This window comes from Ammospiza caudacuta, chromosome 6, assembly GCF_027887145.1.
Source record: "Ammospiza caudacuta isolate bAmmCau1 chromosome 6, bAmmCau1.pri, whole genome shotgun sequence".
Classification (NCBI taxonomy): domain Eukaryota; kingdom Metazoa; phylum Chordata; class Aves; order Passeriformes; family Passerellidae; genus Ammospiza; species Ammospiza caudacuta.
Genome location: NC_080598.1, coordinates 18,221,747 through 18,645,060, shown reverse-complemented (window position 1 = coordinate 18,645,060; position 423,314 = coordinate 18,221,747). Strand labels below are relative to the sequence as shown.

At 43.1% G+C, this 423,314-nt stretch overlaps 7 protein-coding genes and 2 non-coding genes across 21 annotated transcripts; 1 reads left to right on the top strand and 8 right to left on the bottom strand.

The window, feature by feature from the left end:
• Positions 1-828: 828 nt before the first annotated feature.
• Positions 829-59,608, top strand: SLC22A18 (solute carrier family 22 member 18). Its single transcript, XM_058807402.1, has 10 exons — positions 829-1,517; positions 2,879-2,976; positions 5,016-5,161; positions 6,081-6,213; positions 36,081-36,196; positions 36,661-36,771; positions 41,940-42,040; positions 50,456-50,557; positions 54,306-54,426; positions 59,413-59,608. Exons 1-10 carry the CDS (start codon positions 1,362-1,364, stop codon positions 59,598-59,600), a joined length of 1,272 nt encoding a protein of 423 aa, XP_058663385.1. The 5' UTR covers positions 829-1,361; the 3' UTR covers positions 59,601-59,608.
• A 1,531-nt stretch (positions 59,609-61,139) lies between these two features.
• Positions 61,140-62,641, bottom strand: PHLDA2 (pleckstrin homology like domain family A member 2). The gene is made up of 2 exons (XM_058807515.1): positions 62,140-62,641; positions 61,140-61,573 (listed from the first exon to the last, which is right to left on the bottom strand). The coding sequence occupies exon 1, from the start codon at positions 62,568-62,570 to the stop codon at positions 62,172-62,174; it is 399 nt and encodes a 132-aa protein (XP_058663498.1). The 5' UTR covers positions 62,571-62,641; the 3' UTR covers positions 61,140-61,573; positions 62,140-62,171.
• Positions 62,642-78,789: 16,148 nt separating this feature from the next.
• On the bottom strand, positions 78,790-108,255 carry NAP1L4 (nucleosome assembly protein 1 like 4). 4 transcript variants are annotated; one of them, XR_009274826.1, is made up of 16 exons: positions 108,076-108,255; positions 104,254-104,285; positions 103,182-103,243; positions 101,527-101,626; positions 100,460-100,601; positions 100,267-100,353; positions 98,655-98,774; positions 97,999-98,070; positions 94,224-94,363; positions 92,127-92,272; positions 90,258-90,280; positions 89,528-89,647; positions 89,201-89,230; positions 87,908-87,985; positions 86,728-86,765; positions 78,790-81,450 (listed from the first exon to the last, which is right to left on the bottom strand). XR_009274826.1 is itself a non-coding variant. In XM_058806442.1 (16 exons), the coding sequence occupies exons 2-15, from the start codon at positions 104,265-104,267 to the stop codon at positions 86,760-86,762; spliced, it is 1,119 nt and encodes a 372-aa protein (XP_058662425.1). In that variant the 5' UTR covers positions 104,268-104,285; positions 108,076-108,255; the 3' UTR covers positions 78,831-81,450; positions 86,728-86,759. The 4 variants fall into 4 exon arrangements, 2 of the variants coding, with proteins under 2 accessions (XP_058662425.1, XP_058662426.1); XM_058806442.1 differs by having other exon boundaries at positions 78,831-81,450; positions 87,908-87,964; XR_009274827.1 differs by lacking the exon at positions 86,728-86,765.
• LOC131559575 (small nucleolar RNA SNORA54) lies at positions 96,716-96,836 on the bottom strand. Its single transcript, XR_009274902.1, has one exon. It is a non-coding gene; the product is annotated as a small nucleolar RNA SNORA54 (small nucleolar RNA).
• Positions 99,956-100,083, bottom strand: LOC131559576 (small nucleolar RNA SNORA54). Its single transcript, XR_009274903.1, has one exon. It is a non-coding gene; the product is annotated as a small nucleolar RNA SNORA54 (small nucleolar RNA).
• A 4,282-nt stretch (positions 108,256-112,537) lies between the features above and the next one.
• Positions 112,538-145,791, bottom strand: CARS1 (cysteinyl-tRNA synthetase 1). Of its 2 annotated transcripts, none has more exons than XM_058806354.1 (22): positions 145,716-145,791; positions 137,769-137,860; positions 136,862-136,950; positions 136,479-136,575; positions 135,909-136,007; positions 134,831-134,980; positions 133,476-133,616; positions 132,702-132,790; positions 131,994-132,115; positions 130,761-130,873; positions 130,121-130,249; positions 129,780-129,909; positions 129,380-129,483; positions 128,279-128,376; positions 126,623-126,812; positions 126,033-126,101; positions 122,379-122,460; positions 118,449-118,529; positions 117,871-117,938; positions 116,470-116,529; positions 115,156-115,239; positions 112,538-114,039 (listed from the first exon to the last, which is right to left on the bottom strand). In XM_058806354.1, the coding sequence occupies exons 1-22, from the start codon at positions 145,741-145,743 to the stop codon at positions 113,905-113,907; spliced, it is 2,250 nt and encodes a 749-aa protein (XP_058662337.1). In that variant the 5' UTR covers positions 145,744-145,791; the 3' UTR covers positions 112,538-113,904. The 2 variants fall into 2 exon arrangements, with proteins under 2 accessions (XP_058662337.1, XP_058662338.1); XM_058806355.1 differs by lacking the exon at positions 145,716-145,791 and adding an exon at positions 140,707-140,929.
• Positions 145,792-150,323: 4,532 nt separating this feature from the next.
• On the bottom strand, positions 150,324-157,000 carry LOC131559191 (tumor necrosis factor receptor superfamily member 23-like). Of its 3 annotated transcripts, none has more exons than XM_058807468.1 (9): positions 156,953-157,000; positions 155,522-155,612; positions 154,652-154,783; positions 154,402-154,513; positions 153,739-153,803; positions 153,007-153,111; positions 152,018-152,052; positions 151,876-151,926; positions 150,324-150,907 (listed from the first exon to the last, which is right to left on the bottom strand). In XM_058807468.1, the coding sequence occupies exons 1-9, from the start codon at positions 156,998-157,000 to the stop codon at positions 150,812-150,814; spliced, it is 735 nt and encodes a 244-aa protein (XP_058663451.1). In that variant the 3' UTR covers positions 150,324-150,811. The 3 variants fall into 3 exon arrangements, with proteins under 3 accessions (XP_058663451.1, XP_058663449.1, XP_058663450.1); XM_058807466.1 differs by lacking the exon at positions 156,953-157,000 and adding an exon at positions 156,480-156,651; XM_058807467.1 differs by lacking the exons at positions 151,876-151,926; positions 156,953-157,000 and adding an exon at positions 156,480-156,661.
• A 1,597-nt stretch (positions 157,001-158,597) lies between these two features.
• Positions 158,598-331,413, bottom strand: OSBPL5 (oxysterol binding protein like 5). 7 transcript variants are annotated; one of them, XM_058806208.1, is made up of 23 exons: positions 331,262-331,413; positions 219,004-219,160; positions 213,255-213,328; positions 212,149-212,211; positions 203,545-203,625; positions 202,787-202,888; positions 200,995-201,198; positions 195,278-195,362; positions 186,560-186,731; positions 181,222-181,441; positions 177,431-177,615; positions 175,950-176,031; positions 175,230-175,328; positions 174,275-174,371; positions 172,661-172,759; positions 171,382-171,479; positions 169,876-169,965; positions 167,657-167,793; positions 163,524-163,709; positions 162,853-162,991; positions 161,571-161,688; positions 160,891-160,993; positions 158,598-159,929 (listed from the first exon to the last, which is right to left on the bottom strand). In XM_058806208.1, exons 1-23 carry the CDS (start codon positions 331,274-331,276, stop codon positions 159,794-159,796), a joined length of 2,742 nt encoding a protein of 913 aa, XP_058662191.1. In that variant the 5' UTR covers positions 331,277-331,413; the 3' UTR covers positions 158,598-159,793. The 7 variants fall into 7 exon arrangements, with proteins under 7 accessions (XP_058662191.1, XP_058662194.1, XP_058662192.1 ...); XM_058806211.1 differs by lacking the exon at positions 331,262-331,413 and adding an exon at positions 293,393-293,418; XM_058806209.1 differs by lacking the exon at positions 331,262-331,413 and adding an exon at positions 292,755-292,919.
• Positions 331,414-345,209: 13,796 nt separating this feature from the next.
• On the bottom strand, positions 345,210-373,253 carry PTPRJ (protein tyrosine phosphatase receptor type J). Its single transcript, XM_058807647.1, has 23 exons — positions 373,181-373,253; positions 372,258-372,404; positions 371,224-371,502; positions 370,369-370,635; positions 367,469-367,738; positions 366,604-366,879; positions 365,206-365,481; positions 363,387-363,662; positions 361,909-362,184; positions 359,916-360,212; positions 359,526-359,660; positions 356,792-357,002; positions 356,524-356,639; positions 355,877-355,964; positions 354,541-354,582; positions 353,556-353,643; positions 352,359-352,449; positions 351,484-351,554; positions 351,196-351,330; positions 350,642-350,761; positions 350,133-350,293; positions 349,562-349,697; positions 345,210-348,508 (listed from the first exon to the last, which is right to left on the bottom strand). Exons 1-23 carry the CDS (start codon positions 373,251-373,253, stop codon positions 348,350-348,352), a joined length of 3,990 nt encoding a protein of 1,329 aa, XP_058663630.1. The 3' UTR covers positions 345,210-348,349.
• Positions 373,254-423,314: the final 50,061 nt, after the last annotated feature.

Below are 423,314 nucleotides of genomic sequence, written 5' to 3'. Positions count from 1 at the left end.
TGGTGACATGTTGAACAAAAAGGTGTGCCCAGAGATCTCACAGGTCACCCTCCCCAGGCTTGGCTGGAATCCTGGAGCTCTGACAGCCCCTCCAGAGCCAAGCCAGCAGACATCTGTGTGTGTCTCTGTGTTGATGTGCCTGTGTCTGCCTTCGTGGTGAGTCCAGACTCTGTTTCTGAGCTGAGGTGTTACTAAGTTAGAGGGACTGGGTGACATGGTCAAGCTGCAGCACAAGAAATTCACATTGGACAGTAGGAAAAATTTCTTTCCCACATACTTAGAGAAGGAGCAAATCTCTTTTCTTTGAGATTTTCAAAGCTTGCCTAGAGAAAGCCACAGCTGAACCAAAGTGTTCCAGCAGCAGGGTGGATGAGCTCTCCAGCTCTCTTCCTTCTAAAAGTCCTATAATTCTGCAAAGTCAGAGCATTGGAATCTCTGCCTTCTTTTTCTCTTCAAAAGAAAGATAATCCTCAATCAGACTTCCACGAATAAGAAAACAAACAAATAAACCCCCAAGCAAATAAGCAAGAAGACAAACAAATAAAAACCCTAAATAAACAAGCAAGCAAACAACAAAACCCCCAAAGGCCAGAGTCTTATTTATTTCATTTCCCAGTTGGCAGTCAGCCTCATGATTTGTGTGGATTTAATATTATTTTTTTTTTAATGTTTTTGACATTGGCTGGTAATCTGTAGTTTGATTGGAGTCACATGTGAACATTTGCTAGCTCAGAATTACTATAAATTTGCAGCACCTGGAAAGGAAGGAAAATGGCTTAGGAAAAGGTGATTAGAGAGGCTCTGACTGCATGCAAGAGTTGTCTTTGTTCCAGGATCTGTATAAACCTACTGGAATTGGAAATAGCTATTCTGCTGTAAGCTTCACTTGCAACCTCCAAAAATAAAAGCAAAGTGCCTTTCATGAAGAATTAAAAAATTAAAACAGGCATCTCTCCTACCACCCGAGGCAGTAAAAGTGAAGGAAGTGAAGCAGTTAAAAGAGTTGAAGAGCTTATCACATGCTCTTGTTTGGGGCAATGTTCACTTTCACTTCGCTGGGATACTCCAGCTGATTTTTGTTGTGATGGCGCTTGGGGCAGCGAGCCCACAAGGCTGAAGAACCAGATCTGTGGATTGATGCACGGTTACCTTTGATCCTGCCTAGCAGGCAAGCAAAGGGAAGAGGAAAGAAAGGAAGAAAGAAACATTAAATCCGTGGCATGCTGGCTCAGCACCTCTCACTGTAAGCTTTGAACTGTGCACACAGTTTGTGCCCCTTATCTGCGCTTCACATTCGCAGCTAGCGAGTGCCTCCATGTCATTTTCCACCCCGTCCTGCAGCAAGCCATTCTGTGAGCACCATGAATGCAAAAACCAGCTCTGCAGGTGAGGAAGAAGCCTCAGGAATGAGCAATGAGACCCTGGGAGAGGCCAAAAGGCGGCAAGTGATCCGTGTTGCCTACGTGATTGCAGCCCTAGACCTGACCTTTCTCTTCATGCAGTTTGGACTCATGCCTGTGAGTATGGGTTCTCTTGCTCCACAGCATTTCCTTCAGCGCAGGGCTCTGTGGTTTTCCAGCAAAGCCAGAGGATAGTTTTTAGCAGGAAAGAGGAAAAGTATCCTTGAAACTGAAAGGAATACTTGGTATTCTTACCAAAGAGGCAGGCTGTGTCTCTGTCCAGGGTACAGCTAGGCCATAAAAGCTGATTTATTACTTGGGCTGCAGTAGCACCCAGAGCCCTTTCCTGGGTGAAGCTGATGCAGTTTGTATCTTCTCTCATGGAGTGTGAGAGTGACCCATCCAGCAGCTATCAGGAAGCAGAGGTTTCAGATCAAAGGTGGGGTTTTCTGAGTGTGTAATTAACCAGCTCAGTGGGATTCATTGCTTCTCACTTACTGGACTTTTCTGTCTGATTTTATAGAATCAGTGAGGACTTCTGGTTGAAAAATACCCTTGAGGTCATTGAGTCCAATCAGAAACCTACCACTGCCAAGTCCACCACCAAACCACGTCCCTGAGTGCCACATCTACACATTTTTGAGATACCTTCAACAATGGTGATTCCACCATTTCCCTGGGCACTCTGTTCCAGTGCTTGACAAGCCTCTCAGGGCAGAAATATTTTGCAATATCCAATCTAAACCATCCCTGGCACAACTTGAGGTCATTTCCTCTTGTCCTATTGCTAGTTATTTGTGAACAGAGACTGACCCCAGCTGGCTACCAATCCCTTTCAGGCAGTTGGGGAGAGAGGTGAGGTCTCCCTGCACCTCCAGGCAAAACAAAAGCATGACACAACAAAAACATGAATCCGAAATAAGTGCCCATTGGCCCTTCAAGGTGTGCATCTGTGTTTTTTGCAAGCTCAGGCTGTGGGTGTACCATCTAGCAAAGGCAATATTTGCTCATGTTGTACTTTCATTGATTCTGGCTTGCTTGATTAAACAACAGCTCCAGAACTTTTCCATAGTTATCTCCCAGAGGGTGGATGGGCTGTTCCAGGTGCAGGGTCTGGAGGCAGGAAGGCATTTAAAATTTTCCTTATCCCCCTTAGCAGTTGCTGAATATGTTCAGCTGTGTGGAGCTGCAAAGGTAAATGGTGATACAAACGTGCCAGCTGGTGCAAAATTGATGGGTTTGATCACATGTCCCTGCCCTTCAGGGTGTGGGACAGAGACATTTGGTCTTTATTAAGCTGCCAGGGTCTGGCCAATGAACATTTCCTCTGTAGGGGTAGGGAACTGAAGGAAGTGGTTGTTTGGAGCTGTGATCCTTTCCACACAGATATTAAGATGTTTATTCATAAATACAGCCTGCTTCTTTTCAATTTATTTGTTTTTTGTGGGTTGTTTTTGTTTTTTTTTTTTCATTTTTAGTACTTGGCAAAGAGCCTAGGTTTGGATTCAGTGGGGTTTGGCTATCTCCAGACCATCTTTGGTGTCCTCCAGCTCGTGGGAGGTTACATTTTTGGAAGGTAAGTGAGAATGATTCTCATGACCCTTCACATAGCTGAAAAAGGCCAGGCATTTTTTATACTTTCATAAAAATAATTTCTTTCTGGTTTGTGGTCCTGTTGAAATGTTTGAGGATTTTATAATGAGCAAGGGGAAAATAAATGCTATTATTAGAAAATACTGCAGCATAGAAGCAGCCTTCATATTAACTTAGCTACATTTTAATGACACACATTTAAGTGTAACAATATCCTGGGAATGGGCTTAAACCACCAGAGTCCTCAGAGCCCAGGTCCTAACAGCTTAATTCTGAAAATGTTTTATAGCCAAGTGTAACCTTAGAAATGTTTTGTGACTGGGAAAGAAAAAACAAACAAATAAACAAACAAAAAAACCCCCAAAAACAAATCAAAACAAAAAAAAGAGGGTATTTATTGATGGTAAGTAAAGCTGTCAATTACAATAAGTGAAGGTGATGTCATTTCACCAGCTGAATTAATCTGCATCCATGTTGAATACAAATTTAGACTTGCATGGACCTTTAAGAACTTTTAAGAATCTTTTAAGAATATCTATAAACTCAAGCTATCAAAATAAGAAAAGAGTGGAAAATATTTGGGTTTTCTGCCTCTTTACCCCGTGAAACAGACTCTCCTGTTCCTAATGAAATGCAAATAGCCCTAAAAAATTGAGTGGTGGGAGAATACATTCCTAAAGACCAAGAAAAATAAAACCCTGAAAGATATGTGCATTCAGTGACAGAAACTAAAATAGGACAGAGAAAATCTAACTTCTCTTCTTGATCCTGCTACTGATCAGCAAATCAATAAACGGATAGGAGCTGCTGTGTGCTGCTTCAGTTTACCTGCAGGAAATTTACTTTCTGGCTGATGTAGACTGGGGGCTCTACAGGATCCTCTGGTACATGGAGTGTGGCACTTTGTGGATCTGATCTCAGCCCTTGGACACATTTTCAAATAAATAACAGCAACATTTGATTCTACAGCACTGCTTGGCAGAAAATGCATTTCTAAGAATGGAGATGGTGCAAAGGGCCCACTTTTAATGCTTTTCCTATTAACACACAAACCTAGAGTAGTATTTCTGTCCTGGATCTGGTGCCATCTGAAATCTGGTTCTCCTCCCTGCATGTCATTCGCTAATATCCAGAGTCACTGCTGAAGGGAAGGAAAATGGCAAAATCTGACTGGGACTAAGGGTGTCCTTTCCCAGATTGAAGCCAAAATTTGCAATGCAAGTTTGAGATAAAAAGGATTTTTCTAGACATAAGTCTGTTTTGATGTCAGTGTAGGGACAGATTAAGTAGAAAAGAGGAAGGGGGAAAGAGAGAATGTGTTTCTTAGCTCAGTTTTTCGTGTTCTTGCTTAATGCTCCTAAACAGACATGAAAAGATAAAGCACTGTGTTTACTTTTAAGCAAAAAAACAAAAAAATCCCCACTCCCCACATCAACAATGTAATGATTTGTGGTCTTCAGGTTACAAACAGCAAATGTAAACTGCCCTGGCTTACATGTAAACAGCAAATTTTTGACCTGTACCTCTCCCTCAACACAAAACATTTTAATTACTTAAGCTTAGCTCTGTTTGTATACCAATCCTGGCATTTTTAGGGGGTTGTTCCTCTTAGTGTAAACACAACTAATTGCTATGCAAGGTAATATTCATCTGCTAACTGTAATATGCAGCTTAAATAAAGGGAAGGAAGAAGGAATCGTAACAAGAAACTCTGTCTAAGGCTGTTTTATGGTCATCTTAGCCCCTGTTGCTCAGAACTCTCAGACTTTGTCCAACTTGAGCTTTTTGGAGTTGAATTACAGCAAAGACTTGGAGCTGGGTCAAAACCTGATCTGACTGGGGTTTTGCCTGTTTGTGTTTTGGGCCTTGGGGAGTTTTGTGGTTGTTGGTTAGTGTGTTTAGTTGTGGTGTTGTTTTTTCCCCTTAAATAGGAGCAAAACTGATTTACTGCTGAGAAGGATTTTATTTTTGTTTTTTAAACCTAAATAGAAAACTGACAACCTTGTGCCATTTCTGTACCAGGTTTGCAGATCGATTTGGTGCCCGAGCAGCTTTAATTCTCTCCTGTGCATCTGGAAGCTTCTTCTTCATGCTCATGTCCTTCTCCACCAACATCTCCCTCCTCTTCCTCTCCAGGCTGCCTGGAGTGTTCATGCATGGGATACCAGGTAAGGTCAGTCAGGGATGAGTAGCTTTCCAAATTGCTTTTCCTGCCTGATTCCCCCCAGTTCTGGCTTGTTTTAGGGGAAGCCAACAGGTCCAGCAGCATGAAGGAAGGCAGGAGGAGCATGGGATGGTCCTCAGGGGTGAAATGGTGGGAACATGAAGCAGCAGGTAGAAAGCAGTGCTTATTAGTCCGAGTTCCAGGCCCATCTTCCCATAGAATCTTGAGGGAATTGTTTGGCCTTGATCATCCAGGCCCAATGGGTGCAAGTCACTTACTGGCAGCAGTGTTACCCCAGACTTTTCAGCTGCCTTCTTGAAAATGGATATTTTACACAAAATCTTTTCCCTTTCTCCTAGTAAAATGAACATACTGGTAAAAATTAAACATTATTACAAATATACTTTCCATTACCCACCAAGCTGTTCTGTTTTGGCTGATATTTCCTATATTTTTCATGTGAAAGACATAAACTTCAGCTGCTAGAAGTCCATGTAACTCATGCAAGAGGAATCAGGTTGATAATGCTTCCTGTCACTTGTGAAGGGGTTTATTTGAGTGGTTTGAATGGTTCTGTTTCTCATGACTGCTGGGGCTGTTGTGTTCAAAACTGATGGACTATGGGGCTTCCAGAGGAGATTGACAGTGCTTATTTGGGGGCCCTCTTCCATGGAAAGTATGAAAATTAAAAGCTGGGGAAATTGCCTGTAACCAGAAACCAGCTCAGAAAAGTTTTAATTGGGAAAAAAAAAACCCAAACAAACAAAAAAAGCCCCAACCAACCAACAACAACAAAAAAAACCAACCAAACAAAAAAATTCAAACAAAACCCCAAAAAGCTCCTAATGGCTTAGCAATAAAACCATGGGAACTACTGGGGGATCTGCTCAGACCCTGTGGTTTGATTTTTTTTCCCCCTGTAGGTGCTCAGAAGGTTATTACAGATGTGACCACTCCTTCCCAACGTGCTGGTGCTCTGGGGAAGCTGGGCTTTTGCTTTGGAGTGGGCATCATTACTGGCTCTGTCGTGGGAGGTGTTCTCTCCACCAAATTCGGGTGAGTGATCCACTTGTTTGGTACTGATTTTGTTGCAATCACTGAGGGAGCTGCTAAGGGATATCCTGCTGCCCTAGAGCTTTTGATGCTGTCTTACTGCTGGTGGCAGTAGAGGACCATACCAGAACTCTACATTTTGCTTTCTGCGCTGCTACAAAGAATACTCCCACTGTTTTCAAGGAGATCTTGTTGAAAATCTCACCTTCTGCTTACTTAAGTACATTTTAAAACAAACTAGATTGAGAAGTGGATTTTGTCTTTCTGCTGATTGTCTTGTCTTTGGAGCTGAGTGTGCTGAAAGAGCATTTAAGGAATGATATTGTACAACTGAGAAGTGGAAATCGGGAGCCATGTGGAACTTGTGGAGAAAATGGTGAAAATGTTGTGTTTGGGGGATGCTCAGTATAGGGAAAGACTATGGGAATTCTCCGTATAGGGCAAGACTATGGGAAAGGAGAAGGCAAGCTTGGGACAGTGGGGGAAGAGAGTGAGGAGGTCTAACCCTCTCAGAGCAAGATGAAGCAGACACCTGACAATTCCATGTTGGCTCTCCACAGCCTGGCACACCATAGCAGGCTGCCACCTTCTCTTACATTCTGCAGAAGGAAATAAATGCTCAGAAGCTATGGTGTGGCAGAGAATTTTGCAGGCAATGAAATGCATGTGGCTGTAATCTCCTTGGAGGATTCCCCAGCATTGCTCTGGTGGGGGAAAAAAGTCCCTGGTGGACATTCAGGTTTTTGTTTTGCTCTGCTTGTCTTTACTATGGATGCTTGCCTCTGCAGACTCAGGTTAAAATAACTCTACAGCATAGGATAGAGGGTAAAAATCACTCCCATTCTTGTCCTAGTGCCATAAGCTATGCGAACTGTGTATGGCCATGCATCTCCTGGGTGTTTTGCACAGGGGATTGTGATGTGGAGTGTTGTGTGTTGCTCTCTGAATCCCACTGTGCGTTCAGGCACTGCAGAGATGCAATTTAGTGTGTGAAATCCTTTCACAGGTTGAGGAGAACGCTGTAACCTCAGGGAGCAGCCCTAAAACCTGTTGGCTGCTCTACCTTGGCAGTGTTGGCCAAGTGACACAAAACTGATCAGGAGGATTAGTTTTGTAGTTATGACATTGTTACATAAAAATAAAATTAGGGACATACATAATATTAACTGATCAGCATTTAAAGGTATTTATAGGTGTTGCTGGCGGAGTGCTGGTTTTAGTAAGTATTATTTTTAACCAAGTACAGTGATTGTAGACATTTATGTGTTAACTGAAAGTAAAGGTTACCTCAGTTCTCAGTTTTGGTTATATGCCCATATTTAAACATCGACATAGAAGCATCATTGCTATCTAGCAAAAATTCATGGGGTTTCACTTTCCAGTACGTGCATCAGTCACAGGTTTATAGAAAAGAGGCAGGGGAGGGACTCTCCTGTGTCATTTAATTATTCAGGGACATTGACTGGAAGGCAGCCTAGCTTTTGCATGTCAGGTGCTGTCAGACAACGGGAGGCTTCCACGCTCCTTGCTCACTTTGAAACCTTCTGGACCTTAAACTTTGTGTTTGCAGCACAACGCTGAGAAAAGTGAACCTTGTCCGTAATTACGGGAGAGTGAGAGCGCTGCCCGTGGAAAAGGAGCTAGCAGCCTTTCCCGAGCAGGGCTGGTTGGTTTCCCTCGCGTCCTGCGGAGGGCAGCTCCAGCCCGCTGCTCCTGCCCGGCACTCGGGGCTGCTCTGCGGTCCCATGGCAGGGCTGCGGACAGCAGCACCTGCTCCTCTCCCTGAGCATCTCTGCATCCTCCTGGAAGGACGACAGGAATTTCTGTTCACACGGGATGAGCTGTGTTGGCAGCATCCTGATGTGCACAGAGGCTGATAGGATGGGATAAATAGCAGCTTTAGGGTTCGGAAGCCGCTCTGGGGGTTTGGTACCAAGGTTTGCTGCAGCCAATCCCCAGTGTGCTTAGCTCCTCTGCCAGGTGTCAGTGCAGAGATTAGAGGAACAATCCACCGGGCTTTAGGTGTTTTGGTGCCGGTGGAGAGCAGGAATTCAGCCGAGAGCAGCTCTGTGCCACAGACAGCCCCGAGCATCGCCATCCCCTCCGGCTGTGCCCGCCGCAGGAAGGAGCGGATGCTGCCCTAGGGACATGCCCCAAGCTCCCTGGCCTTGCCGCTGTGCCCCACAGCCTGCTCATCCTCCCTCCCTCTTTCCCACGTGTACAGGAAGGCTCCAGCTGCACTTGGAGCTGCGTCATCACTTCTTTTTTTCTTTTTTTTTTTTTTCCCCAGAAGAATGACCCAATCACCTTCCATTGAAAAAGCATTTCTGCTGTGTCATGGAAGATCAATACTGGAGATTTCTGTCCACTCTGTGTTCTTTGCTTTCCCTCACCACAAAGCTGGCCAGCATTCCCCATGTGTTGTTGACAGCATTATTCATATGTTAGCAGTGCTTTGTATAAAAGAGAGGGAGTAGAAATCACTCTCAGTTTCTCAGCTGATGTCATTTTGGTATTATTCTTCTGTATTGTATTTACCATTGATGTATTTGACCTAAAGAACTGGTCTTTTATTGTTTTCTTTGTTGGAATAATATTTGTCAACTCTTATTTATTAAGGGAGCCCTGAGGAAGTTGAATGTCTTGTTCTGATTTGCATAGGATTTTTAGGATGTTAGTTCCTGACCTTTCCTAGTAAAGTGCAACTGCCAGCTCCAGCCCTTCCTCTTCTTCTCTTTGAAGTGCTACATTTCCCCCTGCCCTGTTTTCCAAAATCTTGCTGCTCAGGCAAATTTCACCACCTGAGGATGAAGTATAAGCCAATTTGTTAACACAAGCAGTTGTAACCATTTAACCATTTGGAAAGTGTTTTTCTGTTTGCATGTTTTTGCATGGATGGGTTTTTGGGGGGGGGGTCTTTTTTTTTTTAATTGCGTTTCTGGTAATTGATCGGTTGGGTCAGGACTGTGGATATAAAACACCTTCAGCTTGAAAATAACTCCTGTAGTTCAGCTGAGGCTACTCAGGTTCTTGGAGAATGCAAACTCCCTAGCAATTCATCCACCAAAGGGGACTAAGGAAAGGATTTCTGTTTGCACTCCTGCAAACAACTTCTGCAAAGCTGTTGTGGGGCACTGCAGGTGAGTGCATCCCTAAAGGAAGGTGATTTGGTGCTTGCAATAGACTTCTGTGCCAGCCCTCTGGGTGAAAGGTGGAAGTAGGCAGCTGGATTAGTTTTCAAAAGTGGAAAGATGAGTCTAGGTAGTTAATTACAGAGATTTCATCCTTTCTTCTGGGACTATGATTAATTACATCTGGCTGCTTTTTTCTTTCCTTCTAACAAGGCTGTAGAGAATCTCTGCTGCATCACCCAAGAATTGTTTGCTTTCTATGGACACGGAGAAGTTTCTTCATTTTAGTGACTCAGCTGTAGGCTTAAATCTCCTGGAGCAATTATTCTTTTGATTACAGCAGGCTTTGGGGATAGTTTGTTGGGATTTTTTTTCCCCCTGGCTCTGCTATTACCCTTCTTCCTCATCGGGAAAAGAAGGAGCTTGTTTGCCTGGAGTAGGGAATTGCTTTTTTTTTTTTTTTTCAAAAACCCATTTGAACAAAGTCCTCTGGCAGGGAATTTCTCATGGCTTCGTGGCAGAGTGGAAAAACTGTGGGTGTTGAAAGGACTGGAGGTTGGGAGCTGGGAAGGCGGGTGGGAGCACGGCAAAGGGTGAAAGGGTTGTGCTCGATTTCAGGACAAAGCAGGGCATTCTGCTTCTGGGAGCTGCTCCTGCTCCCTTCCAGCAAGAACTCTGATGTTTCTCTGCCTGGGATGATGCTGCCCAGCCAAGCAGCAAGGACTGGTGACGCTTGTACAGGCATTGCTTTGTCCTTTGTGTCAGGGCACTTGGGAGAAAGGGAGGCAAGTCATCCATAATCTGCAATGTGGTCTGTCACTGCTGGCTGAGCTCTGGCAGGAATGGGGACATAAGAGGAAATGGGCTGCTTGTCAAGGAGCTGATGGCTTGGGAAAGGTGCAAATGCCCTCAGCTGTGGCCTTCTCTGAAAAAACAAAACAGAATCTGAGGGTTTTTTCTTATCACTTACTCTGCATGGCAGCTGTTTTAATTTGGAAGACATGGCCCCAAAGTTTATCTGTAAATTCTGTGATAGAGGACCATGGATATTGTCCTTCAACAAGCTTGTTAGTTCAGAAGCCAGGTTTAGGGCACTTCTGTCCTCTATTCCCAGCACCAGAATTTTCTAGTTCTGATAACTTATTAAACCTGTTCTTGAACCTAAGAAATGCCTCAGTGCACTTTGGGTGGAATTCATCTAATCTTAGACATCTGCAGGGCAGACAGCTACACCTAAACTTGCAGGGCAGACAGCTACACCTAAACTTGCTGTTCAGACTCTGTGGTTGACAGAGAGGCACAGGTGGTTCTACAGCATCCTTTACCTTCTCATGAAGCAGTTCTGAAGCAGCTCAGGGAACTATCTGCTTCCTAAGCTTTTTCTTGCTTGACCCCCAAGTCCCAGGACACATTTCTGGCCATCAGCACACCATACCTGTGGCCAAGAACCTGTGGAGTTTGATGCTGGATTGTGAACTTACCAAAAGCCACCAGGATGCAGTTCTGAGTAGTTTTCTGTCTCTGCTGCATTCATACAACAGGTATGCACTGAGCTCTTCCCCAGCTCTTCCTTCCCACATCTAGGCCACCAATTTTTAAGTTTGGGTGCCCTGGCTTTCTGCCATGTACCCACTGGAAGATAGCACTGTCACTGCAAAGGTGCCCCTGTTCCCCCTTAGCCCATCCTCAGTGAACTTGGCTCTTCTGTGCTCTCCCTGGCCGGAGCTCCAGGGGAGGGAGGTGTGATGATGGAGCCAGAGCTCCTCCTTGGTCCTTCACCCGTAGGTGGGGCCCTTTCCCAAGGGAGGAAGAGTGGGGTTTAGGGCAGGAGCCGGCGGCCCGTGCCTTGTGGCTGCCCTCAGGGAGGGCTGGGCTTGGGTTGAGCTAATGGGGGGATGTTGGCAGCCCCTTCCTCAGCCTTATCAGGTGTGTGCTCTCCATTTTCCTCCAAAACCCTCGTTCCCACTCAGCCTTCTGCAGGGATTGTGTTGGGAGGGCAGTGAGTGAGGCTGTGCCAGCTCACAGGGGATGGACACCTGCCTCTTTTCCCCATAGCACCCTCCTACCTCCTGAGCATCTTTAGAGGTTTGCTGCTTCATTTTCCCAAAGTAACCATGGTGAAAATGCATTTTAGAAAAAAAAAAAAAACCAGAGCTTTCTCCTGTGACTGGTTTGTGCTGCTTACAGAGAGCTGAGGTTTATAGGCTGCTAGAGATTGACTTGCACCAGAGCCATGGGAAGAGGCACTCCTGGCAGGATTTGCCTGGTTTCCCTCCATGGGCTGACAGCAGTTATCCAAACAAACAGGCAGATAGAAAAAAAAAGGCAGAGGGATGTGGGTATCTCCAGGGGAGCTAAGGAAATTTCCCTGCTGCCTTTTCCAGCTTTCATCATGCCTGTGCACCGTGGGAGGCTGCCCTGCCTCGCACCCCATGCCTGGAGTCAGAGAGTGAGGGGGCGGCGGGCCAGCGAAACCCCGCTCCGTGTGCGCGGTCGCCAGATCGCAATCAACAGCGTGTGTGTGTTTGTGGAGTCAGCTCTGCTGAGCAATTATGGGTGTTTGAACACTGCTCCCCTCCCCTGATGCTTTGAAAGCCCTGGGTGCTGTGCAGTGCAGAGCCCTGCCTGGTCTGTTGTTAACTGCATCCCTTCTAGGCTGTGAGAAGTGGTGGCTGATTTTTCTTGTTAAACCTGGCTTAACAGCCCCAAGGAATAAGTAAAAAGTGGGGGCAAGAAACCCACAATGAAACCAAAATGGGTATTTTATGAAATGGCACAAGGTATTTTAGGTCTGGCCTTGCTAGCAGAAGTCGAGTTGGAGGGCTGGACATGACCCTCACAGCCCAGGTTGCACAATGAGGCAGTGTCTGCTCATGACTCACTAGAGCTTCATCTGCTCTTCTCACTCCTGGACTGTTTCATGACTGGGCAGCAAATCCAGCAGTATCACTGGGGATTGAAATCCAGGAAAATACTGTTTTCTTTGTTAACAGAAAATAGAAGGTATAGAATAGCTTGTGGTTAAGTCCCTGAACTGGGATTTGGGACTTGGCTCTGCTGTGATTTTCCCGTGATGTGTTATCCCGTCCCTCTGCACTGCTGTTTCCCATGCATAATACAGGGCAATGAGATAGTGTTTCCTTCCCTCATCCAATACATGTACATTATTGCTATTTAGATCACACAGCCTTTGGGATGCAGACTTTCTCTATCACAAGGTATGCTCATGCAAATATATCTACTACCTTGAGGGAATACATCCTGCTTTTCCTGGATGTATTCTCTTTTTCATCCCCTGGTGCCCTGGGCAGGCAGAGTCCTTGTAAGACAAATTACCATCCAATTTTGGGGGGCTTGTTTCTCTTTTTGTGGGTTTATTTGTTGTTTTTTTTTTTTTTTCTTTTTTTTTCTTTTTTCCCCCCTTTCTTTCTTAGTTGTTTGTAAAAAGTCAGTGCCAGGTTAGGGTTTTTTTTGTCTTGGAAGAGTCCCAGAGGCTGAGCCCAGCAAGACCTAGCAGAGGGACCTCCAGGGCAACGTGAGGTGGCCCTACCTTCCTCCCTTTGTGTTTGTGCATATTCAAGCGGCCAGCCCTCTCCTTTACTTCTCCTAATCCTGTTGATTCAAAGGGTCATGCTTATGTTTCATTCTGATCTGCTTCAGTGAACAAGCCCAGCTTTGTGGTGAGGCCAGGGCAGGAAGGATGTGGTGCTTGTGTGGGAAGGACTATCAGAAAAGGGAGGGAGGGAAGGTTGGGATGAACGGAAATGTGCGGATGTGGCATGTGAAGGGTGGGCTGGGAGGAGTTGAGACTCCTGGAGTTAGGGAGATGAGGAGTGAAGCTCTGCAGGAGACAGACTTAGACTTTAGATGTATTGTGTCACCTGGGGCAGTAAGATTAGGGCACCAAGGGGCCCTAGGGCTTCAAGGAAGGAGTGTTTCCAAAATAGACCTTCATTTGCCACAGGGGAAGAAGGGACAGCACACCCACTGCTGCTGCTTTCCTGCCTGAAATGTGCCTGCTGTAAAGGATGGGTGGAAAAGCAGCCCTTTTGTACGGCTTTGGTCTTGGCTTTAAAGCCATCCCCGGTGCTTTTCTTGCTGCTGGGTGGCTGGAGAGATGCAACACCCCATTGTCACAAGGCGCCAGTTCACTTGTGGGCCAGGCTGAAGGGCAGACTGCTTGAATGGGGTGTTTAGAATGAAATGGAACAGGAGTGACCTTCTCATGAACTACAGCAGCTTCCACAGTCCCACCCAGGGCTTTTGTTGGCTCTTGGTCTCCTTATGAAACCCCGCTCATGGCCACACCAGCAGAGCCAAAGGTGTGTCAAGCATCTGGGCAGTGGACATGGCCAGGGGGCAAAGGAGTTTCTGAATGGCCATCTCCAGGCTACCCCTGGCACTCACTCGTTTTGGCTTGTCTCTCTCACCTGACAAACCATGGGATAGTGCAGCCAAGTGAGAAGGTATTTCCAGCATCAGAAACTTCTTGGCGCTCCTCAGAGTCCTGTCAGTGAGCAGCTGCAGTGCGTGGAGCCACTGCAGGGAGCCCTGCCTGGGGATGGATGAAGAGAGCACCAAGGATTTATGGGTCAGGACTAAAGGAAGGACAGGACAAGTGACATTATAGTCTGGGTCTGCTGTAGGCCATCCAGTCAGGGTGACAGAGCAAATGGCATCCTCTATTCAGATAGGAGTGGTCTCATGTTCAGAAGCTCTGGTCCTGGGAGGGACAACAAAACTGGTCATAAGCAATGCAGGAGGGGAGAGAACTCCCTGCTCCAAGGCGTACAGGAGCCAGTGAGGAGGGGTGTTAGGCTGGACCTTGCTCTCAGCATAGTAAAGGATGATGGGGAAGGTGAAGCTCAGGCACTGCCTTGGCTGCAGTGACCATGGAATGGTGGAGCTGAGAACCTCAGTGCAGCAAGGAGGGTGCAGAGCAACCTGCCTGCCCTGGGCTTCAGGAGAATAGGCTTTGGCCACCTCAGGGATGTGCTTGGTGAAGTGCCATGGGATAAAGCCCTGGGGAGAAGAGGGGTCTGAGCAAACTGGTTGATATTCAGAGATCACCTCCTGCAAGCTTAGGAGACATGTATCCCAACAAAGCTGTCAGGCAGAAATGCATGGATGAACAAGCAGCTCCTAGAAAAACAGAGGATGTCTGAGGGAAGCCTTCTGAGGGTGGAAGCAAGGATAGTTAGCCTGGGAGGAACACAGAAAGATCATCTAGGTAGCCAGGGATCAGGTTAGGAAAACAAAAACCCGGAAAGGATTAAATCTGACCAATGACATAAAGAGCAACAAGAAAAGCTTCTATAGGCACATGGCTGATAACAGGATGATGGTGGAAAATGTGGACCATCTCCAGAAGGAAGTAGGAGACCTGGTTCCATGGGATATGGAGAAGGCTGAGGTATGGATGATGTTTTTGCCTCGGTCTTCACTGGCAAGTGCCCCAGCCACACTGCCCAGGTCAGAGCTGAGAAGCCAAAAGCAGGAGCTGGAAGAAAGAACCTTCTGCTCTAGAAGGCAAAGCTCAGCATGACCCAGCAATGTGCACTTGCAGCCCAAAAGGCCCACTGTGTCCTGGGCTGCATCAAGAGAAGTGTGGAGAGAGGTTGAGGGAGGGGATTCTGCTCCTCTACTCCACTCTCAAGAGCACCTGGAGAGCTGCATCCAGCTCTGGAGGCCCAAGCATAAGAAGGATGTCAACCTGTTGGGGGGGGCCACAAGGGCTGCAGCACCACTGCTATGAACACAGCTGAGAGATTTGGTGGTTTTCAGCCTGGAGGAGACTCTGGGGAGACCTTAAAGCACCTTCCACTACATAAAGGGGGTCTATAAGAAAGATGGAGGGGGAGTTTTCACTTGGGCATGTAGTGACAGGACAAGAGGTAATGACTTTAAATTCAAAGAGGGCCGGCTTAGGTTAGATGTTAGAAATAAACTCTTTACTGTGAGAAGGGTGAGACACTGGCACTGGCCTTGTGGGTGCTCCGTCCCCAGAGGTGTTCAAGGCCAGGGTGGATGGAGCTCTGAGCAGCCTGATGTAGTAGGATGTACCCCTGCCCATGGCAAGGGTTTGGAAATAGGTGATCTTTAAGGCCTCTTCCAGCCCAAGTCATTCTATCAAATGCTCTCTGTAGCATTCATATCACAAGCTCCTGACTGCTTGTGCTGAGCCCTGTGCTGTGCCAAGCAGTGCAGGAAATTACCATAAACACTGCTGGCAAACAAAGATGCTAATCCAAGAGGAGGGAAATGCTCATGGTGGGGTCTGAGGGGCGAGACACCATGGTGGCAGTCCATTAGTGCACTGTGTGTTGAGCTAGCAGTGTGTCTGTGCCATAGGACACACTGAAACACTCCCAGTTTGCCCAGTCAGCATCTGCAGGTGGCAAAATAACCTCTTGTGGTATCCCACTTGTATCCCACTTGGGGGGGATATGCAGCAGCAGATTTGGAAGAGTAGCATGTCTTGTTATTAGCTATTGCTTGGATGGCCTGAGAGAGACAAAAGCTTTATATGTTCATTGAAATTATTTGCTTTGCTTTATCATCATGTAAGGGGCTTGGCTCTGCTCTCCAGCTGCCCTCTTATGCAGAAGCAGTTGCCAGTGTTTCCAGAAATTACTGTGATTTTCTTCATCTCCTACTTGGCACTGACTAAAGTGGATTTTCAGCAGACAGGAATTCAGCACTTTTGGAAGTCTGATCCATTTAAGGTAGTTCAGGATCTGAAAACTGTGAGAGTTTTTGAGAATCAGAGGTTTCCTTGTTTAGCTGCTATTACAGCAACTGTTGCTTCGATTTTAATTTATTTTTCTTTGAGGAGAGGGGATTGCATGTCCAAGTCATTGTGGTCTATATGCAGTATTAACTTTCTGAGTCTCACTAAATGTTCCTTTATTCCATTATATTCTCAGCTAAAACTTTTGGTCTAATTACATCTTTACAAAACTTCACTGTGAATCCCTTTGAAATCTGCACCATTTTTATGGGATTTGGTTCAATTCTCTTTTACCCCAGGGTATGTGATCTGAGACATACTGAAGTCATTGTGTTTCCTTTGAGTTTGGTTTCAAATCAAGCTCCGGGTAAAGAAATTTGTAGAGGAAGGAAGGAAAGCCCCAGAAACCTAAAAGATTCCTGTAGGATATGCCTTTAAAAGACCCTGAATAATTAGAAATCCCCTAGGAAAAGCCATCTGGGGAGCATCTGAGCAATGCTTACAGGAGGCCAGAGTCTTAAATGCTGTTCTGAGACTTTTAAAAAAGGGGAGATGAAAGACAGTAATGGTTATTAAAGCTGAGGATGTTCATGCATCAGATGTTTAAACTTACTTCCTACAGAAGCTTGGAGAGGTTTTTTCTGATATAAAGCTGTATAACAGATTCTGTCTTGTGTGTGATGGGTTTTTCCCCCCTTCCCTTTCCAACTGTCCGGACACAGTTGGATATGAGACAGATGATAGATCAATTCTTCCGGCTAATGTTTTCCAGTGCAGTCCTCGTGGTTTCCCAGTCTTTCAGGAATTGCTTTTCATGACAGAAAGAGGCCTTCTTCTGAATCTAGTGATGTTTAGAAAATAAATTTTTAAAGCATTTGTTGAATGACTCCTTTTGGTAACCGGAGGCGGCTGTGGTTGGTGACACCAGGCTCACACCTCACCCTACACCCACGTGTGTTCTCATTGCATGTGATTACACGGTCTGGGATGTGTAATTGCCTGATTGTAATCTGTACACCCTAACAAAAGTTGCATCATTTTGATTTTGCCTGGGTACTGTGTGGCAAGCACTTTGCAGACAGAGACTCTTGGCCCTTGAAGGATTATATAATTTTCCCCCGTACTTTTGTATAAAGTCAGTTTAGTATTTTTTAATTTTTTTTTATTTCTTGGAGATGAAGGTTACAACAGCTACAAGAGTACATTCAAGGTGCAAAACTGCTCTGAATAGCAGTGGAGCTCAATTGTTTAATTTTTTTTCAGAACACAAACTCTTCCTTTAATATTGCAGCATCCAGTGTGAGCAAATGCTATTTGTTCTTCTCCAGCTATGCTGGTGAGTGGCTGGGTGCCCACTGGGAAAGCAATGCAGAGCCCTGTGCATTAGTCACTTACCTCAGCCTAACAGGACCCAAGGTCAGATGATGGAAAAAGGAGTGACAAATACCTACCAAGAATAATCCAGCTGAGAGATAAGGCCTCACCTCTCCCTGGAGGATGTGCAGGGAGCTCAGTGGTGGCACCCAGTGAGGGGGAAAGCGCAGGAATGCAAGTGGCACTCTCTGGCAGGGCAGTGAAGCCATCTGATGGCACACTCAGGCTCTCTCCTACTGGGAACTGGGATCTATTTCTGGGCTTTGGAAGAGAGCCATCCAAAAGTAAATGTTTAGTCAGCCTTGCAAGCTGTCTGAAATGCATGACGTGCCTGTGACAGGGTGATTTTATGGGGATCAGGCTGACCTTTTTTTGTCAAATGTGATTCTGCTAAAAAGAAAATCTGCAGACAAAAGAGTTGATAAGGTGTGGGAGAAGTTTGGTTGTCTGTTCTTGAAAACTGAGCTGCAGGGCAGAAAAGGGAGTCTGCTTCTTCTGCAAGCATTCATAAAGGGCATGGGGGGGCTTTCCCTGACATGCAGGTTGTACCCTTCAAAACAAGCCCTAAATCTAGGGATTTGGCACAAAATTGGGATATGCTGCCAATATTTGTCTCACAGGCATTGAGAGTAGAGGCACTGGGCTTTGAGTTAGGGCAGGCTTCTTGCTTTGCCAGGAGCTGTTCCTGTGAGGGCAGGGAGAAGGGAGTGCAGAGACAAGCTGGGCTTGGTCACAGCGCTGAGGATGCTGTGGCTGCTGGAGCAGATGGGGATGCCAGGGCACAAGAGCCAGCCCTTGAGGGGAGCATGGTGGGCCCACAGCAGGGCACTGGGTGCTGTGGGGTGAGAGGAACACAGGGCACCAGCAGCTGGGCACAATGACTTGGCCAAAACCAGGCTGAAAATAGAAAGCCAAATCTCCAGACTTTGGCTTTTGGAAACCTGTAGCTCCAACTGTGGGCTGGGTTTGGGGCTGGGTTTTACTTCATCTGGGAGAGGAGAGAATTACAAAATGTGGATCTGGGTTCAGGTTACCGTTCTGCTCCCCTGGGCTATTCCAGGTGTTCAAATATGAACTTTTGGCCCAGGCCCATCTCTAATTAGGCATATTCTTTAAAAGTATTTTCCTTTCTTGGCTCCTGTGCTCTTGGCTTGTCTCCACTGGCCCTCTTTGCTGTGCTAGAGCACGGTTTGCTGGGTATATTAATTGAACTGTTTACACACCTGGTTTCCTGCAAGAATAGACACCTAGCTCCTTCTTTTGAAAAGACAAGCCCAGAGGCTGTAAACAGGGATTGTGCTATGTCTGGAAAAGCTGAACTGCTGCTTATCTGCACTCCCCGGGGCTGTAGGAGCAGCAGCAGCTGTTGCAGACATGGGCCAGTTGAGCACAGAAACCAGCCTGCACACTCTTCCCACCAGTCCTGTCCTGCCGCCCAGCTCAGGTCCTCTTGCAGCTGGAGTGTCACCTTCTTTGCAGGGTTATTCCCTTTTGTTGTGGCAGTGACAGGAGAGGCCCCAGCTGGCATTTGGGTCAGCTCAGATGCAAATTTTGTCTTGTGTGTGAAAGCTGGAGTGTCATCCTGCAGTTATGTCCTGTGCAGGATGGCTGAGGGGACTCTTCCTCTCTTTTGATGGCTTTACTTTCCAAGGTTAGTTTCTGATGAAGTTCCCCAAAAGCAGTGGTGTGTTCATCACCCATTTTACTTTTCTAGTCATGGCCAGGGGACATCTTTCATAAAACATTGTGTGGCTCAAAGAATGGCTCTGGAAAACAAGGTTGGTAAGACTAGTGTGGTGCAGGGCAGGTGGAATCATCCCTCATGATCTCTTTGGATTTAAAAGGTATGAGCATAAACATGTGCCATTGCACAATTTTTCTTTCAAAGTATAAGAGGATTACCTTAAAATACGCTGATTTTTGTGGTTGTGCTCTCCACCCCTGAAGCCTGCAGCTGCTGTTTTAATGAGTGAGTTGAATTTTACTTTGCTGCTTCATCTCTTTGCTGAACATGACCTGCACTTCAGCTGGAAGGTACCAGCTGACCCCTGTGTAAGGCCATGAGCTGGGAAGGTTGGTGTGCTGTGCTGCTGGTGTGGCACAGGCCATGGAGTGTGGTGCTAATGAGCTGGCCCTTGGAATCTTTAACTCCCTGCACTACTCAAGGTTTCCAAATCTGATGAAGGCCTATGGAGGAGTCCCCCCAAGGCAGGCCCTGGGGAAGGGGCATGCAGATCAACGGGCTGGGAATAGGGAACAGGAAACAAGATGCACCTTAGGGCAAAATTTGATATCCAAATTCCATTCCAGCTAGGAATGGCAAGTGCTGCTGTTCCCAAAGCACTGGCCTGGACTGGTATTATTCCAGCAACCTCCAAAGCAGACACAAAGTCATCCACTGGCGAATGCAAGAAGGCATGATAGCAATTTTTGCTGCTTGTGCTGTGGGAGAACACCAGCAACTCTGCCCAGGAGCAGCACAGCTCCCCTAATCACCCAGCAAGCAGCGATTTTGTCGTTGAACTTTATGTTGGCGCTGATCCCTGCTTGGCTGCTGAGTGTTGGGTACAGGCCATGAGTGATACAAGCTGTAGGGGCTGGGAAATGTCAGCTCTGGAAAAGGGGCCTGAAAGGACAAAGGTGACAGGTACTTTTGTCCAGGCTTGTGTCAAAACCCCTCAGAGAGGAAGAGAAGGCTTATGCTATCGCCCTGCTCACCTTCCCTGCTGTGCAATCAGGCCCGTTTGCCAAAATCAGGAATTGGGGTTTTGCAGGAGCCCAGTGGCAACCTGCAGCCAGTGTGCCACGGCACAACCGCTCACGCTGCGCTTCCTGCTAATGCTATCAAATCAAGCAGGAAATTATTTTTGGAGCAGTGGAGCATGTTGAAACCCAGCAGAAGGCAGCTGTTTGCGTAACCAGAGTTGTGGGAGAGCTGCCTCCCTTGTTGCCAAGCACTCGACTTCCTATCCTGGTGAGAAACGGCTTCCCCGCTCCCGGCAGCGTGAGCGAATCCCCTCAGGCTTGGGAGGCTGGGCTTGGTCCAGCATCCATCCTTCCTGCAGCGCCTGCTTCACCGCTCTGAAAGCCCCCAGATGCTTTTTGGGGTGGGGGGTGTCTGAACTGGCTGATTCTTACTCCTTAGATCACTGCTCAGCCCTCTCCTTAAAAACAAGCTACCCCCAAAATGAAGGGTTTTCTCTGGAATTTCAAATGTGTTTCGGTTATCTCTCAGCAGAGGTCCATGTCTGGCAAACAGCCCATGCTGGAAAGGAAACAATAGCTCTGCCTCAGTCTGATCATCTGCACCATGTGTTTACACCCTGGCTCCATTTCCAGCACCAGTTTGGTGCCCTGGCAGCACACACAGTCCTTCACAAGGATGTGCCCTGGCACGTAGCTCCTCTGTCTGGCTGCACTTCAGCACCTCCTTTTCAGTGTAGCTCTTTCAGAAGCTCCCAAGTGTCTAACGGGGCTAGGGTTGTTGGTTTTTTTTCTTTTTTGTTTGGAGAGGGGGCTGAGGGCATGGTCTTGGCATGCTGCTTCTTTTTCACTCTCTAGCGATACCGTTTCTGCCTTTTCTTGCAAGCTGGTGTCCAGGCACTGACCTCAACTCCACCTGTATATTGATATTTCTCTTACCAAAACATGTCTCTCACCCTGGGCTCTACCTGCCTCTTATGCCCTCATACCAAAGCAGAAATAAATCCTTCAGCACTTTAGTGAAATGCTGTGCCCCGTAAAATGGCATTGCTAATGTGAGCTGTGGGATTGCGTTAGCCAGAAAGAATGAGATAAAGCCATGGCTGCAGAGATGGGGCTTAAATTCCTGCCCCCAAAATGTGATGCTGCTGTATAGAAGGGAAGGACCAAGTCAGTGCAGAGAGGTTTCGAAAGCCACCATGTGGGTATAAAGCCTTTTTGTTTGTGGAATTATTATGTCACCCCTCAGTCATGCAAATGTCGCCCCAGAAGAAAGACTTCTTCACATTGGTGCCCTGTTCTGGAGAAGTCCCTCCCTGATTATTCATGACTGCTGACTCCTTCAGCCATGTACCCCTTTCCTGAGGGCAGCAGGGTGGAAAGAAATTCCCTGACGTTGTGAAAGGCAGGAAAAAAATCCAGTGTACCCAAAATGACTCAGTCTGAAATATTTATGGCTTTTCAATAGGGTAATTAAAATCTCATGCAGCCCAGTTATGGTAAAAAAAAGGTGTCTGTCCTGTGCCAGGCTGTAGCTTGTAACAGTGACATGAATGTATGTCAGCAATGAGAGCTGGGATGACGGACAGGGTGATTTCCATACTCTATCAAAGTCTTGGTGTTAAGCAGATTAAAAAATAATTTTTAAAGCCACTGTTATTTCACTTAATCATAACATTTCAGCACAAGTGCTGGACAGCTTCTGTGTGGTTTGGTACTAGATGATGGAGCCTTTTGTTTCTGTCTGTTTCATTCATGTCTACATTTGCAGCTATCTAATGTTTTGCTATCTAGGGCTGTTTAGCGCATGATTTTAGTTGAAGATCCAATTATTTTCCCCTTGCCACTTAATTGGTCCCTGTGGCATCATTATTCCTTGTGCCTTTGGTTTTGCTTTGTTTGGTTTGTGAGGAACATAGCACTGAGTGGGAACACCCTTGGAGACCTCCCAGCTCCATCTTGAGTGTGCTTCCTGCCTTCTCTTTCAGCTCTCTCTCTTTTCTTTGTCCCCTCCATTGGCCTGAAGGGATGAAAGAAAAAGCTTTGAAAAATCTCCTGTTTGGTGGCTGCTTTATCTGGTCACTTTATCTGCTCCAAAGCCATCCTTGGTCTATAGTGCTTTAGCCCAAATTTCTTGGGACCTAAACTGAAGCATGTATGTATTAAGATATACCCCAAAAGGGAATTGCATTTCCTGACAATAAAATCCAGACAATGAAATGAAGTTAGCATGAGCCTTAGAGGCAATGAAAAGAGAGGAACAGCTGCAGAGTGTGAGGAGCAGTACATTAAAATGATCAATTTGAAACTCTAAGGCCAGTCCCGTTTCCTCAGATGAATACCATAGCTGTGTCTGAATGGTACCTCTATTTCTTTGCTGATATTTTACCAAAGTGTTGCTGTAGGGAAGGGTTTAATTTTACTTTGTCACCTTATCTCTGGGGACCACTTCAGTTCCGTTTCCATGACGTTCCTGAGAAGCGTAAGACTAGAAAGGGATTTATTGTGTCTTTGAACTGCCTTTTGCTCTGAGGAATGAGGATATAATTGTAACGTAGGAAGGACAAACTGAACATGTTCAGGCTTGTCCTGCCTGATCTTTCCCTGTTGCTTTTTTTTCCTTTGCCCCTTGCAGCTAGCACTCATGACTGGGACTTTCCAGCCGATAAAGTCTTGGCTGGCCTCAGGGCTAATTTGCTCCCGGCAAAACCAGCTCTCTGGCCAGCTGGATGTGCGGTTTCTTTTGATGCCAACAGGACCAGGGTTGGCCACTCTTTTTCTGCCACCAGAACATTCATCTCTCACTGTTCACATCTGTGGGATGAGTACAGAGGGAGTCTCAGGCAGATGGCTTTCATGTTCCTTCTGGGATAAATTTTTCCATGTGTTTGTTGATCTTTGAGTACTCTCTTCTCTATTGGTTATGTTTGGATTTTACAAGAAGTAAGTCTGGGGAAGAAATTAAAGGTATATATTAACCAGACTTAAAGCAACTCACAAAGAATATCCCCAGAGCCTTCAAATTCCATGGTGCTTTGCTTTTAGGACATCATCGTATTAGTGTAGTTGAAATACAGGGTTTGTTGGCTGTGTCTGTAAATACAATAAGTTGTGCTCAGTTTGTGTAACTTAATTTTAAAAAATAACCCTTGTCAGAGACGTCTACTAGACTTGATCTGAAGCAGGGATTAAAAGTAAATATGTAGGTACCAAACTCACCACCTCTTGTACTCAACTGCTGCTATCTGATAATTCACTGAAGAGTAGTGAATTTTGGGTCCTTTCCTACTGCTAATCCCTATCCCTGTGCTCTGGCTGGGCTCTTTGTACTGGATTTTGATGTCATGTTGATGGGGATTGGCAGCCATCACATCTGTGCTGCTGATGTTGGCCCTCTTAAACCATTTTCATTTTTACTGACTTTCATCTTTTCCATGATGCCTGCAGTTGATCTTTTCCAGCCCCTTTTCCATGACAGCCCCTGCTGCAGCCAGGATTGCAGCTTTTATTACTAATTCCTCAGGATCTTCATTGCTTGTTTTACTCTCACCCTGTGGTTTTTACTCAGTCCTTCCTCAGACAAGTTTCCACTGACTCAAATTCATGCTTAAATTGAGTCAGGGCTCTAGGATGTGTCCCCGGGGCGAAGGCTGTTCCTGGGGCACCTGGTTCTTGTGGAGCTGGGCCAGCTGACACCAGTGTGCAACATCAAGGCTCCTGGGGAGGAATTCTTGGAACAGTAATAGGGATGTCACACATTTTCAAAATCAACATGTGTGTGCATCTCTCGTAAGTGGTGTTGTAATGTGTAGGTGCTGCTGTTGTGTTGTCAAGGGTGCAGCGAGACACAGTAAACTGTGGGTTCCCATTGCATCACTGTTGTGGCTGGGGCAGAAATGGCTCTTGGGGGATCCAGGGAAAAGAAAGAGGAGAGGAAAACTGTGGTGCTCTGGTCTGAGCACTAAACTTGCATGTGAGACACCTGATTTTTAAGGCTTTTTATTTCTACCATGGTCTTTATGGGGTCTTATTAGGGCATTCAGGTTTTCTGTGAGTACATCCAGGCTGTTTGCACCACACTACCCACAGGGATATTATGAAGATAAATTGTTAGATTTAAAGTGTGGGGGTTTTCAGCTGCCATTGCATTGGCTCTGCTTCTGTAGGTAAGAAAGGAAAACTTTATAACAAGTCTCTTACAAGGACTGATGCAGACCCAGGTCTGGGGATTGTGTGCTTTGGACACCCCAGTATTTCCCTGGTGCTGTACAGATGTACGTCCAACAGGCTTGGCAGCACTCTGAAGTCTTTACTTCCATGGTTTTGCCCTGCTGAAAGTAGAATTGATATGAAATGAAAATGTAATTTTTTCCCCTGTGCACTGAAAAGAAAAAAGCCAATAATCTCAAGGTAAATAATTTCCTAATCAATAAGTTTATCTGTTTAAGTGGACCTCTTTGGTGTACTGAAAGCAGCCAGCTTCTGCAAGGCTCCAGGATACCACAAACACCAGTCTGAAATCATCAGCGCTCCTGGCCACTAAATAACATGGCCCCTTACTGCCTTCATAGCACCTGAAATACAGGTGTTTCCTAGGATGTCCTGCCAAAGAAGTGTGTGGCCTCTGGCTCTGGCACCACCAGATGGCTTGAGATGTAAATATTGCAGCCACAGCAAGCCCCAAGCGTGCAGCGGGCGGGCGCTTCACCCCGCACAGCCACAGCCATGGAGCACCAGAGGTTCCCAAACTCCTCTGCAGACAGCTGGCAGCTCACACCTCCCTCACCCCTCCTGGTTTCCAACTAAATTGCTAATTTGCAATTAAATGCAACTAAAAATATGGTAAACACTCTGCTCCCAGTTTTCCACACAAGTCTGTCAGGTAGCTTGCTGCTGCTGCCATTGGGCGGTGAGCGGAGCGGGCTGTGCCGTGAGCGGGTGGCTGGGTGGAGAGCTGCCCGTGAGGCTGCCTAATATGTGGTTCCCACTGAGTGCTCCCACAAATACCAGTTCAGCATAATGCAGCTGATGCTAACTGGCATCCCTGTGGGTGGTCTCTGTAGTGGGGCCAAGATGAAACGTGGTGTGAAGAAAGAGCCGAGCTCTTTCTCTCCCTAAGGGGAGTTGCTCTCACTGAGAGCGAAGGTGTGGGAGGCAGAGCTCGGGATGCAATGCTGCAGCAGCTCTGCAGTTAAAGGATGTTCTTGTTCAGGACTTTGGCAATGCTGGAATCCACCAAAATACCCAGGATTAATAGAAGACCTGGCAATTACGTTTGATTGGTATGAAATGCATTCAGTTTGCTTTCATTTATTGCTCCAGAATGTGCAAGCAACTTTAATGTTGAATGTGCTTTTTAACCCAAATAATTTCCTACTATGCTAAACAAAGTAGTTGAGAATACCTCCCTCAGTGAGAAGTTTCTTCGCCATTCTTTGGCTAGGGTTTCTCCTACCAACTGTGCAGAGGAGAAAGCTGCTCCAATTTGCAAATGCGAAACCCAGAGCAACCTCCTTTCTGAATATATTTAACATGCAGAAACCATTGTCATTATGGATGAGGGAAACAAAGTACTTAATTGAAGGAGTTCAGTAAACAGAGCAGCAGTGAGACCACTCCTGGTTAGAGCATAGGAAGCCTGCCCAAACAAGCAAACTGTGTGCCTTCAGTTAATGGTTTCGCCCATTATTGAAATGGAGTGACTCACTCATCTCATGCAGATGCCTCCTTTTGGGGTCAAACTCTTCATGAAATCAATTCAGCTGCCCCACAGCCCTCAGGCTCTGTCTTTGCCTGAGAAAGGATTGGTTTCAAGGGCCTGTTGTGCAACCAGAGAGGTTGCAGTGGGATGCTGGAAAGTCTCCCACCTGACCCTTGAAATGCCTTATTTGTGACTTTTGGGTATTAGTGTTTCAACACTGCTTCCCATACAAAATTAGTCCTAACATGTCCTATTTCATTAAAAGGTCTTACTAGACAAAAGGTGCTGGAGCCCTTGATGAAGCATGGCAAGGTTTTTCACACCTTGAGGAGGGAAGTGTTGGCTGCCACTGCTTGTTCCAAGGCAAGATCAGTCTGTGCCATACCTCTGGTAGGATGCTGCATTTACAGTTACTTACCTCAAGGTAAAGAATTAACTTGTTTTGCCAGGGATTACGTAGCTTTAAAATGTCATTCACGTGAGCACAGTCCTGTTAAGAGATGAATTTTAAGTGTCAGACTTGGCTAGCCGACGACTTCTCTATTTATTTACCTCAAAGCCTGTGGGTGTGGGGTGTGGAGAGAGTCCTTGCTTTTGTGTGACACAAGGGTTGTTCTCAGGGATCACTGCAGCAGCATTGCTTGCAAAAGGGACTGGCAGAGGGAGAAGCTAGAGTGCCTTAGTGGGCTGATGCTGGGACACCTCCAAGATTGGCAAAATAGGTTGCTACCTGCAGCATCAGCCTATCTGCCCACAGTCCTGCTGTCTGCTTGCCAGAGTGCTGAGAAGGCACTCTGCAGAAAGCCAGAGCATCTGTTCTCTGTGTCTGCTTTTGGAAGGTGGGAGACGTCCTCTTGGAAGCAGCAGTCACTGTCTCACTCCTCAGTGCTAGTAAAAAAGGCAGTGGCTTGCCAGATCTCTCTCCATCCTTTCTTTGCCAAATCCTACCCCTTCCCCTGGCAGGAACTACCTGGACCCCACCCCTCATCCTTGGGCAGCAAAATTCAGCTCTGCCCACACACTGCTCTGAGCCAGCTGTGAGTGAGTGAGTGCATCATGAAGGGTGAGAGGTAACAGCTCCAGCCAGTGCCAAGCCTGCAGATCTTCCAAAGCCACTGCTGGGAGTCGAGACTTGACGTGCTGGAGTGCAGCTCAGGTTACTACAGCAAATCCTCAACAGTTTCCTGCCTAGCTGAGTCTTTTGGAGTCTGGAGCACTGTAACCTCATAAAAGCTGGAAAAAGCTTGAACTCATTCAGAGATTATTTCACACCACCTACAGCACTCTATGAAGTCAGACATGCTGTAACATATAATTAATGATGTGTTTGGTGGTGAGTCACTGAGTAGTCTAGCAAGCTCACCTTCAACCAGTCTGTGTGTGGGAGTCCTTACCCAGCAACACACCCAAACTGAGCATTTTAATAATTTACCACGTTCTGAGCTTGGAAGAGTAGTTTTTGTTCCTTAATTAGGTAATTTAAACAAAAATACTTAAAGGCTTTACTACCTGTTAGGGAACAAATCAACATGAAGCAGAGGGTAGGGGAGACCCCAAAATCTGTGCGTAATACTACTTTCTTTGAGGTATCCAAGAAAAAGGTTAAGAGATAGGTGACTGCATCTTTGTGTTATATTCAACAGTCACTTAATAAGGTACATGAACACTTCTTGGACTGAAATGTGGCATTACCCTTTCCCAGCTGCATGTCCTCCCAAACACAAAGTGAGAGTTGTGCTTATTCTTACTTATTCTCTGGAATGTGTTTTAGGGTTGCAGGAAAAACAGCAGCATTTTCCAGGGAATGAATGAGCAAATATGTGCCTATCTGGCTTGTGACATGGTGGTAGGAGACACAGGTTTGATTCCCAGTGTACAGAAGGAAATTGCACTTGCCTCTCAATGTGCTCTAGTGTCCTTATCCTTTCTGTGACAAAAATCATAGTAAGAATCCTAGTGAAGAGCAAGAGTCAGACAAACTTGCATAATACTTCTCTGATTACTTTTGCAGCCTCCAACTATTTTCAGCTCAGGGGATTTCCTGACACGAATGAGTGAATATGATTCGTGATGCTTTAGTAATCTTCAGTGCATCATTCTTCTAAGTGCTTATCTAATCTTGCCTTGTACCTGTCCAAACCTTTTGCTTCCACAACAACAGTAGCAACAAACTCCACAGACCATCATGTTGCAAGAAGAATTAGGCCTTTCTCTTTCTTTTGAATTAGTCTTTGACAGTTTCATTTGGTGCTTCCCAGTTTTTGTGGTGGAAATTACTATGTCAGTCACTTCCTAACTGCCTGCTCCAGAAATAAGCAGTTCAGAAAGCATAATTTCATGTGTGAATTTAGGACTTTAGCCTGCAAACATCTAATCAAACTTTAAATCTAATCTGTGTTATTACCCAATCCCTCAGCTCTGTGAGGGCCATATGCAATTCCCCACTGGCTGTTCTTTTCCCCAATACTCTTTTAGTTGTGTACTCTCAGGAAATTTTCTTACTTCACTGCTGTGCCAGATTGATCACAGGTTGAAGAGCACATGTCCCAGCCTCACCAGTGGGGTGCCTCTGATGTGAGCACTGACCACCAACACCTACTTTCTATCTCAGCCTGTCCCAGCTCATCCAACATTAGTTAGCACTGCTGGGATCACAGCCAGGTGTTGCAAGCCCCCATTCAGGGAGCACAGCTCATACCTGATCCTTGGCTAGACTTCTCCATTTCTAGGCATGCAGGGTGATGCTCTATAGAAGTGTGAGGCAAGCAATGCCTAAAACAACTAAAATCTTTTGGGGAATGCAGTTTATTCCCTCATTTGTTATAAATTCTTGTAGGTGTGCAGGTGTTCAGTGAACCGAGGTGCCAGTGGGACTGTTGATGCCGTGCAATAGGGAAAAGTAACAATCACACATACAAGCAAAGCTTTGAATGGGGAAAGTGCAGTATTTGGAAATATAGGGTGTTTTATCAGAGAAAAGTCACATGAGGCTAAACGATACTCGAAATTAGTGGCAGACTGTGGGCAAAGCAAGCAGGTCCACCCACATCTTATTGAAGGGTGACTGAGATCCCTCTTCTGGCAATCAGCCCAGTGCCGCTGTGCTGGATGGGGCAGCACAAGCCTGGCATGACTGCTCCAGCTGCCTGGGCATTAGCATCCTGCCACAGGGATCTCCAGCTGCCTGGGCATTAGCATCCTGCCACAGGGACCTCCAGCTGCCTGGGCATTAGCATCCTGCCACAGGGATCTCCAGCTGCCTGGGCATTAGCATCCTGCCACAGGGATCTCCAGCTGCCTGGGCATTAGCATCCTGCCACAGGGATCTCCTTCCCTCTCTGGCAGCAGGATCTGCTGGGGCTGGCTCCTTCCAGCTGTTTCTCATTGCTGGGATTTTCTCTGCAGCAGGCACTCAGTGGGGATAGATCACGTTCATGCTGCAGAGCTCCTGATGGACAGCCAGCCTTATCCATCCATACAAAACACTTTTTATCTGGGGAGCTCTGCCAAAAGAGGATTTTTCCCTGTGGAAGAAGCCCAATGCATTTTATTCAGTGCCCTGCATTGCCCTGGTGCTTTTTCTTCAAGGCTGAGTATCAAGAGCCACCTGCAGCCCTCCTTGTGCTGGGTCAGTGACACACACAGGAGTGAATGTCCCTTAAGAGAAGTTAATCCGCAGGTGGCTCCAGGGACTGGTGATGGCTGTGAAGTCCTGTTCCTAATGTCCCCAGCACATGGCAGCTCTGATGTACCCCTGTGGTTCCACTCCTGGCTCTTTGCCCTGCTAATGCACCAATCTTCATCACCCCTCCCTTGCCCAGTTCTGATGGAAAGAGCTCATGGAGACTGCCTATTCCCCTCGTCATATTTTTTTCCTTCCGCACCACATGAATTTTCCAGATGTGGCTGCCACTAGAAATAAGCAGTTGAATGAGCACTTGTCTGTGGGTGACTCATTCTCACCCTGTGAGGGGCTCTCTGCAGGGTGTGGATGTGAAGTCTCACTCCCCCTCTGGACACACTGCAGTGATGTCAAGCTCACCATAGCAAAAAAAAGCCTCCTGCTCTGCTCAAAGCAGTAGCAGCCAACTTCTGCTGCTCCTCATCTAAAGCATATGTGGCAAAAAGGACAACCTGGTAATGGTTTCCAGTTGAATCAGGAGGGTGAACTCCCCCCTTTTCCTGCTGAGGCATGGGAGGGGGTGGCTATCCACTCAAGTTTTGTGTTCTGTGTCAAGAGATGGGGAACACGCTTCTCTGTGTCTCTGTGTGATGTTTTTTCCATGAGGACAGGAGTAGGAGCTGCAGAAAGGAAGACTCAGGGTGTTTTGTTTTCCTCTCAAAGGCATGGATAATGTGATGGGTGGTCCTGCTCTGGTAGTGCTGCCTTGAAGTCTGCTGAGCATTGGGGTGTCTGAGTTTATGTGTGTTATTGTGTTGTTTCTTGCCCTGGGCTGTGGAAGCTGGACTAGCTCTGTACATTGGCATGAACATCCTAGGAAATGTGGGAAAATTCTATCAGCTCAATAAGTCTTTTTCTGGTTGAGGCTTTTGTGGGTTTGTTTGTTTAAGAAGGATTGGTGGAATTTTGTGCTTGGGTTGTTGGGTTTTTTTAGTTGTTTTTTTGGTTTGGTTTTTTTTTTTTTATATACTTAGGCAGAATCTCAACAATATAGACCAGACCACAATGGGTCAGAGAAGAAATGCATTCAGCAAGGCAGTAAAAGAGTTTCTTGAACAAAACCATCACTAATTTACAATAAGTTATGCAGTAATTTATGCATCACTAAGTTATTAGGACCACAGTGGTCACTGCTCACTTTTTTACAGACCTAAAGCTGGTTACCCGAGCCCATGGTTTGGTGTCGTGATTTCACCTGAACCTTTTTTTTCCACCTCAGTTTTTTGCTTCGCTTTTCTTTTTAACTCACCAGCTTTTTTCCACCTATATCTGCCCCTCCAAGGGTGTGAGGGGATAGTGTGGCCAAACTGCAATCAAAGAAATATTTTGAGAGTCCTCTCAGAGCTGTTTAAGGAATCTGGCCTGGCCATGAATGCCAGCTTTATGCAGCGCAGTTTTGAAGTAGGAGTGAGTCACTAAAAAACAATCTGTGCTGTCTCCACGTTCAACTTTGACTTTATTAAGAAAAAGAGAAAGAAAACAAACACAATCCCATTCACTGTGAAATACATATTGATCCTTTAATCCTTGGGGAATCATTGGGAGCTGCTTCCTCCTCGAAAGAATCAAAAGAATCGCTGCAGCGTTGACTCAAGGATAATTGTGCAATCACGGGTGTGTGTTCTGCTCCTGGGCTTTGCAGAGCAGGACTCTGTGGCTAGAATGCCAATGGGAGAGCCACTGATACCATCTTGTGGCACAGGCAGCCTCCCTTAGGTACCTGTCTCCATGGTGTGTCCCAGGCTTCTCAGGCACGAAATCAAAGATGGGAATTGCAGCTGAACAAGGACTGGAATTTTGGCTGGAGCCCAAAGCTGTGGCCCCTGTTGGTTTGCTGTAGCTGCCCTTGGTGGAGGCAGGAGGTTCAGGTGCCCAATCCCTGCTTGGCACTGCTGGGGATTGTGGCTGGCAGGCACCAGCTGGGATTCTGCTCAGGCTCCCTGTCTGTGAGCTGGAAATATGTCTGCAAATCCTGGCCAGGGGCCTCTCCTGCTGCTGGTCCACTGCCTGGTGCCTGCATGCTGCACATGCCTTTGTGGGACTGAATTTTCATGGAAGTTTTGCTGAAAGCACTGCTTCAAAGCTACTGTGAAATGCTCTGCACATGTATTTGTACCTATGTATGTACCTATACACACCCTCACATTCTTTTTTGGCCAGGCCCTGCTTTCCAAGAGCTGCATTTGCTCCTAAGTTTTTCAGATGCTGCATGTGTGCCACCTCTGACTTCAGGGGCAGGAGACAGGAGTTGGAAAGCCTCTGTGTTACTGCCTTGCTGTGTTACTGTCGTGTCTTGATTCAGAAACTGAACTCTGATTGCATTCCTTTGGCTCACACTAATTGACCCTGATGGCAGCAGGTTGTGAAGGATCATGGATTAGCTCCTCACTTTGCTGCCCTTGGGAGGTGAAGGTAGGGATTTACTTGCCAATAAATAGGAGGGGCAGGTTAAGTGTTAGATGGGAAGAAATGCAAGCCTCCTCCAGCTGGCTTTGGATCCTAGGATTTTTTTGAGGGTCAATCTGTTTTCCAGTACATTACTATTAATGGTTTCAACATCAATTCTGCTTTCCCACCAGCATTTAGGATGGAGTTTCCAGATGGGTAATGTTAGCTGCCAGCCACTCATCCCTTCTCCATGGCCACAGGCTACCAAACAAGCCTTGCACTGGGCCCCACCATGGGTCCTGTGACAAGTGGCCATCCCACTTTTTGAAACCCGTCAAAACTCTTTAAAAGAATGCTTTAAATACAACCACATTTTACTTATTGGCTTCAGGAAAGTGAAAAGGAGAGGCTGTTGTTAGGTTATTAAGCAGTGCTTGGCTGATGTTATGGGCTCCTGGCCTCCAGGTCCCTCTGCTCATGTTCTCTTCCTGCTTCTCTGAAACTTTTATGTCGGGACAAGCTGCAGCTAGTCATGTTGGCAAAAACTACTCCTCCTCGACCCTAGTTCCTCCTGGTGCTAGATTCAAGTGTTTGCTCCCTGCAGCCAAAGTGTTTGCATCTTCCTGAAAGCAGGAGACTGGGATACATCAGCAGGACAGGAAAATGCTCTTTATTCCTCTGCTTCATAGCAGGGCTGGAAAAAAAAATAGTGGCCAGCTGTGTTTTTAGCTGACAGCTGAAAGGGGCTTTGCTAGTAAAAGTCCCCAGGGAAGACCAGGAGGCTGCTGACAAAAGTCAGGAAGGGGCTCTCTCTACAGATTAAAAAGCAGAGGAATTATAAATAACATGCTGAAGTGCACAGATAAAGTTACCCAAGTTATCTTGGCCATAAAGCCCAGGACAGCAAAGGCCCTTAATCTCTCATTAATCAGCAAGAAGCTGGAAGAGGCCATACAATGAGCTCAGCTGCCAAAGCTGCTGTGCCCTTTTGCTCCATTTAATTTAATTGTATTAGTCCTGCCCGCAGCCTTTGTTCTTCTGCCCTGCTCAGGAAATCTGCTGCTGGTTTGGCAGGGCTCACCCTGGTTCCACATGGCTGGTTTGTGGACAGCCAGGAGGGAGGAGAGGGAGAGCAGCAAGGGGAAGAGGATGGGAAAAGGTCCCACGGGAGCAACCTGCTTGATGTACTTCATTTATCTTAATAGTGCCACTGCATCCCTTCCTGGTGAGGCTTCCTCCTGGTAAGCCAAACACAAAACTGAATGCAAAAGGACTCTGGCTGATATCAGCAGAGATGGGATGTTTAAATTTTAAAATAAAAAAAAAACCAGACGAGTGACCACGAGCCAGCTCTTGTTCAGCAGGTGCTACCAACCCAGCAAACCACCACCTCCCTTGGTTCCACCTCATCTCTCTTAAATGAGCCAGCAAACAAATGCAAAAGGTGGTTTCCAGGACACAGGTGAGTTTTGTCAAATTTCAGCATTTGTCCCTGCTGAAGGATGAGATAGGAGAGCACCTAACTGTAGGGTGTACTTTCCTCACCATTCCATCAAGGAATGACAGTGCTTAATGGAAAAAGATGGAGCACCAACAGAAAGATGTGCTTAGGAAAAGGGATTTTCAGATGACTTTGCTTCAGGCTTGTGTGGGAAACACAGTTTTGAGCTCCATATTTTACTGGATTTCTCTGATTTCAGCAAGCAGCCATGTAAAATTTCACAAATTTGTTATATCAAGCCCAAGTTTTCCCAAACATGTAAATTGTCAAGGTTCTCCTCTCCCTTTCACAGCAGTGAATTAACAGTCCTGTGCTTGCAGTGAAGTAAGCACAGGGCATTATTTGCTTATAGTTTTACAGAGTGATCCTTCTGTCATTGCTTACTGTAATTCTTCTTGGATATGAAGAGTAAAACATATTTACATTGGTATGTGGGATTCTGGACAACCTCAGGGAAAAGTAGGGCTGGAAAGGAAGTTCTTCTGGCTGATGAAAAATTTTGAGATGTGTTTTATATATCAGAATGAAAGCTTGAAATAGAGAAACTCCCAGAAAAAAAAAACCAACCAGACAACCAAAAAAAAAAAAAAAATTATCACACCCCACACACACATTTAGCCAGCTGCAACTATTATTTTGGTTATTTTATCCTTTTTATTTTCTTAGTAAATTTACTTTATGTTGCAATGCAAAGTAGAAATTCTGGATGTCTTGGATAAAAAATTTTTGTCCACAAATTTGATTTTAGTAGTTTGGGAACTGCTTGGCATATAATTTTAATTTAGCAAGTGGCAATCTACTGCACTAAAAATGAAAAGTAATGATCCAGTAAATGATTAATTTTGTGGTCTGAGTTAATTAGTGAAGCAGCTTGGTGGATGGAAGGCAGCAGGTCTAAATTACTGTGCTAAATCCTTTTGTAGAAAGATATTATCTGGCTTTGTTGTTTTAATAATAATTAATGAGAATTAAAATATTCAGCTGGGATTTCGCTGTTACTGTTAGTGGGAATATGTGTGCGTGTGTATAATATGTATATTTATATTTGTTCTCTGATGATTTTGTTACTTGTTTGCATCTCAATCCTTGACTGTCTTGCTCTGTGGCTTAAATAATACTCCAGAAATTATTCAGACTGCACCTTTGTCTAGCATGGAGGAAACTTGAGGCTTTTACAATTGGTGCTGCTGGTTATTTAATGAAAAACATGCACCATAGCCTGGCAAGGAAATCAGCAGTAAAAAAACAGGCAATAAGCAGTGTCTAATCAGCAGGATCACAGGGAGCATCAGCTGGGGGCTCACAGATCACTTTTACATCTTACATGTGGCAGCACAGGTTGCTGGCAATGCAGGGATGGCACACTCACCTCCAAGGCTGCAGGGATCTGCAAAACTTCAAAGCCTTCTCTGCTGAAATCCAGGCATTACTTTGCTGAAGTCCAAAAAGCTTAAATTTGGATGCCTCCAAGGCACCCTGGTGGTCACTTTGTCTTGTGCCCTACATGACATCAACGTTTGGTGCTTCTGCTGGGCATTTCCACCCCAAACCTGCTTGCTGTGGTTGGTTTCAAGCACAGGTTTTAGGAAACCCTACAACTAACTGGGTTCTCATGATGGGGGAGACTTTTAATGAGCTGGTTTAGTGGATAATTGCTCTCAGTGTTAAAACAAACTTATCTCTTTGTTTTCAGCTTGACTTCTCTCAGTTTCAGTCTTCCAGGCCTGGACTTTGCTCTACCGTGTTTGTTAACATTAAAGTCCCTTAGACTGTGGAATCTTCCCACATACCCTGAAACACTAGGAAGAGTAATTTCCTAATCTTCTCTTTTAAGAGGACAGTGATAACTGGGGACTAATTACTGGCTCTATTGACTTTTTAATGTTTGTGTTTTTTAGATAAGTTGTAATTGTTCCTTTTTATCATTGTACAACTATAGTTAAAAATTGCTGTTCACTGTGTCTACATCCAAGGATGTGGCCCCACTTCTGTTAAAGATTCAGTGTTTGGGGCTCTGAGAGATAGCTGAACTTGGTTTGGTCATTGATATTGGTTTGGTTTGTGGCACCTTTGGAGAAAAATAAGTGCATCAGTCAAAATGCTGTTTACCTTCTCAGAAGGTTTTTTAGTCGTGTTTTTATTTTTAATGCCTTCTTTTCAAATGGTATCATCTCCCTGGTGGGTTTAGTTCTGCTTGTAGGCCGTATTCTACATCCTTAATCATCCTGAGTACTTTCCTTAAGTTCATTTTATTTCACTGAGAAATTTCAAGGAGTGAGATAAGACTTAGATTAATGAATTTGGGGATTAGACAAGGATTAGGTGGATTCTAACAAGCAGATGCTGTGCTTTCTGTGGGAAGATTTCTAAGCTTCATTAAACCAAGAAAAGCTCTTTTCCCCTGACACTTAGAGATTCAAAAGCATTGTATTATACCCTTATAACCATCTTGATAAAAATTTCACCATCTTTTGGTGAAATTTCAAACTGTGGTCATCTCCAAACCCTCCATGAAAGGATGTGAGTTCTTTTAATGCCTTATGTAGTGTGACTTGAAAGGGAAACTGTTCCTCATCCAAATGCCCAAGCCTTTGCAGGATGGAAGTATAAACACCTTGTTGATGGTATTTATCCATTAGCTCTATTTTTTCTGTTTCCAGTGTTTATGTTCCTACATATGTTGGGCTGGTGGGAAGTCTCATCAACACCCTGATAGCAGTGCTTTGGATCCCTTCTCAGACTAAACCAAAGTCAGACCATCACAGGCCAGAGCACAGTGAGTATTTTGTGTTTCTGAAAAACAGTACATGAAAAAGGGCAGGGGATTGACATGCAGCAAGAACTGCTGAAGGACTTTGGAATTGATTTAAGGGCAAAAAGGCTCCAGCACTGAGATGCTGATGCTTCAATGTCGAAGCTGAGCTTATGGAAGAGGATTATTCCAAATATATTGATCACTCTTCCATGTAGAATTGCAGTCTTCCAGTCTCAGAAAAGGTGATTGTGGAGCTCCTGCTGGGGGTTAGTTTTGTCTGACAGGGGAGGAAACCCCACTGTCTCAGGATTCCTCTACATGCAGACCTGGCACCAGCTCCCAACCTCCTACCACCAGCACAAAGCTGGTGCAGCAGAGATGTGGGTTTTGGGTGGGTTTTTAACCTGAGCAGAGTCTCAGAGTTTGCTGCTTTCTACCCTTAGCCTGTATAATCAGAATATTAACCCATATGTCATCCTCTGCAGGCACATCACCGTCTGGCAGCTTGTTTAGCATCAGAGAAATCCTGCGTCTGATGAAGTTTCCGGGAGTGATGGAAGTTTTCATAGTCAAGGTGTTTGCTGGACTTCCCATAGGTAAATCTCACCCATTACCCATCATTGCTGATGCATTTAGAATAGGATGATGTAGGCCAGACTTGTCTCAAGTTTCTGAAAGCACATTGCTTTTGGTCACAGAGCAGTGAGGATTCACCTCCTAACTTGATGCTGGGTGCTTTCAGGTAGTCTCAGCTACACAGGGTCAAAAGCCTGGGACTTAAATGTCCAACACGTTACTTGTCACAAGCTGCATCTGGGAGTTTTGGCAAATCATTTAATCTCTCCATCTCCCTCACTGCAAATGTTTTTTCCTCTTGTCTGTCATTTCTCTTTGTGTTGTAAGCTCTTCAGAGCAGAAAAAAATTGGTTTTCCTCTGCCAGAAAAAACGAGGTCCTTCCTGATTTTACTTAGTGATTTTAAGGTGTATCCTAACCTTTTTCCCAGCAATTAAAAATTGCTGATGGATGAGAGGGCTGAGCTGCACACAGGGGACCCACAGCATGTGTCTTCCCTAGCACATTGATGGGGATGCTTGTTCATCTCTTCCTTATTTATTCTGCTGGTTGTGTCATGGTAGGAACTCACTGATCCTTCAATCCTTTCCCAAACCCATCTCTTTCCCTGCTTCCTCGGAGTCAGCTGCTGTCCTGGCAGGGTTCATATCCCTCTATTTGCCTGACTATGTATCCCTGGCCATAATTTAATAATCTTCAGTTTTGCCTACCCTCTAACTTCTTTCCCCACACACCTGACTAGAGACAAGCTGCAAGTCATCCTCATCAGTGATGTGGAAGGACAGGGTGATGTTCTCTGCCCTTCCACAGACAAAGCCTTCACAGCTCTTTTCCCATTCAACCCAAAAAGTCCAGTTTCTCTTGAGGATGATTTCAAGAACTGAGTTTTGTGCACATCATAACGTGTGTATCATGCATCTAAACAAACTAAGGCACTTCCCTTCCAAACAGGGATCCTAAGAAGGGACTTAAGGCACCCTTGCTTTTAGACTTTGTATCTTTTTCCAGTTCATTTTTGTCTGGAGAAGCCCTTGAAGTTTAAAGAACATGAAACATGATTTACAAATTAAATGCTAATTTGTAAACTGTAAATTCAGTTTACAGATGAAAGTGAATTTGGCTGTGGAATGTGGCTGAATCGGAAGGGGATGGCACTCCTGGGCTTGGTCAGGCTCATCTGTTATTTCTTGCTGTATCTCTGGGGGAATGAGTCCAGCTGGAGCTGGAATTAAAGGATTTCTGGGTTTTTTTCCCTTGCTGTGTGTAGCTGGTATGGGCTGAGATCAGTAATGCCAGTTGGTTCTACCCCTGACCCTGGAGACAGGATGCAGTCTCAAACCACTGCTGGCTTGACCTAACAGTGCAATTCTTTTGGTTCTTAATACAATAAACTTCTAAAACTGCACTCTAAAAAGTGTATAAAATGACAGCATTTCACAGAATGAGAATGTTTTACAAGGGTTTTCTTAGCTGATTCTGACTCATTTCTCATCTTAGAGTAGCATTCATTTCTCTGTTAAAAATGCCTGAGACTGCATCCATGTGAGCTTCCCACAGTAATTTCCTGTGTGCTTTCTCTTTTCCAAAGGCCAGGCAAAATGCACTTTGCTTTAGACATTCCTGCTGAAATGCAAATTCCTGCCTGTTACAGAATCCATTCTCCTTTCCCTGTGCAAAGCAAAAATACTCACTGACCAAAATAAACATCTCCTGCCCAAAGCTGCAAGGCAGTTTCTAGGCAAAGAGGATGGAGACAGTGAAGCTGGGATTTAAGGCAGGCACTGGGATTTCAGTCTGTCAGTATTTCTGTAAGGGTAGGAGAAGGTTCACTTGGGGCTATAGCACTCCCACTACAGTGAGGAGTAATTAAAATCATAGGAGTGATTAAAATCCTAGTGACTTCTCTTTGCAGGTCTCTCTTCACTTCAGGTCACTGACCAAACTGCTGGCAGCTGAAAGGGGATCTGGCCATCCCTAATTCTCTGCAGCTCACAGCTGGAGGCTGAGCTCCTCATGAGCTCATTTACCTTTCATCCCCAGGCTGCAACTGTATAATTAATTAGATTGCCCAAATTACAGACTGTTTTCTATTTACTTTGTAAACAGGTTTGTGATATACAGCAAAGAAAATCTTTTGTTCCTTATGGATCTCATTGTTGTCTAAAATTAGCTGGTTTGAGACCGAAAGAACCTCCCTGGGAGGGCTGCAGTGCTGGGAACCTCCTCCCTGTGTTGCATAAAAGCAGAGACATGGGCTCTGTGCCTCTTGCAGGAAAGGAGCTGCCAGGGATTGGGAGGCAGCAGAGAGCTCCAGCACAGCCAGTTATCTTCTCAGCTGACCTGGGAAAAGAGAGCCTCACTGCATTGGGGTAGATAGAGACAGAAAGAAAAACAAGGGAATAAAAATATCAAACATAACTCTCATTGACAAGAAATCACCAGGGCCTTGAAAATATTGATAAATAGCTGCTTGTATGAATCTTTGGCTGCCTAATCCCTTTGGAAAATCTGGTTTCAGCATGATTGCTTTAGCACCTGCATCCCATTTTTTCAAGGATTTTCTTCCACGTGTGGAGCAATGTTTTGCAGCGAGCCTTGGGGCTCTGCATCTCATCACATTTCCAGTCCAGTGTAGCAGGGCTGTGATGAGCTCCCAGAGGCTGTGCTTGCCTTCTCACACCATCTTGCTGTAGGGATTGCTAAACTGGCCCTCCAAAACTACAGGCTGCTTTCAGACATGGAACTTTTTTTTTTTTTAAATAGGGTTTGCACTCCTGATTTTCCTTGGTGCTTTTTGTCACTGTTACTGCATCTCACAAGCCATTTCCCTGCTTTCTGCTGCATGACCTTTGTTACTCATCCCACTGATGCTGGGTTTTCTAAGGAAAAAAAGTTGTTTTCACCCTTTTCATAGACCTTGAAAAAGGCATGTTTTCTGAGGGTATTTTATGCCATTTTCCTTTTTTTTTTTTCCCCCATGTTGAGCCTGTCAGCATGGACTGAGGCTTATCATTATTTATGTGCTGCACTCAGCTGACCTGCAGCCTACCCAGCTGGGAACCTGCTGAGATCTTTGTGAGAAATGTTTGTTCCAATGAACATAACATATTTTTTTAGTTCAATCTGAGGCTTGCCTTGTGGGTTTCATCAAGAAATGTGTTACCAGTGGGAGAGACCACCTTAGTTTCTGAGAGAAGAGGGGCAAGGGGGTCTCCCTCCTCCAGGCAGCTTTAAGGGACCCTGCAGGCACAGGGGGTGACACCCATCTGAAAATGAGACCTTTGCACCTCCAGGGATGCTGTGCAATGTGTAATTCTAATTTAAGAGCACAGCCTATTCCTCTGCTCAGAAAGAAGGCAGCTTGTTTGGAGGAGAAAGATCCAAATCTGTCTTAACTTGATGAGGGACTTCAAAGGGGAGAGGAGCTGTAGAAGCTGGAGCACAGTACCAGGAGGAGGCATCAGGTATGCAGGGAGGCCAAGCCCCTCCTAGGTGGTACCTGCAGAGGGGTGCAGGATTGAGGGCGAGCTCCTGCTTCCATCTCATCTTCCTACAAGTGAAACCAAGTGTGGTTTTTCTTTCATTTTGTCACATGTGCCTTTTATAAACATGTGCAACCCTGTTGCCTGATTTGGCTGTTGTGAGTAAATACTGGAATTTGCATGTTACCTTAAGCTGGCTTGAGCTGAGAGCAATTTCAAAGAAACTGGATAAGAATGGGGTGCTCTCCATGGAGGGGTGTGGTGAAGCCATAGATCTTCATGAGCCCCAGCTCCCAGACACCTTCTCCACACAGCTGGAGAGCAGAAAAGCAGGGCTCCCTTCCTGCCCCCATCCCTCTCTCCCAACCCCATGGAGCCAGCTGGGGTGCAGCTACTCTGTTAAAGGGGAGGACATGTCTCTGGTGGGGCTCAGGAAGGCTTTGTGGCAGGTCCTGGGATGGGAGGGCAGTGCTCCCTCCAGGCAAAGGCTTGGGGTGCCTGGAGGCAGCTCCTTGTTGCTGCAGGTGCTGCACTGGTTGGGCTGGGGTTGGGCTGCTGGATGCAGTGGAGTTGTTCTTGTTCCTTAGGAAGCGAATCCTTCCAGCAATCTGGAATGACCCTCTTCATCCTTCCAGGAAAAGCTGGCAAATCCTCCCCATGCCATGTCACTTTGCCAACCACCAGCTGTCTTCTCAGTCCTCACACATTGCCTCCTGCATTCTGGTTTTTGCAGGAAGGAGAGGAACAAGGCTCCCTTTTTACCCAGTCTTTATAACTCAGAGAGTCTTACAAGGAAAGGCAGGACTGCTGAAAGTCATCTGGTCTCTTCTCTCCCAGAAGGATCAGTGGTCTCTAACAGGCACATTGTGGGGTTCTTCACACGCAGAGAGCCCCAATTTCCTCCTGTCTTGGTCCATCTCAGGTGCACAAGACACTGTGGGAAGCAGCAGACTCTTACCCCACACCACACTTGAAGTGCAGTGTTTTGACATATTTTTAATTTCATGGCTCTCTCTGTGAGGCTGGGAGCATGTGCAAGCACGCCTGTGTTTGTGTATGTTTGGCAGTGGGGAAAACACACACTATTGTATTTTCATTTGAGATTGAGTGGATGTTCTCTGTTACACTTTGCAGAAATTGCCTCAATTGCAAAGCAGACCTGGTCTGTGCTCTTTCTGCCCATACTTTCCTGACTGCTTGTGTTGACATTGCTATCATTGTCCTCACAAGAGATTTTCCACATGCCCCAGACATCGTTGCTGAGGTGTGCAGTGAAGCCACTGCATTTTGGCTGATGTCACTGGGCTGCTCCCCACACTGAATATCTTAAGTCAGGCAAAAGGGGTGAGGAATCCAATCAGATTATTTTTATGGTTACAGTCTTGTCTGAACAAATGTTTTCTTGCTGTCTTAATGGTTAGCCTGGCTTCAGTGATACAAATATTTACCAGTTTATAATTAACAGCTGAAACTACAGCCTACATAGTCACATTACTTAAAGATGAAAGTAAGGGGGATAAAAAAGTTAACATTTAAAGATTAAATTACTACAATTACTTTGAATAGGATTATGTTCATGTTTATACCCAGTGCTGGAAAACCCAGGGAGAGCTACTGACTTGGACTGGCGGTGATTGGGAGCAGGGTTTGGCTATTACATGCACTGCAAGTGTATTGATGTACTCTTTGCATTAACCCTCCCTCCAGGTTTGTTCATGATTATGTTTTCCATCATCTCTATGGATTTCTTTGGCTTGGAAGCAGTGGAGTCTGGATATCTGATGTCATATTTTGGTGTCCTTCAAATGGTAAGTGAAGTGCAAGTCCCCCTCTTGGACAGATTAGCTTGCAGCACTGCTACCTAATTCACTACCTTCTGGACACATGCTCTTCCAAATCCAGGTGCATTATTGACAGGCAAATCCTAGCTCTGCCATATGGCATTTAGCCTCAAAAAGAGAAGTGACTCCAATTTATTCTGTTCCTTGGAATGGGAAGAAATTGAAGCAAGGAGTGTCCTGAAAGCTTTCTTCCCCTTGTCCCTCTCTGTGGATCTTTAAGCTGTGGAGCTAAAATTTCCTTGGACTGATATGTCCTGGGTTTTGTAACAAAACTTACATTGAAGCTGAAGTGCCTTGGCTGAGGTTTTTCCTGGTGCAGGTTAGTTGATTTGCATTTATATAGTAGCACCCTGTATAGTCAGGAAAGCAGACAACCTTACTGGTGTTTTCACTGAAGATCCCTTCAGTGTAGAAGAACTTGTTTCTGCTGCATGGAAACAAGCACAGCAAGCTTGTGATTCCCAAAAAAGAAAAAAAAAAAGAAAAAAAAAAAAAAACACAAAAAAACAAAACAACACCAAAGCACAGAAAGCAGAAAGGTGGGTGACAAAGCATGGTTAGGAGGCTACCAAAATGGGTAAAAGGGAAAAGTCAGCTGAATTAGGCAGTACTAAGGGGTCAAAAATGTGCAGTGTTGTATTATAGCAGAGTGTTCCTTTTGGAGGAAGAGGCTTAATAATTTTGTAGAAGGAGCAGCAGATGGTTATAACCAAGCCCCAAGGTAGGAATGCAAGTTAAGCAATATCCTGAAGGAGAGTGGTCTTGTTATTAAATCCTCTTCATTTCATGGGTATTGCCACAGAGTTCCTGTGAGAGCTTCTCATTTGGGGAATGGCAGCTCAGGCTGCTTCCTTTGTGATTTGGATTTGGCATGGTGTTGTCAGTCACTTGGGCTCTGGCCTGCTCTCACCAGATCTGGGCATCTTGGTAGAGCAGCAGCCAGGCATAGCTGTACATCAGCAGCTGGATTCTGCAGTGTAAATTGGAGCTGAGCAGATGGTGCCTTTGCCATGTCCCTCCTGTGAGGGTGGCTTTGGAATAGCTGTCTCTTGGTCCTGTGAACATCCCCAACCTGCTGAATGCAGTCCCATTCAGCCTCTTTGGGAAGAAGACCAGTTTGCCAGTGCACAAGCAAGCTTCTGACCCACACTCCACTGCTTTCAGAGGCTTTCCCTATGTTAGCCTTGTATGCTGCCTCCTAGACCAGGATCTGCAGGAATCACTCAGGTTTTAGAGGGGCCAAGTCACTGTCCCAAATCTTCTTCCCCTTCTGAATGCAGGAGGAATCCCCAGAGCTGGGCTTTTAACTTTAGACATGTCACTTAAACCCCTGTTACACAGGCAGAAATCAGATGTGGAGCTGCAGCATGGCTGTGGTGTGCTTGTTGGAGTGGGTAAGGTGGGCAGCAATGGCTCTTGTAAGGAGTGGCTTTGTGTGGCTAGATGGAGCCTGCACTCTGCTGCTAGGCCCAGGATATCTGTCTTGAGGACACTGCTGTTATGTCTGGAATAACTATGTGCCTTCAGTGCCATTGTTCCCCTGGTTAGTTTGGTTGAAACTGCCGCAGATAAGGTCACCTCCTCTGCCCTGCTGGGCCACCCCACACAGAGACACAGCCCTGGAAGATATGGGAATTACAGCATACTCTGCTTCCTCATGGATGGTCAGGTGCCAGGCTAACCAGGGACCTGACCCTTCCCAGAGTCACAGAGTTTCATCCCACAGAGGCCAATCACTCCTATTGCCACAATCCAACCCAGCAGGGCCCTGCAGGCTCAGGTGCAGCATCTGCTCTGCTGGGGAGTCTTTGCCTTGGGACGTTTGGCACAGAAACTGGCTTTTATCAGCCAGGCAGTTTTCTTTCATACATCCATGCAGTTTCTATCCATATTGCTAAGACCATCCTACAGTGGCAGTTCCAAACTCTACTCTGGTTTATGCAGGACAAGATCCTCAACTGGACCAGACTGAACCCTCACTCTCTGGCTTTTAAATTATTGTAAAACATTAGAATTCATGTCTTTACTTTCAGGTATCTGTCTAGAACCACCCAAAGAGATCTCTTGGGGGTGGTGTCTGGGTTAGTGTTTCATGGCTGCTTTCTGTTTGGGTTGCAGGGAATAGAGGTGTGCTGGCTCTGTCCTGCTGAGCCCCAGAGCTGCTTGTGTTGCCCAAGCTGGCATTTCAGATGCATTTGTTTCTGCTGTACAGTGAATTGATACTGCTGAGATACAAATGCAGATTAGGGTGCAAGTGAATTCCACCAATCTGGATAGGTGAATGATGATTAATATCTGCTGACTGGCTTCCCCATTTCACTTGAGTAAATGACAGCTTTATTCATGAGGAATACAGTGTAATTTTCAGTCAATTTCATCAGCCAGATACTCAGCTTTGATTTTTTTTTACTCTTTAGTTTGCCTTGCTGTAAATCATTGTGAGGATTTTCCCATCCCATTGAACTTGCCCTGAGCCCTTCTGTTAGAGGAAACCTGTCCCCCATGGTTGCATCTCTTCCTGGACTTGAAAAAGATAGTGTTTAAGGACTTTTATAGCTGGAAGGGAACATTAAAGAAATTAGGGTGGAAATTATTTCTTTGTGTTATTGTAGTTTCTATTTTTTTAAATTAAATATTCTCAAAGCTTACATATTCCTCTTACAGAAGGCAATGTTGCAGCTCCCTTTCCCAGCCTGATCAGCAATCCCAGGATGACTCAAATAGTGATGGTGTCTTCCTGCCTTCCTCTCCCACCCCAAGGATATTATGCTCCAATTGCTTAATCTAGTTTTTCAGCTTCCCAACCTCATTTGACCTGCTGTGGTGAGAAGTGGCCAATGCACTGTAAGAATCTGTTTCTCCTCATTCCTCTCATTCAAGACAGCTGCCGAGTACCTACAGAGGAGATTTTGAGAGGCTTTGAGCCAGTCCACCTAATTTTAAGTAGGCAACTCAAATTCTTTTTCATTGTTATACCAAACAGCTCTTTGCATGGGGAATCAGCACAGAGACATAGACCCTCAAGGAGGTGAGGTGTTTGCTCTCTTTGCAGATGGAGGATGTTAGTTTAGACACCACCAATTCAGGCATCACTGAGGGATCCCATCCAGAGCTCCTCAGGCTCACCTCATCCTGTGGTGAGCATCATCCAGCAGCAGGGGACATGGGAAAGTGTGGGCAGGGTGAAGTGCAGTGGGGGTGGGAAGGGGGCTTGTGTCTGGGTCAGGACACAGCCAGGAAGGTCAGCAAAGGGGGGTGGGAAGGCAGTGAGACAGCACTGAGACAAGAAATGTCTGATGGGGAAACAGAGCTGTGGCTTAGAAAATGGAATATGACTGAGGCTGGAATGGACTGATGGGGAAATGAAAGTAGCACATGGGGGTGATTCAAGCAATCCAGGTATCTGCAGTGATTCTTGAAGTAGCCTGAAAGTGTCGGGCTGTCTGATGAGCTGGGACTGTGCCAGGTGAAGAGAAGTCGTGTGGGAGATGATAACGAAATGAGGAGAGGAGGGCAGACAGCAGGAGAGCTGCCTCTGCACCAGCTGCCTCTGCACCACTGCAGAGATTCCCTTGCTCATGATGTGCTGGAAGCATCTTTATCTGATCACTGGTAGGTCTCCAGGCAAGAGTTATGAGAGCCCGTCAGGGACACAATCCCTCTGTCCTCCAGGGCTGGGCTTCCAGAGCCCTCTCATCTGAGCAGCCATGCAAATAAGATTTCCCTCAGAGTGAATGCCTGGCAGTGTGAAATGCCATTCCATCTCCCTCCAGAGAATAATTAATTTCATAATGGTTTAAAATAATTTCATTTTGAGTAATGGGCAGAAATGAACCTAGACTCTTTTTTTTTTTTTTTTTTAGTTTGAAGTGTGATGATAGCATGAACACCTTCCAGGTGTAGTATGTGGCTTGGAAAATGCTGCTGGAGGATTAAGCAAGTGAAATACCTGGAGTCCCCAGTTGATATCTGAAGTCACATCTGATGCTTAGATTTCAAACCATGGGAGGGGGTGGGTGAAACTTCCCTTTAAGAACTTTTTCTCTAAAAAAACCAACCCAAAGCAAAATGCACCAAACAAAACTCTGGGTGGGACAAAGGGGTAGATATTTATAACCCTGAGGATCAAGAAATCATAAGACATCTGTTCTATTTACTGCATTTAAATTTGTATTGTTATACAAACTCCACCTCTAGCTGTGCAGCTTCTGGAGGGACAAGTTGGTACGGAGTGATCCTGAAAAGATGAGAGAGATTCCTGGAGGAGAGATTTACATTGCGTATCATCTTATCACCAGTCTGTCCCTCTCGCTTTTTTTTTTCTCCCTACACAGCAAAAGAGATGATTAAAGAGCCAGGGATTTAATTACAGCCAGGTATGCCTGGGGGGAAAACCCACTTAGTGAAAGGACCTTGCAACAACAAACAGAAAGTTCTCCAGTTTCCTCGCTTTGAAGGATTTATATCTGTGCAAGGGGGTGGGTTGGAGGGGGAAAGAAAGTGATTAGGCTGGAGTTTGCAAAACACACCATCCTCTTCCCCCTGCTTGGCAAAGTGCTGCCTTCAGCAGTTTGGTCCTCACCATCATCCCTCCTTCCAGTCCCACCGCCCTCCTGCTCCTCCACAAGGCCTGAACGACTCAAGCGATTTCTGGCATGGCTGTGTCAGTAAAAGTGCTCCCTTTTCCCCAGCATGGACTTTGCACACGTTCAGCTCATGCAGAAAAGCCCCTGGACCGTGCTGACCCCCGAGCCCTGCCCCAGCAGGTCCCTCCCCAGCTGGGCTGGCCTGGGAACTGCCAGCCGGCACAATTTCAAAGGCGAGATACGGGTCCAGGGCGTGGGAGGCAGCTTCTGATGTGAATCATGCTATCTGTGCAGGGATGGGGCCCTGCATCTCCTCTGCAAGGCTGTACCAGCTTATCTGGCCTGCTGTGTCTGCCTCCCCGACCTCACAGCTTTCCAGTTCCAAGCTGGCAGGTGAATGGGGACTGATTTTGCTGCTGGGCTCTGTCAGGCTTTGAATTGGTGCTCATAGAGGAATCTTTAGCAACAGTCCCATGTCCTCTGAGCTCAGAGGAGCAGCTGAGCATCTGCACAGCTCCTCTGACCTCCACAGGTGAGGTCAGCTTCTTGCAGGTGCCAGCCAGCTCAGCAGCAAGGCTGGTACTTCAAAAGTCTTCCAAACACTAGCACCTTGGACTTCCAAATAGTCTTTTCCATCCTGCAAGAAGGGGTTCCTGAAATTTGTTAGAGGTTAACAGTCAAATGGGTAATTGGCCTTTCTGAGCAAAGAGGAGCAGCTGTTTTCCCAGAAACCAAACACAGTGATAGAGGCAAGAGGGTATTTTTCCATGTGATTTGCCGGACTAGTGTAACAAATCCCCAGCTTGCTGAATGCAGAAAATTATGAACAGAGATTTGGCCGTTCTTATGCATTTATTGGGAGACTTATTTGCCTTCAAAGAAGGAGAGGGGGGCGGAAAAAAAGATGAGTTGGTTTTTCCTGTGACATATGTACACAGCCACAGGCAGTGCCTGTTATTTCACTTGCAAACAATTTCCTCTCTCTTTTGTTTATTGATGGCAGAAGGCATTCCAGCCAGGTACACTGGCTCTTCCCCGACTTCAAAGGAGGTCAGGTTACAAAGGCAAGCACCATCCAGGCAAAATGAAATGCAGGAGGGTAAGGCCCATTGCAGTTGGTCTCAAGGGGAATTTATGTGTAAGGAAAAAGCCCAGAACACACCAGTAAGAATAAAAATAAGGATAAATGCCCTTTATCAGCTACCAGAGCTTGTCCATAGGAGTGGTGATGGCCAAGTCACCTGGAATGTCCCCGCTATGTTCTAGTAAACCAGCAGCACATGTCCAAAATCTTACATGGGAGAGTGCACATGAGCCTCCTTTCACCTCCTGCTCATGCCAGCCCAGGAGCTCTGCACTCAGGGAAAATTTCAGGCTGGAAGTAATGGGTTTTCAGGTCTAAATTCAGACTGGAAAGTGAGGCCAGACTTACTGGTGACTGGAAATATTATCTAGTGCCTAAATCAAGGCTCTGTGTCCAAAATCAGGGTGATGGGCCTTGCCTGCCTGGGCCTCATGGCTGGATCAGCAGTGCCCTTGCTGGGGAGGAAGGCAGGCAGCCCAGAGAGCTCGTGGGGGGACTGCCATCTGTACAACCTAAGGATTGCTGCCCTGCGCCAAGGGGAAAGCGGGTGACTTGGGCTCATTCTTGCCCTTGGAAATAGTCCCCTTGCCAAGCTGGTTGATTCAGCAGGGATGTTTTACCTTGAGCTTTTCATTGCCACAGTCCAAGTGGTGGGAAAGCCCATGGGGGATGCCAGCATTGTCACGAGGACCATCTCTGCTCTGCTGACTCTGAGGGCAGCTCACTCTGCACATCCCCAGCTCCTGCCTGCTCAGAGCCTGTCTCTGCTGCAGTGGTGCTTGCTGCCTTCCCACAGGGGCTCGTGTGCAGTGATGGCAGTGGTTTTGGGAATGCCACTCCCATGGCCACCAGACCAGGGACATTGCTGATGCTATACCCTAATGACTCAAGGAAGGGCAGGGACTGGGCTGTGCCTGCACGGTGTATCCCAATAAAATATGCCATTCAAGTCTGGGCAAATTGGGAAATGTTTCCTTTCCTCCAATGGCTCAGCAGAGCTCAACTGGGGCTCAGGTGATGCCACCCTTGAGTCAATCCGTGCCCTGTGACAAGGCTCAGCCCCCATCCCATGTGACTCAGCACAGCCCCAGCTGTAGGAGGGACTGGGAAGTTGCAAAAAGTTAATGATGATTCTCCCTTTTTGGAGCACTCAGCTTAATGGAGCGTCACTCAGTGGTTTCCCCACCCACCCCGGGAGTAGGAGCTGCTGGGGCTGGTATCAGCCTCCTCTCATGGCAGGGCTTTTGGTCAGGATGATTCAGGTCACCCTAGGCACTGTCCAGGCCTCGTGCCACAGCAGGCCCTCCTGTCCCAGAGGCTGCTTGACAGGTGCCATGACCCAGGAAGGACACACAGAGCCGTGCCAGTGGCACGTGGCAGCTGGGCACACGTGAGCCAAGCTCTCAAGCCCTGGCCAAAGGCAGGGACAATGACAAAAAAGGAGCCAAAATGTCTTCTTGGTGTGATGTGCCCTCGTGTCAAAAATCCTTTGTGCTCTGAAGCAAAGTGAAGGGCTGAGTTTTGATGGTTTTCCATTCAGTTGTATGCTGTTGGAAATATATTCATTTTGTAGCTATTATTCTTTATGTCAACTTCATTTTCACTTTATTGCTATTTGTCTTTTTTTTAAAGCTGGTTATTATAGATTAGCATATCTTTTCTGTTTAATAACTTACTTTCTGATTTATTTTGCACTCATTTCCTTTCAGCTGACTTTGGATTTCTGCCTAAGGACTAACAAAACAAGGCTGAGTGTAGTGTAGTGTCATTCCTGGTCCAAACAGACCACTGAAGTTTTCTCCAGGTTGGACTGCCACAGAAATAAAGTGAAACAAAGCATTTTGAACTAGAGCTTTCCTTTCAAGTCAGAGGGGTTTTCATTTGGATTAAACAAAGCCTTTCAAGGCAGGGGAAACTCAGTAGATCCCTATCAGTCCCTTCCCTGTATTGTAGTCAGACTGTTTAACCATGATCTCTTCCAGCTTCTCTCCTCTCATGTCCACTTGGGCCAGGATCACCTGAAGTATGGGAGATGCTGAACAGATAAATAAAAGAGGGAATCCGTGCTCTGCAAAGTGCTGGAAAAGTTAAATAATTTCTGGGATTTTAATACTTTGCTCTTCCTTCCCTCTCCCTCCCCCCCAGTTTTTGTTTAAAATCTGTAGAACCAGTTCCCATCCTTTACATCTGCATGTACTGCTGGGACTGGATATTAGCATCTCCGTCATACTTGTTTCCTGCCTAAAAATTATGAACCACCCAATTTGTATATTTATAGTTTAAAATAATGGCAAGAGAAGGTACAGACATTTTCCTCCTTTGCTCACAAATGTGCAGTTTTTCTTTGAGAGGAGCTGCCAGGAGTGAAGACCGTAACATTGACTGTATTTCACAAACACATCACAAGTTGTATCTGCAAGCCTTTTTAGAAAGTTTCAGTCACTGCTGCTGAGTAGGCAGTAATGGTAAACTCAGGCATGCACCCTGAGTAGAACTTCCATCTGATGGGATGGATCTCTCTCTAGAAAGCAAAACACTTGAAATAATGGATCACACCTTCCCGTCATTTACTGTGACAGTGAGGTCCTTCTTTGTCAGAGAAACCCTGATGGAAGAACCCGTTTGCTTGAAGAAAGTAGCAATTCTCTTTTGAGTTTGTTTAAATTATTATGTTATATCAGGTTTAATGATGCTTATGCGTTTCTTTGCCAGGTTGTCCAGGGTTTGGTGGTTGGGAAACTCGCCAGTCGCTGCTCAGAGATGACCCTGCTCAGACTCAGCGTCTTCGTCTTCGCTTGCGTGGGCCTGGGCATGGTAAGTGGGGTGGGAAGTCACCCATGGGGCCTTTAATGCCTTTAATAGCATCACAAGCAGTGACACAAGGTCTGTGAGACCTGGCTGCGAGCTCTGCCCCTGGAAATGCCACCTCTGGCTCTCTCGGGTGGTCTTCAGGGCAGGGAGAACCAGCTCTGCTGGGCCTCTGCACAAACAGGGCCGCGCTCAACGTCAGCATTGCGCCAAGCCGTGATAAAGAGCCGTGTGAGTAATAGTTATGGGGATTAAAAACTGTATTAATCTTGCACTGAAACTCGCTACGTCCCTCCTGAGTCACCGGATTTGCACAGAAATCCTGGCCTGGTCTTGTCAGCAACTGCATTTCCTGGACTACCCAGAAAGTAAATGAAGATTATGGTGGGGAAAAATCATTGCAGTTGTGTATTGCAGTGAGACAGCAGAGGTTGTGCCCTCTCCTTCTGGGGCTTTATTTTTGTCTAATCCCCCAACATGAGAGCATTTGGATAAGGAGGTAGCGAGGCAGTAATTTTGTTCCTCCATTTTGGGATAAGTTATGTTAGCTGTTGCTGGTTGTGTCCACACCGGTAATGGTTGATGCCAATCTCAAACAGTAATTGGAAAACTGAGTGGATGTAGGTAGCTGTGCTGGGAACTGTGTTTGCTCAGATAAGCCACATTCAAGGCACTGATAGCTCTGCCCAGCCCATGGGGATGGAGGGAAGGTGCTTGCAGTCCCTGTCAGTGCATTGGACCCAAAAGAAAATTGAGCTACATCAGCCTTTCAACATTCCCTGCAGGATTTGGCCTTGAGCCTTGCTGCCAGGACACTGGTGGTGCTCCCACTGCTGCAGGTAGGATGAGTGCCATTCCCACAACCATACTACAGCTGTGGGGAGGTCAGGGCCAAGTCCTGGAGGGTGTTGAGGTTTGTGGCTCCCAGCTACATGGATGAGATGAGGCACCTACACACCTTAGCTAATCTGAAGCTAAATCGTGTCTGAGATGAGGCTATGAAGGGAAGACGGGTGCAGACCAAGGCTTGGCTCTGCAGGTGGAGCGTGGTCCCTCTCCTTAAGGTTTTTGAGGCTCCAGAGGATTCTGTCAGGTGCAGAATGCTTGGGAAGAGTCTCTTCCAATTGGTGTCATGCTCTTTGGGCTGAAATCAATAAGCCCTCTTATGGGACATCTGCACAGAGCTCTGATGCTCCTGAACTTGGCCTGGGAAGGACTTTGAAGGGCTCCCCATTGTGTTTTGGTCATGGGTGGAAGCAATTAGGCGGGACCAAGGTGGATACCGTCTAGAGAGATGAGCACCCCCAGCCAGGTGCAGGGCAGGTGTTGCTGGGACTGAATCCCTGTGCTGAAGCCCGATCCCATGGGAATCAGGCAGAGAAGCAACATGAATTATATGGCTTTTATGCACTGAGGTGCCACTGACCTCCAGGGAAGGCTGGAGGCAGGTGAAGGTGGAAGAGAAAACCTCAGTGGCAGTGGAGAGGCACACGGGGCAGCACAGATGTCCCAGTGCAGGAAGGCTCACACTGGCTGCACAGGGAGGAGAACCAGGAGCCAGGAAGGGAAATCATCTTAGAGCTGCTAATTATGCCAAGCCCAGAGGGCTGTGGACATCCTAACAGCACGGGCCTGGGTACAAGGGTCAGCAGTGACTTCCCATGACAGCTATTCATAGGCAAATGCAGCTGGGATGCCTTGTTAAAAAGCGCTCTGTCCAAGTGGCTGCCAAGAACACATCCGCTCTGGGGTGGCTTTCTGTCTCGGTGGGGATGAGGGCTGTCACAGCAGCAGCCCCAAATGCAGAACTTATTGGGTGAAGCTTTTAATCCTTCACAGCTGCTGGTGGAGGAGCGTCCCACCTGCTGTGCCCTTGCAGCATGTGGCCTCCACATGCAGCAGTTCCCCGCCCCAAAGGATGGAACTGAGGAGAAAGGCGAGCTGTTAATAAAGACACTCCAGAACCCATCCTGGTGTCACAGGCAGGGGAGGTGGGCTGGGGTGTTTTTGGAAGGCTGGCACAGGCAGCAGCAGACAGACAGTGCTGCAGCTGGGAAGAGGCTGCAGGATGTTCCCAGCAACATGCAGCTGGAGAAGGGAAGGGGTGGGCTGGGAGTTCGGCAGTAACACCTGGATAAGGAGAGGAGGGAAGAACCAGTGTCTGATCTGCAGATGTGAGCTGGGAGAGCGTGGGCAGGGCTGTGGGAGGGCTTGGCAGTTGCGATGGGGAAGCTTTTCCCTTTGTTTGAAGGCACGGCTGTACCTCATCCTGTCTGCGTTTCCCAGGCATTTGTTTTTCGAGTTGTCTGCTGAGATTCCCGATTCTGCCTCTCACCTAAAAATTGCTTTCAGATCTGCTCACCTCAGAAAAACTATTCACCACCCAGAGCTGAGGAGTAGCAAGGACTGGGCTCTGCCTGGCTCAGTTCTCCCTCAGCCCCTGGGAAGTGAGGAGCCATTTCCCCTTGTTTAACAGGAGACACAAGATATGCCTCTGCTCTTTTCTGCTCACTTGCTCCAGCCCATGAGGGAGTCTGTACAAAGCATGAGGGATTAAAACTGATTTTTTCTATGAGCTCTGCAATGTTGTCCTGCAATGACATTTGCCCTAGCAAGGAATTAGTCTCCTTCCTTTTGTTTATGTACCAAATACCTGTTCCTCTGTCTTTCTTCTCTGGTTCCTTAATCAGAAGTGCCTAGATCTTAAACAAAATGTAAGCAAAGAGCCCCTTTGAGGAGAAAAACCTGGCTGAGTGTAACTCTAGAGGGGAACTAGGAATAAACCTCAACATTTCCAAGTCATTAGTGAGCAATGTCTCTGGGCTCCTCCATCTTCTGTAGCCGAGAGGCAGGGACCAGATTTTAGGACAGAGAACTCCAGAGAATGAAACTTCTGGCTAAACCAGTGACAGAAGTTTCCAGCCACAATAACACACCTTGAGACATGGGTTAGGGCAGAAGACTTGCAATAAAGGGGGAATTTCCTTTCCATGCCCCAGAGAAATCCATTCATTTGACCAGTAGGGCTTGTGAATGAGCTGGGAGCCGCTCCAGCCCTACAGCTTAGGGAGCCTCACCGCTTTTGTTTCAGCATTAAACAGCTGGAGGGATGTCTCCGCTAAGAATATGTGCAATAACAAAATCATTACTCTCCCTAATTATGCTCGCTAATGTGCACTCATGGCCAGAAGACCTATTCCAGATTACTGAATTTGGTGAATTTATTAGCAGGGAAGCAGCAGAACAGGATTAAAAATCCCAAAGGTACGGTGTTACATAATGCACCATGCTCATTTATTTTGACAGGCTCGGTTTAGTTTTAATTATTTATGATAATGAACCAAAAAGCCTTCTCTAGGCTGTTTTGTATAGGTAATGGAAGCTTCCTGAAGTACACCACATACATCTGCTGTTCAACATTTCCTCGGGAGTTGGACACAAGACAGAAGACAGGGGGAAGGGACGTCACTAATTCCCAGATGCTAAAAATACCCACAGCAGTGCCGGGGAAACGTGCTGCCAGATTGTAGGGTATCGTTTGCTCTGCATGCTTGGAATAATTCACTGCAGACAAATGGCAGGCTGTGAAAGACCCCACAATGGCCAAGGCTGCACCACCACGTATCATTTGTGGCTCCCACCATTTCCCTAAGTCATGGGTTTGACTCGTGATTTTCCTCCAGGTTGTTTCTTGCCACAAAGTCACCGTGTGAGCTCTTTGATGATCTGTGGTCTGTTGTGTGCTGTCCCTTAGGCCCTGATGAGGACAGTGTGGCACTACTGCATCATTGCAGCGCCGCTGGTGTTTGCCTTCAGCATGCTGGCCACCATCACCGACAGCATCCTCACCAAGGCCGTGCCCCCCTCCGACACTGGTAAGACTCTTCAAAAAAGGTCAGGCTGGTGTTTTCTCAGCTTTGAGTCCATTGGGCACTTCCCAGCTCCCACCACAGCTGTGGAGCACTGGGGTACCAGTGGGTGAACACCCACATCCGAGTGGGCACACGATGGGTGTTGGCAGAGCCGATGAACGAACAGGAATGGTGGGGCTGATACAGGATGGACTTGAACAGCCTTGGGCAGGTTGTTCTGTCCTGTGCTGCCTGCTGACATCCACAGTGGTGGGCACAGAAAGGGAAGGCTTTCTCAAGCTCTCTTTTCCATGGAAAGCCAAAGTATGTTAAAAAAACCAAAAAACACTGCTTTTCCACTGTGAAAGTGTCAGAGAGGGCTGCTTGTTCACACCTTTTGACTTAGGGTATCTCAGGAGGGGATTCTGGATTACTGTTTGCAATCATGCTTTGCCTGATGCAATAATTGCCCCCTCTCTCTGTTTTGGCCTTGTTTCAGGAGAGTTCCTGTATTTCCCTGTGCAAGACAGCAGTGGTAGACACTTAAATCTTTATACCTGGAGCTTTAGTTCTGTTGATGAAGGAAATATGCCTACATTATTGTCATGGGAGCCTGGCTGAGTTTGTGCAGGGATGGAGCTGGCTTAACCTGGTTTGTGTCTTTTGCTCAAGCCCTCTCAGGGTTTGCTCCCAGACCACGTACCCAAGAGTGTCTCTGCTTTAGCTGAGGCTTTCTAGGATGCCAGTCTGCACCCTTCATCTTCCCTAGCAGCTGTCTGAGCAGATACGTCTGCACAGACCCTACCAAGAATGGGAGCTGTAGTTTGCACAGCCCATTAGCAAAGTTTATAAAGCACTTTTGAGATGTTTCTGGGTGAAGAGCTTTTCTGAAAATCACTTCAATAGTTTATTTGTAGAGCTGACCCACCACATCTCCTACAACTGCTGGGAGCCTGTGATTTTCAAGTGGGATATTTCCACCTGTAAGGACCATTTATCCCCAGTCTTCACCTCCCTGGGAAGAGTATCAGCCCCTCTGCTCAGCCAGGGAGAAATTTGCTGTTTCATGACTTGGAGCAATGTTCATGGGAGGGAGAGCCAGCGGGGAAGGGCACCAAGGGGCTTTGGGACACACAACCAAGCTGGAATTCATCCAGGCTCTTCTCAAAGGGGTTTTGTGAGGAAAACCAGAGCAGTACTTAGCTTTTGGAGCCCGGAGGCAAGCTTTGGTGAGGGAGGAAAAGGGGTTTAGTTGCCTCACCCTGCTCCCTGCTTGCCTATGTTGTTAGGCCAGCCTGTGCCTTGGCGGGATGGATGGTCCCCCTTTGCCAGGGTGGGATTGCAGGGCAGGATGGAGGCAGAGCTGTGCAGATGCTCAGGAGCAGGTTGCAGGTAATGCGGGGATGCCATGGGCGACTGAGGGCTTTCCCCTGCCTGTCCATCCCAGGCTGATGCCATGCCAAGTGCTGCTACAAAGGCAGAGCTACAGCTGGCTCAAAACTGGGCGTACCACAGAGGGATGCTCTGGCAGGGAGCACTGGGAACTGAGGGAAAACCTTGTCTCTGCCACTCCTTCCTGGCCCACGCCTTTCAAACTGTGCTTTTTCCTTACAATATTTATGGGGAAAGAGGTACTAATGGTCCTGTGCTTGTTTTGGATGTACCCGAGCAGGGGCCGGGCGAAGGCAGGAATGCCTGACACAGCAGAGCCAGCGGGCTGCCCTTCCACAGCAGCTGCAACAGTGCTGGCGTGGGTGTCTCACAGAGAAATGCAGCCATTGAAATGCCTGCCATCCATCCCTGGCCGTGGGTGGCACCCACAAGGGCTGCTCCACCCATACAGCAGCCTGAAGGCTGCTCCTTCCTCTGTGAGCCCGAGACCGGCTCTGCAAAGAGAGGTTTTTGGTGGCACATTAGAAACCCCTACCATAAGTGTGGAAATCTGGTTTTATGAAAAAGCTTTCCTGTTGCTGTGTTGAAAACCTCAGCGCTCCCTTGCAACAACTTTTAGCTAATGCAAGGAAATCACACATTGAGAATTTGCCTTTGGAAGTATCACTTTTGAGCCTTGCTGCTGTCATTCCCTGATATTTTTGGTCAGCTTCCAGCCTGTAGAAGCAATGGAGGTTTTTCTTTGGTTCAGGAAGAGGCTTTCTGAAGGAGCTGGAGTTTGGGCTGAGCTCAGGTGTCCATCTCAGCACGGGGCTGGCATGGATGGGGCGTTGCAGGAGTGTAGCCTGTCCGCCCTCGCTAGACACTGAGTCACCCATGCTTTCATTTTAAACAGGCGTCTCAGAAAGAGAGCAGTGGGAGGTGGCAGGGCACAATCCCCTGCACCCATCAGCCTGCCTTAGATCCGATCCAAGGTCACTTCCTTCCGAGGCTGATGCTTTTGGCACTTGCTCTTTGCTTGCTCTCAAAGCTCAGGCTTTGCGCAGAAGCAAAGGTAGCAATAATGATTTAATTAGTTTCCCTTTGATTTTTTTTTTTCCTTCTCTTCATCTTCAAAGGCAGGAAGAGAAAATCCAGCCCCACACGCACGTGCTGCTCAGCTGAACGCATGAGCTGGTGGGAGGGCAGCCCGGAGCTCAGGGGGACTTGCATCCACACAAGCACTCCTTGTCAGCCCCGGTCCTTCCCCAAGAATGGAGGTCTTGTTCCTGCACAGATCCCCCCGTTCCCGAGGGAGGGAGGCAGGAAGCCCAGCAGAGCGTCCGTGCGTAACGGGCCCGTGTGCTCTGATTTTATTGTGCATCAGAACCTGAGGAGAGGAGAGTTTGCAGCCAGGCAGGCCTTGGGGCGCTGAACCCCCCAGCTTTGCTGGAGCTCTGCAGGTTCAAAGGCGGCCGCTGGCGACAGTGACCTAATGGTTAAACGCGATTGCCCCATGGGCGTGTGGCTGATCTGGGCCAGCACCATCATCTGAGAGGCAACAGGATGTGAGCTGGAAAGGAGTCGCCCGTCCTGGAGAGCCGCCAGCACCCAGCCCTGAAACCTGCGGGAGCAGAGGAGATCTGGGAGGGGAGGGGAGGATCGGCTCCCAGCCGGCACAGGTCGTGCCAGGTATGGGAAAAAGGAACGGAAAAAAGCTGGGGAGGGAGAAAAAAGAGTAGGGAAGGTGCAGAAGGCGGGATAGCTGTGACAAAGCAGGTGAGCATGTGCTCTGGCAGAGCTGCGCGAAGCAATGCAGGAAATTTTCTGCTGAGGCGGTGACTCGTCCCAGTTAAAGGTCTTGCCTTCAATGAGATCTGTCACATGTGCAGCTTTGCCACAGAGCCACGGTCGTGCTGCAGAGCTGAGATTTACAATGTCCCAAAGCCCGAGGGCGTCTGACGAGGGATCTAATTTAAGCCCATTAAACAGAAATTATCTTTCACAGCAGCATGTTGGAGAAGTGCAGAGGGAGGGCCTGGGCTTTTAAGACGATGGATTTCTGCTCCAGAAAAAAAAAAAAAAAAAAAAAAAAAAAAAAAAAAAAAAAGGAAAGGGGAAAAAGTGCCTCCTCAATCATAAGAGCCAGTTTGGCAATTGCACGTAGTAATTAGTTTAATTCAAATACCTAGAGGGGAAAAAATAATTGCAAAACCTGCCCAGAGAGTTTGGTGGTTGTGGGATGGTTCCCATTGGCAAAGGGTCAAGGCAAGGTCCCACCCATCGCCTTTGTGTTCCCATGCGTGGGAGGAGCGCTCGGCAGCGCTTCCCGGGAGATTTCCCTCTCCACATGGCTACACCCTTGGCTTGGGCTCATTGCACAAGTATTTTAAGCACGCTGATAAAAGCCCAGCAGTCGCTGCCCGGCATTACACGAACACCTGGCTGCCTGTTCTCTCTGGGAGCTGGGGATCATTTCCCCGTGGCTGCCCATGTTAAACATCACACTCCTGCTCTGCTTCTTCTTGCAAAAAGGACAGCATTCTCCTCATCCTTCCCAGCCACGTGGTGACAGCACCTCAGCTTGTATCTTAGTGGAAAACTGATGCCAGCAGCTGAAATAATCATACTGATAGTAAAAAATAATTGCAAACATCATTTCAGAGCTGGGCACAATTTTATTGAACACACTGCCAGCTTGCTGTTCCTCCCAGTGTTGGGGGCTAATGGTTTGCTGGCTGGCCGGGTATTTTCTGCTCCTCTGAACATGACAGCTGTCCTGAACAAAAACTGCAGGACAAAAGAGCATACTGGGTGTGTGTGGGACAGCCTTGTCTCTCAGGGGATGTCCTGGCCATCCGTCTGCACGTGGAAAAAACCTCACCTTTGCCAAACTGGAGGTTCTTCCCCATCTGCTGGGTTCCTGCTAAAGATGCAAATGTGAGAGCTGCTGGAGGGGGAACCGGCCCAGCAGGGCAAGGGCTCGCATATCCATCCAAATGGAAATATCCGCTCTTTCTGCAAAGGGGGGTGGGGAGTATCTCAAGGGGGTTCTGTCTTTATCTGTGGTTTTATTTATTTATTCTTAAAGACCTAGTTAGGCCTAACCCTCTCACTCCTGCTAGAGAGCTGTTTCTCTGTTTCAGACTAGAGAATAAATGGCAGTAGTAGCTTGGGTGGAGCAGGGCCCACTCAGGTAATTAGGAGATTGGAAGAATCTGTGTGATTTGCTAGGAAGGCTCAAACATGACCCTAGAAATTACCTCTCCATCCCTAATCCCATGCAGTGGTTACCAGCCCTGCCAGGTGAGATATTCAGCAGCACCCTGTGGTGCCAAAGGCATCCCTGGACCCTGGTGAGCACCCACTTTGCCTTTTGGGCAGTGCTGTGGCTGCCCAGACCACTCAGGGAAGAGCTGAGCTGGCTCGTGGTGGAAACTGGTCCCTGTGCCTGCAGGAGTCCCTAACCAGAACAAACCCTAATTGGACCGCTATAAATTAATGCAAGAAACCATTTGAAGTGATTTGCTGCTACTGGAGGGGAGCAGCATCAGGGATGAAGGGGATATTGTGTGACCTTCTCTGCTTTTCCATGCCAGGACTTGCTCTCACCCTGTGTGTCTCTGCCATCTCTCCTAGGTGCCATGCTTGGGATCTGTGCCTCAGTACAGCCCCTGACCCGGACGGTGGGTCCAACCATTGGTGGAGTTTTATATAAACAATTTGGAGTCTCTTCCTTTGGCTATTTACAGTTAATGGTCAATTTAGGTTTGTTTGTTTTCCTCTTGAAGAGTAAAATCCCACTGGAAGAGATGAAAAGCCAATAAAAGAGTTGCAAGAAAGTAACCCCCTTATCTTTCCCATAGAAACAAATTCCTGAGGGGTTTTTTTGGTTGTTGTTGTTCTGTAAATCTAGAATAAAACAATTTGAACAAATCCTTCCATTTTGTCAATATTTGCCTCTAGAGTAAGGGACAGATCAGTTTGCAGAGGTCTTGGAGCCATGCTGGAGCAACTGGGGGCCATGGGACCCCTGGAGCTATCAGGTTCCTCCCATTAACCCCCCTCAGCAGTGGCTGTCAGGGCAGGAAACAGCCCCCAACCTCAGCTGTTGTCAGGCAGCATTCCTGCTTGGATTCACTGAAACTGAAGGGATTAAGAGCCAGTGCCTTTGCTCTGGTTTGGCCTTTTATTTCAGTGCTCTGAAATGGTACCAAGAAAAAACAAGGGGTAAAACACATCTGCTTTTGAGCGTTGTTTTTCTGCATTAAATGCATCTCCAGCATTCTCAGGTTAGAGGGGGCACTGAGGCTTTCAAAGGCTGTGGCCAGAGGTTTGCTACATCCACAGCTCAGTCGTGTGCAACCCTGCCTGTGCACGAGCTGCCAGCAACGAGGGACGAGGATGCAAAGCCCCGACATACCCGGCAGCAGTGCCAGAGCCTCCCTGCCACTTCCAGAAACTGGGCCAACCCTCCTTCCAGGTTTTTCCCCTCCCTGTACTAAGTATCTCTTGCTCTTACTACAGGCTTACGTAATTACACACTTTGCAACTTCTTCTAGTACAAAGTCTCCTGCAAGAATTGCGCTGGTATTGGGAAGGGGAAATTACCTGCTGGAAGTGACCAAGTTTGGAGCAAGTACTTTGTGTGCTGCGCTCACAGTCCTGACTGCCAGAATGGAGTTGTGTGCTGCAGTATTGCTCTAGAAGAAGCCCAGGTTAGTTACTGAGAATTGAGCCTCACAAAAAAAAACCCTCAGCACTTTTATCCAAAAATCAGGTAATTTTTCTCCAAGTTTCTTGGTCTGGGTGCTAGGGGAAAAAGATCCTGCCTCCATTCTTCTGTTATCCTGGAGAAATTTAACTCTGTCTAGAGACTGCAGAGGTGAAGGAAGAGAGGAGAGCGAGTTCAGCTTGCTTTGTTACAAAGCTGAGGAATCCATGGAGCGTTGGCGCTCTCATTCCCAAACCAGGAATCCAGTTTTGTGCCTTAGCACAGCACTGAGCTATGGGGGCTGGGGAGGACACAGGGCATTCACAGAGAGCAGCATTTTCCGTGGCAGGGAGCTCCTGCACCTTCTGCAGCTGCCATTACTGGATTTTGTGGGAAAGAGCTTCCAGAGGAGCACTTCTGCAAGCTGTGGTAGGCTTTTCTATCTCCACCACTGACCAGAACTGAACCTCAACACATTCTCCCTCCCTGGCTGGGAGAAAAGGTCAAACACAAATGGGTTAGCTGGGCTTTCTCCACCTCCCACTGCCCAGTCCAGGGCACCACAAACCAAGCCTTACCCACTCTTCTTAAGCCACTTGACCACTGCCTGTATCCACAGATATGCCTCAACAAAAGTTACTGCAGCCCAGAGTACAGTAATAAAAAGTGAACATTTCAAGTAATTTATTTGGAATGGACACATTAATGCAAAAGCAATATTAAGACCAGTAACTGCTGAAAGACATTCAACAAAATAAATACAAATATAGATACTACAAATAATTTAAATTGTGTTTAACACCACCAGTCAGTGTTGAATCTTCCTTGCATCTCATAAATAGAAGATAATAGTTCACAAAGCTGTGCCACTCAAAGCACGTGGACGCTTTGCTAGAAGTGCTGTATGAAAGTCTTTGGTTTTTCTTTATGCATCTCAGGCAAAGCGCAGGGCTCTTTGCTCAGCAGCCACAACGGGCTTGGAGAAAACCAAGCTGCTTCCAGCTCTCTTCTTTGCTTTCCTTCATTGGTACCCTGTCCCATTTCAGTCCAAGACACTCGATCTGGTTTATCATCCAGTGGTAAGCTCTGAAGGTAGCAAGAGAAGAAGGTTAGTAAAACAAGCAGCACAACAAGGCAAAGGAAAAAAAATAATGAGGGGCTTTAAAGGGAGAGTAAGCGCTGAGCATTTATTTTCACAGATTTTTTTTTTTTTAGCAGATTCTGTGAGGAAAGCACTGCCAAGTGCCATTACTTATTGCCCGCCACCCCCACACCGTTCTCTCGGCACACTGCACAAGCGCGGCTCTCACCAGAAATTCCCCGCCATGCATCGGAGAAGGGGCCAGAGCCCCGCGATGGCTCGGGACAGGATGGCTCGGGACAGCACCGTGCCTCGCGATAGCTCGGGACAGGGCCAGACCCCCGCGTTGGCTCGGGACAGGGCCGTGCCCCCGCGGTGGCTCGGGACAGGCCGTGTCCCGCAAGCCCCGGGCTGGCAGCACGGCGCGGTTCGGGGCGCGCCCGGCCAGGAGGGAGCGCGGAGCCCGTCGGGCTGCGCGAAGCGGGCGCCGGGGAATGAATAATTGTAAAGGATCGAGCGGAAAGCGCACGGAGAGCGGCGGCAGCAGCGCCGAGGGGCCGGGCGGGCTCACCTGGGGCCGGGCCGGCCGGGCGGGCGGGCGGCTCAGGGCGCCCGGGCCAGCCGCCTTTCCTGGGTGCCCGCCGCCTGCTCCATCTCCTGGCGGCTCTTGAAGTCCTGGATGGCCCGCTTGTTCTGGAAGTCGATGAGGGCCATGGTGATGGAAGCGTTCCAGCAGCTCTGGTCCGGACACCGAAAGTCAATCTCCTTGCGGTCTTTGGTGACGATGGTGAAGTAGATGTACTTGCCCGTGCGCTCCACGCAGTCCACCTTGAGGATGGAGCCGAAGCCCAGCTCCTTGCCCTTGGCTCGCTTGTGCCCGTCGGGGAAGAGACTGAGGCTGTCCTTGGTCAGCACCACCAGCTTCTTCTTCCACAGCTGGAAAAGGCTGTCGCTCCGCTTCTCCAGCTCGCCCTCGCGGATCACCTCGGCTTGCATCTTCATCCTCGCTCCCCGGCGGTGGCTCCGGCTGCTGTTCCCACTGCTGCTCGGGCGGCGATGACCGAGCCGCGCCGCGATGGGAACAATTTATTGCAATGAATCAGCGCCGGGCGCCTTCCGGTGCCTCCCCCGGGGAGCCCGGCCCGCCGCCCCCTCCCGCCCCGCCTCCCGCCCGCCCCCCGGGCCGCGCTCCCGCCCGGCCGCCCCTGCCCCGGGGCCTGCGCCATGAGGGCGGCCCCGGCACACAACCGGGGGTCCTGGAGGCTGCCCCGGGTGGGTGGGCAGGCTGTGGGGAGGGGGTGCCTGCCCCACGGGCTGCCTCGCCGGGGGCTTCCACTCTACTGCTGCTGCTGCCGTATGAGGGGACCCCAGTCCTGCCTGCCCACTGCCCTCCCCACCCGTGTTTCCTCTGCCCGCGGTGAGGTGAGGGCCACTGTGATCTGAGACAGCCCCATCTTGCCCCTCTGAGCACTCCCTGCCCCTTCCCAGATCCCTAATGGGGTACAGGATGCTCCCAGCACTGTTCCTAAGGGCCTGGGTCTGGGCATCTTCACAGCATTGAATCTGCCCTGGCATCATCTTTCTCTGGGGCAGAGGGGCCTGAGTCAAGCCCAGGGTGGTTTCTGCCATGTTCCATGGACATCTGCTCTGAGTCCAGCCCCTGGTCACCCCAAGAGACTCAGCCAGGGGCTGACCAAGCCCACCAGCTTCATTTGAGGCCCAGCATCCCACCAGCTCTGCCCCATCACCATCAGCCCTTCCTTCGTCCTTTCCCGAGGGCAGCCCACCTCTCCAGTTTTGCATTAATACTGCTTCTCCTTATTTTTATCCCGTGCAATCACTGGGCTGATGCCATTCCCCTCCCTCAGCCCATACCCTCATCCAGGGAAGGCCCCACAGTTCCAGCCTCGGCAGTGCCCAGCGCCATGGGGAGGTCAGAAAAGGCTGTGGCAGCTGGAGGTGATATTTAAGAGGCACGTGTGAGGCTGCAGTCCCTTCCTTTTGGACACCTCTCATTTTGTCACTCCTTCACGATAGTTGACACAGGGCTGATCCAGCTTCCAGCCGAGGGCAGGGCTGTGCTTAACGAGCTGGTTCTCGCTGTGTCTCCAGCAGCATTGGCTCAGGTATGTACCTGGTGCAGCATCACCTTCGGACTCTGAGCGCTGCTCTCCTCCGCCGCCCTGCCCGGCTGGCCGGCACCCGCAGAGGTGCTGGCAGGCCGATCCCAGCGGTGAGCTCGCAGGGCAGGGCCCGGCCCCTTTGAAGGGCTGGCAGCGCTCCCAGGGAGCCGGCAGGGTCAGAGGCCCATTCACGGAGCAGATCGGAGCTGGAGCCAAACCCATTTCCGCTGCAAGTCTCCCGTCTGCCAGATTCCAGGGCCGCGCTTTGATAGTGCACTGCGGCGTGCACATCTGGGGGGAGGCTCCCAAAAACGCTGGGGGCTGTGTGATGCTCCTGGGTTTGATGAATGAGCCAGGAAGGGCTTGGCTGAGCTTTTCAGGGAGGGATGGGCTGGGAATCGCTCTGGGAAGACCACGGTGGCCATCCCTGCTCGTGGGGTAGGGCAGAGGCTGTATAACATATGTGCAACTGTGACCTGGCATGTGAAGAGCTGCGGGCTTTTCCCTGAGAGCCAGCACTGTATCCTGCTTTTCAGTGTGATTTATTTTGTTTCAGTGAGGGGAACAGCCCAGACTGATTTACAGTTAGGTTGTACACTACATTTTCAGGGTAGATGCTGGTCTGCTCTGTAAAACCACTTTCTGACCAAAAGGACCCATAAAAACAAGGGAGCTGGAGCCAACCAGGAGCAGAGCTGGATATTGAGCAGAAATCAATAGGATATTTTCAATTTGGTCCCAAAATGAAACAGGGAATGGTCTTTGTGCACAGGAAATGGGACACCACTTCAAAAAGAGAAAAAAAGAACAGGCAGCAAGTCAGGAACATACAAGGAACATCTGGAGGAAGGCTCCTGGTGTGGAAAGGCTGCAGGACTTGGCATGTTTGTGCACACCTTGCTTCAAAAGTTCCACTAAAAGAACCTGAATTTCCTTTTAAATGAAACTTGTATCTGTAGATGCAGGGTCAGAAGACCACTTTGGTCTCTGTCTTTCTGCTTTTGCTTTCATCTGGGTGATTTTTCTTGTGCATTTATCCATCATTTTGAAATATTCAATGCCTCCCCCAGCTGTCACCTCAGTAAAATTGCCTTAATACTGGCCAAATTAGAAAACTGCTAGGAAGGAAAAAAAAAAGGGGGGGGGGGAAGTGAAAAAATTCCTCACAGTGGAAAAAGGTAGGTTCTTGCTGAACAGGGACCCTAGTTTTGAACATATGTCCATTGTATGAAGGCTCCATGTTTTTTTTTAACCTAAGATGGGTTAGTTAAGTGGATAAAAGAATAAAAGGAAAGTCTAGTAAAGTACCATAGGGTCTCTGCCATTGTGACCATGCAGAAATTCCCTAAAGCAGTCTTTAAAATTTAATTACTTTTACTGAGACAGAAAGCAAAGGTGACTGCAGCTGAATCCACAATGGGCAGCAGAGCCAAATCATGAGCAGTTTTCTACAGGAACATTTCTCAGGAAAGAATGGAGAGCTGCAAGGAGCTCAGAACCATCTGGTCCAGGAACATGGCAATTCCTGACAAGTAAGTAGCACAACCCTAATCCTAGTGCATGCCATGGTAGCTGGTCACTGCTGATACAAGAATATAGCATTAATTTTGCCTGAGGAAAGAAAAAATATTTATATTGCCCTATTTTTTAAATAATAAGGTTAATAACTTAGGTGAAGAGCTGACAGCGGGCACTGGTTTCACCTCAGCACCTGGGGAGAGGGGTAAGAGATGTGATGCAGCCCTGCATCCTACCCTGGCACCAGAGCTTGGGACAAGTGTCACAGGGTGCTGTGACTACGTGTGGGTAGTGGATGGCTTGGATAATTAAGGGCCATGACCAAGCTGCAGCTAATGGGAGCTTTGGGTGATTGCAGCTCAGGCGCTGCTGCTGTCTCTGTCCAAGCTGGGGCTGGCAGCTGGGAGGAACCTGTCACTCCCTTTAGTCTGGGTTTGGTTGTTTAGCTGTGTTACCAGTGAGAGAAAGAGAAGGGATTTTTTTCTTGCAGCCCAGCACATCACCGTGGCTGTGCCTCGACAGTGTGTGAGCTCCCAAACACAACCACCTTTAATATAAAGCTGCCTTTAATATAAAATCATCAGGCACTGGCCCTTCTTGCCCCCCAAATACAGGACATCTCCAGGAAACTCAAAATTTAGGAATTTGTCTCTGTTCTTCGGAAGAGGGGGGAAATAACCCAGTGGGGAGTGTGCACCAGAGGAAGGTGATGGGAAGCAGACTGACACTCAGTCACAGGAGCCCTGTCCCACACGGCCATCTCCCTCTTCCCACACTTGCCAGGGGTGCTGGCACCACCCTCTGCTTTGCCCCAAAGCAATCTCCAACTTACCAGGGGCATTTTAGAAGCCTAAATGGCAATTTGGCATGCAAGTGTGGCTTCATCCCTTTCCCAGGAGAAGGGACCAGCATTCAGCCGCTGAGGGGTGGGTGCTTGCACGTGTCTTGTGCACAGGGATGATTTTATGGGTGTGGGATGGGATGGCCACACTCAGCCTCGATGGATGGGCTGGTGGTGCCAGCTCTGGCAGGCTGCATCGGTGGCTGTGCCGTGACACACGGCGCTGCAGTGAGTGCCCGCTCCAGAGGAGGGGTTTGTTTGATCACTGTTTCCGAGGGAGGCGGCAGTGCCCTGCTGCCGGCAGCATCGGGTTGCCGTGGCTACCTGTGTGAGTCATGGTAACAAAGCGCGGCAGCCAGGCAGGCACCGCCAGGAGCAGCCCCAGCTTTAAGGTCAGGGATGAGGATGGATAGGGATCACACCGAGGAAAAATGGCAAAAAATTGGGGAGTTTCTCAATTTAACTCCACAGGCCCACCAGTAGGACCTGCTGCCCTTTTTGTGGGATTTAGCCGTGCATTTATCCCACCAGGGTTTCCAGCTGGCCCAAACTTTGCATCTCCCTCCCAAAAGATGCAGGAGCTCCTGCTGCAGCTATTGGCATTCCTGCAGCTGCCTTGGGTTTGTTCCCACTGTCCCTCTGTAATCCTGGAGCTGTGCATCTCCTCCCCCAGGACTCTGTCTTGGAGAAGGACCCCTAATTTTTCTGGCATTAATGCAGGCTGCTCAGCAGCAGAGGGGAGCGCAGACTGAAGGCTGTAAAATTGCTTTTATTATAATGATTTCAACATGACATGTGTAGGGGAAAAAGCTGGTTTACAGCACTGACATTGTAATCCTGGCAGCTGAAGTCGATTAGCAACAGAGGAACATATGGTCCTGCATTGTAAATTGCTGCCCTCCATGTTTATATTAGGGCGTAGCTGTATCCACAGGCACTTTTAACTGGAGCTCAGTACAGTGACCACTGAGTCTCCTAGGAAACCTGTACTCAAAAACCCTAAATAGCTGTAAACTAAAAGGGTGGGTTGTTACTGGGGAAAGTCTATGATGAGCAGAGCTTTTTCATGTTTTTCCCATTTTATTCAATTTTTTTCACATCCTTATACTCCTTTAAATATTTGGTAGGGTTTTTTGGGTTTTTTGTTTTGGGTTTGGGGTTTTTTGCTGTTGTTGTTGTTGTTGTTGTTGTTTGGGGGGCGTATTTGTTTGTTGGGGTTTTTGTTTTGTTTTTGTTTTTAGACTGTTTCAGAGTATCTCTGGGAAGTTTTTGGCTATAGTTCCTTAATATTCTTTTCCCTCAGAAATGCCCTGGGACAAATTGGTGCCATTGGGTCCCTCCAAACTCCACTGGTGAACTGGTGGTGCCAATCCCTCTGTGGGCAGGACCTCCTGGAGCAGCATGGAGCACATTAGGGCCAGCTGCCCATACTGGAGATTCCCTGGGAGGGGGCTCAGTGTCCCCTGGGGATGTTCAGGCCTTTCCATGAACACAGAGAGCTTGGGCATCGCTCCAAGATGGCCAAGCTCAGGTGAAGAAGCTCTTCTCTTAGGGGCAGTTCACTGGCAAAGGTCTCAGCCAGGGGGGTGAAGGCCACCCAGGCTGTTTGTTAGGTGATTACAGTAAATGATGGGCAGCAAGGCTGGAGCTTTTGTGTTAATTTAAACAAGGGCATCAGAGGAAGCATCTTTGCTCAATCTGGGAGATCCTTTTTTTGTACCCTACGCAAGCCATGGATTAATCAGCAATAGCACGTAGTCCAGCTTGCTCAATTTACTAATATTTATCTGACTAAGACTCTTTTTTCCTGAGAGGCTTGAAATGTCTCATCCCACTGAGTCAGTGTGTTACCATTACATGTTGTAAACTGCTGCAGACAGTCATGGAGCAGTTGTGAGGAGCTGGGAAGAAAAGATGTCATTTCCCGTCAGCCGGGCCTTGGCTGTGCTCTGCAGCAGACAGCCAAATAAGGGTGGGAATGTGCCAAATCCAACCTGCTTAGGACAACTCCAGGCACCCAAATTCCATACTGGCATTAAAAACTGGGGGAAGAGGGGCTGTTTTGCTCTGTCTCTTTCCAGCAGCCTGGGCATGACTGTGTGTGTAGTGTGTTCCCCACTTTGGATGCTGTACAGGTGTTTAGTTTGGTTATTAAAATAAAAATGGAAAAAGAAGTCTTGTGCTATCTGGTCTTTTGAGCTGTTGGTGCCCCTCCTAATACCCATATCTCTGAGCCTGTTGGCGCAATTTCATGCCCATTTGGCAGAAATACAACAGGTAAAAAGATGCTGCAAGATCCCTGTGTAGCTTGGCCTGGCTTGGAGGAGCCTGGGTGCGTCTTCATGCAGGTGAGGAAGGTGTTGACCCCACAGTTTGGGTTTGGTCCAGGACTGCTGTTTAGATGCTGGTGGACCTCAACACAGCCTGTTCTCACAATTCTCTTCACAAAGCAGCTTGCTGAGCATCATGGGGGGATCCATGAGCACCCTGAAATGTCAGAGGGGAGGACAGAACCCCATCACAGGGCCCCATGGGATCCATGGGGACTCAGTACTTCCCCTTCTGCCAAAGGAAAGGAAAGCCCAGCCAGTGGCTTGCCAAGCCCTGCCCTGAACTGTGAGGTTATTTATTGACCCCTCTGAATGCTGTCAACATTTTCCCATGTCCTGTGAGCTCAGAAGATGGTTTAGGCTACAGCTCACAGCTTTAAAATGACGGGACATTTCCCTGCTGAAGCATTCAACTTCTCACACTAAATCTCTTGGGATAAATATTTGGGATATCTTTATTTTCAGCAGCAACAATAAATGTCTGAGACCTCAGCCTGGGCTGACACTGATGAGCTCTTTGCAAAGGAAGTCCCTGGTGGTTTCAGCTCATGCCATTCAGCGTGGCATTGCCTGCCTGCTGCCTTTTATTACCCTGCAGTGCTTTTACTGGAGATTGTGAAGGGCCAGGCTTTGCAGAAGTACGCTGACATTGCGTACTGAAGGTCACTGCTCCACATTACCTGAACTTTCGAAATTTGCCAAGGTCCAGGAAGTGGCTTTAAACCATCTTTGTCCTGTCTTTATCCGTGTGTGGAGACTGTGGCAGCTCCAGCCCTGACAAGGGCCAGGATGTCCTGTGTCACACAGGGCAGTGTGACCCGTGTCCCCACCTGGCTGCCCTGACAGACAGCACAGGTTTGAACTCCCTGTTGGCACATCCTCCTGCCCTCACATTCTGAATTTTGCCTGTTTTGGTTTTTTTGGGGAGGTTTTTTTGTTTCTTTTTTTTTTTTTCAGTATATAAACTTTTAGAATAAACACTGAAAAGGATCACAGGACTGCCTAACCACAACATCAGCAAACTTAAGGGAGTTGGGGAGAGAATATAAGGTCATGGTACTGTCCAGCTTTGGGATGTTTCCTGTCTCAAGGAGGGCTGGAAAGACATCAAAAAGAAACTCCTCCAGTGCATCATTCCCAGAAGTGGCCAGGGCCAGGTTGTGGGAAGTAGCTGGAGGGGAAAGAGCATCCTTTCCCTCCCGGACAGCTGGGGTGTGTGTGGCAGGGCAGGTGGTAGAGCTGACATTGTGCTTTGGCTGCCAGTTTTTCTTTTTGAAGCCAGTACACACTGTGGCAGGTGTGAAGGGAAGCGGTTAGATGAGGGTTTAGGATATTTTTTCTATTTTCTCCTGAGGCTTTCACCTCCTTTCCATTGTTTCCACTGCTGTGATCTTTACCTGCTACCATTACCCTGCTGCTCCCTCACTAAACCTGTGCTTCTCCTGGAGCAGGCAGTGGGAGCTGAGGATGCTCTGGTGCCTGGCTGGCAATGCTCAGGAAGGCTGGAGGGAAACAGGGGTCTCATATGTTGGATTAAAATGCAATAAATACTCTCTAGGCATCAACTTCAGGTCATTCAGTGACATCTGAAAGCCACAGGGGAGAAAAAAATCCTAAAAACATTGGATAAAATGGAAAATGGAAATCAGCAATGTGTATTTTTCCAGTTCTGATTGGTTTTTCCCAGTTCTCACCTATCACTGATTTGTCTCCCCATTCCTACCACCAAATAAATGAAAGGGTTTGGGGTGAGTCCAGTAGTCCTGAGCTGTGGATGTTGGTGTTTATAAGCTCCATGTGCCTCCCAGTTTGTACCTGTCCTTTGCCTCGTGGCTCGTGTGGCAGCGGATAGCAGGAGTCCACTTGCTCCTCGAGTTAATATTTGCCCATGGGGCTAAAATGTAGCAGTCAAACTCTCTTCTTTCCTGCTGGTTACTCAGCCCACCTCATACTCAAACACCTGGCCCCACCTGGGCAAATATTTGCAATGAGTAGCTCAGGGCATGTCCCACCAGGCTGAGAGCTGGGGCTGGGCAAGCATCAGTGATGCTGTCATTCTGCTCCTGGTGGTCCCTGTGCCGCCTGGCTGAGCCAGGAGGTGTGAAAGGGAAATCCTAAGCCATAAAAAGCTGAGGATTTTTTTTCCCTGCTCTATTAGAGAAACTACAGTTTGGTGGCTGGGAGAAATGGGTTTGAGGAAATCTCTGTTTGTTTTGTGGAGGGAGCAAAAAGCCAGTGTTTTAGGAGATGGGTTTGAGCCTGCTGGCCCCGTGGCCCTGGGCAATGTGGGAGCCCAGTGATTGCAGCATTTACGAGTGGAAAAAAAGATGAAGGGAGAAAGTTTGTGATAAAGCAGGGAGGCAGTTAAGAGGAGGAAATGAGGGTGCTTGGCATGTAACCTTGGCCAGGCTCTGCTCCCCCAGGACGGGCCAAAAATAGATTTCCCTGGAGGCAGGGCAGCCCAGGTTACAGCAGAATGATGAACGGGGGATGCAGCCATGGCACAGAGGATCGGGGGGAGCAGGACAGAGATGTTATGCTCAGCCAAGAGCATCCTGCTGCTCTATTTGGGGCAGTTTTGTTCCCCCTTCCCAGGGGTTTCCTCTGGAACCTGGCTCCCATACTTTCCCCTTTGCATGTCCTCTATCAGCCCAGTGGGGCTCCATCCCAGCCTCTGGTACAGCTGCAGGGTGGGGGAGGAAGTTATTTGCATTGATCTGAAAATTCAGGACATCTCTAACACTGTGTGACTGCTTAAAACACATAAACTCCTTTCCTGTGGGGTAATCGCTGAGAGCTGGCTGGGACAAATATCACAAAATCCTAGCCATTAGTCCCAAATTACTGGTGTCCTTTAGAAGAGGGGTCTTTTCTTCAGCCAAGGACAGGTGGCACTGACTGGCATTTACCACCCAGGATGGGTTTATCTGAGCTTCTCTGGAGGTGTTGTAACCAGGGTTGCTACATCAGGGATAAAGTGCTTTAAGTTCCTCGTTTCCTCAATGCATTTATCGGCTATCGGACATTTGCAGTGGGGAGCCCTGCTGGCCTTTGGAGCCCGGAAATAACCTCCAAAGGGAGCAAAACGAGTTAAATGGCTTGGCAGGCAGCCAGAATGACTAAGCCATTCTTCCAGCCTTACTGGAGCAGGAGTCAGGCGTGGAACCGGACACATTTCCCATAATTGGAAACCCCTGGTCAGAGCTGCGGGATCCGGGGCTGCAGCAAAAGCTTTGTGGGCTGTGAGCAGCCAGAGAGGCCACGGGCAGGGCACTCCAGAGCGGACATGCATGTCCATGACTGTGCCTGTTTGCAAGAGCAGTAACCTAGGGACACAAATAGCAAATCACACATTTGGCCAAAATACTGGAAAACGAGGCTGGAGTTTCCAACACAGACACTGCCAGCCCCCTCTCATTGCCAAGGCTTTTCTGAAAGCCTTTTTGGACTCCATAGGCACAGGGGAGTGTGCACATGGCACATCTCCAGCCTTAACTCTCCTCATGGGACCTTGAAGTGAGAAGCTGTGTGAGAGCAGAAGGAAAAATGTTTGATTTCAGTGAGAAATCTCTTTTCTTCCTGCCACAGAGGACAGGACTCATCTGTGGGCACCCCAGGAACACGTGACAAGAGCCAAGCACTCTGTGGGAGCCGTGTGGGTGCTCCAGCACCCACAGCTCATTGAAGCACCCATCAGCCACCCTGCCGGCGCCACCTGGCCCAGGGCACACTGAAACCCATTATCACCACCGGATGCTGCTGGGAAATGGGCAGTGGGAGAAGAAAACCAGCACCCCTGGGCTGGTCCCCTGGGCAGAGGTGTCCATGGCACTGGGATTTTTGGCTCTGGCTGGCCTCTGAGCACATTTCTTTGCAGCACACCCAGCCCAGCCTCTCCCAAGGCTGATAACGAGCTTGACCTTTATCTTTGGTGACTCATGGCTGCTCCTGTTTCACTTGCCTGTCAAGGGCCGGCTGTCTCCATGGGAAAACTCTTTGAGCGTTGAGCAGGGGCAGGAGAAGCACAACCACACCTGCAGCCAGAAATCCCCTTTAGCCACAGCCATTCCACCACTTATCGTCCTTGGGGGCCTCACTCGCTGCTTCTGCTTCTGGTGTGAAGCCAGGCTCTAACAGTGATGGCTGCTCATAGATGGATGAGGATGAGGATGAGGATGAGGATGAGGATGAGGATGAGGATGAGGATGAGGATGAGGATGAGGATGAGGTTGCCCCAAGGGAAGGGCACCCTGTTCCCCAGCCTGAACTGCAGGAAGGCAGTTTTCATTCTCTGCAAGCAGTTGCTGCATGTCATCTTGGATCAAGTGATTTCTCATCCAGCAGTAACGAGGGAAGAAAGGGGGGAAAGGCCTTCATCTCGTGAGAAAGCTGGGTGCTGGGATGGAGAAGCAGCTGTCTCTGTGGGAGCAGATGCCTTTCTCTGGGAGATAACAGGTTGTGGGTCACTGTAAAGCAGTCCCCTCCACAAACCATGCTGTGATCGATGATTGCTGCGGGTAGCGAGGGCGATGAGCTTTTGTGGAGCATCTGGGAGCCCGGGGCAAAGGAAGTGGGAAGGCAGGGGGGAGGTTTGTGCTCGAAGGGGGCTGGCACGGAGCCTGCAGCGGAATCTCAGCCCCGACCTTCAAAGGGAGGAGGCTGCTGCCTCAGTGCTGACTGTCCCAGCTCCCACCCGGCTCTTTCAAAAGGCAGGTTTCCCTTCTCCCTGCCTAAAGGCGACCTTGTTGTCCCACCTGGCGCGGGGCTGGGGCGGCTGGCCGGCAGCAGAGGTGACTCAGCGTGCCCACACAGCAGCGCCAGTCAGCTCCAGCTATATTTGACCAGCAGGTGAACCGATCATTGCTCACAAGGACCTTGCACCTTGCACCTTGCCTCCTTTCCCTTTTCTTCTGCCCTTGCCCTTCCTGGGACTCCGTGGAGTGGCCCTGGCTATAGTGCAGGCCTGGCCACCTTCCTGCCTCTGCCAGCTGCTCTGTGGGCACCTTGGGCATCCCAGCCATGCCTGGCCAGCAGCTCGGTGCTCCCTGCAAGCCAAGGGCAAGCCTGGCAATGGCGGCTGGGGCGGAGGGAACGCCAAGGGTGCAGTGCAGCCACAGAGCCGCCAGCTTCTCCTCTGAATGACTTTTTATCTCTGTCTACAGGAAGTCGTAAAGTGATTGTGTTTTATTGAAACACGGTGACGGAGGACATCCCAGCACATGGAACCAAGTCAAGGCCAAAGCTCCGGCTGCCTGGCTGCTAGAGAGAGCAATAAAGCACAGACACTCAGCCAGCAGCTTGGGCCCTGCAATTATTGCTGCTTCCCAAGGAACATTTCTACCACATGCCTCCATTTTTCCCTCTCCAGTCATGCTTTAGCACAGACAGACAAGGTGGTGTCTACAGGAAAATGAACAGGTGAGCTGGGTGGGTCAGTCCCACCTTGGTGCTCACTGTGTGGGGTCATAGGGAAGGTGATTCTATCACAGGGCAGTTGCCTGCTGCTTGGCATTAGAAAATAATAAAATAAAATAAAATAAAATAAAATAAAATAAAATATATAATAAAATATAATAAATTAAAATATCAAATCAAATAAAATATCAACATAAACTAAAATAGCAACTAAAAATAAAATAATAAATAAAATAAAATATTAAAATAAAGTCAGCACCCAGTTGTGGCTCTGCTTCAGCTTTAAGACACTCATCCCACCCCAGCAGCTCCTCCTGCCAACATGCATCAAGCACTTTATCCAGGAGGTGTTTCTGGCTGGTTCACAGTGTGGGGAGGGCTTGGTTTGGCTTGGAAGGGCTTTTTGGGGTTTTGTTGTTTGGGATTTTTTGGGTTTTGTTTTGTTTTTGGGTTTTTTTAAAGCTATTTGCTGCCCCTTTGATCTGCTGGCTCTAGCACAAAAAGAAAAAAAAAAAATAAAGATAGAAGAAAAAGAGAAAAGAAGCTGATTGCAGCTCGCCTGGGGGTGCTGGGGTAAGATCTACAATTGCCAGCGGCGTGGCTGGGAGGCCTCTGGCTTCCATCTGCTCCTGCCAGACAGCCCAGAGCCCCCGTGAAGCCCTCCCTGCCCCAGGGGTATGAGGGAGGAGCCCCCCAAAAACCCTCCTGCACCATACCCAGATACCTCCCTTTGTGCCACTGACAAGCTCGAAGGGGGTCGGCCCTCCCTCCCCTGCACCAACACACCCTTTAATTAAAAATTGAAATAATGTAATTGCCTGTTCATTAAAGCCAATTAAAGCCCGGCTGACAAGGAAGGAGGCGGCACATTTTGCAACTTGCCGCGGAGATGAGAAAGCGCGCACCGCAATTACGGTGTCTGTTTGCTCTGCCTTCCCCCAACGTCTTTATCAGGGCTGCCTTTGAAATCGGACCCGCACTGAGATGCTGCTGCTGCTGCTGCTGGCCGGCTCCTCGCAGCCGGCAAACCCCGAGTGCTGCTCGGGCTGGCTGCTGGGAGAGGCTGCCGCACACCGCGGAGGAGAAGGGAGGCCAGGCTGCCTCCTCTCCTTCCCCTTTCACCTCTCCTTCCTCTGCCTCCTCTTCTTCCTCTCTCTTTCCTTCCTCTGCCTCCTCTTCTTCCTCTCTCTTTCCTTCCTCTGCCTCCTCTCCTTCCTCTCTCTTTCCTTCCTCTGCCTCCTCTCCTTCCTCTCTCTTTTCTTCCTCTGCCTCCTCTCCTTCCCCTCTCTCCTCTCCTCCCTCTGCCTCCTCCTGCCCTGCGCCCGCAGATGAGGCCAGGTGTGGAGGAAGGATGCTCAGGGGTATGAGGGGCGGAGAACAAGACTGGGGGCAGCATCCCTTGTGCCGGGCTGTGCCAGGGGCTTGCTGGAGCTGGATGCCCACTGCAGCTCTGCATTTTGGTCTCCATCTCCTAGGGATGCTGCAAGGTCATGGATGGCTTGTTTCCAGGGCCAGGAGCACCCACAGGGGTGATCCCCACCCCTGCTTGGATTCAGGAACGGTGCTGATCTCACACTGTGAAGTGAACGTTCAGAGCGCTGCTGGTTTTCTGTCCCCAGCCAAAACAGAATCAGTTCCCAGGGGTTCAGTCCCAGTGTTTATTTGCAGCCTCATTGGGTGAAAGTGACTGAAACACCTGCTCCCCAGAAGGCACAAGATGAAGCTGGGGGTGGAGGGAAAGAGGGCTCCATCCCCTCTGCTCCTTGGCCGGGAGATCCCAAAACCAGCCAGGCCATCCCTGCGACCACAGGAGTTTCCAGCCGAAGCAGCTCCAGCGAGTGTGAGTCGGCACTCCGGGTGCAGAGCAGGGCACACGTGGAATCCTGCTGCTGCTGCTGCTGCTGCTGCTGCTCCAGATGCCGGCTCTGCGATTTTCCCTCCTGCTGCCCGGCTTTGAAACGCCTGAGCAAGCAGCCCTTGCAAACACTTTATTGCACACATGCACTTGCCCACATTTTGACCTGAACTGTGCTTATTAAACTCTCTCTCTTTTTTTTTTTTTTTAATGTAATAACAGTCCAGTGTTCTTTGTAGGCAATCTGTCTTCAAAGATCTCCTTTTTGATCTTTTCATACGCTAAGCAACAATTCAGCCTATATAAATCTCAGATTGAAAGTGCATAATTTGTTTTTCCCTGATTTTTTGAAGCAGTAAGAGATGAAACGGCTCAGGGGAATGTCAGCAGCAGTTATATCTTAATTGTTTTTTCTCTGCATCAAAACTCCTTGAACTATTTACTCGTGTGGAGGAGCTCTGCATGACCTCTACACAAGTGCTGTAACTCCCCTAACAAGTTATATCCCATCACCAACTCCAGCAGTTGGCTTTAGCAGGAGCTCCAATACTCATTTTTCACCCAACTTTCATTCTCTCATGCTCTTTCTGTTCAGGCAAATCAAAGAGTTTGGAATGTGCCTTAAGTCAGAAGCATGAAAAGGAAGAAGGAAAATCAGATAACTGGGTTCAGTAAAAGAACAATATTAAAAAAAAAAGGGAAAAAAATCCCAACCTCCTTCTAAGTGTGACCTAACAGAGTTTATCAAATAGACGTTATATAACTAAGCAAGTTGTCATTTATCCCTAAAAGGCAGACTCAAAAACCAGAGTGAATTTGCTTTGTAATAAAAACCAATTTAACAGCTCACAAGGAATATTCGCACAGTGCAGAAACTTGCATTAGTGATAGATCAGACCATCCTATGCTGTTTGGTTTCTGCCCCAAACAGGGTCAAATTATTAATTTTTTGTTCCACCCTTTAGGTTGTCATGAATGATGAGTAAATTCCTTTCCCTAGTGTTTCCCTTCTCTTCAGCCCTTTTTCTCAAGCTGGGTTGAGTCTAGTACGGGTTATGTCCACTCTGCAGATGCTGGGGCAAGCAGGGAGGTGGGGGCGAGCCAGCAAGAGGCCACAGCATCACTGGTGATGCTTTTTGGGGAAAGGAAACTTTGCTGGGAGGGATCTTTTTTGCAGTGGGGGACTGTTACCAGGGAGGCTCACAGAGGCCAGGAGGCTTCTCTGGAGCAGAGCTGGCAGCTGCAGCACAGGCTCACTGGGTTGCATTAACCGGCTCTGGCATCCCCACACGGTGTCCAAATTCCCACGGTAAAATCCGGAGGGTAAGGCAGCTTGTGCAAGAGGCCAGTGCTGCTGGGTGGAGCGAGCGTTTTCGCTTGTGTAATGGAGAGGTGAACCAGCAGAGAGGAAAGGCAGCCTGGAAACAAAAGCCGGCACTTGACAAACTGCTCAGTCTTCATTCACATGATGCCTCATTAACAGCGCACAGGCTTGGACTTTTTAAAATTTTTTTTCCCTTTTCTTTTTCTTGGATGCTTGTCAAACCAGCAATGACTTAGGGCAACTATTGTTTAGGATTCACGGCCCTGGCCTGTGAGAGGCTGGTGGTATTTAGGACATCAATATGAGCAAATGGAAAAAAAAAAAAACTTCTTCCTGCTATTAGTGTGATAAGCCATTTGGGAAAGGGAGGATGTAAGTTTTTCCATGCACAGGTCACAGCTACTGCAACAGAGTTGTTTGCACACTGATTTGTAGTGAAAAACATGGACAGCAAAGGTAAAAACTGTGAGTACTTCAGCTTCAGGGGAGGAGTCCTGAACAGATATTGACATAAAATCAATTCCCTGTGGATTTTAGTTGGGGAATAATACAGGTATTTATCCTTGGAAAAAGGCAAGAGAATAAAGAAGCATGAATACAGAACTCTTATTTTTTTTTTATACATTGCCATTTGTCATAGACTCAGAATTGTTTGGGTGGAAAGAACATCTCGTTCCAACCCTCCTGCTATGAGCAGGGGCACCTTTCACTAGACCAGGTTATTCAGAGCCCCATTCAACCTGGTCTTCAACACTGCCAGGGATGGGACATCCACAATTTCTCTGCGCAACCCGTGCCACACCACCTTCATAATAAATAATTTCTTCCTAATATCTGATCTAAACCTGCTGTTCAGTTTGAAGCCTCCTTGTCCTGTGAGCATATGTCCTCTAAATAGTCCCTCTGTATCTTTACTGTCAGCTCAGCTGGGAAGGATGTTTCCTGAGCTAGAGCTGTTTCCAACAGTGCTGGAGCAAAGATGCTTCAGAAGAAGAAGGTGCCCATTTCGAGCACAAGTTCCTCAGGTGGTAGCTCAATGCAGCGTCAGGCAGCAGGGCCATGTCTCACATCTTGAACTCACCTCTGCATCGCTGAGCTCGCAGGGAAGCGATTTCCTCGTGCTGAACTAGTCTGACCTCTTCTTACGTGTCCCTCTGCAGCATGGGGCTCCTCGGCCTGCGCTGTGCTGAGCTGGCTTCCCAGCCAGACCTCATTTGCTTGAGGAACTGCCAGCAAGGCAGCATTTAACTGAGCATGAATCCATTAGCAGCCTCCTTTATTCTAAAACAGGAAAAGCTCGTTTAATGAGGAGAGTGGAAACACACAGAGACCATCTTAATTTTTCCAGGTACCACAGATCCTAACCAAATAGTGAACCCCAAATAACTGAACATACTGGAATTGAACCAAAAGCTCTGTTATCCCAAACACCAAATCTCCAGGAAGGTACCCTGGTGCTGTGCTGGACTCCTGAGAAGCCACAGACTGTCCCTGAGTTTCAGCTGGCAGCCCAGCATTTGCCATTTGTTCCTGCATCAGATAGGGCAGCAGAGCAGTACCTCCAAGGCTCTCTTCCTAGACAACCCAGGCACTGAGAGGCTGTTAATCATGTGTATCCCAAGCAGGTGACACACCAGATGAATTCCTCTTGGAGTGCTTCCAGCTGCTTCAGCTTTCAGGCCCAGAACTGGAGTTTTTTCCTCCCTCGAATGAGAAGCCACCAACATGAAGGCTGCATCACCAAAGCGTGTTCCTACAGACTAAACTTCAGGGTTTTTATCAGGGTGCTCAGATGACAATCAGGCATGGATGCACAGACATTTTGCTCTTCACCTCACCATTTTTAAAAAATTGCCACTGGCTTTGCATAAAGCATTCATTTATTTGTCTCATGGCCCAGTCTACAAAACACACCAATATAAAAGAGGAAATAAATTCATTCAAACAGTAACTTGCGCATTTTTGCACACCCACACTCCATCAAGCCTGGATTTACCATTCAGCCTGGATTTATCTGGCCATGACATTCTGCCTACCACCTCAGCAGTTCTTCATACTCTGTTAGAGGAATGAGCTGCACAGGTACCAGTTCATTTCCTGCAGACAAAGTCTCTAAGTGAAAACAGTGAAGTCTAAGAATTGCTCATCTCTGCCATAATTGGTGAGATCTGCAATGGGAAGAGCACAGCTGGGTTTTGACAAGATCTGTTTTCTATTAGGCTGTGTCAACCAGCATTAACTCCATTTGAATGAAGCCCAGGTCAGCTTTCCCATCATTCTCTCTAGGATGAACATCTTGCTAGGCAGCTTCATTACCCACCCATCTCATTTGGCTCCCTAGATGCTGGCACATTTGCTCCACATGTTCTGGAATTTCCCGTTTTCTCGAAATTAAAGTCAGCCTTTCAGGATTCATGCACATAAATTACTTTGGTGTGCTAATTTGCAGATGTTTATCTCCAGGTAGCAGCACTCCCGTTTAACCATGTAGTGGAAAGTAGTAGTGCTTGAGGACGGGGAGATATTTCTCTTTATATTGGAGGAAACAGTAACAAACCAGGTCAAATCTCTCTACTTGAGTACCTTGCACTGTGCTGAGCCAGTCTGCACACAGGCAAGCTCCATTATTCCTGTCCTTGTCAGAACCACCTTCACACTGCTCTCCATGCCTGCCCGAGTGCACTGCAGTCAGACTAGGCTACAAAAATCTAATTTTTAAAAATACAGGCCAGAACCTATCCCTGTTCCTGCCTTCTTTCCTCATTCCTGCCTTAATACTGTGGCACCTGAGTAGTAGTGTTACATTTTCTGACTGGGAGGTCAGCTGTGGGAGTACCTTAACATTCATAAACCAGTTTGGCCCCCAGCACCTCATTCAGTCCGTGACCTAAGTGCATGGATCATGTGGAATCTTGTAATGATGCTGCCTCCCTAAAAGCCCAACTCTTACAAAAGATTCCAGACTGTTTGCTTGCAAATTGAGCAAGTTTGTTCTGATTTACATCAAAGAACTGCCAGCAAGTTATATTTACAAGGGCTCCTGTTTTGGCTTTTGGCAAAGACAGATGTTGAGCCAGGAGCTGCATGGGCAAACAGCTGGAAAGGTGCTGTGTTTAACACTCCACCATTCACAACAGGATGCTCATTTCTCCTAGGAAACATTAGGGACCAGACAGGCACCACCAATCATGTTTCACAACTTTAATAGAATATTCTATCTATTCTGTACAAATTGAAAACACCGTATTAAGTTACAAATGTGTAAGGTAAGGCTGGAGCACTCTACATGCCTGGTCACAGTGTTGATACAGCTGCTATTCAACTGCTGCCAGAGGTTGGTAATGGATGCTGAAACTAGAGATGTGTACTTTAAGTGCCACACAACAACAAAACATAGTTTTGCAGACTTCAGAACTTGAAATAAAACAAAATGTGGAATGGAATAATTTCAGTGTTGCAAGTAAGACACCCAAACTTCAGATTTATTAAACTGACTCACTTTGATAGATTCCGTGTTCATAGTGAAAGGTCCTTTCATGCTGGACACTAAGCGATAACACTACTGGAAATTGTCTGGTTCTTTGGCTGCAACCCACTTCCACCAACAGCAAGTTTGGCCTTTACATTTTGATCTTCATCCAGAAGAGTTGTCATTTTGATGCGAGTTTGTTTCTTCTGTCTAGACTACTACATTGAGACCACTTTGAATTACCTGTTTTACAAGTACCCATATTGTATGCAAAAGAGGAAGAAAATTTTTCAAGTATATTAAAAACTATTAAAAACTATTAAAAAGCACTAATTCTGTCAAAGTACTTACAAACATGAATAAATAAATAGTAAGATGAACAACTAAGTCTCAAATATGACACCCTCTTCAATGAAGTAAAATTACTTCAACTCAACTGGTTGTACTGAGATAATAAATATGACATTTAAAGCTGCTCAAGCACTAGTTCAATCTGTAGGTTGCAAGAAACATTAAAAAATGGGGGAGGGAACTAGCAAAAAAGTCATATTGCTCTATCTGTTTCAGCTACCATACATGTCATCCATTTACTTTAGCTTCTCAGCACATTGCTATTCCACGATTTTCAATGTCGAGCAAGAAAGTGGATAATCCTCACATGGTAGTCTGGACTATTCCCCTATGCATAGGGCAAAAGGCTCTAAAGGCCTATTGACATACCTAGCTACAGTGTACCAACGGCTGTAGAGTGTGCTTTATTTAAACCTCATATTTCCCAAATGCATTGAAGTTGCCACTGTACATGTTAAGCAATAAAGTTAGTGAAAATCATGCATTTTAAAACAAATTAATTTTAAGCATTGTTAATAAGATTGTGCTGCAGCGATAGAATATCCTGAACTGCAGGCCAGGTATCCAACTATTTGTTACAAGTTGTTCAAATATCACTTCCAAGTGGTATTTCCTTATTACTGTTGTTTGCATTCAGCAGGTTGGCTGGACTCTTTCTGCATAAAGGGAAAAAGAGAAAATAAACAGTTAAAAATCAAATTGGCATGAAAGAAATCACTTCAACAAATACAGAGAAACTTGCTATGCAGTTCTGAATTAACTAGGTAACACTAGCATGTACAGGAATGCTACATGAAAACTCAAGCTACATCATAAAGGTCCAACAGAGTCACCACATTTACTGGGTTTTCCCTTGCCCCCAGCTGCTTGGTGCCCCATAATTTATCTATTTTCGTGCTGTTAACACTGTATCCTGTAGGCCAAGGTTCACACAAACAAGAAATCAAACCACCACCTACTCCCCTCAACCACAGGCTCTATTTGACTTCCAGCCCTACTGAACAATTTTAACAATAAACTGCCACCTCCTACAGCTCTGAGGAGGGAGGAAGGCAGGCTGCTTATTCTGCAGCACGTCTGAGTTTTTCCTTAGGAGCCTTTCCCTTTCTGCTAAGGTGATAAAAATGTAATTAATGTGTTGATTTCTTCTAGGTTCTGCATCACCAGCAGGTAACTATTCAACAATTTAACACTGGGCAAGAAGTCCGTATGTTAATCTGAATATGTAAAAGTAGAAACACCTTCATTAGGTAGTTAAACAACTTCCCTCTTAGCAAAAGGAAGCGTATTTGGGAATGAGAACAAGTACTCAAACAGCTAAGAACTTCACGTTTACACTGCACTTCTTGTTTTTTTTCCATTGTAAAACAGCATTCTTAGAAAGCAGGAGAATTTATTCAGTGATTTTCCACTTTGCTTCTCCCCTTACCACTCTTAATATAGTTTATTATACACAAACAGCAGTCACAGAAACCTGCTGCAGTCTAATAAAGAAAAATACAGGCATAAAACACAACACCTTGAACCTCACTGATGCAAAGTAAAATATTTCTTAGTTACTATCCTAAAGAAGAGGTTTATGTGCTATAAAATATGTACCCATGCTAAACTCAGTATACATCAAGTAACCAAGAGCTAAGGCAACTAAAGCATTTTGCCTCTAGAAAGGAAGAACAGATGCACTAATTTAAACTTCCTTATCATGAAGTTTTGCCCCAATAACCTGCACCAAATCCAGGCTGTTTCTCTGTTCCTCACCAAAACTGCTTTACGGTCACAGTGGTCACTATCACTCCCACTGCAATTCAGCATTAGAGCCAAAGGCACAGATGTGTCAGAAACCTTTCAGACTTCTTCCTTGTGGTATTCCTCACTCAGCACATCTGGCTAACCTTAACTTTGTTCTCTCTCATCTGCCTGAAGTTCCAAGTAACACCAATGTGAATTACATTGCACTGACTGGGGACTAAATATAGGAAAAGGGGTATGTTTACACAAAACAAAATCAGCATTCTTGCTCTTAAATGAAAATTTAACTGCCACTGGTAGTTCATTGCATGCCATTCCTTTTTATTGAGGGGCAAGCAAAACACAGCAGCATTTTTATCTAAAGTTTTCTAAAGGTTTGTATTCTCCTTTAAACTGCTTGGTATTTGAACATGGCCGGAAGAGTGTGCAGGCAAAATCACTTCCTCTCCTCTTTGCCTTCTGGCTAAGAGCCATGATAAAACAAGAAATCTACTATTTAAAATGTACTTTAAAAAATCTTTCCATCTCCCTCCTTCCTTCCTAGTCACCTGCTATATTTAGATCAAGACACACCTAGGCTGACCACCGCAACCATTTCTGCCAAATTTTAATGATCAAACAAAACACTTGTTGTATTTTCTAATAAACTCCATTATCCTTTCCTTATTTCTGTAAACACTTAAATCATATTTACTGCATGTAAGTGTTTATCCTGTAAAAACTGAGTCACAGATATCACAAAGTTCTTTTTTAAGAACCTTTCAGTGTTGATTACTGCTCTCAGACAAAAAGAAATAAATACAGTTTGAGGGGTTCCTGGATCTGAGGCAGTTGTTGGAGGATTTTGAGACAAATACTGCTATTTTTAGGTTACACTTGAGGATGTATCTCTGTTGGCCCTATACACAGAATGTTTAAGCAGGCCCTAAGTATGAAGGCAGTATTTCAGATCCAGACTCCAACATAATCCATGTTCTCCCACCACTTTAACACACAGCACTGCCTTTGCTGAGGAAGCCTGCATGTGAGCCCCACGCTGCCTTCACCTACCCTCACCTACCCTGAGCCTCATGCAGAGCATCTCACAGCCTAATCCCAGAGCACATCAGCACAAAGAGAGCACAATTCCCTTCCAGTTACAGCTGCTCCAGCAGGCACAGGCACACTGAAGCTCATCTCTGGCCTTTGCTGGCTCCTGTAAAATCAGGGCCCAGACCCCAAGCTGTGAGTGGGACGCAGAGCTGACATCCACACTCCCCTTTAAAGCCTGAGCCTGCTCCTCCTGCAGAGCCCAGACGTGGTGACACTGGGTCAGCCAACCACTACACTGATCTGCCTTAGCCCCTGTGCTGTTTATCACCCCATCCTGGCAAGCTTTCCATGCTCTATTTCCCTAAATTAACTTCCCATGATATCTCAGAAAGATAGTGAAGTGCATTGGCCAGACCAGAGAGACTTGAACTGGCAAAGATAAGGAGGAATTGCATCTTATTTAAAAATAAATTTAGCAGTGAACACACATATTCAAGATCACAACCAGGGCTACAGAGACAAGAATTCTTCTGGTTGTAAACAGATTCTTTACAGTAACCATAAGCAGACTTTAATTCATCTTAAAATAGGTAGGATTTAAAAATTTTTTGTATCTTTAAAGTATTTCATTTCATATTCACTTATTCTGTGCAAGGAGTTTAAACTGCTCTGGGCCTTGAATTTCAGTCTGAGATACCATTCCAATGGATATGAACAAGCTGAGACTCCCACCTATTTTTTCTTTTTTGCTAACAAAGATCAATATATAGCTTGTTGTTACTGCCACTCACTTACTGCATCACTTTCTCACAATTAAAAATTGCACCTAAAATTCACAGGAACATAGAGCTAACACACAGAAGGAAGCAGGTCTGAGTTACTACTGCTTTCTTTCCTACACAAACCCCACTGTGTCTGCCCATCCAGGTAAACTGGTGCCCTAGAGGCTGGGGACATAAGCCCAAAATTTCCATGCCTTTTATTTTAGCAGTTTTGTTTTTTCAAAAGACATTGTAAAGGAAACACTGAATTTCTGTTAGTCTTCAGTATTTAAACACACTAGGCAAGATACATTCCTAGGTGATTCAAAGAGCAATGAAGTCTTTATCTCCTTACTTTTGCAATTCACTTTTTGGAAAGCTTCCCATCTGCTAAGGTGGCCATGCAGGAACAGGCAGATGAACAGGATCTCATCTGACTCTCCCTATGAACTCTGCTGCCAACAGCAGTATCAAGGCAGGCACCAGGCACTAAATCTGATGTCCTTTCCAGTGGAGAAGGTAGAAAGCCTTTCTGAAACATCTTCAATGTTAAAGTCCAATTATGGGACCTAAAACTGAATCTTATCTTTATTTCCTGTTCTCTGTTACTCAAGGAGAAAAAGCAAGGATATCAGAATGCAAACCCAGAGCTAGCTGGAGTTAAGTGGGCAACCCTAACCCAAACTGCCTGCCTCCACATCAGGGTCTGGAAATGAATTTGCTGCTGCCAGGTCCTGCCACTGTAACCCAGGAGACAACAGATCTTGAAGCCCAAGCAGTGTCTCACACACAGAGCAGCTCTTCTGCTCATGATTCAAACCAGCACTCTGCATTACCCTGCCAGCTACTTCTCAATTCCAGCACAGCCTCAGCAAGGTGAAATAAAGGCAGCTAAAGGAATGGGACATGCAAGCACATAGAAAATGCACTAGACAAAACCAGCTACATTATCCAGTTCTGTAGCATCTTCTGAAGCTACTTTCAATCATCTGACTGCCCAGTCTTCCAAAGTCACAACTTACACATGGCACAAGTGCTTTGTGTAAGAGATGATAATGAACTGGTTCTATCTGAACAACTCCAATGTACTTAAAAAACTCACAGGAAGGAAGGAGGAAAAGTTAACAAAACAGAAAGTGTTGACATGAAGCAAATGTACTACAACAATACAACAAATACACTACAACAATAAAGGAGAAGGTAATAGGGAAATGACTGAGAAGGAGAAACTGGATTTGAAAGGAAAACAGACCAATTATTTTTGTGTACATGGAAAAGAAAACTACTCTAGAAAAGAAAAGAAGGGAGTGGGAACTGGCAGGCAAAGAAAGGCAAGGAACAGGGAACAAAAGGATCAGAAAATGATACAAGCAGGAAAAAGAATGGAAAACAGGACAGAACTGGGGTATCAGTGTCAAAAAATGAAATAAAATAATTCCAAGTTGACTTGAAAACCTGGAGCCAGTGGCTAACAATTTTAACTGTAGGGAGGGAACACAGCTGTGTAACAAACTGCAGCCACTGTGACAAACAGATGTTCTACTGCTGCAGGTGAACCACCAGTGCACTAAAAACCAATTCAGAAGCACAGCTCCATTCTGAGTTTAACAAAGGCAAGGAAGGGCATTATCTATGCAGAGGGAGTGAGCTGGAAGGATTATACCTTCTTCTAAATAATTAAAAAAGACACAAGCCTAAAATACAGAGGGGGAAGAAGTATGGAGGCTGTTGCAGGCATTGTTCTCTGGGAGGAATGGGATGAAAGGTGAAAGATGACAGTATACAACAGAAGGAAATTTTTCTTTCTTCTTTTAAATAAAGAGACAGATGAACAGAAGAATAATACCTGTTCAGAATCATGAGAGATCAAGAAAAGGCTTCTAAGAGTCACTGCTTGCCTTTGTCAGGCAGCATAAATAAGATGCTAGAAAAGGCATACTAAGTAAGCTGATGACTTAGAAGAGTTTAGAAAGAGCAGAGAAGATATTTAAGAAATAATTTGCAAGTGCATTAGAAACAGTAAAGAGATGCACCATCAAACCAGAAACAAGGAAAAATACTCTGACCAGTCTCAGTATCTTTTACCATGTGTATATGAAATACAGTTTGATTGCTACGAAGGCAGAGCAGGAAGTGTGCCAGGAAGGCAGAGTCATACTGAAAAATCTACTTTAATTATATGATTTAAAGGCACTCATCCCTACCCATTTCTTTCTATTGTTTACTCATAAAACTTAAACTCTGAAGTCACCATTCTCCCATTTCTTTTCCCCATACAAGAAAAAAAAAACCAAAAACAAAAACAAAACAGAAAACCCTAGAAAACAAACCACATTGCATGACTACAAATGGGACTCTTGGAAGTTAGGTATGAATGGAATTCCACCTTACCTAGAAATGTATGAATGAATAACAGACTTATATTACACCTAAATGGGAAAAAATTGAAAGGAACTGTCAGCATGGATGAAAAGTGAAATGTACAAAATAATACAGGAGGCAACAACCATAACCTTCCAAGATAACTTCAGATTTTTTCCCCTACAGAATACCAAATCCTCTAGAAGGATACTTCACACAAACATATGTTGATGTAGAACTAACATTGTTTCTCAGCTGCCCAACTTTTACCCTTTATAGGTACACCACTGCATCTGAATCCTACAGAGCAGTCAGAATACTGATTTTTGCCAATCTAACCCTGTTTGATTGATCTTTGTACAAGACAGACTTTCTTTAGTATACAGTATTTCTCCTTAAGAAAAACAAACTTGACTCTTGATAGTGACAAAAACCATTTACTAATGATAGGATGATGTATAAAACTGTACCAGAAGAGTGACATGTCAAGCTGCTGTTAAGACTTTTATCCAAAGATCAAGCAGTTTTGCATGCCTTTCACTTTTTCACCTGTTTTTATAAAAAATTGAAAACTTTTATGATGTTTTAAGAACTACATGAACACAAGTCTGTCATCACTGTCCCAGCTTCACTAAATATAAGCATTTACCATGACTGAAGACCTGAAAAAAACCTATCAGAAGGAACACTAACCCTCAAGGCTGAATTTTAAGCCAGGTATCATAAAGTTTAAAATTCAAAGTTGAAGACTGACTTTTTTTTGATTTCTAACCAAGTACAGACATGTAGAGTCTAACCTGCAGCCATCAGGACAACGATAAAGAACAATTCTAAGGAAAATAACATAAACAAACAAGCTAGTTGAGATTTGTCAGACTAATTCTAGCTTGAAGTCCAGCCAAAGAACATCTAAATATGACCTTTCTGAAGGAAAACTGTAACAGCATTACACAGAGATGCCATTAAGGAGCAGAGGCACACAGATTGAAAATTATCTTGGTGCATGTTGGAAGCAAAAACTTGCATTTTCTCAACTGATGGAAACATTAACTTCTCTTTGAAGAGCAATTTGAGTGCTGGAGATAATAAAAACATTGCAGTCAGAAGCTAGGGTGTTTTTTTGATTGATCTTTTCACAAACTGTCATACCCTTAACTACACTGCTCATGATTATAGCCTGTGTTATCACTAAGCACACAGAAGTCCTTACCTTAGGATCAGTCTCTGCATCTTCGTCCTCTTCTCCCTCCTCTTCCCCCTCCAACTCCTATGACAAAATAGAGATAAACTAACAGAAATTAAAATAGGTTAAAAGTGCAACTTTTTGTAATGGACAAAAAGCAAACTAGCAAATTAAATTATCACTGTATTCCAGAATGTTTCAGATGTCAGCACTGGGCTGATTTAAAAGAATTCAGCATCTTACAAGTTTTAAATACAAAATCTTTAAAACATGGTATAAAGGTCTCAGTATGGCTTAAGGCAACCTTCCTATGCCCACTGCTAATGCAGTCCCACAGCAATTTTTAAACTTCTACCTAACAAATTATTTGGAATTTTAGTTCTGGTAATAGGCATACATGCCTGAATTAGTTCTTTAGTTCAGTCTCCCTCCAAAGACCCACTTTATTTAGATTACTCTAGACAGGCTATGCATTTCCTGTGCAGGATTTTTGCACTCAGTTTTACACACAACTACATAGTGATAACATCTGGCACTGAAAACCAATTAAAAATACATATACACACTTCTATCAATATCCAGCTTAAAAAAAAAATATGAAAATGTTTAGTCACAGCCTAAGCACAGAGAAAAAAAGAGACTGCATGCTGAAGGCTGCCAGCTCATATCACATCAGCTTGATAACCCCTGATGTACTCTGCTATGCTGAAACTGACAACAATCAGGGATGTACCTTTGACAAATCAGCAAGACAGCACAGTAATAGCAGTAAAAGCAAAAAAATGTAAAGGATGTTAGTTCATTTAAGTGTGGTAACATTTAGTGACTTTGTGCAAAGCCTTTCATAGTGTGTTTGTGTTCATACAACATTACTGCAAACAGACCAGAGCCAGCCTAAATTGTTTATGCTGAGCAGTTGCACACTTCCCCTTTTTCACTTTGCATTTGGTAAAACCCACTCTTCAAGCTTATGACAGCTAAAAGCTGACAGCTGAAATTCCACTACCACCTAAGGAACAAATATTTACCATGCAGCACTCTAGAAAAAAAAAAAGCTTGTCTTTAATTTTTGACTCATGTCAGAAAACAGTTTTCAAAGTAGTGGATAAAAAAATGGATATATGCTCTTGCAGGAAGTACTACTATGAAAAGGGAAAACCAGGCACAGTTTTTCAAGTCATGAATGCTGAACTCTTTTGGAAAGAAGTACCATGAACAAGAGCATTTATGAACAACTGTTTTCTGCTCCATATAGAATTATTCCTGGCACTGGAATGGAAAGGGTAGTCAGTAATCTATAAAAAATAGTGTGCATCTTACCTCCTCTTCACCTTCTTCATCTTCTTCAAACTGAAAAACAAACCCAAGGTTTAATTAGCTCTGCAAGTATTTGCATAAAAACTTCTGCAGTAATAGGTGTAACATATTCAAACACTGTAAATGCAGCTAAGCTCCTTCCAGAAGCAGAATAACAACTTATAGCAAGCTGAATGACCCTTTCCTATCCCCAAGTAGCAGGATCTCTTCAGGGTTTTTTTTTGTTATTCTCGTGTAATTAATACTTCACCCTAGTCTAATCAGAAAAGGAGCAGCATGTTTCTATGTGCTGACTAATAAACAAACTGCTAATTAACTGCTAATACATACATTATCATCATCCTCTATAGCTTCCCCAGTGAAGTACAGCACAGCACGAGGGACTATCCTTTCACGGAAGAAATGTCCAATTTCAAAATCTGCTGCTAAAGTGAATTCTGAGTCTTCATCCTGTAAGACAAATCAGCTTGAGTTTTCTACTGCAAATGTGATGTGACACACAGAAGCAGATGAAAATATTTCAAAGTACCATCTTTGGGAAAACACCACACTGTCATCACCAACCTTCAGGTCATAGGTACTTTCACTACATTTTGTAATAACAGCTAATAATAGCTAAATCTAGATTTGCAGAATTGAGATTTTCTGTACAAGCTTCCTACTTTACACACACAGGTTGTTAGTGTCCTGCCAAGACACCTTTTATTAAAAAGCTCAGACTTGGCTGGCTCTGGCATCTGATGCTGCAGAACTGCTCAGAATGCTCCAGACTGATTTTTCAAGTCAGGTACCAGCCACACAGTACTGCTGAGTGGGCAGGGAAAACAATGACCTTCCCAACAGTGACACTGGAAAGGTCTTGGATCAGCAAATTGTGGAACAGTGAACTGTCAATGGATTACTTGGAGAAGTTGACAGTATCTTTCACTTTATCAAGGTGAAGCCCAGCTTTGTCAAAGGCAAAAATAACAAAAAAAAATACACAGTACTTAATAAAAGAAGCCTGTAGTCACTATACAGTGACTTGGCAAAGAGCAATTGTGCTGTTTCAAAAACTTACCAGTGACTCTCCATCACCAGATACTGCAAAAAGAAAAAAGACAACAAATTTAAGAAATGCCTGTATACTCTCACCTACCTCAATGTTCAAGATGACAAAACACAGTATAGAGACCTTCTCATACCTGAAAACACTGAGGTTATAAAGGCTTCACAAGGTAGCTATTAAAACTATGACAATTCAGATTAGTATTAAGTTAAACCTACAGAAATTTTAAGAATTTCACATGTTGTAGCTAAAGCATCAGTGCTGCCATTTGGATGTCAGAGATTTTTGCAAAGGAAATACTCTTTCTACAAGGATGGGTTCAGAGGACACGCAGATCAACATACTTGGTTCCTCTATATATGCTGTAATTACAGTAACTTCATTTGGCTGGAGCACTACAAATCACTTCCTCTTCCCCAAAACAACTGGAACTAAATAGGTGAACATTTTGACATGAATCTGTAAAGCACTGTTGAGAAGAGGCCCAGTGTTGTAACCAGCAAAGAACAGGGTGGGTGCTTTGTTTGTTTAAAGAAAAAAACAACCAACTAACCAATGACCAAAAAAAAAAAAAAAAAAAAAAAGCAAAAAACCCCAACACAAATCAAAACGTACTTCCCTTCTTCCCTTCCCTACATTACCATGTGATCTACTGTGAAAGTGATAATTTGGCTCAGTTCTCAAGTTGAAAATGTAACTATCCACTGCCAGCAGATGTCAGTGTCTTGTCTTATACTGCTAATTCCAAAATGTATCCTCTGAGTATTTAAAAGAACAACGTAACACCAACAGAAGACAAATCTCCATGCTTTCTTCAAAGCAGCAACAAACATTAAAGGACATTTGTGTACCAACCCCAAATTTAGAAATACATATCCCATGTTTTTTAACCCACATACATGGGCATTTGCAGTAGTAATTAGGAGGGACAGGTAGTTCATAATAGCCCACACCAGAACCAAGAACCATTCTGTTCAGTGCACCTCTGGAATCACAGAAGAGTGTGGGATGGAAGGGACCTTGAAGATCACTAAGTTTCAACCCCTCCACCCTGGGCAGGGACACCTTTCACAAGACCAGGCTGCTGAAAACCCCATCCAGTCTGGCTTTGAACATTTCCATGAATGCCCAGAGAAGTTATGGATGCTCCAAACTGTTCCAGTGTCTCACCACTTTCACAGTTAAGAATTTCTTCCTAATATCCAACCTAAACCTGCCCTCTTTTGGTCTAAAGCCATTCCATGTGTCCTGTCACTACATGCCCTTCCAAAAAGTCCCTCACCATCTTTCCTGTAGGACCCCTTTTGTTCACAAAATAAACTACTTCCCTCATCTATGCTTGCAGAAGAGGACAATGAAAGATGGACCAAGAAAAAAAAAATTGGTGCTGGAATCCATCTGAATTGTCTAAAATGTGAGTACACATCTAACATTGATCTAGGAAAATAGGAAAATTATCTATGGAGTATCAAGGATCACTATTTATTCCCAGAAGAAAGGACAGAAAGTTCTGTCTCTTGACACAGAGGTTTCAATGAAACTGCTGTGCTGTAACTTGACCAACAATGGAACACAGCTCTTTTGCATGTTAGAAACAAATTGATGCATGGAGCCATCCTGTGGTAAAACACGTCAACTTCTTTAAGAGAGTCTAGGAGACTCTCCCTACTATGATTCCTGTTTACACTGCAAACCTATTGGTCAAATTCTACAGCATAACAGAACAAAATCATCTGTTTGGATGGGCAAGAGTTTGCAATCTTCCTCTAGTAAGCACTTTACAATGCAGCAGCATAAACAGTTTGAAAGTTTAAGTCACATAAATACAAATATATAACAACATACTTTAAGGATCCTAAATGCTTACATTTCCACACTTACCCTTTATTGGGCTGAAGAAGTTAAAAAATGAATCATTAGGTACTTGTTTAGTAATGGTTCGAACTGTGCCTCGGCCCTTGTGTTTCTGTTTCTTCTTGATTGTTTTAACTGTAACATTTTTGCCTTTCTTCCAGTCAATGGTGCACCTAAGAGACAGCAGGGGACAAACAGCATTTTAACACAAGGCACCAGGGAAAAGAAGGGACTGAGCAGCAGAGCAGCAACACCAAGGCCAAGATGGCTTATCACTGTCTAGATAAAGCTGCTTGACCAGTTATGAAGTGGATCATAGTTCTAGAGATTATGTGTATGTTGGACAGGTCAAATATTTTCCTAAATGAAAATGCTGTGCAAGTTTGTCTTGGCAGATTAATCACTACCCTCACTCCACCTGTAATTCAATTCCTCTGGCCCAACAACTGGACTTCTGTAACCAAGGCCAGGATTAAAAGCTATTCCAGAGAAAATCTCACCAGTCAGACTGTTAGAAAACAATACATGATATCCTTTAACTACAGGTCAAGGCAGTGTCCATTTACCCTAAAAATGCATGTCCAAAGAGTGGCCAGGGAGAGGGATGTTTGAGCTGTCCAAAGAGCAGTGCTCAGACTGACCAGGCAGCCAAGCACAGCAAGCTGAACAGAGACTAATTTTCAGTTCCATTCTGCTGCTGAACAAACTGACACTCAATGAAAAGTCTCTTTCCATTCAAACAAGTTTTACCCAAAGCTGTGCATGGCACATAGTGAGGGGCAAACACAGCTAATACTCCTACAATGGAAATAATGGTGTCACAGTAACCCTGAAATGCCTCCAAAATACCTTGTCCTATAGACAGATGGCCAAAGTCAGCAGTTTTATACTTAACCTGTATAACAAGGCACAGACATGTTTTCCTGCTCTACTTGTACCTTATTTAACACCTCCCTCAGGAAACATCAACTAAAATCAAAGTTCTGACAAATCAGCAATCCAGGAAAGCATTCCTTTATAATACTTAAACAGAAAATATTTTGCTGTAATGAACTAAAGTTTTCTTCAAAAAGGAGTGGTCTGTTACTTAGGCACAACTTTAACTAAACTTCAAGAAGAACATTTGCCTCACTGCAGGTGAATGCTGGATTCAACAACATCTAGAACTAGAAGTCAAGAGGTTTTGAGGTTGTCAGCACGCATTCACAAAACCAAGTACGTGGCACACCTTAAATGTGAGTTAAAAAACCCCAAAAACCAAACCACCAAAACACATCCTTGAAGGGGCAGAAAAAACCTAAAATAACCACCAAAAATACCAAAACAACCCAAATAATCAGCAAGAGAAAAGAATACTTAGATGCTAAGAACAACAGGGTACAAAAGCCATTTTTCATTTGTGTCAGCTCTGCCCTGGCACTGGAATTTGGTTACAGAGCAGTAATCCTGGATAGGAATAGAAAGGGTTTGCTTAGATGGAACAATTCTTTTACCTCCAAGAAACTATAATGTGGTGTTCAACTCAATAGGCTTCCAGAACAGACATGAGAATTCACCATCCACAGCTGTTTTCTGAGTGTGTGTTGCAAACACAATAAAAATAAAATTTAAAAAAATTGCTGCACTAGCCACAGCTGTCAGGATCAAACTGCATAACCATTATGTTCCAGCCTCAAAGCAGGCTGAAAGAACACATGATAAATATGACCTATTCCTGCCTGATAATAATAAACCAATTAGTGCTGGAATAAAAATTGCTGAGGATACGACAAGAATCCAAGAGAGTCCAAGGCTACTCATCAGACTGAGGATGGGGGTAGTCTGTGAGAGGTAAGAACTAAAAATAATTTACCCAGTTATCTGGAAATAAAAGGTTTGTTACCTTAGAGAATTATTAAATTTGAACAGTGTTCAGTTTAAAATGTACACAATGTTACAATATATCTCCATCTATGCATCTATTACTTCTGCATGCTGAGACTAACATCATCATCATCATACCTACAAATGTTCCCAGTTTTGAAGTCAGTAATCATTTTATCTTTACTAATCATTATCACAATAAGCAAAAAAAAATTATGCATTTGTACTATAGAAGCTTTTTTGAATTTCAGTTTTCCTTACCCGTCACAATCAACTATTTCAGGTCCTTCAAATGAAAAGGGATCTGTCTTGTCTGGCTCCGACTTCATCTTGTATGTTTTTGTCAGGACTGAATTAGAAAAGTAGTCATTGGGCCCAAAGTGGAACTCTAATGAGAAAGACTGGAAGAAATTTTATGTTACTACTAACTTTCATCTATTAAATAGTTCATCGGCATAATTATCATTAATCAAACTCTGAAAACAGGGAAAAAAAACTGATGGCAAACATATTTGAAACTACAGCAGAAGCAGGAAATTATGAATGTCAATGAATTTCAAATGTGCAAGAAGCTGCAACAACCTTGGCATATATTCAAATTAAAAACAGGTAATTAGTAGATTTCATTCACCTTCACATATAGAATTGCTGTCTTGAAAGCAAGCTTAGAGGTATTTTCAGAAAAGTCTTGATTTCATTTCCTATGGAAGCCTCTCATCATCCTTGCACTTGGGATGAAGTTGTTATTATGAAGTAATTTTAGCATTGTAACAACACCATGTGGTTCTATTGCTCCCCCAAGTCTGATCATGATCTTAAGAGAGTGAATCAGACTTTATTTCCAGTTAAAGCACAATTTAGATTGCAAAAGTCTATTTAAATAGCACAGTCCCCCTGGAACCAGAGGGGTTTTTATCCATTTGATAATAGAAAATCCTGCAAAGGAACACTGATTTCATAAACTGAGTCCTACAACCAACATGCCTCAACAACTTACAGCCTGAAGCAGATGTTTCTGGTACTCAGAAATTATTTGCAAAGATTCAGTTTCTTACATGGAGAACAAAAAGCTCCAGTTACAGAAAACCACAGCATCCATGATGCATCAGTTTTCAGTAAAGGTTTCTAAACTCCCTGCACAATGCTCACTTTGCACTCAGGATCAACTATGAACATTTCAAAGTACACTAAAACTCAAGCGGTCTTGGAAAGGGAGAGCACTAAAGAATAAAGTTTTTTGGCAGTATTGATTTAGTGACTTGAAGGGGGGAAAAGTCTGCAGGTCAGTTCAGCACAACAGAAGGCCTGAAAGCCAAAGCTTCCAACACCAGTGCCCAGCCACAGCATGTGTAACAGTTACTTTAAATATCTGATTTACTCTCCCAGTAATATGCATTACGAATTAGCCCTAATCTGCATACAAAACAGATTACATAACTGCTAAAAGACTGGCCCTGCATATACTTCCCCAGGCATTCTTCAGACTCAGGCCAGAAAACTCCCTGTTACCACCAAGTCTGCCTCGCCATCCTTTTTCTCAAGGCCATTCATGTGTGGACAAGATAAATAACTCAGGACAGATATTTAATAACAGCCTGCTCATCACAGATATTTATCCCTCACTCATCCCCCAAAGGCCCCTAATCTTTCTAAGACCCCATGAATCTCCTCACATGACTCATGCCTGCTAAGAGAGTGGTCCAGGAGTGATGGGGACCAATGGCAACAGCAGCCTCCCCAACCCCTGTGCTCCCTGATTAAGGACAGGAAGCCACAGGGACCCAGCAGTACCCTGGGCTATCTGTGCTGATTTCAGTGGCTATTTCAGCTTTGCTTCCCTTTAAAGCAATTTGAGACAGCTGCATGGTTTGGAGGCTGCCTTCAGCTAAGGCTAATCTCCCTCTGGCAAACATGCTCAGGGGAAGAGTTACAAACTTAGCTGATCCACTACCAGTGACGAACACTCATACCCAAATAATCCCATAAACCATCACTGGGGCTATAAATAACCAACCAGTGGCACTATTTAGCATGCAGGATCCCAAGGGCTAGCAAGACAAAAATATCTGCACACACTGCAGTTCAGCATCTCACTGTATACCTGCTAATTAGGAGACAAGAAGCTCCAAGCTTCACATAATATTTCAAGTGTTGTAATAACCTTTCCAATACTCTTTATGTGGACATTCCTGGGGTTTTTTAATCAAATATATGCTCATGAAGTTAAAAAAAAAGAAACTGCCTTTTTTTAAGCTACTTAAGTTATACCTAGATACATCATCCAGGTCTCAATATGCTAGCTAAGGATCCTGATGTCCTAATAAATATGTAAAGAGAAATTATAATTATAAAATACATATGAGTTTACCCATGTGGTTATAAAAAAAGTAAACAGTAATGGAGTCATTTATGCTTCATGCAGATGAAAGTTTCTATGTGCAAGCCATAACAAACAGGACTTTGAAGCACTTTATTTGCAGTCAAGTGAATCCACTTTTGGAGTGCCATAACTACAATTAATTGTTTTGGGTCAACAGTAAATCAGAAAATTCCTAATTATCATATATTTCTTGAGCAGCAAAACCTAATCCCCAGCAGAATTAGTGTATCTATGACACATTGGTTATGTGAAGCTCATACAGCACAAGGCTACCACTGCTGCACCAATTTTCAACAAAGAACTGCAGATTTTGTTGGAAGACAGTCACACACAGCTGCAGAACAGGTTTCACTCAAGCAGTTAGGAACACATCCTTTATTTCCAAATACAGAAGGGACATGGAGTTTGTCAGCCTTCCATTACTGGATTTAATGTAGCACTGGAATGGAACCTATTTGCAGAAAAATGCTGTCAAAAGGTTACGAACAGTGCAAGACAAGATAAATTCAGTGTGTAAAGAGCTCTCCAGTTTAAGGTACTATAAAACAAAGCTGAATGAGAACACAAAAATCATGTGGGCAAAAAAAAAAAACAACCCTATTCCCATCTCATCCAAATGCCACTGAATAGATATGCTTCAAGACACAACAGGCAATTTCTTAGAATACTTTATTTTGTGCTTAGACAACTCATTTTCTTCCTAAAACTCATATCCTCTCCCTAAGCCCTGCAATCTTTAGAAACTTAATTCTCAGTTTTTCTCTGCCATTCTAATTTCTTGCCAATTATCAGCCTGAGTGTTTCAGTACTGGCAGACTTGCTATTAACCATTAAAAGCTATTCTGAGAAAGTCCTCCTGTCTTTCTTATGTGAATCTTCAATGATGGCATTTATTTCAGACATTATCAGAAGACCATCACTCCATAAGGCAAAACAAAAAATACCAAATATAAGAAAAAAGCCAGAATGACAAAATTTAAAGAAAGTATGTGTAGGCTCAAATTCCATCCTTCTCCCTGCCTCCCCCTCAAAGGGAGTTCAAGGAATAAGTATAGTCTGCATAAACTGAATAAGCAGCAGAGCAACTTCAAGAAACACAGTATCTGTTTCTGTACATCGAACTTAAACAGAACAAATTTCCAAAATTAAAAAAGCATGAAGTAATACTTTAAAGAATAGTCATGAGGAACACTTTAAAAATACTATCTAATATATTTTCTATTCTTTTCAACAGGCATATTATCTATAATCATTGTCTTTGATTAGTATTACCAAGTCATATTGCTTTTGAAATAATATTTGATACACAGAATCTTTCCCACAATTCATTTTCAAATCAAAAGCAGCATGTAATTCTATTACTAAGAGCAGCTACACTTGAATTTGAGAGAGAAAAGAAAGCAAAAACTAGATAGATCTCAGCCAGAATTTTAATCTAGAAACGACAGTAATGTCAGAGCTGTCCAGGCTAAGAATGAAAGAGCAAAAAGTATGGAAATCTGGAGATAAATCTTTCAAAGGCAATGCATGAAAATAATACCTTAGAAAGAAACCTCCCCCACACACAACAACAGCCAAAGAGAGCTAATGAGTATTTTGGAATGCTGCTCACTTCATTAATACAATCTTCATGAGAAACAAGCAGAGAAAACTCACCATAGGCTGTCCTGGTTCAGAAAACTTAACTTTAATATCCTGCAGATGTTTCAAGATAGGTTCATCATATTCCTAAGCAGAAAAAAGCAAAATTCAATTCAGCAGGCAATACTTAGAAAAACAGTCACTCCTTAATTAAGAAGCATACCTTATAACTAATTCAACAATTTCAGCTAAAGTAAAGGTCTAGATCTAAATTTCTTAATCATAGTTGCAAATTCTATGTGCTAAATTCTCAATCATTTTAGGGCTGATCTTCAGTAAACAAAGCTGCTGGGATGTATTACTGAAGACACAGTAACTTCATTCAAGGGATTTATTACCAGTGAGATTCAGAGGCAGACACACTCCAGGGAACTCTTCTGTAACATTATTAAAAGCCACTAATAAAAGTGCAGGCATAACTACCTAAGCTATTTAACACAAATTCAACCAATCCAAGGTATTCTTACAACCTTGCAACAATAATCCTTTATGGATTAAACTAAAAATGCTTGTCCATCATTTCAAGCATCTTCAGGGATTGCAAAGACTCAAAAGATTTGGTGTCTTACACCAAAGGATTGACTCACACTCCACAAGGACTGACTATTAACAGGAAAAGCAGCAATTCATTTGATACAGCAGAAGTTGTTCATTTCAGAGTAAAAACTTACTTGTACTAATTCACTTAGCATATCTACATTCCTAAAGATAGTAAACCAGAAGTCTGGAATTCCTTTGACATTTGTCTCTTCTGCTTTTTCATCTATTACCACTGCATTTTTCAGTTCTCCCTGGGAAAGAAATACAGAAACAGCTGAGAAATTATTAAATATACTAAGAAGTCACAATTTAAGCAGAGACAGAAGTACAAAACAATTGCCATCTCTGAAGCTGTGTTTAAGGAACATTTAAAATTTACTTTTTTATTCCTCTGCAAATGAAGTTGAGATACAAGGTTTATTGACACAACTGAACATATACACAATTCAGACTTACTTTCAACTAATTTGAAATTCTTCTATATGAACACTAAATAGACCAAGTGTCTGCTTCACTGATTTGAAACAACAGAAATAATTAAAACATTTCTTTCTTTCTAGAAAGATAAAAAATACATATCTATTTTTCTATTAATCTAATTTCTGTAGCTCCATAAGCCACCTACAGCATTCCATCTAAAAATTTAAAATCTAACTTTGTTCTCTGAAATGCTTTTTTAGCTTGCCCATTTTGCAGAATACTTCTAAAGTTGTTTTTTACAGGTATCTTTCATTATTATGCTGTGTCTAATTATTACTATTTTGGGAAACAGGATGTCCTTCCACATAACTGATGTAAAAAAGAAGAATGAAGAAGTAATTTCTCAATCCTAAACAACCCTGGGAATTGAGTCTGAAAGCTGCACCTTTTCTTTTACACCACTAGATAGCAGCAGATATTTAAGATGTTTCTGGCAGTTGCTTGGGTTATGACGTGCCAAGAATACGAAGCTGCAATTTATTTCCCATCTAGACATGTTTCTGATTTTATTGTGTGGAATATGGCCTGTCAAAGCTGTATTTACACAGAGCCTAAGGAATGTTTTTTGCTCATGCACATGGAGCACTCAGTGTCATGCTCAATCTCAGGAGATCAGTAAAAACAAAGAACAATTCACTTTGAACAGAGAAAAAAAAAAAAAACAAGAAGGAATCAGGCTAAGCAAAAAATGCAAAGAAAACCTGACAGAATGGCAAACAAAGTTTTCTAAGTAGGCTGCTTTTCTGAGACAAAGCCTGAGCACACATCTCTAGAAATGATGCTGGGAAAGTAACAGGCAGCCCACAGACTATAAAATGCCTCCTAAATCTAGACAGCTCCTACTCAATGGACAAGTAGGAATCCACCAGACAAGCAGACACTTTATTAGCTCGATTCTGTTTTATGGCTGTGTGACAAGTGTCCCACCTGTATTTATGAAAATGAAAGCTAATTTTGTCCCCCAAAATAATGGAGACAGGCAGAGAACCAACCAGTCCTGTATTATCTTAGGGTTTCATGTAGCACTGGAATGGAACCCATTAGCAGGAAGGTGCTGTTAACAGGTTACGAACAGTGCCAACAAAAGCAGATCCTCAAATTTGAACAAAGGCTAAACTAATGGTGTAGAAGCTTTCACTGGCCAGAACAGTGCATTCATCACAAGAACACAGCACTGACACTAAACTCCTTTCAATGGCAAGAACAAGAATTTAACTCTGACAATCTGATATACCCATAGTAGATGACCCAGCTTATACTCACAGCCAGTTTTTCTTCATCCTCATTTTCACTGTGCCATTCTGCCTCTGCATCTGTGGGTTCAGCTTCCCCATTAATAAACTCTCTTCTCTGTGATAAAAAAACCCAAAAATGTAGTTGAAGATGTAAAATTATATATACATAACCAGAACTGATAGGAACAAACAAATAAGAATTATATACATAATTTTCCTACCTTATCAAAAAGAGGTTGATAGAGTGCTGCATATTTTCTCTCTAAGTCATGTACTTCTTCATAGAATTTAGCTTCTATATGGGCACATTTCACCTGGAGCTTTTTCAAGGCATCAATTCTTCTTATCACTGCTTTTGGAAAGCTAAAAATCAAAATTATTTAAGGTTAAAAGCTAGTTGGCTCAGCATTATTTCACGTATTACCGAGAATTAGGTTGCTTATAACTACATGCAATTTTAAAATAAAAGGCTTATGTCAAACATACATGTTTCTCCAAAACCTATTTCAAAAAGTTGAAAGAATCCTCTCCTACCCAAGTTGTTCTCAAAGGTGTTATCTTCTGTTCCATTCCCTGGGGCCACTACCCTCCCCGTGTAGTTCAGAGATCTGAAATTAATACCTTTGTTTACACCTAAACTTTGAGACTAGATTTGTGTTGATCCATCTATGAAAAATAAGAACTGTGCACTCTACAGGAGAAAGCTTTGTTTCATGGGTCATACTCATAAAGCACACACTGCCCATCTACACTTTCAATTATTAAACATTTAGACATAGTCATGTAAAAAGATCTCACTATAGAACTTAGGTTTTTTCTGAAAAGAGGTCTAAACCAGCGATTCTCAGTCAAGAAATAAAAGTGTAAGTATTTATTAAAGGCAGCATTTAAATCTACTTTACAGTCAATATAAAACTAAGTTTCAAACTAGGGATATACAGGCACTGAACTTTCCATTACATCCAGAAGAGCAATGTCATAGAAATCATCAGTCACTGTAGCACATACCCTGTCGGACTAAGGGTCACAGAAGGAAACAAACGAGGGGAGTTATTTCTATCCAAAACAAGAAACAGCCATGGTAAATATTGAACGGGACAAAATTTTGTTTGCAAGTTTGCATTAGGTAAAACATCACTCTTCTTCCAGAAGTAAGACACTATGAATCACAGGTTAAGTAACCCATTTTTCTTAGTGAATCATTTATTCTGATTGTCTAGCCTAATTACAGTAACAATATTCTATTATGCCTTCAGTCTTTCAGTATTTTATCATGCCCACTACTTACGTTTCAATGTAACTGGAAGGAGTAACTGGTGTGTTGTCAAGACGTTCCTGAAGAGCTGCCAGGACCTGTGGATTTTGCATCACTTGGTCTGCCAGCTTTTCTATGAAGACAGAAAACCCCTTTTAAACAAATTTGCACAGATTTATAATGCTTTTGTCATACTGAGTCTTACAGCAGTTGCAGTAAAAATACTATTTTCACACCTCAAATAACATCACTATCACTGTTATTTAAGGTGTGAAAACAGTGAGTATTTTACTGCTAACACAATTACTTCAGGACCAGCTTTCAGGAATATAAAGTTAATGACAATAAAAATAATAAATAATAGAATATGATATTACTATTCTATAATGACAGAATAATAATAAAGATAATGATAGAAAAAGCACTCTTCTCTTTGCAAATCTATCAGTTGCTTTTACAAGCAAGTACTATATTGACAACACAGGCAAATTTCCTGTTTTCCCCTTATGTAACAAAGTACAAAGCAGAAGTTTCTCTATCCTTCTGTATTAGCTATACCTTTAAAGCCACATATAAATTTTCAGGAGGAGAACCACTGAATTACACTTCCAGGAGATCTGTTTTCCAGTTAGTGTGACTCCTGAAAAAGCCCTTCCAACTCTGTGTATAGTACAATAAGCAGCACAGCACTGTGACCTTGACAACCACTTGTGTTTACCTCAAGAAGATTTTATAATCTGTAAGACTCCTCAACCATCACAACACTTCCCAGTAAGACAACTTTTACAGGAGTTCAGATCTAAAATGCTTTTGGTTAGGTGTTAAAAATCCTTATTAATAACCATGCAGTGTGTAATGATGCGAGGACTTTTGCTTTTCACATTTTTCCATTCTTTCTCAGTGCTCTTTTCCCCAGGTATTAAAAACCCAATAATTTGCACAGCACACACTAACATGGTGAAGCTTTTATATGCTTGCATTTGTGTGTTGCTTTGTTCTTCTTACTTATTTGGAATTTTGTTGTTGTTTTTTCTCAAGCAACTTGACTTTAAAAATTATTCAATGGTGTCTACCAGTTCTCATGCAATTTTCAATTGCCAGTCACAAAGGATTTATTGAAAAAAAAATAGAGAATGAGGGAGACCTAAAGAACATTCAGTGACCACATATATGGAATATATTTCACTATAACTTACAAATTTGAGTATCTGGAGAAATAATGGAACTGCAGCTTTTTTGCACTCAGAAACATTAATTTGAAAAACACTACTCAGCAGTTATCTGTAGACCTTGCTAATGGAGAGTAAAAACTTCCAGGACACATTCTGAAGATGCACTTTCTGAGAAACAAGAGAGTAAAGAACTAGCATACAAAGAGAACTGCCCACTTTGGTAACTATGCTGACAAAGAAACCGTGTTGTTACAAGCCAGCCTTTGCAGGCCTTATTGCAAGGGTCTAGAAGGTCATTTCAGGCAATGGAAAAGCACCACAGTCACAACACACACAAAAATACAGCCTTCACTCTGGTTTTGGCTGCAATAAACATGGAAAACATCAGAAAGTGAACAGTTAGCCTAAAAACCATTGTTTTCATAGTTTTGCTTTCAGCTGGGAACACAACTTCAGTTTTGACTGTAAAGGCTTGTTACACTTCTGTAATGTCACCTACTACTATGTATTTCATACCTTTCTTGTTGCTTGCATTTTTAGCAGCCTCCAGAGACTCTGAAGCAGTATCTTCTGTTTTACTAAAAGAATTCAAAGGGTAACATATTAAAATAGCATCACATTACACAATGTCAGCACTGAAGTACTTTGGTTTACTACAGACAATTATCCCAATAAAAGGCATATTTATGTCTTCAAGCTTGTGAAAACTAAAAAGAAACAAACCAACCTCAAAACAAAACATAACAAGCCCAAAACAAAAACCTCTGACAGATAAATTCATCTCATTAAGTGAACGGCTGGCCAATCATGTGTATGATTCAGTCTGTGAATCATGTGGCCATTCACTCTGCACAGGAAAGTGTTTTTACTCAGAGATGAAAATATGAGACACTTTTAGTGTAAGTGATGCAGAAAAACATGGGAAAGGATGCAGCTATGAAAGGAAGATGAACAAGAGATAAAAGCTCTGTTTCCAACTTCTCTGTTTTGATAGAAACACTCGCTCCTATTCTAAAAGACATGTCCCTGGCCTCCCCAGCTCCCTGCTGCAAGGTGTTCCATCTCACTTCCTAGGCTGGAGAAGAAGAGGGCCCAGCATGAGCCAAGAGCCAGCCAGTATTCCCTGTGCTCCTGCCACCTCAGAGGTGACATAATGCACACTGGATAGGGCTGAAATTAACCCTAACACACAAACCCAGAAGAGATAGCGCAAATGCAAATGGGTGTTATCAGGTACAGGACAGACCACCTTATCCAGCACTGCAAGCCTCAGAAGAGCAGCAGCACATATAGATTTGCACCAGTTCCATAAAAATAATGTACGGTCAAAAAATACTAAATAAACTAGAAGAAAAAGGTGCCTTTTTGCATGCTTAAATTACACAGATTAGAGAAACACTAAGGCTCTTCAGTTCTTTAGAGCATTTAGAAAAACATTACCATTTTATTCTTATCCAAGTCTGGTAATCCACTCTTCACAGTTTAAAAAAAAAAAAAAAAAAAACAACAAAACTTCTCCAGCAGAACACCAGATATACACCTGGCTCTAACTACCTTGATTTAATTTCAGGAAAACAGCCCAACATACCTGTTATCTGCCATCTGTGTGCCTGTATCCACCTGCAAATTGAAAAGCAGTGTTTAAAAATACTTGAACAGTAATTTGTTTACCTCAACAGAAGATGAAAATAGAACAGGTCATTGTTTAAGACCTCAATGCAAATTAACAGCTACTGGTTTTTTGCAATAAAATTCATCATGCATAATCCCTCCCAGGAAACTGAATAGCTACCACAGTATCCAACTCAAAATGAAACTTGCTCAGGTTTGAAGTCTGTCAGGTGGTTTAACCCTCGCAGAACTTATTTTTTCTGTTAAATACTCCAGATACTAATGAATTTCTACCCCATTATGGGTTTTCAGTCTGAAGGTAAGTGCTACAGTTTCCTAGATTAGCTCAGCATTCTATCAAAAAGAAGCCAAAGAAGAAGACATAAATGTATTATTTTCTAATTCCTTGACAGCATCATAGTAAATAATGAATTTTTAATCTCTGCCTATGTAGCACACTTGAGCAAAAGTTCAAATGAATTAATTACAATAACTTCCAAATGACTTTTTTCTTTCGTCACCCAGGCAGAAAAACATGTTTCACATGTCTGCTTAATCAGGGTTATTTTTGTGAGTAGCTGCTTCTGCTGCTCTACTGTCAAAACCTCTTCTCTTGCTAAATAATTGTCTTCTATTTGGTGTTTTTTTATCTAGCAACAGGGAAGAGAGAATCCCTGGTATTAAGATTTGCTCCTTATTTATCAGGAGTCAGAAAATGAAGAGGCAAGAGAGAAGTTAAAATCTCGTTATTAACAATGACTGGAACCAAGTTTAGCACAGCTACCCCAGCCCCCAGTATCTAAATTAGTTCTCCTGAGAAACCAGAGGGGGCCAGATTGTCCAACTTATTCTGCTGTTCTTTCCTTTCTGGAGTGAAATAGCCCAGCCCAGCACACGTATTTCAGGAACAGAGATTGGGGTTTCTACCCCCACTTTAAAAAGCTGATCACAAATCACAATAATCACTACCTGCCATAGAAACACAGGTGGTGTTTCCCACCACCAGACTTTCACAAAAGCAGACCTTGGTCTGTGAGTCAAACTGAGAACAAAAAGCAGCTTCAGTCACTCAGAGCTGACAGCTCTGCTTTCTCCAGCTCTCTGAAGGCCACAGGGGCTGATCCCAGGCCCAGCTTCCAACAGAGGGCTACCAAAGGAGAACCTGAGTGCTGCTGCCAACGGGAGCAGCCCAGGGATCGGGATCGCACACACCCTTCCGTGTGGAAAACGCTGAGCGCTGCTCCCAGCTGCAAAGGCAGCCCTGGCACAGCCACTGCACACTGGGCTGAAAGCTCTGCTGCTTTTCAGCAGCACTAACAGGGCACTCCAGATGACTGCACAGGAAGCTGTTCCCATCTCCCATACAAGCCTGGAACCCACCCTGCAGGCTCAGGCCAGAACAAAACAAAGGGGCTTCTGGCAGAGGAGGTGTTCCACCAGCTCAGGCTGATTCACCTCCAAACACTTCCTCTTGCCTTAAACACCAGGGGAAAGGGGCAAAGCCAGCAACCACCTGCTAGAGCAAACCAGATCTTCACAATGTCACAGCTGAAGAAAAGGAGCATAAATGAGCATTTCCTTCCACAGCAACAGAAGGCAGGGATAAAAAGATACAATAAAAGAGGTAAAACAGAGCAAACTGACCCAATATGAGAGTTCAGCCAACAAGTTATATGATGCCAGTCTCTATTAGAGGAGGCACAGAAGGCAACTAAAAATGCAGACTGGCAGTACTTAAGGGTTACCCTCCAGGGCTTGTGACTTCCAGCCTTGGCCCAGCAACCCAGCTAATGGAACAGACTCTGCTCCACATGAAAATTCTTCTGCTCAGCTGTTTGTGCTCTATTTCCTGCAGGGAACTACTCCTCAAGATCCTCATGTGTGTTTGGAAAACATGGAACAATGTTTGAATAGCAGCTGAATTTATCTCCACTGGAACAGGCATGAACTGGGCATGTTCTGACAAAAGCCACTCACCAGGAACAAGCAAGAACAAAAAAAAGAAAAAAGGAAAAAGGCACCATTCCCTGGTGCAAACACATACTTCAAGTCTTGTATCACCCCTAGACTTGTGTCTTTGGCAACTGGAAAGTAAAAAGAAGTATATAAATAAATAATCAGAGGCAACTTTCTTAGGAGACAGCTTGTGATTCCCAGTTTCATTCCAGCTGCCTTGCACTGACTCCACTGCCACAGAGGCACCAACAAAACTGTTAGGGACAAGCTGCTGAGGGCCACTGCCAGGGGGGGAAAGGTAATTTTAGAGCTAGAGCTCAGCACACACCAGCTGACAAAAGCCAGTACCAAAGCACTAAGCCCTCGTGGACATTGTCTCCATTGCTTTCCAAGCAACTTTACAGGCAATGAAGACAGGAAAAAGCAACCAGAACCCAAGGAAGTAACAACGATTATTACTACTGCCACCACCATTAAAAGGCCAAATTAGTGCCTCATTTCTCCTGGGCAGTTCCTTGATCCCAGTGACTCACACAGATGAAGCTTTGGGGATGGAGGAGATCAGATCAAGCCCCTGTCCTACAAGGCAGCTACTGCTGCACCTTGTCTGGCACAAATGTCACACCCCAGCAATCCCTTAAAGCTGCAGGACTGTAAACTGGAGGCACACCAGGACAGGAAGAGTTCATTACAAGGACAATATCCTAAAGGACACAAATTCAAGGAAAAAATCAACACACTGGCAAGATGTACTCATAAATAGAAGTGTACACGGAATAAATCTTCCCTGCCTTGCACAAACCTTCTAAACACAACCGAAGGACAAAACAGGAAACTGAAGGGCTCCTGAACTCACAGGAAGACTCCTGCCCACAGCTGTTAAGCGTTTTCCGTAACTACAACAAATCAGAAGAGAAAGTTACAGCTTCCGTTCCAGAGGCACTGAGCTGTAGCCCCGCGGGAAGCCACAAACAAACAGCCGGATACTTTTTGTAGGGATAAGAAGTAATCATGAAAAATTATTTGAGGAAGAAACTCATTCACCTGTTCCACAACCCCGGAGACGAGGAATACTCAGCTCGCCTCCGAAGTTTAGTAAAAGGAACACTATTTTGTTTAGACATGACCTCATAAAAATGTTCCTAGTAATTCCGGCTTCATCCGTAATTCCACACTCGCGCTACCTTTCTATTTGAAAGCCTCGTGAGCAGACGCTACAGGAAGGGAATCTGATAAATCCTACGGGCACCAGTATTGTGTGCAGTAAACAATCGCAGCATCAAAGAAAATCTCAAACGGGCCCTCACATGTGAGACAAGGAACGCAAATGCAAAACCGAGCCCCCGAACCGCCGGCCGCGCTGCGGGAACACAGCACCGTGCCCGAGATCAGGCGAAAGCTCCGCACCGCAGCCAAGCAGCGCAGGCCTTGCCTCAGGCCGAGCAGGGCGGCGGGGGCAGCGCTCAGCCCGGCAGCCCTCGCTCCCTCCCCGCCGCCCTCCTCCTCCCCGCTCCCCCGGGAGGGCGGGGACAGGGCAGGCGCGCTGCCAGCCAGCGCGGCCATACATGCGGCCGGAACCCCCGCGTTCCCCGGCCCCAGGCACGGAGCAACGCGGGACCCGTTCCGTGGGCCCCAACTTCTGGAGCCGCCCTTAAAATGGAACCGCGGCAGGCCGGGCGCGATCCCCTCCGCGCCGCGCGGCTGCGGTGGCCGCCGTGCTCCGCCCCTGAGCGGGCCCTGAGCGAACCCCCAGCGCCGCGCCGCGGTGGCGGCGCCCGGCTCGACCCGTCCGCTGTGCCCGCCGGGTGCCCGGGGCGCGGGGCCCGGGGCCGCCCGCCCTCACCTGCCCGCGCCCCTCACGCCGCAGAGGCCGCAGCGCCGCCGGGCTCCTCGCAGCCTCCTCGCTCGGGCAGCGCCGCCGCTAACAAACGCGCGTCCCATTGGCCGCGGGGCGGGCCCCTCCCTCAGCAAGGACGCCGCCGATTGGCCCCGGCGGCGCCGCGGCCGCCACGCCGCACGCGGGCCATGTTGACTGTTCGGCGGTGCGGCGCTCGGCCAATTGGAGCGCGCGGGCGGGGGGCGCGCGGGGCCGCGGGCGCGCGCGAGGCGAGCGCGTGATGCGGGGAGGGGCGGGGCCGCAGGGGACGGCGCGTGCCCGCGCCCTTAAAGTGACAGCAGCGCCCCTTTCCTGCCCGGCTCCTGCAGAGGAAAGTTATCCCCGGGAACCCCGGGAACCTCCTGGGCTCTGTGTGCCGGCCCCGCTGTTCCTCCAGCAATGTCAGCCCCGCGGGAGAACCGGGCCTGTGACCCTGAGGCTGTGGGCCCGTCCCAAGCACTCACAGTAGTGCCACCCTTCATTGTCACCAGAAACCCTCAGCTCATTCTTCTGCCCCTGGGTAGAATCGGAGCATCTCCACCACCTCTGACCTGTCCTCAGAAGGACACAGCCATGACAACATTCCGGCTGGGTGGGCTATCCACCATGTCAGCAATGAGATCCCTGCACGTCTCAGGAACTGCCATTTGTCATGGAGATGATCCATGCTGGGAGAGGATCCAGGCGGTTTCTGAGGCACCGTGCCTGGCCTGGGAAATGAGAAATGTTCTGCTGCTGCTGCTGCTGCCTTACTGCTCCTCCACAGCAAAGGCGGTCAGGGCAGTGCCATCTTCGGCTCAGACACAATTCCCTGGTAGAGAAGCCAGGAAAAGCCCACTACAGCCCACATTCTGTGCGCATGGCAGTCTGAGAGCATTGGGCAATTTCAGTGCAATTTCAGCACTAGGAGCCACCTCCAGAGTTTCAGTCATCTTTCACTCAATCTCACTCAAATTTCACTCAAAAAAAAAAAAAAAAAAAAAACCAACAAAAAAAAAAAAAAAAACAACAACAAAAAAAAACCAACAAAAAAAGAAAAACCCAACCAAAAAACCCACAAAAAACAACAACAACAAAAAAACCCAAAAACCAAAAAAAACAACCCCAATCCTTTTCTCCTCTCAGGGAGCTCCCTTGTTCTAAGATGTTGTCTCCAGGGCTGCAGCTTGGATTTCTATAACACCTAGTGTTTGGAAGCAATGAGACCAATACTTTAAAACAACTAGTCAATATATTAATGTTGGATTAAATAATTTACAGTAGGAATTTAAGTTACAGGCATAACCAAGGAATCTTTAATTAGATACCAATACTGTAATTAAAAAGATCATTTTGAAAGAACTGCAGGAATGTTATAGCCAGTTGCACAAACAAGCAGTTTTGGTGGTCCAGAGGATGTGTTCAGTGGAATGTCCCCCTTCTTTACATTGCTTCCAGCTCCCTTTCCCTGTTTTTCCAAACAAGTCCTTTTTCTAACATCAGCAGGTTAACAGCTTCCTTGTATTTCCAGTAATCCATAATTTTGAGACCTTATTCGTAGTAGTGACTTTTTAAGGTCAGGTATGTATTCATGGTAGTGACTATGCTTGATTCTCAGTGCTCCAAAGAAGAGCACAATGAACTCTGAGAGAAGGGCTTATCTGAAGGTATTCCTACTCCACACTTCTGTGCTTGCTGCTGGCTCACAGCTATCAAGTATTCTCTTAAGATTTTTCTGTCAATCTCCATTTTGTTAACAGCTGCTCAGATGCTGAGTACAACCTCCAGACTTTGTCTCCTACCAGAGGAGGTGTGAGATCTACTGCACCTTTCTGTGCTTGTTTATCAAGGTAGACACACATTTCACTTAAACCTTTGGATTTTCAGTGCCTGTCTCCAAGGGCATTAACTCTCCCATGGTCAGTGAGGGATTTTTGCTGACTGCTGTCTAACCTCTTGTAGCACAGTGCTAGACTCCATGACAGTGGAAAGAGCCCAAGCTGTGGAGTCATCTTGCTGCCAGGTGCTGCTCCCCTGCAGGGAGCTGCACAGGGATATCTGCTGAATCACCCTGGCTCGATTTAAGCACCCAGCCTCACATGCAAGAGCTGGGAGAACCAAGGAGGGAAGGGATTGTGCCAGAGCTGCCAAGCAGATGCACTTGACACTGCAGAGCAAGCTTAGGCTGAGGTCTGTAAGTGGCATTAAAACTGTCTGTGTCTTGTGCCCTTGGGTGGGTATTAATGGAAACTCCTCTCACGGGGTGAGATGCCAGACATTCACAGCCTCATCTGAGATATAAGATTTCCTCTGTCAATGACTTTTCCTGCAGGGGAGGAAGAAGTTTGATCATTGCTAAGCAGAGCCTTGGCACTAAGCAGCTGATGTGCTTCTTAATTAATGTGTTCTGTCTCAAGGCATGTTAAGTATATATGCATGTGGTACATATAGAAATTGCCTTGTGAAATCAGAGTGGAGTGAAATTTCTTCCCATATTTGTGTGGTAGAAGTTGTGTAATAAAGAGGCAGCTGAAGTTGGTCCAACAACTACCACCAGCTGAGAATGCTTCAACTTACCTTCCATTTATTTTTCTACATTTTAAGCTTCTATGTGACAGCGAATTGCTTATTTGCACACTTAAAATGTACCAGAGCCTCTGTGTAACAGGAGACAGCAAATAAAAATGTTGTTATAAACAGGTCAAAGAGAGTGCCATAAAGGTAATCAGCACTCACCAGTTGAAAGTCTTTGAAAAGATTGGTGGCATCAAGCTCACACTGAACAATTCACAGATTTTTTCTACCAGTATCTGAGCAAACTGAGTGATGGGAGGAATTTGTTCTCCTGAGTGGAGCAGTATTCACATTTGACGTTAATGGGAATTTTCACATCAGAAAGGCTGAAAGGCACACTCTGAGCAAGAGACAAACAAATTTTGCTGCTGCCAAGTTTGGGCTTCAGCCAAGGGTGCAATTTAAAACAGAAACACCACTCTTTTATCTTCCCTTGCCATCTCTGAATAAATTCTTTGATAGGTGGGAAATGAAAAGCTCCATGCTGTCTGAGCAAGATGAGGTCTCTGTTCCAGAAAATTAAAATATTTTAAAATTCTAAGATTTTGCTATGAGGATTTTAATAATTTTTCATAATGCTTATGAAATCATACTTCAGACTGTCTTCCCTGAGAGTGTATATGCATACACAACCTTTTAAAAAAAAGCAAACACAAAAAACCCACCCCCCTCCCCCCCCCCAAAAAAAACCCCAAAAATTTAAATACTGTGTAGTCTGTCCACTCCCTTTTCCTGGCTGAGTGAGACAGATGACTAAGACACCGAAGCCCATTGCTGTTGCATTCCCTTCTCCTGCTTGCCAGGTCTCTCTCACAAAGCAAGAGCAGAGGAATCCAATTAAGTGCCACCTTGAGGGATTGCCAGGGAATAGGCATTGTCTGTGCAATTCAGTAATCCCACAGATCAATTGGCACACCCACACTGGAAAAGTCATCTGAAGCAGTGTGCATCCAAGCCTGGCTGCAGCATTCTTTGTTTGCTACCAAGTTTTCCTTCAGCAGGATTTTATGCATGCTGAATTTCAAAAAACATACCAAGGGAGGGAGGAAGCAGTGTGTGAATGTGGGAAGCATACAGAAAAACAGGAAAATAACCTTTGGAAAATGTGAGTCTGAAATGCTCCCAAGATCCCTGCAAGGAGAGTTGTCCCAGAAAGAAAATGAAGCATTTAGGAAAGAAAAAGGGCATTTAAAAAAACCTCATTCTTTTATATTGATATAATAATGGAATTGGATTAGGTTCTACTAAAAACATAGGAGGAAGAGAAAAAACCAAAATGTAAGGGCAAAAGCCAGGATTTTATCATGGAGATGTCATAAACTACAGCCCAGGACAGCCATGGATCAACAGCATTTTCTCCACAGTTAAATACTAACTCACTTTAAGTAAGTGCTGACTCAGATCACTGAAAACAATTTCTGTATTCAAATTCCTGGCACTATTAGACATTAAGCTGCAATTTCAGAAGCAGTATAGGCATCCTTCAAAAATGTCCTGAGTGCACATGCATCTTCAGGGAGCATGCTGGGAAGAAAATGATGAGCTGATAAGGCCAAAGGGAGTTGGGATCTAAAATACTGCAAAAAATGTAATTGAACCTTTCCTCTTCCCATACCACAGGATGGAGAAGGTGCCCTAATGGCCATGGCTGGCTGCTTAAAGTATCATTGTGCAGTTTAAACATGCATTTATAAAATTGATTAGAAATTAGCAGAACAATCAAATATTGAATGCAAAATTAGTTAAATTAGTAATAGCAAGCTAAAGGAAAAGTCCTGCAAACCACATTTCAAAAAGATGGTTGTGGAATAAAAATAAGCTCAATAGTTTCCCCACTACAAAAAGTTCACATACAAGTATTTCACAACAGATTTTATTTTCTGTACACAAGATGTATCTGCTTTACTGACCTTAACATTATGTATGTTTTCAAAGGCAAATACAGACAAATTAGAAAAAAACCCTACTAGACCTTTCTGTTACTCCAAATAATGTGTTCATTTCTCAGAAGGAGGAATATAAATATAAAAATATCAAGGAAAAGCAAAGATGTTTTAAGTCTTAATTACGAAAAGAAACATAGCCTGATCACTGTAGCATGAACTTAGGAGTTGAGAAAACAGAGGTGTCACAGTATGAATTTCTGCAGGTCACCTTGAGAATACTGAATGAATATAGTTCTGCAAATCAGACACTTGGCTGTTCTGTGCAGCTGTGAAGTAGGTGAGATATTTTTTAGGATTTCATGAACTTTAGTTCATTTAGTAGCTTCTGCCAGTGAAATGCATTGTTAGGCAATGAAGAACTCTCCCTGCAGTATAGTGTGATCATACTACATCAGAAAGGCTTTTATCTCAGGGTTAAATCATCATGTTAAAAACATCAGTCTTGACTACAGGGCAATGCCTAGCTATATTCCCCAGCTACAAATCAATCCACAAACTGTATATCAGTAGGAAACCCTCTGTTAATTCCCCATGGCATGGCTCTGAACTGGTAATTAGGGACTGAGTACTTTGGGTAATCAGGTACTTTGGCAGGGCTCCTGTTTCCTTGAAGGGATAGCTCCAAGGACACACCACCTCTGCCACCAGCCCTTCATGTCTCTCCCAGCTGTTGGTTCAATGCAGGTGCATTGCCTTGTACTTACCCACTTGACTGCAATTGCAGGTTGATGATCTGCTCCCTTTTTCAACAAAGGGACTGTTAACTTCTACTATGCAAAGAGTTCTGGGTATACCTGTGAGTGTTTTTAATAACAGCAGCTAGAATGAGTATCATAGTGGAACTACCCACTTTTCCTGCTTATGTAAAGATACTAAAGTCATCTGGAAAATACTGTTCTTACTGTGGGGCAAATTACTCAGCTCCCTTTTAGCAATACTTTTTCTGACTGTAACATGGGGTATTAGATAGAGATCAGTATGCAGGACAAATTAACCAAAGCCTGAACAGCTAGAATGAACAAGAATCCTTATGTGGATTTGCTGACTGAGCAGCACCTTCACAAACAGAACTGGCAACCACATTTGCTATCATTGAGAAGAAACTTCTTACATGTTGTCTTTTTTTTTTTAATGATAGATTTTTATTACATTTCCAGATGACATTATTAACCCACGTAAACAGGAATTTGACTTTGCACATAATAGAAAGTGTAAACAGAAATTTAAGCAGCAGTATATGCTCACTTCTTCAATGGGAACCCAGCACTCGCCTTCTACATAAAAAGTCCTGTTGTTTTCAATTTGCACTTCCATTCTGAACCATTTGTAGATACTCCTTGTGTAGCTTTTCTTGGGTTTCATAAAGTTTCTTTAGTTTCTTAATTTGTCCTTTGCTAAGTTCTTTGCCTTCGGTATCATGGGTGGGAAATCCCTGAAATATAAAGAGGGAAAAAGAGTAAAAAAAAAAAAGAGTATTTAAGATAAGTTCTTGGACTGCTTTTGTTCTCTATGGAATCATGTTTTAATAAGATAGGGAGATAATGTCATAATGACAGGCTGTCAGGAAGGGGTGTATCTTGACTAATTTTAGTCATCCAGAAGTTTGACAGCTAACTTTGACTATTTCTGAATGTTCCTTTCCTAGCAAAATAAGAGGCATAAGGGTGTATTTATCTTCTGTCCTGAACCATGTAAGGGAAGCTTAGACCACTAACTTCTAGGTGGTTTTAGTTAAGAGAATAATGACTAATTCCTGAACAGATGGTTAAAATAATATTTTAATCATACTAGCAGATTGAATTCAAGGCTTAAAGCAAAAGCAGTAACATATTTATATTCTTGATGGAGAAAGTATGATCAGCATTTTTATGGACATTCTCCTTGCCTTGTAGGGGTATTTTCCAGTATTTATCCTCTCCATTCTGACTTGTCCCCATGACTTGAATTTGTGTAGGTGAAAGGGAGAGGCAGAAGCAGGATCAATGACCCAAATGAAGTAGAAGTGAAGAAACAGTGCTTTATGTTTTCCAAGTAACCCTTTTATCTCCAAGGGGAACAATCAAGAGCAAAGTTACGCATACAGCCCCTTCAGAGAGCCTTTGCCAGGAGAGAGCAAAACAGTGGGCACAAGGGAACAGGGAACACAGGACCTCTCCAAAAATATCAGTTCTGGAAGAGCTGGGGAGTTTGTACTTGCAAATGAATACCCTGCCTTGCACCAGAGTAGTAAGTCTGTGAATGAACATCATACACATTCCTACCCACAATATGTATTTTGCTTTGCAGTAAGGGGAGCCAAAGGAAATGTAAAATGAATGTACAAAGGACTGTAGAATGAAAACACCCTTGAAATGATGGCTAACAGAAACCTTGCTCCCCAGTGCACAATAAAATTCATATATCACATTTTCCTTCTCTCATTCCCTCTTCTTGCTACAATAATAGCAGTGCCCTGGAGGTTTGGAACAAGATTGCTATAAACATGTACAAATAAGTATGCACAACTGGGGGAGGAAAACCTCTCCCTATAAGAAGAGAAGTCTCTTACATTTTCATCAAACATGGAATATTTGTCAAGTTCCAATTTAAACATTTCATGTGGTGGAATCTTCATTTTTTCCAGTTTTGCTGCCTGTAATATAAAACATGCATTAACATCACAGTTAATTACTGACAACCTGTCACATATGTAAAAGGAAACGTACATTATAATTTCAAAATCAAGGAACATTCAATTCATAATTGTTTATTATGTGAAAAGAAGCCTGGAGTGAGGAACAACTCAGTAGGTTTAGCAGTGCTTGTCTGAGGGAAAAACTGTTTAAACCTGTAGAGAACCACTTTATAAAACAGATACATTGCAGAAACTCAAAATAATTTGCTTATAAACTCCAAAAACTACATCTGAGTCTAGCTAACTTGGTTCTTTAGTCAACACAAAGTGAATAGCTGCTATCATAAACATATTCAGCAATTAACTCACTGCAAAGGGGAACCACCTTTCCCAAGTTTCTTGTTGACAAGCTAAGGTTTTAATGCAGGTCACAGAAGAATCAGATGCAGTAACTGCACTGAAAACAAACTGAACTCTCCCTTGTCTGTAAACAAGCACATCTCAGAATCTTTTCCATGTAATTTTTGCCCTATGCCGGGGAATAACCTTTATTAAAAAATGAAAAAAGGTACTTGGAATTTGTGGCTGATAAATGCTATTTATCTTGTTTTATTTTTGTATGTGGTGCTCTCTAAAAGTTTTCGTCCTCTTATAACACAGGAATGTACTTCCTGTACTGTTAAAATCATCAGCATGGCAAACAATATTTTTTCTTATGAGTTGATCTCCTCTCTCCACTCCCCGTCCAAAGCCCAAAATCTTTGAGCTATGTGAATTTCAATCACAGAGATAAAACATTTCTCTGCTCAATCATAAGGAACAGGGGATTTCTTACAGAGAAAAAGAAAAAAAAAGGAGAAAAAGAAACCCTTTCACATATACCTATGATAATAGAAAGGGAATAAAATAATAAACAACACAAGCAAAATCATCTCTAACACTAACAAGCATCTAAGATGCTACTTTGTCAACTAGGTAATACTATTTATAGACTGAAATTTAAGTGCTACAAGTTCTTCCGTAATAAGTTTTTGCAGGCTTTAATTGTGTTTTCAAAAATGGCTTCTCTATCAGAATTGAAATTCCAAGCCTGAACTGCAAGCCAAAGGCATTCTGAGCAGGAAATTGTAAACAAAAAAAAAAGCAATGGAGACCTGGTCAAGGCTGGGCAGAGAGCCTGTGTTCTAATGGTCCTTCCTGCACGTGACCACTGCTGCCTACACTTTCCTTCAAAATGAGGTTACTTACTTCCTGCTGTTGTTTTTTCCTGGCTGCTTCTTCTTTCTTCCTTTTTTTCTCTTCTTCTATCTGTGAGAGGCAGTATTAGTGAGTAAAAGGTAAGGCACTATTCCATTTGGTTGTTTTCTACAAACCTGAGCCAGCTCCCCTGGATATCTAATTACAGACAGAACTGGCAGCATGACCTGCAGCAAACCCACCATGCCTTATAATTAGGATTGTCTGATACTTCCCACTGTATGACTTTGATTTCTTTTGCTTTTATTCACAGTTAAACCAGTTCTAACTGTTCAGAATGCATTTTGCATGCAAAATGGATACCTATAATAGAATACCTAAAATAAATTGTCCTATCATTTTAGGGGGAAAACTGTTTTGCAAATGACTTTTAAAAAAGACTGTATTTCAATGATATTTTAAGCTCTTGCCTCAAAATGTGAAGATATCACAGTTCCTCAAGCAGCAGTTGTATCACTTGATGTTCCTAGGGAAACAACTACCTAAATTTAGCCAACTTGCTAAAAATCCCATCTTGCACTTGCCTGGGAGAGACCTGTCAGTTCTCTAAGTGTTCTGCCAGAACTGAACATAATGCTGTTGCCAGGGAAAAGGGACTCTGGCTGCAGTTCCTACCCAGCAGCATTAAACAAATTGCCTTCAAACGTCACTCTGATGAAAACATCTGGAATTGACTAAAATTACTTCTCCCTTTTCTAAAAAACATCAACATGGAAGGAGAAATGTTGGAAAGTCTTTCATAGATTTCTAGTCATGATAGAATTTTATTATTTGGTAAAACTGAAGATGGACATATGAAGTGTTATTTTTAAATATTACAAAGTCAAATATTAATACTAGGAAGTGCCTAAAGCAGGGGATCTGTACCGACCTTGTGCATGTGAATTTAAATTCACAAGCTTTACAGAGCAACATGAATTCTTGTCCCCACATCCTGAGTATCTCACTAATCCATACTATATTAATTAAGATTTAGCCAGTACATTTTTTCCTCGCCTATCAGATGAATACAGATTAGTTCTATGGAAAATGTTGACTTCATTTGTACAAACAAAAGAAGTCTGAATTATCTCTCTGGAAGAAAAATTCCAATGAGAAGCTAAGACAGTTTGAATACAATATTGAACATGCCTTATTATATGAAGATCTTAAAAAGCAATGAAATAAAAAATCTTTGAGGTATTCACTAGGTCCCATACAAAGTTTTCAAGAAGCTGTTTCAAAAAATTGTTTTTTTCCAACACACTTAAATTTTTTGTATCAATTCTCTTATGTCATCTTCTGTGTTGCTAGTCTATGATTTTTCTTATGAATTATCAAAGAAATGTAAAAACATCCATAGCTTACACATTACTTTCAATTTTAAAAATATAGGATGCTTAAAATAATTACCTTTTTCTTTTCTTCTCTTTCTTTCAATAATGTGTCCTTATCCACTAATTTAACCACAGTTGGAAGTCCTGAAGAAGCAAAAAGAGATGGATTAATTTCTTGATTAGCCAAAGATAAATGTATTCATCCTGTGATAATTGTTTTATTTTTGCATGCTAAATGCAAATACAACTCAGTGGCTACTCAAAAGTGACTAAGAAATTAGGTGCTACAGAAAAAGGTGAAAAATATTGCAATGTATGTTTTTTTATTCTGTACATGTATTCCAATATACAGCTCTATAATATATATTAATATATATTAATATATATACACTATTATACACGATACATATTATGTGCTATTATATATAGTACATATTATACATATACATATACATATTATGTGCTATTATATATAGTACATATTATACATATACATATATATATATAACATATATATATGGTGCACATATGATATGCCATAGCTCTGCAATACTTGAGTTTACTGAATTATTCTAAATTTGTTTTCCCACTTCTTAGGAAAACATCAGGATTATAAAAACAGATCCTACAAATTTTCAGGAGATAACTGGGTACCTTCATGATCTTCAAATCGAACTCCAAGTTCAGGCAGGATGTCATCCCGAAGAGCATCACTCAACTGCAGCACTTCAGTTACTACAGAGCATGAAAAATACTTTTAGTGAAGTAAAATTTGGCCAAAGTATAGTTTTGTACAGCTACATAGTTACTTCAGTGCAATTAAGAAATTGCCACTCTCACACAGAGAGAGAAAGGTCTTTTCTTTTAATGTGATAACTAAGTCCTGCCTTATTGCAGCCACATAAAAAAGCAGCATATTTCTTTGCAGGGACTTGAAAATCATAATTGTCTTCCAAGATACCCTCACTGCTCCTGAAGAAGAACAGAAAGAAAATCCAAGGCAATTCAGAAATGATGCAACAATTCTGCCAGGGTATGGTGGAAGGGTATATGACTCAGGAAGATCCTAATGGTTACTATAGGATGTGCAATAAGAAAGGTTAAAAACCTAATTTTAGAAAATCACAAATTAACATATCCTGTGCTAAATCTAACACTGCCCTTTGAAGGACTATGATTTTGTTGATTTGTCAGAGGAGCTGTAATCCCAACACCCTCTTTATATTTCAAGCAATCTATTTACAGCAGAACAGAGAATTTTGGTTTAGCTTTCTGTGTGGTGACCAGGACATCACAGCTAATTATTTTTTTTCCCCTTGCAAACTTACCAAAGAGCCTTTGATGACAGCAAAGTGTAAGAACTTAAGATTTAGCTGAAATATATGCTATTTTAAGGGGAAAACAAATCTTCATACAAGATAATTTTTGGATAAGAAATTGTATCAGTTGAGAAGCAGCACAACAGTTAAGAGGGATTAAATTCATCAAAGAGGCCCAGTATGCTGCTGTTGTGAATTGTGGCATTTTTCATAGGCTGTCTGGTATTTAGGAAGAACACTTAGCAAATATAATAAGACAGATACTTGAGTTAGATGTGCTTATAATGAGCAGGTGTTCTCCCTTTCAGCAATTCTTAGCTGGTTAAACCCAAGAGGTACTCAGGGTCTCAAGGTTATTATTTCAGGGAGTGGAAGCTTCCATCCAGGGAGCTTCCTTAACACTGCACATTCTGGTAGATACAAGTACCATCCCTGAGCCTTCATCTCTCCCACAGCTCTCAGAGAGCTGCAAGTGAACAGCACTGACTATCCTAAAACCATGAGAAGGAGCACCCTGTTTCAGGGCACGGCTGTGCTCTGTGGCTCTCTTTGCACAGGAAACCACTGCAGTGCACAGAACATCTTCTGTTCTGCTGTAAACTGAGTCCTTGTTTCTCTGATCCACAGCAGTGACACACAGTGAGCCACAGTCATGTCTGATGCACCTCTAGATCAGCCATTAGGTAAACCAGGGATCAGATTCCCTCACTGGCTGTTGATACTAAAAGGTGTTTGCTTATCAAGAAACACTACTTATTCACCAGAACAGCATCTGCACAGTTACAGATGTTCACTTATCTAAAATCATGAATAATTGAAAGCTGAAGAAGAAGAAATCCATCAAGGAGAAATGTATAATGAAACATTCTTTTTGAGAGTACACATGCTCTGATCAATTCTATCATGCAGAGGAGTCAGCACCACACTTCTTAAAGCTGAGATGTGCCTGTTCTTTGCATGTGGCATCTCCAGAGCAAATATGTTTAGGATTGGGTAGGGGGTTGTTTGTGGGTTGCCTCAGGACATAAGGAGGCTCTCACTGAGGACAGTGACCAGGAAACCAGTGGGACAAATGCCTTATCACCAGTGCCCACCAACACCCCAGCAGATGGACACTCCTTGGGCCTGTGACTATTCCCCAGACCTCTTCACATTTTCTGTGAATTTCAAGCCAAAGAGCATCAGATGTGAAACAGATGCTGAGATGTTGTGAATCAGAACACTGTGATGGGAAGGAAAAGAAGAGCTTGAAAAACATCTAGAGAATGCTGGATATAAAGACTGGCAGCAAAAGACAAGAGCAGGCAATGCTACAATGAGAGAGTTCGTCCCAGTTCCGGTCAACTCCTGACATATTTGGAAGAGGGCAGAAGGTGCAGTGGGCACTGTGAGAATTACTAAGTCCATATTTGAATGCTACCCATTCTGGATGATGTAACATTTTTGCAGAGTACATATATTTTGATTATTATTAAAAACCATAGCTTTAAAAATGGCTATTCTGTGAAATGTTTTGTAGATACATTTTGAAAGTGCATGTGTGTGGATGGGAAAATTTGTAACAGAGGTTTACAGAGCCACATGTTTTTTATTTAACATCTGAGAATACTTAAAGCAATACTGATTGTTTTAAATAATATCTAACACAACCCTGCCAGCAACAGGCTACGATGGGGAAACTCCCTATGCCTACAGCCATGCAGAGGCAATATCCCCAGCCACTAATCAGAACAACTTTTACAGTAATTTAATGCTTCCTGCAAGCAAGAATTTAATAGGGGAAGGGAAAGAAATCTGTAGTATGTCAGTGCAGGTCCTGCCAACCACCAGTCAGCTTCCATATATCATATAGTTTAAAAGAAAGGTGCCTCCCTGGTCAAATTGCGGAGTGCTCCATACCCCAACCAAGCAGCCACTAGATCCAGTTTGATTCTCACTGTCCAGTGTATTTCAGGCAAAAAATCACTGCCTTCCAAGCAGGAAACTCAAGTGCCAGTAAGCATTTGAGCCAAGTGTGTTCTAAAAATGATCTCTGTGATATTTAAACCTTACCACTGCTAAAAGCAATGATCAATTTAGCTCAACCATCATAAAGCAAGGGGAAAAAAAAAGCTTCATATGAAGAAGTATGTTAAATACTAAAAGACTAATAAAGCTCACATTTTTGGCTGAGGATATACACACAAACCTCTTGAATTAATTCAAGTTACAGAAAATATTTACTATTGGAACTATTGGAACTTATTACTAAGCCTGTTTCTCAGCATCAATTAGGCCTATAAGAGTTTGACAATAATAACAAAGTAGTTACATTAGCAAATACAGTTTGTGCTTTTAATGTAAACTTATCAGCTTTGGAAGAACTCCAAACAGTAGCAGAATGAGAGTTCAGAGTCTTTTCCAGCTGAATAGGTTACCAAACACCACAAGTAATTTTTTGTTTCTGTGTAATATATGGGTTACTCGTACGTTTTATGTATATAAAAAAACATGCCCTGTTTTGCCTTCACATACAAATCCCAGTGTCAAAGTTTTAAGAAAACAAGAACCAAACACATGTTGAAGACATGCAAAATTCCACAGGGAACAACAGAAAATAGTAAGAGCTCCTCCATTAGGAAATATCAGTAAAATCAAAGAATGCTAAAGGAACAACCTTGTTAACACTATGTAGTTCTGCTGCCAACAGACACAGCATGATCAAAGCTTTTCAGAGGGATTTAAAAAAGGCACCTGAAACTTCTAGCAAACTCCCAGATGAATTCTCCAAAGAAAACACTCAATTACCATCAGGGGAGCTACAATTCCAACTATTCTAACAAATAGTGAACATCTTGGGCTATTTAAATGCAGACACTATTATTGTGTAGCAATCTGCACTTTCAAGAAAATGCAAGCTCCCCAGGGAAGAGATCATGGGTACTTTCATACTTATAAAGAAGGGAGCACCCTAACCTAGAAAAACAGCAGCTACACCTCATCATTCCAGAACTTTTAGATTCTTTAGGATATGAAAATTAGTTTAGCAGCCTAAAAGGATACCCAAATTAAAGAGACAGGCAGCAGAGATGCAAAAATTCAAAGCAGCTCTGATTTAAAGATGCCTTACTTTTATTCTCTAAAGAAGGAGAGACTATCAGCTGCCTCACACCCACAGCTCCATCCTGTCCCCCAGTTTGGTTCTTATGATCTCCAAGTCTCATGTGCAGGAAAAGTTCAGGAAAGTACAGAAAAGTCTCATGCACAGGAAAAAGTGAACTCTCACCTTTCTTCTCTCTGGCGATTTGTCGCACTCCTTCTCTGAACTCAGAAAGAACTTGGAGGTATGGCATCACTGTAGACTCAATCTGCAGGATCATTATTTCCATAGTTAGTTAATCATCATTTAGATATAAAACATGTCCCTACCCACTTCATATTTATGTGCTGTTGGATGGAATCTGACCCTCAAGGCAGATGTGTATCAATAAAAATTGTCATTGCTCTATTGATGTCAAAGGATAGATTAAAATTTGCATTAGCTGTCAATTTTGTGAAGATAAAATCAGCTTGTCAAGTTCAGCCTCTCCATTCCTTTTTCACCTCCTTTCAGTTAGATTCATCACTTCCACAAGGTCATGCCACAATCCAGCTAACTATAATGCAGTGCAGGGATAAAAACAGCCCTCAGATAAATTTGCTCTTTCATGTACTGTGTTGTCTTAGGCCCAGCTGTTTATCAGATAATAATACCATGTCAAACTTATTAGGACTAATTTTCATTAGAACCCAGATTTGTTCCTGAGATTTTTAGCTTATGCTAATTGCACAGACTGTGCAATTCTCTATATTCCTCTTACAACTCCCTCTCCCACCAGAAGTGGGGAAAGATTACTGTTGAATTATTTCAGGTGTAAGTAAACACTAGGCACAAAATCTCAGAGAAAAGGTCCTGTGAGTCTGGTCTCAATGGCAGTGAACAGCAGCAGCAAGCAGTTAGTAAACAGCAACAAAAACAACTACAGATGAGCTACAAAAACAACTACAGATCAGTAGTACAACTACACAATAACTACACTTCTCTGGAATCCCAAGAGGAAAAGCCAGGCCCTTGGGGGAAAGCCTAAACTAAAAGTTTAATTACTTTGGAGGGTGGGGAAGAGAGAAAAAAAATGCCAACTTTTGTCTCCTCTACAATTTCCACACGTCTTTCCTGTCTGTTTAATTTCCATGACAAATTTCTGTGCAATTAAGGGACAAGATAGTCTGTCATGATGGAAAAGTGCTCCTAAGAAAAGAACCAAGGAGTTCTGTTACAACCTTTCATAAATGTGAACACTGCGATCAGCTTCATAATCAGATCCAGTGCTGACAAGTCTGGCCCAAGGAAGAGACTGGAAAGTGAGGAACAGTCACATCTCCACTCCCCCACTGCACTGGAAATACCTCTTCATGGAAATAAAGTGGTATGGGGAAAGCAGACACTGTCATTACTTTATCAGTCATTTAAAGATGAAAGATTTTTATTTCCACAACAACTAACTTGAGAGAAATGCTGAATTCACTTGGAAAATGATATTATGGAACTGAGGCTTTCTGACTTCAAATATCTTACATACACTTTTCAAGTAAATTACTGACCCATGGTAATTAAGTTAGTTTTTCTTTCAGCACTTCTGAATTGGATTATGTATTTTTTGGAGATACTGACTCAATTGGTTCTTTCATCTCTAATTTAGACAAGGGAACAACTGGCCTGACCCACAGCCTTCTGTAACTAATGAAAAGTTCTTGAACCTTGGAAATTCACCTCCTTGAATTTGTGCTAAGATAAATAAGAATTTGCATGGAAGACTGAAAGACAGTATAATATTTAATGAAACAGCCAAAATATTTGTGATATTATGCATTTTTGTATTATAATGCTTAACACTAGTAATGATCTGGGTGATAAAGACAAAAGCTTCTTGAGTGTAAGAATTGTTAGCACAAGATTCTTCTGACAACTGTGCTAACAAATGTGGAATGTGTAAAACTTTCTGAAGAAAGGATGTTCTTTAATGTTTGTTTTTTGTATTCTTTCAAGCCTAATCAATAAGAAGGGAGATGTAATCCCTGAAACAGACAGCAGCTAACTGCAAATTCTAAAAGTGATGCCCAGGCTTTACAAAAACAAACTACTTGTTGGTAGAATTGCCTTGTTAAGGTTTAGGGCCTAGACATGCTACAATGATCTCAGACCTTAGGGGAAGTTAACAAAACTGGGGCAGAAGGATGGACCACTGATAGTGGACACAAAGAATGCCACAAAGAATTTACAGGCCACAAGGACGCTTGGCAGAACTCCCAAGATAAGGAAGAAACTCATAAAGCCAAGTCAGCAACTGTGCTGAATCAGCCCCCGCTGGGTAAAAGGTAATTTCAAACACCAACTCAGGGACCAACAACTCACAAGAACAGAAAGACTGAGCATGCAGACTAATTAGCATGGGAAGCAAGAAAATTATTAACCAAGAGGGGATAGAATACAAATTAATAAGAGAATTACATAACTTGTAGCCAGTGAACACAAGTTGCTTTGTTTGCCAAAATGCATAAATAGTAAAATGTTTTGATAGTTGGTGTGCTTGATTTGTGGAATACCACCGAGCATCCAGACTTGCACAACTCTGAAACAAATAATCAATGTTGCTCTTGAGGGTGTAATTACCGGCTTGTTGCACATGGGTAACAAATCCAGTTTTTGTGGGCAACAACATGTGTTAGCACAGGATTTTTTTTTTTTTTGCACAAGATTCTTCTCACTCTACTACCCTTGGCAGTGCTATTTTAAAGAAAGGACAGCCTCAAGCTATCACCAATCCTTCCATAAAGCATATCTATTGGAAACACTGCCTGAAGTGTTAAATACAAATTTAATTTTCATTTTCCCTAAAAAGGTAAGTGTTTAAGTTCTACCTTTCTTCTGAAATTCAAAAAAAATCTGACCTAAATTTAAAAATCACTGTTGATGGGTTATGTAGGCAATACAGAACATCTTCCTTATTACATTATTAATGGAAATTTCCACAAATAGAAGTATTTACATTGGCAATTATGGGATGAGTGTTCATTCCCATTCTTCGAACCATAAGCAAGCTTGCCAATTCTTTGATGACTAAGAAGTTAAGCCTTTTTTTTACACCAGAAATGTTTAATTTACTCCTCCTAAGGAGGAACACAAAGGTGCATGGTCACACCTTTAATGCAGAAAAATATTTGTAAAACAGCACTGATGCGTCCACAAGAGATTTTTGGCATGAACTAAGGGTGGATAGCTTTCACATGGAGTTATTTATCCTGCCTGCACCAGAAAACATTCCAGGTATTCCAGAGCCCACCAGCATTTTCATCAGCTACCCCTCAGGTATTTCCAGAAAAATTCTGCACCTAAAACTGTTGGGTGACTAAAGCAAAACAGCCTTTGAAAGCCACATAAGAACTGTGTCCGCAAATGAGATCAGAAGAAAAGATTGAAATGTGGATAAAACTCCAGCTGCCTCCAGGCTGGTTTCTGGTGTACCACAAAGAAGTTTAATCAGTATAATTACATTTTTGAAACTACTTAGCATACAAATACTTGTAATGAGTCTTTAGACTGTAACATGTGCTGCCTGTAGTTCACATGTGGTTTAGGAAACAGACTCATCATTCAGGAGACAAGATAATTCCTTTTCTGGTTGCTATACAATTTGTCTGTCATTAAATCAAACAAACCTATAAAAACCCCAGTGCTTGTAAAATAAAAATCCTGCTTCCTAAGCCAATTAATTACATCAGATTCAAAAGCTAAAAGCAAAAAGAATGCAATTCAGCTACATATCAGTAATGTCATCACTTTAACCTAAGCTCTCAGAGGATACAGAGTAATTTTGTTTAGTGCATTTTGTCCTTCACTTACATTTATGTTTTGACTAGTCCCTCCAACAGGAAAACCAATTGCATCATCACTTTCTATGGCACCAAAAATCTGGTAAAGGAAAAACAAAAGATTGTACACATCAATTCACAGGTATGTGAAAACTAAGCAAAATCACACATACTAGGCATTCAAATAGATCTCATTTAACCCAGAATTCACAACTCTGTTAAGATGAGGTTCTGATTTGTAATTGATACATACAAATTGATGCTCTGATGATGATCTGTAATTGATACATACATACACCATACAAAGCATTGGCTTTCAGATTTAGCTTTAAAGATGTCAGATTCTGACCTCATTTTTTCTACTAGCTAATTTCTCTTGAACGTATTAGGGGCTCTCCACTATTCAAAAAAAAAACATTAGCTGAAAACATAATGCAATATGGAGAACTCAGAATTGCTCCTGCACTCACTGCAGCTTGGGTTGTTTTGGCTGGGGGATGTGTGGAGGATCTCTAGTTTCCTGTAAGATTTAAACAAAGACTGTACAGATCCCTCCATACTTGAAAATACAAGTTATAACTGCACAGTGCAATAGCAACATTACTCCTTGCTGTTACATACCTTTAGCATTTGAGTGAGATAGGAGCTGATGTTTTCTAAAAGAAGTCTGTTTGGCATCTGTCTGGAGGATTTCTTTGCAGCAATATAGGAGTTACTCTGGCTGACTAACGAGCGCATTTCTTCTAAAACCGAGCGGGTGTCAACATTGTCACACAGTGCTTCGTGAATTGCTGCTTTCTTCTCGTAAAAACTGAGACAAAAAAGATTCTTTTTAACTACTCATGACAAAAACCCTGCAATGTACTCTGAAAAGTCTCTGTTAGAAGAGCAAGGGGACCTAAAAGTAAGATAACTTTTTGGTGGTTGTAGTTTGTATTTGAAAGAAACAGATGAACAAGAAAAAAGGCATTATCATGATCCTGTTTTACTGCTATAGACAAAGACAGGCAGCATAATCTAATTGGTAACAACTAACCACACAAATTACATCAAACAATTTTTCAGCAACTGGCCTTTTCATCCAAGTTTGTTGTTTTTTTTTAAGCAGTATAAATTGCTTATTTAGTATCTTCTTTTTATTACTTTCTTTACAGTATTGCTCTCCTATCCCTGTGTACCAGCCAAGTTCTCTGTTTAGAAGCTTTCCAGGAAGAAGCACCAATTTGGAAGCTAACACAAAGTAAATTGTCATGAAAATATTATAAGTAGATAAAAGGAATAAATTAATGCAAATCTTTTCATGTTAGTGACATGTTAGTAGGTATAATAAATAATACAATATAATAAATATTAAGTATCATTTCATGACACAAAGGTTTTAGGGCTTCAGACAATGTACTTTTTCCAAGAAAAAAGAAGTGGTAGAAGAAAGGAGACAAAACCAAATATCCACAAAGCACATCATCTATTTCTCCCACTTCTTTATCCCTTCCTTTTGACCTCTCCATTACTTATTGTCTCCCACCTTTTGAAATAAAGGGGTTCTCTCCACCAACCTCAAATTGAAGATAAAATTTTCAGAGCATATCGCTACACAGAAACATCTGCACTTAATCCTTCAATAGTAACATTAGTGACCACAACAGTGAACTGAACTAGGAAACAATTTTAGCACTGCCATGCAAGATGCCTCTATTTTAAATTTCAGACAAAAAGGAATTCATTTAGGAAGGTGTCTGCATTACAAATAATAATGGTTGTTTTGTTATAGAAGTTAAAAGACTGCAAAATTTGTATAATTGCCTCAACAACATATTTTCAAGCACTGGCACTGATCTTTGATGGTTTAGTCAGGTCATTTAACTTCTGTTTGTTACAGATAGCTTACTATACTTTGAAATATGTAAAATACTGTTTTTCCAGTATAATATTTCCAGTTGTATACACTGTGAATTATTGGTCATTTCTCAGAGACAAAACAAGATTTCACATAGTGAAGAAAATGACAGCTATCTAACAAATGAGTTCTTTCCCTTCACAAACATGGCAATGAGGCATGCCAGTGTACTTAACATAAACAAAAGGGAAATTAACAATTTAATCTATCCTTCATAAAGCTGTCCCAAGATTAAAATGATTGCTTGTGAAGAATTGGTATGTTAAGTGGGAATGCTACAGACATAAATATCACTCTTCACATTGTAAGTGATATGGTAAGGAAAAAGAATCAAAGATGAAGTGACACAATTCAGAGATAAGTAGGAACGCTCCTCTCACTTTTTGTTCAGCTCTACTTCTTGATTTTCCCATTTCTGAAACTGGCCTGTCACATCAGTGGGAGCTCGAAGAATATCCTTCACATTCAAAAAAAACTCCTGGAAAAGAAGAATATAGGTAGAAGTTGGTTTCAATTACACATAACCAATACTTACTATGAAAGGGGTCGTTATTTCTTAATGAGACTCCTAAACTTTATGGGTTCAATGCTGTTTCAGCCAGGATATAATGATGTTTCTCAAGACCATAAAACCCAATGAAGTAATTTTGCATAACTCTGTCAATCACAGTTGGACTGCAATTCATTTTTATCTCTTGCCCTGTTACTACATGATACCCTATGATACTCTAACACCAAGCTGCTCACACAAAAAACCTTTTAAAAATGTTTAGGCAGCAGTTCTTATGGCAGATTTTAAAGTGTGTTGCTAAAAATAGAAGCTGAAGAATAAAATAACTTTCTATAAAGGATCTGTTATGAATGGGCATCCAGCTCAGTAAAAAGTCATTTTAACCTGATCTGTGGCCCAAACCAAACATTTTACATAAAAAGCAGAACAGCTACAGCTGGAGAGACCAAGATCAACAATTTCAAACTGCTGTACAGTGTCCTTGTGGGAAATGTGAGTTTAAATTATGGTTCCAAACTAACCAGGGGCAGGAACTGTACCTAACCTCTCACTCAAGGCACAGAGGCAATGGCTCAATGTTTGTGGTGAGGAGACAAAGTGGGAACAATATTCCTTCTTCCCCTTTGGCTACATTTGTGTAAAGCCTGACCTGGTAGAAATGTTAGAGAGTGTCTGTTGGACTGAGCTCTATAAGCAACTGAGAAATTGATCTTGTGTGTAAGTGCCAAGCTGCTCAGAGATGTCAAAACTTGGAGAGAGCACCCAACTGCAGAGAAATGTAGCAGTCAGTGGGATTTACAGGACTTGAGAGTTTGATGGTATCTAAATAAGCACTGTGCCATCCCACCTGATGGATTCAGAAAGCAAACCCAGTCTGGGAATATGGCCTGCATATCCTTGGAGTTCTGTTCCTTGAAACATACATGGCAACACAAAGATTAGAGAGCTGGAGAAGAAATGGAAAACTTACATTCATAAACTTCTCATACTGAATAGCTGACTCCATGGTATTACTTGAATAATCCAGTGTATCCTTCCAAGAGTGCATGAGGAAAGCCAGCCGTAACTGTCGTGCTAGTAGCAGGTTTAAAATAAACAAGGAAAGTTTTTATAAGCTGTAACACTTTCATGGACTCCAATACTGCAGTGGCTAAGAACATAATCTTTAAATTCTTTACTATCACTACATCTACCAAAAAAAACCACAACCACTACCATCCATGCTGATAAATACCAACAAGGATGAGAAGAACAAGGAAGCTGTTCTAAAGTTAGCAAAGAAGACACCTGAAGTTACCCTGAATAAAAAAATTATCACAGTCACCACTCAAAGTACATCAAAGCCATTCCCATTCCAAAATAATTTTTACCTGTGTGTTTCTTCAGTGCATCTTTTATGGTAATGAAATTCTTCAAAGATTTGGACATTTTACAGCCAGCAATTGTTAAGTGACCAGTATGCAGAAAATACCGAACCCAGTGATCATTTTCGAAATATGCCTGCAGGAAAAAAACAAAACCCAAAGAAATGTTTAAAAGACTGTTTACATACATATGAAGTAGGAAAACTGAGAGAATAAAATCCTGAGAATCAAAATTTGTGTTTGTACAAAACACACATCAAGTTGAAAAGCTGAATTAGGGATTTGTGTAAGTTGCAGTCAAAGCAAAGCACGTTGCCCTATCACTGCAGGAAGGTCAGTTTGTTCACCTCAGACTGAGCCAGTTCATTGTCATGGTGAGGAAATCGGAGATCAAAGCCTCCTCCATGAATGTCCATCGACTCTCCTAGAACAGATCCACCCATGGCAGAACATTCAATGTGCCAACCTGGACGACCCTGTTAACAAAAAGGCATTACTTGGTTACTAGTGACTGTCTTCCTCTCCTGCCCCTGTCTCATTTCCTCATGCTGTTACTAAGAGTAAAAAAGATTATCAATCTCAGCTTCACAAAAGGAAACTGATTAAAAGATTCAGCCTGGCAATCCAGCCTGTAATGTTCTGATTATCTTTCTTACTGTTCTTTTAAAAGCTACACTAATATCTTTGATCACAAGGGCAAAAAAAGGAAACAGAATTTACTGCAGATAAAGCTTGTCTATTAACAGAGGCCAAACAACAAGTAACAGCCATGCTGACCCTGCATGCAAACTTCTGCTTAAAATGTATCACACTTGATACACATTCTAGATTATTAAATGAACGCTAACCACAGAACCTTAGGACTGAATATATAATCTCCACAATTTATACGGTGTTAATATGAAATGAGGCAAAAAAAACTTGTGTAACTCTGCTACTTAAATAAGCGAAGAAAATCCAAATCCTTATTATAAAGTCCTTCCTTACCTTTCCCCATGGAGAGTCCCATGAGGGCTCTCCTGGCTTGGAGGACTTCCATAAAGCAAAATCATTTGGAGAACGCTTCTCACTTAAGCGATCAGCTGAGATGCTCAGGTCACCTTTCAAAAGGGAAAATGTAAATGTATACATTTTATACCAGCATTACTGATTTTTGGCATTGCTCTATCTCACATAAAAATAACCTTAAGAAAATCCCAAAACAACAAAACCCCAAAACACAAACGCCCAAATCATTGAACCCTCAAAAATCCTCATTATTAACCTTGATAATCCTTTGGGGTTTGGTTAATGTTTGGCTGACAAGTATCAGCTGCACATCTACATTCTCTTACCAAGCACAAATCCAATACTGCAGTTATAGAAAAAGAAATACAGAAAGAAAAAAACCCATAAACATATACAAGTAAGACCGCAGATTCAATTCATTCCAAAGTTAGATGGATCTAAATTGAGACTATGATTGTCTTAATCTGCACATACAATCTGATAATAGAATATTTCTTCCCTAATCTCAGCTGCTGCACAGAATAGTTGGTATTTGTTCAATAACTACATTTACTCCTCTGTTACCTACTGCTCTATGAGTGTCCTGATTTCACCTGGTAAGAGTACTATAAAAAAATCTTTTAATATTTTTTTTGTAAACTTTCTGCATGATTTGCTAAAACTATACAACTTTAGGAGCAGATAACTAATGAGCTCCATTTACTGAGCAATTTAAGTTAATCCTCTGCTATAGCTTTATTCAAAAAAATCTATATTTGGATTTGTTTAAACACAACAAAGAGCTCTCAGTAGTAAAGAGGAACCCAAATATTTGTCATGAAATAACCCCAGCCTGATATGGAAAACTCGTGTCTGGCATGTGGAAGATCCAGGTTCAAGTCTTTGCTCCTACTCTGAGCCAAACGAATGGGCAAATAACTGGGCTATGGCCAAATGACTGAGTTATTCACAATTCTGACCAAAAAATCCCTCACTAACAAATAAAAAGCAACCCCAAACCATCCTAGGATTAATAACATTTCTTGGTATTTTCCAATTAAAAACTTTCAGGAAAGTACTGGCTCAAGCTACAAAACTTCGGCAAAGAAATTGGTAAAGGGAGTGCAGCAGGTAAATCATTAAGCTCTGATTGTGACTGATCCAAATGTCAGTGAAACCAGCTGAAGAGACCAATACATCATCAGTTTCTTCAGCAACTGAGCAAATCTTTACCTTCACCCTCTTGAAGAGCTTTCTGATCACCTACAGCTTCAGGCACCAACTTAGCATAGGAGTGTTTTTCACTGGCATCAAACTTCATAGTATCAAAGTATACAGATCCATTAGACACATACCTGAAAAGTTAAAGATCATTATTTAGCTAACTTTCTATCACAACTTAAGTGAGTTTTATCCCCAAAATGACTCCCATGAGTTTTCTAGTAACTCCACTCACATTATGGTACTGCTCAGTATTGTAAATATGACTTAGGTGAGCCTATGTTTTAAGGCCTTACCATATGAAGGCTTTGGAGAAATTGTTGGAAGTTATAATAAAATTATTTGAAGAGAAAACAGCAGCTATTGTTAAGCTTTTGAGAGGTATCAAGAAACAGTCATAAATTTTTACAAGTTGTAGTTCTTATGTTATTTGCAACTGATTTCTAACTATTACACGTCAATTTTGGACAATGTTTGAGGAAGACTAGCAATCAAACACAGTTCAAGTGAATGGGACTTTGACTTTAATGAACAAGGATTTCACCCTATAGTACATCATAAGAAGCACATCAGGTAAAAATAACAGCTTTTTGCAAAGAAACCTGAAATTTCTTTATTTGATGAAGAACGGCTCCTGGCAAAGACTACTGTTGCAGATGGAAACAGAGAAAACAGCTCACAGCTGAAAGCAATCATTTGAGCATCAGGTAGCAAACTTACCCATAACCATTATCCACAATCTTCTTCACAAAATCCACAATTTCTGGCACATATTCACTAACCCGTGTTAAAACATCTGGAGGTAAAACCTAGAGATAAAAAGCAGAATTAAATATATATATATGGAAATATGCACTAAACATATATGTTATGTATTGGTTACAATTTTGCTCAAAAGCAAGTGATAATAAAATCCAACACTCCTATTTCAAGCTTTCTGCTCTGAGCCAATGTGCTGTGGCCACTTTTCCTCAGCCTTTGAGGGGATTCCAGCTCTTCTGACAGAAGAGACAGCAAGTCCCTCTGATTTGCAGGTAAATAAATCAACCTTCACTGACCTGAACTACAACACAACATTTTATGTGTAACAGACAAATCTCTTCTTGGTGGTTACCATCACATAATTTCTTAATGGCTGAATACTCTTAAGTAGGCAGTCTAAATGCTGAGGTTGGCAGGGATCTCTTGTGCAGCCAACAGGTTCCAGCTCAAACTTTTTTGGACCAATTTATAATTATTTCCCCATGTTGCAGCAGAAGAATGGCAAGGAGAGCACACATTAAGTGATGTGCAACAATAACCACAACAGATTTAAGATTGTTGGATGGAAACAGAGCAAGTGCTAATTTAACACCTATCTATTAATATTAAAGTAATTTTCAATAAGGCTGAAATATGAGATTCTTGAAAGCTAATAAGGAGCTAAATTGTCTTCTGGGTACTCTAAGGCATGGCACAAACATATTTAGAAGAGAAAACAGTTCATTTACTTACGTTGAGTGCTTCCATATCTTTATGAAATTCCCCTTCCCAGAATTTGGGGAGCTTTGAGAATATGGAATTGTCAGTCACCTGACTGCCAAATTTTGAGTCCAGCCAGTCAGACAGCAAATCTTTGGCTTCTTCCAATAGTGTCTAGAAAACAATAATCATAAGAGCACCTGATCCAAGACTTGCCCTGTTTAAATTGTGCAGAAAGATCTTATTCTTAACAGAGAAAGAGAAATAAAGAATAAGACATGTGCAATGAGACACTTAATTGTGAATACAGAGTAATGCAGGTTTCTACCATATTTTTATCATATTGTTCTTCATAGATATAGATGAAACAACCACGGCAAGGAAGACAAACTGTTAAGTGGTATCTGTTTTGATACTGCTCACTTCAATAGGCATCTGGAGCTTATGCTGTAAACACCAGATGGGACCTGCAGTTGTATTACATTTTCTGTTCCACCACTGCTACTGGATAATCTAAAAAGAGGCCTTACTGTGCACATTGCTAAAAAGTGTCTGAAAGACTAATTTGGACATCAGCAAGGATGCCTTTTAGTCTTATATGAAAGGATTTCTATTTCTGACACTAGGATATAATGCAGAATGTATGATTGCTTAGATTTTAGGGTTTTTAAAAATTCCATTAGATCAGTATAGCCTTTTATAAAAGCACTTGATATTAGAATAGCTGGGCTTTAAAAAAAAAAGTAACATAATTCAGAGACAGGTTCTTCTCAAGAAGGGAGCACATAACCACATGTACCCCACAGTACTTATCACAAATAATCTGAAAGCAAGAGAAGATAAAAATGGAAATAATTTACAAAAAGACAATAACTACTAAAAATAGTTATACTGACTGACTTGATTACTGGACAGAACCATAAAGTGAACATGAATATTTGTCACTAAATGTAATTGTTTTTCATAAAAATAATCCTGAACACAACTTTGGGGGAGGTATTTTCCTCTCCGATAACAAACACTTGTGTGGAAAACTGACACCAGTATTGGAACATCAGAAATGTGTGTTCAGTAACCTATAATGAAATTAATTCATCAAGACAAAAAAGTTAAAGAGAAAGTGTAAGTACATAAAAGAGCAAAATCCTCATTGAAAAGGTTAAAAAAAAGTTATTGATAAAAACAGCATCCAAAAAGTCTGTAGTTGAACTGAAGAATCAAATTTCCTGTATTGAGTGCAAAGTACTAAAAATTCAGTCCCATCATTTCTCTTTTTATTAATTAAAGGTTCCATACGTCTCAGGGAATTACTACAAGCTACACAATATTTTTAAACCTCCTAACAATTATAAGCCAAATATAAAATATAAAAAGGAGCTCAAACTTACCTCATGACATCTGCTGATCTCTTCAGCAGGGAGCTTTGCTTGGAGAGCTTCTTGTAGAGGGTCAAAAGCAGACTTGACTGCATTTTGAATTCTTTCCAACATTTGCTTCTTATCTGGGTCTGTCGTTTCATTTAGTTTAACTGAAAAGAGCTACAATTAAAAAAAATAAATTAGAAAGCCAACTGCAGTACAGCAGCACCATGCTCCATACACAGGATATTATCTTAGCCACATTGTACCTTGCTAGTGATGAATAAGACATTGTGCCACAGAAAAAGCTTTGACATCAACTACTGAAATATGAAATATGCTCCTCATCAGAAATAATGGTGCAATCACAAGACTTTAGTTTGTACCCAATTTCATTTTTTCAGAAAGACTTCATAAATCACTACATCATCATCATAATTACTGCTGTTTTCATTTTCTGTGCAGCTGATCACCTTAATTGCACAGCTGATTACCACGAATTTGAAAAGGACAAGCTTTAATGTGAAACAGGGAGAGATTAAATGCAATGTTTAGGCAGTATGTCAGGCAAAGAGAGTTGGGCAAAATTTCCAAGCCTCCTATTTCCAGCCCTGTATTCAATTCATTAGAATGATAATCTCTTTGTAATCTGTAGCTCTAAAAATTACCAGAGAATCACCTTCCCTCACCTTCAGTCCTGAATACACAATTTATTAAATCCTTAAAGCTTTCCAGCCTTTTCCTTCCAAGGTCATCAAAGGTAAAAAGGAGAAACCTCCCAAGCTTTAAAAGATTATGGACAGACCACTGATCAAAAACTCTTTTAAAGGATTATTTTTAAAGTTTGAATTTCTAACACACAAACATCCAAATGCTGTTTGAGGACTCACAAATAAGTGCTAAGATGCCTTTTAAAGAATTTGTCAATTCTAAAGCAATGTAAAAAGCAAAGTGATGTGCAGTTCAAGTAACATTTCTAACATGTGCAGTACCAGAACTAAAAGAAGCAGAAAGTTTAAGGAGGCAGCAAAGTCTGAAGCATTCTCTAGATGCTTTCCTACATTACTGAGTGAAACCCTAAAACACAAGCAGAGATTACCACACTCACCTCTGAGGCAGTTCTAACATCTTCAAGCAGCTGATCTGGTGTGCATTTGCTCTCTCTGTATCGTTCAAAAAGGTGATTTTGTCTTGCTCTCTTGATGATCTACAAATCAGAAACATGAAAATATTTCTGTGAAGTGACACATAGTTATACAAAGTGCAGATAAAATCCATTATTTACAAAAGGCATTTCCCTATAAATTTAACAAGCTACAAGAATAATGTGCAATAACACAAATCAAACACACCATACACAGTTAATAGGCTACCTCAACAGAGTCAGTGAATTACCTTATTAGGCAAAGAAAATAAATGATCTCTTTAAAATACTGAGTCTTCATTATTTGTGACAGCATTCATTATTATACAACACTAAAGAGTTTGCTACCATAGGAGTGCTACAAAACAGAGAAAATCAGTGCTTTTGTGCACAAAATGTATGTCTCAGTTAATAAGTGTAAGATTTATCTTGGCTTATCAAGTGGCAATTACATGTGACTGACTTCCATTCTAAAAGTTGAGCATTTTAGATTGCAAAAAATTTTGCAAAAAAATAGATTAAAAAACCCCTTACCTTGTCATCAATATCTGTAATATTCATACAATAGAAAACATCATATTTAAAATAATCCCTTAAGATTCTTCTCAGGATATCAAATGAGATGTAGGACCTAAAACCAAAAAAAAAAAACAACCCAGAGGTGTTTTCAGTAAACAGCAGTATCTATTCTGTCCACAAACCATTTTAACCTTAATCAATAACTGTGCAGCAGTTTTACTTTGCCCCATCTATTAGAAAGTTTTTAATCCCACAATGATAAAATATTATAAGGTGCTTTTAATCTTGAATTGCAAGCACTGATAGTAATATACTCATCTGAGTAATACCTTCTTCTAATACTCTTTTGCTTCCACTAGGCACTGTTACCACCTATATCAAAGTAAGGAATGCAGTACCTGGCATGTCCCATGTGAGAAGCATCATAAACTGTTGGACCACAGCAATACCACAAGACCTTTTTTCCATTCTGAGGCTGAAATACTTCCTTAATTGAAAGGGAAGATACAATGGTCAGAAGAAATTGAAGACATGACCTCAGGCCAGTAACACCCCATTTGGAGATGAGAACGTGAAAACATGGATTATAATTACAAAAAACAAGTAGTTATTCCATTTTCAACTTTACCGTAACTAAAGATCACCACTAGCTTTATCCTGTGAGAGAGATAATGAGGTGTGGCTGCTTATGTTCTATGCATTCTAATCAACCAAGCTATCAGCTTACAACTATTTGGACTGAGCAGGGCACTACTCCAACTTTTTGTAAAAGTTTTCTTTTGCATTGAAAAAGGTTACACCCTATAATCAGTTCACAGATACTTCAATATTACATCCCATGTAAAATTAATATTCTTCATATTTCCTCTTTCCCAAAGGACTTTCAAACAAGACCACAAGAAGTTTTACACTTTTTATATTGCATCTACATAATTAGTGAGACGTTTTTTACATAGACAACATCTGAATAAAGAAACTGTGATTTTATTCAGCTCACACTGCCTACACTAATGTGTATTACAGTTGAATGCCTGGCTACTTTGCATGACAACTTGAAACTGTATATTATGCAGTATGCACAAAGATACACACACTTGTAGTGTACATATGTTAATGTAAATAGCATTACACTTGCCCAGCAAATGCAATTGATTGGTACAGAGTTCTTGGCTTGTGCTTGTTAACATTTACAAAATACAACCCAGCGACCCGACTATTGACAGGGCAAACACTTCAGAAACAGGATTTGATGGCTGCTCTGTTTGTGTTTCTAGGGAAATCCCCACTTCCCTTTCATTTTCTCACCTTACTGCGAGTCAGGCTGTTGTAGAGGCAGAGCCTGGAATGTTTTGTCCCTTCAGGGGGAGACCAGGGAGGCTGCACTCGTTTGCCTTTACCTAGGAGAAAAGGTAGTTTAAAGAAAGTTTAAAAGACACTTTCCACACACAGATTTGCAATATAACATTTTCTCCTTATCACATCATTATTTCAGAAGGAAAAAACCCCACATCTAAATGGAGAAAAGAGCTTCAATCCTAGTATTGCAGCTACTTCTGTTAGAGCCTCCTACAAAGCCACCAAAACCAAAGTGAATTATTGCAATCTAGTTTATTTTCTACTCTCTAAATTGCCATTCCTTTCAGTTTTTGATCCAAACAGCAGTGAGGAAGAGGGTACAAAAGCAAGAGCATGCAATTCAGGTAAAGTATTACCATGAGTTTTGAAATTTAATGAATCATTAATGAAGTGTTATGGCAGTCCTGGGCTTTTTGCAACACCACTGATTTTACTGTGATGGCACATCACAGATCTCACACAGAATTTACAAAATATCTCCAGAGTCCAGAGGTGGTCTCTAGAGCCAATATTGACAGAGTATGTGCACTCAGGGTGAGAGGGAGAGCTGACAGAAAGGCTTAGAAAGAACCCCAGCTTTTTATCATGCATTGTTGCTAAGTACACAAGGCATTACTGAACACACTCATTTACCACAAATATGCTCCAGTTCAGCAAGAGGCTACACTTTGTCATTAAAGAGAGTAGATAAAACCCAGGGTAATATTAGTGACAATATTCTTGAATTTGTTTTCTCCTAAATTTGTAAGAAGCAACACAGCTGTTAAACTCATGGGGTTTTTTCAAAGAGAAGTGTGGGCATGTGATTTGTCAGAGTTGCAGTTTGCTGTGTACTGGGCTGCTTACAGCTGTAATGATGTTAAACCAATTATCACATTAACTAGGCATGAAAGCAAACCAAGAAATTCAAAAATACAGCAAGTTTGCCAGCTTAATACACACAGCACTATGTTTAGGAATTCTCATGGTATGCATTTTAGCTGCAAGAAAATATTATACAAACTATTTGTTTTGACAACAAAATTGCCTTTCTTATCCTGTGTCTCGGGGTGCTCTTCATTAACTCTGTTTCTCTCAATAGCTTCATATGCACATTTTGGCGGAAAACCTTCAAGTAATGTAAACATTCACAGTATAAAAAAATGTAATCTCTTCATCTTGCTTTTTTGACTAACTGCCCAAATAAGAAAAAAATATGTTAAGTGTAGTACTCTGTCTCACTTCATGGGACTTCATTTAAATTCCATGCTATAAATCCATGGAAATGTGTGTCCATTCTAAACATTTCACTGCATGAGGTACTCCTGAACAGAACACCCCAAGTTCAAGAGCAGTCTCTCCATAACACAGGTCATACACCAAGGTATGGATTTGTTTACTCTTTGATTTACAAAGATTACTCTGGCATGCTTAATTGTGGCCAACGCTTCCCTCAGGGAAAGAAGCCTGTGTGGGTTAGCCTAATAAAAGATAAATCTGTAAAGCTTTCTTCAGTTACAACCACATGAACATAAGGAAAAACCCAGATACTGCACTCCATATTTCTCAGCTTGTGAGTTAGGTGTCACATTTTACCCACTACACAGATGCCAAGGGCAAAGTAAAAGGCTGGTAAAATATAGGTTAGTTTGGTCAAATGCATCTCTGCCAGCCTACAGCCTTTCCTCTGGTGGAACTGAAGTTCATTTGCTCTAATCCACCATGGAGCTTTCTGCCACACCAAAAAAACAACAATGAAGCATTCATGGCCTAAGAAGCATGGCAGATTTGTGTGTTATTTTCATGGTGAACACTGCAGAACACCATTCCAGGATTCCTGAAACACATCATGAAGATATAACCCTTCAGAAAGAGAGATTTAACAGTAAAGATTTCATGGTCAGGAAAACGGAAACCTTTTCTGTTTCTGCTCCATGGAAGTCTACAGACAATCTGCAGTTGGTGGACAGATCTGCTACCAGAGCCAGGGGTGCAGCTGAGATCCCTTCTCTGCTGGAAGGAAATAATAACCAGCACAAACACTTGCAGGCACACACAACACACTGAATTTACTCATAGCAGTCTGATTTTAACTGCTGGTCTTTTAGGAATTGAGAACACAAATGGGGAGAGGTTGTGAGAAGATGGCATTGGAGCAATACTAGTTAACAACCATCAGCAAGAATGACAGACATGCATTCATTTGTAGGTACTGCAAACACTATACAACAGCTCTGCGTTGTTATTTTTCATTATTTCATGACTCCCTGAGCAAGGATCTCACTATAAGGCAATTAAATTAGACTAGCTCATTGGGAAACAACTCAGGAGAGTGATGCAGCTCCCAAAAATGCCTGCCCATGCTTACACAATGACCTAGATTAACCAGTTAATACTTCCTCAAATCATCAGCATGCCTAAATTACCAAGGTTAAAAAAGAAGCCCAGACATTCTTTGTGAAGCTCAGTGTTAATAACAATTAGAAGAGGAAGCATTCAGTTTATTGTATTGTGGATTTGTATATTATAGAACAACTATTTGGTCAATCTTGCAAGGAAAAAAGTAGACTGGGCAAATCTTGGTATTTCCAGGAAAAAGCCCAAACCCACACATTCTTTTACAAACCAGAAGATAGCCAGATTTTTAAAGAAAACACACATAATCAAATTCTGTACACTGAGGAACTTTAACTTAAAAAAAAAAAAAGTAACAGCTTTTACATCCAAATAGCTCAGGATCTATCAATTGCACAGTAACTGTATGCAAGAATAATGTTATGACTTTGAATACAAATTGACACTGTAACTCTTAAGGCGTGCAAGAGAGTATGAAAGGGAACTTCTCGCAGTAACAACCAACACAATGTCAGCTAGTCTACAACCTGCCCACCAGTTTCAAATTACTCACTTGTTTGAAGTTTACAAGGCTCATTTTTGTCACTGCTGCCATCATAGATTGCTTCTATGTGTCTGTACCACCGGACAACATGGATATACTGGTCCACAGGTGGCCCCGAAAACTTTCTGAACACCTCCACATCTGCATGTGAAAATGTGAACCCCTGGATATAACTACGAGTGCTCAGGTACTCGTTCAGAGCCTTCACCCTGGCTTCCTCTTCACTAATGCTCAGAATAAAACTGTAGCTGGAAGCTGTAAAGAGAGGCACAGGACATTTGGTCAGCATTAAAAGAAGGAGATCCCATGACCAAAATATATCCTTATAACACACATCTCCCCCTGTAAATTAGCTCGGGCAACTGGTAAGAAATTTCAGAAAATTAGATTTAATACAAGCTCCCAAATAACTACGTATTTCCTGTTAACAGGATTATGTTCATGTTGCCATAAGTTTGTGAAGACATCTTTCAAAGAGTGATAAGGACAAGAACACAGGTCTTTTTCATGAAGAATATAATCTACCAAAATTGGAGAAAATCCTTCACATACAGCAAACCTAATCAGTCACTCTTTTCCATGCTGCTAAAACACTCATCCTGTCAATATTTAAATATGATTCATTTTATGCACTGTGGAAAGGCTGTGAATATGTCCACTGAACTTGAGCATGTAGTTACATCTTTGCAGGGGTGTTGCCTGCACACAGGCTCCCAGCACAATGCTCAGTTCCTCCTATTTGCTCTGGAAACTCACAACTTCAGCTGCTCCTGTGTATTCCCATACTTCTCCCATGCTCCCTTCTCTCCTCAGGCACATGAATAATATCTAAAATGAGTAAAACCTACACAAACAAACAGAAAGGATATCAGACCACGGCCCTCTCACACAATTTTTTAATTCTGTGATTTCTTTGGTATACAGGCAAAGCAGGTTCAGTTATGTCTCCTCTGGACAAACACAGGGACACAGAGGAAAGCTCTGTGTGTTGGTGGGGATGCTCCCTGGAAGAGCCAGGGGGCACAAAGCACTCTGAGGTTATGCTAGCACTGCCATTAGGCAAACCCAGCATTCACATTTTCCAACAGTGATTCAATGTTTGTGGCTCTGTTCGCGTGTTCAAAGCACTGTACAAACATGAAGGCAATATCCTGCCTAGGTAGCCAGCCAGCAAGGTAACCCAAGCCAAGGTCACGTGCAGAGAAGCGAGAGAGCAGCAGGAGAGCACCTGTCCCTGCTCCCAAAGCCACAAGTGTCACTCCTCACACTGGCAGGAACATCTCCTGCACAGGGAGTTCCCAAAGCATGGAGGTGCTCACAGCTCCTGGAAAGGCAGGAATGAAAGGAGATGGGAAAGTGATGGCTAGGAGAGGATGGGAGGGATGGCACAAAGTTTTTCATCAGTTAAAACTTTATGAACCATTTTCTATACAAAAATCAATTATTAAAATATCCAACAGCAACTCAAGATGACAGGGAAGTGGCAGCTAGATATCAAGCATGTTTGTATTCAACTCTTTGGGGTATAAATGAGATATAGGGATGCATTGGGAGAACTAATGTGAAAAAAGGTGAATGATTTTAATATCTTTTGTGAATTTTGATTATTTTAAAAAATTTAAAATAACTATGAATAAAAGAAGACAGATGCATGTAAAGTATAAATCCTTCTCAAGGCCTATCCATGCAATTGCTCAGTACAAATAACGAATACCAAGGAAATAATGGCTCATAACTCCACCTCATAGTTTGCCTTACCCAGCTGAATGGGATTCAGCTTTGGCTCACACAGTTAATTTACTATAATCTTTTCATGCTCCTAAATATTTACTGATGTTTATCAACACAGAACTTCACATGTTTGTACACATTAAATAGTTTGTAACAGTTCTGTTCATTAACAGTGGAAACCTAAGACTTGAACATGAATTTTGTATACATGAAAGATATGAGGAAGAAGGCAAAAAAAAAGGTATTACAAGAATGATCTAGGTAGAAACGAAACTGTATCTCAAAGAAAAGATCTTTTGCAAGGAAAAGCAACACTCAATTTGCAAAGTATTATTATGGTTATTATGACCATTATTCACACATCAGGCTGCTAATGGGAAGCAAGTCAGTGTATCTGAAACAATATAAGTGCTTTCCAACCACATCTGCAAACCAATCTAAAAGGGAACTTGCCCAAACTTACACACAAATGCAACAAATATGACAGCACTCATACAAGCTAATTTTGGCAAGGAGAGGTAGCAAACACTGCTTGTGAATATCGGGACCAGCTTAGCACTGATAAGCCTAACAACTGAAACTTTTTTTATCAATCTTGGCACAGACATTAATACTTCAAATTAAAATGTTTGGCAGGCTCAGTGTCCCATTCCCAGGGTCCCAAATCAGTTTCACAGGCTGTGGTGAGCAGATGACTGTGATAACAGTGCCTTGGAAGGCAGTGGAGCCATGGATCGCTTGTTTCAAGCAAAAGGAATCAGTGACAGCTGTCTATGTAAAAGTCTGTTCTGGTTTAATTGATATCATGGCTGAAAGAAGAACAGAAAATGTACAGAACCTGGTTTTCTGTGATTTCCATTCTGCATCCTCAGTTCCCCCCATCTTGCAATTCCTTCAAATTCCTTCAATTCCTTCTTCATTAAAGACTCATACTGAAACATTTCCTGGTACCTCCTAAGTGCAGCATCCTATTTTTCCATACCCTTCAGTATCCCCATCCTGCTGCACAGCTCCAGCCCATCACTGCCAAGTCTGCCAATGCTGTGCAAGAGGCAGCTGCCCACTGTCAAATTGATGGATTAATTAATACCAATCAATGGATTCAACAAGTACTGAGGGAGGAGGCCCAATGGATAAATGTACATATGACCTGTTTTCCTTGTTGCTTTAGGAAAACAGCTAAGGAATTGCCCTTCTCTCTAACTGCAATTTGTTTCCATCCCCAAAACAGAACAGATGCAGTTGTTACTACTCAATTGCATCAGGAGGTGTCTCCTTGACAGCAGAAACACGAGAGTACTACAGAGCTGTTGCATAACACTGAATTTTAACTCATGTGAACAGAATGATCCATAGATATCGTATCACACAAGAGGAAACAAGCACTGAGCACGAGCATTGGAGAGGTAACAAAATAACCTTGAAAAATCAGAAGAATTAATGTCATCCAGTAGACAGTTCTTTCAAAAAAGTTCCACTGCAGACATCAATTAATACAGTTCTCACACCATGACCACTGATGTACAATCCCTTTGGGTGATATAAGTGTCACACATTCTTCTTTCCATGCATGGAGTGCTTCAGAGACTTTTAAAGGACACTGGGAGTTTGTCTGAGAGACAGCAGCAACACACAGACTCAAAGGCACAGGACAGCTTCTACATTTTGTCTGCACATAAGATAACTTTTGAGGTTTAATCAAGACACATAATCCCCACAATATCAAATTTCATTGAAAATTTTCACTTTTATTAACTTGAGAATGAAAACCTCTGCTCCTTGAAGGTGTTGGATGGCAAAGTAAATACAGGAAAGCCATAAAGAAGGCAGTAAGCTAGCTGATACAAAACCAGGGATTTACTTCACTCCAGGGAAAAATAATGTTTCCTGGGCTTCCCTGAACCTGCTAACCTTGTCAGTCATAATTAGATGACAATGTAAATGTTCTGGGAATTCTGCAGAGGCATTCTCCAAAAAGAAATCCTACCCAATTCTGAGCATTTTGAAATGTAACTTCCCATCCAACTTGGCTTTCACAAATTTAAGACAACCCACAAAAGACAAATGTAACATTATTAAGACAGCTCCAAACAGGCCATTTGTCATCCTGGCCAGCCACTCTGGTACCTTTGAAAAGAATTCCAACCATCTGCTCAGACAAGATGAATTCTCCTTTTCCATTAACATTTCACAAGAACCAAACCAATGCAGTGATTTCAGCTAATGCCAGACACAGCATGCACAGAGACAGAAAAACAAAGGACTTATCAAGTCTCACACATAAGGAGCAAGAGGCTTTTAGATGAACAGGGATTTTTAAGACTGGAGTATCTCACACCAAGGAAGAGCTTCTCAATCCTGGTCTTTTGAGCCCAGAAAGTTTCATTTCCACTTTTCCTGAACTGAAACTAAATATAACAATTGCAGATTCAGTTTAAAAAAACTCCACCCTAACAAACAGTACCTAAAGAGTTTCTCAAAGTGCACCTGAACTGAGCCTTTCTTGGGTTTTTTCCCCCTAAGACACTGAAAAGACTTCTGAAAAAGCTGATCCCTTAATGACAAGAAATGTTGCACTTTAGTGGGAATATTACACGAGATGAATAAAGATCAAAGTAACTTTCGGTTACTTTGTTGCGTTGTTAAAGAAAAAGGGGCATAAATATCTGTATTTACAGATCCTCAACTGGAATGACAGAAATTTCCAACCCTTTACATACCATAATGGTATTTCATACTTGCATGACTGGTATGCCAAGTTTCCATTTGCTACAGTAGTGCCAAAAATTATAGCACTACCCCAGCCCTCCTTCCATATGGAAGCGAAGAGTACAACCCATCATTACAACACGACCACAAAAAAAAAGCCCGTAAAAGCCCAAAAGTTCAGGTGTGAGTTAGGGGAGAGCACCGATGGCTGGGGCAGGCAGTGCGGGAGGCACGGAGACGTGGGAGCTCTGAGCGGCCACGGACCGAGCGCACCGAGCCGGGCACAGCCGCTCCCGGACGGCGGTGACGAGGAGCTCCGATTGTCCCCACAAATCGCGAACGGCGGCACGAACCTCACCAGCACCAACCTCACACCCGCGGCGGGCACAGGGCAGCCACAGCCAGCGGGACGCGCCCCCAGCGCGGGGCTCGGGGCAGCGCGGCCCCTCCGAGGGACGCGACCTCGCCGTGACAGCAGCGGCGCCGCGACCCCGGGCCCCGCCGGGCCGTGACAACGCCGGCCGCCCCTCGGCCCGGCCCCGCCGGAGGCCCGCGGCGCCGCTCGCCCGCCCACCTACCGTGCTCGGCGCTGGCGGCTGCTGCCATCCCGGAGCTGCTGCTGCTGCTGCCTCCGCCTGCCCTCGCTCCCGAGCTGATGCAACAGCGCGTCCGGAAGCCTCGCCCCGCCCGCACTACGCTACTTCCGACGGGCAGCCCTGCGTCACCCGGGCAACGGGCAGCGCCGCGCGGCCCCGCACGGCACGGCACGGCACGGCACGGCACTGCTCGGACCCACACTGCCCGGCCCCACACGGCACTGCCCGGCCCCACACGGCCCCGCACAGCACTGCTCGGACCCACACCGCCCGGCCCCACACGGCACGGCCCCTCACGGCACCGCCCGGCCCCACACAGCACCGCCCGGACCCACACGGCACTGCCCAGCCCCGCACGGCACGGCACGGCACTGCTCGGACCCACACCGCCCGGCCCCACACGGCACGGCCTCTCACGGCACCGCCCGGCCCCACACAGCACCGCCCGGACCCACACGGCACTGCCCAGCCCCACACGGCACGGCCCCGCACGGCCTGGCCGGGAAATGACCGCCCAGGGCATCGTGCCAACGGAGGAGTCCCCGCTCCGAGCAGCGCCGCCCGCCTCTCCTTAAATAGCCCCAAGGATGGAGGCTCCGCCGCAGAACAAAGTCCCAGAGCGAGCTTCTGTCTGAGCCACTTTTTTATTGCTGTGCTTCAAACACAGCGGTGCTGAGCACTCCGATACAACACAAAATGGTTTCGGAAACGAAAGCATCGCAGTACGCAAAACCAGCAGCGGACTCCTGGTACCCGCCCGCAGGTTGGGACAGCACTGTCACAAACTAAGGGATGCCCCAGCTCCTGGCTCCGAAGTGGGCATCCAGCACCTGTGTTTAATATTTTATGACTCAGAGGTAGAAAGGTCATGTAAACATGAAAAAAACAGAGGTATTACATCCCTTCCGGCTGTCTCCATGAGCTGAGGAGGCTAACTATTTCTACCAGCAGTTCCTGACACCCTCATTTAAGGAAGTCTGAAGACACACATATGTACACAGGAACATTTTTGCAGTTCCTCATAAACATTAATCTTCAGCTCCTACTTACAGTGTTACGACTTTTTAAAGTGTTTAATACACTGTAATAAACCTTGGTATCTATGTGCCTCAATGCATCCAGTAGATAAATAATACATTGCTTCTTTCCCAGTCTCTTTTTCCAGATGAGAAGCATCTGATATGATTGTTCTTCTCTATTATTAGGAAATTTAGATATAACTTTATCAATATCATTTTCCTGTAGAAGAGTTCTCATAAGCTGCTTCCACTGTTGTGGTGGTACTTCCTTTGTAAAGACACCAAAGGTCTTTCTCAGTTCTGCAAGAAGAAACACACAACACACATCAGCTTGGACTTTAAAACACAGGGGTTTTTTTTCCATAGCTCACACACATACTTTCCCCTTAATTTTCAGCCAATACCTGCACAGACCAAACAGCAGCAGCAAGGCAGCTGGGTTTGGTACCTAAGAAGCAGCAGGACAAATAAGTTTTCTATTAAGTGGTCTTGAAAGTAGCTAAAGGTATTGGTGCATTCTCAGTAGTGGTCTCCTAAGGCAGGACACCATCCACTGTCTGATTTTGAGGAAGGCTTCATTGGCTGGCATGTTCCCTTGGCAGGGCTACTGAAGAGGAAGTTTTAACTACTTCATCATGCTGCTGGCACAGGTTGGCCACACCAAGACCACCACGAGCAAAACCTATCACTTGGACATCCAGCACAACAATTTTCTGCCTACAGGAGGGTGTATGGAGGTTTGATGTGCTCTTCCACGTGAGGAGACATTTGACAGAGAGATCTCTCACTCTCACCTACACCTCACTCAGTAAAGCAGAGTGCACTGCCGCAATGCAGACTCGTTTTAAAACTTTTTTCAAAAATTGGTACCATTCTTAAAATCATGACTGTGCTATACTCCCATGAGAAAAGTCATGCTCCAAAGTAGAACAGTTCACCCAGGGATTACAAATGCAGCAATAATCCTGTTTCAGCACATTTTACAATAAACTGGAAGCCTTATAGCTCTAAGCAATATTCATTAGCCTTGTTATACTATTCCATGAGTAGACTGAAGTCAACAGGAAATAAAACCAAATTCCAAGTACAGCCAATTTATGGGATACTTACCACATTGAGAGAGATCTTTAACAATTATCTGACTTGGATGTCATATCTGTAATACAAAGTTGGACCATTACTCCAACAAATCAGGGTGTTTCACTCACTATTGTTTTTTACCTATTTGACAACTTGCTTTTACATCACACGCAGCAAAGAGGGGAAGGAAAGCAGATTTCAGAGCAGACCTGAAAGTACTGGAGTAAAGAAAATTGCATTGTGAAACAAACACGTTACTGGCTCCAAGGCAACATTTGCTGCTATCACAAAACAGTACCTTCTGTCAGGGAGGTCAAAGAGGCAGAGTAAATTAAATGAGGGATTGAAGGTTTTTTCCCCCAGGCTATCACTTCCCATACTTCCTATTACATCTTTAAGGGAAAGTTTCCTCTGTTGTTTTGCTGAAAGCTCTGGGAATAGTTACGAGCTCAACTAAAGGGATACCTATATTAGAGAAAATGCAATAATCATTTCACACACGTACACTTATCTTACAATTTGCTGGAGTTCCACCTGGAACATTAGATAGGGCAGTCTTCTGAAAAGCAGAATTCTGCACAGATTTTGCTGCCAATGAGGACTTAGCAATCACCCTCAACCACGCTGTCATACGGCACTTCCAGCTCCTGCATGGGACAGTGCCCTGCTCAGAAACCACACTATTTTCCACTAGTTTCTTCTGGGGGAAGAAAAGGAAATACTTGAAGCTACCAGATGTCAGAGACATAAAAGAAGAGCTAATAATTTGGCAAAGTAACAGCCTTTACAGAATTAGACTTCAAATGTGCAAGAGATGATCCGAAGTTTCCCTCCTTTGCCTCACAACCGTCGCAAGGACACACACCAAGATGCTGAAGACCCTGACTGGAGTTCTGGCCTGGCTGAGGTGGGTGCTTGCCAAGGGATTGTTCACAGGTGTGCTTGCTGTGTCACCACAGTACACTGCTTTGGGCAGGGCCTGACAAGGAGCAGCTCACTGTGTACACTTACACCTGCTGCACAGTACCCAGTCATCACAATAGCCCCTGGATTTCCCCACCTCTTGGCCAGATGCCACCCGCTTTGGAGGAGGACTGACTTTCTGGGGTAACTTTGGTGATCCCCCACGGAAGATCCCTCATATGCCACACGATCACCATCAAGGATGGAGATTGAAGCCCCCCCCAAGGACTGAGACCCTTAAAATTCTAACACAGGGGTGCTGGCCTGTCTGAAGCAGGATGTCTGCCAGGTGTTGCCTACAGGCGTGTTTGCTGGACCAAGACTGGTTTCCCATAGGACCCAGTCCTGAAAAATGGGTCCTGCTCACTGCTGGGACTGAATTATTCTGTTCAGAACTGGACTGTCTGTACTTGTTCTCAACAACTTATTCTCCACTGTCCTGTACCTGTTCCCTCGACATAAGACTATAAAAGACCCAAAGACTTTGAGATTCTCCCCAACGTGACAAGATGGATCTATTGGCTGGACCATGAGGATTTTGTCTCTCTGTTGGCAGCTAGTCCCCCCCTTCTTTTTCTCTCTCTATCCTTTATCTAATCTTTCTAATCCTTCTATCACATTTGCTAAGGACATTCAATAAAAGGTGCATTTGTTTTGATTAATACTGAGAGTCCCCTGCTGTGTGCCTTTTGTACTCTGAGATTAGTAAAACAAACCATCACAACCCCCGCTTGTACTAGCAGATGGTGACAAAATGGTTTCAGAGCCTGACTCTCCACCTCCCTGGCTGTTCTGCACCCACTAGACTGCAGGGTAAGGCACACAAGCTGCCTCCACAACAACCACAGGAAACTTCTCCTAATGTTCTTACTGATGTGGATTGCTGCTTGCTCCTCTCTAGGTACAGAAGACAGGTACTGCTCCTAAGACAGGAGGGAATTAAACTGCCTTGCTGCACCTGAGATGACTTAACAGCACCAGGGGCCCCAAGGCTATTGCTGTGTCAAGGCTGATGCTCAGAATTGTTGCCAAGTAGCCTGTCAGCTCCATGGCAGTGCACTACCTTGTCTGTGGCTGGATTAGCTCTCCTGGTGGGTTCACAAACTATAATCAGTTGAAAGAAGCAGGTGAGCACCCATGTACATGGCATAGTTTTTGTGAGGGGAGAAGGAGGGAAGCCATCAAGAAAGGCTCCCTTCATTTCTGGCATTACCAATTCATTAAACAAGCATAGCCAGGGAGTACAGCACCAGGTCAGCATGACCAGTACAAGCACAAAGCAGAGTAGCATGTCTCATGTGACAGGTAGTGCTAAAGCTGGCAAGATTTAGGAGTATTTGTTTATATGTGGAAAATGAGGATGAGGAGTTACTGTTCTGCCCCTGAGACTTGTGTTTATTAAGGTACAAGCCCTTTGTAAGCATAAGCCAGCATGCTTTCTGTTTGCACAGTGACAGTGACCCACAGGTGACACCACCCCATGACCAACATGCATAAGTGGGGATGTGAGGCGGAGCCCCCCTACATATGACACAGATAGTTGCACATCATTCTCACTGAAACACTTTCTGTTTATGGGTATAAGCACATTATAGAAGTTGATCTTATTTATACAGGATAATTCTTAAACAGGAAAACAAATGACTGAAAGAGCACTGTCTTTTGTTTCAAAACCCAGCATCAGCTATTCAAGTATCAGCAGCTGTTGGGGGCATTAGAGCTGTATGAATTCACTGGTTCTTTGGGAGGGAGCGTGTGTGGGTGCCAAAATACTCAGCCTCAGGACTGCATCAGTGGAATTCTCCTTAGCAAAGAAGCTCTTACAGAAGCATGAGCACTCCAAGTGCAAGACTTTGCATCTGCCTGTGACAGCTCTTAGATGAGAGACAAGTGGCACCATGCACCAATTTGTAACTGCATCATTCTGCAACTATTTTATTGAAATTAAAGACATGTTATATTTGCTATTCCTATGCTACAGCATTTTTTCACCAGGTTTTTTGTCATGTTTCTTCATCAGCTTCTATAAATAGGTGAAGTGCTGCAAATCTGGCCAGGGTACAACCCAACAAAAAACCTGGGGTGTTTCACATATTTGAGCCACTTATGGACCTTAAAAAAGAAAAAGAGCAGAGTTTATGGTGAGCCTTTGAATATCTCTTTCAATTCAGTTTCTTCAGTCTTCAAGTATTTTTGACATAATTAAAATGCATTTAATTACTCAAAATGTCTACTTAGTAACATTAGACAAGAGTGCATACACTGGGTGGGTAATGCATTGGTGAGGGACAAGAGAAGCTCCAGGGAGAAAAAAAAAAGTGCTGTACACACACTGAGAACAGTATGGATATTCTTCCTAGTTGCTCATCAAGACTAACACTTGTTTTGTAAAACTAAGACTGAGCTCATTTTTGCCTTGTGGTGCTGGTAGTGATGTAGTTTCTAACTAGAGAAGTTAAAGCCAGCTTGTATTTACTTCATCCAGCCTTGTGTTTGTCTTGCAGAATGCTGGACTAGCAATAGGTTTTTTAGACTCAAACAGTAAAGTTCTGAAATGGCATTTGGATGCCAGGGTATACCCAGCTTCAAGCTGGAACTAACGCCAGCAGCCAGTCTCAGCTGGATAAACCCTTTTCAGGGATGTACTTTGAGACTGGCATGCTCTGAGCCCCAAACTCCTCCTCTTTTGGGACTGCTTAGGACCAAGAATTCAGACTGTCAGGTCCTGGTCTGTAGCTTGTGACATGAGCCCAGAGGCAGGAAGACTCAATCGCTTAGTGGATCAGGAGTGGTTAAGTCTTATGAACTAATAATTTGTAGTCACAGTGCCGTGAGAGCTGGAACACCACCATGCTGCAACACCAAACAATAGCTGCCATCACATGGGAAGCAGCAAAAAATAAATTAATTGGATCAAGGTATCACTTGGAGACAGTCTGAAGTGAAAACTTGCAGCTAGTCCAAGTTTTTTCCCCACTTCCAAAGCATCCTGGTCACAGGCTCTGAAGTGTTTTCCAGTATTGACAAGGAGACACCAACAGCTATTGAATGCATCAGACACTTGCTAATTGATTTCTGACCTTGCATGAATCACAACTTGTTGCATCACAGGAACACATCCTAGCAGAGATCTACAGTGAGACAAACATTGAGAGCTGTGTGTCAGGTACAATTAGGCTGCAAACAATTAGAGATTAAACACTGGGTCCATCACATACTTACCAGACACCCCTCTATATCTTTAACAGTTACAGCAGCTGAAAAAAAAAAAAGTGTCTGAGCAATTTTTAAGAATTGCAGCAACTTAAACATGGCTGAAATCCCACAAGACTTATACACAATAGAAACTTTGTAACACAGCCAAAGCTTTTAAAAGCCATTTAGTTTCTTTGACCGGTCATATATTTCATCCCAGTACAACCCTTAGCAACAACACAAATACTGTGCCTTAATACTGCTTAGCATAATGAAGACTACAAGATGCTGTTTGACTTTTAAGCCATTTCATCCTCTACTCCAGCTTTTGTTTCTCAGAATTTTCGTAGGCTATTGCAATACAGAAGGCAGAAATTGTCTTTACTGCAATACAATCAGTAAGACATGATTTAAACAAACCCAGCACTTAAGATTCATAATAGCTTTCAGTATTATTTTAACCATGCTAGTAGCAAAAATACTTTGGAACAATAGTAGAAATAGAAGTTTCCAAGGAAAACAGCTCAGTTTCCACTACAAAATAAATTCACATAGTACTTACCAACTTGAATATTCACATTAAGAGGTTCAAATTACTAAAGGGAACCAATTTGTACCAAAAAAATCTCCACAACCAAACACAATGAAAGGAATTAGTGATCTAATTAGCTGCTACTTTTTGCCCCATGCACCTGAACCCCTACACAGGTTTTTCCTCTTTGCCAATGCAAGGCAAGTTGATTGGAGAAGTCCTTTTTAAGGACCTTATGATAATCTTGCTTTGAAGCAGAGGCATCTGTCAGCAAGATAAGAAAACTCATAGTTAAGGATTATGCATTTTATTTACCAAGCAAAACTACTCTTCCACTTTACTCATTTGCTAATTTCAATCACACAAACTAAACTAGAGCTTAAACAGGTCCCTTGTAAAGCAACACAAGAACCAGGGACAGCCCTAGTGCATGCTTTGCCCAGCTGTGGAAAGCAAATTTCATGGATAATAATCAAGCAGTTACCTTTATCACACTTCAGCTTTTTAACAAGAACAACAATGACGACAACGAGGAAGACCAAAGCAGCCAATGCAAGCACCGGAATAAACCAATCATGAGCTTCCTTCACTGCAAAGTAAGGAAAAAAAAAAATAGTACTGAAACTGTCCCCCCAAAAGATATTCCTTGCTGTCCTAGAGAAAAGCCTAAGCCCAGAACTAATACAATAACCCAGACAATTTGTCCTGGGACTCTTATGGACACATTGCCCTGAACACGTGAGCACTTGTTTGCACTGCACATCGTGCTCCCAAAGGCATCAGGGAACTCTGCAGAGAGCTGCAATGCAAATTCCACAAGGTTTTATGGAGAGACACTTAAGGGGAAACGAGTACGCAAAAGAGGATAGCTAGCTTTGGGTGCTGTAGCATGGACAGTGAGCATTCCTAGCAGAAGAGGAACCCACTCCAGGCACAGTAAACATCTTCACACTACCCAGAACTTTCAACTGGGTCACCCTTGCAACTTGAAGAACCCTGGCAACACATGTAGCTTTTCACCAAGTGAAACTCAAGGTGGTTTACCCCAACAACCCCTTTGAGAACTTGTCTTTAGCAAATAACTCCCAGACTAAAAGGCAGCTGCTCTTAAGTACATTACAGCAGTTGAAACCACTGCTTTACAGACTACTCTGGTGTTATTAGCCTGAAGCCACGGACCCAACAAACCAAGGTGAGTGGGATTTGTGTAACAGACCTTGATTAGTTAAGCCTAGTTCCATGGTATCAGTGGAATTCATGATTTCTTTCCCGTCCAGATGCCTGAAGTGGAGGGTAACAGAACATTGTATCAACATTTCCAGATCAGTACACAGCTCTGTCCAGGCATGATTCTTTTTCAGACAGAGCTCAGAACTATGAATGGAACATGCATAAACTCTGATAGAGGTGTACCTTTAAACAATCCAAAACAAAACTGCAAGATAAAATAAAAGCAAAGCAGATAAAATTGACCTATGTTAGCATCTAAGTGGAGGGGGAAAAAAAAAACCAAGCCACAGAGTATAGGCATTATTCATGCATGGTTAGTTGCCTTCAACATGTAGTTCTACATACTAAAATTTTAAGCTGGGTGCTAGAAAATTCATTCAAATATATGTTTCTGTGGAAATACCAACTTGAAGACATGAAAAATGCCAATTTACAGCCATAAGCAACAAGCACAATCATGCTCAAGTCCACGTCTTTCTAGGTCTCAACATCACAGGTTTTGACACCTAAAATTTAAATGCATGAATAATGCCATTTGGCTTCAGGGCAATTATTTACAGCCTGATGACATGTGTTAACTATTGGTACAGACTGGGCCACAACTCTAACATTCCCCAGAAGGAAAATAGCAACTTATTCTCAAACTTACTCTTGACTGATTCTCCGACATATTTCACAGCCCTCATCTTCACAGAAATACCCTGGTTTGCACTGGCATTCAGCATTCTGTGTCAGGGTACAGGGTCTCAGAGTTATCTGACCTAAAAATAAGTTAGCAAGTGGAAAGATTATACTCAGGCCATAAAGGCGATTTACTTTTAAGTTCAATATGCCCAGTGAAGACCAGGTTTTTCACATTAAAGAGGGGGAAAATTTTAAGGTTTCATAAGGTTTGGTACCTTCTTTGCACTGTCTGCAAGCCAAGCAGTGCTCCAAGCCATTGGCATGGGCAGTAAAGCTTTTTCCTTCCTTGCAAGGGTCACATTTTCCTTGCAAATGTGAAGTATTGCAGTGATCAGCAACAAAGGTACCTGTGGAAGAAGAGAACTGGCAGCAGCAGCAATCTTGGGATCTTTTGACAGACAAAGGGCTAAACCTAGATATTACAACACAAATTTCTGAGAAAGGTTCAACTCTTCCTTGCAAATCAATCACATGCCACACAAACCAATAGGCACAGGAGAGTCAGGAGGCACATTTGCAATTTGCCACTCAGACAGGGAGAGGTGCAAAACGAGGTGTCCAGCAAGGCAGGAAGGATGAGTCACTGCAGCAGGCAGGGAGCCTGTGGATGGTGCCATTGCTGAAGGAAAGGGGCAAGCCCAGGGAGAGTTGCTTTCAATAAACTTTTTTTTCTCCTTTGTGTGAATCCTACCTAAAAGCACCAGTAAGCTTCTGATAATAATGAGAGGTTTCTTCTCAGTGCAAAACTTGTTAGCTCTGCACACACTGAGCAAGGAGAGGAGAGCAAAACCATACTGAAGCTTTGCCTACAGACACAGAAATATCAGAATTCTCCTAGGCTTGTTCTTTGTGTTAACTAAATCAATTAACTTCAAAAACTTTATCCTCAACCACAAGCAAAGGCATCCTGGCTTGATGCCAAAGCACCTCTCCCAGTCACCACCTGTTGCTATAAGGGGCTCCACTTCAAAATGGAGCCCAGCCTTTACAGCACCAAGAAGTCCTCACGGCTCCAACCAGGCTCACACTTTCCCAGCACGCAATGTAGGAAGCAATTGCTATCAGCTGTAACTGCTCAGTCTTACCTGCTTCACAAAACACACAGCAGTGATCTTGATGGGAGTACTCTCTCTCCCCACAGTTCGCTCGGGCTCTAGGCATCGTCAGTAGCACAACCTACAGCGGAGGCAAACAGGCCTTTTGAGTGAGTCATCCTGCATGGACATGATAACTATCTTGGGGAGATTAACTTGTAAAGACGTGGAAACACATTCAGAAATTTATGGGAAGCCACAGAGGAAACCCAAACTAATTTCTGCTAAGTGCTGCTCACAGCAGTAATTGCGATCACAAAGCTGGGGTTAAGGCAGCACCGTGCTGCAGTTGATGGGCTTTAGGCAACTGTTGCCACACGTTCCTGCCTCCACATAAACTTTTGTTTTCTTTCCACTATTTCACTACAGTTGAACTGCAGACGCCAAAGTTTTTGCGGTGTGCAAGGGATTAGTTTCTTCCTTCGCCCATCCTTTTAATTAATCAGAATCAGTGCTAGTCTCGCTCCCGCAAAATTGAGGAAACGCCCCACAGACTCCTCGGACACGTCTCATTGGCTCGAATCTTAGGCAGAAGTCGAGTCATTAGCAATACTACAGGAGCATCGGGAATGATTTTTTTTAAGAGGCAGAAAGGTGCAGACCGTGCACTACTGGGCAGGGTTCCCCTGCAGCCTCTCAGTGCCGGTATATCCAAGCGCTTCCAGAGAGGCGAGCGCACGCCCGGCCCCGCTGAGTCACCTCCTGAGCGGTCTCGCAGACGGAGAGAAATCTTCTAGAGCCTAGAGCAACAGCGGGAGGGGGGAAGAGCAGGCCAGCACGCCGAGCTCCCCAGCACTATCATCAGCGGGCATCGTCTCAGCTAAAACCAAGAGGGTCCCGCTCTTTAAACTCTCTCCTCGGTAGACTGAAAATCTTCCCCCTAACTGTGGGGGGTGAGAAATCTCCCAGTTTCACACTTAAACAACCCGAGGAGTATTAAAGAACTCACTCCTGACTTGTAACTCTTATTTTTCCTCTGAGGAGAGAGGGAAGGGCAGCAGCGAGTGCGATACGAACAGATAGGGAGATGCGGTACATTCCTTGAGGGCGCTGGGTTCATGCCAGCGGCGCTGCCGTAACTTTCCCTAGACATCAAACACGAACAAAAAGCTCGAAAAAGTTACCAAAGTCTCTTAAAGAAGAAAAGTACAGAAAAACCCAAAGGCTCCTTCACGCTAGAGCAGGAGGAAGACTTTTTCCGCCTCAAAAGCCAGGATTTAAGTTCTGGCTGCGGACGGCTGCGAGCCGCCACTCGCGGCAGGCAGGTGCGGGGCAGAGAGCCCCAGCTCCCATGGCACTTAGCAGCAGTGGGACATAGAGCCCCAGCTCCCATGGCACTTAGCAGCAGTGGGACATAGAGCCCCAGCTCCCATGGCACTTAGCAGCAGTGGGACATAGAGCCCCAGCTCCCACGGCACTTACCAGCAGCAGCAGCCCCGCCGCTCGCCCGGCTCCCATGATGGTGCCCATTGCTCTGGGCTCGTCCCGTGCCGCCGCCGCCTCTTATTCCGGTGCGGGGGTGGGGAAGGCGGGGGCAGGCGGGGCACGGGCTCTCGGGCCGTCCTGCTCACTCCGGCAGAAGGTGGAGTTAATTGCCGCAGGTGCTGAAGGGCTGTCCACCCTGATCACAAAAGCAGCGGGAAAGGCTGTGAGGAGAAATTTCCCAATATGGCGCAAACAAAGTGCATAACTGGGCTTTTCTCACGTTTCTCCTCAGTAGTTGTTCTTCCCCAGAAAAATAACGTTTCTGGCCATGATTTTCCTCAAGAATACTTTTCTTTTCCCATGTGCATGTAGGAACATTCACCTCCAGACTGTTCAAACTGGATTAAAATTAATCACACAAGGATTCATAGGCTGTTCCTTTTTGGATTAATTTTTAATCCTCTGTGACAGCAGCCCTTAAATGTTGGAAACTCTTCCTCTGCTGACGCTGAATTAACTTGTTGATAGTTTCTTTCACTGAACTGCTGCTCTTGTGGTAACAATGTTTATTTTACTCAACTGCAGTTACAAGTCCTAGTGCAATCCCTGTGGGTGCTTAGTTTGGTAAAACAGAAATAATTCAAACAATTTCCTGCATTCATATTTACACCTACTGAAGGCTTTCTGCTCACCACTGCTTCTCTTTGGTTCTGGGCTTGGGCTGTTTGGGTTTTTTCTGTTGTTGTTTGGTAACCATTTCCCAAAACTGGGATACAGTTGTACCCAAGGGATGCAAACAGCCCTACTCCTATCCTTAACTCAAAACACATGCTCCAAAACCAGGATGAGAGTGATGAGGAAGGCTGTGCTGACAGGCCAGAGATGTGCTGACTTGCTGAAGCATTCAAAGGAGATTAGTGCATTTGTTTGCACAGCTTTACATCCAAACACTTGGATACATCCAAACAGCAGCAAACACTTTGGAGCCGCATAGGGAACTTTGCACAGCCTGGAAAGCAGAGGCAGTGCCCTCTCACTGAGTTTTACACCACATGTGGCATGGGTCTGACTTCCTCAGAAAGAGTGACTAGGATGACATCCTTCAAAAAGGCACCCAATCTGCGTCAATAATGTTGATATTCTCCAAGGTTGTTTCCTCAAGGATGAAGGATGCTTTGGTTTTCTGGAGACTTTTGCTAATAACAAAGCCACTCTCACCCCTTAACATTTGTGATCAGTTTCCTGAACGTCAGCTTACAGATGCTGGCTCTTACCCTGCCTGTTCATATCAGAGAGGTGCAGTTCTCTCTGTGGAACAATTATTCCCTATCCTCAAGTCCTTGATATAAAGGTTTCCTAAGTCCAAGATAAGTTTGTACATTTGCATGTACAAAAGTGAAAATCATGGGAACCACTTCGCTTTCTGTGGAAGTTGCTACAATAAGAAGACAATTTCAGACAATTTCTGACAATTTCAGCCAGAGTGGTATCAAACTGCTATTGCCATTCTAACTTATGGCCCAGGTCTGATATTCTTAGAGGCAATTTCCCGCAGATTTTCATCTAGAAAGTAATTTACTTTTAAAATACTATCAAACACAAACCCAAAAATAATTTGTCAGATAGACTGCCACTGAAAGTTGTGTGTAGTTTTATTTCAACATATCAAGCACAAACAGGTTTCCCCTAACTGGGGAATATGACAAGGAATGTACTTAAAAATTTGGAAACATTTACATTGAAAGATAGCCCAGACTGGCACCACCACTAAGTATTTTAAGGCTGTATATATAGCAGTACTTACCACTTGGAACTACTTCAGGCCAGAAAAGAAAGGCTTAGTATTGTCTGCAGTCTACAGAAAATATTGCAAATCTTTAAAAAATGGTGTAAAATAGGAAGACTATTAACAGGGTTGAACAATGCAGTGGCAAAACCCTCCCTCTTTCCTGACCTTTGACAATAAATGTGCCTAAGACCGAACACACGTACACCTACATTGCTCCCATCCTCCTCACCTATGCTGGGGCAGTGGATTTCTCTCTACAATGCTAGTGTGTGATATTATAAAACAGCCATATAGCAAATAATAACAAGAAGAGTAAGTGACCAGGTTTTACAAACAGGCGTGCGTGTCTGACATCACCCTCAAAGGGCCAGACCCAGGACACCCAGTCAGCTCCGTAATCAGACAAGGAGCTTTCACTGGATACTTCCCATTTCCTAAAGCAGAATGGCTCTAGGAAATTGTGTATATTTACAGTTTCTGTGGAATGGAAAATAAAACACATCCTGAGGTCCCATTCTGCATGGGCTGACTAAACAGATGACTTAATATCCCAGGGCTGGATTTTTTGGACCAACATCAACTCGCTCCTGTAATTAAAGGCAGCCGGACAGGCACCGTGGACAGTTCTTTACAGCTCCCCAACTGCTCTTCCTCACTCCTGGAGCTATGACCCAGGCCACCATGACTTTTCCAAAATGTTGAGGTGATTATCATTTTGGGGTTACCAATACTGCTGGGTAATTATTAATTGCATCAGAAAATGACAAAACATAGAAAACAAATTGCACAATTAAAGCTACATTTGGCTTCAGCATTAAGGCCCATACAGGTTAAGAGGTCCTTGAAGATGTACATGTAAAAGGCAAAAAATTACATAATCTGCAGGAACAAAGTTTTGCAGCTTCCTAGGTCCCTTTTAACCTCGTTTTTCCACTTCCTTCCTCCTCTGCCATGTTGGTTCTAAAGTGCTTTGGTGCCTCGCTGGGCTCCTTGCGCAAGTGGCCCCCTCCTGCAGCCAGTGATCATTATTGCTGCCAAATGTAGTGATTTTATTTGAAGACATAATTGATGAAGAGTTGACACGTAAGAAAGATGCAGAGGAGAAACCAACAGCGAGAGTCCAGGAGGAAGCTTTCCGAAGAGGCCTTCCTGTGGAAGGACTTTTTGTTCAGAGCGCTGAGGTTTCTGCAAAAGAAAGCAACATGATTATTTGTGTGTTGGAGAGAAGTGTGCCTTCACACACGTGTGCACACCACGAACTTCCCCACCAGGAGGGAACCCTGCACTTTGGTGACACCCTCAGGGGTAGAGCAGTGTGCCTCCCCAGACTTTGCCTCCCTTTTTAACAGGAAGATTAGTGTTTCTGGCTGCAGCTGGTTGGCATGGGAAGGGCACAAACCCCAAGAAATCTCTTCATCCAGCACTCACTCATAGCCCTGTGAGTTTTAACCTGTGCCCTAACCTTCCCAAACCTGCCCTGGACACCCCCAGGAGCTGCAGCAAAGCTAACAGCGTATCACCAATGACTCTGGCATCCAGAAGGGGTAGATTTCACGTGGGATCCCACCTCACTGAAGCCTTGGCAGGGCTGGATAATACTCCTCACACAGACAGGAATCAGCAGGGCTCCCTGGAGCTGAACTAGCAGTTAATTCCTCCCCACAGGAGTCTGCAGGGCAAAGCCCACTGTCAGCAGCAGATGTGGTTACTGTTTCCTTCAGATGGCAACCAGCAATTTGTACAAAAAACTGGAAATTAGTGCTTTTCTCCATGGAGCCCAGTTTTTCAGATCACATACCCTGCAAACTGAGGAAGTTCCTAACATGCTGGATCAGAAGGCCACACATTCTGCTTGGCAGAGATTTATTTTTAGCCAGGGCCTGGCCCAGTCCTTTTCAGTCAGGAGTACCTTGAGCTGAGTAACATCCTGAGGGTGATACTTTTTGCTCCGAAAGAGACTGTTAAGGGGAAGTTAACGGTTTCAAGCAGAGTCTGGGTTTGTCTTTGTGGTATAAGTGGTTAGTTTATCTGCAACAACTTGAACTGCAGCTCACAGAGACATTCTAAAGACCACAGTAAAGAGTTAAATGCCACACAGTTATTTTTAACCCATTAAAATCATTGTTTGATGACAGTGAATGGTTACCTGTGTATGTCCTGTTGGGCTTTCTGTACGGATAAGACAGCTGAGTGAATTTCCTTCAGGTGGTTCATTTCTTTCCCACACTGAGCGCACAGGCTTTCAAACCCTGTGGCAAAGCATTGAAGGACAATTATGTTTTGCATCACCATTCTGGTGGTAGGGAAACACAACACAGCAAGTGGGTGGCTGTGAACTAATTGTCACTGCTAGGGGGGACACTTTCAGGAGGAAACATGGGGAGGAGACAGGGAACAGAATCTTCCAGGCAGAAGATCCAGGTCATTCCTGTGACTCTGGGTCAGGGTGCTTCTCAGTCAGCTCTAAGGAAACAATGCTCCTCAGCTCAGGGGAGGAGAGAGGAGTGCTCACACCTGCTCACTCTCTCAAACATTCAAGGTCACCTCTAACAAAGGCAGAGAAAAGAGAGAGAAACACAGCCTGTTTCCTGTGTGTTGATTGGAATGTCACTGTATTTTTCCAGTTTTGCCAGGAGATGGGAAGTCCTTGTTGTAAGGCAGAAACAGCACACACAGAGAACAGAAAAGCAGAACATTCCCTGTGCTGCCTGTGGGCTGTTGGCCCATGCTATTAACTGGGCTGGGAAATGTCTCAGGGCTGGCTCAAGAATTAAAGTACCAACGAAAGAACATTAAAGCTTGACCCAGTGACACCCAGATACTTGCCATCATCATCTGAGAGCTCCTGCACTGACTCTGGCGTTGAACAGCTGCTCTCTGTGTTCTGGCTGTGGTTGGAAGGCTGATCACTGGTTTTGCGGCGCCTGCAGTCTTTGGCAGACCTCTGGATAAAACAGGGATTAGATGTGACTCAGTCTCTATCACATTGAAGAGGTGTGTGATTGCTTTAAACAAAACAATTTGGGGTGCTGGGAAATAAGTGTGAGATTGTGAAGTTTGATTGCTTTCTCAGCAACTCCTAGTAGTGGACTCTGGCAGCTACTTAAGGATATTATACATGTGCTTCATACAGGAGCATTTCCCCAAGTGACAACATTCTTAAGACACCTATCCAAATTATTCTTCTTGTAGTTTTAACTGACACACACTATAGATGAGCCTTACAGTTCCTTTGTTGAATTATGTACCTAACTTGGCCAGGTACGTAAGAGAAAGCTTGAAAAGAAGAAAAAAATTAGAATCAACTTTCCCAGCAATGATTTTTCAGAAGGTGCACAGAGGATCTAAACATCATGGAATTTTTATGCCTAGTTTCTTGATGCACTTTGGGAAGTTTTGCCCTCTCTCTCAGATGAGTAAACCAAACACATTAATTCAAACTTCTCCCTACAGGGTCTGAAAAGCAGTTATGAACTCCAACTTCCCCACTGAATCAGAGACATTCCAGTGTGGGGCATTACAAAAGAAAAGTCTCTGTAGATAACAAGATACAAGTTTTTCAGCGTAATATGGGTTATACGTAGCAAGTTTAGCAGCTCTACATTTGCAAAGTGTGTTATGAATGACAGGTATTGCTCCAAAGATGGAAGCACTGAAATAGGAGAGTATTATCACTGTATTAGGGAAAGGATGGAAAGATGTTTCTTGTCTTGTCTGAGAGAGTGAATGATAAAGGCTCATGGCAGAGACTGAAACTGAAGTCAGGGGGTCTCAGTTATGTACTCCAAAACCTACAGGAAGTTTTCTGCTTTGGAAACACTGAACAGTAAAGTTCAGCTCAGTCATATGCAAAATTCAGTGTAAGAGTCACTGTCACTAGCATTGGGTGGAAGAAAAATGCCAAAATTGATAGAATGAATCAATCAGTAATTATAATTCCTGGGAGCTAATAATGGTATAATACTGCAGGTCTATAGTCACAAGCTATATTTACCCAAAACAAAACTTTCAGCTTATGCTGTGCTTTTACATGAAAATGCTGTAGAAAAAGAGCTGTGTACCTAAACAATCATAAAGAAGATGATAATCCCCAGAACAAGCTTTTTACCTTGTGCCGTGTAATTTGATTGTTTATGCATGTTGCTTTGTGGTTTGACATCCTTGTGGATAAGTGTCTTTCCATTGTCTGAAGTATTCCATCCTTCTCAAATTGGGCAATGTCGTTCAAAGGATCCCAAGGCCTTAGACTTTTGAGACCAAATGAGAAAAATTCATCAGAAAAGCAAGAATCCCACATTAGCCCAATACACTAATTCCACATGCATCAGGGCAGGCAATCATCCCTGACAGTAGCCAGACTTTACAGATGCAGTGGCAGGACTAACAGAAAGTTGCCGGCACATTCACAGCTCCTCGCAATGAGTGTGGGGGTTCAGTCTCCAGAGGCTTTGCCCTTGTTGCCCAGGGGAGGAGAGCACAGTTGTTAACTCTGCTCTGAACAGTGCAGAAAAGCTCTGCTAAATGACTCTGCCCTTCATTGCAGCAATAGGAATTTTCATCAATGACACAGTGGATTTTCCATTGCCATGCCCTCATTTCCAGCCATTCCCAATTAGTATCATGAACATGTATTCTAATGATGACATGGAGCTCAGAAAGGGCAAGCTCTGGACATAGTTTTGGGGAATGGCAGGGCTCCAATGACAGGTCTGTAGCCCTGCTTGCATCCCTGGGAAGCAGGCAGTGAGATGTGTTGGGAACCCCAAGCCCAGCACTCACTCCTCGTATTTGTAGCGCCACTCGTTGGTGCTGGCATCGTGCCGGAACAGCAGCGGTTTCCATTCCGCGCCGCTTTCCCTCCGCTCCCGGGCGGCGTTCCTCTGCTCCTCCTCCAGCACAAACTTCTCCTGCGTCGCCTTGTGCTGGTCACCTTTGTTTATTGCACTGGTAACGTGCTGCCAAAGCCTAGGAATAATCAAGGAAGGAAGTGAAACCACCTTAGAACCAGCAATGTATTTTGCCAGCTGGAACTTTGGAGCAGAAACTTATTGGGTGTATTGAAACACCAGCAGAACTGTACCAGGATTGCTCAGCCTCTGTTTTTAGCTTGTAAGTTAAAGAAACTGAGAAAGGCAATTCTGAATGCTGTATGGGTGACCTGCTGAAGGAACTTTCTCTTAGATAACATCACCTTCAACAATAATTGAGTTGTTCAGTGCTGTCTGTTATTGAATTCTTATGCTGCTGTCATAAGAAAGTTGTGTTCAACTCACTGGGATCTGTGGTCTCTTTAGAGGTGATTGGTGGAGAATCTGTTCTGTTCCTCATCCTTTCAGGCATTTCTGTTTAGAAGCCTTTGCATCAAAGTCTATACCCAAAACAAGTCTTTATATTTAAAATTTAGAAGCACTGGAAAATGAACTTATGCGCACATCTTGTAGCTGCACATGCATCTCCTATACAGGACTAAAAGCAGATCTGTAGGAAGCTGATGCAATCCACAAGCAACAAGCATGTCCTCATGCTTACAAGCTGTAATCATGAACACTTGTTTGCAGCTGCCAAAGATTAAGTGATCTATTATATGAGTTGTTCTCATTGAGCATCTGCCCTGGGGAGAGGATCTGCCTTCTACCAGAGAAAAATTACTTTTTTTTACTATAGCCAAGCTCTGATCAGCCTCTCCACAGTTCTTCTAATCAGAGCACTTTAATCTTAATTTCAGATTGGAAATACTTCTGAGACTAGCAACTAGCCTTCCCAAAATATTACTGTATGCTTTAGTGTTTAGAATGTGTACAGGAGATCCAAGATGTTCCATTATTCCCAGCTCCACAAAACACCCGTCCACCATTAAGAAGATGAATTCATTACTGCATTTAATTTGGAGCTTGCTGTGAAGCTCTTAATTTAAAAGTGATCCTGAAGCTTTCATCGTATTTCTATTACCATACATTAACACAGCACTTCCAAAAATGCAGCTTCTTAGATAAGTAACTGGATGCAGAGCAATGCCTTCCTTTCATTTTTAATAAGTCACTCCCCTATCTCTGTGTATGAATAATTTCTCCCAGAAACTAAGGAAGGAAACTCAGTGATGGGGATGGGGCAGGGAGGAGTGAAATAACAACCTGAGAATATATTTTGGTGGTGTAAAGCCTCTCCTAAAGAATGTAGTGGTGTAAAGAGTGAGTCCCCTAATTCTTTGAACCTTAGAGGGACAGCACAAAATTGTTTGACAAGGGCAAATTACTCCATCAAGAGTTGCATATGTCAGACAATGAGACCCTCCACGGTGAGCTGCATGACAGTATGAGCTTCAGAGATTCCACAACAATTGTGAAAATAGGTGATTTGCAGCACTGCAGGGAAGACTAAGCAATTTAGGCAGAATATAACCTGGATTAGATGGCAATTTATTCATGCAACTGTCAGCATAATAAGGAGTTTGGTGGAATGTCTGTTAGGGAACTTTGTAACTTTTCCTTATTCCTCCTTCTCTTGGATGCATGAAACATTATTAATCTCTCATATAGCAAAGGGAGCCAGCTTTGGCCGTAAACTCTGGTAAACAGAGAACTGGAGATTCTTTGCCCACAAGACCAAAATTCTCCTTTAAAGAATCTCCTTCTGAAGATTAAGAGAAAAATGTACTGCAATCTGCCCTGCTTTGCAGAGTTAACACATTTGTAACTTATACAAATACAGACTTTATTGCTCATAATGGCCACTGCTGTTGATGCCTTGTGAAGGCTGACCTAGAACAGAGACCTAGATGGAGTTAAAGAATAAAGTAGGGATTTATTAGAAGGCCTCAATGGATCCACCTTGGGCAGCACAAGAGCCCAGCCAGGGCTACACCAAAGATGAAGCAAAATGGTCACAAAATGGCAAAATGGACGACCGGTCATGGGGTCTCTCACTTTTATAAGTTCTGGTCCATTTTCATATTGGAGTTAATTGTCCAATTATAACTTAACTTCTGAAGTCCCATCTCTCTCATTTTCCTCTCTTCAGTTCATGTTGTTTATGCTTTGGGGCCTGAAATTTGGATCATTTGTCCCTGGTCCCAAGATAGAGAAGGAATTGCTTTGTCTACCTACTCTGTGAAAAGAGCTCACCATCCCCTAATGTGAAGCTCAGAAGTACTAAAGCAGTACAGATCTGAAAAAATATAAAAGCTAAAACCCGAGGCATCACTTTCCAAACTAAATTTTTGTGTGTTTTCATTTTCATGCGATCCCTTTCTTTACGTATAAAAAGGGGAATCTTTTTAGGGTGATGTGATGCAACACCAAAATCAGATGTCCACAGAGAAGTGCACAACATAATGCAGAGCCAGGCAGCAACTGCATGTGCTGGCTTGGGATTTTGCCTGGTGCTGGCTGACTGTAGTGGAGAGGAAGCACAACTAATTTGATTAAAGCCAGCCAGCCCCACATAACTCTGCTCAACTCTTGCTCAACAACTGTACAGTGCGCATTATTCACTTCTTCCATTTTCTAAGTGTATTGGGTTTGCATGGCCGGGTTTTTGGCAACAGGGGTGCTACAGAGGAGGCTTCTGTGGAAAGCTCCAGAAGCTTCCACAACATCTGGCAGAATCCTGATGGCTCCAAATATGGACATGGTGCTGGCCAAGATTGGGGTGGGGGTAATGCCTCTGTCATGACCTACTGAGGAAAAAATCACAAGAAAGGTTGTGGCACAGTTTTAATTGTGACTGGAGAAGAGTGGGGTGAGGACGTGTGAGAGGAACAGTCCTGCAGACACCAAGGTCAGTGCAGAAGGAGCAGAAGGAGGTGCTCCAGGTGCCTCCTCCTGCCAGATTCCTCTGCAGCCTGTGGAGCAGCCTGTCCATGAAGGACCCTGAGGAAGAGTGATGCATGCTGCAGCAGGATGGACTCGCACTGCAGCAGTTTGTAAGGAGCTGCTGCTCCTGAGATGGAGCCATGTTGGAGAAGTTAATGGAGAACTGTATCCTGTAGAAGGGACTCCACAGTGCAGCAGTAAAGGACTCCTCTCCCTGAGCAACAGGAGAAGCCATGGGTGACAAACTGACTGAAACCCCCACCTTCCTGTCTTTCCTTGTACTACTGGGAGAGGAGGTAGAGCTGTGAAGGAGGGAGGGGTGGGGGGAAGGTGGTTTCAGGGGCTTATTTTACTTCTCATTATCCTGGTTGGATTTTTTTAGCAATAAATTTATTTTATTCTCGAGCCTGTTTTGCCCTCAATGGTAACTGACAATTATTTTCTCACCGTCCTTAACTCATGAACCCTTCATTAATTTTTCTCTCCTCTGTCCAGCAGCAGAAAAGAGTGAGTGAGTGATTTTCTTGGGTACTGGCATCCAGTCAGGGTCAAACTCGACACTAAGTTATGTGCCTGTTTTATGTAACCTAGATCATCCTACAAAGCCTGGTGCAGACTGCATTGGAGATCTCAGCTGAGATTATGAGGCAGGGTTAAACATCTGTTTAATTACGTTCATTCATAAAATCCTGTTATGTGGTTCAAAGTACTGCTCTGTGGATGCCAGGACTTCCCACAATTCCTACATGTACTTTAAGAGCTTGTGGTTGAAATAACCCTTCTTAACAAGGTATCCAACCTCAGGATGACATCCTGCCCTTTTATAAAATGCTCCAGCAGTTACAGAAATCTTTGGAGTCCAGGCAGAATTGTTATTTTAAGCAGATAAAATGTAGCCTCTGCTATTTCTCAGCCCAGTTTGATTTTAGAGCTGTACTTCATGGAAATACTCCAGAGTCAATAGTCTGGAAAGAAACAGGTAAATGGCTGGGTAACATGTGCCAACAAAGCAGGTCACTGCCTTTCCAGGACTGTGCTGAGGAATTGGAGGAGTCCTGCTGATGACAGAGGCAGCAGTGAGATGCTCCCCGAGCTCCCCACCTCTCTGACTCAAAGTCTGTCTGCTCCTCAAACAGCACAATGTGGCGCTTCAGCCTCTGCCTGCGCACTTCGCTCGTCGGGTTCCAGAACGTTTCTGTGCTCCCATTTTTCAGCTCGTTTATATGCACTTCTCCATCCTGAGAAGGAAAAGCAAATGAATCCATGACAATCAGAAAACAAAGGCAGAAATTAATCCTGACAAATTGAAGCTGCTCCTGGATGATGATAAGGGATACCTGTTGGTTAGGAGGCTTCTTTCCTCCTCTGTCCCATAAAATCTCACCGAACACTTCTGGAAAGTTTCTAAAATGAATGAGGCAAGGCATTGCCAGAAACAGTGGCTGCATTTACCATTAATCAGAGTAGAAAGGGACCTGGTTCCTTCTATTAAGTCTTGTCCCCAGACCTGAATGCCCACAGAAACCCTAAGATACTACTCTTTCACCACTGTTCCTCCCACCTCCCACCCAGCACATATAAAAACGATCCCCGGCTCTCTTTTCCAAAGTCTCTCTCAGCACTCCCTCTCCCATGTTCCATATGCTAGTTCCAGGTCTGATCCCAGGTCCCCAAGAGACCTCCAGTGTGGAAAGCATGAGGTAGGCAGGCATTATCAAGCACCACTACGTGCATCTCTAACAAGCATATATACAAGCACTCAGCTGCTGCTGTGACCCTAGGACTGAGCAGCATTGGGATTTACTTCCCTTCTTTGTTCAGGTGAGTCTGCAGGTCCCAAGGCAAGGACAATTCAGGTGTAAGGATTTCTGTCAGAAAAGCCAGGAGAGCAGGCCAGTACTCCCAGTGGGGAAGGAGGAGAACCAACACCATCCTTACCCCACTGCACAGCAGCTCCTCTGTTCACAGCACACTGCTGCAAGCAGCACCTCACAGAGCCACCACTCCAAAGCCATTTAACTTCTTGTATACATCACTGCAGTTTGTGCACCACTAACACCCAGGACAAAGATCAAGGGAGGAGGGTAAAAGCAGAAGGCTGAGAGCTGAGCAGCACTCAACCTTGTGGCTCAGGAGAGCCCCTGGATGATGGGCTCTCACAGGTGGTGTTGGCAGGACCCACTGCAGACAAGGGTACTCCACAGCCCAGCACAACTCACCACTGACAGGGCTCATCCTGCAGGACAGGGAGCTCAGAATGGAGCAAATCCCTTGTGCATGCTTAGAATGGGAAAATCTCCCAATTTCAAAATGGTCATTAGCTTTTTATGTAAAAAGACAGATTACCTGACAGGACAAGTCCAGTCCAGTACCAAAGGCTACACTGTGGTTAGGACCTCACTATAGTAAGGGTATCCAGGCACGATTCACCTGGCTTTCTTTAAATACCTCTTTTAGATGAGACAAATCTTGTCTCAGAAATGTCAATTTCTACAGACTGGCAAGGGAGCACAGACCAACTGCAATGATGATCTAGATGCTCAAATGTTGCTCAGAGAAATACCCAGATGTCCAGGCCAAAGCCAAGGGTCACTGCTTTTGTTTTAGGTACCAGGAGTTCCAATCAAAATTAGACTACATCATTCACTATGCAACTTTATTCTTGCTGGATTTTGGCTTGAGGCTGGCTCTGAGTGAATCACTTGTGTATACTGAGTGCACAAAGGTGCCGGGTGCTCGGCTGGCTGTTCTGAGCTGACCATAGAGATAATATCCTCACCAAATCGATGCCTCTGTCCCTCAGCTGATGAACAGGGTAGTAATTGTATTCTACATAAAGGTTTGCTGTGAAAATAATGAATTCAAACCCCTCTAAGTTCTTCCCTGAATCCCTGCCTAACTGTGGAAGTACTGAACACTCCAGACAAAAGGCAGCCTCAAGGTCTTTACAATCACACCTCATACACATTATGTCCTGCCATGATGCTTGCCCTAAGCCTCAGACCCTAAATACAGACCCATTGCTTTTGGTGAGGAACCCCCCTACTGTTGCCAGCTTCCTCAGGCTCTGGGAGTGCAGCGCTCCTTTCACTGCAGATGGATGGGACTACTGAAGCGTAAATGAGCTCCACAGGTACCTTCAGAGGTGTGGCCGAGGCTGTGCTCACCAGCATGCCCTGGGGCTGGGGGGAACAGGCAGGACAGGGCCCTCCCAGTGCCCATTCCAGTGCAGGGAGCCTGCCAAGGGCTGCCAGCCCTCCCTGGGAACCCTGCAGCCACAGGCTCCTAACCTGCCAGCAACTTTGAATATCAAATGTTACCCAGTGTCCAGTGAGACTCGCCAGCACTTCTTCTCCACATTTAATCTTCCCCGAGATCTGATTAATGCTCGTGCTGCCACCGAAGAAGGGCTGTCAGGGGAGAAGAGAAACAGCAAACGTGTTCAGTCTAGTGAGGACTGGAAGGGAGCCAACAGAGAGATGCAACAGGAGGGAAGGAAAGTGCAACTGGCTGACTTATAGTATTTCTGGGGAAAGGCAGAATGAATTCTAACATGGATTTTGACTGTCTCACATTGTGCCCCCTTCCTTTTGTTTGTAATACCACTGCAGTTGCAGGTAGGGAGATAAGCCTTGAGGTGCATTAACACTCAGGAATGCAAGGTCTCATCTTTATTGGAAATATACTTATTTATTGTCAGCCAGACATCAGGATAAGTGTACATGGACAACTCTTTCCCACTGTACAGAATCACAGCCTTTGCACCCTTGTCCAAAGAAAAGGAGCAGCACTAGTGGGGACTCTTCCTGCTTATGGGACAGCAACAGCAGTGTGGCACTGCTGCTGACATCATGTGTGTCAAGTCTCCAGCGTGAAGAAGCTCTGAACAGCAAAAAAAAAACAACAAACCAAAGAAAAAGGGTATTTCCAGAGTCAAGGAAAATAAATAAATAAATCCCAGAACAATGGAAAACTCCACCATCTCCTAGCTGCCAAACACAGGAAATGCCAGTGACAGTGTGAGCTGCTCTTCCATGCACAGAATACACCTCTTCAGACATTTTAGCAAGCACTTTCTGAAAACATTTGTGCAAGCTTTTGTGTGTGTGTGTGTGTGTGTGTGTGTTAAATAACAAAATAAACCCAAATTTCACACAACACCCATGGATATAATAATCACATGTATCTTAAACACCAATCTCTGGTACATATTCAAATTAAGAACAAAGTTAAGGGGTTTACCTGCAACTTCTCACAAGTCTACTAAAATAGACAGCTAGGAAATGCTCAAAGCAGAGCATGTAATTACATCATCAGGACTTTTCAGAGACATGTTTGGACGAATCACACTGTTTTCAAGCCAGAAAAGAAGCACCTTAGGCTCTAAAGTGTTTGTAAGTTTGAGATGACACCCAAGTCAGGGAAATATGTCCTCAACCCAGTACACCAGATCTATTGGAAAAATAGGCTTTAAAGACAAGTATGTGCAAATGTCAGGGAAGTACAGGAGCAAGAGTTCTAGTGAGTTTGTACATTCACTAGATTTTGCAAGCAAAACTAATCATTCCTGCTAAAACGGAAGCCACACTGTAAATTGCGAAACTTTCAGAACAAAAGCCAGTAGCCAGAAAAAGTCATGTAAAACTAAGGCTTCCTGGGGTCAGTTTGAGTTGCACAAGGCAAAACCAGCAGCAGGGTGACACCTTCTCTCCAGGCAGGTCCCACTCTGGTGCTCACATTATCAATTATCAATTATCAATCTCTGCCTGGGCACAGGGGCAAGCCTGAGACGCACTCAAAATGGGGCCATTTTTAAGGTATCTTACCTTTAGCTTGAATTCCAGTTCTGCCCTGTGGTTGGTTTTCTCACAGTCAATGGTAACTTTCCCTCCAAGCTCCATTGTCATAGTACCATATAAAAGTCCTGAAAGGAAAAAAAAAGAGGCTTAAGAGAGGCCTCAGTGGAAGCAACCTGCTTTCTCAAGTAAACCTGGCTCTTGCTGACACACTGTGAAATTCATCACTTGGCTTAAAGTTTTGAAAAGACAGAACTGGAGTTTCTAGGAAATGGCTGTTTACGATAAGCATGAAGAATCTCCCCGAGTCCATATTCCCCATTTCTAACACCAGCTAGAAAATAGCCTGACTCACAGGTGCACCTGTGACAAGCTGAAAGTGAGACAGAAAAAATAAAGGAAGTTGTGCCCAGCAACCTCATTCATACCTGTGCTTAAACAGACCCAGTCAGTTCTCTCAGGGTGATTGAAGAAGAGAGAAGCTGTAATGGAATCTGGGAGACTAGAGGTCATGAGGGAACTTTTGACACATGTTTACCATTTGCTGAAGGTCTTTTGCAGAAAAAGAAAAATTGGTAAGAAGATGATTTATGGAAAGGAATACTTCACAGAGATCATGATATTATGAGGTTATTGTTTTCAGGTACCCAGGCCCTTCTAAATATAAACTTAGAAGTCAGTGTGCCAAATTAAAAAATACTCAACCAAAATTGGATTTGATTGCTGATTTTTACTCTGCAGTGAAAATGATGCAGACAGAGCTTCCTGAGGAGCAGTGAATGAGCAGCCATGCCCCAGGCTCAGCACACACTGGCTCTATGAGCAAAGCCTCACCAGCAGCAGCAGCAAGCCTCACTGAGGCAGTTCATACTCTGAGAAGTACAATGATTAGAGTAACAAACAAATAGCAAGAGAACTCAGGAATTTCCTTTATCCTCAAAAAGCTAGAAAATATATCAAGCAATTTCAGTGTTAACATAATAAAAACTTTTTCTCTTAAGAAGCTCAGAAATGTAGTCTTGTTCTTTTCATTTTATCTACAGTGCATATATGCAGTATTTTTCTGTTTCTGCATAGTGTGAAAGCTAACATTGATGGGCCTAATTCTCTCCTGGGCTGTGCACAGGTAAACCAGAAAGACTTCAGTGAGGATTACTGAAGGTCTGCTGAGTGCTGTGACTCATGGGGGGCTCTCTGGAGTTACCAGGCCCTGCGCTGTCAGCTGCTTGAGAGGGGAGAGCCAGTGCAAAGCTAGTCAGCAAGACACCATTTTGTGACTCTGCTTCCTATTTGAAGAGTCATACCTTACCTTTACAGTGGGCATATGGCATAGTGATTATATACTCTTCCCCTCTGCTTAGAAACATAAGCTTTGCTTTCCCATCCAACAATGCAGAAAGTGAGTTGCCTAGAATTTAAAAAAACACACATTAAAAAGTCATGTTATACTTTGCCTCTCCTCCTACTTTAGAAAAAGCATTTCCATTCAAATGCAGGTCACTAGTGAAAGAAGAGATGAAATTCTCAAAATTTAGGACCCTGCAAATCATGCACAGCTGGAGGCAGGCAGTTCTAACAAACTGCAGCTCTTACTTGCTCTGGCATTTAGCCCCTCTTGGAGAAAGAGCAGCAGATTTAACAGGTCATTAGTGGGAGCTTAGAACTTTCTTAGGTCCTCCAGTTCTCACAATTTTTCTGATTGTGGATTGTAGGTGTAGAAGAAGGGACTACAAGTAACCTTGCCCTAATAAGTTGTACTAATGTTGTACAAATTACCAAAGTTTAACTAATTACCAAAGAAGAACAAAAGTTGTACTAATTACCAAAGAAGAACAGCCTTGCCCTTAATGAGTTGTAGCTGTGACTAACAAAGCTAAGTGTGAAGAAAGAACTGAGTTGGCCCGTCAGGGGGAATCCTTGAGGAAGAAGGCCTAGAGGAAGAAGACCTTGAGGAGATAGAGGAGCCCTGAGGAAGAACAAAACAAGGAAGAGAGCTGCTGCTACAAAAGATCTGATGTGAGGTCAGTCTGGGTCTGACAGAGTTAGAGGCTGCTGTTGGAGACTGCAGTCACATTCAAGCTCGGTAAAAGCCTGCAGTCAGAGGCAGCAAGGAAATACTTGCAGTCATGTTGCAGCAGGAATAGCCACCAGTCTGTCAGAGAAGCCAACAGCAGGAACTTGCTGCAGTCAGAGTCAGGATGGCTAAGTTATAAAGAAGAATAAACCAGGACCCTTTTCACATTTTCAAAGATGAGTCAGTGTCTTGGCTCATTTCTACCCCAACGAGAGGTCTGCTGCAACAGGGGATGATCCCAAATAAAAAATGAAATTGCCAGAAGGACAGCAAAGACTATCTTAAAGTGTTTTGGCAAACACACTCAGCAGAGGACAGTAATTACGAAATGTTTGTCTAAACAAAAAACTGATTTCAAACAGGAACAGTGTTTCAGAGCCTGGAGCTGTGCTGTTTCCATTGATATTAAATGACTGGAGGACATTTTGAAGGTCTGGGCTTCAACCCCACAGGACTCTGGGAGCCAGATAAAGGTTCAAATCTATTCAGAGAATTTTGTGTTTGTTGCCTGAGTGCCAGAGAGCTGAAATGTAACTCATCGATGAGCACATACCAAGTGCATACTGACAATCCCATCTATTATTGTCAGCCTTTGCCTTCTGAAAAAGAGATTTTTAAAGCTCTCAATCTTTCTCTCTGTTTTTTATTTCTTTTAACATCAGAGTGGTGTCACACTGAAATGGTGGAAATGGGGAAGGAGAGCCAAGTCAAGGACTTAGGCTATCCTGGTGATAGAATTGTCAACCATTTCTTAGTTCTTAACTCTCAATACACTCAGGGATGATGGAAAAACAAACCAAAACTGATGCCACAACATTACCTGGAGGAGGCCTAGACTTAATGCCTTACCATAAAACTTGGACCTAGCTAGAATGCTGCCAGAAATGCAGAATCCATCCTTCCTATTGCTGACGTGAAAAGCTGACACTGGTGGGTGATGGGACACCTAGGACAAAAGCAGGCAGGGGTCATTTAGAGCAGTGTGCACAGGCCAAGCAGAGGGAGGGTGCAAAATAAAGGGGGAACACAGTACATGACACCATTATTATGTATGAGAGCATTATACATCTAATCCTTCTCCCCCACCCTGTATTTTCTTGAACTTGTGCACATAAGATGACTTTCAGGCAATAGGTAAAGTGTAAGGTTTTCAAGACAATAAATGAACAGTGCAGAACCTCAGTGCAGCATTTGAATAACCTCCGTGAAATGCATGCAGTGATTGAAATAAAAATTTTAACAAAGCTAAAATTATCTAATCAAATAGGGGAAAAATGCGTGTGAAACTGGGGAGTCTCTTTACCAAAGACCACACAGTTCTCAGATTCCTTTATTAATATGATAAATCTCAAACTACACTTTGTTAGGCCAGTTAACTTATGAGCTCTGCCCTTCATTTAATCACAAAGACATAGAGACAAGTCCTCAATTTACTCCTATTAAAATAATAATAAAAAGTTTAGAAATAAAAAGATGGAAGGATTTGGTTGTGTGTTTTATGCCCCTTTTGACAGAGGCAATACAACCCCCATTTTATTAACAATAAGAAAACAGTAGGGTAGAATCCCATTGAAGAAGCTGATGTTATATATGGAAGACCTGCTGTTATGGTCTTGAGTGCCTACCAAGCCTCACATAATTTCTGTAAATCTGCAAAGGAAAAAGATCAGCTGCCAGTTTACCCCAGGTTCTGCTCTGCCTGTTTACACAGAGCTCCTAGGGTGAGAGGAGTAGTGTGTTTCTGTGCATGGAGGTGCAAGCAGGTTGGTGGTGGCAACAGTTGAGCATCCAAACAATAACTCACCTGTTCTGCTATGTAAAATGTGTGACTGTTCGTCTGGGGGTGAAACCAACAGCAGCGAAATGTCTCTCCCAGAATAGGGTTGTATGGCTTTTTTATTCCCTGAAAAACCAAGTAATCAAAACCTGCTACAAATGAAGATTTGCAATCCAATGCTACAGATGGCCACAAAACAACACAGTAATTTTTTTCTTGGATGCTTTACACAAAGTCAATCACAAGAATAAAAACTGAAGAACTAGTTACATATCTATCTAATCTAATCTCTTCATCCCAGCCATGGATTAATCTGTTATTCTCACCATTTTAATATTTAATACTGCCCAATCAAAGATGATCAAACTTTATTATTGTTGCTACTATACACTGCAAGGGCACACTGATGCGGGAACATGGCACAGTGGTACTAATTGGCCAGAAAAGAGAAAAGAAGACCTGCTTTCAGCAAAGGGGAAAACCTTGCATCCCAGGGCATGTTACTTGTTGATTACTAGTTTTACTTTCTAACTGTGCAGTGCAAAGGCTCTGGGGTTGATTGTCACTATTTTGCATTCACTGTCTACTCAGAAACCAAATGCAACCCCAGTTTTAAAAGTAATGGTCAAAGTCTTCTGAGCAGTAAAAGAGGTAAAGTCTCAAAAGAGAGGCAACAGAGAAATTAAATAAAACCACAGCAGAAGGTTTCAATGCCCATTACAACCCCAATTTCATATCTCATTTTACCTTTGGCTTCTTATAGAAGCCAGACAGATACCACCTCAGAACTTGCTTCATCCGGGTGTATGGATCATCCTCAAGGACAGCCCTGCAGAATGGAATAGAACATAAAATGTTCTTTATACTGGTCACACATACCATTAGCTTCTTACAGTATAATAACATCAATTTAAATCTATTTCCCCACAACTAAAGAGAAGTAACTTCTGTTCTGCTGCCAATGAAAAAGGTATCTCCCAGCAGAAATATCTATTTTTTAGTAATGTATGTCATACAACACAATTATTAAAAAGTGGCACCACTTGTCCCACATTTCTGCAAACAGACCAATAAAATTTCTGGAGTGTATCAGGTTTGATTGGATATTGGAGTAGGTTAATGTCCTTCCACTTACACTAGCACTGAGTCACAGCTAGCAGAACAGTGTGAGTCATAAAAGTAAACCTATCCCATCAAGATCAAAAACTGGCTTTTTTTGTCTCTTTTTCTTTGCTTTCCTCTTTCATAAAAGATTTTTAAAGCTGATGTGCTCCATGAGCTCTACCAGTACTTTGAGATTTCATACAATACTTCAGGTTGGAAGGGACTCCGAAAAGTCATCTCAGCCAGCACCTCCAAACAATGCTCAAAGATGAAGCAGGAAGTAAACCAAACCAAAGACATTCCTGGTATTTCCAACCATTCAGTCAGATTTAAAAATCAGCTTGGGTAAATTATTGCAAAATTCATTTAGAAGGATCACCCGAACCACAAATTAAACAATTTTTAATCAAAACCTCCAAACCTCTTGAAGTCTTCTTACATATCAGCACTGAGGAGAACTATTTCTTTAACTTCAGATGGTACATATACCACAAACAAGGCTTGAAAATACCATGATTCTGTAATTACCCAGAGAAAGTGGAATAAAAATGAGTAACTAGTGCTGCTATTAGAATATTGCACATCTTGGTTTTATAGTCCACTAAGTATATCTCATTTAGAAGGCAGGTCCTATCTGGAAGCAGAACATTTCCTATTTTCTACTGTGTTGCTCCCAGCAGGCCTCTATCATCAATGGTTTTAAAAGATGTTTCTTATTTATTTTTTAACCATGATAATTATATTGCTTCGGGGAACAGAAGTGCTTGACAATTTTGGTTGCTCCATCCTATCCCCCCATTCGTGTATGTACACGAGCACACCAGGAGGCGGCACAGCTCTGTTGTGCAAAACTCCAAGGCATCGGCTGAATTCCCACCAGCTCCAGCCAACAGTGCCAAACACATCCATATGCAAAGGTGGGTTTGTCTGGTGTTTAACTTTTCCCTCCTTGTCCCTCACTGGCAGCATTTTTTTATCTATAAAAAGTCACTGAGCTGGTGCCTGGCTTGATCTGTGCTGAAGCCAGTGACCTCAGTACTATCTGGGAGCTTTCTGGCACACACAGAGACATGTTCCCAAGTACAGGAGAAGTGCCCAGGTCAGGCCCAGCCTGTGCTGCTTACTGGGAGAGCAGGTCAGCATGGTAGTAGTAGTCGGAGAGCTTGTTCAGGAAGGAGCGCGGCTCCAGGATGAAGGTGGGCAGCACCACCCGCGACAGGTCCATGCCAGGCCGCAGCTGCTTCAGCAGGATCCACATCAGACTCTTGTTCTCCTCAGAGACAGTTTCTGTCTGAGATGACTCCCCTGTCTGCAGAGGCAAAGGGAACTTCAGGGCAGGCACAGAAAAACCATTCCCTGTGGGTACATTTCTCCAGGGTCCAAGCTGAGCCACGCACACCAGGCCCTGGCACAAGGGTGACTGCTCACCTACACCACTGCAGAGAGACATCAGCCATGCCTCAGTAGAAATGAGCCCCCAAAGCAATCACGTGAGTGGAGCAGAAAGCCCTGGGTGCCTGGGAAGGCTGGCACGAGGCAGGGAGCACAGCTCTGCTGTGCTCCATCCTGAGGCACTGCCTCCCCCAGGGCTGCCAGGGGCCAGCATGGAGCACCATTAGCCAAGGGCACTCTGCACTGCAGGCCCTCAGGAGGGGTGGACATGCCCAGAGCTGTCACAGCATCCCTGCGGCCTGGGGGATGCACAGAGGCAGCTCAGTCCCATTCTCCATAAACAAGAGATTATAGGATTCACTAGGATAGATGTAGAAAAATGTAGGCAGTAAACAAGTAATCAACAGAGAAAATAAGCAGTCCTGTAACTTCCAGACAAGGCAAACTGTCAATATGGCAAGGGCCCCACTACCAGGTGAGAGGCACAAAAACTCCAGCACCTGCCAGTGCTGCTTAGAGCCCTTTGCAGCAGAAGTGAAGGTAAAAAAAGCCAGGGGTTATGCTGTGCTTTCAGTCCTGTGTAGTTCCTATGCATTCAATGGGTCTATGAGATGTGCAACATGCCTTTCACACCACTAGAGAAGGTAAATTAAATTTTCAAACAAAATTCCATTTTAGTGAACCCTAGGCATCATAATTTAACAGTGAAAGAGAATACTTGAGCTTTCTACTGATTTTAGGCAAGAGATTTCTATGAGAAAAAGGGCACAGATTTACTTTTGGAATGGACTTTGGTTTGGGAGAGGGGATAGCACAGCACAACAGGAGTTTCAGGTGGTATAAATCAATAAACATTCTTTTTCACCACCTGAGCATTGCCTCCATGTTGCCTCCCAATCAGCCCTACAGTCACAGCAAGTTCACCAGTCCTACAGGGCTTGCAGGCTGAGGGAATTTCAAACTGAGGAACAGCAAAGCTCTACAACTCTGCTGCTTTTCAATTTTTGTACACTTCTTCTTTTGACAGTCTGATGCAATGCACACCTTGCACCTCCAAGGAGAAATGGAATACCACAGCATCACCTAGGGCTCACAATGCAGAGGTCTGTCAGAACTCTCATTATTTATCCAGGTTCTCAAGTGTGCATCTACTGCCAATATAAATTAATGCCATGTTGAAATTGCTGGACAAAGTGTTACTTACAATGAATCACTGCACACAAGATGGACATAAATAGAAAGAGAAAAAGGTATAGGAAGATGTGAACAACCTCAAATAATAACCCTTTTTAGAACTTGTTTAAACTACAAGCCTGGAAAAAATGGGGGTTTTTTTCTGCTATCAATCTACCTATCAAAGTGCCTATATTGTGTTCTAGACCAACTTTTGCAATCTCAAAGTTCTTCTGACACCTGTCTCTGCCCTTCACATTCCATCTGCAAACAAGTCAAAACTGCAAAATGCACAAACACCTTTCAAGAGTCTAATGAGGCACCTACCCACGTGCACACCTTTAAAATGAGCCTCACAGCCAAGCTGAAAATGCAACAGTGCCAGCCTGTGACCTTTGTGCTGCCACACCCGAACTGCACACACAGGCTGAGGGCAGTTCCAGTTTAAGATGATGACTGACCTGACTTCTGGCACATGTTTACCTTGCTACATCTCCACCCAGGGGAGTTACATCATTGCACAAAACCCATTTTTCTCTACATTCCTTTCATCAGTGAGTTCAGACTCAAAAACCAGTCCTACCTGCATGGCCCAGGTGATGACAGCCCCACCTCCTGAAGAAATCTTACAAAACACTCATGGGCCAAGGCCACATGGCAATTCTTTTTGGAAGCCCGCTGGATGCTACCTGTGCCTGAGCAGACACACTACAGAGAGACTTATTTAATGCCACACAAAGTCACTCTCCAACAGAAATGCAATCTTTTCCACTTGGTTTGTATTGCATTTTTTTCTTATTTTAATGTAAAACTGCAGAGATCTCTCTCTTTCTCTCACACACCCACATATACACATCAGTGTAGCATGTAATATTTGTTCAAACACTAAAATATCAGCCTGCACTACCACCACTTCTAGGGCAGTTTGTCATGTGAAGAAAGGTCATTTTAGAATAAGCAGCTGACAGAAATTGTTTGCTTTCATTTTGCTGCTGTGTAGTTACTCATCGCTATTCAAAATTTCCTGTTTGAACCCTGTTGCTATTTGTCTGCAAGAGGATTTGAGGGGAAAAAAACGCACTGAAGAGAAGCTAGGTGTAATTAGGATATATTTGACTATATATTTTTTGTCAATATTACTATTACACTTTCAGGAGAACATTGAAAGAAAAGTGTAAGAGGCTGGTGAAGGGTCTGGAGCACGAGTTCTGTAAGGAGCAGCTGAGGGAACTTGGGTGGTTTAGCCCGAAGAAAACAAGGCTGAGGGAAGATTTTATCACTCTCTAGAACTACCTGAAAGGAGGTTGCTGAGAGGTGAGTGTTGGTGTCTTCTCGAGGTAACAAGTGATAGGAGAAGATGTGGCCTCAAGCTATGTCAGGGCAACTTTAGATTGGATATTAGCAAAACTTTTTCACTAAAAGGATTGTCTAGCATTGGAACAGGCCTGGAACAGATGGTGATGGAGCCACCATCCCTGGAGGCACTTAAAAGCCATGTAGATGTGGTGCTAAGGGACATGGTTTAGCAGTGGACTTGGCAGTGCTGAGTTAATAACTGGACTTGGTCTTAAGGATCTTTTCCAATGTAAATTGTTCTACAATTCTGTGACTCTAAGAAAAACCCAGCTTCCCAGCAGTGTGTTTCTTTGATGCACCAACAGGACCTCAGCTTCCTTGTTCAAAGCAGCAGGCAACCAAGGGCTCAGAGCAGAGCTCCTCTGCTGCCTGCTCAGACAGATTCTCACACAGCACACTTGGCTGCCCCAGCTCTCTACCACTGCCTTCCTCAGAGGTGTCACAGTGACATCAGCTAGCAAGGCTCTTATGTGGAACAGAAATGCATCCTCCTGCTGTTAAATGTCATGAGAAATGGCTTTCATATAAGCAACTGGCATTTAGCAATCAAGTGGCTCAAATGCTCCATTCAGACACAAAAAATAGGATGTTCCATGCATAATAAAAAAAGGCAAGTGTCATATTTTGTATCACACAAGGACTGAGTGCCCTAATTGGCCAGGACACATGCCCAGGATAATAATCCCCCCTCCTGCTGGCTCCATGAATGTGCCAATGCTGTGCAGATCTTTAATGCAATAACTGGTTAAAGCAATCGCTCATGCTGGAAACACACCAAAGCACAGTAGCAGAGCTGCTGTTCATAATGCAGAATTATTAAAGCACATAACACCATGTAATTTAGCAGAAAACTGTGCTTTGCTTTTTCTGTTAAACACCAGAACTCATAAAGTTGGCTGTTACCTGCCATACAGCTAAAAGGCTGAAGGACAAATATTATAAACAGATACATTTTAACAAGAACAGGCAGCAATCAAGATTTTTGTTTTCTTACCTCCCCAAATTCTTCATAGACTTGTTCAATATAAGTGGTCCCCTTCCTCCCTGGAGAGAGCTCTCCCTGGATTTCTGACTGATCACTCTCACTTTCATTAGTCTTGCGGCTGTTCTCCTGTGCTTCATTCTCTGACTCCTCTGCGTTGTCTCTCTCAGACTTGTCCGAAAAAGCATCGTTCTCCAAGTGGTGGTTGTTCTCCAGGGTTGATTCATTCAACCTGCAACACACAGCTCATTACTTGCTTCAGTTTGATTTACAAAGCCACATTGCTTAAGGCTTTTAAAACACAGTAAAAACACTCCCAGGACTAACTAGGCTGTGCAGACCAAGACAGTCTCAGACACTGATTTCCTGAATAACAAAGGTTTTATCACAGAAAAATGAGGGATTTTCCATCATAATTTTTCCCTCCAAACTGCACTTTTCAAAAGGTGCCAGCTCCATTTACCTATCCTTACACAGCTCTGCTGCTGGCTGTGGATGGGAGCCCACAGACCAGAGGGATACAGAGCAAGTGCACTCCTACAACTCTACACTGCTGATAAAAGAACTGAAGTATCCATCAGGAGAGATTTTCCTCTTTACAGAAGTCAGTGGATTGCAGCATATACAAGAAATATGACGTTACGAGATACATTTTCTTTTCAGTGCTATTGCTATTTTATTTCAACAGAGGGTGGTACTATGTCAGCCCTACACTAGAAAAGACAAATTAAAAACTAATAGAAGCAAGTGTTTTCTCACATTCATACCCCTCCTTCATCCATTCCTTCCTCTGGGGGAATGTGCTTCCCCCAGATGATGCTGTGTGGAAGAACAGAGTTTAGAGCATGGAGTGGACAACTGCATGTGAGAAGAACTCCCAAATTATAACAGCATCTAAGGGAAAGCATGGAAGGTGTAACAAGTATCATGCCCAGTGATCCAGACTTCAGAGAATGCAAAAAATTCTCTCTCAAGTAACCTATAGCATCTCCACTTGAAAAAGCAGATGTAGTTCATATGACAGATGCCAAACCTGATTGCACAGGCCAGAGGTCAGGTGCTGAAAAGTATTCACTAAATGCACTTTTTTCAAGTGGTATCTATCATGGGAAACAGTTTTCCTTATTCATACATGTCTGCAGACACATTACCTCTTCCATGGCCTGGCCTAACTCCTATTTGCTGAGCTTCTCAGCTGGTCCTTCCTCTGAAAATATCTTAACTGAGACCTCATGAAAAATTGCTCTTGAATAGAGCAGTAAAACAAAAGATTTCCAACTATACAAAGGGTTTCAGAGGATCTAAACAGGCCCTGGATTCTGAAGAGTTTTGTAACTTCCTGTAGACTGTCTTCCTCTCCAAGATTTCTCAGTACATGGGAATGTTCCATCAAGCATCAAGCTTCTCTATGATGGGCATTTTCTCAGGCCAATCTGGCCATGTTTCAATTTTCACTAAGAATGAATGCTGAAAGTTTCCACCTTTGCTCTTTTCCCCACTCTTGTTAATTTCTATTTTAAAAAGATAATTAGGCATTGCTAGGTAAAGCCCTATTAAATTAAAAAGAAAAAAAGCAACAAAAGAATCAAAACTCAGAACTGGCATCAGCTTTTCAGAAGATCTCAACTTCCAACTATGCACTGAAATAAACTCATGATTTTTAACTTGCCAAGCAAGCCACATTGTGACAGTCACAGCTCAGTTTCTGGCAGAGCCCAGTTTCTAGAGTTCTTTTGGAAGTGTCATCTTACAGCTTTCTGTGCCTTTAGAAAATCTTTCTTTTAGTTCCTTTTGCAAATATATGTATGTCTGCATACATATACATATAGACAGTGTTTATATATACAAATCACAAGGTTTTTTAATTGACAGTTGCACTGTATAATAAAACTAAGATCATTAATCACAGTCAATGACCAGCACTAATAATTTTCTATCAGACATTATGTGTCTTTATTGTTCTAGTGCCAGGATATTAGTTCTTTTTTTTTTAGCCAGCAGGCAGCAAATGTAATGAGTGATAACCAAATACACTGGAGACACAGATTACACACACATGAATTTAAAATAATAAAGCAGAAGAAAGATGAGGAGAGAGCTGTCTAGAGATATTATCCCATGATTCCTCACCACAGTTGTTTCCTGGATGGTATATTCATGAAATTATTTGGTTTTGATCATTTAAATACCTAATTTAGTTCTTAATTTTTCAATGATCAGGTAAACATGTGAGTGCTGTCTGTGGTTGCTTTGCTCCCTACACCTAGTGAAAATCTTCTCCATGGGGGAAAAATACTTGAAAGAATAGTTCATTATAAAGCTTTTAGTTCATGCTGAGATGCAGCACTTGTTTCTATTTCACATTTGTAAGAAGAGCAAGTTTTCCAGTGTCACCTGCCTCACATTTGGGAAGTATTTGAAGTTTAATGGAGTAAATTACTCTTTTCTTAGTTTTCTCTCACCACCACCACCCACCACCCTAGTATTTTTTAAGGATTTCAGATTTAGTCCAAGAGGGAAATCAAATTCATATCAAATTCCACTGAGCTGTGCACTGATTACCCACCACCACAAACCAGGCAAGACTTAATACATCCAGAGCCATGGAGCCACTCTGGGGAGCCAAAGGGAAAACAGATGCTTCTCATTCTGAGGATCAAATATGAGATGCTGAAGTGCACCCAGGTTCTTTCTCCAAAGAGAATCACCACTGAATATGTGTGATATGCTAAAAACAAATGCCATGCCACGAGCTTGGCCAATCAATCAATGAAAAGACTTCCCAGGAGCTTCCAATGAGATTTGGACCAGAATCCAAAAGCTGGGAAGGGGGGGGGAAATGACTATGCTAAAATTCAGCACTGGATTTCCACCATGAACATGGGTAACCTGGCACATTTCATGGCTAATTTACTGTTTCAGCATACTAGAGTTCTCTTCCAGCAGTGCTTTATTCTGTAAGCGGCATTCCTGGAAACATCAATTGGTGACCAGGACTTCTTTGGGTTTGATACTGCTCTTCTACACAAAGTAAATAAAAAAACTTAGGCTTTTGCAAACAAGTAACCAGCCAGACTCCTGGGGCTGCTGGAGATGAGGTATGGAAGCCACAAGAAATACAACTTCGTATTAAAAAGAAGAGTGCCTGGTGCCCTAAAAGTCTCCTGTCTAAAATCATTGATTTACACAGTACTTAAGCCTTTGATTCACTCACACAGTTCTCTCTCTCATTTTTATATGTTACTAAAGACGTGGATTTTGAAATCACTGTATAATCTTGATTTGTTTCCCAGCAGGAAAGGAGCAAAGCAGCCGGCAGACAAATGCAACTTTGGCTCAACAGAAAATCTGCTTTTGCCAGCTCCCAAGGGGGTTTTGTTCTCCCCATAATATCCATCATCTTCCCTTTCTTTTTCTGTTCTTGACAGAGTAGTTTGGCTAATTTGAACATAGAGTTAAATGTAATTAACTGGCCCCCTAACAACTGCATGCCAATTTAATTGGTAAGATTCCCTGTAGGGAAAGCATTTAATTAGAATGATTGAATCCCTGCGAGGAAACCACTGTCACTGGCAAACCAAAACCACTTTGCTCAGCACTTGCACAGTTTGGGTTTTGCATTCTCCCTTATTTAAATGTTCTTCATTCCTTCAGGGATGACAGCAAGTCATCCTCCTGTCCTGCAACCCTCAAACTCCCCTGGGCTTTAAGCACTGGGGAGTTTGGCTACACATTCCTAACAGAGGTAGGACTCAGAAAGGAGGGGGTACTGTCCAGATGTCACATGCTGAATGCCCAGCTTGAACCAGACTCAGCTAAAATTTGAGACTGTAAGAAATATCTGATTGCAACTGTGGGTACTCTGTCCTGCTGAGAACTCTGCCATGTGTGTTGCTACTTCTGAGTCCCATATTTCAAGGGGGCTTTTAATGTTGGACAACTAAGAGGTGAAATAGAGGCATCACTTAAGCAGCATTCACATATCACATTCTGAAGAAATACTTTTACTACAGTTTTAACCTTATCTTCTGTATCAGCTTACAGTAGCCAAGGGTTTGCCCAAATATTCTGAGTGCCACAGGCTCCATTTTAATATGATGTATATTTCTGTACACACATCCATCAGCCAAAAAACAAGTCTACTGCATTCTTGAATTCATTATCCCAGTGAGCAGAGAGACTTCCAGACATAAGGAAAGTATTATGAAAGAAACCCATGAGCACAAGTACTAGGGCACATGATGTAGTAAGATATTAGATTTCCTTTTCTTCTCCCACTGCTTTTCAGTAAAGTTCTCTTTAAACTCTAGGTAAAAACCTGAACAGCAGCAGGACTGGAGAACACATGCTGGGATTACCAGAACCTATCAGGTCAAAGGGCAGACTGAAATGATGCCACCCCTTAGATCCCATGGGGCCAGAGGTACCTAAACACTCTGAAGAGGACTCAGACCCCTGCTGTTGTCATGAATGTGACCAAGAAAACCTTTTAAGGGTGAGGTCCTGCTCTGCAAGCCATCATCTTTGCAGACTGCAAGAATTGCTACCCTAGAAACTGCATAACTGATGGTGCATTGCTGTGAGCTCTGAAAGTCAAATTCCAATCAGCAGAACTAGAAATAGACACGTCCTCTCCCAGTTCTCACTCCAAAGGCCAAATGTCTATACCAGGAGGATTCTTGAAGTTGCTTATTCAGCTATAAGCAACAGAAAGGCCTGGGGTTTTCAATGTGTACAGAGCTTTGATGTTCCAAAACGCTGCAGTAATACCAGGAATATTAATAGAAAGAAGGCTGTGGGGACTTCTTTCCCCTTACGTAAAAATTTATCTGATTCATCGAGGAAGAAATTGGACACCCCTCAAAACCCCTGCAGAGAGAGAAAGTAATTATAAATCTAAGGATGTAGTGTGGGCACTCTGCTGACTATAATACAGTATTACTAGGGAAGAGTACACATTATTAAAAAATAGATCAGACTCAGAGCCATATGTGCTTGCAACACACAGACATTGTTAGTGACTGTGTCTGTGTAACTACAGCAGCTAGATTCTGCAATCTTTACTCAAGCAAGCCATTTTTCATGCTGGCATCCCCAGACACCATTTTGGCCCAAGCAGGGGACAGAAGAAAGTTGTTTATGTACAAACAAACACAGCTGGGATTTCCCCCAGCCCATGTGTTCAAGCATTAGGTGGCAGTACCCAGCCCATGTATTAGTGAGGATGCAGCAGCAGAACACACAGGCTGGTTTTTAAACAGATTTCCTCAGTGGACTCTGGCTAGATTACACTCAAGTTTGAGCCATGTGCCACCCCTCTGTGCATTAAGAAGTAACAGCCCCATCTTACTGGAAGAACTCCTGGTCTGACATAGCACTGGTGTGCAAGAGGTGGTTGAGCCCTGCATGTGCAGAATCACTGGAGCAGTTCACGTCTTCATCCTTCCCCTGCTTGGAGGCACTGAGCCTGAAGAGGCTGGAGCAACGCAGGGCAAGCTCCAGAGCATCCAGCCAGCATCGGCCTGTGAAAACAAAAGGAATTATTTAAGCACAGCAGAGTAAATTACACAATTCATGCACTGCTTCTCAAAAGCTTCTTGCCTGGGAGTAAAGCTCATCATCATTGTAATTCAGGAAGTCACTGGGTACAATATATTTTTCATACATATGATCCCTAGGTTATCTTGCCAGGAATGGTGTGTTTTAGCAGCTGCACAAGTAACACATCTGCATGGGTGATACAGTGGGAAGCTCACCCCAACTCCCTCTTCCCTAATAACATCCCCTTCTCCCACAACTTGTTCACATCCCATTGCCCCTTTCTGATTTAGTCTGAGATGCAAGAAATCTGTGTGGGTATGGTGCTTCCAGAACACCCAGCATCTCATGCCTGCAAGTAATACACTCCCCAGAACACATTCACCCCTTGGCATCCCCACCTCATGCTCTTCCCAATGGTAGGGAGATACCAGGGCAGTGAGCTGTGTGGGAGAGAACCCTGCTTACCCTGGGATCACTGAACCACAGCCTGCTCAGATGTCCCATGATGGCTGCAGTGCTGCACCACCATTCCAATCAAGATCCAGAATGGTCAATATGTGACAGAGTAATTGAAACTAGAGAAAGTTGTCAGGCTGTTCATTTTCCCTCTTTTTCTGTATTTTAAATTTATTTTTCCATTCCTTCTCTCTGCCTGGTCCATCAGATAATGTCTGTGGGGCATCATTGTTTCTTATCTTGCTGCAAAAAAATCTTTACCTGAAGGGTCCATTTTGGAGAAATTGTAAGCATGGCACAGAGTCAAGACAAACTGCAGCTCCTATGCACAGCCACACTGGATTTCCCTATGGCCTGCACAGGTCCCACAGACAGACAGCAAATGAAAAGCACAGGAATCCAAGCTGCCCCTTGGCTCCTTTTGCAATGATCCATACAAGGCTACAAAGCTGTGTGTTGAAGCCCAACCATCACAGTGCTGGAGCTGCTGTACTCCTGGAAGCACCTGAAAATAGCCTGCTTCTGTAGTGCAGTCATTAATGAGGCCAGGACACCTGCAAATTAGCTGAACATTCGAGAATTGAAGTATCAAGGGAGTTATCCTCTAATTTCAAGCTTGTAAAACAGAGCTCTTCATTACACTTCTCAGAATACATTTCACAATAATTAGAAGAGTGATTGAGAGGCAGTGAAGGAAACAAAGAATTGTTCTCTAGCAATGGCAAGTGCTGCAAACAGGGTTTCCCTGGATCGCATTCATTCCTGGTCCCATTTGGCAAAATTTTCATTAAATTCTTTTCTATCACACAGCATCAAGCACATGCATAAATCTCACTGGGATCCTGCTGCTCTCCTGGGCAGAATTCCCATCAACTTCATAATTACCAAAATTTGGCTCTATAAGACAAATGACACCTTAAAAAAATCTAGAACATGCATATAAAGAAATATTTACAAATTTGAGTGGCTTTCAATGCCTGCTTCGATACAAAGCTGCAACCAGTAAAATAAAAACATGTCAAATCTTTGAAGAATTGCACTTGAACATTTAGCCATGAACACTGTAGAGCCCCATTCATATATTCAAATTTTATCCAATAAATTCCTGCAGCATCAGCTTATGATTTAATAATGACAATACAAATAATGTTTAATAAAAGATTAGAAAGGTTGAATGCTGTTGGAATTGATTTCACACTATTTTGTATTTAACAAATACTCTTGCATTAAGGCTTTAGAGGCAGAGATTCATGCCATTCTCTCTATGTGGAGGATTTGCATGGATAACCCATTAGAGTAAATGGCTGCACTGAGCACAAATCCACCTCCTCCCACATATTCCTTGTCCCCCAAACCCACCACTATGCAAATCTGTTTCAGGCTGTGCCTTACAAGGGAGCACACTCCTGCTCAGGCTCCCTGACTTGACTCTCCTCTGCTTTTAAAATTGCTTTTCTTTTCCAGTTCCGCAGAGTGAGAACTCTGTGATTTGACATTTGGAAATGCTGCATATGTCAAGATATTTTTGTATTAAATAGGCTGTTAAAATCAGATGCTTTGACAGGTAGGTTGATTTGTAGCAGCATGAGCCTTTTGAGGCAGCACCAAGGTCATCTCAGTGCTCTGCAGCTCCCAGGTATGCTCATTATCCTGTGATGGCTGAGGCAAGGGTGGCCCCAAGTCTCCCTCAGACATCCCCCTCCCTAGGGATGGAGACAGCGCAGCCCATGCTGGCCATGGCCCATGGGCAGCTCTTTTACCCCCACCACACTGCCACAGGGGCTCACTGGTGCTGCCATGACCTTACAGGCTTGGTCGAACATTTGGGGGTTCACTACATCACCACAGGAAATTTCTACACAATACATCTAGGGTTTCCAACTCTTCAGATAACACCCTGGAAGGTGTTATGAGAAACCTGAGTCTTTTCAAAAGCCTTATTCAAGGAGCTTAAATGAAAAAAAAAAATCCCCAAATCATTAAATATTCATTTTAATAGTCCCAGGCAGATACACAAAGCTTTAGAGGAACTTGCTCTGCATCAGCAGTCAGCATTCTTTGTGCCCTGCAGCACACAGAAATGGCATCAGCGTACACCCTTGTTTTCATTACTAACAGAAACCGAACTGAAGGGATGCAGAGCATCCCCAAGCCCAGAAATGGGCCTTCAGCCATCAGGTGGTGCTGTGAATCCAAACACATGCCACCAACCCAGATGGAAAACAAGGGTTTACCTCTGCAAATAAAAAGGTTACATTCTCTGCAAGTCAATGGTGTGTTAATTGCAGCATAAAACCATAATATTATACTCTCTCAATTACAGGGATCGCACACAAAATAAACCTGTTTCCTTGCTAAAGGCCTATAGGAAATGTTTTTACATCTGAGTGACCTTTCTATTGAGCTGTATTCTTCTGGATTGTGCAGATGATACAAAAATGCTAGCATTTGGATTACTTAATTGCTTACCTGACAACTCTACTCACTCCCTCAGGAGCTGCAGAAGGGGAGAAACAAATGTGGTCACATAATTAAAGGCTGTCGCCTACAGTGACGGCACTGCATGAAGGCTTCATGGCTACCCCAATTCTCACATCTTCTAATTTTGAGTGGGTGACTCAAATAGGGCTTTTTATATACAGGGTAATTAGATCAGAAAATAATGTAAGATCTGGGTTCCTTCAGAGAGGAATGGCAGCCCAAAAGGGTGCATATGAAGGAAGCAAAAAAAAAAAGAAGTTACAATAATATTCTTTTAGGAGGTTTGAAGTGGCAATGCAAAAACTGCAATCAATTATCAGTTATAATTTTTCACACACTGTGGCCTAAATGAAGCATATGTTTAAATTCTGAAGAAAAACCCAGGAGTATATTGTCAGCTTCTGGCAGAATCTCCCCACAAGCTTTTAAGCTCTTCTCAAATCAAATTATATAGAGACAGAGAGTTGTTTACATTGGAAAATACTTCTAAGATCATCAAGTCCAACTGTTAACCCAGGACTGCTAAGTCTACCATTAACCATGTCCCAAAGTGCTACATCTGCATGTCTTCTAAATACCTGCAGGGATGTTGACTCAGCCACTTCCCTGGGCAGCCTGTTCCAGGGCTCATCCACTAAGCAGGTCACCTTGCCATGGAAGGAGATCAGGTTGGTCAAGCAGGACCAGGCTGGCTGGTCCTGATCCCTTGGCTGGAGGTGCAAACAGGAATCACTATGGCTCCTTGCAGGACGCCTCCTGGGTCAGCAGGGCACTGCTGGCACCATGAAGAAATCTGGAGGCTGCAAGGCTGAATAGCAGCAGGCATGTGCTTGCACCAACTCTTTTTTTTTTTTTTTTCACAGACAAAAGGAACTACTAAAACCAAGAGACAAAAATAATTTCTTCTTCCTCCTGGGAAAAAAAAAAGTCAAAACAACAGAAGGTGCTTATGCTGCTAACCTAGGTTCAGTTCAAAGAAAAACTTGACTCTGTCCTAGTCTTTGAAGAGATCTAAAATTACCAAAATATCTCACAGGACAAAACCAGGCAGCACTGAAAACACTAAGCTATTCAGTTTTGAAATTCTTTGCACTCACCTAGAAGAACTCATAATCTGATGTGCCAAGTCTATCTGCCACATTTTGCAGCAGCTGGTCAAGGAAGACGCAGCCAATGTTCTCTCAGCACTCACCAGAAAGAAAAACTGCTCTAGATGGAATCACACCCTTACACACAGAAATATCAGTCTGGAACTATACTTCTTTTCCACTGCATTCCTGTAGCTTCAGAACACCTGGGATGAATCCCTTGCCAATTAAGACTTCAAAAGGCTCACACTGAGCAACCACACATTCCTCCAGAGAGACATCACTAAGGGAATATTATTCTTCTTGAATTATTAAAGTCCTCCAGCTTTGGCCTCATGCCTCACACTTACAAGATAGATGCTTTTAAAAATCAACCTGAAGTAGACTGTCACCTGGAAATGATGAATTCTTGCTCAAGTGCACACAAATCACAAATGGTGAGAAGAGGCTGATTTGCTTCAGTCAGTGAACATTAAGGTCATCGTGTTCAGCTGACTGCTTATTTTGCTGTACCACTTGGGTGCCTGCGTGCATGATTTCTCCCACTTTGGCTGTCAAGATGCAAGGATGTGAGCTCTCAATTAGCTGCAGGTGCAATTTATGCAGTGAACTTAATGAAATCTTGTTGCAGAAGCCTGGATTTTAAACCACTGTGAAAGGTCTAAGGAATATGAAACACAGATATAAAGCTAGAAAGATATTCTATTTCCTCCAGAGCTGCCAAGACCCAGAGATGTATTTCATTGTTAAATTGGTTTCAAATTGCAATCTTCCCTGTGGTTCTTTGCTTTTGTGCGTGACCCTTATTTCAATAACCTAATTTCCTCCCCAGATGAGAGCATCAGTTTGGGGGGAAGGGCCAGATGCCTAGAAAAGAAACAACACTGTAATCCATCAGGATTTCCACACAACTGCATCCACATCAGGCACTGGAGGCTACCCAAAGCATACCTGAAGGAGAGGGCAGACAGAAGGAATAAAATGTAAATGTGGTTTACAATTCCACTGTTAAGATTTCAACTCTTGGTAATCTGCCACTTTGAATTCCATTGTAGGAATACACCCTGTGGCAGCAGGGCCCATGGCACAGTGGAGATCCTCACTGTGAGACTTAAAATGCTTAGGATACGTTAATTAGATCTCAGGGGCAGCTCCAGAATGGTCTGGGCAGGAAGCTTGGGACAGATTTAAACTACTAATTCTAACTCACTCCTCAACACAAATCTGAACTGTAGACACAGTCACTGGTTTAGAAAAAGCAGTCTTCTTTTTTGAAACTGGTAAGAAAGAAAGACCATGCACTTGTACAGGTTGAGCCCTGTAGGCTGACAGGACCTTTCCAGAGGTTGATGTTTAAAACACATCAAAAAGCAGACTGCAGTCTGGTCTGTGAATGTGAAATCTGCTGTAGCTGGGCAGTGGTTCTGCAGATCGTCCAGAAGTCATGATCTTAAATCCTACCAACAGTCTGTCACAGATGGTACAGCAGAGGGGAAAGTGGGGATTCTGAAATGCTGAGAGAAAAAGTAGGCCATGTAACTGCTGATCATGACAGAGTTGCCAGGATGGCTGAACTGTACATCTAACATATGCAGCAACTCAGTATTTCCCAGCAAGTCAGAGGCCTCCACGAGTTAGTTACATTTGCCAAGTGCTTTGTTGTTTATTTTCCACTACCAACATGGGAGACTGTGTTAAGAAGAACACAACAAGGACACCTCCTCAGAGATGCTGTAGATTCATTCAGTATTGCCCTACAGGGGAGATGTGAAAACACCTCAAATATACACAAGGGCCCAGATCCCACCTGCCTCAGTTGTCTCAGCTGGCTTAGCTCATTTTACCTCAATCTCCTGTCTTTCCTGCATCCTCTAGGTTTGTTCAGTGTGTTAAAGAAATGAAACAAACTCAGGGACACCCTTTTGGAGATGCCTCTTTACAATAGGTGAAGCAATGTAACAGTCTAAAACCATTTCAGTCCTGTGTTCTGAGCTTAAAATCAAAACATATAAACTGCAAAGTAAAAGCCTTAATTTCCTGCAGTTTATACAGAATTCTTTACATGTAGCAGTTTCTGCTCCTTGTATCTGTGTCTGCATATGTTTTACATGACCTACTGACATTAATACTGTCCCCAAGTCACTCATCTCCATGTATGACACCCATGTTTGACCCTTTGTCAGGACACAGGTTTGGGAGGAAGCTGTTCTTTCCTCTTGTCTGGAAATTCACATCCTGCCCTTCCTACACAAAAGATGCCAAATTTCCACAGCTCACTGACCTCAGCTGGGAAGTCAAATACTCTCATTCAGCTGAAAATTACACCACTTTTCATGCTAATATTTCTGGTGCAATTGAGTATCAATTTTTTTTTGTGAAGTCCACTGCTAAATAGATCCCAAAGCTTTGGCTTTTATGATCACCTCACCAGACTCAGAATCCACCAGGGATAATGTGGGTGCTCTTAGAGCAGGTAGCTCTAGGGCACTGCTGGTGCTGTTCAAGAACTTGTATTTTGTCTTGAATCAAAGGCCCTAGTTACTTTATACATCACATTTAGGGTATTTGATTGAGAGGCACCTCAGTTCTTCCTCCTTCCCCTGATTGCATTAGCTTTCCATCTAACATTAGGATCCTACTGGAGAGAAGCAGCAAAATAAAGGAAAATCACACTAAACCAAAAGTAACTCTATTTTGATCTGCCTTGCCTCTGCATGCTTCTCAAGAATCTTGGCTCTCAAAATGTGTTCCAGTAACTCACTATTTTAAGAACTTTTGACACTGGAGACATGTAATAATTCACTGGGCAGAAAACTTCCCACGGGTATTTCAACACTGAAAATTCTCGTGTTGTATGACCCAGACCAAGAGATCACAGCTAGAAAAGTCTTACCTCTGATGATCTCTTGGGAGCTATTGCTACCTTAGGAGCAATAACTAACTTAATGTTAGTTAGAACAAATCTAAAGCTCTTCTACTCCGTGTAACTGGCCTATGGCAGACATAATAAAAAGAGAGAGTAGAAGCTCAGCCACAGGTCTCTTTGCCTCTATGGTTTAATCATTAATAATTAAACTAGTAGAACGACAAGTGCATGGGTCTCTAAGGAAATAATATTTTATAAAATCTGGATTGACAGACAGTTGTTGAAGCTATTTGGTTGCCTAAGAACTCTGTGGGATTGTTCTGTGTATCTGTTCTGTGGGCTGTGTGTATAACCAGGGTTTGAAATGCCTCTAATTTAGCAGCTCTACTCTACAGCACTATTTTTCCCCACAAGAGATTATTGCATCAATCTATCTCTTTCTAGGCAGGTGATATTTGGAGCCAGGTTAGAATCCTGCATTCCTTTACACAAATAAACTACAAAAGCAGACTACTTTAGGAAATAGATGTGTTTCTATGGGCCTATGTAAGTTCTGCTTATTTTCATATAATTTCACTGCACTGACATCTGCGAGCAGTTTTCAATGTCACAATGGTGTCCCTCATCATGAACTGTCCTCCTCTCACTGCAGGAGGAAAACAGCACAGAAGTCTGCAATGAAGGAAGGTTTCCTCCTATTCTAAGTGTTTTGCCAAAGGTGCATTTGCATTGTTTCATTTCCATCCCTTAGGAAAATGTAAAACCTTATCACTGGACCAGGACGATACTACTTTCAAAGCCCATTTCACTCCACAAGAAGTCCTTATGTCCCTAAAGTTACTCTAGATGAGACCCAAAGGAACATATGGGATAGATGAGCCCCCTTAGTGGGGTAGGTGAAAATATCTGTAAAACGAACAGCCTAGGTTAATTTGCTATGAAAAAAAAGTTAGAGTAGTCTGAAGGTCAAATGGAATGAAAACATGGTTTTAATCTTCTTATCTACTTATAAATCACTGATATTTTACATCCTCTGAAGTAATTTATAGAGATTTTCACATAGCAAGCTGGCATGTCTGTTATATACTGACCTAAATTTACCTTCCATAATTTTGCAAATTCTCAGAATAGTATTTTACATGTGGAGTCACCAGCATCTGGGCCTGCTATACTGCAAACCACAGCACAAATAGTTTACAGTAAAATTCAGGTGGCTGAAAGGCACCTACTGACAGCTCTTCAATATTACCATGCCATTTTCCTCCAACATATCCCTCCCCAGAGTAAGATGTAGGCAGATAAGACCATGAAGTCTCTGCTCAACTGAGGACACAGAGCTCTTTTCGTATCAGTTTTGGGACTTCTACCCTTTAGTTTACACTGACTTAATGGTTTTTCCCCAATGAGAAGCCTAAGTCCTTCTTCCATACACAAGGCCAGAGAGGTGGCTGTTCAGTGAGGGCAATGAAATGTGCCAGAACTCTGCTTGACTTGTTCTGACCATTGCTAAGAGCAGTCTTTCAAGCTGGGTGAACCACCATTTCTTCTTTTACACACTTTTTTTTGAAATCAACCTGTTTTCTTAACTAGCAGGGAGTCTGCTATCTGGAGAAAGCAAACAAACCCCCAAACTTACCATCTGATTCGGAGGCTGCTCTGAAAATCAAGTAGCTGCTGGGAAGAGGCTGAGTGATCGAACCGACGTTTTCTCCCTTTGGTCCCTGGAAATGCACACAGACAGAAAGACGTAAGGCATGGAAGCTGCAACGGACTGTTCAATGCCTTTCCACCCTTCCCAGGCAGAGTGTGCATGTTTGTGATAGGAAAGAAGGCAGGAGCAGATGGAATAATTTGGAGAGACTCATTATTAATCACGATATTGCTGTTGCAGCTCCAAGGCAGTAATGAGCTCCTGTGGTAATGGGGCTTGGTCTAACCTATGCTCAGCCCAAAACCTGCTGTGTTTACTCTGATATGCAAGAGTGGAAAGATTGTATTGCTGCCACTTGGGACAAAATCAGTCAAACCTTTGTACAACACCACGTGCACCAGAAGGAACTGCTCCATGAGGTGCATGTGGAGTCTGCTGGCAGCCAGACACACTCACATGAAACACTCTTCACTCACCACCACGAGCAACAGAGCCACACCTCGTGCCCTGAGTGTCTCCAGCAGAGAGGCAACAGCAGCTCCCCTGGAAGTAAACAAAGGGGAAACTCCATCCTGAGTCTGTGGGAAAGGTGAAGATGGCAAAACCACAGACTGAGGACCAAAGGTTTCCCAGCAAGGGCACATTCTACTGGGTTGCAATCCTTCACCTTTAAATCCAGAGAACCCTTAGGCTGTGGTGCCTGTGGTGACAGCCACTTCAGGCTTTGCTCATTTTATGCTGTCTTTCATTTGAAAGCTGTGGCAAAAAAATAAAAAGTGTCTCATAAACATCCTGCCACCATGCTTTCAGCATGACCCTCCAGAAATGATGCCCACGGAAGCAAAGTTCATCCTGGATGAGACACTTCTTTGAGCAGAACTACAGGCTCCCTCCTTGATCTCCTCCCTGCTTCCTTCTCTTCTGAACTCCAGAAAATGCTAAGAAAAAGCAGTTCCTGTATACAGTGAACACAGCTTCATAGTCTTCATGGTATGGACTTTGTGCCATAACCTAAAATAAATAAATAGAAATCTCTCCTCCTTCATTGCATTTTCAAAGTGACCCAGCTCATCCTCTTCCTCAATATTTTTCAAATATGCAGACATTATGTCAGAAATAAAAACATCACCAATACTGAGTGACCACTATGTCACCTGCAGGGGGGAGCAAGAGGATGCTCCAGTACAGATTTCCTTGACCTTCTAGAGAATACCACACAATGCAGAAAAACTCTAGGCAGATTTTTGCAGTTTGAGTATTACTTTCCTCCCTTAGATGGACCTTTATATTATCCAATCATATTCCTTGAAAGGATTCCTCCCTTCTAGTTGGTAAGCACGGAACTGTGAATTCTATTAAAAACTGCTCCTGTACACAAGTGCTTCACAGTTAAATAGTCATTTTATCTAGATTTTTGTTTTTACGTTATACTCAGAAAACCAAAATTTGGACAGAATTAAAAGTAGGAAAAGCATCAAATTGTATCTGAGTGTATGAAGATGAAGTGTTAAGAAAAAAATGGTCCCCAGTCAAGCTTCTTGCCTTCACATCTGCAGGGTTCCTCTGCTGCCAAGAGAAACTGGATTCCTTGTTACTTTCTTTTTCTCCTCCCCTCTCCCACAGGAGGTTCACAAAATTAAGACTGTTTAAAGGCTTAATAGGCAGGACTGGCAAAGTTGAGATTTGATTTGTAAACCAGAGCAGAGCAGCTTAAGACATTACTAGTGACATTAATGCAATCAGGCATCATTCCCCATGGCATTTTTCCTTTCAGCTGCTTGCAGCTGAGCAGGGCATTGGACAACTACTGATAACACCATTACTTGTGTTTTTAGTGCAGAGGTGGATATTTGCTCTGTTTGAGGAAAAACCCCACAGCCTAACAGTACGATATAGAGAAACAATTTTAAAAATAAAAGGGAAATGGGAAGGAAGGGATAACACAAGATTCTAACAGGCATTTAGGCACATAGATTAACTCAAGAAGCAGCCAGGTCACTCTCTCAAGGAAATATTTTCAACAGTAAGGCATATTCATGCATGGAGGGGGCCATTTCCAACAGAAAAAGAAAAGAAAGGAGGCCATGAAAATAAGGGCAACATCTGCACAGATTAAATGATGTTCTGTATCTGCACAGCAGAGATAATGCTGCTTTCTGCCTCCCAGCCTTTGAGCACCATGCCAATGACCATCCCTCACTCAAAGTATTACCCCAGCTGCACCCCTGAGCAGTATAACTAAGAAAGGACCACCATAGGATCATTCCTATCTTTACATCTGTTTTGACACTCAAAAGGCACTATAAAACAGGGGGTGATTGGGCTTTGAAAAATGGAGAGGACTGACAGTTTTGGATAGTATGACAAGACATCTCAGAGAGTCATAAAACAAAGCTTAAATAAAGGGAGGGAAATCTCCTTAACAGTATTGTGGATAACCACAAGGATGAAGATTAAACTCCTGTATTCTGGAACAGAATAACAACTAGAAAAGCAGCAGTGCAAGACCATTACTAGAACTTTTTCTTTAAAGGAATGACTCAAATTCTTACAAATCAACAAAATTCAAATTAAACATTTTCCCAGATGCAGTGGGTCTGACCCCAATTTACTGGTTGTTTTAAATAAATGTCAGAACAGGCTGCAGATAATGAAAGCCTTCCCACACCACACTGTTCATCCAGCTTTTGAGCAAGCTTGAAGGGAAATACAACTTATTCCAGGACATCTTTTGGGACAGGCAGGCAAACCCTGCCAGCTGATAGCTCTACACTCCCTCTGTGCTGCAAGAGGACAGACACCCACACTCTCACACAAATTACTAGGTTGGCATCCCCCAGTCTCCTGCAGGAACCTCAGCAAATGTCTCTTCCCAGGAGCAGTGTGGGATCACACTGCCCTCACACACTGGATAGAGTGACTCTGCAGCAGCATTTGGAGCATGGAGGGGAAGCTTTTCTTACCACTGCTTGCACTGCTGGCTGATTTTGGGACCTTGACAGTTTTGGCCTTGTGTTTACAAAGGCCTGGATGGAACCAATGGATAAAAGGTCTAATTCGTGTGCACTGCAAAGGAGTTTCAGGCTGAAACTCTCAAAAAGCCAGGGAAGCAGCATAGAATAAAGAAATCTTTCCCTCAGCAATATGCTTCTAAGACAGCTCTAGACCCCAGAGAGCTTTATAGGAAAGCATGTATTTAGCTTTCAACTATAAGCCATGGCCTTTACATCTTGTCTTGAAAGGTGTCCCAAAATCTTGTCCAGCTCTGACTGAAGTTAAATGCCTGCACATCAAATTTATTTGGCCTGTACTACCTATCAAAGGCCTATGGCAGTGCCTGAACCAGACATTTGTTCCAGTGCTGAACCCCACTTAGCTCCAAACATCTGCTGGGCAGCCAGGCCAATATGTACAAAGATGTTCAGTAATTTCCCTGAGTAAACTGCAAATCCACTGATGAGAGTGAAAGCTGGACAATCAACTCTAATCTGGATAACCTCTGAAAATTCACAAGCCATTTTGGCCAAGAATGAAAGGGGTTCATCCAGATCTTATTTCCATTGTGATGGACAGTAACTTGGGCTTTTTGCTTAATCTTTTGCTTAATCTTTGCTTAATCTATATTTCATGAGAAACAGACCTTCTTTGCATAATTTTATACAACCAATGTAGATCAGTCAATTCTGCTCCTGTTGCTTTAAAAAGAGGCTGTGAAATGACATAAAATAAAACAGTATTTTTAGCAGTTTCAGCCTTAAACTGTTGACAGAGTGCAGACAGTCTCTTTGACATCAAGCAGCTCACTGGTTTTCTTCCTGATGTGTATTTTGGTGTTTACCTTGTGGCTGAAAGCATCTACCACACACAACAATCCAGGCTGAACTCAGGTTTCATGGAGCATCCTACTATGCAGCTTGAATAAGGTTTTCTAAGTATATCTCAAGAGATGCAGAATATTACTTTGAATTTAAAATTTAAACCTCGTTGGACTTCCTCTAGTCCACAAACGTTTTCAGATATATGCTCCCTTCACATTTAATATACTAATTATTATTTCTATCTTATGTTTTCTCAAGGGACACAAGAATTAGATATACACATTTAAATGCACACACACACTGATAAAACCTCCTCTTTCTTTGGGATGCTTCATATCAAAGGAAGGGCATCCTAGTGCAACATTTCAGATCTGTCAGCAACTCTGCCTCTCAGTATTTGACTGCACTTTTGATTCTATTTTTCACTACCTCCTCTGACTGTGCTTCTCAGAAAAATTCAGTTGACCTGTCAAGTCACAAGGAAGGTTTTTGTTGATAGACAGTAAATCGTCAACAACCTTCTTGGATGCATGTTCTGAATTTAAAAAGCATCAAAACTCTCAAAACTGAATAAGAAGAAAGGTAGCAACGAAACCTTTGAAACTTTAAGGAAAAGCAATGCATTTAGGCACAAATCAGAGCTGCTGGCAGAAATCAGCAGCTTTCACCCCTGGTTGATGAGGTTAATTTTAATTCTCTCCTCCTACCTTATTAAAAATGGAAAGGCTTTTTATAGTGATTGTATAGCTGTGTTTAAAACTGTTCAATTAACTGCACGGATGAGCAGGAGTGTGTCTGCTTGATCTGCTCCCACAGGGCTGCTCCCTTTTGTCAGAACTCCTGATGCCATGACAAGTGCTTTCACTGCACTCTCGTGAGTCTCTCCATTTCCATTCCCTCTGCTGACTACCTTGCAGCAAGGCATCAACTCATAATGCCTTATTTACACTTGTGATGTCTCCTAGAGAATTTATATCTGCAGCAACTCTGGTTTTGTCACTGGTTTTGACAGGGAAACAAATAAAATAACATTTAAGTTTTGTCTTCAGGGTATCCAAAAGATGTGGAGTGCCTCTCAGGAGGTGCTGGGATCTTCCTCTTTGCTCATATGCATTACATTTTTTTTTTTTTGCCTATTCTTAAAAGAAAGAAGAAAAAGGAATACAGCTCTTTAAGATTTGAAGGGAGTTATTTCAAGAAGTGTAAAAAACTATTAATCATTTTTGTTGCAGGAGCCACTGTGTGTACAGGAAGGGATTGTCTCAGCCTGAAGAATAAGTCAAAATGAAGTGGAGAAAATCCTGCAATTTCCATTTCAAAGAAGAGACAATAAGGGCTATCTCAAGTCATACTTTTGTGCAACAGTCAAGGCTTGAGCTGAACACTGAGTTCCAAGTCCATTGCAAACAAATCCAAATTTCAGGGGCATTAGAAAAAAAAGAAGTCAAATTATAAACCTGTTTTTTGTCACTCTGCCAACCATCTCCCTGTCTTGTGTGAAACACTTGGTGCTTTCTGTGTCCTTGTTTTGGGGACTTTAAGTTAACTGTGTCTATGTCCAACTCCTTTTAAAGATGTAGGTCATGGCTTGATATAGCTTCTAGGTATTTAACTTTTTTTCCTGCACTAACACATTTCCTTTTTTCCTCAGTCTATGCAGGCATCTGTACACTGAGAATGATACATTTGTGGAACTAATCACAAGGACTATGTATCTTTGATGTCATTCAATGATCAAGCTTTGGTATCCTTAATCTTTTTATGCAGTCAATTCACCACTGCTAACAGCAACTGAATAACTAAATAATATCAGTGCTAGGCAATACCAGTGCTCAGAAACTTTGGTAACCATGAAGAGGTTGTTTGACTCATCAGGATTGTTACCTTTACAGCCCAGATGGATTGATCCAGAGGATGGAAGAGTTTAAAGCAGAAGCCATCCTTTTTGGAGGGTCTCTCAATCAGCTCACAAGAATGGAGCAGAATTGTCCCAACCCACTGTCCGATCTTTGGCGTCTTATAAATGAGCAGCACTCCTGGTTTCAGGACACACCATAGTTTGGTCCAGCTCTTCAGAGTCCCCCGAATCTGGAGGGAAAAAAAAGTAGCATCTACATTGTTCCTTAGAAGAAACCCAACGTTTATTCAGTATTGATACAGTATTTCCAGTATGGTTATTCCAAGGCTGCACCATGATACACTTCCTAAGGAACATACATGGTGTTCCCTGAACAGTCCTAGGGACCTCACAGCAAAATCCCAAAAATTGGAAATCTGGATAGCAGAATTTTGTCTTCATAATTTTATTACTGGCTTGGTAGTCTTCCTATTTTTATTACTAGCTCAGTGTTAGCAGCTTGGTTAATTTTTTAGGCAATGAGCACTGCTGGCCCATGCGAGAGTGATCTGTTAATAGTCACAGAGGACATGCCAATTACAACATTGCATATAAAAATGTTATAGCTAGTCTAACTTGACTTATAAGTCATTTTAATAGTGTTCTGCAGAACACTGCTATTAATGAGTTTTGTCAAATACCCCACTTTTAAAAGTACTGTCTCCAGCTGCTTTACTTCTCTGTCGAGCTCAATGCAGCTCTCTCTTGTATAGAAAACATTAAATCTGATAGGAGTACATTAAAGATAACAGCTTTAAGAATGGAGAAGTTTCTCAGTAAGGTTAGATTTTGGCTAAGGTCTTCCTGCCTTCAGTATGCATATGCCAAACCTCAAGTCTTTTTTGTGTTCTGTTTTTGTGGCCCACCACATTATTGCAGCTCACCAGAAATTTCCAGTCACAGCAAACATGCAACAGGTATTTTGTGTTTTTTATTTTTCATTAACAGTAAACACTACAGGAAGACCATGTTGCCAATCTAACTTCTCAAATAAACCATAAACATGTCACTTTTCTGACCTCTAATAATAATTGCAGAACAATGTTGGAGGTTTTTACCACTAACCAAATGCAACTGTATTGTTTCATGAGATCCTTAAGTTACTTTGTTTTTCTTAAGAGCTATGTGTTAGGCAATGTTTGAAAATTAGGTTTTGCCAATATAAAAGATTCAACCTTCACTATTATTTGAGAAGACTAAATGGCCCCAAAGGAGGAGAAAAGCAGTGCTCATCTCTCAATGTCAATCCAGATTTACTTTGCCACACAGAAGTTTCAGGATTTCAATGAGAAGCTGTCACTACCCGAGTCTGTGCACAAGGAGAAATTGCAGTTGTCATCAGGTACAATATGTTTCATTCTGTGCTGTGACAACAGAAAATCCAATTGTCAATAGAACAAGCTGTATCTGCCCATTTTCAGGCTGTTATTCAGTCTATTCCCTGTTCAGTACAAAACCACATTTATGGGAAGAGGCCAACAGAGTCTTTCAGAGAGGAACAAAGAGAGAAACATCACTTCCCTTTGTACCATGCCCTTTTTGAGCCCTTTTGGCTGCTTAAGGACATGGAATAGACTAACTGAGTTAAGGTGGACAGTAAATATCCACAGTTCTATTTTTATAGCAGTTATTTAAGTAAAGCTTGAGTTAAAGCTTGAAAACTATTTGGTCTTCTTTCACTTACAAAAGTGCTAGTGCATACATCTCAGACACATCAACTACTTCACATCTCACTTATTTTTTCCCACATCCTCAGAAGAAATGGTCTGTATCAAATACCTTCAGCCAGTCTGCTGTGATCACCACACTGGGATCCTTCAGAGCACTGAAGAGTTGTTTGGTAGCTCTTTTCTTCTCCTGCCTGTAATTTTTTTTTTGTACCTGGTTGAGAACAGAGAAAATATAGTAGTTGTAATCATGGCCTCTTTTGGGGAGGAAAGAACATAATGCATTAAGGACAGTTATGTATAGCACAGCAAGAACTTGACCCAGCACAGGTTCCCCAGAAATGAGCACACGGAGGAATAAAAACATAATTAGAAAACAAGCATTTTCTTTGCTCCTGAAGTTTCATTAAACACAACCTAGTTTGTCTTTTATTTGAGGAAAAGGAAAGAGGATTGATATCCAGCCTTCCTCACCCCTCAAATTCAAGAAACTGTATCTAATTTCATTTATTTATACATTTGGTTTGGTAGACAAGCAAGTGTTCAAGCTACAATTTGCTCAGATTGCTCAGGCAAGTCTGTCCTAACAAGAGCAGTGAAGGATTAAAATCCTCTTGAGGTGCCTAATGGCTCCAGAACATACAAACACAGTGAAATAATTACACTGATCTGTTCTGCTTGCAGTATATAATCTAATCCTGTATATAAAAGCCTGTAAATGTCCTTGGCCTCTAATGACTCCTAGAAGATTCAGAGGCTTCTCTGGGTCTTGGGAAATGACTCTGACTTGTTTCCAATGGTTTGTTTGGAAGGTACAATTTGTTTTTTAAAGAAAGTCAGCTGATAATGACCTAGCTGCTTTGAACATACCTTCAGTGTTTCCTTCTTCATGAATTTGGCTGTTGGAGACACACACTCTTTGTCAGACCCATTGCACAGCTTATACTCAATCTAAAAAAAATGGGGAGTGAAGAAAATAGGAATGTGTTAACATGAAGATGTTCAAGTTATGCTCTGATAAAGTGTTGTTTACAACTTTCAGGAATCCATGAAAGAGCTGATTGCAGACTTCAGCAGTGGAACACTAAGCAGGTGCACAAAATGCATATCTACAGTGCAGTCCAAACTTCCTTTTTATACCCATGGCTGGTTGGAAAATTCCCCACCAAATTTTCTTTGTATTTCTCCCATGAAGACATTAATCTTGGTTTAAAAATAAAGAAAAAACCTAATAAAAAATAAAACAAAACAGAAAGCTAAACAATTATTTCTAATTTTGAAAACCGTCCAACTCCGTTCAGATCTGAAAGCATTTCAATTACTAGAACAGAACTTATGGGGAATTTGTTAAAGATTTTTCAGAACTAGACTTGATACTGGCAATGACTGTTGCACTGACTGAAATGTCCAAAAACATGGGTGGGCAAGAAATGACCTAATCGTGTTACAGATAACACAGGAAATCACCTTCATCTTGGCCTTGCAAAGTGAAGCACAAAATACACACAGTCACTTCAAATGGTGTTTGATAGTGTCAGTGCTGTTTAAATTCACTTTCAGAAACTACAGACTGATCTCATGGCCATGCTGATGGGCTGCAGAACTGCTTTACTTCCATTAGGCAGAATGACAGCATTACTGTTACCAAAATAAAGGATGCTTAGAAAGTGCAGCTCTCCAGAGCCCAGCTCACAACAAGGACCTCCACATGGAAAGGTTCTGTCAGCAAATGCACAAAACCTGGGCAGGGTTAGTGGTGACAGAATTATGGTACAATCTGGACTCTGCTGCTTTTTATGTGACCTTGGGGAAGTTACTTTCTCTCTCTGTACCACTCTTCCTTCCAACCTTTCATGTGTCTGATGCATTCAGACAGTGATCTTTTGGGGTCAGCCACTGTCTCTCCCATTCACACATGACAGTTTTGTAAGAAAAGCTCAGCCCTCAGCCACCTTGATTTAATGAGTGTGACACAAAAATGAGGTGTACTAAGGAAAAAATGTATCAAATATATTTCTCATTTATAAATTCACTGCTATGATGTGAAACGAACCCACCGGGCTCTCAGAATTTCTCTCCTTGATGTCACAAATGGATGTAATAATTTTACAGCACCTTCAGTTTGAAGAGACACACTTCCTCTTTCCCTCCCAGTGACACAGAAACCTCTTGAGCTACTACAGCCACGAACTATACTGTACATTAGTGTGACCAGGAAAGTGTTTAATGACAGCCAGATCAGTCCTTTTCACATGACTCAGAGAAAAACACAGAAATGCATGACCAGATCACAGCAAACAAGCCACCAACTATACCTTGGAGACAGGGGCAGGAGCAAAAATGGGAGATAAGGGTGCCTGCTAAACTGAGCAAAACTCCTTGTAGATTATGCAGAAATAGAAATCAGGGCAGAAGTTGCAATTTGCAATAGAGCCACAGTCACTGTAGAACCCATTACTTGTTCTCACATCCCCTTGTAGTATTCTTTCACTAAAACCAAAACTACACATGATACTTTAAACATAGAGAAATGAAAACAATGATGACACACAAAGGCCAAGGAAAGCCCTGATCTGACTGTTTAGCTCACAAGTCAACTTGGATCCACTCAAAGAAAAGGCCATCTCCAGGACTCCTGAAAACTATTCAGTGTTTGCTGGTTTTGTTTCCACAGAAAGCTAAGCCTGCCTCCTCTGCCTGCAATGCAGTCTCTGATTCGTATTTTGTGCTTTGGACTTTACTGTAAAACCACAAGATTTATGGTGGGGACCACTGCACAGATGTGACAAATGAGCAGAGTTGTGCCCACAGGGCCTTTGTCACATTTCAAAGGGCAGTAGTAGACATTTGGGAGATCAGCTATAAGCCTTTCTCTAGAAACCTTTCCAAGTGCCTAAATATCTCTGAGCAAGAATCCTTCAGAATTATTAGCAGATTATGCTTTCATGATTCGAGACGTGTGTCCTCTGAAATCGGTCAAAAGAATTCTCCCCCTTTTTCCCAATTAGCAGGAAGAATGTCCTGTCCTTGAGACACAACTATGAGCCAATTGTTTATCAGTAACTTCACTCCCTCCGGCCTGAGGGATCAGACACAGAAACACTGTGTACTAGCCCTCATTAGCCAGTGTGAGAGGCAGCAAAAGCACAGATGTTCCCAAGATTCTAGGAAATACTGCTCAGGTGCCTGCAAAGCATCAGGATAGAGAATGCTTTTTTCTCTAGTAATTAAAGCAAGTTACAGTTACTGGTTATACAGAAAATTACACCTTAGCACTTTATATAAAGAATGAAATTTTGGCCCCTAAGCTCACTTGGCTTGGGGAGTTTGCTGGCAGCTGAATTCAGAAAGGCTTCCAACCACAGCAAACCTGAGCCTAGACCTGCAGCTCGTGGGGAACTGGCACTGACACAGACAGAGGCACTTCCACTGCTCCACCAGCCCCACCCTGCCTCCTCCTTGGAGTCTCTCTGGGTCACACTAAAAATAGAGTTGAACAAGCACAAGGCTTTAAACCTGGGATGTTCACACAGACAGACACTGATTCTGACTCTTTGGGAGAGCTGACTCCATGACCAAGGACACTGGTGCCCAATTCCAGCCAATACTGCTGTGCACACCATCAAACCACAGCACACAACAGCTGATGAAGGGATAATCTCCCCTGACACCCCCACAGCCTTCAGGAGCTCAATAAATACAGTGGAACTTGTCTGAAACCATTCCATACTGGCGCTTCACTTAGTCAAAGCAGCTGGATGAAGAGCTTTAGAGGATGCTCTGGTGGCTCCTGAAACACTGTGCTGCTTCCTTCAGGGACTCCCTTCCCCAGGTTTGGGCTACCCCTGGACATGCAGAATCTGTGAGAACCTGGCCTGTAAGGGGAAACAGGGACACAGGGATGGTGGTCACCAAGACAGGCTTGACAGAGGATGAGAAAGAAGCAGTAACATAGGTACTCACTGCCCATATAAGAATTTCTAGGCATGGGAAAATAAGTTTCTGTGCCTCTATGTCCCAAAAGCTGTAATGTACCTACCAGCTGTGTGACCAATATCACAGCTCCCCAAGATGGTTGCAAAATGCTTTATGAAGAGAGAGAAAATGTTACTACAACTAAGCCATGGTTTTAACTAGCAGCCTGGACAAGCTTTCAGATGTGCCTGACCTGGGACTTTTGACAGCTCCCCAGTTAGTTTTTATCAAGGCAGACTGATTGCTTCTCCCTTCCAACTTTGCTTCTTGTTGTGCCTATGAGGATGCACCATCACTGATCCTAAACAGCATCTTGCTGGCAAGGAAACTGGTGATCTACAGAGTGAAAAGCATTGTGTTTCTGGGTCTAAAGTTCCTGCTTTCTCACAGGACAGGTGGGATCTAACTCCTCAGGACAGCATACCATAGGTTTCCATGCTGCTGATAGTAAGGACTGTTCCCCCAGGATTAAATAATATGATTTAATATTTTTACATTAATCTGTCCTAACGGTCTTGATTGTACCTTGTGGCATACATAAGATTCAGTAAATTTGGGCAATCAGCACTAAAGATTCCTAAGACACAGCAGAGTCTCACATTGCTAAGACATACCAAGCACATTTAATGATGTCTTTCTACTGCCCTGCCTTTCTCAGCCTGGCAGAAAACTAAGAGAAGCCTTTTGTCATCACAGCAAGTCTTCCAAGGACACTGGGATAATGCTTGTGCAGGGTACCAGAATCTGGCCCCCACTCTTTGCAACAATATGTGAACAATATTGGCCACAAATAAGACTTTGTACAATGGGAGAGTAAGGAATTCGTGTCCTTTTTAAAGAAAGAAAAAGCACACTGGAGTATTCTAATAAGAAAGTAGTAAGTAGGCTTTCCAGATACTGGTTCCCTTGAAGAGGGAAGTCTGTTATTCTGCCAGAAACTTTCACCAGAACATGCTGCAGCACTCATAGGGAGAAGAAATTGTTGTCCCTTTTCAGTTCTCTAATCAAACCTGTCCTTTTCAGGACTGAGTGATGACCTTGCTGCTGACAATGGGCTGTACTGTACTCAAAAATATACTTTTTATCCCAGTTAAGTTTCTGTTCCCTTTCATCTCAGTCTTGGAGCTCTGGAGATTCACTGCTGATTGTTAGCAGTCATCACAATACCCTAACACTTCTGCCAGGCTTTTTAAGAGAACATGCAGAGTCCTCACAATAGTGCTATTCTGATCCAGAGTCTTTTTGGTGACTCCATTTCCAAGAGGAATCAAATCATTTCACAGAAAAGCAGCCTGTGATCAACTCTGGTGTGGGAGATGCCAGCCCATTGTCATGCCAGCCCTGCCTAGGACAACAGCAAGAGGAATATCCTGTTCCCTAGCTCAAGCAATCCTTGCTGCACAACAGCCAGAACTATTCCAAATCAGAAAGATTTTAAATAAAGTCATTCTCAAGCTGTGCTCTGGATGGTAACAGCAGTGACAGCTTACAAGCTGCCCTTTCGTCTTCTTTGTATCCAAGCAAGAGAAAGACAAGATCAGATGGGAATTTGAAGGCAGAACAAAAGGAGCCAGGGTCATAAGTTATGCTTCACAAAATCAGTGACATGTCCTTGGTCAGATGTAATTTCTCCAGTATCTTTTCCACATATAATTGCTAAAAATCATGATCACACAGAAATAAAAGAAATGAAAGAAAAGTTAAGTAGTATAAAAACTATAGAAAAGCTGAGTTAGACGTTGCAACTGAGAAACTCCTTATTACTTATGTGAATATTCACAGATTTCTCAGCCAAAAGTAAGCAATTTTGGTTTCATTATATTATAAGCATCTCTTTTTGAAAACTTTTTTACTTTTGTTGTGAATTAACAGCTCATCCAAAGCACAGTTGAGTCAGTGAAACAATTCTTACCAACAAAGAACCTTTGTAGGAAAGATTGCCCTTCTACTGATATGCTGCTTTACAGCAAGCTGAATAATCTTCAACTGAAACTTTCCATTTGGGAAAAAAACCCAAGGTAATGAGCCCTCTTATTTCAACAATGTTACAAAGATACAGTGACTGTGTTTACAACTCTGAAACAGCACAATGATTAGCACAAACTGAAAAGCCTGTACATATAAACAGTTGACATGACAGCAGCACCTGGGGAAAATAACTGGTGAAGTTCAGTCATCCCAGCACTTCAAATATCAAGTTATACCAGTGTTTGGTGGAATCCTTGGCTCCATTGCATCAAAGTATGGTAAATAAAGAAAAACTCACAGACTTCACAGGATTTCTATTTGATCATTTAAGTGTGCCTTGCATGGGAAGTTTCTTCTGCAAGGTCAGAATATTTAAAGAGAACATTTGAGGCAAGATGGGAAGTTGGACACTGAGAAAGATGCTGTTTCACATGACTATCATAGACTTTGTGCCAGCAGAAAGCTGATGCAGTTTTTATTTTCCCTCCAGCTATAGGCACAGCTTTTTGTCCCTAGGCTGAGATTAAACAAAGAAAGTGAGCAATGAAAAACAATTGGACCTCCAGATTTGCTAAATTTTTAAATAAATAATTTCAATTTCAGCATCTCCACTTCCCCTCACCTTCCTGGTCAGAAATACTAGAATAAGGAATTACAATCACCAGTGATCTATGCTGACATGCTTACACTGCTGTGGCTTGCCCAAAGTTATCAGCTTTGAGTTACTACTGTCCACATTCACCTCTGTGAGGCACCTGGGTGTTTTCAGGGCTTGTATGTACCTACAGAAGTTAGGGCTGCTCCATGTTTTCCATTTCACATGCAAAATCCCACCCCTCTTCAACCTGATTTTCCCAGGATGCTCCAGGCTACATCTCTGCTCAGCTGAAATCAGCTGCAAAGCCCTCTGTGGACAACTGTGACTGCCCTAAAGTGCTGCCCTTGGAATTGAGGAAGCAAAGTGTGCTGAGCCAGGGCACAGGAACTGAGTGTAAGTGTTCATAGAAACAACAGGCTCCAAAATAATTCCATCCACAACATGGAGGGCATCAAGTATGGTAAAGAAAAGACAGCAAGGGTTCAGTTGAGCATAGCCACCACCTGGAAGGGCCAGAATCTCCCATTCAGCTGAGCTTAACACACACAGGGGATGTTTCACTCCTGAGTCTCTCCAAGGTAATTCCTGCAATATCTGGGTCTGTCTGCCAAACAATTCCTTGGTTTGCTGGCTAAGAGAGAACAGAGGAAAAGGTACCCTTGTAAACTGTCACATTTGTGAATGATCTTCGATGTTAGTCCTGAGTGTAGCCATGACTGGAATTACCTCAGAAGTCAGAAGCATGATTCACAGATCAAGCAGGGTGAGCTTGAGAGAGTATGGGAACTGGAGCTTAAATCTCAAGTGATGAGTATGTGTAGTTTCAAACCACTGTGCAGCTAAAATAAATTCATAGCAGTCAGTTATATTCATAATCCAGATTACAATCACACAATAAAGACCTGAACAATTTGAACATGTTGCAGAATTCATTCACAATGCTTTGCCTTCCAATACATCACATAACTGTGCATGCAACAGCCCCACTCCTACAATTTCATAGACTTCATTGCAGCATTAGCAAGAGACTGGAAACAGTGAAGTACCACGGAACTCCAGCTTCAGGATTTTTCTGACTATCCCTTAAAATATACCTCCATTCTTTGTGGCCCTGTATGCATATCAAGAAACTTGAGCTGTCCTTTAGCCAGTAGAATTAATACAGGAAAGAAAGAGAATATGTAGCACTGTATCCTGCAATAAAAGGTGGCTCAGAGGAATGTAACAGCATCAAATGAGACACAAAGCAAAACAAAGGCACCTACTGTCACTATCAGGTGTGTGCTAACTGCACTACCTGCTTGCAGAGACAAGCTTGAGGCTTAGAGACAGTCTGGTGATACTATGAGCTCTCATCCCAGAAATCAAGGATAAAGGACTCTAAACCAGAGAGAAACTAATAGGAGAAACAATCTGAAATAAGTATGCTACTATTTTTTTTCCCTTTGAAAATGGAGATGAAAGAGATTCCACTTTAAAAATTAAATAGGAGAAAACGTGCTGCAGAAAGTTACCAATGTAATATGTAGCTAAACTGTGCCCTAAATATATTCCAATAAAATGTGGGTCAAGAAGCCACAGCTGAAATTACAAATATATATATAGTGCCAAGAACCCCACAAACACATTGAAAGCAAATGTTCCAGTATCAAAAATATATCAAATATTTGACTGTCTATTCAGACAGAAGAACTGGGATGTGTCGACACCTCAGAGAGAGCAGCCCACCATGAGCACAGGGCAGTGTGGTTGCAGATAACTCTTCACAGCTCACAAGTTCCCAGACATTTATAGGGTTTTTATGCCACATTCTCTCTGCTAACTTGGGCAACCTGAAGCCTTCTCCATCATGCAATGTGGATATGGCCTGGGTGAAGAAAATGCAGAACTGTTTCCATCTCACTGATGAAGATGTGAAACAGAAATGCAATTAATGTGCCTTGGCAATGCAGGGAATCCAAGGCAGAGTTGAGGTTCCCCAAGCCGCAGTCCAGGGACAGAATCACTTGATTGGCTTTCCTCTCCTTCTTACTACTGAGTGAAAGCAGTTAATGTGCTGTGGTACCTCAAAGTAGTGCTGCTGAAAGAACACCGATTTCCAACACGGTTTTTCATATCTACTGTACCAAAAGAAGGGCAAATATTCATGGCATGGATCTGTAACCTATCACATTTACTTTTTAATCCATTAATTAAACTAGCACACTCTACAGTCCAATCTCTAGCAATTATTCCTCCCCCCTGCTATCAGGAATCTAAATATGACCCCATTAGAGCACACTTCTCCCTTTGGTTCAAGTAGGTGGAATCACTATTTATTTTTAAACTGAAATAGTATGACAGATCCCTACTTACAGCTGTGAAAGCTGACAGTAAGGCTTTATTTTATGGCATTAGAGCTGAGTGGATGTGAAAAATTACATATTAAACAAACTGGCCACCAGTTTGCCTGAATTTTTAAGTAACAAGACATTTCACAATAAGGACTCCCTACTGTCATTGCAAAGCATGACAGAAGGGAAGGAACATGGCTGGAGGAGAGCAAGGTAGTGTACAACACAGCAAGGTTGAGAAGAGTGAAGTGAATTTCACCTAGACATGAAATCTAGGTGGGCACCCAAATCTTCCGTGGGTGCTTCTCCTTTCAAAAACATCCCTGTGGGAGACTGAATGGCAAGGAAGGCCTGGAGGCTGGGAAAACACAGCTGAGCCATGCTCTCACCCAGAAACCTCTCACAAATACATTCCTATTCTTATGTTCATCCTGAATCTCAGAAATTAAACTCCCTCTGGACAGCATTTCAGTGCTCTGAGCTGTCCTCTCCAGAGAAAGTCCTTCTTCTTTACATTTCTAAGTCATTGGAAATTCAACACCACTCCATGTAAGGCGTGCAAAACATCTAGCTTTAAAACACAGCCCAGGATGCAGTTACCTGGTCCTTGGGTTTCTCCACTGCCAGGATAAGAGGGAGGCTGATTTTCCTTGAGGAACCTGCCTGAAAAAGCAAAACCAAGATTGGTTTGCAGCTTGCCAGGTTCCAGCAATAGCAGAGGACATGTATACAAGTCCTTGTTGCATACTCCCAAAGCTCCTCTCATCATCATCTCCCCGTGCTGACCTCTGCCAGTGCAGTACAGAACAACCTGCGAGCTCCGGGCGAGCACAGAGAAATGTACTGGAAGATGAAGAGATTATTTTCATGTCTCACAAGAAATCACTTGTCTGCAGCTGCTTCTTTTGTGCTATATTTTCATTTCAGCTGGTGCCACTCGCATTTTATAGCTTCATAGTTTAAAATAAATTTAGTTAAAATTTAATTAACTGGTCTCACTTCTATTTCTAGTTACCCTCCAGAAACATGTTAGGGAGCTGCAGCCAAAAAAGCTGTACATGAATCTCAAAGCCAGATCTCATTACAAGGTTGATTCCATCTCTACAGGAAATCAAACCCTGGCACTCTGTAAGTCTTGATCTAGAGGCAGGTTTTGAGCAGTGAGATCCAGGGACTTTAGATTCAGTTTTAGCTCTCCATAACAAGCTGGATGGAAAAGCTGTGTTCAGGAAATGTTGATTAGTTTGTCTTCCTCTCTTGTTACACCAATTCCCAGAGCTCTCTCTCGGGCTCTCCACTCACTGTTTCAGATGCTGTGCACTACACTAAATATTACAGTTTTCTTTTGCAAAACAATTAAGATTTATGATTGCCTTGCTGATCAGGAACAGCAGGAGACACCTCTGCTGACAAAATCAACCTTCCAGCCATAATTATTCATATCTAATTACACTGCCAAATGAGGTCCAAATAAACCAGGTTCTTCTGTGGGAGGTGAAATCAAGCCAGAGAAAAGTGCAAGCTTCCTTGTCATCCCAACCATGCAAAAACAATAATTTTCTTTCCCTCAAAATATGCACACACAGTTCCTGCAGAAACAGAGGGAGAGGCTTTCTCAATCATGTTTACAAAAGGACAAGAATGATTAATAAGATCCTAAGAAGAAATGAAAGCAAGATTGGGAATGGTTCCCTATCCCAAAGTACCTTGCTAATGGAGTTTGGAGTCTGTGGTGTCTCATCCTTCAGTGATGATGGGCTGTTTCCTTCCACATCTTTTCCTACAACAAAAAAAATGTGATTCAAAACCAGTGAAATTCTGTGCAAAACCATGGCTCATCATGGCCTGAGAAGGGCTACTGCTATCAGCACACAAGGGAAGTATCATGAGCAAGAGCAAGCACACCATTATCCCAGAGAAGGATCATGTCAAATTTGAAATAGCCTTGATCCTCATGCTTGGGTAACAAGACTGCTCAAAAGTAAGGTCTCAAAACACCATGGAAAACCAGCATGAGGGTTGCAAAGTCCAACATTTAAAAGCTGGAAAAAGCCAGAAATAAGGTTGCTTATGCATCCTTAATCAGCTCCCTTCTGTGTCCGCATTATGATGCACTCTTTAATTACATTACCACAGTCTGTTCTTTCCTTACATACCCCATGCCTTGATCAGTGCAAATAATAAAAGCAATTCAGTTAATAAGCAGCTATTCAATCCTCCTTGGTCAGTATCTGGCAACTCTACACTGATTCACTTGATAGCACGCTTTGTTGGACAAATAATAACCATGATCACAAAATGTTACAGAAGACAGAAGAGTATCTAGGCATAATTAGTAAAACAAAATTAAAAAACCCCAACTCACTTGCAGAAGATCAATGTCTTCTGACCAAGTTATTTGTTAAAATAAGAAAGATTTTAAATTTATGAGCAGTAAAGGAGTACTATGACATTTTCCAATCATTGTAGAAATGTATAGTCACTACTCAAATATCCTAAACTTGCATATATTATATACTGGCATGAGTGTGTGTAGTCCTAGTCCAAGCAATAAAATGTAATGATAAATACTGCTCTCTTGGCCAAATGTAATCAGGGCCTTAGAGTAAAAGAAAGCATAGAGCTTCTATTAAATAAAACGCCAAAAAAACAGAATCTGATGAGATGAGATTTTTAGGGGCAAGACAGTCATTAACCAATTACCATGTCATTTTCTTCTCAGAATCACTGGCAATCAGAGCTTCAGAATACAGGATGCAGTAAAGAACTACCAAGACAGTGAAACACCGTCCATTTGTAGCACACTGCAAACATGGGAACTGATGAAAATGTTTCCAGCACTGTGTGGGACAGCCTTGGTAACACGACCAAACCCAAAACCGGCAAGGGAAAACCCCAATTCTCCCAAAGTCAGCAGAAACTGTCATAGATGTGTCAGAACCATAATTTCTCCTGGAATTATCAGAGCAGCCTTTTAAGAAGCCAAGCACTGTTAGGAAAGTCAGCCCAGGGGCCCATGCTGACACAGGAGGCCCGGGAGAAGAGGGACAGCACGTGTGCCGCTCATGTGGGGGAGTGGAGTGGAGGAAGGACCCATCCAGACACGCAGTAAAGTGATGCCACAACACGAGACCCATGTCTCAATCTACTTTCTTAGCTGTCACTCCTCCCCTGGAAACACTGAGCCCTAAATAGTGCACTCAGAATCCTGATGTTTGTGGGCAGGAGAAAATTTAAAAAATTTAAAAAAACCAAACAGCTGTGTGTGGCCAGAGATTTGACAGTGACTTTGGGCTACCATGACAAGTGGGATGGCCATAAACTCTGCTGTGCATGGATTAGGACCTGGATCTCCATACTTCTCCTTTCTCTTACAGCGTTTTCATCTCTATAACCCCCATCCTCCCCAAAAGAGGCAGAGGAAGATGGAAAAAAACTCATAAAGCCATGTAGCTGCTGCACTTTTTTTCCCCATGAAGAGTTTTTTCTGCACATGTATGGGAAAGTAACATATGGTCTAAAAGTTCAAGTAAAGTTAATGGGAATCAGCTGCTGCCTGCTCCAAGGGAATGGTGTCTATTAGCACAACAGAATTCACATCCATTCTTTATCATGTCTCATTTCTTAAAGAAAGCTTGACACCTAGCTGTACAAAAAGCCTGCATGTGAGACATTTCTGCCTTCTCTCAGAAATTAATTTAAAAGGATTGCCACCTGAACAATGAGATTTTCCCTGTTCCTGAGGTTCTGGACAATTCTGCTCACAGAGCATTATGGGGAAAAAAAGGAACATGCAACATTCCAACATGGAACATGTCCAACTCTATCATTTACAAGACTTCATTAGGCATGCTCATGAAGCAACATCTACTATGTTTCTTATGCCAAATGCATTAAGTCTATTAGAAATTGTGAGGAAAAGGTTGTTTCTCAGAGAAGAGAATCCCTCTGAATCCTTCATCTTTCCTGTCTGTCTCAAGGAATCCTGCTGCAGCCATGCAGAAGGAGAGGGCCAGCCCTTGTTTGGAGAACAAACTTCACAGGAATGATGTAGAAGTTTCTCAAAAACCCACACAGTTGAGTGCACAGAAAACTCAAAAGTGAAAGTCTCACCCAGAGCACAACAGACACAGCCACCTCGAGAAAATAAATAGGAAACCACAGAAAAACATCAGAGGAGCTAAACGTGAACTGGCTATAGAAGATGAAACACTTATCTCCCTGATCAAGAAAACACAATGCACACAATAGAAAGAGAGATGAACTTCACAATTTAAAGTGCTCGTTGCCACCAGGGCACACAAAGAAGGGTCCTCTGCAAAGTAGCCCAGAAATTCTGCACCAAATAACAAAAAGCATTTTGGGAAGAGAATCAGTAGTGCTTATGGACACAGCCTTCATCACATTGTGAAAAAAAACCCAAAACTGCCAACACTCTAGTCTTGTGGCTAGAGAGTAGAATTACTGATACTTTCTTTTTATCCATTATTGTCATGCATGGAGGAACTAAATATTTAGTTCTTTTTCAGAACAGTAACCATTCCTTTTCTTTGGTTTTCCACTGGGCATCAGCCCTGCAGGTGCATTTGCCTTTCCCCTTTGTAAAGAATGATACAGCAAGCATGACTGATGAACTCCAAGAGGAAATATAAGCTCTGATGTGTGACAAAGCTATTGCAAATAAGATCAATTTCTGCTGTAAATATCAGCCATGTTACCCAATGTGAACACCTAAAATGTAGTTATGTGTATCCTTCACAGGAAAATTCCCATATTTGTGAAAGTACATCTCTTAGTATTCAGATAAGCCAATCTAAATTTTTATTTAAAGACTCTGTGATCTTGCAGCTTAATCAAAAAGAGATTCTGTAAAAAATATTATACCAATAAATTTCCTATCCTCCGAAACAGAAAACAGAGAAAGGTTCTCTCTCCTCATGGCTAAGTAAAAGACAGACATGAACAAGGATTCATGTCCCTCTGATTTGTGAGCTCCCTATAAAAAGAAATCTTACTCAATTTTCTCTCAGTTACAAGAATCATTAGCACTTTTGTATGCAAGCAAAAGGCAAGAAGTCCAAAGTGCTATTTCAGATAGTGCCCTCTGCATTTCCCATATGTTTCCTTTAAAAAAAATTTATTCTCTTGCTGAACTGCATCCCCAGAGTGTAGCTCTCCTGAGGTGTAAAGTCTGTCACTCCCTTCTCTCTGAAATATTTATTTGCACATCTTCATTGTTGGAGGGAGAATCCTAGGTGATGGTGCAGTGAGAGCTGCAGCTCCAGCACATCACACCTCACTGAATTCCAGACAGGAAATCACTGGGCTTTGCTCACTCAAACACAACCAGCCCAGTGCTCATGTAAGGGGAACCTGCTGGGCTCAGGCAGCAAAACACAGGCCACGGGAAAAGCCTCACTGAAAGCTCATGTAAAACAACAGAGAAAAACAGAGAACAGAGAAATATGGGATGCAGCTTATGGACACAGAGCTGTGGCTTATCTATGGTAATAGCAGCATTGTTCAGAGGAACAGGAGAAGGTAGGTGAGAACAGGAGGAACAGGAGAAGGAACAGGAGAAGCACACAAGGCTCAGAGGAAAACAAGGCAGAAGCAGCAGCAAAGGAGTGAAAGTAGAGCCTGCCATAGGAAATGGCAGCTGAACATGAAGAATAACATATATTTGTTTTCCTCATATTTCTTGCAGGAAATATGAGGAAAACAAACAGACAAGGCAGCTCCATGGGGACAGGGAAAGAAATGAGAGGAGTAAGGATAGACAAAACCCCAGACTGCCTGCAAGAAATCCCCTGACTGAAGGAGCAAATTCTGTTTGTTTAAAAGGGATATTCTCTCCTTTACTAATCCTTTAGCCTGTGCTCTTCCTTTGCAATACTGAGGGGTACAGCCCTCACTGGCACTGGGGCTGGAGGTTTCCTGGGAGCAGCAGAACAGGAGAACCATCGTGGCTCAAGGCACTTGTTCTGCTGAGCCCAGCAAAGGCTGCCAGCAGGGATCAAGGAGCAACAAAGTGATGGGGGAAGCTGAGGAAGAGAAAATTTCTTCCAGCCACCTCCTCCACACTGAAATCCTCAACTTTCCCTGGTTTCTAAAATATTACAGCACTGAAATATAACTGTGAGGGAGTCAGTGACTTTTTTAGCATTGAAAATGCTGGTAAGGACTGAAGAAAGAACTGGGCAAACTCTAAGATATGGCTCTCCATCATCTCAAACAAGGGGAAGCAAATACAAGCTGGAAAATCAGCCCTTCAGCTCCCAAGGACAGCAGAAGTGAGCTATTTATTTGCCACGTTTGTACAGACTGTACTTATGGGCAATCAGCTGTTCAGAAGTCCCTCCAGGTTTGAAATGTATGAGACTTTAGGTGTCCCATTTTAAATTGTTTTCAATTTGATTACTGAAAGGTTGTTGAAGCTTCCAGCTGCCTCAGTGACAGCCAGGATTAGTCAGCACTGCTGAAAACAGGCTCCCCACTGCCTTGCAGCAGACACTCACAAACAAAATACCTGCAAAATCAGAGGCCCTTGAAACCTTTACACTTAAAGACAATTAGCTCGGGAAACCCAGACCTGGTTCTGGGCTACATCTGCAAAGCCCAGAGAGTCTGTTGAGTGCTACATCTGTATGAGCACTGAAACCTTTTGACAGAGGCTGTGTTCTTTCTCCAGATATCAGTGTTTTGAGACCTCACAGGTGCTGTGAGATTTGACTATTTACAACTGACATGGCAGCTGCAGATGACAGCTCTACAACTTGTGACTGCCCCCTGAAGCACTTGTTTACAGACTGGAACAGAAGCATTGTCTGCAGACTGCAATCAAGGGAAGACTTCAATGTTTACTGTGAGCAACAAATTCTGAAACAATAAAATGAGCTCTTTTTCCTTCAAGAAAGGTGGAAAATTCAAAGGCAGGAAATTCAAAGCTGAAAAAAAAAAATGTAAAGAGAATGCTTAAAGCTAGTCTGCCATTCATTGCGACCTGTCAAGATTCCTGGTACTTGTAGTGCTTGTAGATATTTACAGAACATTAACCACAGAAATTTTGCTCTTGTGATATTTATCCTGGGCTCTAAATCTGAACAGGGAAACTTGCCATTAAACATCTGCAAATGGGGACAGTAAATTTTAAGCAAGTGCAACGCTTAGGGTGAAACACATAAGTGACTTGAAGTGGATGTGCCTGAAAACATTACAGCAATTTTTAAAATGTAAGGCCAATCAGTTACAAACCCCAATTCTCATGCCCTCTATTCCCATTTAATGCCATGGCAATGACAAACAGCAGCACTGTCTGGGGTCCAGTACAGTGTTGCAGCAGCTTCTCTCACTTTCTCTTTCACATTTTTGCTTCTCTGGCAGCATGCTGAGATGTCCACCTGCAGCCAAGCACCTGAGGAATGCTGCCTTCTGCAGTGGCACCCAGCCACCCACCTGGGCTGAGCGGGTAGATGTCGTTGTCGGCCCCGAAGAACAGATTGCGCGTCAGCTTGCGAGGATCGACCTTCTGAGGGGTGGACGAGGCCGGACAGAGGGAGAACCTGCGACGAAGGAAGTTCTCCTCCTTCATGGCATGAGCTGGGGGGGTTTTCTGAAAAAGAAAGATTGATTACAGTTAATTTCAAGACACAGGAAATCAAAGTTTTCACACCTAGATGGCTCCGCTGCTTCAGAGCCACCTAATCCAAGGCAGTGTGACAGATCTTTTTATAGAGTGACAAAAGGCCATGCAGGGGAAAAAACCTATATTAGTTTGAAGCTACAATTACTCATTTGCTGACGTGTAGTATTTCTAAACTGTAGGGAAGCAGGACACTGCTCCTGAGTGGATCCAGGCAATGTAACATCTTCCTGCCCACAAGAATCTATCAGGCTAACAGCTACTCACTTGGTCCATTCAGTGCCCAGCATTCAGTACACAGTCCCTGAAACTCTTATTTTTTCTTTTTTTTTTTAAAGGCTTTTGAGCCTCATAAATGCAACTCCATTGGTGTCCGCAGAGTTACACCATCTCCACACAAATCATCATTAATCTGAGCTGTGTGGAGGAAGACCAGCTGCACTGGCTGCAGGAAACACCAAGAGATCACACCAGTCACTCCCACTCTTATACTGCAGCAAATATGAATGATTTCAGTTTTTTAAAATGGCATTAAGATCAGCCTTGCAGTTTGATCAGTAAGATATTGCTGCTCTGTGAGGATAAAGACCAGCATTTGTGTCCCCAGAAGCCTCCTTGCATCCCTGTACTGGTGGTACTTTGCTCTTTACCACCACTTGGCTAATGCATTAGACCATCCTGACTGGAATTGAAGGGTTTTTTATACCCATCTAACAAGCAGTTCTTTCTCACCCTTTACAAACAGATACCATGACTGTCTCCTACCCGAGTTACAGGCTTTGTTCCTTCCCCATGTGCAGCCAGAGGCAGGGCTCTGGATAGCAGTAAGAAGTGTTAACCCAGCCTTTGGGTGGGCATGCCTCACCACAAGGTCTGCTGCTTCTCTGGTAGACAGTTACTGAGGTAAGGAAAACCCCTTAAGGATAGTACACATTTCCTGAAAAGCTTCTCCACATTTTCCCATCTCTTTTAGGTTACTGGGAAAACAAAGAATAAAAGGCTGCCCAGAGTCACAGTGCAGTTTTGAGGGGCAGGACCTACAGGCTCCTAAAGTGACCCTCATGGCACAGGGGGGAAATGGGCTGATAACAGGCTAGAAGACCCTGCCCTACCCTTCCTGTTTCCAGGACAACCCCTGTGCTTTTGCTCCCCAAATGCCCCAATTTCATGGAGAACCCTCAACAGCTTCTTGGAGCTCAGCCTTCACAGCCAAGACATCACATGAGGGGGTGTTATGAATATGTCCCAGAGTGAGGAACTCCCCTCCTGTGTTTTATCTGGGCTCTCTACCTCCACCTTCCCTGCCAATCCCCGTAGATGACAGGCCCAATGTTTCAGGTTTTGCAATTTTTAAGCATTTATTTGCCCAGCAGGCTACATTAGCTTTATAAACTAGCTGCTGTGTAGAAGGCAAGAGAGAATCTGCTCCTTCTTTCCTGCAAGAGAAGGCCTCAGTGCCCAAGAGCTTTATTTGATGTAAACCAGGCTGGACTCCAGCAATGTGTATGGGTTACCAAAACCACTTTGAGTAGCAGGTCTTTCTGAACCCAGCTCACCATGGGACGTGTGAGACATCAGGCTCTGTAACATCCAACAACAGGCTGATGGGTAGCAGATGGGGCTGCCCAAAACTGGGACTCCCCTGGGCAATGCAGCTGCCATTTGAAAGGGACGTGTGTCCCCTGTTGGGCCTGCATCACCTGCAGAGGATGGGACAAGGTCTGTGCAGTGATTGCCAAGAACCCCAAAGCCCCGTGTGCCAGCATGGCCCCCAGCATGAAGTGGTGTAAGACAGCACAGACTCAGCAGCAGAACTTCACTGCAGCCCCCTCACGCAGCTCTGGGTGAAAGGCTTTCTGTTGGAGCTCCAGGAAACTCACACTGCCCGGGGCTGCCACGGGCCGAGCCTTGCCTGGCACCCCATGAGGGCCGTGCTGTGTGATGGCAGCCAGGGGAAAAGGGGCGGCTGCAGCTTTCCACTGCTGCTGCCCTGCCTCCTGTCAACTCAATGGGCCAGGAAACTGCTCTGCAAACTCATCCAGGCTCAAAAGGTCCCCAGGCTGCCACTGTGGCCAACGGCATCTCTGAGGCAGCAGGTAACATAGCTAACTTAGCAATGTAAATAAACCTCTGTTTGCTTAGAAACTCCTGATTGCAAACAGCTGGGCGGGGAGAGATGCAAAACTTGACTGCTAACTTTAAAAAAAGAAAGGAGAGAGGGGAGGAAAACACAGCCAGCCATGTGTCTGAAAGCAAAGTATTTAAAAATAATCCAGGTCTAAATAGCTGGGTTTGGAATGCTGACAGTGAGCTATTTTTTGTCCTTGTTCCCAGAAAGGCAGTCTTAACTCTCTACCTCTAGAACTGCTCGTAAGTGGTTCAGAACAAAAGCAGATGAGTGAGTTTCCCAGAAAGCAGGGACCAGGTGAGGCTGTGCCAATCATACAGGAAGGTGTTGAGAAATCCCAGGCCCACCCAGTGAAAGCAGGCTGGAGGACAGGTTACAAACATAAAACATCCATCCATCAGCTCTTACACCCTGACAGGGCAACAGAAAGGCTGTGCCCATCATCATCTGTCAGCAATACCACAAGCTCTGTCCGTGAAGAACTGCCAGCCAGCTCACACTGACATCAGCAGCAAAACCCCAAAACACAATTTTTTTTCAACTGTTGCTCTATTTACTATGCAGAGAGACCAACACACTGATGTTATGCCCACTTACTATTTCACAGTATTTAACCACAGGATAATTGTCAGAATTGCTGTGCTGATGCTCTCTCATTTCCACTGCTATTTAAGCCACCAGCTTGATAGCAGAAAAAATCTGGATGCCTTGTTCAACTGGGAACAGCTAGTAACAAAGATACTTTTCTCAGTTCTGGCTCTTCTCTTACATGCCTTCATATGAACTTGCGGCAGAAGCTCATCTCTTTCTGACCACACAGATCAATGTCAGTAAGTTTCTCTTAACTGGTGCTTTTTAGCAGAAGACCCCCAGTGACAGAAGCTCCCTGAGATGCCAGTCACACACACAGAACCATGCAACACACCATGCCACCACCATGGTGTTTTCTGGCTTGTTTTTCAAAGACATCTTATAAGATATATTTGACTCTCATCCAGACAGGCTCTTATGTAGCACAAAATCACAAAACCAGACTTTTTTCTGTTGTATTTTGGGTTTTCTTAATACATCAGACACTTTTCTCCTTGTCTGGAGAAAATGTAGTTTGCATTATTAAGATTCTACAATAAACCTAAAATATTTATTTTGGTTTCCAAAAGACATCGCTGTGTGTGTCTGCATCTGTATCTACCCTGTTTTATCCTCCCTCCCTATCCCTTTAGTACCATTTGAAAATGTCACAGAACTCCAGCAGATATTAGAAAACTTGATAATATTAGTTTTTTAAAAGTTGTATCTTAAAAGATCATGGCTAAAGAAAGGAGGGAAACTGTAAAGTTGTCCTCTGAACCCAGCTATTACCAAATATCAGTGAATCCAACATAAGCCACAAATCCGTAAGAAACTGAGGCCTCATTAACTCACTTAGAGAACTACTTCTTTTATCTGTCCATAAAGGTCTGACTGCTCAAGCTGGCTTCAAATAACATAAAGCTCATGAGAGCTGTAAGGGAAGATGAACAATAGATGCGAGGGGCAATTTTCCAAAGGGGTGTAACGGGAAGGTGGGAGTTGTGTTCATGGCTTTTCACAAGAGGACTCTTTAGACATGCAAATAATCCAGAAAACATATAAAAATTCAGTGCTGATGAAGTATCTGGTAAGAAATAAGCAACAATAGAAGATGGGCTTCTAGAGATGAGTGATTAGAGCCTCAGATCTTTCACGGTTGATTTGAAGACAACACTGTTGCTCTGAAACCCAAATCTACTTCTAAATCAGTATTTTGGAGATTGCTTCAGGATATGGCAAGATGCTTCAGGGAAACCAGTTCTGTAGGGGCTCAGGGAATAGAGAGAAGGTAAAGATCAAAATTAGGCCAGAACTGTAGAAGGCCAAAAATTGCCATTCTGTTGCCAAGCCACTTATGTAACACAAGGCAAGAAATGTCACCCACTGCTACAGCATTCCCTCCCAATCCAGCAGATGAGATGAAGAATTGTCCTAGAACGACAACATGTCCTAATTTGAAGATGTCAACTAGTGCAGAATCCCTACACTCAGGAAAATAATCCCATAATGAAAAACCTTCATTCTAGCTCCTGCATTAATTTACCTGCTTGTTAGTCTTGGTAGATTAAAGTGCCCTGCAGTTTGCAGATCAGCTCATTTCTGTCCTTCCATCCTGTGCTCTTGATCATAAAAATGAAGGAAAGGTGGTACAGAGAGTATTGACAGAGCCACTAAACACAGTCCTTTTCAGGATTGCTCCTTTTGTGTTGACAGCTCTCTAAGAAGTAATGGGCTATTAAATATGAGCTGTTCACCAGAGCTTAAAAAGGAATAAATAATTCAGCAGGAAGAAATAAATTTCTTACTAACCCTGTCTTTGAGACCTCTTTATCTTTTAAAAATGCAAAATACAGCAGAAGAGAAGTCTATGGCAAACCCCCATGAAGCACAGGACAAATGAAAGTCATGAACTTAACAGGGTGCAACAGCACAATGGGACTTTCCCTCCCAGGTGGCTTCAGCAACAGCCAACGAAGAGCAATGGGGCAAGAATAAAAGTAACTTTATCAGCAAACCGCGTGGCTGCTATTAAAGCAAATGGGAAATGCCAGTGCTCTCCTCTTCTGGGACTGGACCCATTTTGGATGAAGGCAGTGATTACAACACCTAAAGATGGTCACTGTTGGTGCAGAGATGCCTTTCACACAAACCTGTTCTGCATCCTGTGCCTTTTGTGCTTGCTGGGAAGATAGTGGAAGCTTTTAGCATCAGGCTTGAAACTTCTGGGAAAGGAATTTTCCTGGCTCCTTCTTTAAAATTTCAAAGTTCCTGATATATAATTACCACACAGCTAAACACTGTGCAGATATTACGTTGTCTGCACCCTCTGCAAACTTGTGGGTAGGTTGGTTTGCTTACTCTCATTTCCAGCATTTTAAAATAGATTGGAAATATGTACTTCTCTATAAATAGTTAATTAGGGGTTTTATGTAGTCAAGAAGGCTGTGCCAGTTAGAGGGGGCCCTTAATTTATTCAAAGCTTGTTTCCAACAACCTTCTCTTTATCTGGTCACTAAGTATTTCCCAGAAATTAAATTAAATCGTATTTTGTATTCAAAACAGTCATTCACTCCAAAACCTGCATCAATAGGGAAAATTAGATCTAAAGATAATGACATTTCCTGATCCAATTAACCCCGAGGAGGTAAAAATTTCATTAATGAAATGAGAAGGAAAATTGTTAGCAGATACATATCTAATGATTACAGTTGTAAGTATTAATAAGGAAAAAGCAGCAGCACAGATCCTCAATAAGGGTAAATTATTAGTTCAGTGGTGTGCTGGTGATTTACAACAGCAGAAGAACCACAATCAATTCAGGAAGTCTGTGAAATCTGTTTTTGAAAGCTATTCCCAAAAATGCCTATTAATAAGATAGATAATTGGACTACCACCCCCCTAGTAGCAGTTAAACAAAACCCGATACAGTGCAAAGTGACTGTGCAGGCAATGTTTTTCTCTGCCTAATTCATGTTTGTTGATTAGAGAAATGGTAAAACACACATTTTGCAGCTGACACGGAATGTTTTGGGCTCTTGGGCTCTTAGTTGGAACCTGAAGCAATGGAGCTTCAGAGCAGATGTCAGCTATTCTCTATTCCCTTAATTATTTAGGGTCAGCTATTTCTCTGTGGTGCAGGCAAGAGCGCCTTTCCTCACCAGTGGTACTGAAGGAGTGCTCTGATTTTATGCATTGCCATATCCTCTGCTGCATGCCACACTACTCAGCTGGACAATCAGCCCAGGCTGGAAAATCAAGTAAGGTGGGTTGTTGAAGACACCCGTCTGCAACCAAGGGATGGGCTTTGTTAAGATTATATGCAATAGATTTCTCTCAGCTGCTTTGGCAAGCCCAGGAGCATGGGTAGTTTGTCCCTACAATCCATCTCAAAGCTCACATGTTCTGCAGAGTCCTTAGAGCTGCCTCCCTTGTGCTGTTTCTGAGGAAGTTGCCTGCCACAGCCACCCCAGCAATGTGCCCTTGCTTTCTCTGAGAACAGAAGAACAACTTCTTTCTATCACTCCCTGCCTTTTCCTGCACTGGGCAGTGAAATTCACATAGTGATCAGGAGACAGAACTATTTCCTCCCTTAATTCTCTGTAAGACGTCTTGATTAATGTTTCCTTTGTATACACCAGAACATTTCCAGCTTCAGGCACACCAGCAGCACTCAGAGGCATAATCTTCTTACAACTAATCTCTCTCTACCGTGAGCATTATGTACAAAGGCTACAAACAGAACAACTGCAGGCAAAACCAGGCCCTGAATGCCTACACTGAGAAAAAAACATCCCAGGTTGTTCCTCTGGGGATCCCTATCTAACACAGGACTTGGAAACTTCAAGGTAGGGTCACACAGGGCAGAACATTTTTATTTGACATGTAGGAAAACTTCAGAATTATCTCTGGTTTGGAAAAATATCTGTGAGTAAACACCAGCCCATCACTAAAGCCACGTTGTGTTGGGGAAAGGGATCACTGCAACCTCATGGCTTAGAAAAGGGCACTGCAATAAGCACTGCCTACACAATCCTTGTGTGGTTTGCTTCTTTCTCAAAACAGCTGCAACTGACTCACTAAATATTGCACTGGCTATTTCTTCCAGCTAAGAATATCGAGTGGGTTGCTGAAATGAATGCTTAATGATTTTTACATCTACCTCCTCTGCCCTTTAAACTGTAAATTGATTGTTATGCAAAGGCTATTAATTTAACAAAGCATATTAAATTTCCCACTAGCACTGAGGAGCTTCTCCTGACATAGCATTTCACTGGTCTTTCCCCTTGTTAACTGCATAGATCATACCTCACTTGCTGTAATTACAACTACTACATCAACATTAATTATTTCCTTGGTAATGGCAGGTGCATGCAGAATTGAAGGTCTAGCCCACACTACCAGAAAGATGAGTCTCCAGCACTCAGTGAAAAACAGGAGTGAGAACCTTTCCTGCAGATCTCTTTATCTCACTTTATTTTCAGTAAATCATACTTTCCATAATCTCCTTTAGCCCCCAGTTCCTGAATGCATCTCAACTCAGTATAGCTCATGCAAAGGCATTCTCTTGAAGCACCAATCTATGCAGGAAGGTGAGGTGCTTGCTTGGAATCCTCTTCAGCCCTTTAATCCCACGTTCTGATATTTTCAACTGAAGAGATAAATCACACCTGTTAAGTATATACCAAGCACCTTATCCATCTTACTGAACTTTTATTTAAAGCTTACCATTATTTGTTACTGATATCTCTCATAAGCATTCTTCTAAGCAGGAAAAGAAAGTTAAAACCCAGATTAGCAAAGACTCCTCACCAAAATATAATGTACAACCAAGCACATGTGCAGCATATAGGAAGAAATGTGCAATCACAAATCACAACTCATCTCCTGATGCAGTTTTCATAACAACTAGCCAAGAAATTCCAGTAAGGATCCAATTTGGGAAAAACTCAGGAAACCAGATCTCTGCCTCTAAATTTCTGTTCATCTTGAAACACTACCATACATCTTTAATTGAAAGTTTCACAGAGGTGACACAAAGCATTCCCACCTGCTTTTCAGCAGTGAACTGAGGAGGCTCTTAGAGATAAGTTAACACAAAATCAAGGTGTAAGCATAACTTGGGCACACACACACAAACCACCCTTGAGCTAGACAGCTGGAGTAGGGCTAACAATGTGGGCTACAAGGAAGGCATACAAGGCAGGCTAGAAATGGTATCTGAGAAATCAAACAAGCACCACATGGCCAATTCATTCTGAAATCTCTGCTGGTGCCTGCTGCTCGTTCAAGCTTGTTCAGGTAAGCAGATATAAGGCACCACCACACCTCACTAGCAGTACAGATGATCCTTGAATCCCTGCTGCTTGTGCTGGAAGTGTGGGCACGTCTCCTGGGCAGCACACAGTGGTTTTGGCACTGCCAAACCACAATGTCCAAGTCAAAAGGCAAAATTCCCTTTGACTTCCATGGACATGAGGCTCAGACACAGAGACATGGTATAAGACACTAAAAACAGTGTTGAAAGCTTTGTACTAGTTAAGGAAATAAACACTCACTTATTAAATTCAATATAAATAATATTAGGCCAAAGATGAAGATACTGGACATATAACTCAAAAGCAGATTTGAAGTGCTCTGCTTCCTTTTTGTTGCAGTTATTGATCTCCTCAGCTCATCTACCAGTGACAGTTTTCATTTGAGGCCTGCTGTGAACACATCTCCAAGCCCAGGCATTTCAGGGAGCAAGTCTCTGAGTCCCATGAACAGAATTAATGAATTACATAATGGTGAACCACTTCCACCTCTGACACATTGAGCTTTCCAGTAATTATCCGTAACTCAAACAGTACATGTTGCTTGAGGAATGGCTGTCCCACATCCTGCCATGCCCTGAAGTTTTAATGTGTGCTGTTAGTGATACCCTCCAACAACCTCCCACACAATCATTTTAAACTGTAGCTGTTCTAAGAGAATGGCTTCTAAGAACCCTTTATTTCTAGAGCTACCTCAGGGGTAAGAGAGCTCAGGCTGTGCTAAGGGCCACCCTGATGGATTCACCACAACAGGCTTTGGGAAGAGGGAGCTCAGTCCCACATGGGACCCTGCCATCCCCACTCCTGCAGGGGCTGACAGGATTTGGGATAAACTCAGGGCAGTGAGATATGGTACACAGAAACACAAATAAGGCAGTAACTTAGTTGCTTTAGTTAAAGCTATTGGAAATTTAAAGCCGTGAAAAAACCACTTTGGTTTGGACAGGGGCACAGTTACATCATTTGCAAGCAGGCCACATCTTCAAGGTCAAAAATATCAATGCCCTGATATTTTTCTTTGAAAAGAACATATTAAAGAGCATCATTACGGCCTCATCCTGCTAAATCACATAATGAGAACATATTCCCTTTTAATGGAAGTATCCTACTTTTAATGACATTTCTAAAAACCCAGATGACTGCAAGCCTCACTGATGGCTTTCTATGATATCCACATCAACTTTTACACAATTAAGTCTCGAAAAGATTGTGCCTTGGGGCTACATTCCCACCATACAACTGCTAGCAAATACCAAGTTAATTTGAAGACCTGCTTTCATGCTTGAGAGGGTCCCTCTGATATTATTCCCTTGTTTGTGAAATATTGCCCCCATGTAACAAAGTAATCCAGAATCAATTTCTACCTCAAGTCTGTTGAGCCATTCCCAGACTTGGGCTCCCAGCAGTAAGGCAAGGGTAATGGCAGGCAAGGATGTTTTACTGACCATCTTACAAGGCAGAAAACAAGTGCTGTTCAATACCACAAAGATTCAGTTCCAGATTATGCCATGAGCATCCACTGTCCCAAAGAATTTTAGATTAGAAGCGTATTTCTACCTTGAAATCTTGTATGAGCACAAATTATATCTCCACCCAATGGCTCTAACCCCAAGCCTACTAGATTATAGCTGACCTGGCTCACCCACTTCTGCAGAACAGGTAAATGATGGGGAAATGACCACATCCTGTGGGGCTCTAATCGTGCTGAATTTTCCACTCCTCTATTTTCTTGTTTCTCCTATCAGATTCAGACAGGATCTGTAAATCTCAGGGGCCTTCATAAGGAGGGCTGAATAAACATGACCAAATAAATGTTAAGGAAGTGCATCTATTTTTGAAGAGATCTTTATGCCCCTGTTCAGCTTCTCTGACTTTTGGGCATGGTAATATATCAAGATATGTTGTACAGTGCTTTAAATTTAGAATCCACCTATACTTCCTCTGCTATAGCCACTGTACCTGAAATTCTTCAGGAAATTAATATACTGAGTATCTTTGCATAAACCTCACTATTTCTCAGAAACGAGAACATCCAGCTCTTTCTTCGACAATAGTTAAAAGTCAGTACTGCAGTTATTTTGGTCCTTGATTTTTAATTAAAAATCTCTGCAGGAGGAGGGGAACTAGACAACTCACAAAGAGTGTGCAGGGTGGGATTTATGCTGTGTTAAATGAGCCCAAAGGACTCAAACCGTGCAAGGGCTGATTGAGCATGCAAGATGAAACCCACTCTCAGCCTCAGCTCTCAGGATGAAAACTCTCCTGTGCCCACTCCAGTCTCTCCTTCTCTCCCAGTTTACCTCACACAGTGAAAACAGGCAGACAGGATAACTCTTTGCATTGTGGCTTTCCTTCAGTTCAGCCAGAGGAAGTTTTAGGCACACAGGTAGATGAGCACCCATGTCATACATATTTAACTGTGTATTTGCCTCTGCCCATCTCCTTCTACCTGTTCAACTAAAACTATCCCAGTGACTACTTATTTTTGCCAGTGACTACTCTGCTACTCATACAATTGTCCCACTACCAGGTGCAGCATGCTGGGCATAAGCAAGACTGAAACTGAGTTATCAGCCATAAACTAAAGCCCTGGAGAATCAGGACTCCCAGGCTGGTGGGCAGCAAACCTAACAATACAACTCTTGATACCAGACAACAAATCAGAAAGCTGTGGAATTCAGGAATAGGACTCTTCTCATCACTTTAAAGCTAACCTATACTGACATCAGCTTTTTTGTCACTGAATGGAGAGATCCAGGCAAAAAAATCTGAACTGAAACAATAGTATAGCTTTGGCTACAAAGCCTCCTGGCTATAAGCACTGGCAACTGGAAATACAAGGGAGGTCAAAATCAGCTCTGCCTGGGGAGGGTAAGGGAAGCCCTCACCACACAACACAACACCAAGACAAGGATGTCTATGCCACAGGGGAGGGAGGAGAGCTCAAAGGAGGTATGGAGAACAAGGGGCACCTGCAGACCCTGCTTCTAGAGATTTATGGATCACACTGACCTTCAATAGCTCCATGCCAAAAGCACAAATGTGGCTTTAAGCAAACATAAATCCCTGCCTCCCACACAAATGTGAGCTGAGGTCTGACCCAAAAGGAAGATCAGGTCCTCAGTGTCCAGACTGGCCTTGTCTGAAAGGAAGCCAAACACAATGCAGCCAGTTCACAGCATTTTCTTTATCACAGTGCTAAGAGCAGCTATACAATGCTTTCCAACAAAGGACACAGCAATTTATCAGAGAGACAGGAGTTAGCAGGAAACACTTCCATTATCTCTGCTATGGAAAGGAAGTGACAAAGAGAATGGCTAAAAGATGACAGACAGTTTTTATGAGGCCAGACTTCAGGCCCTCTCAGGGCTGACCAGCTCTTCTTTTCCATACCAGGAAAAAAGGGATAGGCTTCAGCTATGTGGGTCTCATACAACAGGAGGGAGCTGCCACACTGATTTCTCAATACAAACAAACCAAAATGAATGAAAATATCTGTGCTCTATCAGATCCTCTGCTGTGTAAATCAGGGAAGTTTTGTGGCCTCCTTAGCAGGGAGATGCTGATTGGCAGTAGGCAGCGCATGGCTGAGCATCCAACTGGTAGAACAGAGGCAATCTCAGAGACCTGCAGTGCTGTAAAGAGAGCACAGAGGACAGCAAGAGCCCATGATGCTTCCTGGCAACTCTTTGGTTTGTATTAGAAAAGCAGGCTTCAAAGTGGTGGCTGCCTACAAGCTCCAAACACAGAAGAATTTATAAACAAAAGAGCCCAGATGGGAAAGATTTGAAAAGTTTGGGAGGGCAACAGGGGAAAGAATAAACAAATATCTCTTAAATGAAGTAAGGAAGCACTTAAAATGGCAGAAGGCTAGATGGTCTATGCAGACTTTGTGGTGCCTCTAAAAGGTACAAAATCTTTAACATCCCATGGCTGTGCACATGTACCAAATTCCCCTACAGGGCACAAACACAGGCTGCTATTACCAACTGCCAGTAACAAACACTATTGCTCAGCCACTAGCAATCAGGAGGCACAGCAACCCACAGTGTTAGGAGCTGTACAAACACATAACAAGTAATTGTCTCTGCCTCAAAAAGCATATTGGGTTTCTGTCATCTCAAGCAGCACTTGGACCCAAATGTATTTGCTAAACAGCATCAGACCACAGCAGCTAATGTCTGAAGCAGAGAAAACTAAAGAGCGTAACATTTTAATGTCTTCTCCTTGATCAGGTCAGCTCATTCAGTGCCTTTCACAGCAAAACTAATCTTCCACTCATCTCCTCATCTTTAGAGAAATGTGTAAACACAGATATTAACAGCTTCACTCCTCAGACAGCAGCGATGAGACCGCTGTAAGGACAACTGGGCCTTTTATAATGAACAATTTCCTATCTGCTTAAAAGTGGAGGTGAGCAGATTAATAAAAGGGACCTTTCCAAAACTGCTCAGCACTCGATTCTGCAGACTCATGTGGGAGTGGGGCCAAGCTGAGACTGCCTCTGTCTGTCAATCTCACAAACTGTCCTGACTGCAAACCATGCTGCCAAGAGATGCAGGCAAGGATCTGTCTGATGTCTCTGCCTCTCCTTCCAGGACTGCCAATGTTGCTGGACTCTTTAAGGTGGAAGATCAGCTGTTGACAGCTTGCAGTTCCACCCGATGCAAACAGAACAGACACAACCCATGAGTGTCAGCTCAGGGAAAGAAATAATGTACCCCAGCAAAAGGACTCCCACAGATCACCTTCCTCCTAGAAAGAGGCAGCAAAGACCAGGGCAAGCTGGACATTCAGCTGGATCACAACCCAGCTGCAGATTTGCTTAAGGTCAGCTGCTTGCTCTTGACGACCATACAGCAGTTTTATTGCCTGCTGCCTGTCTGTGCCACCCCAGCTGCAGCCCCAGCTTGCAGGCAGAGACCCAGCCTGCTCGTGGGAGTTACCTCTGCCACCATCACTGCAGTCATGGGGAGTCAGTGAGCTCAGGGAAAAAACAGCAAAGGAGATTTGCACCTTGCTCTGCAGAACAAGCCCCTTGCAGTTTGGAAAGCTGCTCCCAAAGCAGTGCTCAGTCTGGAGGTAATGAAGTTGAGAAACGCAGCATGGAAATGGCACTCACAGCAAGCAAAGGTGGGAATTAAATGAGACAGAGGTGACACTAACTCATAGGAGGAAACTATTAGGTTCTGTGAAAATTTACTTCCCTCAACAACCTGTCAAGATAACTGCCAACAAGCAGCACAACAAAGCATGTTCCTTCGAACAAACCTCTGCAGTTCCCTAATGGCAACAGCTTCTCCCCCCTCCATCAATTCCTTTATATCACTATCACCTTGAAATAACTTAAAATACCTTAAAATAACCTTTTACCTTGCAGAAGAAAAGGAGCCTCCCCTGCTTATTTTCTCTGGTAGAAGAGAACCTAAAAGCTTTAGTTAGGTCCCATGTTTCCAGACAGCTGCCATCAGTCATGTACAATTAAGACAGTTCTGGCCCAAAAAAACACTTCAGCTGGTGGCACTGCCTTCCCAAAAAGCTCTGAATAGAAAGTGATTTCTATACCAAATGTACTTCTCCTTTGCCTGCAAACACCAAAAGTCTTCCCTACAAATTCCTTGCTACACGTACTGATCATCTAGATTAACCCCACTGATAAACCATGATGTTTAGGATTATAGTGTCTGACTGGAATTTTTCAAAGTTTCACTATGTACTGTTGGTCTCTAGACTGCCCTGCCCTACTGATGACTGAGGTAGATGACCACAGATAAGTGTTTCACACCCACCAGGCACTCCCATTTCCCTAATGCAAGCAGATTTTCAGGAACCATTTTTGTGACATTGCTAAAATATCTCTCTATTTCCCTGACAGCTCAAAGGCACCTCTAAGCAAGCATTACTGGAATTTACATCTCTGCCATTACATTGCCAATTGGCTGCACATAAAAGCAATGGTCAGTAATCACTCTGAAAGTGAATAAAATCTTTGGTACTTTATTTATAAATAAACAACAACCACGACTCACATGACTCACAGTCGTGACTTTATAGCCAACACACTGGCCAATTCTTAGTTTCTTAACTGTGAATACATAATGGCAGTAACACCAAGTCTTTCCACTGTACCTCTGGTCACAAAGACAAGATTATGAATACACAGCACATTCAACACTTCTTGTCAAAGAGTTATTGAGGCAGTCTGCAGACCAAGACTTGTTCTATACATGATTTTTTACCAGTTTTTCCTTGTTAAATTACAAGTATTATTTGCTGCTATATTTCTGATGATACAACAAAAGTGTGGATGCAATCAGAGCCAAAAAAGTGCTTTATACTGGAAGAGCTGGTTCTTCTTTCCCACAGGGGAACAAGCCACACTGGTATAAGCATGTTCATACTGGCATAGCTGAATTCACACTAGGGGAGGGTTGTATCAATATTACAGAACAGGAGTTAAAAAGCAATGCAAGTTGTTTACATAGGCAAGACCTAATTTTGAGAGGATTTGCTCCTGATCTTGAAAACACTGCAAAAACTCCTAACTCTACACGCCATCTAGACACAGAGAAGGACTGGGCTGATCATGGGTTTAGCTGAATAAAACACACCACAAATCAATGCAGATTGCTGGACAGTAATAATAACAGCAACAAAAACTTACAGAGGGGGCACACTTTCATGTGGGCTCTCACTAATAAAGCCAGTTACATCTACCCTTTATGCAGGTGAGAAGGTACCCAAGCTGTTTAGCAGCAGAGGGCAGTAAAATGGCCAACCTTATTATATCAGTCCAAATTTCTTGAAATGTCAACTGATGAAGCAAATCACAGGACGCCACTGCCACAGCTGCTGCTATCAGAATTCAAGCCTCAAGGGAGCTGAGTGTCCGTGTGGTTTTGAGCAGACAGGCAGAAATGCAAATAGGGTGTTCAGATACTTTCAAATCCATCAGATACAATCCCTGCCAGTCAAAGGTTCCCAAAGCATAAGGCTATAAATGTTCAGAAGAATACACTGCAATTGCTTAAGACTGTCCAGCCTCTGAGGCATGGGATGGAAACAAAGAAGAGGAGACTGAAAGGAGGGGAATAAGAGCTGAGGGGAGAAGAGGAGGTCAGGTAAAAAAAGGAGAGACTGAAAGGCATAAAGAAAGAGCCTACACAAAGGGAGGATTTTAGAGAGTGCTAAGAAAGTAGGAAGGTTGGGATCAGTCTTAGGCAAGGGGAAAAGGACACTCACCGCAGCGCTCGCAGCCTCAGAGGGCAGTCACTCCTCTCTCCCACACGACACCTGCATTCAGAGCCACCATCCCTTCCCCAGCTCCTCACCGCCTGCTACATGCTCACAGGGCTTTCTGACCCCTCCTGGAGCTGCCCAGCTCCAGGCTGCAGATCAGCACGGGAGCCACAGAAGACAGAGGCACGCAGAGCCTCTGCTCCAGGGGCACATGGCTCTCAAACACACCTCCCACACGCTGCCAGCACCCTGCCTGCGAGCCCGGCGCTCGCTCCGAAAACCAGGGCGGCTCTCTAACCACGGCCAATGTGGAGGAAAATCCCGGGAAGAAGCACGACGTGATTCAGCCCAGCGATATGTCCAAAGAAAGCCTTAAACAATAGCCCAGAGCGGGTGTGATCTGCCACTGTTTGGCAGCGGAAGTTCAAGCTGCAATGCCCATCCACAATAATTAATTGTCAGCACTGTTAACAGTTTCGCTGCTGATCAAAGAGCTGGGCAGCACCGGGAGAATTACAGCCAGTTGCTGTCACTTATCAAAGCACGGCAGCAATAAACAATCTGCAACTGTGACAGATCTATTCCTGTCCTGCATAATCTCTCACTCTCATTCTGTTCCTTTTTAGTGGCTTCTTAGCCCACAGAATCCCTGTGCAATCAAAAGCAAAAAAAAAACCCCAAACCGAAACAAACAACCCTCTCCAATTCACTCCTTTCTGAAATGAAACTGAAAGGAATAAAGTAAATCCTTGCAACTGAGGAATCACCCAGTGCACTCTGCACAGGACTCAGATACAAACGAGTTTGACAAACATTTCTCAGTTGATGCAGCAGAGCAGTAAAAGCATAATTTTTTAAGCTGTACAGAACCTAAACCTGCCACGCAGAAGCAGGTTTGCCAAGCACTGGTGCAGACTTCAGGTACACTAGCACAGTATTACTGCTTTAGATTTAAAAACAGTCCAATGGATGTTGCTAGTTACAGTATCCCATGGCAATTGTACAAATATTTCAGTAGGCGAGCATTTGTAATTACAGCCCTGAATCACTCTGCATCTGGAAAATATCCACATTTTTTCCTTCGTGGGTTTTCCCGATACTGCTAAATTAAGAGACAAACAGAGAACACACACCTCAGCCAAAGCTCGCCCCCAAGGCTATCTGTGTTGCTGTTGTTCTCTCCAGCATGTGCTCTTCCCTGGTCCTTATCATGAAGAAGGAGTTTGCAAAAATATCTTTATCTGCTGCTGTCACCCACTGCAGTGTATCAGTCAGTATCGTTTTGTACAGTTTTACACTGACTTCAGAGAATTAGAATCATGCAATGGCTTGGGTTGGAAGGTACCTAAAAGATCATCATCTGCTGAACCCATAGATACACCTTCCTCTAGATCAGGCTGCCTAGAGCCCCATCCAGCCTGGCCATGATCACTTCCAGGGATGGAGCATCCACAGCTTCTCTGGGCAACCTGTTCCTCTGCTTTATCATCCTCACAACAAAGAATTTCTTTCTAATATCTGATCTAAATCTGCCCTCTTTCAGTTTAAAACCATTTTCACTTGTCCCATCACTATCTGCCCATGTAAAAAGTTGCTCTCCCTCTTCTTTATAACCCCATTTAAGTACTGGAAGGCCACAACAAAGTCTCCCTGGAGCCTGCTCTTCTCCAGGCTAAACAACTCCAGCTCTTTCAGCCCGTCCTCACAGGAGAGGTGGTCAATGCCTCTGACCATGCTCATGGCTCTCCTTTGGACTCTTTCCAACAGATCCACCTATTTCTTGTGTTGAGGGCCTCAGAGCTGGATGCAGCACTCCAGGTGGGGTCTCATGAGAGAAGAGGGGCAGGATCCCCTCCCTTGACACCAGCTCTCCTTCTCCTTTATTGGAGGGGAGATGGTACACCCTCTTTAGCCTTTATTTTCTGACCACTGTACTTGAAGAATCCCTCCTAGTTATCTTCACATCCCTTGCCAAGTCCCATTTTATCCGTGCCTTACCTTTCCTGATCCCACCCCAACATTATCCCTGTACATTCCCCAGTCATCTGACCCTGGTTCCACTAGCTGTGCATTTTCTTCTTGCTCATCAGCTTGAGAGGAAGGTCCCTGCTCAGCCATGCTGGTTTCTGGCCTGCCTTACTTGATTTCTTACACATTGAGAGGGAGAGGTCATGTGCTCTAAGAAAAGTGGCCTTAAAGAGTTGCCAGCTCTGGTCAGCTAAGGACAGGATTTGGGATAAACTCAGGGTAGTGAGTTTCCCAGGGAATCTCATCCACTGATTCTTTAAACAGCTGGAAGTTTACTGTTTTAAAGTTCAGGGTCCTGACTTCGTTCTTTGCCACGCCCATGTTTCTTGAGATCACAAACCCAGCCAGGGCATGCTCACTACAGCCCAGGCTGCCTCCAGTCTTAACCCCTGTAACCATGAACCCCTGTTTATTTGCATTGGTGAGCACTGGGTTTGTGTAACACTTGGATCTGAAATTTACCCTTGATGCACTCCAGAAGCCCCTGGATTGCCTACAGCCAGCTGCATCTGGATGGCTGAAATCCCCCATCAGGATGAGAGCTTGTGAGCATGATGCTTCCTGTAGCTGAGCCAAGAGGCCCCAGCAACAGGTTCCCCCTGGGTCAGGTATCTGCAGTAGATCCCACCCACAAGGTGTCCTTTGTTGGTGTGGTCCTTGACTTTTACCCACAAGCTCAAGCTGGTTTTAGCTGTTTGTCTCTGAAACAGCCCTTCACAATCCCCCCCTTCCTTATCAGAGAGTGCAACACTCCTGCTCCTTCCCAGTCTATCTCTTCTGTAAAGTTTGTAGGCCTCCATTGAAGTGTTCCAGTTGTGTAACTCATTCCAACATGTTTCCATGATAACAATTCTAACTGAAACATGGTTTCCAGCTCCTCTTGCGGCACGCACTAGGGTCTTGGGGCACACTTGTGTCAGACCAGATTCCTCCAAGACATCAGGAATGGTGTGGCTAAAGGATTTCAGAACTCCCACTTGTTGCACTAATTTCTCATGAATAAATGAAGATGCAGAGGTAATATTAACAATGAGAAGCCAATATTTTAGAGGTATTTCACACCTTAAAAGTACTGAGCAAACAAGGATTAAATGTATGCATAAACACCACCTTCCACACTTGACAGACCTTTGTTTGCTGAAACCGCAGCACCTGCTGAGACATGATCTTACATTGGATCAGATACTTCAACTATCAGAGACACTGCAGGAGGAAACTATTGAAATCCTGCCTCGTGGGAGGCAATGCTCATGTGTCAGCCAGCACAAACACTGCCAGGATTTTAAAGCTGCCACCTTGGAGGAAATGATAAATCCCAGTGGGGTGTCAGGCAAGGGGTGATACCAAGGCCAGGATCCACAGACCCTCTCCCACGAGGGGCTGGGATAATCAGGGCAACCACAGAAACTGGGGTTACCAGCAGGGGAGGAACCATGCAGGGTGCACAGTACCCCAGAAATATCCAGCCTCACTTAAGAAGGCAGAGGAACCCTGCAGTAAATTCTGGAAGTAATTAACAGAAAGAGTGGAAAGTAAAAATTTTTACTGCATGTCCCAGAGTCTCAGGGAATCTTCAGGCAAAAGTGTTTCTCTTGCTTTCAGACAGTTTTTAAAGAAGTCTCTGTGGCTTGGTATTACAAGCCAAAAATAAAAACTGGGATGAATTTAAAGAGAAGGGTTCACAAGCAACTAGCACTGTGAAGGGCCCGAGATCCCCACTGAGATGGGATAGATGCAGGGCTTCTGTCTGAGAAGGACACCCTAGCTGTGAAAACAGAAGGGATTTTTCAGGGCACATGAGACAAGGAGGTGTTAGGAACAGTTTTGCCCAGGAAAAAGATGTTATGGTCTCTGCAGCCCTGTGTTTCCCTTGGTTCACCATTTTTTATTGCTTCTTAAAGAGCAGAGAATTTTGGAATGGGTGCATGCAGAGGCAGCAACCCCTGTTCTGCAATGAATCACTAAATATCACAGCAACCTGGTGGCTCCTCACAAACAGTTTTAGACTGTGGTCTGCCCTTGGCAACCTTGAGACTCACTGGCTCCAGGCAAGGCATGACAATCCAGAGCAGGGAACTGTCACAGCATCATTTGTGAACAATGGCACATCTACCTCTACCATCCATTTCAGGCACAGAAAAACAATGGCAAATCATCAAATTTCTTCCCAGAAGGAAGCTATTATAACTGCTTCCAAGATGTCCTACCTCTTACACTAGTTCAGAATGAATGCCATAACAAAACCAATTTCTGCAAACTGGTATGTGTTTGCTCTCTTGCTAGCTCATACCCTCAGCTGGGTTTGGGTCAGTGGTGACCTGCCTGGGGTCAGTGTGGACAGGATCTGTCTTAACACTTCTTGATCTCAAAGAGACTTGCTTGAAAGTAATTTTCCATGTGCCTGGTAATTGTGTTCTCACTGTTTCTTTCTTTGTTTATGCTCCATTTCTGCCAAGTAACTGTGTCCTTCATGTAAATGGAAAAGCATGTCTGGGTCCCCAAGCTCATATGACCAGGTGGTTTTTTCTATAAGTTTGGCTGAATTGATTGCTTTCTTAAAAAGCAAGCAAAACACTTTGATCTTCCAAAAAGAGGACAACATTCAGAAAGACCTCTATTAAATGCTGTTAGAGAAAGGCCAAGCAGCACATACAGCTTTGTATTACTAAATTAACAATGCAAAACCAGACCTTAGAACAGACAGTCTCACATAAAATACTTCCAAATTCTGATGCTTGCAACAAATAGATGACCAATTCACAACTAGAAACCAACTGAGCTGACACATGGATTATGCAAGTAGGTTCAATTCCCACACAGGTCCAGTAGCAAAGCTGCTTCCAAAGACACAATGACTTTGGAAAAGTTTGTTAACCTGTCTAGGGAAATCTCAGCAAGCTCCTGCCTCAAAGTCTACACTGGCCCTTTTCCTCTGGGCATTTCTTACTCAGTCAAAGACAATGCCCAAGTAACACAAGACACAGCCTCTTCCTACAGCTGAAGCAGCAAAGGCACCTCCCTTTGTTTCTTCTGATTTCCTCCAAGAAAAGGCACACTTTCTCCCCTGGAATCTCTCTGAATCATGGAGCAGGCAGGCAGCCCTTAACCCCTCTGGCCAGGCAGTAGGACACAGGCATTGCTGAGGAAGACTCCCTACAACCCTGCTCAGCCCTCCAGCCCCAGGAGCCTTTGGCCATCCCAGTGTGGAGATGAGGACCTCAGTGGTTCTGGCAAGGAGGGCTTAGCACAGCTGAGGTTCCCAGGCCCTTCTCTGATTGTACAATCTTCACAGTGCATTTCTAGCTTCAAAAGAAAACAACAAAACAAAGCAAATAAATAAGAAACAACTTGTTTTTCTTTCTCCTTTTAGACCTGGAATCCTCTTGAAATATCATTGACATGAAAGAGATTTGTGCTTTGCATTTTTTGTGATTGCAGAGTGTCAGAAAAGAAACATACCAGGCTTACATGCTGCTTTTCCATCAAGCAAAATGAGGAGGAGATGGAGGAAGAATTGCTTTCTGATGCACGCCTGGTAATGATTTCTCACCACTTCCAGATCCCCATTAACTGCTGATTTCCACAAATGCACATTTTGGAATGACACAGGAAAGTCCTTCATTTTTAGTAAGCAGCAGATTAAACCATTTTATATCCAGAATTTTGATAAAGAAAAACCTTTCAGTTCTAAATTGCTGTAAGACTGTTCTCAAACAATCCTACAAATCCTTCTTGCTACACCTTCTCATGCTATTTACAAACTAGACCTATTTTTTAAGCAAATAGAATTAATTAATCTGTTTTCTTAAACTGCTTCCAAGATGCTCTCTGAACAGGGCCAAGTCTTTACCAGCTCCCTAAATTGCCGTATTAATAAAAAAAAAAAATATATATATATAGAAAAAGAAAAATATGTAGAAACTAACATCTCAATTTTTCAGAAAAGACATGCTTGATTTCCATGGTTTATATATATAAGTTGTGTCAGTGGCTTTACCAATGCAGGAGTTAAAACAATTTCCTGCCTTTTCCTTAATTCCACCCATCTCAAGCCTTTGCTATATTTAAAATGACTGCTACAGTTTTTATTTGACATTCATATATGTCAAGGCAACATTTAAGTATAAAACAGAGGCCATTGGAAACAAATAAAGTTCTGTCAGTCCTACCTGCTAAAAAGCATCTTTTGCCTAAATCAGTCTTTTCTGTCTGCAAACTAACAGTGCCATAGGAAGAGGGTTCCTGATCATACTGAGGCATTCTTGCTGTTTTATGCAAAGTACAGCTCTGACAGGATGCTGCTTTTCCCCAGCAGTGCTGCCACTGACAGCAACCCAGCTCATGGCTCATGCTAAAGAAAGTAACTTTGCTAAATCACAGCACTTTAATTCCTGAAGAATAATAGATTCAGCACTGATCCCATTGCCTGGTCTGCAGGCTTTTCTGTGTTGGCAGTCCCCTGAAAGAACACATTCAGAACTTGGTCAACTTATAGCATTAACATCTACTAACCAACACAGATCTTCCCTGCTACTACCACCATCAATGAATGTGATGCTGTGTTGCTACAGGGCTAATTTTCAGAAGAGCTCTATCTATCTTTCTGCCTTCACAGGGGCTCCACTGTACCTGACCAGTAAAATACTGTAGTAACAAGGTAGAAGAATGAAAAAAATGCAAGGCATTACAGGATCAGATTAAAGAGGTACCATTTTGGACATGTACACAGAGACACTTGAATGAATTACAGCCAGTTTGCCTTGCAGTTCAAAGAACCCAGGATCCCAGGTATGAAAAAGATGCGTACGAAAAGCCAGGCAGAAAAGCATCAGAAAATAAAAGCTGTTAGAAACTAATAAAGAAGCCTCAAATGGCAGGAAGGGGGAGCCGCCAACAGCAGCAAGAGTATTCTCACCATCCATCCCTCTAGGCAGATTACTAAGGATGTTCCTGGCTAGCAGGCTAATCTTGAGAATACTTTTGTTACATTCTCTGTGCCTGTTTCTGGGAACAAAGCTATGAGAAATAATTATGGGTAGGTCTGGGCTTTGAGCCCTAGTTAAGAGAAAATGTAAACCTTTCTCCAAATCTATGATTAGGTCCTGTGATTCAGGAAGAAGCAAGAAGATAGCTAATATGTATTTATAAATTTTGCCTCATCTGCTTCCAAACTTTCCATTAACAACTTGGTCAGTATCCAGTAACAGGAGGTTTTCCAGGGCCAGGACACAGAGGAAATACTGCTGTGTGAAATGTGCACTATTGTAATGATATTCCCAAATGACACAGTAAGGTGGTGACAGGATTTGTGCTTGTCTGAATCACTGCCATGCTGCCAATAAATGTCAGGGCTTTGGGTTCGGGGTGTTGTTCTTTTTCTCAGTTTAATAAACAAAAGCTGCAGAGGGAAATCCTTTTCTTGAAGGCAGACTGTAAATGTGCAGAGGCGAACTCTCTCTCATGAGAGAGTTTGTCTTGCTGCTGCTAGAAGGACAGAGACAAGGAGGACTGGCAGGCTCAAGAGCTGCCCAGTCGAGAACTGGAGGAAAAGGCTGAGTGAATTCAGCAAGCCACGGGCAAACAGGTCAGTGCACCAGGCAAACTGGGTGCTCTGACTGCTGAAAATCAGGACAAAGGCTGCTGGGACCAGTCTTGGAGCTCACATGTCCCAGGACACAGTGAAGGCAGGACAAGGGTGCTCCTCACCCACCCAAGTGTCCTTTGCTTCCAGCAGCTACAGAGCACAAAAGACCAAAAAACTCCATATGGAAAAAACATGTGCTGGCTGCTACATGGCAAAGTAAACTTTCTAAACAGACTGAGCCATTGTGATTATGTGCAATCCTGAATTGTTTGTTGTGACTTTAGTTACTAAAACTGGTAGGAAAAAAATCACCCCTTAGTTTCATACATACAGTGAGAAAAAGCCAGCATAAGGGATGACGAGGAAGTTGTTCTTCCTCGTGGCCCAACATGCAGAAGATGAACTGTGACTGACTTCTGCAATTAAAAAGGGAAAATGAAAAAGTGTTTGCTAAATCATGAACTTGACTTCTCAGCAGTGGCAGCTTGCTTCCATGAACCAACACGTCACCCCACCTTTGGAAGGATTTTTTTCCAAATCAAATCACTCATCTGCAAAAATTGTAACTGCAACCACAGCTCTGGTCCATTTTCAGAGTCACACATTTTCATACCCCCACTTAGTGCTTGGTGCCAACATGCTTTGTCCTAAGTACTTCTTTATACTGGCATATGGCAGACAACCTCTGATAAGAAACACAGCCACTGAGGATGAAGTGGTACAAAAAAAGGCAAAAGGCTTTTCTTGGTAAGAGTTATTCAGATTTTAAAAATTCCAGCAAAATGGAAATTTATCCAAACCTTCAGAAACCCAGATTTCAAGATGTTCAAAAGCTTGTGCTTTTGTGTCAGAGAATCAGGCAATCTGAAGAAATTTTGATGCCTCCTAACATGATTTTGATACTACTTTATACAGTAAGACCCACATACTTCAGACTATGCCAGTAACTTGTTTAGTGGTCATTTTTTTTCTGCAGTCTGTGCTGGTAAGTTGAATGTATGGGGCACTTACATTAAACTGCTCATTAGGCCTAATTTACATTAACTGCAACTACTTATTGTCTGGAGCTACATAAACCAGGACAGAAGGAACACCCATAAAAAGTAAATTACCTTATTTCTTCTAACACTCTTGTTTTCAATATGGCCTTTTACACAGACAAACATTGTGTACTCTAGCTTAAAATTAAGGTAGAACCATGGACTGGATATGAGGTGACTGATGTGTCAGCTTCCTTTGAATCCAGCAACCTGAGTCAGAACCAGACTGTTCTGCTCCCTCTTCATGTACCCTTTGGCTTTAATGCTTTCAGCTGTACAAGATTCTGCTTTTACAACAGCTCCCAAAAAGAAAAAGATGTTATGGGAATGGTAAGAAAACCAGTAATGGAGCCAGATGCAGTAAAAAACACCAAAGAGTCAAAACCCTCAGTAAAAGTCACTTTAAATACCATTATCTCTGCTGGTAAAGAACACACCAGACACATGGAGCCAGATCCACAGCTGGTGACCTGACTTTGATGCAAGTGAGGCTATTTACACAATGTCCTTTTATGTTTAGCAGAGAGCAGGGGCTGTTTGAGAGGACAACCATGAGGCTCTGGGCTGCCTTTGAAGTGGTAACACACCATTTCATGCCACAGATAGCTGGGTATCATGTGTTGCACGGGCTTCTGGTTTAAACTGTGCTGCACAGCAGCTGCACAGCAAGGAGGGAATGACTCAAAATCCAGCAGAACAGCCAGTGCCTGCACTCCACCCAGGAGGTGCTGTACGTGCTGGAGGCACAGGAGGACATGCAGCAGCTAACTCTGATAAATACAGTCAGACTTGAGTGCTGTGATCTAGAAAATAGCCTTTGCCTTGAAGGGGTGGACACCCAAAGGAAGGACTTGTGGCCCCAAGTCCGCTTTCCCCATCAAAGAGTGTGTTTCTAAATCCAAAGCAAGCAAGAAGGGGTGGAAGCAGCGTTTCTGACAGAACATGCCATTTTGAAAATGGCAACATAAAGTGGCTGCCAAGGGATTTTTTTTCCTGTGAAACCACACCTGTTTTAGCCTCCTCTGCCAAGAAAATCCATTTCTGCAGCTGTGTCATCAGTGAGTCAGAGATTCCCTGATGCTGAGTCTCCAGACTTGTCCCACTGGTGGTTCAGTGGCAGCATAGACAAGAAGAGATCAGCACAAGGGAACCAAGACTAACATGTCAGAGCCAGGCTGGCTTCTGGAATATTTTTGCTTGTATTAAACAGTGAATACACCAGTAATGGAAAAACAGATAAAAACAGACTTTAGCTGTGATCCCACACCTGGAACACAGCAGTAGAGGAATGGCCACACAAATGTCCTTTCTCTGCAGCTCCCTGCACTGAACAGCAGGTGACCACACCAAGCACAATACAAGACCTCAAACCTGCTACTTGTGCTCTGGCATTTTACAGCATTTCCAGCAAGACTGAGGTGACAGATTGCCATGATTCAGTTTAGGTGGGACAACCAAAGTGCTTCCCTGTGGGGACAGTCAAGAAGGTGGGTAACTGAGGACCTGCTGGTGAAAAAAATAAATCAAACAAGCCAAGTATACATTTAATCCCTTGAAATCTAGCTTCAAATATTGAGTTCAAAGCTGGTCAACCCCAGGATTTCCAGGGATATTAGAGGGGCCTGGGATAGCTAAACATGACCTAGCACTCCTGAGCACTCTGGGTAACAGCTGACACCAACAGCACAGTGTTACAGTGTGGGTGAAGTTGGACAAAAAAGAAGGCAGAAATTGCTTTTTTGCTTAGATCTCTACATGGTACCATCCATCACCTCCAAATGGTTCAGGGACAGAAGGATCCAACAACATTAAATATCCACAGCTGCACACACGGTACACACATGTACACACACACACGGATGGGTTCAATACAACACTCACCCCCAAAGAAAGGCAACAAAATCTATCTGCAATGTAACACTGCAGTGATGATATCTTTACTGATTGCTATTTCAAGACACTGTCACTGGAAGAGATTTATATCTCTATCACTGTGCCCGCCCATGCAATTAGTCTATCTTTGTGCCAAATTATATTAATGGACAATGAGTGGAAAATTTCTATTTAAAAAAACATTCACAAGGAAAAAGAAATATCTATTTAGATACATTACCTCTATCAAATGAGAAAGTTCAAGACTGAGAAAGCTTAGTGCTATAGTTCCTTGCTGAAAAAGCACTGGAAAATTCCAATTACTGCCTCTCAACTATTACATATCACATTGGCTTATTTTATTTTTTTTTTTTGCTTATAAACAAAACAGATCACTGCAATTTAATCAGCAAGATAATAGTGCAGATGAGCTTATAGTGTATGGAGAGGCATAATTAAGCTTCTGAACCCAAACACTGAACCTAACCCTGACTAAGCCTAAACCAACCCTTAATCCTAACCCCTAGCCCTAACTATTAACCTTAAGCTACACTTAAAACTTGGCAATGAACAATTCCACCCAGAGCAGCCAGGACTGAGGAAACAACACCCACATGGAGGAAAAAAATCCCTCAGCTGGTTCCTTTTTTTTTTAATTGTAATTTGAAAAAAGATAATTAACAATTCTACATCAAAGGCAACCTGCAAGACTAAATGCACATGTACATGGTTAGACACATTCAGCCCCTAACCCATTCAACATCCACTCAATTCTACCCTTCACTTGGAACACTCAGTTGAAGAATACCACTCCCTTCATGTGTCCTGCTCTTAAATTCTTTCCAAGGATTTCCATCATGAGAAAAGGGCTCCCCTCTTCCTCCTTGAACTCATCTCACAGTCCTACATGACATTCACAAAAAGCAGAGCTTAGACCTCAGAAAAACACATCTCTTTGGCATCTCACCAACTCTGTGCACCAAACTGACTTTCACCAAAGCAGAAGAAAATTTCACAGCAACTTTCCTTGATCAGACCACTCAGCTCAGTCAAACACTGCAGGACTTAACAAGCCCAGGCATCTCCATCAAAGCAAATAAAACAGTAATTATAAATGGAGCTTTTTCCAAAGAGAGACTGATTGGCAGGTAGCATTTATATCTTTACCACATGCAAGGTAGGTACAGCATTTTAACAGAAGCAGAAAAACATCTCACAATGAATGTACCTATGTCTTCACAAAGATCCTGCCTTGGTAAAAACTGGAATCACACTGCACTGTCAAATCTACCCAGTTTCCTTTCCCAGGGCACCCTGAGTCCATGCACATGAGTTTAGAGTAGAACTGTTCCTAAATTGCCACAAGTCCTCCACTGAAATCACAATTGATTCCACTGAAATCACAATTAATTTCAGCAGGGAATAATTTTTGGAAATTTTCCCTGAGAAAATGAAGAGATCCCATTGGAAACATTCTAAGGCAAGAAATAAATGAGGTGATCCCATTAGAAACATTCTAGTGCAAGAGAAAACTGGTTGTTTTTTATAAAAGGGACCAGCCTCTGATAATCTCCCACACATGAATGACACTGCACTGCAAATAGCCTGACTGATCCCCATGGGTGGTTATCATGAGTAAGGCACTACTCACAGTGACCAAAGGTGATAAAAACATCTGTTCCTTCCTGGTTACCACAAAGAGGTGGCCTTCTACTATGGCATGTATGAGACTAATGGCATGTAGGGAACTGACTCATTTATTAGGTGTGTCCTATCTTTAGAAATAATGTTAGACCAAAGAAAAGGAAAAGGTGCATTTCTGCCTTGGGTACAACATGGATTCAGTGTCTTTAGGTAAGCAAGGAATAGAGTTCCTGTGTCCTCTCCTTTGCACAATTTAAATTACACAAACACACACAAGCAGGTTGAACAATGTCAGACTGTTGTGTTTGTGGTGAACATACCAAGTCAGTTTCAAACATCTGAGATGGGCACTAGGCATGGTAATAACCCATCCTGGAGCTGATACTTCTGCTGTCCTCACATGAAACAACAGCCTGAGTCCTGCCCTAAGCAGCCACTTAACCCATTCCCCAACACAGTTCCCTAGAATGTCTGAGAGAAGAACAAGCCCACAAAAGCTTTTGGAGGACACTGAGGCATGGAACACCCTCACTTTGCAGAAAAGCAACATTTTTGCACATATTGTCCTAAATATATCTATTATGAACCAATTACTATGCAATAGAAAAGGATTTGAATTAAATTAACTCCTGCAACTCTCCTCAGATTTCTCACCAGCATGATAGTACTGATGCTTCCAGAAACTGCATGGAGTAGAAAAATGAAACCAAACATTTTGCTTTAACTTTCTAATACAAGAAAAAAAAAATCTCCCTCACTTCTGCTTCTCTCACATGTCCTTTCTGAGCACTTCATCTTTGTTTGCTCCAGAACAGTTTAACATAGAATGACACTTGGGACAGGTCAGCTTTCCACCAGTCACCACTGATGCTGAATACTCCCGTGACCATGAAGCACCTAGTCACAAAAATCTGGTGGTCTTGTGGATATAACATGGAATTGGAAGATAAGAATAAAACCCCAACCATCTGCATTTCTGTTTTCTAGTCCATGTTTAACTGCACAAATATGTAGGTTTCACTCTCCCTGTTGGGCAATGCACAAACACATTGGGTTTCTGATCTCATCCAGGAAAGAGAAAAACCCTGAAACTGGAAAAAGAGTGGAAACTATTTGCAGGTGGAATAGAGAGAATCAGGATGCACCTTATACTGGAGGAATAGCATTACAACTGATGGAAAACAACCAGCAGCCCAAATCCTGCCCCACTTTTCTTCTCTGGCTCTCTGCTCTGTAAATCCCTGACATTCAGCTCCAGCAGCAGGGGAGCTGGGGATAAAAAAGACTATTGTTCAGGCCTGCAGAGAGACCACAATATCAACCAAAATGACACCCAGGCTTTCCAAGCAGACATCTGCTAGAAGGACCTTGGAAAGATAAGCAGTACTAATAAACAGAAACTGATAGTAACAGCTATACAAAATATAGATAATAAGTTATACACCAGAACACAGGAGTCTATTTTTGGTAATAGGTAACAGCAAATTCAACTCCAGAGTCTCCACAGTAGCTTTCTCCTTGCCACAAGTCATGCCCCCCCTGCAGCAGATTCCAGGGAACTGTACATCCAGCAGGCAGGTATTCCAGCAGAGCTCTCCTCTTTCAGGAGGGTCCTTGTTGCTGGTATTTACATTGCCCAACTTCTCATAACAAATTGTGTCCCCTAAATCGGGAAATTAGTCTCTGTTTTCAGTTGAAGGGGAGAGGCTCCTGCCAAGAGTGACTCAAAGCAGCAGCCTCTCTCAGCAGGAGCCTGGTATTCCTATGCTCTTAGGGCAGACATTGAAGTCAGACAGCTCCAAGCAGCAAGCCAAAATACCCACTGAAGCTCCTTTCCATCCCACTTACATACATCCTTTTTCAGAAAGTAAGCAGTCACAATTTTGGTCCCTAAACAACTATTCAAACTACCCTTGTAACTTTTTTCTACCACTGAAGTACCTTATAGGGACACACCTGGGCCAAGGCTGCCTTACTGTCCTCCCCTAGTCTGGCTGCAGCTGCATGTGGAAGCCTCAAGTACAAATTACAATACTGGGAGGAAAGGGGAGAATTCCAAGTTTGAGGTTTTCAAGATTTGCAATTCATTACCTGGAGCAGAATCTGGAGCAGCAGGCAACACTAACATTTATGAAATGGCACAGCATTGACATTCTTGCAGCAGAATTAACCCCAGCTATGGTGTCATTTTGACAAGGGGCAAAAGAGAGCAAATGACTACTTAAGGCCACATTCAGGACGGAACAGAGAGACACATACTGAAATTACGTGAAATGGTTAACTCCTGAATGTGGTATCCTTCCACCCCAGGCTCAAAGAGATCTCAGACAGCCCTGTACTGCATTTCTTGCCCATGCCTCTGCCCGCAGTAAGTCTGAGTGCATTCAGGTCAGGCACTAGCAGGTATTTCTATACTGTGCTCTCACTAACTTTCAGTGAGGAAAACTCCACAGCTTTTCCTCTCCAGCCTCTTCCAACAATCCCTCATTTTACCGTACATGGGTTTTCCTAATGCTTGATCTGACTAATTTATTTACACCAAGAATGAGAGTACCATAGGCACTGGTAGACACACTTATTATCATCACTGCAGTGGCTTGTAATTAAACTTACTCAACACTTCCCAGTAGAGGACTTATACTCAATTGAATTTAGACTATTTGTGTTGAAATTCAGCATCTCAGTCAACTGCCTCAGGGCTGGTTTGAAGAACATTTCAACCAGAGATAATCAGTGATTTCTATGAATGAATGGGGATACAATGTAAATTGCATGCTAGCCAGGGACCTTGCCTTGGAAAAACTCGGTATTGATACCCTCCCCTGAGACACACAAACACACACACACACACTTGGAACTTGCAAATAGATCCTAGTACCACTCCTATGGAAAAGTACTGCAATTTGGCCAAGCTGTGTGTTTTCATTCCAGCCTTTGACACCACCAGTGCTGCTGCACCCACTTCACGCATGAAGGAAGGTAAAATCCATGGCAGCTGAACCCAGCTCCCATGGCAGCAGATCCTCACGAGGCACAACCAGCTCAGAAACACACACAGGTTGGAGCAGGGACATATGGTCCAACATTGAGCCTTTCCAGCTGCCAGCCATGTCTGGGAACACTGAGAACTGGCAACGAAGTGAGATAAGGGGAAGATGCAACCAGAACAAACTCCCCAAGATCACAGTCTAGGACCTGATACTTTTCACTCTGAGCAAACCCCCCCAGTACTTCAGTGGAACACAGCTGGTTCCTAATGCCTGACTCACAATCTGACCTTCCACCTCTCCTGTAATGCCTCCAGTTCAAGGACAAGGTGCAGTGGCAAGGCAAGGCAGTGAAAAGGCCTATGTCCCTGCTTTGAGTATGGGAGTCTACCTGCAAATAAATAGGGGGCTGTGTCCAGACTGCTGTCTCTTCATGGGTATAAAGTTTTAAAATTAATAGATAATCAACCTGAAGGCACAGCACTCCAATCTAAAATTATAAATTCAGTCTCACAGATGCCTGATATACCATCTTAAACTCTATTTCCATCTCAATGTATAGGATGGACTCTCACTGGCACAGTGCCTATAGGGTCATTGGTGCCTATAGGGTCATTCCACAAGCAGCAGCGAGTTCTTCACAGCTGGAGCATGGGAAGGGGCACGAATCACATCAGCATTTTTCAAAGGCACCACTTAGGAAGAAGTTCTCAATTTGCAGTCACCCAGTGAAAGGGAAACAAACAAAACTTTAAATGGGCTAGCAGCAGCCTTGGGGACAGATAAAATGATTTAGGAAAAAAACCACCTTTGATCTTTTATGGTGTAATTAACCCTAATATAACAATATACAAGTACAGAGATGGAGATAAGCAAGGGCAGAACCCCTACAGAAACCCAGTATCTGCAGATACCATCATCTGTCTTGTGTATGAAATGATGTATGGCAGTTTGCACCTCAGGGGGCTCTAGCAAGGAAACAGCATTTCAAGAGAGCATAAAGCAATGATTTGATTAAATCTGGATTAATCTCCAAATATTTTCCTCATTCCTGGTTTTACACTGATGAGTAATTTCATTTTTGTGATCATACCTCTTAGTTCCATCTACACCTATATCTGAATCTAACACATTATTTATGTATACAGGTCTCTGCATGTATTAAACTCTCCTTTTTCATTTTACTCTTGCCAGAATAGTATTAAATAACAGCAAAAGGTTTTATTCAGACTGTGTCCAAGACAAAGGAGGGACAGCATGTATTTCAAACCAAAACTACCCCAAGTTAAAAAAATAAAAAGCCTCTAGTGCTTTCCTGCCTAACAGGCCTCTTTATACTGGTGAAATTATTCAGTAGCGCAAATGTTTGCAAAAGAGGGGCCTATGACTGTAAGCTTCCCACATGCACCTGATTGCACAATGTGAGCCAATGAGTGTGTCTGTCTAACAGCTCTCACACACACACAACAGCACATCCAGGGGCATTTGAGTGTGTGAGGGCTGAAATAAGCACAGCTGTGTTTGGACTTTGGCATTTTTCTGGAGAAACTGGCTGCCCATGACTTGCACAGGTGAGCTCTTCACTGTGTAAAAAAGCTGGCTGGGTGTCTGGGCCCAAAGAGTGTTGGTGAATAGAGTGAAATCCAGCTGGCAGCCAGTCCAAAGTGGTGCTCTGCAGGGCTCAGTACTGGGGCCAGTTTAGTACCTTTACTGACGGTCTGGATGAGAAGATCAAGGGCTCCCTCAGTCAGGGAAGGGTAGGAGGTTCAACAAGGCTCAGTGCTGGGTCCTGCCCTTGGGTCACAACAGCCCCAGACAGGGCCACAGGCTGGGACACGGGCTGGGACCCTGCTGGGCAGAAACGACCTGGGGGTGCTGCTGACAGCAGCTGAACATGAGCCAGCAGTGCCCAGGGGGCCAAGAAGGCCAAGGGCACCCTGGCCTGGATCAGCCATAGTGCGGCCAGCAGGACCAGGCAGGGATTGTCCCCCTGTACTCAGGGCTGCTGAGATCACACCTGGAGTGCTGTGTCCCATTCTGGGTCCCTCAGGACAAGCAGGACATTGAGATGCTGGAGTGTGTCCAGAGAAAGGCAGCAGAGATGAGGAAGGGTCTGGGGCACAAGTCCTGTGAGGAGCAGCTGGCAGAGCTGGAGTTGTTTGGCCTGGAGAAAAGGAGGCTCAGGGGGTCCTTGTCACTCTCTACAAGTACCTGAAAGGAGGCTGGAGCCAGGTGGGAGTTGGTCTCCTCTCTCAAGTAACAAGGGATAGAACAAGGAAGGAAATGCCTCAAGTTGTACCAGAGGAGGCTTAGATTGGATATTAGGGAAAAAAATTATCCTCCAAAAGGGTTGTTAAGCACTGGAACAGGCTGTCCAGGGTAGTGGTTGAATCACCACACCTGGAGGTATTTAAAAGCCATGTAGATGTTGCACTTTGGGACATGGTTGAGTGGTGGACTTGGCAGTGCTGGGTTAATGGTTGAATCTGATGTTTTTAAAAGTCTTTTCCAAACTAAAGGATTCAATAAATCTGCTATGTGCATGTTCCTGTTCATACCATGCAGGATTCAATCCTCTGCTATCTGCAATGGTCTTGTCAATGTGCAGAGAGCAAGAACATACTGCACTCCTGAGGATGCAGCTCTCTTCAAAGTCACACCACTTGAACAGCTTTCTACCAAACAGTTCCAGAAACCTTATCCTTGCTAAAGGCCATGTAAACTTCTACAGGCAGGTGTTCTGTATTACTGTCTTACTTACTTAATTATTCTAAACAAAGCAGGGAAAAGCATCATTTGGTCACTTCAAAAATCCCCAAATGGTCAACCACTTCACTTATAATGTTTTCTTCAATACCAAAATTATTTGTGTGAGCAAGCATGTGAAAAGCTGGAAGAGAAGCTTTTTGGTTCTAATCACTGCAATGTCACTTTAATGGTGGGGAACAATCTTTATTGAAATCTGCCATATCTCTGTCAGGAAATGGACTTAATCATGTAAAAGTTCTTACATTTTTCAACTCTTTTAGCACATGTTCCCTATTATAGCAATGGCATTTTGAGAACATCCAGATATTTAAGCTTCCAGTTTCACAAACAAGCATCTTGTCAGCTTGGAACTACACAGAGTTTTGCAGAGAGGAAGCTGCAAAACCAAAACCACACTCTGTACTATGCTATTTTAAGACTCAAAAATCAGAAACCAACATTTCTTCATGAGAGGAATTTCTCTGTGTTCAGAAGACACCAGGACTGACCACAGAAACACCTCTTACAGTGAAGCACAGAGCTACTTTCTACAATCTTAACACACTTAGTCAAACATGAATTGTACCTTTCATGTAGATAATGAAAGCTAGTCTTTAATAAATGAGACAAAAAATATACAAAAATTATGCAAAGTAAATTTTTTTGTAAACAGCTGTTAGGTAGGTATTTATGCAAAAATAATCCAAGCTAGGAGGCATCCTTCAGATGCATCAGCAGCTCTGAACGTACAGCAAAGGGAGAGCTCCTGGCTGAAAAGGCTGGCATTTCAGAAAACAAGCTGACATTCCCTCAGCCTTGCCTCCCTTAAAATGAGTAAGCTAAACAAACAGTATCTGTGTGCTGTCAATGTGAAAAATCACTGTTGGTTTATGCGCCATGGCTCACCCACAACGGTAACATGAAATCAAAATCCTAAACTTTTCCAATGTACTGCCTCAGACAGAAGTTCCTGGCAGTGATGGAAGACATTAAGAAGAAAAGAGTAGCTGAAACAAAAGTTAATCTGCTTCATACTGTGCTTGTTGGAGTTTTTTTCCCAGTGACTGCAGTGTGGCAGAAATAGCCGAAAAATCAAATGGTGATATATATCTGAGGGCTGTAACTTAGACACAACAATGCCAGGTTGGGCAGGACCAGGCAAGCAAAACTTTCTTGGACTCCTCTGGCTTTCAAACCACTTTTCTCAGGAAGCAGCAGAAAGAATAACCAACCAAGAACCAAGAAAGTAAGAGCAGAACACGAAGTGGCTGATCACATGAACCAAGTTCATAAATAGGCACCACACAGGTAAGATACACATGACCCCATGTCTTGTACCTTTGGTGCCTTGAGTCAGGCCTAAGGAGGCTGTTACCAAGCAGAGGAAAATATTAGATCTCCTTTGTATTTCAAATGACCAAAAAAACCTCTGCTGGGACTGGTGCAAACAATGTCATTTGCTAACAAAAACCCACTACCCAGTGACCTGGAACCTAGGACTGGTTTTGCTGCCACACAGCTGGGAAAATTAGTCTGTGAGCTGCCAAATGAGAAATGTGAACACCAGACATCCACAGCAGTATGTGATACATATTACACCCTAAAATATTCATAGAATGTTCAAAACTCCCAATATACTTCAAATCTAAGTTCCAGTCCAGGATTTCCACATTTCCATCACAGACACTATTATGAGGACAGTCTTTGGCTATGGAGCTCTCCAGGTGACTAACTGATTTTATGAACCAGTTATCTTCAGCAGTCTGACACACTCTTCAGAAATATCTGGCTGCAAGATGTGATTGCTCCCTCCCTACTGTCACCCCCAAGTCTCCAGATTGCATTTTCTACTTTCTGTCCTTTTAACCTTCTGCTGCCTATGTTATATTAAGTCCAGACTATGACACGAAACTCCCTGTGGCAAGAGCTCTCACTACATCTCTCAGGCCCAGACTGCAATTTCTCTGCAGGACAGTCACCAGGAAAAGTTATGACACCAATTACTGGGCAGTAATACTCACACAGCATTAAAAACCTCTTAAGTCTTAAAAGTGCCTGCTACAGCGAATGGCTTGCTTTATGTATTTTCCCATTAGCAACACATGAAATGATTAAACAGACCCCTTTTGGTGCCCTGCTTGCTTTGTGGCTGCAAGCATTTTCTTTCCAGTGGATGATGAGGCTTTTTGATTTGGTTTGGATGAAGTGCCAAAGGAAGGCATCATTCATTCAGCATAACAGAATATTTGTTTCACATGTCTCATGCCAAATGGAAAGCAGCTTCATTTTGGTCCTGTATCAGGACCAACTTTCCACTTGCCAACAGCAATGAACTGACAGCACTCTGGGATTGCTTTTCTCTACATGTTCATCTGCAAGAAAAAAGTCTAAAACTAGTAAGAACACTCACCTCAGTCTCATGGAGTCTGCTGTCAAGGCATACAATAAGAAGACAGCCAAACCCAGTGATCTTCCCAGAAGTATTAAAATTACGTTTGACAATTTTCAACAGCCTGAAATTGTTTGCATCTAATAAACAACTGTGCATCCCCTAGCTCCAAGTGCTACCAGCTCTAACCTGTCTTCCTGTTCCTTCTAACCATGCAACTCTTTCAAAAGCATTCAAATATGAACTATCCTAATTGACATATACTGCATCCCTTCCCTTTTTCATACACAAACACACAGATACATGGCCACATATGTATCTGGCTACCCACACACATCTAAATGGAAGAAGACATGAAGATAGGTACCAGCACTTCCTCAAGTTCAGGAGGGTGTATTGTCCCACAACAGCTGTTTGTTTCCAAGGTAGCTATGAGTACCTGCCCTCAGGACTTGTGACTATCAGCTTTAGTGAGCCAGACCTCCAGCTTACATCATTTGGCATGGCTCACAATGCCTGGCTCCTGCAGAACTGCCCTCCATCAACAGCAGCTGAGCAGCTTTAAGCACCTTACAGAAGCTTACAGAGATAAATGTCAAATATTCTTCGACTGCGGTTTGGTCTGTGCCTTATGTCTCCCACTCAATTTCTCATTCCACAGGAATTAAGCTGAATTTGAGTATCCATGGAGCTGAGCTATCTACAGACATTCCAAGAGGTGGCTTACATTCCAGATGAGCAGAACTGACAAAGAGAAACCTCATTTGTTGAGTACTTGCATTTATTTTATGACAGGTTTTGTCCATTAAACCAGGAACAGTGAGCAAAGTAAATGTATTTCAAGAGCTGCTTTTGCAACAGCCCCATCAATGAAACTGATGTAAATTATTTATGTCCTCATCCTGCAAAGACTGATGGATAGTCTCAATGCAGGACACCTGCTCCTCAAAAAGAGCACAAATATACGTGTGCACTGCTCAACAAATGCAAGGATGCTCAAAGTAGCAGGACTCTCAAATTTGCAACAAAATGTCAAGCACATCATCTTCACCCATCCGTCAGAAGCCAAAGCAATGCTGCAAGCACCAAGAGACAGCTGCCTATTAGGCTGCACCCAGAAATACCTTCTGCTAAAGCTCAAAATGTACTGTTTATATTTATCTTTGGCTGAAATTCATCTTCTTTCCCATAGCTTACACTGTATTTCAATGTACAGAAGATGTTTGTCTCAGCTAAGATCACATCCCCATAAATTTTGAGACAAGCTGTTTACATAAGAAGAAGGCCTTTTAGTATTCTCCTGGTTACAACTATTTGGAAAGATCAAAAAGACTTTAGTAGTCACATTAAAACTAATATTTCCTAAAAGTGGCTCAATGTCAGAGAGCTGCACATCTTTGGAGGTCTCCTCCTCTTTGTGAATGTGATTAAAGATTGAATATCTCTGCCTCTGCCAGTTGCAGTTCATCTAATGCACACCACTGGGACTGGTTTAAACATACTTGGGTTTGTTTTTTTAATTTAATGTGTTATTTATAAAACTGTACTTTGCATTGCATCAGCATTTCAATGCTAAGGACTCATTTTCTGGACTCTGCAATGTGTTTTTATCTGGTGCAAATAATATTCTTCCCTGCCTCAAACTTACCAAAGAAATTTCCAGTAACAAAAATACAGTTTGTATCCTACTTGCTTTTGCTCAGAAGAGAAACTGATTTTTTGCTTCCAATTTGCTCAGTTCATTTTCAAATATTTATTTTTGTTACCACAATAAGGACATGTTTTGACAGAAGAACTTTGTCTTCTCTTTTCCTTGTGTACCACAGTAGGGACCAAATTCAACAAGCTATTTACATTCCTTATTTACCATTGGTTTCATTAGAATAGGTCTGTGTTTTATTGGCTTTCCCATTTATTCCACCAAAAATTAAGAACCAAAATAGTCTCTTGTATTTGCCCTGAACTATCTGCTCCATTACCCCTTCTTAAAACACAGGCAGAAAATTCTTCTCCTAGCTCTTAATTGTTCTCCTCTACTACTCCCAGTTAGCAAATTTAACTCTGAACTCAACGTGGTTGCCTCTGTGAAGAGAAGGAGAGATCGATCTACATTAACCATGTTTTACAATTTCACATTTGGAGATTCTTCTCCTGGGATCTGCCAGTGTTACACAAAGAGTTAATTTGAAACACATTATCTCATTATTCATGGCAGAGGAATGGGAGCTACTGGCAAGATGCCAAGTCATTACCTATTTCGTGTTTGGATTGACAGGCAGCTGTTTTAAACCTTAAACTGGTCTTTCCATGGAGGGTTTTAGGTTTGTTTTTTTTTTTAAATAGGTATTCTGAGAGTGAAACCCCTTGGCTGCTATGTGAAAGGGGCTTCCAGCAAGCAAAATCATACAAACAATACAAAAAAATGCGACTGGCAGATAATCAGCATAATAGAGGGGTAGCACAGGTGTCAGACAAAAGCCATGTCCGTGACACGGAGAATGCTGCTGATAGAAGCAGTGAGGGAATAATTTAGCTACAATTACTGTCCTCAAGGTCATGATTTGTGCTGCTCTCATGGTCTGCACAGGCCACAGAGAGTCCAGCTCATCTGCCAGCACTGCCCTGAAAAGACAGCAGTGAGACAATTTGTCCTGATTTAAGAGGAGAGATGAGGCCTGGTCTATTACACCACAAATTCTTAGCATGGAGCTCTGAAACCACTCTTCACCACCAGAAGCTACAGGCAGCAAATGATAAACAGCGAATTATTGGTGTTGCTACTGACCTCCCCCTCAAAGAGACACTGTCTGGGTAAGACCCACCAAAGAGAGAATGCTTGTCAAGAGCAAGCCAAGGAATGGAGCTGAGCTACAGGACATGAGGGAAGTCCACAGGAGAGCTGCTCTGTGTAAGGAAACTCCAGATCATTTCACAGCAAGCCCAGGCTTGAAAATTCTTTGTTGAGATCCTTGGCCACAACTCTGCTTTCTGAAGTAATGAGAACTTGTGGGATCAAGCTAAGCATCCTATTCCAGATGAGCAAAATTGTTCAGAGCTCTAAAAATACAGTGCTAAAAATACAGCTCCTGTTTCCTCTACAAGTTCTTCCTCAAGAGAAGTTTTTCCTACCTTAAACCACCAGCATGCTGAGGACAAAGGACACACGTGCCAGCAGTGCTTTTGAAACAGATACCATGTACCACAGCACTAAGCAAGAGCAACCTGCCCAGAATATGTAACTGGCTGGCCAACATAGTTTGCTGTGTTCCTGCTGGAGAAGTCACAAGACAAGAGGCGGAGTATCCCAGAAGCTCAGAAACTATGCTGTGTCAGACACTAAGGCATTATCCTTGTTCAGAATAACTATAAGGATGCATTTGTCCTTCATCATGACTCCCCATGATTGCCAAGACTTCTGCATGTTCACAGAACTGCTGCACACTCACGAGTCAAACCCTGAAACTCATGAGGCCAACTTGAAAAACATGACCAAACAAAAATCAACACAACACCACACCATGAGATTTTAAAATATAATTTTTCTGTTCTTTTATTTCCTTCCTGGTTCTCAAATAGGAGATGGAAGATATGCAATGTTTCAGCACTTTCAGGTCACATTTCTGGGCAATCCCCTGGTTCCCAGAATGGGGGCCTAAAAGAAAGTGTCATCTAAGGTCTAATATGACAGAGAAAGGAAAATAAAAACTCAGCGAGACAACTACCAACCAAGAGCATGAGGTTGGTTCTGGGTCTGTTTAAATCAGCTGGAATTGTACTGAGGATTGCAAGAGAAGCCTCCAGCTCCTGTGCTCCCAAAAACCCAAGGGAGGGAAAGCCTGAGCAGATACCACTTTGGCTTTTCTCCAGTCCTTGTCAAAACAAAACAAAACAAAATCTTAAGAAAAGTCCATCAGCTTTACAGTGTTATATCTGAGATTGTCACACTAACAGAGGAACTGTGTCCCTGTCTTTTACAGTAGCCCTGACTGTGCCCTGGCTTTGAAGAATTTCCTTGGAGCAGCTTAAGAAGTATTTTTAGGCTGAAATACTGGATTTTTTACTGCAGCTACCAATGCATGTTACCTTTTGCTGTTTCTGTTATGGCTCCATTACCCCCAGGAAAATACAGGGCAGGGAGTAGCAACTTTTACATCTGCTGCAGCAAGACTGCCCAGAGCTCATCCATCAATGCTCAGAATATGCAGCTCGGTAAAACACTCAGGAAGATGACAGGACTGTGTAAGAAAAGACACCAATCACTATTTTAAACACCCCAGGGGAGTTCAAAGGGTCAAAGCGGTTTCATTCTTGCACACATCCTGATTTAATATTATTTTCAATGGCTCATTTCAGAACCACCTACACTGCAATTCCAAACTACATGCAGAATGATTTACAGCAATGACTGAACTTACGTGAAAGAGAAGCTGGGGTGGATTTTTTACCTCTAAATATTGAATGCCAAAACAGCTAGGATGGTCTGAAAGGCTGGTGAGCAAATGCTTGTGGTTCAGACAGCAAGATTTAGCAGCATACTTATGAAAATTTACTCTTTATATGAGAATATACTCACCTTGGTCCCTTCTTTCTGAATCAACAACCACCTCCTGCAGACAATGGCTCAGAAGCACCTGCCAGTCACTGATCTGAACTACCTTCCACCCAACTGACTGCAGAGATTGTTAGAGTGCACCTGATGTGCCCTCCCCAACTTTCAGCCATCCATGGAGCCCCTATCCAAAGCACCTTGGGGTGCTTTGGATAGGGGCTCCATGGACACAGGCTTTGGCACTGGGATGCAGGCATCCTCACCCAAAGCACAGCTTCAACAATCAGCTGCTCCCTAGAGGGGAAATGTTTGCTTATCCTTGGGAGGGAAGACAGCTCTGACCTCTTGTGTCATCACTGACAGGCACAGTGTGCTGATCCAGGAAGTTCAACCTCCCCAAAATAAATAAGATGGTTTTGTAGGACCTGTTTTAATGTGCATGGGCATCAGATGAGAAAAGTTCAACAGAGGTACAACTGGCCTTCACATCACGTGGTGAGTGTGGTATGAACCTACACCCCAAGCATTGATGTTATTTGGCATCTCCCCAAACAGATGGCAAGGATGGAAGTACAATAGACAGTTTTATTCCTTTGCCTATGAGTACCAGTTTTGCTACACATCCACCAGTGCAATGCACCACTGTCTCCTTCTTTTAGATATAGGCAAGACAGATCCCAAGGCTGCCTTTACTGCCTAGGGTCAGGGTTAGGATTGTACCTAGGGTTAGGGGTTTGAATCCACAAAGCCCAGAGCTCCAGGCACACTGCAGCTCCAAAAGGCATCCCAAGGGAACACAGAACTGCCACTACGTGGCTTCCTCCACAACTTTTTCCTTGGCGCCAGCCTTAGCCCAAGGCTGCCTTTACTGCCTAGGGTTAGGGTTGAGCTTACACACATACAGAAGTGCTTAGGGTTTCAAGAATTTGTTTTAAATAAACCAAAAATTTGAAAGAGAAACAGACTTCATACTACTCAGAACACAGCTAACAGCTTTTCCCACTATTTAAGAGCCAGCTACACTCCTCAGATTGAGGAAAAAAAGAAGGGGTCATTTTTCTTGGAAAAATGATGAAAAACACCTAGCAACTTGGATGTCCTAGTGAAGAGAATACAAGAGATTCCACTTTCAAAGAACTCAGCAGCCACATTTTGCAAGCCAGGATCTTCTTCAGCACTTTCAAGTGGCATATTAAAGATATAACCTGAAATCAGGACTGACATTTGAAAAACTCTGATCACTCCACATTTGTGAAATCTTTTCAGCTTATGCCCTGAAATCAATTTACTTGTTGGATTTCCTAGGAGAATATACTCAGTGAAAGAAAGCCATATATCTGGAGCTGGATTACAAGGCAGTATTCCTGATATAGCTGTAATCCAACTGAAACCAAGAAGAGGGAACACTGAAAGCTTGGGACTGAGACGAACAATCATGACTGCATTTAAACCTGATGAAATGGGGAAAATAAATCTTGAGACCAGTAGTTCAAAACTAAATGTCCTCAGCTCCTCAGCTGAAAATAAAGATGTCATTGTCAGAATTGTCTAAGGATAGTTTTCTTTCATTTAACAGAAGAATGCAGTATCCAAAAATGTCTCTGACTTAAAAACTAAAATAATTCAGGATATCTGTTAATGCTATATATTCAATAAACATTTTTGAATATTCATATATTATGAATATTCTTATATTAAGAATGTAAGAATAACAAGCATCTTCCTTGGAAGCATTCACAGCAGTGTTTTAGAATTACATGGACTCAATTTATACTGCCTTTCTAGGACAGCAGTTCAGTGATGCCAATCCAGCCTACAGAGACTAAACTGTACACCAGGGGTTTGTAGAGCAGGGCTGCTTGCTTGAATCAGGATGTAAAACTGACAGCAGCCATAGCCTTCGGCATGTGAAGAGTTCTGGGATATCATTATTGCTACACAGATAGTTTGGGGCTCTTGCATTCAGTGTATATCAGTGTCATGAGGTATAAAACACTGCATCAACCAGGAAACTTGGAGAATTTAAATAAGCTTTGATTTTCTTTCTGTTCATATGCTCAAGTCAGAACACCTATGTTTCTTCCTAGTACCCCCTGCCAAATTTTAAAAACACAAGCATGTAATAAAAAAAAGCACTTTAGTAACCTCTGCTGCACTAATCAACATCAAAGCTAATAACTCTCAGCTAATACCACACTTATGTTGGTGTTGGTCTGGTTACTATAACGTGATGATATTTAAAAGCAAATGGGACTTCAGGAAAGTTATCAGGAATTGCCTTTTCATATAATTTTCCCCAGATGATAAGAGAGAAACACGCAGAGATCTGGCACAGCTCAATCACACAATATGGAAAAATTACAGGAAGTTTTGTCAGTGGCTTCAGCAGCTGTGAGACCAAGGTGCAGGTGAACTCAAATAATGTGGAAAGGCAGACTGGGCAGTAAAGATCACACTGTACCTAAATCCAGAATGTGATGGTCAGATATCCATATCCAACTCCACAGCTGCAAAACTGAACAAAACCAGCCTGGCTTTCCAGGGTCTGGGCAGCCACAGGTTTCACCAGCTCCAGTTGCAATATTCATAGAATAATAAGGTATCTCTATTGTACTATTTACTTCGCTGTGAAAACTTGCCTTTTCATTTTCCATTTAAAGGGTTTCAGTGTATTTTCCCATGTGAAACATGAACACGAGTCACACCAGCTTTCATTTAAGTAAATACAGGCTTCTAGCTCTCATAATAACAAAAACATCAGCAGTGAACACTTATCAAAAAGCTCAACAACAAACTAGGAGAGCTGATTGACAAAGCAGCTCAGGTGATGAGGAAGCCTTGAGCATGTTTTTATGAGTAGTGGTGGCAATTCAATAGGTATTCTGCTGGAACCTGTAAAAATACCAACCAAAATGTTGCAACTAGAAATAAGAACAGAGGCAAAAAAAATGCCCTGTGTGCTGAAGTGCCATTTACCTGCCTGCTAACTGCCCAATTTGGGTACTATTTCAAAGACTTCATGTTACAACAGTTGAGATGGAAAGATATTTAGTTCCTTACAGCATTCACTGGTTTCAGATACTTCTAGAAATTGAGAGAACTAGGTTAGCATTTGCATTTCTGCATACCTCCAAGGGATGAAAACAAGCTGATAAATGGTAACAGCACAGAGAAATCAATGTGAAAAGCCATAAACTGTCCTCACAGTGCCAATGTGAGCTCTGCACACAGTCCAAGCCCACTGTGACCAAAAGATAGATGGTCTTATCAGATGGAACTGGGTAAACACAGGAAAGAAATAAGTCCTAGAGGAGCTGACTCGAATGAGCAAACTGCAGCACTGATTTTTTTCTTTAAATGTGACCACTCAGATTTAAAGCAATGAAGAGACTTTTATCAACAATTTAAGTTCTACATAAAGTATTTTTGTCTTGCTAGAAGAAAACTACAGGGCGTAATTCTTGTTTACAGCAGCAACTGCTTTCCACTGATCTGTGTAAAGAGACCAAAACAAAATTTGCTAAATATGAAGATCCTTTTGCCTTTCCAGAACAACAAAAAATATTACAAGTGTGAGATGTTTGTCGGAGTGTTTTTTTCTCTTTTTAAAGAGAATTGATGTTAAAATAAAATGCGTAAATAGGGGAAAGACACATAGCTAGTCTCTTGATATTCTTTATAGCAGGAATTAATCTGAAAGCTGTTTCAAGTAACTAACAAAAACCCATCCCCATTAAAACCTACACAGATCTCATTGCAAGAGAAACAGAAACTGGGGAGCTTCTCACAGCAAAGCCTTTTCAGAGTCTATCTGAAATTTCAATATTCATAGGAGTACTTCTGGTACAAATAGGAAAAAAGGCTGATAACAAATCAAGATTAGATGGTGTTAATTTCCAAATTTAAGGACACAGACTTGAGATAGCCTGGTCACTGAAAAATTAAAAACAAGCCAACTTTAGGAAATATTTTGCAAGGATATGGGGAGCCACAGGTCCCTATGACTAATGCTTGTTTCTGGCAACTTTGTGAAGCCTTTATAAAGGTCAACAGATACCCAAATAAATACAAGCTCCTTGAGGAGTCAATACAGCTGCTGTAAGGGGAGCCCTGCCTTTCCAGCCTCTTGGAGTTCACACAAAATGTCAGCAGCCGGGTGAATAAAAGGGATCTCACATAAACTGGATTTCAAGAGGGGTTGTGATAAAGATCTTCATCTTAAGTTCTTGAAAGCTAAAAGCTTCAGGATAAGAAGGGATGTTTCTGAATGGAAAAAGAATAATTTAAAAGTTAGGAAACATAGGATAGAAATAAGGACTCCACTCCTTATCACAGGTTATCAGTGAAGTTCATTAGGAACCCAAACTGGAGTAGAGAAGACAGCATTATAAATCCACAGCTAATTCACACATTGAATTCTGCATGAAGCCCTGGCCCTCTCACCTCAGACAAGATAAACTAGAGCTGGAATATGGAAAGGCCGCAAGAATGATTAAAAGTCAGTCTAAGGAATGACTGAATAGTCTGGGGCCCATTAGTATGGAAAACACCTGACTTAGGGGCAAAGAGGTCTGTAAAAGAATGACTGGCATCAGTGTGGATAGTGACTGATTGCTTGGTGTCTTCTCCAAAGCAGGACCTTGAATCTACTAAATGTCTTAACAGCACTTCTGGTCTTCACTTGGGCAGGGTCACCCTGTGAAAGGACACTGTGAGTTCAAGGAGTTTACATAGGCTCAGGAGGAGACTGAATCAGAAAACTGAGTTCTCTTGTTAACCAGAAGACAGGGTACAAAACCTGGTCCCTGGGTTTCAGTCAAAGGCTTTGAATTTTATCATCTTGCAGCTGGGCAGGTGAAGCTGTTCAGGGGTTACTGCAATATACAGACATGTCAATAATGTTGCCTGCAGTGAAGCAAAAAGACCCCTACACTGAAGCTTCTGCATCCATTTTTACCTTCAATTTAAATCTCTTCCTTGCACCTATGAATACAGAATCAGAATGTACACAGAATCCAATCAGAAATCTTTCTACATCATTGCATTAGGGAACCACCTGATGTTCATCCTGCAGTCACTACCTGTAAGATGAGCAAACAGCTCAACAGAACAGCAGATGTTGCAGAATTATTGCTCATCTCCTGGTTTATCATATTTCCACTATGAGGAAATCACAGCTTTGCCCAGTGTCATTTGAAAGCTGAAGTAAGCGCTTGCCATAAATGCTGGTCACATTTCTCCAGCTTCATTACAGGCTCCTTGCTGGGCTGGAAGCAGAAAGCTCATTAAACATGACTTGTAGGTCTAATGGATAACTCACAGACCAATGAGAGAAGTCTACATTAGCTCAGTCCAGAAGGTGTTTGCATTTAATTGCTTCTTTCAAAGACCTGTTCCTTTGTGAAGAATGGTGGAGAATTGCTGATCATTATTACCAATTTGCTGGGACACTTAAAACATCAGTCTCCTTACACAGAAAGCATTTGCTGAAATTATCACCATTTACACTGCCTGATGAGCTTTTGCTCCTCTTTGCAATTTGGAAGTAGGCCACCCCATTAATAGATTCTCAGGTTTAAGCAGGAAGGCATTAGTATGTCCCTGCTAGTAATAACAGTGCCATGGCAGAAGTATTAGTGAGCCTGTTGAAAGGCAATCACAGAAGTATCTATAATCTTCGTGCAAAATTAAATTGCAGCCATGGAAATTAAAATTAGCACTGGCTTGTTGGTTAATGAATGGCTGAGGTCTAAATCTCAGAACTACAGAGTACTACTTACAGACTAGTTCTAATTTTAATGAATTGAGAATAGAAATGCCAGTCAAGTAGATATTTAACCCTAAAATAGAAAAAATATGTTTCTCTGGTTGCTGCTGAATTAGGCTGGGGATGGACCTAATGGCATAGAGATGACATATTTTGGTCCAGATCTATGCAATCTTATGCCAGGTATCTCTGCAAAGAACTACCCTTAAGAGATGCTTGGAGACCAACAACAGCTCCCTTCCTACCCTTCACACCTCACTAATAGGCCTGAGGTTTAGGGGAAGAGCTCTGGTCCTCTGTTCCTTTACCTGACCTACTCCAAACCCCCCCTCATCACGACAGTTGATGATAACTTCAAAGCAGCCACACTCCCAGCTCCTCCTCAAGAGCAACTACTGTAGCACAAAGCCACTGGTGTCAAACAAAAGGGAGAGATCCTACATGAAGGGCAGTTCAGAAATCACTTGTGCCATTTATCACTGCACTGAAATGCCTCAGAGTCCTAAAGGCAACCTTAGCTCCTTCCCGTGTCCCAGTTACTGATGTTAGGGCTGTAAGCAGGAATATCATGATACAGAAACAAGGAATGAAGACACAGGACATAGTGGTTTGGGTGGCTATTCTCCCAAATCCTGACTAAGCATTCTTTGGTACCCTGAAATCATTAGTACCTTGTCCCCATGGCAGCAGCTCATTTTAGAGCAGTTTAATTCCACCCAAGACTAACATGCAATGTTGAAAATTATTCAAGTACCTACTACCAACTTCCTCCCACAGATCCACAGCATGTGAGCCAAGATTCAAAGCTTATTTCACTGGGGTTTTTAGCTAAACTTTTGCATTCAAAAAGCAACATAAAACCCCATCACAAGACCTATACCAGGTCAAAATAAAGACAATTCCATCAAAATGAAGACTATTTTGGAAGGTAAGGAAGGTGCAGTATGCAGTTGGCAGCTGTGGCACAGGGTGCCGCTCACCTGGCACAGCTCTTGCGCAACGCGGCAGATTGTGAAGGGCTCAAAACCTTTTAATGAGAGAGTGAAGGAGGCTTGAGTAATCAATAAAGCAACCAGTGATAACGCAAGACCTTTGATCTGCTTTTGCTTATTCAAATATCAGCTCCTTAAAAATCTAGGAATAAAGAAATACAGTAAGCAGACACACCTACAAGTAGACTCCTGGAGTTATACATTTACTACTGCTCTACTGCTGAACAACATAGGGCAAATTAAGTAACTGCTAAGTTGCAGGCACCTTTTAAAATGTGCTTCTAGCCAGCTGTAGAGAGCTGTGGATTCCTTTACAGTTTAGATGTTAAACTGAAGACGTAAAGGACTTCAAAGACTAAGTAGTTAACTGCCAGCTGATTTTAAAGCAAAATAATTAACATTCATACAAGACAATATTTGTCTTGCAATTAGTTATATGCCACATTGTTTCTCACCAGCCAGTTTGTTTCCAACCCCCTCTTACCCAAACAAGCCAGAAATAGCTCCCTGATTCCTAAAATGTCCCAGCTCCAACCATTCAGTAACTAAAAGCAGTCTAAGAGCTAAGACAGCCCTGCAGGTACAGTCCTTATAAAGGTATACACTAATCCAGCTTGCATCAGGGAAATTATCTCTGCTCCACCCTTTTTTGCCATCTCCTGCTCAGGAAATATGTCTCCCTGCCAGGCAGTACCAATATGTCACTAGAAATACAAAGAACAGAGAAAATGGATCAAGAAACCAGCAAGTTAAGCAAGGAAACAGGCTTGGGTAGAATGAAGTAACACAGGCTTAAGAAGTAAAATTAAGTCTAGTCCCACATCAAGCCCGGCTGGAGGTTTCTGTTCCCAACGCTTCCCTGGGTATTCTGTCACCTAGGGCCATCACCATGGCAAGTAATGAAGGCATAAAAGAAGAAAAGTCAAGTGCCCAGCACAGCCAGGTCCAAGGATGCTGTGCAGTCTCATGCAGAGCCAACAAGCCAATTAGCTATTCTGAACAGTCACACTAAAAAATGACTTCTGTAGACCCTCTGTTCTGTTTGAAGGCAAAGAGACCTAAATTTGGATCAGCCTGCTAAGCCTGGCACATCTCTGAAATAGTCTCACCAGCAGCAGCAGCAGCAACAGAAAGCCAAGCGTAGGAGCCAGCAAAAAAGACCAGAAGCGCAAGCTGTACAGTTCCAAGGTAAAAGAAACATCTTGCTGGCAGGAGAAATACACTGTTGTTCCAAAAAAAGGGGGGGGGGGGGGGGAAAGGGAAAAAATACATCCCAAAGCAAGACAACAAACAAAACAAACCTGACCTTGCAAGCTTTAGGCACCCTCCTATTGAGACTGATTATGCAAAAGCTGGTTTTCTTCCAAGGACACCACCAGACGTAGGTGGACAAATCCCACTGGTACAGGCAGGGCTGCTGAGAAGGCATTTAAGATCAAGAAGATAACATTTAAACCCTCCATTGCCACAGGAGGGGAAATTCCCATACTTTGTGCTTGCTGGGACACATTCAGCTTTCCCTTTGCCGTACTCTGAAAGTGTCTCAAACTCACTGCTAGCAGTGTTTTCCTCATACAGTGAGCTACTCCACAACCTCCTTGAACTGAGGGGGCACTAAAGGGTAGAAGAAAATATCAATCTGCTGTCAAAGCTCCTCAAAGTGCATTCCTGCAGACAGTTTGCTGCACTCACAATGTCAGCTCACCTTTAACATTTTGTCCACAGTACCTCTACGGTCCTTCCTGGTAGGGCTGCACAAAAACCAGCCAGTCCCCAGCCTGGCTGGCTAATGCTACCATCAAGTTCAGCCTATGATAAATACTCAGATTTACCAATTTAATTTCTTTAAGGTTGGTAATGCTGCCTCCTGTAACACAATTGTAGCAGACTTAAGGCAACTGGAGTAACAAGAGCTGTACCAACTGTTGCAGACTTGCTGGAAGATGCAGAAGCTTGCAGGGTCTGAAGCAAGCCAAGGACTTACAAGAGTCTCAGGCCAGGTCTTAATTCAAAGGAGTGTATATTTGACTAATATTTGTCATGCAAACTTCTTACCCAGGATTTCCCAATTTCTGTTTAAAGAAACCTCTTGTGCCCAGTGATTGGTGGAATTGGCTGTAGTCCTGCAAACAGTAGCAAAAAACCCATTCTATGCTGCCAAAGTACTGTAAATACTTCTCAGAGGCAACAAAAATGAAAACACTTTGATAATTTCTGTTTCTGGGGAAAACAACATTTTCTAGCCATTACAATTTTTTTTTCCACAGGCTCAAACCTTTGCCATTTCAAAACAAGCTGGTGTGATTGTCACTTGATATAATGCGTGTGAATGCTTTCCTGCTACCTTGTTCTGTCCCTTCTTGCTATCATAAAGTAAGCCCACACATTCCTAAGACAACAAATACCCATCTTTAATAAACTAATGGTCTGTGTAACATCCATCACAATGAAGCTTTGATGCTAGATTAGAAGCTCTAGGTATTATCATATGAGTAAATAACAATTTTTTAGCCAGGATAATAACAAGAAGCCTAGATAAGCAAGTCCTAGCAAATAGATGCAGCGGGCAATTGCTTGGCAGAAAAAGAAGCACACAAAAATGAAAAGTAAACCCAAAAGAACTAGACTGAAATAGAGAACTTCCTCTTGAATATTATATTAGAGCTGACAAAAGACTCAAAACTCTGAACAGAGTCTCTTTGTAAATTAGATTTCCTAATATCATCTTCTAATAGCTGATTAAGCCCTGCAGCCCAGCAAGCCAAGGCAGCCCCGCTATCTGATCTCTGTTCTCACAGATACTCAGACTGTTCTCTCGGGTACGTAGGCTGCCTTGCCGGATAAACCAGAGCATAAATCACAGAAAAGAACTGAGCACCACATTCCCTGTCGCTTGGCTTTTCACTTATATTTGTATAAAACCACACAGGACAGCAAAATATTTCCATAGGTAGGAGGCATTTATCCATTGTAGAACACGTGAAGTCAAAGGCCAGAAAACCACCACCTAGCCGTCCTTGCTGCAGAGTGCTTATTGGGGCAAAATCATCTGACCCTGTCTCCTTCATCTGTAGTAGCAGTTCTGCTACTAATTTTCAAGGGAGGCATCTCATTGTCTCATTTAACATACCCAGAAGTTCACATTAAATATCTAAATCTACAGCAGATTACCTGAAATCAGGATTGCTACTGGTGGGTTTTGCTGAGGTAGCAGTAGTCCATGAGGAGAAACGGTCACTGAATCACAGAATCAACTTGGTTGGAAGAGATCTTTGAGATCATCCATGACCAAACACCACCTTGTCTACTAGACCATGGCACTAAGGGCAATACTCAGTCTTTTCTTAACCACGTCCAAGGACTTTCTTTCAGGCAGTAATTCTGCCAGCTGCCCCTCCAGCGAGGAAAGGAAATACCAAACGTGAACAGATTTCTTGGAGCAACACAGTAATACACAGTAGCCTGTGAACTAGCAGGCTAAGTGTTCAACAAAATGAAGAGTAGCAAGAGAGAGGTATTTTGGTCTGGAAGCATATGGACTGCTTGGAATTAATATGCTGGCTTGGCACTCACCAACTATGATCAAAGGTGTATCTTAAAGCTCACCATAGCAACCCCATGATCCAACCACTCACTGCCTATTTCTGAGAACAGAGGAGGAAAAGAAATAAAGAAGAAACTACATCATTACTAAATGCATTTCTATATTTCTGCTCCTCATTTAATAGAGCTGGTGAGATATGAGAGAAGGATGCAGGGAAGAACATTGTGCACTCAGAAATTTCCCAACTAGTATTTGAATTTTGGATCCATCTTGAGATTGGACTGAGCTGCAAAGGAGCAGGGAGATGACAGAGAGGCCAAAACAGCAATGCTATCTCACACTTTCTTCTAGCTTGCAATTGTAGAAACGTCAGAGCTTTCAGCTCGTACACCTGACAGACTCAGTGATGCAGCTCTAGATTTCCAAGGTCCCCACTATTCATTTCCCCTTGAGCTCCATGGTAGACAGTTTCATATTGTGTGACCTTAAGGGAGAGGGAATTTGTTTTTATTGTATACATTCCTGAGGGACTTTTCCCACTGACACACCAGTAGGTGCCTTGGCGGCTGACCACAAACCTGTGCCTGCAACAGATGTGTCTCAGCTGGAGAAGCAAGTTGGATCAGCTCAGAGATGCACCTTTGGGCTCCTGGGGGAGTGTCTAGACTCAGGACTTCAGTGTGACTGGGGAAAGGGCTGACAGCTTCACTTTATTTTGTTTAAACCCATACATCTGCTAAAATAGCACGTTGTTTCCCAAACTCTTCCATCTCCAAGGCTTAGGACAAGGCAGTCTTTATTGCCAGTACCTGGCCCTGACACCAGGTTGGGGCTGCCCCATCCCACACCTCTCTTGGAGCTGTTTGCTAGGTAGATATCCTAGCAAAGTTCAGACTCAGATTTTCTACATTTTAATTCTGGAAAGTCAACCAAGATCTCCAAGAATCCTGCTGCCAATAGGGAGACACCTGAATAATATGTAGAACTATTTATTACCAAGCAAGTCTGCCTGGGACAATAGGGCATGTTCATATTCCACATCTGGCACTGACAATGGGAAAAATCAATACCATTTTCAGCATTTAGCTACAAAGATATTGCTTTCTAGCACCTATTTGTACTTAACATGGAATTGACTTTGGGATCTATGTTTAAAATGGATTCTTAACAGTGTCTGACAGAGTAGCAACAGCCAGACTGTAGAAAACAGCTTTGTTTCTTAATTCAATTTGTGCCTCACAGAGGATGGGGCATTTAGCCAGATGGAGCAAAGCTTGCAGTACATTTTCCTGGGAGTTGTGCAAGGATAAATCAACAAGCAACAACTTAGGCTACAACAGCCTGCTCTAGCTCAACAGCAACAACTTTCTACTTTCTAGCTGCCAAAATTAAAAAAAAATTAAAACTACTTACAAGAAAAAAACCAGATGAGCATATAAAAGAAAAAAGGATCTGAGAGTGTCCTCACAGCACCCTATTACTTGCAGTATTACTTGCATAATACATAGAGTGCTGAAGAGGAGCTCCATCTTTATCTAGGTTATCTAGGAGGTCAGTGACAAGACTTTCTGTGTAAATTTGCTCATGCAGATTCATTTACAGGATGCTCTGAGGTTATCAGTCAGTGTCCCTGGTTTCCCCAGTAAAATTTAAAACAGCTTCACTCAACATTATGAAAACAAAGAAACTCAAGCTGCTGGTAAAACATAACCTTTTCAGATGACAGCTGCCTCAGGTCCATGTGACATTTTGCAATAAGGACTCTATCAGCAGACAGCTGCAGCACAAAAAGATTTTGGAATTGAGGTCAGCTTGAGCTGTTCCTCTAACACCTACACAACTCTCTGTCACAAAAAAAAAAAAAAAACCCTTTCATGGGACCTCACAGGTCCCATGAAATGTGGGACAGTAACACCCTTCCCCATATCCTGGGGGTCTGACTGCGCAGTTTCTGTGCAACCAGAAAGGGTAAAAGCCTAAGAGCAGAGGGAGAGAAGCACTTGCAGAGATGGCCCCTGCAAGGAGGGATGGAACAGTGAGCCACTGAGCTCTTGCCCTCATTCAGAGCCCATTAAAGGTTTCAGGAGTGTTGTTCAGAGCCAACTCAAACAATGGTATTTTTTTATATTTAAAACTTCCTGGTATTAGAAAGGTATAAACAAATGGTTCACATGGCAAACAATTCCCTGTCCTAGACCAATCAGAAAACACAAGATAAATGCTGATAGTACTGACAATTAAGCAGTAATTGTACATTTGCTGCTGGTCCTCTTCCCCCTAAACAGAAGTCAAACACTCTGGTTATAATGTTTTCTTCTGGGTTGGTAGGAGAATTTTGCTCACGCCTTTGAACATTGTGATTTCATCCTACAAACCAATCCACGGGAGCAGACTTTCCAACCCTGATTTACACTTGAAGAGCTCTGAAAAAGCACCAGTGATGTGACAGTGTTGGGGCAGGGGGAGAAATATCATGGGTGGGCCCCCAGATGTGAATGCTTAGGGATACTGCTCTGGGTTTTTGTATGTCTCAGAAAATAAGGCCCTAATCTCATTGGCATGCCCTCTGACACAATGTTAGGATGCATAAGCAAATAGTATGGGATGATTAAGCTGGTCAAATTCAACTCTGATCATCCCAACAAGACTCTAAGTAGACTTTTCAAGCTTTACACATGATAGAGCCAGTCAATTACAACCTACATTAATGGGGCTGGAGGACAATATCCTCTTTTCTTCCACTAAAGTTACACCTGATATGGGGATTTTATTTAATACATTCCCAGAAACAGACTAGTTCCTTCACATGTCTCAGGCTGGAAATGAGAGCTGCTGGGTTTCCTCAATTTACTTGAAAGGTAGAGTGGCATATGAAAAAGGGACTTACTTACATGACAGTGCTAAGAAAGGCAGAACTTGCTCAGGAAAAGCTGCTCTTGTGTGCTCTTCAGTGCTGGATAGGGACATATCCTGGTACAAATACACATCCACTTCCCTCTGCTACTCACTCAGTTACACAGTGTTCATGCCCTGCCTCCTAGTGAAAGTGGAAGAAGCATTTATGGTCCTACCTTAAAAAAAACAAACACTAGGAGCATGGAAGTGATTGGGTTTGTACACCTCCTTCCACAGAATCAACTTGTGCATGTGAAGCTAACCCAGGAAGAGTAGAAGAGTGGTGTAAGAACAAAACCAAAAAATGAAATCCACCTTTGTCAACCCACCTTTTCTTACCTGAAATTAAATTATATAGGAAAGATACCAAATCTAAAAGGGGAAAAGCAAATTCAGACATTAAATTTAAAAATTGAAGTGCACTCTTCATGTATTTAGATAATTCTCATAATGCTGGGCTTCCTCTGTGATATTGATAAGTAATAATTACAGGGAAAGAGCTCAAGAGTACCATCTTCTAGAAGATTAAGTGTAGCACAAGAAAAAGCACTAATAGTGAACTTCAGTTTTGAGAAGGCCAAAAGCCCCCAGTTTGCTCTGGAGCATAGAAGACCCATGAGAATGAAACTGAGCTCTGACTGTTGTTGGTCAAATCTCAACAGCATCAGAAACCACATGAAAAAATACATTCCACTCTGCTGGGGCTAACCTTGGGAGCAATGTGATACACAATACTTCAGCCCTCTTGATCTTCCACCACACTTGTGAAAGGTCCTGAGACAACGTGTCTCCTCCAGGCTCCCACACAGCACACGGGCCTGTTTTCTCCAAGGCTGCTGATAGGCTGGTGCCTTTCCCAAATATGAAGATCCAAACTCATGAACTGTAATTACCAACATTGCTGATGCATCCAGATTAAGGAATCAAGTCACAGGACGGGTTTCACTTTGGACTATCTCTTCTGGTTATCATAAACACAATTTGGTTTCATATGAAGGCAATGTAGTTTGCATACTCCAAAAATGCTCCACAACATGAAACAGAACACAGGAAGTGGAAGTTACTCCGCAAGTGGAGACTCTATCTGCAAGCACAATCCTTATCTCGAAACAAAAATGCTACTGGGAACACCCTGATTCCCCTCCCACTGCTCACAGTGTAGCACAGTCCTCAGCCTCAAAACCAGATGAGATTTAAGCGTGTACTACACTTCAGCAGGTGCTATAATTCTGATCGTACAAGAATGTGTGTAAAAATAGAAACTTGTTTTTCTTTCCCTTCTGAAACATGAATTCGCATATGGATCACACCTCATTTAATGAAGACTCAGAAAATCACCACAGCTGAGGAACTGAGGGGGATCACAGCTCCCTCTTGCTAATACCACATACTGTGTTTTCACAGAGGATCCCCACATACCTGATTCATGCAAGTAAGCAGGAGGGAGAGAGACCACTCTCACAATCCTGTCATTGAAAGTGCCAATCTGACAGGCTGGACCATGACTGCTGCTCCAGCCATGGAAAAGGTGAAGTTTGGTTTGTCTCCTACAACCTACAGACACAGCACTGCAGGGCAGAGCATCACAACACTCTGCCAGGAGTCCCAAGAGCTGCCTGTTGGTTTCCTGCCTTGACCACAGCTCAACTGTGTCTGCATCTCTTTGGTCAACAAGCAGTCAGGAAAGAGCCTTTCTTCCCAGCTGAGCTTCTCAGTGGGAACTGCACAGGCTCTTTTCCAACTACATTGTAAGACACAAAGCAAAAGAGAAAAAATTCCATGTATCATGCATGGAAAAAGAAGACAAAAGACTATTTTGGGTGACAAAGGCCTGACATTTCAAAGTGATGGATCTGTGGTCTGTGTAAGGAGTCAGCCTCACAATTTGCAGCCCACATTGCAGCACTCCAAAGTTATTCACGCAGATTTGCCAATGATGGTATTGTGTCTGAATGCCTGGCACTCCTGGACTATTCCAGAATTTCCCCCAGTGCTGACTAGACACATTCTTCACCATGCTAAGGAGAGCGTGACCCATTGCTTCAGGCTGGGGGAAAATGCAGATAATTGCTTTTGAGAAGGAAAACCTCAATATTTCTCCAACTTCCAGGCTCACAGAGGAACAGCTCGACTCTGCTCTCCACCCATCAGAGCAGAACAGACGCCAGGTCAGTGCAGCTGTGCACTGCCTGGTATTTATAAGGAATTTGACATTTTTGTTCTGATTTAGAAGAGCACAGAGCTCAATCTGTTCAAGAACTGGCTTTATCTGATTTGAATTGCCCTTCTGCCCAGTTGGCTTTGGTGCATGCTCACAGCACTGGTGTTTGCCTTAGTGTGACTGCTCAGCAGCAGGAAAGGGAACCCCAAGCTCCATTCCCAAAACTGCCTTGGCTTATCCCCTCTCAGGAATGTGCTCAGGAACTTCTCAGAGCAATGACAGCTTTTCTATCCACAAACAGCTCAGAAAGCCACCAAACCTCAAAACATTAATAGCAATCCTGACTTTCAAAATATAATTTCAACAGATTTTGTCCCCCTTAGATTCATTCTGATTTATGCAATTACAGGGTGTGTCTGTACTCACAGCTCTCCAGTGTGAGATGCTCTGGAAAGGCCTGGTTTCAATTATATGTGAGCAGTGGGGTATTCCCTCTGAAAAATTCCTACTCCTAGCCAAATACAGCCCTCCAGGTTTTCCAGTGCCTTTGGAACATACTAATTAAACTTACAGTGCCTCAGTGACAGAAGGGAGTATCACCACAAACATGCAAGGAAAAACAACCCAAGACAAAGAGAAAATGGTAAATTACTAATGGGTAAGTTAGAAAAGAGTCAAATGGATCCCAGATGGATCAGCAATAAGAAAAGAAGTTACTGGGAGCCATTTCCAAAGGAATTAATGTCCTCAGTGTTTATTTTCACATTGCACTAGAGGTACTGATGGTGCAAGGACCAATATCCATCCAACTTGGTTCTTTCAATGGACTTAATGCTCACAGGTACTGTTAAGGCCCAACAACTGCCTTCCATACACACACTTCCCAGGAGAGGTACGTGTAAAATACATTATGCCATTTTATTTACTGGGGACTTGTTTGCTCAAGCACACCAATATAAGTGGATAATAAAGTCAATGAAATTCCAAATCCAAGGCCTTACATGTTTGTTTGCACAGGCAGATAGCAATCTGTGCATGCAAACAGCACCATTTACACAAAATTACTACATTAAAGAAAAAAAGCTATATACAGAAAATACTGTATTTATATTCTGCTATGGATACATGGCACTAGTACATACTACAGTGGGTGTGATTACGTGTCAGCAAGGTCAATATAATGATATAAAGGGGTGTCTCCTTGCTCAGCATCACAGATCACATGTGCTACAAACTGCAGTCTATCATGGAACCAATAGCATCATTTTTCAGAGACTAAAATGACATGTCAATCTCTGGATAGCCTACAGAACATATCCACTAGCAATGAGGGGGTGGAGAGGTGGGCAGGGGGACACGGACAAACACATATAACCCACATATGAAGTGAACCGAAAATGATGTCACAGATATTGAACAAAATGTTTACAAGATCGTGTCTGGTTAAATAAACAGAAGGCAGACAGAAAGGAAAATGACCTTGTTCTGCACAATAGAGGGATTCATATGGGTGAACCAGATACCCCAAATTACCAGCTACTGGAACTGTATTGCAAATGTAGCTAAACCTCCAACATATTGAGTCCTGACTCAATCCTGTTAGCAACATGAGAAAACAGACAAAATCATGTCAGTCACCTTTCTGAATCAGACCATTTTCCACCTGCTAAAAATGTAGCAGCATACTGAACAAAAGCTCCAGGTGGTATAAATCAGTTCAGCTCTGTTGACACCAGGGATGGCAAAGGATAATGCATCTTTGCAGTAGTTGTTCTGCAAAATCAAGTGCATGCAGTGGTTGATCTCCCCTGGCAGCCTGCATGCAAAAGCATGAATATGGACATACTCTGAGGCAAGTTTCACAAAGCCATTGTGTCAGACCCCTGAGTTGTGGAATAACTCATATAAGGGGGTCTTAACACTCCTCTGTCATTGTCCTTTTCTGGTCATCAAAAAGGGAAGACTACATGGATGACACAGTGGGAAAAGCTCTGCTTCAATTTTTCAAGAGATGTTTTCTTCCAAGGAGCTCTAATCCGCAAGACTGTAACTTTCACTCTTCAAACAGAGCTCAAGTTCCTGACCTTGGCACTCCATCACAGAGGACTTGTTTTCACTCACATGGATTAACTGCCACTGAACAACTCATCCAGGATAATTGGCACAACCACTCCTCTTCTTCAAAGCTACCACTTCCTCACCTATTTTGCCTTCCTCCTCCAAAGAGTACACAACACACAGTATTATAACATATAACAGTGACTTTAATTACCACCACACCAACTGGCCTGAGTGTTTTCCTGAATAAAGCCTGCCAATTACAGCCAGCAAAGGAAGGCACAGCACAGAGCTGGATAAAAAGCACCTTTGAGTGTCCTGCTCCAAGCACCAGGTGCAGTTTAAGCACATGGCTACAAACTCTGCTGCCCCTGGGAACAGAGCAACGTGGGAGGAGCACCTGGCTCACACAGCTACCTTGCTTCCATGTTACAAGTAAACATGCCAGTCCCGACCTCTTCCTATGGACAAACCTACATCCAACGCTCTTATCTGCACATATCCACACAGCTCACATGCCAGTGGGAGGCCTATGACCCATCCATGGCATTATCTTGGAGTTAAGTCCAATTTGTCCTGCACACGAACAAACACCTTCCTCTGGCATTAATTGGAAGTGCAAAAGAGGATACTAAAGAGATATTGGCTCTGTTGTGTGCTTCAACTAGGGCTGCCATGATTTGACATTCTGTAATCAATTTCACAATATTCTTTTTTGTGTTAAACCTCAGGGGACTGCTTCAAAAAAGTGTTTGTTTGTCAGTAAAACCTGAAAAAAGTCCAACCTTTTCCTTGGAGAAAGAAAAGCTTGGATGTGTGTGTGGAACAGGAGCTAGAACTTTAAAAATTTAGCAGTAAAGAAGGCTTCTCAGCCCCCCTTCCTGACGTTCCTATTTTTAAACTGAGCTTCACAATTTCTAACATCCTTGAGATCTCCAAGACTGAAAAAAATTTCCTGAATCTTTAATATTATCGCCAACAAATGGATGAGCAAGGTACTTTTTGAGAAGCATCGTCACAGCTATTTTGACTATACTCACACACCAGAGCTTTAATTTTGAACACCTAGTCAATATGCAACTTATCTCTCCAGCCTTGAGTTGGTCTTTATCTCATTTAAATTTAGAAAAAGAAAGGTGGAAGAACAGCTAGCAGCCCCAAAATAGGGCACTATTTTGCCCGCTCTCCCTTCAGCACTTTTTAAAGGGCTGCAGTTCAATGCCCCACCGAACTGCACATCCCTCCAACTGTGCACTCGTTCCGCTTCCCTTACATCCAGCAATCACAGAGCATCTCAGGATGTTCCTCAGTTTATGAAACACAGAGAAGTGGACCAGATTCCTCTCACATCAACTCAACTTGTGGGGGCCTGAATATATGTATTGTTATGGAGAGAGTCCCTGGTAAGATCTATGTATTAAATAAGTGGGTCCTTATGGAGAGAGTCCCTGTAAGATCTGTGTGGGTCCGAGTTGCTCCACACGAGCTACAGCTGCAAAGTCCTGAGTTGGGCAGCAGCTGTAGCTTGTGAAGGTAACTGGAATAAATAGGGGTGGGTCTAGAGCCCAGGAGGAGCCCCTGAGAAGACACATGAAGGACTGTGCTGCAGAGAAGAACAGCTTGGTACAGTATGGGACTTGAGAAATATGAATACAACAAGAACACAAGATCAACTAGTCCCTGGATTTCATATGTGGGACACAGTGGTCTTGCTCAAATAGATGTGCAGAAGAGCCCAATTATCCTGGTTTAGAGGGAATATCAAGTCACCCCCAGGAGAGCTAAGAACCCACACTCTTTCAAGGGATTTGCAGAGCACAGGAAACCTTCCTTGAGAAATCCCAGCCCAGATCAACTAAAATAAAAGCAGATGATAGAAAGGGGTTAAATGACACTATTGTAAAGCACCTTCTTAGTTTACAGCACACCTCTGAAGCAGGAAGCAACAATTAAACATCAGCATTTGTAATTATAGCACAGGAGCCTGCCTCCACCCTCACAGCCAGCCGGAACTGCTCCCACTTCTGGGGGGCTCTTCAGCAGCCACGCTCATCCACAGTGATGCTGCAGCTCTCCATCCAGCTTAATGCTGCCCCACACCACCAGCTCTGGGACCTGTCTGAGCAGCTCCTTGCCGTGACTGGACAGGATAAGGACTTGGGGACACTGCTGCAAAGCCAAATCTAACAGCAGCAAAACAGGACAAGCATCTTGTTTCTCTTGAACCGAGGCAGCTGTGAGAGGAAGGCAAGAAGCTGGGGGGAACAAACATCAGTCATCACACAGTGAAATCTTTCCTGACTTCATCCACCAGAGGAAAAAAAACTAACAGGGCCTGTCCAGGGCCCACAGTCAATTAGATGCCAACCTGATTTATCTGCAGTGATTTCTGCTCCTGCGCCAGCTGTCCAGCTCTCTCCTGGGCAACTTGATTAGGAATTTTATACCCTGAATGGGCCATTTCAACCACAGTATATTACTAGTTTCTCACAAATGTTCCTCTCTGCTTGGGGGAGGAACACTCATCCATCAAATACCTTGGTGCCTTCTCTGCTTGCCACTTGCTGCAACTATTTGCTTTGGCACAGCAGATCCGTGGACAGCAAGCAGGCACACTGTTATTTTCCCCAGTGACAGCACTGAAAAAGGAAAGCATATAAATTATTGCAGTCTTGGGGGCTGCCTTCCAGCAAGGAATGGGATTTTTTTTTTTTTTGTGCGTGCCTCTAGTGCTATTTTTCTTTTAAAGATGCTGTGGAACTGCTCCCAGTTTGCTTGCTCCAGAACAGACAGTGCTGAATATATACCATTCTGGAGGGCTTAGCAAATATAACTTCAGGAAAGAAAACTTTTTAAGCACAAGGCACTTGTGGTCTGCATGCTCTGGGAGACTCAGGGAAGGTCCTCTGCTCTGTTTTTACATACATTTTGCATCATTTTACTCTTCTAGAGCAGCTGTTCTGTAGAATACCAGAAAACTCATGAACACCTAGTAAAGGGCGTGTCCTGCTTGTACCTACAAACATGGTAAGTCCCCAGCATTGCATCACACTGTCAGTCCATGAAAGCTGCAAGGCCCAGAGAAACTGGACTACAATGACAGCCCAAATGTATATGAAGAAAATGCCTTTATATATTCAAGCCATGAGTACAACCCATGGGCTTGATTTTCTACTTGTTCCCATCATCCACCTTTGCCCGTTCCCCAGTGCCCACCCACTACCAACATAACTTCAGTGGGATTTAGATCAGGACTTAACTGGATATATACAATCAAAAAGACAAAAATCCATTTCAAGCCAAGGAAAGATTGGAAACAATCAATCAGTGTCTTGGAAAGTATTTAGATCACTTCTCCTGGGAAGGACTGCAGGAAACAAAGCAAAGCAACGTGTCTACCTGAGTGGGGTGCCTGAAGCTGCAGGAAGATAGCTGTGGAAATAAAGCAAAGGCTCTGGGCTGCTGTAAGACTAATTAAACCCTGATTTAACTGGGGCTGCAATTTTTAATCTAGATTTTGGAGAGTTGCTGAAGCATTTCTTAACATAATTTTATCCAGCAGCCCCTGAAATGTATTCAGTGTCAATTGGTATCTTTTTCCTGGGACAAACATCTACACTGGCAGCTTCTACCACTGACACAATACATCAACTCACATAAAGGAAAAAAATCACCATTAGCTAAAAATATCTGAATGAAAACAAAACAGTGTTTCAAATGCCATTGTATTACCCTGCCTTTCTTTCCTTGGCTCCCTCTTTGTTTTCTATGGCCATTGACATAGCCTCTGATAGCTGCAAAAAGCTGCCTGACTTCATATTAGTTTTTAAATAGCAGTGGGAGACATTTCCTTGAATTACATTTATGAGAAAACGCAACCTGATAAATTTCTCTTGTAAACAACCCTTCTGAAGTCTATGAAGAACTACTGAATATATCAAGAAAAGGCCCAGTAAATGAGCTGTGAAAGGAAACAGTGGCAGGCATGACGTATTTTTCCCCCCTCACTTTCCAGAAGCTGCTCATTAAGTCCAGTTTTAAGTGGGGTGGAGAAAAGCCACAGAAATTCCCAGGATAACACTGGTGCCTGATTAATGAAATGTCACATCAGTCCAACAGACTTGTAAGGAAGATGTGACTGTTGCATGCACACAGGCACTAACATTTCACTATGTGTTTGCCCCAGAGCATCCTGCCCACCTGCTCCCTTCCTGTTCCACTCAAACCTTCCCAAAATTAGGACCATTTCTTCAGTCTCGTTCCAAGTTTCCACCTTTATCTCCCAGCCTGCCAGAGCTGGTTAAACAAAGAATTTTGAGCAGAAATGACTGTATTCTGTGAGAGACACACTCCAGAGAGCAGGAGGATGAGCACACAAACCCAAACACAGCAGCACCGGATGCTTTCACAAGGGAAACCTGCTGCATCCTTTCTTACAGCAGAAATGAGCATAGAGAGGAAAGAATGACCTCCAGATGTAAGTCATCCTAGAAAAGTTACTTTAAAGGCAAAGCTGAAGATTTTGTACTTTTTGTGCTAAACACAAATCTTCAGGGGCTTTCTGTGAATTCTGCTTAGGTACCCTGCACACATCTGCTGGGTGAAAAGGAGCAGTGTGTCTTTTTGATACAAAGCAAGTACAGAAACACACTACATTATCCTGCACAACCTTTGAAAACATTTAAATACAAAAGACTAGAAGAGAAGGCATGAAGGCAATTCCCCATATTCCTTAGGAATGGCTAGAAGCTGGGAATGCTCCTTTGGCCCCCTCACAGCCAGCAGGTTGCTCCAGCTCCAGCGCATTTCAGCATTTTACAAGGCATCAGCCATGGCCAGGACCAACATATATAATGCTCTGTAAAAAAGTAAAACCCAACAAGCTGCCCAGGAGTGTTTGGCTGAAGTAATTCAAATGGCAAAACAGTTTTGTTTTTTTTTTAATAAATCTATTTCGAGTGGATTTGGCTTGTTTCCAACACCAATTAACAGCAATATTGAATTCCTGGGTAGATAAATATGCAGCTTCTGCCTACTGGACTTTCATGTAATGACACTGTAAAAATCTAAAAAAACCTGATTCTATCTGCCAGAGACTACAAAAGCTGTAATCCCTCAACACAGACCTTTCTACACTCCCTTTTTTGAAAAGATTTACATTCAAATTAATTTTGAATTTGGCAGTAAGAACTGCAGCACACAATTCCTCTGTCCACCATAGCTATGTAATTGTTATAATTCAGCTTTTAGGCGTGCATTCTTAGGTATCTACAGAGATGCTTTTGGGAGGGGTAGCAGCAAATACCCGCTGCAAGAGAAACAAGCCAACACTCCGAAAGACACTTTTGTTCATTTCCTGTAACAAAAATACACCAACTCTCCTGGTTCTTGTGCAAACTAACAAACTACCCTAACTGACAGCACTAACACTCATCAGCCTGCCCCCACAAACAGTAACCTCTTCCCTCTGAGCTCCCTCACATCCACCCAAGCTCCCCACCGTGGATGGTGGCCAAGCATCTCCAACTTGACTGCTGATGCTTATCCACTGCCCAGCCACTGCTGTTATACTTAAACCAGAGCCTTGCCTCACACAGAGTGATCTCTGTATCAGAAAGCACCACTTGGGGTAACAAAAAAAACCAGCACTGCAGCTGCTAGCTCAGGCATCTCAGGGACAAAAATCAATAGGGAAGTTTGTACGAAAAAAAAAGAGGAAAAAAAAAAAAAAGAGGATACAATGTTTTGTTTAACTGCATTATTGTGTCTTGGACCTAACACAGCATTATTAACAGGTGACACGGAAAGCCATTTCTAAAAATTAGGAATATGTAACATTTTGTGAACCCTAGACCACAGAGATTTTGGCCTTTTAAATCAACTTAATGGCTCATTTTTCAAGTATCAACTTTGCATAATTTCTTTTTGCTATTGTATTTAACATCCAAGGGACACTTCTTTCTTCCATCTTCCCCACATCCTGCTTCAGGAAAGGACAAATCACTGGAATAGGGAGCAGCAACATCAAAAGAAAGCTGCTTTTTCATTTTTATGCATTTGTACCAGCTGGTAATTTATTGTTTACAAAGCTGGGGATGGCTGAAATGTTGTTCCAAGGAAACCATGCTCTGTTTAATAATGAGAACAATCAAATGCCATGATTTGTAGGAAGCAACTTTTTTCCTCGACCTTTTTATTACTGGCAAAATGTCAGCAGATTATTGAAGTGCAGAGAGCACAATCTATGATAAATAACTTTGTGTTGCCACATACCAGACCAAAACACCCCCTCCTCCCTGTCCAGACACAAATCTTAGCTTTCCAAAACAGCTCTGATTTATAAAGAATTATAGATAACTAACAGAGTCTGAATGCCAAGTGCAATATCGTGGGTGAACAGGCCTTGCTCAGTTCCTGGAAGCATAAACAAGGGGGGAAGGAACAAAAAGAGCAGGAGCCAGAATGCAGCCTTACTTCTGTCTTCGACAGCTGCAAGATCACTGCTGACATAGCACATGCAATCTTCATCCTTACCTGAAATGCAGCAGCATGAAAAATTGGAAAGGACCCAGCAAAAAACCATAAGGCTGTCTCCAAGTCTTTAATCAACTGCAATGAGACTTAAGATGTTCAACCTACTTAACTAATCAAAGACATGTAAGGGATCACCAGATCATAGTTTGTAATCACTTAGAGGGAAAAGATGTCAAAGCAGGAAGAAAGAAGATAGAAAAATGCCAGATTACAGAGAAATCTTTTACTGTAAAGAAAACTACCATTTCTACCCATTTCTGAAGAGCACAAAAGAATCACCACCAAAAATTAAAATGCACTACCTGCCTAAGGAAAATGCTGCAATTCAACCAGAAATTACCAGATGTAAGAATCCCAGGTTAAAATCCTTGCAGATGCAAAGTCAAATGAGATCAACAGGACTGATACAGCTGGCTTTAACAACCAAGACGCAAAGAAAAGCTACATTGTCCAGACAGCGAACTCCAGCCTTCCGACTCGAGCCCACTTTCTCACCAGATAAGCACCTTAGGAGATCACCCTGCCAACTGCTGGAGAGCCTTTCTCCAGCTGCCTGACCTGCACCTCGCTGTGCTGCAACCAAGCAGCAGAGCAGCCAGCTATGGGCAGCTCATGCTTCTTGTTAAACACTTCTGGCCCCAAAACACTGCATTTCTTCTCCGCTTAACTTTTCTAAGGTCCACTTCCAAATCAGCTTGAAGAAAATATTGTTTTACTGACTTCAGTAAAATAAACCTTTTTCTTATTTCCCACGCTGTTTCATTTCCTGGTACTCAAAGCTAAATGGCACAGATATTTACAGTACTGGGAGTCTCATCTGTAGCTCATCTAAGACAGCCTCACTGAGTCAACAGCTCACAGTGCAGTAGGACTGCCCATTAAAAACACTACGGGATAATTCCAGGCTTCCTACGGGCACCATCTATGTGTACAGCTCAGCTCATTTTCTACACATTATTAAAAGCTGCTCTGCTTAACTCACCATTTAATTTTGATGTTAAATGAAAGCAAAAAGCATGAGAAAAGAATGGAGTGAATAAAAAAAGAAAGAAAAAAGATGCACCTGAAGACTTCCTAGTAGCCTTATCCACAGAGAAAACAGGCATACTCTGGCTGGAACTGGGCCAGCAGACAATGCCAAATAACCCCAAGAAGAGATCAGACCCTCTCCCTGCCCTCATAACAGAACCCCTTAGGCCAGCACAGGAAAATAAATAAAACCCAACCCCAAAACTTACTTTGTTATTTTTCCGGTGCAGACAGAGGCACAGAGGTGCAAGCAATCTCCTCACAGCTACAGGAGGCTTGTGATGGAAGCAGGAACTAACACTGATCTCCTGATTTCAAAGCCAAATACCCTAACCACAAAATTATCCTACTTGCATTGCCTCAACCTGTCTCATCCAGAAGAACCAAATTACTTGAGAAGAGAAAGAGGGAGAGAAGGGAAGAAAACAGAAGGTTTATCAGCAATATTTCTGGTCCATCTGGGAGTAAACATTGCTCACATTGGTCCCCCATAACTGCACTCCAATGAATCTGGAACAATGGTATGAAGTTCAGTGCTCAAAATACTCAGCTTTCTGAGAGTTCAAGCAAGGCTGACACAGACCTTCTCTTAGAGCAAGAAAAAGCCCCATATTGCTTAATGCTTTTTTATACAGGGGGCTGGAATGCTCAAGAGATTAAATAATTCACACGCTGCCTTTCCCTAGGGGTTCACATCTAGCCCAGATCTCAAGTGTCAAGTACAATCACACGCACTCTTGATAGACTTTGAGAGGTAAGAGCACAGCACGAGTGCAACTCCCAGGAGATAAACACTTGTATGGGACAAGTCCCTGTAGATAACTTGGCAGCAGTCCTAGCAGGACAGCAAGGGAAGCCAGTGCAGGAAACACTGCACAGAAGTGGTGTCTTGGACCCCAGGGTACAGAGGTGAATAAACGAGGGAACATGCTTTGGTTTTCCCTTTAAGAGCTTCAACTTCCAAGGACACAATGAAATCCTGCCCCAGATAAAGCACTTCTATCCACATGGAGAGGCAGGGTGTGCTTACAGCAGTTCCATGTTAAAAGTGGCATAAAAGATGCCATTCTCACTTGCATCAAATATGCCAAGACAGTGAGTTGGTGTGTTTTCACATGGCGTGCACAACTCTGCACACCTTGTGATTTGCTCAGGCTCTCAAACAAGGCCAATGGAGGGAAGCAACAGCACAAGGAGCCGCAGCTCTGGCACGGGAAGAGCAGCAGGGGCGGGTGCTGGTGGGTGGCAGAGAGCTGGGAGCGCCCACTCAGCCTGCCCGGGGACTTGAGATGTTGCAACTTGCTCCAAGCAGAAAAGAGCAGCAAACCACAGCTTTCTCTGCAGTGTGGGCAAAGCACAGAGGGAGCAGAGCCTCGGGGGAGCCATGCTACACTGCAGTGCTTTCAGAGCTGCAATGGCATTTGCTGCGTGTGCCCCTGCCTGTGTAGCTCCAGGCTTGGCTGGAGGGTGCAATCTGGATCTTCACTCTATTTCCACAGCCATTTTCACTTGGAGTGCCTGCTGATTCCTTTAATAAACTGCTGCATCCCTGAGGTACAAGGGCAGAAAACTCTTCTAGCAAAACCTGGGAGTCAGCAATAGAGAGGGGAAAATTAATTATTAAGGACCACATTGGGGCAGGTTTTCTTTCTTTCTGTCTCAAGCAAAACTTAAATCACTTCTTCCTTCCCCCATTGTGGCTATGGTAATAACACACAACTATTCATTATCCTCATCTTAACTAGAAAAGCCTCTTTCAATTTAGCACTTAATATAATTACAGTAAATTAAACAGTGTCTAGAAAAAATCCTACCTTTTCACAGCTATTACCGTACCTCTGTGAAACTCTATCAGTTAAAAGTGAAGATAGCTATTAAACAATAAGGGTTTGTAGCTATTCAGTGAGCAGAAAAGTGAGATGTTCAGTGGAAAATTGTTCAAAATCTATTTCTAAATTCAATACCACATCTCCAAGGAAAAATGGGAGAATCTCATTAATGGTGTTGCAATGTCCCTCTCGCATTGAAGAGACAGTACTTGAGCACCAATTCTCCGTTCACTTTCCTTCCCTTCAACAGCTTCCTTTTTTAATATGAGGGGAAAAAAGTCTGGCTTTTATCAAATCACAAGGTAAATTATTGCCTTTGTGTGCTTTCAGCAAAAGCTCTCTCTGGCTAGTGATACATCATTAATGTGATTTCTCCAAGAGACATACAGGATAAAAAGCACTTGGCTGCCATGAAGTCAATGGGAAAACACACAGACTTTGAGAGGGTCATGATAAACAAAAAATAAAAGCCATAAATTTCCACACTGGTACTCTAAAAAAAATTATTTAAAAAAAAAAAAAAAAAGAAAGACAAAGCATCTCTACAACAGGTACTCAAGAGAGGCATTTGGTAAATGGTCATTCTGTGTTCTAAATAAATCAAATGCTGGTAATACTTGGAGTGATATTAGAAGCCTTATTTTTAACACAACATAAGCTTACCAGCCATCAGGAATAAAATATTAAGTAGGAAATAGCTTTAATATATTGTTTTTCAACAACTGGGAGAACATTAGTAATAATTAGAAGCCAGCACTGGAAGTACTCTTTGCTAACTGTGCATCTTGTGGATAACAGCAAGCCTTATGTTAACACAATGATGTCAGCTGACAACAGCTTTATAGCAGAGAAAAGCATATTGTGCATTTCTGGGAAAAAGAACCTTTAGTGTTGTGGGGATTATTATGGTTAAATTGCTTCTGAGTCACAGTTGGTTATTGCTTAATGTTTCTCACTTGGTCCCTACCTACCTCTTATTTCCTCATGGGCATGCACCTGTCCAAAGAGAATAAAACTGCCACTGTTGTACCCACTGTCTTAGCTCTTTTAGACAAGTTATTCAGTATCTTGCTTACACAATGAGACTGGTTTTATTTATATTACATAAAAGCCCAGCAAAATCCAAGACAATACTGCTCTAAATATTGTGTGAATTTCCAATAAGAGACCTTGATGCCAAACAACACAATCCAGGCAGAGAGAGGATGAAAAAAACCATGGAAAGCTGATATTGACACACCCTGGCCATGTATCTTCTCAAGGAACTGAGAAATGAGAGACCCTGCACTACACTTCTCAGACATACTCATGGCTAGAGATCCTCCCAGCTCCTCAGCACACCTCACCCTCTTGGAAAAGAAAGCTTTCAGCACCTACCCTGAGGGATTCCACAAGCCAGAACTTGAACACCAAACACTTGGGAAAAACTAGGTTAGAAGCCTGACAGTCTAGGCTTGGTTTAAGCAGCCTCCAGCCTTGTCCACAAGTGGAGCTCCCCAAGTCTACTGCAATGCATAGGTGTAGGAATAAATGAGTGCAGGTATTAATAAATGACTGCAGCTGTGCCAAGGTGCCTCCCGTGACCTGGAGCCCAGAAAGAAATTCAGGCAGTAACAGCAGTTTGATTACAGGCAACAAAGCCTGGGTGGTTCATTGGTCAGAAAAACAAACAAAAAAACCCTCAAAAAAACAAACCAACAAAAAACCAAAACAACCAAGCCAAATATAAAAAAAAAAAAAAAGAGCCTTGTTTGCATCCACTGAACCTGAATTAAAAAAAAAAAAAAAAACCTTACACATGGTTATATACATTCTATCTCCTCTTGAATGAGAGGGGTTACAAAGGCAGAGTAGGACAAAGAGGCTGGGGCAAATGACAGATGTCAAAATGGAAAGAAAATCTACTATAAACGAAACTGCAAAATGCAAACACTGCGTATTTCATATCTAACACACCTGTGTCCTGCTCTAGATTACAACAACAGAGCTCCATGGATGGCAGTTTAAATTACTGCCTTGCCCACTAATGCTACAATTTGTACTGTGCATTCAGTGCCCACTAAAAGCCTTCATAGTCCAAGTAAGGATTTACAAATTTACAAAGAAAAAAAAAATACTGTTGAGACCTGAACAGTCTGACCCACACACACAAAAAAAAAGAAATTATCTGCAAATCCAGATTACTTTCCTTAGTAAGGTAAGGTAAAAAAAATAACTCTCCATCAGCAACTGTCAGGCTTGCAGCAGTGCACAAGGCTCTTTTTCAAGGCAAGACAGAAAGAGAAGACATAAAGATTCATCTTATAAAATGGAAATCTCATTTATTTGCATCCATGCCAGGAGCCTGCCAGAATAACCACTCTGACAGAGCATTAATTCCAGTGGCAATTTCACATTCACATTTCAGGGATTTTACAGATGAGCCAGCAACAGCTGCCCAAATGAACTGTGCAATCTTTGATAAAGTGTATAAAAGCCCTGGTCACCTCCTACTTCTACATAAAAGTGATTCTCTCCTGATGCTGAAGTGATAGCAACAAGAGAAAGAGCAAAAATATCAAAACAATAACACAAATTTAAATTGTTTTTTTCTGCAAAGATTATTCACAATGACCAACAGTTACCCACACATGCAACGGAGCAGAATTCCCTTCCTCTCCTCACTGAGACATGGCAATTTACTGCTGTGAGGAGAGAATTCCCCATCATTTTAACCTGAGAAAAGAGCAAATCAATTCAAAAATGCAGCGCTAGCATAGCCTTTCCACTCTCAACTGGCATCAAACAACACAGGTAAGAAAAGGCAAGCTGCCTCTGCAGCACTGAAGGTGGGATGGAACAATGACACTACGACAGTTGTCTGCAACAAAATGCATTGGCATGAAAATTAAAGTACCTTTCACAGCAATCTCATGATTTTGCTGAGAGAAAACTGGAGAGCTATCAGAAAACTGCTTTTGTGCCTGAAGTGCTGGGATGCAGAAGGACCAAGCCCACATTTAAGCTTTGCACTCGACACAGAACGAGACATTTCATCCCTCAATGCCTCTCTGCCACATCTGATAGATCAGCAGCAAGTCTGCTTTTATCTTGGTTTCTGCTGATCGATTTAGACAGCACACCCTTCAGGACTCTACCACAGCAGCATTCCAGTTTGAGAATACACACAAAATAGCTATTACATTATTCCTTGGGGGTACAATTTCACATTGATTGATTCACTGACAGATTAGATAGGATGAAGCAGGCAAGCCTCTTGTTGAGTTTCGCCCTCCCCCCCACAAGGAGAGCTGCACACATCCCAGTTTATTAAGGATTTCTCTTTTGCCTTTAGCTGGTTAATTTTTCACTGATGCTATAATCATGCGAACGGTAACCGGGTTGCCAAAACACTCAAACGCATGCAGCCCTGCAGTCAATTCCCAGTAAGTTGAAGCTTGGCATGGAGTTTAACAAAACACATAGTAAAACTACTATCAAGAAAACTGCCAACACAGTAAAGTTATTGATATTGGAACTGAGCACAGGCCTCAGTGGCACACTGCAAAGGAAAGCCCAGGTATACAGCTGGCTGTTTATTAAACAAAGAGGAGAACTGAGCCTTTTCAATTCAGACTTTGATTTATATACCTATAAATCCTTCAATGTGAAAGGAGCATAAAGGAAAAAAATGGCATAATTTCAACTAAAGACACTACAGAAAACTGAGACTAAAGAACAAGGGATATGTCCATGGTTTTTATGCAGCTTGAAAGAAATTAAAAAACACTACCACACAAGCAGCTGGACTATTCTAACCTTCTAACCCTAATCCCCCTTTTACATCACTCTCCTTCTGTGATGGGCAGAAATCATTTACAGGTAACTCTTACTAGCCTGCTGTTAGCTGCTTCCAATTTTGCAGAATGTTCCCCTTTAGTCCCTTGATCTTTTTGTGTTCCACAGATGCATATACAGTACTTAGACCTGATGCAAGCACAACACTCCCACGCCTTGAGCAGAGAAAGAGTATTCCAATAATTAAGAAATGTGAAAACCTGGGCAGGTTGTACATCTCCTTAGTCCTCCACAGAGACTCAGCAGCTACTTATCAAAAGGGTGTTTTTCAGGATGGTTGTCTCCTTCCCCCTTCATTGCATGACCAGAAAGAGCCACAGTGGTGGGGAGGAGCTGAGGTGAAGGCAGAACCTGTGATTTAGACACAGCCCTGTACAATTAAATGCACCAAAACCACAGAGCTCCAAAATGAGGGCTGAGGAGCACCAGGGAGGAGTTTGCTCAGTCTCAAGATGCTTGATGCTCTAAAGCACATCATAAACACCAGCAGTGACAGTCAGCAGCCTGCATGAGGAGTGAGCAAGCCCAGACCCACACTGAGACACGCTGGCAGAGCAGGTCACTTTCATTCCTGCCAAAACCGATGTGTATTTGGCATGTGGATTGTTCCCGTTCCCTGAGCTGCTTCTTGTGTTTCCTTTACCTCAGTAACCACAGCAGGCATGCACAAACACCTACAACGTGCTGCCAGAGACATCTCATGTTGAGGACTGGAGGCGTGAGGAACAGCATTTCTGGCTGAGAAAACACTGTGCTGTTAATGCTCCAAAGGCAGGGAGGTCAGGAGAAAAAACACTAAATGCAGCTTTTCCCCCAAATAAAACAGGAGATCAAATAGCACAAATCTCTGCAGTTGCAGAGGGAGGTCTGTGCTCTGCAGCTCAGAAGCAGCAGGGCCCTGCTGACACACTTCAGGGCAGTTTCATTTTTACCTCTTCAGCCCCAGATCCAGCACTAAAAGACCTTCAGCAGTGGCAACGCTGACAATCTCACAATTACCTCCAGCAGATAACAGCTCCCTTGGACATGGAATGAGTCTAACCCAATTCAGATTAGCTTAACTGAAATGTTTATGATTTATGAACATAGTAAGAATTAGTCGAGTCTCAGTTTTGCTCTGAGCACGGCACACTGATTTCAAACACTGCATATTACAGATTATAGGAATGGCCTATCCCTAGAGATACCTGATTCCAAACCACAACACTGTATCAGACACAGACCCATTTTCCTCCTGCTGTAGCCAAGAAAGCACCTTGAGAAATATCTAATCCAGTAATGGAAACTGAACCACCTGTACTCTACAAGCCTCCCTCCCACTCACCTGATGAATCAGTGTTGCAATAAAGCACATGAAAATTAAATTAAGCACCATGAAAAGATTAGAGCAGTAAATCCACCTTTCAGTTACTTTCATGCATCACCATGATTAAATCATTCCTTAGGTTCACATTGTCTTCTTCAAACCAAAACAGGCGGTGGGTAGGACTATGGCCTGTATTTTCTCCTTGAATCAGAGAGCTGCTGTCTGTGCCTCCATCAACAGTACCCCAAAGTAACCCCTGGAGCTGAATCTGAGTCCCTTGCAGCCCCCAGGTCCCTTTGGCCTAGCTCTGTCCCCCTCCTTGCCCTGCTGGGGTGGGGATGCTCCCAGGGTCACTACCGTCTTACTGGGAACTGCCCAGCTCAGAGCACCCATTCTCCTCTTTGGGGAAGAGAACTTACCACACACAGAGCCTGGCTCGAGGCGTCTGTGTCTCCCTCCCCACTCACACCTTTTTGGAAACTTGCTGCCAAGGAGGAAAGGCGGCAGCTGGGGACACATCCAGTGCAACGGCTGTTCTCTGCTGTACAGACACTGCTGAATACTGTTGCTATCTCCTACAACAGTGCAAAGAGGGGGAAGGAATATTTTGACAACAAAGATACTGCTGCACCTGGATGAAGCTAGGAGGTTGCTACACAGTTTAAAGAACTTTCCCCCTCACTTATGTTAAACAATTGTTTCACACTACAATGCTCTAGGTTTGCATAGCACTTTAAAAATATGATTTCTGATCCAACAGTCAAGTCACATGTGCTTATGTGTTTATTTCTCTAGGAATGCTGCCTTGCTTCACTTAGTGCAAGTTACAAGCATTTCCAAAGTCAGGTTTCCAAAATCTGGTTTTCAGATAGCAATACCTATGGTCTCCACTACGGTATCTGTACAAGCACCTATAGGAAAGGTAATTACTATTGTCAATTAAACGTAGCCAATTAGTAACAGTGCAGTCTCCTTACTAGTTCCTCACCATGCTGGAAGAAGTACATTAAAAATGCGTTCCACCTACCAGATATGCCCACATGTCTAAAGAAATCAGGTCTCCTTGACAGCACGCCATCCCACACGCCACACCGGCCGCTTGCTGGCCCCCCAGCCCTGCCATGCCGAGAAGTCGGGGGGCAAGGGGATCCACCCCACAGCTCCCGTCGCCAAACCCCAAAAAAGGCACACGTAGAAACGGCGACGCACAACCTGGGCACAAAGCACGGGCACAGGCGGCAGGGTACCCTCCCGGCGCTCAGACCCTCGCTGAAATCACGCCGCCCGCAAGCCGACTCCAGGGTACCACGTTATACTTAAAAACAGGCAGCCTGGCAGCGCGGGGGACAGGAAGAACAGCTAGCATGGGAGGCGGGGGATGGATTTATTGGAATAATTTAGGGCGGGGGGGGGGGGGGGCGGTATTTGCTTTTATAGGGTATTTTGGGCAGGATGGCTTCGGGGATTCGGGGGAGGACGTGGCTTTTAGGGGGAGGCGGGGATGTCCGGCGCGTCTTACCTGGCTGGGGCGGCCGAGCCCCCGCGCGGTGCCGCGCTCAGCACGCCGCGCCCCGCCGCCGCCGCATCGCCGGGACACGCGTGGGACGGGAGCGGGGACACGCGTGGGCCCTGCCGAGCCGCTCCCCCGGCGGCACGGAAAGCGCGCAGCGCCGGGCCGCGGCCGGACAGCTGCTCGGGGGAGGCGGCGGCAGGAAATACCAAAAGACTGATCCAACCACGCTAGGGAGAGAGGGAGGGAAGAGAAGGGGGGGAATGGAGAAGAAAAATAGAGGGAGGAAAAAATAAAAACGGAGGAGAGGGGAGGAAAAAAAGAAAGGGAGAAGGAAACGTGCAAAATCCGGGCGGGATCGGCGCGGAGCGGGCGCGGTGCTCGGCTCCCCGCGGGAGCGCCCCCGGGGAGCGCCTCGGCCTCTCCCGGCCGGAGCTCGGCTCCCTTCGGTTTGTTATTCCCCCCCGCACTCCCCGCAGTTTGTGTCTTTCTTCTCCTCGGCACAGGGAGAGCCCGAAGCCGAGGCAGAGTAAATAAAACAAAACCAACCCTTTAAACAAGAATCAGGCGGACCCCCCGGCCAGCAAGCAGCGAGCCCTCCCTGGGGTTCACTGACGCCACGCGCAAGATAATGGAGAAAAGCCAACCTGGAGGAATCACCGCGCTGAAGCCCTGCAGCTGCAGGAGCACTTTGTCTCAGCATCCAGCCGCACGCCTCCGCCGACGCCGTGCCTCAAAGGCGCCCATGCAATATGCAGCCCTGACACGCAGCTGGGCACGCTCCCAGCTTCGCCTGTGCATCCAGAGCGAAAAATCAATCCCATGGCAAGCACGGACCCCTAAGCTCCTCCAGACGAGGAGGACAGTCCAATCATCGCATCCCTGGTCTCAGCCTGCCTGCCCTTCGGGGGAGGCATGACTTTATAGGCAGCAGAGTATCTGGTGAAGCATCACGGCAGAAAACGACCCAGCCACACGCATTTAACTGATGCTGCCTCTCTCCTCCACTCTGCGGGTCCCACGGTTCAGCACTGGACCGAGAATAGGAAGCCAAACAGGACTTCACACCTCCTTCATCTCCATGGGAAGAGATGTAGCAAAGTTAAAAGGCACCCAAACTTTCTGAAACCAAAAATCACATGAGGGAATAATGTGACCAACATGAGTCTGACTTGCATCACTAAAGTCTGAATCACCCATGTAGAGCTGAAGCTTTGGTGCAAAATACAGCTTGAAGCTCAGACTCATGCTTCTGAAACCAGAAGCATTAAATCATGTGCTTGAAATGCTTTACTACCCCACCCTTCACAGAAAAGCCAGATCTTTTTCTCTTTAGTGTGTGCAAGACAAAGATCAATAGCTCTGATGTTCCTCATACTACACATAAAGCCAGCTTCCAGCACTAAAAAAAAGCAACTCATTACTTGAAAAAGTTTCCCAGATCTTAATGAAAAATCCTGAATTCATCCCAAGATGCAATCTCAGCTTGGACCAGGGCACAGTTTCTCTGACTTACTGCCTCCAGCCAACTCCAGCCCAGGCAGGGACTACAAGGCTTCACCCTGCATCACTGATATCCACATACCTAATGCCAGTAGAGGTAGCTGATTTTCTCCTGGTGAGCTCAATGGGACATAGAGCAGAATGTACTGTACCTAGCTAGGAGTAGATCGTGGTGCTGGAAGGAGAAGTCACCATCCATTTTTTCTCTTCCCTGGAAAGAAGCACTATAAACACAGTTTAAGCTGTCCCTGCTATTCACACAGCCCTTCTCTACCCATTAAATAAGCCCCTGAATCACTTGCATAGAGCAGGTGATTCTAAGTTCACCTGTATTTGTTGTGATTTCTGCCATCATTTGCAAGGTGTGGAGAGTTGTCATGATTCCAGCTGCCTTCAAGTTGGCCGGGATTTTCTCTTAATCCTTACCAAAATTTAATCCTGAGGGCAAGCCTGTACCGTGCAATGGGGCAGGGCACTGCTTGGGGATGCCAAGGCCTCTCATCACCCTGGCTCAGGGCACTGCCAGGTTGAGCCATCCTCTCAGAGCATGAAACAGCTCACCCTGCCTCATGCTGCCTTCTCACTCTCCCTGCTGCCTCCTGTCCTGTCTGTTTCAGGCCACACTGGGGTCCTTTCTGTGTTCTCCACTTCCTTCTGCTTTTAGAGCTGGAACACTCAAATGCAGCCAGGTAGTTTGCCAGCACCTTGTCTGGTATAAATGGCTTTTTAACAAAAGCATGGACTTGACATTGGTCTACCTGTCTGCATTCAGGCTGGCTTTGTCCCATCATGGCCTCTCAGCTACTTTAGTACAGAGATCTACAGTTTTTAGCACCCTACAAGAATCTTGGTGGGACTTAGAGTTCACTTCCCAGGAATTTCCATTTTGAACATTTTTAAAAACCCTTCTAAAAGTGTTTTGGCTAAGATTTCTACTAAATTATTTTCTTATCAGGCAATCATTCCATGATTACTAGGGTTTCATCTGCCACATTGCTACACAACACTAACTTGATAAAAAACCTGAGCATCCAAAATTATTTCTGTCAAAACAGTTAGAGACCCTGATAAAAAAACCAACACATTAGGTTTTCCTGTGTGCTCTAGGACAAAGCATGAGACATTAGTGATACACAGAACAGAATAATTGTCAGTTAAATTGTCAAAACTTTGTCCATAAACTGGAGAAAATGAGAGAAAATTTACCTCAGACTGATGCTTTGCATCAGCCATGGCATTTCTTATGGTCCAGGGAGCCCTGAACTTGAATTTGCTGTGTCTTCAGACCTTGCACCAGATGGGTCTCCTGACTGTGTTAGAGTAATCCATCACTTCCCTGTCTGTCTGTCAAAGCTGGGACCTAGATCTGTTCTCCCCCTTATAAGTCCCGCACAGAAATGTGGGGAGTAAGCAATGCACACAGTAATATTTTTGAAGACCATTTTCCACAGCCCTCTAGTGTCTGTTCTGTTAACAGCCATTTAGAAAACACATCTGCTGGTAATGTGCTGCCTGCAGTCCATGCAGATACACCTGAGGTGTGTATCATAAAACCCTAAGTGGGTAGATGTAGATGTGGAGTACAGAGCTCATAACCCAGCCGTGCATTTGGGGTGAGCTTTGTGTGTCCTAATGCCACCTGAGCTTCCTAGGTTAAGGCTAATTCAGCAGTGTCCCCCAGATGCCACACATCCCTTAGACAGAAGCTCTTTGATGGATGTACCTTGCAGTTAGGGCTGAGGACCCTTCTGGCTTCAGCTCTCCTTTACAAGAAATCAACATTCCTTTCAGGGGGTCTGCAGCTGTGGTATTTCCTTTGGGCATTTGCCAGTGTTTGCAACACTAAACTTTCCTACCACAGAAACAAAATTCTGTCCTAAAAGGGCTTGTAAACTGGTGTGAACTCTATCATAAAAAGGGTAACAAAAGCAGCAAAGCACAATAAGCTTTAATTCTAGTGCTAGGAGTGTCTATTCAGGCTGTTTCAGCTGTTGTTACTTCAGTCCTAACAATCCAATAATGCAACTCAAAGACCTTAATAGTCAAAACACTGAAAAGCAGTATCTCACATATTTTTATGGCAACCTTTGGAGATGTGCAGCAACAGAGTATAAATGTTGTCTAGAAATTGTGGTAAATGCAGACAGGCAGGTGAGCAGCAGAAACAAAGAGAGCACTGAGTTCTCTCATGTCAGCAGCCTGCCAAGGAAATCATTGCAGTGCTTTCCCCTGCATCTTCCTTTTCAATCCTCCACCTTTCACAGCTGCTGAATCAGCTCCTCTTCCCCCATCAGAGATCAGACCCCACCTATGTGAACTGTAAATGCATACTCATTGGGCAGAGTCTGTCAGACTTGCATTTTATGCTTTCCTATATCTCACAACATAGTTACAATAGTTCTACAAGCTCCCCTTCATGACTAGATAGTTAGATGCCATAAAAGCCATAAGATATATTTATTGGCCTCTATTAAAATGAAAATGGAGAGGATCATATTTCTATCATTATAATTACTACAATGGCTCTAGAGCCATAACCACATTAATCAGACATCATATGAATGGTTGTTAGCATTGTAAGATACTTGCCCTTAAGCTCATGGCACATAGTGAGACAAGAAGCAGGAAGCTTAAAAGAAATGAGTGAAAAAATGTTATTAAACACGGGTCTTTATCATTAGTCATAAGCTTCACAGCTGTATACAACTAATGATAAGAAAAAGATCACTTTTACCCACAAGGGTTTTCCAGTGCAGTGTTCCTTAGCAAAAATATTCAATGTCATAGCTGGATGGAACAGGAGTTTCTTGTTAACAAATAGTAGTCTGTCTGTTTAGAGCTCTAAAAAAACATGTTTGTTCATTTTACATTTTGAAAAACAGAGCTGCTGCTAAACCAGGATCCTAATTGCTAGTTTGCTGGAACAGGTCTCTGGAGAAGTTAGACAGAAAATCCACAACCATCTCCCTGGGAGCCACTGGAGACTGGAGTCCTCTTGTGGCAAAAGGAAGAAGAAAATTTCCAGTGACTGATACTGCTGAAAGCTGGGACCCAGTAAGAGGTGCAGGGAGTATCTACTCTGTAAAGGGCTTGGCTTCGTGTCACATTGCAGAGCATAAAAGCAGCAGTGTGAAGACTTTGCAGCTGGCAGTGGGCAAGCTTCAAAATGAGCAGATCCCACAGTGTTTTGATACTGCAGACTTCTGTTTGCTGTGGTAGCTCCTTTCTGTTAGTGTGTTCCCTGCTGAGATGATGTTTCTGACTGGGGTTTTTTTTTTTGTTTGTTTGTTTTCTGTCTCTGTTAGCAGAGGTAAGTGGTTTGCTAGCAAAAATGTTTCTCCTGGCTAATATATTCACTGTACAGTATCAGAGGTCAGCTCCCATCCTTCTTTTCAGTCTGGCTGAGCTGGGCAGATAACACAATTCTGAGACCTTGTTTAGATCTTGCTGCTCTGTATTCCATCTCCTTTTCTGCTGCATTGTCTCCTGTCTGCAGACCCTATGGTCTGCCCTGAGCTCATCTTAGGAGACATTTCTATGAATGATGCATGTTGGCCACGTTAGTGCCATGATCCCTGCCTGGAACATCACTGCAGAAGATGGAGTAGGTAAACAACCTGAAAATCTTTCTTTACTCACACACTGTGATCAGAAAGCTTTCCCATGTCCACACTTGGGCTGGAGTTACAGCAAAGAGGTTATCTGTCTAGCAATTTGACCCCACTTGCCAAGCCTCCAAAGGGCTCATGAGCCTCTCACAGCTTTGGTGGTCCTGCCAACAAGATTTTGAGCTTCCAATAAAAGTCTTCAGCAGGAGCTTGTAGCACAGGCTTCATAGGCAGCTTTAAAGACCTGCCAGTAACAAGATAACAGATCCCAGCTGCTCTTACCTGATTTACTTTCTCTATCCAGCCCATCAGTTGCTTTCATGGTACCCTGCTTTCTATAACTGTAGCCTCCAGGGTGTTTTTCAGGAATCTAAATACAATGCCATTTCAACTACTTCACCCCAGACCTCTTTCCAGAGAAATTTTTTTGTGATCTTAGGTATCTTATATTAAACAAGACTTCTAGAGCAGACCTTACTTTCCCTACCCTGCACCCTCACCAATGTAAACTTCTGTCTCAAAGCACTCATTCAGGAATCCCAAACTACAGTCTGTGTTGGGAAGTAAACTGTTCCACATACAAGGGTCTTGCTACAGCTAGAGTTAAATGATGTTTAGTTGTGACTACCCAAGCTCCTAATTTCTTACTATTCAACTGAAGCCAGTTCATATCAAGCACCATGGACCTATTTTATTTTCCTCCAAATGTTTAAGCCAGCAAATTAAGCTGAATGCTGCCATTATGGCTTTGGTGTGAAAAATAAATCAAAGAGTTTGGCTGTTATTGATTTGCTCCCACAGGCCTGGCCAGTAACTAACTGCAAGTATCATTTCAGAGAATAGCCCAACATGCTGAGCTGATCTAGTGAGCAAGGTTCCTTCTGCAGCAGACTGGAAAGCAGCCGAGATATCCAGGATCTGACAAATTGTCCAGTGAAATCTGGGCTAGATTTCAAAAATTTTGATAAGACATGACACAAAACCAATTTGGTATTCAAAACCATTCCAATAGCCCTTGTTGTTGGTCAGGTTTCAAGTTAATTACAAAACAAGCTAGCTGTTACAAAGTCTCAAAGGATGAAACAAAAACATTCATGTATATGTAAACATATCCATAAGTAGAATCATAGCAGAGTTTGGGTTGGGAGGGATCTTTAAAGGTCAGCCATTCAAACCTCCCTGCAGTGAGTTGGGGCATCTTCAGCTACATGAGGTTGATTAGAGTCCCATCCAATCTGACCATATAAATATGTGTATAAATGATGTTCTAGCATGGCTGCAATGTGAGTCCATCCCCTGGGCAGCAGTCCTCTCCAAACTCCTGCTGCACAGGTCACTCTTCCATAGGGCTTCTCCACTATGGAGAGGCTACTCCAGTGTGGGCTTCTCTCACTGTGAGCCTCCCACAGGTCATGGCCTCCTCTCAGGCATCCACCTGCTCTGGTGTGCAGGGGGATCTCTGCATCCCTGTGGATCTCTGTGGGCTGCAGGGGCACTGCTGCTTCACCATGGGCTGCACCACGGGCTGCAGAGGAATCTCAGCAGAGATACCCTCCTCCCCCTCCTTCTGCACTGACCCCAGTGCCTGCAGGGCTGCTCCTCTCCCATGTTCTCATTCTGCTCTTCTCTGGCCACAATTACAACTGTGCAATCACTTTTTTTCTCTTTTTCTAAAATATGCTATCACAGAAGGGTTACCACCATTTCTAGTTGGCCCAGCCTTGGCCAGTGACACTTCCATCTCTGGATTGCCAGGGAGTGTCTCTGCTGGACAGGGAGGAAGCTTCCAGCAGCTTCTCCCAGAAGGCACCTCTGTAGTCCCCATGCTACCAAAATCTTGGCCATGCAAACCTAATCCAACACATGTATTTCTATAAAATATTCTCCTATCAGATTCATAAACATAGACACATAGATTTTCATGAGGGCCAGTACCAATCTCTGCACACATACCTAGTTATGTATTGACTGATCAATACTCTGCCCATAGGTAGATCTGGATCTAGACAGACAGAAATCACAGCTTAATTCCTATTTGTTTACTACTTTGTTCTCTCCAGAGAGGGGCATTTTGAATTACAGATGATTGAATCTAGTTCCTGACACTCGATGTGTAGTATTGATCTGGAGGTCAGGCCAGAGAGTAACAAATCAGCTCTATTAGTAGCTTTGTAATAACATTGTATCCTATTCCCAAGCTTGCAGCTGCTTCCCAGGTTGTGTTTGTTCTCATTCTTGACCCTTTTTATTTTGTCTGACTCTTGACTCACTCTTGTAGCCAGCTCATCTCTAATAAATTATGGAACTTCTCACAGCTTCTTCCCTGCTCTTCTCTCCGAAATTCATCTTCTGACTCCATTTGTGATCAAGCAAAAAGGTCTCCTTGGCTGTTACAATTCATTTTAAGGACTCTTTGTTATTGCTGATGCCTCTGGTAAACTCCCACAGGGGCTTGAAGGAGATCAGGAAGAAAAAGTACAATAATATTTTTTGCTGCTTCTGAAGGACATCTGGCTTGTCTGCACAGAGGGATGCCAGTATTTTTGTCATCCTTTTGCTTCAAACAGGGAGACCTGTCCAGTGTTACAGCCACAAGTTACAATTATAGAAGTAAAACACAAAATACTGAAGCCTGAATGAAAAATGTTTCCTGAGAACAGATCTCACACTATCAAAGACCATGCTCTGACTTACAGCCCAAAAGGACAGCACATAAAGGTTTGTTCCAGAGCAAGTTGTCTGTCCCTTTTATGCCACAAAGGACCTGGTTTGATCCCAGAGTCACTGATTAGATCTGTGCTGTTGCAGTCAAAACACAAAGGTGCTCTTACAGAGGATGGCTTGATTTAGCTACTACTGGAGTCCTGAAATAGTGGGATAATACCTTTGGAACTCTGACCTCCACATGGGTGACCTGATGGTGGCCACAGAGAACTGTAGGTGGCTGCTCCATCATTTTGCAAATTAAATTATGTTTTCAGCCCTGATGAACTGTGTTGTTCCCCTGTCAGTGACTGTGTCTCCTGATCCCTTCACACAGGGAAACCAGGCTTGCTGTGGTGTGTGACTTTCTTGTGCTGTTGCTGCATTAGCAAGCAGGAGCACATCTGTAAGGCAAAGAAATTGCTAGTGAGGATGCAACATGCACACTATTTGCATTTCAGAGAACTGGCTTTGGAGTAGCTTTAGTCTGGTTCCATCAAGTCAGCATCCATCAACAACTGCAGCAAATTAGGCATGCTCCTAGAGTGCATCTTCCCCTGCTGATTCACTGAAAGGGATTCCAGGTGCATGTACTCTGAGGCTGCTCTGGCTATGAATCAAAGAGCAGTAAATAAAAACTATCCAGATATTTGCCTCAAAACCACATTGCTGATCTGTCTGAAAAAGAGAGAGAGTGACATCTGAGAAACTAAGAGGCTGCTGACTGAAAAAACCAAAGAAGATGCTGATAGAAAAAAATACCCTGAATGCAAAGACACAGATTTTAGGATAACATGTCATCTTATCTAATGACTGGTAATAGCTCCTTAGGTTTGCACAAGCCTTGGAGCATGTTGCTTAGCCCTTCTGTTAATGCTCCCTCAATTATACATGGCTGTGAAGGTCAGGATATTTGTCCCTGTTCACACCCAGGGGAAAACAGCTGTGTGGAGCAGCTAACCCATGTGGGACATTGCTGGAAGCAGATCCCACAGCTGGAACACCATAGCCCCACATTCCACCAGGTCTCCACTGGGTACAAGCCTTGCCATGAGGCCAAAGGCTGCTTTTTTCAATCACATATTGTCACATGGTGGTTTTGTGCCACTGTTTTGAAGAAGAACTGTTAAATGTAGGCAGCTTTTCACTTTGAACTCTTGTGGTAAAGATACAGACATTAAAAGTAAGACCAACTTGTAAGAACAGATGTCCTTTGAAAGGCAATCAGCGAAAAACATATCATAGGTTTGAATAACAAATGCTACCTGTGCTTACATTGACTGAGAAATTGCAAAAAATACACAAATATACGGAATGTGTTAATTAAGTGTTATCACTTATATTTATATGTGTACAATTAAAGGTGTAATGTTCATCCAGTATATAGATTTGAAACCAGAATTCAAGACCATCAATGATCTCTTGCTACCCAGAACAGCAGATTCTCTGATATGCAATTAATCCTTGTCCTGCTTCCCAGTGGCTACAAAGAAGAGAAAAGAATAATAGGAAGAATAAAATATTCTCAGAGTGAAAAAAATAATTACATTTGAACATGGTGAGTTAATTTGGTAGTGCTTTTCAGAAGTACCTCAAGTAACTCTTAGGAAAAGAGGTTTTTTAAGCAGAACAAAATCCAAATCAACCTACACGGGTGTGGAGTCATATTAAAACCTTCAAATTTATCCCATTTTCATCAGAGCTGTGCCAAGCATCTCAGCCAGCTTGTGCTTCTGCTGCAAAACTTCATGTTCCTCACAGCTCTGTCAAAGTGTCCAGTGAAAGCAGATGAACCTCAGCAGTTCTGGATGCAGTCAGAAAGCTCACAGGATGCCTGTGTCAGCAATGACAGTGATGTAAGGCTTTGCTGCCTAAAGCCAGAGGGAAGTCCAGCATATAGATTGGTTTTGAAAAATTGCACTTGCCACTGACAGGAAATTCTTTTTAACAGGCAGCAAAACCATAATGGAGTAGATCTGTAAAGGAGCAATATCACTTGGTGTCAGGTGGGGGTCTGGACATCATCACTTATTCTTTTTCTTTCCCCAGGAAGGTTGCTCTGGGTCACTGGATTATGTTAAATAGGCTGTAATTTTTAGGGATATTTGAGCAAAATTGTTTCCTCTTCTCTGAAATACACGTCTTGGAAACCTGCTTATGCATGTACACAGAGCTTCTCCCTGAACAGATGTTACTTTTCACAAAATTACAAGGCTGATCTCTGTGGTGAATACTAAGTAGTTTCAAGAAGTCTGTTCTCTGAGCTGGTACAGAACATAGAACTCAAAGGAAGGAAAGGAGTATCTGGTGAGGAAAAGAACTTCTTCTCCAGACTAGGTCCTGGTTCTGGCCTCAGATGCTGAATTTCTCTTTGCAAAACTTTTATGCCTTTAATTCTTTAAGCACAGAATGAAATATTTCTCACAGACTTTGCTTACATACATTTTATACTCTTGATGTCTTATCTACCCCGTCTAGAACTGCAGTTACTCCTATTCTGATATAAATAACAATATTTTATCTCAGTTCAGTTTTGCACTTCAGCATTTGTACAGAAAAACAGTCACTGACTCCTCTATTGCTTTCCTGTGAGTTTGTTACATTTTCCCTTTAAAACTCACAAGAGGTTTCTAAAAGTACCAGTTTTCAGAATGGAAGGAATGTTCAAATCTAAAAAGACCTGCAAAGAAGAAAAGTTATGTTTATAGAAGAAACAAATTAGTCAGAGATGGTATTCTGGGTTTAGACTTTTACCTCTGCAGAAGTAAAACCAAGTAATAAATGTCTTTATTTGTCTTTTTTATAAGAAGGGTAGTAAGATATGCCTTAGATATGCCTTAAACAACATAACCCAAAAAGCATAAGGCCAATCATTTCTCTCTTCCTCTCCTCTCTCCTTTTTTTTTTTTTTTTAAGCAGAAAGGAAAACTTACTTGGTAGTGGGAAGTTGAGGGTGTAAAGGTAGGAAAGGACTATCTGGGGAGGTGACAGACTCTCAATTCTTACTCAAAGCACAGGTAAATGTCATCAGCTGGAGAAAACACAAAGGATTCAACGTCTGGCAGTTGCTTGACATATTCTCACCTCACTTGTAAAAGCAAATTCTTATCTGTTAGAATGGGAAAGGATTTTTCTAAACACAAAGTGAATGTAAATAGATATCTGTGAGCTTGTCTGTGCAGTTGTTTTTTCCTGGTCTAATGAGATGATTCATGTTAGACCAGGGTGGACACACTCATTTTAGGTGAAGACTACATCTTGTCGGAATAGCTTAAAGCATATGCAGCAATGTACAGAAAAAAAGACAGGCCTTGATTTTTAGACACAGTGTGTCCTCCTGGGAACGACTGCTGGTTTAATTAGAGAGGTTCAAAGTCTCTCCCTTTCTATTGTAACTGTCCCATGTTGATCAGCCGAGTTTGAGGAGGGACTGAGCTGATCTCTGCTGCATGACATTCCCTTCACTTGAAAAGATGCCAACTCAGCTGACAAGTATTGTGACTGTAATGAGTAAACATCAACTATTTCACTTCTTCAAAAAGCACACAAGGAAATCAAAGGACGAGAGGGCCTGCAGAAACACTTCCCAGAATACAGAGCAAGCTTGGCTGCTGCTATGCATAAAATTAATGTATTTAAGCCTACCTACAATTAAACTGCAAGAAAATCAGAGAGAGGGCACCAAATGAAGTAATTTTTATGAAAAGGTTAAGGTTGGGCTCAGTTTTGAAATGCTAGAGAAATAATACTCTCATTAACAGGTTTTCTCTTGTCCCCAGAGAGACATCCTTCTCAGGATCTGGAAACAGGATGCTTCCAGAGCTATAGCACTGACCTGATGGATGGGCAAGGGCTGTTGGGATGTTTTTAATGAGCTATAATGGCTTTCTTCAGGGACTTTGAGAGATCAAGATGCTGAGAACGGTTTGTCTCAAAGTATGACAAAGGAAAAGAATGATAAAGGATACTGAGGCAGGTAATCTGCTGAATTCATTCCACTGCAGAGAAGTTATGCATTGACAAACTCACTGTTGATGAAAAAGAGGTTTTAAAATGACAGTAGTAGGTAGTATTGACAGCTATGGATGAACTAAATTCTGTGGTTTTGGAGGAATTCTGAAAGAAGCCTTCTCTGAGAGGTTCAGAATATAATTACTGCCTGCTTTTTGAGCATACAGTGATGTAAGAAGCAAAGCTGGAAACATCATCTGAAAGGGGATAGATATTAAACATGTATCCTCAGCTAGGTCTGAATCTAGCTACCTTCCATCTCCAGCTTTCCAGAGCCACCACCCAACATGATCTCCAATGCAGAGAGGATACCTGCCACATATAAATCCTCAAAAAATTGAGCAAATCCAGCCCATTGTGCTGTAAACATTTCCCATGCAGCTGTGAGAGAAGCACACATGCTCAGAAACAACTCAAATTAACTCTGATCACAGTATCTCATGCATAATTGCTCCCATCAAGGCAGGCTGATCATTGTTCTTAGAGTTAAAAATTAAGAGCTCCCATGACATGTGCCAGAACAGTAGAAAATCAACACATTTCCTTACAGCATCTCTGAAAATCTAGAAACTCGGGTTGGAAAAGGCCTATTGAGTCAGCTTAGTGTGTCTTGGTCCCAGACTGGTCCTAGTCCTTGTTATATATTCCTCAGCACCCCCAGAAATCATGGCCACAGCTGCCCATTTGCAGCATGAGGCTGCAGCAGCTCAGGGCTCCAGGTGTGAGCTGGGGCACAGAAAGCATGGGAAGAGAAGCTTTATTGATGACCACAACCAAATTAAGCTGAAAAGATGCACTGTTTTGGGATTAGTTGTTTTAAACTTTTAAATTAGACAGGACAAGCTTTGTGCCTTTAAAATAAACTGAAATGAGCAGAATTTCTATCGGATAATGACTAGCTTTTCATGTAAGATGCACTGGCAAACCCAGTTATAGTGCAGTGAAGTTCTCCCTCTGGTCAGGTCCTGAAAGACATTTTCTCCAAGAGCATTCAGAATCAAATGTGCATTTAACTTTTCTTTCCATTTCACACTCCATTTCTAGTGATTAATGCTTGTGTTCTAGATGGATGAAAGCTGAAACAGATGTTATCCACTCACAATGCCATCCTGATAACCCTGAGCTAAAGGCTGAAATCCTTAGCAGATTAGCAGCTGAAATAAAAAATGGATCAGTAAAGTGGGGAGTATGGCTGAACAAATTCTTATAGGTTTTATTTCTGTGGATAACAATGCACAGAGGCTATGTAATCTCCATGCTGATCCGCCAGAGGAAAGATTAAATGGCAAAATTCCAGCACTGAAACCTGCAAGTCTCCTCTGCTCTACTCCCTCAGTGTGAACATCAAACTTTTTAGCAGAATGTCACTGTGTACACTCTATTATTTTGTTAAAAATGTGGGGGTTTCAGCACATTTTCCTCTCATTGAAACAAAATAAATTTTTTCTTATACATTCCTGTGAGCTTATGGTATTTATACCATTAGAAGTACTTGCCGCCACTTTGTGGTTCATCTGGTGCTGAGCAGGTTAGGAAAAATATTTGAATTTTCACTACAGTGAAACTGTGAGTGGCTTTTATCAAACCAGAAGAAACACTTTTTAGTGACTTTGGAACATTTTTTCATATTTCTTGATTCAAATCTTGGAAGTACAGTGGAGAAATTCACCTGACATAGCTTTGTCAGGGAAAAATCTATTCTCCCTCCTTTGTTCTTTTACTTCAGAGAGCTGCAATATATCAAAGGGCTGTGCTGTATTAATCTATAAACAAGACAAACCAATTCAGCTGAGGACGTTATTGGAAACTAGAGGAAAGGAGGAGATCTGCAATATCAATACTCTGAAGATCAGAAAACTGTCTAGAAATCTACCAGCTATAGAGCTCAACATCACCTAACCCACCCTTTTTTTTCCCCTTCCCCCCTCCTTTTCTAAGACCCTCCAATTACTTTCTTTTAAGCCCAGGAAGGGGAATATGGATGCAATAATCCAGTCCATTACCCTGCCTCAGACAGCAGCACATGTTTCTGGGGAAGGAACTAACAACCAGCAGTAGACTGGTGTAGGATAATCTTACCCCCCACATCTGATCAGATCACAGCCTAGTCTTCAGTAGTTAAGAGACTGGCTAAAAAGCAGAGCATTTAATATCCTTTTGAGAGGCTTTTCTACTCTGGCCACGTCAGTGGTGAATTTCTTTCCAATATCCGTGATGGAGGTGAATAGCCTTCATAAATCTGCTTTATGTATCAGATCAATTCTAAATTCTAAAATGCTTAACATTGGAGAAAAGACTTAAAACAATAACTCAAACTACCTTTCCCAAATGGAGAGAAGGACACCCAGTTTGCTGTGTATAACTTGTTCTTTGTGGAATTCACAGTACAAGCTGCTTGAGGCCTCTTACATCACTGCCAAATCTGTGCTTCTTCCATGACTATTGACAATGCGTAATAATAATAAATCATAGCAAAGCAATTGGAAATCCCAGCTCTTCCTCCTATTCTTAAGAAAAGGCCTAAAGACTTGGACAATAAAATGATATTATTTAAAATTATGTACTATTTATAATGTAATGTTGACACAACAGAGTGAAGAGCAAGAAGATTAACACAATCCTTTAAAGGTGTGTTATAAAAAACAAACTCCTACCACCAAATTCCCAAGAATGGTTTGGTTTTGTTACAGAGTGTGGGATGATTTAGCTGAGGAATAACAGAGCATTGCAAGTTTCAGGGTATTTATTCTGTGATGCAAAATTCTCCAGATCTTCAGTCCACAGCAGGCACATGAATCTGTAACTCCAAATTGTTTCCAACCTCCAGGCACCACCTCTTGAGGCTGCAGTTAAGAGCCCAGTTAAAACTATTACTGAACCTGCCCCTTTCCTGGCTCTTCAGTGACACCTTCTGGGGCAGCAATAGACCAAACCAATCTTAGCTGTTCTGCAGCTCTTTTTACCTGGAAGTAGGAGTAAAGTGAGACTTTTGGAAGCTACTTGTTGAGAAATGGTGAGCCCACAAAAACTGCTATGCAAATACAGCTGCCTGGCCCTGAAAAACGCATCTCTTTGGAGACTGGGCAGGAGATGAGTCCCAGTTGGCCACAAATCTGTAAGCTTTCACTTCTCCCAACTTTTATTTTGATTTCCTGAAATTGCTAACCGAGGAGCTGTTCACACTTGAACAGCTGGATCCTCCCTATAAGAGCAGTAAGGATGAAGATGGAAGATTATATTAAAATATCTTACTTTTAGTTACAGTGATGTTGTCTTTGCTTGGGGGCAGGTTTTAGATGCATCTGTGGTGTGATTCCAGGGCACAACTCTTGTATTTCACTCTGGCAACTCTATAAAGGGCTGGACTGCAATTCCCACTCACAGGCAACCCCAGTCATAAGGGACAGGGGCACATATGGAGGTTCCTTCAGCTGCAGAGGAAAAGTCACCTTTTTATCTGCTCTCAGGGGAACATGCTGGGAAGACAAGTAGGCTTTGCTAGGTGGGGTATTAACTCAATGAGTAGGCTGAAGCTTAGCTGAGAAAATGAGCACATTTACCAAAGTAGTCTGATCTTGAGCACTCACGCACATAGGACCCCAGAATTCAGTGTTACTGTACAAATTTACTGCCACTCAGACAAGTAGAAACATCTTATTTTCCTCTGTGCATAGTGTATTGCAAATGAATGTACCTTTGATCACACTGCGCTCCACTGATGATCCATCTGCTACTTTTTTTTTTTTTGGTACCTGTCTGCCCCAGCCTATTTATTTATCTTTAGCTTTTTACTATCCAATCAGACATCTTGGACCACAGCTGTTAATGTGTTTTGCAGCTACTGTTTCACAAAGAGAGCACACAGTAAGTGAAAAAAATTACTTAAAATCTGAGATAGTCTTCAAGTTCAACACAAAACATCCTTTTGTCTGACTTGAACTAAAAGGAAGCCAGAAGGGCATCCTCTCCACCCAGGGCAGTACTGCAGGGGTGGCATGGATGCTGTGCTCTGTGCCCAAAGGCAGAGGGTCAGCAATTACATTAGTGTGACCTGCTCCAGTGTGTAAGTTAAGCTGCTCTGTGTAACTCTTCCTGGGCACTGACTGCTTTCATCAGTGCACATTTTCCTGAAGTGGTAGGGTTTCTTTGTACAGAGGTGGTTTGTACAGGAGGTGCATCTAACATGACACGTTGGAGCACAGAGAATTTACTTGTAAATGGGGGGTGCTGAGAGCCACAGGTAAAGTTGGCTGTGTGCAAGGTAGACAATGTGATTTGTAACAAAAGCAGCAAGAAGTCACGTATCTTGTGGACTTGTGCATTAATGATCCATGGCCTTCTGCTGGAGGGATTCTAGTGTAACCCATGAATCATGCATAGCTTAAAAAGAAATGAGGACTAAAGGATTGCTGTGCTATTGGATCCCTTCATTTCTTCTCTGCAGGAGCCAAAGGCTGACCTCCTTGCCTCAGGGTTAAGTGCTCCTATGTACACTGCCACAAAGCTGAAACAAAGGAGAGAGTTCTCTCCATTTCTGTGCTAGCCCTGTGGCTCAGGAGGAGTCCACATCTCCATGTGCTTCTTTCCTGGCCTGGAGATCCAAGTGTCTAATTCCAAAGGGTAGAGTTGTGTATCTGTTTTCACCACTAGATAAATAAATTGCTACAATCACCATCAATTAATGCTTGCTCCTAAGCAGATGAGGTCTTGCTAAATTGATGAGACCGGTTCTGGGAATTGTCCTCTTGCTCTGGCTCTTGGTTTGGACAGTGGAGAAAACATTGCCTTCAAAACTCCCCCACTTCCCTTTCAAACTAGAGTATTATCCCCCTCTTATAAATTCCCAAATACATATTATGGCATAAGTCTGGATTTTTTCTTAGGCAAATCTATATATTGGAGCCCACAGAGAGCTTTTTCTGAGTATTGACTTCTTTCCATATATTAGAGCTTATCTACACATCTGAACACAATCTGCTGTCACCCCTTTTTTCAGGGTTAAAAGACAAATACCACGTAAATTGTAAACCTCTGTGATAGCAAGAAGGCTCAGCAAGAAGATTTTCTGGCTTTTCTAATTTAAAGAGACAGAATCTTATGATTACTGCTCACTCATTATATTGAGGCAGCCTGACCCAAACTGAGGCCCCAACATGCTGTGTTGTTTCTCTAAATACGCAAATGAAAGCAGCTTGTGAGAGTACAATGTTTCCAAGGCTAAACATTATGATCTACATTTGACCTCTTTTAAAAATTGCTCTCAGCTGGCCTCAAGAACTCTGCACATTTTCTTTTTACAGCTCTTTTACTTGCAATTTTTGCCATAGGCTGCATCCTGCTTCATACTCCTGGAAGCACTGATTCACTGGGAGCTGTGAGTCAGTGCTCCAGAGAGAGGTCTGGGGAGCACCTTCCCAACCCACCACATTCCAGCTTCAGAGCTTCCTGTCCTGCACTTTGGTATCTCCACCCTCAAAAACAGGGTATGCCTTCTTTTTGCATATGGCTTAGAAGGGATCCGCTCTTTTCTGCCTGGCCAGACATGCAGGAAGGAAACACTTCAGTCCCCAGGTGTGACTGTACTAAAGGGGAGCATCCTCTCTCCTGTGTACCCTGCACAGGCTGCCCAGGATGCCATGTGCCTTTCTGCCCCACTTGCAGGGATGCATCAGGCCTGGGAAGGCAAAATGTTGGTCCAGGCAAAGCCAAACTGAGCTACCTACACTTACTCAGGCCTCAGTGAAGTGTGTACCACTGGTACCCATAATTTGGCTATCAACACATGTTCTGGTGGGCTCACATTTTAGGCATGTCCATGGTTTAGGGACTCTTTGCACAAATATTAATGAGTAGCTCAAGGGCATGGCAGCAAAGCACCAGGGTAGAATTGTAACCACACTTGCCATGATGTATAGAGCAGGGTGCCAGAGGGCCTGTTATGGATTTTGGGTTAATATTCATCATTGACTATCATCACTTATCAGGAAAAGCAGTGTGTTTTAATGAACTTCGAAATAAGGAATAGGTTAATTGTCCTGACTGCACAATCCAGTCAATAAACTTCTTCTGGGGCACAGGTTATCTTTTTTTTCCTCCATAGTTGCAGATTACGAGGGACTGTAAGTTAACCTGGCACATGGAACTACTTCCCACCTTATACATCAACACCAAGATGTTATATCCTAGCTTGGAGTAACCACAAAGTCAGCAAAGCACCATGCCTGGAAATGAAGAGAAAAATTGTTTCCTGGGCTTCGTTCAGGTGCTCTGCTGCAAGTGCCAGCAAGAGGGCCTCTTCCCCTCCAACAGCAATGGTAACTGCAGGGCTGGGGTGCCAGGAATAAAAGTGTTAGGCAGGAACAGGCTGGAAGCACCATCTAATGGTAAAGGTACCAGTTAGCCATACCTAAACAGACTGCTGGGGGACTAGCAGTCTGCCCACACTGGGCTTTGGAAAGTACTGGACCAGTAGGAAACGGGTGAAGTCCTCCAGTATCAGAGTGTGCTGTGAAAGCCCAGAAACTTTGGCCTTCCCTTGTTACTCCACAGCTTTGAAAGAGACAATGAGGCTGCTCTCCTAAACGAGCAGAGTTCCCTGGTTCTGGCAGGGAGCTCTGGTATATCCTGCACAGGCTCTGTGACTGCAGAGAGTGTCCCTTCATCACTAAGCTGAAGGAACCCAGAAATTTAAAACTTAATAGTCTCTGTCAACATCAATCTTTCCAGAAGATAGAACAACAACAACAACAAAAAGCTAAATAGAAGTTCTAAAATTCTAGAACTTCTGTTCTTTAACAGTATCTGTTAAAACAGCAAAACAACTTTAACAGACACTGTAGGCCTAGTGAGACTGCTAAGGAAAGATAGAAAGCATATGGAGATTCAACTTACTGGCATAAATTTAGGGACATCAGCATAGCTGCAGAAAACACCCTTATTGAGTGTTTAAAAATCAAAAAATACCGTTTTTTTAAATGAGATATGGAAAAAAGAGGAGGAGAGAGGATATGGTATCTCAAAAGAAATAGATACCTGCCTTATTTCCTAGGTATTTTTGTACTCAATTTTCCCCTTGCATAAATCAGTAGGAAAGTCATCTTCAGCAGCATATATAAGTACATAATTATCTTTAAGTAGATGCTTCATCCTGATTTAATCACATTGCTGCATTTGTGCCTAAATCAAAATGCTCTTAAGAATCTTAAAACTACAGTATAAAAGACATGTAAGAGGTCAAATTCAGATACTCCAGGGTAGAAGGTAAATTGCTACTGCCAATAAGCTGCTAGAACAAATGGTGTTATCTTTTACTAAGAAATTACACTGTGCTACACTAAGACAAAGAGAATTTGTCTTTTCACCCATTTCCTACTCTGTTTCCCATCAGCTAAAAATGACTCTGCAAGAGTCAGAGCAGTAAAATACTGTAAAAACTCTTAGGAAAAAAGCTAAAATGCAGCAAACCTCTTGTGTTACATTTAGAGATAATGAATTGCACAAATTGCTTCCACAAATAAATGAAGCAGCTAGTAATTGCCAGGCTGACCTGGTATTCTCAGACTGTTACTACTGTAACAGAGTGGATGTTGCATGCCTAAATAATAAATACTGCAATTCAGCAAAGTAGTTTCACTCTCATTTAAGTGAAGCTGAGATAAGACAACAACCCGTTATGGGGTGGGTTATGCCTTAACATTGCTCATTTCAGTAACACACCAAATTCTTTTACATCCTTTTTCAAGTTACAAGAGCTGGAGCGACATCTAAGAAATCCCCATTAAAAATAAAAGAGGAATATGATCTCACTAGTTTTATCTACTTTACAAAATAGCACACTGATTCATTCCAACATAATGGATATCAGACTTGATAATTAAGCAGTGTTTAAATTGCCCTATCAGACTATATTACAAAAAGAAGCACAGCTTGTTGCAAAAAGAGTTTCTAATGGGATACTTACAGAATCAGCAAGCCAGAAAATTCCTTGGCAGCCCAGTGCTGCATATCTTCACCTTGTTTTCCCAGTGCTATTCTTCAGTCAGCTTGTGATTTTCCAACACAGAAAATCCTCTTGGAATTTTCTACAGGGGAAAAAAAACCCTCAAACCCCAAAACCTTGCCTGTATTCAGGGTCTACCTCTTTTTGAAAAGCTAAATAAAAGTCTCCTTACCCTTGACATCATTCAGGAAAGAAGGAAGGAAGGCTAATGTGAGCACCTCAGGCCTATATTATATTACAAGCAATGCCAGCTTCACACATCTGGCTGCTGCCTCACTTGCTGAAGACTCACATTGACCACAGTCTCATTAAATCCCCTTGCATTTTCTCATCTTCTGAGTCAAACTGGGCTCTGGGAAGCACCTTCTTTTTTATTCTCTCTCTCTGCTACTGAACACCATGGAGCTGCTTGGTGCTTGGGTTAATCAGCCCAGCACAAACACACCTCCCAGAGCAGCAGGCCCCCATTTCCCACTGCTGCCTGCACCCTCCACGGGCACCCACAGCAGGGCCTGGGACTGAGGTGCAGGAATAGGGACATGGAATAAAAACAGCCTTGGGAGATGAAAAGAAGTGAGGAGATGCTGTGGATGGGGGGGAGCCACCTTGTGTGGACAGGGAGGATGCACACACCTTTGTGAGTTTGGGTGATGGGCATGAGTGGGTAATACTGGAAACGTAATTGTTAACAGTTTACAGAAAGAAGATGGTGATTGGTCCATGGCATTTGTCATTAAACCTTGATGAAACTCAGTGTGTGCATTTGGGTTATTGGCTACCATTAATAATGCATGACTAAACTACACCAAAACACCACTGAAATGGGAAAATTTCCCTTAGTTTTGTCCAATCCCTCATTTTAGGGAAGAAAAGTTATGATAGGTATGGCATTGCACTGGGACTTTAGAAGTACAGATGGAAAGCCTGCCTCTTTCCAGGAGCTTCACATACTAAAATCTTTGAAATAATCTCCGAATACTTAGATATTCAGGGCCTTGGACAGCCTTGTTCTCCCCTGCTACATGAAGTCTGCTTTAGCAATACTTGATCTCCAGCTAGCTGGAAAAAATCTACCTCAGGAGCATCAGTGCTTTGCACTGATTTATTCCATCTCACTTTCTTCCATAGAGCATGGGCCTATGGCTCAAGCTAATATGTTACAGTGCCAGTTGAAATAAATGGGGCACATGTGCAAACACTCAGGCACCTAATTTATCCACCTGTAAAAAATTAGTTTGGCACTTATTGTTCAGTACTGGCACATGTGGAGCTGTTAAAGCTGAAAGGTTTCAATAAAAGTTAGGGAAAACTGCCTGCTGCTGGCCTGTTTCCTCATCCCAAAAGGGGGGTAAAAAGAAGCAAAACCTTTTCTGGATCCTGTCTAGTCCAGTACAAAGATAAATAAAATAAAAAACAGCAGACAAGCCATCAGAGACACTCCAGAAATGCCTAGCACAAAGCCTGGACAGAGCTTTGCTCTCTCAGGCAGGTGCTGGATATAAAAGAGAACAATGCTTTGTGTTTGAGATGCTGCCTTCTACCTGCAAATTGTGTGCCTTTCTCATCTTTACTAGACATTTCTCTTGGGCATCAGCTCAGCATGGTCACCATCACAGCTTATGTTAAGCCACCTTCTTTACAGAGATTTTGGCTGCCTCCTGTTTGGAGATTCCCCAATCATTCCAGAAGATTGTGGGGGTGAGATTAAAAACCACAAGCAAACAAACAGGGAAGGTGCTACTTTTGTATATTAATTCTTCTGGCTTTTCTTCCAGGCACATCTTCTAGAGATGCCTTGTGCAGTGAAACACAGCCCTGCATAAGGAACCCACACCTGGAAGCATTCAGAGCCAAGACTCTTCTGGGAAGGCTTAAAGGGAGAATTTGGGAGATTTGTGCCAGCCTTAGAACTGAGATAAATGTCTCTCCAGAACACAGAGCCCTTTTCACCCTGAAAGAGCCTTTTAGAGAGGGAACATTTCTCCCTGTTGTCAGTCTGTTAAATGAGGTTGGCTGGTACAAGTAGAAACAAATGTAACTAAACCTTGAAATTGCAAAAGGAAAAGATAAATGAGACCCCAGGGCTACCAATGATACAATTAGATGGTTTGCACATGGGATTGTTAACAATAGATGTTTTTCCAGAATAAATCCTTATGCTTTCAAGACATATGTCTTTTCAATCATCAGCTCTTTTAAGAGGTTCACAATAAATGAGTGCAAAGCAAATTAATGGAGAACATGATTCCATTTCATTAACCGGTAAGCACTTTATACTCTCACAGAGAGATTTTTGTTCCTCCTCAGGCATCTAATTACAAGAATAAAAATAAATTTAAAGATTCTTCCCCTTGGACCCTACCTTTAGATATATTTTCAGAACTGTACCTCTAATTTCAGTCAGGATAATGTAGAAATTATAGTAGTGAGAAGGGGATGTGACTTTCCCTTCAGGCTTGAAGCATTTGATTTGCTTGTTAGAAACACCATCCATAAAACCTGCAGTCCTCACCCTCCAGAAAGAGTGGCAGAGAAAGCCAACAGATGAGTCAGGATGATATTTACTGTGCCCAAATTAGCACTGGGTGTGTGCACATCAGTGTGCTTCTTTGAGGGTTGGCTTCCTGTTTGTGGAAGCCATTCCAGGACAAAGCTTGAGCCTTTCTGAGTCATGTTGGTCATTTCAGCAGGATTACACCAGTACTGAGCTGTGTTTTAGCCAGAAGATGGTTGTCTTGCAGTACAACATATACCATCAAGACAGCTTTTCTGCCAGCCCAGCTGGAAAGCAGGACACACTGGAATCATTCTCCATCACTTCTCTGGCACTCAGGGTACCCTCTGCAGAGCAATCTTGCTAACTCTACATACTCTTAGATTTCAGCAAAGCATAAGGGGGTGCCCATGAAGAGCAGATGAATAAAAAAGAAAGACTAAAAAATATGTCCCTGGTTAGATAAAATTACTCAGGTCTACAGTTAACTTAATAATGTATGATAACAGAGGATGTGCTGGTCAAGAGGATTTGAGGTGTATTGTGATGAGACTTTTTCCCCCTCTTCCCTGAATTATTTGCAAAATCAACACAAATTTTCAAAGTGTTTTGCTGATTTTCAATTGGGTTTTTTTGTTAAATGAGAATCATTCACTTGTAGCCCTGACAAAATAACTACAGGAAATGGATTCTTTCTGCTGCTCTCCACAGCAAGTGTTTATATGCACAGAAATTAGCACATTTTTCAGAAAGGGAAATTATCCAAGAAAGTAAGGAAGTACAATATATTTTAAAAGACTGAATCTGCTTCAGTATTTTCAAAACAATATGCAAGAGCTGAGTTGTGTGACTCCTACTGGCACTAGGGAGAGTCACAACATTGCAGTAGAGGACTTTGAGATGAACATGTCTGAAATCTGATTTCACTAAACTTTAACCCAGCACTGCCCTACAAGAGCTTACAGCTTCCTGGGAGTACAGAGGAGAAAGCAAACAAACAAAACCAGTGAAGAGAAAAACTTCTGAATAGCAAAGGCAATGTGTAAGGGAAAGTTAAGTAGAAATGACAGTATTATTTGATTCATTGCCTAGAAAATTTGCAGTGATCAAGATGAGGCTTTTAAAGAATGGCTAATCTGTGTTGTTTTAAATTAAATTCACCTCTGGTATGAGCTGCAACTATATCTACACACATTTTGACAGACAGACTAAGTTGAACCCTTTTTATAAGCACCTAAGAATATGTGGTAAAGAATAAACACCTGGAGTGAACTACAAGTATCTATAGTTGTATAGTCAATAGAGTAAAAATCCAATTAATGCACTGCAACCTAAACCTTCACAGAGTAGTTAATCCTGTTTTAAAAGGGGCATCACTGGTGGCTACAATGATTTGCCCTCTGGGAATGCTCACTCTCAACTGACTATTGGAAGATTCCTACCAACCAGAAGTCAAACTAAAGTTAGATAAAGTTACTTACTTTGTCAGATAGTCTGGCAAAGTAAAATAACTTCTGTAGAGTTAAAAATTTGCCTGGAAGGCTTTTCTCAGATGGCATTTTAGAATTATTTTCATTAAAATGAAGATCATTTAATGATTGACTTCAGTGGGAGTACATTCCCATTAATGCCAAACATTTTGAGAATGTTGCGGTTTTTATATTCAAGTGTAAAATCACTGATCATTAAGGAAGTGCTATCAGAAAGACAGCTGAACTTCCTCCAGTGATTTAATTTGGTCTGCAACAAATCTCACTAAAAGAGACAGTTATGTCCTGGATATTAAGGCTTTCATGCAGAGGTCCACCAGATTTCACATCCCTACAAGAAGACCTTGTTTAACTGAAGGGATTTAAAGCAAGTACTCAAAAAGGGAGCATGCAGGTTTGAGTGCCTTTTTTTACCAGCAAGGCACTAGACAACACTGCCTGGCATGTTGCTGTACAGCCTGACAGCCAGCTGAGAAGGAGCTGGGTGTATGACCTGACTTTGTATTTAATTGGAAAATTATCCTTCTTATGCCAAATGCTTCTTCAACATCCTAAAAACAATCACATAAAGGAGGTAAAGTTGGTTTTTCCTGTAACACACTGGAAAAAAAAGATTATTTAATTCTTGCCCCACTGTTGACTTACAGATGCAGCAAAATTCAGTCTCTAAACAGTAATCTCAGAAGACACGAGGATTTCCCAAAGGGAGTCATGGTAGAGTTTTTCTCTCTTCCCCATCCTACCTGCTGCAGAGCCAGCCCTTCAATCCTGGGCAAGTACTGAGAGCAAAGAGTGAAAAAACCTCCTTGGCAGGATCCTCCCTTCTGTGAGTGGCCAATATCTCAGCTGCAATCTCAGAATTGCTGTGAATTGAGGCCAGCTGTCCTTGCTTCCCACCACAGACTCTGCACAGCACCATGGAGCACACACTGTCACACCAGGGTTGAGAGTATATTCCACCACAATGACTTTTTACTTTGTCAAGTAAACCATGACACTGACAAATATTGTCTAATAAAAACATTTCTAGTGTTAGGCCAAAGAAGAGGGTGCATGTTTAAATATCATGGCTAAGGGTATATATTGTTCTTCAAGGCAGAGGGAATACGAGGTGAAAAGAAGCTAAAAATCAAGCTGCAAAAATATTAGTGCTTCTAGGCATGTCCAGAAACAACTAAAGAAAGGATTGTGTTTTGTTTGATAGAAAAGAAAGGCTCAGCTGCCCAAATTAAAAATAACTGAACTCCATTTCTCCAAATTTATTTCACTACATTGCTGGCTTTATCTATACTGGGCTTAAATCCTGAAGTAATTGGAAATTAAGTAATTGAAAATTTAAGTAGAATAATTCCTGTTTCTAGCACTTGAGAGTTCAGTTTGGTGAGTTTACAAGAGTTTTTACAAAAAGCTTACAGTAGGCCTAAATTTGCATATTTGGACCTTTACTGGGACCAGTGTCTGAGCACAGAGTGGTGTGTTCCCTCTGTGGACACCCCAGGTAACCACAAGGCATAAAATGAGTGTGTGAGAACTGATGTTTGACATTCCTAGGCTAAGGGCCAACCTGGCAAGCACAGCACTTGCAAGGCCTAAGCAGAAAAGGTTTAAACTCTACCTAAGCAGCTGCAAGGGCTTTTGAAATCCAATCCTCCAGAAACCATAACCTATTTCTTCTCAGCTTCTGGCAGAGCACACACTCCTCTTGCTAATAAAGCAAAGCACCTCCAAGGAATTCATAGCCACTGGAAAAAAAGTCTAATATAAAGTAGCAATTTAATTTGCAGAGCTCTTGATAAAGGCCTTTTACTTTGGGATATGACATAAGGCTGTCACTTACAAGACAACACACTTACCTGTGAATAAGGTGTTTATAAAATTCCTTGACTACAAATTGCATAGCCAAGTCCATGAATAATTGTGCTCCTGACTGGGCATCTTGCCCTGTCTCAAAATTTGATGCCTTTGGCCCTCCTGCTCCTTTTGCAGGGTGTACTGGCACTGCAGGCATCCTTCCTTCCTGTGTCAGTCCCCTCCACAGTGGAGCCTGGTTCCAATCCCACATTTGCTGAGGCATGTGGAAAACAGCAGCTGCACACACCAAAAGGCCAAAAAACCCAGATCCAACTACTCCAGGCAGTCCTGGTGAGCTACCTCCTGGAAATAGCTAGTAACCTACACAAAGATACATCCTAGCAAAATACAGCCTATCATCTTTAAAAACAGCTCTGGCCGCTGACTGCCACACCTGGGAACAATGAGCAGGTGTATGGAAAAGAAGCAGGAGACCCAAATGGGCCTGAAACATGGTGAAATGCTTCATCAGGAAGATATTCCAGATTGCTCAGTGGATTTTGGATTCATATTCAAAGTCTGCTAATTTACATAAATCCTGATCTTTCTGCAATTCATTATCAACTCTGCTAATATTAGGATACTATTTTTTTTTCACATTGGGTCCTCAATTCTTTAGTAGTTCTGGACTCCAAAACTTCCCTTCAGCTTTCCATTCTTAATTTTGTAAGATTGTGGAAGACTTGGAAAAATACTAGTTGTTTTATGCCAGAATAAATGAAGGTCACTAGCTAGGAGGAATCAACTTGTTATCAAATCTATTTGTGTATCAAAAGAAGGATCCAGACATAAGAGTACACATATTTCAAGAGAACATTATTAGTATACTTCAAATATTTATTAGAACTCTATAAATTATGTATAGAGTTGTTTGTGAGGCCACATAACATCATTGCTCATAGTCTGGCTTTTTGTTTGGAACAAGGCAGAAAATGTCACTGAACTCATGTATATGTATTTTATATTTTAAAAACCCCATACATCATCTTTATTTAGCTATTGTTAGAGGTGAAGGGTCCCCCCACAAGCACTGATAAGTTGTTTCAGTGATTGATTAGCCTCTTTCATGTAAAGATTATGTTTATCTGCTTATCCTCCACCCCCAGTGCTGACTCTCAGGCAGCAGAGCTTCGGATGTGCTGTTGTCTCTGATAAGAGAACCCTCAGCAGGATGCACAGCTGGGCAGGGATGGGTGAGGTAAATCAAGCACTACCAGCAGCACAGCCTCCACATACTGCTCCCCTCCTGACCGTGTTGTTCTTGTAAGGCAAGCTAGCTGGCCTACATTTGGGGATGATCTGAGGCAGTTATACTGCTCCAGGTATGCAGAAACAGCCAAGAAAGCAATTTGAGTGCTCCTACACAGCATCCTCTCACAGCAACCTACACTGCCAATATCCACAGGCTGCAATCAGGTGGCATGGGAAAGTCAGTCCTCCCAGTACATTGGCAGGAGGCAAGACAGACAACTCCCAGACTGCAGTTTTTGGTCAGAATAATCCAGAAACCAGCTGCATCTGACTTCTTTCCCCAGGTACAGCTCAGCTGGTTCAAATGCCTGAGGAGATCTGCCCCCTCTTCTTACACCATAGCATAGAGCAGTGGCTGTGTAGAAACACCTCATTTTCTTCCTGCACCCACCTCCCACTGAGGCAGACAGCCCTGGCTCAGCAAGCACCTTCTGCTCCGTGCTGCCTCTGACCCACATCTCATCTGCTCCAGTGCTTTTGCTGCATCCTTCCAGGTCACTGCCCTGCCTCTAAAAGCACATTCCCTCCACCTTCAAAACCTTGACAGAGTCTGAGTTAAAACAGCCACTGTCAGCATTGGCTGCTGGCAGCCTGACCCTCAGCTGACAGCAAAGCAGACAGTGCTAAAGCCTTCCTTTCTCCTCCCAGCTCCTGCTCTATGTATGTATTTGCAGGAATCATAAAAGCTCAGGCACCTTCCCCATCACCATTCAAGACATTACAGCAGCCACAGGAAAAAGCCTTTTCCTTTCTGAGGAAACTGTTCCCTCAACATCCCTGCTTGTCCTCACTGCTGCCCAAATAGATTTCTGTAACAAAAGCCAATCAACATCAGGTAGCTCCTAGAGAAGTCAAAGAAGACATGATTTGGTTAGGTCACAGTCTGATTGCAGCTCTGAATCTGCCTAGATCCATTAGAAGTCCTGATGAAATCTTGTTTGCATCTATTTAGTAGATTATAGAAAGAAATGTGTTTCCAGCCAAGCAATTTTAGAGGACTATTTCTCTGCAGACCCTTTCAAGGGAAGAACCCTCTGACATCACTTTGCTCAGGAGGGTCTGGACATACACTGCATCCTTTTGTGTTGCACCTGACTGATCCTTGTGCATGTAAAACCAGACATCCTCTCTTCAGAGGGGTGTCATTTTCTTCTCTTTCCCAGAGATTCTGGGGATGTGATCCAGCTGATATACACAGTCAGCGTATGGGACTCTCCCTGGAAATACAATAACATATCTCCAGTCATTTCAGCTCTGGCAGCTCAGATAAATCTTACTCTGCATCCAGCCATGGCCAGGACAGAAATGCCTTTTTCAGAGGAAGCCGATGATCTTTGCAAAACACATCCTCCTGCATCATGAGGGACAGGGGATGAACAAATCTCCTGTTCATCACACTGGCAGAACAAGGAGCATCAAAGTAGAAAGCTGCACATATCCTGGCAGTGATTTTTTGATGGGTGAACTCGGGGCCAAGCTGGGCAGGTTTGCCTCAGCCTTGCACTGCAGTCTGGGCAGCCTGTCATACCTCCAGACTTGTGATATATTCCCAGCACTGGCTCTTGATCAAACTTTTCTGTCATTTCCCTGGGCCAGTACTCTAACAACTGACAAGAAATTCTTCCTTTACCACATGGAAATGACTGCTAACATACGTAGAGTTAGCCTTGCATATTTGTTAGTTATGGTTAAGGAAATGAGGCAAAAAATGAGGGGTTTTATGTCCACTGTCAAATCAAATATGTCTTTGGTTTCTTTTAGGGAGGTAAAGGACAAGACATATTTATTGCTACATTGCTTCCCTTATGAAACCCTATTTTATTCTTCTGTAACTTTGTGAAAGAAAATGGGTTAAAGTTCCAAGTGGCCCAATTCTCTTCTGCAGAAAAGTGGTAACTAACTTCCCTGTGAGCACCACGTTTTTATTTACAGTTGAAGCTGAAATGGCATTCGTCCTTGCAAGTGACCAAGACATGTCACTGATACCTTCCACAGGGCTGGATGCCCACCAGGTGGTGAACTCAACTGGCTTTGGCTGCACCCACCAAATGTGGGTGCAAATGGTGCCATGTGAAAGTCCTGCACCTCTGTCTGAGATAGCTTTTTTCCCAAAGCTTTAGATACTTCTCTTATTTTGAGAACAAAGACAGCTTGCCTCAGCAGAGCTAACAGGTCAGGACGACCTAAAGGATGCCCTTAAAGGTTTCTTTGCTTTTAAGTGAAGTGGCCCTGCAAATGGCTTACTAAAGTGACATCAATTTAGCAGAGGTTTTTTGAAGTAGAATTTTGTATTTCAGTTTCCCATGTGGGGTTATGCATTTATGGTTTGTGCTCAAGGAGGAGGAGGCAGTTAAAAGAAAAAAAAGTGAACTGAATATTCATGAGCAGGATAAAGTAATATACTTCTCTAGAAGCAACAAAACAAAAAAAATTTAATGGGATTTGACTTAATCTCATATAGTCTCAATAATCTACTATAGAGTGATACTTTCTTTAAAAAATGCAAGATATTTCACTTTTTAAAACCCCATTTCTTAATTTTTCCTGAATTTGTTTTACTCTTTCTGGTAGCCAAATAAATTGATTTCAATAAAGCACTAATATATTAAATCTCAGTAATAAAGATTGGCAGAAAATTAGTTTAATTTTTTAGGAGTTTGAGTTTTTTAAAAAGGCTTTTCTTCCCTGAGAAATTTGGCAACCTAACTTTGAGCAGAGGGACTACAATACTACAAACAGATTATGTTTGTTTTTCTGGCCCCACTGATGATGTCTCCACAAATTTGCATCTTTGAAAGCAAATTGAAGATCCACAAAAGGGACCACACTCCTTTCCTAGTTAACTACCACAGCCACATCTGCATCCCCTTCTCTCTACACACTGCAGGCAAGGTGTCTTTCCAGGAGAGGTGATCAAGTCTAGAAAGACTCTGTGCATTGATGCAGCACCTCCTTAGCTCCCCACAGACCACCTAACAGGTCTTGTGTTTCACACATCCCTCCTCCCGTGTATCCTCTTACTCCCTTCTATATCCACCAACCACCAGAGACACTGGAGGATCATGAACTTGGTGATTCCAAGCACAGTCATGCCAACCACCCCATGCATGCCACATGCCACAGCCTTCCTCTCAAACTTGTCATAACCTGTTTGCCTTTGAGAGCTGTCCCCCTCTGCTGAGTTTTGCTGAAATGTTAGTGCTTCTTGGACAACAGAATCACAGGATGGCTGGGGACAGAAGGGACCTCTGGAGGTCATCCAAGCCCCAGTCATACCCTGCTGTGGTTCTATAGCCATGGACAAAGGAAGCTCTGCACCAGCCACCTTCTTCTGTGTGCACCTTAACATAAGTTTTCTGATTCAGGAACCCATTGGCTGGTTTGTGCTGTCTTTTCAGGAAACCTTTCAGGGCTATTCCTTTTGCATAAGGATTGCATAAGCTTCAACTTCCTAGGAAACTGAGCTAAAAAAATTAAAGCATAATGAGTGTCACAGCCAAGATTAGAGCCTGCAGGCAGGGATGTGTAAACCAAATGTGAGCTGTGAAGGAAGCAACAGTGTAACTGAACCAAACTAGCTCCTTGTGAGCTCTTGAGAACCTTTCCCAGATTTTAGACTTCTGATGGACTCTCTAAGATTCACGAAGGAGCAAATCTTAGGTTTAGTATCAGAAAAAACAAAGCCTGGGCACAGAAGAACTGAAGGACTTGCTTTGATTTACAGACACTGTCACATCCTATGATAATTAATTTCATTAACAGGCCTGATATCAGTCTCTCATTACTAAAGGAAAGTGTCAGAAACAGCAGAAATTGCTCTCATTGCATATCTGCTCCACCTAGACCAATACATACTCTGCTCTCATGCTGGCAGGACTGCCAGTGTCAGGAGGGCAGCTGCATCCCTTGCCATGCTGGCAAAAGGAGCCTCCTTACAGACCAGCAAAGGCAATGTATTGTGAAGCTGTGTGTGAGGAGCTGTGCTTTTAAGGATAAGGAAAACTCTGCCCAGCAGCCAGCTGACCTACATTTACAGTTGAAGATGTAAAGCTGACCCACAGGGACTTCTGTCTAACCTACAAACACAGAAGAAGGGCTACTCAAGCAGACTGTGCCTTTTAAAACTATAAACTGAGCAGGAGGAGCAGCATGGGGACAGGCTTTTCCTGCTCCCACATGTAAGAAGCAGCCCAGTTCAATATACCATGATAAGCCACTGCCAGCAGGGGAGCCCATCCCAGGATAACTCCTACCACCTCAATATGCCTTGCTGCAGGGAGAAAAGCCCAGTTTTGCTATGTGGAGACAAGCAGAGTGAGCACAGAGATGGCAGCCTGGCTAAGCTGGGAAAACCAGGCCCTGGGGTCTCATTTCAGGGAGTAAAGCTGCAGCAAAGCCAGTGCTGCTGTGCTGTCTCTGCTGCCAGGCTCATGGCATCAAAGCTCACACAAGGAGCAACACTGAGCCACAGCTCACCACGTGAGCAAGGGCAACCTTCAAAAGGGGACAAACAGTGCATTGTAGGGTTGCTAGGCCATAAAGAGAGAAGAGGAAGAGAGAGAGGCACCTTTCCCAGGCACAGTGGTGATAGTTGCATCAGCAGAAGAGAATCACACACCCTTGGGATTTTTAACCCCCATCAAACAAAGTAGCTCTGTTGAGATCAGCACAGTGCTGCTCCACAGTGTATGAGGATCTTCACATTGGTATGAATCAGCCTTTAGAAAAAACAGGCTCCCACTTAATTTGCTGAGTCCTTCCCCCAAAACACTGATTTTTCTTGAACAGAGCATTCCCTGTCCCACTGTGGAGCTGCAAGGTCACATGACAAGGAAAGAGTATATCAGCTCTTTTTCCACTGCTACAGTGATAAAGGAAAGACATAAATGAAAAACTGGTTGTTATCACAAGGCAAAATTGCATATCCTAAGCCCACCTTAAGACAGGCTGAAAGTGTTAATTAAGCTACCTTACCTATAGTTAAATTACATCACACTGTGTCATCCCTGAATGGCAGTTCTCTACATTGGAATTTTATGAGATAAAACCAGAGCAAGGAATAGCTCTGCTGAGCTCTGTAAATGTAAGTAAATAACCACAGAAGGAAACAATTAATAAAGCCTGTGTAGAGAGACATCTCCCAGATTACTCAGTATTAATGTCCTTTCAGTTTCATTTTGAAATCTAACCACCTTTTATCAAAACTTCACAAAGACCTTTCCTGGGACCATGCAAATGGCTGGTGCAGATGCAATAACCTGGGAGCCAGTGCAGCTGAACTGCAGCCTGGAGCAGGGACTGACTGCTGAGACACAGCCACGTGTCTTGCTTGCGACTCAGAGCTTGTGTTGGTGCAAGTTGCTGCAGTGGGTGTCTATATTTATCACACACTTGACTGGGTCATGTTTTTTACCTTGGTTCTCAGTAGAAGTCACCTGCATATAGGAGATTCATGGCATTTCTGTGACACCCTGATGGAAAGTGTGATGCTCATATATTGGAGCCAACATGGGACATCAACTTGAACACAAACCTTTCCTGTTTTCATGCATCATACCTTTGTCCTTCCACCCAGCCACAGCCTTGTAATATAAAAGGGGGTTAAGAAGTTAAGCAAATACTTCTTCTCTTTTTTTTATATTAAACTCTGGTGTCCACCATATTAAATAAGGTCAAGAGGAATGAGATTCGGTTTGCAGAACAAAGAGGAACATTTAATATAAAAATTTAATCTGCTGTGAAAAAACTCCTATTTCCTGTAACATGGATTCTGGAAAATAATTCAAGTCACAGAATCATGCTATCATAGAATATCCTGAGTAGGAAGATATCCATAAAGACTACTGAATCCAACTCCTGGCCCTGCACAGGGCAAGTGTTCACTATTCCTTTGCTGAGACAAGTGCATTTTCCTACCATGCTTTTTTCCAAGCACAATCTTTTCTATTAGAGAGGTTGAGGTAATTACCCATGACTGACCCTGACAGATCTTATCAGTTCAGCAAGTCAATTCCATATTTTCTCCTCACAGATTTCAGCAAGTTCATGATCAGCAATGCTTTTTGCCAAAGTTAGGCCCTTTTTACTTGTAGGAAATAGACATTTCAATTCATTCAAGGAAGATGGACTAGAAAAATTTTCACAAGTGATTACAGGATTCAACATCATAAGTACCTAAAACATTTCTAAAAGCTAGAAGGTCAGAGGCTTTAAAGCTGCTTTTGACAACTTTTAAATATTTTACCCTAATCTTGAGCCACAGCAATTTACAAAAACCTGAGGAGGTGACAGACAGATCATTCCACAGTAAGGAACAGCCTGTCAGACATCATTTTTGTTAGTGACCATCTCCTCTAAGAACAGAAGCATTGACCAGCATATATTCCAGTGGCAAATTACATATTCACTAAAACCTATACAGTCATCTGGATTTATGAAACATTGCAGAACTCTCTCAAGGGAAACCAAAATAAGAAGTATATAATCCTTCTGTAGTCTAGCCTGAAAATTACATGCCTGTAACACCACACAGAGCGTTTTCCTCAAAAAATTCTTCCTAAGAAGCCAGATGAAAAGAGAAGCCAGGTATGCTGGGGGAACATTTTCTACATTAGCACTAAAACAGCAAATTAAATTATTATATAACTTTAAAGTCATCCCATCCTGCCCCCACCCCCTTTGGTTACCTATGTGGGGACCAATTTGTTCAACTTTGTGCCTTGTACTAGCTCTCCATTGTGAGAGCCTATTTTAGCCTAGATTCCCACAAATTGCCACGTTTTAATGGTTTCTTGACCAAAGGAGCAATGCCCATCTGGACACACTCAACCAGCCACGTTTCATCAAACACATGACATGATGGTACAGAAATGCACCGTCTGCTTTAGGGTTTAAGCTTTCATATTGTGTCCATCTTTTGCAAAAGATTAAGGGGAGACAAATCTTTGTGTCCCCTTATACTCTTATATGGGGTCATGGGTGAGTCTGTGCAGTTTTGCCATTTGCTGCTGCCAAAGGAGAAGCTGAAACTACTCTGGGGGTGCTGACAGTGTCGCAGTTACAAGTGGCCGCAGGTTGCTGTCTTACTGATGAAAGTTTTCCAAGGAGTCCAGCAGGCTTTCCCTTCCCCTGCTTCCATCCTGCATCTCCTTATCCCTGGGAGGTTCACATGAACACTGTGAGGGAGGAAACCTCTTGTGTCTGGGGAGGTAGAAGTGTACATCCACACATGCTTTGTAAACACTTCAGTTTACATTAAAGGCACGAGCTGGGTATAATCATTATCATTTTGTGATAGGAACACCCAGAAAGGTCCCAGCCACTGTCTGCCCACTAAGATCAAAGTGGCTGCAACAGCTACACCATGAAGGGAGGACATGAGCTGCTCTGGAGAGGTCCTGTCACCCATCCATCTGTTACAGCTGTGGGTGTAGAAAACATGGTGTTGCCTAGCTCCTGTTTTCTCCCAGACTGCAGTGCTCTGCAGAAAATAATGAGCAAACTTCAGCAAGCTTTGCTTTCCAAGATGGTATTTCCATGGAGATATTCCTGAATGTCTCCAGCTGGTGTCCTGGCTATGGATTTAGAAGCTTCTAAAAGGTATGATAAATAATGTGATTAAAAGGAAATAGGTTGTCTTTATTACAAGGGATGTGTGCATCAGGCTGGTGGGTTTTTTGGTCATACAGATTTCTCACAAACAAAGAAATTCTAACTTTGCTTTGCGTTGCTTTCTAAATTTCTTCTCTGGTTAGTTTTTCTCTATCCCTGCATGCCAGGCACCCTGGAATCTGGATTGTGCACCATGGAAAAGCCATCCTCACATAGTCTGTGAAAGAATGGAATTTGCTAGTGGAGAAAGAGCTTTCCTGGCTATTTCCAGTGTGATTTGGAGCATGAGGAGGTTGCTGGCTCTGCTGCTGGGTGCAGCATGCTCCAAGCCTTCAGACTGGAAAACTCTGAGCTACCTAGGGTACCTTCTCCTGGTACTGTCCATTCCCTTACTCAAGACAATATTTTGCTCAGAAAGCTGAGATCAATTGTTAGGTTCTGTATTCCTTGAGAATAAATGCCTTACTGTTGCAGAAGCTGCAGAGCATGTGATCAAAGGATGCCATATGGGCCATTTATTAACAATGAAAAATGAATGCACCATTTGTCAGGCTGTAATTGAAACGGAAGAACAATTCCAGTTTTCACTCCCACTGTTGATCTGGCTATCTGTATCATAGAGCATAAACAGTTTCTTGCCTTATTACTTCTAGCATGAATCCACAGCACATGGATACTGAGAGTAAATATTTCATGTTATGACTCAATAACATGCTGGTATATATGTAAGCATATTGCCTACCAGCTTCCTACTTACATACATGTTAATGGGATTATGTTTATATACATATACAGAAATACAAATTCACATCCAAGCTAACCAACCAACCCAACAAAGATAAAAATAAAATCGCTGCAGACAGTTTACATGTCATTCTGCATTTCAAGTGTTTTAAAATACTATTGCAATTTGCAAGGCCACATTCTAAATGAACATGCTGTAAGAGCATTGCATAGAAGCCATTTTAAACTGTCAAAATACAAATCAATGTATTTCCACTCCCTTAACTCAGGTCTTAAGCTAAAAACAAAACATTCCCAGACAAATGCTTTCTTAAGTCAAAGAATTATAGTTTTCTCTTGGTTTCATTTCTGCAGAATTGCCAAGTACAATCATTAACATAGATCACAAGCTTTATATTTTTAGTCACCTCCTTTTTCTACTTTTCTCCATTTTCTCCCCTCAAAATAAAATGTCTAGAACTGCCCCTATCTTTTATCCACTTCAACAAAACTGAGAAACTTGCAACATTTACAAGGCTGAGGGAGGCAATTGGGGTGCAAAGCACCACACCAGACTGAAAGCAGAACAGGAAAATATCTGCTGTTCTGTTTTGAGGGTGGCTTCATTCATGGCCTTCCCACTGCTACAAGCTGAGGGCCAGGCCAGGAAAGGGCAACTCATCCCATGTGACTGATCCTCATCCCCTGCCCTGCCACAGGGCCCTGAGCCACCCTTGCTTCCCTGGGACTGCTCAGAGGCCACCAACACAGCTCAGGCACAAGGAGCATTCCTTGGGTATCCATTCCATGGTGCCCAAAGTAAGGCCACATCTACTTTTGGCTTGACTGACAGAAATCACCAACATTTTGCCTGTTGTGCATGTAGAGTGATGGCAAAGGCTCAAAAATACCTAAGGAGCCTTTATTCAGCTCTTTCAGGATTACTATTATCCTGGAACACACCAGCAGCACATCAGTAGCAGGGTTTCAAAAAGCCCTTGAATAATTAAGAGAATCACTCATTCCCCTCCAAATAAATTGCATCCTACTTAGTGGCAAAGCTCCATTTCTGCCAGGGGTTACCTTCCATGTGTCTCAATTAAATCTTAAACCAACAAAATTCACATCTTCACTCATTTTTCCTCCCCTTTTTTTTGCCTTTTCAGTATTACAACTATAACAGCCACAGACTGCAACTTCACAGATATGTGTTTGACATTAATACAAAAAACTTCTCCAGGAGGACAAACAGGCACTGATTTGGTATGTCAATACTATGTTTTTCACATTTGTTAAACTTAAATCTTAACCTGAGATAAGCTCTAATTCAGATTCCACAAGAAAATCCCAGGAAATCACAAACATATCTATAAAACTAGGTATAAAACAGCCTCATCTTCCATATAATGACAGAGCCTGTGATTTCTGGAAGGGATGTTTGGAATCCAGTGAGTATGAATGTCAGCTTCCCGTGGCTACCTTGGAAGCCTCAGTCAGCAAGAACAGGAACAGGAATGGTGCAGAAACAGAGGAACAAGCAAAAACATAGTTTAGACTATTTGCAGGGCCAAATAAATGTTTACAAGACATTTAGAACCAAAGTTTGTCAATGCTGCCAGGCACAATTGCACAAAAGTCATACTAAACCATATTTGCTTCATCATTTCTCATTAATACAAGGTCCTAATTCACTCTCATAACCACAGGTGGTAACAGGGCCAGACTTCATGGCTGCCATTCCACTTGTCATGGGAGCCAGTTCAGAAGTTATTTACTACTGAGCTGAAACAGAGATGGAATTCCACCAAATGAGGCCTCCCCTCTACCCCACTTGGTGGGGTAGACTCCTCCTTACAATTACAGCTGCAAATCAATGTTCATGTCTCTCCTGCACATACAAACTTGGCCCTCCCACTCTGTCCTCTTCCCAGAGTACTCAAAGCATAACTTCCACACAGCTTGGAAAGGCAGCTGTGGTGCAGGTGATTCCAAGAGGCTATAGCCAGCCCCAGGCCATCCATTTCTGCTCCCTAAGGAACCCATTGCATCCCAGTATGGTACTGCAAAGCTATTCCAGCCAAGGCAAATCATGAAGCTGCTCAGTTTTCTCCTTGGCCCTCAGGAAGAAGAATGAAGAAAAGTATCATTGCCATCAACAGTTGTGCTATTCACAGCCCATGAGTACGGGAAGTTATAGCTGGGGAAGTCTTTGGGGACTGTGTATAGCTTTAGCCAGCTTTAATTTAATATTTTGACTCAGCTCTGAGGAAACTACATTGTTCCTGCACTATGTTCAGGAGGGATCTGTTTGCAGAAAACACTGACACCCCACTTCCTGCACCACCTCTCCTAAAAACCCCCTACGAATTATTAAAGAGAGGTATTTTGAACAAGTACAGTGATAAAATGTTGCTTCCCAAAGCTATCAAAAATAGACATCTTCAAACTCTGCTCCAAGTATCAGGGGCACTGCAGGCTGTTAGAGTGAAACTCAGGTTATTTAGTATCATTTTTGAAGCAGCAGGCATGATGCACTCTCAGGATTAACTGCGATCCTTGTATAATATAGGACTACTGCAGTCTAAAAAGCTGCATTCCTTCATTCTGTTCCAGTGCTGCTGATCAACCATCAGTTCCTTAGGTAGCAATATTTCTGGGGGCTCTTCAGAAATGTTTATCTGTAGAGCTGTTTGCAACTGATGTAGGTGCAATGCAGTATCCTGCCACTTTGAGCACCACACACTTTGGGGGCTACATTAAAAACATTCCCTTCCTTTGCTCTGCCCTATTTTTGCTCTGTGGCAGAGCACAACTTGCAAAACGATCCACAGCATCAAACTTAACAGAAGTTACCCTTAAAAAAGAAAGGGCAAGATTAATCAGCAATTTTTAGAAGACTTGAGCAAATATTAGCAAGCAGCTCTGGTATTTTGAGTTTCCACTAGCAAAATTACAAAACCAAAGAAAACATTTTAATATCAACATCTTGCAGCTGCATTTTGCTCTCTCGTGGCTAAAAGCTTAAATCAATGTGTTGCAGCACAGGAAATAACCAGAGTAGGACACAAACACAGTGTTTTAACTCAGATCATTGCAACAGTTAATCGAGCATTTTGTGACAGCAAGCCATTTACCAAGTACATTTCCACATAATTAAGCAGCAAACGAGACACAGTCCACAGCAGCCTCACATTTAATTGTGTCAGCAAGCAGATCATGAAGCACCCTACGCATACAGACGTGGCTATATGGACCTGGCTTTCTATACTCACCGTGCAGCAAGGCATGGGTGTTACGCTGGTCTCCCAACAATCGCTTCAGAGCCCCAGGCAGAGCAACCTTCCTCTCACTCTCATCTCGGGCAAGTCAGTGTTTCTGGAAGGTGGCCAGGCAAGATCAGATTCATCAGCCAATAAAATTGTCTAAAGCTGCCGTTCCACAGGAGACCGTTCCTCCGGCTGCAGCCTCAGGAGCAGCCAATAAAGGAGAAAATCAGCATCAGAGTGCAGGCGAGCATTTTGCCCCACACTGAGGGTCTGCTTGCCAAAACTCCAGCTTTCCCCTGCCTGTGCTGCTGCACACAGTTATCCTGCATGAAAAACAACTTGCACTTGTCTTGCCTGGCTAAAATAGGTGCACAGCTATTCTGAACGCTGACAAGGGTAAAGGAATCAGTCAGGCAGGAGCCTCATGAGCCGGGAAGCAATAGAGTGACATTTGGAGTCATGGATTCGTGCTGCTAGAGGGGTACCACAGCAGACCCAGCTTTTTGTGGGCACTGGGAATTACTGCTCACACAATGTTGCTTCAGTTGAAGACAGACAGTTCATGGGGGGCAATGTGGAGACTCTGAAAACCTTACCCCTACTTTATCTCCCAGAGCTGGACCTGCTGCAGTGGCTGCGGGAAGCCATCCTGTCCTCAGCCCCATGTGTTTGTCCTGGACTTAATTGCCATTCTTAGGAGCCCTTGATTTCACCCTGCCAGTCCTACAGCAGCAGGAAAATATCCCAGTGTACAACAATACTTCACACAGCAGCTGCCTGACATCCCAGGATCCTTAGGGCTTGCCTTTCCTTGGAAAAACCAAAAAAGCCAGTAAAAAAAAAAAAAATCAGTCTTACTATGTGTTACCTAACCAACAGTAAATCCTAAAGGTGACAAGGCATTTGTGACAGTTATGCATGAAAGCAAGTCAAGAAAGACCTTTGGAGGTATTTACTTGTAAATTAACAATCTGAATAAGATCAGGCCTCTGTATTATCAGTCTGAACACACAGAGTTTGACAGCAGATAACACATTTTTGCCTCAAAATCTTAGTAGAGAAAAAGCACAGGTGGTCTCTGCACAGTATTTTACTGCCTTGCTGGTAGTTACCTCCCCTAACCTCTCTGACGTTAAAACTATTTGGATTTGTTTCCTCAGAAATCTTGCACCAAGGTGGTTTATCTGCAAAGCTGAGTTGCCACCCAATCTGACAGCAGCCCTGTGAAATCCCATTCTCAGCAACAGTTTTTTCAGTTTCCCAACACAAATGAAAAGCAAATACCATCCAGACTTCACCAGTAATGTTACATACCCTCACCTAAGTGTATTGGAGGACAAAATTGTCTGTAGTGCAGACAGCCCATTGGAAGGCTAAGGCTTTGCAAAAAGCTACATTGCACCTTGAAATGGGAAGGGATTCTTAATGAAAAAGCAAATGATAAGGAAAGAAAAGATTAGAATATGAAGATTGGAAATTAGAATAAATTAGATATTAGACATAGGGTCAGCAAGACTGTCATTAACAATAACTGGTTTTCATTTTCATGTGCCATTGCCTTTAAACTCCTGGTTTATATGGATGTAGTTTTACATATTTATAAGAGACCTCTGCTCTCTTTCTAAATATTTATGTGAAACCTCTCCTTTCATGCTGGTACTACAGCTATTTGAAGGACAAGCCAAAGATGCATCCCCCAGAGCTCTGGACTCTTTATTACACTAGAGGAGCTGGAAAAGAGGCTCCTCAGAATCCACACTATGATAAAATCAAGCAGCACAGAAGCACAGCCTGAAATTCAGCAGCCTGGACTTTGCACTCTGATCTTGAAAAGTGAAGAGGGTCCCAGGGAGAGTTGGCTGGGTAACCACAATCACATCAATATGGCTACACTTTGCTACTACATTGCTACTTTATTTAGCAATCTTGTCATATTTATGCTTCTGTACACTTGTCTCACACCACTGCTGCCTAATGCTCATTGGTTTAGACGCTGTAATGACATGTCCATGTTACTTGCTGGTTGGCTGTCGTGCTATCAGGGGTTTTAGCTGAGGTGTGCTAAATTAGCAGTTCTCATACCATGTTTGGCATCTGGCTTTGTCTTTGCACAGTGCTTATTCCTCTTTGTTGTATCCATTCAAGGACAGTATATAGTCTATCTTGTTCTGAGGACAGAACATTGTCTTCAAAGTAACTCTGTAATCTGCAGGCCAGGGTTACCCAATTCTTGTAAGAGTACAGCATGCCCTTGTTTTGCCAAGAATTCTTCTACAGAAAAGTTGCATGTGCAAGCATTCATGTTCTGGATTTTCCTTTGATGTAAATTGGAATTGACCCACATCAATTCACACAGGCTTTTCTTCCAGCTGGGGCTCTTCTGCTATCTCTGTAAAACACAGGGCTCCATTTGGAGCCATGGTGTGCCGCCATATTGTCCATTCAAGGGCAGCACTGGGCAGGGAGCACACACCAACCTGAAGGCAAGTACATGCTGAGGGCTCCCTCAAACAGGGCCTTGGGTCTTGGAAAGAGGCTTGTCAAGCAGTCAGAAAACAGTGCCTTGGCTGCAGAGAGGCAGCCAAGCTGGACATACACTTCCTCAGAGCAGCTGGCTTAAGGTAACCATGGGACACTTGACAGCAGGTGAGGAGCCTCCTTACCTCTGGGAGCAGGAGAGCTCAAAGCCAGCAGCAGGCCAGGACCCACACCAGTGACGCACAAAAGAGGGGGATGCCAAGCAGGTTCCCAGACCAGTCTGCCTCCAGGAACTTCTTCATTTTCACACAGCTGAAAAAAAAAACATTCAGCCAGGCAGCTGTGCTGGTGTCCCATCCCAATGGCAAGCATTGGGTTGATTTAGGCTGGAAATTGTGCACATTGTGCTAAAAACCTGGTGAACACATACATTTTCTTCTCCTCTGTGTTTGGAGTGAGGTCAAACTGCACAGAGAAGTGCTGCTGCAGGGTTTGGTTATCACTCATCATAAACTTTAGTTCCAGGACTTAAATTCAGTAATGGAGAACATTTTCTAAGCTGCTTTCTGCACATATTTGAGGTGATTTGGGCTCTAATTAATTTGGAACAGGGCAGGGAGTTCAGAAATTTTCCTTTTCTCTCTCTGACATCCCTGTGTCCCACTTTAGTTTTAAAGTGGTAAGGCACATCTAGATTAAGGCACTAGGAGGGAGAAAGAAGAGAAAGAAAAGAAATCTAGCTGAATTAGAGATGGCTGACAGGGCATTTCATCAACCTAATTGTGTACTCAAAGCTTTTCAGAATCCATAACAAGAGTGGCCATGCAAATCAGTGAGTCATTGCAACAGCTGAAGGGGAAAAACCCTACACACACACAAAAAGGAAAAAAGTAAAAAAAAAAAAAGCAGAACTCTGCTTATCTGCTGAACCTGTTCAGTGAGGAGTTTCCATAGCATGCTTGTGCTTTCCCTAGCCATAGCCCATTTTTATTCTCTTTAGCATTTCACATTTCTCCTTTGTGAACTAGGGTGTTCTTTCTGGGAAAGCTACAGCACTTTCTTACACTAGGACAGCCCAGCAGCATGCAGGAAGCCTATGACACTTCAAGGAACCAAAGTGTATATTTGTAGTAAGAGCTAAGGCTGTTAAATCTGCTTTGGGCTTCTCTATAACACAAGATCAAAAGCTGCTTCCCTCTTCCCCATCTCTTCCAGCACCTGGATGTGCAGCTGGCATGCACATGTCCCCAGTAAGGGGGTTGGGCAGTCTTAACCTTTTAACAGCAGTATTCTGCTTTTCTGTGTTTTATGGGCTCAGTATTTGCACAGTTCCTTAATATTTATTTATTTTTTTAAATATATAGATGTCCTCAGTGTTAAAAGAGAATATATTGATTTTTGGGAGAAAACTGTTTTGCACTCAATCCTTCACATTTTGATCACAAAGGACAGCAGGATGCTGTGACTTTCTGTAGTTTCACCTTTTCTAGCAAGGAGTGATGAAAGGCCATATATATATGAAAACCAGTAAAATAATCAGAACAACTCAGATTGTTTTTGCACCCACCTCAAGTCTAAGCAGTCCCCGCTTGTCAGGACTCCAGAAACATGGAGAAATCCAAGTGCAATATGCACCAGAAAACAGGCATTGATCCTAGAGTACACTAAAGCAGCCTGCAAGAGAGTAAGAGGAAATTATTTCCCTGTGAATTGTCTACCCCTGTGAGAAGTGAGATACCCTCACTTGGAGCAGGCAGGTCAGCAGGCACAGTATCCTGCTTTGAGGGGGAAGGCTGCTTCTGAGTGAACAGAATGTGGAAGGAGAGACAAGATCAAAGATTTGGTGTTGCAGTGCTCAGCTCTAGGTTGCTTCACACAGTCCTACTCCATGAGCAGCCTGTGATGAGCAAAAGGGATGAGACCAGCTCTGTCAAAGCTGGGGGGTTTGTGCGGCAGGTATGTGTAAAAAACAGCTTCAGTGTATGGTTCCTGTGATCTCTCATGCCAGATACCTAACTTATTCATTAACACAGGAAAGGAGACCTTATGGGACTCACAGCTGAGGAAAGAAAGAAGAAGTCATGTTGCTCAGACCTCTGATTCAGATGAAGCAACTCTGCAAGTCTAATAATGCAGCTTCTGGCCTTTAGTGTTATTTATGGGAAAAGTGAATTTGAACAGATCTGCTGGGTTTGTTCAATAAAAGGAAGGGACTGGGTTTTCATTTACACACACACACCCCTCCTTAAATCAGTTTGACACTGCAGTAGAGTTGATGCCCTCTGCTTGGCAGCCTCATTACCATCTGTAACAAATGTAACATCTTATAAATAATTTATGTTGTAAGAGCAAATACAGTTTAGAAGAAAGAAAACATTTAGGAAATCTGGGATCAGAAAAGGCTAGAGTGAGTCAACATGGGCCTCTCAGTTTCCATGGAATTAAGAGCATTACCCTACCCGCCTTAGCTGCAGTCAAACAGAAGCCCAAGTGACCATGCAGGAAATATTGCATCAGATTACCAGAAAGGGAAGAAGAGCACTAAGCAGGGAGGGAGATCTCCCACGGAGGGAGTGTGCTGGACTGGGACCCAACAGGAGCCAAACTTGTTTTCCATCTCCGTTACTGATTTCTGTCCCCCTCTAGGCTGACCCCTAACTGTGAGGGGGAGGAAATGCATATAAATAAATGAAAAATTTTAGCGAACAACAGTTCTGGCATCAATACCTTGTCACATCCCATTTTCTGCTTGTTGAAATGAACTTTACCCTGCTGCATTTGGACTAATTTATCATGCATTATGTATGTTCCTCTGTCTCAGAGTTTAATTATTCATGAATCCCTCCACCTTCACCTTCTTCCCCTTCCACATTCACAAGGACCAATGGGCACAATTCATCAACCCTCCATCACCACCAGCTCTCCAAGGTGTGAGCCTGCAGCCTGGCCCAGCTGTGGACATTTCTGGCTCCTGCCAGAGCTCCCCACATCCGTGTATGTGTCCACTGACCTGCCTCAGAGCTGGGGAGCGCTGGCTGCTGGTGCGCAGAAATGGCATCTCCCCTGGGGCTCCTAACAACCTTCCTGCCCCTCAGGCAGGTGCTGTAGGCTGGGGACAGACCAGTGTAACCCCTAAAAATGTGGGGTGGCCACCCAGGCGCGTACCAAAAGCCCCAAAGTGAGGTTGGAAACAAATTCTCCTTGTCCCCCACAGTGGCGGGAACCCTGAGGAGCCGCCTCAGGGCCCTGAGGGCCCTCTTGCCTGGGACGGGACTCATTGTTTCTCCCAGCACCATTTTCACTCCGTTTCTGTCTGAAGAAGGCAAACCTATCTGCTGGGTTCCAGCTTGCACAGGGGCCATGCCAGTCCTGTTGCCAGCAATGGTGGGAGTGGGGTAGCGTGGAAGTGGCCACATCGGACAAGGCCTGATGGCATCGGGGTCGCCAGGAGCAGATCCATGCCTGCTGTGGTGCCCAGATGGGGCAGCAGAGGAGCAGCCACTGTGAGGAGAGGGGCCAGGGGCTGCCCTGTGCCTCCCCTGCCACACCACTGTGTGCTGCCTCTCCCTGAAACTGGAGCTTTCTCTGGGAAAAGGTTCTCCAGTGTGAGCACAACCCTCACCAGCAGCGAGGGACAGTGTGAGGAACAGCCCTGGCAGCAGCCTGGGGTGGACAAGAGGTGAGGCAGCATGAGGAACATTTATAAACCCATGGAAGGAGGAATTACTTACAGCACAGAAGCTTTTTCTGAGAGCCAGGATCTAAAAGATGTTTTCAGCTGCCAGTGCCATGGGAATCTTGGTTTGACTCAGGTGTGTTCTCAGCAGGATCTTGCATGGGACCCATGAAGCATAAGACAACACCTGATGCCAGCCAGGCCTTCCAAGCCAGCTCCTAGCATTCAAATCCAGCCAAACTGAGAAAAAGTACAGAATTTTTACTGGTTTCTGTACCTTAAGTGCCAGATACCATTGCTTGCATTTTATTTCAGCCCCCATTTCTAAACAGCCACAAATAGATGTTTTTTAAAAAACAGAGCACTTTTCTCCTATTTTTAGTAGCAGTGATATCCCACAGTGTAGAAGAGGTATAATCTGCTGTCATCACTGCTGTCCTGGGCCAGTGCTCTCACCTGTGCTGTATTACTACTTCATTTAGCATAGAATGCCTCAGTCAACACCACTGCCTAATGCACCAAGTATAATGTGCTTTTTTTAACTTTTAAGGCTTCCCCTCCAGCTTGTACAACATTGCTCAGCTGATCTCTTAATTTCCTACATGCAAAAATCAAGCTCTTTGTTCTGAAACCACACAGCTTTCATCTGCTGCCAAAGGGGAATCCATCTGGGTGCCATAACTTCCACCCTTTGAAATGAGTCCTCCCCACACCCACTAGCAGACAGGAGGCCTGTGGCCACAATTCAGGATGCCTGCCTGATTTTGATTTACCAGGGAAGCAGGGAGGATTGGAGAGAGCAGGCATTCTCATCCTAGTCACAAATCCTTCCTCACAGATAAACCTCACAGGATGGGGGGATTTCCCCAAGTGTAGCAAGACCCTAACTACCACTGTCCTTTCCATTGGCTGTGCTGTGCATTTAGTTAGGCAAAAAGATGGCATTTCATTTAACTGTAGGAGTTATTTTGGGTTTTTCCATCCCTCAGAGCACTATGGAATTTTGGTTTCCTCTGCTGTGGCTCTGCTTAGTACAGAGGGCCCGGGGCTGCTGCTGGAGACTGGCCCATGATGGAGATAAAGCCTTTAAAAGGCACAACTGTGAAACACTGCTCTGTCCACTGCAACTTCTTGGGCTGGCCCCTCTGCTGCTTTTGCATAGCAAGAACCACATCATAAAGCCAGACACATCCCATGGCAACTGATCAACCCCAAATGTCTCGTCCCCCACCCACAGCCCTTAGCCCTGGCAGGCCCCGCTTGTCTGGCCACCCTCACACCTGCTGCCTGAACCTCAGACCCCACCTTCTCTTTCAGTTTCATTGTTGAGGCTATTTCTTGCTGTAATTAGTCAATTGATTCCCCCATATGCGAACACTGAGGCATCCTGAGACTGTCACTTCAAAGAGCTTTTGTCACCAATAATTGAAGCATCTCCACCCAAGCAGACTGTGCTTTTGATCAAGGATAAGCAGTTTGCTCCTGACTGTGGGCCAAGGAAAGCTATAATTTGATCACAGTGCTGGCAGATGTCCTAGTGAGCAGGGGAAACTCACTTTGTTATGCTTAGTAGCTCCTGCCTTTCAATCATGGGAAATCATAATTTGACTATTAGCATGTAAGAATTTTCCTTACACACCAGCAAAGTTAAAAGGCCACTGTCAGTTTGGAACATGATGCCTTTCCTATAGAGGCTTCACACTACTTGCCTTTCAGTTTCTGGTACAGTCACAAGTTATTGATATGTTAGATTTTTTGCAATGGAAGTATTTATCTTCACAGAAATTATTCACTTTTCCCTTTTCTGTTGTGTGAAACAAGAAGAAGCACCACAGCTTCACTTCTGCAAATATTTGCAGTTTACACCTGCAATGAAAAACACAGGTTTTTCCCACCACATCCTCTCAGCACAGCAAGAGTGTTTTCTGCTTCCCCCAGGTTTGGGAAAGCAATTCATCCCCACAACCCAGCTGCTAGCAAAGATATCAGTTCATTTTGCAAATTCTTTTTGGGGTATTTCAAAGATGATTGTTTGTCTTTGTTAATGATACCAACATTGAATAGCCTACAAAGCCCTCTGATTTTATTCCTACTCCACCCATTTAGTTGAAGGGAACTACTTCTTAGCCATTTGCAAAACTGCTTTCAAATGTCTCCTAAAAATTTTGTATCTAAGAAGTCTGAAAAATGGTAGACAATTGCAAATGCTGCTTATTAAAGTGACCATGGTCACCACACTGCTGTCTCATGCCTCAGCTGCTGGTTGTGTTTATCTCCCGCCTCTGGCCATATCATTGATTGCAAACTCTAATCAGGAAATGGTCCTTCCCTCCTTGGCAGCTGTGTCCTCAGCCCAGAGGAAGCAGCCACCTGAGCCCTCCAGAGCCATGCTGCCTTTTCCAAAATAAACTAAACAGCAAAGTCCTTGCAAGTTGAAATGTCTGCTGAGTGAAAGCTCAATCCCAAGAAAAACTGCAGTGTTGTGGCTTTTTCCGGGTGCAGAGAGCAGTCTCTGCAGACTGTGATGCTGCTGGTTGTGTTTTCCCAGAGATTCTGGCTCTACCTTCTGAAAGCATTTATAGCATATTGATCACTTCATGTAGTAAATTGCAACTACAACAATGTTTGATCTGGAACCAATTGACTGTAGCTCATAGAATAATACATTCACGTACTTCTAATATCATTTAAAGCCAATGACTTGGAGAGAGCTTTAAGGTAATAACATTGTGCCTTCATCGGGCTCACTTATAAAATCTCATTGCAAAAGAATAATGTAACCAGAGGGGAAAAAAATTAAAAATAAGAAGTAAAAAGATATCTAATTTCTGTCTGTGCAATGGAAAGTGGATAACCTAAATATATGGCTCAGTGCAATGCTTCTCAGAAAAGAGCATATACTTTCTACAGCTCTTTAGAGTAAGGTCCTAACTCAAATCTACAAATCAGATAAGAGAATACGGAGTAAAAAATACAGCTTGAAATAGGCCAACAAATAGAATATTAAAATCTACATATAGGAGAGATGTTGGGGTTAGGTGAATTTGCCTTCAGTTATGATGACATCTGCAGAAAGTTTAAAAGGATATTACTGATTGACATCCATATACATTCAGATTCCCTATTCTCTTTTCCATCCTTTTCTGTGTGCCTAATATTGCTGAAAAAAAAAAGAAAGAAAAAAGAAAAAAAAGGAAAAAAACAAAAAAAAAAAAAAAAGGAAAAAAAAAGAAGAAAAAGTAAGCTTGGTTTGCCAAGGCCCTGTGCAAAGTGCCTGCTCTGTCTATGCCAACATTCCCTCTCTAGTCTGACTTGCAAGAATAGGCGAAGAGAGAGAAGGTCATGATTCACATGTGACAGGAACTAAGGCTTTCTTTGGATTTCTAAGTATTTCAGCCCCTTTCACTAAAAAACACATTTTAAGAAACAAACAAGGAATATTTTCCTCAATCCTGATTGAAACAGCCATGTTCATCTTTACCTTCAATTTCTTTTAAAAATAATGGTGAATAAATAAAACAAAGAAATTCTAAAGAAAGATTTTTTCAGGTGGAACTGTTAAAAATTTTTTTAGTGGCATTTTTAAAAGGTAACACTTTCTAAAATGAAAAAAAAAAAGCTCATTTTCAAAACACCAAGTGGCAACATCAAGTGCCTTAACAGAAATAACATGACTGGTACTAATGTGATGCCAGTGATTGGACACAAGAAAATATCTACTGCATCAAACATTCTGAAATGTATTTTCTGGCATCTCAGTCACACTTTAGATCTTCATGCAGGGGAAAACCAATTCAGCATCTTTAGACCTGGCTTATAATTAAATTACAATGAGTTGAAAGGTTTGACTGATGCACATTGGTCACATATTTTTCTCTGTATTTTGGTGAGTGGCCTCTAGAGCTCAGCTTTCATTCAGCATATGACAAGCAGGCCTGTCACCATCAGCACTGGGAGCATCACTCAGGCCAGGAGGCAGCACCTGAGAGCTGTTCACCTCAGCCAAATCCTACTCAGAGCAGGTCTTCCACAGGACTGGTGCTGATACACAAGCATGGGAAGTTCTGATGTGAAATGTTATTTCTAGGTTTGATTTATTCCAAGCTCAAAGGCTAAAGGATTTGTAAGCAGCTAGGCAGTTGCAGATATATCTTCCAGAGGATTTAGAGCTCTCTCACACACCTATCTCCATTATTGCCTTGTTTGTAAAAAATGGATCTATCACTAGAGCTTTGTATTGAAATCTCACCATATTTCAAACGGGAGACAGAGGAAGCCAAACTAACTCAGCAGATGTTGCCAGGTGCTTTAAAAGCTATATTTAAAATCTCCCCAAGGACCTGTGTAAAAATAAGGCAGGAAAAAGTCACGTTCAGTGTTACACACACACACACAAACAGATCCATTAAATGAAACAGCCTTTTAACTGTTATTTGTATTGAGTAGTACGAGCAAGCACGTCATTGTTGCTGTCTTTATTGATGTATCTGCACTGTGTTCAGCAATCCCATCAATCTGTTATTGCTGGGAACAGCTGTGGAGCAGACTGATAAGCTGGGAAATGAGCACACAGCTGGTAATGCTGAGTAACCAGCTCCTGGCTGGTACCAACCAGAGCCCTTACACCTTGGAATACACACACTATCAGAAAATACCTAGGTGAAGTGCAAGAGAACTTCCTGATGTAGCAAAGGATTATTTGACATTATTACGCTATTGCTGAGCTTAGGAGTTTCTGAAAAAAGGTCACTAATCAGGTGTACAACACTCATTCATACCCCTGTGGAACATACATGGGCACAGTGGCCTGGGCTTAATGAGTGACCTGTGCCAGGGCAAGGAAGGGGAAACAGCACAAGGAGTGAAGGGAGGTAATCAGAATCTGGGAAGGAAGTGAAAAAGGAGCAGCCTGGCAGGGAAAGCTTTCCTTGGAGAGATCAGTGGTGTCATGTGCCATCTGGAGGCTTAAATCAGAAATGAACAGGATATATTTCCTTTCTGGAGTGACAACAATCACCTTTTAGGTTGATACATACCTCAATCAGAGCTGACACTAGACCATTATCAAAAAGCCTGTTTTCCTTCTGACAGCATATTCCCGACTCTGGAAGCACCACATCAAAAATCTGCTGGACAAAAAATTAAAACAAGTCTAGAAATCCCTTAGAGAGGACCCTTGCTTTCCTGTCCATTCTGCCCTGAGATGAAACAAGGGCAACAGCCTGGCACTGTGTGTGAAGAGCACTCTGTCCCTCACACACTGAGCACACAGCTCTTATGTGTCCCTAGAAATCCTGTCAGCATTATGAATATACCAGGAATGTCCATGAGACATTAGCACTTCACTTGGAACATTTCTCCAAACAATCTGGCTTTTCCCTGATTACTTGGAAAGTTGGAGATAAAATGTGAATTCTAGTAACTCACTAGGGATCAAACTAGACACTTTTCTCAGCAAAAGGGGATAATTTGCTAGCTTTGTTTCTGGCTGTCAGAAAATTATGTATATTAATTTAAAATATAATAAACCCAGGGAAAGCAACTTGAATGAATCAATGGGATTCTGTTAACAGGAACTAAGAAGAACAGGCCTGGATTCATAACATTTTTCTTCAGATTTAAGAAATAGCTTGAGAAGGGCTCCCAGCTTCTCCCCTCCATGAGATGTACTAACAGCTCCTTCCCTTCAGCCAAAAATGCTGGCAGGAAGCAGCTCCTCCTGGTGCTTCCAACTCAGGTTTTCTGCTTCATTTGCCTCCTCCTCCCTCACAGGCAGGAGGCTGGCACAGGCAAAGTCCAAAGGTAACAAACATGGAATGAAACACAAGATTGGAGAGCAGCACTGTTTGGTGCCAACATCAAAAACAGTTCAGCAAAGTGCTGAGAATGGAACAGTTTGCAGGCAGAGTTTTTTCAACACCACTAGGTGTTACATGAGGAGCTGAAAGGGACTCCCTGAAGCAGTGCCACAGCAAAAGAAGAAAGGAAGTACAATAACTTTTATGATGAGTACAGGAAGCAGAGAACACTGTACCTGCCCACCTCAGAAGCAAGTAAGCTGTTAATCTTTGCTTGCCCCTCATTCCAGCCCTTGACCATAGTGATTGCATCTGCATTTTTAAATTAGTTTTTACCCAGAAGACCCAGGAGCTGTTAAGATATTGGCTTTTTCTTTTTGCTTCAGAATAGCACACTGTGCAAAGATTTCAGGTGGTTTTCCTTCCCAAGCCCCCATTTCTGACCTGCTTCCACAAAAGCAGCCACATATTCATCTCATATCTGCTGCCTGATAACACCCAGGCAGGAAGGGCATGCAAGAGCAGCATCAATACATCCCATTTATCAAGCCAAGAACAGGACAGAAACATCACATTCTCTCCTCTCTGACCGCTATCTCTTTAATCTCCAAGGCAGTAAAACTAATACATGACAAGACCAGGTACAAAATGTGATTTTCAGATATTCAGGTTCAGCTCTAGCCACACAAACAGACTAAGGCTCCAAATGGTAGCCAGAATAGCTGGCTTTCCTGAAGTTCTAATAGCATAAAGGTAAGACCAGGATGACATGGCTGGCACATGATCCCCCTGAATAATGACAAGACAATCACACTTGGCTCTGCCCATCTCACCATGCAGTCGTCTCAGAAATCACAGCAGTTGCCACAAAGTATTGTAAAAGCAAGGCAATCCTGACAAAGGGGAGGAATGATGCATTTGACTCCATTGATCTTAGAAGGCTAATTAATTATTTTATTATACTATATTATTCTATACTATATTACACTACATCTAAACTGAATCTGCACAATCACTCTACTGACTGAACCGAATCTTGTGACTCAGCCAACAGTCCTGACACACACATGTGGATTCAATTGGTCAATCAAAACACACACACCAGAATCCAATTACCAATTCCCCTCAGGTAAGCAATCTTCCATAATGCATTCCACTTGTGCACAACAAGAGGCACAGCAATTGAGAAAAGAATTGTTTTTTCTTTCTCTGAGGTTCCTCGCTGTGATTGCCTTGAAAATATCCTTGGGAAGTTGTGTCTTGCTTTTCTCTGTGAAGAGAAATGTGGCCACAATAGAGGATCACAAAACTTTAATTTAGGGTAAGCACCCTGTGATGATCTGGAGAGCTGCTGAGTGCCAGTATCACCCTCCAGGCATGTGATCCTCCTTAGGAGTGATTCAGATGACAGCCAGGAACAGCAACTAAGAATTTTGGGAGAAAGGCACTTAGCTGAGATAATTTTCTATGCATCTACAGGCAGGTGATCTTTAATCCAGCAGCCAGCTATAGCCCCACAAGATATTTCTGCATCCCCTTCTATCACCACCTCCAGACAATGCAATACCTTCAACAGACGAAACAGTCCTCACTCTTGTTTCTCTGGAAGCAATCAAGTCTTTGAAACACTGCTCCTCCCCAAGGCTATTTCAGCAAATGTGAATCTTTGATGGACCTTGGATGATGGTCCTGTTTCCTTACCTGGTATCAAGCTCTTCCTTTAGAGAAGATACCAACTGCCAGGACACATCAACATCAGACCCAGGGCCTTCCAGGGAAGTCTGAATGACAGATTATCACTGTCCCAGGAAGCTCCAGTGACTGCAGTACACAACTGACTCAAGTGCCACCCCAGAGGATGGGAGCCCACCTTCCATTTATAAAGCCCTTCTAAATGAAATGCGTATTTTAGCAAATTATTTTGATTCAAAACAGAATCCCAACAAAGGAAAAATAAGACCAAAAGTGCTCTAGGATGATGCTTTTTAATTGTTATTTTTATATTTTTAAGAACAAATCAAACCATTAAAAATATTACAGACATGTACTGAAATTTCCTGTACAACAAATATGAAAACAATAAAATTTGTACATCATTTCAAGATATTCAACAGTCACTTATTTGAAACACATCAACTTTTCCCTTCTTAAGCAGGCCCCAAATGGGAAGAAAGAGTTAAACAGAAATGCAAGAGATGCAATTGTCACACAGCGGAGCTTTCAGTGGACAGCTTTAAATAAGCAACAATGGAAAGAAAACACCGACCAAAGAGATAGATCTCAGCAATTATAACACAGAGAACATCAGAGGGCAGGGAGAAAACATTTGCAGGAATTCAAGTTGTCTTGAGCAAGACACATCCACAAGGTAGTGCAGCATTACCTCTAGTCCTTTTCCTGCAGAGACATCCTATAAGGAATGTCCTACTTATTCACACTGATACTACACCCAACTTTATGTTTGCAACAGTTTAAGCCTTACCAACTTTTTCCACCCATACACAAAAATCAAGAGGTCAATTACTTCAACTTTCAGTCTCTTCTCACAATGTGTCAGTTTTGGAAAACACCTGCAAACAGTTCTTTAAAAATGGATACTCTTTAGATGATGGCACACGTGAGAATTTGACGCCTGCTTCCAACACCAAAACAATGGGTCAGATCCATCTGTTTTCTGTAAGAGGATCTGGGCAGTGGTTAGGCACAAACACACACTGTCCTAGCTCATTTCCTGATGTTCTGCCGCAACAGAATAGAAACAACATGATCTAGCATGGAAGACTCATCTCCCTCTCCTCTAAGCTACACAAAACAAGGGCCTTCTGAAGCGAAAGAGCACTTGCCACCCTAAGGCAGCAAGTTCTTGGGAGACCTGGAATAACAAATACTGGCTCTGTGCCCTGCACAGATGTGCAGTAATTAAAAGAATAAGAGAGTTAAAGAAAATAACATGACTGTAAAGGGCAGACTTTCCTCCCTCCCAGTTCTTTTGGAATGGTTCTGTTTGGTGCAAGTGGTTTATCTTTGTCATCTGACAGCAGCTTAGGAAGAATGCAAATGAGAGATCCACTTTGTGGGCTGCCAGTTTGGATGGAGCCGGGCAGGATCAGCAACCTCAAGATGAGGGTTTTTTAAAGTGTTTCCAGAGAAAGAGGAACAAAACTATATTAAAAAAAAAAAAAAATAAAAACCAAACCAAACAACAACAAAAAAAACCCCAAAAAACCCAAAAAAAACCAACAAAAAAAACCCCAACAAAACCAACAAAACAGACAACAAAACCAAACCCCAAAACCTAACAACCAAAAGTGCACTGTGGTTTGTCCTCCAGTTTTGCTCACACAGCACACCACAGTTTCACACCAGGTTGTTAAAAATTCCTCAGGATATTTGTAAAGTTACAGTTGTGCATCAGGAATTCCTATGCTCTCCTTCAGCTGACATTGGATCCTGTGAGGTTGCTAGGTTCCACTGTAAAGCCACACATACTTCTAGCATCTGTAGCTTTTTCTGACAACTCTACTAAAACAAAGAAAAACCACCAAAACAACGACAACAAAAAAGCAGCAGAATTCCAGGGACTCTGGTTATTAAACCTTCATAAGATTTTTTCCCTGCTTTACAGCTATTCTATAGCATTATTCATAAACTTCATATTCATCTACAATGCAACCAGTGCAACGATCCAAAGACCAAAAAACACACCTTCTCCCCACCCCATGCTATCTAAGTCCTTCATTGGTAATGCCTTCCTAAGTCTAACAGTTATGTACCAGCAAAATAAATCCAATCTGATCCCGGACTTGTGAAATCAGCAAATGGGGGATTTCTGCTTGTTCCTTCAGTTTCTAAAAGGACCAGTCAAAACAAAAGCAGCAGTATATTGCAAATAATTACAAAATAATTACACTGGATCAGTGAGATGCAGGCAGGTAAGATGTGTCTCAGTTTTGAATGGCTAAAACAACCAAGAAATTTGTCTTTACAGCAGAATTTTGTGCAATGTCTTTTGGTAGAAACAGTAAAGCCAGTCGATCTGTTTGGAAGTGCTTGAACACTTGGAACCCTAGTATCAGCATTTTCACAGATTTATATATTTGAGGAAAAACAGCAACAATGATAAAAAGACACCAACCTGAGAAAAACTCTATTAGAGTGAGCATTATTCAGTAAATCATATATTGCACCTTTAAATAAATCATTATAAATTGTATAAAAACAGGAATATCAGGCAGGAACAGGGAGGAGCTATTCTGTCCTTCATCCACACGCCCACACACCCCCCGCACACACATTCACAGATTCACTTGCTCTGGTTTTATCTACAGTTAAAGCTCAGAGTGACAGACCACACTCCTTTTCCTCTGGCAGAGGCACCAAAACTTTAAGGCAGGGGATATTTGTGGTGAAATGCAAAAACAAAGCTCACCTCCAAACTTCTGGAGAGTCCTGCCAACAGTGCAACTACAGTTAAGTTTGACATAAGCCTTATTTAAAAATCTGTGTTCTCATTAAGAGTTTCAGTATAAAAATAGAATCTCTGCTGTTTTTTTTTCTAGAGTAGCAACTAGAAAAGGCACAATTTCCAAGTATGAATGTCCATTTGAAGGAGCCATTTGTACTCCTTTTTTAAATAAAAAGGAACACAGGAAAAAAAAAATAGACCACAGAGGCACATATCTATTAACTAAGTAACCAGATACAGTAGATAAAATACGTTCCTGAAACTTATAATTAAATATATTAAAACAACCCACCAGCATGGTGTCTATAAATGAAATCATATAAAATTGTAATAAAAAGCTTGTGTTATTATTTTAATATTTAAACTCTAGTTCACTGTTCATACGGCAAATGCTATTTCACCTATCAGTACTGTTAAATTCCCAAGAAAAAACAAGATTCCTCTGTTAACTTTAAAAGTTTTGCTTCGGTTTTGTTGTTTGGGTTTTTTTAACATGAGTCCACAGCTCCTGCCAGCATTGTGTTTTTCCTCCTGTAGATCACACCTTTGAATGCAGACAGAACTGGAGAAGCCAGACATGAGACACTGCACACAATCCCAGAAAACATGAGTCGGACACCTCCCTCTCCAATGGGCAGGCAACATGTCCTGGATGGAGGCACTGGGTTCCTTCTGGACTATGCATGGTAGCCATTGGCTTTCCCAAAAGCTGGTCCTGGTGGGAAGTTTTCATAGATTGCCATTGCTGTCACATTTTGGTAGATAAGGTCTGTTTTCCTCTCCCTCTGGGATTTAATGATATCCATGACACACTGGTTTAGGAAGATGTACTGGTCCTGGAAGAAAGAGAGAGAGAAATACATTTCTAAAAAATACCTGGTTTTGGAAATAATTCTGCTTCTGAACATAGGTTTGGGCACTGCACTGAGTGTTATCACAGCGCTTGTTTTAAAACGTGTAGGTAGTGTAGGCACACACAGTTTGTGGTAATTGGGAATGGGGCTGCAGTGGAGCCTCATCCCCAATGGGCTACACCTGTGAAAAGCAGGTGACCAGTGTTGAAGGTGATGAGCCATGGAGTGTCCAGGTGCACTGACCAACCACCAAAGGGAACAGAGGGCACACAGGTGCAATGCATGAACATGAGAGTTATAAAAGGTTGGGCTAAAGAACAAGAAGGGCAGATCCTTGCAGCCTTCTGAATGACACATTGCTCTGTATGGGTTGAAGCTTTCTGAAACTGCATGGTGACACTGTGTATTGTGGCCATCTTGACTGCAACATATGCTGTGACATATAGTTTATAGAAAATAGAGCTGGAAAGGACCTCATGGTGTAATTTGGTCAACTCTCCCCAATAAACAAAACTAGGATCAGGTTTTGCTATCTAGAGCTAGGATCTGTCTTGCCTAATGCTATCCTAAAAGACTTTAATGATGGAGATCTTACAGCCTTTTCCAAATCACCTTGAGTTAGTCCATACACCTTCCTGGATCAAAGTGGTAATGTCTGTAGGAATACTTGTATTCCTGCAGAACACAAAAGCAAAGATGCACACTGAAGACCACTTGACTCCAGATATTTCTGGCTCACAACTAAAGGATAAACCCCCTATGGGTAAAAGTAGTTTGCAAAAATTCTGCTTCAGGATTTGATTCCTTCCAGCTGTGAATGCCAGTCCTACAAAGTACTCTGTAAAGACACTGCTTGGATGTACTATGGTCCCTGGCTGCAACTCGTTTTGTGGAGAAGAGATGGGGCAGGAAGGAGGGAAGTTAAGTGAAGAGCAGTTTTAACTCCTTAGTATCTTATTGTCCTGTAACTCAGAACTATGTCTGGATGATTATGCACATCTGAGAAAGGTGCTGATGGATGGGAGAGAGCCTCACCTCAGTCTGCACCATGAGGGGCCGGTGCATGCGGAGGTCGTACACCACTCCGTACACATCCACGGTGTTCTCCATCTCCATCTGCTGGATCAGGCGGTCAATGGCGATGAACGTCCCCGTCCTCCCGACGCCAGCGCTGCAACGACACAGACAGGCTGTTTGTGCTTCCTCCCAACCACCTGCTCACTGCTGGCATGACAAAAAGCCAGGCAAGCCAGGATGATGCCTCCTGCTGTTTCAGTGGCATGGGTAATAAAAGTCTCTGCAGCACAGAGGGGTGGCTCTCATGCACAGGATTTACATACAAGCTCTTGAAAGGACATCTTTTCCAGCTCAGTTTTCCAGGCTAGGAGAGATGCTCTGTTCTAATGACATTTTCTATCACTTCCTCTGCGACCTACACAGCACTGTTAGTTTCTGAAGCACCAGGCAAAGGTTTTAGTTTGGCAAGGTAAATAGCCCATGTCCTTACTCAGAGAGACTTACTTTGGTTTTAATCCCCCTGAAGTGGAATTGACTGTAAAAAAACCACAAGACAAAAGTGTGCCTAACAGAAACACCTTCTTCCTACCTGCAGTGCACCAGAGTGGGAGAGTCCACTGGATTCTGGCTGTTGTACTCATGGACAAGGTGCCTGAAGTTGATGAGAAGGTCTGTTGTCTCTGGCACGCCATGATCTGGCCAGGAGGTGAAATGGAACTGGCGCACCGTGTGGCTCTCGGGGGTGTTGGACTGCAGGAAGAGTAGACATTAAAAAATTTAACAAAAAAGACAATGAAAATTGGCTTCAGAGTGGCAACAGTTGGGCTTCCTGACACATGTACTGGGCCAAGCTCAGCTTCATCAAAGATGCCTGCTACAACTGCAGTGATTTCACCAATGATATTCCAGTTTCCCTCTTCCTTCTGCTGTGGTAGAGAATTCTTTGAAATAATTTCCTTGTACTATACTCCAAGCTCATATACACTGCCTTGTATTTACTGATGGGGATAATTGTTTGGTCCAAAAGATATTAGAGGTATCTACATGAGCACAAGGTTTATTTACACACTAACAACCAACAATCAAGGCAGTCCTCACCTTTTCTACAGTGAAGTCCCTTATTGTCCATTCTGGAAGGACAACTTCTGAGACCATTGTCACAATAACGTCACCATAGCTCTTAGGTTGTTTGTCTGGCCAGTACTGCTCACATTTTGTCTAAGAAGAGAATTAGACACATTGCACACAACAATGAAACAACTCACTTTTAAATAACCCACCACTTGAAGCAGGGCTAGAAAGCATGTCACTCTTCTCAAGGGTGACCTGCACAAATTCCAGGGCAAGAGACCATCTACCAAAATCATTCTTTAGAGAGAAGAGAAGAACCCATCCTTAACAACAGTGATTCCACAACCCTGCTGAGACAATCTACTCTGGCAGTCAGCAGATATAAAAATAGCAAAAAGCTAAAAAAAAAACCAAAAACAACAACCAAAATAATTGTGCTTTTTTAAATCTAGAAAACAGTCTTCCACCAAGAGGGTGGTTGTTATAAGACAATGGCCAGTCTCCAAATGGCTAAGGTAACAACAAAATTAGAAGAGATGCAGCTGCCTTCAAGCGACAATTCAGTATTGATAACAACATACCCGGGCTTGTTCCACACATTTTGTCAACATAACAATTGAATAGATACTCTTTTCCCAAATCATTTGCCAGAAGTCTTCTATAGTATTGGGTAATGGACCCTGTGCAGCAATAAATGCCTTCTTTGAATTATAGCCCTAAGAGGAAAAAAACAAAATAAATGTGTATATATAAACACACACACAACATCAGTGAAAAATAAAGGCTTATTTTAAACATTGTTATGAGCCCTTATGCCTACATCAGAAAAATACATATTATATTTCATTTCAGCTAATGAAGTAACTTACAGGCATATAGTTTGCATTAATATAGTCAGTTCCAGAGCTTTGATTTGAAAGTTTAACACGAGAAATATCATCTGCAGAAAGAAAAAAGGAAAAGACAACTATGAATTTTTGAACTGGAACCTTTCAGAACAATATTGTTTATCTAATACATGGTTTCTAAATAAAAGGTGCTCAATAAGCATTTTAAAAATAAGAATATAACCTTAGGAATCTTAAATAGCAGTAGGCTTCAGGAAAAGGAGTGGCAAGGATAATCACTCAAGAAACACAGATTATTTTGGTTTTAAATATGGTTTGGTATTGCTAATTGATGTATTTTTATTCCAACACAAGATTTACTACAGTTTTAATTACTGGATAAAAAGAAGTGATTTGGCTCCTGTTGCCATGGCAGCCAATGTTTTTCCTCCAAAGCATCCTTAAGTACCTGTCACTGTTCAGTTTTCAATTACTTCTGACTCTCTGCGAAATTGGGATGCCCACAGGCAGCTTGACAGGGCTTAAACTCTTACTTGATCTGCAAAGCTGGCCAGCAGGGTCTTAATATATCTCATAGCTTGCAAATTTATTTGTGTGTGGTCAACTGTTATCCTCTTGTGTTTTCAACCTGGACTGCACATTTCTCACAAATGGAAAATTAAAGCTATTTACTTAAGGGAAGGTTCTTTAAAGAAGCTTTCCGAAGAAATATCCTTGAGGGAAGGCTCTTTCAGGTGTGTTTATACAATGACTTTGGGAAAGCAGCAACTCAAAATCATTCATTTGGAAAATGATATTTGAAACTGAGTACTATTAAAGCTGGATTAGCCAAACCCAATGGGTTTCACTTAAAAACTGAACCAGTAGAAGATGCAAACCCAAAGAGAATGACTCACATGGTAGGACGTTGTTGTATCTATTTTTCCCCCTGTTCTCAGGAAGTTCAGCAGCAAATTTGGGCTGATGAACACCAGCAGACTTGAGTTCCTACAATAAAAGGAGGATTCATGAGCACCTGATCCTGGTTTAGCAATCATACAGAAATGAGACAAACAGAAAAGTAGTCCAAACCCTTTGTCCTGTGCTGTAAAAGTAGGCATGTTAAACTGGGATAAATGTCAATAAAAATCATCTTGTTACAGAGTGGGAGGGTAACAGTGGCAAATCTTTTAGAGAAGGGATTAATACAGAATGGAGGAATAGCAGCATGTTTAAAACCCACAGATGGACGTTAAAAGCCTGGAAACAATTTTGTGGAAGCAGACACTGATATCAATGGCAGCTCCTTCTGGCCCCAAGGCAGGGAACTACTGCATAAGCTCTGCAGACATTACAGGGAGAGAGGAGCAAATCATGAACCAACATCATGAACCAACTGAAGGAAGCAAAATCTGAGAGGAAGGCAAGGTGGAGCACCAGCCTGTGAAGTACAGGGAGACAGAATTTGAAGAAGAAAGTCAATTAATAGCTTTGAGGAGATGAGAAGCAGAATGAGATTCTTTAACAGCAGACACAACAACACAGAATCCTCCCTAACACTTCCTTCCTGTCCTTTGTTCCTTACAGCAAGTGAGCTTTAGCACATTTCATAGAAAAACTCTTATGGTCAGTAAGCAAATCATAATTGCTGTTTCTCTGACTGAGCTATTCACAGGTGTGGTTTGCAAATCACACCCACGCACTGAAGAAGTCGGTGAGATTAGCAACAGACCTGCCTTGATATGTATTAAAAAAAACCCACAACAACCCAAGATGAGAAAACTGAAGTGCAGAGAAATTATACAGTGTCTCCCAGGCTAAGTCTGCATATGACTAGGGCAAAAATTTCTCTGGTGAGAGCTCTGACAAGCAGGCCATGCCACAAGCCCATGGTCAGAGATAATAATTCAGGACAGGAAGTATTTATCATGCACTTCAACTAAATTCAGAGCTGCATAAGGGAAGAGAAGGCTACACACTCAGCTTAATCATCTCTATAAAAAAAGGACCCTTCTTTTCTCCTTCTGTAAGCCTTGTGCATGCTCCACAGGAAAGATGATTTGTCTTTCCAAAAATATTTGTCATGAAGCTCTCTCCCCAGTGAGGGCACATACCTCATACTCTTCAGCAAAACCACAGTTGGAGTCAGCTTGCTGCTTCTTAAAGTATGACTCAAAGTTCTCCACTTTAATCATTTTTGATCTAAAATGAGAAAAGCCACATGTAAGCAACTGGTGTTAGGTAAATAAGCCATGAATTAATTCAGTTAATGTGTTAGAAAGTATGCTTTACTTACTTCTTGATTCTTCAGGAGAGGGTGAGGGGAAGAAAAAAAAGCTGATTAGACACATGCAGTTGTATTTTTCATTATGTGAATCTAAGACTGAAAGCACGACTGTTAGTTGCAGCCACAAAACAGTGCATTTACAGGGGACAGGGTATCAAGCTTTTAACTGCTCTGTTAAATCAAGGAGAGAACAGTGCATCTTTCAGGAGAGGAACATCACACAAGCTGCTTACTCCCACTGGATTGACCCCATCCCCTGGTGTATTTTATGCCAACCATCAAGTCTACAGAGGTGGGATCCCATGGCATGTTCTGGCCATGGCTTTCCACCAGCACAAATTGGTGCCAATAACATGATTCAGTTGCAGTGCCTGTGACTTCCAATATATTGTGGTTACTCCCTCCATGGCCAGCTTTGACAATCACAACTTTATCTGGATGAATGGCTCAGCACAAATTAAAAAAAATTCAGATCACAGACCATATTTTGCTTTTTTGCATTTTATCAACAATTTTGATTGCTCCTTCAATGTGCATGAAATCTGTTTCATTCAAACCCTGTTTTTCAAAACCATGTGGAGCATTTGTGTGTCTAATAGTGATTCATGAAGTGAACACTCAAATCCCTGCGGTGGCTTTAGAAGTCTTAATCCACATAATTATTTTTAGTCTGCATGCTGGCATCTTTCAGTTCCACCAGGAATTAATACTTCAAAATTCTCTATAAAACTGCACAGAAAACAAGTATCTGAGTAACTTTTGCAAATATCACTTAAGCTCAGAAAATACCAGGAGAAAAGATATGGACTTACTTAATTGGAGAAAAAGACACTTCAGTATTTCTTTTATCTTTCCTATAAGGTGAAAGAAAACAACACAGGTTTACAGTAGAATTCAATGGAATTTATATGAAATTTCTTATCTGTTTCCTTGTGCCTGTTGAGAACAATTTCTTTTAAAGCATCTTATTCAGTGAAAAAAACCCCAAAACCTAAACTCCTGAGGCAAACTTTTACACCTGGAATTTTAAAAAAAGCAACAAAAAACCCAACAAAAAACCAAACAAACAAAAACTTCACCCTTCTTTTAGTGATGCTGTCCAATGGGACTACTACTTTCTGTTGGAACTAGAGACTGGACACAAAGCATGTATTTTGGTGGAAAATGTACAAATGAGGGATCTGCACCACCAACTGATATCTCAGGAGAACTGCTGCTGATCCCAGAATCCCTACAGGAAGTGCTCAACAGCGATGTGTCAATCATTCAGTGGTAGCTGAATGAAAAGAAATGTTGCTAAGCTTTAAAGGAAGCTCTTCCCAAGGTTGTACACAGCTATTGGACACAACTGTAAAAGTAACAACAGTTACTTAAAGCAACTAAGAAAACTGCACTAAGGGCCCTATGGCTAACTCCACATAAAGGATGGTCAGAAGCAGGAAAAAGCCTTTGTGCACTCTTACATCCCAGATTATTTGAACAAGGTTGGAAACAGAGACCAGGTCAAACTCATCAGCTGGTGGAAATTCCACAACAGAAGTTTCATGTGACAGGCTATCAAGCAATTAAAAAGAATGACTGATGGTTAATTTAAAATCAAACCATCTAAGGTACAATTATACCAAATTACTTTCAGCACAATAATTTGAGATATTTGCTCACTTGTGATTGAATGACTTAATCACCATTCATGAATGGTGAGACACTGGCACAGGTTGCCCAGAGAAGCTGTGGATGCCCCATCTCTGGCAGTGTCCAAGGCCAGACTGGAAAAAAGCTCTGAGCAACCTGGGATAGTGGGAGGTGTCCCTGCCCATGGAAGGGGGTTGGAACTAGATGATCTTGAAGGTCCCTTCCAACCCAAGCCATCCTATGACTGCACAATTCTGTTCTATGAATTAAAATTTATTTTGTTTAGTTCTTCTTAACTCATAGTTTGTAACTATGGGCTTAAACAATGTTATGTAACAAGTGGTTTGATACTTCAACTCTAATCTGTAACAAACAAACAACAGTTTAATACAACACATTTTAAAACATCTTGACAGCCATGTATCATGACAGACAGAGTCCTTTTTAGGAGAAAAATACTGAAGTCAAACACTGGTGCTCTTCAACACAACCAACACAGCAACAAACACACATTACCTTCTCCTTCTCCAGAATATGAATCCCCCTACAGCAACTACAGCCAAGATAGCCAAAAGGCATCCAATAACCACTCCAGCAATAATACCTGATAAAAGAGAAAAGGTATTACTCATTGTCCTCTTTAGTAACACCTAACTGAAACAACATGCTACAGCAGAACCTTGCAAGTGAGTAATCGAGCATGCTTCACTGTACTAAAATATCTTGTCTTTACTGTCCTTTGGCAGTACCAGTATTGAAATCTCCTTAAGAATAATAACCAGAGAATGTTAAATTAATATAAAATTGGGATCAAAGGACCAATATCTGCATTTCAATACACCTGCTTCTAGTTTAACAGAACTGTGAAAGTTGCTATTTGCCACTTGTTGCTACACCAAAGTTTCACTGCGTCATCCAATCCCTTTTAGCATGCCATGGCTGTTGGCTACTCCTGTGGTGGAATCCTACATGGAAAAAAGGGATCACCTGCAGAACTAGCAAGGTATGAGTTTACAGAGCAGTGCCGCTGCAAAGCTAGAAAGAAACAGTTCATATAGAGAAACCAACAGGTGTTTTGATATTATGAAACCTGCCATAATGAAGGAATCTCCACATGCTGTGTGTGTGCCAAGCTGCCAGTCCTACAATTGATGTCAACATACCTGGATCCTGGGGCAGTAAGACTGGTTCAGAGCAGGGTGAAAATGATACATAACTGTCTTCCCCCTCAATCACATCATCCGAAAAGGTTATATTAGTGAAACCTGCAACACATGCCCTGTTGAAAAGGAAGGAATAAGAAAAAAACAAAACCAGGTACATTACAGGGTTTTAACAGCCTTTAAAGCAAGATCTGTAATCTTTCCATTAGATGATCTTCTAGATTTCAATAGCAGAAAACTTATCAAAAGGATGGTTTGAAATAAATACCTGTATGAACGAAGAGGGATCAATGGTCCATTTTCATAGCCATACATTGTGTTTCCCTTGCCTACATTGATGATGTTTTTATCACTCTGAGAATGGGAAGAATGTGAATCTGCCTGCTCTGCTTTTATGACATATGTAACATAGGCAGTTGTTGTCTTCTTCTTGAAATCTTTGTATGTGTTGTTCAACTTAGACTTCAAAGACTCAGAACCTTCAGGAAACAACAAGAACATGGATATATAATTCATCCCCTGGTTTTGTATCAATTGCAACAGTGGCTGAGATTGTCACATCAACTACAATTGTCATTCCTCCACAAGTACTGCTTGAAATGAAAGGCTGAGAGCAACAGATAATCTCAGAAACCTCTTCTACTGCAGTGCAATCTACTGCACCACCTCTCCCCAGCATTATTTGTTTTATTTTTCTATTGGTTTTACTTCTAGCATGTATAGGAGCTTATGAATAAAGGTGCATGAATGCTGGAACCAGGCATCCTCATGGACAGATTTCACCAGGCAAGTCAGCTTTATCCATGTGTGTTCTATCCATTCCTGTATGTAGAGAGTAAAATGCAAATGGTGTAGAAAAAAATTCATCAGTATTTGTGCTACCCAAAAAGCATCAGGCCTTATTCAGGGTGGCACTAAACTTGTCCTGACCTTGTTCTATCCTACAAGAAGTCTCACACCTGAACTGTAGGAGACAAAAGAGGTTATTTCTGCCTTCCCTTGATATAGACAAGCACTGGACAAAACAATGATCAGAACAATTTCTCCTTCAGAAGATTAAGAACAGGCTGCCACAGTGAGCAGTGACCAACAGGACACCATTTGCAGAACAGCATCACTTTACAGTGTCTGTTCTTATAGCAGTCAATCCCTAGAATCTTGAGGCAATTATTCAGTTGAGGCACATGTAACCTAAGAGGTAATAATAAACTCACTTATCCCAACAACTCAAGAGCAAACGAACTGACAAATCTTCCCAGTGCTGAGGCTGGACAAAGAATCTCACTCATTTGACAGAAGTTTGCTCTCTACTGACTGTCTTTACAAAGCTAAAAGGTCCTTCTAAAAATGGGTATAACACTGAATTCACCTTTAAAAAGGAGAAGCCTTGCAGGAGGTTCTGAAAGGTGGAAAAGCTCTGACAAGCTTTCTAAAGCTGTGCAGACAAGGGGCGATCTACCACCCGCAGCAAAGCTCTCCTCAATTGTAACTCTAGGAACATGGTGCAACACAACTCTTCTGGAGCACTAACTTGGTCTCACTAAAAGCAGATGAGGTTGCAAATAATTCAGCTGCCTAGAAATGGGTGTTTAATGCTACCTGAGGTATGTTATGTCTTGTCTTGTCCCTAGTTTGCATTCCAACAAAAGGTACATCCCTGGTTCTACCTGCAGCTCCTCGTAGGTGCCTTGAATACCACCCTACGACATTTCAAACAGCCTTAGAAAACAAAATAAAGCATTGTGGATTTCTTACACAACAGAATAAATTCCTCTCTGTCTATCCTAAAGGCAACCATGACTGGTTTAGAACAGAGAAACACATCTCAAGAATATTTGTGCTATTTCAACAAAAAGGCTGAAGAGATGCTTGGCTGTGAGGCTGTCTTCTGCTCCCAGCAAAGCACTCACTGTAAACTACAGATGTGGGCAACGTTCCTCCCTTATTTCTCTCAGTCTCATCCTAGAAAGTCCTCCTTGAATATCTTCCAATCCAAACCACACAGAAGAATACACCAGATCTCCTTATGACTAACCAGGACTGGCTGAAGTTACAAGCGGAGTTGCAGACAAGAGACTGGCATTCAAATCAGCAATTCTGGGGCAGCTGGGTAGGCATGTGAAAAATAGGAATTTTCTGCAATGATGTGATGTAACACACACACATATATACACACACACCCACACAAACATGCATTTCTTGGATATGTATTGCATGGAAAACCACTGAAGGAAGATCTATAATCAAAATTGTGCAACATGAATTTCCAGTGTTGTAACAAAGGATAAGCATGAATGTGAACTCCCACTTAGCAGAAACTGTCTCCATGAGGTGCCTCATTTCTCCAGTGCATGGGCAAAAATGAACAGTTGTTCAAGTGGAACCTATGCTGCAAAACTAAGTTCCTTAATTTAGTGTTTTATCACCAGACATTCACCTATCAGAGATATTTCTCAGTTCTCTAGTTTTCCATAGAATTTAACTTCCATTAATGCTGTCAATGATATTTAAGCCTTCCACCCACATCCCATCTCTCTTAGTTAAAGTATTTTGGGTAAAATCAGGAAAAAAAGCTCTTTTCCTTTTAAGACCTTACTGCAGGCATCTTTCAGCTGAAGAAGAAACGGGGAAGAAAATTTCATATTCCAAAGCTGCTTCAATTAGCTGGTCTGAAAATTATTCTCTGGGGAAAGAAAGGACACTACACAATCTTGGGGAAAGGAATCACTGGCAAATCAAGGTGGCAATAGCACAAGGGCAATACATAAGAGATTTATGTACAAAGATAAGTCAGGCAGGAAAAGGCTGAGTGGAAACAGGCACCTTCTGAAAACAACGAGTGACCTGACTTAAAGCAAGGTATCTGCCTCATGATTTCTGAAATGTGATTGAAAATTCTGAGCCTGCCTTTTCTTTATCTGTTTAACACCTACTTAGAGTGTAAAACATAATGCTGCTTAGTAAACTGTTTCAGCTACATGAAAATATCACAAACACCTTACTTTGATCTTCTGTTGTGATCATTATTGCATAGGCTTCCAATGGACCATTCAGTGAATCAAAATCAGAGAATTCAACAGACAAAGAGCTGTGACTGATGGCCTTGACTGAAGGAACTTCGGTTGGAGGAGGTGGGTCTGCCAACAAAAACATTTTTTAGTACATTAAGCACTGATAAAAATTTTCCAAAAAAGAAAAGGCTATGATACCAACACTGTTCACATAAATGCATATTTATTGTGCATCACAATAAATCACTATGAATTAATATAGTGTTCTATTCATATTTTGCAGGCTGATAATGTAGTGCATACCAAGTCTGGTATTCTGCAATCACGAAGTTAATATTTTTGTCCTACGAGTATCTTTCACACTTGGACCTTAATGCTTACCAGTAATGCTGGTGTGACACAAATTGTCCACTGCAGAGCTTTCAGAGCCATTTTGAAGAGTCCTAATATTAACATTATAGGTGCTGAAAAAATTTAAATATTTTATTGTGAGGTTTTGCTCAACACCTTCTCCTGTGCAGCGTGGAGCCGAGTCTTCTCTCACTACCTCAGAAGTACTTATATTATATATTTTGATACTGAAGCCAGAGTTGTTACCAGAAGGACATTTCCACTTCAGCATTAGGCAAGGCTGCTTGGCCACTGGCTCACACTGAAGTGAACCCACTGAGACAGGAACTGCCAAAAGAAAAACGAATAACAAAAAAGAAGGAGTATGAAATCAAGCCTTGCCCTTAGAAAAAGCTGTGTATTTGTATGTTATGTGTATAAATGCTTGTAAAACTTCAGTATTCCTTCCCCTTTTAAAAAGATGCCTACATGGCACCTACTGCCTACACAAGGACTTGTCACCTATGAGGAAGACAACTGTTTAACACAATAAACAGACCTATTCTGTGCTCTTTACCTCCTCTACAGACAGGGTTACTGGGGAAATTTAGACTGACTATCTAGCAAGATCAGCAACATTTTCAAAATACTGTTCAACCCTTTAACATATTACTCTAAGAACATTTTAGAGTATTATGTAGACTGCCACTAAATCCCTCTATAATTATGTAAAACTCTTAGTGGTGAACACATAACAAAATTAATTTATTCTCTGTCCATTAAGAGCACAGCAGTAGCCATCCTTAAAAGCAGCAACTATAACAAGTCACTTTGGGTGGGAGTCTTCTAAGATGCAGTATAAAAACTGCAACCTTATGACCAGATAGAGAAAGATACTTAAAAAGTAAAGTAGCAGGAAGACTGAGAAGAAAGGTTCCCCTAACTAAACATCTTGTAAAACTTGGCCTTCAGGACCAAAACACTTATAAATCTACAATTACAATACACACCTAATTTATTTCCTCTCTCAGTAATGAAGTATTTGGTACTGTCAAATACAGGGGTTATAGACTCATCTAATAAATTATTTTGTTGTTAGAAGGGGTATTATTTTAAGAAACTAAGGAGAAGCACAATTGTGTACCAGAAGAAACAGATGTAGTAAAACTAGATGTGAGTGACTAGGGCTTACTTCTACTGCAATTTATAAATATTTTTCTTCAGTAACACTGTCAGCTACTCCTACAAAAACAGTGAAATTATAGGAGATTACAGACAACCCCTGAAACACCTCTGACACTTGGTGACAATGGATGCCTGGTTTCTAGAGGAGTCATGACTTTTGATCTCTATCCTGTAGAAATAGTTAGATGAAGTATCATCAGTGCTCCATAGGAAATGCCAGAGGCCAGCATACTCTACCCTGCTAAGGAGAAAAATGCTGGGCTCTGTGAAAGTCATGAGAAGATTCCAGAAACTAAGCCAAGCAGCACTTTTAGAGCACCAACTCTCCAAGTTCATCGAGAACCCCTTTGGAAAATCCACTCAGGAGATCTGAGCCAGATTAATTTTGCCTCAGTCAACATGGGATAAAACAAAGTAAAGGAGAAGGCAGCACATCATCACAACAAGGAGGAAAAGTCACAATGCCTAATATGAGGAATGCAGAAGTAACTTAGCCTTCTGTCTGCTGATGGGCTGAGCAAAGCAGCAGGGCTGACAGCCACACCATCCTGTGCTGCCCAAGATCAGCTGCATCCACAGGCCTTCCAAAGGGGGAAGTTCCCCAGGCACGATGCAGACTCTGTGGGAGGCCTTCCAAATGAGAACCTGAGGGCTTCACCCCAGGGAAACAGAGGGCAACAAAACCAACTGCAAAGGTCCCCCTCCCACACATTACCATTGCTGACTCCAGGTAGCCCGTGTGCAGCACTTCTGCCTAATATAATACTGTATTTCAAACCCTGGGCAGGTGGGCAGAGCCCTGTGCTCCACAGCAAAGCACAGGCTACTAGGAACAGGGATGTGAGAAACCATGACTTACATGTATACCGGTCTATGGACGCTCCTCCTCCTTCTGTCTCATGATCAGCTGCTACAGCAAATACCGTGAAGTTGTACAGTGTCCCAGGGATTAACCCAGTAATTTCTGCTCTGGGTTCATTGGATGTCCCGTTGTGCCCATGTGTATAATTTGTACCATTGACAACCTCTATCCTGTACGTGTAGGTGTCAGCAGCGCTGTCATTCACCACCCATTTTAAGGTGACAGAAGTCACACCAATGGATTCTGCCTCGAGATCGAGAACCCGGCTGGGCCCTGTGAAATGCAAAACAACAACTCGTTAGCCTGCAAGAAGAGCTGCTCACAGACATGGAAACAAGGAACACAGCCACACCAGGGCTTCACTTCCCTCACACCACTCATGGTGCAGAGTGCAGGAGCATCCCATCATCACCAGGCATTCCTGGAGGCTGTTGCACCACTGGGCAGCTAAGACAGAATTGATGTAATGTAACCTTAAGTGGCAGTCATCTCCCTTTAACATTCTATAGCAGAACACATCATTACAATGCCACAGCTCCAGGATTTTGCTCAGAAATTCAGAGATGTTGGTCAGGAGAGATACAAGGGGGGGAGTGGTCTGGAGAAAGGAGATGGTGGTCCATCTGTGTACTGTAGAGAAATAGCTACGTGACAAGAGCCCAGCTAATCTAAGTTCTGCACCTGCAAGGACACTGTCCTTGAGCATAGCAGTGTTACCTTAACAAAGTGCTGTAGTTAAGAGACTAGAGACATGAGAAAAAGCAAATGTAACTCCTTTGGAATGAAGAAGCTGATATCTGTATATAGCCAATAGACTGTTAACTTACAGAATATGCATGAGCTTATTACTTGTTGTGTATAAAAGTTTGATGCGCTCTTCAATAAACGAAGCTTGCTGAACACTCATATTGAAGGTCTCAAGCCTTCCCTGCACCGAGACAAATGGCCAGCTGCGACAGTGTACAGCAAAAGGTAAGGAACTTCAAACATCACAGGAAAGGAACAGAGGTGATGAAAGGTGGCAAAGGAGCAGCTTGCCTAGGTCGTGCCAGGAATGTACTCCTGAGCCAGTGTTATCTACAGTTCATTCTGCTCCAGCCACAGGGCCCCAGATCACAGTATCTCTATATGGGAGCCCTTAAAAGAATGTTCGGAGCCCCCGATCCTCCAAGAAATGAAGGCAACAATTGCACCCACAAAAATCCCAGGCCAGAGAGAATGTCTTGGGAAGAGTCCACTGTGACACAGTTCTTGGTAACCAAATTTAACAATCATTGGTTTAGAGGTGTTTGTTTTACCTTGCTTTTTCAAAGAAGGCTATGTATCTTTCACACAAACATCTCTGACTGCAGGCAGGCAAAGCACAGCAATTCTGCCAGCAACATTTAAATTTCAGGCCATGTACAGGTGGGCAGAGCCCAGTGCTGCACAGAAAAACACAGACGGCAAGAGTGATGCAGGAAACTGTGACTTACTTGTATACAGTTTTCTGGACACTCCTTCTCCTTCTGTCTTATTATCAGCTGCTACAGCAAATACCGTGAAGCTGTACGGTGTCCCAGGGATTAACCCAGTAATTTCTGCTCTGGTTTCACTGGATGTCACATTCTCCAGAGGTGTATCATTTGTACCATTGACAACCTCTATCCTGTACGTGTAGGTGTCAGCAGCGCTGTCATTCACCACCCATTTTAAGGTGACAGAAGTCACACCAATGGATTCTGCCTCAAGATCGAGAACCCGGCTGGGCCCTGTGGAAGGCAAAGCAACAACTCATTAGCCTGCAAGAACAGCTGCTCACAGGCATGGAAACAAGGAACACAGCCACACCAGGGCTTCACTTCCCTCACACCACTCATGGTCCAGAGTGCAGGAGCACCCCAAGAACATCACCAGGCATTCCTGGAGGCTTTGGCATTAATAGCTGGGTAGCAGGAAATTGAGGATGAGCCATCTCAAGCATGACTCATTTTCCTTTCACAGGCAAAGGCAAGAGGAGCACAGGCCTGCCCAGTGCTACCACTCACAGGGCTTCACCTGGCAAAAAGGTAGTCATTAAGGAGAGAACAGTGGAGGGGAAAGATGACAGTGGGGCAACTCTGTTCAGCAAAATACAAGGAAGATGAGATATCACTAGAGCAGGATTAGCAGTGATGAACCAGACACTCTGATCCAATCCTCATGCCCTGCACTTCACTCCCATAGAAGAGAAACCATCTCCAGACCCTCTGGAGACACTGTCTCCAGCCACCTATTTTCTGCATCTGTCTCCTATTCTTTCTGCATCTTTAAAAGAGGGCAATTAGCCATTACAGACAGACAGCACAGGGGATACCTTTGGGCATTGACTGGTCACCTAGGATCATACATGCAGGCACATTTTAGGAAAAGACAAATGACAAGAACATTCATCCATTTTCCTTCAAAAATGCACTGCGTAGAAAGATCAGGCTGGGCTACTGCCTTGGAAGCCACCTCCAAAATGGTCCATCCAACACCACATGTCAAGACTTTTAATACTCATCATGACAAGGAGCTGGACGGCCGAAGGAGTTCTCCTGATCTAGCACTGCCTGAATCTCTCTCCTGGCTGCACCACAATGGCAGCTATAGGCCCCCAAATCACACAAGCTCACCCGGTATAAAATGCTCTTTGTGGGAACCCCTTAAAATGAGAATCTCAGGCCCCCATACTCTAGGTAACAAATGCAAATGCCCCTTTCACAAATTTGCAAGTGACCAGTGCTCAGGGAAAAGTATCTTCTCTTTGCTGAAAGCAAGCTTTACCAATAGCTTTCTACCAGGGCAATTCTGCTTTTACACTAACATCCATCTCTAACTTGGAGATTGGCCATCTCCAGCTCCCGGATGGAATCATCACCTCTGCCTGCAACAGTCTTAAATTACAACCCTTGGAGGGGGGTGGGCAGAGCCTCATGCTGCACAGCAAAGCACAGACCACCAGAAACAGCAATGCAGGAAAATGTGACTCACTTGTATACAGGTCTATGGGACTTCCCTCTCCTTCTGTCTTATTATCAGCTGCTACAGCAAATACTGTAAAGTTGTAGTCTGTCCCAAATTTAACAATCATTGGTTTAGAGGTGTTTGTTTTACCTTGCTTTTTCAAAGAAGGCTATGTATCTTTCACACAAACATCTCTGACTGCAGGCAGGCAAAGCACAGCAATTCTGCCAGCAACATTTAAATTTCAGGCCATGTACAGGTGGGCAGAGCCCAGTGCTGCACAGAAAAACACAGACGGCAAGAGTGATGCAGGAAACTGTGACTTACTTGTATACAGTTTTCTGGACACTCCTTCTCCTTCTGTCTTATTATCAGCTGCTACAGCAAATACCGTGAAGCTGTACGGTGTCCCAGGGATTAACCCAGTAATTTCTGCTCTGGTTTCACTGGATGTCACATTCTCCAGAGGTGTATCATTTGTACCATTGACAACCTCTATCCTGTACGTGTAGGTGTCAGCAGCGCTGTCATTCACCACCCATTTTAAGGTGACAGAAGTCACACCAATGGATTCTGCCTCGAGATCAAGAACTGGGCTGGGCCCTGTGAAAGGCAAAGCAACAACCCATCAGAAAAAAGAAATAAAGAAGAGCCACAGCCACATTTCCCTATTCCATACAGAATGAGCATCACTTGGTGCCAAGCTTCACTTCCCCATTTCCGGCATTCACACTGAGGCATTTTTGGAAAGGTCATAGGAGCTTTGGGGAATATTCTATTTCATTTCATATCCAACAATCACTTGTTTCCACAGTGGTTTTCCAGACAGAGAAACAGATGGAAATCAGGAAGGAAACCGTCCAAGCTCATCTTGATCTGTTTAACTCAAAATTGTACCTGTGAGTCTCAATTTGAGATCTTCAGCCTAAACTCTCCTCAATACCAGGAAAAAGAAATGGGCTGTTTGAACAGGTCCAACAGCTGACATATCTTAGGGGGCTGTGTCTGCAAGCCTGACTCAGCACCAATTCTAGACAGATAAAACTCGCTTCAGGCAGCTTAGACAAGTTTATAGACTCAGCAGCAGCTCCAGGACACACTCCTCTAAATTGTATTGTAGGGAAATTGCTTGTTCTCTTTGCATTTCTGAGCTACAGATAAAAGTAGTATCTATTCCTATCCCGTCTATCTGGTCTAGGAAAAAGGTGCCCTAGCAAAAAACCAGCTAGATTGGCACCACACTTGATACGGCAAGCCTAGGAAGTGAGTCAGTCAGAGCCCACAGGAACCTCAGGCCCCAGACTCTGCAAAGAGCTCAAAACAATTTTAAGGAAAAAAAGCCTCAGTGACTGTGGCACCACATCCCTGCACACCACATCTTTTGGTACGAGCTGTGGTAACCCACTCCCAGAGGCGTTGTGAGGGGTCTGTTCAGCCCTCAAGTGTCTAGGAAAAGTCAAGCTGTGGTAGCAGCTGGATCTCTACACAGTCTTGAGCAGACATGCTGATGAAATAACCGATTTACAGGTGGCACATGCAAACACAATTTTAGAGACAATTTCAGTCCGTTTGCAAAGATCGCTGTATTGCTGTGCGCACACAACTGGAGCAGAAAAGCAGCATCACAACGAGAAACAGGAGAAAGCTGGAAACCCAAAGTAAGAAAGCAGAGCAATTTGGTACAAAGAGCACAGTTATTTGCAATTGGAGGCACCATTTCCTTACTTGTATACAGATTTCTGGACTCTCCTTCTCCTTCTGTCTTATTATCAGCTGCTACAGCAAATACCGTGAAGCTGTACGGTGTCCCAGGGATTAACCCAGTAATTTCTGCTCTGGTTTCACTGGATGTCACATTCTCCAGAGGTGTATCATTTGTACCATTGACAACCTCTATCCTGTACGTGTAGGTGTCAGCAGCGCTGTCATTCACCACCCATTTTAAGGTGACAGAAGTCACACCAATGGATTCTGCCTCGAGATCGAGAACCCGGCTGGGCCCTGTGAAATGCAAAGCAACAACTCGTTAGCCTGCAAGAAGAGCTGCTCACAGACATGGAAACAAGGAACACAGCCACACCAGGGCTTCACTTCCCTCACACCACTCATGGTCCAGAGTGCAGGAGCACCCCAAGAACATCACCAGGCATTCCTGGAGGCTGTTGCACCACTGGGCAGCTAAGAGAGAACTGAAGACAAAGCCATGCTCAGTGGCATCTGCCTCCCTTTGACACTCCAAAGGAGAAGCTTTGGTCATCATTGAAGCAGAGCTACCAGGGAATCCAGAGAGGTGGACAGGAAAGGGAAGGGTATGGTTGACAACGAAGGCAATTTCAGTTTGGTTTACTGGTTGGTTTTTGGTTTAGTAGTTGTTGTGGAGGATTTTTTGGTTTTTGGTGGGAAGTTAGAGGGAGTTTGGTGTTTAATAAGTAAATAAATAAATGAAGGCTATGTTTCTTCTATACATTCCTAGCATCTGGCCCAGGTAAGGCTGCTATTAAGTTACAGCCTCAGGCAGGTGAGCAGAGTTCTGTCCTGCACAGCAAAGCACAGACCATCAGCAATAAGAATGCAAAAAACTGTGACTTACTTGTATACAGGTCTATGGGACTTCCTTCTCCTTCTGTATCATTTTTAGCTGCTACTATAGCAAATACCGTGAAGTTGTAGTGGGTCCCAGGGATTAACCCAGTAATTTTTGCTCTGGGTTCACTGGATGTCACATTCTCCAGAGCTGTATCATTGACAACCTCTATCCTGTACGTGTAGGTGTCAGCAGCGCTGTCATTCACCACCCATTTTAAGGTGACAGAAGTCACACCAATGGATTCTGCCTCGAGATCATGAACTTGGCTGGGCCCTGTGAAAGGCAAGACAACAACCTGTCAGTCTGCAAGAAGAGCTGCTTACAGACATGGACACAAGGAACAAAGCCACACCAGGGCTTCACTGGGGAGCTAAAAGAGAACTGAAGACAAATCATTCTGAGAGGCATTAATCTCCCTTTGACACCCCAAAACATAAGCACAGGCCATTTCAGTGATTGAACTCCTAAGGCTTCCCTTGGGAATCCAGAGGTGGGCAGGAAAGTGATAGAGTGGAATGGAATATATACTTAGGAGAGACCTATAACTACCCTCATCCATCTACCTGACCACCCCATGCCTCACCAAAAGTTAAAGGTTATTACTAAACGTATTGTTCAAAGGCCTCAAACACAGAAGGGCTTGGGGCACTGACCACCTCTCTAGGAAGCCTATTGCAGTGTTTGAACCCTCTGTCAGTACAGCAATGCTTTCCTAATGTCAAGCCTAAACCTTCCCTAAAGCCACTTTGAACTATTCCCACTCATCATCTCCCTGGACACCAGAGAATAGAGATCAGTCTGTCCCCTTGCATTTCCCCTCCTCAGGAAGCTGAGGAGAACAATGAAGTCACCCCTGTGCCTCCTTTTGTCCAAACCAGATAAGCTCAAAGCCCTCAGCTGCTCTTACAGGACAGGCACTTCAGCCCTTGCACCAGCTTTCTTGCCCTCCTCTACAGGTATTCAAGGACCTTCACATCCTTCTTCAATTGCAGGGCCTAGAACCGTACCCAGTATGCATTCAACTCCTGCATCCATACCTTGATAAATACGTTGAGCAGCCCTAGGACTGAGCCCTGAGGACAGCACTGGTGGCTGCTCAGCAGCCAGACACAGTCCCACTCTCTGGAACCCCGGGAGCTCTGCCCTGCAGCCAGCTCCACACCCAGCGCACCATGAACCCCCTCATCCCACAGCTGGACAACTTGTCCAGAAGGATGCTGTGAGGGACAGAAACAAAAAATCTCAGTAAAATGCAGAAAAACTACATTCACCACCTTCCCTTCCCCTCCAGGTGGGTGACTTTACCACACAGGTAAGGTCAAAAGATGAAATTGATTAAATGGGGCTTTCCCTTTGTGACCCATGTTGATGCCACCTGATGACTGCATTATTCTTAAAATACCTTTTAACAGTACTCAGTACAATATCCTCCATAATTTTTCCAGGAACTGAGGTTGGTCCAGCAGACCTGCAGGTTCCTGGTTCTTTCCTCCCACCCTCCTGGTAAACAGGAATAGCAGTGGCTGGCAGAGACCTCCCCAGCTCCCAAGGCCTTTGGTAGCTGATGGAGAGGGGTCCTGTGTAACACCAGTGAGATCTTTCTGCACTCAGGGATGAATCCCAACAGGCCCCATGGACTTGTGAACTTTCATCTGATTCAGGTGGTCCATCACAGTTCCAGTGTCCACAAGGGGAAAGCCACTGTCCCAGCTCTCATGGCCTCCAGCTCTGGGGATTGGGCACACCAAGGTCTATCAGTATCACCAAAAACTGAGCTACAAAACACATGGAATGCCTCTGCATCTCCTTCATCCCTATTATCCAGGTGACCATCTTCCACAAGGATCAGTCCAATGGTTTCTTTAGACCTCCCCCTTGCTATTAATGAACTTCAAAAACCCTTTCTTGTTATCTGAAAAAGCACTGGCCAGTTTCAACTGTGACTGAGCTCTGGCCCTGGTGTCTTCTTCATGCATAGACAAACCACAGCTCTGTAATCCCCCTGAGAGGCCTGACCTCACTTTCAAAGCTCATACAATTTCTTCGTCCTCTGGAGTTCCACCAGGAGTTCCTTGTTTACCAAAGCTGGTTTTCTGCCCCTATTACTTAACTTTTGGCATAGTGAAACTGCCTGTTCCTGTGCTTCTAAAAGGTGGTTTTCAAAAACTGAACAGCACATGTGGATTCCTAAGCCCTCAAAAGCAGATTCCCAGGGTAGGCTGCTAAGTAGTACCCTAAACAGCTTAAACTTTCCTGGACTCCAGGAGAGCAACTCTACTGTTTCTTATTATTCATTACACTGTAAATTTGAAACTTAGTCATTTAATGATCTCGGTAGCCAAGCCAGCCACCTACCATGTCCCATGAGTCTAACTCTATTAAAACACACCAACTCTAGGAGGGCATCCTTCCTAGCTGGCTCACTATTTGTGACAAGAAATTATCTCCCACATGAAGAGATATGAGGACAAACATGGAGAGGAAGCAGTGTGGATTAAGTTTGCCTGGATTTTCTTTTTAAAACCAAGGATGTATTTCTTCCACACCTAAAGAAGCACACTGCTTACTAGACATTCCAAACTAAGCTACAGTAACAAGACATCAGATCTATACACACAACAACTTTACACTTTAGCCCTCAAGCAGTTAGGAAGAGCTCTGAGCTGTCCACCATTTCCTTACTTGTATACAGGTCTGTGGACCTTCCTTCTCCTTCTGTCTCATTATCAGCTGCTACAGCAGATGCTGTGAATCAAGGCTATGCTTCTCCTATGCATGAAGCACTCATTTTTAGCAGATAAGGCTCCTATTAAATTACAACATCAGGCATGTGGGCAGAGCCCTGTCTTGCACAGTAAAGCACAGACCACTAGCAATAGGGAGGCAAAAAACTTGTGACTTACTTGTATACAGGTCTATGGGACTTCCTTCTCCTTCTGTCTTATTATCAGCTGCTACAGCAAATACCGTGAAGTTGTAGAGGGTCCCAGGGATTAACCAAGTAATTTTTGCTTTGGGTTCATTGAATGTCACATTCTTCACAAATGTACCATTGACAACCTCTATCCTGTACGTGTAGGTGTCAGCAGCGCTGTCATTCACCACCCATTTTAAGGTGACAGAAGTCACACCAATGGATTCTGCCTTGAGATCACGAACTTGGCTGGGCCCTGTGAAAGACAAAGCAACAACTCGTTAGCCTGCAAGAAGAGCTGCTCACAGACATGGAAACAAGGAACACAGCCACACCAGGGCTTCACTTCCCTCACACCACTCATGGTCCAGAGTGCAAGAGCACCCCAAGAACATCACCAGGCATTCCTGGAGGCTGTTGCACCACTGGGCAGCTAAGAGAGAACTGAAGACAAGCCATGCTCAGTGGCATCTACCTCCCTTTGACACTCCAAAGGAGAAGCTTTGGTCATCACTGAAGCAGAGCTCCCAGGGAATCCAGAGAGGTGGACAGGAAAGGGAAGGGTATGGTTGCCAATGTAGGCAATTTCAGTTTGGTTTACTGGTTGGTTTTTGGTTTAGTAGTTGTTGTGGAGGATTTTTTGGTTTATGGGGGGAGGTTAGAGGGAATTTGGTGTTTAATAAGTAAATAAATAAATGAAGGCTGTGTTTCTTCTATACATTCCTAGCATCTGGCCCAGGTAAGGCTGCTATTAAGTTACAGTCTCAGGCAGGTGAGCAGAGTCCTGTCTTGCACAGCAAAGCACAGACCATCAGCAATAAGAATGCAAAAACCTGTGACTTACTTGTATACAGGTCTATGTGACTTCCCTCTCCTTCTGTATCACTTTTAGCTGCTAGTACAGCAAATACTGTGAAGTTGTACAGTGTCCCAGGGATTAACCCAGTAATTTCTGCTCTGGGTTCACCGGATGTCACATTCTCCAGAGGTGTATTATCGCTACAATTTAAACCCTCTATCCTGTATGTGTATTGGCCATCATCACTTTTATTCACCATCCATTTTAAGATGACAGAATTCACATCAATGGATTCTGCTGTGAGGTTATAAATCAGGCTGGATCCTACAAAAAGAGAAAAAAAATTTAAACTTACAAGAATATTTGCTGACAAACAAACACATATAGTGCTCTCCTCCCTGCCATATCCAGTGTCTGTAAAACAGAAATCTGCCTGAGAAAACAATCAAGCCACCTTTCTCTACTGCAAGGCACACTTGCAAGCTCTGCTGTCTACTGCAACTCCTCAAGCTTCACTTCACCTCTAGCAGTAAAGCTGTCTAGGAGCAGCAGTGATTTCTGTGCTGCCTCAGCTGTGAGCTTTATGCAGTGTGCTGACAAAGACTGGGACACACAACACGCTGACACTTCTTTCCTTAACTGGATATTCCAAAGAGAGGAGCCTTTCTAGCTGCAAGATTCCCACATCTGTCCTGCACATATGTGACATAAAATGTTCTCTACCAGGCAGAGGACTTCAGCTGCACCCCATCACTTATGCATTTCAAATCTCCATGTCAGAGTCAGTTGAACTAATAACCTGTAACCTAAAAAGCCATAGGGAAGGGAGGGAAGGGAGTCTCAGTCTAACACAGATAAAACTATTCCAAGGCTATGCTGCAATCACAGCATGAAACTGCACTCCCAGTCAGGTGTGCAGACGCATTTCTTGGCCTCATTCTCTACTGCAGTAAAGCAGTTGGATTCATGCCCCTGCAATGCTGAACTAGTGTAATCATGATATAGAAGTGCAAAACACCCCAAAAATTCACATCCCAGTCACATTCCAAACCACAAATGTGTTACAGTGCTTAGATCACCTCTTGTCTCATCAGCTAGCGATGCAGCCCCAACCACTCTTCCACCTGCAGAGGTTCTGTTCCCACTGGCAGAGTTTACGGATAAATCATCATTACTACTGGTTGCTGGTTCTGCAGTTGCATTATTTGAGCTGCAATCCTCAGTGCCTGAAAGAACACAAAACTCAGTCTTTACAATAATTCTGAACTTCCCATTTGCAGAAATACAGTCACTTACCGATATCATGCACAGACCCACAGTCACTTCTGTTTTCCCAGTTCTACAGAAACCTCACTGCACATTTCACGGTTTTACTTCTTAACTTCAGTGAGATTATTTGAACTAGACTCAAGTGACTGTCACATTATCTCAGCCATCCACTGACTCTACACATGGTTTGGATGAAAGCTACTATGACCTCTCTTTTCAGTACAGTTTTGTTTGAAAGCAGTTAAAACAACTTGCAGCCACACTCCATGTGTGTGTTTCCTTCATGTATTATCAGAAATTTTGTTTAACCTGGCAGAGCAATTTTCTTCTCTCCCCCTAAGAATATTCCCCTCTTCCCCTCTCATACTCCCACAATGTGTTCCAACCAGTAGGGAAGAGACATGGCTCTATATCTAGAGGCAGAAACATTACATCAATTTTATAGGCCAAAGCATAGAAAGCTTTGACTTAGACCCTAAAAATTAAAGGCTAACTCATTTAAATCTGATGTTCAGTATTAAGGTAGAATTTATTTGCACATACTTTCAGAAATTTCTGCCACATAAAAACATATTATCTTGGCCAGAACAGCATCTCTAAACTGAATTTCACTTCAGATATTCTTTAAAGGCGTCACTTTGTGTGTCTTGTTTTTGGAGTTTGTTTGGTTTTTATTGCCTTTAAGTGTATTTTCCCATCTTTCTAAGCACATTATACCTTCACTTGATTTTACCGGAACTCTCCACAAAGTGAAGAGCAAAGGGATTTAGATACAGATTCATATTTTTACATATCCTTAAATGCATTGTAGGTATTACAGTTACTAAAATAACTGAGTATATATTTTTAACTGCTATTTCTAAATTCTTTCTAGGAAGCTTTTTTTAAAAAATACTTTGCTGATACTGCTTGATCTTTCTTAAAGCTAACTAAGACAAGGGGAGTTATATTAAAAAAAAAAAAAGAGCAAGCAACTGAATGATACTTACAAGCAACTGTACATCTGACCTGGAAAACAAAAAAAATAATAGTAATTAAAACCACTAGAAGCTCAAATAAAATAAGGAGTGGTTTAATTAACATGAGGGAGGAAGAAATCTGTTTTAAAAACTCCAGATTTTTCAATTTGCAAAAGACATACATAAACTTCTACTGACATAAAAATAACACCAAAAAATGCATCAAACTAGTAGAAAAAAAATTTAAGCATGCTGGTAAAATGTTAGTTTCCATATTCCAAAAAGAAGTAGTTTATTTTGTCACAAAAAAAAAGGTTTGAATAACCTAAGTTGGTTATTTTGCACATACAAATTTATAAACCAAACCTATAAGATCTTAGTTAAAACACACTTTAGTTAGTACTCTTAACACTGTCCCACAAAAAAAAAAAAAAAAAGGCAGATGCCAATTAGGTCTTTCTTACTAATAAGAATATTCCTTTCATTCTTTTGCTGTATAAACCTTTTTATTACTTCTCACAAAAGAGTGTTTTCCATTTTCTGAAGCAAACATAGGGTAGTTAAAGTTCAAAACACTTGATACATGCTCTGAAATCCAGTTTACATGTGTGCACACATCCCTAACATATCAGCAGTTGCCATTTAACTGCAGCCTGAAACTCCTCTGCTGGTAACACTGACAAACAGAATTTTGCTTTGAGAATGATTTTTAGCCTTCAAACTTTGTACTTTACTTCCAAATAGCCACTTTCCTTCCTGCTGGAGTGAGAATTGGCCCATAAATTGTCATATGAACATCCCTCCAAGTGGCACCACAAAATGCTGCTTAAAGGAGTGAAGTAAAAGTCCCAGACTGAGGTCTGCAAGAAGCAGTCCTACCTAAGGCACTTAGAACTTTTGTTTTCTCTACCCCCACCCAATTTCTTGGCCATTTGTGCAATTCCATGAGTTAACTCAAATAAGCAGCTATCTCACAAGACCCTAATGCAATCCTGGAATCCCAAATCACCCACTGCCCCAGCTGCCATGTTGCTGGGGCCACAAGGAGCTCCAGCTCATTGCACCAGTCACGGGTCCAAGCAGACACACCCTCAAAAAGCAGTCGGAAAATACCATTAAAATCTTATTCCTGTGATGGTCTTAGTGCCACAGCAAGAAGAGTTTGGGTGACTTTCCTAGGCAAAAAAAGCACTTGTAAGCATCAAAGACCTAATGCCTGGACAACATGGCACACAAAGAGACATGACACGGGATGCAGATGTCCTACCTTCAAGTGTGAAGCTCCTCCTCAACCTGAGCTTTTAAGAGCTCAAACTGCAAGGCTATTCAGGAAGTGAGGAAATATTTGCCTGCACCCAGGTCAAGAGTACTCCTGCATTCCTTCGTGAAGTGTCTGAGGAAGAAGAGCTCAAGAAGGAAACAGCCACTCTGAAGGCAGGAAGACACTACTGTGCAGTGTCCAGAGCAGAAGAGCTAAGCTGTGTGGAAACAGCTGCTGAATAGTAAGAGGTGAGATCCCCTGAAATGCAGGGCAATCTACAAGCAAAGCCAAAAGGATGTTATGTTTATTAAGAAAGGGAACTCACAAGCAGAACAAAATCAACAAGAAATGCCACAGGACTAAGCTACAGTGATTTCTGCAGCCCTACAGACAAAGAATCAAGAGCCTGACATCATTCACAACCCATCATCCTTCATTACTTTCCCTTCTGTAGAACTGCCTGAAAATGAACTTTCTCATCTCCTTCTTCACAAATTATGAGTTTAGGGCACAACATCCTTCCTGAGCAACAGGAACAACAGGTATTATTGTATGACTGCAAAACAGGTATGCCACTAGCAAATACCCTGAACCTTTCCTTTTTACCATTCCATTTCTTCCCTTGGAAGAAAGGAACATGATTCCTGTTTTATGGGCATCTGATCTAATGGCAGATAATGACCAAACTGCTTTAAATTTTGTTGTACTGTCACATGTGGACTGTGGGCTTCCTTTTATTAAGGATGCTCAAACAACCTCAAAAAGGAAAGTTACACTAAAATTCCTGTCACATGATTTAAAAACTGCACCCCAACATTCTACTTGCTTATCACACCCTGGCAATACTCCCTCAAAATACCCTTCTGACTTTCCAGAACCCTATGTGCAAAATCAAATTTAAAAAAATCATATCCCACTGGCAGCAGGCAGGCCTTCCTTCTGAAATCCAAAACCACACAAAACAAATGATCCCATGCCCAAGCATCAGCCTGTCTGACTCAGTCATTCCATGTTGTATTTTTCAACATCAGCCATGAACCAAACTGCTCTCCAACCTGATGTTATTACTTAGAATTTACACAAAGCATTTGTTTATGATTTCAGAGTATATTTGCACTGAACACCTGATTCTCCTTGTGTTTGCATTAAATACATCATGAGCTCTGCCATCCCTTTTTTTCTTTTCCAATGACACAAATCTCTGTTATTCATATATACAGTTGGGTAATTTTTTTTAACTTTTGTGGTGCTTTGGGTAGGGATGGAACATCCTTAACCAAGAAAAGACAGCAAAATGCCAAATGCTGACCATTTCAACTGAAAAACAGGAGAGAAATGTATACACAAACCCATCACTGTCATCAGCTATGGCAAAGGAATTTTTTCATGTGCCACACAGCCATGCTTAGGGCCTGATCAAAGTCTGTAGGTTCCAGAGGAGCTGAGGAATTCATCTGAATGTGCACAAGGTCTGTTCTGTGCTCTCTGTGGGAGCAGTTTACAACTGACCAGGAGCTGGTGGTGTGTGATACAACCCGAATTCAGCTCCATGCTCCTCAGGCGTACACTGGGTTGCCTAAGTGAGGAATCAGTATTAGTCTCACAAGTAATCTTATCCAGGAAGAATTAAGACATGGTACAGGAAAACTTCTTAAAAAATAGTGAGTGACTGAAAAGACCAAATCCCACTGATATTTGATAACTCAAAGTAAGATATTTCCAGGAACAGGATTTAAAACACACCAGCTTTACACATGCACTGGGAGAGCCACAGGGAATACAGCAGTGCAGACCTTCAGCTCAGCTTGGCTCTGCTGCCACACTGTGCCTCTAATGAATTTGGGGCTCCTGCTCTGGGGAAAACCCTTGTGGACAGCAGCCAACCTACCTGCTCCAGTTTTCAAAACAAACAGCGTGGTTTGGTTCATGTAAATATTAGGTCAAAGGATGGCTAAAGAGTCAAAGTGAGCAAACCAAAATAGCTTAGCCAAAAAACCCCTTAACCACAAACCCTTTCCAAGAACATCACTTGAGGTTGCTGCTTACTGTTTCTGGTGTGCTCAGCACTGTGTGCCTTGTGACTCAAGATGCAAAAAGCCAGAGAGTTAATCTCATCCCTCTCAAAGCTGATCTTCCAAGTGTGTACCTTTGGATCTTATAGTCTCCATCCACCCATCCTCCCAGGTCTGGAGTTCCATAAAAATATGACCAAGCTATCACAGTGGTCTCCAAACTGCTGCTCAACAGCCTTTCACCAAAGCAGCAGCATAATTAAGATGACTGCCCCGCTAGGCAGTACCCCTGATCTCACACCATTTTTCCCTCTCTATGTCCAGCTATGGTTAGTTATCCCACATGAATAACTTTGGGACTTGGGACAAGCATCATCACACAGCACCATCATCATGGCTTTGCTGATGCTGTCAGCCGCCACCACTCCGCCAACAAACATTAACCAGCAAAGATGCACTAAACTGGCCACTTACAGACCCCTCTCCTACTTAGCATGGACTTAATTCAGGAAGTATTCCCACAGAAAGCTTTTAGTCAAGGTCACACAAAGTAAGTGAAAATCAAACTCAGGAAGCCCTGCAGTAATGGAAATGGATTGCCCAAGTATTGCATCCACAGACTGACACAGCCTTCCAATACTTGCCGATTTGCTAGGATTTTTAAGGCATGGCCTGCTATTCCACCTGGGGACATCTTTCCATTTGCCAGGAAGTGCAAAGTCTAAATTAGCAAGGAGTGACACCTTTCTGCTGGAGACTGTTGTCCTGCAGTAAGACAAGGTGGGCTTTGGAAAGATTAAATGTTTCTTGAAACCCATCTCAGGGCTGTTCCATCTCATTCATTTCCATATTATTTCCAAATCAATGAAGTTTTTAAGCTTGTAGCACTGGGAAAGAAGAATGAGTTCACCTGAACTGGGGCACAGAACTATGTGCTTAAACCTGTATGAACCTAGTTCAAGTAACATGCCTTATCTGGATAACGCGTGGGTTCTGGGGTGGAAAAAATATCATACTGGAAAATAAGTCAAAATATACTTGGGTAACATATTAGCCCTACTTTCCAATTTTTAAATAAAATTACATAAATCTTCAACTGCAAAGCATTTCCCTGCATTTAAGAAGAAAACTTCAAGTGCAAATCATGGCACTATTACAAAACACAGCATCATCAAGGCTGGAAGACACCTTCAAGATCATCCAGCACAATATCAATGCAGCACCAGCACAATCACCCCTGAACCATGCACCAAATGCCACATGCAAACATTTCTTGCACACTTCCAGACAGCCTTTAATTTACACAAAGGATATGCCAAGCCAAGAAAAGCAGGTGTTTCCCCCTGTGCTCACTGTCCTATGAGAAAAAAGGCAATGTGAATAAAGCCTGTGTGCTGAAGGAGTGCAAACATAACGGCTCAGTTACCAATTCCAGTGGCACATGTGGATACATAGCCCTCCTATATCAGGTCCTTACTACTTGAAGGAGGAAATAATCAACAGGAGACTAAGTGAGAAGATAACATTTAATTATGTGACATAGTTTCATTGAGGAGTGATTACTTTCTGAATTCAGTGCTAGAGTTTGGGGTTGGTTATCGTTTTTTCCCCCTTTCTAGTGAATATTTACTCTGCTAAACTGACTTTAACTGCATTCCACAACAGTTCTGTGTTTTTGTTATTTTTTTCATTCAAATTATCTCCAGATTATCTCAATAATATGATACACTCACTTCCAATGAAAAATGGAAAATACGCTGTGGCAAGGGTCAGTTCCACCTGTTTTCCCTCTGGTATTTTATGCAGGTACTCATAGCTCATACATCAATTCACAGAATGTTTGCTGTAAGTGGATTTATGCTACAGTAAAAAAATTCTACTTTCAGAAACACCACTAAGTTTTTACAAGATGTTTAGAGTCTTCTTTTAACCCTATTTGGGCAGCTCTGGCAATGAGCCTGCACAGGACCAGATGGAGATGCAGAACTCGGAAGAAAGAAATGTGAGCTGGTGTTTGTTATGAACTGGGTGGGGCTGGGCCCTCCTAGGCCACCCTGCTGTATCTGGGAGCTGTGCAGAGCCCTGGAACAGCCACACACAACTGTGCACAGGCTATTTTCAGCTGTTATGCAGTTATGTGAAAGAGGAAAGACTATTTCCACTTTGCATGTATTTATATTTTGCCCCTGACATTTCTAAATTCTGACTTCCCCGAAGCAAGATTTTCTGCAAAGAGAGGCCAAATATAATTTTTTTCCACTGGTTTTTATGAAAACATATGAGGACATTCTACTTTGTGCAGCACCTCCAATGAACTGAAAGTGCTGTGGAAGACAAAGCCTTGTAAGAAAACCAAGATGAGACACCAAAAAGATATTTGGGATGACACATACTAGAGCAACCTCTTTTTTCCTCATTTTTCCTTGATTTTTCTGCAAGTTTAACTTGTATATGCTTTTCAGATGGCTAGCCTAGGAGCAAGGAGTTTTCTGGGCAACATATCCAAAAAAAAGAGAAACATACAGGCACCAAATCCCAAACATGACTGCATTGCAATTGACAGCTCTTTCACCACTGACCTCAGAGAACACCATTAGATTTAATTCCAGCGACTTGTTTTTAAAATGTTTAGTTTAAAATGTTTCCATGCAGCCCAGTAGCAGTTCTGTTTCACCCAGACCTCCAGGTCCTGATTAATTGCAGGCATTGAGTGCTGCAGACCACCTCATAGTTTAGTAGAATCATTCCTCCAACTGAGGAAACCACAAAACTTCAGCCAGAAGAAAGGCTGAAAAGTTTCAACAAACTTAAATAATTCACATAACCCAGTAAGTTGTACATGTAATTCAGAGGTTATAAAGAGAATAGGCTGCTTACTTGATAATGGCAAAGAGTAATACTTGAAACAACTACTAAACAACAAGTAAACCCCAAACTGTTATCCTACTCAAGTTCCATGTCCTACCACGCTGGATTCACCAGAGTTAACTTCCTCCACAGTGGCTGGTGTGGGCTGCTTTGGATGGGGTACTTGGTTGCTAGCTGGGGTTAAACCACAACACTTAACTGACATGGGTGGAACTGGAGATGGAAGTGCGAGAGCAGTGCTTGAATTGAAAAAAAAACAAAAACAAAAACAAACAAAAAAAAACAAAAACAAAAACAAAAAAACCCCCATCCTCTTCTAAAGAGGAACTTCCAGTTAACACTGCCAGTAATTTCATTTTTTAAACTGAGGAACCATCAACCTGTATTTTATGTGAACAAGCCACATTCCTGCATACCGCTCAAGAGCACTATTTTTTCACTCTGACTCACTCTCAGGCACACCCTGGAAGAAGCAGGATACAATGAAAAAATGGAGAAAGAAAAAAAAAATACCCGTGTGGCAATGACACAACAACGCTCAGTGTCGCCAAGTCAGCAGGGCTGGCCACCCAGGCACCATGGAAAACGCTCACCAGAGCCAGAGCTGCCTGGCCTTTGCAGCACAGTCACAAAAAGGAGCAGCATTTCCTGACAGAGCACTAGTTCAGACCTGCTGAGCTGAGTGCAGTCAGGACTCCCAAGTTTCTCTTATCACAATGATATTTCACTATGCCGTGCCAGACACTTTAGACTCTGCACAGTCTTTCCTCAGGGAAGTGTTAAAAAATACTTTACAAGGAGAATAACATTGAGCTGGATTTGGTTTGAGAGGTTTTCCAAGTAAAACTAGTTGCAAAGGGATTTTAAAACTTACACTACAGCTCAAAGACAACATCAAGAAAGATTATTTGTACTGACAAAAAGGACCAAATTTTTCATCCATGACACCCTGTCTGGTGGCAGGAGAACCATGGCCTGTGAAAGCCTTCAAGCTCACACAGAGCTCAAAACTGTCTTGTTTACACAGAAAATCCTTTTTTGGGGGGCAGTATTGATGCTGTTACATGAATGTTTTGCCCTTTCCTGCCTAAATTCTATACTTTTCTTAATACAGTCTATCCTTCTGTCCTTATCAGGGTCCTGAAAACTTCCTAATCTAAAAATCTGAGTTGTGCAGCTGGGAGAAACCAGCCTGTGACCACTGCCCAACACAGACTCCTCAGGCTTAACCTTCATCTCCTCCTTCACGCTCTGCTGCTGTTTATTACCACCCATTTATGCTCCTTCAGTACTTTCCGTTCTAACTCCGTGTGAAATGCTCCACTAGAAGCCGAATAAATTTTCTGTATGGCACTGCCCTTGCCCTGCAGCTGGGTAAATCTATCCATGGGGAGGGAGGAAAGCAATCCTCGCTCCCCATTCCCGAACAGCAGCTTTGGAGCAGTCATGCAGTGTGAGACCACTAGAGGCCCCAGTAAAACCACCTAACGTCACCCCAAGTGACAAGCAGCAGGGAAACACGCTGAATTCCCATAAAAGTTGTCATTCTGGAAAGCACAAGGCTAAGGATGACCACGTTAAGAGTGTAAAATGTGGATGCAGATGTCAGCACTGCCTTGTGCTGATTGTGGGAGATAATGACACCAGGCCGAGCTGGCTTGGCCAGGCTCAGTGCATCTTCAAACATCATAAACCTGTCACGAGGAAAGTAATTTCATGCAATAAATTAGCTGGACCTTAGACTCTCTTCACAGTGTTTATTTACAACATATCACATCCTCACCTGCACTGGTTTACAGTGAATCTACATTTTTGGTGGGACCTAAAAGCAAAGTAGCTTGACTTCCTCAAAAACAAATGCAAATTGCCTTACAGCAAAAAATGTGACATGAAACCTTTTCCAGCTCCAAAATAAGCCACAGATCTGGCTCATCTACAGGGATCAGATTATCACTAACACAAACAATTTGATTAAACAATGTTTTCCCATATGTTGTTTTCACACACAGCACTATGGGGCTGCAGAGATACTCTTGTGGTTTGCCTGCTATCTTCAGCCCATTTAATCCTTTAATGAATTTAAACTGTAGCAAAAGACAAATGGACTGCAAGCGTTCAAAACATGTAGTAGTACTCCTGGGAGGGAACAAAAGATCTCATTGTACAGCTCCACCAAGTTCATCTGGGGCTCTGGTAGAGTCTCTCTTTTCCTCCTCTTTGAACAGAAGCTGAATAGAAGCAGGAATGAGAATTGGCTCTGCCATTACCCCATTGCCAGACTCGTCTCTGTGAATACATTGAGGCTGCATGAGAAGTTATTCACCGACAACAGCATGGGCTCTCTCTCATTTACCAGTCAATAGACATGTCCCTCAAAGGTCAGCTTCATGGCCATCTGGGAGCACTGGCTGTGGTAGAAAAAGGCTGGATGGTGCAGGGTCAGAACCAGAGATCAGATCGACACTGCAGCCTGAACAGCTGCAAACTTTTTATTCCAGAAAAATAATACCCATGGCTTCTCTCTCTTTCCAAGGCACACAAAGGAGTTCCTGCTGATCTGTGTATTTGGCATAGCCCTGATACAGATCGAACGGCCAGTAGCTCATTTCAAACATTCAGTGTAAGAGTAAGATGTTTATGTTATTTATTACCAGTCTGGAAATATGCTTATTTAAAATACATTGCACATTATATTGCTGTGCAGTGTTTGCTTAGCCTTGTGTACCACTTGGGAAAAGAAACCAAACCAAACCTAGACAGCTTTCAAAGCTAAGAGTCAATTTTCCCAACATGTTGCTCATCCTTTGCTTAGAGCAACAGTACCACTGATGTGGCTTCCCACAGCTTCTGCTATCTCCATACAATTACAGATTTTGTTCTACCTGTACTACCACCCAGATAGAAAAGCATGTATGTTTCTATTGCATGGTCTTGGCAGATAAATCCAAAGTTTTTGTAAAAGATTGCTGAAAAAAAACTTTTAAAAATTGCAATTAAGTGCAAAACAAACAAGACAAATGACAAAATTCATTAAATTTACCCCAACTTGTTTTACCACTAAATGAAGACCCACTACCAGTGAGTTTAATGATGAAGCAAACTCTTTCAATCAGGAATTCCCCCTCCACTTGAGGAGGGTTCTTGCAAATTTTAAACACACTGGATTTTTTTTAGAAAAAAATCTCTATTCAAGCTCTGTTTCTGATGACATACCCATGTATATTTTATACATGCAACCTCCTGTTTCACAGACTGCCTTGAGAAAATACATTAAATGCACTTTGAAGTTTTATAAAAGTATGAGTGCACTATTAAGAATAATTGTGTCACACAATAATATCTGACAGTGTTGCCCTAACAGAAAAGCAGAAAGGGGCAGCAACAAGTGCAGTACCATCCTCCAAGCATTTTGGCAGATTCTCCCTTTGGCAAAGTCTGTAGTAGCAACTATTGCCTCAATTACAGCCAAGAATAAAGAGGTAGATGTTAAAAAGTACTAATACTGGTCAGGCACTGACTCTGCAGAAGACACTGTGGGTAGAGGAGGCTTCCTCAGTACCTCTCTTTTTCCTACCTATGCTATTAACCCCTTTAGTCTAATTATTTTTTCAAGCATGTTATAGGGACACTTAGAAATTCAAATGGAGGGATGTCCCTGAGGTATCCTCAATGTATTTTAATCTCTCTTAATGGGTCTATACGAAATGGCAGAGTGAAAGAGGAGCAGCAGGTACTATAATCAATCACAACACCTCATCCTTCCTCTTCAGTTTTGCTGCTCTTTAACAATACATTAACACTTCCTCCAAGTCATTATTCTTTGACTCAAACTGAAAGTCTCAAGAGTAGATTTGATTTGTTTTCACCCAGATTATATGTTCAGTGTCTTGGAAACAGTAGATGTGCTCTCTTTAGCTCCTCTGCCCTCAACAGACCACAGACATGGAAAGAGAAAAAATATCACTTCTCTTCTAAGCGGTTTCTAACCTTGAGCTAAACTACAGAAACAGTTTCCTTGCACCACTGCAAAATGCCTGGGAAGCCCTGAAGGATAAGAACTTACGAATTCCAGACAGACACATTTCTTTCTGGCCTGGTGTTTGGTGTTTAATTTTTTTATACTTTGCAATAGCTAAAGCATAACAGCTCTATCATATTCAGGGAGGAAACAAGGACATATCCAAAGCCAGTGAACTAGAACACATTCGCTGCTGTTATTTATTTGAAAAAAAACCAAAAAAAACCAAAAAAAAAAGGCAGAAAATTAAAAAAAATTGAAAAAAAAAAAAGAAAAAAAAAAAGAAACAAATATCAAACCAATGGCTCCTCCTCAAAAAAAAAAAAAAAAACCAAACAAACAAACAAAAAAACCCCACCCAAATAAAAAAAAATGAAAAATTCACAAACCAGTAAGGCTGTGCAAATGCTCAAGTATTGCATTAAACATTAAAACACACCTAGTTCACAAATAGAACTTTGAATTATCTGCTAAAAATATGCTTCTCAAGTTTTTCATCTGTGTGTTTAAGGCTGACAATTCCAAGCTCTGAAGAGAAAAGCCACATAAACGTGTCTGTGTTTGGAGCAAGAGCTTTGGGGAAGGTTACACGGGAAACCCTTCAGTTCACTGAGATGCATTTTCATGATGAACACATGGGGTAAAGCTTCCTCTTCACACTCAAATACCAAAGCCACATTAAACCAGCTCTAAGACAAAGATGAAACTAAGTCTTCCATGCCTTGCATCCTGTTTTATGTGCATGCCACAGAAGGCTGTCATTTACTGTCTTTGCTCATCTAACAGCCAGAGTTCCCTCAGATTAGGGGGATAACATTTGTAACTATCTATAAACTGCTGCTTGCCAACAGCAAGAATTGTAAAGCAGCAATATAAAACAAACCTTAATTGCTCTGCACCACATTGGTGGGATTTTGGTATATCTGTCATCTTAGCACAATAAAAAAATTACACGTGACCTCAGGGTAGTGAGCGCCAAAGCCTTGTATCAGATAACACAAATGACCTTTGTTACCCATGTGCAGGTAGGGGAGAAAGATAAGAATGAAGAGGAAGTTAATTGCATTCCAGCTGCTAAAACCTTGTTATCTTGGTATCTTTTAATTGATGTGGTTTTGCTTCCACATCACCTTCCCTGAACTGCTCTTCTAATGGCCTCAGGCTCTTTCCTCCCCACCTTCCAACAAGGGTTAAACCGGGAGTGATTCACAAGGTGGATTCCTCTGCACCTCTCCTGTCTCTAACAGAGATATTCAAAATGTCCCAGAGTTATATAATGCTGCCAGAAACCTGCCTACCTGAAGAACAGGTTTGAATATAGAATGTAAAACATTTATAAGAACTATTACATACCAGAACAAAGTAGCGCATCCTCTCCCATGTCTAGGAGATACTGCTTGCTTTTTTATTCCTCCTGACACTTCAACTGCACAAAACAAACTAACAAGGAAGAGCACTTTGGAACAATTGGCTTTATTGGTGAGAGCTGACAGGGGAGTTTGATCCACACCCACACAGGGTTCAATCCCTGGCCTGCCTGGCAGCACCTCCACCCTGTGTTTGAGCAGCAGTGAGGAGGAATCCTGCAGACACCACCAGGAAGAGTTTCATCAAGAGGGAGGACTCAGCTAAGACGACACATACAAATGAGAGCGAGGGCATGCCAAGCCAAGTCAGACTGAAGACCACTGTTCACTGCACCCAGCCTGCCCCTGCAAAGCTGAAACACTTTTCAAAGGGCTCAGGAACACATTAGCTTCAATACACTAGCACACACAAAGCCCCAGTTTAGAAAAATGCCTCATCCACGACCTGACTCAAGTGATGAAAATGAAAATATACCCACAGACTTTTTTCTGTCATGTATTGGGACACACGAGCCTCCAGATGCCAAAAGGCAAGAATGCAGATGTCCAGACAACCCCTAAGGGCTGAACATCTCTATTAAGACATTTTCTCCTTTTCTTTCCTAGTGATATATCCAGTCTGCATGACCCAGAACCTTTTAAAATCCACTGTTACAGCCCCTTTCCCCTGCCATACAGTGATTTTTACATCTGTGCTGCCTCTAACAGCAACTGCACATTGTGAAGTCTGTGTTCAGAGGCCATTTTAAATGCAGACCAAGTTTTAGAGCCCAGTCCCTGTTCTGCCTCCCAAAGACACTTACCAAAGCACATTCCTTACAAGTAAGCCAAACAAACAGAAAACTGTTTAGATAACTAAGGGGTTTCCTTCTTGTTTGAAAACAGAGGCGTGACCAACAAGTGTGAGCTCCTGCAGTGTCACCCAGGGGGTTCAGATGCAGGCAGCCAAAAAGATGAGCTCTGATCACACAGGACATTGTTGCATGGAAGAGGGAAGACACAGAATCACTCATGCCTCAAGGTCATGGGTTAAAAAACAAAACAAAACAACACTGTGAACAAAACCAAAAATTCCTCAACCAACTAGAAAGACTTATCAGGGATAGGTCTAAAATCAGGGATATGTTTCTAGAAACATTTCAAGATTAAAGTCTTCTACAAGAAGCAAAAAGGTAGAGTTTGTAGCTGCCAAAGGAAAAAAAAAAATTTGCACTGAATTGTACTTCAAACACGGATGTTTCATTATTGACTCCAAGAACATGAAGTTACCTACTTTCACTCATTCAAACACTGCTACTCTGGTGCCAGAAATGCAGCATCGGCAGAGACAACCCAAGCACTGAAGAAACCAAAAGAATTACCTTTTTACTGACAGAGGTCAGTCCAGGGGTAATCCTGCACTGAAAGGAGCAAGTACTACAATAAGAGACAATAATTAAACAGGAAATTCTCTAGTAACATCTGTGAATTTTTTGATCCAACAGCTATCACTGGATATTTCCTAGCCAATTTCCCAAAAACTGATGTTACTTGATATGACTTATCGGAATTTAACCTTCACATTTAAATGAAAGAAAACAAATTGCAGTTATGGTATTTTTAACTCAGAGCATTCATATTGCAGGTTAACCAAAAGAGTCTCATCTGAATTACATCTTTTATCCCTGACATTTGAACAGCCCACACTGGAGACTGGGGAGTGAAAAAAATCAAAGAAGGGGATAGAATATTATTCTTTCTACTCTTTACCCTGATTTAACTAGAATTGCATCATGAAAGATACTTCCAGTTTTTCTAATGACCCTCTTATCCTATTTCTACATACACTATATGAAGATCTCCCATTCCCAAATACTATCACAGTAACATTTTAAGCTCTTACACTGTTCTTTCATATGCCCTTTCAGTATCACAGGAACACTTAATGTATCTGTCAATTCTTATCCCCTATAATATGCAACCCCTGAAATTTTTAATTAATTTCATTAGTTTAAATTTTATTGCAATTCCATCAACAGAGCACAGAGTGTATTTATAGCAGCTATCAGAAAAGCTGGGTGTAAATGGTGGCTCAGTCACCCCAGAAACAGTATCTGCATAGCTACACAACCCAAAATAGACCCAAAACCATCTTCCAACAGAGATGATCTGCAGAAAAAAACCCCTTTCCAGTAAAGCACCAGAGCTTCCTCCTTTATTTCAAACACTAATCAGACACCCAAGACACAGAACAGCTTGGAATAAGAGTTTAAAATGAGTAATAGTTTCCTCTCTTATTAAAGAGAGTTTATGTTGCCATGTAGATACCTTGCCTATGTTACCACATGAGCCAGTTCCTTCTACTGCAGTACCAGAGCTTTTGCTGCAAAGCTCTCTTTTTAAATTTAGAGGTTTATTTAAAAACCCTAAAAGAAACCCAAGTAAAATAAAAGCTTTTTTCCCCTGACTGCAGGAGTCAGGTTTGCTTATCAGCTCAGCTGGATCCACACTGCTCACAACAGCCCAAAGACTATGTAACAATAAAGAAACAGGCCTAGCAAATTTTAATATTGCTGCTTCTGGATGGAAAGATTTTTTTTTCCCCTTGCTCAATCATTTATTCATTAAGAAACAGAGTTTCAGGGAAGACTAAACTATTCATGAATATGGGCTGAATTTACAGAAGGGTTCACTCGAGGACAGTCCCCTGCGACTCAGACTGAAACCGAGGCGGGAGATGGAGAGGAACTGTTTCCATTCTGACAAAAACCTTCAGATGCCAAGCACGGGCAACAAAAGCCCAGGCAGCAAAGGGCCCCAAGCAGGCACAACATGGTCACCAAGGTTCCCCAGAGCCCCATGGTCACAGCACTGAGCTGGCACACTGCAGATCCACGCTGTGATCTCGCTGCCTGGGAAGGGCAAATGGGAGTGGGCAGCAGCTCCAGGAGCCCCAGCCCAGAGCTGCCCTCACCCTGTGCCCAGCTGTCCTCAATTGCTGCCAAGCTTGGAATACATTCCTGCTGGGACAGGCCCGAGGTCAGGCCCTAATGAAGAAAAAAAGCTTCCACAAAACACACAAAGGGATGTGCCACTGGGAAAAACATGGGCTGCCCCTTTTCTCCCGCTGTCTTTCCATCAACTCCTTCCCCTGGGGCTCTTGGGTTTAAACACAAACCACATGGGCAAAAAAGAAGCCCAAGGTAAACCACTCTAACATGAGGTCACACCAAACAGTCAAATTACCCTAAACTACCTAAATTGTGGGTTTGTGTTCTGTAAGACTTCCCCTTCCCAGCCTCCACCCCCATTATCTAGTGGAATTACCACAATTTTTCCCTTTGAAAATTTTTTTGGGGGAGAGAAAGTTATTTCCCCATGCCTATGCCACCAAATGCAAAAATGAAGATGTAGATTTTTTGTTTTCTTTTCGTGTTGTGCTAAAAAAGAAAATCTGGCCACAGCCAGAACTGTGTTCACTTCAGTGAGGGTGAGTCTGGGACAAATCACATTTTATTAGCACCTAGAAGCCAACAGCTCTGGGATCAGAAAATCCTGTAAAAACAATAAATAAACATTCAAAAGAAGCGAAGGGGAAAGGCATTTGTTTGCACACCAGGGTGGGGCAGCAGCAGAGTACTAAAGACATAAATTATTCTTTTTCCTTTCTGTTTAGCTTTCTGCATAATCTCTCTAAATAGCAGTAATTTGGGGAACAGCATCAAATTCCTCTCTCAGAGGCCACTCTGTACATACCTCTTATTCAAATGCAGTTAGAGCACAATGGGAAGAATGATATTCATTACTTTCTGCTGCTCAGGGCGAGACTAAATCTACTCAACACGCCTGTATGGAGACACCTAAAATACACCTACCAAAATTAAAAGCCTGGGGAAGGAGGGATCTGAAACACTTAATCCCAGCTTTGTTGATAGGAAAAAATAGAAGGAAGTTAGACCCGAAAGTCATTTAATTATAAGCAGGATAACAGTATGAAGTGGCAGCAGTGAAGCCACAATGCAATGCTCTGACTCACATCATGTATGCACAGCAAGGCAAGATTCTCCTGCCTGGAGTATTTTGGGAATCTGTGTTCTCATATATGCTGTAATTGCAGCATTCCAGCCTTCTGAATTAGGCCCAAATAGCTCCTTTTACTATGGCACCTTTACTGAAGAAAAAATACTGTACTGCAGGCGCAGTTTCTTACCTAGAAAGTGGCCACTCATACACAAAACTGCTCTTTCAGTACCCACACAGCTTTCATGAGGCATTATATCCAATTAAGTCCCAGCAGGGCTGCCCCTTATTGATTTCCCAAGGGACTGGATGCTTCCAGCTCTATGGCTTTGGACACAATTTGCTATCAGCTGGAAGTGCTGCCCCATTTCCCCAGCTTGCATCTTCATGATCCATTAGCAAATTTAGCTCCACCCCACCTGATGATGATAAATAAATAAAAGGTAAAAAATATAAAAGAGAGGCTAGCTGCTGAGGTCAAACGGAGTTTTGCATTTCCCTCATAGAGCAGCTTCTGCGAACTGCTTTTCCCACCTGCTGCTCTGACACCTGGCCAAGCTGGCAGGACCCTCCTCCCAGTCCTGAGTGGGAGCAGCAGCAGCCACTTGGCACAGGAGGTCAGGCAGAGGAAAGCCTCCACCCTGCAGCACAGCTTTTTCAATCACCACTCAGCCTCAAGACTTCTAAAAACAAGATCAAGACAATGAAAGATCTCTGTGATATGATGGCAGCCAAATTTGCCTTTTTTTTTTTTTTACGTGCACACAAATGAATCAAAAGTTCCTGTCCGATAATGTCTTCCAGCACACAACTCCCAGCCAGTGGCACATGCCAGGCTGGGGTGGAGAGCTCCAGGCATTCATGGCTCTAACTGGAAGAACACCCAGTGCCTGGCAGTATCAAGAGTTTTATTTCCTAATTTCCACTTTCAAAACAGTTGGTGCAGAAAGAAGCGTGTGCTTAAAAATATTTTATATCTATATATTTGTTATTTATGTATGAAAAAAGAGATTTGTATGGTTTAATAAAAAGAAAAATCAGTATTTGACATATCTTTTCTGTTATTGATTCTGGACTAAAGTTCTGACAAGCAGCAAACCTCTTTTTTTTGCAGGATCTCTTGCTTCTCCTTATGCCAGAGAGTTGCTTTAACATAATAGGGGAAGGAAAAATTAACTTTTAGCATTTTCCCACAGTTCTAACCCCCACCAGCAAGAGCAAGGCTTTAAATATATAAATAGCCTGGCAAGTGCATAGTATAAACCACACACCATCTCAGGGCCACTGTCTTAAAGAAAACTATTAATATTCAAAATGGGATGTGGAGAAGGTGATAAGGGTTGCACTCGACATATTTCTGTATCTGCTTTTGAAGAACACCAAGTACCTCACACAAAAATGTTGTACCAGGTGCTCTCCACCCACCCCCGTTTTATTTTCCTTGGGCAGCTCTCCCAGCCACATTGGTATTTGGCTTCTCCTGAAACCATGACAGCTTTTAATCGAGAACAGTGGCTAAGAGAACACATGCTGTGGGGTTTGGAGGGGAGAGGTGGCCCCCCAAAAGCCAATACACAGAATTTCAGGATGTTAAGGCAGGAAGATACAGAGGGGCTCACCCCAGCACAAGAGGGACATGGCTGCCCCAGCCTCCACCTTGCTTGAGGTTTCCAGAGCAATTGCACCAGCAGGAGCTGCAGTGTTCCCTCATGCAATTGGACATTTCACACCCAGAAGGTCCCACATTGCCAAATACAAAAGAATGCAGATTTCCAGGCAGTGCACCCTGGTTCTGTGGAGCACATTTTCATTATGGTTATAGGAAGTTGCCGAGAAGTAAGACCTCAGGAAGCTGAGAAGAGGAACCAAATCTTTGAGGGACTAACAAGAACCAGAAGAGTTGCAATAGGACCGCTAAAACAGAAAAAGTGGATCCCTTACAGGCAGGATTAAACCTTGCACTTCAGTTATAAAGCCAATCCTGCATTCAGGGGAGGTAGAGAACTAACATGGAATCTCTCTCCATAGCTGAATTGGAAGTTCCTTTTTCTGCCAGAGCTGGAGGTAGCTACCTTTCCCAGGCACTTTCCTCTCTTAATGCACACTTCAGTGAGGGGTGAAGGCAGCCTCCATGCCCCCCATGAAAGCAGCTCACGTTTGGCTCGAGTGAATAACAGGAAAAGAGAAGAGGGCTCCCCGAGAAGTCAAGGCTTCACTCACTCTGCTGAAGCTGGAAACTCCAACCTCAGCCTGGCTGTTCGGTGTCTGCCAAAAAGCTTTGAAGTGAATTCTTTGAAGTTGGCCAGAAGCGGCTCTGAACTGAGGAGAGCGATGAGGAGGGTGGATGGGGGCCAGCCAGGGGCTTTGATTCCCACACAGTGGAGTCCAAGTCAAGCCTGGATTCAGCAGATAAAAAGGGATTTTTTTTTAAAAAAGTCACCATTCATTTGGAGATGTAAATCCTAACTCATGTTCACAAGATGACCCATGGGCCAGACTGCAAGTCTCAACAAGTGCTACAAGATAAGGAAGTGTGCTCTTATTTCAGCCTTGCACTGCTGCAAACATCACCCCTTAAAAAACACCTCTGTGATAGCACTGGATGAGGTACCAAAGCCCTTCACTGTGCGTATTCCTGCAGAAATGACTGACAATTCCCTTAAAGTTCTCTGCAGCATTTCTGCTACAAGGACAAAAGTAGCTCTTAAAGCAAGTTTGAGTTTCTCAGGAGCAAGAGATAGTGGAAACCATGTAAAACTGGCATTTTCTGGAATCCTTCTGCAAAGGGCATCTATGATCCCTATTTTCAGTACTTAACATAGTATCACACAGACTGTAATTCTAAGGGTTAGATCTTTGGAGAGTTGCAATAAGAAGTCTGGTTTAAAGTAACAGCCTGCCTTAAAGCAATCCTGATCCACTGGGACCTGGCAATACATTATCCCTCTGAGCAAGGAGCATGATAACAAAATAAAAAAACAGCTGAAAGTATTACACACTAGAAACATTTCATTCCCCTTACAATGCCTGAGGACCAAAGGAACAGAGGCAGTAACTGCAGTGCTGAACACAGGCAGGCAGTTTTTCAGCAAACTGATGAATGGGAATTTGTGAAGTTTCTGTAGCGCACAGTAAGGAATGAGGCAGAGCAGGCAGCCAGTATTTGGCCCACAGAACTATGAAAATGTTAGACATGATTTGATCATGCAAAAAAAGTGCAAAAGTTCAAATGGAAGCAGTTGCATATAGAAGACTGCACCAAGAATGAAGTGCCTGAAATTCTGGGACCCTGGGTTTAGTCATACTCAAGTATTGCTTCTGGTTTTCCTTTCCCAAAAGCCGTATATTCTTCAATACAATTACCTTCCCTTATAATTTAGAACTTATTGTAGAAGTGTTTTCCATTCACCCCCTGACCAGCTGCATGTAACAACCAAGAGGAGAGATGAAGATTTTTGTTCCCCAAGTTCTCTTGCTGCATTTTATACCCATTTCTCACAGACCTTTTTACAAGCCAGTATTTTAAATTATCTTGGTAAGGAAAAGGAACTTGTCAACGCTATTTCCTTTTTATTTGCTCTGCTAATTTAGTGGCTTTTTGCAACAGACTAAATCAAATGACTTTCAATTTTGAAATCTAAAAATGCTTTGCAGATTGCATTTAACATATGAAGATTCAGAGTACACGTATTATTTGAAACACAACACAGCCATGTCTCATAGTGAAAGGAAAACATTTCCCTATAATAAAAAAGATGCAGGATTTATTGTACAGCCCTGAGTATAAAGGTTTTTAAGGCTGCTAAAAATGGTGCAAAAATTTCTACATTATTGTATCTCAGCAACTTGTACATCAAATTTGCAGAGCTCACAGACAAGTTGCCATTGTTACTCTATTCACTCTCACTGGGTTGTGGTTTTCTGTTTTGCTTTGCTTTTAATTAATTACTTCAGATCTGCAATTTGAAATCACTTAACAGTTCCACTGGGCTGCTTTTAGGAACACTTCTCATCTCCTTGCCTACAAAAGCATAACTTGTTAGAAATTACATGAAGAAATATTACAGTTCTAGTGCAGGAAGGAGAGGTTACTGGAAATAAGCACAGCAGCAAACGTGTTAAGCAGAAATATATTTAACTGGCCTGCTGGCCACGGTCACTTACTGAAGCCAGGAACAGCCTTATGCAAAGTAGCTTCAGTTAACATGATGTTAAAAAACACCCAGTACTATTTTAAAAACTTTCAGTTTCAACAGTGTTTAACCAGATAAAGTATAGTTCTTAGTACTAAGACGGTTTCCAGACATAAGAATTCTTTCTCCTTTCACCGCAACACACAAATGAAAAGATTTTTGAACTAGACCCTGAGCTGAGCCCTCTCAAGTTGTGTATTTAGCATGTCATCAACACAATGAGCCAATAAATTGCTGCCCCTTCCTTCCATGCTTTGTTTTTAAAGGCCTCATTGTATTTTATTTCAGTTTATTTAAGCAAGATTTCTATCGCTGCTGGTACAGAAACAGGCAAAACTTGTTATCTTTGCAAATATGGAAAAAGCCTCTGAAAAATACATCTATATATATTAATTGCTCTGACCTTACAACTTAACAACTTAAAACTTGTTTGTTCACTCTAATCAGAAACCACAAATCAATATTCCTTCATACCTTGACAAGTTATGGAAATGAACAACATCAGGAGCAGCACTTTTAAGATTTTCCTTTTTTTTCCCCTGACAAGCTCCAAGATGAGCCAGAAAGCCAGGCAATAGACTGGTTGTCAAACTATTACTGAGCTTGCAGCACCTTCCTGAACATACAGCCTTTAGGAAGACTTCCACAGTGAAGAAGAAAACTTCACACTAATGAAAAAGCTGAAGGCTAATTACTTCACATTGTGGGGATTTCCTGTGACCCCACAGACACTGAGGAACAGATCTGAGAGCAGATTCTAAAGATTTTCTCAGATCAGCTGCTCAGGTTCTGATGCACACACGGGTGTCAGCAAGAACTGTCCTGACAGACCTTCTCCTATTGCCTGCTTTCTGAAACACCCCAGACATTCAAAATAAAGACATGTGACTCGTTTTCCCAACCAACTGCTTACAAGGATTATTGATTTCATGGGTCATTAGACACATTGCTGCTTTTTTCATTGTCTCTGCTGCAGAGTGGGGATGGGAGCTCAGCACTTTCAAAATAATTATGAATTTCAGACCAGCAATGTCAGAGGAGAGAGGGGAAAAAAAAAAAAGGAGGGTGGGTGACAGAGATGACATGGAACAGAGCACCAGTAGTTTCAGCACAAGAATTCCCAAAATACACCGAGGAATGCTGAGCCCTCTCTTTCTTCCCGAAGCACCATAAGGCAACAGCAAACAAGAGGAAGAGTTAGATAAGGAAAGAGCTGCAGCAGAGCTGGGAACTGTGTTTGCTGTTCGCTTCCCTGGTTGTGGGTAAACATCCAAACATTTGTATGACTAACTGATCTTCATCATTAAATTTCTGTGTAAACTCGCCTATATCAGAACATTTAATCTTCATATACTTAGAAGGGAGGGTTTTGCTGCTTTTTAAAAATTCTCTTATTTCAAAAACCTGAAAACATGGGGCACACACTATTTTATTCTCTGATTACTTTTTGCATGGGGAAACTCCAATGAAATACGGTCAGCAACACCTCAAAAAGCTGAAAACAGGTAACCTACATACCTATATGTAATCCATACAACAGACACCATATGTAATCCATACAACTCCATAAAAAAGGCCTGATTATGAAGAACTGTACACAGCCCTTCTCTGCAGCAGCTCAGTCCTAATGCTTTGGCTAAGCACTTAGAGCAGGAAGAGGTGCCAAGTGACAATGGGAGAAAAGAACTTTTGTTCAGCTTTGTTCTTCCCACTCCAACCCGCGATTATTATTTTGATCCCCTCTAAAAGAACCAAGTTTACATTCTAAGCCCTGCTCTGTGTGAATGAAGCAAACCCCTCACTCTGTAGGAGACTACAGACAAGGGGGAAGCTTTCCTCCCATTCCTGGTTGCACAGAACACTCCTACAATCACTGTCATCAAACAGCCAGGTCCCAATTCCTGCCCATGGACACCTTGCAAATCTCTGCTCTGCTCCTTTGCTGCTCTTCTTCAGGCGCAGGATGCAGGCAAGCTGACAAGTGACAAGTTCCACGGTGGAAATTTCAAACATCACTGAGCCATGCTGCCAGTCCAGTACCTGCCAGGCAAAGCAGGTAATAAATTACCAGGGCAAATTTTGTCAAAGGATCTTCTGAATCCTTAGGAGAGTCCATCTGTCTGACTCCTCCAACCAATGCAGCCCAAACATGAGTCCCAGCTCAGGAGCCACTTGCAGCAACCTGAGAGAGGAAACTGCAACACAAAGAGCCCCAGGTTCACCTCACCTAACACCTCTCTTTAATCATGTTCCACAAAAGCAAGATCCAAAATCCATGGTGGGTTTTCCCTATCACTTTTGTTCAAAGAGTTATTAAGTGTCATGTTCCAAATGGAGGCAAAAAGAAAAAGTCAAAGGCACACAAAAATCAGACTGAATAAAGTTTGCAGTATTTCTGTCTATTTTCACATCGCTATTTTCAGTGAGACCTTGTTTCATAGGTACAGATAAACACAAAATAAAGGTGGAGTACACATATACAGACATAACATCTGACAACAGTAGCTTGAAACTGCCAGAGCTGTAGAAAGGACTTCAGCCTGCTTTGGAGCTTTTCCTGGTAAAAACTAACAGGCTTTAGACTCAATCTTCTAACCAGTAGTAATTCCTTACCAGCATGACTACACGAAAAGTTTAAAAATCGCCTTTCTTGTTAAAAAGTGTAATAACCATCTTAGACAATATGAATATTAAGCCTCAAATGAAACAAAATGCATTTGGGGAAACAGATAAGAGCCTTTGGCTAAACTAAACAACTAAGAAACAAAAATTATTTCCCTAATGTAAACTGGAGGAGGAAGAAAAAATATTTGCCAGTAGATTCCCATGTTCTGACCTCTGTATGAACTCTAAGTAACCAGTCTGCAATTTCTAACAGCAACAAGAAAGGAAAGTGCATAGGAAGATACTGAAGGATCCCAGTCCTCCCAACTTTTGCTAAGCAGACAGGACACAAGTCAACTGAAAATAAAAACCCAAAAAACCAAAAACCCAGACCTTACACTGCACAAAGCTGCAGCTCTTTGTAGCAAATCACCAAAATACTTCACTGCAAGTCACAGATCTGTACATGCCTTGGGGACCAAGGCCTGACTCCAACTGCAAGTTTCTTCCCAATATCTATGTATGCCTTGGGGTTTAGCTACATTATCAGTTCAAGGTAAAACCAGCTTGATTTAGAAATGCCAGATATTGGATAATCTATCACAACCCAATGTTAATGATTGCCCAGCTTAATTAGTGTTAGCATACTCACCCATTGCTACTCCAAAAGGTAATGTGTTGATAGAAAAATATTCAAACTATTTTAGGGTACCTTAACATCAGGATTTTCTAGGCTGAAATTAAAAAACAAAGCCCAACTGCACCCTCTGGAAGTGTCAGAAAAGTTATAGGAGATCTTCAGCAAAGTAGGTGCTTTGCCTTCCCATAGAGTTAACAAGCAGTAACTACTCAAATTAGCATGGATAAACTGGTCTTAAAAGTGGCAGAATTATAAGAATAAGGCAATATTACAGTGTCTATAATACACTGCATGTTTTTGTTAAAAGAGGGTTATTCCTATGTAATTAGGAAATTACTTACAACAATCCACTCATTGTCACTAACCTTAGGTTCAGCAAGGCACAGACATACACTAATACTTTTTTCTCGTATCCCATGGTTTGTAGCAGACAGGTCCCTAGAAAAAGCTGGTAAAGTTTGGTTTGTTTTGGCTGATAGGAAATAATGTGCTTTTGCTACACAGGTGTGCAACGTTTTCAGCACATTATTTCCAGTTTTCTTGAAAAAAAAGTAATGCAGAAATTATTTTAAAAAGGAAAACTGATTTTTATGCTTGGAGGAGCTTCTTGTCTTTGCAGCTGTAGCAGAAACTGAATGCTGAAACAACCCCATCGACCATCAGCACATTGCTATTGCCACCATGCTGGACTTTGATTTACTCTATTAAAATGGTTTTCAGAGTATTTAGCTCTGAAATTGGCATTTGATTTGAGGCTTACAGAGATGGATGATGAGACTGTCTAAGAAACTAAAATAGAGTTACTCTAACTGCTGCTGCCGACTCTGGTTGACCCTACCCAGCTGTGGCCATTCCTGTTCTCCACACACTGCCCTCACCAAGGCACAGTCACCCACCTGACTGCACAGTGAATTTGTTTAAGCAGCTCATTTGGCAGAGAACTTCTCTTCCAGAATAATGGGAATAGCTTTCTGCTAGTTTAGCTATCTCACCCAGCCCAACACGAGGTCAGACACGGGCCAGCACAGTGAAAGGGAGCAGCTCACGTCACTGGGGGACACAGGGAAGAAGATGGCCATGAGATTGGCTCAGCTATTTCGTAAGGCCTCACCCTCTTTCAAACATAAAGGAAAAGATCTAACACTCACCCATCTCAATGGCATTTGAGGCAGGAAAAAATTCACCTTCCGCCAATGACAGTCATTTCACAGAGATGGCATATTTCAATTATGTAAAACAAGTAAACAATCATTTGCTTATCATTCTTCCTGGTGAAAGCTCTACTGGCAGCCTACAAAATGATGGCATGTTCTTTTCTGACCGGGAATCTCAAAAGCATCTTTTCTACAATCCACTCATTCCCTGCCTGCTTGCCTCACTTTCCTGTCTTTTGCCTATGTGAACCAGTTGAAAGACACGAGATGGGCAAGTGACTCCTTTAGAAAAAGCACACAAATTCATGTCCCTCTGCCTTAGCACTGTACATGGCTGGACATGAGAACATCCTTTTAGAAAGGCTGTTTTCAAAGGCACTCTCTATTCCAGGCACGCTGCTTTATCACTGCCACGACTGAGATGCACAAGGCACTTGCAGAGGGATTATTCTGACACAGCAGGAACAAATCATCTTTCAGCCAGCACCAACAATGAAATGAATGAACCAGTTGGGAACCCTGATGCAATTCATTAGACAACCTGCACTACTCCTTAGCAGAGGTTAGGACAGTATTTATTCACAACAGAAAAGGTACCATGTGTTCTTCAAGTAATTACTATAAACACTGCACAAATTAACTGCCATTAAATACTTGTTTTTAAATAAAATGTTCTCCTTCCTCTGTGCAATAGTATTAGTGGAGAACACAAATACAGCAGCTTGAAATAGCAGAACTTGAAAGTAGGAGGAAATTCAGCACCCTTTATTTTGCCTGTTTGTGCAAATTACATATATTTGCACTTCAGTAACACTCAGAAACAGAAACCAGGGCACCACTCTATTGAGAACTCTGCTCTCATCTGGCAAAACCAGCTCCTGCCCACTGCCCTTCCAACCCAGCCACAGCAATACAGGAGAGTCTTTAAGGCAGTTGGAATTGGATTTATCCCTTTCCCCAGTGCAAAACATTAATTCCATTTGCTACAACATGTGCTTTGAAAGACAAATCTACAGCATTCACCTGATGTAAATACTTCTTGGTCCAGAAAAGGTTCCATGCCAGATAATCACCTTTTGTGCTGCATGTGGAGGGTACAAACTGTAAGAAGGACAAAGTGAGGTAATCTACCCCTCCCTGTTTCAGAAGTTATTTCCAAACTTCTGCTTCTTTGACAAGGAGACTCAAAGTTACTAAAATCCAGTAGACCAAAGTTAAAAATAAAAAAGCTCCAACCTTGCAAAAGGAGAAAATTTAAGTCATATGCAGAAATACAAAGCCAGTAGCACACACATACACAAAAAAAAACCCAAACAAAAAACATTTCCTTTGGCATAGAAAGGGAACAGGCAAGTGAGATGTCAGAAGAGTTAAGTGGTCACAGGGTGCAGCTCCACTTCCCATCATCAACAACCAAAAGGCACAAGGGTTCACTTCAACAGATAGCCAGACCTTCCATCTTCCTTTAGAAGGGGAGAAATTTTCCCCTCAGGCAGGGGGTGATGCTGAAAATAAGATACAAACTCCTAGAGGAAGAACAGAGTAAGCAGCTAAAGCCCTTCTGAGATGTACAAGGGAGTCAGAAAAAGAGGGTGGGAGAAATAACACCCCAGGAGCTCTTCACAGCTTTCAGTGCCATCTTATGAAATGCTAATTGAACTCTACACAGCCAGTCATAAATGTGCAATATGCTTGCCTTACTGAGATAATCAGAATATTTTTCTTATAATTTCAATACAGCGAGTTGAAAAAATATAAAGAAGTCACACAAGAAGAAGAGAAACTTCATAAAAGCCAGGATGCTCAAAACAATTGCAAGAACCACTATTAAGGTGTGCTTTTTGCATATAATAAAACCTATTATGTCTAATCACAGAATATATTCAAGCAACACAAAATCCCACATATTCTTTGAAAGACTAGACAGATAGCTCAGTGCAAAACAATGCACTACCTGTGCACTGAGCTTTTCTGATGAGGAGCAGGAGAAAAGCAGAATTTCTGTGGCTGTACATGCCAAACAAATTGTGCTACTGCAGCCTGTCTTCCAACATTCCCTTAAATTATCTCTGTGGAGAATGGCAAAACACAAGTTAGCTCGATTCACTGAGCTCAGCATTACCAGAATTTTAACTAAAAAGCTGCACTGTTAATTAGATTTTTTCCCCTGGTTTTAATCAGTTGAAGATATTTATTAGGGATAAGAACAGTTCCTGAAATCCACAAAGGCTCCTGGGTTTTCCGACATATCTTACTCTTTCCTACAGTACCTTTTCCTTCCCTGTTTTGTGTCTGCCACATGCAACATGACCAAAAACACAGAGCAAACAAAACACTGACTTGGTGAAAGCGTTGCCAAAAGCTCCAGGAGGAAAGGGTGCACATTTTGGGATTGGTTTTGTTTTTCAAAAAACTTTCATTAATCATCATATTCAGAGTCACAGCAGTAGAAAAGTGTCATCAAAAAACAAAAGCAGAAGAGCTGCTGCTTTACAACCAACTTGACTAAATCTGCTGGAGTAGGTGCTAGAGGAATTTGGGGTAATTTACTGCTTAAACCTTCCCCAAAAGAATGCCCAGCAGACCACACTAAGCGGCCATTTTTAACCCGAGAAGATGCAATTTTTCTGAGATGAATCCAATCCTTTCACAAAAACATAAAGGGTTACAACGGCCACAAATATCTTCATTTCTTCTTCCTATATACACTCTTGTATTAAACTAACCCCTCAAGACACGTGTGGAAAACTGAAGTGGAAAGTGAAATGGAGAAGAACAGAGTATATATTCATATATCCAAAAGGAAGTAAAGTTTACCAAACACTAATAAGCAACACTGAAATGCAGAAATCTACAGCACATACCCCAAGGTGAATGACACAGTAAAAGTGGAGCATGCCTTACTCTGCAATTTAGGTTTTATTGCATAAAGATTTGTCAGGAAATGTGGCTCACACAGTGTGTATGCATTGCAATCCCTGGTTATTATAAGGCCTATTACAGAGTACTGCATGACAGGTGATACTTTCAAGGATTAGCAGGAGGCAGTTGGGTATTTGGGGGAAAATGCTCCAGGTTGCAAAGAACTGTTTTTGTTTAATGAGTAATAGGCCTTCCTCTTCCCCTCCAAAACTGAAAAGTCAAGGAAGGAAAGCAAACACTGAGTGAGGTTACTGTGTTACAACACAATTCCCCCATGCTGCTGTTAGCTACTCATTAACTTCCACACGTTAACCAGATAACAAAAGAGAGACAAACTCAGTTGTTTCTCCCTCCACACCAAGAAAAAAAATGAAGCAAATGATCAGTTTAGAACCACCAAAATCGCTCAAGAGATACATCATACCATGATAACAGGAGTATGGCTCCACACTCAATGATGGATCCCTACTATTGCCATAGGGCAACAGAGACACCAAACACACCTGGAGCCAAAGTTTGGTCTAGAAATTCCCATACTGTAACATAGCCAGATCCAGCACACCAAGAGATGCCCAGAAAAAAATACACATCACAAAATACCAGTTAGTTGTCATTTCAAGCACCTGACCTAAGAAAACATTCTTGTTAAGGCAAGGCCTCAAAAGTAGGCTTAAGGGTGACTGACAACAGACAGACTTGGCCAGATTTTGGCTTCAGCAGCTTTTGGGATTTTCTATTTTGCCTTAGCTAGTGTGTGAGGCTCTAGAGACAGCTCAGGGGAGGCTCAGTGAGCAGTCACACAGGTAAGAAGCCAGCTAAGGACAAGAGCAATGCTGCAATGAGCTCCTGACATCAGGGAACAAAGGAGCAGATGATGCACCTCCTCCTCCATAAGGACACCAGGGTGGTACAGGTCAGCCCCCACCTGAGAAACTGAGAAAGCACCACCATCATCCAGCAACACCAGCCTTCCCACAACTGCAACCCAGCAAACCCACAGCAGGTGCTGGAGGATTCCTCCCCATAAAAGGGCTTTTTAAAAATTAGCAATGAAAGATGAACAAAGCCAAGACCATGAAGCACAAACCCCCCTGTTGTGACCCCTAAAACGATGCACAGTCTACAAAAGACAAACTAAAATGGACAGAGCAATGGACCTTTCACTCCCCTTAATTCAATTCTCTCCTTTAAGTCAGTGCACTATTATTGCCCTCGTAATGAGACTGTAACACTGAAGTTTTTCAGCTTGATGGTAAAATCACGTAGTGTCCATCCATCTCCAATAATAGCAATATTGAGACAATGAACTCTATTGAGGCATCTAATAAGGCAGATAGTCATTTGCATAGTACATTTTCTGTGACTCTCTGTAATACAACATCTCAAAGACTCAATTCAGACTATTCTCCTTTCCCACAGACATTTTAAAAAAGGATTCTTTTACTAGAAAAAGAAACAATGACCCCTCCCATAATAGGAGAAAGCAAAAGATAGAATTTTCCTGCCTACGATGAGTGCACACTTTTGCCTGTGTATTTTTATTTCATTGGGCTAGCGTTCCCTCTTTTTAAAATTAACTCTGTGTGCTTTCCATCTCTGTTGTGGCTTGAATGCTCAGAAATTTATTTCTGATTTTATTCCTACAGGCTTCTGAGCAGGAAGTACCTTGGGATCCCCATCCACCACCACAGAAAAATTTCATCTTTAATTCCTGTGCTACACTCTTTTTCTTCATGTCTTCACATACTTCTCTCCTGTGTGACTCCCTAAATTGTGATTTGTTGGACACACCATAGTTTTTGGTGATACACAAGCCCAATTATGGGCCCTGAGTTTTAGGATGGGCTCTGCAATGCAGTACTTGGGTAAGTTTGACAAATCACTTCCCTCCAACAGACTGTAACAGCCTCAAAGAAATGTACAAGCATGTAATGCATATTGTGTCTCAGAGTTCAGCTCAAATAACACCTCCAACTTAGAGAAGAGCCTTAGAGAAGCACCAATTATCATGTCCTTGCTCTTCACAATCTTCCTACTTTGCCCTCCTTCCAGTAACAAATCCTGGACTTTGTCACTGTTCCATTTGGCACAAGGAAGCACAGATCTTATTCCTGGAGATAGTTATGCTGTTTCTACGTGTACAATAAAGGCACACACTCAAAACACCACCTCAGTGTGGTCCCACAGCTCTTGTCTGCTCTGCCCGCTGTCCCCCAGCACAGTCCTAGGCAAGCTCCAGATTTTCTTAAGCGCTCTATTTTCTCTGCCAGAGCCCACAAAAGGAGCAGTGTGAAAGAGCACATATCCATAACTCATCTCCTCAACTCCCAGCCCGTGATACAATCATTGATCCACCTTTGGCCATGAGCACAAGCTCTCTGCAGCCAGGCCAGGGTGCAGAGGAGACAACCACTGAGCACCAAAGTCCTTGGACACTCCCCTGCCACGTCCCAGAAAACCAGCAGTGACACACACTCCTCACATGGGCCAGGCATGAAGCCTCCCTGCGGGAGGCTGAGCCAGGGCACTGCTCCCAGGTTAACCTTCAGCAGCTCAGTGCTGGGCTCTCAAGAAAACAAAACTAGAGGGCTTTTCTGGCAAGCCCGAGAAGGTCAGCGGAAAGGGAGAAAAAGCTGCCACACAACAGCCCTAGTGAGGAACAGCATTGCACTCTTTGTCCAAGTTTCTGATTTTATCAGATTATGCCACAGTGTTAACATTGTTTATGGCCCTATTTTGTCTGTGAATCACCCACTCCCAGAGACTCTTCCTCCACCCCAGATTATAAATAGCACCATATACAGAATGGGGCCTGTGAAGCAAAGGAGGCTTACTGAAACAAAATAATGTATATTGAACTGACAAAAATCTTTCAAAAGCCTTTTTTATTTATTTATAGTGCTGGCTAGACAGGCAGATTCTCACATTTTATAAACCCTGTAGGTCACTATCTCCATTGCTCATTCACAAACAATTCTGCTAATAAAAAAAAAGCCTTCTGGTTATAACTGAACTTATTCCCCAGCACACTGCTTTTTGGCACATGCCTTTTGAGAAGAGAGATTTTTAAACAAACAGTATTATGTATTTTCCCTGTTTGAAGGCAACATATGCCTAGACCATGATATGATAATATGGCATTATTTATGTATCTGGAGACATTCAGACATTGCAACCAACCTCTTAGTCCTCTATCAGTACACATAAGTAATTTTCTACCATGTCATAGCAGACTATGACTTAAATTTCCACTGATTCTATCTTCATAGGAGAAAACATTCTCAACAGTAAGTACAAAATCCATCACATGTTTTTTATTTCCCTCTTTTCTCCAGAAATGACTTCTTGCAGTGGGAAGTTCACAGTGCTGTCATCCAGGTTACAAAACAGACAAAGATATGTAGCCAAAAGCTGTAGAGAACAGGAGTCCAAAGGCACCTGGTTAAACCAAGACAATGAGCTGCAGGCATAAAGAGCCAAGTAAGCACAAGCCATTAAAGAAATCCAAATTCCCCTCGAGATGGGATGGGTGGAAAGCAAGCATGCACATTCTGCTCTGGCAAGGCAAACCTTCAGTGCTCCTGCTGAACCCCAGGGAACTCATCCCATCTTTCCATCCCCTGCTCAGACATATTTGCCACAGCTTCACACCAGAAGAGGATCTGGACTGGGTACACGTCAGCCCAGCAAGGGCCTGCCAAGATCAGGCACCCACATCAAACACACACCACTACAATGCCCCCACCAGCTGCCTGACCCGTCTTACCAGGCACACACACCAACACCAGGGATGCTGGGGCTGGAAGAAACCCTTGATTTTTCCTCCAATTACAGAGACATGGTTGCACAAAATGCCGTGTAAAAGACATCCTGCCCAGAATCAATCAAACAGAAACAGAAGGGCCACTGAAACAATGCTGGCATGTTCTACTGATGAAATTCCTTTTAAGTGCCTAAGGTGAACCCATTCAAGCACTTCACTATTTGATTCACCATTTTCCCCCCTGCCATTCATCACACGATTATTTGTCAAGCTAACAGTTCCTTAATCATTTGTAGAAGTTGAAACCTGATGTAGCAAGGTTCCTCTCTGAAACACAAAGCACTCCAATGCACATTTCAGGAACAGTTAAATATATTAATACTCTTGTTCTTCTTTATTTTGTAGACTCAACAAAAATCAACTGTTTATAATCTTAGGAAAAAAGGAAAATACTAGTGCCTGGAAAATATCACAGTAAGTCTGGACATCATTTAAGCCAAGTACAAGTCTTTTTTTTTTTTATTCTCCTACTGCTTATCTCAACACACAGTTCCTTTTCCTTCAGCCTGTTTCAAACAATACTTGACAATAAACAAACAAAACTAGATAGCAAAATAAATTATTTCTCACTAAAGTCTCATTTTTTCTCTTCTGTTCCACACTTACAAATATATACTGTGGAAATACACAGTCACATATATATATATATAGAGAGAGAGAGAGAGAAAGAGAGAGAGAGATAGACATATATATTGTGTGTCTACACTACTTGGAGTATCCTATTATCTTATAGTTACTCAAAAAACTGACTCATATAAAAAATGACTTTTTTGTAGAAAGCAAAAACAAGAGTAGGGTCCCCTTGCAATGAATTAGCAGCACTGAAATTCAGAAAGTCCAAGCTCTTTGCCTTCACTATTACATCAGACCCTCATGCCTTTTTCTCCACATTTAAGAACAGAAGTTTTCCCAGGGGCTCAACACATTGACTTTCATCATCACTCTGAAATACTGACCAAAGGACCTACAGTAGCAATATTTAAACTTCCATAAGCTCTTTCCACATAAAAAACGTGTCTGTAATAACAATCGTTGTTATTACAAAATCTGATCAACTCAGAAGGAACTACAAGATCATAAAACAGGACTGTGACACAATAACAGTGATGGGGATCTCCCACGTTAAGTTCTCATTTATGCACACAAAGGGGAAACAGGGAGGAAAAAGAAATTAAATTAGAGCTGACTGAAAAGTGAGGCATATGGTTCACAGGAATTTTTGCTTTCAATTAAAACACCACCCTCCTCCTCCTCAGCAAGCTAAATAAATACAAACAAAACCAAACTATTCTGTGATGTGTCTATGCAAAAATTGAATATAAGCATGAAAGAAAATTGAGGTAGAAGCTGCACCATAGACCAGGTGCAACCACAGTCTGAGCCCTGAAAAAAACACTTTGTCACCACACTAATAGAGGCACTTATTCCTCTCCATCATCACTACTTGTAACTGTTTCCCCCTCATTAGTAAAACCTATTACACCTACATACCTAAAATTTTACTTGAGGTGTGGGCAGAAAAGGAAAGGGGGAGATAAAAAGTTGTAAAAGAACAGGGCTGAATTTTAGCAGTAGACTTTTTAATAGAGAAATCATGCTCTGAAGTTTCATATTGATAAAAATGCTAAAATATGAAAATAGCTATGTTTCTAAAATAATATGTTATAGGGAAACATGTGAAAGACAGGGCCATTAGGGATGGATTTTCAATCAAAATGACAAATTGCAATTATGTATATACAGAGAAGACTTAAGAAAATGGGATACACTTGATTTAGAAACAAGTATGAGGAATGCTGTGAGAAAGACCATCCATACTTGCACTAAGAAAACTGAGAATGGGTGGAGCTTTCACCCACTTTAAGTTACACCAGGATCACCTGGCCCAGAGAAGGGAGAGTTTAGGAAAGGCTGTGGCACTGGGCTGTGCCACAGCCCTGTCAAGGCTGCCCATCTCAGGTGTGCTTGGAGATTTCACCAGAGCATCACCACCAGCGTCTCTAACTGGGGGTGCTCTCACACAACACAGAGCTTAGCTGGGGGTGAACACCTGCAGCAGGACAGGAGCAGGAGGAACAGCTGGTCTGTATGACAGGGAGACAGGCACTGGTGCTCTGAAAATCAAGGGCAACTAGTTAAATGAGAAATCTGAATGGTAATTCACAGGGTGTAATGTGACATTACCCAGGGTCTCCTATCAGAAGATCCCTCTTCATAACTTAGCCCAAGTGCTTTGCAGGTCAGCATCTGCCTATATATATGTAGTTAATTATGAAATGTTGCAACCAAAATGCTTCAAAACACTGAGAAAGGGGGAAAATAGATTGCTGTGCCAATGCTAAATACCCTACAGACCATTTTATTTTATGGTCTGGCAAGAAATGGACTTTCCCTGACCCCTTTAGTGCTCCCTTCACTAAGATTGCCCTTGCTGTAGCTAGGAAAAGCTTACATATTTCAGAAATACTTAGGATATCAAGATAAAAAATCTTAATTGGCTTCTGCCTATTGGAGCCTTTGCAGAACTGAAGCATTGTGGGGAAAAAATGCTCTCATCTCAGCTTGAAAGCTAATCAAAAAATCAAGGGGGCAAACACACCTCTTAGTAAGGCTCTGTATGGGGAGCTGCACTGGGACACCCTCTACCTGCATTCCAAAATATATCCAGGCAAGCCGAAGCTCCGCCAGCAGCACCTTCTCGTGAGGGGGCAGGCACTGAGCAAAGACAGCCAAGCACGGCAGCAGAAGAGTGTGGCTCTGCCTTTGCAGAGGGGCAGATTAAAGTCCAACAGGCAGCTTTAACTCCAACACTCCCTGGGCTTTCAGAGATGGATCACGCAGTCACAGAAATGATCCCTAAATTCAGACTGTGTTTAAACACATACATGCTTAAAATAACACACATCTGGGCACTTCAGAACAGAGACTGAAGTGAGACATTTTCAAAAGAAGCAAGGTAGCCCCACTCCCAACTAGGGAGCTTTGAGCAATACCCTGAAGTGTGTATATATATATATATACATACACACACATGAAAACAGTAACACCAGTCACATCTTCCCCTCAATAATGGTCACCACAAACTGGAGATTTTGCTACTCTGTAGTGAAGCAGATGAACCAGACAGGCTCACTCCTCTTAAGCTCTCAGATCATCATGGGCTGACCCATCAGCAGACACTGATCATCATCACCTCTTTGCAAGCAGCACACAGCTGGTGATCTCATGTAGAGAGAGCCTGCAGGTTCAACATTAGCTGTCCAGAAATGCCTTCCATCACTTTAACCAGAATCCAAATTAGAGGGGATAGTGCCCTGTTATCACAGCTGTCAAGTGTGCAGAGGTCTGGGGGTGGCGGGTGTGTGTGAATTTGGCCTCCCTCTCATTTCAGGAAGGGATGTCTCATCCCAAGAGGATCTAATTAAGAAGAAGGAGGTGGACTGGTTGGTTCCATGTCAGAGGGAATACGGTCCAGCTCTGTGTAATGAAACAGCACATACTTGGGCACAGCTTCAACAGCTGAGGCACGCTGCTGGCTTACGTAGGCTGCAGCAATCTTGCTGCTCATGTACACTCTGTTTACTCATCATCCTCCCCCAACAGCCTACTTCCTTTTCTTCAGAAACGTTGCTTCTCCTTCCACAGAGATGGACATGACGGAGGAGTACCTACACCCCAGGCTCAAGGGGCCTCTCGTACACTTGTCCTCCTCAGCTGCACCCACTCCAGTTCTTGTTTAGCTCTCTTTGCTGCATTAAAACAGGGACAGGAACATCTCAAAGTCCTCCAAACACCACCCAACACATACAAACCACAGACTGCTCACAAGACCAGTCACAGCCCTACAGGACATCCAGAAACAAACTGTGGGGTTTGTTGGTCAGAAAAAAAAAAGCAGTACTTGCTGTGCAAAAGCAACAAAAGGGTTTGTTTCAGTTATGTACAACACACACTGCCTGGGGCTAGAACAGCCTGAGGGAAGCCATTCACAACACAGATATTTCACCAGCATACTGATTTTTGCACCTTTTCAATAGAATGGCTGTTACCTTTAGCAGGGTCTGCACATTCATGTGCCATCCCTTCAGAAGCTCCCTAGCATCCCAATGCCTCTCACTGCCCCACCTGCTATGAGAAGAGGCTTCAGAACTGGGACTTGCTCCATGACACGTATCCAGGGTGATATTCACTGTCCCACTACATGCCTGCCAAGGTTTTGTGCAGCCTCACTCACACTCCTACTCCCTTTTCCCAAGCACTCGAGTGGTTTACCACAGGCTGCCCTGTGTCTAGACACACAAGAACCCTTTCCCCATCTGTGCCTGATGTAAGGAATGCCTTTTCTATCTACAAACCCACCAAGAATTAGCCAATTCACTTAGAGAAGAAGGAGACAAGACCCCACAACCCCACTTTTGTCTGATTTATAACCCATTCATGACCAAAAAGGAACCCTGTATTCACAAAATACAGGAAGTTGTATAAGAGAAGCTTTTTTCCCCTTGCAGCTCTCATTTTTCATGCAGTTTGTGAACAGAAGTGAATCCTGGTGGAGACAGGTGAGGTGGGTCACTATGCTGATTTCCTGTATGCACCTGCTGACTGAGGAAGATTCCTTTTTTGAAGTCATTGCCAGAGTTCCCAACCCCAACAAGATTCCTTAGCAGTAGCCATGTACAACTGCAGTGTCCCATGGCATTAACAACCTCCAGGTCACAAAATACAACCACTGCAAGAAAGGGGAGGAAAGTGCAAAAAAGATTTGAGGGGTGGCAGGTGAGCAGCTCCCAAGTGCTCGAACAAATCTCGACACAACAACCTACTGCAAGTCCTAGAACTTCTCAGTCATTAGCTTTATCTTCAAAACTGCAGCAGGATTTCATCAGTGCTATGTTCCATGCTGGAGCATGAAACAGCAAATGTCCGAGATCAGGAAAGCACAAGTAAGAGGTCTTTGTTCAGAACGGAAACTGAAGTTTGGCACTATCTTATCTCCCATCTTTTCCACAATTTCTACAGGGGGGGACAGAATGTTCAGCTGACCAGTTCTCACTGCAAAACTCAGATTAACATCCAGGGAATTAATTTTGATGAAATCTGGAGACAACAGTGACAAATACCACACACAGCAATGACTGAATAAATGCCCATATATGAGATACCTGTTTGCTCTTTCACCTTGCCTTTTTCCAATTAAAAAAAATAATTTACAAGAGAGAAGAAGCAACCAAGGTAGTCAATTTGCAGAAACAAGACTGCAGGAGACTCAATCTACAGCAACAGGGTTTTTTGCAGAGCTGGCATTACAACTTACTATTCTTCTTAGCAGCTGTGCCAGGGGTTGTGAATAGCCCTAGACTCAGGGATAGGAGGAATCACTGCACACACTGCTTACAAACCATAAGTGCACTGCACAGAATTCTGCATGCAGCATAACCTGTGGGGCACAGTGAAGGTCATCAGAAATGACCTGTCCAGCAGAGGCACTGCAAGCAGGCAGTGGCTCTGCTAGGATGGAGCAGGGGCTGCCCTGTGTGAATCACCCACTCATTAACTTAATGAGTTAAAAACTCATTACAGTACAGCAGTCCCTCCCTGCAAGTCAAAAACAGTGCAAGTGAGTGAAAAGGACAAATTTTTTTTTGTAGGCTGCTCAAACTTTCAGAAATTTAGAAGAGAACTATTTGAACCACTTAGATGAAGTCTTAACTAATTCCACCATAAAAACAACTAGGCTCCATTATGAGTGAAGAGGGAAAAGCATGCTCTGCAATAACCAAATAGCAGCTCTGACTTTCTGCTCACTCCTCCTGCAGTGCTGTGCTTCACACACTGAACCAGGAAATAGTTGAACAGATACATGTGAAATTATGAAGACTGAGTCAGAAGACAATAGTTAAATAAATACCAGTTAAACCACATACCGTAGATCTGTCCTGTAGGACTGGGAAATGAGTATCGCCTAAGGCTGCTCCAGATATTGCACCCACCTGCAAATATTTGCTGCTGGCTAAAGCTCAGCACATGCACTCTCAGCAGCAGGACTCCCCAAAATATTGCAGACCAGAATAAAAGAGAACATTAGCTTAATTCAGAGCACAATAAACTAATTATATCTTTTAATCATCAAAAGCATATAATAGCTTGTTGGAAGACTTTTTTAGTATGGGTGTTTGGTGTTTTTTTAAAGCACGTTATAAAGTTAATTAAGGATGCACCTCTTTTTTTTTCCAAGAATTTTAGGCCTTCAAATTCATGAATATAGAGAGCTGATTGTTAGCTTCTTTAATGTGGCTATTTTACTACGAGTGTACAGCACACATCAGAAACAAGAATGTCACAGAGGAATTGAGCACACACAATAAAAGCTCAGAAGCAATTACACTTTCACCATGTAGCCTTAAATCCACATATAAATACGTTAAGACATTTATATTTTAGATAAACTACCCTTCAGCAATTGTGAAAAATCATTGAAGAGAAAGACAATAAGATAAAAATGCACTAACATGGTGCTGGAGCAGTTGGCCATTAAAGTCACATCTTCTGAAGAAACATCTAAACACTTTGTAACAGCATTTCATCTGTAACTGTTAAACTGGAAAAAAGGCCTGTCTCCAAATGGATTTAACACATAAGAGAAGCAAAAAAAACCAAAAAAAAACAAAAAAAAAAAAAAAAAAAAAACAACAAAAAAAAAAAAAAAAAAAACAAAACAAAAAAACAAAAAACAAAAAAAAAACCAAAAAACTACCTGGCTAGGATTTTTTTCCCTCTGGATCTCACTGAAATTTTAACCTGTCCAAATGCAAGTCCTTAAGTTACAGAGAAAGGCAAGTTGTCTCTTTTAATAGGGAGAAAGGAGTGTATTGTTAAGATTTGTCATATACATACAATTACCTGCATTGTTATGGAGATTACAGAACAAAGGCCCAACAGATACACTTCTAGATCTTACAGCCTTGTCCTTTCCCATAATTATTGTCTTAAAATTAGATTTCATTTAACACATTCATAATACCAATATCTACCAGTGCTTAGCATGTGCTAAGCTTAGGGGTAGTTCCAATTATTTTTAAATGGATGTGGCAATGCATTTAATTTATCACTCAAATGAGCAATTTAATAGTACTAATAAGGCAAGAGGTTCTTTTATTTGGTTGTAAGAAGTCTAAAAACTAGTACAAAGTTAATTAGAATAACTGGCTAGTCTATCACTCACTTGAAAATAAATGCAAAAGAAACTCTCCCAGAATTTTTTTATTTTTTCCTTTCATTTCAGAAATAGGATTTTGAACAGCAGAGATATTGAATTTTTTTAAAATACCAAAAAACAACTTTTATCCTGCAAATATTAATGGCACTCATTTACCTGATGTAAGAGTATGTCAGTCTCCTTTCCTCAGCAGTCTGGTACAAAATCTATCAGAAACTCTGAGTTTAGAACACCAGGCCTGTGTCTGTGACATGCTCAGTGTGCCAGATAAAAAGGCCAGATCCTGACCTCAAAGTTGGGCTGCTCATTTCTCCCTGGTGCCCAGCTGCACAGAATTAGAGGTGAATTACCCTGAAAGTTATGCAAAGATAATGAACTTCCCCTAAGAAAGAACTTCTTTTTTTTTGTTGTTGAAAATACATGCTTACAACAACTGTGGGAAGGAAACTGTGGTTACAATTCCCATATTTCCCCTCTATAGAATAGAAAAGTATAAATCCATAGAAGGTGAAACCATCAAAGACCTCAGTTAACCAGGCACAGCCTACTTAACAAAAAAATCACATCAGAACTGACCACAAAAAGGATATTTTCATTGGTACTGAACTTCAGGCCAAGTATTAGAAGAAGCAGCTGACCCTGCAAGCAGATGGAAAGAATACTAGAATTTAAAAAATATAATTCATGTAGCAGGAAAGTCATGGACTCAATTCCAAACTTGACTATAGATGGGCAATTATAAAACGTCCAGTGTCAAGAAGACATCAGAATTCCCATCTCTGCCTTCACTAGAGAAAAGCAAATAAAGAAAACAGAATTTGATGATCCAAAAGGATCCTACCAATTTATTGTTGTTCATTTTATTTCCCCCTTGATTTATAAGTACTTATAAGTATGTAAAATTCCTGCAGAATCAAAGATCATGATCACAAAAGGAAGAAAGCCCTAAACTCCCTTATTAACACAATACAATTTTTCATATGTAAATCTGATGCCAGCCACAGGCACCCATTCTTTTCCTCACATTGTGTTTCATAAAAAGTCACATTTACTGTTTAAGAAGTACAGTGAAACCGTGGCACATCCCACATTGTATTAAAACCACCAGCAAGGCTGAGTCCATCTCTTTTGATGGTTCACACTCTTACTTTCTGCTAACGTGCATTTCTTTCACCTGAATACCAGAGGGAAACAGTGGAAGCCCTTCTCTTTGTCAGCCAAAACCACATCTTGGCCTCAGAGAGCTCACTGGCTCCAAATCCCTGCTAGCACACAAAACTGGCTGCCTTTCCAATCCAGATGTCCCTGGTGGTGGAAGCCTCATCCATTTCCACACCAGCATCCACTCTGCTCTTTCCACTTCAAAGCACAGAGGCCACCTTGCACAAAGTCAAGCAGCAGAGCAGGTTTTGACAAATAAAGGCAAAGATGGGACCTCTCTTACTATGAATTCAGATGAAACTAACAAATCACCTGTCCTTAAGCTGATGCAGACAGATGAAGGCAACTAAAATGAAGTCTCACCATTTTCCCCTTCTGTATCATGAGACCTTCAGGAAAAATAAGTGGAAGGTTTCAAGGGGAAAGTCTGGGAATCAGTTGTCTGAGCTACTTTGGGCATGAGGAAACGCTGGGAAGGAAAGGCAGCAGAAAGAACAACTTCCACTTATCTACAGGGACTGTTGGTCCTGCAGGCACAACAACTGCTACAGGGAGGCAGCAGGAAGCTTTCCCAGCCTGTAATACCATGGCTGGTCACAAGCTTTGCTGCTTATATAGGCTGGCCTGTCCCAAAGCTAAACTCCGTTGCCCTGTTGCCTTTGCAGCACCATCCTGTCTCATGAGTCAATGTGGCACTCACTAACTCACAGTCTTTTGGATGGCACCCTCTGCATGGCTCTCTCCTTTGAGAAACAGAGCTGGTAGAAAATAGAATTTGGAAGTGAGGACTCAAAATCAGGTATGTAGAAACAGACTTGCCAGCAGTGACCTGCTCATGTGTGTATATAAGAAAATAAACAAGGATGCTTATTCAAAGTGCTCTAATTTACTAGAAACCAAGTGCACAAGAGGAAATAATGACAGAAAGCTCTGCCTAAGCTCCACCACCATGGGGAATGCAGAAACAAAAGCCACCAGCATTCCTGTGCAAAAACACTCTCCAGAGCCATCTACCATTGCAGAGACAAACCATCAGCAACCATCAGATGTGTAACATCATGCACTGGACCAGGAGTCCTCTTACAGGCATGCAGAGCTCCCTGTCTTACCACCCACCTGCCAAGACATCCATGAATGATTCATTTTGACACACTCCGTTAAAAAAAATAATCCTGCTGAACTAGCAGAAGCTTTTAAATATGCATTTAAAGCCATGCCAATCTACATCCCTCAATGACCAAGGACAGGCTACCTTTTCCACAAAGCTGGTCTGCACAAATAACCCTCTTTGGGGAGCACTCCTATGCAGGCTAGGTTCAGCCCAACTGCTTGCAAGCTGGCAGCCACCAAAAAAAACCCTTACCAAAAGAGCAAAAGGAAGTAAGGAATTACTCTGAGAATGCAGCTGATCACAGAGCCAGCTGTGTTGTAGATACAAATAACAGCCTAACAAGGGATAGCTCCCACTCACCTGGACTATGATGGGAGAGAGGGTTCCAGCACTCTGGGGCTCAGAAGTGCTAAGAGACTGCATCTGCTTATCAGGCCACAAGAGACAGGCTGCAATTTGCAATAAAGCTCTGCACCTGATGTTCAAGTCTTTACTTGGTGATTTTATGGTCTCAGAAGCAAAAATGTCTTACCTTCAAGGAGGAAAATGGGGCTGAAGTTCACACAAATTATTCCTTAAGCTCACACAAATTACTTCTTATTTTCAAGCCCTGGCTCATTTGGTGCACAGAACACAAAAACCAGTACTACAGTATGTGGACCTTATTCTCCTGCACACCACAAAGCCAAACCAATCAACCAAAAAACCATTAGGCTCTTCCAATAAACAAAACACCCAACCCAACATTTAAAGAAGACACCCACATTCTCAACCCTAAAGCAGAAGCCCACATGCAGAACATAACAAAACCTTTGCATGCAATAGGAACTTCCCAGTGACACACTAGGTGTTTCTTTTCCTTGTTCAGTTTGGCTGAAACTGTACAGAAGAATGGGAAAAATCAGAAATGCACCAAACGAATGGGAGGTACAAGAAGAACAGGAAACAAGCAGATGGGCAGCACTGGAGAGAAAAAGACTTCTAGGCAGTGGCCAGGAGAGCCTAAAAGTGATCCTGACAGGAGTCCCTTCTGCTCCCCAGAGCAGTACTTGTGTCAAACACAGCCTCAGTCCTCTTCCCCACTCATACCAGCTGGGTTTGAAGCACCATGTAAAGCCAAGGTCAGGCCTGGCACCACAACAAAAACCAACATCCTCCTTCCTCCTTTAGAGCTGACATTCCCTTTTCTTTATAGGTGCAATTTCTTCAATTCTGAGACACGGTTAAAAGCACAGCTACCTTTTCTCCTATTACATTGCTACATGTGGAGAAAGAAGCTTTCCTACATGGCCTTTGGTATCTTCACAAAGAGCACAGAAGGAAAAGAGTGATGGGCGTACTGCATGGTTTCAAATATCAAGGGGTTCTTCCCATTTCCTGATGATGATAGGAAAATAAGTACTTTCAGCGACATGCCAAATACCAACAACATTTATGGAAAGATATGGACATAGTTCCCTGCCTTTTCCACTGAAAGCCCATGAAGGCCATAGAAGATAACTAAGTGAGGCCATGAATTTATTGATTTAACTCTGGTTGGACCACATTTACATGTCCATTCTTTGTTGGATTACAAAAATACTTTTCCCACTTAATCTTGGATTTTCTCCTGGAATTTTGGATTAATAGCCCCAGGAGGCCTGTTTATGTGCAGATACATTTGGGAACAGCTGGAAAGCACTTGGAGAAGAGCCTTGGTGCAGCCTTCCAGAGCAGTGCATCTGTTTTGTTCTTCTCTTCCTGTGATGCCTGATCACTCTTTCCCCCACACTCTTTGCCTTCTAACACTTCATATTAGCATATGTGCCCAAACCATGACAACATGCTTACCTACACTTCATTTTCTTCCCCCCCTCCCAGTTGAAGTCTTCCCCTACACAGTCATCTCCTGCTGAAAATTAATTTCCTACTGATAGCTCCATTTAAGGCAAAGTTCTTTCACTCACCCATCCCTACATAGCAGTAGGCCCTCTCTGCTGGAGAAAACTCAGCTAGCTCCTCCTACACTTCCAGCAACCTTTCACAATGTTCAAGGTACAATTTGCATTCAAATTTTGGAGTCGAAAGCATCAGGCTAACAACCAGATGTGCACCCACCAACTGGTTTAGTAGTGTCTCTCACCTTTGCTCATACTGAGACTCTTTCAAGCAGGAAAGTAAATGTCAAAGGCAGGCTTTGCACTTACAAACATCCAAGCACCAAACCACTCTCCAGCACTTTCAAAATCCTCCCTCTATGATACAGTGTAACTCTAGGAAGGAAATGCATAAATTAAAATTATATAGATTATGCCCTGCACAATGAACAACCAAAGATTTTAAAGCAGCAGCAATTTCGCTCATATTTAGAAACTCCAACCATAAAAATTACATGCCATGAAAATTCTCAACAAAGGCTTGCATGTAGCTCCCATAATTGAGGAAGTACTAATAATAGCGTGGCTGTTTGCACAGACAACATTTCCACTGTGAGCCTCAATTCTGATCTCAAATATGCAGAAGAAGATATTTTGTTGTGTGTTGCTGGCTGGAGACTCAAAGTATTGGAAACCATGTGAGAGTGCTGCAATGTGCAGCCAGCCCATGCCTCTAAGGAGGCACATCCATGCCATGCTGAAGACAAAGCCTCCACTGAGCCCTGCAGAAGGTGCTTGTGTTGTGGGGCTTTGTAAGGAACATAAAGAAGCTCAGGAATTAACCTGTGTTGTTGTTGTAAACAAAAATGAAAGCAATCATCACACAAAAACAACCTGGCCTGACAGATGAAAAGTTTATTTCTATGCTCCTCAGCCACAAGCAAACTCTGTTCACAGTTCCAGCTTCCCCTTCTGGTCTGTGCTGCCTAAGCTCAGGCCTGCTCAGGTCTCCAGATCAGCAATGCTCACACCTGTGTTTTTAACAGTGTCCATTAAAGGCTTTACCCCAGAAGTGCATGCACAGAAGCAGCAAGGGAGCCTCACATTTCTCTAGCTTTATCCTTTTGTAAGCCTCTAAATGAGCTGTATGCAGACCAGTCACAAAGTTAAATGGAAATTACTATTAACTTCTTGCATCTGCTGAAGATTACCCAGAATAATTTCACAAACTAAAAATTAAATTTAGTGTACTACGCAGGAGAAGACTCAACAAGGATGATTAATAATGACCAATATATTGCAGAAATTATCTTGCATGCAACATATACACATGGCAAGCCCACATTTGAGATAAGATGGTTCTTCGTTTAAACTCCTCACTTGAAAATTCAGACCAGTAATTAAGTCATAATCCTATATAATCAACTCACACAGTATCAATAGTTCTGTGTATGGAATAAGATGTAACAACAAGGTATTAGGTCCACATAAAAGGCACTTTAATTCTCAACACCAAAACAAGCCCAAAACCACTGTCTGTTGCTTTATTTATCATATCACTGATGTGATCACTCTCAACAAGAAACAGAGAGCAAGATTTGTTTTTTAACAACTCCAACCTTGCCCACTATGTTATAATTCCTGAAAAATAAGCAAGATGCTTACCCTTGAGTAAAAGGCACCACAGAAGGATCATGTGCCCATCACACCACTGAGGAGCTGCCATGACACAGCCATTCCACAGCTTCGGCTGCTTCCCGGTCCCTGCGTGTGGCTGGGCCCACAATGGTGCCAGTGTGTGGTGCTGTCCCCTCTCCGACCCCACAGTCATCTGAGAGGCAACACAAGGGCCAGAGCCAGCCAAGAGACACTTCCACCCCAGCCTTCTCACTCAGGAGACTGCAGAGAAGGGGCAATAGCTCTTACTGGCAACACACAAAGCCCATCTCATGCCACATACCTGCCAGCTGCTGTCCCCTTCCTGCAGCAGCTACACACCTCCCCAGGCAGCGCCAGGCCATGTCCCCGCACCTGAGCACACACCACACCTCAAGCAACACCAGCCAACTCTAACACCTGCCTGAGCCTATGCAAAGAGCCCTACACAAGGAGCAAAACTCTGCCCTGATAGAGAACACCCTCATTTTTAGAGGGCAAGACCATGTGAACAGCACTGGAATGGGCAACAACATTATTGTACTTGAAGCATTGCCTCCAAGCAAGGCTTTATTCTGCATCCTTACAGCCTATAGAAACATAATGACTTTTCAAATATGAGTTATCCCACCCTAAGTGGCTACAGTGAAATTTAGTCATTTCAATGAGATGGTGATTTGCAGAATCACACCATCAGCACGCACCTGGTTTACATCCTAGTCCTCTAAGGAAAAAAATCCTTAAGAAGCTTTCTTCCCACCTGTCTGCAGTTCAAGCACATGCTCCTGATGTTCAGAACTCCACCAGGTGCTGATCAGCACAAGTTAAGAAGCCTGAGAGTCTCAGTAAACTGAGACTTCTCCGCCTCAGCTTTCACATTCACAGTACAATTAAGTCAAAATTGAGAATGTTGTCTGATAAGCTTTCAGTAGTGACACTATGAGCTGCAGGGTTCCCACCTAAAATTATGAGCCACGCCAAAATCTGCAGATCCGACCTATGTCCTGTAGCATGTTGATGGGACCTCTGATAACATCAGGGCTAACAGACCTAGCTGAGGGCCCACAGCTGGGTCCCCAGGTGTTGAATGCAGAAATTTAACTACATGGAATTGAGGAGCAGGTCCACGTTTTTTAGTATTATTACTAATCATACTAGACACCAATTAAGAGCCTGACTTTAGAGAACATTAGAGATCACTAAGTCACAAGATTTCATACCCAGCTTGAGAAGAAACACTGCAAACAAAAGAGGTCATGGCAGGCAGATCCTGCAAGGCTGTATCCAAGGACAATCCAGGCCTCCTCTGAGGTCTTCCAAAATGCTGGTATACTTTAATTCCCAATTCAGTTTCAGCTCTTATTCAGAAGAGGTTTTTAAACCTAGGCTTGGTACAACAACAAATAGAGATCAAATGACAAAACACTGCAAGGAACCCCAAACTGAAACAGACGAGACGAGGAAGCAAAGGTTTACAATAGTCAATTGCAGCCAATGGTGCAATCACAAGGTGGCATCAATGCAAGGTAAGGAAAAAGTAGTCAAAAAGGTAAAGCAGCAGTACAATTCTGCTCTGCAGCTCTCAGGCAGATCTGTCACCACAGATTACTGAGCACCTTGGTTCCTATCAACACACATTCACACTTCTGTAGCAGAAACCACTGAGGCAGAGAGGACAAGGGGCTACATCTGGAAGCAAAAGTTCAGCAAGCCCCAGAACACCAGAGTTCACAGTGGCCATGAAGCACTCCTTCGGGAACACTGAGAACACATTAGCTGAGGGAAGCAAGGCTGAGAGTCTGCCAGCATGCTGAGTGGGTCACCTGGCACGCCATTCTGATTTACATCAATGAAAGGTGTTCTTGGAAGGACAAACAGCACACACGTGGGAGCAGAGCGGGGCCTCAAAGCCAAGCGTGCTGGCCAAGGCCTCCCGCTGATGTGCTGCCCGGCACCGCTAGGGCTGCTCGCTCCGCACCACGGCAGCGTTTGCCCGGGGAAACTCCGCGCCGATCCCGAAAGCCGTAACCCAGCGGGTGATGTGCGCCAGCGGCACGGGCAATGCGCAAAGACCCCCTTACCACATACACCCTATTAAGATAATTCAACCAGCAGCGACACGAGGAGGGCAGGCTACAACACCGTGGAGACGGGAGCCGCGCCTGTTGTACTCAGGGCAGCTTTTACCCAGGAAAACAACCGGGGCAGCCTCATGCCCCGAAAGGAGCCAGGCGGCTGCCCCGCCGGGTTAAACCCAGCACAGCCGGGCGGGGGGCAGGGGGAGGCCGCGGGGATCCCGCCCCAGGTGAGCAACGCCGCGGCCGGGCCACACCGCGGCCCCCGCCGCCCCTGCCCTCCCCTCCGCGGGCGGCACCGGCGGAGCCGCTGCGGGACAAAGCCCGAGCCCGGCCGCACACCTGCCCTGCCGAGCCTTGCCGGGGGCAGGTGCGGCAGCCCCCCGCCTCCCGCAGCTCGCTCTCACCTCGGCCGGCAGCAGCAGCGGCGGCAGCAGCAGCAGGAGGCAGGGCAGGGGCAGCCGGCTCATGGTGGCGGAGAGCGCTCCCCGCTGCGCGCACGGCCGCTCAGCCCGACGCCGCCGCCCCCGGAGACATGGCCGGGCTGAGCCCCGCACCGCCCGGCGTCCCGGCCCTCCCCCGCGCCCCGCCCTGCGAGAGGCGGGGGGACGGGGCCGCGGGGAAGCCCTGCGCGGGGCGGAGTGAGGGGGCGAGCGGGCAGCGCCCGCCGGGAACCGCGCCGCTCCCCTCGCCGCCGCCTCCCGCCCGCGGCCTCAATGGCCGTCTGGCAGCGGGCGGAGGGGCTGCGGCTTCCCCGCCTCCCCCCTCCCTCTCTCCCTGCCGGCATCTGACATCTCCCCCCGCCGGGCCGGGCCGGGTGAGGAAGTGGCTTTCTCCCAAAGTTTCCCGGTCTCCGTCGGCACGGCGGAGGGAGCGGCGCCGCGGGGCGCGCCCGGCCGGCCCTGGCACGGTGCTCGGGGGCGGGCAATCGGCGGAAGGGTCAGGGGTAAGGCGAGGCTAACCCGGCCCCGGGGGCTCCGCTGCCCGCCCCGCCGCCGGCCGCCGCCACACGCAGCCCCCCCGGGGGTATGCCGCAGTGAGGGGCTCTGCTTGGTGCACCATTTTTCATCCCCAAAAAAGTCTCCTCCTGCTCCAGGCACGGGTTTGGACGTGTTTTATCTATGTCATCAAAAGGGACATGACATCATCAAACGCAATCACTTCTATAACCTTAACTTGCTTCCCAGGCTCAGTGAAGTGTTCCGCATTTCATTCATCTTGGATAAGGGAAAGGGGAGGCAGGGACAGTTTACAGAGCGTATCTGTAATTACGGAAACGCTGGCAGCCTTCATTTTCTCAGAAGTTTTGAGCTCATGTGTTTATCATTTCCCTGTCTTTTCTGAGCCCTCAAAACATATGCATAGCATTACGGAAGCAACTATTTCCATGGGAGTTCATGGGAAAATTCACAAGAATAAGGACATTGGGGTTGTTCTCTGGAAAAGAGAAGGCTCCTGAGAAACAGTATTAGAGCCTCTCAGCACTGAAAGGGGGCTTTTAAGAAAGATGGGGACAGACTTTTTAGCATGGCCCCTTTTTATAGGATAAGAGGGAGTTGTTCTAAACTAAAAGACAATCAATTCAGACTAGATATAAGGAAGAAAAACTTTACAGTGAGGGTGGTGAATCACTGGAAGAGGTTGCAGAGGGCATGTAGATGAACCATCCCTGGAGGTGTTAAAGGGCATATTGGGCAGGGCTCTGAGCAACCTGACAGAGTTGGAGATGTTCCTGCTCATCACAGGGCAGCTGGACTAGGTCACCTTTAAGCATTCCTTCAAAACCAAATCGTTCTATCATTCTGTAAGGGCACACACAAACCTCGTTTGGGAGGCTGAGACCTACAGCTGGAGGTAGACATTGTATAGGCATTACTTCATGTCAGTAAGATTTTTAGGAAATAGAGAATTACTTCAGAAAAGGGTTGTTTGGGGTTTATTTTTATGTTAGGGAATACTGAAATGAAGTGATAAACACTATACAAAAAACATTAATAAAACTATTTACACTTTCCATTCAGTGCAAAGCACCTGAGAATTGTTCTCCAGCTGAAGACTCTTCCTGGTAAACCACACACCTGACAGAAGTCTCACTCGCTGGTGGGGAGTTGTTATGCTGACATCACTGCTGCCAGATCAAACCCTGCCATTTAGAAATTACAGCTTTGACTCATAAATTAAATTCCCTGCTGCTGCTCCCCGTGCCTGGGCAAACCCCCAGTGGGTCTAAGTTGCCAAAGTGCAGCTTCTGGCCAGACTGGGTTTCATTGTCTGGGCTGTACCTAAAGTGCCACAGCTGCACTTGAGCGAGCACACTTGGTCAGCCCTGGCTCCAGCCCAGTGGGCAGTGTGGCTTTTTTTAATTACATACCTTTCCAGGACAAAAGCCTGGTAACTAATCCAGTTGCCACTGAAATTCAGTGGGAATCTCTTCACTGATCTCAGCAGTAAGGGCAGCCTGCTCTGAAAGAGAAAAGTAAATGGAAAAAAAAAATGCTCTGAGAAAGCAAGAAGTGGGATTCTCACCTGTTAAAATTTTAAGTATCTCCAAGCTGATGTTGCCATCTCCAGACTCTAGACATCCTTGGACTATTAAGTTCACTCATTCTTCTTCATTGAGGAGGCAACAGAACCCAATTTAGAAGCAAAAGTAATAATATTTCTTAGGCTACATTAATTCTTTGCTTCAGAGAGCCAACTGGGCAGCTACATCACTATTACGGGAAGCTGAGCTCCTTTTACCACACCACGTCTGTCTGGATCTGGTATGACAGCTTTTCAAATACAAGCTACATGGAATCTGTAATTAATTACTTTCTCATTAACACTTGTGGCTGAGTGTTCATTGTATGACTACTTGTATGTCCAGTACCTGAACCAGGAGGCCTATGAAGTTCTGGGACACAGTCTCATTTCTGGAGCATCCAAAATAGTAGAGAACTGCACTAAATTTGCTTGTAGAGACTCTAAGCAGAATATTTCTAGGATTGTAGTAAATACTTACCTTTGTGGCATATCTTTAATTACAACCATAACTAATGTCATCTGTAGTATTTCTGCACAGTGGCTTCAACTGGCACGCAGAGAGCCTGGGTTTGTTACAGTGTCAGGGTGTCTCTCTGACTGACTCTTACCAGACCTCAAGGAAAGAACTGGCTCCTTTCCAGAGACATTTCTGGAGTGTTGGGAAGTACCCACCATCCAAATATCAGGGACTATAAGACAGAGGAGTGAACTACGAAGATTCATAAACATTTGAAAAGACTCAGATGTACTGAAGGTGGCCACGAGAAAAGGAAAAAAAAGGGTCAAGAAACACCAGGCACTAAAAAGTGTAATTATTTTGTAGCATAAAACAGAAACACATTTTCGGTTTAATTCATTGGGAGAAAAAAAAAAAAAAAAAACAAAACAAAAAAAACACTAGTAGCAATAAACTTTTTTCTTATGAACAGATTCTAAAGGAATACTTGTGTCATTTAGACTGCTTAGAATTCTGAGAGGAGGGTTCTAAAAAAGCTTTTCTGATTAGATTTTGAGAGCTCCATGGAGAAAGAATCACACGTGTACCTGATTGCTTCCTTTGATCAATGCTCCTGCCCCTTACAGCACGCTCTGCTCCACTGCTACCCATGCACACCTCAGGGAAGAGAGGGATCTCTAAGGGCTGTGATTCCTGCCAGAGCTGGAGCCCTCACATGCTGAAAATGGAAAAGAGAAATTAAAAGCCAAATTTTTTAAAGCTCTTCCAGGTGCTAATTGTTCAGCAGCAATAACCATCACAACACAAACAATTTCCTAGGAATAAGAGGATCAAGGTTGCATTTCAGGCCACAGGCTCTTCACAGCTTGTTATTAACCTGCTGGAAATTTCCTGAATTACTACTGCTACTGCCTAATTGTTTCTATAGGTGAGTTTTGTTTATTTGACAGGCTCTTATTAAAGCTATATATGTGACAGGCTTATGAAAC

Bases quoted from the DNA above. Each gene is read 5' to 3' on its own strand.
- SLC22A18 (XM_058807402.1), top strand. From the start codon at position 1,362: ATGAATGCAAAAACCAGCTCTGCAGGTGAGGAAGAAGCCTCAGGAATG. The intron at 2,977-5,015 runs GTAAGTGAGAAT...TTTCTGTACCAG, and splicing joins GGAGGTTACATTTTTGGAAG to GTTTGCAGATCGATTTGGTG. The intron at 5,162-6,080 runs GTAAGGTCAGTC...TTCCCCCTGTAG, and splicing joins GTTCATGCATGGGATACCAG to GTGCTCAGAAGGTTATTACA.
- PHLDA2 (XM_058807515.1), bottom strand. From the start codon at position 62,570: ATGAAGATGCAAGCCGAGGTGATCCGCGAGGGCGAGCTGGAGAAGCGG.
- NAP1L4 (XM_058806443.1), bottom strand. The intron at 92,273-94,223 runs GTAAGGAAAACT...GCTGTCTCTTAG, and splicing joins GAAATAGTTGATTGTGACGG to GTGCACCATTGACTGGAAGA. The intron at 87,965-89,200 runs GTAAGATGCACA...ATTTTGTCATAG, and splicing joins ATGAAGAAGGTGAAGAGGAG to GAGTTGGAGGGGGAAGAGGA.
- CARS1 (XM_058806354.1), bottom strand. From the start codon at position 145,743: ATGGCAGCAGCCGCCAGCGCCGAGCACG. The intron at 122,461-126,032 runs GTAAGTGAAGGA...ATGATCCTGCAG, and splicing joins GGACTAGTCAAAACATAAAT to ATTGAGTCTACAGTGATGCC. The intron at 118,530-122,378 runs GTGAGAGTTCAC...CATGCTCTGTAG, and splicing joins AATCGCCAGAGAGAAGAAAG to TAACTGAAGTGCTGCAGTTG.
- LOC131559191 (XM_058807466.1), bottom strand. From the start codon at position 156,623: ATGTCTAGGGAAAGTTACGGCAGCGCCGCTGGCATGAACCCAGCGCCC. The intron at 154,784-155,521 runs GTAAGACTGAGC...CTTCTTCCACAG, and splicing joins CTGTGTGTTTTGTGAAGCAG to GTACCTTTGTTGCTGATCAC. The intron at 153,112-153,738 runs GTCTGTTACACA...CTTACTTTGCAG, and splicing joins ACTAGGCTTAACTAATCAAG to TGAAGGAAGCTCATGATTGG.
- OSBPL5 (XM_058806206.1), bottom strand. From the start codon at position 292,358: ATGGCAGGGCTGGGGGGCCAGCAAGCGGCCGGTGTGGCGTGTGGGATG. The intron at 163,710-167,656 runs GTGGGGAGCTCG...GATTATTCCTAG, and splicing joins ACAGACTTTGAGTCAGAGAG to GCTTTGGCAGCACGTTACCA. The intron at 160,994-161,570 runs GCAAGTATCTGG...GCTTTGCCACAG, and splicing joins GGAGCTCTCAGATGATGATG to GGTTTGAAAGCCTGTGCGCT.
- PTPRJ (XM_058807647.1), bottom strand. From the start codon at position 373,253: ATGCATTTAAGGATATGTAAAAATATGAATCTGTATCTAAATCCCTTT. The intron at 351,555-352,358 runs GTGAGTCATTCT...TTCTTTCTGCAG, and splicing joins ATACAACAACGTCCTACCAT to ATGATATTTCTCGTGTTAAA. The intron at 348,509-349,561 runs GTGAGGCTCTCT...TCTTTCTTCCAG, and splicing joins CCCTCATGGTGCAGACTGAG to GACCAGTACATCTTCCTAAA.